This window comes from Phyllostomus hastatus, unplaced genomic scaffold (assembly GCF_019186645.2).
Source record: "Phyllostomus hastatus isolate PE091 unplaced genomic scaffold, TTU_PhHast_1.1 phas_scaffold_1674, whole genome shotgun sequence".
NCBI lineage: Eukaryota > Metazoa > Chordata > Mammalia > Chiroptera > Phyllostomidae > Phyllostomus > Phyllostomus hastatus.
Genome location: NW_025334011.1, coordinates 17,682,736 through 18,123,744, shown reverse-complemented (window position 1 = coordinate 18,123,744; position 441,009 = coordinate 17,682,736). Strand labels below are relative to the sequence as shown.

Genomic DNA, 441,009 nt, shown 5'->3' with positions numbered 1-441,009 from the left:
CTAGTAAGGTGAACCCAGAGCCAGCCCTCATGAGAAGTAGGGAACAGGAGAGTGATGCTCGGGGGCGGCGGGGGCGGGGGGGGGGGGTGCCAGGGAACCATGCCGTCACCCCAGCCTGGAACTGCCAGCGAGTCCCCAAGGAGCCAGCCTGTGCTGAGGTGAGACTGAGTGGAAGCAGTTGGAGCAGTTCCAGCTCCCACACCCGGCTCTGTGCGCCCAGAACCACCTGGGAGCTTTTTAAAAGCAGATCTGCTGTGCCCTGGCCCAGATCTACCAACTGTGTCAGAATCTGTGTTATTTTAAAAACACTGGGATTCCAACATCCAACCCAGTCTGGGAAAAACTGCCCTACTGGCTGACTGACCTACATTCCCTCCCTATACTTCTTTCCCTGCTGGAAGGGAGCTTGGCTCATCAAGTTATGCCAGTTGACTGTCAGCATCACTAAAGCTTTCCTGTCATCTCCAGGGTGACTTAGGTCTGTGTTGCTCTGTTATGTGTGAGTGGACATCCTGAAACCAGAATCTCTGTGGAGAAACTGACGTGAATTTGACTTTTCCTGTATTATGAGTTAGGGGATGAAAAGCAAGTGCAAACATTTTTATTCAATTCAAGAAATCCTACCACCTTCTCTCTTGGGGAGGGGTAGCAAAGGTGAGTAAGCCACATTCCTTTGTCTCAGGAGTTGAGCATCATGCTGGGAAGCTGGACGTATAAACGCCTATGCAGGAAAATGTGGTGGGAGCAACAGTTGTAGGAGGAGGCACTCTTTGCTGGGATTAGGCTCTGGGAGGATTATGTCCAATCAGAGCCTGAAAAAGAAGGCTGTGCCCCTAAGTATGTTCCAGGTAAAGGGCTTTTAAGGATCTCTGAGGTTAGCTTTCTCAGTTTTGTGCATGGTTGGCTCTGTCCCTCTCTGGTGCTCATTCACCTGGAGCTGGTCTCTTGAGTGAGTCCATAGGAGGGTAACCTTGTTCTTCGGTCTGAGGATCTGAGGATCTTAAGCTTCAGTCTGAGGATCCAAGGCTCCATCTCTTTGTGTGGCCAAAACATTGTTCCCACACCTGCCCCGACTCCTGTTTCTTCCTTGGCTTCTCTTGCCCCTTCTCCTGCCCCTGAATCCTTGCTGCAAACCATACCTGTTGCCTCCTACTAGCTCTCTGTGACCCTGGCCACCTGCCATGAGAAATGTCACTTTCCCCTGCCACACCTATCTCCTGATACAATACTCTGCCTGCTTCACTTCCAACTGTTCCCTTTATCTGTCATTCTCCCCTCACTCAACCCCTCCCTTAACTCTCTCTTAATGAGAGTATCTGATAATATGAATCATAAGTTGGATGTGTCCACTGAAATGATTTTATGTATAAATGATTCAGTGTTTTCTGTATTTACTATTACTGCCACACAATTATTGCCCTTTTAGCCAATAATTGATCCTAAAACAATGCCCTCTTAAAAAGCAATGCCCTTTTTAATGTTTTTTCTATTTCTGTTCCTTAATAATAATAATGGTAAATGGTGCTTCCTTTATAGACCTAAAGAGTTAGACAATGTTCATTTATAAGAATTCTCAACCTTCACTATAATTACCTGGGATGCTTTTAAGAAACACAATGCCTGGCCTCTACCTTCAGATATTTCAGTTCAATTGGTCTGAAGTTGGGCTCTGCATCAATATTTGAAACATACGTCCCAGGAGATGCTAATGTGCAGCCAGTCTTGAGATTTACTGATTTATAGGAAAATCATTCATGATAAATGTATATTCAGATGGTCAATTCCCAGAAGTCTTGATTTGAAGCAATCAGTGGCTCCTTAACTGCATTTTTTGAGGCAAAGCAGGAGATTTTAAAGCCCATCCCACCTCACCCACTCCCATTTACCAGTAGGAAAAAACCTCCATGATAAAGAATTGAAAGGCAACACAAGATTTTATATTCAAAACAGTGCTATATATACTTTAAAGGTATCCCAGAAATTTTATAACTTCCTGGTTTTTTAATAACTTATTTAAAGAACACAAATTCACTGATAGCACGTTACCAATGATGTATCACTGAACAAGTAAATGTTAAGGAAATTATATCATCATTGTCTTCGACAATAAGCATGTGGATGGATAGCACTGAAATAACAGCACCATACATATGTGGATTAAAGGCTACTCACTAAAAAATAACGGGCCAAAAATATTCTATGAAAATATTCTATTCATATTCTATGAAAATACACACCATGAACACTATCACCAGCACCAAACACCACTCAAACTAACAAGATTTCATTATTTAAAAGCATGACTAGCAGCCATTTGAAATCACAGCCACATGTACACAAGTGACATAAGGCATCCTTCCCCTAGTTGGCCTACTCAGGTCTTGCTTCATAATGTTACCAATATTAGTAGCATGGCAGTCAACATCTTAGAACACTGATGTAGTTCCATCAGTAAATGTTGGTAATAAAATAGATTTACTATTAAACATAGTGATTTTTAATTACTCAGTAGATTAGTGGTAATTAGCTCTATAAATTGAATATAAAAATAAAAATTTATGAAATCTTGCTTCATTTGCTCAAGAGAATCCCTCCAAAAGTTCATATTATTTTTAATCTGTATCAGCTCATAAGGAGAATACTCCTGGTCAAGGATCACACTATGAGGTTTCTAGTTTTTTGAGGGATGGAATTTACTACAGCCTTTTGAGAAGGAAGCAGTATTTTTTTTTTCCTAATGAACATTCAGGTACAAACCTGAACTATCTGGTTACAAATACAAACTGAAAGCAAACATTTGTTATTCTAATGAATGTATTTATTTATTCACCTGCTCCTTCAGACAAAAAAATTATTTAATAACTGAGAAAGTGTACATTCCAAGTAAGAAAAAGAAGTCACTTTGAAGTTTTTCTAAGAAGGTTTTCTAAGGGCAAATTTGGCATAGCTTGAGTGATTTACCCAAGTCTTAGATAGAAAATATTTTTCCCCAAAATGACAACTTCTAAAGATTGAGACATGTTTTAAAAATCAGCCTAAAAAATAGCAGTATAAACCAGTAGTAACTCAAATATCCACGTCAAACAGGACCAGCAAGATCTGAATATATGAAAATCCAAAAAACCTTAGAAAACCTAGAGTCTCTGAACTTCTTTGCAAAGGTACTAGAATTTTGAGACTTAGCTGCAATGGAAAAATTAAAGCTTAATTTTTGCTCAGTCTCATTCTCTCAATTTCCAGAAACAAAATAGCCTCCAGTTCCTGGAAATGTAGAAGCTTACAATTTGAGCATAATTACTTTAATAAGTATAAAATATATCCTAGAAATATAAGACATTTTAATTGTGCAAGTTTAAAGCTAAGATGAGAACTGCTATTTTTAAGTTTCTAGAGAGCAGGAAATTCATGGGGTTTTTATCTCAGGACCTTCCAGTACCTGGCACAATACTTTTTATATTATAGGTATTATCAAAAACTTATTGTTTCAACTAACTGATGGGCCTTAGTGCTTGTGCAGCAGTGAAGATCCCAAGCATAAACAGCCCCTCAAAAGAGGAGTCTTCCAGAAGTCACCATAAGCACAACAGCTTGGAAAGGAACCTTCTGTTAAATAAGGAACACTTTCAGTCAATTATCAGCGCCTGTGTTTAATAGTGCTTTGCCTCAAAGCTCACTGAACAAGCCAGCCGTAGAGTTTTGGGGGGCTCATGGCATCAACAGAACCCACATTTGACAAGAATAAGCCTCAAGCTTTCCTGGTTTCTGTTCCTTTTATGAGGTAGTCAAGCCCATACTCACCACTCCCAAGTATGTCCCAAATGTCTTATCTCAGCCTGCCATAACAAAATACCGAGGAGTATGGGGCTGAAATAACAGGATGTTATTTCCTCACAGTTCTGAAGGCTGGAAGTCCAAAATCAAGGTGCTGGCCAATTCAGTTTCTTCTTCATGGCTTTCAGAGGGCCACCGTCTCACTGTGTTCTCATATGTCCTTTCTTCTGTGTGTAAAAAAAAAAGAGAGAGAAAGAAAGGAGAGCTCTATGGTTGCTCTTCTTAAAAGGACTGATTGGGCCCATTCACATGACCATATCTAACCTTAATTATATTAAAAAACGCCGTGTCCAAATACCATCACATTGGGGTTTAAGACTTCAATGTGTGAATTTTGCATGTACACAGTCAGTCTATAACACCAAAGTTTCCCAGTGTCAACTGATGATCCTTAGTCTGAAGGGTGGTGAAGAACAAAACTTTATTCATTGCAAAACAACTCAACTGTGATACAACATAGCTGTTAAAACAGTGTTGTTGTAGAACAGTTCTGGGACCAGGTAGCTCGAGATCAGGCCCCTCTCCAAGTAGACAGTTCTGCTCGGCCCTGCTGTGCTCTGCTCCTCAATGGTCTGGTCTGCTCCACCTGGTATGTTTCGCCGTTTTCTGCTGAGACATCAGTGTTCCAGCTGAGCCAGGTAGATGCAGTCTTCATAGTTAGGCTGCTCTGAAGCCAGAGAGGAGTTGGCTTATGTGGACAGAAGTCCCCACCCTGGTCCCTGATTGGTCTATCCTCATACAAGTGAGGACACCAAAGCCTTGCAGTTTGATTGATCCAAAAGACACTCTCATGATTGGTCAGAATAGAGCTGCTCTGATTGGTTGGATCTGTGCAGCTCTGATTGAATGGGAAATGTTCAATCCTATTGGTTGAAATAGGATCCCAGGAAACCTTTATAAGGGCTGGCTCAGGTGGCAGAAACAGTGCATGCAGGCAGTCCAATGCAGGCTTCTCTGTGAAGTGCAGTTTGCGCAAGAGGCCCTAATACAGAAATGGTTGCTAGGCTCCGTTTCTTTTTTCATCTGAGCCCAATTAGCCACCAAGAGCCCCTCTCAATTAGTGTCTTTTTTTTCACCCTCAGGGTTCACACCAATCATTAAGGATCCCCTAAAACACTCAATTAAAATAAATCCAAACAAAACCAGTTTCCCACTACCTGGTTGTGTATGTCCTGATTTCAGAAGCTTAAGGAGTAGCCCTGGAATCAGGCAAGTTAGGAAAACACTGACCTGCCTTACAATGTCTAAAGTGTGAGTTGGCTTTCTCTCCACCCAGACTCTTTTTCTTGTCCTGCTTCTGCAAACAGGCAGGCTGGACTGCTTGGACACTATCACACCTGCACTCCAAAGTAGTTCAGAGCCGGGCACTGGTCTTACAAATGGAGGACTCACCATAGCATCCCTGGGAAGGGTCAGCAGTGTTTCTGCACCACTCAACCTTTCAGTTTTCTGGATAACTTGGAGGAGGTAAAGGGCTAAAGCTGCCCGAAGGAAGAGGTGACAGACACGGATTTTGTGTTAGCAAGAGGCCTCAGGGAACTCTGCAGTTCACTTGTATAGGAGAGGTACTAGAATGGCCGCATTTTATAAAATCACATGTAGTGCTTCTTTTTTATAACATGAAATTTACCATTGTAACCACTTTTAAGCACACAGCTCTGTGGCATTAAGTTTGTTCCCATTGTTGTACAACCATTACCACCAGCCATTTTCAGTACTTTTTCATCTTCCCAGCTCTGTCCCCAGTAAATACTAACTCCCATTCCTCCTGCTCCAGCCCCTGGCAACCACTGCTCCACATTCCACAGTCTGAATTTGACTATTCTAGGTACATTATGTAAATTAAATTACACAATATTTGTCCTTTTGTCATTACCTTTTTCATTTAGCATAACGCCCTCAAGGTTTATCCATTTTACAGCATATGTTAGAATTTTCTTCTTCTTTAAGGCTGAATAATATTCCACTGTATATGCACACCACATTTTGTTTATCTATTTATCCATTGATGGACACCTGGGTTGCTTCTATCTTTTCAGTCTTGTAAATAATGCTGTTCAATGAACATGAGCGCATAAGTATCTCTTCAAGTCCCTGCTTTTGATTCTTTTGGGTGTATACCCAGAAATAGAACTGCTGGATTACATGTAATTCTATGTTTAATTTTTTGAGGCACAGCCCTACTGTCTTCCACAGCAGCTGCGCTATTTTGCATCCCTGCAGCAATACACAAGGGTTTCAATTTCTCCAAATCCTCAATATTTGTTATTTTCAGAGGGGGGTGGTTAATAGCCATCCTAATGTGTGTGAAGTGGTATCTCATTGTGGTTTTGACTTGCATTTCCATGATTATTAGTAAAGAGTTCTTTTAGGGAACAAAAAAAAAAAGGAAAAATGTAGCTCCAAAGATTTAGGTTGGAAGATGGTACCAGGAAATGGAAGGAAATGTGCAGAACCACAATAGAAGAGAGAGAAGAATGTAGGAATGCAGCTCTGCAAATGGTAATCCCCAAGACATTCTTTAAATATAAATGTGTTGTTATCTTAAACAATACAAAGTCAGGAAGGACTTACTGCCCCTCAAGGTACAGAAAGAAATTGAATTGTCATAAATAAGCTTACGGTACATAAGCTATATACAGAAAATCAAGAAATAACTATGGCAACATTTCTCCAATATATAAAAAAGATGCATTTACTCACTGACCACTTTAAAAATTCTGAGGAAATTCAACCAATTATGAGTTAATTCTCACAGTGATGAATCAAATTGATAAAAAAAAATCTTACAACTCACTAGAAGAAAGGATCAAAAATTCCTGTGTCACTTTAAAAATCTAAACCTTGTGTTTTGTCAGCCAACATTCTTTGCCCAGCTCTACAGGTTTGGGGTTAAGCAAGACTCCCTAGGAGAGTAATCAGGATAAAGGATTAGCAATGGGAAATTTGGCATCAGGCAAGAGAATTCCGCAGGAAAAAATGTCAGTGTCTAACTTCTTTCCTTACATACACAGAAAGGACTGCACATCCATAACATGATTATAGATTTTAAAAATGTGAACTAGTTTAACCTAACAGATGGTACTCTTAGCACCAGCATTTGAAAATTCATTCTAAAGGAAACTGAGTCTGCTAATTCCATACAAAATACAATATAAAAACAGTTCCATTTATTGTGATATACACAAAGTCAACATTAATTTGTGTAGTTTTTTTATTTCTAAGATGCAGTCAGCTTTCAATATACCACATTATTTGGACAGAAATTTAATTCTCATGCTTCTCTCTCCCTTCTCATATCAAATTATTTCTTAAGCAGTCAAAAATAACACCTTAAGAATGTTCTGCACTTTGCATTTCCTTGTGAATAACAGGCAGAAGTTCACTGGAAACATCATAACTGATGGGACTTGGTTTCAACCTGATCTTAAGCTGAAGTCCTCCTGTTCAAAAAGCTTATCCACTGGGGTATGGGATCACACACCTGTGGTTGATCTGGCTGGGTGCTGGGGCTGCAATTTTTTCCTCCCATGACTGCAAACAGGGGCCTTCATCAGCAAATATGTGTAACCCTTGAGTAACTGGACCAGCAAATAATTACATAGAGAAGTGATAATAGGTTAGGACCCTGCCAGTAGTCACCCTAGATCTGGATGAATGTGAAAAGTCAGGGAGAACTAGAGAAACATTGTCCTGAAGGGAGAAGAAGGAGTAGAGGAAGAAGAAGGAGGAGAGAAGGAAGGAAGGAAGGAAAGATCTCTCCTTTCTAGGCAAACATTGTAATTCATCTACCTTCATCAAACCCAGAATAATAATTTCTGAGTTCAGCTCCTGATGCATAGTCCTTCTTTCTACAGCCAATATTTCTATTGGGATCAACTTCCTACAATCAGCCAATGATTAATAGTTTTGACAGAGCTCCTTACATAGCACTTTCCTCATGCGTGCCTTAAATGGTTGCTGGTAAAAGATAAATTGGGATATATTAAAAATTTCAAAAGTTCAGACTTCCAGCCAAGATGGAGGCATTGATAGACACATTTTGCCTCCTCACGCAACCAAAAGAAGGACAATACATTTAAAAACAAAAAATAACCAGAACTGCCAAAAATTTGAACTATATGGAAGTCCAACAAGAAGAAATTAAAGAAGAAACATTCATCCAGACTGGTTGGAGGGGTGGAAATGGGCAGCCAGGATGGAGAGGATTCAAGGCAAGGCAGCAGCTGGAGGACCCGGCAAGGCAGTGGCTGGTAGAATCAGTGATCCCACATTTGAGGGTAAATAAACCAGAAGAAACAACTGGGGAGCAAGACAGATGGCTGAACCAGGGTTCCAGCATGGGGAAATAATGCCTCAAAACCTCTCACTGAAAAAACTTGTGGGGGTTGAGGTGGCAGGACAAACTCCCAACCTCACAGGAGAGTTCGTTGGAGAGACCCACAGGGTCATAAAATGTACACAAACCCTCCCAACTGGGAATCAGCACCAGAAGGGCCCAAGTTACTTGTGGGTAGTGGGGGAAGTGACTGAAGGTTGGCTGAGAGCTGAGCAAAAAGCACTGTTCCCTCTCAGACCCCTCCCCCACATACAGCACCACAGCACAGCCATGTGGGTTGCCCTGCCCTGGCAAATACCCAAGGCTCCACCCCTTATTATGTAAATGGTGCACCAAGACAAAAAAAATATTGACCAAATAAAAGAACAGATCAAAGCTCCAGAAAAAGCACAACTAAGTGATGAAGAGGTAGCCAACCTATCAGATGCAGAGTTCAAAACACTGATAATCAGGATGTTCACAGAAATGGTTGAGTATGGTCACAAAATAGAGGGAAAATGAAGGCTATGAAAAGTGAAATAAATTAAAATATACAGGAAACCAACAGTGACAGAAAGGAAACCAGGACTCAAGTCAATGATTTGGAGCAGAAGGAAGAAATAAACGTTCAGCTGGAACAGAATGAAGAAACAAGGATTCAAAAGAAATGAGGAGAGGCTTAGGAACCTCTGAGAAAGCTTTAAATGTTCCAACATCTGAATCATAGGGGTGCCAGAAGAAGAAGAGGAAGAGCAAGAAATTGAAAACTTATTTCAAAACATAATGAAGGAGAATTTCCCTAATCTGGCAAAGGAAATAGACTTCCACGAAGTCCAGGAAACTCAGAGGGTCCCAAAAAATTTGGACCCAGGGAAGCACACACCAAGGCACATCATAATGACATTACCCAAGATTAAAGAGAAGGAGAGAATCTTCAAAGCAGCAAGAGAGAAGGAGAGAGTTACCTACAAAGGAGTTCCCATAAGACTATCAGCTGGTTTCTCCAAAGAAACCTTGCAAGCAAGAAGGGGATGGACAGAAGTAGTTCAGGTCATGAAAGTCAAAGACCTACATCCAAGATTACTCTATCCAGCAAAGCTACCATTTACAACGGGAGAGCAGATAAAGTGCTTCCCAGATAAGGTCAAGTTAAAGGAGTTCATCATCACCAAGCCCTTATTATATGAAATATTAAAGGGACTTACCTAAGAAAAAGAAGATCAAAAATACAAACAGTAAAATGACAAGAAATACAACTATCAAAAACCGAACCTAAAAAAATCAAAAACAAAAACAAACTAAGCAAACAACTAGAACAGAAACATATTCACAGAAATGGAGATTGCACGGAGGGTTACCAGTGGGGAGGGGGCAGACAAGAATGGGAGAAAAGGTACAAGGAATAAGCATAACTGGCAGGTAGAAGATAGACAGAGGGAGGTTAAGAACAGTATAGGAAATGGAGAAGGCAAAGAACTTATATGTACAACCCATGAACATGAACTAAAGGGGGGAATTATGGTGACAATGTAGGTAGAGTGGAGGGGAATAAAGGGGAGAAAAAATGGGACAACTGTAATAGTATAATCAATAAAATATATTTTAAAAATAAAAAATATTTTAAGAGTTCATTTGAACATAAATCAATTGGAATCAGGCAATGCCAAACTGAAAATGGTTAGGTCGCTCCTCCGTCAGAGCTAGGGGAAAGACTTTTTTAGAGAAAAGGCAGAAGCAAAGCAAGGATTGACCATGGCAAAGCCTTTCAATTTTACAACCTTGAGCCATTTACAGGCTTGAGTTTTGGTTTGCTTATAGAGACAACTATAGCATTAAAGCCACCTCAGTCTAATAGACTCTGTGTTTAATTAATTTAACATCATTACTATTGAGCAGTAGAAAACAAAATAAATAAATGTCCTATGTATAGTACTATTTAAAATGCTAATCATTTGTTTAAGATCCTATGGCTTTATTACAAGAATTAGTTATTAAACTATATTGACAGAGAGAGAAAGAAAAGAAGGAAGGAATACGAGAAAGAAAGAGAGAGAGGAAGGAAGGAAGGAAGGAAGGAAGGAAGGAAGGAAGGAAGGAAGGAAGGAAGGGAGGGAGGAAGGAAGGAAGGAAGGAAGGAAGGAAAAGAAAAAGAAAGAAAAAACAGTCAATGGCAAATGTTGGCAGTCACCCCTCAGCCTGAGCTAAGGGAGAAAGAGAGTCATGATCTAACCCAACAACTCTCCCTGCCTGGGCAGAAAGGCCGGTATTTCCCACTGTGAAGATGAACTCATCAAATCATCTTAGCTTGATAACATTAAACATTGGAATTATAAAACTAACTCTCCTCATCCAAATTTCTGTGGTCACTAAGCAAATTCCTCTTACAGAATTTTACTTTTCATGTAGTCTGCCTTTGCTATTGGCCAAAAGCTGCCAGTATTTGGTACACCCTGGCCCTTTTAGTAATGATAAGTAGGCAGTCACTGTGGTTCCTCCATCATTCTTTGAGTTTGGTTCATGTGGCTCCACCCCTAAGAAACATTCCACTGTCCACCATTCCTGGATTGATAAATTAGGCTTCTGGACTTCTGAGGCTTAGGAGCACATTTTCACGACAAAAATTTTCCAATGAAATAACAAATTCTCAGACCTCCTGGGAACATGCTTGGCAACACTCAGCCTCACCAGTGATGATTCCCTTCCTGTTGAAGCCTCCTCGCCAAGAAGCTGTTGAGAATGATTGAATCTACTTTTGGTGAAGGGCTGCTAGACCATTTACAACAAACTATAATCAAGGCCCAGAGTATGTTCTGATACTGCCTCTCATCAGAGCCTGAGTATGGGACAGACCAGACAGGCATGAGAGAAGGACAAATGTCAAGCTCTCACATTAGCTCTGTTGCTTATTCCAAATAAGGTCACATCCTGAGGTTCCAGATAGACATATTTTGGGGGGAACACCACACGGTCCACTGTATCAAGGAAAAAGCTTCCCACACAATATCGCGTTTCATCAACTAGACCCTTAGCAAATGCTGACCAAGTAACCCAGGTTCTCTTGCTTAAATGGTGCTACGTGATAGCTGATGCTAAGGGGAGTAGCTAAAGTTTGCAATCAGTCCTGACAGAACACAGGGCAAACTCCAAACCAGAAGTACTTGTCTTTATGTTTTAAATATTAAAATATTTTTTAATCTCTCAAACTTAAAATGTTGCCCTGAACTTTCACATTTGGCTATGATATCAAATCACAACAGAGCTCATGGCAACCAACCTTCCCGTAACTAAAAGCTTCTGCATTCACTTAGGCAGGAGGTTCTGACAGTAAGGGCCTCGAGAGGAACAAGACAGGGAACTCTGCACTAGACTATGCTCAGGACTCCCAGTTTTTAAAGAGAACAGTGCAATGGCAGGCAGGTGGCAAGGAAGACAACAGAGCAGCATCAATACATTGGATGGCAATCAATGACTTGAGATTTCAGGGTCTTTCAATGACAGCTGAGAGGTTGCCTATCCCCTATTCAGACATATTGCCCTGTGAAATGCAGTCTTCCATACCAGAATGTTCTTTTTGTCCCATTTTGCTATTATCCATGATAAAGAGTAAAGAACAGCTAAATCCCTCCCTGGTACTCACAGTTATTGTAAGGAGTAATAAAGAAGAAAAACAGAATAAGCATAATGTGATGTGGACTTCTAATTGAATTGTATTGCTTTTTTTGCCCTCTCCTGTACCTTTTAGGTCCAAACATCTTGAGATATATATCTATCTATCTATATAGAGAGATAGATAGATAGATAGATAGATAGATACACACAGAGAGAGAAGAAAAGAATGATACTGATCTCTATACCCAATGAATGCATCCATGCATCCCTTCCCCAGGTATACAAAAGCTTTTATATTTTAAAATTACTGTATTGCCATCAACCTAAGAAAAGTTTTTTAAGGGGTCCAAGATGGTGGTGAAGTAAGTGAAAGGTACACTTACCTCCACCCGGACCAAACTGGAATGACAACTAAAATATAAAGTAATTGACCTGAATAACCAACTGAAGACAAACTGAAGAGAAGTCTTATAACCAGGGATTTACAGAAGCCACATCATGAATGGTAGAAAGAAGGGAGATATGAAAAGGGCTGGCTCACTTCCAAGGGCAAAGGCTGATACTCCAGAAGGATATATCAGCTGCATATTCCCCATGGGGAATAGAGATTCCCCATGAAGAGCATAGGTTCTCAACCCCAACCTGGCCTTACCAGCCCATAGCACCAGAGCTGGGAAGAGGCACTGACAACACCTGGCTGTGAAAGTCCAGAGAGTCTGTTCACCAGGGAGAGACAGGAACTGGCTAGAGACACAGCTGCCCTCTTAAAGGACCAATGCACAAAATCTCATTTGCAGCCACTCACCCTGGACAACAGCAGAGGGAAGGCATAGCAGACTATAGTAGCGTGAGGACAGATGGGTTTGTGGCTCTGGAGACAAAGATGAAGGGACAGCCACCAGGATCCCCATGCTGAGTTACTCTCCCACACTGCAGATGCCATATTTCATGGGTGGAACACTCCCCTCCATACCACATCAGCCAATGGGAATGAAATAGCCCCACCCTGTGGATTCCCTATTGCCTCGCCCCATGGACCTTGTCTACTGAGGAGTCAGCTGCCTGGTCCAAGGTGTAGAGGTCTGAGCAGACTCAGAGAGTTCAGTGACTGAGTGGTGTGACTTTGTGGGCAGGGACAATCCCTCTTACTTTAATGCAAATCTGACTGGTGCCTCCCTTTGGAGAAGATCCTTAAGCCTCACTCTCCAGGCTCCCATTGGCCCCTCCCTCCAGACTCCTGGTGGCTCCATCCTGTGGAGGTCTCAGCAGAATCTGGGACAGACTGAAGAGTGTAGTTCTGGGGTCAAGGGCACTCCTCAACCCACCCCTAAGCCTGAAAAGTACCTCCTTCTCATGGGACATCCACTAGCCCCATCCTCCCAACTCCCAGTGACCCTAACCTGCTGAAATCAAGCTTCTGGCAGAATCTGGGACAGACTAAGTTGTGTGGTTCTAGGATGGAGGACATTTTCCCCTTGCACACCTGACCAATGCAGAGCCCTTCCTATCAACAGCAAAACCTTGGTCTCTTTGGGCCTGATAAACTCTGCTGACCTCACCCTGATGAATCCCTGAGACTCTGCCCCACTTCAAAGATGTGTGAGCACCCAGTGGGCGGCAGCTAGACTGGGTATACCTTGGGATATTTGCTGAGTAACCTTAGACCCAGCACTGGCACCAAGTTCAGACCTGAATAAATCTAGTGAACAACATTTACTTCTACCTGGTGACTCACTGAGAATCTATCTCATGCAACCTGAGTACCACCAGAGGCTCTTTCAGAGACTAAGCCTAACAGGTAGCCAGCAGGCAGAGGCGGGGTGTCTAGGGATTTTAGTTGACCTGTCCCTGGACCTAATGCTGAAAAAAACCATCCTTGGTACACAGGGTGGTCCTTCCCATGCACACCCAGGCCCAGCAGAGGCAGCCAGAAACTCTGGATTGCTCTGTAGCTCCAAACAGTTTGCCCAGAGTCAGTCACAGAAACATCTGACATCGGTGAGCACCACAGTCCCTCCTAAGAGGCCGTAGAACCAACACACTCAGTGGCCAGCTTCAGACAACAACAAAGCAGGATCCAATTAGCATAACAAACAGCATATCCAAAGGGAGATCCTGGTAGGTACCAGACTCTGCTGAGACAAATTTCACTTTACATAGTCATCACTTTCACAGCAGCTCCTACACTGTGGTCAGGTTAAAAACCACAGTCAGCCAACTGATCAACCCCATGCAAAAATGGGCCAAGAGCAATTAACACTCAACTACAACAAGAGGGCTCACATAACCCATACAAGGGACATTCCTGGAGAATCCAGCTGATGTAATCAAGGACACTGAACCATTGTGTCCTACAGGACACCTAATATATAAGGCCACTATACCAAAGCTGGGAGACATGGCAGATCTATCTGATACATAGAAGCAAACACAAAGAGGCAGCCAAAATGGTAGATAAAGAAATAGGCCCCAAATGAAAAAACAGGGGAAATCTCCAGAAAAACACCTAAATGAAATGGAGGCAAGCAATTTATCAGATATAGGGTTGGAAAACATGGTTATAAGAATGCTAAAGGAACTTAGTGACAACCACAACAGCATGAAGCCATAAAAAATAACCAGTCAGAAATGAAGAATACAATGTTTGAAATAAAGAATACACAAGAAGGGATAAACAGTAGGTTGTGTGTAGCAGAGGAACTGAATCAGTGATTTGGAAGATAAGGTAGGAAAAAACACCCAATAAGAGCAGCAAAGAGAAAAAAGAATTAAAAAAAAAATAAGGATAGTTTGGGAAATATTTAGGACAACATGAAGCGTAACAACATCTGCATCAAAGGGGTATCAAGAGAAGAAGAGGGAGAGCAAAGAATCAAGAACTTATGTGAAGACTAAAAGCTTCCCTAAACTGGTGAAGAAAAAATACAAGTCCAGAAAGTGCAGAGTCCCAAACAAGATGAATGTAAAGAGGCTACACTAAGACACATCATAATTACAATGACAAAATTAAAGACAAAATGAGAATCTTAAAAGAAGCTAGAGAAAGACAGTTATATACAAGGGAGCTCCCATAAGACTGTCAGTTGATGTCTCAACAGAAACTTTGCAGACCAGAAAGGATTGGCAAGATATATTCAATGTTATGAAAAGCAAGGACCTACGACCAAGACTACTTTATCCAGTAAAGCTATTATTTAAAATTGAAGGAAAAATAAAGAGCTTTGCAAATGAGAAAAAGCTAAAGGAGTTTGTTACCATCAAACTGGTATTACAAGAAATGATAAAGGGTCCCAGAGAAAAAGGAGGAGACCACCAGAAGAACATAGTTAAAAGAATAAAATGTCAATAAATATGTACCTGTCAATAATCATTTTAAATGTAAATGGTTTAATTACTTGAAACAAAACACAGAGTACCTGAATGGATAAGAAAACAAGATCCATATGTATGTTGTCTACAATAGACACATCTCAGAACAAAAGATACACAAAGATTCTAAGTTAAAAAATGAAAAAAAATATTTCACGAAAATGAAAATTTTTAAAAATCTGGACTAGAAATACTTAAACCTGACAAAATAAACTTTAGAGCAAAGACTATGGAAGAGACAAAGAAGGACACAGCATAATGATAAAGGGAGTGATCCAATGAGAGAATATAACCCTTGTAAACATTTATGCATCCAACATAGGAGCACTTAAATATATAAAGCAAATCTTCATGGACATAAAGGGAGAGATAAATAGTAATATTGCCATAGTAGAGGATTTGAACACCCCATTGACATCAATGGATAGGTCTCTCAGACAGAAAATCAACAAGGAAACAGCAATCTTAAATGACATATTAGACCAGATGGATTTAATTGATATTTTCAGAGCATTTCACTCCAAAGCCGCAGAATGTACATTCTTTTTCAAGTACACTTGGAACAAAACAAGCCTTATTAAACTGAAGACTAAAATCATACTAAGCATCTTGTTTGACAATCATGGTATGAAACTAGAAATCAATCACAAGAAAGGAAATGAAAATACATAAGGACATGAAAGCTAAATAACACATTACTGAACAATGAATGGGTTAACAATGAGATCAGGGGAAAAGTCAAAAAATACCTTTAAACAAATGTAAAGGAGAGCACAGCAACCGAAAATCTATGGGACACAGCAAGAGCATTCTAGGGGGAAAATTCATAGCATTACTTAAGAAACAAGAATAATCTCAAATAAACACTCTAACATTATACTTAAAGGAACTAGAAAAAGAATAACAAACAAAGCCCAGAGTGAGTAGAAGGACGAAAATAATAAATATCAGAGCAGAAATAAATGAAATAGTCTTAAAAAATACAAAAGATCAAGGAAACCAACAACTAGTTTTTTGAAAAAATAAACAAGATTGACCATCCTTTAATTGGACTCATCAAGAAAAAGGAGAGAAGACTCTAATAAATAAATTCAATAATGAAAGAGAAGTAACTACTGTCACCACAGAAATACAAGAATTTTAAGACAATATTATGAATAACTACATGCCATCAAATTAGATAATCTAGACAAAATGGATAGATTTCTAGAAACATATAGTCTTCCAAAATTGATTGAGAAAGAATCAGAAAATCTGAATAGACATTACAGGTAATAAATTGAAGCAGTAATCAAAAAATTCCCAACAAACAAAAGTACTGGACCAGGTGGATTCACAGGTAAATTTTAACAAATATTCAAAGAAGAGCTAACACCTATCCTCAAACTATTCTAAAAAAATCAAGAGGAAGGTTAACTCCCAAGCTCATTTTACAAAGCCAGCATTAACCTAATTTCAAAACCAAATAAAAACACTACAAAGGAAAAAAAATGTAGGGTGGTATTCCTGATGAACATAAGTGTAAAAATCCTCAACAATGTTTTAACAAAACAGATTTAGCAACAATACATTAAAAAAGATCGTACACCATGACCGAGTGAAATTTATTCTGGGGATGCAAGGTTAGTACAATATCTTCAAATCAATAAATATTGATTTGAATACACCCTACAAACAAAGTGAAGGATAATACACCCTATAAACAAAGTGAAGGATAAAAATCACATGATCATGTCAATAGATGCAGAAAAAACATTTGATAAAAGTAAGGACCTATTTATGATAAAAAATACACAGCAAAGTGGGAAAAGAGGGAATATACCTCAAAGTAATAAAGGCCATATATGACAAACCCACAGCCAACATCATACTCTATAAGCAAAAACTAAAAGCATTTCTCTTAAGATTGGGGACAAGACAGGGATATCTGCTTTCACCACTCTTACTCAATATAGTACTGGAAGTCCTAACCAGAACAATGAGACATGAAGAAGAAATAAAAGGCATCTGAATTAAAAAGAAATAAGTAAAAGTGTCATTATTTGCAGGTGACATAATACTGTATATAGAGAACCCTAAAGAGTCTACCAAAAGCCTACCTGAACTGACAAATGAATTCAGTAAAGTAGCAGGATAAAAAATAAAAATGAAGAAATCAGTTTTATTTTTATACACCAAAAATGACCTATCAGAAAGGGAAACTAAAAAAACTATCCCATTTACCAATGCATTAAAGAAAACCTATGAATAAATTTAACCAAGGATGTAAAAGACCTATATTTGAAAACTTATAAGACACTGAAGCAAGACATTGAAGAGGATAAAAATAAATGAAAGAATATACCATAGGAAGAATTAACATCATTAAAATGTCCATACTACCCAAAGCAATCTATACATTCAACAAAATTCCTCCCAAGATACCAATGGCATATTTCACAGAACTAGAACAAATATTCCAAAAATTTATGTGCAACTGTAAGAGGGTATAGCCAGGGGGCCTCCCAAAGAAGGATTTGTAATGGGGTCCAGAACTCAGGGTTTCCAGGAAATATTAAATATATGGGATGTCCTCACCCCTACAAGTCTGAACTGGGGGATGGGACACATGGAGCAAGGCCACTGAGAGTTGTTTTGCATAGCAACAGTTTTGCAGATAACCTCTAGAATGGTCATTTAACATATCTATAACCTTTAACTGGTTTCATAGATACATTAAATAGCTGTGGTCATGCCTTGAGCGAGGAAGATGGAATGACTTCCACGCAAGATGTAACTGGGAGACAATTCCCCCTGATTACAAAGTCTGTGTAAGAGCTTGGAGATGATTGGTTTTATACAGGGCCATGCCTGCCCAGATTTACTGTGGCGGGCCAGAAAAGATGGAAAAATTTGGGAGTGAGGGCAAGTGTAGCCAATTGTGGGAGGAGTCAGAAATGGGGCTACAGAGGAAGATTAGTGCTGGCATTTAAACCCAGGCACAGTAGCCATGACAAGAAGAACCACGCAGCTTTGGCAGAGAAGAACTATGTGGCTTTGGGTCTCCCTTTGCCACACAGCTTAGGAAGCTGGAAAGTAAGATGTAGCAGCAATGCAGAGCTCTCTCTTAGCAGTTTGGAAGAATTCAGGAGAGATGCTGTGGGAAGGAAAGGGGTGAAAGGACTCTTGCTGGTGATTCATGAGAAGTTGCCATGTAGTTTTGGATTAAGAACTGGAGATCCCAGTGACACAGCTAATGATGCCTGCCAGGAACTGAGGGAGGCCTACCAGCCAATCACAGATTACTGGGAAGAACTGGGGGCTACCTGAGCCACAGACTTCTATTTCTTTTCCTGAAATATGGTACCCCAGACTGGTCAAAGTAGGGAAGAAAGGACTGTGTATGTTTGTGGGCATTTTAAGGGATTTTGGAATTTTAATGAGAGCATTAAGTCATTACTCTTAAGTCTGTATAACTTTTGAATAAATAATTCCTTTTCTTTTCACCAATCTCTGACATGGAGAGCTATAATTTCCTGGTGGTGGGCAAGGCGAACCTAGTACAGGGGACCCCAGGAGAAGGGGGGATCCATTTGATAACATTGTATGACCCCTTCTCTGGTGGCCAATCAAAGAAAATCATGGGAGACCACATCCACAATAGCTTTAAAAGTAATACACCTTCTTGTACATGCATAATAAAATCCCACCAAAACTAGCCAGGAAGGATCCACCCTATAAAAATAGAATCCCTTCAGCCCATGAGGTTAATTTCTGCTTGGAGTTGGCCTGCTCCCATGTTCTCTGCTATAAACTCTGTGTGTTCAGTTCAATTTTTTGCCCTGATCACCAAGAACCTGGTTACTTGTACCCACCTATGACACAACCAGAAAGGAACCCAAATTGCCACAGCAGTCTTGAGAAAGAAGAACACAGTTGGAGAAGTCATGCCACCTGAAATCAAACTATACTACAAATCCATAATAATCAAAACAGCATGGTACTGGCATAAAAACAGACATACAGATCAATGGAACAGAATAAAGAGCCCAAAAATAAACCCATAATTTTATGGTCAATTAATTTTTGACATAGGAGGCAAGAACATACAATGAGGTAAAGGTAGTCTATGCAATAAATGGTGTTGAAAAAACTAGATACATGCGAAGAAATGAAACTAGACCAACTTCTTACACCACACCATACACAAGGATAAATTCAAAATGAATTAAAGACTTAAATGTTAATCTCAAAACTGTACAAATCAGGACTTCCAGCCAAGATGGAGGCATAAGTAGACACACTGTGCATCCTTGCACAACCAAGATAGGGACAACAACAATTTAGAAATGAATAACAACCAGAAATGACAGAAAATTGAACTGTATGGAAGTTGGACAACCAAGGAGTTAAATAGACACATTCATCCAGACTGGTAGGAGGGGCAGAGTTGGGCAGCCAGGCGGAGAGGGGTCGTGGCACAAGGAGCAGTGGGACCAGGTGTGCAAGGCATCTTGGGCACACAAGACAGCAGCAGGTGGACCCTGACACAGCTACAATCAGGCAGCTGGCAGACCCAGCAAGGTGGCTATGGTGAAGCAAGGCACTACTTGCAACCCAGGGTCCCAGTGCCAGGAAATAGAGCCTCGGGGCACTGATTAAAAACACCTGTGGGAGTTAAGGTGCAGGAAGAGACTCCCAGCCTCACAGGAGAGTTCGCTGGAGAGACCCATGGGGTCCTAGAACATGCACAAGCCCACCCACATAGGAATCAGCACCAGAAAGGTCCAGTTTTCTTGGGGGGAAGCAGCAGAGGGGACTGAAGTCCGACAGACAGTGGAGCAAGTGCCATTGTTCCCTCTCGGACCACTCCCCCACATACAGTGTCACAACCCAGCAACTGGGTTGCCCCACCCTGGCGAACACCTAAGGCTCTGCCCCTCATACATAACAGGTGCGGAAAGACCAAAATAAATAAATAAATAAATGGCCCAAATGGAAGAACAGATCAAAGCCTCACAGCAAATACAACTAAGCAACCAAGAAATAGCCAACCTATCAGATGCACAGTTCAAAGCACTGGTGATCAGGATGCTCACAGAACTGGTTGAATTTGGTCACAAATTAGATGAAAAAATGAAGGCTACACTAAGTGAAATGAAGGAAAATGCACAGGGGACCAATAGTAATGGGAAGAAAACTGGAACTCAAATCAATGGAGTGGACCAGAAGGAAGAAAGAAACAACCAAACAGAGAAGAATGAAGAAATAAGAATTAAAAGAAAATGAAGAGAGACATAGGAACCTCCAGGACATCTTTAAACATTCCAACATCCAAATTATAGGGGTACCAGAAGGAGAAGAGGAAGAGCAAAAAGTGGAAAAGTTATTTGAACAAATAATGGAGAACTTCCCCAATCTGGCAAAGGAAATAGGCTTCCACGAAATCCAGGAAGCTCAAAGAGTCCCAAAGAATTTGGACCCAAGAAGGAACACACCAAGGCACATCATAATTACATTAGCCAAGATTAAAATGAAGGAGAGAATTCTAGAAGCAGCAAGAGAAAAGGAGACAGTTACCTACAAAGGAGTGCCCATAAGACTGTCAGCTGATTTCTCAAAAGAGACCTTACAGGCAAGAAGGGGCTGGAAAGCAGTATTCCAAGTCATGAAAGGCAAGGACCTACATCCAAGATTACTCTATCCAGCAAAGCTTTCATTTAGAATGGAAGGGCAGATAAAGTGCTTCCCAGATAAGGTCAAGTTAAAAGAGTTCATCATCACCAAGCCCTTATTATATGAAATGTTAAAAGGACTTATCTAAGAAAAAGAAGATAAAAAAATGAAAAGTAAAATGAGAACAAACTCACAATTATTAACAACCACACCTAAAACAAAAACAAAAGCAAACTAAGCAAACAACTAGAACAGGAACAGAACCACAGAAATGGAGATCACATGGAAGGTTATCAGCAGGGGAGTGAGAGGGGAAGTAAGGGGAGAAAGGTACAGAGAATAAGTAGCATAGATGGTAGGTAGAAAATAAACAGGGGGAGAATAATAATAGTATGGGAAATGTAGAAGCCAAAGAACCTATACGTACAATCCATGGACATGAACTAAAGGCAGGAAATGTGGGTGGGAGCAGGTATGCAGGGAAGAGGGGAGTGAAGGGGGGAAGATGGGACAACTGTAATAGCATAATCAATAAAATATATTCTAAAATAAATAAATAACATAACATAATATTTCACCAATGTAAATGTAAAGCTATATTCAGACTATAAGACACACACCCCTTTTCCTCCCAAATTTAGGGAAAAACAGTGCATCTTATAGTCCAAAAAATATGGTAAATATTTACCTCATATATTTCATTCTCGTGGCATCCCCAAAATAGAACAAATTATTATCATCCCTAGTTTTCAGACAGAAAAATAAAAGCTTGTGTTGATTTAGGGCAGGGGGTGATTAAGCTATAGAGAACACAAATGACTTGTCTACTGTAATACAGTCAGTAACAGAAACAGAACTCACAACTTATTCTCCAGGCCGAACTAAAATGTTTGCTAAAAGATCTGACACAGAAGAATAAGTTGAATGACACCACAATGACAAAAAAGTCCAACAAATCTAGGATGTATTCATTAGATAGGACAGATGATATGGTGGTATCAACAAATCAATTAATGCAGATGGGAGATGAACACTGATATAGGAAGAAATACACTTAAGAGATAAAGGTGAAATGCAATGTGGGGACTTTGGATACTAATTTGAAAAACCAAGTATAAAAATCCACTTTAGGAATGATCAAGAATATCTGGATATGGACTGAATCTCAGAAAACATTAAGGAATTCTTCTTAATTTTGTTAGGTGTGGTGTGGTATTATTGTTCTTTAGGAGAATGTCTTTATTTTTTGGAATATAATTGTGTGGTGTCAGAGCTTTTCTTTACATTCATTTCTTACCTTGAAAAGCTTCTGCAGAAGAGTTGGCCTAGCTGGGGGGTAGGGCATGGAGGTATTTCCATGCCTCCAGGCTAAGCAAATACCATGGTCCTTAGCTTGGAAGTGACCACATCAGATTGTCATTTTAGGGAGCTCACAAGTAGGGGTTAGGGTTCCAACAGAATGATGCCAAAGAGGTGGGGCCAGAGTGGAACCCTTAATAAGAGTCTAAACACAAAAATGAGAACATCCCAACCTCAGGTAGCGGTGTTAGAAGGTCCTATACAGAGAAAGAGACAGAAAGACAACAAAATTAGAAGAAGAAAAAAAAGGGACTCAATGATTGATTAGATATTTTTATGTCTTGCTCATCTAATAATCCAGCTTGAGATTTTTGAGTTGGTTTATCCTCATTCTGGGCTGGCTGATGTAAGTTCTCCAACACATAAGTTCCAAGGTTGCCAGAGTTGTGGCCAAGCTAGACTATAAGAAAGGGGGAAAGAGCTGAGTCCAGAGCCAGAGATTTTCTCTATAGAGAGTGAGTCAGAAGTTGCTCCCAACATTTCTTGTAATATTCCATTGAGTCATGTGGCCAGACTGCTATAAATGGGGATGGGGCCTGGGAAATGCAGTCTCTGGCAATGTAATCAAGATCCCCATTGCCATTCTAATTCTGAGCAAGAATGGGAGAACCGAGATTCATGGACAGCCAGCAGTCTGCACCACTGTTTTTCTTCACCTGGTAGATATTTTTATGATTAACACCTGACTCTTTTTTTTTTTTTTTTTTGCAAAACAAAGTGCCCACCTTATTGCTAGACCAGATTAGTGTTTATCCAAATTGTGATTAAAATGTAAGGCCTAATGAATACTTAGCTTATATGATGAAATCACCATTATCCTGTTAGGTACAACATGTTTCCTGTATTGATGGCATGTTAACATTGAAATAAATATACATTAGTAGGCAGTGCATATATTTGATATACCCTTGTTTTTCTTCTGCTTTAGGACAGTACTTAATTCTTTTAGTGTGTATGTGAGTGTGGAATGCAAAAATAGTCAGCTCGTGTAATGATATGCAAGAGAGAAAATAGGGAAAGATTATATTTCATTTATTAGATTACTCCCATCTATTTTCAGTGGTGGTATACATAAAACAATTTTTTAAGTTATGAAAAACACTTTAATAATGACTCATTTAATTACACTGTAGCTTTTTCTCTTAAGGCAATTTAATGTTTTATGTTTTCTTACAGTAATTCTATTTTTCTCTTTCTCTTATATTTTTCTAATGTATTCTAAAATTATTTTCAAGTATAAGATTGCTTTATAAAAATACCTAGATAGTGTGTGAGATAGTTATTATCACTTTTTCTCTACTACCTTCTCATTAAATAAAGAAAGCCAGCAGTGATGTAACAGTCACCAAAGAAACAAAAGGCATCCTAGTTATTTCTGTTCTGGGACAGCTCAGGGCTTACTGTTGCTAAAAGCAAATACTATGTAGCCAAGAAGCTGTGTTGTGGCTTAGTTGGAAGGAAAGTCAGAAAGTCATAAGGTTCAAGATGACCTTCAAGGAGAGAACAATGTCAGCGACCTGCCAAGTCACACATGGGAATAAAATGTACAATGACAGTTAAATGTTTCTTCCCTCAGTCATAAAACAGTAGCACAAGAAATATCTGTCCTTTCACCACTGGGTATTGCCAGGTCCAACTGGGCTAATTGCTTGAGCTTCTGAAAAAACAAGGACTGTTTCAGAAACCTCATTATGAGAAAAGATATTTGCAATGTACAGGTCAATAAAGCCAACATCGTGCATGCCCAGATGTAACCAGTCCTCTGTTACATGAACTCTGGCAAGTGAAACAGGCTGTGTCTTACCTGCTGAGGCAGCTAAGGTGCCCCCAGATCACTGAAATGCCGGTAGGCTCCACAGCCGACTCGTGGGGAAAGGTTTAAGAACAGCTGTGAAAGATGCTCCCTAACCTGCAATGTTATCATTGCAGCTGTTAACAAGTTAAAGTAAATACACCTAAACTCTCCGTGAACTTAACTTCACAGTTTATTGACTTGAATTCCCTGACAGACCGTGCTAGGTGCCTGGGATACAAAAATGAAGGAGGCCACTTCAGTGAGGAAGATGGGCGGACAGATGATGACTACCTGGGGAATGCTCAAGGCCAGATTCCAAAGAAGGAGCCAAGATATCTGCCTGCAGATCAGGAAGGGCCCAGGCACAAATGCTAAAGCTCAGGCAGACATGAAGCAAGGGAACTCTGCTAACTTACTTTGAGCCCAGAAAACAATGAACAATTTTCATGTGACTTATGAGATAACCTTCATTTTTTTTTGCAGGTTCATTGGAAAAGGTAAATAATGATTATAATGGCTACCATTTATTGAGCTAGGCACTGTGCTCAGCAATATACAGTGTGCATGAGTGTGTGTATGTGTATATATACACACACACATAAATACTTGTATGTATATACATAGCAGGACAAAATAGGTTTACAGTTGTTAGTATGGAAAATAATACAATAATTAACAAAAAATAATACAAGAATAAACTCTGTGTTTCATGTATTCACAACTGTAAACCTACTTTCCCCAACCCTACATGTACCATATTTTAGTCTACGAAGGATAAGCAATATACAGAAAAATTTTATATGTATATATATAAAGTCTACTTGGGCTGCCATAACAAAATATCACAGACCAGGTAGCTTAGCAAGAGAAATTTATTTTCTCATGGTTCTGAAAGCTGGAAGTCCAAAATCAAGGGTTGGGTTCCTCTGAGGCCTCCCTCCTTGGCTTGCAGGTGCTACCCTCTCACTGCCTCCTCACACAGTTGTTCCTCTGTGCGAGCATGCCCCTGGTGTCTCTCCGTGTCTCCTAACCTCCCCTTCTTGTAAGGATACCAGTCACAATGGATTAGGGCAAATGCTAACAGTTGCATTTTAACTTAATTACATTTTTAATGGCCTTATCACCTAATAATAGTCACATTCTGAGGTAGTGGAGGTTAGGGCTTCAACATATGGCTTTTGAAGGCCACCATTCAGTTCGTAACACATATGTTGTATGTATGTATTTAAATGTATAGCTTAGCCCTGACCAATTATATAACTGAGTGTGACTCAGTTGGTTGGAGCATTGTCCCATAAACCAAAAGGTTGAGGGTTTGATTCCTGGTCACAGCACATGCTTGAGTTGAAGGCTTGGTCCCTAGTCAGGGCACGTATGAGAAGCAACCAATCGATGTTTCTCTTCCTCTCTCTTTCCCACCCTTTCCCTGTTTCTAAAATCAGTAAGCGTGTCCTTGGGTGAGGATTTAAAAAAACTTTTTTAAAGCATAATTTAATCTGCAACAACCTAGAATAATGCTGTTACTTCATTTTACAGATGATGAACTGAAGCTTAGAAAGTTTTAGCAACTGAAACTAATATAAAATAATATTGAATGTCAACTGTAATTTTAAAATTTTTTTTTAATTTAAGAAAGGGTTAGTCCTGGCCAGTTGGCTCAGTTGGTTGGAGCATCACCCCATAAACCAAAATGTTGCAGGTTCAATTCCCTGTCAGAGTGCATATGGGAGGCAACCAACCAATGTTTCTGTCTCACATCACTGTTTCCCTCTCTCTCTCTCTCTCTCTCTCACACACACACTCTCTCCCCCCCCCCACCCCTCTAAAATCAATAAACATATCCTTCGGTGAGAATTTTTTTTTAAGTTTAACAATTTGTCCATCACAGAATTCTTAAGTGTTAGAAACTGTGAATCCAGGGACAGCCCAATGACAAAGCCCATTCCTTTAACCACTATGCACGCTTCTGAAGGGAGAAAAAATAAGTAGCAGTTATGGAAATCCTTCCGTGTTACCTGGTATCCATCCTCACACTGAGCAGTGCCATTACTTGACCCAACATTTGTTGTGCACTTCCTACATGTCCCAGGTTCTTCAATGAAAAAGTTGCAGAATAAGTTGGAACGAATTTTAATATTTATAAGACAGGAAATCTATGGAGAAAAATGCAAAATTCTGTCAAGTTTAAGTGTCCTTAGAGCTAGGAGAAAGGATTAGCATGCAAAATCCAATCAAAGAGTGTGGGCTTCTTTAATGGTAAGAAGATAAAAGATTTGGAAATAATTTGAATCTAAAGGATATGTGACCACCTTTTTTATGCTATGGAGTCATTGACATCACAACTAGACTCATGTCAGGGCATTCCTAGCCTGTCACAGGCATGGATTCTGTGGTATTCCTCAACAAATTTTCTTAAGAAGGCAATCCTTAACTGCAATTATTCTTTAGTGAGTGGGTAAGCAAACTTAACCTTGGGAGGATTTAGAATTAAACATAGAAATGTTTGAGAGAATGAAACTAGTATCACTAATATCCTGATACTAAAGAATCTGTATATATTAATAGTGCAGTATTCATGACAAGAGGATTTGGCCTGTGGCAGTTGTTTATCAACACTATAATTTCTATTTGATGTATATAACTGCAGAATTAATTTAAACTTACAACTTTATAGTACTGGAAGTTTTAGCCACAGCAATCAGACAAGAAAAAGAAATAAAAGGCATCCAAATCAGAAAGGAGGAAACAAAACTGTCACTGTTTGCAGATGACATGATAGTATACATAGAAAATCCTATAGCCTCTACCAAAAAACTACTTGACCTAATAAATGAATTTGGCAAAACAGCGGGATACAAAGGCAATATCCAAAAATCAAAGGCATTTCTGTACACCAACAATGAAACAGCAGAAGCAGAGATCAAGGAAAAAATTCCATTTGAAATAGCAAAAAAAAAAATATCTAGGAATAAACCTAACCAAAGAGGTAAAAGACCTGTATTCAGAAAACTATATAACACCCAGGAAAGAAATCAAGGAAGACACAAACAAATGGAAACATAAATCGTGTTCATGGATTGGAAGAATTAATATCATCAAAATGTCCATACTACCCAAAGCAATTTACACATTCAATGCAATTCCTATTAAAGTACCAATGGTATATTTCACAGACATAGAACAAACACTTCAAAAATTTATATGGAATTATAAACGACCCCAAATAGCTGCTGCAATTTTGAGAAAGAACAGTAAAGTAGGAGGGATCACAATACCCGACACTAAACTATACTACAAGGCCACTGTAATCAAAACAGCCTGGTATTGGCATAAAAACAGGCACACAGACCAATGGAACAGAACAGAGAGTCCAGAAATAAGCCCAAGTCTCTATGGTCAATTAATATTTGACAAAGGAGGCAGCAACATAAAATGGAGTAAAAATAGCCTCTTCAACAAATGGTGTTGGGAGAACTGGACAGCCACGTGCAAAAAAATGAAACTTGAGCACCAACTTACACCATATACAAAAATAAATTCAAGGTGGATAAAAGACTTAAATATAAAAGGTGACACTACTAAAGTCCTAGAGGAGAACGTAGGTAGGAAAATCTCAGATATTTCACGAAGAAACTTTTTACTGACTTGTCCCCTAGAGCAAGGGACATAAAGCAAAGAATAAACAAATGGGACCTCATCAAAATTAAAAGCTTCTGCACAGCCAAAGAAAACAGTATCAAAATTAAAAGAGAACCAACTGTATGGGAAAACATATTTGCCAATGATACCTCAGACAAGGGTTTAATCTCCAAAATATATAAAGAACTTACACGACTGTACTCTAAGAAGACAAGGAATCCAATTAAAAAGTGGGCAAAGGACTTGAACAGACACTTCTCCAAGGAGGACATACAGAAAATCCAAAGACACATGAAACGATGTTCAATATCGCTAGCTCTCAGAGAGATGCAAATTAAAACCACAATGAGATACCACTTCACATCAGACAGAATGGCCATCATAAATAAAGCAACAAACAACAAGTGTTGGAGAGGTTGTGGAGAAAAGGGATCCCTAGAGCACTGCTGGTGGGACTGCAGACTGGTACAACCACTATGGAAAGCAATATGGAACTTCCTCAGAAAACTAAAAATGGATCTGCCTTTTGACCCTGTGATTCCACTGCTGGGACTCTATCCTAAGAATACTAAAACACCAATTCAAAAGAACCTATGCATCCCAATGTTCATAGCAGCACAATTTACAATAGCTAGATGCTGGAAGCAACCAAGATGCCCACCAGTGAATGAATGGATCAAAAAACTATGGTACATTTACACAATGGAATTCTATGCAGCAGAAAGAAAGAAGGAGCTCCTACCCTATGCAACAGCTTGGATGGAGCTGGAAAACATTATGCTAAGTGAAACAAGCCAGGCAGTGAAAAACAAATACCATATGATCTCACCTTTAACAGGAACCTAAATAACAAAACAAAGAAACAAGCAAAATGTAACCAAAGACACTGCAATAGAGGACAGGCTGACAGTGACCACAGGGGAGAGTAGAGGGAATTTAAGGGGACAGTGGGAAGGGTTCACAGGAACAAACTTAAAGGACACATGGTCATAGACTAAGGGGAGGGTGGTAATGGGAGGGAAGTGGGGAGGGGTGGGAGGGGGGGCTGGATTGGGAGTAAAAAGGAGAAAACTGTATTTGAACAATGATTAAAATAAATAAATTTAAAAAAATAAAAATGAATAAACTTACAACTTTAAATTGAAATTTTACAAAGTTTGTATATAACATTGACACCTACAATTAAGCCTGGCCATATTATATGTTTAATTATCAGATTTTTAGGAATGAAGCATTTAGGAAGTTTTAATAGCCAGACTTGAATTACTTTAAAAAGGAATCAACATATTTATTGGTCATAACTGCTGTTTCAAGTACGTAAAAGTGTAGCTTTGTAAAAGACCAAATATTAAATAGAGCCCACCTTTAAGTGTTGGGATTTGCTAGATTTATAAATAGAATAATATTTCTAAACTGATCTTAAAAGAAAGGACTTGATTTTTTTTTTATATATTCAGCCTAGATGAGCAGCGGGGAGTCAGAGAAAGGAGCTGCAGGGAGAATGAAGAGCATGAGTTTGTTCTGCAGATTAAATCGGGGAGGGGGCACATTTCAAGCAGAGGCATGAAACGTGACAGCAATGTCTACAAGTAACTCAGCATTCCTGAGTCAAAAACTGAGTGGAAAATGAACACAGATGAGGTCAGAGGCCAGATAATGAAGGGACTTATGTCCCAGGGAAAGGTGTTTCTGTTTTAACCTGTAGGCAACAGTGAAACACAGAAGAACTTTTATCAGGTTTGATTTGATTTTCTGTTACAGAGCTTACCCTGGGAAAGCTAAACTGAACCAAGACAAAAAACAGGAAAATGACTGAAGTCCAGGTAAGAAATTTTGGAAACTGAAAGAGAAAAATGAGGGCAGAAAACATAACATCAAGCTAATGACAAAATTAGTACCTAAAGTACATTCTCTTGGGCCATGTACACTTTGCTACAGGTAGGCTGCAAAATTGATCTAAATAGAAGAATGAAAGGAAGAGAGAGTGGTAAGGAAGATGAGTCAAATTGAGGTGGGAGACTTGGGCTAGAAGCATGTTTAAGGTGTCAAGAACAAGTAGGTGGTAATTGAAGCCATGGGTATAAGACAGATTTTTCCAAAGAAAGTATATAGAAGATAGGGGAGAGGACAAAGCTATGATTAAAATCAGAGCGAAAGTCCAACACTGAAGGTGCATAGAGCAGAAAAAGAGTCAGATCAAGGTGACATAATATTTAGCTGGGTAGGTAGGGAGAGGTAATCCAGAGAGTGAGGTGTCTGATGTCAAGTGAGGAGAGGCTTTAAGAAGGCAGAAGAAAGTGAGCTCAGATGGCAGAGAAAAGACCCATAAAACAAAAACTAGCACTGCGTGGATCTGCTCAGCCAGGTGCAAAAAGACCATCCCACCCTCACCTTACAACATTTCTGATATACTAATAAAGGGAAAGGAGTTTTCTCTGCTTTCAAATTGCCTTCCTGTGTTTTTCCTTATTGGCCTGAGAGCCATTGAACTCCTTGACCAACAGCCATTTGTCAGTGACCCCTTCCACAGCATTTGACCCCCAGTGGCCACCTCTGCTTTAAGAAACTGCCCTCCTTTGACTTCTGTGATTTAGCCCTTTTGTGGAGTTTTTTCTCCTCTTTCCCCCTCCCTTCCCCCACCTTTTGTCCTTTTCTCTCTCTCACCCGCTCACTGCAGGCATTTCTCAAGATTCAGTGTTTACTCCTCTGTTGGTCTTGTTCCACACTCCTGGAATAATTCTGCCAGACTGATTTAATTTCCTTCTTCAGTTATAATTTTTTGGCTGATATTTCCTAGAAACCACAAAATGTTGCTATTGTAGTTGTCCAATACATCACTGCAGAGAAAGAACTGCTAGATGTATATGTCCTACCTTCAGAGTCACAGATACAAAGTGCTGCACATACCTCATCCATTATTCCCCTATTCTCTTTTTCTATTATTATTTTCAAGTAGCTCTAGGCAGCTTGGTGCTTCCAAGCTTCTGGGACCATTGGCAGGAATAATAATGACTTATCCAACTGCAGCAACAAATCCAACCACACAACCACTATTTCTGCGAGTTGAAAATTATGTATGGTCCTGCCTGCTACAGATCGTCCTGAGAATATACTAGACCTGCCAAGTAGTCACATTGTCAGCTCCTCCCATGAAAGTGGATTACACAGCATAAGCTTCTTATTTCTATAAGAAATGGTTTTACAATTTCATCATATCTTATTGATTCTAAGGTTTACATCCTTTTCCTTATATGTCTCAGAAATTGAGACGCATCTTATAATTACAGTTAGCAGCACTTTTCTTTGTTATTGGAATATAAAATAATGATGTATCTTACAATCTATAGTATCACAGATTTGATGGGGTTTGGGTATTTGAAAAATAAGATGCACAAGTAAATTAGTTTCACTCTGGGGAACAATAAGCACAGTAATTAAAAGATGGGCTTAGAAATCATAGACTGGGCTTAAATTTAGCTCAGACACTACCTCTAACAACTTGGCAAAGTTGCTTAATATCTCTGAGTCCCTATTTTCTAATGTGAAAAATTGAACTAATGGACTAGCACTATCTACCACATAGGGTTTTATAAGGTTTAAGTGTTATTTTGCAATGTGCTTAAACAGTGCAAAGCATCGGCTCAGAACTCAGCTACATTCTAGTCCTCTTGCCTTTTTGAAAAAGAAAAACTGTAAGATGCATAGGAATGATATGGATTCTTATTTTGAATGAACTAGGCAAACAACTCTCTCAACACTATAATTAAAGAGAAAAAATAGCATGCAAATCAGAGTTCAGTGGAGTCATAAAATAAACTAAGCAGATTCCCATGCTTATAAATCATGACCAACGTTTCCCCGGATGATAGATAAGTCAGCGATGCTCCTTCCCTACCTCACACCACTAACAGACTCATAGCATATGTTACATATTAAACCCAAGTTCACCCCGTAGGAGGTCCACATTCCCTCTGTGCGAGCCCAGTCTGGCTTCCACTAAGGTAGTCACCTTAGTTGAATTGAGATACCAAAATATTTGTTTTTTCTTTAAAGAAAGAAGTTATAAAACTGTATACAATATAGTCTGATTTTAGTAATTGTACTTATAGTCATAGAAAAAGAACTGAGCCTTGACCGGTGTGACTCAGTTGGTTGGGCATTATCCCACAAAGTGAAAGGTCGCCAGCTGATTCCCAGTCAGGGCACTGGCAGGCCAGCTTCTGATTGAGGCACATGGGAGAGGCAACTGATGGATGTTTCTTGCATACATCAGTGTTTTTCTCCATCTCTTTTTCTCTCCCTTCCCCTCTCTCTAAGAATAAATAAATAAAATCTAAAAAAATAAAAAGAACTGAAAGGATATATACCAAGTCGCTAACTGGATAGCAGGATTATGAAACTATTTTGTTTGTTTTCTTTTCACTCTATTTTTAAATTTGTTGATACAGCAGGTCCTCAACATCATTTCTGTCCAGCATCATTTTGTTATAATTTGATGAAATGCTGCAGGAAGTAAACTCTTATTTATATCAATAGGCTCAAGTAAAATTGGGTTTTTTAAATTATATTTTATTGATTATGCTATTACAGTTGTCCCAATTATTCCCCCTTTGCGCCCTCCACCCAGCACCCCCCACTCCCTCAGGGAATCCCCCTACCTTTGTTCCTGTCCACAGGTCATCATGTGAGTTTTTGGCTATTCCCTTTCTTATACTGTACTTTACATCCCCACAGCTGTTCTGTAACTACCTATTTGTACTTCTTAATCGCCTTATCTCATACACATTCTCCCACACCCCGCCCCATCTCTTTATCTTTGACCTTTGGCATTTTAATTATGATGTGTCTTGGAGTGGGCCTCTTTGTATCCACCTCTTTGCTTCCTGGACTTGCATGTCTATTTCCTTCACCAAATTAGGGAAGTTTTCTTTCAGTATTTTTTCAAATAGATTTCCAACTTCTTGCTCTTTCTCTTCTACTGGCACCCCTGAAGGGAATGTTGGATTGCTTCAAGTTGTCCCACAGGCTGCTTACACTATCTTCATTTTTTTGGATTCTCTTTTCTTCCTGTTGTTCTGATTGGTTGTTTTTTTGCTTCCTTATGTTCCAAATCATTGATTTGATTCTCAGCTTCATCCACTCTACTGTTGTTTCCCTGTAAATTGTTCTTTTTGCAATTAGTATGTCCTTCATTTCTAACTGGATCTTTTTTATGTTGTTGAGGTCCTCACTAAGTTCCTTGAACATCCTTATAACCAGTGTTTTGAACTCTGCATCTGACAGATTGCTTATCTCTATTTCTTCTGGCTCATTTTCTGGAGTTTTGATCTGTTCTTTCATTTGGACCATGTTTCTTTGTCTCTTCATTTTGGCAGCTTCCCTGTGTTTGTTTCTATGTATTAAATAGAGCTGCTTTGACTCTGTGTCTTAGCATTATAGCCTAATGCAGTAGGTGTCCTGCAGGATTCAATGGCACAGCCTCCCCTATCTCCCAAGCTGGGTACTTGAGGTATACCCTTCATGTGAGCTGAGTATACCTTCCTCTTGTAGTTGAGCCTTGGTTGCTCAGATCAATGGTGGCAAATCAATGGGAAGGATTTACCCAGGCCAGTTGACTGCAAGGATTGGCTATTACCACTTATCACCAACCTCTACCCTCCATGGAGAATCAGCTGTGCAGGGGCAGGGTGGTGATGCTCCAAGTGGTCTATAGCAGTCCACTGGGTGCGCTGGCCCTGGGGTTTCCCAGGTTGTGCAGGCCAAGATCAGTCCCCACCTATGTTCTGCCAAGGACCATCCTGCCTGAGCTGTAAAGCAATCTGAGATGGCGCTACTTATGCTAGGCTTGGAGATTTCCAGTTGAAGCCAAATTGTGAAGCTAGGCTGCTAGTTCCAGGCCTGGGGCTCAGTGAAGCCAACTACTGCTTGTTTGAGAGGATTTAGAAAACTGTGAATCATGACCCAAAACCAGCCATTCATATGGAAAAGCAGCTTGGGTGGGCCTGTAAGTTGGTTGGGGCAGAGTCTCTGGGGATCTCCAAGGCAGGTCAAACAGTGTTAACCAGGTAAATGGAATCTTAGTCTGCCTGCTCAGTCTGGATGGATGTGATTTCTTTAATTCCATAGTTATCAGATTTCCATTCAACTAGATATTTGTCAGTTCTGAGTGATGGTTGTTCTATAGTTTAGTTGTAATTTTGTTGTTGTGCAAAGTGGTGAGCCTTGTCTGCCTACACAGCTATCTTGACCAGAAGTGAAAATTGATTTTGTTATACATTGTTTCAATTAAAGTCATAGAACCTATTGACTATGTCAAGTGAGGAATTACTGAAATTGAAATGAATGGCTTTTATTAAAAAGTTGTTTAAATCTTTCTCTTTTATAAAAGAAAAAAGAAGTGACTTGTTTCCAATAGGATGTAAGAGAAATTCTCTTCAGCTCATGTCCCAGAGGTTATTTATGAATTTAAACACACTTTGGACACATGAGTTTAGCATTTCTTACAAAGGCTATTAGGTAGTCCCCTACAGGCTATTTGAGGATAAACACAGAGTGGTGATAACACTTATATTAACTAATGAAAATTTTATTCTAGCAACTCAGAGCAAAACAGAACTCTCTAAACAAGCATAAGTATGGAAGAGAGGAAATAATCAGCTCACTCAGACACAGCTTGGGATAACTATTTTGAAGTATATAGAACTGATTTTTTAAAAATTATCTAGCAAGCCAAAGCAATATTAACATCTGTCATCCAACATGTCTTATCAGAAACAAATAGCAGCAGTGGAAACCAAGAAATAAACTTCTTCCCTAATCCTGTCTATGTATTACTTCACAGATAAGCTAAGCTGCTGTAACAAAGAGACCCCAAAATGATGACTCAAACAATTCAGTTTATTACCCTCTCCTGTGTTTCCCAGAGGTAAGTGGTACAGGGTAGTAAGGCTGCTCTGTTTCAATAGGCCATCTGCCCCATCATTCTACCATCCAAGAGTGTGGTAGGCTCACCTATGGGCCCAGACTGGCTCACCATCACATCAGCACCCTACACCCTCTACCCCCCCAAAAAAGGAAACAAAAATAAGTAGTAGGTGAGCAATTTCTCTGTAAGAAAGTGATATGGAAGTTGCTCATATCACTTTGATTCACACTGAATACTGAGAATTGAGTCATAAATCCCAACTGCTACGGAAGAGGTGGAGCATTAGGGTCCCTAGCTGGGCACCATGGGCTCTATCTGCTAAAGCTCAGGGAGAGAGTTGTATACAACTAAAACAAAAGGGAGCTGGCCCTCACAGGGTAGTTCAACTGGTTAGAGCATCCTGCCAATACACCAAGACTGTGGGTTCGATCCCTGGTCAGAGTACATACAGGAATTAACCAATGAATGCATAAACAAGTGGAAACAACAAAAATTGATGTTTCTCTCTCTCTCAAAATTAATAAAAATAAGAAAAAATCTTTAAAAAAGAAAAGAAAAGGAGGCTGCTGGCTCTAGCAGATAGTTATACTTTCTTTTACGAACAGCAATTTTTAATGGAATGTTTGTCTTGAAATTTTTCATTCTTTTCTGTCCACTTACTTTTGAAAAATGATTGATAAACTTCTCAGCTGCAGCAGCCAAGTAGTGCTGGCAGCCACCAGAAGCCAGAAGAGACGAGGAACAGATTCTCCCCCAGAGCCTCTGGAGGGAGCACAGCCCTGCCAACACCTTGGTTTCAGCCCAGTGATAGCGATTTCAGAATTTTTGACTTCAGAACTGTGAAGGGATTAATTTCTGTTGGTTTAAGCCACCTGAATGTGGCAATTTTTACAGTAGCCACAGGAAATACAGTGTCTTTAACACTAATCTTGGAAGTTTTTTCATAACCAGAGCACTTGGCCAAAACATTTTCATTCTAATATTATCTATAAATTGGAGTTAGTGATGTGAATTTAGCTGAACATTTACCTAAGGAAAATAAATCTCTAAATTTATCCAGGCAAAAGGAGTGGGCTATAATCAATGTTCGAAGTTTCATAAAAACCAGCATCCACACTGGTGCCCTAGTTGGGAAATTTGGGGTTGGGAAAAGGTAAGAAAATTCCCAAAGTTCATTTTTACTCATTAACTCATTCAGTAAGTATTCATTCATTGGACACCTGCCATGGGCCAGGCACTGTGCTCAGTATTGTGGAAACAATGATGTATTAGATAAAGTTCCCTGAGGGACTGTGTTGAGTTTAGCTTTTAGTGAAAGAAAGAGAAAAAGAAAAAGGCCTAAGATGGAATAAATAAATTTTAAAAGCCCACTTTATTTAAAAAAAAAAGAAAAACATGTGAAATACCTCATACCACCTCTTCAAACATTTTAATACTGTCTATGAACAAAACAAATATTTTCTGAAAAAAGGAAAATTTCCTGAATGCAGAAATCAAGCACCTGACACAGAAGGAGCCAGCAGATCAGACACAGAAATGAAACATCCCCAAACACAAAATATTATGAGGAGAAATGAAGGCAGAGCAGATGCATTTGCTTTCTATTATCTCATGTTTTGCAGAGGATCTCAAAATCATATAAAAGACAAAAACATGTATAGAGTTTCTTAATTTCTAAAGCTGAACTCTCTAACAGCTGAGTCAAATTAGTTAAAAACTAAATTACCATATTCATTAAAACAACTTTCCTATATTTAAAGCCTACTGTAATCGAAATTCTACTATAGGTTTAAGATATCTGAAGCTAACACAATTATCTTCATATATGGAGGGGAGAAGGAGGGTCATTATAACCTAGGGACAAACCTGAATTGCCCAAGGGAGCTGACAACATGATCAAATTATCCAGTTCAAAGGGCAAGTTGTATAACTCAAGACCATAAAGGAAAAGAAAAGCCCTCCTGTATTTCTCAATAAGTTTTTGTGGCTTAATATTTTTGCATGAAATTGCCTTGAATTTTCATTTTGTTTTGCATTTTTAGACACAATTGCTGGGGATTTTTTCATTGGAAAGTGGCACAGTGGCAAGCATTCTTGCTAAAGAAATCTAATATCACACATCCTGACAAATCTCTTTGGACTTTCCTCACTTCATTGAAAGATTCAGAAGAGTCTGGCAGACTGGTGGGCAGACCAGCAGGATCCTTATTTGCCTGAGGTTCTGAATAGCTTCCTGGGAAATTCTACCACTCAAGGGAAGCTATCAAAGGTCAGGCACAAGCTTGGCCCAGTAACAATGCCTCCCTGGTCCCAGAGGAAGGGTAATTCTGAGTGCAGCCTGGTCTGTGAATTAGATTTGTCCACCAGCCCAGCCCCCCAACTCAGGTCAGAATCCTAGAAATGGAGATAAAAAACTACAATAGCATTTGACTAAAATTTGTTGATCAACTGTAACATCACTAAATGGGGCCTGCTGGATATTATGTGTCACTTAATGGGATGCATTAAGAAGTGGCTGCACCTCCTATAAAGTATTCTTGCCACCTAACTCACAACAATAGCGGAAGCAAAAAAATCTAATCAAGCCTCTAGACTTTATTATTACCAATTTCAAGGGAACACAGGGAAAAGAAAAGCATTTTGAACTACACCATGATGATATAATTAACCAAATTCAATATGTGGAAAATTCCATGGGAAAAATGACAAGCTTTCTTTAACAAATATATAGTTTTTAAAGGGAGTAGTGAAAATTACTGTAAGCCACAGGTAGCAAACACAAGGCCTGCAGGCCGAATCCAGAGACCACCTTGTTTTACCCGGCCCGGCACCTTGTTTCTACCCGGTGGCAGCACCAAGCTCTCACTTAACTTTTAAGGTGTAGTTTCATTTATACAGTCCTAAAATTACATTTGGCCCTTTGAAGGCAACCATGAGGCTGATGTGGCCCCCAGTAAAAATGAGTTTGACACCCCTGCTGTAAATAATGACAAACTTAAGAGATATAACCAAACACATGTATGGGCCTTCTTTAGATTGATTCAAATGAACCTTCTGTGCAAAGGAGACAATTGGAGAAAATTGAACATGGACTGAGAATTAGATAATATATTAAGAAATTATTCTTTTTTAAGGAAAGACAATGTTATTGTGCTTATATTGAGGAAAGAGGCACTTCCTTTTCAAAGGTAATGATGAAACACTTAAGAATAAGATTTTATGATGTCTGGACTTCCGGCCAAGATGGAGGTGTAGATAGACACACTGTGTCTCCTCGCACAACCAAAAGAAGGACAACAACAATTTAAAAACAAAAACCAACAAGAACTGACAGAAAATCCAACTGTATGGAGGTCTGACAACCAAGGTGTTAAAGAAGACACATTGGTCCAGACCAGAAGCAGGGGCGGAGACAGGCAGCCTGGCAGAGAGGACTTGTGGCATTGTGGTGACTGAAGGACTAGGGTGGGCAAGGCAGCGGCTGGGGGACCCAGGGAGGTGGTGGACAGTGGAGCAGCATGCCCAAGGCTACAGCTGGCTGGCAAGGCAGCAGCGGGTGGAACTGGTGAGGCAATGGATTGTGGATTAGACAGTCCCACATTCATGCACAGATAAACCATGAGAAACAACTGGGTACCGAGACAGACTGCACCACCCAGGGCCCCAGCGCCAGGAAATAAAGCCTCAAAACACCAATTTAAAACACCTGTGGGGGTTGAGGCAGCAGCGGGAGGAACTCCCAGCCTCACAGAAGAATTCATTGGAGAGCCCACAGGGTCCTAGAATGTACACAAACCAACCCTCAAGGGAATTAGCACCAGAAGGGCCCACTTTGCTTGTGGGAGGTGAGGAAAGTGACTGAAATCTGGCAGAGAGCAGAGCAAGTGCCATTGTTCCCTCTCGGACCACTCCCCCACATACAGCATCACACCACAGCAACTGGGTTGCCCCGCCCTGGTGAACACCTAAGGCCCCACCCTCACTAAATAACAGGTGTGCTGAGACAAAAAAAAAAAAAATGGCCCAAATGAAAGAACAGATCAAAGCTCCAGAAAAAATACAACTAAGTAATCAAGAGATAGCCAACCTATCAGATGCACAGTTCAAAGCACTGGTGATCAGGATGCTCACAGAATTAGTTGAATTTGGTCACAAATTAGATGAAAAAATGAAGGCTATGCTAAGTGAAATAAAGGAAAATGTACAGGGAACCAACAGTGATGGGAAGGAAACTGGGACTCATATCAACAGTGTGGACCAGAAGGAAGAAAGAAACAACCAAACAGAAAAGAATGAAGAAACAAGAATTCAAAAAAATGAGGAGAGGCTTAGAAACCTCCAGGACATCTTTAAACGTTCCAACATCCAAATTGTAGGAGTACCAGAAGGAGAACAGGAAGAGCAAAAAGTGGAAAAGTTATTTGAACAAATAATGGAGAACTTCCCCAATCTGGCAAAGGAAATAGACTTCCATGAAATCCAGGAAGCTCAAAGAGTCCCAAAGAATTTGGACCCAAGAAGGAACACACCAAGGCACATCATAATTACATTAGCCAAGATTAAAATGAAGGAGAGAATTCTAGAAGCAGCAAGAGAAAAGGGGACAGTTACCTACAAAGGAGTTCCCATCAGAATGTCAGCTGATTTCTCAATAGAGACCTTACAGGCAAGAAGGGGCTGGAAAGCAGTATTCCAAGTCATGAAAGACAAGGACCTATATCCCAGATTACTCTATCCAGCAAAGCTTTCATTTAGAATGGAAGGGCAGATAAAGTGCTTCTCAGATAAGGTCAAGTTAAAGGAGTTCATCATCACCAAGCCCTTATATGAAATGTTAAAGGGATTTATCTAAGAAAAATAAGATTAAAAAATGAACAGTAAAATGAGAACAAACTCACAATTATTAACAACCACACCTAAAACAAAAACAAAAGCAAATTAAGCAAACAACTAGAACAGGAACAGAACCACAGAAATGGAGATCACATGGAGGGTTATCAGCAGGAGAGTGGGAGGGGAGAGAGGAGGGAAGGTACAGAGAACAAGTAGCATAAATGGGAGGTAGAAAATAGACAGGGGGAGGGTAAGAATAGTATAGGAAATGTAGAAGCCAAAGAATTTATACATACAGCCCATGGACATGAACTAAAGGCAGGGAATGTGGGTGGGAGGACGTGTGCAGGGTGGACGGGAATAAAGAGGGGGAAATGGGACAACTGTAATAGCATAATCAATACAATATATTTTTAAAAGATTTTATGATATCTTGGATTTGCTTTATTTTTTCCTACAAAAGATTTATTTCTATTTATTTATTTTTAATCTTTATTGTATTTTTTCATTACCATTTAGTCCCCTTATACCTACCTCCATCAAACAATCACCACACTGTTGTCCATGTCCATGAGTTCTTTTTCATTTTTACTCAATCCCTCCACACTAGACTCCCTACCACTAGCTGTCATCCTACTCTCCATCTATAAGTCTGTTCCCAATTTCCTTGTTAGTTCAGTTTGTTCATTAGATTCCACATATAAGTGAAATCATACAGTATTTGTCTTTCTCTGATGGGCTTATTTCACTTAGCATAATGTTCTCCAGGTTCATCCATAGTGTTGTAAAGGGTAAAATTTTCATCTTTTTACAGCCGAGTAGTATTCCATTGTATCAGTGCCCCACAGTTGTTTTATCCACTCATCTACCCATGGACACTTGGGCTGTTCCCATATCTTGGTGATGAACACAGGGGTGCTTATGTTCTTTCAAATTAGTGTTTTGGGTTCCTTAGGATATATTCCCAGCAGTGTGATCACTAGGTCAAAATGCAGATCCATTTTTAATTTTCTGAGGTATCTCCATACTGCTTTCCACAGTGGCTGCACCAGTCCACATTTCCACCAATAGTACAAAAGAGTTCCCCTTTCTCCACAACCTTGCCAGCTCTTATTTGTGGATTTATTGATGATAGCCATTCTGACAGGTGTGAAACGATATTTCATTGTGGTTTTAATTTGCATTTCTCTCATGATTAGTGATATTGACCATCTTTTCATATGTCTATTGGCTATTTGTATGTACTCTTTGGAGAAGTGTGTCTTCATATCCTCTGCCCATTTTTTAATTGGGTTGTTTGTTTCTTTGGTGTTGAGTTTTGTAAGTTCTTTATAAATTTTGGATATTAACCCCTTACCAGATGTATCAGCAAATATGTTCTCCCATTCTGTGGGTTGTCTTTTTATTTTGTTGATGATATCCTTTACTGGGAAAAATCTTTTTATTTTGATATAGTCACATTTGTTTATTTTTTATTTTGTTTCCCTTGCCTGGGGAGATATATCTGATAAAATATTGCTACAAGTAATGTCTAAGATTCTGCTGCCTATGTTTTCTTCTTGGGTTTTTATGGTTTCAGGTCTAACATTTAAGTCTTTGATCCATTTTGTATTTATTCTTGTGTGTGGTGTAAGAAGATGGTGCAGCTTCATTTTTCTGCTCATAACTGTCTAATTTTCCCAACATCATTTATTAAATAAACTATCTTTAGCCCATTGTATGTGCTTGCTTCCTCTGTAGAATATTAATTGATTATAAAGGTATGGGTTCATTTCTGGGCTCTCTATTCTGTCCCATTGATCTATGTGTCTGTTTTTATGCCAGTACCACACTGTTTTGATTACTATGGCCTTATAGTATAGTTCAATATTAGGTAGTGTGATTAATCCAACTTTTTTGTTCTTTCTCAGGGTCGCTGTTGCTATTCAGGGCCTTTTATAGTTCCATATAAAATGCATTAAATCTATAGATTGCTTTGGGTAGTATGGACATTTTAATGATGCTAATTCTTCCTGTCCATGAACACAGTGTGTTCTTCCACTTATTTGTTTCTTCTTCTACTTCTTTCTTCAGTGTCTTATAATTTTCCAAGTACAAGTCTTTCACATTCTTGGCTAGGTTTATTCCTACATATTTTATTCTTTTTGTAGCAATTGTGAATGGGATTGTTTTCTCAATTTCCATTTCTGTTAGTTCATTATTGGCATATAAAAGTGTAACTGATTTCTGGATAATAGTTTTGTATCCTGCTACTTAGCTGAATTCATCAATTAGTTCTAGTAGTTTCTTGGTGGAATTTTTAGTGTTTTCTATGTACAGTATCATGTCATCTGCAAATGATGACAGTTTTACTTCTTCCTTTCCAATTTGGATGCCTTTTATTTCTGTTTCCTGTCTTATTGCTGTGGCTAGGACTTCCAGTACTATTTTGAATCAGAGAGTGAAAGCAGACACCCCCCATCTTGTTCCCGACCTTAAGGGAAATACTTGTAGTTTTTAACCATTGAGTCTGATGCTGGTAGTGGGTTTGTCATATATGGACTTTATTATGTTTATGTGTGTTCCCTTTCATCTTACTTTATGAGAGTTTTTATCATAAATGGGTGCTAGATTTTATCAAATGCTTTTTCTGCATCTATTGATATGATCATGTGGGGTTTTTTAAAGATTTTATTTATTTATTTTTAGAGAGGGAAGGGAAAAAGAGAGAGAGAGAGAGAGAGAGAGAGACATCAATGTGTGGTTGCTGGGGGCCATGGCCTGCAACCTAGGCATGTGCTCTGACTGGGAATCAAACCTGCGATGGCTGGCCCGCAGCCCTAGCTCAATCCACTGAGCTACGCCAGCCAGAGCTGATCATGTGGTTTTAGTCCTTCATTTTGTTTATGTGGTGAATCACATTTATTGATTTGCGAATGTTGTACCAACCTTGCATTCCTGAAATAAATCCCACTTAAATAGGTTTATGATTTTTTTTGATGCATTGCTGTTTCAGTTTGCTAATATTTTGTTGAGGATTTTAGCATGTATGTTCACCACAGATATTGGCCTATCATTTTCTTTCTTTGTAGTGTCTTTATCTGGTTTTGGAATTAGTTTAATGCTGGTCGTGTGAAAAAAAGGTTTGGGAGGCTTCCCTTCTCTTGAGTTTTATGAAATAGTTCAAGAAGGATAGGTATTAGTTCTTATAATGTTTGGTAAAATTCACCTGTGAAGCCATCTGGTCCAGAGCTTTTGTCTGTTGGGAGTTTTTTTATTACTGCTTCAATTTCACTACATGTAATCTGTCTATTTATGTTTTCTGATTCTCTATGATTTAGTTCTGGAAGGTTGTATGTTTCTAAGGATGCACTTCACTCAGGTTGTCCAGTGTGTTCACACATAGTTCTTCATATGTTCTTATAATCCTTTGTATTCTTTGGTGCCAGTTGTTATTTTTCCTCTTTCATTTCTGATTTTATTTTGGGGGTCCTCTCTCTTTTTTTCTTAATGAGTCTGGTTAAAGTTTTGTCCATCTTGTTTATCTTTTCCAAGAACTAGCTCCTGGATTCATTGATCTTTTGTATCATTTTTTAGACTCTTTTTTGTTTATTTCTGCTCTGATTTATATTATTTCCTTCCTTCTATTCACTTTGGGCTTTGTTTGTTGTTCTTTTTCAAGTTCCTTTAAGTGTGAAGTTAGATTGTTTATATGAGCTTTTTCTTGTTTTTTGAGATAGGCCCGTAATGCTATGAATTTCCCTCGATTGTTTTCACGGTGTCCCACAGATTTTGGATTGTTGTGTCCTAATTTCCAATTGTTTCAAGATGTCTTTTGATTTCTTCCTTGATCGCATTGTTGACCCACTCATTGTTAAATAACATGTTTTTTCTCTTACATGTCTTTGTGTGTTTTTCAGTGTTCTTTTGATTGATTACTAGTTCCATTGCACTATGGTCAGAGGAGATGCTTGAGATAATTTCAATCTTTTTAAGTTTATTGAGACTTGTTTTGTGTCCTACCGTGTGGTCTACTCTGGAAAACATTCGATGTGCACCTGAAAAGTCCATATGTTCTGCTGCTTTGGGGTGAAATGCTCTGAAGATATTAATTAAATCCATTTGATCTAGTGTGTCATTTAAGGCCACCATCTCCTTGTTGCTTTTCTTTCTGGAAGATCTATCCATTGAAGTCAATAGGGCATTAAAATCTGCAACTATGACTGTATTCCTGTCAATCTCTCCCTTCATGTCCATCAAGATTTGCTTCACATATTTAGGTACTCCTATGTTGGGAACATAAACGCTTACTAGGGTTATATCTTCTTGTTGGATTGTTCCCTTTATCATCATGTAGTGTCCTTCTTTATCTCTTACTATAGCCTTGGTTTTAAAGTCCATTTTGTAGGATATGAGTACTGCTACCCCAGCTTTTTTCCCTTTTCACTTGCACTAAATATCCTTCTCCATCCCTTTAACTTTAATCTCTGTGTATCTTTCTATCTGAGGTGGGTCTCTTGGAGACAGCACATATATCCATTATCCATTCAGCTACCCTCTGTCTTTTGTTTGGAGCATTTAAGTCATTTACATTTAAAGTGATTATTATTTAAGGTGATTGTTGATAGATGTATATTTAATGACATTTTATTTTTAATGATTTTCTTGGTTTTTTTTCTTTCTCTTTCTTCTTCTTAAGCAAGCTCTTTAACATTTGTTGCAATACTGGTTTGGTGTTAACAAACTCTTTTAGCTTCTTCTTGTCTGGGAAACTCCTTATTTCTCCTTTTATTTTAAATGGTAGCCTTGCTGGATAAAGTAGCCTTGATTATAGGTTCTTGTTTTTCATCACCTTCAATATTTCATGCCACTCCCTTCTGGCTGGAAATGTTCTGTTGATTAATCAGATGACAGTCTAATTGGTGCTCCCTTGTGGGTTACTACCGGCTTTTCTCTCGTGGCTTTTAGGATTCTCACCTTGTCTTTAAGCCTTGTCATTTTAATTATGATGTGTCTCAGTATAGGTCTTTTTGGGTTCAACTTGTTTGGAACTCTCTGAGCTTCCTGGACTTGCATGTCTTTTTCCTTCACCAGATTAGGGAAGTTTTCTGTAATTATTTCTTTTAATAGGATCTCAATCCCTTGCTCACACTCTTCTCCTTCTGGTAGTCTCATGATGCAAATGTTGTTACACTTCATGTTGTCCAAAATGTTTCTTAAGCTCTCCTCATTTTTTTTAAAGATTTTATTTATTTTTAGAGAGGGAAGGGAGGGAGATAGAGAGAGAGAGACATCAATGTGCGGTTGCTGGGGGTTATGGCCTGCAACCCAGGCATGTACCCTGGCTGGGAATTGAACCTCTGACACTTTGGTTCACAGCCTGTGCTCAATCCACTGAGCTATGCCAGCCAGGTCTCCTCATTTTTTTAAATTCTTTTTTTGTTGTTGTTCATTTTGCTGCTCTGCCTGCATGTTTTTTTCTTCTTTGTCTTCCAAAACACTGATTTGATCCCCTGTTTCATCTAACCTACTGTTTGTTCCTTCCAGTGTATTATTTATTCCAGATATCACATTCTTTATTTCTGACTGATCCTTTTTTATGGTTTCCGTGCCCTTTTTTCATGCTGTTGGGTATCTTTACAATTATTACTCTAAACTCTATCTGATCAGTTGTTTGCCTCCACTTTATATAGTTCTCCTAGAGAATTCTGTTGTTCTTTCATTTGAGGTCTGTTTCTTTGCCTTCCCATTTTGGCTGCTTTTTTGTATTGCTGGCCTTATTTGTTAAATTGATCAGTGATATAGCCTCAAGCTATAATCAGCAGCCAGGCTTAAGCACCACAGAGTAGGGCAGAGTAATTCCTGTGGATGGGGCTATTGCTTCTCCATATGCTGATGCCATTCAGCAAGGAGTGTTCTGCCTAAAAAAGGTGGCTTCTGCAGTATGGGGAATAACTCAGCACAGGGCTCTGGGCAGCTATTCCTTCAGTTCTTTCCCCAGAACCACCAACCCCATATTCTCCTCAAGTATCTGTAGTCCACTTTGCCCTTCCTCTTCCAGACCCCAGGGTAAGTGACTGCAAAGTTGATTTTTGTCCATTGGCCCTTTAAGAGGCTCTCTGCATCTCCATCTGTTTCTCTCTGGCAGACAGAAACCCTGCTGCCTTTCACAGCTGGATGTTACCTGGGTTCCTTTCTGGCTCTGGTGCTATAGGTTAGGGAGCCCACCTTGGGGTTTAGACCCCACACTTTTCAAGGGATACCCCCTGGCCACTGAAATCTCCCTTCAGAACTTCAGCTGCCACCTGTGGGAACCCAGCCAGTCCTCTTGCGCCTTCTCTGCACTCCCTACCAGTCTCATTGTGGTGACGTGGCTTTTGTATGTGTGTGTGTGTGTGTGTGTGTCCTTGGTTATAAGGCTTCTCTCCAGCTAGAGTTCAGTTGGTTATTCATTTCTCTACATTTTAGTTGTAATTCCACATTGGTCCTGGGAGGAGGTTAGAGTAGCTTCCACTTAATCCTCCACCATCTTGGATCTCCTGGGTTTGCTTTAAAATATTCCAGGGGAAGTGGGGGAAAGAGGAAGGTTTTGAAGAAGATGGAGGTTGGTAGATAAAACAAAAATGGTAAAATATTGATAATTGTTACAGTTGGCTAAGGTGATTATGTTTGAATATATTTGAAGTTTCCATTAATAAAATTTTCAGAAAGTGCTTAAAGCACTATTTTACCTTTTTGCTCTTACTTTCCACTACCCTGAAATAGAAACTCTCTGCCCTACCTCTCCTTGCCAGCCCCATAAATCTACATTCATTGCAATGCTCTCCAAATTATCTCCAAAACATTTTGTCTGAACTGTCCTTCATTGTCCAATTCCAATCCCTGCCTCCTCCTTAAAGGCTCCCCTGACTGTCCCAAATATCCTGAGCCTTTTTCTCTTCTCTGTACTCACATTTCAAGTCAGTTGGTATTTGTAATAGTTTGCTTTATTTTCTTGGTTAACTTTTTAATCCCTGATGGATTTGAGGCACTCATAGGACAGGGTAGAGGTCTATATGTTCTTTTTTTTTCTTTCTTTTTTTTTAGAGAGAGAGAGGAAGGCAGGGAGAAAGGGAGAGAAACATCAATGTGTGGTTGCCTCTCATGTCCCTCCTACCTACTGGGGTCCTGGCCTGCAACCCAGGCATGTGCCCTGACTGGGAATTGAACCAGTGACCTTTTGGTTCACAGGCTGATGCTCAATCCATTGAGCCACACCAGCCAGGACTATATGTCATTCTTTTGGCTCAATAACTTCACCCCAGAATCTGTCCAGAATAACATCAACTAATTAGTAAATTATTGGGATGTCTCCAGAAAAGCCATGACCTAAAAAATAACCCATTAAGACAAGGATCTGGAAACCTGAGTTGGTCCTAACATTACTCAGGGTTGCAAGTGACAGAAAATTAGAATGTTCTAATTGAAATAACAGGAAAATTAAGGTGTAGATTTAGACACATAATGGTATTTTCAGGTCCCTCTCCCTTTCTCCTTTCCTACTTCTCTAAGCTTTGCTGTTTGTGACAGACCCAACTCTTACCAGCTTAGTTTAGAACATTGAAAGAAAGGTATTTTTTTCTCCCAACATGCATACATACAAACCTCAATGAAAGATTCTGATAGGTACAGATTGCAACTCAGTGCCCATTCTTTGGCCAATCACTGTGGCTAGGGGAATAAGGCACCACAATTAGCCAGATCGGACTACAGGTGATCCCTTTGGCCAGGGGGCAAGCAGATCCATGAGAAGTACATGAAGTTGGTTATTGATGGTTCACCAGTAGAAGGGGAGGTACAGTCACCAAAAGAATGGGGAAAGGAATGCTAGGAAGAACACTTCCATCGCCACTGTTATCATAGGCTTAGTTTTTACCTGGACAAATGGTCCTAGGCCAGCTATTTAATAATAGCATAATAATTATCACACTTTGTTGTACTCCTACTATGTATCAGATAATGTACCAGTAGTTTGTAATATAATTACAATTACATTTATAAAGTAGTATAATGTATATGCATTACCTCTAGCCCTCTGAACAATCCAATAAGGTTTGTTAGATTCATTTTATAGCTGAAAAAATAAGACAAGTAGTCCGAGGAGATGTGTCTTGTTCTGTGCTTCTCTAACAATGTATCATAGTCTGGGTGGCTTAAAGCAACAAAAATATTCTTCTCGCTGGTCTAGAAGCTGGAAGTCCAAGATCAGGGTGCCAGTATGGTTGAGTTCTGATGAGAGCCCTCTCCCGGGTTGCAGACCCCTCTCCTTGTATCCTCACTTGGTAGAGAGGAATTCTCAACCTCAGTTTTCTTCTGTGCAAAATAAAACTCTTCCATTTCCAGTATTTTATGATCCTCGGATTCACTCATGAGTTTTACTATCCCTCTGAAGAATAGTCCACTGCAGCCCCACCCCTTGAAAGAAGCTCTTTGTTAGACATTTAATGGCCTGATTATGCAACCACAGTAAGTCCCATGTGTTATTTACATGGGATAAATAATACTAGATTATTCAAAATCCAAATAAAATAAAAGTTAATAGAGTTGCTGTGGAAAACAAACTTCTGCTTTCTTATAAATTGTAAATTCAGTCATATTAGTAATCATCGTGATATTGTAACACAATGAACAATTATTGAGCACCTATTACATGCCAGGTATTGGGTTAAGTGCTTTCCATAAATAATCTCATTTATTCATCAAAATAACACTTAAAGAAAACAGTATCAAAATAAAAAGAGAACCAACTGTATGGGAAAACATATTTGCCAATGATACCTCAGACAAGGGTTTAATCTCCAAAATATATAAAGAACTTACACGACTGCACTCTAAGAAGACAAGGAATCCAATTAAAAAGTGGGCAAAGGACTTGAACAGACACTTCTCCAAGGAGGACATACAGAAAATCCAAAGACACATGAAACAATGTTCAATATCCGCTAGCTATAAGAGAGATGCAAATTAAAACCACAGTGAGATACCACTTCACACCAGTCAGAATGGCCATCATAAACAAAGCAACAAACAACAAGTGTTGGAGAGGTTGTGGAGAAAAGGGGTCCCTAGAGCACTGCTGGTGGGACTGCAGACTGGTACAACCACTATGGAAAGCAGTATGGAACTTCCTCAGAAAACTAAAAATGGATCTGCCTTTTGACCCTGTGATTCCACTGCTGGGACTCTATCCTAAGAATACTAAAACACCAATTCAAAAGAACCTATGCATCCCAATGTTCATAGCAGCACAATTTACAATAGCTAGATGCTGGAAGCAACCAAGATGCCCATCAGTGAATGAATGGATCAAGAAACTATGGTACATTTACACAATGGAATTCTATGCAGCAGAAAGAAAGAAGGAGCTCCTACCCTATGCAACAGCTTGGATGGAGCTGGAAAACATTATGCTAAGTGAAACAAGCCAGGCAGTGAAAAAACAAATACCATATGATCTCACCTTTAACAGGAACCTAAATAACAAAACAAAGAAACAAGCAAAATGTAACCAAAGACACTGCAATAGAGGACAGGCTGACAGTGACCACAGGGGAGAGTAGAGGGAATTTAAGGGGACAGTGGGAAGGGTTCACAGGAACAAACTTAAAGGACACATGGTCATAGACTAAGGGGAGGGTGGTAATGGGAGGGAAGTGGGGAGGGGTGGGAGGGGGGGCTGGATTGGGAGTAAAAAGGAGAAAACTGTATTTGAACAATGATTAAAATAAAATTTTAAAAAATAATACTTAAGGTGATAATGTTATTATTCCAATTATACAGATAAAAATCTGATGTATAGATAAGTTAAGAAACTTGCCACCCAAGACACAAGACTAAAGAGTGATTGGACCATGATTACAGTCTGGTTGGTGTGGACCTAGAGCCCACATTCCTAACAAGTGTGGTGGGAGAAGGAGGGAACTGAAGGCATAAACAAACAGAAAATAGTGAAATATGCTGATTCTTCAAATTTATATGTTATATTTTTAATGTCAAATTCAATTCAAATATTTATTTAAAATCATAAAGCAACATAGCATTCTTTCAATATTTTTAAATTGAATAAACTAAAATCTCTCATGCTTACTATAATGAAACTAGACAATTTAGAGAAACAAAAATCATTCTGCTGATACCTTAGTGAATTTTAAACACATATTACAAATTAATTCCAGAATAATTGTATTTTTATAACTATAAAAAAACTGTAGATGAAAACACAAAGACTTAAATAGAGAGAATAAAATAGGCATACAATTCAAAAACCTGAATACAGTACAAAAAAAGTTATTTGTACTTCAAAAATAAGAATATTTATTAATCCCTCTAAGGAATAAAATATAGTAGCAACAAATATGTTCAGATAATTTGCAAAATAGAGGAAACATAAAAATTGGGTGACATTTGTAAACTAATCATATAAAGTATCACAGATAACAACACCAGTATTATCACACTGAGAATAAATTTTAATTTGTGGAGATAATCTTATAAGTCATCTATGAAGTCATCTTTTAATTCTGAATGAAATGGAAATTTCAATACATTTTTAAAGGCCAGGAAAAACTTTGATCACGTGTTTTCATTAATGTATTACTTAAAGAGTAATTATCTGTAGATTTGTGATATAAATCAAAAAGCAAAATTAAGTATTGGAAGTTATCCTGCCTGATCTAAGCTGACCGTCCCTGGTTAAATAAAGCCATCCTCAAGCCTGTGGAAGGACCCAACTGAGATTCTTAGAGCTGCCCCAGCCACCTGCAGACACATTACTGGCAAAATATTTAAAAGCTGTGGTGGTTTTACAATATGCCCTCAAATTCTTAAAGATGCCTCCCTTGAAGAGGTGGAGCTTAATTTCCCTCCCCTTGAGTGTGGGCTGGACTTAGTGATTTGCTTTTAATGAGCAGAAGAGTGGAAGTAATTTTGTGTGACTTTGGAGGGTAGATCATAAAAGACCCTGTAACTCTTCCTTTCTGTTAGGTTACTCACTGGAGGGAGGAGGAGCAGGAGGGTCAGTTGACATGTTGTGAGGACTCCTGAATAGCCTACAGAGAGGTCTGCATAGTGAGGAACTGGGGCCTTCTGCCACTGATGGTGTGAGGGAGCCACCTTGTAAACAGTCCCTCTGTCCCTGGCCAGGTATTCAGATGACTGCAGCTTCTGCTGACACCCTCACTACAGCCACAAAACAGACCCTGAGACAGACCTGCCCAGCTCAGCCACTCCTGAATTTCCAACCCACAATTACTGTGAGGTTAAAACAAAGATTTGTTGTTTTAAACTACTGCATGTGGGGTTTATGTGTCATGTAGCAATAGGTAGTTAATACACCACTGTCAGGAAACATTACATAGCATGTAGAAAAGTAGGGAATGCTAACTAAGGATTTGGGGTGTCCCACAATCCAGTTTAGTTCTGACGCTACCTGGAACTAGTGTCAGATCTCACAATTCAAGGGGTCAGTCCTATAGGCCTACCCTCACTTCAGATGCTAATAGCAAGTCCAAGTTGTCACCTATATTTCTGATCAACGAGCTTTAAACCAAGGTTCCCATGGTCCACTCTTTAGGTCCAATAATTTACCAGTGTGGCTCACAGAACTCAGGGAAACAGTTACATTTACTGGTTTATTATGTAGTAAAGGATATGATTAAGGATACAGATGAACAGCCAGATGAAGAGGTACATAGAACAATATCCAGAAGGGTCCCAAGGATGGGAGCTCCTGTCCCCATGGTCTTGGGCTGCACCACCCTTCCAGAACATGGATGTGTTCACCCCAGGAGCTCTCTGAACCTCCTAGTTCAGATGTTGTTATGGAGCCTTCATCATGTAGGCCTGGTTGATTTTTAACTCAGTTTCCAGAACTGCTGCCCCTTCCAGAGAATAGGAAGTGGAGCTGAAAGTTTCAAACTTCTAATCATGGCTCGATCTTTCTAATGAGCAGTCCCCATCCAGGAGCCCACCAGGAGTCACCTCATTAGAACAAAAGACACTCTTGTCATCCAGGAAATCACAAGGGATTTAGGAGATCTGTTTTGGGAACTGAGGTCAAAGACTAAATATTAGCAGAAGCCAAGGGTAGAGACCAATATATGTATTCCTTATTTCATACATCCCATGTCAGGTTTTCATCAACTGCCCCATTTTATGAAACACCTGGTCTCACTCATGCCCATGTCCAATGAATGCACGCCAAGTACAGTGCTCATCACTTTACATACATTATCTCACTTTATCCTCACAGAAACCCTCTGAAGAGGAAATTAGTTTTACTAAAAACTAAGGTTCAGTGAAATTATATACTTTATTGAAGTCATATAACCTATTAGTTAAAGGGTTACCTAAGCTGTTAAAACAAAAAGACCTAAATAGGGGTAAGAGGGGCAGGGGAAAGTAGTGGTGGGAAAATGGAGACAACTGTACTTGAACAACAATTTTTAAAAAAATTTTTAAAGATCCAAATATGCAATGGTTTAAATAAACCAGAAACCCAGAGGTGAAAGGTGGATCTGCTTTCCTCAACACGTAGCTTCCAGACATGCTCCAAACATTGCCATTGCCTAGACAAAGGAAAGGGTGAGAGGCAGCAATCAAGTATCATTAGAAGATGATTCAGGAGTTTCGAACATCTCTTCTGCCCACAACCCACTGATCCAAATTTAGTCACATGTCCAGAGTTAGCTAGGTAATATAGCTTGTAGCTAAGAAACCATGTGGTCAGCAAAATCTCCAAAAACATGCTGTTACTGAAATGAAAAGGAGCAAATGATCGGGGGAGAGTTCACAGTCTCAGAAGACCAAATAATAATAAGTACAGAGCTACAACTGAAACCCTGGCCTGTTTGGACCCAGAGCCTTTTTTCTTAATTACATCAAAGTGCCTCTCTAAACACCTGAAAAACTTTCCTTGGTGTCTGTGATTCCCTCTGACTGTTCCTTCTGAGGTTTCAGGTTCACTTCAGGTCGGGAGGTGGGAATCCCATTCCCTTACTCCCCACTCCACCCACCCTCTCTCATCCCCCGTGACTATTACTGGCTCAAGTACAAAATTGTCCTGTGATTTTCCTATACCCTGCTCACACCTCTGTAAATAGTCCCTTTAACAAACTCTCTGCAAAGTTCCTGCTTTGAATGTATCATCTGTTTCCTTCCAGGACCCTGACTGATTGTCCTCCTTCATGGTCCACCCTGCAGGGCAGTGGTCAGAGTAGCATTTCAGGCTCACAGAATGAAATATCTACAAAACTTAGAAAGGTCTCCTGTTAACACTGACCTTCCTTCCCCAATAGAAAATGCACTCCAGCGGGGGCGGGGGGGGTACTGTGACCCTCTTTTACTACTTATTCTGAGAGCCCAGCACAATGCCAGGCACATAGGAAGCTCAATAAATACTAGGTATGAATTAACACTGAGTCCTGCATATGGTAGTTTCACAACAAATGTGTGTCTGATAACTAACTAAATGGCCCCAATCTTATTTATAAGGCTTTAAACAACTCCTGGTTGCCATAGAGATTTTTTTAGAATGCTGTGCAATATGTACTTTATTTAGCTATGATGCTCCTATAATCTCAAAGCCTCTTGCACCTTTATGGGTTTTAATACTTCCTCTTATTGCAAATGTTCACCAGATTTTTCAGTCCCCCTTTGCAAGGCTTTGAAGTGAAATCTGATTGAAAAAATGCAGTTCAAACTTGAACAAAGTTTGTAGCAAACAGATTGCAGACAATCTCCTTTAAATGTGATCTTTAAAGCTAGGAATACACTAAGCACATCAGAACAAAATGCTTACCAAGAGAAGGACGTGAGATTTAAATTTTCAATGCAAAGCAAATACTACCATATTTCATTAAATCTAAGATATCATTGATCTTTAAATATCCTATTATGTACCAATAAAAAAAAAGAAAATGGTACCCGTTAAATTCTGACACAATGCTTCCTTATCACTTAGAATTATTTTTTACATGTGGGGAAAAGTCTTTTAGACTGACTTAGTCATAGATTTTCATTACATATCACATTGCTCTTTTTCCATGCTTTTCGGCAAATACAATAACTTTTTGTTTCAGTGCCAAGTCACACTGAGACTATTTTGAAGACATTGTAAATGGCAATTAAATGCATATAACTCAGTTAAAGTGACAACGCTATGAATAACTAGACCAGATTCCTGCAACCACATCACAACTGTGACTTGGGTGACAATAATTATAAGATGCCATTAATTGTAACATGCATATTGATTTCAGAGATGTTAAAATAGAGAAAGGGTGTAGTAAGTGTTGAAGTCAATGAAATATGAGACCTAGCTGTGTCCCATATTTCATTGTGTGAGTCCTTTACAAATCTGTGTAAGGGGAAAGGTGGGGGGAGGCAAGAAGGAATTGCGGTCAGGGAGACAGCAATTAGAAAATGCAAATACTTTCTAGTTTCAAATATATCTTTAGGAAGTTAGTTTACAAATCACTTTTTTAAAAAATCACTCACTAAATATTACACATTAAATATTTGCTGGTTAATAATTGCTTAAGGTGAGGTTGAAAACTGAAGAACGATCAAATGAATTAATAGAGTCAAGTCTAGATCACAGAAATGCCCCAAAATACCCAGTAGGAAATGCTTCACATACTCAAACACAAGCCTAGATGCTTCCACAATTAACCCTCAGAAAAAATGAAAAAAGTTATATTTGAGTCCTTATGAAGTCTTTCATGTTATAAAGTGCTTGCTGTATTACTTCATTTTGAACTACAAAGTATTGTTTGAGGAAGACATATTAGCCTAAGTTTAATTCATATTAGTCCAGATGCTTATAAATATAATGTAATGAAATTGGTTTTCTAAAGGGCATAGTGTTATACATTAATTGTGCTTGGAGGTAAGAAAATTACAAGAGTTGGATGTCATTTTAACTGCGACTTTCAAAAATCACCAAAGCAATACAGAAAGTAGGTAGACTGTGGCCAGCATGGGTGAGTCAGGAAGCCAACAGGAGAAATAAAAAATCCATTGCCTGTAACATTAAAGTAGCTACTGATGACTTGGGTAGGATTTTTAGTGAACTACATCATTCATGGATTCAAAAAGTGCTGTATCTCAAACAATTTGGCCATAAATACAAAGTGCCCTCAAAAACTGTGACTCTGGTAATGATGAAAGAAACAGATGCCAGAATGTCTGTAATAGTATAAATTGAAATTCTTCCATCCATATTTCTGAAGCAATGCATTTTATATGTGACCTTATATATTATATTTGAAACATGCAATAAAACTAATAATTAAATATTATGAGTGTACATTGGACTATTTTCTTTATATCCCTAGAATTTTGTGTATTCAAGTTGACAAAAACAAGGCTTCTCAGTATATAAAATGGAAATAGCATTGTATTCAATGTTGCCTTATATTTGAAAACATGATTTTTATTCTGAATTAGATGGATAATTTACCAAGTTTTTTATTTCTGTTGGTCTTGTTAATGCCTCTTTTCCTTCAGAAATTATAATAAAAATAGTAAGTATGAGATTATTGAATAGAAAAACTCTTAAATGTCTCAGTTAAAGCTACATCAACTTATCATAGTATAGAATCTGCCTAATGGGAAATCTTTTCAAGTCCAACTCAGCCTAAAAGGTTCTCTTTCCATCAGAATAAGCAAGGATATAACCTTCTCCCTTGTGCCATAATATGAAAAAGATACTCACTCAATAGCCATTGATCAAATGCCTTCTGCGGGCAAGTTGCCGGTCTAGATGCTACAGATACAACAGTGAAGTAGAGAAGCTGGTCCCTGCCCTCCTTGAACTTTAGTATGGGAGACAAAAAGTTATTGTCTAGCCACACAATAAGTTATTACATAACGGCTGAGCTAGAAGAGCATTTTCAGGGTGGATCAGAGCTTATGAGCACATGAGCAACAAGAAAACAGTACTGGGAGGTGGGAGACTGCATCTGCCTAGAACTAAGGACTCTCACCCCATTTCTGAAAGTAAAAAGATTCAGAGAAAAGCCTTCCCTAGAATAGCATAGACAATGGACACTTAGCCACCCACACTGGAGCCTGTCTAGCAGCTGTAGGAGAGGAAAATTTTCCATCTATCCCTCTAGGTTCTTTGGCTGGTCTAATAATCAAATTAACATAAGACAGACTGACAGAAGAAAAACAAATTTAATTACATACATAAAAGGGCCCCATAAAAATATGAAACCCAAGGGCAAGTCAGGCAGTTGAGGCTTCTATGAAATCCTGAGCTAAGGAACAAGATAGGGGCCTGGAGATTCAAAGGGGAGGAGGGTAATTCACAGGGTAATAAGAAGAGCAAATGCTTAGTAATTAGACGTTTGCCCCGCCATACAGATAGGTCATTCAGATGAAAAGTTGTTTTTGGTAATAATCTTTTTCTGGGTCAGGCCCCCTATCTAAATTCTTTTAGGTAGTTAAGAGAGATGTATAAGTTTTCTTTCTGTGCACTTAAAATGTTGGTGGCGAAATGGCACCAGAAGGTTATCAGTGATTGGACCTTGGTTCAGCACCCTTGGTGCATGAGTTCTGGCTAAGAAAGAATTCAGAGCCAAGACTCAAATTATAAGTGAAAGTTTATTTAGAAAGCCACAGAGGTAGAAGAAGTGAGCCATGGAGGAAGTGAGCCTGCTGGACTACATGGGCTCAGGAAACAAGCTACAGTGGCAAAAGAAGGGCCCTTGGAACTTAGGAGAAAGAGAGAGGCAAGGAAAATGTGCCTGGGGGGAAGGGATTGGGAAGAGATACAGAGGTGCTCCATACAGAGAGCTGCACTTGGGAAAGAAGAGGGTGGGGAAAGGTATGAGTGAGAGAGAGACAGGAAGAGATAGAGAGAGAAAAGACTTTCAAGGGTGAGAGATTTCAGGGGAAGTCCCAGGGAAAGATCCCAATAGATTATTCATCAACTTTCCAGGTGTGTCCCTTCAGGGTTAGTGGTCTCCACTGATTGTTCCTTGTCAGGGCAGGGAGTTACTAGTCATTGCAGCTCATCCTGACGTTAGCTGTGGTGTCCCTTCATCTGGTTTTGCTGCTTTTCTGGACGTGGCACTGAAACACAACAGAGGCCTAGATGTTATCTCTAGGGCTTAATGCTTAAGGGAGTGGACATGCAAGGTTTAAATGGGGGTCATATGAGGTTATTCTCCTTCCTCTTGTTTCTCCTTACAGGGGTTTAAAACCACATGACCAGTGATATACCAGGGGAGGGAGGTCAAGGGAGGATCTGAACCATACAACGAATGATGTAAAAGGTCAGGGGGTTTGAACTGCATGGCCAGCAATATGCTAAGGGTGAAAGGTCACCCTTGGGGTGAGATCTTTTTTCCCCCAGTGTTTCCTGTTATTAGGCACCCAGGGCTTTCTACCCTGGTGACCTTCTGTATCTGGCCCATCTTCCTTCCTCTACTCTTGTCTGTCTGCTATAAAACTAATATCAAACAATATTGAATGTCAACTGTAATTGAAAAGTTAAAATTTAAATAAAATTTAAAAGTTTTTCTTGGTTCTGCTGGGTCTTGATAGCCTTCAGCTCAAAATAGTTTACATACCAAAGTGGTCCACTTTGGGGAGACTCGTTCTAAACCCCTTCATACCTTTACTCAGTTAACAAGGACTTCATTATTTAATCTCTAAACTGAGCACTTTTCCAGTATGAGAAGTTCAATTAGTGGAAAAAGAAAAAGGCCTCTGACAGGATGAAGTGACCATTCCAGTGCAAACTGGTACAGAGTAAGTGGCACAGGACATTCTGAAAAAGTTAGCCGACAAAACACAGAACCTGGCTGACAAAAGAGGAGAAAAGGCACACAGCAGAGACCCTTCCCTTAGGAACGCACAGCTAAAGGTTTTACCAAATCCCCAGCAGTGAAGGATTATAAATTAATAGCAGAACCACATTATAAGCACTTACGGTATAACATAAAATGCTGCTTACATTCAGTGCATAGTAAATTGGATCTAGGTCTCCTTCTACGTGTGGGTTTTAGGATCCTTAATTAATGCCTTTATTGGCTCTGTAAAATTCCAAGCTAATGAACTCTCAGATATGATTATAGCCATATTCAGAGAAAAACCTTAACTGACAATGATGGTCCAGATTCTGGTGCCTCAGAAGGGTTGACCAGGTTACCAATGTCTCTTACCTGCAGACTGCTACCTTAATAAGCTACCTGAGTGTGCAGCAGGTTACAATTATTGAGAAATACTTTCAACTCGTACTCTGGAAGCAAAAGAAGATAGATTAAATCAAAAGTTTTCAGTGCTTCCAACTGTTTAGGAGGAATCTGTCATATTCCAAATCAGGAGGAAAAAAAAAGATATCGTAGACAATTATTTTGGTCTTCCCTTTATGCTCTTTATGTCTCTGCTTAACATGGCTTCTCCCATACCCCAGTGTTCTTTAATGTACCTACAAATTTCCCTGACATTCCTCAGTGCTCCAATCCCCTATTCTCATGAAGGTTAACCCCAGAAGTCCTCTTCTTTCTCATTCTATCCCTATTTTGAAACATTAAAAGAACCACCCCACCACCACCTGGTTGCACCAGAAGAGGTATAGGCTAGCTGACCTTTTGTACCTTTTCCATCACTGATTCCTGATCTGATCCCAACAACTTCCCCCAGTGCTTCTGCCTGAAAGGGTCTGCAGTTGGAGCATTTTTATTCTCCCATGCAATGCCCTCAGCAATTCACATATGTAAGAAGTGAGACTAAATGTTAATAACTATTGGCCTGGACTCCTGAGTTCCATTTCTGGCTCTGCTAATGATTTCTTTCCAAGGACAGATTTTTGCCTCTCTGATAGTAGGAACAATTTGTCCACGTTAAAAAACATCCAAACCTGTAGAGAATTTTTATGAGTTTATTTGAGCCAAATTGACAGCAATTGCTGGGAAGCAAATCTCAATGGATTAAGAAAATGCTTTCTAGAATGGCAGTTTTGCACCTTATTTTATATCAAAGGAAGAGGCATAAAGGAGTTACATGAAATCCATTGGTGATACATTGGGGGGGGGCGGGCAAGAGAAAGCAGGAAAATCTCTGGGATTGTATAAAAAGTGAAATGAAAAGACACATACTTCTTTACATTGGTGAGTACAGGACAGTTAACAGTTAACAATTAACACAATAACAATAACAGTGAGGGGTTTGTGGTCTCTGCTCTGGTGCAGTGATTGTGCACTGAGGGTTCTGGAAAAAAGGAAATTACCCTGACATTCCAAAGGTATGTTAACATAGATGCAAGAAAACAATGGGCAGGCTCAGTTAAGGTAAAATTGACCTTTGTCAGGAAAGATACTGGCCTAGGACATGACTACCCACCACTACTCACTTTTAATTGAGAAGTTTTAATTTCAGACCATCCTATGTGCTTACTTTAAGGCTTCTGAATTCATAAGGTGGCCATGCAGGCCTCCCCTGAGCTTGACAGGTTTAGTATGTGGCCCCCTTTTCGCCCACAACTTGTTAAGAAACCAGGCCAGATTTCCCTAGCACAAAATAAAGTATCGATTGAGCTTAGTAAATTCAAGGCAAAATACAGAAAGAGAATCATTTATTCATTAATCAAATATCTACTGTTTAACTATTTTATATCCTGTGGGAAATAACACACAGGTAGATAGTCATTATGCTCAAGAAACTTAGAATTTAGAATAAAAGATAAAACAAAAACATTTTTGAAAGTATGAATGCTTAAAGGACCACAGGAGTTCAAAGGAGGGAATGAATTAAAATTTTCTTGTGATTGCTTTTTTAACTCTTTTTTATTGGCTGCTTAAAGTCCTGTAGCAGAATCTGCCACCTCAAAATATGACTGTAAGAGTTCATGACATGACATTCTGATTATGTCACTTCAGTTTGTGGATTATTTTGAGCTGTAAGCCCTTAAAAAACAGTAAATATAAGGAGAGCCTTTCCCTGAACTTCCTTTATCTGCCTAATGACAGATCCTCCAAAAGGACTTCGGTTGTCATGACCCCCTGGCAGGCAACTCATCAGCCAGGGAAGATGGACTCTGATCATAGGAGAGGAGACTAGAAAAACTTTGTCACATACTATCATACCTCTAATCTATTCTTCTAAGGTCCCATTTAGCTTCCCTGAAAATCATTCACTCTCCCCGAAGAAACCTACATCCTTTCTCCCCTTCCTTTGGGGTTTTATTGTTGTTGTTGTTATTGTTGTTGTTCAAGTACAGTTTTCTGTCCTTTACTCCCATCCCAGACCACCCCCCGAGTGCTCCCCACCTCCCTCCCATTTCCAGCCCCCTTTAGTTTTTGTCCATGTGTATAAAGGACCCTTCCTTTGTTAAGATAGTATTTAACCTGACTTCTAGGCTACCTCTGGGAGTTACTCATTTTTACCTGGGTATCTCCCATGTATGTATGAGGTATACATGTCAATACATTTCTGTTTCATATTCCCTTGTTATTCTGTCTTTTATTACAAGGGTTTCTGCCCTCAGAGGGTAGGGGGGATTATTTTTCCTCTGTTACAAGCCAAAACATGCCAAATTCAATCCAAACTAATTCAATAGTCATCAAAGACATATCAAAAGTTTGCTGTGAAGGCTATAAACATCATGATGAACAACAGTCACCAAAGCAAACATTTAATGAACACTTGCTATGTGCCAGACACTATGCTAAGCACTTTACATACATTATCTGATTTAACTCACACAGCAACCCTGAGAAATAAAGTAAATGAAACTGGAAAAGCCAGCACTGGTGCTGCCTGTCACTACTGGAACCAATAAGCAGAGACAGGGATTAAATCTTCATGGGCACTTCATTCAAATGGCTGGTGATCTGAGAAGACAGTGGGTTACGTACCCTAGCAGACCATCTTACGTTTCCTACCAAGCTAGCCTTTTTATGAGGAAAAAGTATAGGTAAAGGATATGGAATTCAGGAAAGAGGTTAATCAGATAAAAGCTGCAGTCTGGCAATTTCCTGATATCCTTTCATCCACTGACCAGTGATTTTCTATCTGGATCCTGTGTTCTGTGTCCCGGGTGATTTTCTTTATCTGTGTCCTGGGCAGCAGGACATCTCTCCCTGGAACACAATAGCTCAGATACTATCTTGAATTGCTTGCAGTCCTACTGGGGCACAAAGGTGGAACTACTTGTGGTCTCCTGGAATCAAGGGGCGTCATACCTTCAGTTCCTGGAACAATAGTTTTGTTTTGTTTTGTTTTGTTTTGTTTGGAACAACATACGTTAACTACTAAGCTTATGAACTATTACCTAAGACTGAAATTTCCCAGCTCTTGTGTTCCCCCATCTTAAGTTACTATCCCCATTTTACAAATGGAGTAAAATGAGGTTCATACAGGCTGAGTAATTTACTCAAGATAGATGACAATGCTGGAATTTAAAAATACTGTTCAAATTTTTATCACTACATGTATTAACTCTTCTTTTCCCAGTAATAAAATTATGTCAAAAGAAAGAAAAAATTTTTCTATTTTCTTATATTTGTGATTGGGAGCCTGCAAATTAAACCGACAAAAGATTAGCCACACACACAAAAAAAATACACTCACAGGTTTTTATTTATATATATAATGGGAATTCACAGAAAATGTGACATTATTAAATCAAGAACAAGTTTTTGCCATGACTAGAACTGTTTTGACCCTTTAAAACAAAGAATAGGTTATCCCTTAATAGCATATGACTCCTCATTAAATGGTAAAAATTTCATATTATCATAGTTGATTGATTCAATTGCACTGGCCTAGTTGGGAGGAAAAGTTCTCAAATGGAAGGCCCTGACTCCTGGGGTATTGGCATCAGTTTTGAGATATATGACAAGTGAGTCCCTAGCACTTTTTCCAAATATCTCTTTTTTAAAGATAGATAGAGAGATAGATAGATAGATAGATAGATAGATAGATAGATAGATAGATAAGAAGCACTCTGGCTGGGTAGCTCAATTGGTTAGAGCATCATCCAGATAAGCCAAGGTTGTGGTTTCAATTCCTGGTCAGGGCATATACAAGAACCAGCCAATGAATGCATAAATAAGTGGAACAACAAATCAATGTTTCTCTCTCTTTCTCTCTCCCTTTCTCTCTCTCTAAAATAAGTAAATAAAGAAAATAAGAGAAGGGGAGAATTCTGGGAAGATGTTACATTGGGAAGCACCAGGACTCTTGTCTCCCCACAGAGGCAACAAGAATCTGCATTGCCAGAATCTGTCTGATGTAGCCACATGAAAATGCACACGGTTCAAACCTGTGTTGTTAAAAGGTCAACCATATCTTGGAACTCTGGAGTCTATTGAAGGCTTGCCACTTCTAGGGGTAGACTTGGATGGAAATCAAATAATGCAATTTTAAACAACCAATGAATCAAAAGAGAAATCACAAGGGAAGTTAGAAAATACTTAGAAATGAATGAAAAACAATATTAAAACTTAGGAGACACAGCAAAAGCAGTGCTAAAAGAAAATTTATAGCTATAAGTGAACACACAACTCTGTTAGAGCTAGTAAGTGAATTCAGGAAAGTAGTAAGAAACAAAGTCAACACACAAAAATCAGTTGCATTTCCATACACTAACCATGAACAATCTGAAAAGGAAACTATGAAACCATTCCATTTACAGTAACATCAAAAAGAATAAAATACTTAGAAATTAACTTAACCAAGGAGGTGAAAGACTTGTACAATGAAAACCACAAAACATTGCTGAAAGAAATTAAAGAAGACATAAATAAAATGGAAATACATCTCAAGTTTGTGGGTCGGAAAACTTCCTGTGTTCACTGAATGGGAGATTTGATTTTGTTAAAATGGCTATAATAACCAAAGCAACTTAGAGTTTCAATGCAATTTCTATCAAAATCCTTTTCTTTCTTGCAGAAAGAGAAAAACCCATCTTAAAATTCACATGTAATCTCAAGGGACACCAAATAACCAAAGACAATTTTTAAAAAGAAGAATAATGCTAGAAGACTCACACCTCATAATTTCAAAGCTTACTATAAAACTGCAAAGCAATGAGGCACTGGTATAAAGATAGACATATATACCAATGGAATAAATTACAGAGCCCAGAATAAAGCCTCACAGTCAAGTGATTTTTGACAAGGGGGCCAAGACCATTTATGGGCAAAAAACAATCTTTTCTTCAAATGGTGCTGGGAAAACTAGATATCCACATGCAAAAGAATGAAGATGAACCCTTATCTAACACCATATAAAAACAAATAAATAAATAACTCAAATGGATCAAAAACCTAAATGTAAGACCTAAAACTATAAAATTCTTGGGAAATAATACAGGGTAGAATCTTCATAATATTGGATTTGGTAGGATTTCTTGGGTATGACACTAAAGGCACAGGCAACAAAAGAAAAATAGACAAATTAAATGTCATAAAAATTTTTTTGTATTTTTGCATCAGAAGACAATATCAACAAGTGAAAAGGCAATCCACAGAATGAAAGAAAATATTTGCCAATTATATATCTGATAAAGGATTAATATCCAGAATATATGAAGAATTCCTACAACTCAGCAAAAAAAAAAGAAAATGAAAAAACCTGATTCAGGAATGGACTAAGCACTTAAACAGACATTTCTCCAAAAAATACATACAAATGTCTAAAAAAGAACAAGAAAGGATGCTCAACACTAATTATGAGAAAATTCAAATCAAAACTAAAATGAGGTACCACTTCATACCCATTAGGATGACTACTACCAAAAAATTAAATAAATAAGTAAATAAAAAGTATTGGTGAGGATGTGGAGAAATGGGAGCTCTTATGCACTGTTGGAGGGATTGTGAAATGGTACAACTGCTCTGGAAAACAATATGGCAGTTTCTCAAAAAATTAAAAACAGAACTACCATATAATCCAGCAATTCCACATCTAAGTAGGTACATGAAAAAACTGAGATATTTGTATATCAATGTTCTTCACAAGATTATTCACAAGAGATACAATCCATGAATGGATAAGCAAAATGTGGTATATACATACAATAGAATATTAGCCTTAAAAAGAAAGGAAATTCTAGCACACGCTACCACACAGATGAACCTTGAGGACATTATGCAAAGTAAAATAAGCCATTCACAAATAGACAATACTGTATGATTCCACTTATATAAAGTAGAGTAATTAAGACAATAAAGACAGAAAACAGAATGGTGGTTTCCAGGGCCTGGGAAGAAGGGAGAATGAGAAGTTAGTGTTCAACTAGTATAGACTTTCACTTTTGCAAGATGAAAGAGTTGTTAAGATGGATAGTAGTGATGGGTATACAACATTGTGAATGTGTAATGGGGTGCTGAGCTGGAGGTCCCCCCAAAATCGCAAGGTCCCCCAAAATCCCAAAGCTCCCACAGCTATCACTTAGGCGATGAGGGAGCAGAGCAAGGCCATTGAGAGCTACTTTGCATAGCTGAAGAATTTGGCCAGTATTTTAGTAATGTTAAAAGCTGTGCCTGCCTGAAGCCAGGGAGATGGGCGTGACTCTAACCTGTGATGCAATGTAGCCGAAGGGGCTTCCTGCACCTGCAAGAGCAGCCTGGAGGCAGTTCACACCAACCTCACAGGGCCACACTTGCAAGGACTAACAATGGCAGCCTAGAAAGGTAGAAGAAACCAGACTACTGGCAAGTGTAACCCAGTGTCGGAGGAGTCGGAAATGGCATTATAGAGGAAGATCTGTGCCAAGATTTAAAATCAGGCACAGCAACCAGAAAGGGAAAATTTATGCTGGGGGCTAATGTGGTTTGGGAGAGAAAAGGGGTCTCTCTTGACCACGCAGCTTAGAAAAAAGCAGAAAAGCAGGATGTAGCAGCTGTGCAGGACTCTTGACCATGCAGCTGGGGAAGGAGAAGCCTCTTGACCATGCAGTAGCAGTGGGGGCGGTGGGGGGGCGGTCTTGGCCTCGCCATTTGAAAGAGTGCAGAAGGACCCCCACCAGCCAGCCATGAGGAAGTGCCATGCAGTTTTGGATTAAGAACAGGAGCCTAGCCAACCTACAGACTTCCTGCTTCCTTTTCCTGAGACATGGTACCCCTGGCTGACCTGGTTTGGCAAGGGGAGGCAGGACGTGTTTGTGCATATTTTAAAGAGATTTGGGGATTTAACGGCGACATTCCACCATTATTCTGAACCTATATAACTTTTGAATAAGTAGTTCCTTTCCTTTTTACGAAACCCAGGTATTGAGAGTCACAGTTCATACGGGCAGTGGGCAAAAAGAACCATAAAGTAATAGACCCCCCCCCCCGGGGGTTTGGTGGGGGCAGGGAAGAGGTTCTGTAACAAATGTATTTAATACCACTGAGTTAAACACTTAAAAATGGTTAAGATAATATATTTTTATATAAAGTGTATTTTAACGCATTGAAAGTTGGGGGAAAAGAAATTAACTACTCATACCTGTCAGAATGGCTATCATCAATAAATCAACAAACAGCAAGTGTTGGCGAGGATGTGGAGGAAAGGGTGCCCTTGTGCACTGTAGGTGGGAGTGCAGACTGGTGCAGCCTCTGTGGAAAACAGTATGGAGGTTCCCCAAAAAGTAAAAATGGAATTCTTTTACTGATTCTACTTCTGGGAATATATACACAAAAAAACCCAAAACAGTAATTCAAAAGACTATATGCATCTCTATGGTCATTGTAGCATTATTTACAATAGGCAAGCTACGGAAGCAATCCAAATACCCATCAGTAGACAAGTGGATAAAAAAAAAAACTGTGAAACAAAAGAGTATAAAAGAAAAAAAGGGGCAGGAAGAAAGAAAAAAAAAAAAACAAGAAGCCTAGCAACAAACCAAACCAAACAAACAAAATGCTGTGGTAAAAATACACAACAGAATACTACCTGGCCATTAAAAAAAATGAAATCTTGCCTTTGCAATGGCAGGTATGGACCAGTATTATGCTTAGTGAGATAAGTCAGACAGAGAAAGACAAATATCGTATTTCGCTTATATGTGGAATCTACACAACAAAAATAAACAAAGTAGAAACAGACTCAGATACAGAGAACTGACTGATGGCTGTCAGAAGGGAGCAGGGTTAGAGGACAGGATGAGAAGAGTAAGAGGATTAAGAAGTTCAAATTGGTAGTGAATAGTGACAGGAATACAGAGTACAGCATATAGTATAGTCAATAATATTGTAATAGACATACATGGGGCCAGGTGAGTATTTGAAACATTAGGGGGACCACTCTGTAAAGTACATGATTTTGTTACCACTATTTGTATGTTTAAAACTAATCCAGAATAATATTGAATGTAAATTGTAATTGGAAAAAAATTAAGACTTTATTTATTTATTTTTAGAGAAGGGAAGGGAGAGAGATAGAGAAGGACAGAAACACCAATGTGTGGTTGCCTCCCAAGCACCCACAACTGGGGACCTGGCCCACAACCCAGGCATGTGCCCTGACTGGGAATCAACCGGTGACCCCTTGGTTTGCAGGCTGGCACTCAATCCACTGAGCCACACCAGCCAGAGCAATAATTGACAAATCTTTTATGGGAAAAAAATGGGAGAAGAGTCAACATCAGCCCAACTAACTTTAATCTCATCTCACTTGTTTATACCCCAAAAGCTTTCTTTGGTGTCCAAGTAAAGCAGGGAATTGCAACTATGGGAAAGAATTACACACAGAGGGCAGCCAATCTTTTTAAAAAAGGCTTAATTCACTTTGTCTTGTATAAAATTATGTGGTGGCCACAGGTGGAACCTGAGTCCTCTGCACAGAAACCCTGGTGTGGGTCTGTACAAGATGGTCAGTGAATTCCTGACAGGGAGATGTGGTAATAGTCTCTTTCTGGAGATCAGGGATGAAATGGCTGTAGGTCTGAGAGATGGCATCAAAGGTGGCCTTGGCGAAGTTGCCCAGGGTAGCAGTATAGCCCTTGGCCAAGGCATAGCAGTCACGGATATCAGCCATCAGCAACAGCTTTTTGGTCATGGACTGAGACAATGGTGGGCAGCCTATCTTCTATCTGTAACAGGAGGTATAACTGATGGTGAGCATCATTCTCATATGTGCCATTGCCATAAAAAGCCTGGAACCCCTATATGCATGTGGCTTTAATCCCTGTGCAAAATAGGAGTTTCTTCCCTGACTGGTACAGTTCCATGTGCTGGTCCTTGTCTGCAAACTGGAAGGTTACCAGTTCAGTTCCCCACTGGGGCACACACTCAAGTTGCAAGCTGAGTTGCGAGCTAGGTCCCCAGTTATAGTCACACATCAATGTTTCTCTCCCTCTCTTTCTCCCTCCCTTACCCTCTCTCTAAGAAATAAATAAATAAAATCCTTTTTTAAAATGGGAGTTTCTTATTCTCACACACATAGCAAACATAAAAGAAGTTTTCTGAGATGCTATAAGGAAAAGGCACCCTACAATTTAAAAGGTATTAATACATACTGATGATCACCTCTAAGTGACTCTTTGCAAACACATGCCCAGCATCTTGATTTTTCAGAAACTTTTTTGGGGGGAGAGGGCTTTTTGAGTGGTAGAGGTTGTGTGTGAGTGTGTTTGTGTGTGTGTGTCTAATTCTCATCTCTACTACATGGATTCACATAACCTAAAACACTAGCATGAAAAGCCCCAGTGAATGTTATAGACTCCAGCACCTGCTTCATGAACTTGGGCTTTTATTCCTGACACATGGGAATAATTGATGAAAATAACCAGGCAGTCTCATACCATATATCTGTTCGATATACCCTCCTTGTCTTTAAGATTGCATTGGATGTCGCTAGAAGAAAAAGTCATCTTTTCACCTGTGTTTACCCTCCCTCACTTATAAGGAAGACTCCTTAGTTGCATAACTTATTTAATTAATAAGTTACTCATATGACTAGTCAAGATGTAGGGATGACAGTGGTTTTAAATGTGATGGGGTATTTTTGTTTTTTCAGGATTTTTGATAGCATGAGAATATTCCTGGCTAAGTAAAAGGATAGCAGTAACTGCTCTCATAAATCACACTGATTTTTCCCAGGTTGTTTAAGGCAGGATGGAAAGTTCAGCCAGTCAAAGCACCAGGCAGGCTCTCTACTCCACACCTCATAAAATGAGCCCAAGGTGCTTTTGCAAGAAAGCAACTTGGACCATACAATGCCTGAGTCACTGGGGAAGAGAGAAAATGTGAAAAGCAAACTATAGGCTTTAAAAAAAAAAAAGCAAATACAGCTATGTTTGGATTCAACTATTTTAAAATATGACTTCTCAGCCCACTAGCCACTCCACTTGGAAGGAAATTCTTAATTTATTTCTAAGGAGTGGCAGAATTCATTAGAATCACAGTCTCCTCATCCAGCCTTATGGTTTTAAAAATTGCCTCTGGGAACTTGCCTAAAATAACTTTTTAGAGTCTGCATTTCAATAAAGAGACCTTTGCTGAAACTTGGATCAGATGTTCATTTATTACTCTCACCTTTTAATCAATTAAAAAATGTATCATAAAACACATTGCTTATAAGAGGAAAAACATAAGAGTTATTCTCCTTCCTGTGTTTAGAGCACAATTTCTAAACTGCAAGGAAACTACATCTGTGCACTGAGTGTAGAAAATGTGCTTGCATCATGGGGTAGCTCTGTGAAATATTATTACATTATCAGAATCAGACAAAAGCCAATGGGTAGAGGTAATAACTTCCTTTTGCAGTGTCAGAGGATGGTGGGAGTGGGAATATTTAAATGCCTGGGAAAAGGACTAGAAAATCATGTTTTTATTCAATGTTTAGAACTGAACATTCTCTAGGTAAAAGGCATCTCACTATATCTGTCTTAGAGGTGAGGTGATTACAAAAGTGTTTATGGAAATGGCTTATTCTTAAAGACCCTCTTTTTGAAAAAATATATTTTTATTAAAGTATAGTTGACAAAAAAGTACTTATTTAAAGTTCAAAGCCTGGGAGCTCCTCACCAACTTTCCATTCTTCTTGGCACATAGCTATTGTGGACACAGCCAACTCCCAAATAATTATTGAGACATATGATGTCACAGTCTAGGATGTACATTCCTCTCCCTGCTCCCCACTCCACCCCGCCCCACACACAAACACATACACTCATGAAGAATGGAAACAGCTCTTAAAATCACATGCATAAGCATGTTTTGTAAGGTTATGTGGCTGCATCCCCCAGAGACGAAAGAAAGATGTTGACTGTGGAGAGAAAAAAATGTTATTGTAGGGGTTTATTCCCCCTAACCAGAGTTTTCTGCTCTCTAAAATCAATGAGCTGGCCACTAAACAAGTGAAAACAAAAAACAAACCCTCTTGACTGCATCTTTACACCCTTTTAAGTGATGTCTTTTTGCATTATTAAATCTCTAGTCTATCTAAAACAGCAACATTTTGACATGTTGGACTTAACACAACTTCACTCCTCAACGGGGGATAATCCATCAGTGAGCACATCATTGAGTGATACCAATATGCCTCATGCAGCAACTCAGGTTGAGGACTGGATATTAGGGAAGGGAAGGTTTCCACTCATAAGAAGTCTATAGTCTAGTTTGGAAAGCATGTGAAATAATTCACAAACTACTCCAGACAATATATAATAAGGTGTGGAAGTGTGTGACTGTCCTAGGTGTTATAAATTCCATAGATTGAGGTCCTCAGGAAGCAGACTCTGACATAGAGCTTAGGGCACAGGAAAATCTTAGGGAGTGTTCATGGGGCCCATCCCTAAGGGGAAAAGGAAGGACTCATGCCCAGACAGACAGAGAAGTTGGCTGTGGCACAGGCCCCATTGTGGGAAGCTCTGAAGCTGAGGTGTCCCTTCAGAATAGCCCACACTGGGCCTTTAGGTAACGCCACACACTCCCACCCATCATTGGTGTGAAATGCCCAGGCAGGTAACGTGACCTGGAGCAAGGTGGCTCCTGGAGCAGAAGTAGTTCCCCAGACGCACTGATAGCTGGTTGTTCCCTCTTGGTCTGCAGCTGGGAAACAAGTTATTCAACCTTAAAGAGAGAAGCTAGTGGCTTTCATACATGGGAGGATGACTCCAGTTCACAATTTCCCCTGCTGTCAAAAAGGTCCCCACTACAGGGAAAGTCCCCATCCATCTTTAACTGGGTGATTAATCTAAATCACATGACTCAAGCTTAAACACTTTAGTTTCTTCCTGGGACTTGAAACTTGGCATAGGTGCAAGCAGAAGCAATTGTTGAAGCTGAGACTGTACCCTACAAAATCTACACATTTCTGCTGCTGAGATCTCTGGAGAGTCTTCCCACCACCTGGAAGCCAGGCTTTCAGCTCCCTCTTCAGTTCTGTGAGGTACCCCAAGACCTTTCTGAGAAATCCATGTTTGGACCTATATTCCAGAACTGGGTTTTGTTGGTTGCAAAAATAAAATAAAATTACCCTGATGAATATGTGGGGACTATAAGGAGGACTGAAAGAATTTGTTATTGTGTGATTTTTGTGCATATAATGCCTAAACACTCAGCCCCATGAAGGGAGGGAACAAGTCTTCCTTATTTACTATGGGATTCTCATGTAAGCATTGGTATAGCATGGGAATTCAACAAATACTTGGTTAGTGAATAATAAATAAAAGGAGGACTTCTATGTAGGCTAGGATTATCAAAAGGTTTCATGAAGGAGATGGAACATGATCTGAGCATTTTTACATGAAAGGAACTCTGTCAAGAAGGAAAGAGACAGGAATACACAGGATAAGGAGGCCAGCTCCTTGGAGCAGAGGATATGAGTTACAGGACTGGACCAGGTTGTGCAGACTATTGGAACCCAGAGGGAGCAGGGTAAACTCTATGTGCTGGGCAGTAAGAAGACATTGCTGGGTCCTGTGCAAAGGGATAACTGGATTCATCATCAGCTTCCTCCTCTCTAGTGAAAACTTGCAGAGAGACAATCTAATGCCAAAACTTATTAGAAATTTCTACCACTGTTACTGCCAATGAAGCTGGGTTGAGAAAAATCTCACAAAAGCCAGACTGAAAAGAACAATAAAACATGTTATACCTCCCTCAGAGTCTGCTCCCTGTCTTGGAGTCTGTGGCTACCAAAAACAAACAAACAAGCAAACAAACTGAATAATGAGCTGTAAGACAACCAAAGTTAGACCCCATATGCACCCTGTGTCTCTGCCAGAAAACTCAGGGCAAGACAGAAGAGAGGAGAGCAGTGATACATTGCATCCTGGGAGTCATAGCCCCCACAAGTAAAACTCTGTAGGTCAAGGCAGAGTAGAGAAGAATCTAGGCGGCAGTCCATGAGCATTGCAATCTATTCTGTAGGGTGCAGTACCCCCTGGGGATTGGGGTCTACCTTAGGAATTACAGTCATTCCTATGTTCTAATGGTTCAAAGAATCAAAGGACATTTGAGGGGTGGAAAGGCTTCATACCTGAGTACCACGAGAGCCCCAGTAGAAGAATCTCTCTGGGTACATGAGTAGAGAGATGAGCCTATTAATCTGCCCCACTCTAGATCTAAGGAGGGGAAGAATATGAGTATAATGAGTAGAGCTGAGAGCAATTAACAGCAATTAAAGGTCTAAAAGCAATCATCAAGTGTAAATAAATCTCCCTCTTGCCTGAAGTTCAGGAAAAGGAGAGGCAGAAAAAACTTGAAGTCTGTGAAATCACACTTAGACAAAGGAAAAAGGAGAAATGTTCAGAAAGCTCGCAGGAAAAAGCCTGCAACTGAAAATGATCCTGTGCAAGATCCAGAAAAGAAGTTAGCAAATTGTTTACTATCTTAATATAATGAAGGCAAGAAGATGCATGTGATAATTTATAAAAGTAATAAATACCATCAAGAGAAAACAGAAATGAACACTAGAGTATAACTTATATTAGTTAATACTCTTTACTTGCAAAAAATGGTAAAAGCAAAAGAGAAGAAGGGATTTATTGCAAGTACAAGGGGTGATTTACACACTCTAGGGGCAGGAACAGAGCAGGGGCCTCAGAAAATACTGGAGCTGGGACGCTGTGGGGAGAAAGGCAGCGTTCCCTGAGTTCTCTTTGACCCACTCTCTCCCCACCAATGCATATGATTAATATCCTTTATTTCTGTCACAATGATAGGAGAAATGATACTATCTCATTTTAATATGCATTTCTTTGATTAGAGAAGTTGAGCATGTTTTCATGTTTATCAATATTTCCACTGAGCCTGTGAACAGGGCTGCTATGAGGAATGAGATGAGAGAATAGAAAAAAAATTTGTGACAACAAATGGAGGTTGCTGTGCTACTCTACTTTTGTAAAAAATGAACAGTGGCTTGTATTGAATACATATTTCAAATAAATTCTGAAGTTCATCAGGTTTCTATTAAAGAAGAGCAATGTGTATGTATACAAAGGCTATTTTAGGTGATGAAATTGCAACCAAGAAAATAAGCACTTGATGGTTAGATATGATAAAGATCTGTCATTTAGTCCTAAAATAACCCACCCACCCCCCCCAAAAAAGGGGGAAGAAAAATGGTAAACCTAAAAGGAATATCATGTAATAGGTCCTCTTTTCTAGCCTGTCTTTGTCTGATTTTTGTGGGATTCTGTTTTCTGCAGGAAAAGAATGTGTATGTTCACTTAGCTCTATTTTCCTCCAGTTTAAATAAAATAAAATAACTAATAAGGATTATTTGGGGGGTATAAGAGGACTAAATGGTAATGGGAAAAAATACAATAAAGATAAAAAAGAGTTACTTGAGCTTGTTTTCAGGGTTGGTGTACTGAATACAAAAAGAAAGGGACAAATGCCTTTCCAGGGTTAGTTTCTCAGTGGCATGATGAACAACAACCCCGAGCTCTAATGTTCCTCTTACTCTAGAGACCATGCAATTGCACGTGTACCTTCAAAAAATGTGTTTTTCTAATTGGGCATTGTTTTCAGAGTATTCTGTTACATATTTTTTCCCAGTTGAGGTTATGTCTTAACTGTAAACTGTAAAATAACATACTATGTGTTAGTGACACTGAATATAACAGGGAGAGAGAGGGAGGAAGAGGGAGATGCTCTCTCACTAAGGGCCTCCCAGCATACAGAGCAGGGCCACTGGGCCCCCAGCACCTGGTGGCAAAGAGATAATTTCAACTGGACAAGGGATTTATCTTGATGGAGTAAGTCAAAGGCCATTAACATTTTGAAATATCCTGCACAATGGTCTGTTATTGTCAGAGAGGAAATGTTCTTCATTATTAAACAAAGGATTGAGCACCCTACCTCCCACGGGGAGGGGAACTCTGTACATCTGCACACAAACACCCAACTGAACGTCATTAACCTCAAAGTCTGCTTTTATTTTTTCAATCCACCTTCATTTTCTAACTCCCCACCCCAGAGGTATAATAAAGCAAATGGCACAGAGACTATTTCCATCTAGTTCTTCACAGACCACTTATTTGGTCCACATAAGACATTCCAAAACATAACAACAACACATAAACATGTATTTTAAAGTTATTTTCCTGACCAGAAATAACAGAAACAAGATATCTTATTCTAGTTTCCAGACTACCTTTTTATAGAAAATCTTTTCATGCCACCTATAGAACAATAAAGGAAGCCAAGTGGAATTCTTATACTTCTTCCTCTAAAATTGGGGCATTACATCTTTTTCATGTTAACAATCAGTTTCTAATTTAGGAGGCCCTAGATATAGATGCTCATGAAGCCAACTAGTCAAAATCGAGACTCATCAAACATGTCTAGAACTGCAACATGCACTTTCCAATTGATCTCCAAGTGGAGATACTTCTGTCATCTGTATAAAATTTAAAGGAAAAATGTCCATTCGAGGGGCAGTTAAACCTGAGCATTTTTATACTAGATTTGATGAAGAGTGGGAAGTTGTAAAAAAATGTGATAGCATAAAAAGATAGGAGCTGCAGGTAGTAAACTGGGGGGAACTTAGCAAGGCCTGATGCTTCAGATTCCTCTTGCATCTCTACCTGTGGAGATTGGGGTACTTCCTTCCTCCAGGTGTAGGGAAGACACCTGTCATGTGAGGATCTCAGGACCTGCTTCAAGAAACAGGGAAAATCAAAAATCTCTTCTTCCTATGCCTCCTGTCTCCCAAATCATTCAACTCAAATATTCAATATGCCAAGATGCCATATTTTGGAGTAGCCTGCCCTGGACCATGTGAGCCTTAACCCCCAATAGCAAAGAGATGGGAATCATGGTATGACGCAGTGCCTTGTGTGATAACGAGAAAAAGAAAGGGGTATGGGAGAAAGTGCAGCAAAGTAGACACCTCCCATGGGCTAATAAAGACCACCAGAAAGGTCTGAGGCCTGGAGCCTGGGGTTGAGTTGAAGTTAGCCACTGTCCCTGTGTGGTTATGGATGCCTTTGTGGGATTTCATGACTCCAAGGGAGGGCCAGGTATGCACCTCAGGCACCAGCAGAGCAGTGGAGAGAGAGAGAGAGAGAGAGAGAATAAATATCTCAATTGTGGTTCATTGTGAGAGTTAAATTAAATTATTTGTGTTTTATTGTTTACATTGATTTTATTATGTGAGATATCACTATTTCTGCAGGCTTAGGGCCTCTAAAAGTCTTAAACCACTCTATAATTACACATATTTGCATAAATAATTTTTGCACCTCTAGGAATCTAAATTAAAAAAGCATGCAGAACCCTGGCTGGTGTGGCTCAGTGGATTTAGTGCTGACCTGCAAATCAAAGGATTGCAGGTTTGATTCCCAGTCAGGGCACATGCCTCAGTTGAGGGCCAGGTCCTCAGTAGGGGGCATGCCAGAGGCAACCTCACATTGATGTTTCTCTCCCTCTCTTTCTCCTTCCTCTCTAAAAATAAATAAATAAAATCTTTTTGAAAAAGAAAGCATGCAAAGGAGTGCATAAGATGTCACTGTAAACAGCAATTTTCAACCTTTTTCATCTCATGGCACACATAAGCTAATTACAAAAATTTTGCAGCACAACAAAAACATATATTTTGCCAATCTGACAAAAATAGGTATAATTTTGACTCATTAATACTGAGTGGCTATAGTTGTGCTGGCTGTTGTCATTTTTTTATTTGACAATTTAAGGGGAAAAGGTCAGTGTCCCTGACTAAATAGTCAGGTATTGCATGTTTTTAAAAGTCTTGCAGCACACCCATTGAAAATCACTACTATAAAGTAAAGAAACAAACTGTTGTGAACAGCTCATGAAAGTTCTCAATATTTCCCAGTGGTACTTTGGATATTTGTGAATAAAGTCTTGAGCTGATTCCTCATGTAATCCGCTCTGTGTGCATGTGCATTTGTGTAACCAGGAGTGTCCAACCTGCAGCCTGCAGGCCACATGTCGCCCAGGATGGCTGTGAGTATGGCCCAACACAATATTGTAAATTTACTTAAAACATCAAGAGACTTTTCTGTGATTACGTGTCACAATGTATTTTATGTATGGACCAAGACACCTCTTCTTCTTCCAATGTGGCCCAGAGATACCACAAGGTTGGACACCCCTGGTAGAAATATGTACTGGAGGATAGATTTCCTCTATCCTCTTAGGTTCTTCTGGATGGTCTAAGAATTAAATTGACATGAGATAGATTAATAAGAGAAAATAACCAAATTTACTTATGTATGTATGGTGGTTCCATAGAGTATGGGGCCCGAGAGCAAATAGGACAGTTGAGGTTTATATGCAATCCTGAGCTAAGGAGAAGGAGGTAGTGGCTTAGGACTTCAAAGGGGAAGAAGACAATTTACATGGAAATGGGAAAGCAAATGTCTGGTAAACATGTTTTCTGCTGGGTCATGCAAATACAATGGGACACAGTGTAGACTCCCCACCCACACTTAATTCATATTCTACTGTAGTTATCTATGGTGATAGCTCCCTTTATGGAACAGCCCCTCTAAATTCTTGTGGCCAGTGAGGGGGATGATCAAAGTTTCTCCCTGAGTCTTTTGTTTCTTAAAACAATTCTCAGGACAAACTGGCCCATTTTGGAGTGGCAAATTTTGATTCCCTACAGTACACAAAACATTGGTAAGTAAAGGTTCCCAAATGATATCTTAATCTCAAAAATGTTGGCTCAGAAATGAGACAGATTGAAACATTCTATAAAAAGAATAAGAAACAAAAAAGAAATTGAGTCAAAAGAGGGAAGAAGCCAACATTTCATTGAAGAAGCAAGCACAAATGCCATAAATTGAAAATAGATATTTACCACTAGTTATAATTATTTGTTATGCTGATGTGATGTTTAAAAATTACCAACTTCCTAACATGTTTTAAAACTGTATATTCCAACCCTGACTTTATCATTTACATGTAAAAGAAGTTTAGGGCAGTCTTAAGAAAAATGTACTGATAAATATAGTTTCTAGTTCATAGACATAATCTGTGATATTGTAACAGTGGAGAATTGTAACTGGGAATAGTAATCCACTTCACGATTCTTTTGACATTTGTTTCTGTAAGTGCTAACTCTGTTATGTAGCTTATAGATGAACAGCATGTTTGTATAAGAATCCTAGGAACTGACTTCAAAAGATACAGACTCTGACCTTCAAGCATCCCAGCTCTGCGAGATTTGCTGACCTTCAACTGTAGAGACAGGATGATGTGAAGCCAGGATGACTAAACCAGGATGATGCAGGTCCAGCCATCACTTGCCTCATCAGAATGGATTGTGCTTATCTACACATAGAGAACTTTGCAACCGCCTCCCTCGATCTCTTTGTTCTGTTCTCCTCTCCTTCCTTATAAAAACCTCTGCCTCCACTGAGATGCAGAGATGGGCTTTGAGACCTGAGTTCCCATCTTCCCAGAGGGATGGGCCTTGAGACATGAGGCCCCCATCTTCCAGGTGGCCAGCCCCCGAAAATAAACTACTTTCCTTTACACCAGCAACTGCCTCTCAAGTATTGGTTTTTGTAAAGGCAGGCAGCCAGAACTTCACTCAGTTATAATATTTTCATTAACCTAAGCTATTATAAAATAGGCATTACTTTATAGTAAGAAGTAAAATCTCAGGGAAATGATTACCAATTTATCATTTCTAGTTAATGGGAAGGAGTTAATTCTACTTTCTGAAGAGAAGTACAAGAAAATCTTTCATTTTGATTGACTTTGCCAATATAAAAATGAAGAAATATAATGTGAGATTCTAAATCTCGTAGACATATTTAGTTTAAAATGTTATGGTGAAGTGGAAGAGGTATGTAGGTCTTAACTGATTACCCCCATAATCTGTTTTCTTAATGGCTTACCTTTTTTCCAAAGGCTTTTACATTTCTGATCCTTGTGGATCCCCATAACAACTTTGCATGGTATTTGAGTGTTAAATGTGGGCGAAGTGAGCTACGAAGAGGTTGTGTTGTTTGTTCCAGGCATCACAGACCCACTGCAAGTAATTCCTCTTCTCCTTCCACAGTCATTAATGCCTCCCTAAAATAGTACAAAGAATATCTACACATGCAATCCAAGAGCTATGAAGACACCCTCCGTATTGTGTTAAAGAAACATGTTATGTGAGGCATTCCTGCTGGGGAGAGGAATGCCAATAGGGCCATCCTGATTGAGTGGGTTTGTTCTGACCAGCTGGTCCCTGGTCGTGATAAGTATTTTAATATCATCTGTGATCACATGTGTACAGGAAAAGACCCTGGATGGAGGTCAGCAAAGTTGAGTTCTAGTTCTAACACTTTGTGAGTGCTAACTATGAATAAGGCATCTGGCTAAGTGTGCCACATGGAGAACCTCTTTTCATTCTTACAGCCACCCCAGGCAGTAGATAATCTTAGCTTCTACTTCCCTGATAAGAAAACCTAGACCCAGAGAAATGAAATTAGTTGCCCAAGGATAGGTAGCTAATAAGGTGAAAAGCCAGGACTTGAACTTGGCAATCAAATGTCCAAACTTGTGTTTCTGGTCACTGTGGTACAGATTCAAGCAACCTCTTAGTTTTACTGGGTTTAGTTTCCTTCATTATTTAGTAAAAAGGATTTTACTAAGCCCTTTCCAGTTCCATGTACAGGTATAAACTATAGGAATTAGAGAAGAAATATAGCTGAAATTCAACTTCTCCTTCATGAAACAGTGTGTAAGACATACTCTAAACTCAACAGAGGAAACTGAAGGACTTCATAATCCCAACTGTTTCCTCCATTTTACACTTTGTGTATCATACTAGTTTATTTTACTTTACACTTTAGATAGGTTCCCAGTATGTTATAGACAGAATTTTAAAATCTAAGTGCTAAAGCCTGTATTTACTGGATGATTAATTCTTTTAAAAAATTCTATCATGAATCTTTTTGTGGTTGTTCCTAAATTTTATATTATTTTCAAACCTTTTTTGAGGTATGATTGATATACAAAAAGCTATATATATTTAATGTATAGAACTTGATGAGTTTGTAACATGAAATCATCATCACAATCTGTGCACTGTCATAAACCTATCTATCACCTCTAAAAATTTCCCCTGACCCCCTTATTTATTAGTAGTAGTATTTGTATTATTATTTGTAATGAGAACACAAGATCTATCCACTTAGCTAATTCTAAGTAGTATACGATACAATATTATTAACTATATTGTGAATCATTTGTAAAATGAAGAATTGTCCCTTTAAAAATGCTTTTATAGGAAAGTGTTTTTTTACTATAAAGTGCTTAATTAGAAGGGCTCCTATAATTCAACTGCTCTTTCACACAGACTTATGCTTTTGTCCCGCAACCCTAAAAATGCCTGCAATCTGATGAGTTCAATCTGATAGTACGGCAACCTCTTCTTTCTTCTCAAATAAATTCTTCACTTTCCTAATTCCATCAAAGGGAAGCTTCTGGTCTATCCAATGATTTTAATTAACACATCAACCATTATTTTACTTCAGTAACATATTTTATGGTGATAGTTTATCAATAGATTAAGGAAACATTGTAATCTAACACATTCCAGTAAATAATCAGGACAAGATTAATGGTTATATTTAATTAAAGCCATCTGTTTTCTAAAGCAGCTTGCTTGCTTTCTTCATTTCATTTTGAATTCCAATAAATTGTGTACGCCTTGAAGCATACTTGAGCCAGGCTGAGTGAATGTAATTCTTTGGGAGTAATATTCACCTTTTTGAGAACATTAACCAATATTCACATGGTCGGAAGAAGGAAAGTATAGTCAACTGACAGTCTGTTTTGCTGACTTGATGGCTACCAACAGGACTGTCCTTTAACGCCAACCCACCCCACCCTACCCCACCCCTCACCACCCACCCACCCTCCTCCTGCACTGAATGAATTAAGCGTTTTCTTGGCATGCAGGCATCATCACAGAATGAGGGAACCCAGGCAGCTAAATTTGCTGGCCTAACGGATCATATTTTATCCATATTTTAAAGCATAACGAGTCAACCACCATAAAAATTGCATAATTATCTAAACTGAAATAGACAGTTCCTGCCTTGGTGACCTTTTAACCTAATAATTGGAATGAAATACAAGTTGGAGGGAGCAAAAAAGATTGCATTCGATCATTTGAGGACTTTCCTCATAAGTGAGTGTATGTGCTCAAAAAGTCTAGGACATATTAAAAACATTAACAATAGCTATCTCTGGAAGTGAAATTAAGTGATTTTTTATTTCTTGTTTAAAGTCGTTTATTATTTGTAGTTTCAAAATATTCTTCATAATCTTTTATTACCATCTCAATAATAAAAGGGAAAAACTGTTTTATTATGAGCTGCAATTATGTCATTCCCTGACTAATATTTTGATGGCATATCTATAGGTATGACAGTAAATAAGAGATTAAAATTGATATAATTTTAATTTGAAGATTTTTTACCTTTACTCCCACTCTGAAATTAGGGCATACAAAGTTTATCTGAGGAAGCCATATTCTATACAGTTTTGCTAGCGATGAAATCTTTCATTCAACTAAACTCTCCATCATGGAGTGGCAAGAACACAAGAAATCCTAGTTTTAAAGTAGGCCCTTCTTACACAGAAAATGACATGTCTGGAGGTCATTTCCTTAGCTAATGAGAATATAGTCAAGTATCCTGACAATACAAAAAGGCCTCTGAATGGTACAAAAAAAAAATAGAAAGTAAAATGAAATATCTTGCTCAAAAAAAGAACCACTCCAGCCTTACTCTCAATTTTTTCTTGTTTTAGATAAATGGAACAGAGTCCTAGCATGCAGAGAGTAACTGCATCTACTCAATTTCCCAGAGTCTGGAAGGGTATTTGGGGGTGACTAATCTGGTCCTCCATGTTCCCGAGGGCCATTTGAGAACTGTCAGTAGCCATCAGAGTAAGACCCCTCAGCCACAGGGGAGTAGGAGCCCCATTAGCACTCCAGGTATAATGGGGCTAGTTCAAGTGCGGAAGGTCAGATGCAGGCTCTGATGAGAATGAGGGCTGGAAGGTCAGATGCAGGCTCTGATGAGAATGAGGGCTGGAATCAGCACCTGACACTCCTGATAAGAGCCCATACCCCAGGGACAAAGAGTAAAGTGGGACACGTGAAACAGTATCTTTATCATTTATGCTGTGCTGGCCTTTTGGGATATATAACAAACACTATAGAGGCCTATAGGTAAGAAGCATTTTCCTATCTTCCTCTTTCAGTTATCATTTGGTCCCAAAACATAGTGACTTCAAACAACAAACCATTTATTTCTTCACAATTCTGCAATTTGGTCTGGGGTCAGCTGGGCAGTTTTTCTCCTGGTCTCCGTAAGAGCAACCAGTGCTGCTGCGGTGCTAGCCGGCACTGGCTGGTCTAGGATGCTCTCTCTCGAGTGTCTGCAGCATCAGCTAGCCCAGCTGTGCCTCTCTCTCCATGTGGTTGCCCATCCTCAAAAAGGCCAGTCCATGCTTGTTCTGCAAGCAGCAGTGTTTCAGGAAAGCAAAGGCAAGGTTTCAAGACCTGAGGAGACCTACCCTTGGAGGTGAGGCAGTGTGGCTTCCACTGCATTCTGATAGTCAAAGCAAGTTACAAAGTAGCCTGGATATAAGACATAGAGTCTCTGGTGGAGTCTCTGCTCTTGATACAGGCAGGAAGTTTCAAAATTACATTGCAAAGGGATTGTGAATGTGAGAGGCATGCTTCATTGAGGTCATGATATAAAGATAATGGCCCACATTGCCTTGGGGCCACAGTACAATGGAGTATATCAGACATGCCAGTACCTTTCGAATCGTGGACATCACGGCAGCCACACATAAGGTAAGAAAGAGCCCATGGCCTGGTGAAGAAAAAAGGAAGTGTGGAGGGTGCCTTAAAACGTCTTTGCTTTCTTTAAGCTCAAAGGGAAGGATTTGAATAAAGTTGGGGTTCTCACAATTATGCAGGTGAGGATTGAGACCTCAAAATATTACCTTGTTGTTAGGTTGTTTCAATTTTATTTTCTGTTTGTTTTTCTTTGTTTTACAAACTTTTTGGATAACCCTCTTTTCCCCTTGGCTCATGGCCTGGGAAGAACACATATTCTAATAAGTTTGATTTATTGGCTTTGGGTTTTTACTAACCTATAGCAGGTTAAAAGGAGCAAATAGAAGACAATTGAAAAAACTACAGCTTCTCAGTTCTCTGACAAAAGCAAAAATAATCATAGGAAGCTGGGCAGAAAGGAAGAGGGAGAAAAAGTAAATTCAATAATTCAAGAAAACTTAACAGTCTGGGGTCACATACTGTAGGGATAGTACATGTTTTATCATAGCTCAGCTCTATTTATGATAACTAAGGCCCCGGAAATTTTTAATGGTTTTCCACATATTCAACTAAAGGACACAGAAGACATATATATAATACCTCACCACATATAATAAAACCTCACAGTAATTCAAAATTGCAAATTTGAATGTAACTTAATTGGTAATTGGCTCCAAAGAGTGGGAAGAGGGGGATAAAGTGACCTCATGATCATTTGGGACATTTTCAATTAGTGTATGTATGGTCAATTGTGTATAGTATAATTTTCTTACATTGATATTTTGAGGGGTTAGCCAATCCAGAAAATTCACTTTTATGAATCCCCTAATGATGCCAAACACACCAAGTGTTACTTCACTATTTTTTGCCAAGTTGGCACTCATTTCAAAAAAAACTGAAATCAACTTTTTTTCAATTGCATCATACACTTTTGCAAAATGCATTTTATTCACAAATATTTTCATATTTGAACACTATACAATCTTAAAGGACAGATGTATTTATTGTCCTTTAAAAATTCTTATTTGATCACTATAACAATCTTAAAGGACAGATGTGTTTATTGCCCTTTAAAAGATAAAAATGTAAATATTCAAGTAAAGCAAAGTAACTTGGCATGGACACATGGTTAGAACTCACATGCGTTGCCCTGGCTGGATATCTCAGTTGGTTAGAGCATCATCCCAATACACTGAGGTTGTGGGTTCAATCTCTGGTCAGAGCACATATAAGAACCAACCAATAAATGCATAAATAAGTGGAACAACAAATCTCTCTCTCTCTCTCTCTCTCTCTCTCTCTCTCTCTCTCTCTCTCTCTCTCTCTCTCTCTGTCTCTCAAATCAATAAACAAATGTAAAAAAAATTTTTTAATTTTTGAAAAAGAACTCACTTATTTTGACACTAGTTGAGTTATCAGCCCTGTCAGGGGCATGTTGAGAAGGCCTCTAATGTGTTTTATATTTAGTTCTGATGGGGAGAGGTATCCCCTACAACAAAAAAGGATTCTCCCACACCGCCTGGGTGTCCTATAATTCAACTCAATTCTGACACTACTTACCAAGGCATAGGGTCAGAATCCACAGGTTAAAGTTCAGTCCCACAAGACTGCCCACCTCCCCAGCCTCCACTTCAGATGTCAATTACAAATCCAGGTTGTTGCCTATGCTTCTAATGGGCCAGCTATAGATGGGAGGTTCCCCTGATCTCCTCCCCCTTGGGGTATGATTAATTTGGTAGAGCAGCTCAAAACTCTAGTAAGAAACATTTTGCTTACTAGATCAGTGGTTTATCATAAAAGAATATAACTCAGGAACAACCAAATAGAAGAGATGTATAGGGCAAAGGGCACAAAGCTCTCCTGCTCTGTCTCCAAATCTCCCCTTGTTCACCAAGCCAGAAGCTCTTTTAACCCCTTCCTTTGGGTTTTTTGGGGACTCCATTACATACTCATGATTGATTAATTCATTGGCCATTGGTGATTGATTCAACTTCCAGCCCCTCACCCTCCTTGGAGGTCAGAGTGGGAGTGAAAGTTCTAATTCTCTAATCATGTGGCTGGTTCCCCTGGCAACCAGCCCTCTCCATCCTTAGTTGCTTTCCAAAAGTCACCTCATTAACAACAAAAATACCTTTGTCACTCTTATCACTTAGGAAATTCCAAGAATTTTAAGAGTTCTGTGCCAGAACTGGGAGGAAACCCAAATACATATTCCTTATTATAAATCACAATATCACAAACTCAAGACCAGTCAAGGAGTGCCCAAGAGGCAGTTTGGGGGTTTTCAAAAGAGGCCATCTCTACAATAAAACCCTGTCCACGTGAATTGATGGAGACCCAAAGTGCCCCACCCACTCTGCCTTTTCTATGTATTTGACTTTGGTTTAATTAGCCAATGGAATCTGATTACAACACCTTCCCTAGGTAGAGTTGTAAAAGGAAATAAAAACTTTATACTACTCTGACTTACCATGAAGTGGAATTAGAATAAGATGTACTAACAAACAAACTGATAAAAAGAACTCACATACTGACAGTTTCTTTGTAAGGATATTGCAAGCTCCAGCAGTTCCAGTTTCTGCTTGTACAAGAAACAGCCTTGACCACAACTTTGGGGGACACAGATTGCCCAGCTGCAGGAATTTGGCTGCACTGACCAGTCCCAGGATGCTGACATTAAAGATCCACATAGGAACCAGCAAGGATACTGCCTGCACGTCCACAGCCTCTCCCCCTGATCTCTTTTTTCCCCTTGTCCCTCTCCCTCCTTATAAAAACCCCTGCCTGCACTGAGATGGGAAGATGGGCTTTGAGACAAGAGTCCCCCATCTTCTGGGTGGCCAGCACCTGAGTAAAACCACTTTCCTTTACATCAGCACCTGCCTCTTGAGTACTGGCTTTCAAAGCAACAGGCAGCTGGACCTGTGATTAGTTACAGAATGGTATCTGGGCACCCAACCCAATTATTCTTTCATATCATAGACTGGCAATTAGCATTCAGTCCATTAAGCTCCTGTATCCAATTTACCCACACTGTTCTGAACCTCATTTTATTCCCAATCTTAGTAAGAGCAACTTGTAGAAACTGTAACCTGTTGTAAAGCATAATACAGGATATCTATATTTTTTTGACAGAGGGGAAGGGAGGGAAAGAGGGAAGGAAACATCAATGTGTGATTGCCTCTTGAGTGCTCCTTACTAGGGACCTGGCCTGCAACCCAGGCATGTGCCCTGACTGGGAATCAAACCACCCTTTGGTGTGCAGGCCAGCGCTCAATCCACTGAGCCACATCAGCCAGGGAGGGCTATTACTACTTCTTAAATGGACACATTGAGATAAAGCTAATTTGCAGTGGTTTCCTCAAGTTGGTGGACTAAGTAGTTAGCCAAACTAAGACTAGAATATGAGCCTCTGACCTGTTTTTTTTTTTGGGGGGGGGGATTGTTTTTGGTTTTTGCTTCTTTAAACCAAAATAGAGAAAAGTAGTTGGACAAGTTATGTATCTGACAAACATACAGGGACCTGCACAAATAATGTCTCTTTTTTATTATAAAATCTTTTATTACAAAACCATAAGCATGTAATTCTATAACATAACAATATCACACTCAAACATACCATATGGCATTTTTGGTGAAATATTCAAATTAAAACTATAAATTATTACACTCATATTATTACCCTACCAATCTCACTGAAGCAGGCGTAGCTTCTACCAGACCCTGTATATTACGCTACTTTTATAGTCAACCACGGTGCTCGTTCAATTACAGATGTTAATGGAGTGCTACCTGACCTCTAGAGGTTTACAATTGAACTAAATCTAGATAATATGCATGAGCTTGTCATAGGTACTATCAAAGAGATAAAAATAAATTGCTGTGGGATAACAAAGAAAGGAAATATTGCCAGCTATGGAATTAGTTAAGACCAAGGAAATGTGACCTTTGAGCTCGGCCTCAGACAGTCAGTTGGATTTGCATATCCAGAATGGAGGGGATAAAGAAAGAACATTCTAGGTGGAGAAAACTTTACAACTTGGGGCCCATCTATGAGGATCCTGATTCATTGCTGCCAGGGAGGATAAAAAGGCACAAGACTCAAAAGTTATACTTGCTCATGGGTAGAAGCGTGAGTAGGATCACATTTGAGGGACAAAAAAGTCTTCTGGGGCCTAGAAGGAGTCACCCAATTTGCAGAACTTAATAGCTCAAGCATAAGTCAATGGAAAAAATGTGGTGGTTTAGGCAAGTAGACAGAATTAGGAAAATTCAGCAGGGGATAATGGCAAGACCCATGGACAGGCCAAACATGGGAACAGGAATCTAGGATCCGGTAGCCTGAGAGGCCCGAAAGTCAGAGGGCACAAGTCAGACAGCAGGACTTTCAGGCCTGACCCGACTTAGGTGCTCAGTGTGGGATCATGGGCTTTAGGAAGGAATTGGCCAGAACAAGCATGCCCTATTCCCTGAAGTCATAGCATCTCAGCAAGTGATGAAGGTAGGAATTTGGACACAAGATGCAAAAAATCCAAGAACCGTGTCTAGTTAATAAGCAAGACGAAAACAAAGAACGAGTACACAGGGGCTGAATGTGACTGGTGTTTAGTCCTGGTTTGTTGGACCAAGTTTTCTTAAATTCACCAGCTCACAGAAGAATTAAAGGGTTTTTCCTACAGTAGAGGTGGGGAAGGGGTTAGTTGTCTCATTTAGAGGGAAAGGAAGGGTTCAGAACGTGGGAACCCAAAAACACCCTGATAGAGGAACAATGGGAACAAAGGCTGAGAGTGCCTTTTTTATGTTTATATTTAAATGTATTAAAAATGGCCCTGGCTGCTATGGCTCAGTGGATTGAGCACAGGCCCTCGAATTGAAGGGTCACCAGTTCAATTCCTGGTCAGGGCACATGCCTGGATTGTGGGCCAGGTCCCCAGTTAGGGGCGTGCTAGAGGCAACTGATCAATGTATCTCTCACACTTCAATGTTTCTCTCTCTCTCTCTCTCTTTCTCCCTTCCTTCCCCTCTCTCTAAAAAATACATTTAAAATCTTTTTTTAAATAAATGTATTAAAATTGTAATATCCTACACAGATGTATTCAAAGGACACAGTCCCCAGAAATGTGCTTCCTGGTTATATCCACTCAGAGTCCATAAATTATGAGGTTTCAAGAGCCTGGGTTTATAAGTCAGACAGACAAGGGCTTCTTCGCATACCAGCTGCATGATCCTGGGCAAGTTATTTAACCCCTCTGAGCCTCAGATTCCTTTCCTATTGAGTGGATATAATACACTGTAGTAGGTCTCTGTGACTTTGGTCTGAGGAATATCTATTCCTTTAAATATTTACATCCTCCCCAAGTCATGTGTCAGTTCATAGTAATCACTCAGTAAATGACCCTTTTTATTGATTATTATTATACTAGTAGCTCTACAGGACATTTCTATGTCTCTGCAAAAAGAAAGAAAATCCACAACTTAATAAATGTATTCACTGACACATATTATCATAAAATGCTCCCTCTATTCTACATCATGTAAATTCTGAGCAGGAAGGCCTGTGAGGGAAAACACCCCTTACAGTGCCACATGGGGTGTCCATAGGGTCTGCAGTAAAGCAGACCCTATGATTCTTTCTGGGCATCCAGATGTTCTTTTAGTCCTTTGCTTTCATCAGACATTTCAGTAACTATCAGAGCTCTCTACAGCTACTAGCCCCTGTTGTGAGAGGGATCAGATCACATTTAATGGCATGTCTGGCTTGCAAGATTCTGGAGAGATGTGGATGGTGGTCACAGTTTAGTCAAAGTATATATAAATTTCAATTACTACATGCAGTTATACTCTGCACATACCCCTGTCCTGAGCTAGACTCCACTGCTTTCCCATTACATAAACTGTGCAGGCATAACCTATGATCTTCCTCCATCTTCCTCATTCCTTATTTTCATTCTCATTCTTTTCTTTCTACAACTGCAATATTCATACTTCAAATGCCAGCTAGTGAAGCCTATGACATTAACCATGTGTGAGGACACCTTTTATCTTCTGTCAAAAAGATTGGTTCTTCATGTCCCTACTTTTACAAAAGTCACAGAGTTGAAAATACAACCACAGAGCATGCACCTGAGTCATTCTTAAGCCATCTACATCCATTTTTGTTTTGTTTTGCTTTTTTACAGTTATTTTTTATTTTTTCCATTTAAATTATTTTTATTTTTTAATATATTTTATTGATTATGCTATTACAGTTGTCCCATTTTATTCTATCCTTTATTCCCTCTGCTCTGTACCTCCCCTCCTACTATCACTCCCCTCTCCTTAGTTCAAGTCCATGGTCGTACATAAGTTCTTTGTCTTCTCTATTTCCCATACCATACTTAGCTTCCCCCTGTCCATTTTGTACCTACCATTTCTGCTTCTTATTCCTTGTACCTTTTCTCCCTTTCTCCCCTGGTCCCCTCCCCACTGATAATTCTCCATGTAATCTCTATTTCTGTGAATCTGTTCCTGTTCTAGTTGTTTGCTTAGTTCGTTTTTGGTTTTGTTTTTTTAGGTTCGGTTGCTGATAGTTGTGAGTTTGCTGTCATTTTACTGTTCATATTTTTTATCTTCTTTTTCTTAGATAAGTCCCTTTAACATTTCATATAATAAGGGCTTGGTGTGGTGAAGAACTTCTTTCATTGACCTTATCTGGAAAACACTTTATCTGCCCTTCCATTCTAAATGATAGCTTTGCTGGATAGAGCAATCTTGGATGTAGGTCCTTGCTTTTCATGACTTGAACTACTTCTGTCCATCCCCTTCTTGCCTGCAAGGTTTCTTTGGAGAAATCAGCTGATAAGTCTTACGGGAACTCCTTTGTAGGTAACTGTCTCCTTTTCTCTTGCTGCTTTGAAGATTCTCTCCTTACCTTTCATCTTGGCTAATGTCATTATGATGTACCTTGGTGGGTTCCTCCTTGGATCCAACTTTTTGGGGACCTTCTGAGCTTCCTGGACTTCGTGGAAGTCTATTTCCTTTGCCAAATTAGGGAAATTCTCCTTCATTATGTTTTCAAATAAGTTTTCAATTTCTTGCTCTTCCTCTTCTCATTCTGGTACTCCTATAATTCGGATGTTGAAACATTTAAAGTTGTCCCGGAGGTTCCTAAGCCTCTCCTCATTTTTTTTTGAATTCTTGTTTCTTCATTCTGTTCCAACTGAATCTTTAGTTCTTGCTTCTGCTCCAAACCGTTGGCTTGAATCCTGGTTTCCTTTCTATCACTATTGGTTTCCTGTATATTTTCCTTTATTTCACTTTTCATAGCCTTCATTTTTTTCTCTATTTTGTGACCATACTCAACCATTTCTGTGAACATCCTGATTACCAGTGTCTTGAACTCTGCATCTGATAGGTTGGCTATCTCTTCATCGCTTAGTTGTATTTTTTCTGTAGTTTTGATCTGTTCTTTCATTGGAGCCATATTTTTTTTTGTCTCAGTGCACCTGTTGGGTAGTGAGGGGTAGAGCCTTAGGTATTTGCAACCCACATCTCTACGTTGTGGCCCTATATGTGAGGGAGGGGTCTGAGAGGGAACCATTATGCTTGCTCAGCTCTCAGCCAACTTTCAGTCACTTCCCCCACTACCCACAAGTAACTTGGGCCCTTCTGATGCTGATTCCCAGTTGGGTGGGTTTGTGTACGTTTTATGACCCTGTGGGTCTCTCCAACGAACTCTCCTGTGAGGATGGGAGTTTCTCCCACTGCCTCAATCCTCACAGATTTTTTCAGTCAGGGGTTTTGAGACCTTATTTCCCTGTGCTGGAACCCTGGGATGCACAGCCTGTCTCACTCCTCAGTTGTTCCTCCTGGTTTATCCACACACAAATGTGGGACTGCCTGTTCCATCAGCTGATGCCTCACTGCAAGTCTTCTCCATCCCAGCTGTCCATCTCTGTCCCTCCTACAGGTCTGGATGAATATTTCTTCTCTAACTCCTTAGTAGTCAGACTTCCATACAATTTGATTTTCTGGCAGTTCTGGTTATTTTTTTTTTAATTTGTTGTTGTCTTTCTTTTGGTTGTGCAAGGAGGCAAAGTGTATCTAACTACACCTCCATCTTGGCTGGAAGTTCAATTTAAATTCTTACAAACAGGTATTTTTTTTTAAATCACTAGTATTTCTACATTTTTACAAAAGAGCATTTTCTACTTTTTTATGTGAGAAGAGCTTGAGGATGAAAAGAAAAGCTCATATATAGGTTGCTTTTACTTTCCCAAATAAATTTCACATTGCAATAGTCTCATCTACTATTTCCTACTCTGCAGCCGCTAATTTCTGCAACCATCCTGTTGTCATGGATAAAAACACTATATATATTAAACGTCTGAAACAGAAGCCTTGTGCTTAGGGTAGCCAAATGCTCCAGTTCTAGCCAACTTCCCCCCTCTCCCAGGAGTCCCCTTTGAGCAACACAGGGGCACCAAGTTTACCTGGTACTCTCTACTTGGTGAGAAAGGACATATTTTCCACCTGGGAGAAGTCAAATCACCACTGCTACAGGTAAATTTGAATGCAGTTATCCTACAAATTTCCAAAAACTATATGAACAGGAGTTGAGCTGCAAAAGCATTATTACCTTTTAAATATGCCATTATATACCTGATATATAGCAGCACGTTTGCTAAGCTTTATTTATTATGAGTGCTAGCTGTCGTTTTTATCATTAACACTATTATCCTCATTTTGTTTCGACAAAATTTCAGTGTGTCCAGAGCTCCCTTTTTCAATTGGAGTCAGCATCCATGACTTTGCTCTTTTGCCTAAACATTTACATCCCTTCTTTTTTATGCTTTTGAGTTTTCACTTATTATACACATAGTCAAATCTTTTCAGTAACAGCAGCCATAATTATCTTGGATAAATACCATTTTAAACTTTTTATTATGAAAGATTGAAAACAGAAAAATAAAATGAATTCCTCCCCAAACTCCAGTATGGCCGTTCTGCTGTACTTGGTTTATCTACTTTTTTCTTCATTCTTTTTCTTTATTTTTGGTGCAGTAATATTTTAATGATTTCACGCAAATTTCATAAATCATGTCTCTATGAACCTATAAAAACTAAGGACATTTCTGTGTATAACCACAATATTGTTAGCTTTACTGACAAAATTAATGTTATCTAATACCCAGTCCAAAATCAAATATCCTGATTTGGCTCAAAAATGACATTTTATAGTTGGTTTGCTCAAATCAGAATCCAATGAAGGGCTCTAAATTCTACATTATTATTGTATTTTTTAAGAGGTAACAATATACTTAAGAGATAGAACACTATCTCAAAAGTCTTTTAAATCAATAATGCAGAACTACTAAGACCTTAATTCTCCTTAAATACCTAATATAAAATTTACAAGGAGGTGATTTTATCTTTTTTTATTATTAAACATTTGAGAATGAATTCCTAATTGGATGCTCCTCAAGTATAAAAATAAAGAAAAGAGGGAGGGGGGAGAAAAAGAGAAGAAAGCCAGATTTAGAACATTCACTCATTTCCATTTTCTCCTCATTGTTTCTGCTTATAGATTTTTATTCTTTTTTTTTAAGATTTTATTCATTTAGTTTTAGAGGGAGGGAAAGGGGAGGAGAAAGAGAAGGAGAGAAACATTGATGTGAGAGAGAAACATCGATGGGTTGCCTCTTGTACATGCCCCAACCAGAGACTGAACCCACAACCAAAGCATGTGCTCTGACTGGGAATTGAACTGGCGACTTTTCATATTGTGGGATGATGCCCAACCAACTGAGCCATACCAGTCAGGCTTTTATTCTTCAGCAGTTACCTTATGATATTTCTTCCTCCCAGACACTTTATTTCCTTCCTGTTTACCATTTTTATGTTAGGAGTGGTCAAGCAGCATAAAATCAGATTACCAAGAATAAAGTGTAAAACCCTATCAACCACTTAGTTAAAAAAAGGTCAGGAATCATATTATTTTTTTATTATTTTATTAATTCTTTTAAAACATTTTTTATGTTTCACCCTGGCTGGTGTGACTCAGTGGATTCAGTGCCAGCCTGTGAACCAAAGGGGAGCCAGTTCAACTCCTAGTCAGGGAACATGCCTGAGTTGCAGGCCAGGTTGGGCCCCCAGCACAGGGTGTGTGAGAGACAACCACACATTGATGTTTCTCTCCCTCTCTCCTTCCCTTCCCCTCTCTTTTAATAAATAAATAAAATATTTAAAATAATAATAAAAAATCAAATAAAATATTTTTTATCTTCAATTGCAGCTGACATACCATGTTATATTAGTTTGAGGTGTACACCCCAGTGATTATAGACATTATATAACTTACTAAGTGATCATCCCAGTAACTCTCATACCCATCTGACACCATAAATAATTATTAGAATGTCATTGATTATACTCTCTGTTCTGCACTTTACATTCCCATAACTATTCTGTAACTGCCAATTTGTACTTCTTAATCCCTTCACCTTTTTTGTCCATCCCCCCAAATTGCTCCTGGCTGGCAATCATCAAAATATTCTCTGTATCTATGAATCTGTGTGTGTTCTGCTTGTTAGTTTATTTTGTTTTTTACAGCATATTCAATTATTGATAGATATGTATTGACTTTCATTTTATTGTTCATATTTTTATCTTTTTCTTCTTCTTCTTAAAGAAGACCCTTTGTGATTTCATATAATATTGGTTTGGTGATGGTGAACTCCTTTAGTTTTTTCTTGTCTGGGAAGTTCTTCATCTGCCCTTCAATTCTAAATGATAGCTTTGTGGGGTAGAATAATCTTGGTTGTAGGTCCTTGTTTTTCATCACTTTGAATATTTCTTGCCAACCCCTCCTGGCCTTCAAAATTTCTGTTGAGAAATCAACTGACAGTCTTATTGGCGCTCCCTTGTAGGTAACTACTAGTAACTGTTTTTTCTCTTGCTGCTTTTACAATTCTCTCTGCCTTTAACTTTTTGCATTGTAGTTATGATGTGTCTGGGCATGGGCCTCTTTTTGGGGATTTGTTTGGGGCTCTGTGTACTTTCTGGACTTATATGTCTACTTCATCAGGTTAAGGAAGTATTCTGTCATTATTTTTTCAAATAGGCTTTCAATTTTTTGCTCTCTGTCTTCTCCTTCCATCATCACCATGATGCAAATGTTTGTACCCTTGAAGTTGCCCCAGAGGTTCCTTACAATATCCTCATTTTTTTTGGACTTTTGAATTTCATTTATTTATTTACTTATTTATTGCTGTTCTGATTTGGTTGGGTTTTTTTTTTTTTTTTGCTTCCTTACATTCTAAATTGCGGACTTGATACTTAGCTTCACCTAGTCTACTGTTGATTCCCTGTAACGTATTCTTCATTTCAGTTAGTGTATCCTTCATTTCTCACTACTTCTTTTTCATGGCTTCCATGTCCTTTTTTATGCTAATGAAGTCCTCCCTGAGTTCATCTACTCTTCCCCTAAGTTCATTGATCATCCTTATAACCAGTGTTTTGACCTCAGCTTTTAATAGATTGCTCATTTCCACTTTGTTTAGTTCCTTTCTGGAGTTTTGTTCTGTTCTTTTATTTGGGATATGTTTCTATGTCTCCTCATTTTGGTTGCCTCACTGTGTTTGTTTCTAAGTATTAAGCAGAGCTGCTACATCTCCTAGGCTTGGTAGAGTGGCCTAATGTAGTAGGTGTCTTGTACAGTTCAGTGGCACAGGCTCCTTGTTCATCCAAACTAGGCACTCCAGGTGTGCACCCCAGGCCCCTGTATAGGCTGAGCCCACCTTTCTTTGGCAGTTGAGCTTTGATTGCTGTTGGCATGTCAATGGGAGGGATTTACTCCCAGAATGATCCACTGCAAGAACTGGCTAGGATGACCACCATAGAGGATCATCAGTGGTCCCACCCCACAGAGCAAGACTTACATCAGCTCTGGTGCCCACTGAGTCTGCCACTTGAGTGTGTTACTTGTGGAAGTGGTTGGGTGGTGCTTTGACATAGTCTGAAGCTGTCTACTGGGTACACTGGCTCTGAGACCTACCAGGAGGTAGGTCAGAAAAGGTCAACTACCACCTGGGCTCTGCTCGAGGCCACTTGGCATGAGCTACAAAATGATCTACAGGTGGCTGCTACTTATTCTGGGCTTGAAGGTGCCCAAGAGAAGTCAAGCTTCCAACCAAGGTTGGCTCCTGCTAGAGCTGGGTTGTGGGACCACTTAGCAAGAAGTATAGAGCATGCCAACGCCAGATGCTGCTTTATGAGAAATTTTAAGAAAGTCTGAAGCATGAGTCAAGACAGGCCATTTGTGTGGAAGAAGATTGGGTGGACCCTCACTTTGCATGTCTCTGCAAATCACTAGCACAAAGCAAACAGTATGAGCCAGGTTGATGGAGACTCAAATATGGTGCCCACCTGTTGTCTCTGTGGGGGAAGGGCTCAGAAAAGGAACAATGGCTTCTGCCAGCATTTCTGTCTTGGAGAAAGCTGTCCCCCGCCCCCAGTTCTCATCCCAATACCAGATAACTTAGTTCCTCCAAGCATGTTCCTGGTGTCTTTCATGCTGCTGCTGCAGCACAGGAGTTCAGAGGGAGTGAGTCAGAGTAAGTCCATGCACAGGTCCTTTAAGAGGAATTGCCTGAATTTCCAGTTGCCCTCTATCTTATCTAGGCACAACTATTGCTGGTTTTTACAGCTAGAAGTTATGGAGACTTCTCTTCCTGGCACTGGAACTGTGGGCTGGGGGGCTTGGTGTGGGACTGGGACCCTTCCCCCTCAGGGGGAACTTTTGCAGCTGAGATATCACTCTTGATTTTGATCTGCCACACATTGGTGTGGGACCAGTCCATTCAACATCTCCACCCCTCCTACTAGTCTCAATGCAGCTTCTTTTTATATCCTTAGTTGTAGGGCTTCCACTCAGATATATTTCAGGTTGTTCTGAATGGTGGCTGTTCTGTAGTATAGCTGTAATTTTGATGTGGCTGTGGGAGGATGTGAGTGCTGCATTTACCTAGACCACCATCTTGAATGAAAGCTCAGGAATTAATTTAATAGGCTACCTTTATTTTACTTCTGAAAAATTAGTCAGCAACATTATTAGCTATCCTTTAGGTCCTCCTTGTCACCCCAAGTCCTAGTGGAGGTCAGAAAAGACACAGAAAACATAATTCTGATTTCTTGGTAATAATGAAAGATTGAAACTTTGTACTCACTTCTAGTGTCCCCCAAAATCACACTAAAATAACAATAAAAGGATTTTCAATTCAGTAAAAGTAGTGTCTTATTGGTATAAATTGGCAAAATGTAAACATTTGTGCTTTTTTTAAATTTTCTTTTTCAATTACAGTTGGCATTCAATATTATTTATATTAGTTTCAGATGTATAGCATAGTGGGTAGACATTTCTATAACTTATGAAAAGATTCCCCTGATGTTTCCAGGACCCACCTATCACCATAAATAATAATTACAATATTATTGACTGTATTCCCTATGCTGTACTTCACATCTGCATGGTTATTTTGTGATCATCAATTTGTACTTCTTAATTCCTTCACTTTTTTCACCCAGACCCCAAACACCCTCCCATCTGACAAACCTCAGTTGTTTTCTATATCTATACATTTGTTTCTGTTTTGTTTGTTTATTTTGTTCTTTAGATTTCACATACATGGTCTAGCAGAAGTAACGCCTACTTAAGTGTTGTTGGTAGGGCAATAATATGGGTGTAATAATTTATAGTTTTAGTTTGAACATTTCACCTAAAATGTTATATGGTGTGCTTGAGTGTGATATTGTTATGTTACAAAATTACATGCTCATTTTGTAATAAAACAAGGGGGGCATTATTTGTGCAGGACCCTGTATTAGTGAAATCATAGAATATTTGTCTTTCTCTGTCTTATTTTACTTACATAATACCCTCTAGATCCATCTATGTTATCACAAATGGTAAGATTTCATTTTTTTATCATTAAGTGATATTCCATTGTATATGTCCTGACTGGTGTGGCTCAGCTGGTTGGACATCATCACACAAAGCAAGAGGTTGCTAGTTTGATTCCTGGTCAGGGCACATACCTGGGTTGCAGGCCAAGTCCTTGATTGGGGTGCTTGTGAGAGGGAACTTATTGATATTTTTCTCGTACGTTGATGTTTCTCTCCCTCTCTCTCTCCCTTCTCCTCTCTCTAAAAATAAATAAATAAAATCTTTTTTTAAATTCCATTCTACATATATACCACATCTTCTTTATCCATTCGTCCATTGATGAGTACTTGAGTTCTTCCATGTCTTGGCTATTGCAATGAACATAGAAGAGCAGATATCTTTTTGAATTAGTGTTTTGGGTTTCTTCAGATATATACCCAGAAATAGAATTGCTGGGTCATAAAGTAGTTTCACTTTTAATTTTTGGAACCTCTATACTATTTTTCATAATGGCTGCACCAATATGCAATCTCATTAACAGTACACAGGGGTTGCCTTTTCTCTATAACCTTCTCAAAACTCGTTGCTTAATGACTTATTGATGGTAGCCATTCTGACAGGTATGAGGTGATATCTCATTGTGGTTTCTATTTGCATTTCTCTGATGATTTGTCATGTTGATTATCTTTTCATATGAACCTTAATGCCTTAACTCTACAATAAAATTTTAGCCAAACATATACAGAACCACAAAACATCCCTATGGGCCCTAGTTTTAAAACCTTTGCCTGAGCTCGGTGATGGGGCTTCTATCACTATGAAGACAGTGGACACAGTAGCAAGAACTAGTAGCCTAGGAGTCACCAGATCCAGGCCCCAGTTCCAGCCCTGCCCCTCATTAGCCACATGATATTAAGTTAATCTTTGCTCCTTTTGAGGCCTCAAGTTTACTGCATGAGAAAGGAGAAGACAGACTCCATATATGGCCTTTCACATCCCTCTAGTTTTGAGAGTATTTCCAGTCCCAATGCAAAAAAAAACAAGAAAAAAATCTTAGGCAAAATCAAGTGAAATCCTAAATTCAGATCTTGCTGAACCCACCAGGAACTACCTGGTCCACACAAAGGGTTTAAATTGTCAACATAAGAAATATCTAAACCTGCCTTGGTGGTGTGGTCAGTGGATTGATCACTGGCCTGTAAGCCAAAGGGTTGCTGGTTTGATTCCTGGTTGGGGCATATACCTGAGTTGTGGGCCAGATCCTTGGCTTCTCTCTCTCTTCTTCCCTCTCTAAAAGTAAATAAATAAAATCTTAAAAAAAAAAAAGAAAGAAAGAAAGAAATGTCCAGACCTTCCCTAGCTGGTGCGACTCAATGGTTTAAGCACTAGCCTGTGAACCAAAGGATTGCTGGGTTGATTCCCAGTCAGGGCATGTGCCTGAGATGCCAGCCAGGTCCCCAGTTGGGGGCATGCGAGAGGCAACTGGTCAATGAATCTCACACATTGCTGTTTCTCTCCCATTCTTTCTCCCTCCCTTCCCATCTCTCTGAGAGTAAATAATTTAAAAAAAAAAATTAAAGAAAGAAAGAAATGTTCAAACCTGTAATAATTTTTATGAGTTTATTTGAGCCAAACTGACAATTGCCAGGAAGCAAAATCTCAACGGACTAAGAAAATTCTCTGCAAAAAATGGCAGTTTTGAACCTTATTTTTTTTTAAGATTTTATTTATTTATTTTTAGAGAGGGAAGAGGGGGAGAGAGAGAGGGAGAGAGGAGAGAGGAGAGAGAGAGAGAGAGAGAGAGAGAGAGAGAGAGAGGAGAGAGAGACATCAATGTGCGGTCGGTTGCTGGGGGCCATGGCCTGCAACCCAGGCATATGCCCCGACCGGGAATCGAACCTGCGATGCCTTGTTCGCAGCCTGCACTCAATCCACTGAGCCATGCCAGCCAGGGCTGCACCTTATTTTTTATACATTACAAGCAAAGGAGGAAAAATAAGGGGTTACATGAAATCCACTGGTGACAGATTAGAAAGGCAGGAGAAAGCAAAGCAGGGTTTTTTATTCAAACCTCTGGGATTGAATAAAAAAGTAAAATGATAGACATATACTTCTTTTACATAAGTGGGTACAGGATAGTTAACAGTCAACAATTAACATAATAACAATGACAGGATTTGTGGTCTCTGCTCTGGAGTGTTATCATAGATGCAACAAGACAACAGACAGGCTCAATTAAGGTAAAGACTGACCTTTGTCAGGCAAGATTCTAGCCTAGGACTTGGTTACCCACTATAAACTCCTTTTAGTTAAAAAGTTTTAATTTCACACCATTCTGTGCGGTTACTTTAGGTCTCTGAGTTTGTAAGGCCACCATGCAGGCCTCTTCTGAGTCAGCTTTATTATGTGGCCACTTTTGTCCACAAGATAAATAAATAAACCTATAAAAAAATCAGAGAGAATAGGAGAGCAAATAAAGCACCAAAATTGTAAAAGCTGAGAGAGTTAAGTGACACATGATTTATCACCTTGAAAAAACTAAATTCTGAACTGACAGTGAAAACAAGCCAAGAAGAAATATGTTTAAAGCAGAGAAGCCTCAGGAACTTGTGGCATGAGATACCACTGGAAGTTGAGCTGAAATGAAGTCCAGGATGGGACAGGCAAGGAGAATAAAGAAGAGAGACTATTGGAAGTCTGTTTGAGAAGCAATCTTCATTTCCCCTCCCAGCTACAGGCAATCTACTACCACATTCCCATAAAAGACTTCATTTCTGGAGGAGTGATGGATTGCAGGCACCAAGAATTGATTGAAAGCAAGAGAAAACAGAGGGTTAATTAGCACATGCATGCTGGATACCAAGACTGGCACCCTTTTTTCTCTCCTCAGTTTGCAGATCATTGACAAGGAGGCATCTTCTTTAAGCAGGATTTTACAGAGGCTTTTATACAAAATTTAACCAGCCCAAGAGCAAAGACCTACTTGGAGGCTCCACTAAACAGTCAGTCTACCGCGAAGTGCAGTCAAAAGGTACCACACACAGCTTTTTAACTATCCATGCTTAAATGGAAGCACCACCTGTGGATGAAAAGGGGGTGTTGTAATAAATCATAAATTCCTAAACTGGGCAGGCCATAGTAGGTGGCCATGCCACAGGATTATAATTTTTTAAAAAAATATATATTTATTGATTTTAGGGAGAGATGAAGGGAGAGAGAGAGAAACATCGATGTGCGAAACCTCGATTGGTTGCCTCCCATACGCACTCTGACCAGAGGCCCAACCCACAACCTAGCTATGTGTTCTGACCAGGAACCAAACCTCCAAACTTTTGATGTATGGAATGATGCTCTAACCAACAGAGCAGCCTGGCCAGGGCTATAATTTCTTTTTGTTGTTGTTCTTGTTGTTTTTTAATGTATTTTATTGATTATGCTATTACCATTGTCCCATTTTCCCCCCTCCATTCCCCTCTACCCTGCACACCCTCTCCCACCCACACTCCCCTTTAGTTCAGGTCCATGTGTCATAAGTTCTTGGTTTCTACATTTCCCATACTATTCTTGCCCTCTCCCTGTCTATTTTCTATCTACCATCTATGCTACTTATTCTCTATACCTTTTCCCCCTCTCTCCTCCTCCCACTACCCTGTTGCTAACCCCCCATGTGATCTCCATTTCTGTGGTTTGGTTCCTGTTCTAGTTATTTGCTTAATTTGCTTTTGTTTTTGTTTTAGGTGTGGTTGTTAATTATTGTGAATCTGCTGTCATTTTACTGTACATGTTTTTTTACCTTCTTTTTCTCAGGTAAGTCCCTTTAACATTTCATATAATAAGGGGTTGGTGATGATGAACTCCTTTAACTTGACCTTATCTGAGAAGCACTGTATCAGCCCTTCCATTCTAAATGAAAGCTTTGCTGGATAGAGCAATCTTGGATGTCCTTGCCTTTCATAACTTGGAATACTTTTTTCCAGCCCCTTCTTGCTTGTAAGGTCTCTTTGAAGAAATCAGCTGGCAGTCTGATGGGAACTCCTTTGTAGGTAACTGTCTCCTTTTCTCTTGCTGCTTTGAAGATTCTCTCCTTATCTTTCATCTTGGGTAATGTCATTATGATGTGCCTTGGTGTGTGCCTCCTTGGGTTCAACTTCTTTGGGACCCTCTGAGCTTCCTGGACTTCCTGGAAATCTATTTCCTCTGCCAGACTTTCTTTAGTGAGAGGTTTTTGTGCATCTGGATTAACAAACCCTGGGCATTGTTTTTGTGTATCTGGATTAACACACCTTTGGAATACCAGGAGTAGTATGCCTTAAAAAAGCACTCAATCTTGTAATCCAATCCCACTTTGTTTTCCCCCACCCTCTTGTAATCTTCCTTAGTTCCCTCCTTAAATTCAAATGCATAAAATAAACTGCAAAACTAGGAGCTTACTTGCTTACTGGCATCTCTGTTTGACCCAAACTCCTAAAACATCTCTGCGGTTTGGACATTTTTCATGTCGACACATGCAAGTATCAACAGATATCCAAGTAAAGCCTCTAATACGAAAGCTAGAGCCCTGGCCTGTGTGGCTCAGTTGGTTGGAGTGTCATCCTGTAGCTGAAAGTTTGCAGGTTCAATTTCCAGTCAGGGCACCCCTGGTCCAGGTGCATACAACTGATTCTCTCACGCGCATTGATGATTCTCTCTCTCAGTTCCTCTCTCTCTAAAAGCAATGGGGGGAAAAATGTCCTCTGGTGAAGATTTTTTTTTTAAAGCTAAACATTGTAAAGTGAGAAAGAACAGTCTTCAAGACAGCCCTTACTTCCGATACCAATTGCAAATTTGGGGGTCCCTAAAACTACTCTTAGGTTTGATAATTTGATAGAAGGATTCACATGATTTAGTGATTAGCTGTTATAGTCATAATTATGGTTTATTACAGTTAAAGCTAAGTGCTTTGAGCAGAGTTCAAACACAGAGCTTTCAGATGTCCTCTCCCCATGGCATCAAGGACAGCTTTAACTCCTCCCCATAATGATGTCTGGCAATGCACTCAGGGTATTGCCAACCAGGGAAGCTCACCCTGGCATCCAAAGTTTTCACTGGGGCTCCATCTAGTAAACACAGATAACTATCCACACAGCTAACCTGAGTCTCCAGCCCCTCAGCATGTCAAGATGATTAATCATGACCCAAAGTGCCCACCCCAAGTTATGTTGATGTGGCTCAAAGCCCCCAGGCAAACAAAAGCACTGCTATCAGGCATCACATTCCAAGGGTTTAGAGATTACCTCCCAGAAGCCTAAATCAAAGGCTAAAACCCTTTGGTGGCAAAATTAAATTCTTTACTATTCAGGCCACTCCTTGGTTTTTGGCCAAGACTTTCTTGTAACAAAACGATAAATAGCCATTCCCATGGTAACATGTTCTTGCACAAACCCTTTCCATTTGATTATTAAATACTTCTAAGCACTGCTCTTCCCCTTTAGAGTGGTTCTTCGACATCACCCAAGACATTTTGGGTATTTCGGGTTTCAAGATCATTTTGTGTTCCTCAGTCATAGGGGCAGTTTCAATTAATGTCAGATATAAGCTAATCATCTCTCAAATGGGAAATTTATGGTCCAAAATCCCAGTATTTGCTGTTTGCTATTTGGTGGTGCTCACTGGCTTTTACCATAAGCCTCAGTCTGCACTCCACACAGGGCTATTGTTTAGAGAATTGGTCCATGCTAGTACTCAAGCATCTAACAGGACATTGATTAAAGCAGTAAACTTTTGTCTACCAGATATTCTATATTGTTTCAAATTAACAACATTTGTGGGCTTGGGCAATCGTATTGGTTTCCACTGAGCATGTCAAATCAATATTGGCTGAAAGATAGATTTGCTTGCTTTCTGTTTTACTATTCTAGGTAGGAGAGGTATTTTTTCAGTCAGACACAATATCCACCTCCATAACTCATTCCAGTAAAGGAGACACAAACTTCACATGAACTGTGTTTAACCATTCCAATTTTCATCCAAATTTTCACCTTGACCCTATCAACCATTGTATTCCTGTATCCTCCTACTCAAAGTGTAGCTCCCTTGGGACTTTACCAACAGATTTTGAAATCACAGTGCATTGGTTCCTACATCAAGAAATCCAAGGAAAGTTTTCTCCACCCTCTGACCATTTTAGCTACTCATATGCATGTGGCCTTGAGTCTTCAGATGGGGCAAACCAAGGAAAACAAGCCTTTTGTCAATCCTTATCTTGTTTATATTACAGAACCACCAGACTGCATGATTAGAGATTAGATTTGTGTTGTCATGTTTATCTTTAGGCTTTTTAAATTTCTCTAAACTAGGATAAATAGAGCAGACTTGTTTAGAACCCTTGAGGGTTGGGAGACCGCAGGGGCTCTCATTGGTCCACCCAAGTTCCCAGAGTGTTGCATTAGACCTTTGTTTTGACCCTATCAGTGTCTACTTTACTCATCCCATTTCTTAATTACCATTTAAAGAGTTCTATCCTGCTGGGATAAGTTTTTTACCTCTCCTCTTTCTCTTTCCCCATTTTCTTATGAATCACTCTAACCTTCTTCACTATCTGTTGTCTCAATAACTTTTCCCTAGGGTAATGGCCAAGAGGCAGCAGCAGTAGCTCAGTATCCAAGTTTGGGTCAGTTACAAACCAGATTCATAAACAAGCCAGAATCCAAGCTTGGTCTAGTGTCAGGATGTGCCTTAACATTCTCCTTTACTTTCATTTTATCTGCTACAGATAACAATAACCAAAGGATTGTATATTTAGCTTGCTTCTTGTTGCTTTGCATTTATGTATGTATCAGTGAGCTAACTCCTTGGAGGTGGATCCATCATTTTAAAATTCCATTGTTAACTTTTACATTTAATAACTGACAGCAGCAGAGCTGCAGTTCTACACCACAGGTGACCCTGTAGCCAACCAAGAATCAAAGGTTCATCATCCCATAACCTTTTATCCTTCCTCTTCCCAAACCCTATTGACCCTATCAACCACTGATTTGAAACCACAGTTTTCAGTGAATTCTGTGAATTCTTTTAGAGAATTTCCAAACCTAAGCTTAGTCTTAGGAACCCTTGAACTTGTGATCTGTATCAGTCATCAGGTTGGTCTTGTGTTGGAACACTATTCCCTCTAATTTCACAGACACCAAAGCAACAAACAGAAAACAACTTGGAGAAAAAAGAACTATGTTAAAAGAAGAAAGTTTAAAAAATAACTCAGATAAGATGTTGCACCACAAAACAAGAAGAGAATATTTTAAAAAAATAAAATATCAGGAAAAATTTTTAGAAGTTAAAAATATGTTATCAGAAACTGTTTAACTCTTCTACCTCAGTAATAGTAATAATAAGGAAATTTCTCAGAAAGAAAAGCAAACGATATAGGAGGGTAATAAAAGTGAAAGATTTGGATTTCCAAACAACTATACAACACATGAAAAATATGTTTAAAAATAGTTTTATGATAAATAAGCATTTGCCTGAGAATTTTGAGAGAGCAAATGGAACCCAAATAGAAAAATGAACAAATGAGGGGAAAGTTCATTAACAGAAAGATTTATTAAATTGTGAAGTACAGCATGACCACTAAAAATTGATGACAAAAAAAATCAATGAAATTGTATTTACTTAAAAATTCAGATAACATAAAATTCAGATTATAAGACATATATTCAATATGATCTTATTGTAAAATATATTTTATCTATGGCTGTGTATAGTTAGCCACTTTTAATTTTTTTTAAGATTTTATTTACATACTTTTTACAGAGAGGGGAAGGGAGGGGGAAACACTGAAGTGTGCATTGATCAGCTGCCTCTCACACACCTCCAACCAGGGACCTGGCTGGCAACCCAGGCATGTGTCCTGACTGGGAATCAAAGCAGCAGCCTTTCAGATTGCAGGCTGGTGCTCAGTCCACTGAGCCACACCAGCCAGGTCAGTTAGTCATTTTTTAAACACAAGATATACAACAAAGAACTAACAACAACATTTATCTTCGGTTGGTAGAAATGTAAGCAATTTTTATTGTTTGTATTTTCCAAATTTTCTGCAATAACACACTATTTTTGTAAAGAAGAGGAAAAGGCATTCCCTTGAACAACAATAAAAAAGCTAAAAAATAAAAATAAATACATATGATACATGGGATAGCTTATTCCTTTCTTCTCTTTTTGGGGTCATCTTCTGAAGTGAATGACCCACATCTGGTTATCAGCCCCACTGCCTGACAGCTCTTTTTAATCCCCTTTCTCACACCTCCTACCTTCAGATCCTGCCTGCCCTCATCTCATCCACTTCAATGTCTGTTTTTCCTCCTTTAATCTCATATATAAACGAAAGCCTGTGAAGGAACCCAGACATAATTATTTTGTATTTCACTCAATACTTCACAAATAATAGGCATGAAATAAACACTGAAAAAAATTAATGCAGTGGGAGATGCAGTAATGGGAGGACCAGAGGGGTACAAGAGGCTTCATGGGAGTAGTAATGTGTGAGCTGGGCCTCAAATTTTGGCTAAAATTTGGGGGACTCAAAGGGAGAGCAGTCAGGCATTCCAGGAAGAGTCAAAAACATGGGAGAATGTTGGGAACCACCCTGCCTGGTTTCAGAAGCTGTAACCCTCCCATGGCTAAGGCTGAGTGAGCAACCTTCAGACCACAAGCCACTAAGGAGACAAAGCTTATCTCCCTGGCAGGAGCACCGCTTCTGCTCCTTGTACTTCATCCATAACTGGCCCCCAATGCTTGATCGTCATTAGCCAATGATGGGTAAGATTCTCCAAGGGGGGAACGATCTAAGACAGGCACAATCATGGGGAGGCCCCAGGGAAGGACTTGGGGGGCTATAGCAAAAGGGGATGATGGACCCTCGCCCCTCCACTTTGACATAGCCTGGGTCCTCATTCTGTCTGCATGAAGTCTCCTAATCTCTTGGCTGCCTTACTTCCCCTGCCTGACTTAAGCTTGGAATAATGACAGAGGGTGGTGCAGCCTTGTGCTGGAAAGGGCAGGTTTCCAGGGTGATTAGGCCCTAGAAAGAATACATAAAATCCTGTGAAACTGTTTTGCTAAGAATGCTCTCAATTATATGATAAGAGTCCGAGTGGGAAATGAGTTTGTTTGCCAAAGTTTTGTAGCCCTTTAGCTAACAGACCCTGACTCAGAATAAGCCTTCATAGTTCTTTGTATGCTATCTATTGTTTGATTCTTACTGCCTGACAATGATTGATGAGCTTTACCTGTATTCCTGTGCAAATTGAAAGCCAATAAAAACCTGTCAAGGCAAGGGTCTGGGGCGCTCTCCCCTTGAGAGAGTAGCTGTGCCATCTCTTTTCTTCCACAGGACTTGGTAGTCCATGTGAATGTATCTTATCTCATCCATAACACCAAAGACACTGCGGGCCAGTGTCTGAGTCTGGAGAATAGGTGGACCAAGCCACTAGGTTCAGAAGACACACAGTGAACTCTCCTGGTTGGAGTGCAAGTTGATGGTTGGAAAATGGTGAAGAGTAAGTTTGGGGAGGCTGAGGCTGGATGAAGAAGCATGAGTATCAAGCTGAACATATTCTCTATGGCAGTGGTTCTCAAACTTTGGCAGAAGACTTGTTAAAACAGCTTGCTGGGCCCCTGTGCTGGAGTTTATGTCTCAGTAAACCTGGGATGGAACCTGAGATTTTGCAGTTCTAGTATGTTTGCACATAAAGCCAGGTGTGCATTAGAAGCACCTAAAAAGCTTTGCCAAAAAGCCAAAGCCAGGACCCTATCCTTCTGAGATTTTAATTTAATTGGTCTGAAATAGGACCTAAACACTGGCATGTTTATTTTTAATTACCCAGGTGATTAAAATATGCAACTGGGGTTTTTAACCTTTCTAATTGCTAGTGTAAGCAATAAGAAGCCCTTTGCAGTTTTTGAAGAAGGGGATGTTAACATATAATTTGTTAATTACACAAATAATAAATGATCAATGTGAAAAAATGAGAAATTACAAAGAAAAATTCTAAATTACCTAAAATCTCACTAGTCAGAACAACCACTGTTTATGCTCTAAAATAAAACTTCCAGATCTTTCCCATGCAAGCATGCAAGCATAGACATAAAGATATATGTTTACAAAGATGGGATCATATTTACTAATTGCTTTTTTCATTTAAGAATATACAGTTAACAACTTTTACAATAATAAATGTAAGTATAAATCATAATTTATGATGTCCAGTGCAGTATAATTATGATGTAGTATGCACTACTCCATTATAAGGATGTGCTGTGGTTTATTTAATGAATAGTAGAGAATATTTTAAGATTATTGAGAGTGGGCCATACCATATGGGGTCAGAGACAAAGCACAGGACTTTGGTTCTATCCTTATCTCTGCCAGGTGCTGAATGAACTTAGACAAATCAACATTTATACTTCAAGTTAAAAAGTCCTGCACTAGAGAACTATTAGTAAGGAACTCGATTTGAATTAAAAAAAACTATAGAATTTGTTGACTGGTTAAATATGGGAATTACAGAAAAATATTTTAAGGATGTAAATTGATAGTAGACAGAGAAATTACTTCTTTTTTTTTTTTTAGAAAACCCCAAGACAGGAATTAACATACTTTCAAAAGCAGAGAGACCGTGATAGCGACATATATTCTTTCCTTCTCTAAATCATAATGATACTTTCTTGAAGCTCTAGCTGAAATCTTACCTAATCTATGAAGACTGCTGTGATCTTCTTACCATCTGATTTCCTGTTCCACTTACACATGGCTTAGCCCTTAGTCATAGAGCCTTTTATCCTTCCCCAGTTATTGGTCTTGTCTCCCCAACAAGTCTGCAAACTCCTTAACTGTAGAGATGGCCCCATCTACCACCACTTTTGATGCCTCCTTTCTGGGGCCATAGTGCCCAAAATACTGCAGGATACATAACACATATCTATTAAGAACATTCATTGGTCTTCAGCTTTGCAATTCAGTAATCTGACCAGCACTGCACTCTAGTTACTTTTACTACTTTTTTGTCCCCAAAGACAAATCTCCAGGAATCCTTAAATTTACAAAAATGTCAAAGATAGCCACTTCAATTTAGACAGTCTTTAAATAATCTAGCATGTGAGGTTTCTTCCTCCCATTAGCTCTACAAATCTGAGATCCTCAAAGCCTCTATTTTTTTTCCTTTTTTTTTTTCACCAATTGACAGCTGCAATGACTTCCAGAGTTCAAGTCAGGAAACAAATCATACTACCATGGAAATCCACAGTTCAAATGTATTTGGTGAGCTCATCACATAATAAAACTTAGGGTCAAAGATTAAATTCTATTTTTCAGCAAACAAAAATTGATTTGACAATGTGCAATCAATAGTCTATTCAATACAGTACTTACACAGTGCAAAATTTGCTTGAGTTCATTAAAACATTTTTATTTTATTAACACTTGGTTATAAAATCAGCAAAATTCATAATTCTGTTTTCCCCTAAAAATTATACAAAGAATTAGTGAATGCATATTCTTTCTTAGTTTATGTTAATTTTGAACTCTTAAATGTGAAATTCATCAACTTGCACAGAATGTCTAATATTCCCAATATTGACAATTTTTTAAAAATAATTCCTTAGAGAGAAAAAAGAAAAAACAATTGCAGTCCTTTTTCTCTTTTTTCTTTCTTTTTTCCTTCCTTCCTTCTTTCCTTCTTTCCTTCTTTCCTTCCTTCCTATCTTCCTGACTCCCTACTTTCTCTTTCTTTCAATAAATATTTAGTGTCTACTGTGTTCCCTGCTGTACTGGGCACTCCACACACAGCAGTGAACAAAACACAGCCTAGTCATGGTGACAGATATAAACCAGAGATTCTAAACTGGCAGCTTGCAGATCTATTATGAGCCACAAATGAATTTTTGTTTGGCTCAAACAATGTCTTTTTAAATTGAATCATTTCCCTACATTTTAAAACTAGGATATTTCCCACAAAAAGTCAGAGTTCTGGATTATATAAAAAAAATTGGAAAATCTAATAGCACTGAGTCCCATTCTCCCTCAAAAGAACTGGCAAATCCATGTGTGAACTGCCCTGGTTAGAGACATGGAGTTCTTCTTCCCAGTCCTCATATAATCTCTTTCATTCAGCACTGAGTTTGCAACTGCTATGTTAAGCAGTCACAGAAGTAATAAATGCATGGTTACCAATAGCAGCAAATGCTATGAAGGGAAAATACAGAGCTTTATGAGAGAATGTAAGAGGGGAAAATAATTTAGATTGAGGGTCAAGGATGATCTCTTTGAGGACATGACATTTTTAATTTTGTTCAATATTGACATTCACCACTTATGGATTAATTATCCACATAATAATAAGTACCATTTATTAGGTCTATTGGTGCTTGGTACCTTATTTAATTCTCATAGAAACAATTCTACATAATCCCCATCTTACTGGTGAAACATTGGAGATAAAATCCTTGAGGTTTAAGGTCAAACAGTCCAACTATACTGAACCTAAAGTCAGCACCAGATTCAAACTGATTTTAAATTATATGCTTATTCCACCAAAAATAAGCTGGCATACAAGAGGTTCCATGTAAAACAAAACAACCACTGCTGAAGATGACTTATAGTAAAAAAAAAATCAGAAACCAACCCAGGAAATAAACCACTACCAGGACAGATGAAACAAAGATAATCATTTATACCCAAGAACTGTTTTTAGTGAACCAATTTAAAAGAGAATTTAAAATAAATATATTTAACATGTTTGAGGAGATAATGTAGGGGAAGAAAAATTTTTTTCTCTCCCCATAAGATTTTCCCTGGTTGGGGCCCTATAAATTGAATTTTTAAAAAAGATTAATGAGAGTAAAGTATACAAATGTATTTAATGTAAGTTTTATGTAATATGGGAGGCTTCATAAGGAAATAAAGACCCAAAGAAATGATTAAGCATGGGCATTTTTATACTAGGTTTAATGAAGAGTGGAAAGTTGTGGAAAAGAAGATAGCACAAAAATATATATATGAGCCAAGTGTAGTAAACAAGGGAAACCTAGCAAGGCTGTTTGTTCAAATTCCCTTCACAGTTCCTCTGCCTTTAGAGATAAGAATGCTCTTTTACTCCAGGTGTAGAAAGAGCACCTCTCAGACATGTGTCTTATAACCTGCTTCAGGGGAGACGGAGGTCAGAGAATTCTTCCTGCATTGGCCATTTAATATGCTAAGGTGCCATATTTTGGGGTCACTTATCTTGAACCCCAACACTGTGAATGAATACAGAGTGAGAAGATGGGACTATTTGACCATTATGGACCCCTCTTCTAGCACTAACATTATTGGATTCTATATATAGCAGGCACAAATCTTAATGTACAGTCTCAGGCAATTAAGAAATACAACTTTTTTTCCTATACCTTAATTTAATTTTCATCTTTAAAATGAAAGATGAAAACTTTTTTTCCTATACCTTAATTTAATTTTCATCTTTAAGTCTTCATTCCATTAATCTGACAAGCATCGTTAGCTTTTCAGGGTTTCCCATCCCCTTTATGCCAAGATGCCTGGGAACTTTCTACCAGAGCATTAATAACCAAGTCATTCTTCAAATCACCAAATATAGTTTTCACAGCACTGCACTTGCTCAATACTTTCTGATCTACTCGTTTTGGAAAACTAAATAATTTATTATAGAAAAGGTTTTTATATGTAACCCACTACATTCTTAAAATAACATGAATAACAAAGATATCTATAATAAAATTCAAAACATAAAGAAAGGAAAGCAGGATCATGGAAAAAGGAAGAAGAAAACATGTTTCTAAGAAATAAGAGCAACATTTTGGCTTAAGCACTCAAGTAACCAAGGCAAAAAGAAACATTGGAATTCTATAGTTTATATTATAATAAAAACAAAATTTCACTATTCTTTAATGGGAACAATGTTATTTTTTTCTTACATAGCAATTAAATTGAGATTTTAGGGTACAATAATATTTAAATGATGAGAGAACAGCAGCTTAATGGTGAACAGAATGAGATAAACGAGATACTGAACTGAAAACAGTGTGAACCAGTTCTTCAAGGTCCATGAAAAGTAAAAAGAAAATCTGATGTACTGTTTGGTTTTTAAAGACAGTTTTAATAAGCATAGGAGTTATTACAGAAATTGAAGACATTGAAGGCTTTAAGACCAGAGAAAGAGAGAGATAACATTGCCATTTAGTAAATTATTACTGCTATTAATCCAAGGCAATTAAAATTGTTTCTTAAAGGTCTGAGCTAAGCTGAGTCAAATCAGAAAGCATATGGAAGTATTAACATAATTGAAAGGTAAATTTTGTCAGTAGGTAAAATCAAACAAGTAGTTTTCAAGGTTCAAAAGTGAGCTACTGATCTAGCATAAGCCTAATTCAAGAAGCAAATGACATAGGGAATTAATGGTTGAACCAGAACTAGCACCATCAAGCCCTATCATGCTAATTCCTTAAGATGATGTAGTGCCTTTAGGGGGGAAAAATGGGGGAGAGAGAAATCAAGAATTGTGTTAAAAACTGCTCTCCCATGATTACCTTGTAAGACAAAGAGAATATGCCCTGGCTGGTGTGGCTCAGTGAGTTAAGTGCCAGCCTGCAAACCAGAAAAGATTGCTGGTTCAATTCCCAGTCAAGGCACATGCCTAGGTTGCAGGCCAGGTCCCTGGTTGGAAAGTGTGTGAGAGGCAACCAATCAAGTTTGTCTCCCTTTCTTTCTCCCTCCCTTACCCTCTCTTTAAAACATAAATAAAGTCTAAAAACGCTTTTTTAAAAAGACAAAGAAAATGTCTATTTACTAAATAAAATATATCCAAGAACACCTGTCACTTCAATGATATTGAACACCTGTCAATTAAATTATATGCATGTAAATTTCAGGGAAGCCCATGTTTTTTAAAAAATGTGGTTAATCAGCCTTAATCTTGTTCTAACATTACTCCCTTCAGTAGGTTTAAACACTGAGCTTTTTGGGAGCCCCATCAACTGCTCACATCCTATAGGGTGGGCCAAGTGCATTGTTACTATGATGAATAAATGGCACCCTTCTGACCCAAAAGAGTTAATATGACTCTCCTGCCCCCAAATTTATTACTAGTGAGATGGTTGAGATATTCTTTGGCCCAGGAAAAAAAAAGCCCATTTTTTCCCAAAGGTTTTTATTCATAAAGTTCAGCAAAGACCCTCTTCTTTCTATAGCAAATCCCCACTCCTACCTACCCTAAAAACCATATTCTGTAAACCAAATTCTCTAACTATAAGACTGGTTTTTCTCATGAGGCAAAGAAAAAAAAAACCCTGTGATTAATCTTTTAGCTAAAAGCATAGGATGTAAAATGGGAAGATTATTTATGGTTCTTCTCTTTAGGAGCTAATAGAGTCAGATGTTAGCCTAAAAGGTTGGAAATCCTACAGTGGGATTTTTTTTCCTCAACAGATAAAAGTGTCTTCTGGAAAGCAGCATAAATATTGTCTGCAGTAAGCCATAAGCACTAATAATTTTGCTATAAGTGCTCAGTCAAAGGGAGATGAACATGTTAAATGTTATTAAAAAATGGACAGCATATTATCTTGAAAGCCACAGTGAAATACTAACCTAAGTGACAAGCATGGCTTTCAGTGCCATGTTTTAAGATGGACGGCAGTAGGAGGGATTTAACAGGCCACTCTTCCATATAGTCAAATCACATTCAGTAGCTCAAAATGGAATATGGATTAAATTTTCAATTTCTAGTTATATTTTCCCCAAGGCTGTTAAATTTCTCTTTTCCTAAACTGTTCATTCTTCTTCAGTTAATTCTGTTTGAAAGACCTGCTTTGCTAATTATCCAAGATAGGCCAGTGAGCATGAAATTTGATTTCACTACCTTTGACATTGTCACAATTTAATTTGGCAGAGAAGGCTTTTATTATTTTTTTGATAGAGTATTTCCAGTGAAAAGCTTTTTATATTTTCCCTTTTTAAAAATCAGTAACAACAAAAACTTTCCTTTTCTTTAGTGATGTTGTTTTTAAAAAATGAACTTAATGAATTACTGGGAACAAATAAAGAAATAGACATTTAGAAATAAAAAGGCATGAGGTGAAATGCTGAAGCAAACATACTGCCTCTTTACAATAAGAGATTTCCACAAAACAGATGTGTTGGTTGTCAGTAAGGCAATAATTGCTTGCTAGTCTAATTTGGGAGGTGATTAAAACATTTATATACCCAGGAATTGCACTGGTACATAGTGATTCTGTGGATGATTCTGGTTAAAAATGGCCAATAAATCACAACATCCTGGAGGGATGGACAGCTCGGGAGGAATTCTACCTCCTCCACGTGGGTGGAAATAGCCTAGAGAGGGCTGATGTTAGAGGAGTACTGCAGATCACACTTCCTAAATATGCTCAGAGTATTGTGCAAGCATTGTCTAGACAAGGAAATACTTCATGAATCTTCACTGTTCAATTTCCTAACAAAAAAAAATCTGAGACAAATAAGTCATAGATTGATAGATCCAGATCAGTTTGGTTCCAATAGGAAATAGATATCATACTTAAACTGGATAATTAAATATTGTTAAATGAATGGACTATTTATAAAGTTGTTGTATTAGTTTGATAGGGCTATTGTTACAAAGAACCACAAACTTGGGGAGCTTAACAGCAGTATTTTGTCATACAGTTCTGGGGGCTCAAAGTTCAAAATCAAGGTGTCAGCAGTATTGATTTCTTCTGAGAACCATGAGGAGGATTGTGTTCCTGGCCTCTCTCCTTGACTTGACTTGTCAGTGGCCCTCTTCCCCCTGTGCTTTCACATCATGTTCCTCCTATGTGTCCGTTTGTGTCCAAATGTTTCCGTTTTAGAAGGACACTAGTCATATTGGATTTGAACCCACCCTAATGACCTCACTTTAACTTGATTCCCTCTGTAAAGATCCTATCCCCAAATAATGCCATATTTTGAGGTACTGGGAGTTAGGACTTCAACATATGAATGGGAGTGTATCATTGAACCCATCGGGGCGTTAGACAGCATTTGAGGAAACAGACAAGGGACAGAACAGTATCCAGGGGCTAATCATAGCAGAGAGCTTTCAACTCTTGACATGAAGAGGTTATTAGAACAGAGAGAGAGAGAGTAACTATGTGGAGACAGCTGTCATATAAGAACCAGAGCTTTCAGTAAAGGGATTCGTCCAACGAGCAGTAACCTGTTAGGGATAGAGATGAAGGAATGTGTACCTTAACTCACTCCCTTCAAGCTTCTCCTGCTGGTGCCTCTCATAGACCAAACCAACTGGAAGCTAGAGAGCAAGGCAGTGGACCAGGCCATACTAGCCATCCTCCTGGGGCATTCTTCAGGGTGCAAAAGGGGAGGGAATGAATCTGGAGGGATAAGCAGGAGATACCTGGTATGCCACTACTAAAATTCATAAAACCAGGTACTGGATATTCAACAGTTCCTTATATTTTTCTCTATATTCTTGAAATAATTCACAGTAAAAAAAAAGTAAAGAAAAGAAATAATTCAGCCAGGGTACATTCCTGGGTTGCAGGCCATAACCCCCAGCAACTGCACATAAATGTTTCTCTCTCTCTCTCTCTCTCTATCTCCCTCCCTTCCCTCTCTAAAAAAATAAATAAATAAAATATATTTAAAAATCCAAAAAAAAAAAAGAGAAAGAATTCACAGTAAATTTTTTAAAAGAAGCATGGTATATTATTATGTGGAAAAAAATAAATGTAATAGTATAATCACAACACATGTTCTAAAGGATATGCTCGATGTTTATCTTCAAGTTGGGGATGAGGGAGAGTTTTTATTTTCTTTTATTACTTTGCTATTAAGAAGTTCTTTACAGGGTCCTGACCAGCATGGCTCAGTGGACTGAGCATCATCTCACAAAGCAAAAGGCCACTGATTCAATTCCCTGGTCATGGAACATGCCTGGGTTGCAGCCCAGGTCCCTGGTAGGGGCGTATAAGAGGCAACTGATTGATGTTTCTCTCATAAATCAATGTTTCTTTCCCCTTTTCTCCCTTCCTTTCCCTCTCTTGAAAAATAAATAAATAAAATCTTTTTCTTTTAAGAAGTTTTTTACAAGGATGGAGACTACCAGGAAAATAATGCTGATGGCAACTGTGAGGGATGTAGTAAGAATGAGCAGCTTCTCTTTGAGAAGGTACAGAGAGACTCTAGAAAGAGGCTTAGGATTCAGTGGGGTTTGCTTATGATAGAAGAGATTCCAGAGATCAGAGTACAACAGTTGAAAGATGAATGAATGGAACAATATGGAACTTAACCCAGAGGAGATGATACAAATTTTTTGGGTGGTAACCAAACATATATATAGGTGGTTATGTATTAGGAACTGAGGAGTTAAGCACCTTCAGTGTTCTGAATGGGACTCTAAAGAAAGGTACTTTTTTAAAAGATTTTATTTATTTTTAGAGAGAAGGGAAGGAAAGGAGAAAGAGAAAGAGAAAAACATCAATGTGTGGTTGCCTCTTGTGTACTCTGTACTGGGGACCCTGTCCACAACCCAGCCTTGTGCCCTGACTGGGAATTGAACTGGCGACCCTTTGGTTCTCAAGTCAGCACTCAATCTACTAAGCCACACCAGCCAGGGCTGAAGAAACTTGTTTTTAAACCCCAGGTGTCAGGAACTTGACCACATTAGCAACCAATAGTCTTTGCTTCAGGCTCTGTCCAGAATGTGTATAGTGTGAAAAATTTTCATGAGGTTCCCACCCCCAAAAAAACCTTTTTCATGGAATGCCAGAACACTCAGTACTCCTGTGATGAGATGTGAACCTAGTTGAGATCAGTTCTTTGGGGTCACCATCATTAAGATTTTCTATACAGCTTCTGCAATGTCATAGTAGGATCCCTGTTTTTATATTGCTGAGCAGATGTAAAGTTTTAATTTCAATCTAAAGGTTACAGCATAAATCTCATATGTCTTTTTAAGTTCTATGACATGATAAATAAAGTAAAATACCAGCATCTACACATATGCTATAAAATTCTCATATCAATTTTCATAAACAGACTAAGAGTTACATACAAAGCATGTGCAAACATGTAATATTAGAGCTTTCCAACTCAAAAAAATACTAAGGTTTTTCTGAAACTAACAATGATTATATTCCTCAGAGAGCTATGAATATGTAAAGTTTGAAGTCTTTATGTCCAACTATTCTTAAATTTACTTGAGGGCAGAAAAAGGTCACCAAGGTTTTTAAAAATCATTTTATACAAAAACAGCTGAACCAGTTTATTGTAATATCCCCCAGCTATGAAATGGGAAGAAACTGACCTTGCTTAAACCTGAACAGCATGACAGCACTTCAGAAAGAGAGCAAGAACATTTTTACATTGGAATGCATCTTCTGGTTTGATCACTGACTCTTATGTATTAAAGCTGTTTTCCCTCTGAAGAATGTGGCTTCACATGAAAAATAAGACTGATTAAGAAAATAATGTTTTCTGAAATCTGTGTTATACCAAGTAAAAGAGAAAACAGAAACTCAAAACATCACAACTGAATTATTACATTTACTCTTCTTACTGGTCTAGATGTATACTTAGAAACTTGGAATAAAAATTAAAGAAAGAGGCTCAAAATCTATTTCTAAAACTCAATTAAAATTTAAACTATTCTCACACATTTTAAAATAAGTTTTTCAAGGAGACTTGACTTGGGGTGATGAATACACAATATATATATACAGATGATGTATTATAGAATTATATGCTTGAAACCTATATGATTTTATTAAATGACACCCTAATAAACTCAATGAAAATTTAAATATAAACAAATAATTCTCTTCAGGATCCAAGATGGAGGTATAGGTGACCGCACTGTACCTCCTCGAGCAACCAAAACTAAGGACAACAAGAATTTACAAACAAAAAACAACCAGAACAGAGAGAAATGAACCCAACGGAAGTCTGAATACCAAACATCCAGTCCGGTAAGGAGGGGCGGAATCGGAGGCCTATGGAGAGGGGTCAAGGGGTACCAGCAGGAAAAATCGGTGGCTGGCAGACGCAAGCACGCAGGGCGCAGACCGCAGACCGCAGCTGACGGACCGGTGGCAAACCCTGGGTGTGGAGGCAACCAGCAGACCCAGTGAGGGGCTCAAGGCAGCTGGCTGTCTGCAGAACTTAGCAAAAACGGGCAGCGCGACACAGACTGTACATCCCAGGGACCCAGCGCCAGCAGAACTTAGCAAAAACGGGCAGCGTGACACAGACTGTACATCCCAGGGACCCAGCGCTGGGAAACAAAGCCTGAAGGCACCGATTAAAAACACCTGTGGAAGTTGAGGCTGGGAGATTCTCTCAGCCTCACAGGAGGCTCCTTGGAGAAACCCACAGAGCCTGAGAGAGTGCACAAGCCCACCCGCCCGGGAGCCAGCACCAGAGGGGACCAATTTGCTGGTGGGAAGCGGCAGGGGGACTGGAGTCCTGGTGAGAGCAGAGCAGACAACACCTTTCAGACCCCACCCCCACATACAACATCACAACCCAGCGACTGAGGTGCCCCGCCCTGGTGAACACCAAAGGCTCCAACTCTCATATGTAACAGGAGCGACCAGACCAAAGGAAAAAAATAAAATTAAATTAAAAAGATCACTCAAACAGAGTTAAAAGCCCCAGAGCCAATTTTTTTAAGTGACCAAGAAATAGCCAACCTATCAGATGCACAGTTCAAAGCACTGGTGATCAGGATGCTCACAGAATTGGTGGACTTTGGTCATAAATTAGATGAAAAAATGCAGATTACAATAAGTGAAATGAAGAAAAATGCACAGGGAACCAATAGTAATGGAAAGAAAACTGGGTTTCAAATCAATGGAAGGGACCAGAAGGAGGAAAGGAACAACCAAACAGAAAAGAATGAAGAAACAAGAATTCAAAAAAAGAAGGAGAGGCTTAGGGACCTCCAGGACACCTTTAAACATTCCAATATCCAAATTATATGGGGTACCAGAAGGGGAAGAGGAAACACAACAAGTGGAAAAGTTATTTAAACAAATAATAAAGGAGAACTTCCCCAATCTGTCAAGAGAAATAGACTTCCAGAAAGTCCAGGAAGCTCAGAGAGTCCCAAAGAGATTGGACCCAAGGAGGAACATGCCAAGGCACATCATAATTACATTACCCAAGATAAAAATGAAGGAGAGAATTCTAGAAGCAGCAAAAGAAAAGGGGACAGTTACCTACAAAGGAGTTCCCATCAGAATGTCAGCTGATTTCTCAAAAGAGACCTTGCAGGCAAGAAGGGGCTGGAAAGAAGTATTCCAAGTCATGAAGGGCAAGGACCTACATCTAAGATTACTCTATCCAGCAAAGCTTTCATTTAGAATGGAAGGGCAGATAAAGTGCTTCTCAGATAAGGTCAAGTTAAATGAGTTCATCATCACCAAGCCCTTATTATATGAAATGTTAAAGGGACTTATCTAAGAAAAAAGAAGATAAAAAAATATGAACAGTAAAAAAAAGACATCAAACTCACAGTTAGTAACAAGCACACCTAAAACAAAAGCAAACTAAGCAAACAAAGAAAACAGGAGTGGAACCACAGAAATGGAGATCACATGGAGGGTTAGCAACAGGGAAGTGGGAGGAGGAGGGATGGGGAAAAGATATAGAGAATAAGTAGCATAGACAATAGGTAGAAAATAGGGGGAGGGCAGGAATGGTGTGGGAAATGTAGAAGTGAAAGAAGTTATGAAACCTGGACATGAACTAAAGGGAGGGGAATGTGGGTGAGAGGGGGTGGGCAGGGGAGTGAAGAGGAGAATGGGACAACTGTAATAGCATAATCAACAAAATATATTTTAAAAATAAAAATTAAAAAAATTCACTCTTCACTTAAACATTTATCTTGGCTTTCAGTAGTGACCTCCTTCTAAGGGCTCAACCCTTTATAAAGGTTTGGTTGTGCATCGTCACCGCATTCTCATAAATAGAATGGTCTGAGACATGGTTCATTCTGAGTGATGAACCTTTTGGACAATATGCAGATTTCTACTGGCTATAGGGAAAATCTATATATTGATATAAATAGATGTTCAATACGTTATCGATTGTTTGGGGGGAGAATTGGAATGATGTCCTTGAATTATTTAAGAAGAATGCTTAAAAATGTATAAGATGATAAATTGTGTTATGCATACTTTACCACAATAAAAATTTTTCCCCAGAAATGTAGTGCAACCTAAATATATATTATTTTTATTTGTCAGCCATACTTTAATAAAGCTAGAAAAATAATTCAAGGGGGAAAGTACCAGATATATATAAGACAAACATTTACATTGAAGAAGTTCTGGTACTGTCTTGAATAAATAGTGCAATTGCATCAGGCTCTTTGATTATAGTAAGGCAGATCTATATCTTATGCTCAGCAATACAGCAAGCCTGAAATGGCCAGCCAATATAAGAAAAGAAATCAAGTCACCCACCAGATTTCGTATCAATGAAGTGTGATTACAATCACCTAAAGAGTAAAAGTAATACTTCCTAATTTTTCATCTAAGAGTTGAGACATATCTCTCATCCTAGGATTATAAAATTATAAGAAAGGAAAAAAAATAAAAAAATAAAAAATAAAAGAAAAAAAAGAAAGGAACAGACTGTTTTCACAAATAAAGGATACTGATCCCAGGTGAGAGTAAAGGATTTGTGCCAAATCACATTTGCTTCTCTGGACAGTGGGTCTCATTGAGTCAACACCTTTGTATTCAGTGCCTAATAGTGCCAGGCATTGTGAGCTGTTGGGACTATAAAGGTGACTAGGACACTTGGACCCTGCCCTCATAGGAGTGCACATTAAGCAGGGGTTTGCTGATGATAATAGCATAGTATAATATGATGAGTGCAATAGTACAAGGGTGCACTCACTTCCCTAGCAGTACAGAGAGTAATTATCTCTGTCTCAAGGATTCTTTATGCTACATAGTAGGAAAAAAATTCCTAAAAGAGGTCACTCCTTACCCAGACCTCTGTTCAATAAGTCAGTCAGGAAGGAAAAGGAGGTGTCAAACAGTAAGGAGTTCAGGGTGGCTGCTACACTCAAGGATCCAGTCAGCTGGGAACCAGTGGGAGGAAAGGATGGAAAAAACATGCAGCTTGGAGGGAAGGCAGGATTCCGGATGTTTAACGACCTCATGCTAAATCACTTAGATTTTATTGTGGAAGCCACAAAGGCAAGGCATTCAAGTTAGGGATAGGAATTTTATGTTAGAAAGATAACTCTCACTCACTGTGCGCTGGAGGATGGATTATAAAGGAAGAAACTGGAGTGTGGAAGGCCAATCACAGAGCTGTGGCAGTGGCCAGGTTGCTACTTTTATTTTCCTCTTCCAGCTAAGGCCTTGGAGGTTATGATTTTTCACCCTCCAATACAAAACAGAGAAGTCAAACTACAACAACTGTTGTTGCAGTTCTGTCTTGTCCAGTCCATGGCTTCTCTTCATGCTTATACTACCACTCTATCCTCACAGAGGATAGAACCTTCCTTTCACTGTTCCTCAAATACACCAAAATTCTCTCCTGTCTCCACCCTAGGCTTTCCTGGAATGTATGCAATAGTATACAAATAGGAACAAAGAATACACAGATTTGCATCTGAAGGTGTAGATCTGAAAGGCATCTGTAAATCATGCAGCCATAGAAAGAATCAAATTACCAGGAAAATATACAAAACAAGAAGAAAAGAAACTAAAAGGGTAGACATAGGTTATAAAACCAGCAAAGCAAACTAATGAACAGCATGCCAAGATATCCACTGCCCACCTGGTATGACCCACAAGGGTAGCCACAGGTGTGAAAGGTCCCAAAGCCATACCAAACATACAGATTATTTGTATGTAACCCAAAATTCAGCTGCCTGGCTGACCGAAACTCCTTCAATCATCAAGTCAACCTTTTTTTCAAGATTAAAATTAGCCTGTGGAAAGTGCCAATTGGTACAACCTATCTAGAAGGTAATTTAACCTAACAATTCCACTTTTAGAGATTTATCCTATAAACATATTGGCACATTTGCAAAAATTGTGTAAGTATAAAAATGTTTATTATAGCTTTACTTATAAGCAAAGTATTAGAAAAATCTCAATTTTCTGTAAAAAGAATTAGAGAAGTAATTGTACTCTTAACCATAAATAACTATGCAGACAAAATTTTTAAAAAACCTATATGTGGTGATATGAAAAGATATGCCCAAGATATATCATTAGGCGAGAAAAAAGATATGCAGAAGACTCTGCAAAGCATGTTACCATTTGTGTGAGATAAAAAAATAACGTATAAAAACACTTGAAATATCTCCTGAAGAATACTCAATAAATTGACAACAAAAGGGACTGAATAGTTAGGCAACTAGGAGAGAAGGGTGCTTATTTTTCACTGTACGCCTTTCATTAATTTTCTGGAATTTTTTACCATGTGTATGTAATGCCTGTTCAAAAAATAAAGTTAATTTTAAAAATAAGCAATTACATATGAATTTTTAAAGCAAGAAAACATTTACAAATATGATAAAAAACATTTTTATTAAAATGACTCACTGTCTTAACCTATACACATGGGAAATCTAGTGTCCCTCCCAATCTCTCCAAGGAGTTTTTTTTTGTTAAAGTGGGAATTCACACCCCTCCTGGTCATCTCCTATTCTGGTGTCTTGATTTTGCTGTATTCTTAGGCTCATCTCAGAGTCTTGCTTCTTATGTATGCTATCCATTACTGTGGACAGTAGAGGAAGTCACTGACTCTAATTAAGTCTGTTTAATGCTTCAAAGCTGTCCTGTCCTGGTCTTAGAGCTCTTTGCAAAACCCTCTTTAATAGTAACACAAATGCACCCTGGCTGGTCCTAATCCAATACCCACCATTACCAGCAGCATATGGCCTCCTCTACTGCTTGTCCACTTACCTGCCCTACAGGAAATGCCTAGTCTGTCCCAACAAATGCAGCAAAATAAAGACATTGGATCAATCAAAGCATGCTTGCCAAGGTCAGGAACTCTGTGGTCACAGATTTACACACTAATTTCCAATATCTTCCCTCACTTGCTGTTTCTGGAATTTCTTACTCTTGATCACTCCAGGAAGCTCACACAATACTGCATACACAATACTCCTTTCTACCTAAACCTCCTTTCTTCAGCTATAGTTTCAGAGACCATCTCAATAGCTTCAATAAGTTCTCTCACTTTAAAGTCTTGCTCAGGAACCAAATATCCCATTCAGGTTAATCTAATAGCAAGAGTTCGTTAAGTGTGGTAGTCTTAGCAAAGATGTAATCCTGGCTCAGTTCTAAACCAACATGCAGCTTGCTATTATACCAGAATTCAAAATGGATCTAGACACGATCCTAAAACATAATCTTGAAGTCAGTCACTCGAATGTCTACCAGTTCTCCTGCCTGCAGGATTTACATGATACCATTATATTTAAATTCAGATGACTCAAATACCTTCCTATGTATGGTAGGACACCTAGGATCCCACCTCTAATATCTCTGGGGACTCTTGAGAAAAACATACTTCTGCTCATCTGTTGTTTAATGTCCTAGATATGCTGAATTCTCAGTTTCTCCTACATGTCATCCTGTACAGCGTTTTCCACCTCAAAATAATGTTTTCAAAGCATCCCACCCTTTGACCATTCCCTTTATTCTTATCCATCAAACTTACTAACTCCATATTTCCTACTCTAGCTATTTTTAATATCATTGCAATCTTTAACCTATGGGCCTTACCACGTATTCACTTCCATGACTGTCCTCATGTTCTTACTTCCCTCCTTATTCATTTTAATCCCATGATCCAACACTATTCCCTTGAAAATATACTTAGTCCTCTTGCCCCTGTCTTTCTTTGTTACATTTATCTGGAAAATCCCAACCTGGCTTGACACCTACATATATATCTAGTGACTGCAAGTGAGCAGTTCCCACAATTGCAGAAAGTCATGCAACCATGCAGATTGTCACATTAAATTTCTGACCACAAATCCCAAATAGGGAATTAACTCTGCCAGACAATCCTATTATACATCCTAGTAAATTTCCTTACACATTCTTGAAAAGGACTAGTTTTTACCTTCTCCTCCATGCTTACACATCCAACACCCTTGCTCCTCTCCCTGTCACCTGATAACTTTACTTCATAGTTGTAATAATATAAGAATGTTCACAAACTAGCCCTGACCGGTGTGGCTCAATGGGCTGCGCATCATCCTGCAAACTGAAAGGTTGCTGGTTCGATCCTTGGTCAAGGAACATGCCTGGATTGTAGGCCAGGTCTTTGGTTGGGGGCATCCAAGAGGCAATAGATCGAAGTCTCTCTAACACATCTATGTTTTTCTTTCTGTCTTTCTCCCTCCCTTCCCCTCTCTCTAAAAGTAAATAAATGAAATCTTTTTTAAAAAGTTCACAAACTAGTTCATGTACATTATAGAATCAAGTAAATAAATAATTATATTACCATTATTTAGTACCAAGATTTTCAATATAAGAGAGAAAAGCATGAAATAAAGGAAGTAAACAAGCATCCTGAACTTGTTAAATTTGATTTGGAAATAGTAATATGAGCTTGATTTTTAAATGTATCTATTAAATGGATAAGAGAAGGTGTGGTACACTTACACAATGGAACACTACTCAGCTGTGAAAAAAGAAGAAAATATTACCCTTTGTGACTGCCTGGATGAACCTGGAGTTATACTTATTTCAGTTAGTATAACCCACCTGTTAGTATAACTGAAATAAGTATGTCAGAGAAAGACAAATACCATATGATTTCACTTATATGTGGAATCTAACATACAAAATAATCTAATAGGGCTTCTGACCAAGATGGAGGTATAGGTAGATGCACTGTGCCTCCTAGCACAACCAAAAGAAAATAATAACAAATTTAAAAACAAAAAACCACCAGAACTGACAGAAAATCAAACTGTATGGAAGTCCGACAACCAAAGAAGAAACATTCATCCAGACGGAGGGGGAAAGACGGGCAGCTGGGTGGAGAGGACCCAGGTAGGTAGCATCAAGTCAGCAGCTGGAGGGCCCAGGTAGGTGACAGATTGCAGACTAGGGGATCCCACATTCACGTGCAAATGAACCAGGAGGAACAACTGGGGAGTTAGATAGACTGTGCAACCCAGAGTTCCAGCGCAGGGAAATAAAGCCTCAAACCTGTGATTGAAAACACCAGTGGGGGCTGAGGCTGCAGCAGAACAAATTCCTATCCTCACAGGAGAGTTCGTTGGAGAGACTCACAGGGTCCTAGAATGTACACAAACCCACCCACCTGGGAATCAGCACCAGAAGGGCCCAATTTGATTTTGGGTAGCAGGGGAAGTGACTGAAAACTGGCAGAGCAAGCAGCATTGGTCCCTCCCAGACCCCTCCCCAAGCATACAGCGTCACAACAAAGAGAGATGGATTACCCCACCATGGTGAACACCTAAGACTCCTCCACTTCCTACATAACAGGTGTTCCGAGACAAAAAAAAAAAATAGCCCAAATGAAAGAACAGATCAAAGCTCCAGAAAAAAATACAACTAAGTGACGAAGAGATAGCCAACCTATCAGATGCACAATTCAAAACACTGGTGATCAGGATGCTCACAGAATTGGTTGAATTTGGTCACAAATTAGATGAAAAAATGAAGGCTATGCTAAGTGAAATAAAGGAAAATGTACAGGGAACAAACAATGATGAAAAGGAAACCAGAACTCAAATAAACGGTGTGGACCAGAAGGAAGGAAGAAACATTCAACCAGAAAAGAATGAATAAATAAGAATTCAAAAAAAGAAGGAGAGGCTTAGGAACCTCCAGGATATCTTTAAACGTTCCAACATCTGAATCATATGGATGCCAGAAGGAGAAGAGAAAGAGCAACAAGTGGAAAAGTTATTTGAACAAATAATAAAGGAGAACTTCCCCAATCTGGCAAAGGAAATAGACTTCCAGGAAGTCCAGGAAGCTCAGAGAGTCCCAAAGAAGTTGGACCCAAGGAGGCATACACCAAGGCACATCATAATGACATTACCCTAGGTGAAAGATAAGGAGAGAATCTTCAAAGCAGCAAGAGAAAAGGAGACAGTTACGTACAAAGGAGTTCCCATCAGACTGTCAGCTGATTTCTCAAAAGAAACTGCAGGCAAGAAGGGGCTGGAAAGAAGTATTCTGCCCTGGCTGGCATAGCTCAATGGATTGAGTGCAGGCTGCGAACCAAAGTGTTGCAGGTTCGATTCCCAGTCAGGGTACATGCCTGGGTTGTAGGCCATGACCCCCAGCAACCGCACACTGATGTTTCTCTCTCTCTCTCTATCTCCCTCCCTTCCCTCTCTAAAATAAATAATAAAATCTTAAAAAAAAAAAGAAGTATTCCAAATCATGAAAGGCAAGGACCCACAACTTAGATTACTCTATCCAGCAAAGCTATCATTTAGGATGGAAGGGCAGAGAAAGTGCTTCTCAGATAAGGTCAAGTTAAAGGAGTTCATCATCATCAAGCCCTTATTATATGAAATGTTAAAGGGACTTACCTAAAAAAAAGAAGATAAAAATGTGAACAGTAAAATGACAACAAACTCACAGTTATTAACAACTGAACCTAAAACAAAAACAAACTAAGCAAACAACTAGAACAAGAACAGAACCACAGAAATGGAGATCACATGGAGGGTTATCAGCAGGGAAATGGATGGGGAGAGAGGGGGAAAAGGTACAGAGAATAAGAAGCATAAATGGTAGGTAGAAGATAGACAGGGGGAGGTTGAGAATAGTATAGGAAATGTAGAAGCCAAAGAATTTATATATATGACCCATGGACATGAACCAAAGGGAGGAAATGCAGGTGGGAGAGGGTGTGTACTGGATGGAGGAGAATAAAGGGGGGGAATGGGACAACCGTAATAGCATAATCAATAAAATATATTTTTTAAAACTAAAATAATCTAAAAAAATAGAAACAGAAGCATAGATACATAGAACAAACTGACAGCTGCCAGAGGAGAGGGGAGTTGTAAGGCTGAGTGAAAAAGGTAAAGGGATTAAGCAAAAAAAATGTATATATATAGATATATGTTTATGGTCTTTCTATTACTACTAGATTGTAAATTCCATGACAGCAAAGATGTTATCTGTGTTTTGTTTTATATTGTTTTTCACTGCTGAATTCCTAGTGCACACAGTAAACATTCAATAAATATGTGTTGTATGGATATTTAAGTAAGTAAATAAATAAATAAATAATCTATGTATTAAAGGGTAGTAGAATATGCCACCCCAAAATATACCATTTTGCATAAGCATTATTTTTAGATGAAAGCAACTGAGAAGCATATACAAGAAAGTTTTTACCTTCACCCTACAGCAAGATATAAATTTACAAAGGTATATCTCCTCTCCTCTCTACCAAGAAGGACAAAGGATAATCCTGGAGGCAATGTTAGACCCCTATCAGTAGAGAAACTGCATGACAAATTATACTCTTGTTTACCATGCTTTTTCTGGTAATCTTATAACTGCTCTGCCCTATACCTTTTTTCTCTTGTCTTAAGTTGAAGATGATATTTAAGCTGGAGTTCTAAGCCACCTCTGGGAGTTATTCATTTTTTCCTGGGCATGTCCCATGTATACAGGACATATACATGTTCACAAACTTCTGTTTGTTTTTCTCTTGTTAATGTGTCTCTATTTACAGGAGTCTCAGCCAATAACTCAGAGGCTAGAAGGAATATTATTTTGCTCCCTTATACTACCTATCTGTCTATTAATCTATCTTCCAGCTTTGATCATTCAAAGATCTTGAAGCAACCTTAAACCAGTGGCAATGAGCATGCTTAATACCCAGAATTCACATTCTAAATACCATCCCTTACTAAATGGAAGCAAGACTGCTTGGAGAGATAGCCATTCCAAGTCTGAGACTGGGATAAGTGCTACCATATGCTATGTGCCTATTAAAGTAGAACTCAAGATTTTTCTTAGGTAAAGTTTATAGTATGTCAATTATACCTCACTAAAATTGGTTTTGTTTTTATTCTTTATTAGGAGGAAGAAGGAAGAGAAGAACTGTCTAACTCAACAGGTCTTAAACTACTTTAAAAATCTTGAGGGACCCCAAGATCCTCTCAGGAGTAAAAACTTCTCATGATATTACTAAGATATTATTTGCCTTGTTCCTTAATTACATTTGCACTGATGGTATAAAAACAAAGGTGGGTAAAATTGCAAATAGCTTAGGACAAATCAAGGAAGTGGCACCAAACTGTGCTGGTAGTCATTGTATTTTTTATTATCATGCACGCACAGTAAAAAACAAACAAAAAAGATGGGTAGAGAGATGGTGGGGAAAAAGCCACTTTAACTTAAAATCATTAATTGTAAAAAATCTCAATCTTAATTGTGTATCTTTTTCTTATTCTATGTGAAGAGTGGAAATAAGACATTTCTGCTACATACCAAAGTAGGATAGTTGCCCCAGGGGAAAGCACTTTTGCAATGTTTGAGTTCTGAGCTAAACTAACAGTTTTTTTTATGGAATACCATTTTTACTTGAAAGAACTGACAGATATACTATGATTATTTTGACTTGGGTATTTGGCACATTTCTCAAACATAAATTAAGTGAGCCTGTCACTTCAAGGAAAACAATCGACAGTGCTGAGCTTTTAAGCAAAAATTAGAATTTTAGAAAACTTGTATCTGCCACTGTGAGCTTAACAGTTTCCCAATACTTAAGGGTTTTCTGAAGAGATCAATGGTGATAATAACAAATGTGATTCTTTTAATATTGTTTAATTAGATGTGTCAATATTCAAAAGATCTGCATAATTCAGTCAGCTAGTATTTTCCATTTGAAGAATGTATGATGTGACAAAGTTACGTATAGGTGAAAGATCCATCAAAGTGAAAAGGAGATTCATGGATTGGATAGGATTTCAGAATCTACACTGCAATTAAATTATAAGAAACTACCACTTGTCAACTTTGACATGGTATCAAAGAATAATATCTACGACTATTGAAAAAGGCCACTAAACTACTCTTCCATTTTCCAATCACTTCAACCAAAACAAAATACTGCAGCAGGTTAAATGCAGGAGCAAATATGAGAATCCAGTGTCTTCTTTTAGGCCAGATAGTATAGACATTTACAAAAATGTAAAACAACTTCTCACTAAATCCATTTTATTTTGGAAAATATATCTGTTTTATAAAATATTTTATTTTTATTAATATGTAGGGTTTGTTGTTATTTTAAAACTAACTGATGAATACATTTTTTAAATTTCCCTATTTTAATTTCTAAATAGTAAATATGGATAAACAGAACCTCCAAGATAAAAAGTTCAATAATTTTTAGGAGTAAAAATGTGTCCAGAGACCAAAAATTTTGAAATCCTGATTTTATTTGAACAGAGAAAGTCACTTTAGAATGTATCTGCTTTTGGTTCAGGAAAAATCCATGAATAGCTTTTATTAGTTATGTAAATATATGATGAACCGGCAACTGCTACTCTGGGAGAAAGGGTAAGAGGATCTTTTGTGACTTGAAAAAAGACTCTCCCTCAAAGCTTGGTACACAGAGGTGGTCACTGTTTATAAACTAACATGAGAACCAGAAAGCATCCAGGGAGGAAAATGAATCAAACTCTGACCCCTTCCCTGTGAGATTCAATGTCTTTGTAGCCACTCTGAAGGCTTGAGAACTGGTGGGAACAAAGAACATTAAAGGATTCAAAGGGGAACTCATCACAATGAAGAATTCTGTGCAGGTGATCCAGGTCCCGCATCAGAGCCTAGAAGGCCACAGAGGAAGAACGGCTCCTACAGAGTAAGAAACTGAAGACAGCAAACTCTTGATCCATCTTACCCAGTGATTTGGCCTTGGGAATAATGCCTAAACGTGAATGTAAACTAGAAGAGCTGTTGCTTGGAAGCTCACACATGGGCCTCTGTAGAGATCTGGACTAGCAGGTGCATTGTTCCTGCAATGGCACCCAGGCCTGAGCTGAATCTTTCTTGTGCAGTGATATCACAAAACAGTGATTTAGGAGCAGTAGCCCTTAAACCAGAGCCCCTGATAAACTAATCTGATTCTCTAGCTCTTTCTCTGCCTGATGTTTGAGACCAGAATTTACCCCTTTGGACTGAATAAGAGCGTGTTATTCTTGGGTGATTGGCTGGGAAATGACAGCTTCAAAAGAGACATTCTGGACTTCATGCAAATGTGAGGCTTCAGTTGTTTAATAGAAAAGATAAAAACAGTGTCCATATTAGCATAGCAAGCTGGCAAACCAGTTCAGTTTTGCTGGATGCTATGCTAGGCAGCCATGAACAAGATACAATCCCTGGCCTCAAAGAGCTTACAGCTGTCAGAAAGAAGCAAGAAAAGAGGCATTTGTATCATAGAGACAGATGTTCTATATTATGAATAAGTACAGAGTGCTATGGGAACAGGTAGAGGAGTACTCAACCAAGTCTCAAAGGATAGGGAGGAACATATCACTAAACTGCATTAATGAGAACACTTATTGCTAGCTGATAAAACAAACAATTCCTCAGTGTCAGTGACTGAACACAATAAATATTTATTACTTGTTCAGTTCAAACAGAATTCTTGGTGCTCTCCTTTAAATGTGCCTCAGGGACACCGATAACTTCTCTTTTGTGACCACACCAACTCATAGCTTCAAGGCTACCCAAGCATCAGACAGTGGGCATATAGGGCAGGGGTAGGGTAGAGTCGGGTGGAAATAGTGGTGTGAAAGGGAAAGACACATCAGATACTTAACTTGGGCCTGGAAGCAACATATACAGCTTTCATTTTTATTCCATTAGCCAGGACCAGCCACATGGCCCCACCTAGTTGCAAGAGACATGAGTCATGTAGGTTTCCTGGACCATAGAAGAAAATGAAATGATTGGGTAAACACACAGCATTCTCTGTCACACAGAAGAAGCAATTTCTAAGTTAAAGCATGAGAGAGGGTAAAACAGAAAAGGCAAGAGTGGAGAAGTGAAGCACTTCAGATAGAGGGCTCTATACATTAAAACCCCAGGGCTGAAAGGTCTTAATGTGACGTGGCTACAGTGAAAAGTGTCGAGAGAAGTTGTGATAAGCCATGAGGTTTAAAGGGTAAGCAGGGCCTTAGCATAAAGAGTCTAGAAACTTCGATTCAGTGTTGTTGCAGTGGGTATAGAGAAAAGAATATGGATTTTAGAAAGAATTAGAGTAGTAATTGAGCATATTTGATGATTGTTTGAATAAGGAGTGGGGAAATGAGGCGTGAGAAAGAAGCAAGGATGGTGCCATTTACTGAGACAGACTTTCAAAAAAAAAAGGAGCTATTTTAAGGGGAAATATGATATGCTTGTGGAACAGCCAAAGGAAGCCAGAAGGTATTTGAAAAGCTGGGCCTAAAGACAAATCTTAACTGGAGATGAAAGATGTGATAGTCATCAATACAGAGATAGTACTGGAAACTATAACTGTAGATTTCCAAGGAAAGTGTGAAGAGCCAGAATAGAATCAATGATGTGCTGTTAAGTGTTTTAACAATCAGCTCTCCAAAAAAAGCCCTGATTTGTAAGCATTTGCTGATGTTTGCGGTGTAAATACTCACACTGAGGTCAATTTCAAACTACCAACTTGTCATCACTGAACATGAAGTTGTAAAGAGATGCACCCAATTGGTTCTTGAGAGCTGCTGCAATCCAGTTCCACACACCACTGAATAGAAAAGAGCCTTTTATACAACCCTAACATGAATATTATTAAGAGATAAACAGAACAAAAGAAATATTGAAAGAAGAAACCACCCTAGGAACCACAGAAAGAAAGTCAAATACAATAAAAACTAAACAATGTCCATTATATTTAACATCAAGGAGCTCATTAGTACCCTGGATAAGATGAATTTTAATGGAGACAGATGATAGTAGGCCTAGAGGTTAATGTGAAATCAAATGTTAGAAACCACAACTGTAGATATTTCTTGGACACCAAGAAGAGTCAGGGTGGATTTTATTTTCCAATAGAAAGTAGAGTTGGACCAATCATTACAAACCATAATGACGTTCACCGCATTTACCCTTACTTCCCTCCATCCCACTCCCCACACATATGTCTAGATTTCTGTAGTCTTATGCCTCTAACAATCAACCTCAAATAAAGTGGTACCATTTATCCAAGAGGCACAGAGAAATTAATAGAGTATATGCTAGATTGCACTATTGTCAACTTGACTGGCTACAAGTGCTGAAAAACTGCTATTGCAGTCTGAAAAGATGATTTGTGTTATACAGCAGGTCTTCGGAGGTTGATTTATTACAATGTTTGATGAGATGCTGTGGGAATTTAACTGTTGTTTATATCAATTAGCCCATGATAAAACTGATCTCATATATCACTTTGCTTAAAGTCTCACAACCTATTGACTATGTTAAGTGAGAACCTACAATAGAGCAGTAAAACAATTGGTAATACTGCCATCTCTGGTAACTTGGAAGATAGAAAATATACCTAACGAATTTTTAGATCCTAGCTACAATGATTTCCAAACAGAATGCTTAAAGTACCAGTTGGTTAATCCTATTTGCATGTGGTTAAAGTACTGGAAGAGGGTGAGGAGGTCAAGGAGTGGAACAAAAGAGGGCACTATAGTTTTTAAGCAGAATTTAGAACAAATAGAAAATCCAGGACTTGGTTCTGTTTGAAAACAAAACTGTTTCACATCTCCAGCTGATCCAAGCAGCAAGAGAGTCTCAGAGTAAATAGCCTCAAAGTAGAGATGAAATCAAGGGTTTGGCTATCAGGCTCTTTGCTGAAACTTCAGAAACACTAAAGGTGGTCCTAGTAGACACTCTCAGTTAGTCAAAAGGACTTCTAGTAATCTTAAGGACATGGTCCCAAAAAGACCTAATACCAAAACAGCTATGAAAAATTCTAAAGGGTGGGCATGTCTCAAATTGTAGATGTGATTTCATCTCATGGAGTGGACTATAAATCTGATATATATAAAGCCCACAGTTTTTAAAATTTATTTTTTTTATTGTTAATATATTTTGTTATGCTATTACAGTTGCCCCATTTTCCCCCTTCACTCCCCTCCACCATACCCCTCCTCCCATCCACATTCACCCCCTTTAGTTCATCTCTATGTGTCATACTTTTAAGTTCTTTTGCTTCTACATTTCCCATACTATTCTTACCCTCCCCCTATCTATTTTCTACCTACCATCTATGCTACTTATTCTCTGTACCTTTTCCCCCTCTCTCCTCCTCTCTCCTCCAATTGCCCTGTTGCTAACCCTCCATGTGATCTCCATTTCCGTGCTTCTGTTCCTGTTCTAGTTTGCTTAGTTTGTTTTTGTTTTTGTTTTAGGTGTGGTTGTCAATAACTGTAAGTTTGCTGTCATTTTACTGTACATGGTCTTTATCTTCTTTTTCTTAGATAAGTCCCTTTAACATTTCATGTAATAAGGGCTGGGTGATGATGAACTCATTTAACTTGACCTTATCTGGGAAGTACTTAATCTGCCCTTCCATCCTAAATGATAGCTTTGCTGGATAGAGTAATCTTGGATGTAGGTCCTTGCCTTTCATGACTTGGAATACTTCTTTCCAGCCCTTTCTTGCCTGCAGTTTCTTTTGAGAAATCAGCTGACAGTCTGATGGGAACTCCTTTGTACGTAACTGTCTCCTTTTCTCTTGCTGCTTTGAAGATTCTCTCCTTATCTTTCACCTAGGGTAATGTCATTATGATGTGCCTTGGTGTATGCCTCCTTGGGTCCAACTTCTTTGGGACTCTCTGAGCTTCCTGGACTTCCTGGAAGTCTATTTCCTTTGCCAGATTGGGGAAGTTCTCCTTTATTATTTGTTCAAATAACTCTTCCACTTGTTGCTCTTCCTCTTCTCCTTCTGGTATCCCTATAATTTGGATGATGGAACATTTAAAAATGTCCTGGAGGTTCCTAAGCCTCTCCTTCTTTTTTTGAATTCTTATTTATTCATTCTTTCCTGATTGGATGTTTCTTTCTTCCTTCTGGTCCACTCCATTAATTTGAGTTCCAGTTTCCTTCCCATCACTATTGGTTCCCTGTACATTTTTTTTATTTCACTTAGCATAGCCTTCATTTTTTCATCTAATTTGTGACCAAATTCAACCAATTCTGTGAGCATCCTGATCACCAATGTTTTGAGCTGTGCATTTGATAGGTTGGCTATCTCTTCATCACTTAGTTGTATTTTTTCTGGAGCTTTGATCTGTTCTTTCATTTGGGCCATTTTTTTTTTTGTCTCAGCATACCTGTTACATAGTGAGGGGCAGAGCCTTAGGTGTTCCCCAGGGTGGGGCAACCCAGTTGCTGTGGTGTGATGCTGTATGTGGGGGAGTGGTCCAAGAGGGAATAGTGCTGCTTGCTCTGCCAGTTTTCAGTCACTTCCCCTGCTACCCAAAATCAAATTGGGCCCTTCTGGTGCTAATTCCTGGGTGGGTGGGTTGGTGTACATTCTAGGACCCTGTGGGTCTCTCCAACAAACTCTCCTGTGAGGCTGGGAGTTTCTCCTGGCACCTCAGCCCTCACAGGTGTTTTCAACTGGTGTTTTAAGGCTTAATTTCCCCATGCTAGGGTTCGGGTTGCACGATCTGTCTTGCTCCCCAGTTTCATCTGGTTTATCTGCACTCGAATGTGGGACCACCTGGTCTGCCAGGCGCCTTGTGAACAGCACTGCACTCCACAGTCTGCTGCCTCACTGGGTCTGCCAGCTGCTGCCCTACGTGCTCAGGGTCCGCCAGCCACCGCTTTGCTGTGACCCCTTTCCACCCAGCTGCCCAACTCCGCCCCTCCTATTGGTCTGGATGAGTGTTTCTTCTTTAACTCATTGGTTATCAGACTTCCATACCGTTCAATTTTCTGTCGGTACTGGTTGTTTTTTGTTTCTAAATTGTTGTTGTCCTTATTTTGGTTGTGCGAGGAGGCACAGTATGTCTACCTACACCTCCATCCTAGCCAGAAGTCCCCCCCACAGTTTATTTAAGGGACTTGTATAGCTCAGACTTAAAGAGACTGAGATGGTCCAAACTGCAAGTAGACCTTTTGGCCCCCAAGTTTCTATGGGTAGGAAGTAGGCTAAGGAAACTACTCAGCTACAAATGCACGCTGTTTTGTTGTTTTGTTTTGTTAGGGAAAACAGGATGTCTTAAAAAGCAGAGCCAAGATCCCTGAGGATGGAACTAAGAGCCTCAAAGGGCAATGAACTAGGAAGCCACTTCACAGAGCAAAGCCAGGCCACAATCAAAGAACATTCCTTGTTGCAAAGAAAGGATCCGCCTACATGTGCCCAATTGGACTTCAGAATTGCTATGAGCCAATGATTGCTATGTACAGAGTTGGATAAACACAATGTGGTCTATACATACAATGGAATATTATTCAGCCTTAAAAAGAAACTTCTGACACATGCTTCAACATGAATGAAACTTGAAGACATTATGCTGAGTAAATTAAGCTAGTCACAAAAGGACAAATACTGTATGATTCCACTCACATGAGGTACTTAGAGTAGTCAAATACACAGAGACAGGAAGCAAAATGGTGGCTGTCAGGGGCTGGTGGGTGGTGGGGGGAGAAATAGAGAGTTGTTGGATATGTATAGAGTTTTAGTTTTGCAAAATAAAAAAGTTCTGGAGATGGATGATAGTGAAGATCGTACAACTAAGTGAATGTACTTAATACCACTGAACTGTACACTTAAAATGACTAAAATGGTATTTTTTTATGTAATATATATCTTGTGACAGTTTTTTTAAAAAGAACAAAAATAGCCACACCTAAAGAGCCTTATTTACATTAAGATCTGGTGCAGATCAAAAGATAGTGAACTTTGCCCTGGCTGGGTAGCTTGGTTGATTGGAGCATTATCCCATACACCAAAAGATTGTAGGTTTTATTTCACGTGTGGAAAGAATGTGAATAATTTGTATCTAAAGCATCAACTTGAATAAACTGTGAAAAAATGGCCATAAAGTTTTTTCATTGCTGTATGTATGTTCCTTTGCTACATGACTTTGAAGCTCCCTGCCCATCAAGAGTTGGGGTCCATTTGTCTGCACTTTGAATCTGCGTTTGGCCGTATGTCTTACTTTGGCCAACAGGACATTAGCACAGGTGATGCAGCAGAGTCTTCAAAAATGCCTATGTATTGGGGCTTGCGTTCCCTTCCTGCTGGAAATCCTGCAACCACCTTATAGAAGAAGCCCAGGTTAATCTCCGAGAAGATAAAAAAAAAAAACCCTGGAGAGAAACCCAGACATCCCAGAAGTCTCAGCTGAGGCTGCATACAGAAAGGCCATTCTAGACCATTCAACCCCCAGTCGATCTGACTTGGAGTGGAAGAGCCACACACCACCCCAATGAATGAGAAGAAAAAATACTTTTATTTTGTTTTAAGTCACTATGCTCTGGATGGTTTGTTACTCAGCAAAAGCTAACTGGTACAGGATAGTTTAGATCAGCAAAATAACTGGTGAATTCTACTGACATTTAGTTGGTGGAACCAGGGTTTTTAAATATCGAGCAATGCACACATGCAGTCCTGCGCAATGAAGAATTATCGCATCCAGTTGCCAATAGTGTCCCTGCTGAAGAACACTGGGACCATGTCTGAGCTTGCCACATCAATTGGAAGAAGAAGAGTTAAAGGAACTTAATGTTTATTGAGTACATAGCTATACCAGACATTTTACATGAGTCATTTCATTAATTCTACACAACAACCCTCTCTGATAAACCACTTAACAGATAAGAAAACTGAATGTCGGAGAGGTAACCTGGTTGTTTCATGTCACATAGCTAATCAGTAGCAGCACCAGGACTTGAACCCATATCTGTCGAATGTCATCTCAAAGAAGCATTCCCTGATCACCTACTCTACAGTGCCTGCTGCACCATTACTCTTTATTGGGTTACTCTTTTATTTTTTATAGCACTTATCAATATTTGAAATTGATGTATTTATCTACTTGTTGTCATAAGCCCCCTATCAGAAAGTAAGTCCCAGGCACTTGTGAGATTTATTCGCCACTGCAACTCCAATGCCTAGACTAGTGCTAGGTTCATAAAAAACACTTAGGAAATTATTGTTGAATGAATGAAGTAAATGAATGTCTGTCCATTAAATCCATATGCCTAGACCTCATGCAGGCTGATTTCTCACAGCTTCTGTTTTTATTGGTCTCAGACCCCTTCTCTCTACTGGCTCTGATTAATATCACCCAGCCTAAGAACTCTGGCATGACTAAAGGAATTTCAGAAATTCTACAATACAATCCCTCATTTTCCAAGGAAGAAAAATGAAGTTCACTGACATCTCCCCAGTGATATCCTTTCTCAAGCATTTTGTTAGTCTCAGCACTCTTGCTTTCCTAAGCCTGCTTATTCATCTTTAAAATGTGGATAATAACCACCCTGCCTGTTCCACTAAGTTGCTGTATGAATGATATAAAATCATGTGACTTCCTTAAATCTCACCAGCCACAGGGGTGAAAATTAAATATCACAATAACAATCACAGATGGTAACCTGGAGCCTGTGGTGGCTTCACATATGCTGACTCAGGCTCTTAAAAAACTGAGCTATTTAATTTTATTATAATTTAGATACTTGCTATATCAACAAATTCCCTCTCAACTTTATGTGATCGTTATAAATGCAGATAATAAGAAAAGTATGGTTATCTACTGCTGTGTAACAACCCTCCTCAAAGTTTAGTGCCTTAAAACAACAATGTTTTAGACTTCTGGTCAAGATGGAGACATAGGTAAACATGGCTCACCTCCTTGCACAGCCACAGCAAAAATTATAACTAGACTACAAAACAAATATCACCCAGAATCATAAAAAAATGAGCTGTATGGAAGTCTAACAACCAAGGAATTAAAGAAGTCACATTCATCCAAAGAGGTAGAGAGGGGCAGAGACGTGGAGATGCGTGGAGACCCAGAGATGCCGAGTGGGCAGCTCCACACCCATGTGTGCTGGATAACAATCAGGAGGGATACCTCAGGAGCAAGGAATCCCAGCCCAGGGTTCCACTGCCAGGAAGATAAATCCCCATAACTTCTGGCTGTAAAAACCAGTGGCAGTTGGAGAAGTGGAAGAAACTGCAGGATTCTCAGAAGTCTCCTTTTAAAAGGCCTGCAATAGACATAGGACTTGCACAGACTCATTCCCACCAGGCTTCAGCACTGGGCCAGCAGCTAGAAGGGCACCAGTGACATACAGGGAAAAATTGAAGTGTCTGGCATCAGGGCAAGTGCCGGGGGACAGCTTCTTCCCAGACAAAACTCCAGAGTCCAGACAGTAGCATTGTCTCCTTTCTGAGCCCTCCCACACACAGAGCCACAGAGCTGAGACACAGTATCAGACACTCCATCAACCTGGTTCGAACGGATGGCCCCACCCAGGTGATTATCTAAGGCTCCACCCCATCCAATTTACTGGTGCACTCTACAATAGACCATACTACTAAGACAGGGAGTCAAAGCAGCTCTACCTAATACATAGAAACAAACACATGGGTTGGGGGGTGCTGCCAAAATGAGGAGACAAAGAAATATGGCCCAAATGAAAGAACAAAACAAAACTCTGGAAAAATAACTAAATGAAATGGAGATAAACAATCTATCCAATGCAGAATTCAAAACACTGGTTATTAGGATGCTGAAGGAAGTAATTGGGTACTTCAACAAAATAAAAAGACAGAGGCAGAAATGAAGTTTACACTACATCAAATAAAGAAAAAATTATAGGGAACCAACAGTGGGATGGATGAAGCTGAGAATCAAATTAATGATTTAGAACATAAGAAAGAAAAAACTATTTAATCCAAACAGGAATGAAAAAAAGAATCCAAAAAACACAAAGAAAGGCTAAGGAGTCTCTGGGACAACTTCAAACATAGCAACATTCGAATCATAGGGGTGCCAGAAGAAGAGAAAAAGCAAGAAGTTGAAAACTTATTTGAAAAAATAATGAAAGAAAACTCCCTTAATCTGTTGAGGGAAATAGACATTAAAGTCCAGGAAGCACAGAGAGTTCCAAACAAGGTGGACACAAAAGAGGACCACACAAAGACACATCATAATAAAAATGCCAAATATTAAAGATAAACAGAGAATCTGAAGAGCAGAGAGTTATCTACAAAGAAGTTCTCATAAGACTGTCAGCTGATTTCTCAAAAGAAACTGCAGGTTAGAAGGGACTGGCAAGAAGCATTCAAAGCATGAAAAGCAAAGACCCACAACCTAGATTACTCTATCCAGCAAAGCTATCATTTAGAATGGAAGGGCAGATAAAGTGCTTCCCAAACAAGGTAAAGCTAAAGGAGTTCATCATCACCAAGCCCTTATCATATGAAATTTTAAGGGGACTTAGTTAAGAAAAAGAAGCCCTGGCTGCTGCAGCTCAGTGGATTGAGTGCTGGCCTGCAAACCAAAGGGTCACTGGTTCAATTCTCAGTCAGGGCACATGCCTGGGTTGCAGGCCAGGTCCCCTCACCCCCAGTAGGGGGCATGCAAGAGGCAATCACACATTGATGTTTCTCTCCCTCTCTTTCTCCCTCCCTTCCCTTCTCTCTAAAAATAAATAAATAAAATCTTAAAAATATAAACATTTAAAAAAGATTTAAAAAAGACAAAGAAGATCAAAACTATGAACATTAAATGGTAATAAATTCACAACCACCAACAACTGAATCTAAAAAATAAACTAAACAAACAGCAGAAACAGGATCGTAGATATGGAGATCATTTGGAGGGTTATCAGCTGGGAGAAGGGGGGAGAATGGGGGAAAAGGTGCAGGAATTAAGAAGTACAAATTGGTAAGTACAGAATAAACAGGGGGATATTAAGAACAGTATAGGAAACAGAGTAGCCAAAGAACTTATATGCATGACCCATGGACATGAACAAAGGAAGGGGATTGCTGGAGAGAATGGGGGTACCAGGTGGAAGAGGGCAAAGGGTGGAACATTAGGGCAATAGCATAATCAATGAAATATATTTTTCAAAAAAACAATGGTTTATGGCATACATGGCAAACACAGGCCCGCGGGCTGAATCTGGCCCTCCTCGTTTTATCCGACCTGGCACCTTGCTTCTACCTGGCGGCAGCACCAAGCTCTCACTTAACTGTTAAGGAGTAGTTACATTTATACAGTCCTAAAATTACATTTTGCATTTTGAAGGCAACCGTGAGGCTGATGTGGCCCCCACCCCAGTGAAAATGAGTTTGATGTCCCTGGTTTATGGGAACATCTGCAATAGTGTCAACAACAAAAACAAAGCAAAAAATAAACACAATGAATTGCTGTTTTTCATGATTCTGTTTGCTGTGTAGTTGGTTCTGCTGACTTTACCTGGGCTCACTCATGTAGCAACATTCAGCCCATTGGTACACTGGGGACTGGGCTCAACACGAGTACCTCAGGCAGCTGGGACCCCTTTCTCCTCTTGATCTTTCATCCCATGCTTCTTCAATGACATGGCATTCCAAAGGGACAAAAGTGGAAGTTTCAAAGCTTCTTGAGACCTAAATTCCAGGACTTGCACAACATCACTTCCACCATTTCCAACTAGTCAAAGTAAGTCACATTTCCAGCCCACGTTCCAGGGGATGAAGAATAGATGCTACTTCTGGGTAAAACAGCCAAGTCACATTGCTGAGAGCTGCAAATTATGAGATGTTAGAAACTCGTGGCCATTAAAACAATTATTATGCCCTGACTGGTATGGCTAACTGGACTGAGCACCAGCCTACAAACCAAAACCCTGCTGATTCAATCCTGGGTCAGGGGACATGGCTGGGTTGCAGGCCAGTCCCCAGTTGGGGACATGAGAGGGGCAGCAGATCAATGTTTCTCTCCCTCTCTTTCTCCCTCCCTTCTCCTCTCTCTAAAAACAAATAAATAAAATCTTTTAAGTAAAAACAGTTGTTGTGATCCACACTGTATTATTTTCATAGCTCAATCCAATGTTAAGTATTGTTAATGACATAATTCTTAAAGCACAAATGGAAGTACTAATCAAATAAACAAATCTATCCTCAAATAGCTTTGTTATAAGATTTTTTAATGAAATTAATTCTCAAATAGCCTTTTTATAAATTGTTATAAAAATCAACAAATGTGGCCCTGGCTGGCATAGCTCAGTGGACTGAGCGCGGGCTGCGAACCAAAGTATCGCAGGTTCGATTCCCAGGCAGGGCACGTGCCTGGGTTGCAGGCCACGGCCCCCAGCAACTGCACATTGATGTTTCTCTCTCTCTCTCTTTCTCCCTCCCTTTCCTCTCTAAAAATAAATAATAAATAAATAAAATCTTTTTAAAAATCAACAAATGTATATCCTTCCCTCTACACATATACACCAGAAGTAGTTCTCCCTCACCAGTGACCATTTAATTTCTAGTTCTAATTCTTTTTAATGTAGAAACTTTCCTTGACTTTCTAGTTAGCTATGGCAGTACTTTCGTCAGTATTGTAGCTTGGCAGTACCTAAGTTTCCTACTTACTTTGGCCAACTGCCACCTAGAATATTAAGTTCCCTGAGACAAGCTGTCAAAGGCAACAACACTCCTGGAACTGCCTATTGCATTTTTTTTCCCATACTTGTTGGGAATAGCAAGGCTCCCACAGGGCAAAGCATTCCCCTCTGAATCTAGAGGGGAGAAATCCCAAGAAGAGCCGGACTCTAACATGCAACTTCTGGCAAAGTTTACAGAGAACTACTTTTTAATAGCTGGTTGGCCTTAACTTTTAATGGGGCCTTTTTTGTAGGTCAATGATTTTTGGAATCAACAGATACTTTGTAAAAACTAAAAAAAAATTATTTGGAGAAATATTACTCAGTCTTTTTCTTAATTATCGAAAGAAATGCAAACTGCTCCTTTTATCTACTTTTAATCATTTGTCAAAGATCTTGGGAAGACTCAGTTCGAGTCCAAAAGTACAAAAATTGTAGAAGACAGCATTTGTTTTTACATGCCTTGAAAATCTGCCATTTGTAGACAAAATATATTAAAGTTCTTGTGGCATGAGTCCAGAGTAAGAAAATAATTAACTAAAGTAAGTAAGCTTTCTGAGTCATCCATAAATACTTCTAAATTTAAATACCATTCACCTCAAAACATTACTTCTGAGATTTTATGATCACCGTATTTGGTACTACTGACTTAGCTAATAACATCTGTTCACAAGTAAATAAAACAAAATACATAGAAGGAGAAATTGGTGCCAAATAGTAAGTTATCAAATTTTCCACTCCAAAGGAAAAGTAATAAAAAACAGATTTCTATGATAAATTAAGGAGAATTTAACTTTATTATAATGTTTCTATTGAATTTGATATTCTATTTCTAATTAAAGAATTTTAAATTCTTACAATGTGCAATTAATTACTTAGTGAAAGCTATCAAATATTTTCATATAATGAACACATTATGGTTCCAATCAGTTTTATTTCATTTATAAATGATCATTATGTTTACATATTTAAATCCACATGCATATTATGACAACTTTATTTGAAACCCTCCTAAATTTAATATATTACAAACTTTTGGATAATATTCACATTTTCCCAATTCCCCTTAATATACTGGATATAATTGGGTATAATGATACAACTGATTTCCCTTTTTGTGGCTGTTTAGATTTTCATTTATATACTTAGAAACTAACTTTTAAGCTTTTGGATATATCACTTCTTCCAAGGTTTTCCCCCAGAGCACTATAAATTTGCAATCAGAAGGAAGTATGGGCCAGTGAGTAAGAAAAATGTCCAGGAATGAATCCTTGCTAAAGATTGCACACAATTGAATATTTCTCATTTTAAGTTACTCTTACTATGTTATCTCCAAAGGGTCAGGCATTAAGCTTTCAGTCACCCTGATCACCTTAATTAGACTTGTTCCAGATTTATGAGGACCATAAAATTAGGAAACTTTCATTTAAAAAATGAAATGGTTTCCCAAAGCACATCCAGTATTACTCAAGACTGTATTATTTCAGCTAGTTAGATACATTTTATCCACAGCTCTAGGCAGATCTGTAAGAGTTCTGTGACTGACGCTTAATAGAACCAATTTTCACTCTAGCAGAACAAATTCAAGTTCTAATACTAACTTGAATTCCAGTTTCCTTTGGATGCCAGGAATCAGATCCTTTAGGATGAAAATGTATTAGAGCATCTGCCTATTAAGTGATATTCCATTTATTTCATCTAAATAGCTAGCAGGAACAATTGACTAAAGTCAAATCTAAAATAGAAAACAAATAGTGTTTAATTACTGAATTTGCTTTATTCCTCTCTTAGATTTCTTTCCCTCTTCTCCTTCTTGGCCTCAATTTTCTACAAACTTTCCCTATCTCAACTGAAGTCCACAGACCTTTTTAAAACAGGGACAAGTGTTTCAGTGCATTCACTCACCTACACTAACAATCATCTCACAGACACAGTCCATTGGCCATCTCTTAAATTTTTATTACCCTGCATCTGATGAACACTGAAGCACTTGGGTGTCCTCCACTGCACTGGAAGAAAAATAATAATTTAGACAGAATTCTCAAAGTTAGCATGTTTTGTCAATAGCTTCGTTGCTCCTTGTGTCCATTCATCACATTTTGCTTGCTACTGAAATCTTTCCTTATTTTCCAACATTATTAAGTTTGTCATTATTAAAGACATCTCAAAAAGTGATACATACCTCTGCAACTTCTAAGATACTGTCCACTAAGAATCATATTTTCAATACATCAAATTCTATTGTATTTTCAAGCTCCTGAAACAAACATAATATTCTTGTGTATGGTCTAAGATGGAATTTCTTGTAGACAATGATGGGATAAGAAAGCTGACAGTGATCTAATGATTTTGGCATTGCCCTTCAATAACTGTGCTCCTCTGAGAAAACCAGCAATGGTTTTCTTATTATCAGAACACATAAAAGTGTATGTTCTCTCTTACATTTGAGGGAAGAAAAAACACTGGAAAAACAAGTTAACACTTTTATTTGTATTCATCCAGTTTCATTAAATATACTTTGGACACATTTTTAAATAACAATTACATATTATTATACAGACCACTTAAGGGATTAATGTATTGTTTTAGTTTTATTTTTCACAAAAATCAGATTTAATTAAAGCTTCATGAAAAGGCCAAAAACACAAATTATTCTACAGTTCCTAATTTTCCCCTCCTTCAGAAGGAATTAAGTAATTTGAACCAGATAGTTTAAATTGTTGGAGGTAAAGCTCAAGGAATAAATCTCTCCATATAGAATACACACACTACTTCAGTCATTTTCAATTAATGTAAAGTAGTTTTGCCAAAATATGACTGCAAATGGGAAGCCATCATATTGAACAATTGGAACAATTATGATTTGTTTGTATTATTTGCTGATATTGATACAAGAATTCTGATTAAACCTTTCATTAATGCTATTTCCATTTAACCATAAAGAAATAAACTCAAAGCAAAGGTTTACTGGTTTACCAAAGATCCCTGAAATGTACACACAGCACAAAACAAAACAGATCCTCAACAGTGTTGTTCCCAACTTCAAAGGAAACTTAAAACATGGGTATGAATTTATAGATCATACATTACCAGCTGATTAGGGAAAAGTCTGCACAGGGCATGTGTGTGTTTGTGTGGAAAAGAAAGAAAGCCAGAGAGAGGGTGAGGGGAGAGCCACAATTGTATAATGGGAGTTATCGCTCTTAGGAGATTTATTAATGGGAAGTAGAGAAAAAGATAACTCAGGACTTTTCTCTCTGGTGACAACACTAGGAAAAAAGCAGCCACAATGTATAATTTACTACAGAATCTCTTGTCTTAGAAATAGACTAGAGGGCATACAAACTCTGTTACATATGCACATACGTACAGATGTGTATACACATTTTTCTCTTCTGAAATTTTTATCAAGTCTGCTTTATATCAAAATGAGTTGAGCTTCAAACAGGGGCTGGGTGAGAAAGAACCTTCTAAAAACTTTTCTGAACCCAGCAAATGCTTTAAAAGTGAACTAATAAGCAGTATCTCTCAATTACATAAACATGCTCCAAGAGGGGCTACCTCTCTGTATTTTGATTTTGAAAGAAAATGCTCAGGCTTTTGAAGAACAAAGAAGGGAAGTCTTCTCCATGGTTCTTTACCTCCCTCCTACTTCCCTACACTTTTCCCACTCCATTTTCCTACATTTTATTTTTAAATAAAGGTCTGTCTCTCTTTCTTTTGATTTCCCTCTTCCTACCTCCACAACCGCAAGTTTGTCAAAATGGTTTTCCACATAGGACTCTTAACACATCAACTTGGGGAAAGGGGCATCTGCTACCCTGGGACTTGACCCATTGTCCCGGGTGGTCCCCACCCCTTCTTTGCTCCCTCTGCTCTCCTCGCTTCTCTGGGGGATCCCCTGAGGGTCTGAGCTCCCCAAGCAGATCGCGTGGTTAGTTGAAAGTTTGCTCTGGCACGGCTCAGTGTGTCCACCAACTTCTGTTTTTCCCCAGGGAAAACGGCTAGAGACTCGAAGTGCGTCTGGAAGTGCTTCTCCTGGTCCGCTTGGAAGTCTCCGAGCCTGGGGACTGGCCGCCTACTCTTCCCGCCTGAGCTTCGGAGGAACCTGATCTGGGGCCAACTCAACGCGCTCGGAGCCCCCAGCACCCTAGCGTCTGTATCTGCCCTTCAGACTCAGCGAGAAAGCGCGCGATGGGACTTGCGTGGAGCGTGCGGCCTCAGCGTGACCGGTGGAGCGGCGGTGGACACCGACGCCGTGAGAAGCCGGGGAAGGGGGTGGGGAGAGGTACACAGTAGGGCTGCCCCACGCGCTGGGGCGCCGCCGCGCCTGTTCGCCCCAGTCCAGGCTCCGAAGCAAGCAAACGCGAGCGCGGACCGATTTCCCTCTAGAGAACAGGCTTGTTGTTGTTGTTGTAGTTGTTGTTGTTGTTGTTGTTGTTGTTGTTGTTGAGAAGGGAAAACCTTGGCATAGAAAGTTAGCTCCCTCGTTTTTCGTCTGCCTGCCTCCCAATTAAAAGTGGCCGCCTAGGCGACAGCTTTGCGGTTTTCACAGTGTACAACGGATTAGAGGAAAAGCTCCAGCCCCTCTCGACTTTCGCTTGCGGTTTGCAACCCCTGGGGCTGGTGTGACCCGGCGGCACCTGCCCGGACCAGCTTCTCTCCGCGGCGGCCCGGCCCGCGGTCGCGGCTTCCCTGGGGCGAGCCCAGCAGGGTGAAGCCTAGGCAGCTCCCCTGGGGAAGAGAGATTCCCACGGTGCCAGTAAACTTCATGCGGGGGCCACAGCGTCCCTCCTCCGAACCCTCAAGCCTCGCTTGCGCTCCGGCCTCAACTCTCCTCCGCGGCCCAAGGTCTTCCCGGGGCAACTCCTCGGGTTCCCCTTCCCAGGACACGGAGCAAAGGAAAGAAATTGACTGCCAATCGCACCGGGACGAGTCCCGCTCAGGGCTCTTAGTTTTCCCCCAAGATTCTCGAGTTCACAGAAGACACATATTCAAGAAACGGCGAGTTCACATTCACATTTACTTAAAAAGGAAAACTGCTCTTTCATCCTTCCACGTTCCCTGCTTTCACCAAATAAATAAAGCATCCCAATGAGCCTAGGCGAAGCCGGGGCGCCCGAGATGTGTAAGGAAGGGTTCCCTGAGGGCCCACCGCTCCTCCCGTGCTCTTGCACCCGCACCTGCCCACGAGTTTGCGGGGAGTGAGCGCTGAGTGCAATTTCGGGATCAGGCAGTCTCATTCAGAACACTGGGATCCGAAACAACCATGGATAGGTCAGGCCTCGACGACCCTTTCCCGCTGGCCTTCTGCCTTTCGCAAACGAAATAAAAGTTTGCTTTCAAGTTACAGAAACGTCCTTCTCGTTCTGGTCTTTCTGCCCTGACGCGTGACTTACACATCCTTTATACCTTTTATACCAGCAAGGGACTATCAACTGTGATTGTCGAAATCGATAGCGGGACATCCGTGGACGAGGTTCTGCAGGCAGTGAGTCCAAGAGATCAATGGAATAGCAGCAGGTCAGCAGACTCCAACCGTTCCGGACAGTCAGGGCTACTTCGCGAGGGTGACTTGCAGTGGTGGAACCTGGGTTGCCAGAGAGCAGAACGGCGCGGGTGGGAACACCGCCAGTTCCACCTTAAGAGCGACAGCGGCACCGTGGCTGCGGAGGCGCCCGGCACCTGCAGGAGGCGCTGCTGCCCTGCGGTTCCGCCCGCTCCGCCCAGCGCCGCCGCCTCGCCGCTCCCGGTTCTCCGCCCCGGGACGGGGTGGGGACCCTCGGGGGGAGGAAGGGAACGAGTGCAGCGGTTAGGTAAGGAACCCGAACCGTCCCGATTTTGAAGCTGCCTCAGTGAAGCGTCGGCTGGAAGGAGCCTTCCTTACTTCGGCCGCGAGAGGAAATGTGGGGAGGCGCCCTCCCTGCCCCTGCCTCCTGCCTCCCGCCACCTCCGCTCCCTGACCCGGGCCTTGCTTCCCAGACCCTTTGTTCTTGAGGTTGGGAGCTGCGGGGTGGGGGGGGGGTGGGGGGTTCCCCGGGGAGAGGTCCCTGTGCGCCATTTGGAAGGGATGGGACTCTCGTCCAACTCCCTAGCCCCATTCTTCCCCGGATGGCTCCTTCCTTCGAGTCCCGAAGCTGCCCTTCCGACCCGGGCTCCGCCAACCCCCAAGCTCCCGCTTCCAGCCTTCTTCCGTCCGTCTGCCCGCCTCCCTTCCCAGTCCCGGGCTACCTCTGAGGTCTCTGGGTAGAGGGTGGGAGAGGCAGAAGCGAGGGGAAGGAGAAACCACGTTGCCTCCGCGACTGGGAGAATGCCCAGGGATGCTTTTAGGCCGCGACTCCCGGGACTAGCCGCAGAAGAGGACGTTCCTGGGGCCGGCGGAGGGTCCGCGCCTCCGCCGCGTCGCTCTGGAGCCCAGGGATGCACAACCCAGCCCGGCTGGGCCCCGAGCCGCCAACTGGGAACTAGGGTACAACGTGGCTCGCGCCCCAGGAAGGCGAATTGCAAGCCAATATCCTCTTCTTCCGCTCACCCACCCTCTCCGGTGTCTCCCGCCGGGCCTCAGCAGTGCCGGACACGAGAGCTTCCGCGACTGTATCTTGAGAACAGTTGCATCTGTGCTCGGCTTAATTTCTTACTCGGGCAAAAGTGGCGCGGCTTGAAGCGAAGGGACAGCAATGCGGGGGGAGCAGAGAAGCCGGGGCGGGAAGGACGTGGCCAGGTGGCCGGGCGGCCCAGCTGTGAGGGCCTCTTGGAGTTCTGGGTCCGAGTTAACGAGGCAAGACCGCCCGGCAGGCACACGCCCCGGGCCGGGCGGCCGCGGCTCAGGCTGAGCCCTCCACGTCCTCAAGCCTTCACACAGTGCCATCCACGCACCCAGCACGCTTGTGACCAGGAAAGGGGCTCCGCGCGAGCCGTACACAAAGTAGGTGTCCCTCACCCCCTGGAACAGTGGAGGCGGCGTGGGGCCATCGGCTCTAGGCTTCCAGGAATCCCCCCACCCCGCCCCTGCCCCGGCCTCTCTGCGTGACCCTGAACCTTACTGGCTTGTGTAGAGCCGCACCGGCAGTTCTCCCGGCAGCCGGTTCCCCGGGACACACCCCGTCCCCACCCACGAGAGCTGGCGGCCAGCTCGGGATGCCAGGCGGCCGGGCGGGCGCCCTGCCAAATTCCGCGTTCTTCTCCAGGAGACCGGAGTTGCGTCCCAGGATCAGGAAAACTGGTAGTTTAGGCTCCGGACTGGCTCACAACACTTCCCTCCCCCACAAAGCGTCAGGGACGTCTCTGCAGGTTGAATTCCTGCTCCGTATCACTTCATTTAATTAATCTCTTAAAACACCTCCATCACGTCGCTTGCAGAAAATTAATCAAACCTGAATCCTTGTTGCATAGCAAGAATTTCGATCCGAGTCTTTTAAAAAGGACTTGACTTTGCAAAGTCACGTATTTTACAGTTCCCTCATTCCCCTTTTAGCAAGGGAAATATTGCAAAAGTCAAGACATGTTTGTTTGGTTCTATCTTCAAAATGAAACTTTGCTTGTTTCTGATCTTTTCTATCTTTGAGCAAAAAGTATAATGAGGTAAATTACCTACCTCTTAATTCAAAATATAATTACTTTGAATGATCTTTGTTTAAGAGATCAGATAAACCAAGATAATCTTAATTTTAATGTGACACGACCCCTATTTTTCCTTGTGAATAATGAGAATAAAGCAGTCATTAATTAATACCAAGATATCTCCATAGAAGGTGGTATCTGGTCTCCCTGAGACGCTGAAACATCAGTTGTATTAGTAATTGATACTGTATAATTGAACATGGAGATAGTTGTCTATTTTTAACCTCAAAGCTCAGAGTTTATTTGGTGATTACCCACCAAGCTCCTAATAATTAATTTTGTTCCTTCTTGCTACATAAATAATTCTTAGGATTCCCAGTTCCCGTACAACACAAAGACTTCTCATTAAAAGCTACCTCTCAAAATATAAAGTTGTGAAGCTATGTTGTGCATCAACCCTTTCTATTCCATTATTCATAACATATTGGCTCTATTTACCTACTTAAAAAAATAGGAGAATATAACTATATCTTTTACCAGCTTTGTCCTTCTGTGTCCTCTTGGTTCACCTTAGATTTCCAGTCTTTTGAGTTTCTGAGACTTGAGGATAAATTCCATTGAAGAATTAAACATTTTTGTATAGTGAAGTTGCCATAGGTTATATTCCCACCTACTTAACATAGCCCACATTATCTCACACTTTTCTGTAGTTAAAAATAGACTTACTCAAATACATTCCCTTTTTCCATCATGAATCCAAGACAATTTCCTGGGTTACATTTACAATTTAACTCAACTTTGACATTAAAAAGAAATCCCCTACCAAGAAATAGGGAAGTCTTCCAAATAATAATGGAAATTTAGATTCCACCTTTAAGGTATCTATTTCTTACCATCAATTCGTTGATGATTCTCACTTTTTATCCAGTGAAGGGGGGTTATATTTTTCTGATACATGCAAAAAGAAACTTCCTGGGGGGGGGACCTATGTATTTCTCCAGTATGTCTTCCAAATAAGTATGAAATATTTTATACCACCTAAATATTCTTAGTACCCACACCACCAAACCCTTACATTTTGCTTGTCAGTCCTCCTAAAGTGATGAAACTTTAAGTCAATAAATGACGGAATAATTCTCTCCTCTTGGATTTTATATTTTCCCACTATAATTTAGACTGAAATGGGATTAAATCAGGATCTAGAGTTCTAATCTTGGTTGATGTTTTGGTGTATTCATCATAATGAGTCCTGTTCCCTGGGGTCATGAAGCTCCCAAATGTCAATCAAGCAAACTGATTCAGAAATGCCATTGTTCAACTCCCACCTCGCTTGCCTTCCTCTCATTTTATTTAACAATACCGGAGTTCTCTGATCAGTCATTTGGAATATGAGGCATTATCTGGGGAAAATTCACAAAGTGTCTTGATCTTTCTTTGGGAGATACTGTTAAGGGGTTTCCGAAAAGCAGAAAGTGCTTGTTTATATTTCTGTCTTTGGGCCGCACTATGGATAGAAAGAACCAATGAATACTGCTTGAAAGAAAATCATACCGTAAATCCATCAAAAATTAATTCATCCAGTTGAATGTTACATTTCTATTTTCGTCTTGGAAGCACCCTGACTCGTCATGGGAGGAGAAGTATGACGGGGTCTGGGTCTATTTGAAATGCCCCCACTTTCAACCCTGTCTGTTTTACCCCATTTAGTAATACTAATGTGTTTAGTCTACACTAGTTAACCAAGAATTTATTTGGGGGCCAGGAAGAGCCAACCTTTGCCCCTGGAGCACTACCCAGCCCACTCACACACCTCGGGAGCCTCTGCAACTCTCATTTCCCATACTCAGCCCTGGGCCTCCTTCCCAGCTCTGGGGCAATTCCCAAAGCCAAAGGCGTTGAGTGTGTCACTCGTCCCGAGCAGCCAGAATTAATGATCAACTTTGCTGGTGGAGGCTTTGAGCCCTGTTCCTGAGTTCCCTGAAGATGCCCAGTGCGGAGCCCGGCTTCTGCGAGGACTTCCACTTAGAGAGGCAAGCGTGCGGAGAGGTTTCAAGGGAGAAGCTGTTGCTTACGTCTTTCATATAGTGGCCTGTGGGGAAGGAGGCAAGAACCTCCCTCCCATTATGGGTTTTCACATAGGAATTCACCCAAAGTCGCCATAGCCTCGGGCTAGGTCTGCTGGACGCGCCTTCCTGCACAAATCCTCGAGTTCTCAGCGCCTATCTCCAAACTCACCAGCCTGGCTCCCGCTAGGTCTCCGCGCTCACACTCAGAGCCGAGGTGACAGGGGAAGTCAGTGGAGATGGGGACAGGGGGTGGAGTCGCTCTCTGGTGGGACTCAATCAATCACCTTAAAGTAAAGGGTTCAAAAGTTCCAACTACCCCTTGGAGAGGAGAGAACGTGCTTCTTTCGGCAGCCCGCGGATTCTCAGCAGCCGTGCAACTACCAGGTTCTTGGCTGCCCTTCGCAGGAGCCATTTCTTGGGAACAACATCTCCTGCCCGCGCAACCAGGCCCGGTTGACCGAGCAGGCAGGTGGTAGCCGGGCTCCCCAGGACCTGCAGTCCCTCAGCACAAACGTGCACCTCGCCTGGGCAAGCAGAGGTGTGCGCTTTGCTTTTCCCTTTCTCAGCAAGCGGACAGGCCTGTCAGCCCAGGCCCGGCGGCGGCGCGGGGCCTCTCAGAAATCCGAGCTCCCTTGGACCTGCCCTTCGAGAAGGGGCGGAGTAGAAGGCAAGCAAGCTGCCCCGGAGGCAGGCTGAAAGAATTTCTCAGAAAACCCCTTTCGAAAACACCAAAACCTTACAAAGTTGTATCTCCGCTCTCCACATCCACCTCGCCCCCCACCTCGCAGCCTTCCATCCTGTCAGTCCCCTCCAAGCCTGGCCCTCACCTGCGACCTTGCTAGGGCCTGGCCACCTCTCTCCTTCCCCACCAACGCTTTTAAGCTCCATCTCCTCCCTGACCTTTCCGAGGCCTCGGCTAGCGCAGCCAGGGTACTGCAAAGGAAATGAAATTGTTCTGGAGATTACAGTGGGACTTTTGGCTAAAAGAAGTTTCCCCCCACTCTTTTTCTCGTGCTTCCATGTTGAGAGTAAACTTGTATTTCCTGTCACAAGAATAGACTAATTTTCTCGCTTATTTGCAGTTCTGCAAAGTTCTACACACAGATCAGTGAACCTTAAGCACCCTGTTTCAGACCCACATTGTGGAGGTTTGTCAGGGTTCCTGAGCAGTGAGCGTAATGACAGGTGAATCCAGCAGCCCCAGGGGAAGTCAGACCTAACCCACAAGGCTTACAATAGGGAAGGGGCCCAAAGGCTCTCAAGCAGCTTCCAGCAACAGGTACCCACCCTATAGCAGAGCAGGCTTTCAGGATCCCAAAGCTTAGGCCCTGGACACAACCTGTTTCTCAGTGATGTGGGACAGTCCCCACCAGAATATCATCTCCCCCCACAGGAGATTCCATTTCTTCAAATCACCCCTCAGTCACACAAACACAGGAATCTCTGCACTCAGAGTCACCTGCCCAGACACAGCCAGGGTTCCTTTCAGCTTCAGCAGGCCCTCACAGTATAAGTTTATCCTGCTTTCAACCTGCTTGTTGTTCTGGACATGAATTAGAAGAAGAGGAAGAAGGTGGAAGAAGAGGAGGAGGAAGATACAGAATACAAGAAGGCTAAAGTGGGACAGTAGCATGTATCCCAATTACCTGTAACGCAATCTTTCCCACACTCCAGAAGACAGATAATTGGTTTCAATAACTCTAGCTTCCCAAAGTAACCTTTTTGAGTGATATTTTGCTCCTGTACCTTAATGGAACCAACCTAAAAAGAAGTAGCTTTAGGAAGATAAACAGCTCTGTAGGGCAGCATAGCCTCCTTATAGCCAGGCATTATTTCACAGAGGACCTGGGAGTTTCGAGCTGAAGGAGCCTAAGTTCTTACTTGCACAACCAAGCTCAGCCTTTACTCAGCCCTGGGCAGTCCAAATTAGATGGAAAGGAAATGGGGATGCTTAGGGCTCCCTTTCCTGTCTTGACCATTTCCTGGTAAGGAGATCTGAGTACAGAAATATAGCTAGTCCCTAAGACCATGCTCCATGCAAGTAGCTAACATGGGAGAAGACTGGAAGACTGATAGCAGAGAAAAGAGGAGGCACAAAAGTGTTTGCTTTTGCCCAACTCTGGGATTCCAGCCTACTCAGCACCCAGACCTTCCAGTCCATCCTCACTTACTCAGGGTAAAAGAGACATCAGCCTCTGGGTTATCAGAAGGAGTGGTGCTGCCTGTTGGGGGTACCCTTTCCAACCCCAGGCTAGTGTATAAGGAAAGCTATAATGGGTAGGGGACTGGCAGAGGGAAAAATAGGCCTAAGCAGCAGCCACAACTCCCAGTCACTCTGAGGAACTCATCCTCATTAAAGAAATCCTTTGTATGATGCTGCATGTCTTTTCCAGATTTGTGGCAACCACACTGAAGGAGGAGGCAGCAGGCAGCTGCTGTGGCTGCTGCTGCTGCTGCATGTCGGCATCCAGCAGTGTGTCCCTAGCAGCAGACTTGGTGTCCCCAGTGTGAAGAGCCCAGGCCTTGCCCATTAGGCTGTGACTGAAAACAATTCCCTCCCTCCAAGCAGCCTCCTCAGTGACTGCAGCAAATCCCTAAACAGATTCCTGGACTGAGAGAAACACAGTTCATAGCATGAATGTCTAAGAGTTGGGCTTGGTAGAAAAAAGAACAGAAAATCCCACCCAATTCTGAAATCACAAACAAAATCATGTGTGGTAATGGATATTTATGCCTGTATATATGATGGCTTCATACTTTTGGCCCCAGAATGACATTTCAAAAATATTTTATCCATACATAGCACCAAAGTGTCTTTAAGGTCCAGCTATTGTGAATTAACCTTCTGTAAACCATATTGTGCATTTTCCCTCCAGATTTTAATGAAAGAACTGTGCAAAATCAACTGCTTTGTCCCAGAGCTGAAACAAAGACTAACACACAGGAAAGGAGCAGCCTTTCCAAAACGTACTCTCCTCTGATTTGGGGGGATGGCTCCTAGAGTGACCAGCCCATAATTGTGGTTGATATTTAATCCTCTTTAGTACAAAGGCCCATCTTTTCACCAAGCAGAAGCACCACTGAGATGTGACTAACCTTTAGAGTTATATCCCAAACTGGGAGTTGGGCTTCGGCTTGGACTGTCTAGGCCTCTTCTAACCTGAACAAAAAGGATCTGAAGAAAATCACATTTTTTCCCTTGCAACAAAGCATTCCTAATCACTTCAGCTTGTTGGTGAATTTTTATTCCCGTGTCCACTTGGGGTATTGAAATCGATCACTGCAATATTTAATATATTACATTCCTAGGGTCATTGCTCTCCTAAGACTGAATTCTCTCCCTCATACCCCCAACTCAACCTGGTTTCTCCCTTCCCACTCCCATCTGTCCAGGCTCTCTGTATTTCTGTCCACATAACGCCTTTAATTCTCAGGCCAGTCTGGTAACTTAACATTTATTTTGTTTTCTAGTATGGAAAACACTGAAAGCTCTAGGCAGCATGGCACTTAAAAGGGAAAATGAGGAGCTCAGTAGATTGGAGAAAATTAACCTGCCACAAACAACCTCATTAAAGAGCTGCCTACCAAGAGTTAAGAATTAATAGCAAAATGGATGGGGGGAAAAAAACCCTGGAGTGAAGAGACCTTAAAACTGCTTTCCCTGAAAGGTGCATAATTTACAAGCACAACCTAACATTCAGTTTTATTTCCCTTTCCTAGTGACCTGTCCCATAACCTTGTAATCCACTGCAGGGGCATTTTCTCTTTGGTCCCTTTCTTCTTTTTCACCCATGGGTTTGCAAGTCCAAATACTTTCTGATATTTTTGGTTCAGAAATGCACTTAAATTGTTTGGGATCTTTTAATTTAGAAAGACACTTTAAGAGACTCCGAGAATACCCTTTGGAAATTGTTAGATGATTTGAAGAGTGCCCTTAAAAGAATTGTGTTTGGATAGGAGGGGGTGTGAGGGAACATACAGAAAAAAGCATGAAAAAACAGAGTGAGGATATTTTGTAGATTTAGTGTTCTGATGGCACTGTGGTTTACTTTGCACATGAAGTTAAAATTTAAGTAAAGCCCATGTATATGTGCTGTAAGTTGTTTTTCTAATGTTTTATTGGGCATTCTGTTCTATATTGACATTTTATATGCATAATCTCATTTCAATGCAGAGCCCCATACTAAATCCTGGGGCAAGCAGATGTGAATGCAGTATGGATATTACACTCAATTTCATTGGCTTCAATGAGACTTTGCACATCACGATTTCCATTGTAATGGCTTATCTTTTGCTAGAATTTTACACGTTGACATGATATTCCTTTGGCCAGGATCTTGAATGAAGAAACCATGTCAATGGAACACCCATAATTATTCCATTCACATTATATCAGGTAAATGGGATCAATGGTCCTAACAATATTTATTTTAAAATTTCCTGCTTTTCTCATAATAATCAATTTTTGCACTTTTTTTTCCTTCAAGGAGATCACATGTAAAGTCCACCTCAAAGTACACACTAAAACATTGGTTTGAAACAGGAAGAGGCAGGAAATTCACAAGGAGGTTATTTCTAATTCATCTAGAAATCCTTCCATTGTGTCAGAATATTATATTTAAGCCCACATGTTAATGTAGGATCATATCCTATTCAGATAAACCAGCTAAAGATTGATAAAAAGAACAAGATTTTTAAAAGCACTTGCAACCTCCTGAGGTCTACAAAATAAGTCATATTTCCTCCCATTTGAGTTACACAAAATAAATGTTATTTTCCTCCTATTTAATAGTAATGTTAAATTATTACAAACCACAGATTGAAATGTATAAGATGATACATAATGCTGATGTTTTAAGTAAAGTAGATGTTTTCTGTGGTTTCTGTGCAGTAGTTTTTCTTAGAAGATAGCAGGAGTGCTTAACTAATTTTCTAGTTTACACAAGGAATCCCTGGCTGGTAGTTCAGTTGGTTAGAGCATCATCCTGATAGCCGAGGTTGTGGGTTTGATCTCCAGTCAGAGCACATACACCATACAACCATGAATGCACAAATAAGTGGAACAACAAATAGATCTCTCTCTCTTTCTCTCAACCAACAAATTTTTTTTAAAAGGACACAAAGATTAAAATATTTTTATTTTCTTAAAATTACTTGTACAGCAAAACAACTAAATAAAAATGTTAAACAAGCTCTTCTACTTAAAATTTTTCCTTATTTAGGAGGGTCAAAAAGTACTACCTCTCTTTGTAAATACAGATCAGAAATACTCTGGTAGTAATGATGTGTCCCCTTTTAATTATCAATCATATATATTTAAGATTGTTTTTTAAAAGTCTTTATTATTAACAGAAAAAATCAACATTGGCTTTCTGAAGACCAATTTGCCACATGATATGTAACACTTGGTACAAAATTGAAAGCATCTCTGTGCATTTGCATCTGGCAATGTACTCCATGTTAGAGCCATAGCCATGTGTTTATAGAGTTGAGCTCTCCTGGTCTTGAGATACATGCTGTTTTTTATAGCCTAACCGGAATTGCTTAGCACAGGGAGGACAAGAGGCTAGGAAGCCCTGGCCCCTCACCCCAGCAAGGAAGCCCAGGGTTACTACAGACTCCCACTCGACCTCTATCAGCACTGTTTTAATTGCAGGTTTTTACCCTGGTTCCACCACTGGGAAAAGTATTCCTAACTATTGGTATTTCCCTATGAAACCTTCGTCTGGTTGCAAGGTTTAGAGAGGAGGAGGGGAAGAGGAAAAGGTAAGAAGGTGGGAGAAAAGAAAAAAGATAAAGGGAAAGGGGTAAAAGGTAAATAAACCTGGTCATGACAATTCCTACTCTACCACTCAGGTTTTATTTTGAATGGATACAATAACTAGGCATCTGAAAGCTTTACCATCTACTGATCTGCATATTTGAATCAAATGTAAAGGAAGAAAAGTAATCTCTCACATTTGTACCACTGACAATCAGAGAATTCATTTGAGAGGGGAAAATACAGCAAGAGAGACATGAGGGAGAATGAATGTAATATGTGACTTTATTCTTGGGAGATCCGAGAATCTAGGTCGTTCCAGTCATCTCAGAGACTGAAACCCTTGCTTACTGACCAAGTTGTAGCCTTGAGATAGATGTCTTACATAGTTGTGTCATTTCTAACTTTCCCAGGAAAGAGGGAGGGCTGCTGCCTAAGCTTAGTGCAGTCTCTCTTCCATACCGTTTTTCCTCTCTACTGCTCATCACTTACCACAAAGATTGTGTTGTTCCTGGAGCTAATTTAAACTGATCTTAAAGAGGACAAGCACTAACAATGGAAACTATATTCCAACGTTTGGGTGCCCTACATGTGCTTGTCCAATAGCCCCGTCTCCAGGAAAACTGAGTTTATTTCCTTGTTTTGATGGCTTGGTGAAGAGGACAGGCAGCCCTTAGACTGTTTCCCTTCTGCTTCCTTCTCTTCCTTCTGAGCATCCTGGCTGGGGGGAGGGCATTTGCAGACCTTTGAGCATTTGTCCTTTGCTAGACTGGAGATATTTTAGGGTCTAAGTCTATTGACTGCTAAGCCTCTTCCCTCCTAAAAGGTCAAACACAAACATATTGATGACACTGATTAGGTGAATAACTGGATCTTACTGGAGAGCCTCTAGGCTGCCTGCCACTCTCCCTCCACTTTTTCTGTCTCCCTCCAGTTGTCTCAGCTGAAGGAAGTTCCAGGCAGCAGGAGCTAAGGAATCAGGGATACCTTAATATCCTAGGTACATGGCTTGTTTCTCCTATAGTTCTTTTCAGACCACACATACACCTATCTGTGGGCAGCAGTCTCTCTTAATGCCCTTTTGAAATTCCTCTTCCTCCATTTCTCTAGCTTTGATTCCTTTGCAAGGGGCAATCACTGTCCTTCCCACCCCTATCCCCCAGCGCCCATCCCCATTAGGCACCAGTCTGCCCTGCAACTGTGGGTGCTGCCACAGAAGAGAGAGCTGGCAGTGCTGCAACCCACACAAATGGGCTCTGGGGGAAGAAGTCATGTGAGTCAAGTAGTGGCCCGGGAGAGGGCTGCTCCCTGACCAGTAAGACATGCATTCAACTGGGCAAATGTTTTCGGAGCACCCTAACTATAGTAATTTCAGGTGCTGGTGTTACATGCTAAGAAGAGAAAGAGGAATGGCAGCCCGCAATACAAGTGTGAGAGGAAACCCTGCCTGGAAGCCATTCACAGGGGTTTAACTCCACACGTTTTGGGGTCGTGTTTTTGCAAACAAACCGGAGTGATCTTTAGCGAAAGCCAAATACACATGATGAAAACATCCTGTTTTGAAAAGCAGGAATGGTGGAACCAGAGTTACTGCCTGCAACTGCATTAATCTGCCAGGAAAGGGCTTCGGGACCCCAAGGCTTGAATTTGGTGAATTCATGCAATGTGGAGCATTTCGACTAAGTATCGATCCCTAAACTCAATTTTGAAAACAGCCTCCACGGCAGAAGTGTAGGTTGTGTTATCCCAGTATTTGCACGCATCGATTGGGCTAAAATAAAATGCATCATACTCTCCGCAAAGAAGGAAGAAGCAAGGACAGTCACAAGAGGAATAGCAGAAAGTGCATGTTTAATATGGGTTGTACGCGAATCCGTGAAACAAGTGCTTTAAACCCAGGGGGATTTCACGTAATAGCTAATTTGGTGAGAGAGCGAGAGTGTGCAAGCAGAGGGCCATCTTAGAAGGGAAGGCAGATAACTGAATATAGGTTTTTCTGACTGGAATTAACATTTTCTTGCGATTTGCATTTGCTAGTGTCCAAACCCTTACGTACAGTCCCACCTATCTCAGATTTTTTTTTCTCCAATGTAGGCTCACGAAGAAATTACTTTCACTGACAGAGCCCAGAAGCTGCGAAAGGCTGCTGCTGCTTTTCCCCGGACCCACCGGGTCTTAAGTCCTGGAAAGGATGAGGGGAGCAGCCCAGGGAGGCGCTCTGCTCCCGCCCTCTCCAGGCCTGCAGGACCCGGTGGGTCTTGGCCTTAAAGTTAATCTAATGATCCCAGCGCCTGCCTGTGTTTGCCCGTACCCTTCCCGGGTCCCAACTGGCTGGAAAGAGAAGTGGAGGAGATGGGCAAGGGAGATAGGAATGCCTTATCTTTTTAGATTAAAGAAGAAATCTGTTTCCGTGACACCCCCCCCCACACACCCCTTATTTCTCCTGTCTTCGGGGGGGGGGAGGGAGAGAGGGAGAGAGAGGGAGAGAGAGGGAGAGAGAGGGAGAGAGAGGGGGAGAGAGGGGGAGAGAGAGAGAGAGAGAGAGAGAGAGAGAGAGAGAGAGAGAGAGAGAGAGAGGGAGAGAGAGAGAGAGAGAGAGAGAGAGAGAGAGAGAGAGAGAGAGAGAGAGAGAGAGAGAGAGAGAGAGGGAGTGAGAAGGTTTTAAACAAAAGACGAGGAAGCGCAGGCAGGGTCCTGGAGCTTCCCTTCAGGGACTGCTCGGCCTGTCGCCCCTCCTGCCCCAGGCCCGGCGTTTTGGAGCGTTCCTCAGGCTCGGGTGAACACGGCTCCACGCGGCTGAGACCCGAAGACAAAGCCCAAGAACCCACTGCATCCTAGCGCGCTTGAGATGGGGCCTCGGGTCCAGGGTTGAGGCTGGGACCGGAGAGGGGCGCCAGACCACTCTGCCTTCCTTGCAGCCTAGGCCGCCCTGGCCCTCCCGGTTCTCCGGTCGCACTCGAGTAGCTGCTTTGGGGGGCCCACGAGTTCAAAACACGCTCCCTCCCTTATGAAAGCCTGGAAGCCTGGTCACTTTCCTCCTAGGCGGAGGCCGCGTCTGCAAGGGTGCCGCGGCGCTCTGGGCCGGCGTCGCTTGGGTGCGGGCCTCTGCGCCGGAGCGGCCATTTACTGCCCTCTGATTGCGCCTAGGACCAGGTTAGCTCATAAAGCCTTTCACGCTCAACAATGGAGATTTTCTCAACAATTAACAAGAAACAACATAATAAAGCCATTTACAAAGACCTTGCTATTTACTATAAATTAGGCACTCTTTAAGAGACCAGTGCGTAATTTCACACACTTTACAACTAGGGCTGCATTTTAAACACCCGGGAAAACAAGCTTGTTGCACTTTCCTGCGACCTAACTGTTGTGCACCTCTGTCTCCCCTCTTTCTCCTGGAGCAGCTTTGTTTGCTCTGCTGCACACCAACCTCTCCAACCCTTTTCCAGGTCACTGTCTCCCATTGCCCGTTTCCAGGTCATCATTCCACTTTCAGGGACAAGGAACCACGGCGCTAACCCGAAGAGGCCCTGGCCCATCACATTTTCCCCACTGGGGGATTCTGCTCGGCCTTCCCAGGACTTGGCCTCTGGCCTTGGGCCAATTCCCAGGGGACGTTCGTAGCCATGCTGGCCCATCCCTTTGCCACTTGCATTCCACACCCTCATTGTGGAGGTCTTTGCCAGCCCTCCGTCCGTGGCAAAAAAAAACAAAAACCAAAAAACAACAACAAACAACAACAACAACAACAACAACAACAACAACAACAACAAAACCCTGGGGTATTTGACTGGGGAAGAGAGATGAGGCCTGGGCGCAAAGGTGAGAAAATGCTAGACTGGAGTGCTTGTGCAGGGGTGGAAGACAACTCCAGAATACACAAAAGGAGCGCAAAGTGAGGAGAGGAGGCCCAGGCTCTGAGGGACGGCCGTGGGTGAGGGAGAGCGAGTCCGGCTGTGCGCCCAGGCGCCACTGCCCTGAGTGGGCCCGGCCATCAGAGCTCTGGGACGTGAGTCTGCCCTGGAGGAGCAGGGCCGCGCACAGGGGTGCGGGCTCTTTCGCCCGGGGAGCGAGAGGGTCAAGAATTAAGAGGAAAGCAAGATCTGGGAGGGAAAAAATGGTCACAAAGACATTGGTTTGCCACCTTGCAAAATGGCGGCATTTAAACATCTTTCTGGTGGCGGTGGCCCAGGCCAGAAAGCAGAGGGCTCCCGGGTCAGCGCGATGGCTAGAGATCGGCACCTGGGGGGACAGCGAGGGGGAAAGCGACCCCAAAACCCGCTCGTCCCCCAGACAGTTCCCTGCCTTCCAGCGGGCCCGCGGGCCCCAAACCCCGCGCCAGCTGCCCCCGGACACTGACCCCTGTTTACAAACACAGCCCAGGGGCGGGGTGGGGCGGCCGGGGCGCGGGCTGGTGGGGTGGGAGAGGACGCTGGCTCCGGAGGACGCCACCAGCAGCGAGGAGCGAGGAGTTGGTGCGAAAGAGCTGGCCTGGCAGCTGGAAAGGACTGAACGCCTTGTTTTTGAAACTGTCAATTCCCTCAACCCCTATTGTGAGGGCTTCATGCAAAACATCTCAGGCCTTTTAAAGTAGGAGCTTGTGAGGCCGCCACAGTTTGAAAAGGAGCGAGTGAGGAGCGGAGGCCTCGGGCTTGGTCAAAGAATGATAGCTGGGCCCCCCTTCCTTTTTTCCTTTTTATTTTTTTTTAATAGCAAAAGAGGGCCTGCTAAACAGGTAAAATGCAGCCCTCCCCCATCTCCTAGATTTGCCCTAGGTCCCCACCGCAAGGCTAGTTTGCAAAATGCCCTTTGGCCTAGGGAGCAAACCAAAACCAAAGCTAGGATTAAAAATAGTTCTTCGAGAAATAGGGAAAATCCTGGGGAAGTCAGGGCGACCGGGTGGACTCCCTAGGGTGAACGCCCTGTTCCTCCACGCCAATTTCCTAAGGTTAGTTGATGGGGAGCCTTTAATTTTTACCCCTAGTTTGGCTCTAGAAACTCCCCTTTTCACATCATTTCCAGCAGGAAGTTATTTGTAAGGTGAAGTAAAACTCACCACATTTTTTGTCTTTTGAAGAAGCTAAGGCTTTATTTTTTTAAAAATGGGGTTTTTTTACCATGAGGATTTTTGTTTTCTTTGAAAGAAAAATATGCTTTTGAGGAATTAATCTACATCTCTTCCTTCATGCAAACAAAAGTATCATTCTCATATGAGCAAAACCTTCTAATTCTTGGGACTGAAACTTTGAGGAATTTCTAGACCATTTAAAGTCACTCAGACACAGATAAGATAAAAATCCACACACCAGCTCATCTAGTTTGTTATTGCTGTTTAGTGGTGGCTCCTTCTTGTTGATTTTAAAATAAACAACCATTATTGAGATTACTCCACTGTAATCAAGTAAGCCAGTAGGAAAGAACACCCACTTTAAAAAGTAAATTGTTGAGTAAAAGCAAACTGTCTTTTCAAAAAAGGCAGATAACCTGGCTGTGGACGACAGAGTACACACATATCTTTAAAGAATAATTAAATCTTCATTTCATCGACTTATCAGGAAACCACTTTTCTAGGAGACCCAAAATAAGTGTTTCCTCAAAAAGTCAGAGAAAAGGCCCTTTCCTGCATTTTCCTCATGTCTCTGAGTGTTGAGTTTTAGACACAGGAATCAGTGACCCTGGGACCATATAGTACCTTAAAAAAATATTCTATCACCTGAAAACATTTAAATGTAAGAATGTGATCTGCCAATGGAGGTAACTTTTGTTTTTCTCTTGATAAGGCTTAACTTTCTGAACAAATGGGACAGTTATAGTATCTTAGGAAATCTGGATATTGTCATTAATCATAAGATGACCAAAATGAAATAAACTGTTCTGAGAATAATTCCCACAGCAGGATGGGCAAATAGCTAAGGGGCTACTAGAAATTGAAAGAATACCTTGTATTTGCAAGTTACTGAATACCCTTTGCTACACTTTCCCAACAGAAGCCCCAACTCAAGTTTTGCTGTGGTTGGCTGGCTTGTAGGAGTACTGTAGGGTGAAATTTGTGTTGACTATTTAATTTCTTTCCTTTTGATGGTATCACTCTGGAATGCTTCGGCCTCCATGCTGCTCATTCTCCAGCTCCTATAAACTGAAACTATTGATTCTCTGAGGGCTGGAGACCAAGTGTCAAAGCTGGAGGCTGATATTTTATGTCAGAAATTCCATAGGGTATATTTGTTTTAAAGTATGCTTATTTCATCTCATGGTCTACCCACACCCAAGGTCTGTAGGCTTCAAATGTATTCTCAATTTATAATTTCATAGCAGTGATTCCATAACCAACAAGAAAGTACTAGCCTAAATATAGTAGTCATCATACTTTGAACTTTCTTGACTTAGCAGTAATTAAAGGCTAGAAATGACAGACTTCCAGTGTGTACATGTCACACTTTTACAGATTGATTTTGCAGGACAACTCACTGCACCCAAATTCTGTATTGCCTTCAAAAGAGGAAGGAACTCAGACTGAGAAGCCAATTGTTCAGCTTCCTAGGGCTTTAACTGTAACTTGTACTGGTCTTTGGAATTACACACAAACAAGAATTCAAGGATAACATCCCCCAATTTTTGCTTTGGCCATATCTATCATGCCAATAAAAAAAGGACATCTGGCAATATTCAAGAAGGAAAGGAATGGAGGCAGTTCAAAGCATCTGTTTACTCCATCCAATGTATTTGGATGCAGGTATGCTCAGCCTCTGTCTTTTACAATAAGAGTCAAACCACAGAGCATATACAGCAATTACAACTGAGACCATCCAGATCTATCTGAAACATTTATAGACAAAAGAAAATTTTCAAAGGAAGAAGAAATTAAAAAGTTAAAGGGAAAAAGACTGAATGTCCATGAGAAATAGTGACTTAAATTCATACAGTAAATATTTCACTGATGTTTTGTTTTGTTTTGTGATTTATGACCTATAGATGCAGCCTTGTAGGTTTCAGATGGGAAACATTTGAGATATATAATTTGTAAGGCTAAGAGAGGTGGACCAAAAATTATTAGATTTAATTTTCATTAAAATAGAATTGATCTCTGCTTCACTTTCTTAAACCTGAAACTTTTTGCACTTGATTTGTAACAAGTTTGCAAAGTTTTGTTGTCATTTAGGAATAAATATACCAGTGTTTTGCACAGAACATGACTGGCCTCATCACATAATATTACAACAAAACACTACACCAATAAATGCATTTCTTTCAGGCAAAAACATCACAAAGGAAAATGTCAAGAAAACCATTCATTCCTGTTAACCGTTCTTCAATCAGGAATAAGTAAAAATGTATGGAACCAGGAATTTTAAACAGTGTTTTTAATTGAAAATAAAGCTAAAGCATGCTTTTCAACAGTGCAAATTTCCATAATTTTGATTTGCTGCTTCCATCATCACAACATTGTACACCAGCATGGCCCTTACCAATCAATGGCTAGACCCTAGCCATTTGCATGTTGAACTACTTTGATTTTAAGTGCAAACATAGATAGTCACCTCTGATTGTCACTTGCAGTAGAAACTCTCCTGCTCTATACACAGGATGGTCTGAAAACAGAAGTTTAGAGAGATGCAGAAAAAGTAAAATGCAGTAAAATCCAAGTGCCTGAGTTCTGGTACTAAGAACCCTGAAATAACTATTATTTTTCACTTGGGGTTTTCTTACAACTCTGATCCATTTAACTTTTCTTGTGTGTATTTAATGCTTTGTCACTATTAGGAGTCAGACCATAAAATATCCTGCTCTCAAGATAAATATTTTAATTGTTTTGCAAGCTCCAGGAGTCATGTTCAGACTACAAAGGTAAGCAGGACAACAGTAATAGTCACCTTATTTAAAACCTTTGGGCGAGACACAAAAAGGACTTTTCCAATTGCAAGGAGTAGCTATAAAAGTAAAATCACACCCTTTACAAAAAATACAATCCCATATTTATTTTACTCAGTATATATGAGGCAGCTTTTACCAGCATTCAATCAGGACTCCCCAATCTTTCCATTCAAAAAAGGAAAAATTAAGTGCAACAACTTTTGGAGAGGGAATAAGGGGAGAAAAAGAGAAAGATACCCCACAAATGAACTCCAGAAGAGAACATTTTGGGCTCACAGAAAATTCTTGCTACTTCACTGTGTAACCATGTAGCCTAACAAACTTTCACTGAATGAAGTTACACTTTTAGGTCTGAAATCTAGTGCATAAACTTAATGGCTCATTGTAATATTTATTATTCAACCTTTTGACATTTATTTGTAGCAGTTGAATTGAGGTACCCGGTGCATTATTAGCATTGAAACAGTAAAGTGTTCCAGCTCTACCGTAATAACTGAGTTTTACTTGAGTCTTTAGCCTGAAGTAGTCTGTGGAATGTAAACCAACCATTCTCCCACCCCGCCCCCACCCTGCTCCAAAAACCCGCAATGGAAAAAAAAAAGTAATCCGATTTGATTTCTGTCTTCAAAATGCGATAAACCAGGACTCCAAAAGGGGTGTAACACATTAATGGACTTGAACAAACCATCCTGTGCAGTTTACAACAAAAGCAAGGTAATACGGTTCAAGAAAATATCTTCCAAAAACACTTTTATGAATTAAATTTCCTGAATTTGTGACTAGGTGGAAGAGGTATTGCAGAACCGCCCAGCTGCCATTTCCAGATAGGATGGGCCTTGTGAGGAGGTTGGGAATCCTTAGTGGTGTTTAAAGAATATGCAGGCCACAGATCCCCATCCTTCCCAATAATGAGTGATGGTGGACAAGGAAAATTTGCCATGAAATTAAATGGCCTTTTCACTGCTGATGCTACATTGCTGGCTACCTTTTTGCGTCTGTTTATAACTGTAAAATCATCCAGTGTTCCTTCATGTGTCTCAGTTTTACCTGTAGGACGAGGACTTCTAGCTGATTTCAAATTTGGTTTGACTGGAGGTGTCTGAAGTACAGATCGCTTTCCCAGGACTAGTGTCCGGTAGTTTTTTCTCACCCTGGCACCAAATTTATATTCCTCATCCTCAGGTTTTGGAGAACCTAAAGTGCATGAAAGGCCCTGACTCAGAGCCAGTGGATTTAAGGAAGGAGTTTCTTTTTCAGGGCATGTAAACCCTTCCTTGGCTGTGGTTAGTAAGGTGTCCTCCTCTTTACTTCCAGTCACACTGTAAAACTCACCCTTTGTATCATTGCACTCGCACTTTAGCTTATTTGTAATAAGGTCAGGTTCATATTCTTCATTAGCACTACTGTCTTCGACTTTGATTCTAATATTGTGCAGAAGTGGTAGTGTCTCGTCGCCTGTGTCAGTGCAGGGACTCTCCACTTTCGTTGCTGTTGCTGTATCTACCCCAGGATTAGTCTGCAAAAGGGGCAAATCCGTAGCAAATTCAGTACAAGGGGAGATTTTGGAATCTTTTTCTGAATTTGCTGCTGCTCCTGAAGAATCATTGTTGAAGAACCTAGCAGCTATTGTGTTGTTATCTGCACAGTGTGTAGTAGGAGTTGCTTGCAGGCATTTCCTAGCTTCTCGGAGTAGTCTTTGTTGTGGAAATACATTGTTTGTCTTTGGGCTAGGTGAAGAGGCCCCTTCTGCCAGGCAGTTAATTGTCAGGTCAGTTCTCTTTACAGTACTGGAAATTTCAGAGTGTGGGAATGTAATCGCAGATACCCTATCGTTCCTTATCTCTGTGAAACAACTCCCCAGGCTGGCCGAGCAGTACACCGGAGACGCTTTGGAGGCCCAGCTCTGCAGAGTCCACTCCTCTGCCGACTCGGCTTTGACACTACTCTTGAGGTCGGGAAATCGGCCGGTATCCTCGAAAGCAGCGGGGTTGGTTGCAGCGGCGGAGGCCAGATGGTACAAGAAGTTGGCCTGCGCCTGTACGCTGGGCGGCTTGCAGAAGCTGGTGCGCCTGAAACGGATGCTCTGCACTGACACTTGGCTGGAGCCGGAGCTGGAGTCCGACTCCGAGGACGATTCCTCCTCCTCCGAGCTGACTTCACTGGAATCCGTGGCCCCACTGCCCCCCTCCTCCTCTTCCTCCTCCTCCTCTTCCTCCTCCTCCTCCTCTCCCTCCTCCTCCTCTTCCTCCGAGGACACAGAGTTGCTGGAGCTGGACAAACTGGAGCCAAAATCAGAGTCGTTGGCTGCGTGGTCCGAGTAGGAACTGGACTCCGAGTCACTGCTGCAGCTCTCGGGAAAGCTGCCCAGATGGGGCTGCGGCCGGTGGTGATGAGGGGGGTGGTGACTCTGCGGCGGCGGCTGGGCCCGGTGGTGGTGGTGGTGGTGGTGGTGATGGTGGTGGTGGTGGTGGTGGTGATGGTGGTGGGGAGGCGGGCAGAAGCTGTTAACCAGATGAAACCTCTCCAGGCAAGTGGCTCCGGCCGCCGCCGCCGCTGCCGCCGCCGCCGCCGCCTTGGTTTTGTAGGACCTGGGCAGCAGCAGCAGGCGGCGGGCGCTGGAGGGAGGTGCAACCAGGCAGTCCTTGGCGCCCCCGCGCTTGCGCTTGCAGCGGTAGGTCAGGCTCCCGGGGCCGCCCGCGCCCGCTGCCGCCTTGGGCTGGGGCCCAGCCGCCGATGCCTGGTAGTAGGCAGCGGCCGCGGCGGCGGCGGCGGCGGCGGCGGCGGCGGCGGCGGCGGCAGCGGCGGCCGGGTGCTTGCTGCACAGCAGGCTCCGAAAATAAGCCGGGTCCGAGTGGAAAGCGACGTAGTTTCCCTGGAGCGGGGCAGTTTCATAGTTTAGAGGGGGTTTGCAAGGCGAGCGCACGATTTCTGGGTAGTGCGAGCCTGGGTATTTGCTAAAAATCTGAGGTAGATGGGCGGTGGGGCGCGCGGCGGCAGCGCCTGGGAGCCGGGACTGTGCGCTGATTGGCAGGGGCCGCGCGGCTCCGCTCAGGCCCCGCCAAAGTTGGTGCCGGTCCTTCCAGAAAGCCGCGCGGGGGCTGGCGGCTGCAGCGGCGCGCTCTGGCGGCGGTGCCTTTGTGGCCAGGGCCCGACCGACCCTCCTGCGCTTGGTCTTGAGGACCCGCTCGGTTTTGCAGGAGGTGTAGAGGGCTTCTACGTCTTCCCGGGAGATGAGAGTGCATTTGGCAGCGTGGAAGGCGATGCTGTTGATGGCCTTGAGTTTCCGCAACTCCTCCAGATCGCAGTGGTGCTTTTTCACTTTCAGATGATCCATGCGCTTGTGCACGGTCGTCCTCGGGATGTTTTTCAGCAGATCCGTGAAGACTTGGGAAAGGGCAAACATTTGCTTTCCTTTAATGATGAGGTAGCCGAGCCTCACGCCATCCACCTCTTCAAAACCTGACTTCAGGTCTCCCATCTCGGGCACTAAATGATCCCCACCATTTGCAGCAAATATATACGTGACGCATACATACACATGTATGTATGTTAATCCTCCACCAGATGCTGCGTGTGTCTCAAGGCATCCTGCTAATAAAATAACAAAGACTGTTATTCCCGGCAAAGGGAGTGCCAAACTCTAGGCGAAATTATTGGAAAAAAAAACACATGAAATTACACTGACTTGATTCTTGTTTTTTTTTTTTTTTTTTGGTTTTCGTTTTTTAAAAAAGACGTTAAAAACCATCCGGTTTCTGATGTGCCAGTGTGTTAGTGTAAGTCCCGATGCAGATCAGTACCTGGGCCCCTCTATTTCTTCTTTCTCCATTGGAGTACTATGATAATGGAATGTGAAGGGAGAAAGAGAAAAGAAGTGCAGCTGCTATTCCCGCCGCTGCTTTAGCTACAAATAAAATGACAGAGTGAAGTGAGCTCGTCCGGAGACACCTTCATCAATTAATTCCCCTAAAGCCAGCGCTGATTGGACACTCCTGACAGGTGATGCAATAAAAATTGATATTCCACCCCTTCCCCCCAAAATCTCCCACTAATTAGCATACCCTTATATTGCCACCTCCCCTCCCAAAGTAAATAATACAGTCGGTATATAAATCTTTCCATTAAACTATCGGAGCTCAGAAACAGCCTGACTCACAGACTTCATCTGAACCAGTGTGTGTACGCTTAAAAAAAAAAAAAAAAAACCTGTATATTCGCCTTTAAAGGAATATCGCCTATTTTTTGCTTTATTTGCATTTTACCGCAACAGCTATTATCATTTCAAAGAAAAGCATTTTTAAAACATTACCAAGCCTAAATAGATACACCCCACCCCCTTTTTCCTTTGGAAAATAGAGCGTAAGTGAAAATGTGCAGAATAGCCTGGTATTTCCCTTATGGGAATGGGGAAGGAGACTGGCTGCGAGCTCCAAAGTTAAACCCGCGCGGTGAATCGCCCCAGTACGGACTTACGTTTTGAATTTCTCTCGATTTTCCTTTTTTTTCCCCCCTGCAATGCCTTTTTACAACCAGAAACAAAGTTATTTGACCAAGGAAGCAGTTCAAGGCTCCAGCTCCAAAACACTGTAACAATTCAAGTGGATTTGGGCTCTCTGCTGGGGGGTGGTGTTAGGGAGGAGGTAGTTTCACGTCAGACCCATAACAAAGCATAGATAAGCTAGAAATGTGTACACTTTTCACAATTAACCAGGCTGGATTGGAGGCGGGATCGTCCTAGAGTCCCCAACACAGCTTTTGCCTGGGTCCTGTTTACCGCAGGTCAGAATTCCAGGGAGCAGCTTGCTTCTGCAGCAAAGAATAGAATACGTAAACCGCCCAAGGTACTTCCAGAGGTTTTACATAATAACGATGAAAAGAAAGTGCTGATACACGATGCAGACTATTTTAGTGGTCTATTATGCTTTTACTTGGTAGTTTAAATGAATCTTCCACAACTCCCATTTTTTCCCATGAAAGCCAAGCATCTGTTTTAAAAAAAAAATCACTTTGGATGAATATCAATATTGTTTAGCTTCTTCTTAGTCAATTAAGGCATATTTTAGTGTCATTTTCAAGGATATCCAAAATATTGCCAAATGAGAACAAGGGTCTTCCCAGTTGTGTTACCACGATCCCAAGGCCCTTTGTTGGCTGCTTTGCAAAATTCCGCAAAATCTTCTTAACTGTTAGGTGTTTGCAGCAGAAAAGCAACCCAGGCATTTATATTTCCTTGTTCCTCCAAAAATAGGCACATCCACGAGGTTAAAAGAATAAACAAATATTTCAGAGCCTTCAAGAAAAAAATTGTAAATGATTTCTTCCTTCACATTAAAAAGTTCCAGTTTCCACTCCTCTGGTCTGGCTACCACAAGCAGGTACTGTTCCAAAACAGAAAAAAGAAAAAAAAAAGATACAAACAGAGGAATCTCATACAAAAAGGTAGTTTGCACGAAATCTCCACCATAGTTTCCCACCCCCACCCTCATCTCCCTTGTAATTTCCCAGGAATTTTGAAGAGAATTGGGAATTTCGAGAAGTGCATCCGGAAATTAAGGAAGTCTATTTAAGAGAGTCTGTAACTCAGAGGTTGGGATTTGAAAAGTCAGCCCTGGACTACTGTTGCACTCAGCACAGATGTAATCGCCGCTCTTCAACTTAATCAATGTGTGTACAAACCGCGATGTCTAGTTCTTGCCTTTGAAATCTAAGGCTAGCATTTCCATCCAAGAAATCAGAGCTACAGCAAATTACATTTTTGTCCCTTGAATGAGAGAAGGATCATTGAATGGATCTCGTGATATTTCAGGCTTTAAACGTAAGCGAGAGGCAGCAATGAACAATGCCTCGTCACAGCTAATACCATCCACCGAGTTGGCTTTCTTTTGCATCTGGATCCATCACACCGCGTTTTTCTCTTTCACTTTCACAGGAGGCAAAATGCAAAATGTTTAAGCAGAAAACAAAGTTTCCAGGAAAAGCAGACGCTGGTGTTTGTTATTTAAAGTAGAATGACCAGAGTCTTTTTCTATTGCTAGCAAAAATAATGTCGTTTTAAAATTCCTCCTGATGCACTTATATAGTGCCAGCCCTCTTCCTCCCACCCCACCCCCGTCCAATTCCCCTCCCCCAGTCTTAAGATTTCTACCATAGAGTCAAACCGCCAAGAAATAGTAAATTCAGAAAAAGCTTATTACAAAAGGTTGGCTAGAGTGTCTCCCCTCCCTTTTTTTTTTTTTTTTGGCCAGGTAATTGTTCTCAATTCCTATTTAGATTTGCACACACACACACCCCTCCTGCACATGGCAACATGATTTAGTAACCATTTCAAAAAAATTATCTTCTTTTCCTCTCCCCCTCTTTCAATCTTTCAAATACTGGCAATATAGGTGGTTTTTAAAACAAGTAGAATATTAAGTATTTTTTAAAAAACTAAGGGTACAATCTATTGGATCAAATAGAGAAATAAAGGCTGGGAGATTTGGGGATTTGTCTATATATACAATTTATGAGAATATCTTTGTGTGTGGATCCAGGCATCTTCACACTTATACATTTTTAATACTCCTATTACACAGCTTTCTTCTTGTCTAATACATTCTTTTGTTCCTTTAACTTCCCCCATCGTTGTGTGTGTGTGTGAAGGTGTGAGCACGCGCATTCACACGCATACACACACAGAGAATGTGACAGACAGCTTTCTTGTGGCCATCAGCACACGTTGCATATCCGGGGTCTTCTGCAGGCACATTAGGGGTCGATCCCGATAAAAAGATCTAGGAGAGGCCCCTGAGCGCTCACACATGAAAGGCAGGGGACTTTAAGATGGATTTGCATGCACACAGGGGAGTTCGATCAATAGCTACCAACATTTATGGCTTAGATTATTAATGTGAAAGCTGGCCAAAGAATGGGGATGAAAAATTAAAGGTGTCTGTTATCAATTATGCTTAAAGTTATGCAATAATTTACTTACTTTGCCTGGATGTGCAGATCCAGATGTACAATTCTTCAAAAGCCAGGGGATTTCTTTGATAAATTTGTTGACCATGTCAGCCACCTCTACAATCAAAGATGAACCCAATTCAGATGATGGACTGTATTCAAATTCTTTTTTAAGAAAAGATATATCAACTTCCATGTTTCTCAAACCCATGTACATATGTTGGTGGATAGGCCCAAATTAACATTTATGTATATAGCCATCTCTGAGGGGCCAGGGAATTACTTATTGAATATATATGAAAGGCTTTGAGTTTGTTAGTTAAATGTGATTATTTACTTAGTGAGGAATGCATAATCTATACACTATCATAAAAAGTGTTTTAGCTTTGAGAACAAAGCTGCTTGCTAAAGGAGAATCCTCTGTGGCAAATACAGCTAGAAATACATTCTCAATGTTCACTTTTGTATTTATTGTAAAAAAAATCAGCACTTTCAGTTTTTAAAGTGATAAGCTATGAAGATATGAACATATTTGTTTTTACTTATCCTGTGTGAATGTGCCAAATTTACCTTCACATGATCTATTTTGATTTATTTTTACTGTATTTTATGTTTAAGTACCATTGCAATTCAGTCTGACCTTTTTCTTCTGGGGCAAAGTAATGGACACGGCATTTACAGTCTTAAATGGTTAGCTGGGAAATGCAGTAGCAATTTGCAGAAGTAGTTTACTAATGGGGAAAGTTCTTTTGAAAACCTGAAGGAAAACCTAGGAGTACTTTTGCATTTCTACACTACAACTCTCATATAATTAAAGTACTGAAGAGCATTAAAATAATCCCTTTTTCCCAAGCTTTCATCCATACATACGTAATATAAATGAGGATCACCACACCCCCCCATCATCCTAACTGCCTAACTCTTTACCATATACATTTGTTTTAGTGATTGCTGGGCATATTTTGTTCAATGTGATTTCAGAGAGAAAAGACCAAGTAACATCACAAAGGCCTCAACAATGTAAGTATACTAGTTAGAAGAATAAAAGAAGCCCCTTGTACTGTTAGCCAAAAGTAACTATAATACTTACAACATAACAAAGACTAAAATAATAATGATTTAAAACCTCATATGGCTGAATTGAGGATATAGGACAATAAATGCTTGTGTGGTGGACAATAGTTCTTACCTAAATTTATCTAATCTTGTGTGTTCTCTGCTGTTTGGGAGGGGAACATGAGAATGGAGGAAGAGGAAATGGCTAAATTAAAGAACAACTTAAATTATAACTTAGTATATTTTCCTTAATTTTTCTTTTTGTCTCATCCAAACAAATCAGGGCAAATCTCCAAAAGGGCCCATCTTTCTGCTCTTAGGCATTTAAAAATCCTCTTTTTAACAGAAGTTTGGGACACAGAATATATGCCATGTTATCTACTGACCCATAATCCAAATGCAGTGACCTTCTACCCTTTTATTGCCCCCTGACCCATCTTGAATTCTGTGCAGCCTTTATAAATTTGCAAATCCTTGGAGGTAAAGGGCTTTTTTTTTTTTCTTTTGTGAGGCTTTGTTCTGAAAAAGCCCTAAGAGTATGCTTTTTTGAATTAGACAAAGGTAAAGCAACAAACCCTAGTGGACAGGATTTTATACAGGTGAGCTATAGGCAACTCTTCAGATAACAGATACTGCAAGCTAAAAAAAGCAACTATAAACATGGGACACAAGAAGCTTATAGATTTCGTCAAATTAGAATGTGGTACAAATCACTTTCATGATGTAAGAAATAGGCCAAAATCTTTCTGCTCTCATCATCTCAAGGGCTATGGGGGATCCTAGTGATCAAGGAAGGAATGGGGGTGGGAGTAGTGGAGACAGACAGGAGGGAGGGAGGAAGGGGAAGAAAGAAAGGAGAGAGACCTGATCTGAATCTACAGGCACATTCCCTTATCTTTCCTGCTATCAGCCAGTTTAAAGGACACCATAATTATGATGGTGATGAAACAATGCCTACTTATGTGTGCTGAATAAATAAAGAATGTTTACAGCTCAAGAATCTTTTAATTCCAATTAAATGCTATCAAAGAAAAGCCACTTTTCCTACTGCAACCGCCTTTCCCCCCAATTATCTTGTTTTGTTGCAATATTTTCCTATGAGACACCAGGGTCTCTAACAATTGATTCAGAATATAGAAAAAAAAAAAAAACCCTGAGAAAGTAGAGTTCAAAGTTGATGTATTAAACAATACACAAATATCAAGAACCACAATTTATTTGTGTTGTACCGTTTTTTTGTTTATTTTCCACAAGGGCCAAATGTGTAGAGACTGAAGTGCTGACACTAAGTGTTGAGGCCTACCTATGGGCTGCTGAAGTCATACTGAAATTCTGAGCACTCTTGAGGGGAGAAGGGAAAGATAAGACATGTGGGGCCTGATGGCCTCTGTAAAGGGAATCCTCTGGTTCTGTTCCCCTGGCTTCAGCCCAAATCCTTCTAGGAGCACTGGAGCCAATCACAATCTTCCACTGTAGCAGCTACTGGGCGAACACAAAAAAGCGGGAGATCAAAAAACCCCAAGTTCACATTTATGGATACCAAGGATCATTTCATATTCATGACTTCAACAAATCACATCATAATCGGATTTAGACAAAGTGTGGGCAAAAATGCCCACCAGGCCAGGCACTACACACTGATGGACCACAAAAGTTGCTTTTTTAATATAGAAATCATACGGTGAAAATTAAGTATTTTTAACTTTGAAAAGCTTAGTTTTCGATATTGAGACCAATTTCTACAAGTCATAAGTCCCTCTCTTTAATTCCTCAACTTTTAATTCAAACATCTATTTTCTTTTTAGTTCTAATAGTGTTTTGCCTGTTTAAAAAACACATGGCATAACGAACATGGAAAATGCACTCTTCTGTTAAAAGCCAATACAAACCTGCCTTTTCACTACATCTAAATAGTGCATTGCTAAAAATAAACTTAAAAAGTTTCCTCAAAGAAATACCTAATATTTCTTGGTAATTCTATTTGGTGATTGTGGTACAAAAATACAGTGATAAAAAAATGTCACGGTATTTGTAAGTGTGCTGGGTCGTCGCAGGCCTCTTTCCTTTTGAAAGTTTAGAGCTCCAATACCCTCAATTCTACAGGCAGAATTAGGATGGACTTAGAGGGTCCTAAACGTGACCGATTCACCAAGGCGGGGGGCTACAGCTTGCAGCAACGTGCTCTGCAACTTAATCCTACGCTAAAAGAGGGCAGAGAGCGAAAAAGCATGGAGTACAAACTCTCCCGACATCCGTAGTTAACTTTCAAGGTGGATTGTGTGTTTTAAGGCTGATGGGAACGTCTGGTTTTCGGAGCAAAAAGAAGAGAAGGTAAGTGTTTGCCCTTGTATTCACCAGTTCCTAGAGAAACAATGAAAGAACAAAGGGAACCACTTCTCCATCTGAACATTTTCTGTCTCTCCCTTCGTTTCAAGCCAAAAAGCTTGCAAGGGGATTAGCTTTACTCTACCTTAAATAGTTGTTGCTAGGCTTGTTGAAATGAGAATGAGAAAAAAAAAAAAATTGAGCGGCAGTGTAAATACAGACTAAATAATAATAATAAAGACTTGCTGCGGGGACTCTTCAAAGCGCCAGGGGCAGCAACTTACAGCAGAAGTTGCTAGTTGCATGAAGGCAAAGCCCAAGAAACAACCTTTACATTCCAGATTTCGAACTTAGGCATTGAAATCACCTTTCTTGCAGTCTGAAAGGATTTCTGCGCACAAAATGTGTAGGTACTGTCTATGGGAAGAGATCGGTGTACTACATAGGTCGAAAAAATGTTGTCTGTTCCTATCTGGAGAAGAATTTTTAAAAAGGAAAAGGGACTCAAGTCTTACGTTACTTTTTGCTGAGAGAAAAAAAAGGCAGCAGTGACTGGGCAAGGAGAAAGATTCGTGTTTAAATGTATTTGCTTTTGGGATATCGTGGTTATCGGCAAGTCTTCCTTTGTGGGTCTGTGTGACTGAATGTGTAAGTGACCGAGTGCCGTCGGCATTATCAGTGGTGAGGGGAGCCCCCAAAGACGGACAGCACGTGAAACACATTTTTAATGCCCCCCAAGCGACGACCAAGCCCCCCCTCCCCTAAATCGGTATATTACCTGCCCAGTTACAGTGGACACATGTTTATGTTTATAGTCCTGGTTTGTAGTAGTGTCAAGAGCCACAGCGAGAGGAGGGGGAGGAGAGAGGAGGGAGGAGTAAATGCAACCACCCCCACTTGTTGTTAAAGCAAATTTACTGCGTTATTGCAAGCCAGTACGGGGGGCTGGGAAGTGAGTTGAGAGGAAGGGTAGAGTTGGGTTCTGTGTCGGTAGTGGCAGGGGGGTGGGGTTAGGAGATCCGGGATGGAGCTATGCTCTCCACCGGCCCAGGAAAAGCAGCTTGATCAATAGGCAAGCATGCTGCCGCGGTCGAAAACAAAAAGGTTTCTCGGGCTCGCTGCGTTAACGTGGGGGGGCTCTGCAAGCTGGGCTTCAGGGCCCTGACCTCTGAACCCGGCTCCTCTCTATGCTCTCCCGGTGCCGCGCGGCCACATTTTACCCAGGATCCCTCGCGCGGGCCGCGCTCGTGCCGAGCTCGAGTCCCTGTTAATCCTTCAGCCCCCGATTTCCATCCCCTCCCCCCTGCCGCCAGCCCCCGGGGAGGATTCTCCGGCGGGGAACCCCCGCCCCACCCCCACTCCGAGAGCCCTAGCCCTGGCGTCCGCGGAGAGACCAGTGCGGCGAGGAGTGCAGAGCTGGGTCGGGCCTGCGGGGGAGGAGACGGAGAGGAAGGGGAACGCAAAGGGGACGAAGGGAGGGGGACTGGTGGCCGGGACCTACGGCCCGGCCGCGGCCTGGACCTGTTGACTGCTATTGCTCCGCCTGGTCCCGCGCCCTCTCCCGGCCCGTCGCAGTCCCGGTCTTAAAGCGGAAACCAGGGAAGGAAACATGGATGGTTGTTCTCTCTGCCTTCCTCCAACTTTGTTTTTTCCTTGGGGTATAGAAGGCAAAGTAATTTCCGAAGCCCGATCCTTGCTCATAAGGTCTTGCGCCGGCCCACCGCCCTCAGGGCCCCGCTATTTAAATCCTCCTCTCCCCTCTACACCCGCTTCTCCTCTCGGAGCCCGAGGGCCTTGATGCCCTCATTGCGCCTCCCCCCGCCTGGCGCGGCTGCGTCCCCAGCGAATTGTGTTGCTTTTCTTCCCTAGAAGCTCCCGGGTCTGCCTTCCACTTTTCCCCCTCTCACGAGGCGTAAGATGAAACCTCTGCTTTGCTGCGTGCTGCTGGACGCATTCTCTGCCTCTCGTCCAAATTCATTTGATGGCGAGTTTAAAATGACAGTGTTTAAATAAAAAGAGAGGGAAGTGTTATTTTGGCAGTTTAGAAGACATCAGCATTAAAATAAAAAAAGACATTTAAAGACTTTATTGGAGTTGCTATATTTACTTCTAGATTTGGGGTTTCCAGAGGAGCATTTTCCAGCGGGAAATCGCAAGTTAATATTAAGGTGGAAGTAAGACATCTCAACCAACTTCCGAAAATAAAGAGGAAATTTGAAAAATATATGAACGAACTAGCGGGAAGACGGCCGCAGCGGAAACTGGCATAGTGAAAGGCAGTGCCTCAGTGTTGGAGTACGAGGAAGGAGGGCCGGCCCGGGAGGGGAAGGAGGTGACTTCCCGGGCCTCAGGCCCCGGCGACTGAGGGCGGGGGGGCAGGATGCAGCGAGCCGGGCGAGCGTGGTAACGCGGGCGGGGAGGGCGGCAGTGGGCGGGGGCCGGGCGCACGGCCGGCGAGGCGGAGGAAGCAGGAGCCGGGCACACCTCTACTGGAAGCCCCATTGTTAAGCTCTCGCGCCACAGTTCGCCTAGTGCGCCCTTCCCGAGGGAGGGGTCCTGCAGCCCAACTGGACCCCTACCCTAGCTTCCCCGAACTCCGACGCTGGGGCTGGGCTGGGTCGGTACGGCAAGTTTAATCCTCAGACACGGTCAGCGAGAGGTTCCCAACTCCACAGTACTTATGGAGGAGGCTTTCCAACGTGCGGCTAAATTGGCGGAAGCTGGGCAGCCTGCAACTCACACTTTAAAGAAGAGGGAAAGCAGCCTACACGTGCTTATAAAGTGTTAACTAGATAGAGACAAATGTACGCTCTTTTTCTGGCTCCGGAGAGTTAGAGCCGATTCAATCTTATTTTAAATACCTTTAAATGTATGGATTCGGGGTTCAAAGGAGTTCGGAAAAGCACGTCTCTGTTTGTTATTATTCAGCTCTTTGTTGTGTGCAAGAAGCCTAATTTTAAAAGGGCCGAGCTACCCCAAACAAAAACAGGCTTGATTTCTTAACGTGAAATGCATTTTCAAAATAAAAATGAAATTGAAAAGGGAAAAATGTGTCATTTGCTTAAAAACCCGGTTTTGGAAACAAATAATTGCAACCCACGTACGAAACTATCTCCGTTCCTTTGTGAAGTATATGGAAAAAAATATTTCTGGCAAACGTCGCAGTTTTAAAATATGAAGATTTCCAACAAGTGCTCGCGGGTCTTGAAGACAAGACCGAAGTCATCGTGCATGAAAACGAATGAAGAGATAATTTCAATGCTTTGATCCAAACCTTACTAGGGCAAGGGAGTACTTTACACTCAGATTTATAATAGACTGCAGAAATTCCATCTAAAATACCCACTGCTAGTCTGTGTATGCAGCACTGTTTCCCAAGGTTGATTTTTAAAAACCAATTAGAATTGATCTCTAATGAAATATTATATTTACACGTCATCATAAAAACATCATTTGACAAGAGTTTTGAATTACAAGAAAGAAGTTAACAGATGACGTTCATAAAGAGTGTCTGTTTGCAGAGAACCCTTAAGAGTTAGTTAAAGGTAGTGGTGATTGTGATTTTTCATTTGATATGCTATAGAAGTGGTTTGCATTTTAACACTTTCATTTTGCGAATCTTCCTAAACTTCCATTTCCTCATGGAAATCATTCAATTATTTCGAGATAGAGGGAGAAATTCTCATACAAGGTCAAACTATAGAAAAATTGAAGAGAAAAAAATTGGTGTGGAAAATTAAGTATTCTCAATCTGTTCATTTATTACACATGCATCCTCCCATAGTCTCCCTCTCTAACTACTTGGATTCAATTTACATTTTTTATTTTTAAGTCTTTGAATATTTAGAATAGCTTTATACATTTATTTGCTTTATAATTGATTGTCGAAGATGCATCTTTTACCACCTTTTAGTGTTTCAGGCATATTTTTGGTTTTGTTATAAGTTAAGAAAATGTTACAAGTCATGATACTCTTATGAGAAAAACAACAAATGGGTGGGAAAAAGGACAGGAATGGGGGTGGGGATGGAGATGGACAGATGTAGTATTCCTGGTCAGTGTTTAAAATATCCTTTCTTTAATTTTATTTCATTATGTTTTTCACTTCTGCTTGCACCAATGATCATTGTTTTCTTAATTGGGGTAAAGTGCCATCATATAAAAATTACATACATTCTAGCTCTTAGACGCTATGGTAAAGTAAGACCGACAAAAAGTGATGGGGGGTGGGAGCTTGTGTGTTTAATTCACCAGGAATGTTAAGCTTCATAAGATTTACCCGTGGGTCCACATAGGTCCTTGACACTGTTACTGTACAATTTCAAGAGGTAAATATACACATAGTTTTTAAAAATCTAAGATGTACTAGGCAAACTGTTTATTAATTGAAGGAATAAAAATGAATTTGTCAACCTCTTTTTTCTAGGACACAATGCAGTTAATTAACATATTCTTGGGCTTGTTTCTGGATTTGGTAAGCAGTGGCCCCTTTCAGAGGGGAAAACATTTAAATCTTAAAAAGTGATCTTTTTTGGGGGGATCCAAATAGTATTTAGCAATTCAGTTTAATTTCTCCTCCTTTTTTTTCTCCTTTTTCTTCTTCTTCTTCCTCCAAGATATGTTTCATTTCCTTCAAGGTTCTCTTTCATTTCAAAACCTGATTTTCCTCTTTTCCATGTTCAGAATCTTTTCACCTAGAATCTTATTGTCTCCTATAAACAGACACCTACATATGTCACTTTAATCATAACAGAAATGCAAATTTTCAGTGTCACTAAAAAAAAAAGGAACATGGACCTTACACTTCTACTGTTATATTGAAAATACTCTGAAAAATCAAAGTATAGCACTTTTAAGTATTGTTGCACCATGGAAAAAACTCTTCATTAGTCCAACTCTGAAATGTTATTGAAGTTTATATAATGCCTAGATTATCTAAAGTCATCCTTTGGATATTACTCTTCTACTGGTGTTTTACCCAAAAATATCAACAAAGCTAATACATATCAATTTTATAGCAAAGGAATAGCTCTGAAGCCAAACACAAGAGTAACCAAACCAATCTAAACCATTTAAAGTAAATATTAATCTTTGATTCTTAAGAAGAGTTAAAATTTAGATTACACACCATTTAAATTCCAGAATTACCTAACTAAACTTTTCAACAATTAAGGATATATAACAATAAAATTAATCATGATTCATTCTAAGTTAGAGTTTGATTTTTTTTTTAAATGATGACATTTACATGAAAAGGTGGTTAACATTTGACAGCTATTTAAATACAGAGAATTCTAAACTACCTGGTAAATAAAAACTCTTCACCTATATCTATTTCAATGATTGAAAATATTTAAAGAAAATTTCTTTAATCATAACTTAGAAATTTTAGTTAGTTGCACTTATAAAGTCTTGCTTTACTCTGAAGAATAAAGCTCAGTCTGCAGTAAGCCTTTAAACACCAATATTGTACATCAATTAATATTTATTATGGCCTACTGTACTTAAGACACTTGCTAGGTGGTGTGGTGAGTAAAAATATCACCTAGTAAGATTAACACACTTCATTAAATGTTATTTCCCTCAAGCCATTAACAAAATATCAATTTAAAACAATGGAAATGAATACCTTTTAATGAAATTTCTATTAGTACTCCATAATATAGGTGTCATGTGTGGGTTTGTATCTATAAAGACATGGGACTCACTTATTGTGAGACAAATAACAAAAGTAGTTGCAGAAATACCGCAACATTTTAATCATACTAGCATAAATATATGGTGACTTTTCACATGAATGGTGAGAAACATTGGGTACCCAATAAGCAAAACAAAATTTTATTCCGAGATTCCTTTATGTAAAGGAGGATATACCTGAAAGTTTGTACAGATCACAAAAAATTGACTTTTTGCGTTATTTATCTAATTTATCTAAAGATAAAATTATACTTTTTGATCAGGTTTAATAGATGAATGAATTGTAATAATTGCTTTTTTATTAAAAAAAAAACCTTAGTGTCAGAGCCAATATGGAAGTTTAAATACTTTGTGGAAGTCAAGGACCTGAGTTAAGAAAAGTGCATCTAGTCTTAACATTATAAAAATATACCTCAATTTCTATACCTCATATAGAAATGTACCTCAATGTATATCTACACTAAATATAACAGAAGGCAAGTAAAACTTAATTTAAAAAACAAATATAAGCAATGCTAACCTATGAGCTAAATTTGGGTTTAAATATATCTTTCATAGTATCTATGTAAATAATTATGGAAAAGCAAATCCAGAAATTTGGTGCCTAGTTTGTGAAATTAAGGACATTATAAGAAGATATATACTCAGAGAGAGAAAAAAATACAGTTTCCCATTATAGTATGGTTAGAGGTTACCTCATAAAATACTTTGAGTTTTTTTTTTGTGGTTTCCCTCAGATAGAGAAGTAGATGAGCCAGTAACGAGTTAGCTGCTGTTATGTGAAGAATACTGGAAATGACAAGCTTTTGTTTTATTGTACAGGTACTAGATATACTTTTTCAAAATGTATTTTGAGAATGTAGAATCAAATTTAAAGGATAACATTATTTTGAGACTGAAATTATCCTTTTTTATTAAGTTATTCTATAAGTCACTTGGACTTTTTTTTTTACATTACCATGTATTTTTAAAAACCTACTTGAACAACAATTGTGGCAATATAATTATAAAGTTTTAAATCCATTCTGAGGTATGAGAATTAGTATACCTGGCTAGTTGTCATATACAGGGTCCAGCACAAATAACCCCCCTTTTCATTATAAAATCTTTTATACAAAATCATAAGCATGTAACTCTGTAACATAACAATATCACACTCAAGCACACCATATGACATTTTAGGTGAAATGTTCAAATTAAAACTATAAATTATTACACCCATATTATTACCCTACCAACTATACTCAAGCAGGCCTTACTTCTGCCAGACCCTGTATATGTATTTGTGTATATATCACACAAAGGATAAATATAATTTGCTCACTGCCCTATTTCCTGTATCCAAAAGAATCCCTGGCTTACAGTCAATGTTCAATACATGTTTACTGAATGAGTAAATAACTAATCATATATCTGAACTATTTTATAATTCTTATTCTTTATTTTCACTTAATATTTTATAGAAATATCTTAAATATTACACTTCTGATATATAACATAAGAAGAAGTTGTATAGCTGGTACATGAGTTAATATTAGAATAACCCACTTATACCTATTATAATTTTTCTTATAATTTTCATAACTCAACATTTAATAAGTTAAATATTAGTTTTAAGTAATTTGGCTTATTTCAGCAACATTTATATGTACATCTTTGATAAAATTTCTCCATTAGATGCTATTATTTATATATAGTCCTGTTCTTATGAAATAGTATATTTTCTCTTTTTTTCTAAATTTCAAAGTCTTCTACAAATGATGATTTTATTTTGATTTGGAAATAGCAAGTATTTACCTACATTTCTTTTATTAAGTATTACAGAATAGGGTAAAGTACCCATTTCATATGTAAAGTAACACTACATATAAATTAATTTCATCACAAAAACTAAGCTTTAATGTGTTAAAAATAAAATAAAATAAAATAAAATATTTAAAAAATAATTTATTTCATTAAGATTTGACTACAGTGTTTGGGAAGGGAAGTTTCACATTGATTTTAACTCAGAGTTACTCTTCATTAGGAGCCTGAACCTAAGCAGTAAAACTGGCATCTCTTGTAAAAGGGTAAAGATAAAATTTAGTTAAGATACACAAAACAATACAGTTTTGTTAGGTGGTTTAAGTTTTATAAATATCAATGACATTTTAAGAACATTATTATGTGTTCAGAAATTTATTAGCTGTTGCCATATTCCCCAAAAGAATTTGTGTAAGTGTGTAATCTTGTAGTCACATTTTCTAACTGTACTATTAGAGCTAAAATTCACTTCTCATTTCTTCATGTCTCTTTAGTGTATATATTTTCTCTATCCTACACTTTTAGTAGATTTTCATTATTGTAGGTTTCTCACTTAGTTTTAGAATGTTTGAATAAATTTGCTGATATATGCTTACATGGTATTATATCTATTATTCTTAAATGGATTTCTAGCAATTAATTTGACATCACGCTACCGTTTTTTTTCTTTATGAGATCATTTGGAATGCTGTTAAAGCTTAAACCACTATCTTTTGCTGGTTGTCCAGAACTTGGTTTCCTGTATCCTTCAGCATTGTACAACTGCATTTTCCAGATCTTTACATTGCTAATGTGTGATAAATAACCGTTTTGTACCTGCAAGGTATTAACCAAAGCCATGAATTTGCCTTGTAATTATGCTTGCCATTTAAACAAAGTATCTATATTCTTATTTCATGCCAAACTTTTACAATAGACACTTTTGCCTAAAAATCAATATTCGGCTTACAAGAATACATAGGGGATAGGGCAACTGTGGAAGATTTTACAGCTCGAAACTGCTCAGCATCCAGCTAATTAATCTATTTAGACAGGCCTAATCCATTTTGTTTGTGAGGAGTGAGCCCCAACTTTTCTGCCACTTAAATGATATTAAAATAAAATTAGTGATCTTAAATTTTCAATAAATTTGGAGCACAGAGCCAGATCAGAGAAATCCTCAATCAAAATTGGACTCCAGTTTCATGGTGTTAATTAATCACTTGGTGAGTGAGAGAATTGGGATTCCTTCACCCCTTAGTTCATATAAGTGCATTTTCCAGATCATCATATTATATTGATATTGATCAACAACCATTTTGTTCCTTTCTTACACAGCAAGCTAAGGGTAGCCTTGGTGTTCCTTGAGTATAACCCTAAACAGACTTTTGATCTTCAGTCTGTGATGCACTTCCATCTGTCACTGGGGCCAATGGGGTGTGTAAATGGGCGGCAGAGTTGGTGGCATTTCCACTGGCTGAACTTTGGGTCGGGTCCAGGATGGAAATTTAATGGGCGGAGAGGCTGCGGCAGTAGAGTGAAGTCAGCAGGGCCAACTACAGGAAGCCAGGCTGCATAGCATCCTTCATGGTAGCTGACGTACTCGCCCAAGCCTTGTTAGCCAAGCGCCAGTTCTGGAGGAAAAGGCCGGCAGGTAGCTCCCCAGCAAAGGGACAAGTTCCAGGGAACCCCCCTCCAGCTACTCTGACAAGACAGCGCCTTAAGGCTTCGGGGTTTTTCTTGGCGCGCACACGCGGCCCCCGCGCGACCAGTGCCGCAGCAGGCAGCCCAACGTCCCCGCCCCCGCGTGCGCGCCCCCGCGCCCTCCAGTTGGCTCCTTTCTGCCACAGCGAGCCGCGAGTCCAATCACCCCAACCTCTAGCACACCTCGAGTGCCCAGGGCGGCGCTGGGGAGCAAGCGCCGGGAGGTAGGCGTGCGGGCCGGTGCGGCGGCGCGCACGCAGGCCTCGCCTCTCTGGCTTCTTCACGCCGACCGCAGGGCGGGCGCGCACGCCGAGTGACGCTCGGAGGAGGAAGCGCAGCCCCCCTTCCCCTCCCTTGCCGCCCCTGGCCCAGCGGGAACCCCCCAGTGCGCCTGTGCGGAGGCCTGCTTGATTATGTGTGCCCTCTCCGGGCTCCAGCGTTAGCCACCGGGTGGAGGTGGGGAGGGAAGACGACGAGGAGGAGGAGGCGGAGGAGGCGGAGGAGGCGGTGGAGGGGAGGTGGGGGGAGTCAGCAAGGACATGGCTCCTGACTCCTGTGCGGAACGTGAGTGACTGAGCGGCAAAGCCCGAGTGAGCGAGCGGCCAAGCGGCGGGCTGGGCCGAGGGTGCCGGGAGGGAGCGGTGCGCGGGTGGTTGGCTGTACAGGGGGGAAGCACTAACTGGCTTGCATGTGTTTTTTAATGGTCCCCTAACTCCCTCTTAGATGGTCTCTAGCGACCGGCCCGTGTCACTGGAGGACGAGGTCTCCCATAGTATGAAGGAGATGATTGGAGGCTGTTGCGTTTGCTCAGACGAGAGAGGCTGGGCCGAGAACCCGCTGGTTTATTGCGACGGGCACGGCTGCAGCGTCGCGGTGCATCAAGGTAAACACCCAACCGCCCGCCCGGCCGAACCCGGCCTGCTCCCAACCGTCACCGCTTCCCCCCACCTAGGCAGTAACTGCCAGTTCCCGCCCATCCCCCCCGCCCCGCCCTGTTCTGCGGCCCGGGATTGACTCCAAGGGTCCGTGGCGGGGAGCCTGGGGTGTGTGGGCTGTGCAAGTGAGAGAAAGTGCGTGTGGCCTGGACTGTCATGTGATTCGGCGTTCACTCTCTCAAGTGTCATTTGGCTGCCGCCCGCGCCGGGAGCCGTGGTCTGGAGACTTTCAGAGGCAGTGGCTGGAGGAGAGGGGGTGTGGGGATGTGGGGGGAGAGGGTGCGTGAGGCCAGGTGTGCTCCTCTCGGTCATGTTACCGTGGCTGTGGCTGTGGGTTTGGGCACGTGGAGACCCCTCCCCCTTCATGCCCGCTCCCGTCTGCCGCAGTGTGTCTGGGGACTTCCTGTGGCATGGAATCGGCCTAAGAACGCCACTCGCTGCTTTGGGGTGTGGGGGAGGGGGACAAGGGGTTGCTTTGCTGCTTTAGTTGGGGGAAGGAGGCTCCTGCTGCTGTACCCCAACCTTTCTGGCGCAGACTCTTCGGACTGGGAGCTTCCTGCAGAGAAGACGGCGGAAGGTGGCCGTCGCAGGTGTGCTGCCGCAGGAGTGGCTGGGCGGAACTGGACTGGGTTGCTGGAGGAGGCTGTTCAGTGGCCTCAGCAGTCCACTTTCTCACTTAAGTGACTGAAGAGAAGAAGAGGTGGTGGTGCCACCACCGACTTGGGGATCGTCCTAGTTTATTTCTGGGTGTTTCCACTCGGTGAGTTCTTTTGGTAGACAAAAAGCCGAGGACACTAATACGATAGTTTTCTGGAGATTGGCATTTTTGACCTTTCCCGTTTCATGTGGTAAGGAATTGAGGCTGAAACAACCTAAATAATTTTTTAGTGGCTCTTGTACTCTCCCTGTTATTCTCCAACTCGCCCCATTACCATTTCTGAATCTGCCATTAAGTGATGAACGAATGGGGCTAAAGTGTGTTCTTCAGAATGAAATCTCAGAACTGGGAAGGTAGACTTAAGAGGTCATTTTAAAGAACAAAGTTGCACAACTTCTTTTTATAAGGAGTAGAAACACATTTTAAGATCTTAGGACTAACTTCTATGTGTAGCATTTTCATTCCAGTATTCATTGGCATTTGTGGAGGTATTTCTTATGAATTGGATGATAAATTATCATTTTGATAAGTAATCTCTAAAGAAAATGTTCATTTAAGTCTTAAACTTTTTTTTAAAGATTTTATCCATTTTTAGAGAGAAGAGAAGGGAGGAAAAAAGAAATAAAGAGAGAAATGTCAATGTGTAGTTGCCTCTCATGTGTCCCCACTGGGGATCTGGCCCATAACCCAGACATGTGCTCTTACTGGGAATCCAGCTTGTGACCTCCTGGTTCACAGGCCCAGGTTCAATCCACTGAGCTACACTAGTCAGGGCTTAAATACTTCATTAAGTTAAAATTTTTTTCTCTACAAGTATTTCTGAATTAAAATATGTTTTTGGACACATGCAGCATTTCTTGGCTGATAGAATCTTTTTTACTCTCACACATTTACAATTTTTAAAAGGGATTAGAAGTTTAGCTTTTAGAGATTTAAAAATTTGTGCTGAATTTATATTCTTTTAAGTCCTTCCAATATTTAAGATATTTTCAAATTACCTTTGAACGTGCTCATCCAAGAATGTTAAGTGCCCACAGGGGAGAGTAGAGGGAATTTCAGGGGACATTGGGAAGGGTTCACGGGAACAAACTTAAATGACACATGGACAAAAACTAGGGGGAGGGTGGTAATGGGAGGGAAGTGGGGAGGGTTGGGAGCGGGGGCTGGATTGGGAGTAAAAGGGAGAAAACTGTATTTGAACAATGATTAAAATAAAATAAAAAAAAAGAATGTTAAGTGCCTAGTAGTGTTTTTAGGGTTTTGGGAAAACTTCAATTTTGAGTTAATGAAATATTAATATAAAAACAATCTTTAAAAAACAACTAGACTTAAATATGTGATATATATTCATATTGTTGGAATATTCACATGTATTTAGAAATAGGCACTTTTTAAAAATAACAGCTTTATTGGGATATGATTCACATACCATACAGTTCACCATTTTAAAGTGTACAATTCATGGGTTTTTAGTATATTCACAGAGTTTTGCGTCCATTACCATAATCAGTTTTATAGCATTTTCACCACCCTAACAAGAAACCTTGTACCTCCCATTTCTATTCAGTTCCCCAGCAACAACTAATCTATTTATGTCTGTATAGATTTGCCTATTCTGGAAGAATTTCACTTTTACATTTCATTTTCTTTTCTGCAATATCTGTTGTTCATTTTGAAAGGTGATTTGGAAATATTTTCATTAGATTTATCTAAAATGCTTGGTATTTAAACTACAGGATATAGGAATGAATTAATGAATTTCTGAGTTAGTCTATGTGAAAATCGAATCGTGTTAAATTTTACTTAATATTCCATCATAAAAAATAATTAAAATTGTAATGTTTATATTTAAATGAAGTAACAAGGTGGACATTTTAACATTTTTATTACACCAATTTCAGCTAGGTGATATGTGATGATTGTAAATATAGAATGTTTTAATTCTCTGCAAAGCAAGTGGTTTACATGAATAGTTTGAAGTAATTACTAGGGCTTTGAAAGGGTATTTGATTTTCTATAATTCTTTAATCATAACATACTTTAAAATACTTTATTTCCCAACAGCTTGCTATGGCATTGTTCAAGTACCCACTGGACCATGGTTTTGCAGGAAATGTGAATCTCAGGAGAGAGCAGCCAGAGTGGTAAGGACTATTTATCAAAAACATTAATATACTTCACAGAATGACAAACTCATGTTTCAGTTTGAAGGGTTGTCAGTCTTTTGTTCAGATATTGAATTTGGACCAAACACTGACTTGAAGTTTTAAAACTTTTATAATTTCTGAAAAATTGAACTACATAGGTATCTCTTGATTGATACTTTGAACAAATAAAATATAAAGTTGTATTTGGGCTTATTAGCCTTACCTGCTGGTTTGAAGGTTAAATTGGCTAATCATATATATGTTTTAAAGATTTCATATATTTATTTTTAGAGAGGAAGGAAAAGAGGGAGAAAGAAAGGCAGAGAAACGTGGATGTGCAGGAGGTACATCAATCAGTTACCTCTCACATACCCCCAGCTGGGTACCTGGCCCTCAACCGAGGCATGTGCCCTGACTGGGAATCAAATCGGTGACCTTTCGGTTTGTAGGCCAGCGCTCAGTCCACTGAGCTATTCCAGCCAGAGGGGCTAATCATATTTTTAACTTATGTCCTTCATAGTAAGACAAAAGAAGTTATCGTGCAAGGTTCTGTTTAATTAATTAGAAAAACATGAGAATTTAGCTATTTATATTCTTTTTACTACATCTGCACATGTAACTTGGAATGCTTAATATTTTCAGACATTCAGTCCCTTTGGCAAAGCAACATAAAGATCTTCCTGTTTTACTTTGCTGGCTACCTTCTTTCTGAACACTTTTGTAAACCTCCTGTAAGAGTGAGGGAGCTATGTTTATTATTTATGGCCAAAAGCATTTTTCCAGTTGAACTTCTGGATCTATCAGGAAGAAATAGATCTAATCTTCATTAATCTTCATTAATCATATAAAAGTACTATCATTTGCAATGTTATAGTTCCTTATTTTTGGTGTTGATTACAGAATTTGACAGTTGAAAAACATTTCACCTTTTCTACATGTGTAGTAAAATTGGAATGTTTTATTTTTACCTGGACAAATGGCTGAATAGCCTATCTAGAACTGTGAGATTCAGAGCAATATTCTGTTGATATGTTTTTGTGTGTGGAAATGCACTGTAGCAGAATTACAGCTATTGTTCTAATGTTACCATACTGTGAATTAACAAATGGAAGATAAAATCAATCATAAAAATTTTAGGACTTGATGAGGTAGCATAGATCTACTCTTCATTTTTCACCTCTTTATACAATAGCATGTTATGATTTGGGGTTAATGGCTCACCAAGGAAAGGAAGTTATGCTTTAATTTATTAGTTAACACTGACAGTTAAGGTGAGACTCTTCCAGGGCGTGTCACAATAGATTCAGGGCCAGAGAAAGAGTAGAAAGTAGGAAAGGTGTGTATCAGTAGAGGGAGGATAAAGACACTGTGAATGAAAGTGGTAGAATGCCACCATTATTTGCCTCAAATGCTACCTGTTGCCTGTTTTTATTCCTTTATCCTCTCTGAGGGTATGGTCAAGATATTAAGGTGAATAAGGTAAGTATCCTAATAAGTATATTGGAGACTTTTTTGTTTCAACTTCATTTGGTGGGATGTGGGGGCAATTAAATGTTTTAAGGAAGAGGCACAGCCTTCTCTAAATTTCTGTAGCTTACAGTTAAAAAAGTTAGGGTCCTTTGTAAGAAACAAAAACTTATTCTAAGCTAAAATAAGTAAAGTAAGGGCATTTTATTAGAAGTATACAGGAGCTAAGAACCAGAACATGGAAATGTATTCATGACTTAGAAAGGGTATTGAATTATTCTTAATCTTATTTCTGCTTTTCTCTGTATCTGCCTTATTGTTTTCTTTTTACATATTTTCTTTGCTACTTACTACAGTAACCAGTTAACTTTTTTTGACTCTTTGCTGTCTGTCAGATACCGTGCTAAATGTTCTATACTAATTATCACCTTTAATCATCCTGTCAGATCTATGAGGTAGATATTCTTTTACTCTCATTTTATGGATAAGGACATAATAGTTTTTTTTTAAATCCTCACCTAAGGATATGTTTATTGATTGATTTTAGAGAGACGGGGGTTGGTGTGGTGGAGAGCGAGAAACATTCATAGTTGCTTCCTGTATGTGCCCCTACCAGGAACCTAACTCACCTATGTTTGGTGTACAGGCAGTGCTCCAACCAACTGAGCCACCAGCCAGGCCAGGCGTCATAGTTTTAAGAGCAATATCTATGTAGTTGGAGTCTGGGCTGTGAATAATCTCTCAAATGCATGTTATATGTTGCCTCCTGTGGTGAAAGATGGCTATTCAGCTCCTAATATTTTTGTACCTACTATATCAAGAGATTAAAACTCAGCCTGAATCTCATGTTACTTTGGGAAAAACAAACAAACAAACAAAAAGGACTTCTGGTTTGGCTTGGATGAGGTGCATAGATCACCAGTTGGCCATGGCTAGACAGTATGGTTGAGTTGTTCAGAAATAGTTAGGGAGATCTCTGTGGTTTTGGGATAGCTCACTTCTCAGAGAAGGCAGAATTTAGAGCTGGTGGTACCTTGACAGATACTTGAAGAGTAAAAACCGAGAACAATGAAACTATCTTCAGACAAGTACTTTGGTAGTATACAGAGTAGATTTGGAAGGGGAGGTTGGAAATCTGAAAGACTGAGGATGCTATTAGTATACAAAATGTGAGAGTGAAAAGGGAGGGAGTAGAAAGAAAGGGGGGAGCATTTCGAAGGACGAAAAGACAAATGGATGTTGGGTAAAGGAAAGGGAATAATGAGATTTTGAAATGTCAAGGTTAATTGTTCTGGAAAGGTGATGCCATTAATAGTAATAGAGCATAAAATAACATTAATAAGAGCAAGAAGATAAAAATTGAAGAGTAAGAACATTTCTGTTTTGGGTGCATGGGTTTTGATGCTGCTAGGATTTTTCATTGAAAATTTACAGTTAACATAATGGAGTCAAATTAAAGTTGGAGCTATATAGGAGGAACACTGGGAACTGAATGATACACAATTTTTTAATACTCACCTGAGGATATGTTTATTGATTTTAGAGAGAGAAGAAGGGTGGGGAGCGAAAGAGCAAAAGAAACATCCATGTGAGGGGAAAACATCAATGTGAGAGAGAAACATCGATTGGTTGCCTCCCACATTGCGCCCAAACCAGTGGTTGGAAGCTAGGTATGTGCCCTGACTGGGAATTGAACCGCAACCTTTTGGTGTACGGGTGATGCCCCCCCCAGCCAAGGCTCGAATGATACTTTTTTGTTAGAGAAAAGGAAAGTGAAGACAGGACTGTGGTGAATACTAACATGTGGGAGACTAAGAGAACAGGATGCCAAGGATGGATACTGAACTGTCAGGAAGGGAGAACCTGCAGGTACAGTAGCCACACAAACGATTGGTTTTTCAGGAAGGAATAATTGATAATGATGTTGCTGCAAAGGATGCTGGACTAAAAGAAGTTCTTGAGACAGCAGTTTTAGTTCCCTGGTCTGGGCAGAATGCTTGTTATAGGACATTGAAGAGAGTAGGATTACAGGATTAGTTTGAGTTTTTAAAAAATAAGGAAAGTAGAAAAAAGTGGGGATTGAGGGAAAGTTTGGTTGGTTTTTAAGGGAGGATCTTTGAGATAGACATTCATTGTTCAAAAAAAAGCACTTGGATCTTTCATTCATTCAAGTATGAATATGTATATTTTGCTGAAAATTTATAATTAGACTTACACTATTTACTGATCATTATCAGTGGTTGGAGATTAAAATACTTACTGATGACTGTTTTTGTAGTTAATGTGTATTTGTTCTTAATTACCATAGGTTGAAGAGATTAGAAATTTTATCTACGTATATAATTTCAGTGAGATACAGAGAGGATATTTTATATTTTAAATATTCTACTTTGAATATTTCAATATTTGGATTGTGCAAAAAAATAAAATGGCCAAAAGCCCATAAAGAATTTGCATTTATTAGATATTGCAGTTCTGGCTCTAAATGAAAAACGATTCCTGTCCAACAGGAGATGAGCTGTAAATTTTTCCTATGGCTATTCTCTTTTTATTGCAGTTCTTCCTGCTTTTTTACTTTGTTAAGTAGAATCTGCTGGATGGAAACAAAAGCAAGTTTTAGGGATTGATCCAGGGTTGTACTATTTTATTTTATTTTATTTTATTTTGCTTTGTTTGTTTTTGTTTTCTTTATTTTAATTGTTATTCAGGTACAGTTTTCTGCCTTTTACTTTCATCCCAGCCCTCCCCACCTCCCACTCCTCCCTTTTTTTTGGTCCATGTGTCCTTTACACTTGTTCCTGTGAACCCTTCCCCTTTTCCCCTGAAATTCCCTCCCCTCTCCCTTCTGGTCACTATTAGCCTGTTCTCTATTTCAGTGTATTTTATTTTATTTTATTTTATTTTATTTTATTTTATTTTATTTTATTTTATTTTATTTCATTTCATTTCATTTCATTTTATTTTATTTTTTTATTATTTTTAAAAAATTTATTGCCTCTAGAGAGAGAAAGAATTGACTTGTTGTTTCACTTATTTATTTATGCATTCATTGACTGATTCTTGTATGTGCCCTGACTGGGGATTGATCCCACAACCTTGGCATATCAGGACAGCATTAACCAACTGAATTACTTGTCCAGGACACTTTCATTTTTAGAATTTTGCTTAATAAAGATATATAATGCAAGCTAATCAGTATAAATCTGTAAGACCATGTGAATTATATACTTAGCTATATTATATTTATGTTTGGTTCCAGTAAAACTGTATGAATATATACTTATCACAAATAGTTCTGAAAAATATATAACATAAAAAGAATATATATGTAGTCCCCACCCAGAATGAGTGACTGTTACTTTAAAAAAAATCTATCTGTTTATCTATCTATCCATCCATCTATCTATCTATCTATTTATTTTAGAAAGGGGAAGGGAGGGAGAAAGAGAGGGAGAGAAACATCACTGTGTGGTTGCCTCTCACGTGGCCCCCACTGGGGACCTGGCCTGCAACCCAGGCATGTGCCCTGACTGGGAATCAGACCCATGACCCTTTGGTTCATAGGCTGGCGCTTAATCCACTGGGCCATACCAGCCAGGGCCAAATGTTACATTTTCATATTTGCTTCAAATCATCGCTTCCTACTTTAGAACTAATACACATTAAAGGATTAATTTGAAGTACTTTTTGTACTCTCCTCAGTCTGAGTCCACCAGTATGTTTTAGTGTCTGTTAGGTGCTTCTATATATTTTCCTAGTTTTGCTGAGATATAATTGGCATATAACATTTTATTAGTTCAAGGTGTGCAACATAATGAAATATGTATATATTGCAAAATAACTACCACAAGAAGTTTAGTTAACATTTATCACCTCACATAGTTATGTTTTCTTTTGATAAAAACTTAAGATTTACTACTGTGTTAGCAAACTTTCAATATATATCACAGTATTGCCAGTTGTAGCTATCATGTACGATGTATAATAATGTAAAAACGTCCAGGACTTACATAACTGGATGTTTCTACCTTTTGACTATCTTCACTCATTTTCTCCATTCACTTCCTGCTGCCTCTGGCAACCACCAGTCTATTCTCTGTTTCTTTTCTTTTTTCTTTTCCAAAAATTACTTACTTTTTAAAAAAGATTTTATTTATTTATTTGTAGAGAGAGGGGGAGGGAGAAAGAGAGGGAGAGAAACATCAGTGTGTGGTTGCTTCTCATGTGGCCCCCACTGGGGATCTGGCTCATAACCCAGGCATATGCCCTGACTAGGAATTGAACCGGTGACCCTTTGGCTCACAGTCCATGCTTAATCCACTGAGCCACACCATCCAGGACGATATCTTTTAGTACTTGTACTACATGTATATATTGATAAGTACCATCTAGTATTATTTTACAGAAGCGGTATCATACTGTACGTGTATTCTGCCAGTTATAGTTCCATTGATACGTAACTGATCCAGTTCAGTCTTTAAAAAAACAAATTTTTTTATTGATTTGAAAGAGATGGGTGGGCAGGGAGTAGTGGGGGGAGAGAGAGAAACAAAGATAAACTTGCTGTTTCATTTATTAATCCACGCATTGGTTGGTTTTTGTATGTGCCCTAAATGGGGATTGAACCCACAACTTCGGTGTATTGGAATGATGCTCTAACAGCTGAGTACCCAGCCAGGGCTAGTTCATTCTTTTTATCTGCTTTTTGAGTATTCCGTCACAGAATATACCACAATTTAATTCTCTTATTGATTATCATTTAGGTTTCCAGTTTTCACAGTCACAAATGGTGCTATAATCAATATTCTTATACATAGAGTAAATACAATATCCAGTAAATACATTGAAGTTTTGCATTTTAAAAATATAATCTGAAAAGCTGTATTAGGCAAATTTTAATTTGTTTACATTTATAGAAATGACTGATAAATTTGAGCTTCCTTCTAAAATGTTGTGTTACTTGTTTACCATACTTCCCCCCCCCCCTTTCTTTTTGTCTTCTGTTGGAGTGATTGAGTGTTCTTTTTTTTTTAAATCCTGTGTTTGTTTGGAGGTTATATTCTATATTCTTTTCTTTTAATGTTTACCTTTAAAGTTTTAGTGTTTATACTTAATTTTTTTTTAAATTCTGTGTTTTTTTAAACAAAGCCAAAGCCAGTATCCCTTTTATTCCCTCATTACCCTTTCCCTTGCAAAATCTGTGTTGTTTTCTGTATTTTAATTCCACTTTATTAAAAAAATTTTTTAAACGATTTTGTTTATGTATTTTTAGAGTGAGGGAAAGGGAGGGAGAAAGAGAGGGAGAGAAACATTAGTGTGTGGTTGCCTCTTGCTTGTCCCCCACCAGGGATCTGGCCCACAACCCAGGCATGTGCCCTGACTGGGAATTGAACTGGTGACCCGCTAGTTCAAAAGTCAGCTTTCAGTTCATTGAGCCACACCAGCCTGGGCCTATTTTTCATCTCCTAAATTATTAGTTGTGTTTTTAAAAATAATCATCTATAATTTAGACTTAAAATTACTGATGTTTTTGCTAAACTTAGGTCCCTTGCTGCTTTATGGCTCATTTTTCATTTTCAAAATTTTTGGTATTTTTTTAAGGGTTTCTGGCTAGTCAGTAAGCTATATTAGTCCTTTCTTGTCTAAAAATAGTATTATTTTACTCTTTTGTATGTCCATTTGAATTCTAGCATCATAGTTGTTTTCCTGAATAAGTTAAGATTTTATTCTAGCTTGTCTTCTGGTATCTACTTGTGAAAATAGGAACTAAGGTAACAGTTGGTTTATCCTACTTGAGAGTTGATCTGCTTTTTCATTCTGAGGACTCAGTGTTTTTCTTCAATTTTGGAACATTTTCTGCTCTATGTTTTCAGATATCACCCCCTCACTTAATTTTCTTTTCCTGGAACTGTTACTTAGGTGTATGCATTTGGGGTTCCCATGTTTTGCATGATGTTTAATTTCTCTTTCATATTTTCACTTATCGCTATATTACAGAGAATCCCTTTAGGTCTGGCTTCAAATTTATGCTTATTGTTAATCCAATCAGTGGATTTCTTTTCTGAATAAATCTAGTCTAGAATTTTTGCTTTGCTTTTATTTTTTGATTTACTGCTTTGTTTTTCATAGTATCTTGCTATTATTGCCTTAAGCATTATATGTTTTCCTTTATTATTTGAATATTTAACACCTAAAACTCAAGAGATTTTGGAAGTCTTTCGTCTCAAGTGGTAGATGTTTTCATGTACTTTGTAATTTTTGACTGTGAGCTAATCTTCAGGATTTTTTTTTGTTTGTTTGTTTTAAGATTGCTAATCCTGCCCTGGCTGGTGTAGCTCAGTGGATTGAGCTCGGGCTGCAAACCAGGCATTGCAGGTTCGATTCCCAGTCAGGGCACATGCCTGGGTTGCAGGCCACAGCCCCCAGCAACCACACATTGATGTTTCTCTCTCTCTCCCTCCCTTCCCTCTCTAAAAATAAACAAATAAAATCTTAAAAAAAAAAAAAAGATTGCTATTCCTCAGCCCTGTCTGGATAGCTCAGTTGGTTAGAGCATCGTCCTGATACGTGAAGGTGTTGGGTTTGATCCCTGGTCAGGGCACGTATCAGAAGCAACCAATGAATGCATAAATAAGTGCAACAATAAATTGATGTCTCTTTCACTTTCTTTAAAAAAGTCAATTAAATTAAAAACAATTTTTAAAGCAGTAGAAAAACTTTAGGAAATTAGTAGAATTTTTTTTTGTTAGAAGCTAATAAAAAAAAAAGATTGCCATTCCTCTAACCTGAGTTTGTAAAGATGTTGCTGTGAGAATGTTTGCATTTGCTCTGTAACTGTTAAGAATTGCCTTTGGCTGCTAGTAAAGACCAAATTTTAGTGGCTTCCACAAAATAGGAATTTACAAATTCTTTTATTTAAAAGGAGTTCAGAAAGGCATTTTAGAGCTTTTACAACAGCTCTGTGAAGTCACTAAGAACCAGACTTTTTCTGTCTTCCTACTGTACCAACCTTAGCACATGGTTTTCATTTTCAGGGTTGTCCTACAGTCACAGTATGGCAGCTGGTACTGTCATTGTGACTACCAAAGGAAGTTCTAGGCAGAAAGAAGGGGGGAGGGTAAGGATAAAAGTGGTTCTTCCAGCTGAGTTATGCTCTTAAACTAGTTTTCCTGGAAAGCCCCACTCAATAATATATACCTAATTTTACTGAGTCTTGTTAGATTGCAAAATATGGGCCCACTGATGAACTCAGTAAAGTCAGAGACCTTACTCTCATAGCATAGGCTTGAGTTTCCCATTTCTCTAGAGTGATTCCTCTATTCAAGTCCAGAATAGGCATTTCACGTTGGTGCTACTTCTCTAGTCTTAGTGGTTCAGGCCATATTTTTCTAGTATAACTTCCCCTTTGGTGGTAGGAATAGGACCCTACCAGTTCCTGTCCTTATGCAGGGAGGCCACTTAGAGCTTCTGCACAGTTAGCGTCTATATTGGTGTCATAGTCATTCCCAACCTCTAGGGTATAAGATCTGATATCATCATCGACTCCCACAGCATCAACTAATGTTCATTTTTTTAGCTTTTAAGTCTTTTTTATTTCTGCCACCTGGAGATTTATCTTTATCTACATAATTAAAAATTGCTTTCAAATTTATCTTTGACCTTTGAGTACAAGAAGCAAGTATAAAGTGTCTCTATTTGTGTTTAAAATAGTCATATGTAACTTTTTTCTTCTTATTTCTGTACAAACATTTTGGCCTGTATACTTTAAATAGAATGCCTTCAGAGCTAACATTTGCTAACTTTTTTTTATTGCTGATTTGTATCTAATACTTGCTTTTAAAAAGTTCAGTATTGTATCCTAATTTCCTATAGCTTTGAAAGAGGAGATTTTTTAAAGCTAACAGATTAATGCTTACCACCATAGATGAAATAGTAAGTAGCCAGTTTTTGTTGTCTTCTTGATTCCTCTTTCTTTTACTGTGAGAAAAGCCTGGCATAAGTTTGGCTGACATGAAGTAGGTACTTAAAACGTGTTTGTATCCTTTTATAACCTGCCTACATAACTAGTAAGAGAAATGAAGATAACAGGGTACCTCTCGAGGTACATTGCCCAGCATATGGTTCCTATTTGTTCCTTTTTCTTGTTTAGATTTAATTTTTATGTTTGTCAAAGTGTTAGGCTACAAAGTCAGGTAGTACCAGAAGCTTCTCTCATGCATGGAACAGAACCTTCCTGCTTGATTCTAGAACCTTCATTCCATTCTCCAAAGGCAACCCCTTTTTGGCCTGTTTTTCTGGCATTTACCTCTATATTTCTAAAAAGAATATATAAGCAGCTATTTTTGACTTCTCATTTTCAGATGTTGCTTTTCATTCTATACAAATTTTGGTTTAATCAGTAGTGCTAAATAGTAATATTTACATTATCATGACTTTAAATATTTTATTAATTTTTGAGCCAAGTATAGTAGGATTTTTTTTCATATAATCTTCCATTTGGTTAATGAATCAGATAGCCTATATATTGAAATTTCCTTTTCATCTTCTTTCCTTTTCCTCCCCCTCTTTACCGTCTCCTCTCCCTTTCCTCTCTCTTTCTCTTTTCCTCTCTCCTCTTTCTCTTTCCCACGTCTCCCTCCGATGCCACCTCCTTTCCTCTCCTACCTTTTTTCTATCTTTCTCTCTTCCTACTTTCCTTTTAAACTGGTAGACCTTTTTCTAAGTACCATCTCCCCTGCTCCCATCTGGGCTGGTTTTCCTTTAGTCCTGGAACTTCCCTCATTATCATCTTAGAAGTTTCTTTACGTCTTGCTTATTTTGGATTCCCTGTGTTCTAACCCTTTACTTCCCCATTTCTTTTTCTTTAATGGTTTATTTCCTTGTTTTGGTTGCATATCTGTAGCAGATTCATAGGGGAAAGTGTATGAGAAATAAAAACTTTAAGATTTTGCATTTTGTAACTTATCATCTTACTTGATTGATAGTGGCCAAGCAGAATTCTTGGTAATTTTTTCCTTCAGAATTTTGTAGATATTTCTTAATTGCTTTTTAGCTTTCAGTGTTTCTGTTAAGTTCCATGAAGTTCTGATCTCTAATCTTTTGTATATGATTGTTCTCTCTGTATTTGTTATTTTTTCCTTATCCAGGTTATTTCTCATACTTTTCATGGTAGTATACTTTCCCTTACTCATTGTACTGGGCACACAGTGGCCCTTTTGATTTAGTAAATCATGTTGGAGAACACATGAGTTTGGTTAAAATTTTTTTGAATTATTTCTTTGATAATTTCCTTAGTTATCGTTTCCTTTTTTTGTGTGCTTCTCTATTTAGATGTTGGATCTTTTTTTAAAAAAATATTTTATTTACTTATTTTTAGAGGGAAAGGGAAGGAGAAAGAGAGAGGGAGAGAAACATCAATGTGTGGTTGCCTCTCAGGTGCCCCCAACCAAGGACCTGGCCCACAACCCAGGCTTGCATCCCGACTGGGAATCAAACCAGCAACCCCTCAGTTTGCAGGTTGGCATTCAATCCATTGATCCACACCAGCCAGGGTGGATGTTGGATTTTTTGAACTAATCTTCTAAATTTTTATATTTTTGTTCCAACCCATAACTTAAATTTCTGAATTCTGTTACACTGATAATTTCCAAGGGCTCTGTCATGCTCTCTGAATGATTCCTATTTTTATTTTCTGATTTTGTTTCTTGTGTGCAATATCTTTTCTTAACTCTATGAAGATATTAATCAGAGGGTTGTTGTTTTGTTTCAGTTTTCTGAAGTTTTCTTCTGCTCCTGGGACTTTTTTGCTCAGTTTCTCAGTACCATTTGTTTTGGCCTGTCTTGTTAAAGACTTTGCTTAAAAATCTGATTAATCTTAGTGGTCAAGTTTATAATAAGTCAATTGGATGCTCTTTGTATGGGTAGGGGTTGTTGACTGATTGGCTTCATTATAGGTGATATACCTGGGTTCCTCTCCATCAACTGGTTAGTTTATTTAGAGAAAACTCATCCATTTGGAATTGACCAATCCGGTTACCAATATTTTTTAAGCCAGGTGGTTATTGGAATTTCACTATTTAGAATTAAAATTTCAGTCTTTCTTTTTTTCTCAGTATAGTGTCCATTTCCTCAGCTGTGCCTAGTGTCCCCACATCCAGATTTCCTTGTTTACCCATTCTGCAGTTTTCTAGGGTTGGGGAGAGACAGGTATTTGGTAGTGTGTAGTGTAGAAAGAGTTTAGGGTGCGTGTGTGTGTGGGGAGGCTGTTTTTTAGCCTCACTTGAACTATCCCTTCCAGATACATGTATCACCTCTGTGTGTGTGCAACCCCTAGCCCCTGATGCCTGATACTTAAAAGTTCCTCTAGTTTCTGGTGCTGTGTGGTCCAAGATACATTGCCTCTGGTCTTATGTTATTGCAGCAACTTTTTCTGATCTGTTAAGTAATTTACTGCTTGTCTCCTTTCTAGCTTCCAAAACTTTATAATTGTTGTTTTGCCTTTTGTTCTTTTAGTCTTTGTGGGTTTATGTTCTTTTTATATCATTTAGTGGAATGTTAGAAAGGAGAGGAGGTAGTTTTTAAGTTAAGTACCTGTGCTTGTGATGTAGTCTTTTCCCATTTTTTTCCCACTCAGCTCACAGACATTTCTGTGTCTTCCTGTGGATTCTACTTTCCCTTTATGTTTTTCACCTTTCTGCCATTCTTCTTTCACTAGCAAACTTTGAGGAAGAATAAAACCATTTGATACTTCTATTTCTTTAACTGCCTACTATAGTGTAGTCTCAGTTGTGCTTAATGTTTGAGATATAACTTAGTTTTCATTTTAAACAGTAGCATATGAAATCTGCATTTGCTGTACCACTCTCATCATGGACACTGTCTATTTTGTCTCTCAGTGACCATTATGTAAAGATCCATGTACAAGAAATTCTTTTAATAATATAGCATAAGGAAAATTGTCTCCCTTGAGGATATGGTATACTTTCTCCTTTTTAATAGCTCTATGACACACATTCTGTTTTTCCTTTGGTTCTGGCTACCAGGCATCCTGGAACCAAATCTGATCAGTTATATTAATCTAATTATTAATATAGTTATTTCCTTCTCTTCCGCCTGTGGGGTTTAGAACTTCACCTCTTATCTCTGTTTCTCTGCGTGTTGATTTCATTCTCTCATACTACAGACTCTCTACTTCATGAGGCTGGAACGATGACTGCTGGCAGCTCTTGGCTCTCATCTTCCCAGCCCCTTCTACCAGAAGAAGGGGCTCTCTTGAAGAATCCTGGGAAGGACTCTGATTGGCCTGTCTTGGATCATGTACTCACCATCCCTGTGGCTGGAGTGGGGAGGGTACTATGAATGACAACCTTCACTAGAACTACATAGTTGGAGTCAGGGGTAAGAGAGTTTCCCTAAATAAGGGGATGTCCCTCATAATTGGTTTTCAATGTTCATTTTTCTATATTTTATTGTTATAATATATTATAGGTCCCTTATTTGTAGGTTGCTTCAAGTCTTTCTCTGGAAAAATTTTAGATACTTAAAAAATACATAAAATATCACAAACTCGTATTCATGTACCCTTCAAACCATTACATTTGGCTTTTGACTCCACCACTCTATTATTGATTTTGTTGACTTTAAGGTGCCATATCTAAAATTTTCATTTTTATTCTACTTGATCTACTTTCAGCATTTAAAACTATTATCACTTGATGTTTCTTGCAGCACTCTCTCCTCATGACTTCTGGGAAGCTGCTTTCTTTTCCCTTTTTAAATACTGCTTTTTGGATTCTCATTTGGCATTACTCCTTTACTTCTTTAAAGTTACACAATTGCTTTTCTGGCCTGTTTATTTGATTATTTCACTTGAGGTAAATTTATACATGTTCATGGATGCTTCTAAGCTTCAATATTACCTGAACAATTTTTTTCTGGCCTTCAGATCCGTATTTACAGTTGCCTTCTAGATATCTCTATTTAGGTATCCTAGGCATCTTAAATTTAATATCTCTACTTTTCTAGTCACTAACATAACCTAAGCCCTGTTTTTTTTTTTTTTTTGGTCTAGATTATTGCAACAGTTTAAATTACTTAATTTAAAAAGATTTTTAATGTATTTTATTTTTATAGAGGGGAAGGGAGGGAGAAAGGAAGAGAAACATCAATGCGTGGTTGGTTGCCTCTTTAGTGCCTCCTACTGGGGACCTGGCTTGCAACCCAGGCATGTGCCCTAACTGGGAATTGAACCAGCGACCCTTTGGTTCACAGGCAGGCACTCAATCCACTGAGTCACACTACCCAGGGTTAAATTACTTAATTTTTGGTAAGGCCATATATTGATGTGTTCAGAAATACCAAGATACTCAGTGAAAGTTCTTCCTCCTAAATCCCTCTTATTTGCCCAGTTATGCATCCCAACTTCCCATTTTTACTTGTTTTTCATTTATTTTCGTGGTTTCTTTATGTATGTACATGCTTATACATATAAAGGCTCTTGTTTTGTTGTTGTTTTTTTTTAATTTTTTTAAAAAAGATTTTATTTATTTATTTTTAGAGAGGGAAGGCGGGGGGAGAGAGAGAGAGAAACATCAATGTGCGGTTGCTGGGGGTTGTGGCCTGCAACCCAGGAATGTACCCTGGCTGGGAATCGAACCTGGGACACTTTAGTTCCCAGCCCGAGCTCAATCCACTGAGCTATGCCAGCCAGGCGTTGTTGTTTTTTTTTTCAATAAAAAGGCAGCACATTTCACATCCTTAAAATGAACATCTCCCTTAAGTTCTCTCCCGTTTGTGTAATGCCCCGGTTTCAACATGATCTCCTACAAGCAAATATGATTATTGCTTCCTAATTCCTTACAGTGTTTCTTAACCATTGGTGCAGGGAGAATTTTTTTCTTGTCCACAGTATTTTCACTGAAAGTATTGTATTTCTACTTACACATTTAATTTCTGCAAAGAGTATGGCTGGGTAGATACCCCACACCCTCATCCCCAACACTAAAAATTCTAGTCCTATAATTATTCAGTAGGGTCAGAAATTTATGGTGGTACTGCTCTAGAGCCAAATAGAAAGTAAAGCTGCCCTAATGCAATGTAAACACTTTTTTTCCCCCATCTGTCTTGTCTGTACCACTCCCATTTTCACGTTCCCCACTCCATCTATATAACTATGAGCAGACTACTAACCCCAAAAGATTACTTCTACGAGCTGTTCTCCAGAGATGATAGTTTTAAATGCTATGCTATAATGTTCAAGCAAAAGACATGTATATGTGACTGTCTTCATCTTGATGTTTTTTTAGGAGAGAGGGAAAATGAAAATAAGATCACTGTGGTGAGATTAGGAAGTATGTCATCAGTTGTAAGCACACTATTCATGGTTGGGTGTTTTTAGAGGTTTATTAATTTCTCTCATTGTATGTGTATGTTTTAATCCCTTTGTTCTAACTTGTATTCCCTTTGTTTTTAATGTTAGGATGGAAATATTTAGATGGCTGTTCAGGAAAATTTCATTTTACTTAGACTTTCCAGAGGTGTTTTTTAATCTTTGTCAACACGTGATTAATATTTATGGATGTTTCACTGCTTTTGGTAACTGATTTTTTTTGGAAGCTTTGAGCTCTCCCAAACACATTCCATCCTTTGACCTTCTTTGATATATGGATAATACAAGGTCTGGCACAAATAACGCCCCTTTTAAATTATGAAGTTTTTTATTACAAATCAAGAGCATGTAATTTCTGTAACATAATACCACACTATCTAGCATGCCATATGACATTTTAGGTGAAATGTTTACATTAAAACTATACATTATTATACCCATTTGATTACCCTACCAACCACACTCAAGCAGGTGTTGCTTCTACCAGACCCTGTATATTTCGAAGTATATTTTGTCATTTGAACAAATAACAACATATTACAATGTATAAAAGGATTAATAATTTACTCTTGTCCAAACAAAGATTCCTAATTGCTTTGAGCCAACTCTGTGCATTTTAATTTACTTACTTGTGTATGTAGGATTTTCTTAACTTATTTTTAATTGTAAGATGTATGATTCCAAGAAAAGAGGGCATCCATTAAAAATTAAATGGACAATAAAATAATAAAGTAAATATACACATACTTAACCAAACTTAATAAGCAGAGGATTGTTCATTCATTTGACCCCTATTATCCCTCTCCTGATTGTATTCCCCTCTTCCATGAATGAAACACTTTCTTGATTTTTGTATTATTTGTTCTTCTCATTTTATTTCTAAACAATATAGTACTTTGTTGTGGCTGATTTGAACTTCATGTAAATGGAATAATGCTTTATTGATATTTTTTTTTTTTGGATTCATAGCGTGTGTGTGTATATATGTGTATATATATATATATACACACACACACACACACACACTTTTTAAAAGATTTTATTTACTTTTGGAGAGGAGAAGGGAGGGAGGAAAAGAGGGAGAGAAACATCAATGTGTAAGGTATACATCGATTGGTTTCCTCCTACACACCCCCAGCTCTGGGGACCTGGCCCACAACTCAGGCATGTGCCCTGACCGGGAATTGAACCTGTGACCCCTTGGTTTACTGGCTGGCTCTCAATCCACTGAGCCACATAAGCCAGGGATAGTTCATGGTGTATTTTTGAGATTTATCTATTTGATGCAGGTAGCAATCATTGATCATTTTCATTGCTGTATAATATTTCAGCATGTGAGTTATACCACTCTGTAGTCTGCTGTTGATGGACATGTACATTTCTGTTAGTGTTTTGCAATTATGAACAATTACTTGAATATTCTCATATGTGCTCAAGAATTTCTGTAGCTCACTACTCTTTAAACTATGGGGTGTGCTGCATAAAATCAATTTAGTGGGGAGCAATCAGCATTAAAAAATGAAGTAGGACAGGAAAAAATTCACAGTGTATTTCCAGTATCCTATGTATGTATACAGGGTTGCAGTATATGGCATATTTTCAATCTAAGGGAAAAGAGGTCAGTGCCCTAAATAGTCATGTATTACATGTTTTAAAAATTCTTGCAGCACACTGGTTGAAAATCTCTACTGTAGGATATATACTTAGAAGTGGAGTTGCTAGGTTGTCGGGAAGACTAATTGATTTTCAGAAGTGGTTATTTTACTTTACTTTCCCACTAGTGAATGGTGTCCTTGCTCTACCTCTTCATCCAGTACTTAGTATGTCAATCTTAACTTTAGTCATTTTGGTAGTTGTGTGGTAGTATGTCATTGTGGTTTTTACTTTGCAATTGTCTGATTACTAATGGTGGTGAATGCTTTTTCATATAATAGGCCATTTGTATTTTCTCACTTGTGACTTGGAGATGGCTTTTCTAAGTTAGTGGTTCATTTTTTTAAGTTCTTTTTACAGGTTCTTAATTTCAATGACAAAATTTTCACTTTTTTTTTCTTTTGTGGTTAGTGCTTTATGTTACCTGTTAAAGAAATTCCTGTATGGGGGATAAATGCTAATGGGAAAAAAGTACAATAAAAAACAATGAAAAAAAAGGATTCTTTTCCTAACTTTAGGTCATGCATGAAATTATTCTGTATAGCCTTCTGAAAGACATTTTTTCCTTTTTTATACATTTAGGTCCATAACACATCTGGATTTGATTTTGTATGTAGAGTGAAATAGGGGAAAATATATTTATACATACTCTATGTATTATATATTATATTAAATAGGAACATCCAGTTGTTTTAACAACATTCTTTCCATTCTTTCCTGGTTTACAGTGGCAGTGTCATAAATCAGCAGTTCATATATGTGTGGATTTGTTCTTGGATGTACTTTTGATTTGTCTTGTGGCAATACCACAGTTTTAAAATTACTGTAGCTTATGTTATAATATAAATCTACATATGAGATACCAAGTAAAATTAGTCCTTCCCTCTTGTCTTTCTTTTTAGAAATATCTTGCCTATTGCTTTTTGCATTTGATAATCATTTAGAATCATATTCTACAAAAAAATCCTTTTGGTGTTTTTTTTATCTTTTAAAGTATATTTTATTGATTATGCTATTAAGGTGTCCCATTTTTTCTCCCCTTTATTCCCCTCTGCCCTGCATCCCCCCACCTTAGTTCATGTTCATAGGTCATACATGTAAGTTCTTTAGCGTCTCCATTTCCTATACTACTCTTAACCTCCTCTGTCTACCCTTTTTTGTACCTGTCATTTATGCTGCTTATTCCCTGTACCTTTTTCCCCCTCCCCTTCCTGCTTCCCCCTCCTCTTCCTGTGATCTCTATTTCTGTGATTCTGTTCCTGTTTTAGTGGTTTGCTTAGTTTGTTTCTGTTTTTATTTTTTTAGGTTCAGTTGTTGATAGTTGTAAGGTTGTTGTCATTTTACTGTTCACAGTTTTGTCGTCTTTTTCTTAGATAATTCCCTTAAACATTTCATATAATAAGGGCTGGGTGATGGTGAACTCCTTTAACTTGACCTTGTCTGGGTAGCACTTTTTCTGCCCTTCCATTCTGAATGATAGCTTTGCTGGATAGAGGGTGTAGATCCTTGCCTTTCATGACTTTCTTGCCAGTCTCTTCTTGCGTGCAAAGTCCTGCAAAGTTTCTTTTGAGAAATTGGCTGATAGTCTTTTATTTTTAAAAAGATTTTAGATAGAGGAGAAGGAAAGGCGAAAGAGAGGGAGAGAAATATCAGTGTGTGGTTGTTTCCTGTGCACCGCTTACTGAGGTTTGGGCCCAAAACCCTGACATGTCCTCTAACTGGGAATTGAACTGCGGACCCTTTGGTTGGGAGGTTGCCACTCAATCCACTGAGCCATACCAGCTAGGCCTCAACTGATAGTCTTATTGGAACTCCTTTGTAGGTACCTTTCTCCTTTTCTCTTGCTGCTTTAAAGATTATCTCCTTATCTTTTTTTTTTTTTTTAAGATTTTATTCATTTATTTTTGGAGGGAAGGGAAGGAGGAGAGAAACATCAATGTGTGATTGCCTCTCATGCGCCCACTACTTGGGACCTGGCCTGCAACCCAGGCGTGTGTCCTGACTGGGTATCGAACCAGTGACCCTTTGTTTCACAGGCCAGCACTCAGTCCAGTGAGCCACACCAGCCAGGACTCTCTTCTTATCTTTAATCTTAAGTAATTTTTTAAAATAGATTTTATTTATTTTTAGAGATAGGGGAAGAGGAGGAGAAAGAGAGGGAGAGAAACATCAATGTGTGGTTGCCTCTCATGCACCCCCTACTGGGGACCTCGCCCACAACCCAGGCATGTGCCCTGACTGGGAATTAAACCAGCAACCCTTTGGTTCACAGGCCTGCACTCAATCCACTGAGCTACACCAGCCAGGACATAATTTTGGATAATTTAATTATGATGTGTCTTGGCATGTTCTTCTTTGGGTACAACTTTTTTGGGACTCTCTGAGCTTCCTGGACTTCCTGGAAGTCTATTTCCTTTGCCAGTTTGGGAAGTCTTCTTTCATTATTTTTCCAAATAAGTTTTCAGTTTCTTGCTCTTCCTGTTGTCCTTTTGGCATCCCTATGATTCAGATGTTGGAATGTTTAAAGTTGTCCCAGAGGCTCTGAAGCCTCCCCTCATTTTTTTGAATTCTTGTTTCTTTGTTGTGTTTGGTTGAATGTTTATTTCTTCCTTTTGTTGCAAATCATTGTACGTACGTGTGTATGTATGTATGTATTTAAGACAGGAGAAGGGAGGAAGAAAAAGGGTGAGAAACATCAATGTGTGGTTGCCTCTCATACACCCCCTACTGGGCATCTGACTTGACCATCAACCAAGGCATGTGCCCTGATTGGGAATTGAACCAGTAGCCCTTTGGTTCACAGGCTGGGGCTCAATCCACTGAGCCACACCAGCCAGGGCCAAATCATTGTTTTGAGCCCTGGTTTCCTTCCCTTCACTGTTGATTCCTTGTGTGTGTGTGTGTATTTACTTATTTATTTCACTTTGTATAGCCTTCACTTCTTCCTTTACTTTGCACTGGTAATCAGTAATTTCTGTGAGCATCCTGAGGACCATTGTTTCGAACTCTGCATGGTAAGTGGGCTCTCTCCTTGTTGCTTATGTTCTGTTTCTGGAGTTTTGATCTCTTCTTTCATTTGGGCCATATTTCTTTGTCTTGGTGTACCTGTTACATTTTAAGGGGCTAAACCTTAGGTATTAACCAGGGCGGGGCAATCCACTTTGCTCACCTGTGGTGCTGTCTGTGGTGGGAGGGTCAGAGTGGGAACAAAGCCACTGGCTTGGTTTTTGCTGCTTTAAAGAGACTGGCAGTTTCTCCTATTTCCGTCACCCCCACAGGTTTTTACAGCCAGAGGTTTTAAGGCTTTATTTTGCCTGGGCTGGGACCCTAGGTTGTTCCTGGTTTATCTGCATGTAAATGTGGGACTGCCTGATCTGCCAGCTATTGTCTTGCCCTGTGTTCTCTCTGCTCTGGCTACCGACTTCCATGCTTCCTGCTAGTCAGGATGAATGTTTGTTCAATCCTTGGTTGTTGGGCTTCCATACAGTTGATTTTTCTGGCAGTTCTGGTGGGTTTTTGTTTGTAAATTGGTCGTTTCCTTTTGGTTGTGTGAAGAGGTGAAGTGTATCTACCTATACCTCCCATCTTGGCTGGACTCCATTTTTTCATTGGATTTATTTTGATGTTGAGTTATATGAGTTCCTTTTATATTTTGGATATTAACCCCTTATTGGATATATTATCCAGAACTTTTTCATTATCCTAAACAGAAACTCTGTACCTGTTACACAACAGCTCCCCATTTCACCCCAGGTGACTTTATTTTGCTTTCCAATTTTCAAAAAAGTTTATTAGGGTAATATTGATCAATAATATTATATAAGTTTCAAGCATACATACTGTGTGCTCACTCACTATCTAAAGTCTGGTCTTTGTCACCATATATTGACCCCCTTTACCCTCTTCATTATCCCCTAACACTTCCTACTTTCTATCTTTATGAATTTGTCTATTGTAGATACCTCATATAAGTGGAATGATAGAATATTTATCTTTTGTACCTAGCTTATTTCACTTAATGTTTTTAATGTTCACCCATGTTACAGATATGTCAGATTTTGTTACTTTTTATGGCTGAATAATATTCCAGTGTATTTAACCACATTTTGTTTATCCATTCATCTGTTGGACACTTGGGCTGTTTCTCTCTTGGGCTTTTGACTATCATAAATAATGCTGCTATGAACATTGGTGTACAAGTATATTTGAGTCCCTCTTTTCAATTTTTTTGGGTATATACAGTATATACTAGTTGTGAAATTGCTGGATCATATGGTTAGTCTGTGTTCATCTTTTTGAAGAATGGCTGAAATGTTTTTCACAGAGATGCTATTTTACATTTGCACCAGAAGTTCATGAGGGTTTCAGTTTCTTAATATCGTCTCCAAATCTCTCTCTTTCTCTCTGTCTGTCTGTCTCTCTTTTTAATAATAGTCATGCCAGTGGTGTGAGGTGGTATCCCTTTGTGCTTTTGATTTGTATTCCCCAAATGATTAGTAATGCTAAACGTCTTTTCATGTTCTGTTTGGTCATTTATAAATCTCCTTTGGAGAAATACCTATTCAGTCCTTTACCCATTTTGTAATTTGGTTGTTTGTCTTTTTGTTGTTGAATTGTAAGAGTTCTTTATCTAGTTTGGAAACCAAAACTGCTGTCTAGTTCTGGATGTGGACTATTAACAGATACATAATTTTCAAATATTTCCTCATATTCTATGGGTTATTTTTTCTACTCTTGAATGCACAAAAATTTGATTTTGATGAAGTTCAGTTTATCTATTTTTCTTTTGCCTGTGCTTTTGGTTTCAGATCCAAGAAATCATTGCCAAATCCAGTATCACAAAGATTTCCCCTACTTTAAATGTTTTCTAAGTTTTAGCCTTTATGTTTAGTTTAGATCCTCGATCCATTTTGAGTTAATTTTTGTATATTGTGTAAGGTAGGTAAGATTCCAACTTCATTGTTTTGCATGTGGATTTCCATTTTTCCCAGCACTGTTTGTTGAAAAGATGATCCTTTCCCTATCAAAGGTTTGACTTTCTTGTCAAAAATCACTTGACCATATATAAGTGTAAGGATTTATTTCTGTGCTGTCTATTCTCTTCCATGGCTCTGTGTCTGTCTTTATGCCATATGACACCATTTTGATTATGGTAGTTTTTTATTTAGTTTTCAAGACAGGAGGTGTGGGTCCTTCAATTTTGTTCTTCATTGTCAAGATTGTTTTGGTTGTTTAGGGTTCCTTAGATTCTAAAATGAATTTTAGATTAGTGTACATTCGGTCCTGTCCAAAATGTCCATGGACACATTTGATCTGTACCAAAAGGTCCTTGAAATTTGCTCATGTTCAAAGCATCCACAAGCATATTTGGTCCATGCTAAATTGTACTTGCTATTTGGTCCTATTAAAAACATCCACACTTCGAAAATATCCCTGGGTTCAAACAGCCCATAACATTTATTTACACTATTGATTTACATGATTGGTTTATGAAAAATACTATCATGATTTATTGGTTCAGTAATTGTGTTGTTGCTGTATTGTCAATAACTCTCTTGCTTCAGTAGCCTAGCTAGTAATGGCACAGATAGTTAAGTAGATGGGTTGGCGTGGACCAGATGTGTCCATGGATGTTTTGGTTCAGGACCAAATTTCTTTTTCCTTTTCTTTTTTTTTTAAAAAGATTTTTCTGTAAATAAATAAATATTTATTTATTTTTAGAGAGAGGAAGGGAGGGAGAAAGAGAGGGAGATTCTCACACACCCGAACTGGGGGCCTGGCCCACAACCTGGGCACATGCCCTGACTGGGAACTGAACTCATGACCTTTCGATTCACAAGCCTGCATTTAGTCCACTGAGCCACACCAGTCAGGGCAGGGGCCAAATATAAAGGACATTTTGGAGAGGACCAAATAGTAAGGACCTTTTGGTGTGGAACAAATATCTTGTGGACATTTGGATAGCACCAAATATAAATGTCCTGCAAGGATTTTGGGAAGCATTGTTTTACTTCTGTAAAATGTTATTGTTGGGGTTTTTGGTAGGAATTGCCTTGAATCTGTAGATCATTTTGGATAGTAGTGACATCTTAGCAGCATTGTTTTCTAATTCATGAACATGGTATGTCTTTACATTTATTTATGTTGTCTGTAATTTCTTTTAGCAGCATTTCGTAGTTTTCAGTATAAAATTCTTTGCCTCCTTGTGTAAGCTTATTCCTCTTTTTTTATGCTATTATAAAAGTAATTGCTTTCTTTTTTTAATTTTTATTTAATGATTTTGGAGAGAGAGGAGAAACATCAATTTGTTCCACTTACACATTCATTGGTTGATTCTTTTTTTTATTTTTTTAAATTTATTTTTTATTCTATTTTTTCCATTACCATTTGTCCTTTTTCCCACCTCCCCTTTATGGTTGATTGTTGTATGTGCCCTGACCAAGGATTGAACTGGCAACCTTGGCATATTGGGATGATGCTCTAACTCACTGAGATATCTGGCCAGGGCTGTAGTTACGTGATAACTCTTGAAATTAGTTAAGACAATTGATTGTATTTTATTTTACTTTTTCAAAATCACTTTAGTTGTTTGGTTCCTTTGTGCTATTGGTTTAAAAAAATAGATATTTTAGAATAACCTGACTGTATCTATCCAAAAATCTAGCTAGTATTTGGATAGGATTACCATGAAACCTCAATATTAATTCATAGAGAGTTAACATTTTCCTGTGTTGTCATCATGCCATGTGTTAATTTATTTATATCTTTTTATTTATCTATGAATAAATTATATCTTTTTTTTATATCTTTGATGACTTTTGTCAGTTTTGTGTAGTTTTCAGCCTACAGGTCTTTTACATGTTTTGTGGAGTTGAATCTAAGTATTTAACCTTTTGGGAAACAGTTGTAAATAGTATCATACATTTGACATACATGAAACATTCTATGTTTAATTTGATTGCCCACATATTTATTGTTATTACCGTATTTTGCTGTGTATAATGAGCACTTTTCTGCCCAAATTTTTGAGGGAAAATAAAGATGTGTGTTATACATGGGTAGTTCTAAGTCCGTATCTATATAAATGTTTTTAAATTTGTTATTTATGCTTATGCGATAAAAGTGTAACCCTAGAAAGCAATAATGATATCCGTATGCAAAATAATACCCTAGAATATGATAATCGGTTTTGTTTCTAAATATAAAGAAATAATTGAATTAAAAAATTAAAACAAAATATTTTTCCCCTGAAAGTTTGGGCTAAAAACATGGGTGTACAATATACACGGGAGCACATTATACACAGCAAAATACAGTATATGGAATTAACAGTTGATTCTTATAATTATCTTGCATCTACCAACCTTGCTGAATTCACTTACTAGTTCTGCAGTTTTGTTATTGATTACTTGGGATTTTCTATGTAGATATTTGTATCATCTGCAAATAGGGTTATTTTTATTACTTTCTCAATTTGTATGCCTTTTATGCTTGCCTAGTTTTCTGGCTAGAAATTTCAACACCATGTTAAGATTGGTGAGAATAAACATGTCTTATTTCTGACCTTAGGCAGATAACATTCACGCAGTGTTGAAAAGCATTAAGGAGTAGGATGTCAGCTGTAGTTTTTTGTTGATGTTCTGTGTGAATTTAAGGAAGTTTACCTTTATTCTTGGTCTGTTTTTCTTAGCTTTAAAAAACATTAAAAATGGGTGCTGAACTTTGTCAAGTACTTTTTCTACATCAATTGATATATGTAATTTTTTTCCTTAGCCTATTAAGATGGTAGATTACATTCATTGATTTTGAATATATAACTAGCCTTGGAATAAGTATCACTTAATCATGGTGTATACTTCTTTTTATATTATGGGATTCTATTTATATTTTGTTAAAGGTTTTTGTATGTAATGAGGGATATTGGTCTGTACTTTTCTCTTTTCATACTTGGTTTGTCTGGTTTTGGTATTGGAGTAATACTAGCTTTATGAAATGAGTTAGGAAATGCTCTCTTCTGTTTTCTGGAATAGATTGCATAGAATTGGGTTAATTCTTCTTTAAAAATTTGGTACAGTTCTCCAGTGAAACTATCTGGGCCTTCATGTTTCTTTATTGGTAGTTTTTAAAGTACAAATTAAAATTTTAAAATAGTTTTAGAGATACCCAAATTACCAGTTTCATAATTGACGAGTTGGAATAGTGTTTTTCAAGGAAGGAATCCATTTTGTCTAAGCTGTCAAATTTATGTATGTGAAGTTGTTGATAGTGTTCCCTTGTTTTTCCTTTTATATCTTCAGGATCTGTACTGATACGAGTTTCATTCTTGACACTGGCAATTTGCTGTCTTTGTCAATGTTGCTGGGGGTTTATCAGTTTCATTGACCTTTTTTGAAAGAACCAGCTCCTTGTTGATTTTTTTTGGTATTTATTTTCTATTTTAAATTCATTGATGTCTACTCTTATATTTATTTTTCCAATCTTCTGCTTGCTTTGCCTTATTTTGTTCTGTTTTTGGTTTCCTGAGGTGAAAGTTTAGATTATTGTTTTGACACTTTTCTACTTTTCTATGAATTGTTGTAAATTTCCTTTATCACCCTGGCTGGTGTAGATCAGTGAATTGAGCATTGACCTGCAATCCAAATGGTTTCAGGTTCGATTCCCAGTCAGGGCACATGCCTGCGTTGTGGGCCAGGTCCCCAATAGGGAAACCACACATTGATGTTTCTCTCTCTCTCTTTCTCCCTCCCTTCCCTCTCTAAAAAATAAATAAATAAAATGTAAAAAAAAAAGATTTTTTGTCTCTGGTTTTAGGCAATTTGATAATGATATGTTGTGGTTTACATTTTGCTTCATATTTCTGTTGCTTAGCGTTTACTTAAAAAGTACTTTGTTCTATGTGTTTATCATTAAATATGGCAAATTGTTGGTATTATTTCTTCAGACTTTTGTTTCCTGTATTTATTTTCTGTGGCTCCGATTGTAAGTATTTTGGCCTCTTGAAGTTAATTTCCAGCTAACTTAAGCTTTGCTAATTTTTAAAAAGTTTTTCTCTGTGTTTCATTTTGGTTAGTAATTATTTGATTTCTTGTGCTGTAAAGCTCATACAGTATATTTTTTATCTTAGACCTTTTATTTTTCATCTCTGAATTTCTCATTTTTCTTATTCTTTGATGTTTCTGCTTAACATGTTTAATGTTTTCTAGCTTCGTGGAGATACGGAATGTATTCATAGTAATCGTTTTAAAGGACTGGAGGAATAATTCTGTTATCTATGTCATTTCAAGATTTGTTTGACTGGTTTTTATTTCATTAGGGGTATAATTTGCTGTATCTGCATATGTCTTGTTAAGTTTTTACTGACTTTCAGTCATTATGAATTTTATCTTGTTAGGTTCTGTATTTTTTCTTCCATTGGTTGTTATTGGAAAATAGTTTGTTACTTTTGGGTTTTGCTTTTTTTTTTTTTTAATAGGCACATCTAGAGAGACAGAAAGTAAATTAGTGATGCCTAACCTTGGGAGGGGAAGTGCTAGGGGAGAGTGAGCAGTGACTCCTAATGGGTATGGAGTTTCTTTTCTTTCTTTTTATGATTATTTATTTATTTTTAGAGAGGGGGGAAGGGAGAGAAACGTGTGTGGTTGCCTCTCACAAGGCCCCCACTGGGGACCTGGCCCACAAACCAGGCATGTGCCCTGACTGGGAATCGAACTGGGACCCTTTAGTTTGCAGCCTATGCTCAATCCGCTGAGCTATACCAGCCTGGGCTGCTTTTGTTTTGTTTGGACAGATCAGAGCTACCTTTAGGGTTACATTTTCTCTCCTGAGGCATTGCTCTTCTTAGTACTGTCATATGATATAATTACTAGGTTTTCCATTCTGGCTTTTGGGAACAAGCATTATTTGCAGCCTTGTGTGAGTTCTGGGTGCCCTTTACTTCTAAATCTTTTGATTTTTCTCTCCCTGGTCTTGAATAGTTCTTCACATGCAATTGTTGATTGCTCAACATTCTAGGGTAAGCCTCTGTGGATCTCTTCATTTTTCTCTGTCTTCCCAGCTTTGTACTCAGTGCTGGTCTCACTTGTAAGCTCTGGCCCCCTTGGCTTCTTGGGCTCACAGCTCCATTTCCTCATCTTGTGGAGACATGCCCTGCCTGAGTTCCTTTTCCCCGTTCCATGGTCTGAAAACTCTCAAGGCAGTAAGCTGGGCAAATTTTGTGTTTTTTTGTCTCTCATGGCTCACTGTCTGTCATTACTGTTGTCCAAAATCTTGAGTGCTGTTGTTTCATACATTTTGTTAGGTTTTTATTATTTCACGCAGAAGGCTAAATCTGGTTTCTTTATTCCATCTTGATTGGGAGTGGTTTTATTTTGCATTTTTGTAATGACTAGTGTAGTGATAGTGAGTATATTTTATTTGCTTATTGATCATTCATGTGTTTTTTCTTATGAAGCATTTGTTCAAACCTTTAGCCCCTTTCCTTCTTTCTCTCCTTGTTTTTTTCTTTATTCTTTATCCATGTTTTTTTCTTTTTTGAGTTGGAGAACTGGTATGCCTTGGACATACCAGTTCTTTGTTAAATAAATATTTCATAAGTATTTTCTTGAAGTCTGTGATTTCCTATTTATTTTTTTAACTGTGCCTTTTTAATGAACAAAAATATTTAAGTCTAATTAATCAGTTTTTATGTTTTATAGTTGTTGGTTACTATGGGCTAAAACACTTTTGCCTAACCCTGAAGTCATGAAGGTAATTTTGTTTCCTCTGAAACTTTCTGTTTTTGCTAATCTATGGTCTGTGGTGCATCTCAAATTAAGTGTTGTAGATTTTATTTTTGCACCTGGGTATGAAATTGTTTCTACACTGTTTGTTGCAAATCATATTCTTTTCTTACTGGATTGCTTTGGTGAAACATGACTTATGCAGCTTACTTATTCACATCACTTAAAACGTAAGTGATTTTTCTGCGTAAGTGATGTGAATAAGTAAGCTGCATAAGTCAGCTCTATTTTAGGAATCTTTATTCTGTTCCATTGATCTGTTTGTCTGTCATATACCACACTGTTTTGATGATTTTTAGCTGTATAGGAAGTCTTGAAATCAGATTTGCAAGCCCTCAACTCTTTTCATCTTTTTCAAGATTGCTTTGCAGCATCTAAGTCCTTAATACTTCCATATAAATTTTAGTATTAGTTTTTCCATTTCCAGAAAGGCTGATGTGCTTATGATTGCAGTTTGCTTAGACTCTGTAGATCTTTTTGGAGAAAATTGACATGTTAACAGTGTTGAGTCTTCCAATTTACTGACATGGTATATCTTTCCATTTAAGTCATCTTTGTTTTTTTCTAAGCAGTATATTTTGTGCTTTTTAGTCTTTGGTTTCATGTGTCTTATTTTTAAAATTATTTTCATTTTTCAATATTTTATGCTATTGTAAGTGGTATTTTAAAAAACTCAATTTTTAATTATTTGTTCTTAGTATATGGAAGTAGAATTGACTTATGTACATTGCCTGTGTCTTATGACCTTAACTCACATTAATTCTATCAGATTTTTGTGATAACTTAGATTTTTCTAGTAGGTAGAGGTTTATCAACTTTGTTGATCTTTCTGATTTGTATTTTTGAAAACATTTTCTTCCTTTATTGCATATACTTAAATCTTCCCATTCATTGGGGAAAGCATTGTTTTATACTATTAATTATGTCATCTGTAGGCTTTTTATTGATGATTGTTACTAGTTTTTTTTTTTTAATCATTGATTTTATTATTACATAAGTATGTCAGGCAAGGCTGATAGATCAGGAGAGGACTGTCATTGTTAAGATAGTTTGTTATACTCACAGATTCACAGAGGATTTATTCCAAGACATAGAAGGCCACATGGCTTAGTTAGGAGGCAGAAGGAGCAAAAGGGAAAAAGTAAAGGCAAGAGCCTTTATTTTGGTTCCTGGGAGAAGGTATAGTCAAGGAATGATAATCTGGTTTAGGATTGTCTAGTTTGAATAATTTCAAGGACTCTCTCTGGGGGGGCAAAGGGACTTTCCCTGTTTGTCTGGTACTTAGCGTTGGGTGATTAGGACTGGGGAATATACTGGCTGGATTGTAAAATAGATCAATGTGGTGGGGGTATGGTCTTTGGATTGGTTGGCTTGCATATGAAAGCTAGCCTAGGGGTTGTTTGCTACCTGCAGGAATTAGCCAGTCTTGGGAGGGCCAGTCCCTCTCTAGTCAGCAGGCAGGCCCCAATGTATTAAAAATCTGAATGAGAAGATATAATTAATGTACAGGTTGAATAAGATCTCTTCTGTTTCTAGTTTTCTGGCAGTTTATAGTTGAGTGGATATTTTTTGTCAGTGCTTTTTCTGATTTGTGGAAACGATTATATAGTTTAAAAAGCTAATATAGTGAATTTTGTTGTTTTATTTTCAAATGTCATAACAACCTAGTATTTCTGGAATAAACTTCACTTGGTCATAGTGTATTATCTTTTTTATATATTGCTAGATTTAAATTGCTAATAGTTTATTAAATATTTTTTGTGTCTACCCACATGAGGGATGTTAGTCTGTAATTTTTTTTGCAGTTTTTTTCAGTTTTTATTTAGTATTGGTATATTCAGTACCAATACTATCATGTTACTCATGCTGAACTCGAAAATAATTTTGGAAGTGTTCTCTATTTCTGAAAGTGTTTGTGTGAGATTGGTATTTCTTTCCTCGTGATTTGAAGGACTTTACTACTGAAAAATCTAACCCTAGAGTTCTGTTTTGTGGAAGGATTTTGATAATGAATTCAACTGAAAGGGTTTTTTAAATTATTGTTTCATCTTGTCAATTTAAAGTTGTATTTTTCAGGGAAGTTTTCCATTTCACCAAGTTGTTGAATTGGCCAGTGTAAAGTTAATTAATAATCTTTTGTTTTTTTAATATCTGTGGGTTCTGTAGTGATAATTCTGTTTTTATTTATGTTATTGGGAATTTCTGTGTTTTTGAAATCAGTTTAGCTAGAGCTTTATCAACTTTGTTCATCTTTCCAGTTTTGACTTTAAATTTTCTGTACAGTTTCTTTTCTATTTAATTTTTCCTGCTCTTATCTTCTTATTTTCTGTTCTTTTACTTGGGGTTTACTTTGTACTTTTTTAGATTCTTTAGGGGGAGTCTTAGGTTATTAATTTTATATCTTTTTCCTAATGTGGTCAGGGAACATACTCTGTATGATAATTAACCCTTTTAAATTGTGTCTTGTGTTTGTTTTTTAAATCCCCACTTGAGGGATATTGATTTTTTTAGAGAGGGATGGAGAGAGAGAGAGACAAAAACATCCATTGGTTTCCTCCCATACACACTCTGACAGAGTATCCAACTGGCAACCTTGATATGTGCTGTGACTGGGAATCAAACTCTCAACCTTTTGGTGTACTGGACAGTGCTCCAACCAACTGAGCCACCTGGCCAGGGCCATTGTGTCTTCTTTTATGTATGTCTTGTATATGGTCTTTCATGGTTAATGTACTGTGTTCACCTGAAAGGAATGTGTGTAGTGATTTTCGGTATTGCTTAGATTATCCATTTATTTATTGATTTTTGGGGGGTCTAGTTTTGTTAATTACCAAGATAGAAATGTGAAAATAATATAATACTGTGTTTGTGGAATTGCTATTTATTCCTTTACTTGTGACAGTTTTACCCCATATATTTAGAATCATTGTTACTAGGTATACATTTATGATTGTTATATTTCATTATGTGCCAGGTTTAATTTCAACATTTAATGTAATTACATGGTTGGATTTTGGTCTGCCCTTTTAGTAAGTTTTTTTTGTTTGTCTTTTTTGTTTTTAATATAACAAAAATTAGTATTTAAAAATAGTTTTGATGATAAAATTCACATATGTAGTTCAGCCACTTAAAGTGTACAATTCAATGGCTTTTAGTATGTTCACAGAATTGTACAACCGTTACCATAATCAATTTTAGGTTAAACTTTTGCTTTCAATATTGTGTATTTTAAAGAATAAGAAATACAGTCTTTTATAATTACCCAGATATTTATCATTGGGGTGTCTTCTTTGCTCCCTGGATATTTATATTTTCATCTAGTACCATTTCTCTTCATTTTGAAGACTTATTTTAGTCTTTATTGTAGTCTGTGTCTGCTGGTGATGATTTCTCTTTGTTCTTTATTAGCTGAAAATATCTATTTTACCTTCATTTTTAAAGGAAATATTAGTTAAATGTACAATTCTGGGTTGACAGTTCTTTTTCTTCAGTTCTTTGAAAGATGATGTTTTATTCTCTTTTGGCTTCCATAGTTTATGATGGTAAATCAACCATTATCCAGTCATTGTTCCCCTGTACTTAATGTGTCATTCTCTTGGCTTCTTTCAACTTCTCCCTTTGTTTCAAGGAGTTTGGCTACTTGGGATCCACTGAGTTTCTTTATCTTAAAAATATATATTTTATTGATTATGCTGTTACTGTTGTCCCAGTTTATCCTCCTTTGACCCCCTATACCTGGCACCCCATTCCGTCCAGCAATCCCACTACTTAGTTCATGTCTGTTGGTCACACCCATAAGTTCTTTGGCGACTCCATTTCCTATACTGTTCTTAACATCACCTTGTCTATTTTGTACCTGCCAACTATGATTCTTTTTTTATTTTAATTTTTAATTTTTATTTTTTCAAAGTATGTTTTATTGATTATGCTATTACTGTTGTCCCATTTTTTCTTCCCTTTTCCCCTCTGCCTTGCCCCACTCCTCCCACCAGCATTCCTCCTACCCCTGCCCCCAAGTTCATGTCCATGGGTCGTACATTTAAGTTCTTTGGCTTAGCTAGTTCTATGTATTAGATAGAGCAGCTTTACTCCGTGTCTTGGTAGTGTGGCCTAATGTAGTAGGTATCCTGTAGGGTCAAGTGGCACAGGTTCTCCTATTACCCAATCTGGGTGCTTGAGGTGTACCGTTTGTGTGGGCTGAGCGCACCCTCCCCTTGTAGTTGAGCCTTGGTTGCTGTTGGTACATCAGTGGGAGGGATTTACCCAGGTGAGCCAGATGCAAGGATTCGCTGTGAGTACTTACCACCCACCTCTGCCCTCTGTGGAGGATCATCTGTGCAGGGGCAGGTGGTGGTGTTCTGATGTGGTCTGTAGCTGTCCACAGGGTGTGCTGACCCAGGGGTTTTTGGGTAGTGCAGGCCAAATTAGCCCTCACATGTTTTTTGCCCTGGGGCTGCTATGCTTGAAGTATAAAGCATCCTGAGATGTCTTCTACTTGTGCTGGGCTTGAGATTCTCAGGTGAAGCCAAGCTGGCTGCTGCTAGTGCTTGGCCTGGGGTCATTAAGGCAGACTGTTGAATGTCTCAGAGGATTTGGGAAGTTTTGAAGCATGGGCCAAGACCAGTCATTCATACAGAAAAGCAGTTTGGGTGGGCCTGTATGTTGGGTGGAGCAAAGTCTCTGGGGATCTCCAAGGTAAGTCAGACAGTGTTAGCCAGGTTCATGGAGTCTCAGATATGGCACCAGCTTGCCTGCTCTGTGGTTCTGTAGGGAGAGGGTTTATAAAAGGGTCAATGGCCTCTGCTCACCTTGATGCCAGGCACTTCAGTTTATCCCTGTATGACACTGGTGCTGTTCAAGCTTCTACCCAGGTGTTGGAGCTTAGAGGGAGTGAGTCTGAGTAGGTGGGTCTTTGTGTGTCTTCATAATTTTATTTTATTTTTTAAAAAATATATTTTATTGCCCTGGTTAATGTGGCCCAGTGGATTGAGCGCCTGCCTTCGAACCAAAAGGTAGCCAGTTAGATTCCCACTCGGGTCACATGCCTGGGTTGTAGGCCAGGTCCCCAACAAGGGGTGCATGAGAGGCAACTGCACATTGGTTTCTCTCCCTTTCTTTTTCCCTCCCTTCCCCTCTCTAACTTAAATAAATAAAATCTTAAAAATATATGTATATATTTTATTGATTATGCTATTACAGTTGTCCCATTTTTTTCTCCCATTCCCTCTACCCAGCACCCTCCCTCCCACCAGCATTCCCCCCTTAGTTTATGTCCATGGGTTGTACATATAAGTTCTTTGGCTTCTCCTTTTCCTACACTATTCTTAACTACCCTTTGTCTATTTTGTATCTACCATTTATGCTTATTCCCTGTGCCTTTTCCTCCATTCTCCCCTATCCCCCTCTCCCACTGATAGCCCTCCATGTGATCTCCATTTCTGTTCCTGTTCTATTTGTTTGCTTAGTTTTGTTTTTGTTTTGTTTTGTTTTGTTTTACTTCAGCTCTTGATAGTAGTGAGTTTGTTGTCATTTTACTGGTCATAGTTTTGATCATCTTTTCCCTAACATTTCATGTAATAAGGTCTGGGTGATGATGAACTCCTTTAGCTTTACCTTGTCTAGGAAGCACTTTCTCTGCCCTTCCATTCTAAATGATAGCTTTGCTGGATAGAGTAATTTTGGATATAGGTTCTTGCCTTTCATGACTTGGAATACTTCTTTCCAGCCCCTTCTTGCCTGCAAGGTTTCTATTGACAAATCAGCTGATAGTCTTACGGAACTCTTTTGTGGGTAACTGTCTCCTTTTCTCTTGCTGCTTTGAAGATTCTGTCCTTATCTTTCATCTTGGGTAATGCCATTATGATATGCCTTGGTGTGTGCTTCCTTGGGTCCAACTTCTTTGGGACTCTCTGAGCTTCCTGGACTTCCTTGCCAGATTGGGGAAGTTGTCCTTCGTTACATTTTCAAATAAGTTTTCAGTTCCTTTCTTTTCCTCTTCTCCTTCTGGCACCCCAGCGATTCAGATAATGGAACATTGGAATGTTTAAAGTTGTCTTGAGGTTCCTAAGCTTCTCCTCATTTTTTAAATTCTTGTTTCTTTATTCTGTTTCTGTTGAATGTTTATTTCTTCCTTCTGTTCCACATTGTTGACTTGAGTCCCATTTTCTTTCCCTTCACTGTTGATTCCCTGTGTATTTTTCTTTATTTCATTTTTCATAGCCTTCAGTTCTTCCTCTGTTTTGTGACTATACTCAACCATTTCTGTGAGCATCTTGATTACCAGTGTTTTGAACTCGGCATCTGATAGGTTGGCTATCTTCACTGCTTAGTTCTATTTTTGGAACTTTGATCTGTTCTTTCTTTTGGGCTATATTTTTTTTTTTTGTCTCAGTACGTATTTTAAGTTGTGAGGCGAGGAGCCTTAGGTATTTGCCAGGACAGGACAACCTTCTTTGCTGTGTTATACCACTTTACATGGGGGAGGGATCAGAGAGGGAACAGTGCCACTTGCTCATCTCTCTGTGGGCTTTCAGTTACTTCCCCTCCTAACCACAAGCAAATTGGGCCCTTATGGTGCTGATTCACATTTCTGTGCTTGGGTATGTTCTGGAACCCTGTGGGTCTCTCCAGTGAACTCTCCCATGAGGCTGGGAGTTTCTCTCACCTCCACAATTGCCACAGGTTTTTATATCCAGAGGTTTTGAGGTTCCCCTTCTCATGCTGGACCCCTGGGTTGCGCAGTCTGTTTTGCTCCCTATTTGTTTCTCCCTGTTTATCTGCATGCAAATATGGGACCACCTGGGCCTCTAGACACCACATTGCCCCATGTCCTCCCCACCCTGGCTGCCTGTCTCTGCCCTTCCTACTAATCTGAATGAATATTTCTTTAACTCCTTGGTTTTCGGACATCCATACAGTTTGATTTTCTGGCAGTCTGGTTATTTTTTCTTTTTAAATTTGTTATTGTCCTTTGGGTTGTGGGAGGAGGCAAAGTGTATCTGCCTACATCTCCATCTTGGCCGGAACTCTATGTGTGTTCTTTAAAAGGAACTGCTTGGGGTTCAGCTGTTTCTTCCACTGACTCAGTACCCACTGGCTTTTGTAGCCAGGAGTTTTGGGACTTATCTTCTGGTACTGGAACCGTGCAGTGGGAGTCTGATATAGGTCTGGGACTCCTTGCTCTTGAGATATCCCTTATGTATTTTTATCCACCACATGTGGGTATGGGAACAGCTCATTCTACTTATGTGTACCTCCTACCAGTCTCGACGGATGTGTATTCTATAATTCTGTACTTGCCAGATTTCCATTCAACTTTATTTTTGATGGTTCTGATTTATGGTTGTTATATTCTAGCTGTAATTTTGATGTGGTTGTGCAAAAAGGTGAGCCATGTCTGCCTGTACTGCCATCTTGTCCAAAAGTGTACATACTTTCTTAACCATACTGCGTGATAGAAAAAAGAAAGAGCCTCCTTGTATAATTTCTACTTGTTTGGGGTATTTCAATTACAGTGTATTTTTTCTTGGTAAAATGTTGTGAGATCTTTCATACATGCTTGTTTTGGGGGGAGGGTCTTTTTTTAAGATTTTATTTATTTATTTTTAGAGGGGGGAAGGGAAGGAGAAAGAGAGGGAGAGAAATTTCAGTGTGTGGTTGCCTCTTGTATTCCCCCTACTGGGGACCTGGCCCACAACCCAGGCACATCCCTTAGACTGGAAATCCAACCAGTGACCTTTTGATTCACAGGCCAGTACTCAACTACTGAGCCATACCAACCAGGGCAGAGGAGGGTCTTTTTATAATCTCTTTGTCCTTTTGTGTGATTTACTTGTGCCTTTTAACACTCTCTCTTACTAAAGTAAGAATGGATCTGTGGAATTATTATTGTAACATGTATAGCTATAGCCTGCCCTGTGAAACTTTTCAGTTTCTGTTGGTTTACTACAGAATTGGGATTCTCTGTTGTCTAGGATCCCTCCTACCAGATTCTTTCTTCCTGAGTTTTTCAGTAGTCTTCTAACTGTAATTTAACCTTCTTTCTTCCTGTTACTAATTTTTCTCTAGTCTTTTATCTGTTTTTACTTTTATCTGGAAGACAAAGTCATTATTTTACTTAGCATAAAGTAACGTATCTCTAAAAATTTAAATTATAAAAAAATGAAGTGTTTTTTGTAATAAAAAAGTAAATTCACTCATAATTTTACCGTGCTCATCACAATCTGGTTAATATACTTTGTGTATTTTCTTTTAAAATTTTCTTCCATGCATTCATTTAACTCAGTTAAAAATATAACATAACGTTCATTACCTCATTGTTATACAGTAGGAATTTTATAAAACTTAGTTTTAAACAGCCATGTAAAACATTTTTGTACACTTTTTCATGTCTTGAAATTACAGTGTATATATATGATATAAAATGACACCATACTTAATAAACACTATTTCTGTCATATTTCCTTTGACTTCCTGTGAAGTAATGGAATCAGTAATTTTCTTGAATCATATAGCTGTATTACTCTCCAAAAAGAATTGCCCTGGCTGGTGTGGCTCAGTGGATTGAGTGCAGGCCTGCAAACCAGGTGTCGCTGGTTTGATTCCTGGCTGGGGCACATGCCTGGGTTTCGTGCCAGGTCCCCAGTAGTGGGTATGTGATAGGCAGCCACACACTGGTATTTCTTTCCCTCTCTTTCTCCCTCCCCCTGTCTCTAAAAATAAATAAATAAATCTTTTTAAAAATTAAAAAAAGAATTGGATATGGTACCATCAACAATATATGAAAATAAATGTTCACTGCATTCTGAACATTAGGGATTATATTTTAAGGAATTTAACTATACTAAGAACTTAGTCGTCAAAAATGCCTCTTATTTGTGCTTTTTATATTCACATTTTTTTTGAATATAAGTGAGGCTAAATGTTTTCTTATATATTTGTTTCATGTAACTTTTTTTTAAAGATTTTATTTATTTATTTTTAGAGAGGAAAGGGAGGGAGAAAGAGAGAGACAGAGAGAGAGAGAGAGAGAAACATCAATGTGTAGTTGCTGGGGGCTGTGGCCTGCAACCCAGGCATGTGCCCTGACTGGGAATCGAACCTGCGACACTTGGTTCACAGCCCGTGCTCAATCCACTGAGCTACGCCAGCCAGGGCTGTTTCATGTAACTTTTAAAAAAAGATTTTATTTATTTGTAGAGAAGGGAAAGGAGAGAGAGAGGGAGATGAACATCGATGTGGGAAACATTGATTGGTTGCCTATCATCTACTCATCTACTTTTCTTTAATTAAAAATACTAAATATCCCTGGCTGGAGTGGCCAGTGGATTGAGCACTGGCCTGGGAACAAAAAGATCATAAGTTCGATTCCCAGTGAGGGCACGTGCCTGGGTTGCAGGCCAGGTCCCCAGTAGGGGGCGCACGAGAGGCAACCACACATTGATGTTTTTGTCCTCTTTCTCCCTCCCTTCCCCTCTGTCTAAAAATAAAGTGAATAAAATCTTTTTAAAAAACCTAAATAATACATTTTTTTTTCGTCCCTGACCCATGTGACTCAGCTGGTTGGATATTGTCCAGCAAAGTGAAAGGTCACAAGTTTGATTCCTGGTCAGGGTACATGCCTGGGTTGTGGTTCACTCCCTAGTCCAGGTGTAAAGGAGAGGCAACCAATTGACGTTTCTATCTCACATTGATATTTCTCTTCCCCATCTCTCCTCTCTCTAAAAGTAAATAAATAAAATCTTAATGAAAACTTCTTTGAAGGAGAATTTTTATTAAGATTTTGTACCCAAAACTCAACAATGTACACTTAGCCCAGCTCTGTGGCCAGTTCTTTAGCCTTTGCCTCTGCCAGCTTGGCAGTGCAAGCCATGCACATTTGACCCAGGGCACTGCCTCCCCAGTGGCGGTGGATCTCCTCAAATCTGTTGTTGTAATTGGTATAGACAGCTTCCATCAGCTTGGCCCAAGCTGCTTTGTCTTCTGAGTTAACCTATGTGAAGAGGATGGTGGTACAGGTCTTCCTGTGGACTAGACACCCCAGCCTGGCTTTCCATTTGATGATGTAATAGGGAACTCCTATCTTACAGCAATAGGGTAGGCAGGAAGATGACTGGATTTATGGGATCAACATCACTACCAGCTGGGCCTTGTTGTTCTCCACCATGGTGGTGATAGTGTTAACCCCTGCTCGAAGGGCATGTGGCCTCTTGGTGGGGACATCCCATTTGCTAGCAGCTTTTTTCCTCAGCCTTTGTCCCTTGTGTATACTTGTGGCCCTGCTTAAGCAGTTTAGTAGCTGTTTTGCATCCAAGGCCTCGATGAACTGCTTAATAGCAAGAGACACTTTTAGATGCTTTTAGAGGATAGCCCTTTGCTGCTACAAATTAATGTTGCAGGGGCATTTGACAAAGTGGGTGAGGTGTCTTTTGGGCTGGATGTCCAGTCCAATGCTAAAATTCTTAGGCCTCTTCTCAAATAGGATTTGGTACCTTCTTGGTCTCCTGCTTTTTCATATCAGCAGGTGTTGGTTCCACCTCCTTTCCCTTAGCCTCCTTTCCTTTTGGCATCTTGGGCTGCAGGATAAGAGAGAAATAAAGAACATTTATTTAATTTAAACATTTTGAACTTATATTTGTGATCAGTGAGTTTTAAAGGTCTAATATGAATATTTCTTCCCCAATTGCTAAACAGTTGTTCTTACACCTAATCATACCAAAGAATAATCAGTCACTGACTGTACTCTTTTATTAGATTTAGTTACACTTCTACAAGCAACTGTTTCTTCCCTTCAAGGTGAATCATACAACCAATAGTGTTTACATCTGTGAAGGAAGTATAACTTAGAACCAAATTACTGCCTGCCTTTAGCAGGTGTGCTTGTGGTTTTGCTCCTTCCATTTTATCCATCATATATTTTTTGTGTTACCATGTCTGGAGACTGTGATAGATGCTAGGGCTATAGCCGTGAAATAGAGCTTATAATCTACCAGAGTAGATAAGAATAATTGCATAAATAACTTTGATTACAATATACGACAAGAAGGAAATTATAGGTAATGCATAATAAGACACCTAACCTAATAGAGGGATTCAAGGAAACCTTTTCTGAAGAAGTGACTTTAAGCAAGGATCTGAGGGAGGAATAAGAAATTATACACTGTGAAAGAGGTTCAGGTGAAGGACAGCATTTCAGGTAGAGTAAAAACAACATATTTAAGTTTGTGAGGCAGGAATGAGCTTTGGAGTATTTACAGAACTGAAAGAAGAAAAATCAGTATTGCCCAGACAATGAGATGTTGAGACGAGAGAAGGTTGTAAAGGGAAAAGTAGGGATAAGTTATGTAGGGAAACTACCAAAGAGGTGTTAAGTGGGGAAGAGATATATTTGGACTTGTGTTTTTGAAGTTCATGCTGTAAATTGGTAGGGGTCAGGTAAGGGTGAATGTTAGGAGACTATTTAGTAGAAGGCCACTGCTTAGTGGTCCTGATGAACGTTGATATTGGCTTGCAGTTGGCTAATAATACTAATGTAATAGAGAGAGGTAGTCAAGTCTTTTCAGTATTTAGGAGGAAGAATGGCCAAAATGCGGTGATTGGTTAAATATGAGGATAGGAAGCAGGGTAAGGCTGCAAAAAGATGATGTCTAGGTATGGGCAATATGTGGTTTAAGAATATCATTACAAAGATAGGGAAGAGTAAGTGTTGCCATACATTTTGAACAGAGCTTAAAGTACCTGTGTATCATAGGAAGTTTTACATATGGAACAAAGGACAAATCTAAATAGGAGGTTAAATTTGGGACTCACTGGTATATCCTAGTAATTCAATTGGTTATAATAGATCTATGGGAAATGAAAGAGATTGACTAGTGCTTAACATGTAATGAGAAGGCATCTTAAGTCAGAACCCTGAGGAACTAACACATTTAAAGGTTGGATAAGGTTATCAGAAAGGTGTTGCCAAAGAGATAAGAGGAGAATCCGCAGAGTGAAATACTGCATGACAAGAAATAATAGCATCTCGTGGCTTATGTTGTATGTACTTACTATTTTATCAGAGTTTCCTGCTTTTATTTTACTTTGTAATGTATTTGTTACTATATTATATGAGGTCTGTCTGGAAAAAGTCCAGCCATTGTTAATATAATGAGAATGGTTTGGGCAACATTGATATAACTTGGCAGGCAAGGAGAGTGGACTGGAATGCACATGAAATTGAACAATGATAACTTCACTGTACTAGTCAGTGGAGGTGGTAGACTCCATTGAGTGAGCATGTGTACTGTGTGGCCATCACATTCAAAATGACTGAGCAAGTAGAGCAATGAATCTGCATCAAATTTTGTGTTAAGCTTGAGCAATCCTCTGCGGAAACTATTCAGATGATTCAGAAGGCTTTCGGAGATGATGCAGTGAGTGCAGTGCAAATAAAAGTATGGCACACATGCTTCAAAGATGGTTGAGAATCTGTTGAAAGTGATCCATGTTCTGGAAGGCCTGCAACAAGCAGAATACCTGAAACTAGAGAACATGATGGAATCAACAAAGATCAGCGAATGACAGTGTGAGAATTAGAAGCTGATCTGGGTATTCCAAAAACTACTTTGTCCAGTGTTTTGACTCAGGATCTTGGCATGAAATGTGTCGTGGCAAAATTCGTTTCACAGATTCTGCTACCAGAGCAGAAGGCTGGATACTTTCTGGACAGAACTCGTATGCTGTTAAAGCTCTTTGGGAAGCAAGATAGGGTACACAAATAATAGGTGTGACCTCCAGGAACATATTCTTTATATAAGACAATGCCATTGAAACTTATTCTGTTTAATATTTTTACAATTATATGTGTCTTGTCAGTAGTGGAAGGAAATGTTAGCACTGGCTGTATGTTTATTTTTGGTTTTATATTGAGGGTTGATAGTGAATGGGATCCATAGTAACTTGAGTACCATTGCATATGAATGATAAGAGTAACTAGAATAATTAGAGCAGTTCCTTCCAGGAGGAAGGTCAGCACATATGAGAGCATGCCTTCCCACTTAAATCAAAATTCTAAATTTTTGAGTTTTGCTTTTTATTTTAGGACAAACCAGACCTAACTGACTAGAATTACCCTACCTGATCATATGTTGAAAGTAAAGAGATAGAGGCAAATGTTAAAAGCTGTGTCTCAATCTTATGTTGAGAATCTTTTGTTTTTATTACTTTAATGCTAAACAATCTTGGTAGGAATTTAAAAGTTCAGCAGAATTTACTTTTTAAAATTTATCTGGTACTCTGAGGGAGATCTCATGTCAAAGCAAATTTGTGAATAATGTTCTGAAATGTTACTCTTGTTAGCAACTAGTATAAATGTTGCTCCCACCTTTTAATAGTTTTGAAGTTACAAGGAAGATGTAATACGTTTGTAATCTGAAAAATCTTTATTTCCTTTCTTTTTATTTTTAAATAGAGATGTGAACTGTGTCCTCATAAGGATGGAGCTTTAAAAAGAACAGATAATGGGGGTAAGTGCAGAGATTTAAAAATGTTTTTTTTAATTGAAAACTGTAGTGGGAAAGTATTTTAAGATATTTGGTAATTCATATTATATAAAATTAAATAGTGTTTACCGCTCAGATATTTTTAATATCACTGGATGTAATTTATGACATTTTTTATTGAAACAGGAGATTTTCTATTTTTTTGGACAGAATTAAGCATTTTTTTTTTAAATTAAAGATTTTATTTATTTATTTTTAGAGATGGAAGGGAGGGAGATAGAGAGAGAAAGAGAGAAACATCAATGTGTGGTTGCTGGGGGTTATGGCCTGCAACCCAGGCATGTACCCTGGTTGGGAATCGAACCTGCGACACTTTGGTTCGCAGCCCGCACTCAATCCACTGAGCTACACCAGCTAGGGCTAGCATTGTTTTTTCTTAATGCACAATGATCCACAATGATACTTTTAATTAAAATCTTGATTTTTTTTTTAATGGACACTATTTCTTACAGAAACTATTTAAAAAAATAAGCCACTTTAAAAAAAAAAGATTTTATTTTTATTTATATTTAGAGAGGGGTGAGGGGAGGGATAAATAGAGGAGAGAAACATTGATCCATTGCCTCTCGCATGTACCCCAACTGGGGACCAACTGTGACCAGAAATTGAACCAGTGACCTTTTGCTTTGCGGGGCTGTGCCTAACCCAACCATACCTGTCAGCAAAATAAGCCTCTCTCTGTTAAAATCTGTTGTTGTGAGAATCTTTTTTTCCTTTTTGTGTACTGCTGGACAGATGATGTTTTTGTGGAATGTTAATTTTAATACCCTTGTATTTTTGCTTGATAAAAAAGAAATGCTGACATCTGTCTTGACGTTTTTTGAGCTTTCCTGAGGACCCTTGTGTATTTCTCATTTTCATCTCTATTTTTAGTTACCTCCCACAGAGAAATCTGTATTTCTTTATAGTTCAGTACCATGAATTTATTAAACTGTGGTATACTGTGAAACTTCTAAGGAACTGATGAAGTTACTAAAATAGAGGTATAACATAGTGTACACTTCCATTTTGGGTATTCAACTCTAAAATACTGGCATAGAATATGGTAATTGCATTAGTAAAGAAAAGGGAAAAATAACAATGTTTTTGTCTATTTATATTTTATTTTAATGTTTAGACTATGTTATATAGTCACATTATCCAAAATTTAAAAAATTTTTAACAACTCTCCCTCTTATTCCTGTTTACCATTTGCCTAGTTCCTTAACAACTTTCCTGCCACAATATAATTGCTGTTAATTACTTTTTTGCCCATCCTTCTAGGTCATCTGTTAATGCATATTTATATTAACAGATAAATATTTCTCCAACTTTTAATCTTTTTATAAACAGTCTTTACCCAAGGACATATTTGTTGACTTAGAGAGAGAGGAAGGGAGAGAGTGGGAGAGAAACAATGATGTGAGAGAGAAACATCAGTTGGTTGCTTCTTGTATGTGCCCCACAAGGGACCGAACCCGCAATCTGCGTATGTGCCCTAACTGGGAATTGAACCTGCGACCTTTTGGTTTGCAGGACAACGCCCAACCAACTAAGCTACACTGGCCAGGAGTTCCTCAGTTTTTATATTGGATGAATATTATACATACTCTGGCATCTTATTTTTTTTCACGGAACAGTTTGTCTCTTTTATTAGTACAGAGATTTCTTTTTACCATATTAATGTAATTAGTCACCTGTTGATGTACTTTTAAATTGTCTGCTTTTATGAGTAATGCTTTTATGTATTCCATTTTGCATGTATGCAAGTACAACTGTAGGATTATTAACTCCCAGAAGAGGATCTGTAGGTCAAAAGGATTTTGCAATTAATTTTTTGTAAATATGCCCAAATTATTCTTCCTGGTGATTGTACCAAATTATGTTCCCAGAAAGAATGATGAATGAAAAAAGCAGATTCTCTATGCCCTTGGAAATCCAGTATGTAGAAATTGGTATATCTGAGCAGTTATTTTGTATTTTACTTATTTATAAGTGAAACTGAACATCTTTTCATATTTTAAAGAGGAATTTGTATTTTCTTTTTGTGGGCTGCTCATATGCTTTTTCTGATTGGTTGGGGATCTTTTTTTTTTTAAAGATTTTATTTATTTATTTTTAGAGAGGGAAGGGAGGGAGATAGAGAGAGAGAGTGGAACATCAATGTGGCGTTGTTGGGGGTCATGGCCTGCAACCCAGGCATGTACCCTGACTGGGAATCGAACCTGTGACACTGGTTCGCAGCCCGTGCTCAATCCACTGAGCTGCGCCAGCCAGGGTGCGGATCTTTTTCTTTTTCACTTGGAACTTTCATAGAAGCCCCTCTTATGTTAGACTTTTGTTGATATGGATTGAACTAGTTTTTGCTCAGTTGTTCATCTTGCCTTATGAACCTTTTTACTATACATAAGTTTTTGGTTGAATTTATTAATCTTGTCTTTTGTGGCTTCTGTATTTGGAACTATTAGGTGGAAAGGTCTTTCCTATTACAAGGTTATAAAACATTTCTTTCATGTTTTTCTATATTATTGATTTCCTTTTATTTTAATAGTTTAATCTTTCATGCATTTGGAATGTATCTGGGTAATACAATGTAAGGTGTATGGACCCCCAATTTTATTTTTGTCTAGGTGACAAAATGCTACAGTTTGTCCCATTCCCACTTACTGAATAACTCATCTTTTAATCACTGATTTGAAATGTTACCTTTGTTATAGTCTAATGTATATTTAAAATATTCTAAGTTGTGTTCCAAAATTGATTTTTGAGTTATTTTGGAACCTGGAGTACATTTTCCTAAAGAAATGCTAATCTTGGGTTGGTCAGAAGGTTCATTTACTTTTGTCGGTATAATGGTTCTAGTAGTGCTTAGTTGTCTTTTAACTTTATTGGAAACATTTTGTTAGCCCTGGCTGGTTTGGCTTAGTGGATTGAGTGCCAGCCTGTGAAGCTGTAGGTTACTGTTGGACTCCGGTCGGGGCATCTGCCTGGTTGCAGGCCAGGTCCCCAATGGGAGTGTGCAAGAGGCAACTGTTTCTTACACACTCTTTCTCCCTCCTTCCCCCTCTCTCTAAAAGATAAATAATATTTTTTAAAAAGAAACAATTTTGTTAGATTGTATTGTATGTGACAACTGTCATATCAGCACACATTTAAAAAAACTTAACAAAATTGGTGAATTTTTGTGCAGTCATTTTATATTTAAGATGGAAGAAAATACACAACATTTTTGGCATATTATAATTTATTTCAGGAAAGGTAAAAGTGCAATGGAAACGCAAAAATGATTTGTGCAGTGTATGGAGAAGGTGCTGTGACTGATAGAATGTGTCAAAAATGGTTTGCAAAGTTTCTCTGTACTATTGACATTATGGCCAAATAATGCTTTGCTGTAGGGCTGTCTTATGCATTGGAAGATGTGTAGCAGCACCCCTGGCCTCTGCCCACTAGAAAGAAGCCAGTAAATAGCAGGTGATAGCCGACATACTCAAAATATCCCAGTCAATACAGTTTTTGGTGAAAATGAAACATTTTCTTTTATTTCATGGAGAAAACTAAACAGACTTTTTGGCTTACTCAATATATTTCCCAGACTAGTTAACAAAACCCTACAATGTAGCTGATGTATAATACTGAAAAGACTTTTTTAGTATCTGTATACACTTTTATCATGCTGGTGATATGTTTGAAGTTTTAGTTTAGTTTTTCTTTTCCTGGCAGTCAGGATTAGGAGTTTTTAAATTCAATTTTTAATTTCTCTCCTTTCCTTTTTTTCCTCATACTAAGGGCTCGTCTTATTGATTGTGGGGAGCCTTTGAAGCTGAGAAATGAGATTTATGTTTTAGAAAGATCACTCTGACAGCATTGAGGTGAATGGATTGGAAGGGTATCAGACCAGACCAACTATTAAAATAAAAGTAGAGCTGGATCATAAGTGCATTTAACATACTTGAAATCAGCTACAGTATATGTTCGGGTGAGAGGGGGGAAATAGAAAAAAAGTAATAATTTAAATTATAGAGATTAATTTAGACTGCTGTTTTACTTGCTGAGCATGTGCTCTAAGCCAGGGGTGTCAAACTCATTTTTATTGGGGGCCACATCAGCCTCGAGATTGCCTTAGAAGGGCTGGAATAATTTTAGGACTGTATAAATATAACTACTCCTTAACTGTTAAGGAGTTGAAATTACATTTGACCCTCTGAAGGCAACTGTGAGGCTGACATGGCCCCCCAGTGAAAATGAGCTTGTCACTCTTGCTCTAAGCAAACCTATATGGAAATCCCTTGTGAACAATTCTAAGGCTTTCATCTTTGACAAAGATATGTATTATTGAGGGGGCCAGGCAAGAGGTGGTATACCGGCTTACTTATATATTTTTTAAAAATATATTTTATTGATTATGCTGTTACAGCTGTCCCAGATTTTCCCTTTTCCTGCCCCTGCTTGGTACCCCCTTTCCCTCCAGCAATCACCCCCCTTAGTTCATGTCCATTGGTCATGCATATAAGTTCTTTGACTACTCCATTTCCTATAGGTTCTTAACATCCCCCTGTCTATTTTGTACCTACTAGTTTCTACTTCTTAATTCCTGCACCTTATCCCTCCTTCTCTCTTTTCCTCCTCCCAGTTGATAACCATCCAAATAATCTCCATATCTATGATTCTGTTCCTGTTCTACTTGTTTAGTTTGTTATTTAGATTCAGTTATTGATAGTTGTGAATTTATTGCCATTTTAATGTTTATACTTTTGATCTTTTCCTGATATAATTCCCTTTAACATTTTATATAATAATGGCTTGGTGGTGATGAACTCCTTTAGCTTTACTTTGTCTGGGAAGCAGTTTCTCTGCCCTTTCATTCTAAATGATAGCCATGCTGGATAGAATAATCTAGGTTGTAGGTCTGAGTTTTTCATCACTTTGAATACTTCTTACCAGTCCCTTCTAGCCTGCAAAGTTTGTTTTGAGAAGTCAGCTGACAGTTTTATGGGAATTCCTTTGTAGATAAGTCTGCTTTTCTCTTGTTGCTTTTAAGATTCTCTTTTTAGCTTTAACTTTTCCATTTTACTTTACTTTTATTTTATTATTTTTAAAATACTTTATTTATTTATAGAGAGAGGGGAAGGGAGGGAAAAAGATAGGGAGGGAAACATTAGTATGTGGTTGCTTCTCATGGGCCCCCAACTGGGAACCTTGCCTGCAACCCAGGCATGTGCCCTGACTGGGAATCAAACCAGCAGACCTTCAGTTCACAGGCCAGCACTCAATCCACTGAGCCGCAACAGCCAGGTGCCACATTCCTTTGTCTCCTCTATTTATCATCCTTCCTGTGCTTCTGTGTATTGCATAGAACTGCTTTGACTCCCTATCTTAATAGCGGGGCCTATTATAGGAAAGTGTACCTATAAATTGTATGGGTGGAGCCTTAAGTAATCACGGGGCATTGGGGGGCCACCCATGTCACCACTCTGTGGCTCTATGTGGGGGAGGGCTCGGAGAGGGGACAATGCCGCTGCCTGGCTTCTGGAGATTTGCCCTGGAGCAAGCTGTCTCCAGGCACTTGCCCTACTGCCAGTCACTTCACTTTCTTCCTGTATGCCACTGGTGCCCTTCCAGTTATTGCCCTGATGCTAAATCCCAGAGGTGGTGGGTCTGCATAAGTCCTAAGACCTTTGCAGGCCCTTTAAGAGGAGACTCCTGAGAACCTGCAGTTTCTTCTGCTGCCCCAACTTCCACTGGTTTTTGTAGCCAGAATTTATGGGGACTTATCTTCCTGATGCTGGAACTCTGGGCTGGGTGGTATGGTCTGGGGCTGGAATCCCTTGCTCCTGAGGTGTCTCACCCAATTTTTATCCACCACATGTGAATGTGGGTCCTCCCTTTCCATATTTTTGTGCCTCTCTGTTGAGTCTGTATTTCCACCCCTCCTACCTGTGTGGATGAATGTGGCTGCTTTAAGTCCTTGGTTGTCAGACTTCCATACAGCTTGATTTTCTGATGAATCTGGGTGATATTTTGTCGTCTAGTTGTAATTTTTGCTGTAGTTGTGCAAGGGGGTGTGTCATGTTTACTTACACTTCCATATTGTCCTGAAGTTGGGTTGCTTATATTTTTGAGGAAGATATTTTAATATGAATTGAGGGCCATTGGTACACATCTGACAGAAAAGTGAGAAGAACTTATAACATCCAACAGGGTTTTATATTCAAAATATTGTACAGCATAATGTACTTTCTCTTGAAATTTGAAGACATTTTTAAGGGATAGTTTCAATATTGCCTAGTATTTGCTTTACTTTTTGGCATTAGAATCTAAATCCCACACAGATAAGACCTGGCTTTGTTGCAGTAAGTCCAAGGGAGGGATGATGAAGGACTCTGAAGACAAAAGTAAGAGGGATTAAAATGAGGAATGAATATTAGAGATATAAGGGTGGTAAAATTTTACAGATGTATTTTTTAAAAAACTCTTCAATTATGAGAAAATTTCAAGCATACATAAAAGTAGAGAGAATGCCTAGGTGTCTAGCTTTTAACAGTGATCAATTCACGACCAATCTTTTTTCATTTATCTTCTTCCCTTCCCTGTTTTGATTATTTTGAATTTGTGAGCATCTCTAACATAAATGGGTTTTTAAAAAGGATACAATATATGATCACATCTAAAAAATTGTCATTACTTGATACATCTCTTGGGTCTCTTTGTAATCTCATCACTATTTTCTTGTCAATTCACTTATGGAAAAATTGGGATCATTTGCCCTGTATAGTTTTCCACAGTAGGCGATTGATTGCATCTTAGATGTTGTATGTGTGTGTGTTTTAACATGTTAACTTTGTTCTATATATTTCTGTACAATGGTACAATAGTAGATGCATTCAGACACTTGGTCACACTCAGTTTGTGGGGCAGGCAAGAATACTTCATAGAATTGTATATTTTCCTCAAGAAGCATACAATATTTGTTTACGTTTTTTTTTTGTGATGTTAACAGCTATTGGTCAGTAAGTATCTAGACCCATTATTTTATTAAATAGAGATTGAATAAACTGGTATTCTGTCACATATGCATTAGCAGGATTACTTCTATAAAGAGAACATTTTCCTTATTGACTACTTTTTAAAAGATTTATTTTATTTTAGCTTATTAGAGAAGGGAAAGCAGAGGAGAAAGAGAAGGGGAGAAACATCAACGTTTGATTGTCTTTTGTGCTCTCCCAACTGGGGACCTGACCCGCAACTGAGGCATGTGTCTTGACTGGGAATTGAACCAGCAACCCCTTGGTTCACGGGCTGGCACTCAATCTACTGAGCCACACCAGCCAGGGCTCTTATTGCCTATTTTGTTAATCTGAAGTGCAGTTTGTGAAGGAAGGACAGAATAGTTTTTTTTTTAATTGAAGTAAAAATTAACTACCTTAATGTACAGATGGTCCCTGACTTAACTATGGTTGAACTTAATGAAGCTGAGGAAAATATGCTCATTCAGTAGAAAGAGTAGTTTGAATTTTGATCTTTTTCTAGGGTAGTCATATGTGATATGGTGCTCTTTGATGATATTGGGCAGTCAGCAATATGATTATGGAAGTAAACAACTGATATTCTATAGTGTATTTTTTTAGTACATTTTATTGATTATGCTATAACAGTTGGTCCAAATTTTCCCCCTTTGCCTGCCTCTGCTTGGTACCCCCTTTCCCTCCAGCAATTCCCCGCACCCTTAGTTCATGGCCATGGGTCGTGCATGTAAGTTCTTTGGCTTCTCCATTTCCTAATACTTTTCTTAACACCCCCCTGTATATTTTGTACCTACTAATTTTGCTTTTTAAACCCTGTACATTTTCCCCCACTCTCTCCCTCCCCCTACCCCCACTCACCTTGATAATCCTCCATTTGATCTCCATATCCATGATTCTATTCCTATTGTAGTTGTTTGCTTAGTTTTTATTTTAAAACATTTTTAAGTTCTATTTATTTATTTTTAGAGAGAAGGGAAAGGAGGGAGAAAGAGAGGGAGAGAAACATCAATGTGTGGTTGCCTCTCATGTGGGTCCCTCCTTGCCCCACTGGGGACATGGCCCACAACCCAGGCATGTGCCCTGAATAGGAATCGAACCGGTGACCATTTGGTTTACAGCCCACGCTCATCCACTGAGCTACACCAGCCAGGGCTGTTTTTTATTTTATTTTATTTTATTTTATTTTATTTTATTTTATTTTATTTATTTTATTTTTAGATTCAGGTGATGATAGTTGTGGGTTTGTTGTCATTTTACTGTTCATAGTTTTGATCTTCTTATTTCTCTTAGATAAGTACCTTTAACATTCATATAAACAAGGGCTTGGTGATGATGAACTCCTTTACTTTGCATTGTCTGGAAAACACTTTATCTGCCCTTCCATCTAAATGATAGATAGCTTTGAGGGATAGTAATCTTGGATGTAGGTCCTTGGCTTTTGATCGCTTTGAATACCTCTTGCCCCTCCTTGCCTGCAAGGCTTCTTATGAGAAATCAGCTGATAGTCTTATGGGAAGTTCTTTGTAGGTAACTCTCTGCTTTTCCCTTGTGACTTTTAAGATTCTCTCTTTATCTTTAACCACTGGCATTTTATTTGTGATGTGTCTTGGTATGGTCCTCTTTGTGTCCATCTTGTTTGATCTTGGACTTGTATGCCTATTTCCTTTGCCAAATTGGGGAAGTATTCTTGGGGACGTTTCCTTTCTTTTTTTTGAAGTAAGTTTTTGATTTCTTGCTCTTCTTCTCTTTCTGGGATCCATATGATTCAGATGTTGGCACATTTGGAGATGTCCCGGAGTTGTGTTCTTGTTTTTTCAATTCTTGTTTCTTCATTCTGTTCTTGTTGATTGTTTATTTTTTCCTCATGTTCCAAATTGTAGATTTGAACCCCAGTTTCCTTCCCTTCACTGTTGGTTCTCTGAATATTTTTCTTTATTTCACTTCCTATAGCCTTCTCCCTTTAGTTTGTGGTCATACTGAATTATTTCTCTGAGCATCTTTTTTTTTTTTTTTTTAAGATTTTGTTTATTTATTTTTAGACAGAGGGGAAGGGAGGGAGAAAGAGAGGGAGAAGAACATCAGTGTGTGGTTGCCTCTCACACACCCCTTCCTGGGTACCCTGGTTCGTGTGCCCTGACTGGGAATTGAACCAGGGACCCTTTGGTTCGAAGGCCAGCACCCATTCCACTTAGCCATACCAGCCAGGGCTCTCACCAGCCAGGGCTCTCACCAGTTAGGGCTCGCTGAGCATCTTGATCACCAGTGTTTTGAATTCTCCATCTGATAGATTGGCTATCTCCATGTCACATAGTACTTTCTCTGGAGTTTTGTTCTTTTCTTTCATTTGGACCATATTTCTTTGTCTTCTCAATTTGGCAGCCTCCCTGTGTTTCTGTGTATTAGGTAGAGCTGCTTTGACTCCCTATGTGGGTGTACCTGTTATGTTGCAAGGGCAAAACCTTAGGTATTCAACAAGGTGTTGCTGCCTGCTTTGCCTCTTTGTGGTGCTGTATGTGGGGGAGGGACAATACTGTTTGCTCAGCTTTTTCCCCCTTTTCCAGTGACTTCCCTTCCTTTCATAAGTGACTGGTGCCTTTCTAGTTGCTGCCCTGATGCTGATTCCCAGAGTGAGTGGGTTTGTGTTATGTTCTCGTACCCTGTAGGCCCTTTAAATGGAAGCTCCTGAGAGAACAGCAGTTTCTCCCACCGTCCCAGCCTGGTTTTTATAAGCAGAGATTATAAGACCTTATTTTCTTGGGGATGGAACTCTGGGCTGCAGGGTCTGGCCTAGGGCTGGGGTCTTTTGCTTCCCAGTTGTCCATCACTGCACGTGAATGTGGGACTCCCTCTTTTGTTGACTGCTGCTGCTGCTTCTTCGCTGCCACCACCTTGTTAAGCCACATCACATCTCTGCACTTCCTACCAGTCTAGATGAATGTTTCTTCTTTAAATCCTTGGTTGTTGGACTTCTGTACAGTTTGATTTTCTGACAGTTCTGTTTGTTTTTTTTTGTTTTTAAATTGGTTGTTAATCCCTCTTTTGGTTGTGTGAGGAAGTAAAGCATATCTACCCTTTGCCTCCATGTGGCTGGAAGTTCTCTTGTTTTTAAGTTGCCTCTTTATTGAATGTTTACTTGCTTGCTATAAACTTTTGACTGTTTTCCAGAGTTTTGACAATGTTGATTCTGACATTTTGTGCTTCATTTTCCAGTGTTTCTGTAACAGCACAGACCCTTGGAGCTGCCATCACTCCAAATGCTCATTTTTAACCTTTATCTACCAGTTTTCAAAATAGTAGTACATTATTTGGTTGCCAGTAACAGAAATAAATTCTGTTAAAAAGAATACTTTTTTTTAGAAGGAATCTCTTCTTAAGTAAGAAATATATGGAAGGATATGACATACCTTACAGACTTAAATGAAAAATTAAGCCGTTATCATTTGGGGTGACTAGAATCAGAAACTGATAGCCATTTCAAGGGTGTTACCCTAGGAAGAACAGGGAATGGATACTGAACACACTTAATTGTAGAAACTTACTGTAATATTGTATGACTTAATGGATGTGGGCTGAGATGAGTGAGCAGTCACTCATTCAGTGTGGATAGCTGAATGCAGATGGTTTTACCCTGCACTAGAAATTGTGGGATAGAAAGTTACTTAGGAGTAAACAGAACGTTGAGATGTACTTTGCGTGTGTTGAGTTTAGATGAAGGTGAGGTAGCTGAATAATGTATATGTCAGTAGGAAATTGGGTATAATATCAGCTTTTAGCTATTACCATTCCTGTCTTTTTGTAGTTTCTTTCCTGTGAGTCTACCACATTCTTGATATCTATCTAGTGTTTTACATACACAAATAACTTTTTTTAATTAAAAACTTTTTTTATTCTCACCCTGAGGACATTTTTCATTGCTTTTAGAGAGAGAAGAAGGATGTAGGTTGGAGGGGGGCGTGGAGAGGGAGAGAGAGAGAGAGAGAATATGAATATGAATGAATGAGAAAGGGAGAGAAACATCAATTCGTTGCCTTCTGCATGTGCCCCAACTGGAAATCAAACCCTCCACTCAGGTATGTATGTGCCCTGACCAGGGATTGAACCAGTGACCTTTTGGTTTATGTGATGGGGCTTCAACCAACTGAGCCACACCAACTGGGGATATACACATTTTTTTACAGAAATTTAGGGATGTTATTTTACAAACTCCTTCTTCATTTAGTAATATATCTTAGAGATGGTTGGTTACACAGAAGTAATAAAGAGCTCTCTCTTTCTCTCATATACATCTGCATAATATTTAATTGAATAAATGAATCATGGTTGTTTAACCAGTCTTCTCTTATTGATAGACATTTAATTGTTGTCAGTCTTTTTAAAAACCTGAATAATCATGTACAGTCTAATCTTAGGGCAGTAATTAGCTATTGACCAAAATTCCTAGAAGTGGAATTGCTGGGTTAGCGGGTTACATGTATCTCTAATTTCAATAGATTTTCACTGTTAATTTGTGAAATCTGTATTTTAGCCAAATTCCCCTCTCTTGAGATTGTACTATTTGAGACTTTATTCACAGTACATAAGAAGAGTCTTTTCATAATAACTTTCCTCGGCACAGTTTCATGACCACCTGAGTGGGTTTCAGTTTTGGATTATTGATGAAACTTACAAGTCATAATTGGCTTATCCAACCTTAAATATCTTACAGAAGAAAAGCATACTCATTTTCAGTGTTACGGAGGCCTCCAAACTCTAAGGCAGGTTTTGGTGTCTCCAGTATTTTGGCGTAAGGTTGACCAGAAGCTAATGTTAGTTAGTGCATGGCACATGGTCACAGGAAAGCCACCAGATTTGGGGACCCTCAGCTTAAAAATGTCTATTAGCCACACATCCTCTGTCTTTGTGACTCGCTTTTCTATTTTAATGTGGATGTAGACCATAAAATACAACAAGTCCTACAATATACACTCCTGACAGGCAAATATAGCAGGCTAAAGAGCATTCTTGGATAAGTTATAAATACATGGCAGACCTACAGGGTGCTCATCTGTCTTCAGGGTTGGTATTGCAAGAAGTTAAACGATCAAGTATTTTTCTCAAGAGACTGAAAGAAGGATTTAGAGTCTAGCTCTTACCCCATTCTATCAGTATTAAGAATATTTGTGTATTTGCCAATCTGGTATGTAAAACCTAAATCCATGTAGCTTTAATTTGTATTTCTTACATTATGAGAGTTGTTCAGCAACTTTTCATATGCTTAAAAGCTTATTTGTATTTTCTTTATGTAAAGTATTCATTCTTACCTCATTTTTTGCTTTGCACATTTCACATCACATTCTTGGTTCGTTGTGTAAGAGTTTTTGATGTACAGTATTAGGGAAATAAGTCCTTTGTAGTATGAATTGAAGAATTTTTTTGGTCCCAGATAGTTGTTCATGTTTTGATTTTGCTTTTGGCTATACAGAAATTAACTTAAAATTTATGTAATCATATTAATTAATGTTTAAAATATTTTCTTGATTTGTAGCATACTTAGAAGGGCTATTTCTTTTTTTAAATTGTTGTTCAAGTACAGTTGTCTCCATTTCCCCTCACCATTCTTCTCCACCCACCCACCCCCACCTCACACCTCAGTTCTACCTCTCTTTGGCTTTGTCCATGGGTTCTTTATACATGTTCCTTGATTACCCTTCCCCTTCTTTCCCTTGTTATGCCCCTTACCCCTCCCCTCTGGTTACTGAGAAGGGCTATTTCTACATCAAGATTTAAAAATTTTATAAGATTTTGTCAAGAAGGTAGCTTTAAAAAAATTTAGATTATTATTTTATTCAGAATTTATTTTAACATGGAGTTTGAGGTGTGCAGCTATTTGTTTTTCTTTTAAATGACTGTACCTTTATCCTAAATACCTATTTTGAATAATCCATTTTTTTGCCTCTTGATTTCAAATGATATACTTCTTTTATATACTAAATTTACATGTGATTTGGTTGATGACTTTTTATTTTATTCAGTGATACATCTTTTCATGAGCCAGTACCACACTGTTTTTATGATATCTTATAGGGCTAGGCCTTTTTCATTAATTATCTTGCTCTATTTTCCTGTTCTCTATCCCCGTCCTCCTGTCTCTTGTCCTCTTTATTTTTAATTAGAAAATTTTTTTTTAAACTATCAGTGCCGTTCTTGGCTCTACTTGTTCAGTTTTTCCTTAAGAAACTTTTAAATGAATTCGTTTAATTTGTTTACATTCCTTTTTGTTTTGTATTAATTTTAGATATACAGAGCAGTTGCAAAGATAGTGTAGGGAGTTCTTGTATACCTTTACCCATTTTCTCCCATTAAATTTTCAAATTATTATGGTATTTCTGTCAAAACAAGAAGCTTGATAATGGTACAGTTAACTATTAACTGAACTCTAGTATTTTTTTTTAAATTCAACCTTTTCATTAATATCCTTTTGTATTTAGTTGTCATGTGTCTCATCTCCTCTGGTCTGTAATAGTTTTTCTGTTCTTTATGACCTTGACAATCTTGAGGAGTACTGGCCAGGTACCTCTTGAAGCTGGTTTTGTTTGATGTTTTTCTCATGATTAGATTGGGTTTATGGATTTTGGGAAAGAATACCACAAAGATTAAGTCCTCTTCTCATCACATCATATTGGGGGTACATAAAATTCACATGACACCACTGATGGTATCAGGTTAATTTTTAAAAATACCTTTAGTATTTTTATGATTGTCTTGGATTTATAGATTAACTTACAGAAAATTGACATTCTGTTGCCAGTACATTCAGTGTGTGCCTCCTATATGCAGCAAGTATGATAGATACAGCATTGAACAAAACAGAGTTTCATGCTCTCGGGCTTATATTATGGTGAGGAAAGATGGACAAAAATGAGGTAGGTAAGTAAAATGTATTGTATGTCATGTGTTGTGGAAAAAGATAAAGAAGAGAATGCATTGAAAAACCTGGAGTAAATTGTACACATAAACATGATTTAAGATAGTGAATTTTCTGTTATGTCCTTTTAAAGATTTTATTTATTTTTAGAGAGAGGGGAAGGGAGAAAGGGAGAGAAACCTAGATGTGTGAGAGAATTTATTGTGAATTTGTTGCCATTTTAATGTTCATGTAATGATGGCTTGGCGATGATGAACTCCTTTAGCTCTACCTTGTCTGGGAAGCACTTTATTTGCCCTTCCATTCTAAATGATAGCTTTGCTGAATAGAGTAATCTTGGATGTAGGTCCTTGGCCTTTCATGACTTTGAATACTTCTTTCCAGCCCCTTCTTGCCTATAAGGTTTCTTTTGAGAAATCAGCTGGTAGTCTTATGGGAACTCATTTGTAGGTAACTCTGCTTTTCTCTTGCTGTTTTTAAGATTCTCTGTTTAGCCTTATCCTTTGGCACTTTAATTATGATTTGTCTTGATGTGGTCCTCTTTGTGTCCTTGTTTGGGACTTGTTTAGGACTCTGTGCTCCCTGGACTTGTATGTCTATTTCCTTCACCAGATTGGAGAAATTTTCTTTCATTAATTTTTCAAATAAGTTTTTAAGTTCTTTCTCTTCCTCTTCTCCTTCTGTCATCCCTATGATTCTGGATGTTGGCATGTTTGGAGATGTCCCAGAGGTTCCTAGCTGATCCTTGTTTTTTAAACTTCTGTTTTCTTTTTGCTATCCTGGTTGAATGGTTATTTTTTCCTTATGTTCCAAATAGCTGATTTGAAGCCTGGCTTCCTTCCCTTCACTGTTGGTTCCCTGTAAATTTTTCCTTATTTCACTTTTTGTAACCTTCATTTCTTTTTTTATTTTGTTGATAATGCTCAGTGAGTTCTTTGAGGGTCCTGATAACCATTGTTTTGAGCTCTGCATATGATAGGTTGGCTGCCTCTGTTTCATTTAGTTCTTTTTCTGGGATTTTGTTTTGTTCTTTCATTTGGTCTATATTTCGGTGTCACCTCAATTTGGCAGCATCCCTGTGTTTGTTTCTGTGGTTCTATGTGGGGGGAGGGATCAAACAGGGGACAGCACTGCTGCCTGGCTTCTGGAGGTTTTCCTGCCACTTGCTCCATTTTCCATCATTTTACTTACTCTCTGCGTGGGACTGGCACCCTTCCAGCTGTTGCTGTAGTGGTGGATCTCAGAGTGGGTGGGTTTGTATACGTTGTAAGACCGTGCTGGACTTTTAAATGGAATCTCCTGAGAATCTGGCAGTTTCTTCTGCTTCCCCAGCCACCGTTGGTTTTTACAGCTTGAAGTTACCTGGATTTATCTTCCCAGTGCTAGGACTCTGGGCTGTGTGGTCTGGTCTGGGGTAGGGATTGCTTGCTCCCAAGGTCTCCCTCTGATTTTTATCCACCATACATGAACGTGGGACTGTCTATTCTGCTGCTGCTGCCTCTCCACCCATCTGTGACTCTGCCCCTCCTACCCATTGGATGAATGTGGCTTCTTGAAATCCTTGGTTATTGGACTTCCATGCAGCTCAATTTTCTGATGGTTCTGGGTGTTACTTGTTTTGAGATTTAGTTGTAATTCCTTTTTGTGGTTTGACGAGGAGGCAAAGTGTGTCTACCTATGCCTCCATCTTGATCAGAAGTCTGATGACTGGGTTGTTAAAATCCCCCACTATGACTGTATTTGTATTGCTGTTCATCTCTCCCTTAAAGTCCACCAAGATTTTCTTTTTATATTTAGGTGTTCCTATGTTGGGTGCATATCTTTACAAGGTTTATGTTGTCTTGTTAGATTGATTTTCTTAGTATTATGTTGTGACCTTGTTTGTCTCATGTTATGACCTTTGTTTTGCAGTCTATTTAGTTAGATAAAAATATTGCTACTCTAGCTTTTTTCATTTCTATTTATGTGGAATATTTTTTTTTCTATTCCTTCACTTTCCATCTATGTGTATCTTTTGTTCTGAGGTGGGTCTCTAGTAGACAGCACATATATGGGTCATGTTTTCTTATCCTTTCAGATACCCTGTTTTTTTTACTTTGTGCATTTAATCTGTTTACATTTAAGAGTAATATCGATAGTTATTTATTGCCACTTTATTCTTTATACCTGTTTTCCTCCTCCTCTCTTTGTATTTTTTCTTAAAGCTGTCTTTCTATCATTTTTCACAGTGCTGGTTTGGAGGTAATGAACTCCTTCAGCATATTTTTTCTGGGAAGCTCCTTATTTCATCTTAAATTTTAAATGATAGTCTTGTTGGATGGAGTAGTCTTGGTTGCAGATCCTTGCTTTTCATCATTTTGAATATTTATTGTCTGAAGTCTTTCTGTTGAGAAATCAGCTGACATCCTTATGGGAACCGTCTTGTAGGTAATTGTCTCTCTTGATGCCTTTAAGATTCTCTCTTTGTCTTTATCCTGTCCCATTTAATTATGATGCATTGGTGTGGGTCTCTTCGAGTTTATCTTGATTGGTATTCTCTATGCTTTCAGAACTTGCAAGGAAGTTTTCAGCCATTATTTCTTAAAATGGGTTCTCTCTTCTTTGTTCACTCTCTTCCCCTTTTGGTACCTCTAGGATGCGGATGTTTTTATGCTTGGCGTCTAGACTTTTTTCTCATTTTTCAAACTTCTCTTTCCTTTTGATGCTCTCCCTAGGTCATTACTGTTACCTAGTCCTTTAAATCACTGATTTGGTCCTTTGCTTCATCTGTCCTGATGTTGATTCCTTTGAGTGAATTAATTGTTTCAGATATGTATTCTTCATTTTGACTAGTTCTTTTTTATTGCCTTTTTAAATTTCTCACTGAGATCATCTACTCTTTCCCTAAAGTACTTGAGCACCCCTATAACCATTGTTTTAAACTCTGCATCTGGTATTTTGGTTGTTTCCATTTCATTTATTCTTTTTCTGGGGATTTTCCTTGTTTTTTCATTTGGTGCATATTTCTTTGCTTCTTCATTTTGTCTGTATATTAGGTAAATCTGCTATGTCTCTGAAACTTGTGAGGATTGCCTTATGATGAAGGTGTCTTGTTGGGCTCAGTAGCACAATCTTTCAGATCATCTGAGCTCTGTGCTCCAGGAATGTTTCTTGTGGGCTATGGGCACCCTCCTGTTGCAGTTGAGCCTTGAATGCTTTTGGCCCTTCTGTGTTTGGAGTTGGTCAGGCTGGCTGCCTATAAGGGCAAACTTGGATCCCCATGTATGAGTTGCTGTGCAGGGGCTGTCCCTGAGGCAGAGTTGTTCCTAGCAGTGTCTGGTACCTTCCAGAATCCTCCTTTGGGTGTGCTGCTTGTGTGGCTAATTGCATTGAGCTCTGGTGTGCTCTGAAGCCCACTAGTGTTTGTTCTGGTTCTGAGTCCACTTGGATGGGGCTCAGGTACAAGTCAATGTCAGACGTTGTGTATAACTGGCCTTGGGCTGCCTGTGTAGAGCTACTATGGTGTTTACTGTTTGTGGCATGTCTATTGCTCTTGACTTTTCATGGGAGGAGCCAATCCCATGTGTAAGGGTTGTCTTTCTCCAGCTTAGAGCTGAGGGGGAAGGTCTACAAAAGGAAGGAGGCTCCCTGAGGTTTGCCCTCACCTGTCAGCTACTCTGCCTCTCCTGGAGGTTGCTTGGTCTTCCTCCAGAGCCTTTTGAAGGAAGGCCGTAGAGTGGGCCCAGGCTGTGTGTGAATCACAGGCCCTTCCATAGGTTGTGAGCTCGGTAGGGCATGGCAGCTGGTTTCAGTATGACAGGGCTAGAGAGTACCCTATTTGTTGATTATGCAGTCAGGCACTCAATGCAGGGGAAGTGACCCCTACTCCAGAGCCAGTGGACTCAGTCTCTACAATAGTCTCCAATTCTAGTCTCCATGAACAGGTTGCTGCTGGTTCAAGTTGGCTGCACCCAACCAGCAGTAGTCTCTGCAGAAGCAAGCTCAGCAGAATAGAGAAAAAAATCTTCCACTGGGGGTGATGCTGGCCCTGCCTGCAGGAGAGAACTAAGCTCTTGTTACAGTCTCAGACAACCTCTGAGGGATTTACTTTTTGTCCCAGTTCTGAGCTGCACCCCCTTTTCCCCCACCAGCAGAACTAACACAGCAGTGCCAGGTATCTTGGACTTCGAAGGGTAGATCCTAGATCCAGACAGTCCCCCATTGTGGTGGATGTTGCCTGAAGCCTGTAGGATTGGGCATGCACTTTTTTCATTTTCCTGGGATAGTGTGGGGTGAGCTGTCAAGAGAAATAGGAGTGGTCCTCCCCACTGTGATGTAGTCATATACCTCAGCCCCTGTCCATCTGGTTCCCAGACAAAAGCTTCCCTGGGAGGCACAGTCTGAAAGTCCCAGCTCTGTGTGGCACTCTGTGTTTTCCTGCTCAGGTGAACTCAGCAGGATAGGGCAACTAAGTGATTTAATAGGTAGGGGGAAGGGTGCCAGCAGGGTGCTTGAGGTGAGGGAGTCTGGTCTTTCCAAAGCTACAAAGTTTAGTCACTGTCTAGATCCCCACTAAGAACCTCCACAGAAAAAGAGGGCCCCAGACCCCTCAGGATCAGAGTACAGCAGAGTAGGCTCTCCATCAGTTGGAGACTGGGCAGTGCACTACCCTGGCTGGTGCAGTAATAGTAGGAGTGCTTGTTCATGAAAAGGTGGCATCTGGGTCTCCCATCTCCCAGGTGGACTGAGTCCCCACTGATTTTCACCACCAGTTGCTATGCAGGCTCCTCTTCACATTTTTGTTGCCCTGTGCTTCCTGCACAGGGTTGAGATTTCATGCTCCTGGGGGGAGAGAGTTTTGCAGCCCTGACATCCCTCTGGCCACTGCTACACCTTGGTGCTGAGGGTAGCCCTTTCTGCATCTCTGTCCTTTTTATCAGTCTCTGTGTGGCTTCTTCTATAAATTGGTTTTAATATTTCACTTCAGCTAGCCTTCAGTTGGTTATTCAGGTTGATCGCTTTATAACTTAACTGTAAATGCAGTTTCAAGTCCGGAGCATGGGAGTATGGCTTTCACCTACTCTGCAGTCATCTTGGAATTCTCGGAAAGTAATCTTTTCAGTCTAAGATTGGTTGAATCTGTGGATGTGAAACCCATGGATATGAGAGGCATTATTTTATTCTCGTTTGGTAAGATATTCTAGCAAAAATGTTTGTGTTTGTAGTTTTCCAAAGATTGTAATTATGCACTTATTTTCTTTAGCAATTAAAGGGTTATTTAAATTTTTTATTGTGGATAGTTTTGGTAAGTTGTGGTTTTGGGTAATTCACCCATTTCATCTAAATTTAAAATTTATTGGCAAAAAGTTCATTACCTTGTAATCTTTTAAGTATCTGTAGAGTTTAAAATGACCTTGGTTATTTGGACCATATTTTTCCCCAGGTCTAGCAATGGGTACTCATTTGGCTTTGCTGCTTCTTGTTAGTATTCATGAATATTTTTATTTCCTTCTACTTTCAGGGGTTTGTTTAGGTTTTTTATAAAATTTTATGATGGAAGTTTAATTAGCTCATTAATTTAGTCTTTCTAATGTATGTTTTTAAAACTCTGTATCTAGGAAGAAATTTAGTTCATCCTACAACTTAGGTGTAATTTCATTTTAATTAAGTTAAAACTCTTATAATTTCCTTTCTAATTACTACTTTGACCCATTGATAATGAAGACATTTACTTATTAATTTCCAAATACACGAGGTTTTTAATCTTTTAATTGATTTCTAGTTTTAATTTCATTGTTTTCAGAAAACACACTTTTGATTTTAGTCCTATGGAATGTTATGAGACTTTGTTTATGGCTAGGTTATGGTCATTTTTTATTTACTTATTTTTTATCCTTATCAGAAGACATGTTTATTGATTTTAGAGAGAGAGGAAGGGAGGAAGAGAGAGGGGAAGAGAAACATCAATAGTTTGCCTCTCATATGCGCTGTGACTGGGAACTGAGCCCGCAGCCTAGGCATGAGACCTGACTGAAAATCAAACCTGTGACCTTTTAATTTATGGGAATGACACTCCAACCAACTGAGCCGCAATGGCCAGGGTGGTTATGGTTGTTCTTTTAAAAGAAGTTCCAGCCCTGGCTGGTGTGAGTCAGTGGATTGAGTGTCGACTTGAAAATAGAAAGGTCACTGGTTTGATTCTCAGTTGGGGCACATGCCTGGGTTGTGAGCCAGGCCCCTAGTAAGGGGTTGCATGAGGAGGAACCACACACTGATGTTTCTCTCCCTCTCTTTCTCCCTCCCTTCTCTCTGAAAATAAATAAATAAAATCTTAAAAAAAAGAAAAGAAATTCCATATGTGCCATAAAAAGTTCTGCGGTCTCCTTGTAAGGTATATGTCTAATGAATATGTTGTACACCTGACAAATAAAATACTGCATGTCAAACTGTAATTGGAAAATAACTTAATTTAAAAAATCTTGTAGTCTTTGAGTACAGTGTTTAATGTATATCTGTAAGGTCATATATGATATTTATATTAGCATTTTCTGTATCTTTGTTGATTTGTTGAATACTTGTTTTATCACTTACGGAGGAAAGTATGTTAATATTCCTCACTGTGATTGTGTCATTTCATTTTTTGTCTTATATATTTGATTGTTATTAGTTGCATACACAATTAGAATTACTGTATCTTTCTTACAAATTGATGTTTTTTATCATTGTGGAGTACCCATTTTTCTCTGGTACTATTTTTGCTTCAAAGTACATTTCAAATGATAGTAACATAACTACCTCAGCTTTCCATTAGTTTTTGTTTTCTTTTTTTTAAATATATTTTATTGATTATGCTATTACAGTTGTTCCATTTCCCCCTTCTCTCCCCTTCACCCTGTACTCCCTCTTCCACCCACATTCCCCCCTTTAGTTCATGTCCAATGTGTCATACTTATGAGTTCTTTAGCTTCTACATTTCCCATACTATTCTTGCCCTCCTCCTATCTATTTTCAACCTACATTCTATGCTACTTATTCTCTATACCTTTCCCCCCCTCTCCTCCTCCCACCCCCCTGTTGCTAGCCCTCCATGTGCCCTCCATTTCTGTGGTTCTGTTCCTGTTCTAGTTGTTTACTTAGTTTCTTTTGGTTTTGCTTTAGGTGTGGTTGTTAATAATTGTGAGTTTGCTGTCCTTTAACTATACATGTTTTTTCTTTATCTTCTTTTCTTAGATAAGTCTCTTTAGCATTTCATAAAATAAGGGCTTGGTGATGATGAACTCCTTTAACTTGACCTTATCTGAGAAGCACTTTGTCTGCCCTTCCATTCTAAATGAGAGCTTTGCTGGATAGAGCAATCTGGGATGTAGGTCCTTGTCTTTCATGACTTGGAATATTTCTTTCCAGCCCCTTCTTTCCTGTAAGGTCTCTTTTCAGAAATCAGCTGACAGTCTGATGGGAACTCCTTTGTAGGTTACTGTCCCCTTATCTCTTGCTGCTTCTAGGATTCTCTCCTTCATTTTTACCTTGGCTAATGTAATTATGATGTGCCTTGGTGTGTTTCTTCTTGGGTCCAACTTCTTTGGGGTTCTCTGAGCTTCCTGGATTTCTTGGAAGACTATTTCTTTTGCCAGATTGGGGAAGTTCTCCTTTATTATTTGTTCAAATACATGTTCAATTTGTTGCTTTTCCCCTTCCCCTTCTGGTACCCCTATAATTCGGATGTTGAAACGTTTAAAGATGTCCTGGATGCTCTTAAGCTTCTCCTCGTTTTTTTTTGAATTCTTATGTCATCATGCTTTCCTACTTGGTTGATTCTATCTTCCTTCTGGTCCACTGTATTGTTTTGAGACTCAGTTTCCTTCCCTTCACTATTGGCTCTCCTCCGTGTATCTTCCTGCATCTCTTTTATGGTAACCTGCATCTTTTCATCTAATTTGCGCCCACAATCAACCAATTCCGTGAGCTTTCTGATCACCAGTGTTTTGAACTGTGCATCTGATAGGCTAGCTATTTCTTGGTCGATCAAAAGGATGAGTTCTGGGGCACTGATTTGTTCTTCTATTTGAGCCATTGCTCACTCTCTCTCTCTTTTTTTTTTTTGGTCTGGTCGCTCTTGTTATGGTGAGGGGCAGAGCCTTAGGGGTTCACCGTGGCTGGGCACCCCAGTTGCTAGATTGTGACATTATATGTGGGGATGGGGACGGGAGGAAACAATGGCGGTAGTTCCGTTCTCCTGGGATCTCAGTCCCTTCTCTGGGATCCTGGGCTGCGAGCTCTGCCCTGGTCCACAATCACCGCCTCACTGGGTCCGCCAGCCGCAGTTTGCGTACTCAGGTACCACCGTTGCGTTCTTGCGCCGGATGGCTTTCGTGCTGATTTCGCCCCAAGTTTTCCCCGACCTCTGTGCGCCGCCAACCCGTGATCGCCTGGCTCGTCCTCTCTTACCAGTCTGGTTGTACTGGTCTACTTCAACTTCTTGGCTGTCCGACTTCCATTCAGATAAATCCTCTGTCAGTTCTGAGTGTTATTCTGGCTGTAAATTGTTGTTGTTCTAATCTTGGTTGTGCGAGGAGGTACAGTGCGTCCACCTATTCCTCCATCTTGCCGGAAGTCCCCCTAGTTTTGTTTTCAAGTAGCAAATCTTCCTTTTAGTTTTAATTTTTCTGTAATATCTCTCAAGTGATAGAGTTACCTTGTTAATAGCAAATAGTTGTCTTTTTAAAATTTTTTAAAAAAATACTTGGGTCACATGATCTTTATTTTTTAACTTTTTAAAAAAGATTTTATTTATTTTTAGAGAGGGAAGGGAGGGAGAAAGAGAGAGAGAGAGACAGACAGACAGACAGACAGACAGACACATCAGTGTGCGGTTGCTGGGGGCCGTGGCCTGCAACCCAGGCATGTGCCCTGACTGGGAATTGAACCTGCGATGCTTTGGTTCACAGTCTGCGCTCAGTCCACTGAGCTACGCCATCTAGGGCGCAAATAGTTGTCTTTTTAGTAAGTCTGTTTTTTCTTTAATTGAAGTAAATTTTAGTCCATTTACACTTTGTGTATTTGGATTTTGATTTAAACTTTCCATTTTACTATATGTTTTCTATTTGTCTTGTTCCTTTTTAAGTACATTTTATTGATTATGTTATTACAGTTGTCCCAATTTTTGTCTCCCCTTTGTCTCCCCTGCGCCCTGTACCTCTGATCCCCCAGCATTACTCTCCCTCCTTAGTTCATATCCATGAGTTGGTTGTACATATAAGTTCTTTGGCTTTTCTGTTTCCTGTACTATTCCTTTTTTTTTTAAAGATTTTATTTATTTATTTTTAGAGAGGGATGGAGGGAGAAAGAGAGAGAGAGAGAAACATCAATGTGTGGTTGCTCGGGGCCATGGCCTGCAACCCAGCATGTACCCTGACTGGGAATCGAACCTGCGACACTTGTTTCCTATACTATTCTTAACTTCCCCCCATCTATTTTATGCCTGCCAATTATGATTCTTATTCCCTGTACCTTTCCCCACCTCATTTTCCCCCTTCCCACTGATAACTCTCCATGTGATCTCCATTTCTGTGATTCTGTTCCTGTTCTAGTGGTTTGCTTAGTTTTTTAGGTTCATTTGTTGATAGTTGTGAGTTTGTTGTCATTTTACTGTTTTCATAGTTTTGCATCTTCCAGAATAAGATAGTATGTAGCCTTTTCACATAGATTTTTTACTTATATACTTTTAAGTTTGCTCTATGTGTTTTTATGGCTGAACAGCTCATTTATTATTAGTGCTGATTTGTTTTTTATTTGATATACTTCAATTACTTATTTATTCATCTATGGAAGGACATTGTAGTTGCTTCAGAGTTTTGACAATCATGAATAGAGCTGCTATTTATAAACATAATGTTTTTGTGGACGTAAGTTTTTAGCTTCTTTGGGTATATACCAAAGAGCATGGGCTATATCATATGGTAGTGTGTGTTGAATGTTTGTAATAAATTGACAATTATGAATAAAGCTGCCATATATAAACATGACATTTGTGTGGACATAAGTTTTCAGGTCCTTTGGGTATATACTAAGAAGCATTGGCTGGATCATATGGTAAGGGTATGTTTAGTTCTTGTGATAAACTGCCGAAATGCCTTCCAAGGTAGTTACACCATTTTGTGTTCCTACCAGCAATGAGAGTTCCTGTTACTCCTCATCTTCATCAGCATTTGGTGTTGTCAGTGTCCTAGATTTGGGCCATTTTAATAGGTGTATAGAGGTTTCTTTTGGATTACTCTACATCATTGCTACAGCTCTATTAACTTCACAAAATTTAATATTAATATGTGCTTTTCACCCTCTTTCTGAATCCTGTGAAATTCTTCTGAAATTTTAAATTTATCTAACTGCTGACACACAACTTTTTGTTATATATTTTAATGCTCCATTTCTTGAAACATTGTAATGTTTTGGTCATTTATTTTATATGTGTGTAAGTGCTGTGATGGCCTTTTAAAATGAAAAATTTTGGTAAAAGTTGTTACTTTACACATGAATGGCCAAAATTATCCCAGTGAAATCTTAACAAATTTATTTTTGAATAATAGTTGTGGAGATATTCCTGTTTTCTTTTTAAATAAATAAATAAATTTTATCTATTATTCTATTACAGTTGTCCCCGTTTTTCCCTCTTTCCACCTCCAACCAGTATCCCCCATTCTCTCCAGGAATTTCTCCCCTTAGTTCATGTCTGTAGGTCATGCTTATAATTTCTTTGTCTTTTTCTTTTTACTGTTCTGATTAGGTGTTTTTTGCTTTGTTATGTTGTTGGCTCATCCACTCTACTATTGATTCCCAGTAAATTATTCTTCATTTCATTTAGTGATATCCTTAATACCTGACTGGTCCTTTTTTAAAAAGTATATTTTATTGTTTATACTATTGAAGTTGTCCCATTTTTTTCTCCTTTGCCTTCCTCTGTCTGATATCCCCACTCCCTCCAGCAATTCCCTCTTTAGTTCATGTCCATGGTTTGTACATATGAGTTCTTTGGCTTCTCTATTTCCTATCCTATTCTTAACTTCTCCATCTATTTTTTTATCTACCAATTAGGCTTCTTATTCCCTGTATCATTCCCCCCATTCTCTCCCTTCCCCATCTCTGCTGATAACCATTCACGTGATCTCAATTTCTATGAATCTGTTCCTGTTGTAGTTGTTTGCATAGTTTGTTTTTGTTTTATTTAGATTCAGGTATTGATAGTTGTGAGCTGCTTGTCATTTTATTTTTTTAAAAGATTTTATTTATTTTCAGAGAGAGGGGAAAGAGGGAGAAAGGGCGAGACACATCAATTTGTGGTTGTTTCTCTCGTGTCTCCCACTGGAGACCTGGCCTGCAACCCATGCATGGGCCCCAACTGGGAATTGAACCAGTCACCCTTTGGTTCCCAGCGTGCATTCAGTCCTCTGAGCTACATCAGGCAAGGCATGTTGTCATTTTATTGTTCATAGTTTTGATCTTCTTTCTCATAGATAAGTCCCTTTAACATTTCGTATAATAAGGGCTTGGTAATGATGAACTCCTTCAGCTTTACTTTGTCTAGGAAGCAGTTTCTCTGCCCTTCCATTCTAAATGATACCTTTGCTGGTTAGAGTAATCTTGGATGTAGGTCCTTGCTTTTTAAGACTTTGAATACTTCTTGCCAGCTCCTCCATGCCTGCATGGTTTCTTTTGAGAAATCAGCTGATAGTCTAATGGGAACTCTTTTTGTAGGTAACTACTTTCCTCTTGCTGCTTTTAAGATTCTCCCTTTATCTTTAACCTTTGGTATTTTAATTATGTGTCTTGGTATGGTCCTCTTTGGTCCGGTTTATTTGGTGCTTTCCGTGCCTCCTAAACTTGTATGTCTGTTTCCTTCACCAGATTGAGGAAATTTTCTTTCATTTAATTTTTCAAATAAATTTTTCAGTTCTTTCTTTTCCTCTTCTCCTTCTGGCATCCCTATGATTCAAATGTTGGTACATTTGAAGTTGTCGAAGAGTTTCCTAAGCTCTCCTCATTTTTATGAATTCTTGGTTCTTCTCTGTGTACAGGGTGAATAGTTTACTCATTCCTTTTGTTCCAAATCATTCATTTGAATCCCAGCTTCCTTCCCTTCACTGTTGGTTTCCTGTATATTTTTCTTTATTTCACTTTGAATAGCCTTTTCTTCTTTTTTTTTTTTAAGAAGTTTTTTTTTTTAATTTACTTATTTATTTTTAGAGAGGGAAGGGAGGGAGATATATATATATAGAGAGAAACATCACTGTGCGGTTGCTGGGGGTCATGGCCTGCAACCCAGGTATGTACCCTGACTGGGAATCGAACCTGTGACACTTTGGTTCACAGCCCCAGCTCAATCCACTGAGCTACGCCAGCCAGGGCTAGCCTTTGCTTCTTTTATATTGTGGCCACACTCGTTTTTTTCTCTGAGCATCCTAATTACCAGTGTTTTGAACTCTGGCAGATTGGCTATCTCTTTGTCACTTAGTTCTTGTTCTGGAGTTTTGATCTGATCTTTTATTTGGGCCATAATTTCTTTGTCTCCTCAATTTGTCTGCACATCTGTTACATTGTAAGGAGTGACTGCCAGAAAACTGAACTGTGTGGAAGTCTGACAACCAAGGAGTTAAAGAAGAAACATTCCTCTAGACAGGAGGGGCGGAGATGGGTAACCTGGGTAGAGAGGATGCGTGCTGAGGTAGGGCCAGTGGAAGGATCTGTCCTTCAGTTGCGTGTGTATAAAAATTTTGAGGGACAACTGTAGAATGAGCAATCCCAGCCCCAGGACAGACATTGCAACCTGACGTTCCAGTACTGGGAAATAAAGTCTCAAACCTCTGACTGTAAAAACGTATGGGTGTTGCAGTGGTGAATGAAACTGCCAGTCTCTTAGGAGAGTCCACTTGAGGGGCCCCTGAGGTCCTAAAGTATATGCAGTTCTACCCTCTTGGGGAATCAACACTAGGGCAGCAGCTGGAAGGGCTCTAGTCCCTTGCAGGAGGAGATGGAAGTGACTGAAAGCAGAGTAAGACCTGGAAAGTGGCATCATTCCCTCTCTGACCCCTCTCCTACACACAGCTGTGAAACCTGCCCTGGCAAATACCTATGAGTGGCTGTTTTTTAATGGTTTCTATGTCCTTTTTTATAATGTTGAAGTTCTCTCAAGGTTCGTCTACTCTTCCTCCAAGTTCATTGAGCATCCTTACAACCTGTGTTTTGAATTGTTCATCTAGTGGGTTGCTTGTGTTCATTTTTGTATATTTGGGGTTTTTTTTTTTTTGAGTTCTGTTCTTTCATTTGCTACATTGTTTTTTTCCTCCTAATTTTCACAGCCTCCCACTGATTGTTTCTACTCATTAGGTTGAGCTGCTACATCTTCTGGGCTTGGTAGAGTGGCCTAATATAGTAAGTGTTCTGTAGGTTCTAGTGTCACTGCCTCCCTTTTTCCTGAGCTGCACAATCTAGGTGTGACCCATACACACCCACCCCGTGTGGGCTGTGTATATCCTCATGTTGTAGTTGAGGCTTGATTACTGTTGGCCTATCAATGGGAAGGATTTACCCTTCATGCTGATTGGCTGCAAGAACTGGCTGGTACCACCATGGAGGAAGCTGTTCAGGGTCCCACCCCATGGAGTAGGACTTACTTCAGCAAGGCTCTGATGCCCACTGAGTCTGCCCCTTAAGTGTTACTTGTGGAGGTGGTTGGGTGATGCTTTGGTGTGGTCCGTAGCTGTCCACAGGGTACCCTGGCTCTGGGGCCTCCTATGAGTGGAAGGCCAAGGTCAGCAGCCACCTGTGCTCTGCCCAGGTCCACCCAGCGTGAGCTACAAAGCAGTCTTCAGATGGCTGCTACTTGTGTTGGGCTTGGACGTACCCAGGACAGGCCAAGCCCCGAACAGAGACCAGTTGCTACTAGTACTGGGCCTGGGACCACTTTGCAAGAGGCACAAGGTATTTTGAGGCCAGGTGCTGTTTGTTTGAGAGATTTAGGAAAGTCTGAAGCTTGAGCCAAGACAGGCCATTTGTGTGGAAAAACCACTAGGAACATTGTCTATATTTTTTTATGTAAAGAAATTTTAATACTTAGTTTAATAGTCATTCATTTGGGGATTATAATTATTGTACCAATAAATTCAGTGTACTGTGTGTATCACTTCCTACAAAATGTAGAAATCTTGAAATTGAATAGATGTCTTCTTCCTGTTCCTTCCCCCATCTTGTTATAGTTTAGTATGTGTTAAATTTACATACATTGAAAACTTTACTAGATAACATTTAAAGTTTTGATGTGAACAGTCATATGTATTTCAACTGGAAAAAAAAAAAACCCTCCTGTTGTTTTAAACAGTCAATATCCAGTGAAAGTATTTACATGTTTATCATGCTTTGTTTTTTTTGTCCTTTATTTTGGAGCTTCATCCTTGGCTCACTTTTTCCTGTTGCCTGAGGAAAATTGTTTGGTGTTTCCTTTAATGGAAATTTGTTTAAAGATATGTATAGGCTTTTTTCATCTGGTTCTTTTGATGACGACTTGCCTTTTGATAGTTGAAGGATTTTTATCTCTCTCTTCTACCCCTCTCTCTTTCTCTTTGGTTTTCTGTAGTTTTACTAATGTTTCTAGGCATGGATTTATTTTTGTATATTCTGGATTTATTATGATTCTTCAGTCCATGACTTGCCATCTTTCTTCTGTTTTGAAAGTTTTTAGATAATTTTTCAGTATTATTTTAAATGGTACATTTGTGTTATTTTTTCTCTCATTTCTCTGTGATGTGTGTGTTAGGTTTGCTTATACTATTTGTCTTTTGTGTTTCTGTTCTTTTCTTCCTTTGTGTTTTGTATTAATTTTCTGGGTATTTTCTTCTGCCCTATTTTGTTATTGCCCTCTGATTCTGTTTTTATGTCTAAAACATTGTTGATTTTACCCAATGAGTTTTTTAAAAAAAATCTTGATTTCGTTTCTGGTACTTTTATTGGGTTTATTAGTATAGTTTTTAGTTCCATGAAGAAATTTTCAGTTTTGTCTTGGATGTATTTGAATATAATCATACTTATTTTGATGCCTGTGCCTTAAATTTTGGAATACACATTTTTTTTTAGAAGTAGAACATGTAATAAACTGAAGAAATGTTTAAAAATTAGTGGGAAAATATTAATGGAAAAGCACTTATAAAACAATATTGCAATAGGATTTCAATTTTTTTTTCCTTTTTTATTTAATTGTTGTTCAAATACAGTTTTCTGTCTTGTACTCCTATCCCAGCCAATCCTCCCATTCCCCCCCCCCCCAATTTTTTTTGAATAGATATAATCAATTATAACTGATTACATGACCAAAAGATTCTACTCAACATACTAACAGGGTGGTAGGATTACTCTTTGTTATTTTCATGGATTTCTAATATAATTGAATAAAACTAATATTACCTTTTATAAAAACCAAAAACCTATAACTATACTAAACAAGGTGGTGGAAAATATCTGATGTTTGCTAAAGGCATGATCTATCTTATTGTTACTGAACCCAACCAGTGGGGTGGGGTTCCTGCCACTCACTGCCTACCAGGCAAATCTCCAAAGACGGAGTTAGTGGAACAGAAAGGAATCCTTTATTTAATGGCAAGTTTCTGCCTAAAATATCTGGGTAACAAAAGTAAGGGGAAAGAAGAAGTATGACATCAAAAACAGTCTCATTACAACCACTACATAAGTTCATGAATTGAAAATAACACAAGAACAAAAATCTATTCACAGTGCCGACTATTATCACCAATGTCTTTGGAAGTAATGGCAAGTTTCTACCTCAAAGCCCGTTTCCTCTAAGACACTCAGAGAAAAATCACTCTGCCACCCTCTGCCAGCTCAATTCAAGGTTGCTCCAGGAACCTCTTTTCCCACCTAAAAGTATCATGAATGTAGGTGACTTAGCTGATCTCCAGTCACTGTCCAGCTTTAGGCATCATTTGGAGTCTGTGCCCCAGGCTTCCACTAATAGGCCCACACTGGCCGCTGTTGACATGCCCCTCCGAACCTGGCTGAGGGGACAGAACCAACTGACTTTCCACTTTCCAGCCAGCTCAGTTTCAAAAGTCCTCTCCCAGAATCCAATGGGTGCCACAAGCCAGTGGGAGCACCCAGCCTTCCAACCAGTGAGGGCCAGTGTTGGCCATGTTTGCCTTTGCTCCTCTTCCAAACACCATGTTTAGCAAGGGGGCAATTTTGACCGTCACACGTGCACAGCTCAAATCTCTCTTCCTCTTCCATAGGAAGAAGTGTGTCCTTCCAGGTTTTAGAACCCCATATACCAATTTCTCTATCTCATTCAGGGGCCAGCTTGTGTTCTACCTGTTTCACAAAGCTTCCACAATTTTATACCAGTCTGCCACCTTTAGGATTTCAGAATCTTGGCTATAATTAAGAGGAGATTATCATTTATTGCTCAAGCAGTGTTTAATCTTTTTGCTGTGTTAAAGCTCTGCCTCTTTTCAAAGAGAAAATAAGCCCCTCAAGGGTAGTGACCCCACACCCATTGCCTAGACCCTCAATCCTTAGCACAGTGCTCTGTACACATTAGGTGCTTTGGGAGCAGACATCACACTTAATTGAGTTAAATCCCAGAAGACTGCAACTAAAACTTCGAACCTAAACAAAATATGTATCATTGCAATAGTTTCCTTTAGGCATTTATATATTTCTTTAACCAGTATTAACTTCAGTCTTAACAATTGGTGGCTAGTTTCAGGGATGTGGAAATACAGGTTTCCAGTTAATTTCAGGCAGGTAAGAAGCAACACTCAAATACAACCTGTCGATTGTTGAGTTTCATGGTGAGTACAACTGATGCCTCTGGTTAGTGAGAGTCTCCCAATAATTTTCTTAAAAAAAGAGAGAGAGAAATTTTATTTATTTTTGGAGAGAGAGGGAAGGGAAGCAGAAAGAGAGGGAGAGAAACATTTGTATGAGAGAAACGTTGATAACTTACTTGCCCCTCGCACACCCCCAACCAGGGACCTGGCCCACAACTCAGGCATGTGCCCTGACTGGGAATCAAACCAGCAAGCTTCTGGTTTGCAGGACAACACCTAACCCACTGAGCCACGCCAGTCAGGGCTCTGATAAGTTTCTTTGGAGAAGATGCAAAACCTAGATTCCCATGAGCTCGGCATTCTCCTGTCTGGTCACCAAAGGTCTTGGCTATGTCCCAGTCCTGTTGCATGTATCCAGTGCTCTTTGTGTTTCCAAGAGACCAGTGAGCACTGTTCAAGGTAGAGAAAAGGGAACCTCTTAGTTTGATGCTGAGGATGCCAATCTTCAGAGCAGCTTATAAGACAGCCACAGAGGCCTCATAATGGTCAGCCATCAGGAGTTCCTGCCCAACCACAGACAGGACCGCTAAGGGACTCTTGTCCAGTTTCATTTCTTGAAGCTGCTAATAAGTGGGCTTGATAGAGTCCCTCATGGGAGTTTTCATGGCAGCATCTTACCATCCCTACCAAAAGCTGGAGACTTTTGGGATCCTAACCCAGTTCAGATGCAAAGGCTGTCAGGGCATTGGCGTGATGTCCAAGGTACTGGAGGACAACACCAGCCTGTCTGAAGTATGCCTTATGTTATTTGGGATTGAGAAGTTGAGCTTTGATTGTGTTGTCTAAGGCCTTGTGGTACTGCTGGGTTTTCATATATGCTGCAGATCTGTTTCTGTAGTTTTGAGGGTCAACATCAGAGCTTCATTGTAAAGAACAGTAGCTGTGTGGAAATCTCCATCATGACCGCACTGGACCATCAGGACTTCTCTGGCCAATAATCTTCAGCACCAAAGAGAGGAATCAGTGCCCGCCAGTGTGGTGGCTGTGCATAGGCTCAGCCCCTTGGCTGCAGTGCGGGTGGCAGTGACTGCTCTGTTCCCTGCAGGGCAGGGCTGTGTCCACCTGTAGCCAACAGTCCCACCAGCCAGGCACGGGTAGGCTCCTTGTGCTGTGTCGCTGCTGCAACCCACTCCCTAGGTGTTTGGTGTGTTTTTTTTTTTAAGATTTTATTTATTGTTTTTAGAGAAAGGGGAAGGGAGATAGAAAGAATGGGTGAGAAACATCAGTGTGAGAGAGAATCATCCATTCATCAGTTGACTGTTGCATACAACTAACTAATTGGGGGAACTGCAACCCACTCACGTGCCCTGGCCAGAAGTTGAACCTGGGCCTCTTGCTTTTCAGCACAATGCCTAACTGAGCAGTACTGATCAGGGCTGTTTTTTCCCTTGATTCTGCTTTTTTTTTTCATACTGTCTTGACTCTCGTGTATTTGGTATTTTTTATTACACTGAAATGAACTAATACTAGAAATTATTGAGAGTTCTGGCTGAGATGGAGGCGTAGGTAGAGACCTTTCGCTTCCTCGCACAACCAAAAGGAGCATAACAACCAATCTGAAATCAATAAATAACCCAAAGTGCCAGAGAATCAAACTGCATGGAATTCTGACAACAAAGGAATTAAAGAAAAAAATCAATCAGAACAACCAGACTGGTAAGGCGGTGTACTGTGCTGGCCAACTCAGAAAAACCACAGCAATGCAATGGACCTTGGGGCTGGCTGCCAAGCTTGACAGGCTGAGGGGGAGGGGCTTACTTAAGGCGACTCAGAGGTGGCTGTGGGCTACGTTGGTTGCAGTGGTAGGAGAAGCTCCCAGTCTCACATGAGAGTCAGTTGAAAAGTACGCTAGAGAGGATCAGGTGAGCTGCACTGTTCCCTCTCTGGCCCCTCCCCTACAGGCAGTGCCACAGCTCAGCCAAGAGGGTTGCCCTGCTGGGTGAATACCTAAGGTCCTGCACCCTTACAACCTATCCATTGTGCCAAGACAAACATATACTGCCCAAATGAAAGAAAAGAGTAAAGCTTCAAAAAAAGAGCTGAGCGCGGAGGAGATCACCAACCTATCTGATGGAGAATTTAAAGCCCTGGTAATCAAAATGCTCACAGATCTGATTGAGCTTGGTCGAAAAATGAAAAAACAAATGAAGGATACCCAAAGTGAAATAAAGCAGAATTTTCAGGGAACCAACAGTGACAGGAAGGAAACCAGGAGTCAAAGCAACAATTTGGAACAAAAGGAAAAAATAAACATCCATCCAGAACAAAATGAAGAAACAAGAGTTTGAAAAAATGAAGAGACTCTTACAAAACTTCTGGGACAACCTGAAACATTCCAATATCTCAATTTTAGGGGTGCCAGAAGGAGAAGAGGAAGGGCAAGAAATTGAAGACTTATTTGAACAAATAATGAAGGAAAACTTCCCCAATCTGGCAAAGGAAATAGACTTCCAGGAAGTTCAGGAAGCCCAGAGCGTCCCAAAGAAGTTGGATCCAAAGAGGAACACACCAAGGCACATCATCAAGTTACCTGAGATTAAATATAAAGAGAATCCTAAAAAAAGCGAGAGGAAGCGAGAAGCATGGTTAGTAGGCATAAGTTAGATGGGGAGAGATCAAAAATGGTATGGGAAACAGAGGACTCAAAGAACTTATATGTACAACTCATGGACGTGAACTAAGGTGGGGAATGTTGGAGGGTTGGGGGTGGGGTAGAGGAGGGATAGGGAAAAATTGGGAAAACTGTAATAGCATAATCAATAAAAATATTAAAAATTATTTGTAGCCAAGATAATGTTTTTCTGCAGAGAGAATATATATTTACTTCTCTCTGGTGCTTTGGAGCCCTTATAATTTAGGATTACATGAGTCAGATTTCAGAGTTTGAGATGATTATAGCCCATCTTCAGTCTTTTTGAGGGCCAGTGTATTTTTAGTTTATCGTTACTCTTAGCTTATAGTCCTTCAGTGTTATAGCTAAATGGGAGTGAGGGGTTTACTAGTTCCTCTTTTCCTTTGGTTGTCTGTGAACATAAACCCCTGTACTTTCAGCCTTCTGAGTTTCTCAAAAAGCACCTTTCACCTTCTCAGCTGTTTTCTCTGCAATGAGCACATGACTGCTAGGTGGTAAAAGTAGCCAAAAGCTGTACTCTCCAACCTGGACTTCCATCCTTCTCCAATTTTGAATCATTAATTCCTCACTATCACATCAGTTCTTTAATAGCTTTAGACACATTTTGAAAATTAAAAGAAATATCTAACATCAATTGTTAAGAGTATTTTAAATGAGATATTAAAGTAATTAATGCCAGAACTAGTAAAATATCAACTTAAAAATATTGACATCAACATTAAAGGAAAGTTTAATGTTGACGTTTAAGGTTAAAGTATTAAATATTTTATTTTAGGTATTCAACTGTAAAAATTCTTATTTTTACAGTGGTTCTCAAAAGTAGTGTTTATCTGATTTATTTTTAAGAAATGGGCCAGAATCTGAATTTTAAACTGTCCCTTTATTTGTGTTACTGTGCATGTAAGTAGAAAAATGATTGGGAGTGCTTTGTTATTAGGGGTTTGACTATTCAGTCAATAATGAGAATTTGTTAATACTTTTGTTGCTTATTGGCTGAAATAGGCATTAAAGAAATTGCTTTAGAACAAAAGTTTCTGATTTTACTTATCATTGAAAAAGCTTTATTGAAAACTACAAAATAATGTTACTTTTATTTACTTTTAGGTTGGGCTCATGTGGTTTGTGCCCTATATATTCCAGAGGTACAATTTGCCAATGTTTCTACAATGGAACCAATTGTTTTACAGTCTGTTCCACATGATCGTTATAATAAGGTACAGTGGACATTATTTTATTGGTGTTTGAATATAATTTTTTCATTTTTAAGCTGGGAAGTATAAAGGAGGTTTTTGTATTTTGTTTTAATTAATGGCCTACATTAGAAAATTTAAGGTATTGGTCTCCATCAAATTTCAAAGAGATTTGGACAAAGTATAGTTATTATGGTAAACTACAATTACTAAAATAGGTTACTGAGTTTATAGGAGTACAAAACAAGTAAACAAAATTATATTATCATATTTTGCTAAGTATTATGCACACTTTTTCGCCCAAATTTTTGAGGGAAAAATAAGGATGTGCATTATACATGGATACAATGAGTACATACCATGGGCATAATAATGGGTATAATAATCCCATGTATAATGTACACAAAAGTGTATGTATTATACATGGGAGTGCAATTATACACAGCAAAATATGGTACCTTTTAGACTAACCTAGGTATTTAGACTAACATTTATATGACATTGTAGACCCTATGCATTTGTCCTTTTAAGACTTAATGACATTCTGTGTTTTTTAGACTTCAAGATTTTATTGAATTAGTCATTATTTGATATAAATAATGTGATATCATACATTTTTTTTTCCTTTTTTAAATTCTCATCTGACGATATGTTTTTATTTTAGAAAGGTGGGGTGGAGAGAGAGAGAGCGAGCGATAGAAGCATCAGTAGGTTGACTTCTCTATGTACCCTCACTGGGGATTGAACTTGAAACCTGGGTATGTGCCCTGACTGGGAATTGAACCTGCAAACTTTCTGGTGTATGATGCTCCAGCCAACTGAACCACCCAGCCAGGGCTCATACATCCTTTCTTAAAAATAATTCTGTTGTAGAATATTTCTCCTTTCCACTCCTCAAAATTGTTTTCTGCCACCATGGCAGGATATTTGTTATAAGCTTTTCTAAAACCTTAGTTCATGTTTGCTTTCTCCCCTATATATATTTTTATTTCATATATTTTTTTTCCATTTCTTTTGCATGTTAGCAGATTTTTCTATTACCCAGTGTGTCTTTTAGTGTTACCATTTATTGGAGATACCTGTTGATTTACTCCATCTATGGGAGAAAATACCATTGCAGTAAATTCTAAGGTTTCAGATACTTTTGTATTAAACATTCATAATACAGATTATTAATATTAAAAATGAAAATATGGAAAAGTAAATAGAAAAATACAAGACAGAAATCATCCAAAATTTTCTTATTCAGATCCTGCTACTTTTTGGTGTGTGTATTTTTATATATATACATACAATATACTTGTAAAAAATGTGGATTATATTGATTATACTGTTTTGTGTGTTTTTGAAAATTATTAACCTGAATATCTTTTTGTGTCAAGAAATTTATTTTTTTGCCATCATTTTTAGTGGATAGTTAGCATGTAATATAGAGTATTGTTAGTTTTGATGAACTGTGATTTAATTAAAGAACCCCTTTTCATTGAAGTGCATTATTTGCTGTTTGTCATGTACATAACAATCCCTGTGTAAAAGGGAATGAATGTTTTGGAAGCTTCAAAAAGTATATTGTATGAAATTAAAATACATTAAGATAATAAATTACAATCAAGTGGGGTTGATTCCAGGGGCTCAAGGATGGTTCAGTATGTATAAATTGATCAGTGTACACACCACATTAAAGTGTAAAAATTATATGATCTTATCAATAGATGAAGAAAAAACATTTGATAAGATATAACATTCAGTAATGACTAAAGCACTCAATAATATGGGGATAAAAGTAAAGTACCTGAACATAGTAAAGGCCATATATGACAGACCCTCCGCTAACACCATACTCAATGTTGAAAAACTTTGAGTTTCAGAAAAACTCCAAGATCCTGAACAAGACAAGGATGCCCACACTTGCCACTGTTATCCAACATAGTATTAGAAATCTAGCCAGAACAATTAGCAATTAGACAAATGAAGGGAATAAAAGGCATCCAAATTGGGAATGGAGAAGTAAAATTTTCACTTTCTGTAGTTGACATGATTTTTTTTAAGATTTCCCCCAGGGGAATACTCTTTTTTTTTTTTTAAGATTTTATTTATTTTTATTTTTTAGAGAGGGAGGGGAGGGAGGGAGGGAAAGAGAGAGAGAGAGAGAGAGAGAGAGAGAGAGGGAGGGAGGGAGGGAGGGAGGGAGGGAGAGAAAGAAACATCAGTGTGCGGTAGCTGGGGGTCATGGCCTGCAACCCAGGCATGTGCCCTGACTGGGAATCGAACCTGTGATGCTTTGGTTTGCAGCCTGCGCTCAGTCCACTGAGCTACGCCAGCCAGGCTGACATGATTCTTTACATAGGAAGCCCTAAGGACTCCACCAAGGAACTATTAGAAACAATAAACAAATACAATAAAGTTGCAGGATACAAAATCAATGCAGAAAAATACATTGTGTTCCCATGTACTAACAAAAATTCCTTTTGCATTTGCCACCAAAAGAATAAAATAACCACTGGAAATTATAAGATACTATGAAAAGAAATTGAAGAAGATACAACAAAAAAGAAAGGTCACACCTCAATACTCATTGGCTTTAGAAATTGTCAAACCCTGTACTTGCCACATTTTGACAAGAAAAAAATGTTCCAGCACTTGGCGCTTACTCACCGCTCGGCACCCCTCCCTTGTGATGAAACAGAGTTTGAACTGTCAGTCTCACGGTAGCTTGCAGACAATTTTGTACTCATCACTTTTGGCATTGTCACGAGTTCTGGAACAAATTAATGACGACTACAGAGGTAACACTGTATTCCGTGTTCATAGATTAGAAGAATCAATGCAAATTAAATGGCCATATTATTCAAAGCAATATACAGATTTAATGCAATCCCCATCAAAATATCAGTGACATTTTAAAAAGAAATACAACATGATTTATTGGGAACCATGAAAAACCCCATATGACCAAAGCAATCCTGAGAAAAAAGAACAAAGCCAGAGTTATCACACTGTCTGACTTCAAATTATACTACAAAGTGAAAATACTCAAAACAGCATAGTTTTGGCAGGAAACAAGACACACATCAATGGAACAGAGTAGAGAACCCGGAAGTAAACCCACATATATGTGGGCAAATAATTTTCGACAAAGGAGCCAAAATTATACAATGGAGAAAAGACAGCCTCTTCAATAAATGGTGCTGGGAAAATTGGAAATCCACATGCAGAATAATAAAACTAGACTGCTGTTTGTCACAACACACAAAATTTAACTCAAAATGAATCAAAGACCTAAATATAAGACCTGAAACAATAAAATACACAGAGGGGAGCATAATTAACAAACTTACGAACATTGGTCTTACAGGATTTTACAAATTTGACCTCACAGGCAACGATGTAAAAGCAAAAATAAGTGAGTGGGATTATTGCAAACTAAAAAGCTTCTGCACAGCAAATGGAACTATCAGCAAAATAAAAAGTCATCTCACCAAATGGGAGAAGATATTTACAAACAACACTTTCCATAAGGGGTTAATATCTGAAATATATAAAGAACTCATACAACTCAACAACTAAAACCAACAGTCCAATTAAAAAATACCCTGGCTGCTGTGGCTCAGGGAATTTAGTGCTTGTTCGACTCCCAGTCAGGGCACAAGTCTGGGGTGGCGGCCAGATTCCCAGTAGAGGGCGCGTGAGAGGCAACTGCACATTAATGTTTCTCTCTTGTGCTCTCTCTAAAAATAAACAAAACCTTCAAAAAATAATAAAATGAAAAATGGGCAGAAGGCCTGAAGAGACACTTTTCCAAAGAAGACATACAAATGGCCAAGAGATATATGAAAAGATGCCAAACTTCTAGTTATTAGGGAGATGCACATCAAAACCACAATGAGATATTGCATCACATCTGTTAGAATGGCTGTTACCAACAAGACAAATATTGTTAGAGAGGTTGTGGAACTCTCATTCACTCCTGGTGGGAATGTAAACTAATACAACCACAATGGAAAACAGTATCGAAATGCCTTAAAAGTTAAGATTATAAGATCCAGCAGTCCCTCTTTTGGGTATGTGCCTCAAAATTTTGAAAACATTTATTCTTAAAAATATGTATCCCTATGTTCATTGCTGCATTATTCATGGTGGCCCAGACATAGAAAAAACCAAACTGCCCTTTGTTAGATGATTGTAGAAAGAAGATACAGTATATACATATATACAATGGACTACTACTCAGTCATAAGAAAAAATAAAATACTGTAATTTGTGACATCATGAATGGACATGGAGAATATCGTGCCAAGCAAAATAAATCATGTGAAAAAAGACAGTCATGTGATTTCACTCATATGTGGGATATAGAACTGAAAGAAATGAACAAACAAGAAAAACAAACAAAACTCATAGGCACAGAAACAATATGGTGGCTACCAAAGGGAAAGGAGTTTGCGGCGAAGTTAGAAAAGGGTAAAGGGGGCCAAATATATAGTAGTGAAGGAGACTTGACTTTGGGTGGTGGGTGTATAATGCAATATACAGATGATGTATTATAGAATTATATACTTGAAACCTACATAATTTTATTAACTGGTGTTGTCCTAATAAATTCAGTAATATTTAAAATTTTGAAAATACAGAAAAAAAAATAGAAAAAGACAGACAAAAATCATCCCAAATCTCCTTGTTCAGATCCTTTTAGGTTTTTGTGTGCATTTTTACATATACTATATATACTTTGTAAAAATTTGTGTTATATTGGTTATATTATTTTGTCTGTTTTTGAAAATTATTAACCTGGACATCTTTTTACATCAATAAGATATATTTTTGTCATTTTTCGTGGATAGTTAGCATGTAATACAGAGTATTATTAGTTTTGATAAACTAACTTAATTAAGGAACCCTTTATTATTGAAGCACCTCATTTGATGTTTGGCATGTATGTACCAACAGGATCTCTGTGTGAAAGGATGTGCACATTTCAGAAACTTAAATGACTGTATTGTGTGAAATTGCCCTCTAGAATGCAGTTTCTAACTTATACTACATTAGTTAAGTGTGAGATTGCACTTAACTTTTCTTATTGTTCAGCATATCTCCTTATACAGTTTAACCACTGTATATTACTATTAAAACAGTGTTTGTCATTCTTTATAGTGAAACTATTAGGATGTTTGAATTTTCTTTGAGTACTGGAAATATTAAGTATTTTAAAGATATCTTTAAAGGTTATTAATGTTTGTTAATTGACCTTGAATAGCTTTTTTTCTTTTAACATTGTAATGTTCCTATTTATTCTTTTGAAGTGTTTTTATATTAGGGATGTTATTATTTTGTCTTACATACTTGCTTTGTATGCTTTGATCATAATTTAACATTTGAGTTTGATCTTTCATGATATCTTCATGTTTTTACTGTTGTATTATAGCAGGTTAATTTTTTTGTTCAGAAATTTAAATTTTATATAATTTACACATTCTTTATTGTTTCTGCTTTTGTTTCTATTTATTTATTTAAATTTTAATTATTCTTAAAGTACAATTTTCTGTCTTTTGCTCCCATCCCAGCCTACCCCCCCCCATTTGTTTATTTATTTATTTACTTACTTGCTTATTTATTTTCAGAGAGAGGGGAAGGGAGAGAGAGAAACATCAGTGGGTGTTTGCCTCTTGCGTGCCCCCAACTGGGGACCTGGCCTGCAATCCAGCATGTGGATTGAATTGACCCAGAATTGAACCGGTGACCCTTTGGTTCGCAGGCTGGTGCTCAGTCTGCTGAGCCACACCAGCCAGGGCTGTTTCTGCTTTTTATACTATGCAAAGAAAATCTTTCTTAACACTAAATGTATAAATAATTTTTGTGCTTTCAAAGTTCATATTTAAAAATTTTTTAAGTAAATTTTCTTGATTATGCTATTATAGTTGTCCCATTTTTTTCTTCCCATTAATTCCCCTCTGCCCTGCACCTTTTTACCACCAGCATTCCCCCCCTTAGTTCATATCCATGGGTCATACATGTAAATTCCTTGGGGTCTCCATTTCCTATACTGTTCTTAACCTCCCCCTGTCTATTTTGCACCTACCATTTATGCTTCTTATTCCCTGTACCTTTCCCCCTATTCTTGCCGCTTCCCTTCCCTTCTGATAACCCTCCATGAGATCTCCATTTCTGTGATTCTGTTCCAGTTGTTTGCTTAGGTTTTTGTTGTTGTTGTTTTTAGGTTCAGTTATTGATTGTTGTGAATTTGTTGTCATTTTACTGTTCATAGTTTTGGTCATCTTCTTTTTCTTAGATAAGTCCCTTCAACATTTCTTATAATAAGGGCTTGGTGATGATGAACTCCTTTAGCTTTACCTTGTCTGGGAAGCACTTTTTCTGGCCTTCCATTCTAAATGAAAGCTTTGCTGGATAGAGTAATCTTGGATGTAGGTCCTTGCCTTTCATGATTTCAAATACTTCTTTCCAGCCCCTTCTTGCCTGCAAGGTTTCTTTTGAGAAATCAGCTGATAATCTAATGGGAAGTCTTTTGTTAGGTAACTGTCTCTTTTCCTCGTGCTACTTTTAAGATTCTCTCCTTATCTTTAGTCTTGGGTAAGGTCATTATGATGTGCCTTGGTGTGTGCTTCCTTGGGTCCAACTTCTTTGGGACTCTCTGAGCTTCCTGTACTTCTTGAAAGTCTATTTTCTTTGTCGGATTGGGGAAGTTCTTCATTATTTTTTCCAAGAAGTTTTCAGTTTCTTGCCCTTGCTCTTCTTTTTCTGGCACTCCTGTGATTCAAATGTTGAAATGTTTCAAGTTGTCCTGGAGGTTCCTAAGTGTCTCCTCATTTCTTTGAATTCTTGTTTCTTCATTCTGTTCTGCTTGAATATTTATTTTTCCTTTTATGCCAGATGGTTGATTTGAGTCCTAGTTCCCTTCCCTTCACTGCTGGTTCCCTGTATATTTTTCTTTATTTCACTTTGCATAGCCTTCACTTTTTCCTCTATATTGCAACCATACTGAACCATTTCTGTGAGCATCCAGATTACCAGTGTTTGAACTCTGCATCTGATAGGTTGGCTATCTCTTCATCGCTTAGTTCTATTTTTGGAGCTTTGATTTGTTCTTTCATTTAGGCTGTATTCTTTGTCTTAGCATTCCTGTTACATTTTAAAGGATGGAGCCTTAGGTGTTTGCCAGGGCAGGGCAACCCACTTTGCTGCGTTGTGGTGCTGTATGGCGAGGGGTCTGTGAGGGAACAGTGCTGCTTGTTCAGCTCTCCGCCAGCTTTCATTCCCTTTCCCTGCTACTCACAAGCAAATTGGGCCCTTCTGGTGTTGAATCCTTTGGTGTGTGAGCTTGTGTATGTTCTAGGACCCTGTGGGTCTCTCCAACAAACTGTCCTGTGTTACTGGGAGCCTCTCCTGCTGCTGCAACCACCTCAGGTGTTTACAGTCAGTTTTTGTGGCTTTCTTTTTCTCTGCTGGTACTTTGGGTTGGGCGGTCTGTCTTGCTCCCCAGTTGTTCCTCCTAGTTTATCTGCATGCAAATGTGGGACTACCTGGTCCTCCAGTCACCTCCTTGCAGGGTATCCTCTCTGCCCCCTCACCAGTCTGGATGAATGTGTCTTCTTTAACTCCTTGGTTGTTGGACTTCCATACAATTCAATTTTTTGGCAGTTCTGGTTATTTTTTGTTTTTTAATTTGCTGTTATCCTTATTTTGGTTATGCAAGGAGGCAAAGTATATCTACATATGCTTTCATCTTGGCCAGAAGTCTGTCAAAGTTCATTTTTAAAATACTTGTTTTTCCTTTTAATTTTGAAATAATTTCAAACTTCTGTAAAGGTTGCATTAACAATAAATGAGCCCTGGTTGATGTGGCTCAATCGATTGAGTGCCAGACTGTGAACCAAATGGGCGCTGGTTTGATTCCCAATCAGAGCACATGCCTGCATTGCAGTTCGGGTCCCCAGTAGGGGGCACTTGAGAGGCAACCACACAGTTATGTTTCTCTCCCTCTCTTTTTCCCTCTCTAAAAATAATTAAGTAAAATTAAAAAAATACAAAACAGTACATGCAAAGAGGAATTTATCAATGTAATACTGACAGCCCTGAATGCTGTAGTATTTCCTATAAAGAAGGACTTTTTACCACATGATGAGAACATGTCCATAAAAATCAAGAAATATACATTTTTGTGTTATTTCTGTGTAGTCCATAGACCTCATTATTATTTTCCTAATTTCTCCAATTTTTTCAGTGATGGTTTTCATAGCCAAAAGAGTGCAGAATGCATTTTGTCTCTCTTAAGTCTGCTTTAATCTCAAAATAGTAACTCAGTTTTTCTCTGGCTTTTATAAAGTTGATAGTTCTGAAGATTACAGGCCAGATATTTTAATAGAATGTCCCTTGTTTGGATATTTTTTTGATGTTTCCTCATTATTTAATTCAGATTATGTGTTTTTGGCAGGAATATCACAGAAGTGATGCCGAGTTCTTTTCATTACATCTTAGGAGTTGATACATGATTTCAGTTTTTTCCATTAGTAGTCATGTTACCTCGATCACTTGGTTAAGGTTGTGCCTGCAAGGTTCTCCACTGGGAAGTTAATCTTTTTTCCCTTAATAATCAGTAAGCATTTTTGTGGGGAAATACTTTGTATGTAAATACCTTGTTCCTTATGCCTTTTACCCACTAATTCTAGCAACCATTATTGTTCCTTGGCTTAATTAATTTATTGCTGTGATCAGTGGCAAATGGTGCTTTTCTAATTCCAACATTTTTTATATTCATGAGTTGGCATTCCATGTTCAGAAAAAGCTTTTTCCAGCCTGCAGTTATTTATTTTATTTTACTGTGTTTTATTTTTATTTAAAATTTTATTTATTTTTTAGAGAGATGGGACAGGAGGGAGAAAAAGAGAGGGGGAGAAACATTGACATGAGAGAAACATTGATTGGTTTGCCTCTTGTATATATCCCGACCAGGGACTGAACCTGCAACCTAAGCATGTGCCCTGACTGGGAACTGAACTAGCAACCTTTCACTTTGTGGGATGATGCCCAACAAACTGTACCACACCAATCAGGGCCTCTCTCCAGTTATTTATGTTAGTATGGATTGATACATACTATGTATTAGTAGCTTATTTTAATGGGTCATTTTTCATTGCTGATGTTTATTTTGATGCTCATATTATCTCAGGTTTGGCTTGTGGGACCACTTCAGCCTGACTTCTGTGTCTTTTGCCATGTTTCTTCCATTCTGTTAACTGTTCTTTACTTCTTTTTTTTTTTTTTTTTATGGAGAACTTTTATTTATTTATTTATTTTTAAACTTTGAACCTAGTGTTCTTTCTTTTTTTTCACATGCAAAGTTTCTTTTTATTTTAATTGTTGTTCAAGTACAGTTTTCTATCGTTTACTCTCATCCGAGCAACCCCCCAGTCCTCCCCACCTCCCTCTCATTTCCACACCCCCTAGTCTTTGTCCATGTGTCCTTTATACTTGTTGTTCTTTACTTCTGACACAGTAGTATATTACTGGCTTACTGGCTTATCTTGTATGATTGCTGCCCTAGCCCTAGAATCACCATTTCTTGTTTTAGGTGAGAATGGTATTTAAAATCCAAAGTGACACTAGTATGCTCATTGTTATTGGGGTGTTGCTTCTCTTAGGCCCTTTTAATGGGGATAGCTAGGAAATAGATGTGTTGTATATGTATATAGATACACAGATACACATACATTCACATCTGTATTTTTTCTATACTTATCCTCATATATTGAAGACCGTGAGGTCACATTGATTCTTCTGCTTCGATATATAGTTATATACATGCTCATACATCTGTTTTTATTCCTGTATCAATCGATTCTACATAGAGAGAAGCATAAAATTTTAGTAGCTTTTCCAAATCTATACAATATTAAAAATATTAGGAAAAAATCTAATGTTTTCATTTCCTATTTGTCACTTGACTCCCATTCATCCTCAGGGTACTTACTTATTTGATCAATTCTCTTATATTAACAAATCTTTTACTGGTGCCATCCTTTAATGCAAAGCTCATTCTTACTTCATTCAGGCTCCACATCTCACCATGGATTGCAGTTGCGTCCCTGTATAGCTGCCTCTGTTACCACCACTCCTCCCCATACTCCTCCATGGTTGGTTTCCTCACCTTTTTCAGGTTCTGACACCTCATTCTTAACACTGACTCTCAATCCCCAACCCTCTCATGGGAGCCAGCCCTACTGTGTGTGTCTCTGATAGTGTGGGACTGCCCTCTCCTTCCCAGAGTGGATGCTATCATGTTTGGCCGCAACCTCATGACTTTAAGAAAACTGAAATATTCAAGAGGTAAGGGAGGGTTGGTAGAGGGAAGAATGAACTACTTTGACTTAAATCTTTTATTCATTTAATTTAAGAATATAGTGTGGTATATATTGAACTTTTTCCTTCGCACATAGTTGGGCAGGTTTTTCAATATTATTATTAAATAATCTATGTTTTTCACAGTGAGTTATCATTTGAATCATTATTGAATTCTTGGGTATTCTTCACATTTTTCGTGTTCCAATGATGTGTCTATTATCCTAGTAGCACACTATTTTAAATTATTATGGCTTTGTACATACACATCTTAGCATATGATAGAAGTGACATTGTCATGTCTTTCTCCAGATGAACAGGATTAACAAACTATAATTTTTATTATATTTGCATCACAACAAAATATTATGTTGGGGAAGAATTAATCTTTTTTCTTTATTTTTTACTGTTTATGCTGTTATAGTTGCCCCTACTTTTTCCCTCTTTGTCCACCACCACAAAGGCCCTGCTCCCTCTGAACCCCCAGGCCATCACCACAGGCATATATGTTCTTTAGCTAATCTCTTCAAAGAATTTATCTTTTAATCATATTGAATCTTTTGTTTCAGAAACATGGTGTATCTCTCCATTTATCAAGTTTTTTCTTTTCTCTTTGGTGTTTTCCTTGTATGTGGTTGCTGTATATGTTTCTTGTATTTTTTATGGTTGTTGATTTGTTTCATATAGTTAACCTTAAAAGGTTGATATTCTGTCTTCATAAATGTTTAGGTTAATAGCTTGCGTGTTAATTCTGAAATGATAGGAAAAATTGGAATATGGATCATTAAGTTTGGGAAAACATTAATCCTTAATGGATGGTCATAAAGAATAATTCGGAGGACATTTATTAAGGTAGTGGACACTTACTGTTGACCTGCTTTGTACCAAGCATTGTGCTAAACACTAGGAATTCAGAGATGCAAAAAAATTACAGGGTTTTCTCAATGTGACACCCAATTAGTCAATTAAATAATAGTTACAATGTATGAAAAGGACAATGTGTATTACAAATAATAAATATAAATGAAGTGTTATGGAATATAATGAAAGGAGGGATTATTTTTGCCTAAGGAATTGAATTAGGTACATGAAGAGATTATAAGGTCCTTGCAGAGTAACTAATAATTTGACCTGTGGAAAAAAGTATCAAGTAATAATTTCAAACAGAGAAGGTAAACTAAAATAGGGTAGTAGATTCAAATGGTAGGTGGTAGGCAGTTCCGAGAATAAAAATAATTTTGTGTTATTGGAAAATTATGAGATTTAGGAAGAAATAAAAGGAAATTTTGTACATGATAGGAAAGGTAATTTTCTAGAATATCTGCAAAGTATATTGTTAAGTTGCAGAGAATTCACTGTATAACCCTCTTATGTTAAGTTTTCAACATGCCATTAACTATGTAATAGTCAGTTTTTGTACCACTTGTCATCAGATTTTTAAAAATTTTTTGACCTCTTATGTTTTCCTGTATCAATTCCTTATTTCACTGACATGTGCATTTTGTTATGAAACATAATGTGGCATATGTTACCTTTAAATGATTTTTTAAAAATACAAAGATTGTTGGTTTTCTTTAGCCAAAAAGAAGCTTTTTAGTTTGACATAGTCCCATTTGTTTATTCTTTCCTTTATATCCCTTGTCCTAGGGGATGTATTGGTAAAAATATTGCTGGGTGAGATATCTGCACTTTTCCTGCCTATATTTTCTTCTAGAATTTATATGGTGTCATGACTTATATTTAAGTCTTTTATCCATCTTAAGTTTATTTTGGTGTATGGTATAAGTTAGTGGTCTAGTTTCATTTTTTTTTTTGCATGTACTTGTCCAGATCTCCCAACACTATTTATCAAAGAGGCTATTTTTACTCCATTTTATGTTCCTGCCCCCTTTGTCAAATATTAACTGCATGACTAAAGAAAACACCAACAAAATGGAAAGGGAACCAACCATATGGGAAAACATGTTTGCCAGTGATACCTTGGACAAAGGTTTGCTCTTCAAAATGTATAAAGAACTCACACAGTTCCACACCAGGAGGACAAATGATCCAATTAAAAAATGGGCAAAGGACCTAAACAGACACTTCTCCAAGGAAGACATACAGAGAGCCCATGGACACATGAAAAAAATGCTCAACATCACCAGCCATTAGAGAGTTGTGAATTAAAGCCACGATGAGATACCACTTCTCACCAGTTGGAGTGGCCGTCGTTAATAAATCAACAAACAACAAGTGCTGGAGAGATTGTGAAGAAAAGGGAACCTTAGTACACTGTTGGTGGGAATGCAGACTGGTACAGTCACTGTGGAAAACAGTACAGAATTTCCTCAAAAAACTAAAGATGGGCGCTGGCTGGTGTGGCTCAGTGGATTGAGTGCCGGCCTATGAACCAAAGGGTCACCTGCTGAATTCCCAGTCAGGGCACATGCCTGGATTGCGGGCCAGGTCCCCAGTAGGGGGTGCACGAGAGGCAACCACACGTTGATGTTTTTCTCCCTTTCTTTCTCCCTTACCCTCTCTCTAAAAATAAATAAAATCTTAAAAAAAAACAAAAACAAAGAAAAAACTAAACCCCTGGCTGGCGTAGCTCAGTGGATTGAGCGCAGGCTGCAAACCAAAGTATCGTAGGTTCAATTCCCAGTGAGGGCACATGACTGGGTTGCAGGCCACGGCCCCCAGAAACCACACATGGATGTTTCTCTCTCTCTCTCTCTCTCTCTCTCTCTCTCTCTCTCTCTCTCTCTCTCTCTCTCTCTCTCCCCTCCCTCCTTCCTTCCCTCCCTCCCTCCCTTCCCTCTCTAAAAATAAATAAATAAAATCTTAAAAAAAAAAGCATTTCTTGTAAAATAAAAACTAAACTAAAGATGGAACTGCCTTTTGATCTAGTGATCCCACTGCTGGGGGTATACTGTAAAAATCCTGAATCACCAATTCAAAAGAACCTATGCACCCCAGTGTTCATAGTGGCATTATTTACAATAGCCAAGTGCTGGAAACAGCTTGAATGCCCATCAGTAAATGAGTGGATCAAAAAACTGTGGTACATTTATGCAATGGAATATTATGCAGAGAAAGAAAGAAGGAACTCTTAACCTTTCTGGACAGCATGGATGGAACTACATTATGCTAAGTGAAATAAGCCAGATAGTGAAAGACAAATACCATATGCTCTCACCTATAAGTGGAATCTAATCAACAAAACAAACAAATGAGCAAAATATAACCAGAGACATGGAAATAAAAAACAAACTGACAGTGACCAGAGGGGAGTCTGTAGGGGTAACAGGGGAAAGAACGGGAAGTCTCAAGTCAAGGAACACGAATAAAGGACTCATGGGCATGGACAGTGAGGGGGAATGGACCGTGGGGGTGGGATGGAGCAGGGGAACAATGGGGAAGAAGGAGGGACAGCTGTAACTGAATACCAATAATAAAAAATATATATATAGGAGAAAGATGGCGGCTTTACTCTAGGCAGCTTGTTTCTCAGGTTATGTGAAGAGGAGGGAAACTCAAGGATCAGTGGAGAAACAGAGCGGGTGGCCTAGGTTACCGAATCATTTTTGAAAGCAGGACATCAAAAATTACTGTAATCATTGAAAAACCAGACGGTAAGGAGACTGCTTCAGGACAAAAGGGACCCCGGGATCGGAGCGTGGACCAGGGGTTTGCAGTCCCCAGGCCCGGTGCTCCAGGGTCTGCCTCAGGGCTCCCAGGAGAGGGGAGTCGCTGCTCCCTCTCCCGAATACGGGGGTTGAGCAACTCCAAGGGAGAACTTGTTGCTTGAAGGCACAGGGAGGCCAGTTGGACTAGGAAAAAATCGCCCAGGGACTGTGAGCACCCACCCAGAGCCGTGGGAGAAGTGGGGCGTCCAGCCAGCACGACCAGGGGTGGCCTGGAAGAGCGCCCGCACCCCTAGCCCGGTGGGAGTGCAGATCAGTGGAAAACCCAGAGCCAGGAAAGGGCGCGGGCGTTTTCAGGTTTTGGGAGCCTGCCGTCCTGAACTGTGGAGGCAAGCGCCCCATCGGGAATCCTGACGCTCTTCCAGAGGGGGCGCGGCGCTTGGTGGGTTCCTAGAGCCCAAGACTCAAAAATTTCCAGCCAGCCCGACCAGGGGCGGCCTGGAGCTGCGTCCGCACTCCTACCCCGGTGGGAGTGTGGATCGGTTGAAAACCCAGTCATTGCAACCCCAATCCAGAAAAGGGCGCAGGTGTGATCCAGGAAAGGGCGTGGGCGTTCTCAGGTTTCCGGAGCCTGTGGTGCGGAACTGGAGGCGTGCGCCCCTTCGGGAATCCTGACAGTAGCGCGGTGAACCCGGAAGGGACGCGGCGCTTAGGGCATTCCTAGAGCCCGAAACTCAAAAATTTGGTGGACGGGCGCGCCCTTTTATGATTCCCAGGGAAGGCACAGTGAATCTCAGAAGGTCGCGGGTGCTTCCTGAGATCGTAGAGCTGGAACCCTGCAGGGACCCCGGACCCCGGAAGAACGTGGCAGTGAGCTCCAGAGAGCGAGTGTGCTCTGGAGCGCCCAGGGTACCTGAGAGACTTACTGAGATTTGGCTGGGAAGAGTGATAAGCATTTCAAAGGTCCCTCAGCCAGCTGAAGACAGCAAGATCAGAAAAACTGGTCTGGCCAGTTAGAAACCAACAAGAGGTTTTTGTTTTGTTTTGTTTTGTTTTGTTTTTGTGGCTGTTGTTGGTTGATTGATTTTATCTTGTGTTTTAAGTGACATTTTATTTTTCAATTCTTACTATTTTTATATCTGTAAATCCCTTATGTTTCTCTTCCATTCATCCTATATTATTCTTTCCACTCCAAATTTATCTCTCTTGCACTCCATCTTCTGCTTTTTTTCCTTTTCTTTTGATCTTGAAAGTTACTTTAAATTTGTATTATCTTTTTTCTCACTTTTCCGACATTTTTTATTTTAATAGTATTTTGGTATTCTTTTTCTTTCTGTATAATCTTCTTTGCTTGGCTGGTTATACTGTCATTTGATAGGTTCCCCCGGTATCTCAGTCACAGTGTGTTGATAATTTACTATTCTTCATCTGTGTTCCATTAATACACCTCTCAAGGTTCTATACTCTTTATTCTTGTTATCTAGATCACATCGATTCTGCCACAAGACTGTCACTTTATTATTACTGTTAATAAGACCTAGTCCATACAATTGTAAATACCACTCAATACCCCTACCTGATCTCAGCCCACTTTGCAATTTCCTGAACTATACTATTGTGGGGGTTGTCTCTATTCTTTTACACACTACTCCTATTTACTAATCTTTAATCCAACCTTACCTTAGAATCTGACCTCCCACAGCCTCACAGCTTTCTAGATCCAACTGACAATCCTCTCGTCCCCAATAAGAGTCTTACCTTCTTTCCATCCTTTCTAAGACGTGGCTAGTGGGGTGGAGGATCATGGTTAACACTATAAGGAGCCAAAGGACAACCCATCTCTTCTCTACTGGCTGCTAATGTAAATATCATAGTACACTGTCTTGCTGTATTAAACCATTTCGCCTTACTCCTCCAACTGATCACAAAAAAAGAGTAGGGGGAAGCTGTGAACACCAGGATACACGAAGGGGATTGCACCGCTGAATCTCACAAGTATTCTACCACAGAAGTTCACACTTATAATTACAGGGAACCAGAACAGATCAATTTAAGACACAGAGACTAACAAGAAGAAACCCACGAACAATGAGAAAACAAAGAAACAATCCCCAACTGAAGGGAAACGAGGAAGCCTCAGGAAAAATGCTAAATGAAATAGAGGCAACTCAACTATCAGATAGTGAGTTCAAAACAATGATTATCAGGAAGTTCAATGAACTCACAATGAGCTATCAGAAATTAGAGGGAAACTACAACAACCTCACTGCAAACTATATAAACATGAAAAAGGAAATAGAAACTCTCAACAAGGGCCAAGAGGAAATGAAGAATACAATTTCTGAACTGAAGAACACAGTAGAAGGAATGAAAAGCAGGATTGATGAAGCAGAAGATCGGATTAGCGAGCTGGAGGACAAAGTAGAAAACAGCATCCAGAAAGAGCAAGAAAAGGAAAAGAGGCTCAGAAAGAATGAAGAGGGATTAAGAGAAATACAAGACAATATGAAACATAATATCCGTATAATAGGGATACCAGAAGGAGAAGAAGAAGAGCAAGGGATCAAAAACGTAGTTGAAAAAGTACTGAAGGAGAACTTTTCTAACTTGATGAGAGAAAAAGTCACACAGATCCAGGAAACACAGAGAGTCCCAATCAAGAGGAACCCAAAGAGGCCCACCTCAAGACACATCATAATTAAAATGGCAAAATTTCAAGGCAAAGAGAAAATCTTAAAGGCAGCAAGGGAGAACAAGGGAGCCCCAATAAGGCTAACAGCTGACTTCTCGATGGAAACACTTCGAGCCAGAAGAGAATGGCAAGAAATACTCTAGGTAATGAGAACCAGAGGCCTGCAACCAAGGCTATTTTATCCAGCAAGGCTCTCAATCAAGATAGAAGGCCAAATAAGAAGCTTCCCAGATAAAAGAAGTCTAAAAGAATACACCTCCACCAAACCAGCTCTGCAAGAGATGCTAAAGGGACTGGTTTAAGGAAGGGAAGGAAAAAGAGAAAGAGAAACACACATACATAGAAGACAATAAGTACCTATCAATAATAACCTTGAACGTAAATGGATTAAATGCTCCAATCAAAAGACATAGAATAGCTGAATGGATAAGAAAAAATGACCCACATATATGCTGCCTACAAGAGATTAAAAGAGATTAATCCCACCTCAGGATTAAAAGACCTGCACAGGCTGAACGTGAAGGGTTGGAAACAAATCTTCCAAGCAAATGGACAGGAAAAAAAAGCCAGGGTAGCAATACTCATATCAGACAAAATAGACTTCCAAAAAAAGTCCATAAAGAGAGACCCAGAAGGTCACTTCATAATACTCAAGGGAAGAATCCACCAAGAAGACATAAATATTGTAAATATATATGCACCCAACATAGGAGCACCCAAATACATAAAGAAAATCTTAGAGGACTTCAAGAAAGATATGGACAGCAACACAATTATTGTGGGGGATTTTAACACCCCACTATCAAAAATGGACAGATCTTCTAAACAAAATATCAACCAAGATACTGTGGCATTGAACAATACCCTTGATGAAATGGACTTTACTGATATATACAGAGCCCTCCATCCAAAAGAAGCTAAATATACATTCTTTTCAAATGTACATGGAACATTTTCAAAGATAGACCACATGAGAGGACACAAAACAAGCCTCAAGAATTTCAAGAAAATTGAAATCATACCAAGCATTTTCTTGGACCACAAGGGACTGAAGCTAGAAACCAACTCAAGGAAAAAAATCCAAAACACTCAAAATCATGGAGATTAAATAGCATGCTATTAAACAATGAATGGGTCAAGAGTGATATTAGGGAAGCAATCAAAAGGTTTCTGGAAACAAATGAAAATGAACTCACAACAACCCAAAATTTATGGGACACAGCCAAGGCAGTCCTGAGAGGGAAGTTGATTGCTATACAGGCCCACCTAAAAAAGTTAGAAACATTCCAAACAAACAACCTAACCCTACGTCTACAAGAACTCGAGAAACAACAACAAAGAGCCCAGAGCAAGCAGAAGGAAGGAAATAACCAAGATCAGAGCAGAATTAAATGACATAGAGACTAAAAGCACAATTCTAAGGATCAATGAATCCAAGAGCTGGTTCTTTGAAAAGATAAACAAAATCGACAAGCCTTTAAGCAGACTCATCAAGAATAAAAGAGAGAAGACCCAAATAAACACAATTCGAAATGAAAGAGGAGAGATTACAACAGATACCACAGAAATACAAAGGATTGTAAGAAATTACTACGAAGAACTGTATGCCAAGAAATTTGAAAACCTAGGTGAAATGGACAAATTTCTAGAAAAATATAATCTTCCAAAACTCAATGAAAAAGAAGCAGAGAGCCTGAACAGACCAATAACAGCAAAAGAAATTGAAGCAGTAATTAAAAAACTCCCAACACACAAAAGCCCTGGACCAGATGGTTTCACAGGAGAATTCTACAAAGCACTTAAGGAAGAGCTAACCCCTATCCTTCACAGACTATTCCAAAAAATCCAAAAAGATGGGAGACTCCCACACTTTTTTTATGAGGCCAACATCATCCTAATTCCAAAACCAGATAAAGACACAACAGAGAAAGAAAACTTAAGGCCAATATCACTGATGAACATTGATGCTAAAATCCTCAACAAAATACTGGCAAACCGCATCCAACAATACATTAAAAAGATCATACACCATGACCAAGTGGGATTCATTCCAGGGATGCAAGGATGGTACAATATTCGCAAATCAGTAAATGTAATACATCACGTAAACAAAAGCAAAGACAAAAGTCACATGATCATATCAATAGATGCAGAAAAAGCATTTGATAAGGTACAGCACCCATTCATGATAAAAACACTCGGCAAAGTGGGAATAGAGGGAGCATTCCTCAACATAATAAAGGCCATATATGAGAGACGTACAGCCAACATTGTACTCAATGGGCAAAAATTAAAATCTTTTCCACTAAGATCAGGAACAAGACAAGGCCATCTACTTTCACCACTTCTATTCAATATAGTATTGGAAGTTTTAGCCACAGCAATCCCACAAGAAAAAGAAATAAAAGGCATCCAAATCGGAAAGGAGGAAACAAAACTGTCACTGTTTGTAGATGACGTGATAGTATACATAGAAAATCCTATAGACTCCACCAAAAAACTGCTTGACCTAATAAATGAATTTGGCAAAACAGAGGGATACAAAGTCAATATCCAGAAATCAAAGGCATTTCTGTACACCAACAATGAAACAGCAGAAGCAGAGATCAAAGAAAAAATCCCATTTGAAATAGCAAAAAGAAAAATAAAATATCTAGGAATAAACCTAACCAAAGAGGTAAAAAAAACTACATAACACTCAGAAAAGAAATCAAGGAAGACACAAAGAAATGGAAACATATACCGTGTTCATGGATTGGAAGAATTAATATCATCAAAATGTCCATACTACCCAAAGCAATTTACACATTCAGTGCAATTCCTATTAAAGTACCAAATGGCATATTTCACAGACATAGAACAAACACTTAAAAATTTATATGGAACCATAAACGACCCCGAATAGCTGCTGCAATTTTGAGAAAGAAGAGTAAAGTAGGAGGGATCACAATACCTGAAACTAAACTATACTATAAGGCCACTGTAATCAAAACAGCCTGGTACTGGCATAAAAACAGGCACGTAGACCAATGGAACAGAACAGAGAGTCCAGAAATAAACCCAAGTCTCTATGGTCAATTAATATTTGACAAAGGAGGTAGCAACATAAAGTGGATTAAAAATAGCCTCTTCAACAAATGGTGCTGGGAGAACTGGACAGCCACGTGCAAAAAAATGAAACTTGAGTACCAACTTACACCATATACAAAAATAAATTCAAGGTGGATAAAAGACTTAAGTATAAAACGTGACACCATTAAAGTCCTAGAGGAGAACGTAGGTAGGAAAATCTCAGATATTTCACGCAGAACCTTTTTTACTGACTTGTCTCCTAGAGCAAGGGACATAAAGGAAAGAATAAACAAATGGGACCTTATCAAAATTAAAAGGTTCTGCACAGCTAAAGAAAACAGTATCAAAATTAAAAGAGAACCAACTGTATGGGAAAACATATTTGCCAATGATACCTCAGACAAGGGTTTAATCTCCAAAATATATAAAGAACTTACACGACTGCACTCTAAGAAGACAAGGAATCCAATTAAAAAGTGGGCAAAGGACTTGAACAGACACTTCTCCAAGGAGGACATACAGAAAATCCAAAGACACATGAAATGATGTTCAATATCGCTAGCTATTAGAGAGATGCAAATTAAAACCACAAAGAGATACCACTTCACACCAGTCAGAATGACCGTCATAAACAAAGCAACAAACAACAAGTGTTGAAGAGGTTGTGGAGAAAAGGGGTCCCTAGTGCAGTGTTGGTGGGACTGCAGACTGGTACAACCACTATGGAAAGCAGTATGGAACTTCCTCAGAAAACTAAAAATGGATCTGCCTTTTGACCCTGTGATTCCACTGCTGGGACTCTATCCTAAGAATACTAAAACACCAATTCAAAAGAACCTATGCATCCCAATGTTCATAGCAGCACAGTTTACAATAGCTAGATGCTGGAAGCAACCAAGATGCCTATCAGTAAATGAATGGATCAAAAAACTATGGTATATTTACACAATGGAATTCTATGCAGCAGAAAGAAAGAAGGAACTCCTACCCTATGCAACAGCTTGGATGGAGCTGGAAAACATTATGCTAAGTGAAACAAGCCAGGCAGTGAAAGACAAATACCATATGATCTCACCTTTAACAGGAAGCTAGACAACAAAACAAAGAAACAAGCAAAATATAACCAAAGACACTGAAATAGAAGACAGGCTGACAGTGACCGCAGGGGAGAGAAGAGAGAATTTCAGGGGATATTGGGAAGGGTTCACGGGAACAAACTTAAAGGACACATGGACAAAAATTTGGGGGAGGGTTGTAATGGGAGGGAAGGGTGAAGGTTGGGAGGGCTGGTGGATTGGGAGTAAAAGGGAGAAAACTGTATTTGAACGATGATTAAAATAAAATTAGAAAATATATATATATATATAAATTTTAAAAAAGGAAATATGAAGATTGGGGCAACATAGAGATTTGTGAACCTTTTCAAGATGGAAGCCTGCATTCTTCAGAGTGAAAGAGGCATTTGTTTTAGAAAGCTACAATTTTCATAGAGATTTGCAAATGATGTATAATACCTTTTTATATCCTTTTGAATAATCTATTATATGGCTGTAAAGTAATGAGTATTTATAAATATAGGAAGGATAATAAGGAAGCAAATCTAAAACGCTATAAAACATGGTGTCATTGGATTGTAAAAGCTCAAAGATAGAGGACAACCTAAGAATTGCTAGTCTGACTTTCAGTTTTTTTCAAAAGGAATAGTGGTGGACAGCTATTTTTAAAAGTTTTTATCAATATATTTAGTATTTGGGTGAAAATAATTTGAAAGTAGTAAATATTCTCCTGCACTTTCAGGAGTCCTGCTAGTGTCATTAAAGAAAACTAGGTTTCAGATTGTGCTGTTTACGCATCCATCTACTCATTTATTCAGCATTTATGGCATCTCCTACTATATGTACCAGGCATGGTGGGAAGCATGAGGAATACATCGTTCAATATGGTTGGATAGACATGCGTAAATCAATTGTGGTTTACTGTGTAGTATGTGCATGAATTCTAGAGTAGAGACTGTTCACTTAACGTAGTCTAACATGGCTGAAGAAAGAGAGGGGTGGTGTCTTTCAGCTTCCTTGAATTTTAAAAAGTTAAGAGGTCTTCAGGTACTGGTTGTGAGGGGAGGAGACAGAAGGGAGCACATGAGTGGTTATTGATTTTATAGACTAAAGGAGCAAAAGCTTTGAAGTGGGAAATAGTAGGGAGGGTTACAGGGGGTGGGGAGAGGGAAATGATGGTCAATAGGAAGGGCAGTATTGCTACAACTTCGTGTAGAATATGATGTGTAGAATTCTGAGACAGGTTGTCAGTACCAGATTTTCAAGGGCCTTATATATCAAGTTAAGAAGCTTGCACTTTATCTCAATTGAAGAGTTCTTATATTTGGGAGGTCTGCCTGTCATTATAATGGATAGTGAAGAGAGGATTGGGAGAGGAGGAATAGAAAGAGAAAAAAAGTAGTTACATAGAAACTGTTTAGGCTTTCACAGTATTTCAGAAAGGTAATAATGACTTAGAAGTGGTAGAGAATGATAGAAATGAAGGGATGGAGACATTTAGGTAATTTGTAAGAGGCTTGATTGACCAGAGTTGGTGATTAGTTTAATGTGCCAAATTAGTTTAATGGGGAAGAAAAATGAGAATGGATTTTCAGTTTCCAGAAGTTAAGTATTAGGCACATCATCCTAACCTGAAATAGAATATATAGAGAGGAGTTAAGTTAACTGACTCATTTCGTAGTACAAAGACAGTAAGTTTGAAGTTCTTGGCATATCATGGTTGGATTTATTACCTTGTTTGTAAAACAAGTCTTGTGTCTACAAGTTGTTTGTTAGCATATATTAACAATATAATAATCAGATCCCACGATATAATTCACATTGCTGCCAAAACATTGAACATTTGCTTTTATGTATATCTAATATATGTTTGGTTTTGCTTGCTACTTTATCCTACTCAAGTGAACACTGAAATTCTTCTCTTTTTTTTTTTGGTGGACAATGGAATCATTTGGAAAAGAGAAATAATCTCACATCTGTGTATCTATCAAAAATTTCTTTTGCCCTTTCTGGTACCTCACCTCATTCTCAGTTTGAATCTCCCTCTTTGGCTTATCTTTTGTCTTTATCTTCTACCCTTCCCCCACTTCTTACATGTACACATTCTATTTTTTTTTTAGTTCGACTTTTAAAAAAAGATTTTATTATTTATTTATTTATTTTTAAAAGATTTTATTTGTTTATTTCTGGAGAGAAGGGAAGGGAGGGAGAAAGAAAGGGAGAGAAACATCAGTGTGTGGCTGCCTTTCATGCGTCCCCGACTGGGGGACCCTGCCCAAAACCTAGGCATGTGCCCCGACTGGGAATTGAACCAGTAACCCTTTCCTTTATAGGCTCGTGCTCAATCCACTGAGCTACACCAGCCAGGGCATGTACACTTTTTATTGTATTTGCTATTTTTTCCTCCAGGGAATAGTACGTCTTTTAAAAAACATATTTGCAGAGGAGAGAGGGGAGGGAATTTCAGGGGGAAAGGGAAAGGTTTGGCAGGAACAAGTATACGGGACACATGGATGGAAACAAGAGGAGGGTAGAAACAGGAGGGAGGTGGGGAGGGCTGCGGGGGTGGGCTGGGATGGGAGTAAAATGCAGTAAACTGTACTTGAACAACAATTAAAATACAATAAATAAATATATATATTTGTTCTTTGTGTATTTTGTGCTTCTGTATTCAACTTCACTTTTTAAAAAATATTTTCTTTATTTATTTGTTTTTTTAGAGAGGGAAGGGAGGGAGAAAGAGAGAGAGAGAGAGAAACATCAATGTGCGGTTGCTGGGGGCCGTGGCCTGCAACCCAGACATGTGCCCTGATGGGAATTGAACCTGTGATACTTTGGTTCTCAGCCTGCACTCAATCCACTGAGCTATGCCAGCCAGGGCTCAACTTCACTTTTAATTGCCTTTTTTGCCATTCCAAAGTTAAGAAGTTATTCTATTAAATAAGGTTTACTAAGGACTGTGGAAGAATGGCAGTATAAATTCTTTCAGGGCTGTTTCTTTGCTCCTTTACTTCAAAAGGCAACATTCAAATCTAAACTTAGCAAAATGGCAGTATATAGTGGTCAATTAAAATAGATTATGGGGTTAAAATCTCACCAATATATAAATTTGCTTATGTCACTTTTTGTTTTAATGTTTATTTGGTGTATTGGGTACTTTTAGATTATAGATGTTTATATAATCTGTTACATGTAATTGATTAAGAGATGAGATTTTATAAAAACATACTTAAAGGTAGATACATTGCTGGGCAATATGATATTAAAACAAGGCAAATCAAATTTGACATTGTTTTTCCGTAGAAACATTATTATAACAAGGGCTTAGATATAAGACCAAAGACTTTATTATAGTGAGAAATTAAATTTACTAAAACTAGCTAAAGTGCAAATGAGGTTGGAGGAAGGGCACACTAGGAAGTCTCACAGCATTCATGGGGAATTGGATTTGAAACTAGAATGTGAGAAAGAGAATACTGTCTACTCCATCTTTGAAGGCCCTGCAATCTCTTTTATGTCTACAATCTGTTTTTGCTTCCATGTAGTAATCACTATAATTCTGCTCCTATTTTATCTGTGTTCCCTACAGGAAACTGACTCAAAGAGTTATAGTTCTAAATTTCTAACAGAGAAACTCTGATGTAGGTATCTGAGCTTAGAATAAGGCATTTTCACATAGGAGAAATATGGGTGCCCTAGATACCATTTCAATAGAAACTGAACGTAGAGGATAACTTTTGCAAAAGAGGTACGAGTTGTGTAGGTGTTCTTCTTTATCTTCCTGTTCCATAGATGTTCTATTTAAAGCAACTGTAAAAAAGCCTGTAAATGGTTCCTGATGTACATATATGCCAAATCACATATGCTGATTATTTAATTTTAATCAAATAGTTCAGTGTTCTGCACAGACTTCTTGAGAATTTATCTCTGTCTTTTTTTTGCATTAAATTAAAACTAGTAATGCACAAGGGAGTTTTTTGGCAACTTTTAATAGAGGTGATTTAGGTTACTTAATTCATGAAAAACTGATAAAGGGGTGATTGTGTGTTGGGAGTTACTTTTTTTTTCACGCTGCAGAAGGACATTAGCACATTGAATTAAGGCATGACTTTTACTCTATTTTAGCTTGGAATCAATCTGCTTAAAATTGGGTAAACTGATCTGTGTGAGTTGCTTGAGTTTAAAGGAGTCTCAGTAAAGTGTATCACTCTGCTGGGAGACAGACTTTGAAGGGAGGTCAGAGTTTTCTAAACTTAGTGGTTCTTTACCTTTTTTAGGTCTTCAAGATTCTGATAAAACATAAGGAATCTTTCCTCAGAATAACATACACCCCAAATATGGTGTAACATAAAATATTGTAATTATCTTTTCTTAAAGAGCATAGGAATACCCTTAGTAGATCCTCAACCTTGTACTTCCCAGTCATGATGAGGATTACCAAATTATAGATTACATCAGATAACACTTAAATTTAATATTTGATACATTTAAAATTAAATACAGGGATGGGCAAAAGTAGATTTACAGTTGTGATACAAATAAATAATACAATAATTAATGAAGAATACAGGAATAAACTGTTGTGTATACTCACAACTGTAAACCTACTTTTGCCCATCCCTGTATTTAAAGTGTTTTGGTATTGTTTTCTTTTTATTATTATTATTGTTGTTGTTGACTTGAGAGGGAGAGAAACATTGATTTGCTGTTATTCTTACTTATTCGCTCATTGGTTGATTCTTGTATGTGCTCTGACCCGGAATCAAATCCACAACTTTGGCATAACAGGACAATGCTCTAATCAGTTGAGCTAACTGGCCAGGTTTGGCATTGCTTTCTAATTGTTTTTTGATCTGTAAATAAGAAAAGAATTATAATTATGCCAAAAATACAGATTTTATTCCTGGCTTTTTACTGATTCTAATGTTTGTGCCATGATTTGTTTTACCATTTCCATATTACTGAACACTGAGGCTTTATCGAGCTATTTTTCTGTTACATATAAAAGCGTGGCAGAAATCTTGCTTCACCAAGCCTTTCCCCCTGTGTTTTGGATTATTCCCTTTGGCTAGAAATCTAGAAGTAGAATTATCGTGTCATTGGCTAAACTTGTTTCTAAAGTTCTTCTAATATTGCCTCACTGTTTTCCAAATTTTTATAGCTAATAATTTGTGAAAATGCCACTTTTACCACACCATTATTAAAAATTATTTTAAATATTTTGTAATTCACTAGTTGAAAATGATATCTAATTAGTGTAATTTTTATTTGATTACTCGTTAGGCAATCAGAACTGGGTTGTGTGTTTTTTTTTGTTTTGTTTTGTTTTGTTTTTGCCTATTTACCTGTTAAACTGTTAGGTTTTCTTAAGTTATGTACTCATTAAATAATTATACTAAATTTTTGCCTGTATATACCTTAGGTTTTTTTTTCCCCCACTTTGCCTCTCAGTTTTGGTTACTTAAAGAAAATACTCATAGACACATAATTACACTTTATAGTTTTGGGGAGGGTGTCAGACATACGGGGTGATTAAAAACTTGGAATCTTTTAAAGTAGTTAGGTTATATAAGAACATACAGCATACACCAAATTATAGTGTTATTCGTATTTTCCTGCACTTGCAATACGGAGATCTTTTCTCTGTGTAAACAAATTTTTGCACATAAGTACAGAGCAGCCTTGTGGGACTAAAGAAGTTATATACTGATTCTCATTACCATTCAGCATTGTTCCAAGAAATTGACAGAAATAGCTGCAACCATTAGTCTGGCGCATTTTCTACAAGTGGCATATATATGATATATTCTGTATGCTGGAAATGAGATACATAAAGCAAAATGATACAACTTCTATAGATTTCAAAGTCATATGGAAGATGAAAATGACTTTCCAGATAGAAGGGAAAAAATTATATCGAATAAGAAAATAAGGCTACATTTTGGGTCTGAAATTGGAATAATGAGATTTCATCCCCCAATAGTACCTTTCAGCAGTGCTTGGATAATAGAAAACCATGGAATAGTGTCAAAAGGAAGCAGGGAATCTAGCAACAAGTTGTAATATTGATCAAGTTAATATTGCTGGGAAAGATTTCTCTTAAGTTGTAGAGGAATACACAGCTTGCCCTTTTTCCCTGTTATAGGTCTAGGTTTTTTTGGATTTTCCCTTGAAAGTTCAAAGCATTGACCTGCTCTTAAACTGTGACAACCCAAATTGCCAGATAATACACCAAATGACACTTCTTTAGGGGATTTGTCAAGTGCTCTTTGCATCTACCACCTCTCTCCCACATTGATGAGGAAATAAAGAAATGCATCTTACCTGCACAAAAGTCTGGTTTGAGGTAGGCTACTGGATTGGTGTGCTTTGTGACACCTAAGAACGTACAGATCTTTCTAAAAGTACAAAACTAACTGATATTTTCTTTACAAATTGGTTTTGACTTTTGAAAGTGTTTGAGTACTTTGTGTGTCACCTCATCTTCTTTGAGTTTTCTTCACATGTCAACCACTGACCCTAAAAAAACAACAAAAAACAAACTAAGCAAACAATTAGAACAGGGACAGAATCACAGAAATGGAGATCACATGGAGGGTTATCAGTGGGGAGTGGGGAGAATGGGGGGAAAGGTACAGGGAATAAGAAGCATAAATTGTAGGTAAAAAATACATAGGGGGAGGGCAAGAATAGTGTAGGAAATGGGGAACCCAAAGAACTCATGTATGACCCATGGACATGAACTAGGGGGTAATGCTGGTGGGACAGGGGATGCACGGTGGAGGGGCATAAAGGAGAGAAAAAAAATGGGACAACTGTAATAGCATAATAAAATATACAGAAAAATGTGGTTGGGATTTTTTTAGCCTTTATTTAAATTCTTGATTTCTTTTGTACGTAATATAAAGAACATTTTGGGGGTTTTATAATTTTGTTCAAAGTTTTTGCTTCTTCTTTTATAAAGCTTTAACTTTTATCTTTATTACTATAACATAACTTCTTTTATTTTTAACTATTTTGTAAATTGTGATGTTTAAAATGGTAATATAATGAATTAAAACACACCCCCTCTCCGGTGTTTAGTCAACTCCAAAACATTACTAACTCATAGCCGGCAGTTTAAAACAACAGAAATTTATGTCCAAAATTATGGAAGCTAGAAGTCTGAAATCAGGGTATTGACAGAGTTGGTTTCTTCTGAGAATTCAGAAGGAGAATTTGTTCCATACCTCTCTCCTAGCCTCTGGTGATGGCTGGCAATCTTGGGCATTCTTTGGCTTTGTAGATGTACCACTTTAATTTTTCCCTTTACCCACATGGTGTTCTTCCTTTGTCTCTGTGTTCTTAATGTGGCTATCTTCTGGTTGTTTTTTTTTTTTTTTTTTTTTTTATGGTATTTAAAAAAAACCTTCACCTGAGGATATGTTTATTGATTTTAGAGAGGAAGGAAAAGAGAGGATGGGGAGAGAGACACACACACACAAACACAGCAATGTGAGAGAGAAATATTGATTTCCATGCCTCCTGCATGCACTTGGACTGGGGATTGAACCTGCAGCCTTTTGGTTTACAGGATGATGCTCCAACCAGTTGAGCCGCTGGCCAGGGTTGTGGCCATCATCTTATAAGGACACTAATTTTATCCTTACTCACTGTGTCCTAATATTAACTAATTATACCTGCAGTGACCTGATTTCCAAATAAGATCATATTCTGAGGTATGAGGTGGTTATTAGGACTTAATGTAACTTTTTGAGGGGGACACAATCCAATCCATAGTAATCTGCCACCTGCCTCTGCCCCCCCCCCCCCCCATTAATTTTCTTACAACATGCAAAATCCTTTTATTCTATCCCAGTATCTCTCAAAGTCTTAGTCTATTCTAGCATCAACTGTTAAATTAAAAAATCTTACCTAAATATAATAAACCTGAATGTTCCAAATATCATCTTCTAATCAAATCCTCTAAATCAGGCATGGATATGGTCCTTCCTGAGGCAAAATTCCTTTTGATCTGTGAACCTGTGAAATACAGAAGAGTTATCTGCTTCCAAGGTACAATGGTGGGACAGGTATAGTATAGAAATTCCTATTCCAAAAGGGAGAAATAAGAAGGAAAAAGGGGGCTACTGGTGTAAAGCAGGTTTGTAACTTAGCAGAAAAAATTCTGTTAGCTTCTAAGAATTATTCTATTCTGAGAATAATTCTCTGTGGCTTGACAGTCTGTCTTCTGTACCCATTGGTGTGGCCTGTTCCCTTAGTCCTCTTCTAATGATACCATATGTGTAGGTTGAAGGCTGGGGTATTGGGTTTTTGGTTCCATGATGTTTGTTCTCCGTTCTCACCTTTCAGCTATATTGTTCACTGTGCCACAGGAGGTAGTTCTCTCTGTGCTCTGACTTTACCACCTCTCCTTTGGTATTAGATTGCTGTTGTTTTTTATTTGATATTTTTGGTTTGGGATTTCTCTGTTGTTTTGATCCAGCCTTAGTTTTGGTACCTCTGTATATCTTGGCCTCAGAGGTTCCTTATCCCTCTTCTTATGACATACTTTGCTTTGTATCTGTGGAAGGACTTGTGAGAGAGAGCTTCCTGCCCCTTTTCCAACTTAGAAGACCTCTAGTACTATTGTATTGTTTGCGGATCCTATGGTTGGGAATTTTATTTGTTCTTTGCCTAAGTGATAAAAGATTTTTTTCCTTTGTTCTCCTAACCATGGTGGGGTGTTTTTTTTTTTTAGATTTTATTTATTTATTTTTAGAGAGAGGGGAAGGGAGGGAGGGAGAGAGAGAAATGTCATTATGTGGTTGCCGCTCACCTGGCCCCGACTGGGGACCTGGCCCACAACCCAGGCATGTGCCCTGACTGGGAATGCAACAGGTGACCCTTTGGTTCATAGTCTGCACTCAACCCACTGAGCAACACTAGCCAGGGCATCATGGTGGGTCTTTATCCATGCCTTAGGCATGATAGAGTTTGCTGCCAATTCCCCAGATGCTTAAGGCTTTTGAAAGGAGTGGGCAAGAGGTGGGATTTCATGTCTTCCCCTTAGTGGTGCCTGATTTCTTTCTTTACATCTGCACCACTGAGTCAGATTCTTTTTGGTTGTTCTGACTCCTTTCTTTCAATCTTCCCCATGAGTTCCTTCTAAAACCTTACAGAATATAGCCTGTGCATGAGTGTGAACTTCTTTTCTGTGTTTACACACTATCCTATAATCAGCCTTTAGCAATTTGTTACAATTTTAGCTGATTCCTTCTTTGCATTTCCTCCTATAGTCTGAGTGTCTTGTGGTTCTTAGTGGGTTGGGGGCAGAGCACATCTCTTTTTGGAGTTCAGACTACTTGGTTGCCTTACAACTGCAAATCTTTTATAGTTTCAGGAAGTTGTTTTCTAGTTTAAATAGCTTTTTCTTGTTAAGTTTGGCATAATGCTCTTCAAGCTTTCTATTTCTTAGCAGGTTTGGAATTTGGCTCTTGTATTCTTTTGATATGAACACTGTTTTATTGAAAAAATTAGGTCAAATTATGACTTCTTTTAAAAAGTGAAAATTTTCAGGCTATGAATTTGCCTCTCAGTATAGTTCTACTCACATATTTAACATTTTATTTAGATATGATTTTGCTCTTTGTGAGCATTTTCTCAATAATCCTCAGGTACTTTATAGCTTCTTGATTTAATTCTATTTAATGAGAATCTTTAAGTCATTAAATTATTTGTTTTTCTATCTTGATTCATGTATCTTGGGGCTCTGTTATTAGATGCATATATATAATTAAAATGATAACTTTCTGATGAGTTGGCCTTCTTTTAAAAGATTTTATTTTATTTTTTCATAATGGAGACGGGAGGGAGAATGAGAGGGAGAAAAACATCCATATGAGAGAGAAACATGATTGCTTGCACCTTGAATGTACCCTGACCAGGGACTGAACCTACAACCCAGGCATGTGCCCTGACCAGGAATCAAACCAGTGACATTCTGCTTTGTGGGACAGTGCCCAACTTGCTGAACCATACCAGTCAAGGCAACCTTTTCTATTATTAGAAAATGTCCCTCTTTATCTTTTCATTTCAAAGTCTTTTTTTTTTTTTGGCGGGGGCGCAGCGGTCTTATATAATGATAGCCATTCCAGCTGTCTTCTGCTTTCACTTTGCATGGTAAGTTTTTTTTCATCCGTTTACTTTTAACTAGTTAGTAACTTTAAAGTATGCCTTCTGTGGACAGTTCCAGAACTTGTTAATTTATCAGCTCCTGCCTTTCAGTTGAAGCACTTTCACATTCAGTGATATTCATGTAGTTGGATTTATGTCTGCAACTTTAGTTTTTGTTTTTTTGTGACAACTTTTTTCCTCTCTTTTTCTTTTCTTAAAAGATCTTTTTGTTTGTTTGTTTGCTTGTTTGTTTGTTTGTTTTAGAGAAAGGAGAAGGGAGGGAGAAATAGATGAAGAGAAGCATGGATGTACAAAAGAAACATCAGTTGGTTGCCTCTTGCATGTCCCCAGCCTGTGACCTGTGCCCAGCCAGAACATGTGCCCTGTCAGGAATCATACCGGTGACTTTTAGGTTTGCGGGATGATGCCAAATCCCATGAACCACACCACTCAGGGCTCCTCTCTATTTCTTTTTTGCTGCCTTCTTTAATATTATGTGGATATTTTCTAGTGTACCATTTTTATTCCTTTCATTGTTTTAAAATTATATTTTCTTGGGTAATTTTCTTAGTGGTTGCTATAGGGCTTATAATACTCATCTTAGCAGAATCTACTTAATTTTAGTAATGTAGAAAATTCATTCCTATACAGCCATTCCTATCCTTCTTTTTGTGCTATTATTATAGATAGTATGTCTGTATATACTGCAAATCCAATAGTACATTGTTAAAATTACTGCTTTATATAATCTTATGTCTTTTCAAGGAGCTAAGAGAAGGAGATTCATTTATAGAATGAATATGTGTGTATATGTATATTTTCCTATTTACCATTTTTTGTTGCTATGCATTTCTTTCTATTGGTTCAAGTTGCCATATGGTATTATTTTCCTACTCTAATATAACTTTATTCCCACCCTCTTTGATTGTGTTCTCATTGTCAAATATATTTTTATATGTTATAGTCCCAACAATAAAATTTATGGACATTGTTTTATACAATTACTTTTTAAATTAAGAGAAGAATAAGAAAGAAATATCTACTTATATGTTTTTTTATCAGATCTTTAATCATTTCTTACAAATTACCTTTGTCAGTGCCCTCTGTTCTTTTTCATTCAAAAATATTTTTATTGAGTTTATTGGGCTAACATTGGTTAACAAAACCGTATAGGTTTCAAGTGTACAACTTAACACAAGCATCATCTGCATACTGCTGCATGCACCTATCACCCAAAGTAAAGTCTCTTTTCATCTCCACTTTTCCTTTTAGCTATCATCATACTGTTGTCTGTGCCTTTGTGTATTTGTCTATTTATTTGTTTGTTTAATCATTTCACCTTTTGTTCATCTAGCTCCCCCACCCCTCTCCCTTCTGACAGCTGCTAGTCTGTTGTGTGTATGTATGCTTATGTTTCTATTATTTGTTCATTATATTCCACATGTAAATGAAATCATCTGGTAATTGACTTTCTTCTGACTGGCTTATTTCACTTAGCATAATATTCTCCATTTGTTTTTACTTAGTCTTTTTTTTTTAATTTCAGCTTTTTGGGGTATAATTGACTGAAACTCTCTATTTTTTATGTGGATTGCAGTTATTGTCTAGTGTTACTTGGTTTTAGCCTAAAGAATTTCCTTTAATGTTCCTTAGTCAAGCTCAAAGAACAAAGTATCTCAGTTTTTGTTTGTCTGAGAATGTCTTTATTTCACTTTTAATTTTTTCAGTATAGCTTTGTTGGCTATAGGATTCTTGGTTGGTTTTGTTCTTTCAGCATTTTGAATGTTTTTCTGTTGCCTTCTGTCTTCATTGTTTCTGATGAGACCTAAGGTGTTCAATTTATTGTGGTTTCCTTGTATGTGATGAGTCATTTTTTCTCACGTTATCAAGATTTTCTCTTTATTTTTGGTCTCTATTATTTTGAGTGTGGATTTCTACATTTTTATCCTGTTTGAGTTTAACCTTTTAGATGCCTGTTTTTCATAAATTTTGGGAACTTTTCAGACATTATTTATTCAGATACAGTTTCTGTCCCTTTCACTCCTGGTTTTCTTATACATAAAAGTTGGTGTACCTGATGATGTCACACATTTCTCAGAAACTATTCTTTAGGTAGTATAATTTTAAAAAATATTTATATAATTTCTGTTGGTCCTGTTTTTAAGTTTGTTGTTGTTTTTCTACTGCTAACTCAAATCTCTTGAGCCCCTTCATTGAATTTTAAACTCCAGAATTCCCATTTGGTTGAAGTCTTCTAAAGTTCAACCTCTAGCAGTTGCAAATGTTTGCCTTCTTGTTCTTGTGCAAAAGATCACACTTTCCTGTTTCTCTGTCTTATAATTTTTTTGTTGTTAAAAACTGGGCATTTTAGATAGTACAGGGTGGGGCAAAAGTAGATTTACATTTGTTTGTATTGAGAATAATGCAATGATTAATAAATAATAATACAAGCATAAATTCTATTTCACATACTCATAATTGTAAGCCTACTTTTGCCCCACTCTTGTACTCCGGAGAATTCTTCTTTCTTCCCCTGTGGGTTTTACTGTTGTTTGTTTGCTCAATTATTTAACAACTTGGCTGAAATAATTCTCTGATGTGTATTTTCCTAACAATGTATATGTCTTAGATGGCCTTGCTCAGATGTCTTTCCTTTTTTTTTTTAAAGCCTGACTTCTTATGTTGCCTTTGTGTCAACATAAACCACTTATTAGTCAAAGACTGTGCTTAAGCTCTCTTAGCTAGTTAGATTTTAATCCTTTGCCATTTCATATTTGTGTGTGACTTAGATTTATTTTTCAAGGAGATCATCTAAGGCTTTCTCTTCTGTCCTTTTTAAGAGCATGCAGCCTTGAGCATGCACACAGTCTTTTAGACCATTTGATATGAGTGTGATTTTATTTTCAAGTCTGGATTGTTAGGAGTTGCCCTAAGAGTAACTTATTGTTCAGCCAGTTTTGATCATAGGTTGTACTAAAGCCCCTTGAGCCTTATTGATTGATGGCTTTGTGTGTGGCTTTAGGGAATGCTTTTAAGTCTGCCCCAAATCCCACTTTGATTTCTCCTCATTGGGTGCACCCTAGTTCATGTCCATAGCCTTCTGGACCCACAGAGAGGAGTGTGATCCAGGGTCCTTATTTGCTATCTTTCTCTTGCTGGCCTACTGTTTTGCTTGTTTCTACTAGTATTTTGGAGCTGCCAGTTCTGTCTTAATTGTTTATAACCAAAGTGTTTTTTTTTTAAATTATGTTATTACAGTTTACCCAGTTATTCCCCCTTTGCCCCACTCCACCCAGTACCCCCTCCTCCAGTGATACCTCCTCCTTTGTTCATGTCCGTGGGTCATGTATATAAGTTCTTTGGCAACTCCATTTCCTGTACTTGCTCTTAACATCCCCCTGCCTATCCTGTACCTACCAATTTGTACCTAATCCCTTCATTTCCCCCAGTCCCCCATAGTGTCCTTCCCACTGGCCACCATCTCAGTGTTCTTCGTTATCTATGATCCTGTTTCTGTTCTGCTTCTTTGCTTAGTTTGTTTTTTAGATTTAATTGTTGATAGTTATATATTTGTTGCTATTTTTTAAAAGATTTTATTTATTTATTTTTAGAGAGGGAAGGGAGGGAGAGAGAGAGAACATCAATGTGCGGTTGCTGGGGGTCATGGCCTGCAACCCAGGCATATACCCTGACTGGGAATCGAACCTGTGACACTTTGGTTCGCAGCCCGTGCTCAAACCACTGAGCTTTGCCAGCCAGGGCTATTTATTGCTATTTTAACATTCATAGTTTTGATCTTCTTTTTCTTAAATAACTCCCCTTAACATTTCATATGATAAGGGCTTGGTGATGATGAACTCCTTTAGCTTTACCTTGTCTGGGAAGTACTTTATCTGCCCTTATGTTCTAAATGATAGTTTTGCTGGATAGAGTAATCCTAGCTTGTTTATATTCTACTAGTGAGCTGGGGAATGGATGGTAGGACCCTGGGATTCTTGGCCTGTTGTTAGGTCAAGGTGGGAGTTTATGAGTGGAAGCCTCCAGGGATGAGCAGGATGAGAGTCACTGAGACCTTGCCCTCCTAGGGTGAAAATATAGCCATATACTAGGAGTTTGAAGTGAGAGGAAGCCCTCATCTTTTTTGATTACACTCAACCGAAGGGAACTTCGGAAACAGAGAGCTAGCACTTTGTGTGGAGGTGGCATGGTGGTGATGGGAGACAATCATAGCTCAGATGTCACAGACACTGTTTTTGAAATTTAGTAGATTTTCTTGAATAAAATTTTCTTTATTTGTTGCATGTCTTTAGGACAATTTTTAGAGACTTCAGAGTATTGTTTTTCACTTGTGAAATGGTTAATTCACTAGGGAGAAAATCAGTGGTGCTCTTTACTCTGCCATTCCAGTAGTCCTGATGTTCCACCTCCTGTTTATTTATTTTCTTAAAATAAAGATTCATTGTAATTTTTAGTTTTATTGAATGGTCAAATGATGGTGTCTCTCACTGTTAGCCCTTTGGAAGTTCCAGAGATAGTCTTTGAGGCATATTTGCACAATGTAGTTCCCAAGAATTTCACTATATAAAATGTTACTTTTTAAGTCGGCTCTCTTTTTTAATCTTCTTGATCATTTGTAAGCTAAAAAAATGTATGTTAAATTCTTCCATTGTAGTTGTTTCATACTGTCTTTTTGTAATTCAAACAGTTAGAGATGTTCTTATTCAGTATGTCTGGGTAAATAGTTTTGTTGTAACTTGAGACTTTCTATAGCCATGAAATAATTTTTGTAATTGAGTTCAGTGTGAATCCTTTTTTCAACACAGGATTTTATATTTGTGTACCTGACTAGATATTAGGCTTTTTTGGTAAATGTTGTTGAATGATGTTATTTGGTATCATAGTGCATAGTGGGGGAAAATCTCTTGAGCTCCAAAAATCTGTGTGATCCTTTTAGCTAGGTTATACCTTATTACTGTTCAGAAGTTGGTTTCATTTTAGAAGTATATCACCTGATTATATGTAGTTAGACATTAATTTTTTGTTTATTCAACTTCTTCCCCAACTAAGAATTTTATTCTTATACAGCTATTCATAGGTTGCCATTTATATAATTAATGAAATTATATGAAATTCAGCTATTTGCATTTGGTAAAAGTAAACAGATGTCAAAGTTGCTAGGAGTGTCTGTTAGCCAATATCTCTTGGGGGCATCTCTGACCTTAGCTAAAGTATCTTTTTCAGGCCTAGTATGGCAGGTTGGCAGGGCTGAATGAGTCCATGTGAGATTTTTGTAGACAATTGTACTGGCCTAAACCTTGCTCACTCACATAGGATTGTCTTTCATGTCTTAGCTCCCAACTACCTGTATCAAACTCCCTTAGATATGCTTACTTCCAGAAGAAATGAAGGACAAAATTTCTTTTTCCCTCTTTTTACAATGTTGTGACAGGAATCAGGTGAATACTGGTGAGGAAGTTTTCAGACCAATGTGTGGTAGACAATGTCCTGGCCTCTGGTCTCAGTGCCTGTGAAGATTCTTATCTTTTTTTTATAAATCCTCGCCTGAGGATATGCTTATTGATTTTGCGGAGGGGAGAGAGAGACAAACAGACATTGAGAGAAACATTGATTGGTTGACTCCCTTACGAGCTCCAACCGGGGATCAAACCCACACCTAGGTATGTGCCCTGACTGGGGATCAAACCCAAAACCTTTTGGTGTATGACGGGATGATGCTCCAACCAACTGAGCCACCTGGGCAGGGCAAGATTCTTCTAATTTTGCAGGGATTTTGAATCTAAGAATACAGTGCTTTTGTGAAATCCCAGGTTTATGTCCTTGTTTATAGTTTCATGTTTGTATTGTTTGTAAAAATTATGTTATAGTCAGAAAACATGAATTCATGTTTTGAAGTAAAGGAGGTTAGATAGTAAAACATGATCTTGACTCCTGAAGATAAGTGTAAAATTCAGTTTCACTTTTGTTTTTGTTTTTCTATCCTAAGACTTGCTACATTTGTGATGAACAAGGAAGAGAAAGCAAAGCAGCCACTGGAGCTTGCATGACATGTAATAAACATGGATGTAGACAGGCTTTCCATGTGACATGGTAAGTATGTTTCCATCATTGTACAGAACTGAAATTGGGACTGCCTTATAAATGAAAGACTTAGGTACCCAAATACTTTTTACAGTAAATTTTTTTGGGATAGGGTCTATGTTTAGATTTACTTATTTGTGATAAAGGTAATTCTAATAATTGAATGTATTTACCATTGTGAATTTTCAGTAGGTGGATCCTGGTTTCAATGTCTTTATTCAGTTTCATTTCATTTAAAATATTAGTGTTGGTTACCTACCCTTTGATTTGTTATTAGGTAAACTTTGCGCAGTGCCCGAAATATTAGTAAGGATTCAATGAATGGTAGTAGCATTTCTTGCTGTTTATATTTTAAGGAAGAAAAAAGCAGTCAACATTATTCTTACTGTTATAGTGGCTACTTCTTACAAAGTTATTTAGATATTTTTTCAGCATAAAATTTCAAGAGCAAAAATATCCTAAAAAATTAAACATAATAGACAATAGTTCAAAATAAAAGTGTGTGAAATCCATTTACTCACTAATTCTAAGAATCAATCTATATTTAATAGTCAGTATAGACACATGCTTTATTTCCTGAACTCTTAGTGTATGGATTTATGGAGTCTGTTTTAGATTATTTTGGGGGAGTGGAGTGCAAAATATTTTTTTAATAAATTCTCTTAATACTGTACTTAATTTTTCCATGATGAAAGTTCATTTTTGGGGTATGAGATACATACTAATAACTATAATTTTGGATTCTTAAAAGTGGAAGGTTAAATTGAGAAGATGATTAGATTGTAAACTTCAACACTTTGTATTTTTAAAATATGTGAATACCATAACTTAGGTTTCAGTTCCATTTCTTCCATTGGTTTTGATTGAAAAACACAGCTTGTGTTTTTCTTGCCTACTATATTGTGCTATGACTTGAAGCATTTTCCTTCTAAAAGTATATGACTTGCATCTGTGAGCAAATACCATCATATGTCATTTCAGCCTTTTAGAGGCCTGGCCTTTCCATTGGTACTTCTGGTATAGATTGAAAAGTAAAATGAAGTGTTAATTATCTGTGGGGGGATTTCTTAAAGAGATTCATTGTATGCTTTGTGATGTAAAACATAATGAAAAGTCTGTATTAAGCCATAATTGTAACTTTAAAAAATATCAACCAAAAAAAAATCAACCACAGATTGGCGTAAAATATACTTGGCCACAGCCAGAAGAAAACCTTTTATATTGTTTTTTTCTCTTAGGAGATCTACTATTTTTTTTTTTAAACTTTATGTGCTTGGAAGTGAATTTCAATTTATATGTATATATATATATACTGTGGTTTGAAATTTCATTGATATAAATTGGCTTTTATTTTCAGTGCTCAGTTTGCTGGACTACTTTGTGAAGAAGAAGGGAATGGTGCAGATAATGTCCAATACTGTGGCTACTGTAAATACCATTTTAGTAAGCTGGTAAGAATTTAATATTAAAATGCTAAGTGATTAGTTTTAACAGTAGAGTTGACTCTTAAAGAAGGCATAATAGCTATTCTTTTTCCTTTGATTTTTTTCTTTGAGATTGGTTTTGCATTGCATGTTCTTTACCAGGGATAAAAAGACCTAATAATTTTAAAAGATTTTGCTTTGCTTCATTTCATTAATAAAGGCAAATTTTCCAAAATTCTAATTTAGAATATGTATTAATAGTTAACAGTAAATATTGGTATACATTTAGTAGAAAAAACAAATGTTTAAAGAACTATATAACTCAATACTATTTTTAGGTAATGATTTTTGACATTTGACTACAAGTATTTTGTGATTCTCTATTTCTTATTTCTCATCTTTGTGCTTTATTACTATTGCTATTTATTTTTATATGTATACCCATTTATTTACTAGGAGGTAGTAAAACTGAAACAAGACTGTTTTGTAACTTCTTAGTTAAAGATCTTAAAATATATTTAAATACAACTTTGGGGACTATTTTAGATTTGGTCAGTCTTTACTGTTACACAGTAGCATAGATGATTAAGTTAGTAATATTTGATTAACTATTAAATATTTTGTGTTCATGTTCCTTTGAAGGACCAATATTTTTTTTTAATGTCCCAAGTGTCTATTTCTCAGTTGTCATTGAAAGCAGTCAGATATGTATACTGAAGTTTAAGGCTTCTTTGTTTTTCTTTAGTGTCCTTTAAAAAGATTTTGTTACCTTTCTGTTAAGGCTGGGACACTCCCTCTTCCCCACCCTCCCTCCTTCCCTTTATTCCTCCTTCCATCTTTCCCTCTCTCTCACCTCTCTCTGTCCCTGGTAGATAATAACATTAGGGATCTAGTTTTCTTGAAATGAACAGTTCATAACTCCAGTATTCTGATTCATGTATATGAAATACTTAAAAGTATGTGTATATATTGTTTGATATTGGAAACTGGTGTATTTTAATAACTGACAAAGAAGACTGAAGTGTGTAAGACAAATTTTGAGATAACAAAATTGAAAAGTTTGCTTCTTGGATGTTTGAAAGCATGTTGGAATTTTTATTTTTTAAATGACAGATGATATAGATAAAATATAGAAATAATGAAGGATTTTGTTTGTGTGAATAGCATTTTCTCATTGCTAATTATTGACATGCTGTTCCTTTATAAGCTGCATATTTGCATGGAATTTGAGCACCTTTTATAGTCATTTTTATCTAGTATAAACTAATTAGTTGTACCACCAAGTTTTAAACACCTCAAATACTCCCACCATACTTTATTAAGAAACCATGTAAATATTTGAAACAAAAATGTGTGATACTTTTAATAATGCTTTGAAAAATGCATGGATCTAATACTGACATTTTCTTTAATTTTTCTTCTTAACTGCAGAAACAAGTTTTTAGAAAACTGTGTGCCTTAATTCTGTTTGAGATTAAAAACCTTCTTGCTTTTCCTAGTGGCATAAAATAACTCTTCAGATATTTTCTTTTCCTCTAGTCTTAGCATCCTTCTTTAAAATATGGCATTCTCTATTTTGGTTGAAACTTTTCTTTTTTAAAGCAAAACTTGAAAATTATGGCTGATTTTTTAAATGAGGTGGTTGTGTGATAAAGTGACAAATAAGCTATTGCTTGTTTGAAACTGTAGCCTATTTTCACACATTTTAATTAATGTACAAAAATATGGCATTAATTAAATTTAGGGTCAGATTTTTCTTTATAATGCATTGGGTAATATATGGATGGTGTCTAGTTATATATTTCAAAATAGACATTTTTTTACAACAGACATTTTGAAATACTTCACACTTAAATTGGTTTAAGGCTAACAAAACGATTATTCAAAAATTTTATATACATATACATATATGTATATATATTTTCTTTTTTAGAAAAAGAGCAAACGGGGATCTAATAGGTCATATGATCAAAGTTTAAGTGATTCTTCCTCTCACTCTCAGGATAAACATCATGAGAAAGAAAAAAAAGTAAGTGGATTTGTTGTTGCTAAATATGTAGCACATCGACTTAATAGATTTTTCCTTTTTTAGATGAAATTAAGTTCTTGATAGCTGAATGTAGACATTGGAATACTGAAAATTTTTTATTGAGTATTAAGACAAACAGGTCTAAAATAATGCCATATTTGTGAATATGATTGTATCCATTTCAACGGAAAATTTGAAATATAACTTGATTGAAAACATGAAAGGGATTTCTTGCATGTGTTACTGTGGTCATCTTATGAAATCTTTAGGTGACTTCAGTAGTAATAGTCTGTTGTGATATAATATTAACTGATTATTTCACATGTAAGTAAAATCTAATCAGCTTTTTTTCTTTATAATAGAAAAATTTGGAAGTTCTATATATTCTTGGTTGGGTTTTTTTTTTTTTTCCTCCCAGTGATACTAATGGTTTATAATTTTTTTTAATGGACAAATGTCATACCATTTGCTTGAGAATATTTTGTCTTTTAATTAAAACATTAAAAGCTTGCCTAATACTAATCTATCTTCTTCTGACTTAGCTATTTTCTGCTTACATTTCTCCTTATATTAAAGGTTATGAATAATTTTTAGTAAACCAAGTACTGTAGAATCAGTCAAGGACATACTGCCAACATAGGAAAATGATTGTCTTTGAATTGTTTTTTAGCAAAAAGAGGATACAGAGGACACCTTCAATTAGAAAGGAATATTACTCTGAAACAGTTGGTATAAACCAGTTTGGAACGTATTTCTACAGATTGTGTTAAAAGCTAAATCACCTGACATTTTCATGTTTGTAAATACTTGGGATTGAAAAAAAAAAAAAAGAAATAACAAAAAAAAAAAACCTTTGGCTTGTGAAGGTGATTGAAAAGCTAATGTTATTTAAAAACTAATTTGGTTTGAATTTATGTTTGTGCCTTTTATCAGGGTAAACATTTTAAAAGCTGACTCTTTAATCTTGAGATTAATTTTCCGGGGGCTAGATTGGGAGTAAAAGGGTGAAAACTGTACTTGAACAATGATTAACATAAAATTTAAAAAATAATAATAATAATGAAAAAGAGAAATTCTTCATATAACTTTTTGGTAAAAGCCACGCATAAAAGAATAATAAAAACACAATCAAGCTTACTGAATATTTAAAAAAAAGATTAATTTTCCAATTATGAGTTAAATAATAATTATAACTTTATATTCACCTTTAGAGCACTGTTTTGGTTTATGCAATTCTTTGTAGGTCATAGGCAGCAAGTATACATATTCATTTTCATTTCTTCAGTGAGGTGGTTTTGTGATGATGACACTAGTAGAGTTCTGCCTTGCTGTGTATTGTTTGGATTGCTGATGGAAAAATGGAAGATTTGGTTTAATTAGCAGTTTTAGTAAGAAGTACCATCAGATTTTATTTAAGCTTTTAAATCCATGAGCAAGGGATTATTATTTAGGGCTTATTATAAATTGCGAAGAGGAAGTCGTACCAATGATTTTCTTCTGTTCCTCCATTTCATGACCATTATCTTGTTTAAAGAAGTGTTCATTGTATCATCATATTTATCTTAATATATACCCTGTCATGTTATTTTTAAAGGACAATTAAATGTAGGTCTTTGTTTAATAAATACCAGTGCTGATGATTTTATTAATCATTTTTCTTGTCTAGGAATGAATTAGATTTTTTTATTTTATGAGTTTTTTTGCAATTGTTGAATACTAGAGTAAAAAACATTGTATTTAGTCAGATTTGTTTAGCTTTAAATTTTAGCTGGCACTTTTTATTAATGTGTACTATTTGAGTTATTTAGCATATATAAGTTTGATTTTGTTGTCAGCTTGATTTTGTTGTCAAACTTAAAATCCATTTATGCATTTTATTTTGTAATAACTATTTTCTGATAATCTGTAAAGTTTGTGAGGTAAACATATTATAAAGTTAATATCAGACTTGTTGGCTTGCCTAGGTAATATTTGGGAAGGGATGTTAAGTGATAATATAGCGGAAAAGATTTGATGCTATAGACTGTTTTTCTCTTCATCTCGTCCTTACCTCTTAATGTTTAAAATCATTAAAAGGTAGCACTCACAATCTATTGAGATTTTAGTTTTTAAAAATACTAGATGGATTATGAACTAAATTTTAGTGATATTGTTTATAAGAAATGTTAGAAGGACTCTGCTTCTGAATTCTTTTATCTACCTTTATTCTGGCATGTGTTCTAAAATACTAAATTTTAAGTAAGCAATGATAAGGAATATTTAATACTAAATATTGTATGCTATCCAAATCACTTATTTAAAAATGGAATAAATAGTTTATAAGTTTACTTTTTATATAATTATAAGAAAACAGTAAAATATATAATCTTTGCTTTTCAGAGAATTTCTTTGTGGCCCAAGATATATTAATACTGGCTAGATTAACTGAAATGCCAGCAAGGATAGAAGACAAATTAATAGTGAGATAGGACTTTGAGTAAGGGAAAGTGCCTATAAAAATTGAAAAATTGACATATATTGTTAAAGGAACCAGAATAGATGTTTAAAATGAATTAAAGCTACATATGGGAAAAGTTGAATTCAAGAGTTAATGTTCATTATAAAGAGAATTTTCTTTTAAGCCTAGTGTTCCTATGTTTACAGAAGCACCGCCACAGAGTGAGTTGTGGGCAAGTGTTAGGAAATGGAGAGGCACATCATGTATGGTAAAAGGATTTTTTTTCCTAAAGGCTAAGTTATAGGTCATTATTTAGAAATCATTGACTATTTATTGCATTGCAGTAAACTTGTACCAGTTCATTTGACCCTTAGACTCATCCTCTTCCTACTCATCAATGCTAACTAATCCATAATGTATCAAAAATATAGTAAACATTTTTTAAATCCTCACCCAAGGATATATTTGTTGATTTTTAGAGAGGAAGGGAGGGTGGGGGTAGAAACTTTGATGTGAGAGTGAAATATGCATCAGTTGCTTCCTGTATACACCCCTACCAGAAATTGAACTTGCAACTTAGGCATGTGCCTTGGGAATTGAACCTGCAGTTTTTTTGGCATGTGCGATGATGCTTCAACGAGATGAACCACCTGGCCAGAGCAGTACTATTCTTATAATACTTTATACTCACTGTTAATGACAGTGTAGTATATGGAAATGCACTCAGTTCCAAGTAGATATGCCAGAAATCCATCTGTCTCCTATTACAGCTAGAGTGATTTATCTTATCCCCAACCCCACCCTCTTGTTCTTCCGTCCATTTTGTTATTAATAGCTGGCAACAGACAAAGGAGCCATTGCCAATATAAACATGGTTAAGGTATGGTAGAGATTTGTGGGAGATAGGCTTTTGATTAGTGTTTTGTGGACCTCAGGGATTGACTAGACTTCCATTTTCTTTGGGACCCTTTATATCTTGGAAGAGAACTGGGCTACTGCTGTGACCCTCGGTGGAATAAAACTCACAATTACAAAGTTGTCATTCCCTCTATCTTTTTAAAAATTCAGCATTGAGAATTACATGTCATCCCCTTTCCTTATTTTAGGTACTTTACTTTTGGAAATCTTCTACTCAAGTTAAAGGCTTAAACCTTTACACGAGCAGAGTGTTAAGAGAGAGCAGGGCTTTTCAAGAACAGCAGTGTAGAATGTTTGGGATGTGTGTGTGGTGGGGCAGAAGAGTGACACGAAGTGAGATTGTTTAGTTAAGAATGGCCAGTTCATGAGGCTAGTTTTTATCCTTCATCCTGGGGCATTGGGCAGCCAGCCAGAAGGATTAAATTTTTTTTAACTTTTGATTTTGCAGTAATTTTAGACTTTGAGAAAAGTTACAAAACACTACACATTTTCTCTCTATACCATTCACCCAGATTCCCAAAATGTAAACATTTTATGTTAGCTTTTTTATGTTTTCTCTTTCCCCCTTGCTGTCTTATTTCCTCACCTCCACAGTTTTTTTCTGGACCTTGAGAGAGTAATTTCAACTATCATGGTCTTTAGCCTAAGTACTTTATGGTGTAGTTTTAATAAATATGATTGAAATCTCATATTATTATAGTATAATTAACAAAATCAGTAACATTATTATAGAACTATTAGCTAATCTATAGATCATATTCAAATTTCACTGAGGAATGTCCTCCGTATTAATGGGGGGAAATGTTTTACTGGTCCAGAATCGAATCCAGGAATACACATTGCATTTAGTTGTTGTCATATCTTTTTCGTTTTTCCTGATATGGAATATTTTCTTATTCTTTGTCTTTTATGAAGTTAATGTCCCTGAACCTCCATGATTTCAGGTTCTCTGAGGCACTGCCTTAGATCTGAACAGTAGATTTTACAGACACACCCGTGGTTTTCTCTTCATGCAGTGGTTTTCTGACAGTGGCCTAGATATTATCTTTGAAAACCATTCCTTACTATTAGGTTTGTTTGCTGTTTGCAAAGACAAGAAATGTTTTCTCTTTTTTTTTTCTTTTAAATCTAAGAAGTTGTATTTAGGACAGTTAAGCTATAGAAAGAGCAGTGTATATTATATAACAAATTATGACAGAGCAATTTAATTGTATCTCTGGGATGAACATAGTAATGCAATAGAAAAAGTACATTCTCAAAATATACAATATTCACAATTTAAAAAATCCGATGAATTTAAGAAAAAGGTACTTTAAAAAAATATATTTTATTGATTATGCTATTACAGTTCTCCCAGTTTTTTTTCCTCTTTATTCCCTTCTGCCCTACACCCTCCCTCTTACCAGCATTCCCCCCCATACCCCTTAGTTCATATCCATGGGTCTTTCATATCTATGGGTCGTACATATAAGTTCTTTGGCTTTTTTCATTTCACATACTATTCTTAACCTCCCTATTTTGTACCTACAATTTATGCTTCTTACTCCTTGTACCTTTTCCCCCATTCTCTCCCATCCCACTCCCTGCTGATAACCTTCCATGTGATCTCCATTTCTCCGGTTCTGTTCCTGTTTTAGTTGTTTGCTTAGTTTGTTTTTGTTTTTGTTTATTAGGCTCAGTCATTGATAGTTGTGAGTTTGTTGTCATTTTACTGTTCATAGTTTTGATCTTATTTTCCTCAGATAAGTCCCTTTAACATTTCATATAAGGGCTTGGTAATGATGAACTACTTTAACTTAACCTTATCTGGGAAGCCCTCTACCTGCTATTCCATTCTAAATGTTAGTTTTTCTGGATAGAGTAATCTTGGATGTAGGTCCTTGTCTTTCATGACTTGGAATACTTCTTTTCAGCCCCTTCTTGCCTGCAAGGTTTCTTTTGAGAGATCAGCTGACAGTCTAATGGGAACTCCTTTGTCGGTAATTGTCTCCTTTTCTCTTGCTGCTTTTAAGATTCTCTCATCTTTAATTTTGAATAATTTAATTATGATGTGCTTTAGTGTGTGCTTCATTGGGTCCAACTTTTTGGGACTCTCTGAGCTTCCTGGACTTACATGTCTATGTCTTCCACCAGATTGGGAAGTTCTCTTTCATGAAAAAAAAAAGATTATTTATTTATTTATTTATTTATTTATTTATTATTCATAGGCAGAAGGAAGGGAGGGAAAGAGGGAGAGAGAAACATCAGTGTGCGGTTGCCTATCACATGCCGCCCACTGGGGATTTGGCCTGCAACCCATTTCATGTGTCCTGACGGGAAATCAAACCAGTGACCCTTTGGTTCTCAGGCCGGCACTTTTTCCACTGAGCCACACCAGCCAGGGTGCCACGTTCATGATTTTTTCAATTAAGTTTTCAATTTCTTGCTCTTCTTGTTCTCCCTCTGGCATCCCTATGATTCGAATGTTGGAATGTTTATAGTTGTGCCAGAGGTTCCTAAGCCTCTCCTCCGTTTTTTGTTTCTTGTTTCTTCATTCTGTTCTGGTTGAGTGTTTATTTGTTCCTTCTGTTCCAAATTGTTGATTTGAATCCCAGTTCCCTTCCAATCACTCTTGGTTCCCTGTATATTTTTCTTTATTTCACTTTGCATAGCCTTTACTTCTTTATTTTGTGACTATCCTCAGTAATTTCTCTGAGCATCCTGATTCCTAGTGTTTTAAACTCTGCATCTGGTAGGCTGGGTATGTCCCCGTCACTTCTTTTTCTGGAGTTTTGATCTGTTGTTTCATTTGGACCATATTTCTTTGTCTCAGTGCACCTGTTATGTTTTAAGGGGCGGAGACTTAGGTAATCTCCTGGGCGGGACAACCCAGGTCAGTGCATTGTGGTGCTGTATGTGTGGGAGGGGTCAGAGAGGGAACAACAGGGCTTGCTCACCTCTTGCCCCACTTTTTCAGTCACTTCACCTGCTATCCACAAATGAATTGCACCCTTCTGGTGCTGATTCCCAGATGGGTAAGTATGTGTATGTCATAGGACCCCCTGGGTCTCTCTGGTGGACTGTCTTGCAAGCCTGAGAATTTCTCCTTCCTCCTCTGTCCCCTCAGGTTTTACAGCCAGAGGTTTTGAAGTTTTATTTCCCTGTGCTGGAACCCTTGGGTTGCATGGTCTGTCTTGTTCCCCAGTTGTTCCTCCTGGTTTATCTACACATGAATGTTAGACTGTCCGGTCTGCCAGCTGCCGCCACGTGTCGTCTCTGCCCTGGCTGCCTGTTTCTACCCCTCCTTCCAGTCAGGATGAATGTTTCTTTTTTAACTCCTTGGTTGTTGGGCTTCCATACAGTTAGGTTTTCTGGCAGTTCTGGTTGTTTTTTGTTTTTAAATTGGTTGTTGTCCTTATTTTGGTTATGTGAGGAAGCACTGGTTATCTACCTACACCTCTATCTTGGCCAGAAATCTCAGTTCTTTTTGGTATATACCAAGAAGTGGAATTGCTTGATCACATGATTCTATGTTTTAATTTTTTAAGGAAATGCTATACTGTTTTCATAGCAGCTATACCACTTTACATTCCTACTAAGGGTTCCAATTTCTCCACGTCTGCTAACTTTTTTTGCTCTGTAGTGGTTTTATACATTCATTATGTATAATGATAAGTTGCTTGATGTTTGGCTTTTTGTTTATCTACTTGGGACTGATTATTGTCAGAAAAACTTTGTGTACGGATTATTGTTTGATAGTTACATTAGAGTAAAATGAGATTATATAAAATGTAAATTTTTATTGATTGTATTATAAAGTTCTAGATCCCACTGTCAAATAAAACTTTCTGAAATGATGGAAATTTTCTATAACTGCATTGTTCAATATAGTAGCCACTAGCCACATCTGTTCGTTGAGCACTTGACATGTGTTGCATTGCCCTGGCTGGTGTGGATTAATGCATTGAGTACCAGCCTGTGAACTAGAAGGTTGCATGCAGGTTTGATTCCCAGTCAGGGTACATGCCTGGGTTGTGGGCCAGTTCCCCAGTTGGAGGCCTGGGATAGGCAACCCTTTGATGTTTCTGTCACACATCAATGTTTGTCTTGCTCTCTTTCTTCCTCACTTCCCCTTTGTCTAAAAAATAAAGTCTAAAAACAATAAAATAAAAAATGTATCACAATGAGTTACTGAATATTTAAGTTTATTTAATTTAGGTAGCCACATGTGGCAGTTATATACCATATTGGATAGCATGGCTGTAGAAAATAATCAAAGTCTGTTTGCTGATATTTAAGGTTATTAGGGTTAGTTGTGTTTAAGTGATAGGGATTTTTACTTAATATCTTATTTCATTTAACCATTTACTTCATCATGAAGTGCATTACTTTCAAATATGGACACTAATAAGTTTTAGTTGATAATGTATAAGGAAATCAGACTAAGTTATTTAGGCTGCAGGTAGACTAGATAAAGTTTGTGTGATAAGTAATTGTGTTTTTTTTTTAAAGGTTTATTTTTACTTGGTGAATTATTAGCAGAATCTGTGTAAAAAGGATAGTTACTCAATATAATTTTGCATAATAAAATCAGTCACTGAGTTGATGTCTTTATTGAATTTTGTGTAGGCCTATTTTTGTTTTAACCTTGTCTTGTATAACTGCAACTGATCATTTTAAAAGTGTTTGGTCATAGTTGTTTCTGAAATTGATTACTTGCATTTAGCCTTAACATAAAACCTTAAGATTACTAAGCCAGTACTAGTAACCTTAGGTTACGTAGGTTAGTCTGAATGGATAAAACAAATATACAAATAAGTCAAAGTGAGATAGGACCAGTGAGAAGAGAATAAAGTGCTTGTGGAAATTTTGCAGAAGCTTCCTGTGAGATAGTAGAAAATGGTAAGTGGAAGAAGTGGTATTTAAGAAAAATCTTGAATGTTGTCAGTGATTTATTTCTGTTAAGTAATTATGAGAGGACAGTGTTCTCAATGACAAGAATACTTTTCAGAATATAAAAATGAGAAAATCCACATAGAAAGTTTGTTCAGTTTGTTGAAAGGATATGGGGTAAGGGAATAAGAATGATAAGCATGAAATGCAAGTTGGGGCCATTTATGGCCATTCCTGTAAGAGGAGTTTGTATTTAATTATGGTTTGAGGAAGATTATTCACCTAGTGTTGTATGAGGTAAAAGAATTTGGTAACCACTGTGATGACTGATAGTTTTGTTTATAATAGTATTTAAGTTTTATACATTTTTTACCCATTAAAAGAATGGAATTTCTCCATAAGTCTTATTTGCCTTTATAAGTTTTATTCACTTTTGTATTGTCCATGCTTATATGCCAAATAAATAATTTTTTTACTTAATGAGTGACTGAAATAGGGAGTCCAGTTTGTAGTGTGATGATGATGACTATGACGACAAAGCAGCAGTAACTAAGGTGTGTACTATTTACTACATTAGACACACTGCCAAGTACATTACATGTAAAAACTCATATAATTCCCAACAACAAACTTTTGAGATAGGTAATAATGTTATTTTTCTGTTTTACAAATGTGAAAATTATGACATAGAAGTTTATAGCTCGCACAACTAATATAGTTAGTAAAATAGAACTGAATGTGAACCCATGTAGTCTGGCTCCCATGTATATGCTCTTGACCATTATTCAGTGCTCATTAAGCAAGTTTGCCTGAGTGAGATTGAAAATAATGAAGTCTGAATTCAACTTAATGGCTGTAGGAATGGAAATGATAGTCAAGATGCTGAAGGAATAAAATCTATATGGCTTGGATCTGATTGTTCAAAGTAGGGCAAGGAAAAAGGTACATTTTAGGTGGTGGATGGTTAGAGGCTCTCTTAACTAGGGAGATGGTACCATAGTACAAGCAGAGACTTGAGAAAAAGCTGATTTCTGAGCATCATAAAAAGGAAGAACTGATGAGTTTGATTTTAATCACATTAAGTACAGTGGAATGGGAAACATTTAGAGGTAGATAGAAATGTGAATGCAGAGTATGAGATGGGCCAAGCTATATGTACATTTGATCCAAATAAATGAAATTATTCATATTTTAAAAGCTTATAAAACATTTCCTATATTTTTTTTAACCCTCTTTTAGGATATGTGTGGTTTTTAGGAGGAGAGGAAGGTAGGGAGAGTGAGAGAGAGAGACATTGATGTGAGAAGGAAACCTTGCTCTGTTATCTCCTCATACACCCCCCAACTGGGGATTGAACCTGTAACCTAGGTATGTGTCCTGGTTGGGAATCAAACCTGCAACCTTTTGGTGCACAGATGATGCTCCAACCAACTGAGCAACCTGGCCAGGGTGAGGAGATTGTGTTGATATAAAGAAGATATTGGAAGAGTTGTCAGATAGACTTGAGTGATGAGGCTTTGCTCGGACTGAGGTATTGGCATATTAGACACAATGTTTGAATCATGTTTTACCCCTTGCCTCCAAACAAGCTTTGGGGTTTTTTTCCTTTTAAACATTACACTGTTTGCTCTAATTATTCTGACAAGTAGTGATCGATCCTCTTTTATTTTTTTTTTCTTTCCTTAATTCCATGTCAGTTGAAATCTAGCACTTACTTAGTTTTGACTTTATAATGAAGTCAAACTTCCTTTGTCTTGTATGAATTACTACACAGTATCTCTTGCCTTGGATATCTTTTACATGGTTTTTTTATTTTTTTCATTTCACTTTTATATTACTAGTTGTCATTAATATGACAACTAGTCTCTACCATGACTCTACCATGGCTCTACCATGTCTCATAATTTATCCCTATCTTTTGTACTTAACTCTTCTTCCCATGATGCTCAATATGGTTTCTTGAATGCAGTGATGCCATGTGAAATGCTTACCTTTTTTTTTTTTTTTAACAAACCCAGAGTTTTAAGTGTAAAGATAATGGAACAGAGGTAGTATTGTCCCAACTTTTGAGTAAATAAGAACTGATTTGGGAGAAATTCTAATTTTAGTTGCATTGAACACAATGTAGGAGTTACATATACATTTATAGGCAGATAAGCATATGAAACTGAAGCACAAGATGTTAATGGAGTAAAAGGACTTTGCTGAAGTCACGGAAAGGGATAGTATCTGGTGAGGCATTGAGAAGGGATGGTAAGGACTTTTATCCCTGGAGGTGAAAAAGCTTTAGTATTAAATATTGAAAATGGATATACTTATTAATCAGGCAGAGAGAAATTAGAGTGAGCATTAACAATCAGTTATTATTAATTAGCTGATGTAAAGATCAAGTAGAGTGTCAAAGTGAATCACTTAGAGCCTCTAATACCTGAGAAGTTAAACAAGATGCTCAGCCTCCTTTTTGATGTTGGGGGTCTGAAGAAAGGGATTGGACATTATAAATGCACTCACATAATTCCAAGAAACTTTACTTGTTGAGCAGGTCTCTGAATTTTATTGGTTTTTTTCAGGCAGCCCTCTTGGGAGAGGTGTGATAACATCAGTATAAGAGCTGTTAAGACTCATGCTACTAACTTACTAATCAATTGTGAAAGCATAGCAATCAGATGGAGACCCCTGTACTAAATTCTGACATGCCTATTGTTGACAAATAGCAAGGAATTTAGGTTTTCTGGGGGAAGCACTACAAACTTAGTATGAATGGTATGGTAAAGAAGTCATTAGCAGTGTCCAAGACCACCAACTAAGGACCATCAGTCTGTGTAACGGATTTAGTCTGTAATAGCTGTAGCTATAACAGCACTAAACTCAGTTAACAATAATTCATTATAAGCCTCCAGCTTCTTTCTGTTAACCTTTTTTCACTGGACTGGCAGGGCTTTTGTGTTGAGACACTGCACCTCTTACTGTCCATGGTATAATAGGTTTTTAATCAAGGTTATAGTTTCCCTTTGTCCTTCTATAATTCTATTCTGTTTCTGTTTGACCACAAAGAAAAGGAAAGTGATTTGGGAGCAACTTGCATGTGCCATTAGCATTTACTGATTGGGAGAATATTGTTTGGTGCTGAGAATGGGTAATGATAAGTACATAACACAAGGGTTCAGATCTTTTCTGTAAAGAATCAGAAAATAAGTATTGTAGTCTTTGCAGACTTCCTATAGTCTCCGTTACATATTCTTCCTTTTTTTTTTTAACTACTCTTTAAAAGATACAAAAATGGTTGCCAGCTTGGGTACTATAGTTTGCTGACTCCCAATACATCAATTCCTGCTATACCTTGAGATGTATAAGTGGTAAGAAAAATATAGCTAGTTGCTGAAAAGCCCAACTTACAGTCATGTTAGCTTCCTTACCCCACTGTTAATCTCTCCTCCTCATCTTGGTGCCTTTTTCTTCTTTGGATACAAGTAGGATAGGGATCTGGGTATCTCTGTGTGACAGAGCCTTAAAAATTTGTGTCTCTCCTTTCTCTCCAAATTCCCCAGCATACTTGGACAGGTACATATGACTATTAATTGACTCCTCCCTGAAGACAGGGAAATCTCATCTTCATCTCCATTCATTTTTCCTCTTAAAGCAACTGAGGTTGCCTTAAAGGGTGGGGAGGTTAAGGAAGAGTGAGAGATTGTGGGAGTGCAGAATGGTTCCACACCATTAAATATGCCTTTGTATTAACTTTCAATTTGGAAGAATATGATGACTGCTTGTGGTGGATCAACCAAGTAAAATTTCCATGTTTTCAGCACCCACAGTGCTCTATATTGTGGTGTACTCATGGATGAAACCAATTATTTCAACGTTGGGAACCCCTTGACTCAGCAGCCAGTTTGCACACTCCGCTTGACTAAATCTTGGCTCACACTTCAGGGACATGTTTTGGAGAGCTCTTCAGAATCTGTGGTATATGCTACCCCACTATTAAGATAGTGTCTCAAGTTTTCACCTAGTTTCAATAGGGTGCTAATTCCATGAGGGATGGGAGAATTTTTCAGCATGGCATTGTCAATTGCAAGGGTTTATCTAGATTTCTCATTTGCCAGAGGACCATCTTCATCACACTGTAAATGTTTAGCTAGTATTGTAAACCCAATCTGGGCATTAAGAGCCTAAATCCCAGGCAAGGTCTCAACTATAATTTCCTGTAGGGGTTGGTCTATCTTTGGTAAAAGTCCCTAATAGGACCATAGTTGCCTTATAATACACCAAGACTCACTGTAAAAAAACTTCTACTGAGATCTTTTACTATCATCTCCAAGTGTATTTAAAGTTGGTAGGGTAAACTGCAGGAGGCATTGAGCTGTAAGGTAGTCCAACTTTTGCTGTCTTCATTCACATGCTATGCCCCACCTCCTCATCTCCAAGCAAACCAATCAGAGTTCTTAAGATTTGCCTGATTTATGTTCATAGCTGTTGCTTGCCAGTATCCCTCTTTAATGTTTAGTATAGATGAGTATCTCTGTAATTTTTCTGAAAGGGTTTGTAACCTTCTGTTCACTGAGGATGAATCCTAGTACTAGTTATTATTATAGTAGGGTGGGACTGAAACCGACTGCCAGGTTGGTGGGGAAGTCCTACCTGGAGGAGGTTTAGCAACCACTGGAACATCATTTGGGCAACGCTCTGAATGTACAGTAAGTCCTTACTTAATAGTGTCAATAGGTTTTGTGACTTTAAGTGAAAGGACATATAACGAAACCAGTTTTACTGTAGGCTAATTGATATAAACAAATTAAGTTCTTAGGGCATTTCATAAACATTATAATGAAACACCATTGAACTGAACCACATTATTCAAGGATGTACTATATTTCCCAGTACTTAGTCTGCTATCTCCTCCTCAATTCCTCGTCGCTTTCAGGCAGTAAAATGGAGGACCATCTACTGTCTAATCAACCATAAGATATGCCCACTATATTTGTTACCCATTCCCATAGACATTTCTGAAATCCCATTAATTGGCTTGTGAGACCCTTATCTTTCCTTTTACAGAAAGCCATGTGACTAACAGCATCACATTCTCATGACCAAACTGTTAAGAACTATGAAAGAATTGTATGATCTTACCCTACTTATATGATAATGAGTTAGGAGACAGGAGAATTCTGCATTTCCCCAAGACCCAGTTTCCATAGGGTAATGCAGAGAGGGCCAGATAGTATCTGCTCATAGAGTCTATTGTATTGCAGTAAAGGAACCATGAGCTTAGGGCACCTGAATCTTTTGTAATGTACAGTAAGCATGGCTACCCTTTGCTCTTAAGACAGATACTCTGATAGTCCAGAGCAATGGGCAAATCATTGTCTCACTTGAAAGACATGCAGAAATAGTAGACACATAAAATTGTCTCTCGATATATAACAATTATCAAATTATGTTTGGTTTAATACAATGTTTATTTTTTTATTCATAATTAAGTCCAAAATGCTGGTTTGTTTGGGGTTTTTTTTTTTTTTGGTTGTTAAAAGTTTTGAGCACTGCTTTGATCATTTCCATGTTATCAGGAAAAAATGTGATATTTCCCCCTAATTTCTGTACTTTATTCATAATTGTAATTTTATTATTTCACTTTGCTCTGCTTAGTCACTTGCCTGTTATAGGCCAAGATATAAACATAGGATATATTTTCTTTTGTTTTAATAATTTTTAAAAATTATAGTTGGTGTACAGTATTATATTAGTTTTAGGTATACTACCCAGTGGTGAGACATTTATATAACTTGAGAAGTAATCACCCTATAAATCTAGTACCTGACACCATACATAGTTATTACTATACTATTGACCATATTCCCTACCCTTTCCTTTACATCCCCATGATTATTCTATAACTACCAAGTTGTACTTTTTTCTCTAGCTGTGAGTCTTTTTCTGTTTTGTTTGTTAATCTCAATTTGTACTTAATCCCCTCACATCTTCCTTCTCATTCCCCCCTCCTATCTGGCAACTGTCAAAATGTTCTCTGTATCTACGAGTCTGTTTCTGTTATGCTTGTTTATTTGGTTTAGATTACACATATAAGTGAATGCAGATGGCATTTGTCTTTTTCTGTCTGACTTATTTGACACATCATAATGCCCTCTAGGTCTATCCATGTTGTTGCAGATGGCAAGATTTTGTTCTTTTTTTATGGCCAAGTCATTCCAATGTATATATGCACCACTTTTTATTTATTCATCTATTAATGGGCACTTTGGTTGCTTCCTTGTCTTGGCTATTGTAAATAATGCTGCAGTGAACATATACATGTATATGTCTTTTTGATTTAGTGTTTTGGGTTTTTTCAGATAAATAACTAGAAGTGGAATTGCTAGGTCCTCCTTTGTTTCTTCTTTTATAGTCTTTGCAAAACAGATGTGCTTGACTGACAGCTTTCTTCCAAGCTGTGAATCAGGAACTTGGGTCCCTTTCACCTTGTGACTTAGCCTTCTTTAGTGTTTCTTTTCTAGTGTTGCTTTATGGCTGCCATGCTCGTTTGTATTAATCATTGGAAGAGGAAGGAGTATGGACACTAAATAGGGCTATTAGGAACCAGGCCTAGAGGTGACACACGTTTTTCTTTCACATTGCATTTGGCTAGAATCCAGTTAAGTGGCCACATGTAAGTGCAAAGGAAACTGGGAAATGTCTAGTTATATCTTGAGGAAGAAAAATAAATAGGTTTGTTTGAACAGCTGGCATCTCTACTTCATTTTAGTCCATTCTTTTTCCTTAAGCTATGTGTAATTGTTAAAAAAATTCAAAAAGGCAGGATTTTTTTTAAAGTGCAAGTTAATTTTTATTTTTTAGTTCTCACATGAGATTATGTTTGTTGATTTTTGGAGAGAGAGGAAGGTGGTTGAGAGAGAGAGACAGAGACAGAGACAGAGACAGACATCAATGTGAGAGAGATACATGGATTGGTTGCTTCCCATACATGCCCCAGCTGGGAATCAAACCTGCAACCTAGGCATGTACCCTGACTGGGAATCAACCTGCAATGGTCTTGGTGTATGGAATGATGCTCCAACCAATTTAGCCACCCAGCCAGGGCTAAAATGCAACTTAATCTTTTTTAAAAACCCACTCCAGAATGTACCATCACGAAGTAGTCTTCATTACTACTAAGTAAACATTCCAGATGCTTTTTCTATACAGAGATAAAAAGGATGGTTTGATCAATAAAAATTATCTTGTTAAAATGATGTAACACTGTTAATTTTTTAAAAATACCATGATCAGATTTACTTGGCTATACAGAAGGAAAAGAAAGTGATGTAAGATAATATTATTGAACTTTGAATACAATTTCTTTATTACAAGAGATAATATTTCCTTAAATATGCCTTTAAATTGAATAAGATTATTAGACAAAAAAATACTGAGAGGGTAAGACTGTCTTTCCAGTTTATTTTTTAAAAAATATTTTATTCATTTAGTTTTAGAGAGAGGGGAAGGGAGGGAGGAGGAGAGGGAGAGAAACATCAATTAGTTGCCTGAAACATCACTTAATACCACCCCCAGGCCCACAGCCCAGGAATGTACCCTGACTGGGAACCATCAGGCCGCAGATGCCCAACCTACTGAACTACACTGGTCAGGATATGTCTTTCCAGTTCACACGTTCTAGCTGTTACAGAGTATCGCTAAAGCAGTAGGCACAGTTAACTCTTGAATAAGTTCAGAGGCTACATTTTTCTAATATTGACCAGTTCAGCAATGGTAAGGCACATTTTTTTTTCCATGACTCTTTTGGCTTTTTTAGGCACGGTTGCTAGCTCACTATATTCATTCCAAGGGTTATGGCCTATGCTTAATCATCTAATGGCAGGAAGGGAGTACCATTTTAAGAGAGAAAACAGAAAAATTTCCTTTCTCTTTTGTTATCCTGATCTAAATCTATCCCAGATCTAAAACAGTCAGTGACTAAAGAGAATAGATTTATTTTAATTGACTTAGATACACTCACATTCACCCAGGCTAGAGTGTGGGGCCACTTGTATGAGGATATGAGAGAGTGATTAGCTAAAGAAAACCAAGGACTTTGTCCATAAGGAAGGGATTTGTGAGTAATTACTTTTTGGTGACAAACTATTATATTTTGATGACATGCTTCAAAATCTATATTGAGCTTTTGCTATGAAAGGGTAATAGTCTTCTCATGCTGCTCTCATACCTTGCCATCCCATTTGTTTGTTTTCAAAGACATTCATATTTTTCAGGTTTGTGACAATATCTTGTGTAAACATAATCCTCAGTTAATTAGGTATTTGTTCTGTATTTAAATTTGTTAGATGGTCACTGTCACTGCCAGTCCTTTACTACATCTTCAGTAAATTCTTCATATCATCTCTTAAAAGTGGCTCAGTGTTATTGTCAAGTAACTTTTTTCAAGAATAAGTTCTTTGGACCTGTATTCTCTGACTTTTTGTTCATAATGGGAAATGTTTCATTCTTGCCTTAATTTTCCAACTTTGTCTTGGCTGTATATAATATTATTGGGTTACTTTTTCCCCCCTAAGAATTTAAACAATGGGCTTGGAATATTACTATGGAGAGGACTAAAGACAGTGCTCCCCTCCCTCCCTGCCACCTTGCATGGACATTTTCCCTTTTGCATTCCATTAAGTGTAATTCCAATTAAGTCTTGCTGTTATACATTTATAACAGTATTTTGCAGAATGAGTTTTTTCAGTTCTTACTTTGTGGCCTTCTACAAAGTTTGAATACATCTTCTGTTCCCCATTCATTAAATTTGCTACTTTGGGGACATAAGTTATCCTAATGTTTGATTATCTTTGTTTTCTGTAGTTCCTCCAGTTGCTTTAATGTCTGCTTAAAGCAGCCATTAGCCAAGGATGTAGGTCCTTGCTGTGATTATTTTATGCCTGCCTTTTAGCAATATTTTGATTTTTAACAATGTCTGTTTTTCCCTTGTTGTTTCTATTTTATTAATTCTGTTTTAGACTTTAAATTACTTTGGTTCTGCATTTCCTGAGGGATTTTTAAAAAACTTTTTTCTGTTTAATATCTTGTTCTTGAGCTTTGTTTGTACTTATGTTCAAATTAAGTTTTATTCAGCATGGGTAGTTTTGAGAGATATCTTTGTGCTAGTTTGAGATTTAAAAAAAAATTTTAATATATTTTATTGATTATGCTATTACAGTTGTCCCATTACCCCCCCTTCATTCCCCTCCACCCTGCACACCCTCTCCTACCCACATTCCCCCCCCTTTAGTTCATGTACATGTGTCGTAAGTTCTTTAGCTTCTACATTTCCCATACTATTCTTGCCCTCCCCCTGTCTATTTTCTACCTACCATCTATGCTACTTATTCTCCGTACCTTTTCCCCCACTTTTCTCCTCCCACTCCCCTGTTGCTAACCTTCCATGTGATCTCCCTTTCTGTGCTTCTGTTCCTGTTCTAGTTGTTTGCTTAGATTATTTTTGTTTTTGTTTTAGGTGTGGTTGTTAATAATTGTGAGTTTGCTGTCATTTTACTATACATGTTTTTTATCTTCTTTTTCTTAGATAAGTCCCTTTAACATTTCATATAATAAAGGCTTGGTGATGATGAACTTCTTTAACTTGAACTTATCTGAGAAGCACTTTATCTGCCCTTCCATGCTAAATGAAAGCTTTTCTGGATAGAGCAATCTGGGATGTAGGTCCTTGCCTTTCATGACTTCAAATACTTCTTTCCAGCCCCTTCTTGCCTGCAAGTTCTCTTTTGAGAAATCAGCTGACAGTCTGATGGGAACTCCTTTGTAGGTAACTGTCTCCTTTTCTCTTGCTGCTTTTAAGATTCTCTCCTTATGTTTAATCTTGGGTAATGTAATTGTGATGTGCCTTGGTGTGTTCCTCCTTGAGCCCAACTTCTTTGGGACTCTTTGAGCTTCCTGGACTTCCTGGAAGTCTGTTTCCTTTGCCAGACTAGGGAAGTTCTCTCTTATTATTTGTTCAGATAACTTTTCCACTTCTCCTTCTGGTACCCCATATAATTTGGATATTGGAATGTTTAAAGGTGTCCTGGAGGTCCCTAAGCCTCTCCTTCTTTTTTTGAATTCTTGTTTCTTCATTCTTTTCTGTTTGGTTGTTCCTTTCCTCCTTCTGGTCCCTTCCATTGATTTGAGTCCCAGTTTTCTTCTCATCACTATTGGTTCCCTGTGCATTTTCCTTTATTTCACTTAGCGTAGCATTCATTTTTTCATCTAATTCGCAACTAAATTCAACTAATTCTGTGAGCATCCTGATCACCAGTGCTTTGAACTGTTCATCTGATAGGTTGGCTATCTCTTCGTTGCTTAGTTGTATTTGCTGTGGAGCTCTGATCTGTTCTTTCTTTGGGCTTTTTTTTTTTTTTTTTGGTCTAGTCGAGCCTGTTACATACAAGGGGCGGAGCCTTAGGTGTTCACCATGGTGGGGCAACCCAGTCACTGGGTTGTGACACTGTATGTGGGGGCAGGGTTGGAGAGGGAACAGTGGTGCCTGTTCCACTCTGTTGGACTTCAGTCCCTTCCACCGCTTCCCCCAAGCAAATTGGGCCTTTCTGGTGCTAATTCCCGTCCCTGTGGGTGGGCTTGTGCACGTTCTAGGACCCCATGGGTCTCTCCAGTGAACTCTCCTGTGAGGCTGGGAGTCTTTCCCCCCCACAGGTGTTTTCAATCAGTTCCCGGAGGCTCTCTTTCATGGTGCTGGGATCCTGGGTTGCACGCAGTGCCTCACTTCACAGTCTTGACCTTGCTGGATTTGCTGGTTGTGACTCTTCACCTAGGGTCTACCAGCTGCTACCTGCACGCCCAGGGTCTGCCCGCTGCTGTCTTGTGTGCCTGTGATGCCTTATGCGCCAGGGTCCCACCGCTCTTTGTGCCTTGACCCCTCTCTGCTTGGCTGCCTGATTCCACCCCTCCTACCTGTCTGGATGAACCTATTTTAACTCCTTGGTTGTCGGACTACCATACAGTTCAGTTTTCTGTCAGTTCTAGTTGTTATTCTGTTTCTAAATTGTTGTTGTCCCTATCTTGGTTGTGCGAGGAGGCACAGTGTGTCTACCTACTCCTCCATTTTGGCCGGAAGTTCTAGTTTGAGATTTTTGTTCATCTTATGCTTTTTATATAGTTTATTTTGGGGGAGTAGTCTCTTTGCCATGCAACTTTTTGTCATCTTGCTCATGCTTGGAAGGCTCTTTTTAGACATTTACTGTACTATAATTTAGCTAATTTCCTGACTAAACCTGTGTGTGGGAGGGAAACTTTGCTCTTAAGGTTTTTTTTGTTGATATAATAATCAAATAGATATGAGACAAAGTAGCAAGAAAAAATGACCAAGTTTAATACATACATGTGTATGGCAACGACTTCTACATGAGAGAGTCATAGACCTCACATGAATGAGAGGCATAGAGATACAAAAGGGACACATGGGTGTATAAGACATTCTGAGTCAGGGATGAGGTAAGGTGACTTGGGGTCTTCAGTGGTCATTGCAGAATGATAAGAAGAGCAGATGTTTAATAAATAGAAGTTTATCTTGTCTTTTAGATAGGTCAAAAGAGGTTATCTCTGACAATCTCCTATTAGGGACAAGGCCTCTAATTCAAGGTCTTCTTGGTGGTTAAGGGAGGGGCAGAAGCTTCTCTTGAGCCAGAGGCTAAAGTTGCCTTTAGGTCAGAACAGTCCATGTACCAGAGAGGCACATCCTGGGCTGACTCCTTCTGAATCTCTACACCTGCCTTTTTCCTTTCTGATTTTGCACTTTAGAAAAAATAGAAGTCTTCCCTTTCTTAAATTTAAGACTTTTAAAATGTTTTCTTCCAGCTTCTTAGAGTATTTTAATTTTTTAAGTCTTTTTTTTTAAAGAGTTTATTTATTTAGTTTTATAGAGAGGGGAAGGGAGGGAGGAAGAGAGAGAGAAACATCAATGTGTGGTTGCCTCTCACATGGCCCCCCGCTGGGGACCTGTCCTGCAACCCAGGCATGTGCTCTGACTGGGAATCGAACTGGCGACCATTTGGTTCACAGCCCGCGCTCAATCCAGTGAGCTACACCACCCAGGGCAGATTATTTTAAATTTTAAGTAACTCTTTAAAATAATCCACCTAGATTTTATTTTTGTATAAGGTACTTTTCCCAAATTACTAGCCAGTTTTTCTAGTACCATTATTAAGCAATTTCAGTCTTTCTCTGTGGATTTGGAATCCCTTCTTTATCACGTACTAAATATTTATATTAAATTGAGCCTTTTCCTGGAATTTCCTTTTGTTCGTTGATTTATTAAAGTCAGTCAGTGTCTTCAGTGAATGTCATTAGACTACTTCGATTAATATTTTACAGGCCAGTAATACATATATAATTTATTCACTCTGTTTCCCTGAACATTTACAATCCTCATTTCTAGTTACATTTCTTTACTTCCTTTTTAAAAAAAGGTTTTAGAGAGAGGGGAAGGGAGAAAGAAGGAGAGAAACATCAGTGTGTGGTTGCTTCTCCTGTACCCCCTACTGGGAACCTGGCCTGCAACCCAGGCATGTACCTTGACTGGGAATTATACAGAAACCCTTTGGTTTGCAGGCCGGCACTCAATCCACTGAGCTACACCAGCCAGGGCTCAAGATATGTTTTTTGATGTATCATTCAGGACCAGAGTTTTGTATTATTTGATGATGAGTTCCATATATTTATATTCTCATACATATATGTGTGCATACTTTACCTTTTACTTTCTAAATTTTCCAAGTTTTTAGAGTTTGTTTACCTTGGTAATAGGGGTCATTCACTATTAAATTATCCCAGCTCTTGTACTCTTTCAGAATAAAGCCCAGTATGAGAAGTAGAATAAGCAAAAAGATAGAAAAGGATCCTTTATTATTTTTATTGGAGAAAAATATTATAGAACTAATAGACCAGGATCATTTGAACCTCATCCTTGTAAATTAGATTGTATAATTTATTTTGGTATATACAAAGAAAACCCCTAATGTGTGTTAGTTTTGTTACAGAATGGACCTTATAATTGAGGATATACTACTACTACTGAATGAACCCCCCTTCTCCCGGGTTCCCCTGTACTAGGTTCACCTTGCCCGCCACCAGGAAAATATAGTTCTCAATGTCAGATATTGGTGCAAAAGAAAGGAATTATTTAGTCAAGAGTTATACAGACTTAGAGCAATGACTTAATTTCTTTGTTAATATCCGAAAGTCCCTTAAAACTCCCACAGACACACACAGTCCTTTCTTGCCCCCGTTGCCTAGTGCAGAGTACCATATCAGGAAAAGAAATAGAAGTCTGTGGTTCAGGTAGCCCCCAGTTCTTCCCAGTAATCTGTGCTCGACTGTCAGAACTCCTGGGTTTCCAGCACAATCAAGCTGTGTTGCAGGGATCTCCAGGTCTTAATCCAAACCTGAGTGTCACCTTCTCATGGCTCACTGGCAAGAGTCCTTTCACCCTTTTCCTTCCCACAGCATCTCTCCTGCATTCTTCCAAACTGCTGAGAGAGAGGTTTGCATCACTGTTACATCTTGCTTTTCAAATTCCTAAGTTGTGTGGCAAAGGGAGACCCAAAGCCACGTGGTTCTCCCCTGCCAAAGCTGCATGGTTCCTCTTGTAATAGCTGCTGCTCCTGGGTTTAAATCCTAGCACCAGTCTTCCTCTGCAGCCCCATTACTCCTCCCACAATCAGCTATACCTGCTAGCATTCCCGTATTTTTCTAGCTTTTCTGGGTTGCCATAGTAAGTCCTGGCAGGCGTGGCCCCTTGGTATGTATGCTCATCTGTAAGCTCTCATGCAGGTGCTGTAACAAGGGGGAGTTGCCTCTCAGTTACACCCTGGGTGGGAATCATTCCCATCCCCCTACCTCAAAGCATAGCCACAGCTATTTAACATATCTGTGAAACCAGTCAAAAGTTATAGGTATGTTAAATGACTGTTCTAGAGGTTATTTGCAAAACTCTTGATATGCAAAATAACTCAATGATCCTGCTCCCTGTGTCCCATTCTGTAGTTCAGACCTGTAGGAGTGAGGGCATCCTGTATTTTTAATATTTTCTGGACACCTGAGTTCTGGATCCCATTACAAATCCCTCTTGGGTAGGGGGGTGGGCCCTGGCTGCACCCTGTTACACCTTTAATTTTTACTTTAACTCCCATGACCCAGTTCCCAGTTGTGAATTCTAGTCTTGTTTTGCTTACCTACTGTTGCTTGATAAACCACCCCACAACTTTCAGTGACCTGAGGTCAGGGCCCAGCAGGAACAATTAATCTTTCTTCCACACAGTATCTGCTAGACTTATTCATTCAGCTGGGTGGTCCTGGATCATTGCACTTGCGTGTCTGGGCCTAGATGTGGTACTGGCTGTAGGCTGGGGTACTGCAGCTTTATCTTTTTAATTGGCCTGTTGTTACAGAAGGCAGGGGTGGGGGGGTGGCGGGGAGGAAGGCAATATGCTATTACCGAAAGGAACCCCCCAGGTTCGTTATGTCCGCCGCCTTATAGGAAAGACATCTCTCAATGCCAGAGACTCGTGAAAAGGAAAGGAAATGTTTGTTTAATGCTGTCCAGATTTGGTAAGTGGTAACCTAATGTCTTCATCAAAATCCCAAAGTCCCTTAAAATACCCACAAACACACACAGTCCTTCCTTCCCCCTATACCCAGTCTGGGGTACCATATCTCAGGAAAAGAAATAGAAGTCCATGGCTCAGGCAGCCCTCGGTTCTTTCCAGTAATCCATCTCAGCTGGTAGGCCTCCCTTGGTTCCTGGCACCATTAGCTGTGTCACCGGGATCTCTGCTAAAGCTGGGTGGTGGTGATTCCCCCTTCTAAAGCTGGGGGGGTTCCCACTCTGGCAAAGCCGCATGACTCTCCTTTCTATTGCCAATCCGAGTGGTCCTCTCTGCACAATGGCCATGGGTGTCCCCACTCTGGCAAAGCTGTGTGGTTCTCCCTTTCTATTGCCACAGCGCCACAGCTGCATGGTTCTCTCTCCACAATGGCTGCGAGGATGGCGGGGGGGAGTGTCACCACTCTGCCAAAGCCGAGTGGCGGTTCTCTGCTAAAGCCGCATGGTGATTCTCTCTCACAGGGCTGCAGGAGTCCCCACTCTGCTAAATACCGAGTGGTCCTTCCTGTGCTATGGAACCAATCTTCTCCAAGCTCCCACGCAGGCACTGTAACTCGGGGGACCTGCTCCCCAGTTAAGTCTTGGTGGGGAAGTTACTTCCATCCCCCTGGCTCAGAGTGTGGATACAGGTATTTAACATATGTAACCAGTTAAAGGTTATAGATATGTTAAATGACCATGCCAGAGGTTAGCTGCAAAGCTTGTTGCTATGCAAAACAGCTCTCAATGGCCCTGCTCCATTTGTCCCTTCCCCCAGCTCACACCTGTGGGAGAAGGGGTGAGGACATCTTATATGTCTTTGTAATATTTCCCGGACACCCTGAGTTCTGGGCCCCATTCCAAATCCCTATTTGGGGCTCCCCTCTTGGCTGCATCCTGTAACACTGTCAGGAGAGTGTGAACCAATTCTTTACATGGTCACTGGGATCCAAGGGAGCAAAAATGGAAGCCATGCAAGATTTCTTAAAGCTCTGGGCTCCTGAACTTGCACAGGATCACTTCTGCTACATCCTCTTGGCTAAAGCAAGTCTCAAGGCTAACCCAGCTTCATGGGAGAGGAGAAGGGGACATCCTATGATGGGAGGAGGAGTGACATACTAGTACAAAGAAATGGAGGCATGATTCCTTGTGATCATTATTATAATTTGTTACAATCAAAAATAACTTGAGAGTAAGAAAGTTTCTTTTAAAACACTGACTAAAAACTGCTGTGGTGTTTTATATTCCCTGTTCCTGAAGTATTAACATTGCAGTCCAGGAATATCTTATGTAATTACACCAGAAATTAAAGGGAAAAAGTTGGCAGTATTTGGGTATTATAATAAAACATCTATCTTTAATATTATGCTTTTTGTTTCGTTGGTATGTAATCTCTTTTAGGACAGGGCCAGTGATATTAACCTTTCATTCTTTGAACAGATGTTTTAAGTGCTCTGAATGGTTAGTTTTAAGTACTGTGAGAAATAAGTTGAATTAGCTCTTTAAATAGTAGTAAACTTCACACCCCCAATACAGATTCTTAGCTACTGATTTTAACAGTTGAGAACAATTTACTTAAAATTTTCTAACATTGAAGTTGGACTCCTATACATAAGTAATTTCTTATTTATTTGAAATTTTTCTTAAATTCATTTAATTAGTTTTAAGACTTCATAATAAAGCAGCATGCCATAACTTTAATTTTGTTAGTGTTAACTAAATCACCTATTTTCTGAATAAACCTAGGAGAATTTTTTTCCTGGTATCTACTTTATGGGCCATAGGATTTAATGCACGTTGATGGAGAATCTGAAACTATTTTGAAAGTGCATGTCAAAGTGCTATGTAAATTTTAAATTTCCATTTACAAAATGCACACAAAAGTATTGTTTTTAATGAGAAAAAATATATAGTTTGCCAGATATAAGTGTAGCAAATAATTATAGGCTTCAGTTTTTTGTATATTATTTTATGTTGTTTGAGGGATAAGGGGGCTGAAGTCACTTTAAAATAACTTATACTAGAATTATTATATATTTATATTATAGCATTATTATATAATAGAATGCATTATATATAATATGCAGCATTATATAATGTTATAATATAAATATATAACTAGTATTTATATATGAAATATGACTGTGGTACTAAACACAGTTAAAATATTATCTTTAGTGTGTGTACATATGTGTTATGATTTGAATTGGATTTTACTTGTATTCACTTTTAGAAATATAAAGAAAAGGACAAACACAAGCAAAAACACAAGAAGCAGCCAGAACCATCACCTGCATTGGTTCCTTCCTTGACTGTAACTACAGAAAAAGTAAGTTTTAAATACCATTATTGTTTTATTGTATTATACACACAGTTGTTTTAGTCATTTGGTTACAATATATTGTAAATATCTTTGTAAATGTGTCATTACATTTTTTTCTCCTGCCTTTATTTTTGATTTTTTTTGTTTTAGACAGTTACCATAATTTAATAGTAAATTATTATTATTAGACATTAAGGTTGTTTTTCAATTTGGGGTTATTATAAACAATATTTAACTGTGATTTCACTTATACGTGGATATATACTATTATTTAGTTTTATATAATAACCAGTTATAAACTGACTTTACCTTTAAGAAATATTTTCATTCTCAGTGTTCTGGTTCCTTCTAACTTTTCCACCCTCTCTAACCCTACATTAAGCACTTTTGGCATTTCCATTTCTTAGTCCTTAATCTACTTTCTGTTTATACCATAATTGGTTGTGAAGAACGTTTTAATTAAAGATAACCAATGGGAAACATCATTGAGGTTAGAATTTGGGCTGTGATGTAGGCTTCATCCATCTGATTTTTTAATTTTAGCTTCACCACTTAACTGAGCTCTAAGGACAGATAGTTAATTTAACCTCTTTGTAACTTGATTTCATTTGTAAAGTGAGGGAAATAGTTATTGTAATTGAATGAAATTATATGTGTAAAGCAGTTAGAACTATGTCTGGTTCATAGTAAATACTACCTCATAAATATTGAATATTATTAAGATTATTATCACATGGTTAATATAAAAAGTAAATGGAGCCAGGGACAGGTGGGGGTGGGAAGTGCAGTAGGATACGAGGCCAAATGAGGGGCCAAACATGTAGGGCTGTGCAAGCCAGTGGAAGGACTTTGTTTTTGTTTTTGTTTTTGTTTTATTTTGAGTGAAAAGTGAGCCATTGGAAGTTCTGAACCTAGATATAACATTGTCTGACCGAGGTTTTTTAAATACCTCTGGCTGCTTTATTATAGATTAAATAGACTATAATATAGAGACTCAATGATAGCAGGGAGGCCATTAGGAGGTTTTTGAAACAATCTAGAGAGATAACAGGTAATGTGGAGGAGGGTAACAGGTGATTAGACTGAATGAATACATTATAATAGTTTTAATTTTATGTAAGAAGCATTGTAAATTTGCAGGCTAAAGCTGCCTTTTTCTTTTCTGATGTTTTACTGTTTTTTTCTTTTCTTTATTGTTGCTCAGTTACAGTTGTCTCACTTTTTTCCCTATTGCTCTCCCTTTCCCCCTCACCCCCCACTCCCACAGTCAGTCCTGCACCATTGTGTGTGCCCTCTGTGTTCCTTGGCTTGCCCCTGCCCTGTGTTTTTATGCCTAGCAAAGTCTTTCCTTTCTTAAAGTTAAATACTTTAAAATTTTTTCTAAATATATTTTACTGATTATGCTATTACAGGTGTCCCATTTTTCTCTCCCTTTTATTCTCCTCCGTCCTGCACCCCCTTCCTACCAGCATTCCTTCTCCCTGAGTTTATGCCTATGGATCATGCATATAAGTTTTTTTGGCATCTCCATTTCCTATACTATTCTTAACCTCCCCCTATTTTGCATCTATCATTTATGTTTCTTATTCCTGTACCTGTTCCCCTATCCTCCCCCTCCCCCTCCCTTCTGATAACCCTCCATGTGATCTCCATTTCTATGATTCTGTTCCTGTTCTAGTTGTTTGCGTAGTTTTTGGTTTTGTTTTTGTTTTTAGGTTTGGTTGTTGATAGGTGTTTGTTGTCATTTTAGTGTTCATAGCTTTGGTCATCTTCTTTTTCTTAGATAAGTCACTTCAACATTTCATATAATAAGGGCTTGGTGATGATGAAGTCCTTTAGCTTTACCTTGTCTGGGAAGCACTTTCTCTGCCCTTCCATTCTAAATGATAGCTTTGCTGGATAGAGCGATCTTGGATGTAGGTCCTTGCCTTTCATGACTTCAAATACTTCTTTCCAGCCCCTTCTTGCCTGCAAGGTCTCTTTTGAGAAATCAGCTGACAGTCTGATGGGAACTCCTTTGTAGGTAACTATCTCCTTTTCTCTTGCTGCTTTTAAGATTCTCTCCTTATCTTTCATCTTGGGTAATACGGTTGTGATGTCCCTTGGTGTGTTCCTCCTTGGGTCCAACTTCTTTGGGACTCTCTGAGCTTCCTGGACTTCCTGGAAGTCTATTTCCTTTGCCAGATTGGTGAAGGTCTCCTTTTTTATTTTTTAAAATAAGTTTTCAATTTTTTGCTCTTCCTCCTCTCCTTCTGGCACCCCTATGATTCAGATGTTTGAACGATTGAAGTTGTTTCATAGGTTTCCGAAGCCTCTCCTCATTTTTTTGAATTCTTGTTTCTTCATTCTGTTCTAGTTGAATGTTTATTTCTTCCTTCAGGTCCAAAGCATCAATTTAAGGCCCAGTTCCCTTCCCTTCACTGCTGGTTCCCTGTATGTTTTTATTTATTTCATTTTGCATAGCCTTAACTTTTTCCTCTATTTTGCGACCATATTCAACCATTTCTGTGAACATGCAAATTACCAGTATTTTGAACTCTGCATTCCATAGGTTGGCTATCTCTTTATCATTTAGTTCTATTTTTGGAACTTTGATCTCTTCTTTCATTTGGGCCAAATTTCTTTGTCTCAGCACACCTGTTACATTGTAAGGGTGGAGCCTTAGGTATTCACCAGGGTAGGGCAATCCAGGTTGCTGTGTTTTTGTGCTGTATGTGAGGGAGGAGTCTGATAGGGAACAATGCCATTTGTTCAGCTCTTCACAGGTTTTCAGTCACTTCCCCCGCTACCCACAAGCAAATTGGGCCCTTCTAGTGCTGATTCCCAGGTGGGTGGGTATGTGAACATTCTAGGACCTTGTGGGTCTCTTCTATGAGGCTGGGAGTTTCTTCTGCCACTGCAGCCTCTATAGGTTTTTACATCCAGAGGCTTTGACAGTTTTCTTTTTCTGTGCTGGAACCCTGGCTGATGCAGTCTGTCTCACTCCCCAGTTGTTCCTCCTGTTTTAGCCACATGCAAATGTGGGACCACCAGCCACCACCTTGCCACACATCCTCTCCACCCCTGCTTCCCGTCTATGCCCTCCTACCAGTCTGGATGAATGTTTCTTCTTTAACTCCTTGGTTTTGGGCCTTCCATACAGTTTGATTTTCTGGAAGTTCTGGTTGGTTTTTATTTTTAAATTTGTTGTCGTTTTCCTTTTGGTTGTGCGAGGAGGCAAAATGTATGTACCTACGCATCCATCTTGGCTGGAAGTCATAAAAATTTTTCTTCCATTTTCTTAGATTATTTCAGTTTTTAAATAATTCTTTAAAATATTCCATGTAGATTTTAATTTTGCATAAGATACTTTTCCCAAATTACTAACCAGTTTTTCTAGTACCATTATTTAGTAATTTCAATCTTTCCCTTTGGCTTTGGAATCCCTTTTGTATCATGTACTAAATATTTGTATTAAATTGAATCTTATCCTGGAATTTCCTTTTGTTCTGTTGGTCTATAAAAATCAACCAATGTCTTTAGTGAATGTCATTTGACTGCTTTGATTCATATTTTACAGACTAATAATATGAATATAATTTATTCACAGTCTGTTTCCCTGAACATTTGCAATCCTCACCTCAGGATACATTTCACAGGACCAGAGTTCAGTATTTTTCCATGATGAATTCCATGTATGTACATTCTTACACATGTATGTGTGCATATTTTGCCTTTTACTCTGTCGTGTTTACGAAGTTTCAGAATATGATCACATCTCATCAGCTGATTTAAAAAGGGGTAATGCCTTAATCAGGTTAGCTCAGGTAGATTTAAGACAAATAATCTGGGGAGGCCTTGAGTGGTTGGAAAGGGATAGGTAGCTGGATGGTAGAAGACCTGAGTTGTAGATACCTTTTAGGAGAACACTGTCATTTTGGTTCACCATACTCTTTGATCTTTTGTTGTGGAGACAGGGAAAGGTCAGGGAATGTAAGGCTGAGTGTTACTATGAGCTGTGGGGATTATTTTATGAACCTTACGGTTCATATTAGTAGAGCATATTTAAATTGCAAATCATAGGGAACTCGAAGTTACTACTGTAATTTTTAAATACCTGTAATACATAACAAGTTTTGATTTTACATTTTTGAACCTTGCATTTGCCATTTTTCATACCTTAATACAAAACTCCATTTTATTCTTTATTAACTTTAAAGTTCATTATAACTGTCTTAAAATTTTCAATTGCACTTTTCCCATGACTAATTTCTAACCTCTTCTGATTCTAAGTCTTTTTAAAACTGGAAATTAGCAACAGATGTCTTGAGGTCTCATGTTAATGTGGTGTCACTGTAACCTTTTAAATGCTACCACTATTATTTCTCAGTATAGTAGTTTCAAATTGATCTTTGATAACCATTGTTATAGACCACTGGTGATACATAGACATGTAAAATGCTAGGAACAAAGTAGGATTTCATATTAATCATTAGCATTGGTACGAGAATGATCATAAATATATGTGCCTTTTCTAGAAAACATAGCTTGATGTTTCTCTCATGTGGAAGGGGGATAGGTTTTTATATAAAAGAGGATTAGATGGAACAGATGGGATTAGATGTCTCGGAGACTTGACACTCTAATAATTTAAAGGATTAAATTATTGACTATGATAATCCTTTAATATCATAAAAGAAGAAAAGACAGCAGAAAAGGAGGCTTACCTTGTGATAGTGGACAGTGCAGTTGCTTCCCTTGATTTCCTGTAGTCTTTCTCATCACTTCAAATCTGTTTCCTTTTTATAATACTAGTATAAGTGGATATTGCCAAAGAAAAGATAAGGAAAGTCTTAGCTCTTGACCTTTTTTTTTTTTTTCTTTTTAGATTTTATGTATTTATTTTTAGAGAGGTGTACGGGAGGGAGATAGAGAGAGAGAGAGAGAGAAACATCAATGTGCGGTTGCTGGGGGTCATGGCCTGCAACCCAGGCATGTACCCTGACTGGGAATCGAACTTGCAACACTTTGGTTCGCAGCCCGAGCTCAATCCACTGAGCTACGCCAGCCAGGGCTAGCTCTTGACCTTTTAAAAAAAAACATTATTTAAAAAATTTTTCAATTGTAAAGTTGAAACATTCAATATTATATTAGTTTCAGGTACACAGCATAGTAGTTACATATTTAACATAGGAAGTGATCCCTCTGATAACTTAGCTCTTGACTATGAACAGAATTGTTTGATGTCAATGATATGTTTCTGAAAAAAAATTCCTGGACATGTGCCACAGTTAGGCTGCATTTTTAAATTTGTCACAAAGTTAAGCCTGATACCTTATTAGAAGTCATTTTATTCAACACATTACTTTTTATCATTACTAGAAGACTTAATAGTTGTTCTGACCTTGGTTGTAAATAGCTCACAGTCATTAGTCTTAAAATTTTTTGGAGTGGTTTAACTTTAAAAGTACAGTATTTCTTTTAAAAATATTTTATTATTTACAGTTTTCTCAGTTTTTCATCCTGTTCCTCCCTCCACCTGGGCCCCAATCCCTCAGGCAGTCCCCACACTGTTCTCCATGTCCATGGGTCATGCATGTATGTTCTTTGCCTAACCCCTTCACGTTCTTTCAATGAGTCCTCACCTCCTTTCCCCTCCTCTCCCCTCCTCTCCCCTCCTCTCTTATAGCTGCTTCTGATTATGTTTTGTTCATTAGTTTATTTTGTTCATTAGATTCCACATATAAGTGAGATCATGTGGTATTTACCTTTCACTAACGCTTATTTCACTTAGTGTAACAGTCTCCAGGTCCATTCATGCTGTTGCAAAAGGTAAGAGTTTCTTATTTTTTACTGCTGAGTAGTGTTCTATTGTGTAAATGTATGACAGTTTTTTTATCCACTCATCTACTTATGGGCACTTAGGCTGTTTGCCAGTCTTGGCCATTGTAAATAATGCTGCTAATCACATAGGGATGTATATATTCTTTTGAATTGGTGTTTCAGGATTCTTAGGATATATTCCCAGATGTGGAATCACTGGGTCAAAAGGCAGTTCCATTTTTAATTTTTTGAGGAAATTCCATACTGTTTTCCACAGTGACTGTACCAGTCTGCATTCCCAGCAACGGTGTACTAAGGTTACCTTTTCTCTATATCCTCACCAGCACTTGTCGTTTGTGGATTTATTAACAATGGTTGCCATTTAGGCAGGTGTGAAGTGATACAGTGGTTTTAATTTGCATCTCTCTGATGGCCACTGATGTTGAACATTTTTTCATATGTCTATGGGCATGTGTCTGTCCTCTCTGAAGAAGTATCTATTGAGGTCCTTTACCCATTTTTTAATTGGGTTGTCTGTCTTCCTGGTGTTGAGTTGTATAAGTTATTCAAATATTTTGGAAATTAAACCCTTATCCGATGTGTCATTGGCAAATATGTTCTCATACAGTGGATTCCCTTTTTATTTTGATGATGGTTTCTTTAGCTGTGCAGAAGCTTTTTAGTTTGATGTAGTCCCATTTGTTTATTCTTTCCTTTATTTACCTGGGCCTATATACAATATATGCAAAAGTATGGCTATGTGAGATGTCTGAAATTTTACTGCCTATGTTTTCCTTTAGGATGTTTATGCTATTGTGACTTACGTTTAAAACTTTCATCCATTTTGAGGTGTTTCTTTTTTGCATATACCAGTCTGGTTTTCCTAGCAGCATTTGTTGAAGAGACTGTCTTTACTCCATTGTATACTCTTGCCTCCTGTGTCAAATATTAATTGACCATGGTTTTATTTCTGGGCTCTCTATTCTCTTTCATTGATCTAAATGTCTGTTTTTATGCTAGTACCAGGCTGTTTTGATTATGGGGCCTTATAGTATAGTTATTGATATTAGGTATTGTGATCCTTCCAATTTTGTTCCTTTTTCTCAAGATTTTGGGTCTTTTTGGTTCCATATAAATTTTTGGAATATTTGTTCTAGATCTGTGAAATCTGCCATTGATTTTAATAGGAACTACATTAAACTTACAGATTGCTTTGAATAGTATGGGCATTTTAATGTTAATTCTTCCAATCCCTGAACACAGTATATGCTCCCATTTATTTGTATCTTCTGTTTCTTTCTTACTTATCCTTTTATTTTTGGAGTATAGGTCTTTTACCTCCTTGGTTAAATTTAATCCTAAGTATCTTATTTTTTGTTGTTGTTGCACTAGTAAATGGAATTATTTTCTTAGTTTCTCTTTCTGGTAATTGATTATTGCAGTGTAGAAATGCTACTAACTTCTGAGTATTGGATTTGTGTCCTGCTACTTTGCCAAATTTATTTAGTAGGTCTGGTAGTTTTTTGGTGGAGTCTATAGGGTTTTTTATGTACAATATCATGTTGTCTGTGAACAACGACAGTTTTACTTTCTCCTTTCCAATTTGTTTGCCTTTTATTTTTATTTTTTTAAGATTTTATTTATTTATTTTTAGAGAGGGAAGGGAGGGAGATAGAGAGAGAGAGAGAAACATCAATGTGCGATTGCTGTGGGTTATGGCCTGCAACCCAGGCATGTTCCCTGGCTGGGAATCGAACCTGCGACACTTTGGTTCACAGCCTGCACTCAATCCACTGAGCTATGCCAGCCAGTGCTGCCTTTTATTTCTTCTTGGCTGTTTCCTGTGGCTAGGACTTCCAGTACTATGCTGAATAAGAATGGTGAAAGAAGGTATCACTGTCATGTTTTTAAGGGAAAAACTTCTAGTTTTTCCCCACTGAGGATGATGTTGGCTGTAGGATTTTCATATATGGCCTTTATTATGTTGAGGTATGTTCTCTCTATTCCTACTTTGCTGGGAGTTTTTATCAAGAGTGGATGCTTGGTTTTATTAATGCTTATTCTGCATCTGTTGATATGACCATGTGATTTTTATCCTTCATTTTGTTTATGTGATGTATCATATTTATTGACTTGGGAATGTTGTATAACCTTGCATCCCTGGGATAAATCCCATTTGATAATGGCATATGATCTTTTTAATGTATTGCTGGATCTGGTTTGTTAATATTTTGTTGAGGGTTTTAGCATCTATATTCATCAGGAATATTGGCCTATAATTTTCATTCTTTGTTTTATCTTTACCTGGTTTGGAATTAGGATAATACCAGCCTTGTGAAAGAGCTTGGGAGTTGTCCTTCCTCTTGAATTTTTTGGAATAGTTTGAAAAGGAGAGTTGTTAGTTCTTCTTTGAGTGATTGGGAAAATTTACCTGTGAAGCCATCTAGTCCAGGACATTTATTTGCTTGGAGTTTTTTGATTACTGCCTCAATTTTACCAGTTGTTATTCAGTCTGTTCAGGTTTGCTGCTTCTCCCTGATTTGGTTTTGGAAGATTGTATGCTTCTAGAAATTTATCCATTTTGCCCAGATTGTTCATTTAGAATTTTGGCATATAGTTCATACTGTTTTCTTACAGTCCTTTGTAGTTCTGTAATATTAGTTGTTACTTCTCTTTCATTTCTGATTTTATTTATTTGGGTCCTCTTTTTTTCTTGTTGAGTCATGTTAAAAAGTCATCAATTTTGTTTAGTTTTTCAAAACACCAGCATCTGGCTCCATTGATCTTTTGGATTTTTTTTAAGTCTCTATATCATTTTTTTCTGCTCTGAACTTTATTCTTTTCTTCCTTCTACTCTTCCTGGGCTTTGTTCGTTGTTATTTTTCAATTCTTTTTTTATTTTTCAGTTCTTTTAGATGTAGGGTTAAATTCTTTGAGATTTTTCTTGCTTATGAGGTAGACCTATAATGGTATGAACTTCCCTCTCAGTAGTACTTTCACTCTGTCTTTAGGTTTTGGGTATATTCCTTTTCATTTTCCAGGTAATTTTTTATTTCTTTCTTGATATAATTGATAATACATCAGTAGCAAAAGAGCCAAGAATAAGAAAAAAGAGAAATGTAATAGTAAACGAAAAAATACAAGAATACCAAAGGAAAGAAACATTATTATGAAACGAGAGGAAGAGAAATAGTAAGAATAAGGAATAAAAGGAACAAAATTGCACAGAAAGAACAAAGAAAGAGAAAGAATAAAATATATGAAAAAGAAAAATGAAAAATATAGAGTAAGAAAAGGAAAGAGTAAAATAAGAGGTATATGAAAGAAAAATAGAGATAAAAAGGAAAATAGAAGAAAAATAAAAATAATGATAAAGAAGCAAGTTGAATTCATCTTAGCAGAATTTAGTGGCTGCTTGCTGGGTTCTTCCCTTGATACTGCTTTACTGTTGTCTGAAGCTGTATAAACCAATGTGAGATGCTATCCATATCTGGTCCTTGGCATCCTGTTTGAAGCTCCAGGGGATCCACATTTTGTTGCTACTTGTGCCAGACTTGGCTGCACACAGGAGGGACCAGGCTGTGATGTAAGGTCTGCCCAGGGATACATCAACAAATATTACAAGGCACCCCAGGATCTGCCTCTGCCTGCTGGCTTGTTGTCAGTCCTAGTTGCTGAACCAACTGTTTCTTAAAGGGGTTCTGGCAGAATTGGGAGAATGAGACCTCTGGATCTTTTGTGGCGGGGAAGTGCCATTCAGACATCAGGAAAGATGTTGGGTATCCCAGCGTTAAGATTTTGAACTGAATGATTCCACCATTCTCCTGTAGATGTGCTAGTGTTTTGTTTTTGTTTTTTTTAGGTTTTTTTTCTTTTTGAACCAAAGATTTGATAAATCATCTTCTGTCTTTCTGTTTTTAAGGAGAGGGTAAATGAGGATCTAATTCTAAGTATATCTCTTAAATTTTATACTGTATCTTTAAGACTTTTTGGTCATAGAACAAGCTTTTTTTCTGTAAAATGTTAGTTGATTTTTTAAAAGATTGTATGTATTTATTTCTAGAGAGAAGGGAAGGGAGAGAGGAGGGTGGGAAACATTGATGTATGGAGAGAAAAACATCCATCAGTTCTTTCATGCCCCTAACTGGGTCCTGGTTTGCAACCCAGGCATGTACTCTGACTGGGAATCTAACTGACAACCTTTCAGTTTTCAGGAGGACACCTAACCCATGAAGCCACATCATGCAGGGCTTAACTGTTTTTTTTTTCAAATGTTTAATTTTAAAATTTGCATATGTTTCTTTAAAGGTTAACTTTTAAGGAAATCTTTAGGACTTTTAAGTTATAATGAAATCCAGGTGTAGATTAATTGACTGTTTTTACTCTTTGTTCTTGTTCTATAGCATTCATCAACAGAACACATCTGAATGCTAACTCAAGGAATTTTTTAGTAAAATTAATTTTTAAGGGAATACACATACACAGTAATCTTAAGACAGTAAAGGCATTCAGAAATTGATTATATTTGTACCTGAAACTAATACAAAATCATGTTGAATGCAAACTAATTTAAAAAACATAAAATTTTAAAAAATTGTTGATGAAAATAATTAAAAGTAAAAATAAACAATAATTTATTATACCATTTAAATCCGACTTTCTGTTAAGCTTTCTTGAGGTACAGTTGATGTATAGTAAATTACACATATTTAGGGTAAAAATTTTATACGTATTTGTGAAACCATCACCACAGTCAGTAGGAAGAGCTTATTTGTGACTCGGTGTACCTGCTTCTTGTCTTCCTACTTCTACATATGCCCTTACCACTATTGTTCTGCTTTCTGTCATTGTAAATTAATTTAAATTTTCTAAAACATTAGAAGTGGAAACACTGAAACACATAAACTTTAGAGTTCGTTCACTCAGCTTAATTATTTGAGATTCATCCATGTTGTGTGTATCAATTTTTCATTCCTTTTTATTGTTGACCACTGTTTTATTGTATGAACATACCATAATTTGCTATTGATTTAACAAGTGATGGATATTCAGTTTGTTTTCATTTTGAGGGTATTACAAATAAAGCAGCTAGAGCGTAATAGAAATGTCTGTATGGACATATGCTTTTACTAACAAATGGAATACAGCTGGGTCACAAGGTAGGTGTATTCTTAATTTTTGACATTGTCAAACTGTTTCCAAAGTTGTTGTACCATTTAACAATTCTACCAGCTGTATACAAGAATTTCTGTTCCTTTATATTCTCAGTAACACTTTGTGTGATCAATTATTATTATTTTAGTCTGGTGGGTATGTAGTTGGCTTCTCATTGTGGTTCTAATTTGCTTTTTTTAATAACTAAATTATGTTGAAATCTTTGCATTTGTGCATTTGCCATTTATTTACTTATTTACTTACTTACTTATTTATTTATTTAATTTATTATTGGTAAAGTATTTATTCTGATGTGTCTACCCCTTGTCACTTTTTATTGGTATGTTTATTTTCTTACTACTGAGTTTTGTAAGACATAGCTTCTTGGTGCAAGTCCTTTATCCAGATACATTATTTGGAGATATTTTTACTACTCAGTGACTTGAGCAGGTATTCTTAATTATGTTCACTATATAATTTTTAAAATGATTTCTTCTATAAGTTTTATATTTTTGTTTTACATTTTGCCCTATGATCCATTTTGAGTTAATTTTTGCATATAATGTGAGTTCTACATCAAAGTCCACTTACTTGAGTAGAAATGTCCAGTTTTTCCAGAGCCATGTATGGAACAGACTGTTCTTTCTCTACAGAATTACCTTTACCCTTATTTGTTGAAAACTAGTTGACTCTATTTGTATTGGCTTATTTCTGGACTCTGTTTTGTTCCATTGATCTGTTTGTTCTTACATTAATATCACACTATTTAAATTATTGAGTTTTGGAATAACCTTTTTTATCAGATAGTATCCATCCTAACTTTGTTTTTCTCTTTCGTAGTTTTTTTGGCTCTTCTAGGTTCTTTGCAATTTTATATGAATTTTAGACTCACTGCCAAATTGTGGAAATAAGACTGTGAATATTTTGACTTGAACTTCATTCAATTTACAGTTCATTTTGTAGGAGAGTTGATCTTAATATTTAGTCTTCTGATCCATGAACATAGTTTATCTCTTGACCTGAATTTTTACTTTAGCAGTAAGTATTCAGGTTTTGCATAGCCTTTTTCAGCTTATTTCCAAATATTTGATGTTTTTTGATGCTGTCATAGCCTTTTTTAGTATCATATTCTGATTATTCTTTGCTAGTATATAGAAGTACGTTTTTTTAATTTTGTGAATCTGGTACCCTATAACTTTGCTGAACATTTGTTGTTATTTTTAGTAGCCTATTAATTCCATTGGATTTTCTTCATAAATGATCATGCCAATTATAAATAAGGCAGTTTTACTTCATCGTTTTCAATCTTGGTGGCTTTTATTTCTAATTATACCTGTTAGAACCTTCAATGCAGTGCTGCTGTAAGTGGTGAGAGTGAGCACCTTTGCTTTGTCCTTGATCTTTGGGGGAATGTATTTAATCTTCAAACATTACATGTGATGTTGAGGAAGTTTCTTTGTAGTCCTGAGAGTTTTTATTAGCCATGGATATTAGATTTTTGTCAGATAATTTTTCCACATATTTTAATTGATATATTGGTATGATTTTTTCTTTTTTAATCTGTTCCTATGATGAAGTATGATGCCTGGAAAAAGTCCAGCCATTGTTAATATAACGAGAACAGTTTGCACAATATCAATGTAACCAAGGAGAGTGGACTGGAATGTGCATGTGTGAACAGTGATAACTTCACTGTACTAGTAAGTGGGTGTAGTAGACGCTGTTGAATGAGTATGTGTACTGTGTGGCTGTTAAATTCAAAATGACTGAGCCAGTAGAGCAACAGATCTGCATCAAATTTTGTGCTAAGCTTGAACATTCCTCTGCAGAAACTGTTCAGATAATTCAGAAGGCTTTTGGAGACGATGCAGTGAGTACAGTGCAAACAAGTATGGAACACACTCTTCAAAGATGGTTGAGGATCTGTTGAAAGTGGTCTGTATTCTAGAAGGCCTACAACAAGCATTACACCTGAGAATATTGAACGTACACAGGCTGTATCAGCAAATATAAGAGAACTATGTGAGGTCCCGAGGTGCCTACTTTGAAGGAGACTGAGGCATCATTGTCCCGTGCACAATATTTCTTCAATAAATGTTTCTGTTTTTCATATCACATAGCTGGATACCTTCTGGACAGCCATGTGATATGGCTGGTTTTGATTGATTTTTCCAGTTGTTAAACCAAACTTGCATTCCTACGATAACTCTTACTTGGTCTTGATGTATTACCATTTTTATATATTGTTGAATTCAGCTTTTTGATTTTGTAAAAGAATTTTTGCATCTGTATTTATAAGGGATATTGATTTGTAGTTTTCTTAGAATGTCTTTGTTTGGTTTTGGTGTCAAAAGTAATGCTGACTTTATAGAATGAATTGTAAGTATTCACTCTTAGTAAACTTCCCTGAAAGAATTTGTCTAAATTTAGTATTATTTTTGTTTGATAGAATTCATTTCTAAAGCCATCTGGGCCTAGAATTTTCCTTATGGGAAGGTTTTTAACTACAGTTCCATTTCTTTAACAGATACGTTGCTATTCCGGTTATCTATTACTTGAGTGAGCTATTCTGTTTTTTCCTAATCGGGCTGTCTATAGGTTTATGACTTTCATCAATCTTCTATCAGCTTTTCATTTTATTGATTTTCTCTATTTTTATATTTTACATGTTAGTGATTTCTGCTTTGGTTTCATTTATTTCCTTTCTACTGCTTACTTTGGGCTTCCTTCACTCTTTCTAATTTCTTAAGGTGCAAGATGATGAAATTTATTTAAGACTTTTCTTTTTTCTAATTATCAACAGTTTAAAAAACTAATAAAGTGAGCAGTTTTAGATTATTGCTAAATTGAGTAGAAAGTGTAGAGATGTCCTATATCCGCTGTCTTCATACACATATAGCTTCCCCTACTGTCAATATCCCACACAACTCACCCAAAGTCCATAGTTGACATTAGGGTTTACTGTTGGTATTGTATATTCCCTTTGAAGGGTTCTGTAAATGTGTAATGACATGTATCCATCCACCATTGCAGTATTCTGCTGAATAGTTTCACTACCCTAAAATTTATGCCTATTCATTCTTCCTTTCTTCTAAACCCTGATGACCACTTTTTTTTTTTTTACTGTCTCCATAGTTTTGCCTTTTCCAGAATGTCATACAGTTGAAATCATACAATATGCAGTTTTAGTTTCACAGCAAAATTGAAAGTAAGGTCCTGAGATTTCTCTTATAACACATATTTCAGCACATGTAGTGTTTTTACTAGTTGCAATTAGTCTATTAATATATTCTGATTCTTCCTGATTCACTTTGGGAGATTATGTGTTTCCAGGAATTTATTCATTTTATCTAGATTGTTCTATTTGTTGACATATAGTTGTTCCTAATATTTTCTTACAATCGTTTGTATTTTGTGTCAGTTTTTACTTCTTTTTTTCATTTCCGATTTTATTTATTTGGGTCCTCTTTCCTCTCTTTATTGATGAGTGTGGCTAAAGATTTGTCAATCTCGTTTATCTTTGCAAAGAACCAGCTCTTGGTTTCATCGATCTTTTCTATTGTTATTTTAGACTCTCTTATTTACTTCTGCTATGATACTTATTATTTCATTATGTCTACTCACTCTTGGCTTTGTTGTTCTTTTTCAAGTTTATTTAAGTGTTAAGTTAGATTGTTTATTTGAAAATTTTTTTTGTTTCTTGAGATAGTCCTATAATGCTATGAATTTCCCTCTCAGGAGTACTTTCATTGTGTCACATAGATTTTGAGTTGTTATGTTCTCATTTTCATTTGTTTCAAAGTATCTTGATTTTTTCCTTGATCTCAATTGTTAACCCAATCATTGTTTAGTAACATTTTATGTAGCCTCTATGTCTTTGTGTGCTTCTTAGTTTTTTTCTTGTGATTAATTTCTAGTTTCATACCCTAGTGGTCAGAGAAGATGCTTTATATGATTTTAATCTTCTTAAATTTGAGATTTGTTATGTGTCCTAATATGTTCTATCCTAGAAAATGCTCCATGTGTACTTTAAAAGAATGTATGTTCTGCTTCTTTGGGATGAAATGTTCTCAAGATATCAACTGAATCCATCTGATGTAGTGTGTCTTTTAAGAGTGCTGTCTCCTTATTGATCTTCTGCCCAGGAGATCTGTCCACTGATGTCAGTGGCATGTTAAAATTCCCTACTATGATTGTGTCATTGTCAATCTGTTTTTTTTTTTTTTAATTTCCATCAAGATTTGCTTTATACAGTGATCCCTCACCTATTGCGGGAGTTACATTCCAGAGACCCCCGCGATAGGTGAAAGTCCACAAAGTAGCAGCATTATATTTATTTTATTACTTATATATATTTAAGGCTTTATAAACCCTTCCCACACTCCTATAAACCTTTCCCACACTTTTATAAACACTTCGTATGCTTTTAAACACTTTCTATACTCTTAAACCTACGTAATTTTAACAACATATAAAATTCTATATGGGTATTTTAGGTGCTCCTGTGTTGGGTGTGGTAACATTTACAAAGATTAAGTCTTGTTGGATTGTTCCCTTTATCATCATGTGGTGGTGTCTTTCTTTGTGTCTTACATTGCCTTTGTTTTAAGTCTCTTTTGTTAAATGTAAATATTGCTACCCCAGCTTTTTTTTCCCATTACCATTTACATGGATATCTTTTTTTTATTTCTTTGCTTTTAGTCTGTGTGTGTCTTTTGTTCTGAGGTGGTTCTCTTGTGGACAATTCATTTACTCTGTATCTTTTGATTGGAGCATTTAAGCCATTTACTTTCAAAGTGATTATTGATAGGTACACAGTTATTGCCACTTTATTCTTTTTTTTTTTTAAAGATTTTATTTATTTTTAGAGAGGGAAGGGAGGGAGATAGAGAGAGAGAAACATCAATGTGCGGTTGCTGGGGGTTATGGCCTGCAACCCAGGCATGTGCCCTGACTGGGAATCAAACCTGCGACGCTTTGGCTCGCAGCCCGCGCTCAATCCACTGAGCTACGCCAGCCAGGGCTGTCACTTTATTCTTTTAACTGTATTCTTCTGGTTCTTCATAAAGAATACCATTTAACTTTTTTTGTAATCATGATTTGGTGATAACAAACTCATTTAGCTTTTTCTTGTTTGGGAAACTCTATTTCTCCTTCACTTTTAAACAATAGCTTTGCTGGGTAAAGTAGTCTTAGTGGTATGTCTTTGCTTTTCATTACTTTGAACATATTTTGCTAATCCCTTCTGGCCTGTGAAGTTTCTGTTGAGAAGTCATCTGACAGTCTTATGGGAGCTCCCTTGTACATAGGTAACTGTTTTTTTCTCTTGTACCTTTGCCATTTTAATTATGATGTGTCTTTTTGTAGACATCTTGTTTGGGACTCTATGCTTCTTAGACTTACGTTTCTTTTTCCTTCACTAGGTTAGGGAAGACACTCTTTCTTCAAATAACTTCTTGATCCCTTGTTCTCTCTCTTTTTCTGGTATTCCTCTGATGTGGGAGTTGTTACTCTTCGTGTTCTTTCAAAAAGTTTCCTTAAACTTCTCATTTAAAAAATTCTTTTGTCCTTTTTTTCCCTTCTACTTTGTATTCCAAATGGCAGTTTCAGTCCTTCACTTCATCTAATCTGCCATTTATATTTCTAGTGTATTCTTCATTTCAGATATGATAGTCTTCATTTCTGACTGGCCCTTATTTGTAGTTATAAGGATGCTCAACAACATGAAAAAGAATACATTAGACATAATAAATGGTAGGTTGGGTGAAGTGAAAGATCAAATCTGGGTTACATGGAACTCTTAAATTCAATAAATTGCGTTCCTCCATTTCATTCAGCCTTTTTTTTTTTTTTTTTGAGATTTTTCCTGTTCTTTTATTTGGGGCCTATTATTTTGTCTCCCAATTTGGCTGCCTCTTTGTGTTTGTTTATATGCATTAGATAGATTTGCTCTGATTCCCAGTCTTCATGGGTGACCTATGTGTCCTGTGGGGTTATGTGGTACAGTCTTCTTGTTCACCTGAACTGAGTGCTCCAGGATGGTCCCTTGTGTGGGTTACGTGGTTCCTCTTGTTTTAATTGTATTGAATTGTTTGTGTGCGATCAACCTTCAGGCTGGCTGACAGCAAGGCTCAACTGCAGCCATGGAGTGTGAGCTCCTGTGCAGGTGCTGGCACACAAAGCAGAATTCATCTCAGCAGGATCTGGTGCCTGCTGAGATCTCCCTTTGGATGTGTTGCTTTTGAAGGTAATTGAAGCAACATCCTACTGTGATGTTGTATGAATCTGTTCACTCTGTATGTTGGTTCTAGGCCTCTTGTAAGGGACTGTGGTTCAGTCTAAAGCAAGATGCTGCCTGTGACTGGCCCTTGGCAACCTGTTTGTAGTTACAAATGATTCAGTTTGTGGCTGCCTCTGCTGGGCCTGGCTGCACACCAGACTTGGATTTTACCAACTCCAGGCCCAGGCAGGTTAGCAAAAGTCCAAAGGCAATCCAAGATCTGCTTCCACCTGCCGGCTGCCTGTTAGGCTCAGTCACTGAAAGGGCCTCTGGATGTACTACTCAGTAGGGTGTAAGCTCCACATAATGAGGGTCAGAGGGAGTCTAGAGTTTGGGGTTATGGCTTTCCCCCAGGCTGATGTGCACAGAGGGGAGTGCTCTACCCAGAAAAGGTGACATCTGCGGTATGAGTGAATGACTCAGCACAGGGATTCTGGTGGCTCTTTCTTCAGTTCTCTCCTCAGGGCCACAGATTCCATATTTGATTCAAGTGACTCTAGTCTGCTTTGCCCTCCTTCCACTGGAGCCCAGGGTGAGTAGCTGTGAAAGAAATTTTGTGTGTTGGCCCTTTAAGAGGTTGCCTGTATCTCTGGCAGACTTCATCTCTGTCTGGCGGACAGAAGCCCCACTGCTTTTCACAGCCCAATGTTATGTTGGGGCCTCTTCCTGGCTCTAGTGCTCTTGGTTGGGGAGCCCAGCTTGGGCATTAGACCCCACACTTTTCAGGGGAAACCTTTGCAGTTGAGATAACTCTTAAGAATCTGAGACTCCATCTGTGGGAGCAGAAGCAGCCCTTTTTGTATCTCTACCCTTCCTAACAGTCTCCATTTGGCTTCTGGATATCCTTGGTTATAAGACTTCCCATCAGCTAGTCTTCAGGTGGTTATTCAGTATGATTGTTCTGTAATTTAGTTGTAATTCCTGTTTGGTCCTAGGAGGAGGTGAGTATAGCTTCCACTTACTTTGGTACCATCTTGGATCCACCCTCCCTTCCTTTCTTTTTCTGCTGGTATTCTCATTATACATTTGTCACACCATTTATACTTGCCCATGATTCTTGGATATAGTATTATGTCTTTCACTCATCTTTCTCTTTGCTTTTAATTTTGGAAGTTTTTATTTTTATATCCTCAAGCTCTGAGATTCTTTCCAGAGAAAGAATTATGCTTTGGCAACTCCACCAGCCATGCCCAATCTACTAATGAGCACATCAAAGAATTCTTTATTTCTGTTACAGTGTTTTTGATTTTAAGTATTTCTTTTTTATTCTTTCTTAGATTTCCTCATTGCTGCTTACATTACTTATTTGTTGTTGCATGTTGCCTGTTTTTACATTAAAATCCTTCTCCTATTAGCCCTGGCTGGTGTGTCTCAGTGGATTGAGTGCTGGTGTGCAAACCAAAAGGTTGCCGACTCAGTTCCCAGTCAGGACACATGCCTGGGTTGTGGGCCAGGTTCCCAGTAGGGGGTGTGTGAGAGGCAACCGCACATTAATATTTCTCTCCTGCTCTTTTTCCCTTGCTTCCTCTCTCTCCACAAATAAATAAAATCTTTTTTTAAAGACATTTAAAAAATAAAATGCTTAGCCTATAAATCATAGTTTTAAAGATTCCTGTTGTGATAACCCCAGAAATTTTGCCACACAATCTGTCTCTCTGGTTTTGATGCTTGTTCATTCTCTTCACATTGTATTTTCTCTTAGTATGCTTCATAATTTTTAAAAAATGTATTTTGTTGATTATACTATTACAGTTGTCTCATGTTTTTCTCCCCATTATTCCCCTTTACCTGGCACTCCCTTCCTACCAGCATTCCCCCCTTAGTTCATGTTCATGGGTCCTACATATAAGTTCTTCAGCTTCTCCATTTCCTATACTGTTTTTAACCTCCTCCTGTCTATTTTGTATCTACTATTCATGCTTCTTATTCCCTGTACCCTTTCCCCCAGCCTCTTCCTTGGTGATAAATCCCCATGTGTTCTCCATTTCTGTGATTGTGTTCCTGTTCTGGTTGTTTGCTTATTTGCGGGGGAGGGTTGGTTGTTTTTTAGGTTCAGTTGTTGATAGTTGTGAGTTTGTTATTTTACTGTTCATAGTTTTGGTCATCTTCTTTTCTTAGATAAGTCCCTTTAACATTTCATATAATAAGGGCTGGGTGATGAACTCCTTTAGCTTTACCTTGTCTGAGAAGCACTTTCTCTGCCCTTCCATTTTAAATGATAGCTCTGCTGCATAGAGTGATCTTGGATGTAGGTCCTTGCCTTTCGTGACTTCAAATACTTTTTTCCAACCCCTTCTTGGCTGTAAGGTTTCTTTGGAGAAATCAGCTGATAGTCTAATGGGAACTACTTTGTAGGTAGCTGTCTCTTTTTCTCTTGCTGCTTTAAAGATTCTTTATCTTTAATCTTAGGTAATGTAGTTATGATGTGCCTTGGTGTCTCTTCCATGGGTTCAACTTTTTTGGGACTCTGAGTGAGCTACTTAGACTTCCTAGCAGTTACTTTCTTTTCAGTGACTGAGCCTTTTCTATTTCCTTTGCCAGATTAGGGAAGTTCTCCTTTATTATTTTTTCAAATAAGTTTTCAGTTTATTGCTCTTCCTCTTCTCCTTCTAGCATCCCTATGATTTGGATGTTGGAACGTTTAAAGATCTCCTGGAGGTTCCTAAGCCTCCCCTCATTTTTTTTGAATTCTTGTATCTTCATTCTCTTCCCCTTGAATTTTTATTTCTTACTTCTGTTCCAAATCATTGATTTGAGTCCTGGTTTCCTTTTCTTCACTGCTGGTTCCCTGTAGATTTTTCTTTATTTCACCATTCATATCCTTCACTTTTTTCTCTATTTTGCAACCGTGCTCAACCATTTCTGTGAGCATCCTGATTATGATTGTTTTGAATTCTGCATCTGATAAGTTGGCTATCTCTTCATAACTATGTTGTATTTTTGGAGTTTTCATCTGTTTTCCATTCTTGCCGTATTTTTTTGTCTTGGTGTGCCTGTTGTATAGTAAGGGGTGGAGGCTTAGGTATTCGCCAGGGTGGGGCAACCCAGGTTGCTACATTGTGGTGCTATATGTGTGGGAGGGGTCCGAGAGGGAACAGTGCTACTAGCTGGGCTGTCAGGTGGCTTTCAGTCACTTTCCCCACTACCCATAAGTAAATTGGGCCTTTCTCGTGCTGATCCCCAGGTGGGTGGGCTTGTGTATGTTCTAGAACCCTGTGGGTCTTTCCAACAAACTCTCCTGTGAAGCTAGGGGTTTCTTTTGCTGCTGCCTCAACCCCCACAGGTTTTTACTGCTAGAGGTTTTAAGGCTTTATTTCCTTGTGCTGGGACCCTGCATTGTGGGGTCTTTCTCATCCCCAGTTATTCCTCCCTGGTTTACCTACACACAGATGTGGGACCACCCGATCTGCCAGCTGCTGCCTCGCCACATGTCCCCTCTGCCCTGGCTTCCTGTTTCCACCCCTCCAATCAGTCTGAATGAATGTGTCTTCTTTAACTCCTTGTCAGACTTCCATACAGTTTGATTTTCTTGCATTTCTGGTTATTTTTTGTTTTTAGATTTGTTGTCCTTCTTTTGGTTGTTCAAGGAGGCAGAGTGTGTATGCCTATGCCTCCATCTTGGCTGGAAGTCTGCTTCATAATTTTTTGTTTTAGAGGTCAATATGATATCCTGCATGAAAGGAACTGTGTTAAACAGGCATTATCTATTGTGGTGATAAGGCATTGTGAGAGGGAAATATTTGGTAGTCTTTTGATTAGACTATGTCCCTGGACTGTGACCTTCACAAGTGACTCTACTCCTTCCCCTGCCTTGTAGGTGGGATAGGATGCTGCTGCTGTGCCAGGGGGCATTGGAGTTGGTATATCCCATCTCCAGGGACTTCAGTTTCTGATATAACCCCAGCAGGTTATGGTCTGGTAAAATAGTTTTTCCTGTAAGCAGGGCTTTTATTAAAGAGGTACAGAATACTTTGGCATATTTCAGAACTGTTCCTTTCTTTCTTCTGATACTCACTGTGAAGACCTGGTAGAGCTCCTGGAGGTGGAACTCAAAAAAATTTAGGACTCCCACATGACTGAGTCCTGCTGGAGTTTTTCTCTCAGACTTGTCCATAGTGAGTCTGCAGCAATTTTTCAGTTATACTTGAGGTGTTTTTTACTCTGCTACTGGTTCTCATGGAGGTTTCTCTTGATCAGTTATATTGTGATTTCTGTATCCATGTGCCTGTCTCTTCCATCTTTGGGGCAGTGGCTTGCCATGTGATCTTAACTGCTTCAATGGATCTAAGAAGAGCTGTTGATTTTTGAGTTTAGCCCTTGACTTGTTAGGATGCAATGAAAACTTCCAAGTTCCTTACATGCTGAACCAGATTCTACAAGTGCTAATGATAGGGATTTAATGCTTAAACTTTGTTCTAAGTATGATTTACAAATTTGATGTATTTTATTTTCATTTTTATTTAATTAACAATACCCTGTTATTTCCTCTGGATTTCTTTCTTCTTTGACCCATAGGTTGTTTAGAAGTGTATTATTTACTTTTCAACCATTTCGGGATTTTTCACATATCTTCTTGTAGTTTCTACTTTAATATTTTTGTATTATTTAATTTCTTTGAAAATGTGTGAGATTTAAAAAGAAATGACACAATACAGATTATGTTTGGTGCCCTAGGTGCATTTCAAAAGAATATGTATTTTGTTCTCATTGTATGGAGCTTTTCTATAAATGTCAGTTCAAGTTGATTGCTACTTTTTACGTTCTCTGTATTCTTACTGATTTTTGTTGTGTATACGTGTTCAGTCACTTATTGAGAAGGGGTTATATAATTATGGATTTTGTTATTTCACCATTTTCTGTATTCTGTCAGTTTTTACTTAATTTGTTTTGAAAGTCTCTTATTAGGTGCAAAAACATTTAGGATTTTTAAATCCTTGTGATGAGTACACCTCTTTATCTTGGTAATATTTCTTGTCTAAAATTTAATTTTTTGATACTTTAATATTGTGAATTCAGCTTTCTTTTGTTTATTGTTAGATTTATATCTCTTGCTCGTACTTTTAATATCTTTACCTTATATTTAAAATGGGTTTCTTGTAGGCAGAATATAATCTTGAGTTACTTTTTTTAAGGTTGTAATCTCTGCCATACAATGGGGTATTTGGGTAATTTACCCATAATGTGATTATCGATATGATTGTATTTAAATCTCTCATTTACTCATTCTTTTTTATTTTCCCATTTTTCATCTTTTTTCTTTTAGTCATTGAATATTTTTATGATTTCATTTTGGCTGATTATTACTATATAAATTTTTGTAGTATTTTATTAGGTTGCTTTAGGTTTTATAGTATACATCTTTAATATACCAGTCTGCTTTTAAGTGATATTATACCATTTTCATATGATGTATAAGAACATCATAGCTATATACTTCCATTTCTACCTGTTGGCTTTTGTGTTATTTTATTATTTAAAGTTTTTTGCCTATTTTATAAATCTCACAGTTACTATCTTTGCCCCAAATCATCAATTAACTTATAGAGAGATTTAAATAATTAAAAAATCTTTATATTTACTCATGTAATTACTGTTTCTAGTGCTCGCAATTACTTTGTGTGGATCCACATTTCCTTTGTTGCTTTTCTTCTGCCTAGAAAACAGTCTTGAGCATTTACCATAGTGTTGATCTGCTGGTGATTAGTTATTTCAGTTTTTTTTTAACTTAAAATCAGTTATTTTGTTTTTGTTAGTATTTTGCTTTTCTGAAAGTTATTTTGAAAGTTATTTAGCTACAGAATTCTAGGTTTATGGTGGTTGTTTTACTTTTTGGTATTATACTTTAAAGATTTTTCTCTTCTGGCTTCTATCTTACATTGTTTCCATGAGAAATCTATTTTCATCCTTATCTTTGTTTCTTAGCCCATAAGGCATCTTTTTAAATTTTAAACCCCTGGCTGCATTTATCATTTTCTCTTCATTGTTGGTTTTTAGTGATAAGCAGTTTGATCATGATGTGCATTCAGAGTTTTCTTCATGTTTCTTGTGCTTAAGGTGGGTTTATCTGTAGGTTATAGTTTTCACCAAATTTTGTAATTTTTCTGCTACTTTTAAGTTAATTTTCCCCCTCCCACTTTTCTTTTTAGTACTTTAATAACATGTGAATTAGGCTCTAACAGATCACCAGACCATTCCTTCCTTTTCCCTTATTAAAGTCGCCTTTTTGTGTTTCATATTTGATAGCTTATGTACTAGGTTTTTAGAGTTGGGTTAAATGAAAAATTTGTGGCTTTTACAAAGACACTTTCGATTAGGACATAAATTTAAAGAGCCAGCATTATTATGTTTCATCATGATTGTCCCTCTTCTCTCTGCTTCATTCTCCCAAATGTGGATTATAGAGCCTTGTAGAATAGTGTAGGGACAAAAAAATAACTGCTTTTTCTTTGGTTACCTTTTATAGAGTCATTGTTGAATTTTGAGTCTAATTTAAAATATTTGTTTGAAGTAGGAAATACTTTTTGGTTTAGTTATACATTGGTGTTGTATCTAATCAGAGGATATGTAATTACAGTTAGCCATAAAACAAAAATCATACATTCTCTGTCTGTTTTAAAGAATTCATTAAGTTGCTTATAAGTCACAATATAGACCAACGTATTTAATGCCTTTCTTTAGAGGCTCTCAATACAGTCAAATAGCCAGTTTTATCTCTAGTGGAAAAGGAAAAAAGGCCATGTTTTATTCGGTTAACAGTTGAAATAGTTTGCAATTTATGGGTCAACTTACATGAAAAATATGTATTTTTAAGCAGTATAGCTTTTCTCAGAGCAGTGAGATAGCAATACTAAGAGTTATTAAGGTTGTGAAACTGAGGAAACAACAGATCTGTGTTTTAGGTGTACCTACTATGTTTCTTTGAGTCTTACTTCACTCACTACCTTCTCCTTTTACTTCTTTCTACACCTTCTTGGTTTTGAGTTGATTATATGTTTATAATAGAACTCCACAGTGCCATATAATTAAAATAGCATATTACAGAAAAATACTCTTAAGTTAACTTATAAACATGGAGTTAAGGTAGAGGTCTTTCTTTGAATAAAAATTATGTAACCTTTTTTAAATTTTAAATAAATGTAATTTTTTTAACTGTTAGACTTCTCAGCTACAGTTTTTTGGGTTTTTTTTCCTTTTTGCTTTAGAAGCCTGTGATATCTTTTGAAATTTAAAAGGTGTCAAAGTTTTATTCAAAATAAAATGTTATGTCATAAGGGTTAAGTATCTAATCACTATGTTGTACACCTGAAACTAATATAATATTGTATATCAACTATACTTTTATTTTAATATGACTTTTGTCACTGAAATTTCCTTAATTTTTATTTATTGCTTTCTTTGTAATATCTTTTGTTCCAAATGTCATGTTTTCATTAGATTTATGGACATATTTATACTCCAGGGGTAAACAAGTAAATTCTGTTAAATGAATGGGAAAAGTTACCATCCCTAATTTAATCGATGGGTGGAAACAAATAGTACATTCTGTTTTTGATGCCTCACCCAGTTATTTCTCCTTTCCTTATTAGATACATGAACAAAGTACTTTTTTTGATACATGAAGAACACCACTGTGTTTTCTTTAGATAACTTTTAAACTTCACTAGGGTCAGATATAAGCGGGGTGGAGAACCTCAGGGTCACTTGTGTTACTGGGGAAAATTATTTGAAAAGTGAAGTGGGTGGCTTCCCAAATGACCTGCCAAGTATGGGTTCATGTTTCTGAAATAATTCATGAAGGCTAACCATTGTTAAATGAGAGGGTGTTTCTTCTGAAACTTATATCAAACCCTTTATTCTTACTTATGGATTATAGTTTGTTAGGTTAGTGAATATGGTTTGTTTTTATGAGATAATATCTCATATTTGATAGTGAGAATTTGTTATTAGCAGTGAGATGATGTGGGGTGGGAGAAGTACCAGGAAGTAGTAGTGGAAAAGTAGTAATAAAGAACATTTAGGTTTTCTTTCTTTCTTTTTTACTGTGTGCTTCTTTTTTTTTAAAGATTTTATTTATTTATTTTTAGAGAGGGAAGGCAGGGAGGGAGAGAGAGAGAGACAGAGAGACAGAGAGAGACAGAGAGAGAGAGAGAAACATCAATGTGCGGTTGCTGGGGGCTGTGGCCTGCAACCCAGGCATGTGCCCTGACTGTGAATCGAACCTGCAGTGCTTTGGTTTGCAGCCCGTGCTCAATCCGCTGAGCTATGCCAACCAGGGCAAGAACATTTAGGTTTTTAAAAAATATATTTTATTGATTATGCAATTACAGTATATTCCCCCCGCTTTATTCCCCTCCACCCTGCACACCCCCTCCCACCCACATTCCCCACTTTTAGTTCATGTCCATGGGTCGTACATATAAGTTCTTTGGCTTCTACATTTCCTATACAATTCTTAACCTCCTCCTGTCTATTTTCTACCTACTATTTATGCTACTTATTCTCTGTACCTTTTCCCCCTCACTCCCTGCCCCACTCCCCCACTAATAATCCTCCATGTGGTCTCCTTTTCTGTGATTCTGTTCCTGTTCTGGTTGTTTGCTTAGTTTGTTCTTAGGTTCAGTTGTTAATAGCTGTGAGTTTGTTGTCATTTTACTGTTCATATATTCGATCATCTTTTTCTTAGATAAGTCCCTTTAACATTTCATGTAATACGGGCTGGGTGATGATGAGCTCCTTTAGCTTTGCCTTGCCTGGGAAGCACTTTCTCTGCCCTTCCATTCTAAATGATAGCTTTACGGGATGTAGGTCCTTGCCTTTCATGACTTCAAATACTTCTTTCCAGCTCCTTTTTGCCTACAAGATTTTTTTTTTGTGGGGGTGGGGGCGAATCAGCTGATAGTCTAATGGGAACTCCTTTGCAGGTAACTCTCTCCTTTTCTTTTGCTGCTTTTCAGATTCTCTCCTTATCTTTTATCTTGGCTAAATTAATTATAATATGCCTTAGTGTGTTCCTCCTTGGGTCCAACTTCTTTGGGACTCTTTGAGCTTCTTGGACTTCCTGAAAGTCTGTTTCCTTTGCTAGATTGGGGGAGTTCTCCATTACTTTTTCAAATACGTTTTCAATTTCTTGGTCTTCCTTTTCTTCTTCTGACACCCCTATGATTTGGATGTTGGAATGTTTAAAGATGTCTTGGAGGTTCCTAAGCTTCTCCTCATTTTTTTGAATTCTTATTTCTTCATTCTGTTCTGGTTGAATGTTTCTTTCTTCTTTCTGCTCCAAACCATTGATTTGAGTCCTGGTTTCCTTCCCATCACTGTTGGTTCCCTGTAGATTTTTGTTTGTTTCAGGTGATGCAGCCTTCATTGCTTCCTGGGTCTTTTTTATGCTGTTGCAGTACCCAGTGAGTTCCTGGAGCATCCTGATAACCAGTGTTTTGAACTGTGCATCTGATAGGTTAGCTATCTCTTTGTCTCTTACTTGTGTTTTTTCTGGAGCTTTGAACTGTTCTTTCGTACGGCAGTTGTTTTTTGTCTGGGTGCACCTGTGATGTAGTAAGGGGTGGAGCCTTAGGTGTTCACCAGGACGGGGCAAGTTGCCAGTTATGATGCTGTATGACACTGTATGTGGGTGAGGGGTCTGAGAGGGAACAGTGCCTCTTGCTCCGCTCTCTGCCGGTTTTCAGTTACTTCCTGTATTACCCACAACCAAACTGGGTCCTTCTGGTGTTGATTACTGTGGGGTGGGTTTGTGTATATTCTAGGACCCTGTGGGTCTCTCTGACGAATTCTCCTGTGAGGCTGGGAATTTCCTCTGCTGCCGCCTCTACCCCCACAGGTATTTTCAGTCAGAGGTTTGAGGCTTTATTTCCTTGTGCTGAAGCCCTGGGTTGTGGAGTCTGTTAGGCTCCCTAGTTGTTCTTCTTGGTTTATCCGCATGCAAATGTGGGACCGCCCAGTCTGCCAGCTGCCGCCTCGCCCACTACCTTTTCCATAGTCCTCTTCACCCGTCTGCCTGTCTCCCCCATCTTATCGTCTGAATGAATGTTTCTTCTTTAACTCCTTGTTTGTCTGACTTTCATACAGTTCGATTTCCTGTCAGTTCTGGTTGTTTTTTGTTTTTAAATATGTTGTTGTCCTTCTTTTGTGTGTGCGAGGAAGCACAGTGTGTCTACCTACACCTCCATATTGGTCGGAAGTCTGAGAATATTTAGGGTTTTTTGTTTGTTTGTTTGTTTGTTTGTTTGTTTAAAGATTTTATTTAGTAATTTTTAGAGAGGGAAGGGAAGGAGATAGAGAGAGAGAAACATCAGTGTGCGGTTGCTGGGGGTCATGGCCTGCAACCCAGGCATGTGCCCTGATTGGGAATCGAACCTGCGACATTTTGGTTTGCAGCCTGCGCTCAATCCACTGAGCTATGCCAGCCAGGGCAAACATTTAGTTTTTAAAATATTTGAAGTCTTCTCTTATTTTTCTTTCTGAATATTGATTCTGCTAAAAATGCCAACTATTTTGAAACCTGATTTTATTGTCATTTTCTCATTTTTAAAATTTACATGATGGTTAGTATTGAATGGTAGTTATATCTGGGAAATTTCAGTCTTGAATATTTTTAGGTTTTTAATTTGTATTTCATCAGATCTCAGTTATATGTATTAGAAAAATATTAATTTATTTACTCAACAGAAATTTAGGGCTAGTTATATTTCATGTACTTAGTGAAGTTAACAATAACAGAAGTCCCTTACTCCATGGACTTTACAAACCGTTCATTTTGAAGCCCATTAATTAATGTACATCTGGTATAACACATTTTCTCATTTTCATAATCATTTAATTAGCTGATATTTGCACACACCTTGTATTAAAATGATGATTAAAAGCTAGAAACTATTTGTTTAAACAAATCTTTATTTTGCTCTTTTCCCTAACATATGTAAATCAAGGGGATGATTGAGAATCTATTTTAGGGTATAATAATACTTTTAAGATCTTAGCGGCAAAATTTAACTTTTCATACCTTAGTGCTTGGAAGAAATACTCTGTGTTACAAAGGCTTTTAATTTTTCTTTTTTAAAAGACTTCACCTGAATATAACAATTCTTGCTCTAACCTGTGCTAGCTCTGTCCTTTTAATCTCATGGCTGTATTCCTCTAATTGATTTGTGGCACCTCACTTCTAATTGTTGCCTTCCTGAGATGAACAATATAGATTATTTTAATTTCATGTGTAGGAAGTATCGTATGTTCTTGTTGAGAATTCTATTGTTTGAGAAACAAATGTTTTCAGTGTTATTTACTATATGTCACTGAATAAATAGGACTAATACATATTTTTACTGATTGCTGCAATTTGATGCTCAAATAGCTATAAGTTATCTGCATTTTTTACAAGAGTATTTGTAACAGATTCAAATAGTTTTTATATAATGCTTAGGTGAAATTACTTGTTTTTATAATGGAAACTTTCATATGCTACATTACAAGTTCAATAGTATTTGTTATTATTAATGTGCTATCTTTTTTTTATTATCAGTAACCAAATTATAATCAGTGTTTTTCATTTTCCTTTCTTTCTCAATGAACATGTTAGACTTATACAAGCACTAGCAGCAACTCTATATCTGGATCACTGAAGCGCTTGGAAGATACTGCAGCACGATTTACAAATGCAAATTTTCAGGAAGTTTCTGCGCATACAACTAGTGGAAAAGAAGTTTCAGAGGCTAGAGGGTCAGAGGGCAAAGGGAAGAAATCTTCAACTCACAGCTCAGGTCAAAGGGGAAGAAAGCCTGGTGGAAGAAATCCAGGAACGACTGTGTCAGCAGCTAGCCCTTTCCAGCAAGGTATTAATTATAATATTTTAGTTAAAATACTTATTCTTATGATGATCAATAGTAGTTAAGTTTTATAAAAGAATTTGCTTTTACTGTTGATAGCTAGTACTGTAGTAAGATTACTTTCAAGGCTAGTGTTTCTTGTTAAAATGTTTTTGAGACTTTTGCTTTTTTTTATATTATGACATGTCCTTCCAAAGTTGAAGTATAATTTTAATATTTAAATAGATATGGAATAAAATTAAGTTTGGGGAGAAAAGCAACAAAAGCTGGAGTTTTGCTTTCTGTTAATAGAATAGTCATCTTTTTTATAAATTGTTTTTATTTACCTTTCCTAATTATACACTAAAACAGTTAAGGTATATATTTTTTGAAAGTAAACAAGTATTGGGTAATTTTTTAGTGTATCTGAATAGTTCTCAGTAAAGTGTTATTGGTTATTAATGCATTACAAAGCTTGATGTTAAAGAAGAATTTTGCTCAGCCTACATATCTTTTGGTAAGGCAGCTATATTTACAGCATGTCCAATTGAAAAATAATTTGTTGTTTAAGTTAAATTTAAAATTGACTGGGCATGCTGTGTTTTACATGAGTAACTCAGCTAAATTTTAGAATATATTAGCCCTATGTTCTAGGTTTTAATTTTGTGTAATTCTTTTTTTTTTTTTTTTTAAGATTTTATTTATTTCTAGACAGAGGGAAAAGGAAGGAGAAGGAGAGAGAGAGAAACATCAATGTATAGTTGTGTCTTGTGTGCCCCCCACCAGGGAACCTGGCCCACAACCCAGGCATTGGCCCCAACCAGGAATCGAGCCAGCGACCTTTGGTTCTCAGGCCAGTGCTCAGTCTACTACTGAGCCACACCAGCCAGGGCTACTTTGTGTAATTCTTAATATGGACACAAATATTTTGAGACATATAAATGTTAAAACTGGTTGAGATAAATATATTTGTAAAATATACAGTAAATGCCTCCCCCTCCTTTTTTTTTTTACTCTTCTAGGAGTAAAGGAGAGGGTGGGCAATGGTCCTTTTCTTTACTCTATTGAAGCTTTTGCTAATAATAAAAATTGTATCCAAAGTCTACCAAGATATAATGTGAAGATGTAGAGAGATTACTTAGTCTGCTGACCTCATTAAATCTATATTTGTATATTTGAAACTGTTATTTTGGGCTTTGAGATCTTCAAAAATCCTTTCTTTAATTTTGCCTTACAATACCAAAAATAGACAAATAGAAAAGAGGTAAAATGCCAAACTTGTTGTTTTATTTTGGTAAGTTTATTTTATATCAGTTTTTTATGCCACTGTGGAAAATAAAGAGTAAAACCTTAATTTTTAGTGTAACTTTATTCACATTTTTAAATGTAGTATTAGGAGAATTCAAACATCTGTACAATTAAGAACTTATTTTCCATTATAGAAGTTGTGTTTTTGAGCCTGGCTGGTGTGGCTCAGTGGATTGAGTGTGGACCTGTGAACCAAAGGGTCGCTGATTCGATTCCCAGTCAGGGCACATGCCTGGGTTGTGGGCCAGGTCCCTGGTAGGGGGCATATGAAAGGCAACCACACATTGATATCTCTCTCTGTCTCTTTCTCCCTCCCTTCCCCCTCTCTAAAAATAAATAAGTAATATCTTTAAAAGAAAAAAATGTATTTTTGAGTTTTTAATGTATCTTTGAAGTACTTTCATTTAGAAAAGGAATCTCTCTGTTTCACAACATTGAGTCTTTTCCTGCCTCTGTTAAGACAATGGTAGCAGATACGTTTTTTTTATACCTGAGGGTAATAGTCTATAAAAAGTGAAATATAAAGGTAGGATATTTAAGATACTTGGTTTTCTTTTTTTCAGTGCAGGTAGTATGTGAATTTTAGAAAATAAGCATTTAAAGTACTGGATAGACTAAATTTAAAGTATTTGTTACACTATTAGTGCCAGCTGTACAAACAGAAATGTGTAGGAAGAAAGACAAATAATGATAGATCAGAGTGGCTAATAAAGAACTTCCTTATAGCTACTAATTAAGTGGCAAATGGCAGTTATCCTTAAATGATTGCTGTAATGTAAATGTCTTCTTAATCCATATGATTTTCTATATAGACATAGCCTGAAAATGCTTACATAGGAACAAGTACTTTTATAAATGCATAAAACAGATATTATCTTGAAAAAGTTAAATTTCAAACTATTAATAGTCTTTTTTGATATAATCCATTTCAGAAGAGCTTAAAATTTCAAAATTAAAACCTTGATATTTTAAAAAGAAGTTCTTGTGTGTGAGGAAAAAAATATCTTTGTAAATATTTAGGTGGATTTATGTATGATTATTTATGAATATGCTCTGCAATAAAATAACAGCTTAAAATTTCCTTCCTACTCCAGTAAACACTTTATTGTGAGCTTTTGTTTCTAAATCCATTAGTTAAAATATGACATAGTTTAATTTTGTGAAATATGTTTAGACTTGTGGTCACAACTAAGATAATTTCATTTGGCAAGCCTGTAGACAGGATTTGGTGTGATGGGATGAGGAACCAAACTGTTGTTTCATCCCAACCATATTATTTTTCTGCCAGGCACAATATTTTGCCATGTATAATGTGCTCCTGTATATAGTGTGCACCCATGTTTTTGGCCTGAACTTTCAAGAAAAAAATCTTTTGCTTTAATTTTTTAATTCAATTTTTATTTATTTACATTTAGATACTTGTTTTCTGTATTATAAGGAATTTTAGCTCTTATTTTTGAACATATTATGGTACAAGAAATTTTATGTAACAAATAATTACAAAACACAAGGACAGATACAAGGTATTTCAGGTACTACCCATGTATAATACACATCTTTATTTTTCCCTTAAAAATTTTGGGGGAAAAGTATGCATTACACACGGCAAAATATGGTAATAAGAACCTGAGGTTCTTACAGCTCATAATGATGTGAGGGGCTACAAATGTTCTTTACCTAAAGAGTGTGGAAAGAATAAGCAGTTGTGAAAGAGGTTCATGAGAGGAGAACCTCTCCTGGGACTTTACTTTGAAAAAACAATAGCAGAATGTTAGTGGCTGGTTTCTTTGCTGTATGCAGTTCCATGAGAAGTGGATTGGAAGAATATAAGGTATATAACTTAGGTTCTATGTGATCATTATTATTTGATTAAATCTGTGTTTTGGTAGGGTAGCTTTAACTGAGTAACAACATTCACCTTCATTATCTAGAAAATCAGAACAACTTACAACCTACAAAACAGCTTTCAGTTCTTACTCTATGTTGGGAACATTTTATAATTATGCCTTTAGTAATTGAAAAAGAAGTTCCCCATGTCATTCCAAGTCCAGTTATAGTCTTGTCAGTGTGTTCTTGAGATTTTGCTATCCTTCAATCCTACCTCAAGCATACACATATTTGGGGGAGAATTGAAGAATGCTGCCATAGTAAATTTAAGGTAGGTTAAATAAAGTACTTCTTATATCTTGGTAATTATATAAGTAAGAGTTTACAATTAAATTTAATAACTATAAAATGACAAGTATTTTAAAGATAATTTTGTAGATAAACTTGTTTTCAGTAATAATCCTTTTAAAAATCTATCTTTATTATGTAAGTGATGTCCTAAGTTTTATAGTTATTTTTTCTCACTCAAAATTTTTGATGATTATATCATTTCTACTGCTCATGGGAACTTTTGCATCCAATTTTTTCTTTTCCTACCCCCCCCTTCGTACTTTCTTTCTTTTTTCTTTTCTTTTCTTTTCTTTTTTTTTACTACAGGCAGTTTTTCAGGAACTCCAGGCAGTGTAAAATCATCTTCGGGAAGTTCAGTACAGTCTCCCCAGGATTTTTTGAGCTTTACAGACTCAGATCTACGTAATGACAGTTATACTCACTCCCAACAGTCATCATCAACCAAAGATGTACATAAAGGAGAGTCTGGAAGCCAGGAAGGGGGGGTAAATAGTTTTAGTTCCATAATTGGTCTCCCTTCGACCTCAGCTGTTATTTCACAGCCTAAGAGCTTTGAAAACTCACCTGGAGATTTGGGTAATTCCAGCCTTCCCACAGCAGGATATAAGCGGGCTCAAACTTCTGGCATAGAAGAAGAAACTGTAAAGGAAAAGAAAAGAAAAGGAAATAAACAAAGTAAGCATGGGCCTGGTAGACCCAAAGGAAACAAAAATCAAGAGAATGTTTCTCATCTCTCAGTTTCTTCTGCTTCACCAACATCATCTGTAGCATCAGCTGCAGGAAGTATAACAAGCTCTAGTCTTCAGAAATCTCCTACATTGCTCAGGAATGGAAGTTTACAAAGTCTTAGTGTTGGCTCATCTCCAGTTGGTTCAGGTAGGGATTTCCCCGTTGTTTTTCTTCCTTACTTCCACCACCATCCCTCTTCCATTACTCCAAAAAGTAAATTCATTTTAAACTGTTGTTGTGATAGTACTTGAGTTGCTAAGTGATATTTGATTATCTTGATGAAAAAAATATGTTTTGCTCTTTGAGAGACAATTTGATGTTTGAAAAAGATGTTTGGCACTAATCTGATGTTAACTTAACTAAATATAGGATAAATAGTTTACTGGTTATTTTTTATGAAACACCTAGAATTTTCCACTTTTATTTTTGCTTCACTTGCACAGTATTTTTAAAACCAACTAAGAATTAACATTTAAGGTGTGAAAGTTTTTGCTCTGTTTTTGATTGGTATTTGCTTTTGAGCTTTCTTTCTCTAAATTTCACTCTTTATTTTCTCAATAATTCCTTAAATTCTACCTGAATTATTCCATCTGGAATATTTTTCACTTAGTGATACATGATTTAAATTTATGTATTTTTAACAAGCACATTTCAGGAACTGAAATGATTTATATTTTTTCTGTTTTCCAGTATGTTTAACAGTTTTACCATTATCTTTATTATAGTATGAATGAATTTATACATGTTGTTATTCATTCACACCGTTGAAATACTTCTTTAATGTGTATTTATGTTACAAATATTACTTTCAATTTTTTAAAAATTTAAATGCAAGTTTTTGGACAGAAACTTAACTGTTTAAATATTAGTTAAATGGACATATTTTAAATTGCATCTTGAATTTAAGGTAATTATTTCTGATTGTAAAAATGAGATTTTGGCTAAAATAAACTCTTAATGGATTTTATCAGTTTTATTTGTTGATAGAATGGTAGGAAGTAGTATGGAAAAATAATAAATACAATTTAAGAATGTTCATATATATTTTATAAATACAGAATTTTGGATTTTTATAGTTGTGTAGATCATTTTATTAAGTAAACCTAAGTGAGATACCATTATAAGGGATAGGAGATGTGAAAAATAATAACTATAACTATCATTTATTTGCACCAGGGTCTGTTAAGCACTTTATAATTATTGTCATGTATAATCCTCACAACAGTTTTATAGAGTGAAAAGTATTAAGGCCTCTATTTTATAGCTGATAAAACTGAGTCTGAGACAGGTAAAATAAGTTTTCAAAGATCACATATCAGGGATTTCTTTCTGTTTCTTGTAGATAACTTAGTAGTGGACCTGTTTGACATGTATGGTGTTTTTGTTTGTTTGGTTGGGTTTTTTTTTTGTTTTTTTTTGGGAAATGGAAAGTATAGAAGGATTGTTTCATTAGTAGCATGAGAGGTGGTTCTAGAGCAGGATTTCTCAATCTTGTCACTGCAGTATTGCCATTTTGGTCAGGGTAGTTTTTTGTTGTGCATTGCTGTCCTGTGCATTGTAGGATGTTTATCAGGTCCCTAGGCCCTAACCTCTAGATGTCAGTGACATCTAGCACCCACCCCCACCCCTTAATCAAAAAAAGTTTCCCCCTAGGGAGTAGGGAGCAAAAATCTCCCTTGTCTGAGAACCACTATTTTGGGTAGGAGGGATATAAATTGCATTGAGAAATTAGTTTATTAAGAAGGTATGAACATATTGCACACTTGAACATATATTATATTTATGTAATATGAAACATATTTGACATTTGAGACCAGAGTGATTTAGCAATTAGTTTTAGCCCCAAGTCACAAAAAAGTAATTTTAGATAAATTTACTCAGAAAAAAACTTGAGTTTATTTTCATTTTTAGCAAGAGGCACAGTAATCAAATGAGTAACTTACTGAGAAAATTAAGCCTAAATTTGCTTTTGTGAAGAGATCCTCACTAATTTCGATACATAGAAGTCTAGTCTGATGATTAGTGAATTTCAGGAATTGCATTTAGATACCATTTGAAACACATCTTCAAATTAATGGAACTAAAATAATTAATTTGCCATGTGTAATGTGCTTCAGTGCATAATGTGCACCCACAAAAAAACTTACATTTTAATTTTTAATTCAAATATTTATATTTAGATACTTGCTTTTTGTATTATGAAGGAATTTTAGCATTTATTTTGGAACATAGAGATATAGTTATTGCTTTCTAGAATTACACTTTTAACACATAAGCATAAATAAAAGAATTTAAAACATATAGATACAGAATTAGTACTACCCATGTATAATGCACATCCTTACTTTTCCCTCAAGAATTTGGGCAAAATGCACATTATACATGGCAAAATATGGTACACCTCTGAAAAGATTTTCCTATTCCTACCTATTGCAGATTTAGGGAGATTTTAGGCATAAGAAATAGTATTCTTTACACAGTGATTACTTGCAGAGGACAATGTTTCTGGTACATCTGTGGAAGAAAAATGACTTTGTATTCCTTTTACCGTAAATATTATTTCATGCTAATAAATGGCTGAAATTTAGACTTGTTGGGATTTTTTCTTAAACTTGTACCTAAAAACTTAAGTTTGCATTTCAGTGTCTTTTTACACTTATACTTGTATCTCTTGTTAAAGTGAAACTATAGTAATGAAATAAGATTAGTTACTTAAAACTATTCAAGATAATATATTCTTTAATTTTATATGTTTTAATACAGTTTTTAGGATTAAATCAGAGTACTCTCTTATTGATATACTTAGTACTAAGAAGTTTTCCTTACCTAGAAGAAGCTAGCTAAATGCCATTGATATTTAGAGATTATGCTTTCTTGGCATAAATTAAGGATTACCAACTGTTGTTGAAATAGTATATGTTACATACTGTCTTAAGTGCTTGATGAGTATCAAGTATTGTTACTCATATAAAAAAGAAACAATTCTCACAGCTCTGAGTCATGAAGCTATGCATTTTTCCTGATTTCAAATAATTATAAAATTCAATGGATGTTTGCTGGTGAGAGTTTAACACCGCAGTAGTGTACATGTCAACCATACTTTAAGGAATAGGATCAGTGAGAGAATTTGAGCAAGTAATTTAACTTGCAACAGTATCTCCTCTTAGCATGAAAATATTAATTTTTCCTCTGGATTGATTTTAGATTGAGAATTCATTCAGTAATTGTAAAAGCAGGAAACTTTCTCCCTGTATAAGTAAATAAGAAGGAGAAAATGTATACTGTGTGGTACATTATCAAGAATTGTTTTTCATGGTACCCTTTTAAAGAGATTCATTTGCTATAATGACAGGTTCATAATTTAGTAATAATGAAAGTGACATTTGTAAGCATCTTTTGGCCATGAGATTAAAACTATCACATGCACTTTAATCCTAGCCACACAAAGTTAGGGGCTGTGTTTGTCATGTTCACCACTGTCTGCTCATTGCCAGCACAGTTCTCAGAGCTTAATATTGGGCTGGCCAGAAAGCCTGTTTAGTTTTTTTCCATAAAATAAGATATGTTTTTCATTTTCACCAATAACTTTATTGACTTGGATATTTTGAGTATGTTGGCTATCCCCTGAGTGGTATAACAGTGATTGTTTTCAATTAATGTCTCAATTTGATTGCTCTCAACTTCTACTGGTCTATCCAACTGTGGAGCATCATCCAGTGAGAAATCTCCAACATGAAACTTTGCAAACTACTTTTGACACATTCAGTCACTCACATCACCTTCTCCATACACTGTACAAATCTTTTTTTTTTTTTTGCATTTCAGTTATATGTTTACCTTTCTTAAAATAATAGAGCATAATATGACAAAAATGTTTATTTTCCTCCATCTTTAGTCTTACAACGGCTATACAAAAATTCACCAATTTTTTTTTTGTCACATGCATGCTGATGTGACAGTTGTCACAACAATCTCACAAAATTGTTTCGAATGAAGTTGAAGACTTCATTCAGGGCCGTCTTATGGAAAAAAACAAATGATGTTTTTGTCCAAAACAGTAAATGGTAAACATCTTTTTAAAAAATGAATACCACCAGCAATCACTGAGAACGTACCATGTGGTTAGTATTTAGTATTACAAGTTATTTTGTACTTGCCTTTGGGTGTTTATAATCAGGTTGTATGAAAAGCTTTACAGGCCCCAGCTGGCGTAGCTCAGTGGATTGAGCTCGGGCTGCGAACCAAAGTGTCGCAGGTTCGATTCCCAGTCAGGGTACATGCCTGGGTTGCAGGACATGACCCCCAGCAACCACACATTGTTTCTCTCTCTCTCTCTATCTCCCTTCCTTCACTCTCTAAAAATAAATAAATAAAATCTTTAAAAAAAAAGAAAGCTTTACAAATAATTAAGCTTTATAAATAATTAATTTTACTTGATCAGCGCTTTGGATTGTAAGGTTTTTATTTTAGTAAATTGAAGTATATCCTGATGAAGCACCTACTGTTTTACTTGAAAAATTAGTGTGTTGTTTTAAGTGATGACAAAAGATTGTAACTTTTGGTTTACAGATTATGTTAAGCTTTTTGTTGAATTCTTTCCTACAAATATTCTTTTGAGATCCTAACAAGTAGGCACCCAGTTTTTTTGAGACACTGAATATTAGTACAGCATTTGAAAGAGCTGACATGCAGTATTTGTCCTTTTCTTTTTTCCTATTTAAATATGTTGACCACATTATGAGAGTTTCTGATTTACTAAAGTGAAAGTTAACATTTAAAAAAATATATTGGGGTAACATTGATTAACAACATTATATAAATTTCAGGTATACAATTTTATAATGCAGTCTGTATACTCCATTGTGTATTCAATCCCAAAGAAAGTTAACTTTATTTCTTCACAAAAACATCTTATTTTCTCTGAGAAAAATATAGTATTTGTTTAATGATAAGGAATTGATGGTTTAACCTTTTTTTCTTTGCATACTGTCTTTTAAAGTATACAGTTCCCTTTTTTTTGAGATTTATTTATTTATTTTCACGGACACACACACACACACACACACACACACACACACACAATTGATTGCTTCTTGTATGTCCCCAACTGGAGACCTGGCCCGCAACCCAGACATGTGACCTGACCAGGAATTGAACCAGTGACCTTTTGGCTCACAGGCTGGTGCTTGAGCCACACCAGCCAGGGCACAGCTCCCTGTTTTTAAAAATTATAGTTGTCACTAGTTCTTTAATATAATGTCATACCTTTCTAAGTTAAGATACTGGAAAACCGTTTCAGTGATGGAATTTTTTAGTGGCGATAAATGCTGCAAAAGAAGATTCTAGAAAGGCACTCTTTTGGTTGTGATCCTATCTACTTAATGTTAAAATCTTAAAGATTTCATGGAGATGAGTTATTAATACAAACATTATTTCAAGAGAAGTTTGTTCTGACTTCCTCAGAGATATAAAAGTTATGAAAGTTTAATTTGAGGCCATATAAATAACTTTGGAAGGGTTCTTGTTAAATATATCCCTATTTATGTTATAGGTTATAAAATAAAACTGATAAAACTTACCCTGGTAAAATATTTTAATTAGGAATAGACTGATTCTGTAAACAAATAAGGGAATCATGAAGCTACAAATATTAATCTAATAAATGTCAGAATAGAGTTCCTAGTATAGTATTGTAGTAGATCAAGGGATAGATAGATACAGTTATTAAGCATAATTCAAACCTATCTTAATGACTCAGGCTAGTGATTTTTATATACTTTGATTATATTGTGTAATAAATGAAAATCATATAGGATATTGGATGCTGCTAAAACCATGATATACCCTCGCATTGGCTTTCTTGGAAAATCCCCTGATTTTGTTTTGGTCTTCAGTGAGTGGACATTTGGGCCTGCGCCATAGCTGTCTTTTCACAGAAATATTAGATTAAAGGCCTGAATAGCAATATTCCATTTTTTCCCCATTGAGAAAGTTTTTTGGCCATTCTAAGTGTCCTTTGATTATTTTTCAGCGCCATTCTAAACAGCTTTCATTTCTCTGTAATGTACCATGTTAAGTCTCTTCAGTAGCCCTCACCCCCTTTTTAAATCTCAATTCTGTTGGATTTGTTAATGAGCTATTAAGGTAGCAAATTCTCCTACCATCTCTCATTTTTTAGTGTTCCCTGGAAAAGACTTACACTAAACTGGTCTAAATGTTTCATTTTTTTAACAGCATCAAAGATAAAGTTCTGTTAACATTACAATCATTGAAAGCACTGGCTTGCTCTATTTTGCTTTGTGTTTTTATTTCAAATTACTCACAGTGTGCCCAAGATTAGGCTCAACCCCCAAGGTACATATGTTGTTGCCCTGAAAGGCTCTGTTATGCACATGGTTCCTAGAGGTCATGTTTTTGGTTTTGTAATATCCAGAGAATTCCCAGATACCCTTTCTTTAACAGAACTTGACCATTACTGTTAGCTAATGGCATACCAGTTGTTTCTGGGATTAGCAGGGTTGTAAGTCACGGCCTTAGTCCTGGTTTTATCAAGTGTTTTTGCCTTTGCAATGCCATGTAGAATTTATTTCCCATTTTCTGAGCAGCTTTTGCTTTTAACATTGTTTTATTGCCTCATGTCACCCTCTTCTTGTTCTCATTTGGGTGGAGTAAAAGAATAAGAGTAATGGCTTATTCATTCATTAGTGTCATCAAAAATGAAAGGTTACAAGAAAGTAAGCTGAGTGTGGTTTAATGAGTTTTATACTGTTCTATAAATCATAATGGCTTCTGCTTATATATAAACTAAATAATTTTCATACTTAAATTGTAATTTCTAATTGACCACCGCATTCAGATATTTTTGATAAACGGTTCACAGCTAATGAATTACATAAAACACATTAGTTTATCACATTGCCTAACTATACTTTCTCTTAGTGAATCCATTTATTCTTAGACATTTATTATGCAGATTCTTTTGTAAGCTTTTATGTGTTTTCCTCATTCTTTGTCCATACATGCACACACATATGTTCCTACATTATCTCATTAAGATTTGTGAGAATTCCTTCATATTTAGTCTTCATGCCCCTCACATCCCAATTACTGGCTTATCATTTCAGTACCCACAGTTCTGTTTGCTCTTCTCAGCTAGATTTTTTAGGTTAATGTTTTCCTATTTTTCTGGCCTGTTTCTTTTTCTACTCTTGAGTCACTGACAACCTCTTGCTGATTTCCTTTCTCCTCCCTCCCAACAGAAATTTCCATGCAGTATCGGCATGATGGAGCATGTCCAACAACTAGTAAGTTGTCAAACTGGGTTGGTAACCCAGGCTTTTTGACTCCTACTCTAGTGCTTTTTCTAGTATATTATGCCACCTCTGAACCTCTAAATTTTAATTTTTCAAAATACAGGTTGTTCTTAATTGAATAGATTTCTTTCTCATATAAAGATATCTTAAGTTGCTGCTTTGTCTTGTGTTCAGGATCCATATTACAGTCAAATTGCGAACAAATTTTAATTATTTTTGGCCCTTTAATATGGTGCTTCCATTGCAGAATTGTGATGTCTGTCACCAGTAAAATAATATTTTCAATATTTTGGTTTTCATTAATCTTGATGTTAATATTATTTTCAGTATTTATATATTGACATTAGATAGCTTTCTTACTTAGACTGCTACACTTGCTGAGACTATGAAGTCCAGGATATGAGAATGTTTGATGGGGTTAGATGATAAAATGAGGTTTTTCTTTATAATAAATACTATTGAGTGTAACCAGAGGTGGGTTTACCTATATAGAATTTCATTCAGATACTTTTTGCAAGAAAGACATTACATAATTAGAGTACTAAGCGTCTTCTTAAAAGTGATTTTGTATATGAGTTATTACTAAGGAAATTTGTCATCATTATGATAATATACCTAACATTTAAATTTAGTAGGAAATATACTGACAAGTACAATATTTAGAATTTTATACCATTGTCAAAAATGAGCTGCCTTACAGTTTTAATGATTGAAGCAGTGATACATGATACTGAGATTTTATCATAGTGATTTAGCCTATGCCTATATTTCTTTTGTGTGTTTGAGAATGATCTTAACCTGAAGTCCTTTTTTCCTTACTTAAAAGCTTTCTCAGAGTTGCTGAATGCAATACATAATGGTAAGTTTTATTAGAATCTTCTCCAGCGGTTCATTTATCACAAAGGTTGCTTTTTATAGAGAATCCTGATTGAAAACTTGCATGTTCTATTGATAAGATGAATACCAGCTTTACCATGAGTCAGTTATTCAGCAACTTAGTGAAAACTTTTTGTAGACTGCCTTTGGGATGATAATAGGTCAATATAGTTCATCACTTTGGCTTTTATTATCTCTTTGTGAGCAGAATGTAATAGTGTTGTTCTAATTTTATGAGTCTTTATTTTTGCACATAGCTTTTGTAGTTCTTTTGAGTTCTCTCTTGCCACTACAGTTAGTAATTGGTACCTGCATCAGGAATTTACAGCTTCTTCCACAACTTGGAGTGAGAATTTTATTTTTAGGATTTTACATTAATGTATAGATAACTTTTATAATTTATCCCTATATTCCACATAAAGAATAAAAAAGAAGATAGCCTTTTAAATTATATCTAATTTGGGACCAGGTTTTCTTTATTAACTTTATGAAGTCTTGCATATTTTGCTAATGCAGTTTAATTTGCAGTCAATTTGCATTGTGTTTGCATTATATGCCAGGTGCTTACAAATCTACAGCCAGTAACAGAATAATGACATGGTGAGCAGGCATAGATATTCATGTTGATTTGAAGGTGGGGATAGTTGGAACGTGATGTTATAAGTGATCATTTTATTAATGCATGAATTTATTGTAACTCTTGTTTCCCTGTGTAACTTGGAACTGGAGAGCCTTAGGTAATGAATACTTCAGATAAAAAGGAACTCTTGAATATGAGATTTTTTTAAAGGGAAAAGGGATTGGAAGCATTCTTGAGAATAAACTAAACATGTTACCCAGTCTTTGGTAGGGAAATATAAAAAAAGGAGAGGTTTAACTTTTTTTTTCCAGTTTACATAGGTAAATTTAGACTTCCTCTTTAATTTTGGAGTATTAGCATTTGGAGGCATGCTAGAAGTCTAAAAAGAGTATATTTGGGGTGAAAAGAAAGTAGATAATCATGGGGAGCAATTGTAAATGAACTGCCACATTAATCTTTTGCCTTTATTAACTGAGAAAGTACTGGGATATGTTAATTTGATGGTACACTTGTCATGTTTCTCTGTGTGGATGAATGAAGTTAATGCCACAGGATAAATAAAATGAGCACAGGTTTTCTTTAAAATTTTTGGTTTTACAAGATTGTTTGAGAGAACTCTCTAGTAGTCTTAGTCACAGAATAGAAAAATGAAGTAAGTAATGGACTTATATTTCTTATTTATTTTACAACTGTAAGCTCGTACCTTTTGACTCCCTTTACCAATTTCGCCCTTCCCCCACTCTCCACAAGACAACCATCAATCTGTTGTCTATTCTATGAGTTCATTTTTTTAAGATTCCACATATAAGTGAGAGCATACAGTATTTATTTTTTTCTTTCTGACTTATCATTAAACCCTCAAGGTTCATCCATGTTGTCATGAATGGCAAGATTTAGTTCTTTTTTATGGCTGAATAATAATATTACAGTGTGTGTATATTCCCTTTATCCATTTATCCATCAATGTATATTTAGGTTGTTTTCATGTCTTCACTATTGTAATAATGCTGCAATGAACATGGAGGTGGATATAGAGTCATTCCTCAGTATCCACAGGGAACTGGTTCCAGGACATCCCCCACCCCCTACTCTGGACACCCAACTCTGTGGATGTTCAAGTCCCTTATATAAAATGGGCAAAGTATTTGTATATAACCAACAGACATCCTCTCGTACACATTAAATAATCTCTGAATTACTTGTAATACCTACTACAATGCAAATGATGTGCAAATAGTTATATTGTTTAGAGAATAATGATAAGAAAAAAAGTTTATATGTGTTTAGAAGGAACATAATGTTTCGTGGTTTCAGGTTTTACGTTCAAGTCATTAATGCATTTTTAGTTTATTTTGGGGTGTTGTGTAAGATAATGGTCCAGTTTCATTAGTTACATGTGGCTGTCCAGTTTTCCTAGTACCATTTATTGAAGAGACTGTTCTTTCCCTCCCCATTGTATATATTTTTGGCTTCCTTGTTGTAAAATTGACCATATATGTATGGGTTAATTTATGGACTCTCTGTTCTTTTCTAATGATCTATGTGTCTGTTTTTATGCCAGTATTTATACTGTTTTGATGACTGGTTACATAATACAGTTTGAGACCAGTGACTGTGATGCCTCTGCTGTGTTCTTTTTTCCTCAAGATTGCTTCGGCCATTTGGGATCTTTTGTGGTTCCATACAAACTTTAGAACTGTTTGTTCTGTTACTGTGAAAAATGCCTTTGCAATATTGATGGGGATTGCATTGACACTGTAAATTGTTTTGGGTAGTATGGACATTCCAATAATATAATTTTTTTCAACCCACGAGCATGGACTGTCTTCGCATTTGTGTCTCTTTGGATTTCTTCCATTAATATATAATAGTTTTCAGTGTAAAGAACTTCCACTTCTTTGGTTGGATTGATTTCTAGGCATTTTGTTATTTTTGATACAGTTATAAATTGGATTGTTTTCTTAATTTTTCATTCTAATAATTCATTATTAGTGTGTAGAAACACAGATTTTTGTATATTGATTTGTGTCCTGCAACTTTATTGAATTTGTGTATTAGTTCTAACAGTTTTTTGGTGAAGTGTTTGGGTTTTTCTAAGATCATGTCATCTATAAACAAAGATACATTTACTTCTTTCTTTCCAATTTGGATGTCTTTAATTTCCTTTTCTTGACTTTCTTTAATTGTTCTGGACTTATGTTTTTAATTGCAAAGACAAGTGTTAGATTGTCATCTAGTAAAGTGATATTTAGCCTATGGATGATTAAGGGAGAGTTGCTTGGATTTACTTGGAAAAGTTCATATGTTTGTGTTTTCTCTCTTTTTCTCCTCAGATGTTAGCTTTTAAAAAAGATTATAGTAAAATGCATACAACATTTATCATTTTAACTGTTTTTATAAATATTTATTGATTTTGGAGAGAAACATCAATTTATTGTTGTAGTTATTTATACATTCATTAGTTGGTTCTTGTAATTAATTGTGCTGACGGGCCTAGAATCAAACTCACAACCTTGATGTATCAGAATGACACTCTAACCAACTGAACTACCTGGCCAAGGCTTAACTATTTTTTGAGTAAACAGCTCAGTAGTGTTAAATATATTCACATTTTTGTATAATCAGTCTTCACAACTTTTTTATTTTATAAAACTGAAATTCATTAAACAACCCTGTTTCATCTTCTCCTAGCCTCTGGCAACTACCATTCTACTTTGTGTTTGTATGACTTTGATATCTAGATACCTCATGTGAGCAGAATCACACAGTATTTGCCTTTTTGTGACTGACTGCCTTACTTTACCTTACATAATGCCCTCAAGGTTTACGTACATGATAGCATACATCAGAATTATCTTCCTTTTTATGGGTGAATAATATTTCATTGTGTGGATATGTCATCATTTTGTTTATATTTTGAGGAATACTTGAGTTGCTCCCACCTTTTGTCTATTATGAATAAGTTGCTTTAAATGTGGATGTACAAATGTGTGTTGGAGTCTCCATTTTACCCAGAAGTAAAATTGCTAGGTCAAATGGTAGTTCTGGTGGGGTTTTTTGTTTGTTTGTTTGTTTGTTTGTTTTGTTCTATTTTTAATTTTTGAGAAAGTACCATACAGTTTGCCATAGTGGCTGCCCGATTTTACATTCGCATGAGCAGTGCACAAGGCTTCCAATTTTTCCACATCCTTCCAACACTCACTGTATTTTGATAGTAATCAGTTTAACGAGTGTGAAGTGTCAACTGCTCGCTTAAAAATTTTTTTTTCTATTACGTGGGGCATCATTTAATAAAAAGCTTGAGACTTGTCACTGAGGGTGGAAGGGAAAAGAATTTGTATGTCATCTTATTTTCCTTGATTTGTTTTGTATGGTTGCTGTGACAAATTATCACAAACTTAAAACAGTGCAAATTTATTGTCTTACAGTTTTACAGGTTAGAAATCTGAGATGGATTTCATTGGGCTAAAATCAGTGTTTCCAGACATTTTTTTCTTTTGTAATGTTGTGAGTCTGTTTCCTTATTATTTCCTACTTCTCGAGCTGCTGGCTTTTCTTGCCTTGTAACCCCATCCTCTGTCTTCAAAGCCAGCAATGTTAGGTAAAGTTTCTCTCATGCTTTTGTCTGTCTGGTACTCAGATTCAAAGTTGATGAGATCTGTGATGATTAGATTGGACCTGCCCAGGCAATCCAGGATAACCAATAATGTTTACATGTCAAGGTTCTTAATTAAAACACATTTGTGTAGTCTCTTTTGCCATTTAAGGTTAACACTCATAGGTTCTGGGCATTAAAGCATGGATGTGTTTGGTGGGGGTGGGAGAATGGGGAGGCATTATTATGAATACCGTATTTGCTCACCATTATTCTGACTGCTTTACTTAAGAAGATATTACTTATCATTCAGGGTTAGGTTTTGTTAACAACAAACATATTTAAAGAATAATATTGGCTTTCGCAGCTATTCAATGAACTTTTCCCCCTTGAATTACTAGTGACCAGTTCCTATTACCAATTCTAGGAGATAGTCAAGGTTTATTTCGTTTTGTTTGTTTGTTATTTTGTTGCAATGAGAGTGTTGACCACTCTGTTTTGAAGCCCTGTATTCCACTACATTTTCATTTCTTTTTTTAAATTATAAAATATTTCAAGAGTTCAGAGAGTAATTCAGACATCACAAATTCATTACAGATGTAATACCTGCTAATATTTTGCCATCTTTTTATAGATCCTTTCCTGACTTTTATATGAAGTATTTGATGCACTGGTGGCAATGTATAGAAATTACACAGCATATCCTAATAAAACGAACACTCTGGAACCTGCCACCAATTTAAGAAATAGAATATTACCAACACTGTTGAATCTAGCATATGCTTTTCACCACTGCAATTCCCAGAGGAACTATCCTGGATGTTATGTTTATCATTACTTTGCTTTAATTAGTTATTTTGTATGCATGCATGTATGTATGTATGTAGAAAATTACACTTCCTCTTATCCCATTTTTATATTTCTCTCTTTTCTCAAATAAATGGTTCTTTCTCTACTACTTCAGTATCTCATTATCTTTTTCAAATCCAATTTTTTAATGAGATAAAATTCATATAACAAAAATTACCATTTTAACCATTTAAAATAGTATGATTTAGAGGTTTTTAAAATAGTACATTCACAATGTTGTGCATCTGTCACCATTGTCAAATTCCAGAACATTTTCATCAACCCAAAAAGAAATCACATAATCCCAGTCCCTCTTCCTCATCCTCCACAATCCCCTGGCGACCACTAATCCAGCAATTTTGAACCTTTTTCATCTCATGGCACACATAAACTAATTTCTAAGATTTTGCAGCACAGCAAAAAAGTATGTTTTTTTGCCAGTCTGACAAAAGAATTGGTATAATTTTGATTCATTCACACCACATAGTTACTGTTGTGTTGGTTGTTGTCATTCATTTATTTGACAGTCTAGGGGAAAAGAGGTCATTGTGTCCCTGGCTAAATAGTCAGGTATTGCATGTTTTAAAAATTCTTGCAGCACACTGGTTGCAAATTGCTGCACTAACCTACGTTCTGTCCTTGTGGATTTTAGACATACAGGGAATCATACAGTATGTGGCCTTTTGTGTTTGATTTCCTTTTCTTAGCATAATGTTTTCCATGTTCAAACATAAGCTTTATGCATGTTATAGCATGCACTAGTTTTTTATTCTTTTTTAATGACTGAATAATTAATATACATTTGATGGATATACCACATTTTGATTTTCCACTCATTAGTTGATGGACATTTGGGTTATTTTCACCTCTTGGCTAGTATGAATGCTGCTGCTGTGAACATTCATGCACAATTTTTGTGTGAACATATGTTTTTGTTTTAGGTATATAATTAGGAGTAGAATTGCTGGGTCATGTGATAACTCTATGTTTAACTTTTTGAGGAACAGCCAACTGTTTTCCACAGAGGCTATACTATTTTTTTATGTTGCCATTAGTAGTATATTGACAGTATGAGGGTTCTAATTTCTCTACATCCTCACCAAGACTTATTTTTTCTTTTTTAAAATCACATCTATTCAGGTTGGTGTGAGGAGGTATCTTATTGTGGTGTTGATATGTATTTCCCTAGTGATTAATTACATTAGCATTTTTTCATGTTTTATTGACCATTTGTATATGTTCTTGGGAGAAATATCGTCTCATGTCAATTTTTGTAGTTTGTATGTTTCTAAGAATTTGACTATTTCATCTGCTTTTTAAGATTTCTTGGCATATAATTATTCATAGTATTCTTTTTATAATCCCTGTTGTTTAGGTGGGGTAGTAAGATCTTTCATTCCTGATTTTAGTCGTTTGAGCCTCCCGTCATCAGTTTAGATGAAGATTGGTGAATTTTGTTCAGCTTTTAAATCAACTTTTGGTTCTATTCATTTTCTGTGTAGGTAGTTTTTCTGTTCCTTATTGCATTTCTGCTGTTTACTGTTTCCATTCTACTTGTTTTGGATTTAGTTTATTCTTTTTCTCTTATTTCTTGAAGTGGAAAGTTAGATTTTTTTTTTGTTTGAAAGGAGGCCTTTCTGTAAGTGTATCAGTATCCTTTATGATTCCTTTCAGTACTCCTTAATTGTTTTATTCCAAGTATCTTCTCCTCTACTTTTTAACTTACTGTCATATGCATATTCCCTCGGAAAGTATTTTAACTATGCCTACAGATTCAGCTGTTGTTCATACTCATTAGATTTCCAAATCTGTGCCTCTAATATAGAATTTTCTCTTTCAGTTTTAGATTTATTCCCAACAACCTAATAAACCTCTCTATTTCCACTCTAAGCCTGCTTTTCTTGTGTTCTTTATTGCCCTATGGTACTTCACCTTACTAGAGTTACACTAGGGAGTTAAATTAAACTCTCCCCTCTCGTTTTATTTGTCATCATTTGTGTTTTAAAGCTTTTTTCCTGTTTTATTTTTTTAATTTAATTTGTTTTTTTCTTTGTTTCCATTGCCTGTGCTTGGGTAATCCTGCATAATTTGTCATATGAACTCTTTCAGTGACCCCCTAACCTTCATTCCATTATCCAGTTCATTCTCTAGGTGCTACTAGAGTCAGTAGTTTATTGAAAATTGCAAGTCAGACCATGTTACTGTCTTACTTAAATCCTTTAAGAATTTTATGGAATTAAGGGGATAAAATTCATCTTCCTTAGCATATGGAGGGTTTTATTGTTGTTGTTAATAATTTGGCACTTAACTAACTCTCCAGCCTCATTGCTGCTTCTCTCCAACTGTATGCTGTATCAGTATAATCTACTTGCAGTTCCTGTTATGCTCTTTTCTGCTAAATCTGTAATTTAAATCTTGGTTTTATCAGTTGGTATGGCCTTCCTCCTTTCTTTATCTAGTGAAAGTAGAATTTAAAACTAAACATGGTTTATTTCATTGTATATATGTACCACAGCTTTTTAATCCATATCTATTGATGGGTTGCTTCCATACCTTTGACTATTGTAAATAACATTGCAGTGAACTTAGGGTTGCACATATTCTTTCAAATTAGTGTTTCAAGTTTCTTGGGATCTGTTCCCAAAAGTGGAATTCTGGGTCATAAGGCAGTTGTGTTTTTAATTTTTTGAGGAAACTCCATATTGTTTTCCACAGTGGCTGTACCAGTTTGCATTTCCACCAAGAGTGCACAAAGGTTCCCTTTTCTCTACATTTTTGCCAACACTTTTTTGTGGATTTACTGATGATAGTCATTCTGACAGGTATGACATGCTATTGCATTGTGGCTTTAATTTGCATCTCTCTGACAGTGACATTGAGCATCTTTTCATACATCTGTTGGCTATCTTTTTGTCCTCTTTGGAGAAGTGTCTATTCAGGTCCTTTGCCATTTTTTTTTAATTGGATTGTTTGTTCTTTTGGTGTATGGGTTATTTATAAATGTTGGCTATTAACCCTTTCTTGGATATATATCATTGGCAAGTATTGTGTCTTCTCCCATTTAGTAGGTTGTCTTTTGGGTTTTTTTTTGATAATTTCTTTTACCATGCAAAAACTTTTTAGTTTGATACAGTTCCATTTGTTTTTTTTTTTCTTTTGTTTCACTCGCTCTAGAAAATGTATCAGAAAAAAAATATTGCTAAGAGAAATGTATGGGGTGGAGAACACTTTGTAAAGTATATGATTTTATGGCCACTATGCTATATACCTGAAACTAGTTCAAAATAATATTGAATGTAAACTGTAATTGAAAAATAGAAAGAGCAAAATAACAAAGTTTTAAAAAGTAAAACTAATATAATTTTTATTTCCTGCCAAATTTTTTCTGACACCTTTTATAGAATTATTACTTAAAAAAATACTTCTGGGTTCTTGTATGTTCATTTCCCTTCTTCAGTCTATCTCTGTTGCTTTTCCAGACAATTGTTCTGGTTTCTGTGATCCATATCTTAGTCATAACTGTCTCACATTTGTGAAACTTTGAAACATTTTTTTTCATTATGCAGTTGATATTTTGAAGCATTGAAACCTGGATTATTTTTATTATTTACTCTATAGCATCTGATGCATCTCAAAATATTTTATTATAGAGAACTTTATGAAATTAAAATTTATTAGTGCACTGAGATGTTTTGAAATACTTGTAAGGACTAAGGAAATACTGTATATTTGTAGTCATAAATGTTGAGTTTTAAGCATACATCTTGATTGGGTGTTTTTTCAGAAAGATCTTGGGACTTTTGGGTGTATGTAAAATATACCATAAACTTTTGAAATTGGTGTTTTCTGATAATGAAATAAGAATATCAATACAAAGAAAAATACTTTTAGGATAACACCTCACCAATCTAAAAACAACCGCGACAACAACAAATTAGGCCCAGTGGGATGAATTTTATGTGACCAGAGAAATTTTGGAAATTTAAGAGTTAAAGAAATAATAATAAAAATTACTGTCACAACAGTGAAAAAAGAAAACAGAACAGGTAGGAGAAAGATATTTAGAAATCTTTTGATCAGTATTGGAGGCAATTTGGATAGGCAAAGAACAATATATGGAGGATAAATTTTAAATAGATGCCTGTGAAGTGAAAATAAATGCCTTGCATTTCATAACATTTGGTTTTATAGTGGTGTCTTGGAACTAGCCAGCTTGACTATATAGGTTTCATGATATTACTAAATTGTATGTGTAGCTTTTCTGTTTCATTTAGTAGGTATATTTTTAAATGCTTAATAATAATGAGACAAGTAATCCATATTTATACACACACACACAGACATACATACATACAGGGATTATAGTTTAGTTTCATAGTCCAGTTGAAACTAGCATATCATCAACTTGGTTTTCATCATAATATTTCAGGTATGATTTTACTCTGGTGCTTTCTAAATTTTTTTATGTGTTTACAAATTTTTCTTCTTCACTAAACTATAAACTCATTTAGGGTAGGGGTTGGGTTTTATTTGTCTTTATTTCATCAGTATTTAGCTTATCAAATAGACTCTCTGTAATGTTGAGTGAATAAGTTGTCAGTTGCTACACAGTCCTCGAATGAGTTTCATATATTCTTAGTAAGGTTCATTTTCTTAGTTCATTTTCTTTGGGAATGAAACTTTCATTAGGCAGTGTTGTTGGTTTCAGAGTAGTAACTTGGTTCTTTGCTACAGTAATGGCTGGCGTTGCTTCATTTACTTTTAACATATTTTACAATAGAAAGTTAAAGTAGTTAAAGAGCCTAGATCTGTTTTCACAGCAGTATATTGCTAATTGACTTTTGTGCCCAATTTCTGTTCTTCTAAATACTCTTTAATTATGGTGGTTATAGCTTGTCATGACCATACTCATTAAACAAATCTCACTTGATGGAAGAGGCAAAGTAATGCCAACAAATTATTCATAGATATCTGCTATAGGATTCAGAATAAGTATGAATGCTAATTGATTTTAGAATTAACATTCTCCCTCACGAATGGTATCCTACTCAGATTTGTCAGATTAGTTTGTAGTAAACTACATCTTTGTTATTCATATGCCCCCTTTTTATTTCAGGAAAGCATTACGAAGGTAGGGATCTTAAGAACAGAGATGAGGAATTCTCAGGCATAACAGTTTCCTAGTCTGTTAATCGTTTGAGATTCACTATGTATAATGAGATATTATTGATGGGGAGGAGTTGTTTCTCTGTATAGTGTGGAGATTAGTTCTATTTTCATTTAATCACAATAAACTTGTTTTTTCTTCTTACCTAATTAGTTGGTGTGTTCTTTATTTCTGTACAATAAATTGTCACATTCCAGTTTACACTAAACACTACTGTTCCATTCCAATGTTTAGTTCCTGTGTATGAGGACTGACTAATACTGTATAGCCCAGCTAAGTAGTATAAGACATATACTATAGATAAGACCTTTTCCATTTCAAAGACCTTTTCCATTTCAAAGCATCTAAGCTACTTTGTCTCTTGAATTACTATATGTTTCTGGGCATAGGCTTCAAAGACTTTTAAGTAGTAAACACAGAGGATATTGATATATGGATGGTGAGTCAGCCACTGGGGAGAAAAAGTAATTTTCAGTATGCATGTTAACTATACTACAAAGCAAAATGAATTTATAAGCTCCTCATTGAAACTGCAAGAGAGACAGAACCTGAAATGTTCCTATTGAGTGACAGAATTAGTATAAATGAAAATTAATTTATAAGAATTTATAAGAATTAATTTTAAGGTAATTAAATGGTAGTGCCATTAATAATCTGCCTTTTTTATTTTAGTGAAAACAAATTTATAATGACTTAAAATTTCTATAGGTTTTTTTAGGACCTTTAACTACTGATTTTTTTTCTTCCCATATGACTTAAATTCCTCAACTTGTCTAACATAATAGTTTTTAGGGATTAGTTATGAAAAACTCAAAATTAAAATATCTCTTTTCTTTAGACAAAGATTATAATTCTACACTAACAAAGCAGGAACTTAAATTCATAGGTATGTACCAAACTTAAACATGATTCTAAAGGTAATAGTGTTAAATTAACTTAGTTTGGAAACTACTAATGTAGTTTGGAAACCTTCCGATATAAAACAGTATTAGAGCTCTGTAGTCACAAAAATTATGGTTGGAAGGAATTCTCCATAATCTTGAATGGTTGGTGGAATGAAGTATGTTACTGTGTTCTTACCCATTGGACTTGTTTGGCATTGTCTGCTGTATTGCTAAGACATGGTAGGGTGGGGTTTAGGATTTCTAAAACTACTTACCTGTCAGGGTCTAGATGCCTAAGTTTTGATTTTTAAGATTATTTTCTAAATCTGTGACCATTTGTTCTTACTAATGGAAAGAAGAAGCTGAGATGTCCCATGATTTATAATAATTCTGTAATTCTGAACGTATGTCTCAAATACTTCTAGATCAGTTAAGAGTGAGCATGTGTATTTTGAATCCACTAGTCCTAACCAATTAATGTATTCATCTACCCCTGGATCTCCTCTAAAAATCTCAGTATCACATATTAATAAAAGACTGATCTTGGAGCATGTAAGTATCTGCTGTATGGAATGTCTCAAGAGTGTCTCAGGTTTTTTTTTTCATTGACAAGTATATATTAAATTCTTTCTGTATCTGACATTCTGGTTAGTTGCTTTGGGGAAATAAGTATACTGTTCTGCACATGAATCCTGTCTTTAGGGAACATAAAAGCTAAAAGGAAGAGCAATGTGTGTATATCAATAAATAAAATTTTTAAGATAGAGCGTCTCTAATGATCTGTAGTACATTAAGAGTTTAAGGTCGGGGAAAATTACTTTCAACTGAGGAAATGAGATGCCCAGGAAATATAATATTTTACTTGATGCATAGAGAATGTTTAGACTTTAGCTATTTGTAGATAGGGAACAGGGCTAGATGCCTAATCCTAGGAAAACAAATAGCACCCACCAGCAGTGGCTATTTCACAGCAGTGCTTGTTATAGGGGTAAATCACTGAAACTCTTAAGATTGGTCATGGCTGAGAAATGTTGGTAGAGAAAACAGAGTTTGGATCAGGGTTGTTTTAAGATAGAAAAGTCTTAATGGTTGGAAAGGAAGACTCTAGAAAGATAATGGATTAAGATGCGAGAGAAGAATATTTGATGAACCAAAAATCTGAATAGATGGGAAGTGAACAAGTAGAAAAAGTCAACTCGAAGGAAGGACAGAATAGCTGTGAAAATACTCAGTATAAAACAAATCAAAACCTTAATTTTAAAAAGTCTTCATAATATTTGATTAATGAATGTTTAAATTACTAGGAATTTTAAAAGTAAGTTTTCTTACAAAAGAGATGATTATTGCTTTTAATGTGTAGTAATGTATGTGTTTACAAAAGTATTTTCCTTTTACTTCAGACTAGTGTTTCAGTGATTACATGGAATAATAAATAATGGTACCTATATATGTAAGGATTGTGCTTCTGAGTTCTAGTTATTTTGTTTTGTAATCCCGAAAAGCAATTGCCTCTACTTTTGTATTCTTTGGTAAGAGTGTGTTTGTTTCTTATCCTGTTCTCTGCCAACAAGTGGTACCTTCTACATCTTTTTCTCTAATTAATTTGAAGTTTCCTAACATGATTTTATATCTATTTTTTTAAATTATTTTCAGAATCCATTTTTCTTTTTCATGGCTATGGGTTGGTTCAGATCCTTATTATCTCTTTCATAGGAGATTATAGTATAATAGCCTTCTTTTGGTTTTGTCCAGTATACCTAGAGTTCATCAGTTGGGCTTACTCAAGCCAGTATCTCAGAAATGATGGTAGGGAAGTATGTCATTTAGTCATATATGAAAAAGCAAACAAACATGACTGTCTAGAATAACAGATGTTGCTTGCCTTATTGTTCCTTAAAGTAATCTTGGGAAAATGAATTATGATTGGGAAGATGCTGGCAGAATGAATCTGATATCAGAGTAGGGACTGCTAGTTGAATTATGTTTAAAGATTATCGATCACCTTCTTGATAATAAGATTCTTTTCCCTCTTTATAATGCAGTTGACTGTTTTGCAGCTTCCTTTCACATTAATTTGTAGTTGTGTGTTTACAGAAATTATGTCCTAATCACCTTGTTTAATGGAGATACAGACCATATATTATGGTGAGCTATTTCTATAGATGTTTAGTGTTAGTTTCATACTCAGAGGGTCATTTTATTTCAGGATCTCTGGATGGAATAGTGTATTTATATAACAAATATGTATTTGGAATTATGGTTCTCAGACTTTTCTCCATCATGCTTTAATATCACGAGCAAGTCATATTTTCATTCAAAAGGTGTGTTAGGAAGTTTATATCGAAAGGTTGTCTTTGGATATGTCAACATTTAGGAGACTAAAAATCTTAAATTATCTTGGCTAATAATATGAAGTCTGATTTTCTACCTAGATCAGTCTTCGTGGAACTATACAGAGAAAACAGATTAGTGTGATAAACATATAAAAGACTTGAGGGAAGATAATAATTTGAAACAAAATATTAAGTAACACCTAGAAATTTTAGGTATGGAAATCTATAGTGCTTGAAGTAAAGAACACAACAAATGGGATGAATAGCATAAGCTATATAGCTGAGGAACAAAGTAATTTAATGGGTAGGTCAGAGTAAGGAAATCTCTAGAAAGGAGGAGATGACTAAGAGTACAAACATACATACATACATACATACATACATACATATATACATACAAACAAGCAAAATAAAAGCTATATATTATGGAAGATAGGAGTAGAACCCAGAGAACAGGAATCCCCAAAAGGGGAGAGAGAAATGGAGAGGAGGAAATGATCTGAAGAAATAATAGAGGTAAACTGCCTTTAAAAAGCTGAGAGATCTTAGATTGAAGCACCCATAGAGTGCCAAATTAAAAAGAGGGTAGGAAAGGACATGTTATAGGGAAGTTTTTAAATACCCAACACAAGGAAAAAATTCTAAAGCATGGACTATTAAAAGGAAGTGCTTCATGGGAAGTGATCTGAAAGGACTAAATAGAAGTGACTTCTGTCCTAAGGAACATATGAAAAGGAATACTGGAAATGTGAAAATTACACTCATATTTCTTACAGCAGCTCCTGGATTTGATTATCAAGCGATATTTAGGAAGCTTACCTAGCAACTTTGAAATATACCCATGACATATTTTCTTTTTTTATTATTGATTTTTAAAAAATATTTTATTTATTTGTTTTCAGAGAGGGGAATGGAGAAAGAAAGAGAGGGAGAGAAATGCATGGTTGCCTCTTTCGTCCCCTCTACCTACTGGGGATCTGGCCCACAACCCAGGCATGTGCCCTGACTGGGAATTGAAGCAGTGACCCCTTGGTTCTCAGGCTGCCACTCAGTCCACTGAGCCACACTAGCCAGGGCTCCATGACATACTTTCTCAGACACCAAACCCAGAACAAGAAATTGTATATGTATTATACATAAAATAATAGTATATACATGACAAAGGACTGTCAGTTTCTTTGTATATAATTCTTGTTTTCATAGGGCTCAGACTACAGTTGGAAGACTCAAAAATATAAATGGTTACAGAATAAAATGTTAGATAAAATTATCATAGTGGTTATGTAAAAATTACAGGTTTCAGAATAGTTTTTTTCTTACTTTCATTTTCTAAAATTTAACGTGGTCATTACTTATATGTTTTTATTAAATTATAGAAAACCTTTAATGCAGAATGGTGAGTTGTTTTAATAGCCATCACATCTAATAAGATTATGTTCTTCATATTGGAAACCTTTTACTTACTAAATCTTTCTTTTAATTTCCTTAAGCTAAGGAAACAAATAAGTCACCATGTAATGCAGTGCATGATGTTTCTCATCTAGGCTTATGATTGGTATTAATTTAGGTGTGTCTCATCTCTTCTTGGATGAAGTACCCTCATTAACCTGACCACTTATATGCATATTTTATACTTCATGTGAGCTAAGTATTTCTAGAGCTAGAAAATAACACCATGTACAAAAAAATTAATATAATTATCGATTCATGGTGCTAGCCTTGACTGACATTTAAATTGCTTGACAATATTAATACACATCTCTAGCAAACTCTCTTTACATTTTTACCATGATTACTTGTTTTTTTTTTAACTCTTCCTCCTTCTCCATCCACAATGTATTAGATATCTTTGTCTCTTATTTCCAGAAAAATCTTCATCTTCTTATTACCCACTTCTGCAAAGCTACTTGATTTGTATCCATCTTCCTTCCTTCTCTCCAGTTCTGCTGGCAAAGAATAGTCCCGGTGCTCCGGATTGCATCCTTTTCAGCTGCCCTCAAGAGACTTTGTCATTTTAGTTTCCTCATTTTCTTTTTCACGATCATTTATCTGTATTTAAACATGCTCTAGTGTTTCTCCTCTTGAAAAAAACCCCAGGCCAAAAAGCCTGAACGTTTTAAATCCCACATTTCCATTTGTTTACCTGTCACTCAAACTGTTCTACCTCACCGACTCATTTAAGATCCTCTCTTTGTTTTGTGCGGTATGTCTCTATGTGACTTTATTATTGGAATTTCTTGTGCTTCCTCTTGAGGGAATTTGTGTCTTTAATTCTGGACACAGTTATAGCCATTATGTTTTTAAACATTGCTTTTTCCTATTTTTTAGGAATCTTTGGTAGACATTTTTGGATTTTCATTCTGTCCTTCATATTCCATTATCATTCTTTTATCATTTTCATTTCTTAATCTCTCTGTGCTGTATCTGGGTAATGTTTTGATCTTACTTGTTTACTTGTCATCTCTTTAGCTGTATTAATTTATTGTTTTACCTGACTGTTGAGTAAAGAATGTTAGTGAGCATGTTTTTCAATTTTAGGAATTCTTTGTGAACCTTTTTAATTAAAATGGACCTGGTCTGGTTTTGTTTTCTTGTCTTGTTTTTAAGACTGTGTAGCTTCACATATTAAAAAAATGTTTATTTTGAAATAGTCTCAGACTTACAGAAAAGCAAGTATAGTACAGAGAACTTTATTTTCCTAAACACTTTGAGAATAAGTTGCAAATGTAGTACCCAATCCAGCCCTGACCTCTTAAATATTTTGTACAAACAAGGACATTCTTTGCAAAGCCACAACTGTCAAGAATAGGAAATTAACATTGTCATATTACCACCATCTAGTCTTCAGATGCCATTTAAGTGTTGACACTTATATCAACATTTTTGAAGATTATAGGCTAGTTATTTCGGATTTGGGTTGTTTTTTTTTTCCCATTGTTAGATTCAGGTGGTTGTTTTGGAGCCAGGATATCATAGAAGTGATCTATCATTGCATCTTATCAGATGGCACGTAATCAGGCTTTTCCAATGAAAAGTTTTTCTTTTCTCACTTAGTCATTTAATTAGTAAGTATTTTGTGGGATAAATTGTGAGATTACATAAGTATGCCATTGCTCATCAGACTTTCAGTTAATATCACTATAGGTTTAGGGAAGTATGGGTTATAATCCATTTATTGTGGTGCTTAAATTGTTAAATTTAGCCATTGGGAGCCCCTTTAATCGGGCTCCATGCCCTTTAGATATGCCCTCATTGTTCATTGAATGCTTCCTTACTTTCTAGCACTGCAAGTATATTATTTTTCTATGGCTGTAACATTATCATGAAACCAGCATTTTAAAACCATACAAATTTATTAGCACGTAGTCAGAAGTCCAGGCTGGGTTAGCTGGTTTCTCTGCATAGAGTCCCATAAAAACTGAAATCAAGATGGCCAGCTGGGCTGTTACTATGAGGAGACTCTGGAAATAGTCACTTCCAAACTTCTTTAGGTTTTTGTCAGAATGCAGTGTATTCCTTGCAGTTATAGGACTGAGGTTATCACTTTCTGGCTGTCAACTGAGGGCCTTCCTAAGCACCTAGAGGCTTCTCCCCTGTCCTTACACATGAGTCCCTACATTTTAGAACCAGAGAAGGTGAGATGAATACTTTTCACACTTAGAATCTCTAGGACTTCCTCTTCTGCCACATTTCTATTGCTTTCTCTTCTGCTACATTTCCCATCACTCCTTTGTTTTTGTTGTTCTTCTGTTTTTAAGGGCTTTTGTAATTACACTTGGCCTAACCTCATAATCCAGGGTAATTCACCCATTTTAAGGTGATCATCTGATCAGCACCTTAATTCAGCCTGCCAAGTTTTTTTAAAGGTGTACCTAGATTAGTGTTTGAATAACTAGGCCCTGGTTATTCAAGATAGAATAAGTGGACAAATGGATGAATTGGGAGGATGTCCTTAGAATTCTGCCTACCATAGCAGGATACCCCATATTCCTCTTATTTGTATAGTTTTGTTCTTTTATCATATATTTGATTCCTTCTCTTAGATTCTTAGTCATTTAAAATACGTATCTCGTAATCTTTATTTGTTGTTTCTATTTTTTAAGGTTCTTAGAAGATGGTCAGTCTTAAATGTTTTTGTCTGCTAACTTGTGATCAAAGGGATTGTTTCCTTCCATGTTTTCTAGTTTTGTATCATGAGCTAATTTTATAGTCCGGATTGAGGAAATATTCCTTCAGAGAGGTTTTGTGTTTGCTTCTGCTGTGTACTCAAGTACAGTACCACCTGACTCCTTCTTATGTTAATTTATGTCTGGCATTTACCAGACCAGGCCCATAGTGTAAATTCAAGCCTAAAACCTGTTGGAAGACAAGGCTATGGCTATAAATTCTCAAGGCAGACTTTTCATACCCCACTTAGAACTCAGGTCAAATTGGACAAGCATCCTTATTTTCTCCCTATGTTGTGATTTTGGGGTTTTATGAGGATTTTTTTTTGGGGGGGGAGGGGTGATCTGTCTTTCTCCTAAAAGAACATAACAGGGTTTCATTAGTTTCAACTTCCTATCCTTTTGAGGTCCAAGGTCTCATCTCTCTTTCTTTGTGGGCATTAAAGTCAAAGCTGCTAGGTTACTGACAGGCTGACTCCTTTAGGACAACCTGTTAAAGCCTTTTCCTCTACATTTTTGACACCTAAGGATTTCCCTTACTTTCTGTGGATTTAGTTATTTATTCTTAGGTTGTTTTAATTAGGAAGGATCTTAGGCTGTTTTTAGTCTGCCTCTTGCCAGAAATAGAAATTCTCTCATTGATTAATTTTTCAGACCTCTTCACACAGGCTTTTGGGAAGTACTACTCCACTCAGGCCAGGAATAGTATTTATATTGCCAAGTCCAGTGAGTATTTTGCAATTTACATCTTAGATGACTTCTTAGCATATTTGTTTTTGTTGAGGACTTCCTCTTATTGTAACCATCTTCTCTCCCTTCCCTTCTCCTCCCTCCCTCCCTTCCTCCCTCCCTCCCTCCCTCCCTCCCTCTCTCTCTCTCTCTCTCTCTCTCTCTCTCTCTCTCTCTCTCTTTCTTTCTCTCTCTCTCATAATTTAGAAAGAGGGAGGAAGTGCAAGGAGAGACAGAGGGAGAACCATCAATTTGTAGTTTCATTTATTTATGCGTTTTTGTATGTGCCCTGATCAGGGATCAAACCCACAACCTTGGTATATTGGGATGCTCTGACCAACTGAGCTACCCCACCAGGGCTCTCAACATTATATTTTATTTTACCTTCTTTGAGTAATGAATGTGTTAATCAGATAGAGACATAGTCCATGATCTAGAAAGGGAAAGCCAAAATACTGCATATCCTAAGTGTTTATTAGTCACCAAAGGAAGGGATATTAAGGCAACATGAATAACAGAAGTTTTCTATTCATGTATATATTATCCTATTTATCCCTTTTAATATTAATAGATATTGTTTCTCCTTTATATTTAGCAAGATGGCTACTATTTATGAAATGCTTACTATATTATAGACAGTATACTAATAATATTGATATATGCTTTACATTAATTAGCTAATCCTTTCACCAGCCCTATGAAATCATTGGTACCATCCTTATAGATGAGGTGTGTTAAGTTCAGAGAGGTTATTTGCATGTGGGAGCAGCATTTGGACTTTTAACTACTTCACACTATATTAAGCACCAGGAAAGAATATTCAGTCTCTTGGTATCTGGGTTAGAGATAACTTACCTGGCTTAATCATTTGCTTGGTTAAATATTCCTCAAAACTGTCCCATTCATATACTCTTCTGTGTTGAATAAGCAATTTGATGTGGTACTGATTTGGCCTTCCAGGAAGTTTGAAATTGGGAAGCAGGCACTCTGGTTGATGAACACTAATATTTCTGTCACTGGAGAGGAATACTTCTGTCTTATATATTGATTTATGTCACTACAGTAGGCATACTAAAAAAAGGTTAGGCCTAAACAATGTTTTCTTGTCTCTACCCACACTGTAGTTTTCATCCTAATTTACCATGTGTCTCAGTGTTTCCAGATCTAATGGTCATTTTCAGTCTGTTCCTTTACTAGTCTTCAGCATTATGTGATAGAGTTGATGTGCCCCCTCTTTCTTCAGATTCTCTTTTCTTGGCTTCAGTGACACCATACTCAAGGTTTTATCTTTACCTTACTGATCTCAATTTTCTTTACAAATTGCTCTTCTACTAACTATCCTTGAAATGTTGGAAGTCTTTAAGACTTAGTCCTGAACCAGCTTTTTTCTCTTTAAAAAAATTCTTTTCTCCTGTTCCAGTTTTTACCATCTCAGCAAGTGTCACTTCCAATAGCAGCCAGAAACCTGGATTCATTCATAATACTGTTCTTTATCTACCAAACATAGCTTATCCTCAAATTTAGGTGATTCCAGCTTCTAGATTCCCACTTTCTCCATGCTCAATACCATTGCCACCATAGTCCAGAGGGACATAGTCTTTCATCTAAATTGTCTTGTATCTAATGCACCCCCTTCTAGGGACCTGGCCTGCAACCCAGGCATGTGCCCTGACTGGGAATCAAACCAGTGACCCTTTGGTTTGCAGGTCAGCACTCAATCCACTGAGCAACACCAGCCAGGGCACTATTTATACTTCTTAATCCCCTCACCTCTTCACCCATTCCCTGACACCTCACTCTTATCTGGTAACCATCAAAATGTTCTCCATATCCATGATTCTTCTGTCTGTGTTATTTTTGTTTGGTTAGTTTGATTTTTAGGTTCAGTTGTCTTTGTGTGTGTGTATGCGTGTGTGTGCGTATGTGTGTGTGTAGCCATTTTATTGTTCATAGTTTTGATGTTCTTTTTCTTAAATAAGTTTCTTGAACATTTCATATAATAATGGTTTGGTGATGATAAATTCTTTAGTCCTTTCTTGTCTGGGAAGCACTCTATCTACCCTTCGATTCTAAATGATCGCTTTACTGAGTAGAGCAGTCTTGGCTGTAGGTCCTTGCTTTTCATGACTTTGAATATTTTAAATATTTCCTGCCAATCCATTCCAGCCTGTAAAGTTTCTTTTGCAAAATCAACTGATAGTCTTCTGGGGACATCCCCTAGGTAACTAACTGCTTTTCTGTTGCTGCATTTAAGATTTTCTCTTGTCTTTAACCTTTGGCATTTTAATTATGATGTGTCTTGGAGGAGACCTCTTTGCATCCATCTTGTTTGGGACTCTGTGCTTTCTGGACATGCATGTCTGTTTCCTTCACCAAATTAGGGAAGGTTTTTTTCATTATTTATTCAAAGAGATTTCCATTGTTTTACTCTTTCTCTTCTTGTTCTGGTACCCCTATGATGTAAACATTGAAATGCTTGAAGTTGTCCCAAGGCTGCTTGCACCATCCTGGTTATTTATTTATTTATTTTTGGTTTCTTTTTTCTTGTTTTTCTGATTGGTTGTTTTTTTGTTTCCTTATGTTCTAAATTATTGATTTGATTCTCAGCTTTATCCACTCTACTGTTGTTTACCCATAAATTGTTCTTTGTTTCAATTAGTGTATCCTTCATGTCTGACTTGATATTTTTGTGCTGTTGAGGTCCTCAATAAGTTCCTTGAGCATCCCTATAACCAGTGTTTTGAATTCTGCATCTGGTAGATTGCTTATCTCCATTTCATTTAGCTCTTTTTTTGGAGTTTTGATCTGTTCTTTCATTTGGGCCATGTTTCTTTGTCTCCTTATTTTGGCAGCTTCCCTGTGTTTGTTTCTATGTAGAGCTGCTGTGACTCTCTGTCTTGGTAGCATGGTCTAATGTAGTAGGTGTCCTGTAGAGTCCAGTGGCACAAGCCTCTCTTGTCACCCAAGCTGGGTACCTGAGGTATATCCTTCATGTGGGCTGAGTGCACCCTCCTCTTGTAGTTGAGTATTGATTTGTGTTGGCAGGTCAATGGGAGGGATTTTCCTGGGCCAGTCAGCTGCAGGTTGTGGCCATGACCACTGATCATTCACCTCTGTCCTCCATGGAAGATTAGCTATGCCGGGGCACTGTTGTGGTGCTCTCACGTGGTCTGTAGTGGTCCACTGGGTGCTCTGGCCCTGGAGTTTCCCGGGTAGTGCAGGTCAAGGTCAGCCCCCACCTATGTTTTGCACAGGGCCAGTGTGCCTGAGCTGTAAGGCAATCTGAGATGGCTGCTGCTAGTGCTATGCCTGGGGTTACTTAGCAAGAGGTATGCGTGCTAGGAGCTTGCTGAGGCTGGCTGTTGCTCTTTTGAAAGTGTTTGGGAAGTTGTGAAGCATGAGACAAGATCCACCACTCATATGGAAAAGTCACAGTTAACAGCCTGGGTGGGCCTGTAAATTGGGTGGGACAGAATTGGGATCTCCAGGGCAGGGCAAACAGTGTTAGCCATGTTGATGGAATCTCAGATATGGCTCCAGCTTGCTGGCTCTCTGGATCTGTCGGGGGAAGGCTTAGAAAGGGACAATGGCCTCTGCCTGCCTTTCTGTGTGAGAAAAAACTGCCTCCCCAGCTCTTGACTTGATGCTAGTTACTTGGGTTTCTCCCATGTGTCACTGGTGCCTTTCAAGCTACTACTGTGGTGCTAGAGCTCAGAGAGAGTGAATCTGAGTAAGTCCATGTGTGGGTTCTTTAAGGGGAACTGCTTGGGACTCCAGTAGTTTCTTCCACAGATTCAATCCCTGCTGGTTTTGCAGCTACATATAATGGGGACTTATTTTCCTGGCACTGGAACCCTGGGTCGGGGGCCTGGTGTGGGACCGGGACTCTGCTTCCAAGATATCCCTCCCGAATTTTTATCTACCACATGTGGATGTGGGACCAGCCCTTTCAGTGTCCGTGACCCCCTACCAGTCTGGATGGATGTGGTTTCTTTAATTCCATGGTTGTCACACTTCCATCAACTCAATTTCTGATGGTTCTGAGTAATGGTGGTTCTACCATATTTTGCTGTGTATAATACACACTTTTTTGTCCAAATATTTGAGGGAAGAATAAGGATGCATATTATACATGGGTAGTACCTGAAATACCTTGTATCTGTTCTTGTGTTTTGTAGTTATTTTCACGTAAAATTTTTTGTATCATAATATGTACAAAAATAAATGCCACAATTCCTTTGTAATATAAAAACAGGTATTTAAATATAAATAAAGAGATAGTTGAATTAAAAATTAAGAGATTTTGTTCCTGAAAGTTTGGGCCCAAAATGTGGGTGCACATTATACATAGCAAAATACGATATATTTTAGTTGTGTTTTTTATGTGGTTGTGTGTGGAGGGGAGCCATGTTTATCTATGCTGCTGTCTTGACTGGAAGTTCCTCATTAATGTTTTTTAAATCGTACAAAAATGAAAATTGAAAAACTGCCAGTAAATTGTCCGTCCCCTGCTCTCCACCTGCCGCCCCTTTATACTTAGCTACCTTTTGACCCCATTGGAAAAAAAATACCTAATGTTTAGAACTACCAAAAACAGAAAGAAGAGAAAAAAAATTTTAGTAATGATGTTTCCCATCATAGTGGATTCTTAAGAACATTCTCTATGTATGTGGCATGCTAGCTGGATATATTTTGGCATAATTGTTGGTGTCTTCAAAAGGCCAACCAGATAAGCCTCACTTGCTTCTTGCAAAGCACTGATAGCTACACTCTGGAAATGCAGACCTGTTTTTAAAGTCCTGAGCTATTTTTGCACAAGACGCTGGAAGGGAAGTTTGCAAATCAAGTTTCACGGAGTGCCATGATACTAGGCCTGTAACATGAGGTTTCTTCACCCCTCTAGCAGAGGAAACACCTTGTGAGTGGCTTTGGTAGCCCATTGCTTCCTTAGTGCTTTACCACTGGTTGATTTGTCAACAGTCTGCTTTGTATGAGCTATATGGTGTAGAAAACTCCTTACTAACCACCCCTTCACCCCTATCAGCTGGAGCTCAGAGAGCTGCAAATGGCCTACGTTACTTTATTTCTTTCAACTTCTGTTATGTGAAATGAGTGATAGTTATCTCATTGGGCTATTATGCTAGTGACCTGTACATAGTAGCCAAATACTGGATATTCTCAAATGCTACTCCTGCTTCAGTGATTGGTATCACCACTCTCATGTTCACTTACTGGTACTTAAGAATCATTCCTGAGTTTTCCCTTTTTTATATTTCAGGTCTGATTTGTTACCAGTCAAATGAACTTTGCCTCTGTAATGTCTCTTTACTGCTATTACCTTAGTTTAATCCCTATTTTTGCTTGTTGGTATTATTGTAGCAACCCTTAATAGTTTACTTGGTCTTAATTTAAATATCCTCCCCAATCTAGTCTTTGCCTGTGTCATTGATTTATAATTTGCTTAAACACCAATATGGTCACACAAAACTTATGTTTACAGCCCTTCGGTGGTTTCCTATTGTCTCTAATTTTTTTAAACTTTTAACTTTTAATATTCTTCTTGATCTTTTTTTTTTTGTCTCATTTCTTGCGTAACTTACTCAGATGGTAATTTTAAGTTCTTAGAATTTACCCTGCTCTCTGTTGCGTGTTTCTTCCTCAAACCACCCTTTGCCTCTGTTCTGTGGCTTCTTTGGAAATTAGCTTTAACACTCATCTCTTCCAGTAAGTTTTTTTGACCCACCTCCACCCCCTCTCTCTCACTCTAGGTCCTGGAGAGATTCTCTTTTATTTGTACTCATAGCCCCCAGAGGATGTTTCTGTCACTCTTCACAGTCTTTTGTAATTGTATCTTTTTTTTCTGCTAAGCTTCCTGAAAGTGGAGACCACATATCTTGAATGGCTTTGTATCTCCAGGGTTTAGAATAATGTCTGGCAAACTGTGAGCTCTCAGATGTTTGTGTAATGGATGTATTTGTTGAATGAATAAATTATGTTTTTTTCTGGAGAAATTGTAGATATCTTAGAAGCCTCATTTATAGTTGTAAGACCTTTAAGATGTCCCAGTTCTTTTATTCCCCTAGTTTGAAGATTATAGGTGCTTCTATTTATTAGGAATCAATAATATTTATGTTCTTTAGAACAAAGTAAATTATATTTTTGATACAATAACTTGCTGTCTTCAAGGACTGTAGTTTCTCAAAAGGATTTTTTTTTTAACTGCAGCCCACTTGTGCTAATTTTTTCCTGCTTTCCTCTAGTTACAGTGTCAGGTTCTTAGGCTTTTATTTCTTCCCACCCTCCCAAGAGACTTAGTTATAACAGGATCCGTCAGCTTCCACATTATGACCAGATAATTCTTAGTTGTCTGGAGTTGTCCTGGGCATTCTAACATGTTTAACAATATCCATTGCCTCTCCCTACTAAGTTTCAGTAGCACTCCCTAGTTTTGACAACCAGAAATGTGTCCACACATTGTCAGATGTCTTCTCTGGAGCAAAATCACTTCTGGTTGAGAACTCGACTGAGTTATAGATAATTGTTTCTCTAAACTTAATCCACAAAGAACCTGTCTCTTTCTGTGGGCTCTTTGTTATCAACATATGCCCATGATCTGCCATCTTAAAAAAAAAATAAGCAAAAAACACCTTCTTTTCCATTAAATCCGTGTTTTTGTCTTTTTCTCATTTTCCTTCTCCATCCCCTTCCCATCCACTTTTTTAGAATGAATTGCTTCCACTCTCTCCTTTCTCCCTTTCTTTCTAGCTGTTAACCATGTTGCCGCTGTGTTCTTTGTTCCTTGAAGAGAAAGTTACCACCACCTACCTAGTAGTATACATCATGATTCTCTCTTACTCCTCTGTCCACCTCCAGTACCCACACTTGTACACCCTATTTATTCATTCATAAAGTCATTTCTAGTCTACCTCCTGAATTCCCTAGAATCTACCTATGTTCATTATTCTCACAGCTGTGTCCTGCAATGTCATCAGCCTCTTTATTGGCCTCCAAACCCCAAGTCTAGTCCTACTCTACATTATTTTCTACATTGTAGTGTAGGTGACCTTTTTAAAATAAAAGTATCTTCCCATTTCAACTCTTCTCAATCATGAGTTCTGGGGCCCTAGTTTGTGTGTGAAAGGCCAACCTGGTGCTTTTTATGCAACTCCAGTTGCTTTATTTTTCTACTTATGAAACATTTCATTATTCTTAGGAATTCCTAAAACCTTTCTCATTATTTTGACAAAGCACTTCCTGGTGTGATCCCTGTCTATTAGCAAAGCCATTTTTGATATATAAAGAAACATTCTTTTAGACAAGTGTTTTATGAAAAATCCATATTTATTCAGTTAGTTATTGGTACTTTTTTTTTTAACCACCACCATTAAAATTTGTCATTGGGGGAGGGATCGGGAAAAATGTGAGTATTCTAACATATTGATGTGGTGTGTCTGACAAATTTGACAGCTAAGTTATAAAATTTCTTTTCTTTCAGGTATTTATAACAACAATGACGTAGCAGTATCATTTCCAAATGTAGTATCTGGCTCAGGATCTAGCACTCCTGTTTCCAGTTCTCATTTACCTCAGCAGTCTTCTGGGCATTTGCAACAAGTGGGAGCTCTGTCCCCATCAGCGGCATCATCTGCAACCCCTGCTGTTGCTACAACTCAGGTACATTACAAAGTAACATAAAGATGGGTTATCAGTTTTGAAAGTGAGCTTGATTGGAGGAGAGAGAAATGAAATAGTGCTTCCTATAGGGATTTATAAAATATCTCAATTTGTATTGACATGTTAGTGGAAGTCAAAGACATTTCTACATGATATTCCTGAGAGAAGACAAAGGAATGTGTTGGCACCAACTGATCATTTTAAATTTCTGAGTTTCTAATTTTTTTCTAACAATGTAAAATACTAATTTGAGGGGAGCTTTTATTCTTTCTTTTCATCAATAAAAGTTAGACTTTTTAAAAGAACTATGAACCAATTTTGGACTTGTGGTTTTAAAATTTCATTTTATAATTTCAAAAACCACACAAATAATGTTTGAATATCTGCTAAATTTTTGTAGTCCACTGTAGGAGAATATAAAATAAAGAGTGAATGATCCCTTTAAGTACAGTATGACTTTCTTCCTAGTGAGAGAGAAGGGGAATGTTCCTAAACATTGTAAATAATGGTGACTATGTGGTTGGTTTTGCATTTTTTTATCCTTTTCCTCCACTTTAGATCTGTAATTGGATAGGTGACCTAGTCTACAGGAATGCTTTAAGCAAGAGTCAAATTAGAAAAATTATGACCTTGAAATACATAAAAAGGACAGTAAATGGGCAAAGCTGTACTCACACACACACAGTCCTACTCCAGCCCACCCTCACCCCCACCCCCACATTTCCCTAAAGGTAATAATTTAAAATTCCTAAAGTATATATTTTTAATTTATTTGGAATTTTTGATATTTTTATTTTATTCAAAGGTCTAGTAGTGTGTTAACATTTTGAGAAAATTATAACAGTGATAAATGTCTAATTACAAATGACTAGTTAAGTAGTTATTTGTAAGTTGCTGTAAATTTATGCTTTATGTATATATTCATAATTTCTATTGTGCAGGCCTTTAGAATGTATTCACTTTTCCAGTATTTTTTCTAAACTGTAGATCAAAGCACAGCATTATTATTTTTAAAGTATGTAATGGTGCAGTATAAACAATCATTATAATCATGTTAAGTATTAGAATAAACAACAGACAATTCAGAACAGAAAATCAGTGGCATGATTAGTGGTATTATCTTTCAAAATGAAAGTTAACTATTTGGTGAACCTCTCAACCTTAATAAAGGGAGTTTGATTGGTTTAGGAAGAGTTCTTCTTTAGCTTATTTCACTAAACTGAGTGAGTAGCCACAATAATAGAGGCTTGGGGTTTGAGAGGGTGAAAGGACAAATAGTTTTGTCTGTTTTTATTTCATCTCTTTTAAGTTTAACTAAGTGTAGCCATATGCATTGATAGCTTTATATTCTTGGACAAAAGTCTCACATGAGCATTTTCAATGTACATTTTTCTTTTCTTTCTTTATAAAAGTCTTTTAATTATTCTCTGGTTAATTCTAGGCTGATTTAAGCAAAAATCTCATTTCTTCTCATTCATTATGTTTGTGGTTTTAGGGTTTGGCTTAGGGAGGTTGATGGGGGAAGTGGTGGTAAAGAGAAATTTTATAGCTAGAGGGAAAATTCCACTCAACAGATGACTCAACTAAAGAACAAAGAAATCATAGTTGCAAGTAATCCAGGATTCAGTCCAATTAAAATCTTTATGGTTTACCCTTTTTCTATGTTTCAGTAAGATGAGTCGTTTATAAATACGATCATCCAGTTAGACTTAAATGCTGCATGCTGAGACAACTGCATCTGTGTTTCTGTCCAGCAGTAAAAGCTTCAAGCTGGAGTTTATTTAGCCTGGCTTATCTAGTGCTGCTGTAGCAACCATCAGTCTCCAGGCAACTGAGGCACATTGACCTCTCAATTTAACTGAGAGCAGAACTGCTTCAATTTAGCTGCCTGAGACAATAGTATTGGTATTGAATGTGCAAAACCTGAATTTTCTAAGGCAATGTACAAGGGAAAGGATATAAAAATGTTTAGAATAAGTTGAATGTTTAGATAGAACTCTTAAAATTGTGATGGACCTGGTAATTGAATTTTCTTCTCAAAATGACAAAAGTTTATTTCTGGTTTAACTTTCATGTAGGCCCTGCTTATTTTCTAATCTGTTTAGATAATCACATCTAGCATTTTATTTAGGGTTTCTTTATAGGTAGTTGATTTAAAACTAAGAGAGCAGTGCTAGAAGGTGTATTCAAATGATTGATATTTAAAAAGTAATTATAGAAATCTTATTATAATTATTAAAAAAGCCATGATGCTAGCAAGCAAATATTTTAAAAAATATATAAATTAGAGGACAGAAATATTAGATTTGAATAATGTTTTGCCCCCTCACCTTCCTCTAAAAAAACGTAATGAAAGTAATAGTTCTTGGTGACTAGTTTGGCGTCTGCAGGATAAAAATCAAGAGGTAATTCTTGATATTTATAAAAGTCAGAAAACCAAGTTATTCTGAACTTGGTTTTAAGTAAGAGATAGGCCTCTTGTTTGGATTATTTGCTGTCTTAAGAATTGTTTCCTACAAAGTAGGCAGGTAGGTAGGATTAGAAAGCTAATAGAAATTAAAACTGGGAATAGATTTGTGTCTTTCTTTAATTTGAAAAAAAGGGGATGTTTGTAAATTTTGTGTTAGGAGGTTAGGGAGGGAGAGTCTGACACTCTAATTTGGAAAAAAAATTTTAAGATTTTATTTATTTTTAGAGGGGGGGGGAAGGGAGGGAGAAAGAGCTGAGAGAAGCATCAATGTGTGGTTGCCTCTTAGTGTTAGTGCTAGTGTTAGTGTTCAATCCACTGAGCCACACCAGCCAGGGCTGAAAAAATCTTTTAAAAATGTTGGATAACTCAGCTTTATTTTTTTCAATGTTAGATCATTATGTTTTATTTTATATTTGTTTTTAGAATAATTATTCTTTCACAGGTATCAGCAGTATAGTTATAGTTCATATACATTAGTGGAAGATATTAGTGGTATCCATGTGATTTTTTTTTTAAATCATGTGTTCTGCCCTTGTTGTATCATGATTACAGGTATAAATTAGTTTCTGTAGGTGTGCCATTAATTTTCTATTTTGCTGTCAAATTCCTCTCTGTTTCCTAGTTCTACATTCATTCTGTTCAGTCTTTGGGAGAATTGAAGTGCTTTTGTTTTAAGGATGATTCCTTGAATAGAAGAATTTAAGACTGAATATCAATAAAAAATTGTATTCTAATATATTCCGCATTCTTTTGGATACAAGTCTTCATGTAGATAATCATGGTTCATTATTTACTCTGTTAAAAACGGTACATATTTAAATAATTTAATTAAGGAACTTCCAATGTTGATGTGATATTTAGTAAATGAAGATACTTAAGTATTTTAAAGGTACAATTTTCTGACTAATGTTTTGTACATTTCTGTGAGACTTTTGCTTCAATCAGCTTTGAATATTTTATTTTCCAAGTGCATAACTTTCGGGGGGCGGGTGTTGGGGAGTTGTCTTGGGTGTAGTCCTTGCTTTCCTTTCAAATGATGTCTGATATGACATTTTCATTCTATTTGAGAAAATGGTTCAGTTTCCCAGGCAAATTCACCTGACTTGATTGGTCAGAATGAAAGTTTCAATAAATAATTTTATAATGACATAATTTTAAGGAAGTTAACAGTGAATCAGAAATCCTGGGTTCTGGGAGCTTTGCTACTCACTAGTATAACTGTGGACAGGTCTTTTAAGTTGTGGGTATCATTTTTTTCATACACAAAATGAAAACTAAATATCCGTTTTACCTGCTGTTGTATATGTATGTTATCAAGTTCAAGTGAAAATAAGTACTTTTTAGGCTATAATGTACTTTGGAATTAATGGTTATTACACTGATGTTATAATTATAGGACATCATTAATTCTGGTTGTTACAGAAATAGCCTGATTACCAGTGAGAAATACTGTCCTTTGCTAAAAATAATATTAAATTTTGTTTTAAAACTCATAATTCCATGTTAACAGATATATGAATTTTAGCTATTTTAGGTTCAGCTATTGATTAATGTCTTTTTTCATTTTTAAATTATTTCACTAGCCGCAGTAATACCAAGGACTTAATTTCCCTCCAAAGATAGGTGGTATATTGACTAGATATTAACCAGTTAGTAAGCCTTAGAATTGGTTGGTTATTCCATGTAGTGCTGTTGTCCAGTCATGAATGTTCACTGATGGTTTAACTACAATTTAATCCCTCCCACTACTTTATTAGGAACTCAATTGTAGGGCATCTCAGCATTAGCCTAAACAGTGGTTTTGAATATGTTAAGCTCCTAACAATTAGGGAGCAGTTTGGGGCATTGAATAATGTGGAATGATGCAATTGAACCTGACAGCTTCAACTGTCAGCCTACTCATGGGACCTGAAAGTTGTTCACACTTGGTTTCATCTCTCATCACATGCTGAGTATTAAAGCCTTACTTTACTAGTGGGTAGCTGACTTGGGAATGGGGTCTGTTATCAGAATACATTTCATAGTATAAAGTTTGAATTGAGTTAGAAAATATATAAAACTTTCCTGTTTTTCCTGTTTTCCCCAGTTTTTCCTGGAAGTTTTCCCAGTCAAACAAATTATGTTTACAGATTGAAAAAATATAAAAGTAATTGTCATTAAAATATTTGGATTCTTCCATTATATTCTTAGTATTGCTATGTGATTATACAGGGGTGGGCAAAAGTAGTTAATAGTAATAATACAATATTAGTAGGTAATAATACAAAAATATTCTCTGTGTTTCAAGTACTCCCAACTATAAGCCTACTTTTCCCACCCCTTTATCTAAATTAAGATATCATTGCATAATGAGACATTTATACCTTCTAATTTTTCTTAGGTAAGTGTGTTTCGATCTTTAAAGCATAGCCATGTTATCAGAATATAATTGATAGATTATATTCTCTAAAAAAGTTAAAGGCAAAGATGGAAACCATAATAATTCATGAAAATAATTTTTTAAACAACAGACTAAAATTTGAGTACCTGCCATGTGCCAAGCATTTGTTTAAGCCCTTATATTCACTCAGCTAGTTCTCTCAATATTCTTGTGAGGTGTAGGTACTATTATCTCCATTTTTACAGATTGAAGACAGAGATATAGTAAGTACCTTGCCCAAAATGAGACAGCTTGGTTTATGGCAGATATATTGATAATAAAATGTTTTTCTTCTAATAGTATATATGAAATAGAAATTTTTTAATTAATATTCAGTTTAGTGACTGATAAGATTTTGGAAGAAGGTATTTTTAAATTATGTGTTAGGGTTGGAAAGCTTGAAAAAGCTGTGTTTTAAAGCTTATTTGGATAGTTACATTTTAACTTTTATTGACAGATTATTTGTACATTTAAAAAATGCACGCTATAACCTCTTTCTGTATGATTGAAGTTTGAAGCCTCATATCTACCTCTGGATGATGAGGTAGATGATACTTTCTGAAGGTGAAATTTTTACCATAGGTCTTAATTCTTTCCAACCTAAATTTTCTTATTTCTTTTCTATTTCTCTAACTTTACCAGCATTGATGGGGAGGGGTAAATCTCCCAAAATGATACTCTCTTTTAAGTCTGATATTTACATAATTGAGCAGACTTTACCTGACTTTTTTCTTCCACAGCTAATTCCTTTAGAATCAGCTGAGCCCTGGCTGGTGTGGCTCATTGGTTGGTTGGAACATCACCCCATACACCAAAAGGTTGTGGGTTTAGTTCCCAATCAGGGTTCATATCAACATTGTGGGTTCAGTCCCTGTTTGGGGAGTGTGTGGGACACAGTCGGTCAGTGTTTCTCTCTCATATCGGTGTTTCTTTCTCCCCCCTCTTCCTTTCTCTCTAAGTTCAATAAACATTTTTAAAAAATTGTAATGAGCCGAGTACCCAGGAATTTGGTTTTTACTTCTGTGAGAGCTCTTTTAAAACTTCTCAGTGATCATTTCATGTAAGAGGTAAACTATTAACAGGGACATTTCAAGCTGAAATATAATTTTCATCTTGTTAATATTTTAATATAGTATGTCAGTCTACTTAGGAAACACTAAATTTCTTAGATTTGTTTTGAGTGTGAATACTGCCTTGGTAGACTCACATACCTTTCTAGATACTTAACATAGTAAGTTATTCTAAATTCGCTTAGGGTATTCTTTGACTCAGGCACCTAAACATATTTTATTTAAAAGTAACTTAGGTTTTCCTCAATAATTGTTCAGTTTATTCTTCCTCTGTTTGTCTTTGGGTCCATCTTGTAAAATAATCGTACTTTTTTTAATGACACTTTTACAAGAGTATTATTAGAGTAAGTGTAACATAACATCCTGAATGAAGTGGTTCCTTTCAACTATTAATCTTGGGAAGCAAACAATAAAACCTTTCCAAGATAACATATATTAGAAGTTGAAGCAAAAGTTTATTATGACAATGTGAATTTATAATTTTATAATGTAAATCTAAGTACCTAGTTTGTTTTTAATCCTATTCTTTTCATTGTAATTTACTTTGAAATAGATGTATAAAAACTTTTCAAAAACAGTGCAGAGTACAGTGTTGATACACTCGCATATCATGGATACCCTTCACTCAGTGTTAACAACTCATATTCTCTAGTGCCAGTAGATCCAAGGAGGATATCTGTCCGTAACAGCCATTTTCCTTACCTGGTCAAGATAGAATTGAAATGTCATAAGGTAGGTACTTCCCTCTAAAAAGAATTGCCGGTCATTGTACCAGGCCTTCTGAAGCAGACTTAAGGTCCATTAATAATTTGTTTTTGGTGTACTTTTTAAATCCCGTGTCCAAAGTATGCAGTGACGTGTGTGTGTATCATTTCTTTACTCTTTGTTCCAGATTTCTTTCATATAAAAGCTTTCAGTGCTCTTTATGTTTCTTTAGTTTCACATGGACGTCCTTCCACTCCTCTGAATCTTAGTGCTTTCGCTTTCACTTATTAATGACAACAAAGGTTTTTGAGTCTACAGATTGCCAGACATTATGTGTGTGCTCTTCTTAGTAAGGGGTCTTTCTTTTCCCTGCTGTCTCACTTATCCTCCTTCATTGATACTAAGTTGTGTGGGATCTTTTCACTAAAATGTTGGGGATTTCTTGGCTCTACCTATAGTGCCAACAGTTACCAAGAGTTCCCAGAATTAACCATTCAAAACATCATTTCAAAAGTATTGACTAAGCGATATCAGACATTTGTGGAGTCTTTGGTCACTCATTACCCACTTACAATGATGGTAATGAAATAGAGTTTTAACATAGTGTGGTTTAGTTGTTTGAATATGCCACAAAATTTTACCTGGTAAAATTAATAAGTTATTTTAATCTCTTGAGGGGTTTCTCATTTAGATAAATGCAGTAATTTTTAAAAAACAACTACAAGATAATTTTTACCCATTCAGAAAATTTGGGGAGATTGGTCATTTAGGATAATGAAGAATGCATTCCCATTTTAGTTTATTATGTTATTAATTTACTTTTTCCTGTCATCTTTATAAAATATGTATTTTTCTGCTTTGGAATTAGCCTAAAAATGGTTTATCTTCTTCCTGATGATAGTCATTATGCAAATGTTATTATGTTATTGTGATCTCTTGTGTAGTAAGCCCAGTGTGTGATATAGAAACTAAGATAATTTATAGACTGCATCAAGAAATTTGGTTCCATATAAGTTTTTGAAATATTTGTTCTAGTTTTGTGAAATATATCACTGGGATTTTGATAGGAATTGCATTGAATCTATAGATTGCTTTGTGTAGTATGGACTTCTTATGATGTTAATTCTTCCTATCCATGAACATAGTATGTGCTTCCACATATTTGTATCTTCTGTTTCTTTCTTCAATATCTTACAATTTTCTGAGTATAGGTCTCTTACATCCTGGGTTAGGTTTGTTCCTAGGTATTTTCCTCTGTTTGAAGCAATTGTTAATGGGATTGTTTTCTTAATTTCTCTTCTTGTTCCTTATTGGCATATTAAAGTCACACTTCTCCAAAGAGACATACAGACACATGAAAAGATGCTCAATGTCACTAATCATCAGAAGAATGTGAATAAAAATCACAATGAAATACCACCTCTCACCTGCCAGAATGGCTATCATCAATAAATCAAAAAACAAGTGCTGACAAGGATATGGAGAAAGGGGAACCCTTTTTGCACTGTTGGTGAGAATGCAGATTGGTGTAGCACTGCATTTCATTGCACTGCTGGAAAGCAGTATGGAGATACCTCAAAAAATTAAAAATGGATCTGTCTTTTGACCCAGCAGTTCTACTGCTGGGGAATATATCTAAAGGAACCCAAAACACTAATTTGAAAGAATATAAGCACCCTCATGTGTATGTTCATTGCAGCATTATTTGCAATTACCAAAGTATGGAAGCTGCCAAGTGTCTATCAGTAGATGAGTATATAAAACAATTATGGGACATATATGCAATGAATTACACTTGGCTGTAAAAAGGAAGAAAATTTGACCCTTTACAACAGTATAAAAGACCTGGACCTGGAGAACATTGTGCTAAGTGAGATAAGCTAGTTAGTGAAAGACAAATACCATATGATTTCACTCATATATGGAATCTAATGAACAAGCTGAACTAACAGGCAAAACAGAGAGACTCATGGATGGAGAACAGATGACAGCTAGTGGGGATGGTTAGGGGGTGAAGGGATTGAGCAAAAAGGAAAAAGGACTCTGAACATGAACAAGAGTGTAGTGATTGCTAGGGGGAGAGGGGTATAAGAGGACTAAATGGTAATGGAAAAGAAATAATAAAGATTAAATTTAAAATAAGAGGAAAAATGAAATTTGTAGCTAATAAGGGTAAATATAATGCCCTTGGCAGAAGTAGCCCTTCCTAAAAAAGGGTGTATCTGATTAGAGTAGGGTCTTTTGTTTCTTATCAAGAGACTAAGGCAACTCATAAAACTGATAATTGGAACTAACCAGGTAGTCCAACTGGTGTAATGTTCTGATTCAGCCAGAAGCTGCATGCAAAAAGAGAATCAAAAGAATAAAATGCAGATGCTGAGGCATCTAGATGTCCATATTCTTTGAACATCACCCCACCATACTCTGTAATACGCTGCTTCTTGCTCATATTTCTCTCCTCTCTTGCTGTCAGCTGTTACTTCTTGCTGCCAACAAACTGTCTCAAGATACTACTTTTTCTTCCTCTTTCTAATTAATTTTCCATTTCTATTGTGTTATATGCTTAATCTTTCTAGAATTATATCCAGAGTAAGAGTATATTGACTCTATGAATGGCATTTTTAAGTATAAGGTACCTGGAATTTTAACATGTCATTGGTAACATCTGGTCCTACTATTTGTCCAGATTTTTTCTTTTTGTAAGGTATTTTGTATGTAGCCAAGATCCCCAAGTATTTGACTTCTGTAGAGGTTAAAAAAATCTTAATTATATTTTCATTTATGAATTGTGTATTTTATGTATGTAAAACTAAATACATGGCAAGGATCTAGTATGATCTTTAGGTTAATATTATGAGTTACCTTTTCCTGAGGGCTAATTGATAGTTAAACAGGACTTCATAGTACAAACTTACTGGCTTTGTTTACAGATTTTTAATAAGAGAAAAAACAAAACCCAGAAACTGACAGATTGAATTTAAGACATGAAAATGTGAACTGTGAAATATACCTTTGAAACAATGGAAAGCAAGAATAGGATTCTACACCAAGGAGACTCTGTGAATTAAAGTCCAGTTTTTATACTTAATAACTTGTCTATAGGCCGAATATAACGTCAGGGTCTGAGTCGTTCCAGAAACACCATTTATTCTCTGTAATATTTTGCTTGTTCTAACTACTGTGTCAACTTGGTCTCTTGTATGCAACTATACATGGCAAAATGTTCCATATCTTTAGTTCTGTTGGTATTCAGTTTCTTTATGTTAGATGTGCTCTGATTTTTTGAAATTATTTTCCCAAATTTTTTTTCTGAAATAATTATTCAATGATTTCATTTTATGAAAGTTTAATTTCATTCATGAAAAAGAATAAGAAGTCTGCTTTAAAATTTGTGGTTCTGTTAAATCTGGAGTATTTCAGCCTAGTAATAGCCTTCTATGAGTAACAGTATTTTGTGTACAAGAGATTTGCTTCCAAAATGCCACATTCTAAGGTTATAATATTCTTGGAAAGCAGAAGAAACCATTCACATCAAAGAAGGCATTTTTATTACATTGGATTACGCAAGACTTTGGCCAACCTCCTTAGCTTCATCTGTTTAAGGATTCATTTTCACTTGTTTGGCACAAGTCCCAGTAGAGGCCTTCAGAATTGTGGTTAGTAACATGAATGAATTACAAACTTTGGACCAGCTCTTCAGTTAGTAAGAGCTGGCTTCCTGCCAAAAAGACAGTGCCTTATATGGGGTCAGGGCAAAGCTGTGATTCCTTTAGCCTCACATAGTATAGAAAACATACTTGTGATGCCTATTTGCTTTCTTTTAAAATAAAAACAAAATAAAACAAAATGCACTCCAGCTTCTGAGTCTATCAAAACATGAAGTAACAAAATAGCGTGCAGGTTTTTACTAATGACAGAGTTAAGCAATGGAAATATGACGCTGAATAAGTAAAATACTAAAAGTAGACGTTGGACCTTTTGACCTCATTAGCATCCTGTGATGTAAGAGACTAAAGCGTGTTAGACATCTGTTGTCTACCTGCCCTTACTTTGTAAGTGGTTAAATAAGATTAAGTAATTAGTTCTATGTTTACATGGTAACCATGCCACTGGCTTTTGGTATTGGCTAGATACTTCGAAATTAAAGCAGGAATAGTTAACTTTGAATGTCCCAATTCTTTTTTTTTCAAATTTGGAATTATATAATTTTTCAAATGTTGTAATGGTAAGACAAGTGAGAATGAAATGTGCTCTTCAGATAGTTACTAATTTTTGCTTATTGTAGAAATTAAGAATTAAGAAATCTAATATTTGTGGTTCTGTTAAATCTGAAGAGTATTTCAGTCTAGTAATAGCCTTCTATAAATAACAGTATTTTGTATACAAGAGATTTGCTTCTAAAATGCCACATTTTAGGGTTATAATATCTTGTAGATTGGAGAAAATAGTTATTGGATCTATGAGGAGGAAGAGTGTTAAGATATTTTCAAATATAATTCACTTATCTTTGTAATTCTTTTCTTTTAGGCAAATACCCTATCTGGATCTTCTCTCAGTCAGGCACCGTCTCATATGTATAGCAATAGATTAAATCCAAATTCTTCAATGGCTGCTCTAATAGCTCAATCTGAAAACACTCAAACAGGTGAGTTTTCAAGAATATTTATACTCTGAAATTCTGTTCCTCTTGCTCAATGTAATTTCCTCCTCAGTGGCTCATTTTATATGAAAAGTCTAAAGGTGTGCTTAGTACAAGATCATGCCTTTTTATATTTTTTTAACCAGAAGAATCACAGTTGGAAGTAAATACTATGCTGTGCTGCAAAATGGTGATGTGTTTTTTTCACTGTCTGAAATGTAAATGTTTAAGCAGAGCCATCAGCAGGCAGGAATGCAACAATGTCTCCTGTGACTTTTGTGATTGATGTGTTCAGTTCTCAGTTCTGTGCAATGAAAGTAACATAACACTGGGCTATTCTGTGAATAGCCTAAACCTTTATTTGCATAATTCATGAAATTGCATTATACAAATGTGGTTTAAAAAATCCTGTTAGAGAATTTCTACAGTGTTTAGTAATCCTGTGAAATTTTACCAGTTGACATTTTGTAGCATTTGCCTCTTGTACTATTTTAACGAGCTGTTGGATTTGCTTTGTTTCATTCCATCCTTAAGGATTTGTTGACATGTCCAAGTAGTCATGCCTGTTTGGGGGAGGGGAGTGGCTTTAGCAGTTCACCAAGAATGGATCAGTCATGTCTCTACCCTTTAAGGGTCAGAGGTTACTTGATTCAGAATAAGGGAGGGACAACCTTGAAAGAGGTCAGATAGGGTGCTTTTTATAAGCAACTAACTGTAGGGGAAATACAAGTTACTTTTCAGGCAAAGATTTTCTGTTACCTCAGAAATGTTTTGAAGGATTAATTTTTTTCCTTTTAAATACAGAATTCTGTGTTCCTACATATTTTTGTCAATTCAGATATTTAGCATTATATGTAACCTTATTTTTGGTGTGAGGATTCGTGTTATATACAAAATTTTAGTCTTGGTGTGTGGCTCTGTGTAATATGTTAGGTATTTTATGATTTGTTTTGAGATGCAAAGTATTAAAAAATACAAAGCATAAGGATTTGCTATGGTAAGCAATACAGATGACCTGTCCACTACTGTGATTCATTACTTTAACTGTAGAAATTAAAAGTGGCTGAGGGGAGGGTACTGCAAATGCAAACTATGCTTCTGTGCTGTAAAATTGAAAGGAATAAGTGAACAGAACATAATCCATGGCCTCTACACCCACAAAAACATGTAGGAACAACGCCTGACATGCCACAGTTCAGCAGTTCTAAACTAGCAACATACTGGATCTTCCACAAAGTAACTACAAAGATAGTGGTAAATGTTTTATGTATATTTTAGGAAAAATCAGGGCAAGAACTTAAAACTTCTTATCTAGTGAGTGTCAACTTTATCAGCTATGAAATATTTACACTGCAGATCAAGATCTTGGAGACAATAGCCGCAGCCTTGTTGGCAGAGGAAGCTCTCCCCGAGGAAGTCTCTCACCAAGGTAAGCATTATTTACACTGCAAAGGCAAAAGAAACAGTTTGAGATTGGAAACTTCTTTATCTCATATCAGGAGTGTACATTTTCAAGCACATAAAAGCATTTGGAAGATAAGCATGTCTGGACAGTTAAAAATGATTCTCAATTTGAATATTAATTTAAACCGATGTCTAAGTGTTAAAAAATTTTTCATTGTATTTTTTCCATCACTATTTATTCTCCTTTTCTCCCCGCTCTCCCCAATCACTACACTGTTGTCCATGTCCATGAGTCCTTTTTCCTTTTTGCCCTATCCCTTCACCTCCTAACCACCCCACCCCCTCCAGCTGTCAGCTTGCTCTCTATCTAAGAGTCTATCTCTGTTTTGCTTGTTAGTTCAGTTTGTTCATCAGATTCCACATATCAGTGGAATCATCTGGTATTTGTCTTTCTCTGACTGGCTTATTTCACTTAGTATAGTGTTCTCCAGGTGCATCCATGCCGTCACAAATGGTAAAATTTTCTTCTTTTTTTACTACTGAGTAGTATTCATTGTGTAAATGTCCCATAGTTCTTTTATCCACTCACCTACTGATGGACACTTGGCTGCTGCCAAATCTTGATGATTGTAAATAATGCTGCAGTGAACATAGGGGTGCTTATGTTTTTTCAAATTAGTGTTTCAGGTTTCTTCAGATTAATTCCCAGAAGTGGAATCACTGGGTCATAAAACAGTTCCATTTTTAATTTTTTGAGATTATCTCCATACTACTTTCCACAATGGCTGTACCAGTCTGCATTCCCACCAACAGTGCAAAAGGGTTTCCCTTTCTCCACATCCTTGTCAGCAACTGTCGTTTGTTGATTTATTGATGATTGTCATTTTGACTGCTGTGAGGTGGTATCTCATTGTGGCTTTAATTTGCATCTCTCTGATGGAGTGATGTTGAGCATTTTTCCATATGTCTATGGGCCACCTGTGTGTCCTCCTTGGAGAAGTGTCTGTTCAGGTCCTTTGCCCGTTTTTTGTGTTTCGTGTTTTTGGTGTTGAGTTTATAAGTTCTTTAGAAATTTTGTATATTAACCCCGTAGCAGATGGATCAGTGACTGTGTTCTCCTATTAAGTAGGTCGTCTTTTTATTTTGTTGATGGTTTAATTGCTGTGTAGAAACCTTAGTTTGATGTAATACCATTTGTTTATTTTTTCTTTTAGTTCTCTTCTGTAAGGAGATACATCAGAAAAAATATTGCTATGAGCAGTGTGTGAGACTTTATTGCCTGTGTTTACTTCTAGGATTTTTATGGCTTTGGATCTAACATTTAAGTCTTTAATCCACTGTGAATTTTATTCTTGTGTGTGGCATAAGAAGGTGGTCTAGTTTCATTTTTCTGCACTTGTCTATCCAGTTTTGTGAACACCATTTGTTGAATAAATTAGCCTATTGTATGTGCTTGCTTTGTCTGTCAAATATTAATTGACGGTAAAGGTGGGTTTATTTCTGGGCTCTCCATTCTGTCCCATTGATCTATGTGTTTGTTTTTATTGCCAGTACTATGCTGTTTTGATTATTGTGCCTTATAGTATAATTTGATATTAGGTAGCACGATTTGTCCAATTTTGTTCTTCTCTCTCAAGGTTGCTGTTGCTGTTTGGGACCTTTTGTGGTTGCATATAAATTTTTAAAACATTTGTTCTAGTCCTGTGAAATAATGTTATTGGTATCTTGATAGGAATTGCATTGAATCTGTAGATTTCATTGGGTAGTATGTACATTTTAATGATGTTACTTCTTCCTATTCATGAACATGGTATGTACTTCCACTTGTATCTTCTTCCATTGCTTTCTTCAGTGTCTTATAATTTTCTGAGTCCAGGTCTTTTATGTCCTTGGTTAGATTTATTCCTAGGTATTTTATTATTTTTGAAACAATTGTAAATGGGATTGTTTTCTTAATTTTCCTTTCTGGTAGTTCATTATTGGCATATAAAAATGCAGCTGATTTCTAAATATTAATTTTGTATCCTGCTACTTTGTTGAATTCATTTATCAGTTCTAGTAGTTTCTTGGTGAAATCTTTGGGGTTCTCTATGTTCAGTGTCATGTCATCTACAAAGAAAAAGACAGTTTTACTTCTTCCTTTCCAGTTTGGTTGCCTATTATTTATTTCTTCTTCTTGTCTGATGGCTATGGCTATCTAAGCCATAGCTTTTTAAAAGCTGTAACTCTTTTAGATTTCAGATCAACTTGAACTCTCATTTTTATTATTTATATATTTATCTGCTAGTACTATTAATGCATTAATTTGGTGATTCTTTTTGGTTATAAAATAGTCTTGAAATCTCTTAATTTTAGACTCAATCAAGACTTTTCACCTTTGGCTTCCAGTTTTAGTTCTGTTGTGGGCAATACTCTTGACCCTTTAGTCCCTACTTCCTAATTCAGTAAATGAGGTTTTTGTTGCTCACCTCTAAAATCTCTCTAGTTCGTAAAATTGTTTGAATCAAAGTATAGCAAATGTATTACATTGTTATTTGAAGTTATCTTAGAATATGAAAGAATTCAGGTACAATGTATTATTAAATAATATATGTGAGATTATTCATACTCTTAGCAGGATGCTCTTAACCACAGTTGTACTGGAAGGTTGACTTTCTCTGAGCGCAATCTAAGTGCCCCAAATTTTCTTTTCTCAGAGGGGAGAATGATTCTAAGAAATGTGTGTAAGTTTGTAGACGACAATGAAACTTGAGGCTCTGGCTATGCTTGAATTGATTTTATTCTACTTTTAGCTTCTATACCTTCTCCCAGTTTGTTTTCTCTCTATAATTTTGTAAACTCGGCCTCCAGTGTGCTATCAGGCTGGGTAAGAACGGAGAACAGGAGGAGGGTAAAACCCAATCTAGAGTGTTTTTTCAACTATAGAAAGTAAAAAATCCTGTTAGAAATTAAAATTTTTATGTGGTAACCATGATGAATGTCAGTGTTGCTGTTACTGGTACAGTCTGGGAAGTTTTGTTAAGAAATATATTTGTCATTGAAGAGATTAGTACAAAAACCTCTGATTTTGCTATTTCCTGGTATATATACTATTAGTGCCTTTTTTCTATATAATTCTAGTTGAACTAAAAGTAGTATTATTTTTCCTAATTGAGCTCTGCAGAAATTTAAATGTTCTTTCTTTTGAAACTAGGAGTGTGAATATTATACACAATGATGATATCTGACTAATCTCTAATTTTATGCTGTGATTACTTTTGTATTTCTTTATTCTTTTCAAAGAAGAAAGTTAATGGATTATCCTCATATGTTTAGAAAAGGAAGCATTTCTGGGACCATCCCCCTTTTAAAATTAAAACACCATACAAACTATCCAGGAATTATTTAAGTTCCCTTAGTGCTATTTTGCTGGGCATCATTATTTTTCATGAGCTAAATGGGACTTAACACAAAAAATGGCACAAAATTGTTTTTAGCATCTATGTCCAACTTATATTACCCTTTAAAGATCAGCCTGAAACGTAATAGCCTAAATTATCCTGGCACAATGAACTATGTAGAGTACAATGGCCAAATGTATATAGCAGATGATATTTTCATATGGAATAAAAAACCTCGTTTGTTTAACTTCTTATTTAAAGAGATTTTTCTAGAGAAGCATTTTAAGGCAGTGACAAACAACAGTGGGTTTTTAGAAGACTTGCGTTGTAGCCCCAGCTCTGTCATTTGCTGAGCAGTGTGCCTTTGGACAGGTCTTTCCAGGCCCATTTGTTTCCACAGGCGGAACTAGAGCCAATGAGCCAGATTTTGACTTCTCACCAGGTAGTTGTGAAGATCTTATGAGATGATGTGGAAACACTGGAAACTCTAAAACAAGACCTTTACTCGTGTGTTATATTAGTATGGGAGTTGGGAACCAGAAATGGCCACATTTACTAATTTAAAACAAAAAGTGAATGACTGAGAATATTACATATTCTTCTTAATATTAGAAGTGTTGATTTTTGTATTTTAAAGTAGAGTTTTAGAACTTTATTCTCTTCTGGCTAATTATATTAAAATTTGCTCAATCCTGTCTTTCCTTTTTGTTTTATAAACCTGTATCAAGTTCTCTTTCTAGTCTGTTTCAGAGATTATTGGTTGTGTGTTTATATTTTCTAGTGGTTTTTAATTAACAAGTATGGCCAGCTAATCCCTTGCTTGTACAATTTGAGGAGGAAGAATGATAATTACTAAATTTTAGAGTAGATTATGGTTTTATTGTTCTAGTGTAGGCAGCTTGCTGTTAGAAAACTTGTACTGGAAAGGGGTTACCATAAGGTGAGAAATGTGAATGTGCTCTCCTTCAAAGAGTTCTTCTGTTTAACCTGAGAATTAATATTTTCAACAGATCCCCTGTAAGCAGCTTACAGATTCGTTATGATCCACCAGGCAACAGCAGTTTGGAAAATCTGCCTCCAGTAGCAGCCAGCATAGAACAACTTTTGGAGAGGCAATGGAGTGAAGGACAGCAATTTTTATTAGAACAGGGTACTCCTAGTGACAGTAAGTATTCTTTTCTTGTCTTTAAAGAAAGATGAATAGGTAGATGGGTAGATGAACTGACACACAGGTTGACAGGTGCAGAAGTCACATTTATCAAGAATGAAATTATGGTGCATGTTTTATATGTAAGAAAATGTAATATAGTGGTTTAATAGAAGAGATTCTGTACTTTTACTGCTTGAACTTGAATCTTGTCTTTACCTGTGATTAATGATATGATCTTAAGTGTCAATGTACTTTAGTCTCCCATTTGTAGAATGGGAGTAATAATGTACCTGTATCATAGGGTTTTGAGGGTTAAATGACAAAAAATATGTAGCCCTGGCCAGTGTGGTTTGGTTGGTTGGAACGTTGTCCTGTAACTGAAGGGTTTGCGGTTCAATTTTTGGTTGGGGCACATGCCTGGATTATGGGTTTGGTCCCAGGTTTGGGCGCATACCATCCCTGGTCTGGGTGTGTATGGGTGACCAGCAATTGATGCTTCTCTTTCACGTTTGATATTTCTCCCTCTCTCTTTGTCTCTAAAAAGCAGTGAAGAAATGTCCTCAGATGAGGATTAAAAAAAGAAGTAAAGAATATTGCTTGACTTATAAAGAGCACTTATCTATTCAATAGTTATTGTAACTGCATATAATTATAATATTGATACATTGTTTCTCATTGTAACCTCATCAATTTTAAACTTACTAAAATATACAAGTTATATTTTTCTTTTAGCTTAATTATTTGAAGAACATTTGCTCACCCCTGGAGAATTTACAAGGGGGGGGCCCCAAAAAACTGGAATTATCTTCTGGAGGGCAGGCCCCTTGTAGTACAGGCTTCCCCTGTTAGGTGAGTGTTCTAGGAATCCATCTGTGTATCGGTGTACCAGCTGGCATTGTTGTGAGAGGCTGCTTTGGCTTCCGTGAATTTTTTTATTGAAGACTCTTTCAGAGCATTTGCCCATTTCATCATAGGTGATTTACGAACACACCTGCATGCACTGTGCTGCGTGTTAAGCAGTTTTTGATGAAAAACAGCATGACCCATACCCCACCACCCTCCCTATTCATCGTGTCTTGCCCTGAGTGACTTTTTTTTTGTTTCCCCCAGTGAAAAAAGTCCTCAAAGGGAAACATTTTGCCAGAGTGGAAGAGGTGAAACAAAAAATGGCAGAAGCACTAAAAGGCATCAAAGTCAATGAGTTCAAAAACTGTTTTGAGCAGTGGGAAAAAAGTCTCAATTAGGGGTATTACATCAAATGGAGAGTATTTTGAAGGTGACCGAATATGTAAGAATACACAATTTTTATACATAAATTCCAGGGGTTTTTTGCCGCCGCCGCCGCCCCCCCCCCATATATTTTAAAAAGTGCATGTAGTCCAGTATGGCCAGCTATTTTTTCGATTTTGTAATTTGGATGAGAAAGAATAAAAATTACCAAATTATATATACACATATATAATTCTTATATCTTGTATATAATTTACTTATTAAATCATATAACTTATGCTGTAAATATATTTAGCATCTTTACAATTTTAATTATTGATGGGGGGGGGGCCCATGGGTGAAAAAAGCCAAAAAGCAAAGTTACAGTACAAGTTAGCTGGAAAAGTGGCCTAGTGAAAAATATATCCTTAACACTAGGATATATTTTTCAGGGAAAAATTGGTAGGTTTTATCATTTTGGGATATACATTTTTGCTGCTTTAATTTTAGTGATATCTTGACCAAAAAAAATGCTAATTGTAAGGAAATTCATGCTAGAATAATCCCTTAAATATGATAGCTGGAGGACAGGTTTTGCTTAGTCTTATGCACCTCACTTGGGTGCACTAAGTAAGGGTTTCTTTGTGGGATCTTGAAGAGGGACCGGTAAGTGTTAAAATCTTTGGAAATGACCATATGTGTCTTTTGAAGACCCAGAGGGCATGTTAAACAAATACTACTTTTTAAGACACAGGACTTTTAAAATGTCTATTACTGTAGCATAACAGTAGCACTCCATGTTGTTAGTCTAAAGCTCTCAGTTGTGTTTGAGATGATGAGGCAGGACAGAGACTGAATCTGTTTATAGATGATGAGCCTTCTCTGGGAGTGGGGGCTGAGGTGCATGCACACTGCCCCCTGCTGGGAGATCTGTACATTAGCATGCTGAGCATCTGGGTTTAGAGGTTCCTCACCTTGTCTGGTGGCATACCTAGCTTAAGCAAGGAGCAAACAAAAACATGTGCTCTTTATCGTGTTGAAGGATATTGGTGTGATTCTTTCCACTTTAAATGCACTATTAGTGTATGATCGTGGCAGGCACTTTGAATTTTTAATTAGGTTTATTTTGATGAAAATAGAATGTTTTTGTCATTTTTATTTTTTAAGAACGGAAATTACATGAACCAGGTAGGTGGGTTTTTTTGTTATCCTTATATATGTACAAATATATATATCTACATACAAATTTAGGAATAAAACCTAACCACTTAAAAATGCGTTACAGAATCTCTACTTTTCTATTTTAACTTATTTGAAAAGTTATTGACACTTAAATCCTTAAAATATTTAGCCCTGTGTGTGAACTTGTCTTTGTTAAAAATGATCCAAATGTTTGCTAGTTTTAGGAATGCTGAAGTCATTACACCAACTTCAAGTTGAAAATCGAAGATTAGAGGAACAAATTAAAAACCTAACTGCCAAAAAGGAACGCCTTCAGTTATTGAATGCACAGCTCTCAGTGCCTTTTCCAACAATAACAACAAATCCTAGTCCATCTCATCAAATTCATGCATTTTCAGCACAGAATGGTATGAAAATATTTATTGTGTATCTAAGGAAAGTAGTCTAGACTTACAATACCTTTTAAGTAAGTGAATAATAACTTATATGAAGATGTAGAAAAGGAATGATAGATAATTTTGAAGAGCATAAAGAATCCTCTTAAGTGATGAACTTGACTTTTTCTAACTTCTTTAGCATATAATTTAATGATGAAATTTAAATGTATAATGATCTCTATTGATTTAAATCCATGGTATTCAATAGAGATATAGATTTTTTCCATTTAAATGGTCTTAGGCAGAGTAAGACTTAATTTTTAAGTGTTTTTAATATGGGCTTCAGGATTAGCTTTCAGATAAGCTTTCAATCTTTTACAAAACGTAATTTAACAGGGTAAATAGGTTGTTGTGTGTTTTTTTGTCTTTTATTATTCCAGCTCCTACTACTGATTCCTTGAATAGCAGTAAGAGCCCTCATCTAGGAAACAGCTTTTTACCTGACAATTCACTTCCTGTATTAAATCAGGTAATTTTGATGTGGTTAGTTTCATTTGTGTATTTTACTCAAAAACAATAGTGTATCCCATTAAATGGTTTAAAATTATTTCCAACAATTTTGCTATGTTCCTTACAATTTAAATTTCCATTCTTCCTTTCATTAGGACTTAACCTCCAGTGGACAAAGCACCAGCAGCTCATCAGCTCTTTCTACGCCACCTCCTGCTGGGCAGAGCCCAGCTCAGCAGGGCACAGGTGTTAGCGGAGTGCAGCAGGTCAATGGTGTGACAGTGGGGGCGCTGGCTGGTGGAATGCAGACTGTAACATCCACCATTCCTGCAGTGCCTGGAGTGGGTGGGATAATTGGAGCTTTGCCAGGTAACCAACTGGCAATTAATGGCATTGTAGGAGCTTTAAATGGTGTTATTCAGACCCCTGTCACAATGTCCCAGAACCCTACCCCCCTCACTCACACAACTGTACAACCTAATGCAACTCATCCAATGCCAGCTACACTGACTAACAGGTAAGAAACTTACTTAAAATATATTTTAGGTTTTCCAGTGCAACATAATACTGTTGTCCATGTTTTAGATTGGGATTTTTAATGTTCTCCATGTAGATGTACTCTAAGAAATTACAGTCCACCAAACTTTAAGTATATTTACTGAGAGCCATTTATTTTTCAAACTTAAAGTAAGTCAGATTAAAACAAAAGTAAGCCACTTGAGTGACAAAACATCAAATATAATCTGTGCTGAAAAATTCCCTTTTGATTTTATCCTGTGTGTATTACCTTTATGTATCATAAATTCTAAAGAAAAGTAGCATTGTAATGAAGATCACATATGAACTATTGGTTTCTTAAAATTCAGCTATGTAATTCTGTTACCTTTATAATAAAAAATTGTGATAGGATGAAGGTTAGATATTCATCTTGAATATTGAGTAAGTGAGACTCACTGTTTCATTGTACTGGAATTTCATTTGAATGTTCAAAATAAAGAGACTAGTGTCATGTTATTGAACATAGTCTTGAGGAATAAATAATTTTAAGTGGATTTCCAGGGGGCACCAGTAAATTTTTTCTGGCTCTCTCTTCATTAGTGTTTAATTTTACTGACCATTGGGACCATTTTAAAAGGTTGGGTCAAATCACTGACTAGTGTGTTTGGATTATGTCTTGTTTTAAATATGTGTTACTTAATGTAGGTTAAATTATTCTTGAATAACTAAGAATAAATTATTACATGTGCATGTTGTAAACACATGTAAATTTCTATTCTATAAAATAACTTAGTGCCTGCTTAGTTTACAATAAAAAGGAAAACAAAACGTGTCTTGACAATGTGAGTTCTTGTGTATCTGCATGCATGGTTGCACACACAGGTGTGTGCACATGCAGCTACACACAAAAATAAGAAATTTGCCCGTCATTGTTTTCAAAATGTGTTACCAAGATTAAAAACTTGACTTGAACTTATTAAACATCAAATCAAAGAGTAGTCTTTCATTTTACATTTAAAAAAACATTAAAAGTATATAGTAGAAAGTAAGAATTTTAATCTTTTTTTCAGTGCCTCAGGACTAGGATTACTTTCCGACCAGCAAAGACAAATATTTCTTCATCAACAGCAATTTCAGCAATTGTTAAATTCTCAACAGCTCACTCCAGTAAGTGCTTCCTTTTGATACCAGTAATATTTGATTTTTTTATTAGGAGAAAATGATGTAAGTTAAAGTAGATAGATATTCTGTGTACTGTGCTGATTACCCACTTTGTGAAATATTGTTACGGAACACATAAAGCAAAAATAGTTTGTCTTGCCATTTGGTATAGTCTGCGATACTTGCATTGACACTGTTGACCCCACTGAGCACATGTGCTGTGGTGCCCTTGTAGCCTCTGGTGGTAGAGTGGTAAACAAGACTTTGCATTTTTGTGGAGCTTCCTTCTGAGAGGGGAAATGGACAATAAATAAATACATACTATTTGGTAGTGATAAGTATTGAGAAGAAAAATAAAGCAGGGTAAAGTGATAGAGAACAGTGGCATGAGGGTCATTTTAAATAGGATGGTCCAGTTTCTTTGAGTAAGCGATGTTTGAGCACAGATCTGAATAACAGTTTAAGGAGCATGACTTTTGACATAGGAAAAGAAGAGAAAGCACATTCCAGGTAGAGGGAACAGCAGTTGTAAAGACCTCAACTGGACAAGTATTTATGTTTTGGAGACAAGAAAGAAAACTAGCATGACTGCAGAATGAGAAAGGCTAATGCAGAGGGTCAGGCAGGTAAGTTTGGTATAGAAGATCATAGACTAACTTGTTTGGCTGTCTGTGGCAAGAAATTTAAGTTTACCTTAATTGTGATGGAAAGCCACTGGTGATTTTTTTTTAACCTTTCTACTGTGGAATTCTTTAAGTGCACCAATAAAGAGTATAATACTTGTATACTAATCACCTAGCTTTAATAATTATTCCAATTTTTAAAAAGTTTTATTTAATATATTTTCACTTTTTCCTTCAGGATTATTTTACAGAATTAATTGGAGAACTTTGAACAGTATAGTGACATGATAATCACATTTTTAAAAGATGGATTTAGTTGCTGTATTATGGAGAATAATCTGTGTGTGGGGGCAGGGGAGATGGTGGCAACAGTAGAAACAGGAGCATCCCGGGTAGATGTTGGTATCTTAAAACAGTGTGATAAACGTGGTGGGAAACTGTCTGGAATTGTATATGTTGAAGATAGAACCAGCAGGACTTGTTTGTTGGACATTCAAGAAAAAAAGGAGACCTGCCCTGGCTGATGCAGCTCCGTGGACTGAGCACCAGCCTGTGAACTGAGAGATTGCTTGTTTGGTTCCAGCCAGGGTACATGCCTGCGTTGTGAGCCGGGTCCCCAGTTGGGGGTGTATGAGAGGCAACTCTTTCATTCTCACACAGTGACGTTTCTTTCCCTCTGTCTCCTTCCCTTCTCCTCTCTCTAAAAAAATAAATAAATAAAATCTTAAAAAGGAAAGAAAAAGGGAGAGTCCTTAAACAATTGGATGTTGACTTTTACTGAGATCTGGATGACTAGGAGGAACAGGTTTTGCAGAGATAACAGGAGTTATCCTGTGCTGTGCACATTCTGAGTTTGAGACGTCTGGTTTTAGATGGTCAAGTGCCTGTCTAAGGAAAGGATACAGTTGGATATGTAAATTTGGGGCCATTACTGCATATGTGATGTTTAGATCCACAAGATTTGATAAGATCTGAAGACTGAGCTTGAACACCCTGGAAGAGAACAATAATCTAGTAAAGGATATTGAAAAAAAGTGGCCAGTGACTTAAGAGAGAAACTGAGAAAGTGATGTTTTAGGGACCCACGTGAAGAAAATGTTTTAAGAAAGGGAGGACTGTGCTGTGTGAAATGCTTCTGACGGGACAAGTAAGAATGGACCATTGGATTTGGCTGTCTAAAGGTTTTTCATGCAAGCGGTTTTAGTGAGAAGTAAAAACCTCACTCAATGGTTCTAAAGGAAATGGGAGGAGGGGAAGTGAAGGTGGCATGGAGGCAACTAAAGATGTTTTACTGTAGAAAAGCAAGGAAGTGGACACCTAACAGGAGAAAAACATGGCCTAAGAGGGTGGTTTCTATTCATTTTGAATATGACAGTTTTTGTTAATAAGTTAATTTCTGGTACAGGTGAGAGGAAGAAGAGTCCCAGATCAGCAAAGTTCCTCAGAAAGAAGAGGAGCTGATCATAGCATTCTGTTCTGAGAAGAGCGCAGGCAGAACAGCTGTCAGTAGGTTTTATGATAGGCTATCGAGGGTATCCGCTTTTAATGTTTTTAATGCAAATTATAAATAAAGTTATCAGCTGAGGGACAGTGGAGTATTGGTAGTTAAGAAGATGTGGAGTAGATACATTGGCAAAGGGGTAGAAAGAGTTAACTAAGACTTGTGGAAGTGTGTGACTCATATGCAGCAGCAACACTGGATAGCCCTCTGTAGTCGTGAATTTAAAGTCTCCGAGTTGATGTGGTCGTGTGACTTTTCTCCAGCCTCATTTCTCCAGCACACTTCACAGAGTTAGACTGCCTGTAGAAGGTACTATTTAAATGACTCAGAGTTTCGGCTTTTTTATAATTTCTTTCTAGAATATATTTACCTACTTTCTTGAGTCAAAAATATTTTGAAAATATTTGGCATCATTTCATGTCACTATATTTCCAGTGGTATAAAGATAGATTGTATATAAATTCTTGAATGCTTACGCTAAAATGAGATCTTGTTTTCCTATCTCAAGCTGCCTCTTAATGTGAAGTACTAAAATTCAGCTAATTTGGGGCTTTTCCCATTAATCAAGATTTCACTCTCCTAATAGTACATATAGATGTCTCATTTTCAGAACGTGGTTGATTAAGGAATTTTTAGTACAAATTGTTGCTCAGAAACCATAAGGACTGAAATGGTTTAAAATTTACTTTTTCCTTTGTCAGGCAGGGTTGTGAGGTAGAGTTTATTCATTTATAAGCATTGAACTTTATGTAGGCAAGAATTATTATAAGGCATATTTTCTTCTCCCATTTTAAGAAAAACTCTTGGTTCATCCTACCCCCCTACCCACTGCTACCCTGTTTCTCTGCTCACTGTGTCCTCCCAGTGACCTTCATGTTGCTGAGTCCTGTGGTCAGTTCACTTTTTTAAAGATTATTTTTATTTTTAGAGAAAGGGGAAGGGAGGGAGGAAAAAAGGGAGATAAATATCAACCAGTTGCCTCTCGCATATGCCCTGACCAGGGACGGAACCCACAACCCAGTCATCGGCCCTGACTGTGAATCCAACCGGTGACTTTTTTGCTTTTTAGGACAATGCCCAATCAACTGAGCCACACTGGTCAGTTCTCGTTCTTCATCTCACTTGACCTGGCCGGAGACAGCATTTGACAGAATTGATCACTCTTTCCTTCATGAAACACTTTCTTACTTTAGTTTCCAGAATACCACATTATCATAAAACTTTTCCTGCCTAACTGGTCATTCCTTTCCTCCTCTTCTCCTCAGCCCCTTAGAGTGTTCTAGAATTTGGTGATGTCCTCCAGTCACATAGCTTTAAATACCTTTTGTGTATAGATACTTTTCCAGCCCAGGCCTTTCTCTGGAATTTCAAACTTCTGTATCCAAGTGCTTACTTGGTATCTCTACTTGGATATCGTACTGGATATTTAATGCATAGCCTGTCCACAACTGAAATGATCATCTTTCACCACATACGTGCTCCACACACAGTTTCTTTTCTTCAGCTCATGGCAAGCCCATTCTTCCAGCTGCTCAAGGCAAAAACCTTGCAGTCATCCTTCACTCCTCCCTTTCTCTGATGCCTCACATTGAATCCATTAAGAAATCCTGAATCACATTTGTGTCACTTCTCTGCTCAAAATCTTATACTTTTTACTTCGAGTAAAAGTTAAATAAGTATTCATGGCCTACTGCCATGAGGCCCATAGTCTCCTCTTGCCTCCTCCTTGCTCCCTCCACTTCAGCACCCTTGGTCTTGACATCTCCATCTCCCTTGATTATACTGGATGTGAAATACAGCCCCTTAGCACTGGCTGTTCTACCTACCTGGAACACCCCCACCATGCTCCAGCCATATCTACATAGAGAATTCTCTGACTAATCTATTTCATTTTGTTTTAAGATTTTATTTTATTTTTTTATTTTTAGAGAGAGGGGAAGAGAGGGAGAGAAACATCAATGTGCAAGAGAAACATCAATCTGTTGCCTCTCACATGCCCCCTACTGCGGACCTGGCCTGCAACCCAGGCACATGCCCTGACCAGGAATTGAATCAGTGACCTTTTGATTCACAGGCCTGCACTCAGTCCACTGAGCCACAGCAGCCAGGGCTGACCAATCTATTTCACAAGACCCACACCCTTGCCATACTCTCTCACACACATTTCTCTTTTCCCTGACCCTTAGCAATATTCATATTCTAACATTTTTGTTTGTCTTTCCATCTTTCTCTCAGGGTGGACTGCATAAGGACAGGGGTCCCCCCCCCCCGCATTAATATGTCTCAAGCACAAAACACATGTCTCTAAATAGTGCCTGGCACATAGGAAGCACTCAGGAAATGAAATACATGCTCACTGTAAAGAGTAGTCTCATAACTACATGAAGAAAGCACTCTTTCTGTCGGCATGAATGAGAACTTTAAACATATTTTAAGTTCCCAGAATTAGGGGAAGGATTTGACCCACATAGTTTATTCTAAAGTTACATACAGGGAACTTAATGAGTTTTGTAAGTTGCTGTTGGTCTTGATTATCATGGATAACCTAATTTAAATAGAGGGCTCCTACATTTGTTTGCCCATTTTGAAAATAAGCCATTCACTAATGGTATTAACATTTTATAGTACATACTATCTAGCATAATGTATTTTTCCAGAAGAGCTACTAGTTTTCTTTCTTAGTAGTATGGATGTGACTTATGTTTAAATCTCTGATATTAAAGAAGAAAATAGAAAAGGCAGGCTTTACTGACTGCTGAATTCTATGACAAGAAACTCATCTTTTCTCACATATTTTTACCTAAGGAGCAACATCAGGCCCTTCTGTATCAGTTAATGCAACAACATCACCACCAGCAGCACCATCAGCCAGAACTACAGCAACTGCAGATTTCTGGACCGGCACAGATACCAATAAACAACCTACTTGCAGGTACTCAGGCGCCGCCGCTGCATCCAGCTACCACCAACCCATTTCTCACCATCCATGGCGACAGTGCAAGTCAGAAAGGAGCAGTAAGTGTCTTTGTTTGATTATATCCAGTGAAATAAAAAGAAGTTTATTGATTAATCAGAGATGATTCTCTTCTGTCTCTCCCTTTAAAAAAAATATTCCCCCTGTAATTTCTTCTTAATACAAGTTGTTTAGCAGCTGAATAGTGTAAACACAAAGGACCTAACCCAAATTATATATTACCGAAGTATATCAGTTTGAATTTGCACATAAGGTTTTAGTGGCATGGGACAGTCCACTCAGAAGACAATGCTTGGTGAGAATAATTAGTTTAATTATAGAACTAGTCTAGATATTTTAGGAATACTTTTATTATTTTACTGTGAAGTGCTTCCTAAAATTGACTTATATTTATAATAAAACTAATATATAAATTTTAGGGTACTCCAACCATTCTATCAGGTTACATTTTTTAAAAAAGTAAATTACAGCCCTGACCAGTGTGGTTCAGTAGATTGGGCATTGTGCCACAAAGCAAAAGGTTGCGGGTTCAATTTCTAATCAGGGCACATGCCTGGGTTGTGGGCCAGGTATCCAGATGGGGGCATAGGAGAAGTAACCAGCCAATGTTTTTCTTGTGCATTGGTATTTCTCTGCCTCTCTTCCCCCACTCTAAAAATAAATAAATAAAATATTTTTAAAAAGTAAATTATAATCACATTTGCAATGGAATTTAATTTTTTAAAAGATTTTATTGATTTATTTTTAGAGAGGGAGAGAAACATTAATGTGAGAGAAAAATATCCATCTGTTGCCTCTCATACAGTGCACCGATTGGGGACCAAACCCATAATCCAGGCATGTGCCCTGACTGAGATTCAAACCTGCGACCTTTTCGCTTTGATGGATAACACCCAACCACCTGAACCACACAGGGCAGGGCTGGAATTTAAATTTGTATTAATGGTATGTGATAGTAACTTACCCTGTCAGTGTACAAGTTAGGATAAATTAAAAATGGGTGCAGGGACAGTGTACTATCCATACAGTAGCATACTTTTTTAAGGCCTTTCTATTAATTCTCCACTTTGATTAGGCCTACTTTACTGGAGTATAAATGTTTTCCCTAAATTCCAGTTCAGGGAAGAGCCCTATTAGAGGAAGGATACTGGGATATGGAGTGGAGACTGGACATCAGGAGAAGGAAGAAGGGAAAGAATGAGGTGGGAGATGTGGCAAATAGAAGTGTTCAAGTCACAATGCTTGTTCTTTCCCATAATTTGAAAGCTTGCTGTTGACTGTGCTTTTTAGTCTCTAGAAATTTTAGTTTGAATATAGTAACAAGAATTGGTTTAAAATATAGATTATTGGGTTTTGTTTACCTCATTGTTTCAGATTTCCAGATTGTAAATACATACTGTCCTTAATCACAGACTGTTACCTCTCCAGTGTTTGGCTGACATGGGAAATTTAAGTGATTCCATCTTAATTTAGGAAATTTTTGTGTTGTTTTTTCTTGTGTTAGAAAGAGAATTAATTGCAAGATAACTTTTCTGTACTATATGGATGTATTTTTAAAAGAAAAACCACAATAATGAATAATATAAAATAACTATTAATGGAGAAAAGCAAGGCTGGAAAATACTATTTATGAGTACCTACTGTACACCAGATATCTACGTTAGATACAATAGCATGTGTGACTTCAATCTTAAAAATAATAATAGACTATAATCCCATTTTTATAGATGAGTAAAAGGAGACTGAAAGTGGTTAAAGATCAAAAGATAAATAGCACATGTTGGATCTGAACCCATGACTTTGTTAGTCCTTTTCCACAGTACCACATTACTGCATCCGTGGAAAAGTCAGTTTCAGGGAATGATTTCTACATTCATTCCTTGGTGAGTTCTGTCCCTCAGATGGGCATTTCTGCCTTTGTTTACTGCTGAATTTTATGTTTATAAAACAATTGATAGTTGTTTACCAATCAATTTGTCTTTATATTATGGTGAAAAGTAGCCATGTTGACTTGCAGAATAAAAGGAATAACCATATTCCACATTTTACCTCACCTATAATTTCAATTAAGGGGATATTACCTCAAATGTGAGCCAAAAATTCATTTCACTAATGTATCTGATTTTGTTTAACTGCAGAGACTTAGTGATAAAACCGGGCCCGTCGCTCAGGAGAAAAGTTGACAGTTGAGAAACATCTAGAAATTGCCTGTCCTGCTGTTCTAGCACTTCATCTGGCTGCTGTTGCAGTCCTCTTACTACACCTACGAGGAAATGCAGCAAGAAACTAACCGCACAACAGAGGGTTATTGCCACAAGGACATTCTTGTAAGGCTTTGATTAATTTTCTTGTTGCTTTGTTGCACTGAAATGGAATTCCCATATCCCCCATCCCTCTCCCAGAGTTTTTGAACTTTGAAAGAAAATGTAATAACTAACTTTTGTCGGTGAAATAATTTACATGCAGTGAGTTTATCAGCCTAAGAGAAATTTAATATAGTCGGTGCACACCTAATTTTGTTACAAATTGGAGAGATGAATAGTAAAAACAATGACTCATTCCATTTATAAAGTATTTGCTTTTATTGTACAAGTTGGAATATGAAAATATATTTTGTTTGGGTAACAGTGTGCTTACTCTGTGAGTCAAAACTTAAAACAAATTTCCAGGAACTGGCAAGTTTCTTCTGGAGTTTTATTGTTTTATTGCAAATAAATAGGTCATCAACTGGGACTTTGCAATCTTTGTTATGAAAATTTCCTTTCTAATGGGATTTGGCCAATTTTGGTAATCAAGTTAGGGTGGTAATGTCTGCCTCTGCTAAAGGTAATTTTCTTTTGCTAAATGCATTTTCTTTAGTATTAAGACCTACTCATATTTCAAAGAAACTTTGAGTTAAGTGAGTTATAGGCTGCTGGAGGAACCAGATCAATTCAAAGTGACAACTTCTTTCAGAAACGGGGCCACTCTGGAAACTGATGGTAGGGTTTGGCCTGAATCAAGTGCCTGTTAGTGCCGTCATGGTGTTGAAATGGCTCTAGACAGCTGAGCTTGCACTATAATTATAGTCAGTCCTTGTGAGTAGTAGGGATAGTCAGTGTTGCACCAGCAGCCTTCCCCATGATTCTGCCTTTATTAAAAATTTTCTATGCCACCGTAGATAGCTCAGGCAAAACTGTTACCTGGGTATTTATCCACTAATGAGTCACAAGAAAAATGAGTGGATTTGGTAAGGATTTTTGTTTTTTCATTTAAATAACTTTCCATTATTGACAGTGATTTCAAACAAAAAAGACAAACACCCCACCACTGCAGTTCCTGAAACAGGCGAAGTCTGTATTACAGCCCTTCCATTTTGGGTCACCACACTGCTGATATGACAGTATGGCAGTGTATCGATTCAGCAATTGGGGACGTAACCATTGAACTGTACTAAAATGTGTGAATTATTAGTGGAAAAGACCCAGCTATAATTAGACCTCCACTGTGTACTTAGCTAGAAGAACATGTTAATTCTGCAATATGTCTCTTGGTTAAACATTGCACAGTTCTTACCTCATTTCTGTAAATAAGGTTTTGTGAATCTGTTTTGTATTGTGAAAAATTCATAAGATAACATTGATATTTTGATTTGTAATATTTCTAATTGGTAGATTTAATTAAAAAGTAAAATTAATTTATTTTTATATGTTCAGGGGAATTTTAAAGAAAGTCAAATCTTTTGTAGATAATTAAAAAAATCGGTGTGGTTTATTTTACTTATTTAACCCACTGGTTATTATTCTGTAACAATTTGTATAAATGGTAACGTTTGAATGTGTTGTTATTTTACCTAGATGTAAAATTCCACATGTATTAAAGAAAATGTATAAAGTTTTTGTTAATAAAATTTAATAATGTTTATAACTCTGCCATTTTTTTCTAGTTTTATTGAGATGTAATTGACATACAGCACTGTAAATTTAAGGTGTATGGCGTAATAATTTGACTTACATATATTGTGAGATGATTACCACAGTAAGTTTAGTTACCATTATCTAATATAGATACAAAAAAAAAAGAGAAAACAAAAAAATTTTTTCCTGTGGTAATTAGGATTTACTCTCTTAACAACTTTCAAATATACCACAGAACAGTGTTAACTGTAGTCATCATGTTGTACATTACATCCCTAGCACTTACTAATCTTATGACTGAAGGTTTATGTGATTTGGCCAGTTTCCCCTCCCACTCCTGGTCTCTCTGCCTCTGGTACTTAAAAATCTGTTCTTTTTTTCTTGTTAGGTTTCATTAATTAATTAATTTATTTATTTATTTATAGTATAGATTCCATATAGAAGGTCATCCAGTATTTCTCTTTCTCAGTCACTTAGCATATTGCCCTCAAGGTCCATCCATGTTGTCACAAATACAGGGTTTCTTTCTCTTTTTTGGCTAGGTAATATTCCATTGTATAGATATACCACAGTTTCTTTATCCATTCATCCATGGATGGACACTTAGATTGTTTCCATATCTGGGCGACTGTGAATAATGCTGTAGTGAGCATGGAAGTGCATATATCGTTTCCAGTTAGTGTTTTTTTCTTTGGGTACATACTTGGAAGTGGAATTGCTCAGCTATATAGTAGTTCTATTTTTAATTTGTTGAGGAGCCTCCATACTGTTTTCTACAGTGGCTGCACCAATTTACATTCCCACCAACAGTGCACAAGTATTCCCTTTTCTACAATACATTCTCACCAACATGTGTTATTTCTTATCTTTTTGGTAATAGCTATTCTGCCAGGTGTGAGATAATACCTCATTGTGGTTTTGATTACATTTCCCTGGTGATTAATGATACTGAGCATCTTTTCGTGTACTGTTGTCCATCTGTATGTCTTCTTTGGGAAATGTTTATTCAAATATTATGCCCATTTTTAAATCTGATTGTTTTTGTGCTAGTGAGTTAAGAGTTCTTTGTATATTGTGGATATTAAGCCCTTACCAGATGTATAGCTTGCAATCAATTTCTCCCATTTGGTGGGCTGCCTTTTCATTTTGCCAATACCTTATTTTTCAGACTATAAGGCCCCCCCCAAATTTGGGAGGAAATGGGGGTGCGTCTTAAAGTCTGAATATAGCTTATGTTTATATTGGTGAAATATTATTTGTTATTAAATATTTTACCATATTTTTTGCTTCAAAATTTTTTCCCCTATTTTCTTCCCCTGAAACCTAGGTACATCTTATGGTCCAAAAATACAGTAGTTTGCTGAAGCTTTTTAATTTGAGGTAGTCACATTTGTTTATTTTTGCTTTTGTTGCTTTTGCTTCTGGTGTCAGAGTCAAAAATCCCCAAAGACTGATGTCACAGAGCTTACTTCCTATGTTTTCTTTTAGGCGTTGTTTTATGATTTCAATCTCTAATCCATTTTGAGTTAATTTTTGTATATGGTGTTCAATTGGTAGTCCAGTTTCATTCTTTTATACATAGCAGTCCAAGTATCCCAATACCATTTTTTGAAGAGAATGTTCTTACCTAAGTGTATATTTTTGCCTTCTTTGTTATAAATTAATTAGCCATGTATGTGTGGATTTATTTCAGGGCACTCTATTCTGTTCCATTCTGTGTTGGTTTTTATGCCAGTATTGCCCTGTTTTGATGACTGTAGTTGTGTAATACAGTTTGAAATCAAGTGTGATGCCTCATCTTTGTTTTTTTTCTCAAGACTGCTTTGGCCATTTGAAATCTTTAGTGATTCCATGCAAATTTTTGGATTGTTCTATTTGTATGCAAAATGCCATTGGAATTTCGATACAGATTGCATTGAATCTGTAGGTGGCTTTGGGTAGTATGGACATATGAACAGTATTAATTCTTCCCATGCATGCGTTGGGAATGTCTTTCAATTTACTTGTGACTTTTTCAATTTCTTTTATTAATGTTTTGTGATTTTCAGTATGCAGGTCATTCACCTCCTTGATTATATTTATCCCTAGGTATTTTATCATTGTTGATGCATCTATATATGGGGTTGTCTATTAATTTCTCTTTTTGATAGTTTATTAGTGCAAAAAAACATTTTTATATATTGATTTTGTGTCCTGCAACTTTACTGAATTTATTAGTTTTTACTGTTTTTTGATGGAGTGTTTAGATTTGCAAATAGTGACTGTTGTACTGCTTTCTTTTCCATTTGGATACCTTTTCTTTTTTGGCCTGGTTGCTCCTGCTAGGACTTCCAATTCTGTGTTGAATAAAAGTGCTGAGAGAGTGCATCCTTGTGTTGATCCTGATCTCACAGGAAAAGCTTCTAGCTTTTCACAGTTGAATATGATGCTAGTTGTGGGCTTGTTGTATAATGATGCCTTTATTATGTTGATGTATGTTCCCTCATACCACTGTTTACAGTTTTTAATCATAAGTGGATATTGAGTTTTGCCAGGTGCTTTTTCAGCATTTATTGAAAGGATCATATAATTTTAACCTTCATTTTGTTCATATGTAGTATCACACTGATTAATTTGCAGATATTGAACCACCTCTGCATTCCTCAAATACATTCCACTTGATCATGTTATACGATCCTTTTAATGTGTCCTTAAATTCAGTTTCTAAATATTTCTTTCAGAATTTTTGCATCTATGTTCATCAGGGATATTGGCATGTAATATTTTCTTGTGGTGTCATGTGTGGTTTTGGTATCAGGTTAATGCTGGCCTTGTAAAATGAGTTTGGAGAGGTTCCCTCTTTTATTTTTTGAAGAGTCTGAGAAGGATTGGTATTCTTTGAATGTTCATTAGAATTTACCTATGAGTCTGGTCCTGGACTTCTGTTTCTTTGGAGGGTTTTGATTACTGGTTCAGTCTTCTTCTTAGTAATGTCTGTTTCAATTTTCTGTTTCATCACGATTCAGTTTTGTTAGGTTTTAGTTTTCTAAGAATTTATCCATTTCTTCCAGGTTGTCCAGTTTGTTGGCATATAATTGTTCATAAGTCTCTTATGATCTCCTGTATTTCTGTAGTATCAGTTGTAACATGTATCTATTTTTTGTTTGTGAATCTGGCTAAAGATTTATCAATTTTGTGTATCTTTTTTAAGAACCAGCTCTTAGTTTTATTGATCTTTCCCATATTTCTTTTTAGTCTCTATTTCATTTATTTCTGCTCTGATCTTTGTTATTTGTTCTACTAAGTTGGGGCTTCATTTGTTCTTTTATAGTTTCTTGGGGTATAAAGTTAGGTTGTTTGAGACCGTTTATGTTTCTTGGTGTAGGCATTTATCACTATGAACTTTCCTCTAAGAACTGCTTTTGCTTCATCCCATAAATTTAGTATGTTACATTTCCATTTTCATTTTGTCTCAAGGTGTTTTCTTTTACTCCTTTTTTGACCCATTCGTTATTCAATAGCATGTTGTTTAATCTCCACATTTTTGTGTTTTTTTCCCCAGCTTTTTTCATGTAATTTCTAGTTTCTTACCATTGTGGTCAGAAGATGTTCAATTTCAGTTCTCTTAAATTTATTCAGACTTGTTTTGTGGCCTCACATTGTCTATGTTGGAAATTGTTACACATGTTCACTTGAGAAGAATATGGATCTGTTGCTAATGCTCTGTAAATATATTAGTCCATCTAGTTGAACATGTTCTTTAAAGCCAGTGTAACCTTATTGATTTTCTGTCTGGATGATCTACCAGGGGTGTCCAGCCTGCAGCCCATGGGCCGCATACAGCGCAGGATGACTGTGAGTGTGGCCCAACACAAAATCACAAATTTACTTAAAACATTGAGATTTTTTGGTGATTACGTGTCACAGTGTATTTAATGTGTGGCCCAAGACAACTCTTCTTCGAGTGTGGCTCAGAGATGCCCAAAGGTTGGACACCCTGGTTGATGTGAGTGGAGAATTCAGGTTACCTGCTATTATAATAAAGCTGTCTATTTCACTCTGGCTGCTGTGGTTCAGTGGATTGAGCACTGGCCTGTAAACCAAAGGGTCGCTGATTTGATTCCCAGTCAGGGTACATGTCTGGGCTGTGGGCCAGGTCCCCAGTAGGGGGTGCACAAAAGGCAACCACACACTGATGTTTTTCTCCCTCTTTTTCTCACTCCCTTCCCCTCTCTCTCAAAATAGTAAATCATTTTTAAAAAGTACAAATAGGTAGTTACAGAATAGTCATGAGGATATAAAGTACAAAATAGGAAATGTAGCCAGTGATGTAAACTATAGACATGAACAATGGTGGGGGGATTGCCTGAGGGAGTGGAGTGGGGGGTGCTGGGTGGAAAGGGGACAAAGGGGGAAAAATCAGGACAACTGTAATTTTATAATCAGTAAAATATAACTTTAAAAAATCAGCCAGGACAGTAAATCTGAACACCATCAAATAAACTAACCTAATTAGCATTTATAGAACACTTCATACAAAAAAAGAACACATACTATTGTCAAATGCAGGGGACATTATTTACAAAACGAAAAAAGCTATTTAAGTCTGATAATATTTGCTTTATATATTTAGGCTCTTATATTTTGGATGCATAAATATTTGCAAGTATATCCTCTTGCTGGATTGATACCTTTATCATTATGTAACTAACACCTTTCTTTGTCCCTTGTTACAGTTTTTGACTTAAAGTCTATTTTGTCTGATAAAAGTATAGTTACTCCAGCTTATTTTGGTTTCAGTTTGCCTGGAATATATTTTGCCATTTCCACTTTCAGTCTATGTTTGTCCTTACATCTGAAGAGTATTTCTTACAGGCAGTGTGTACATGGGCCTTGTTGTTTGGAACTGTTTCATCACTGTGTGTGTTGTGATGTCCTTTGGTTTCAGTATCATCTGACTTTTTAAAAAATAATGGTTTATCTTTTATGCTGTTACAGTTGTCCCAACCCCCCCCCCCCCATTTTACCTCTCATTTGGCTTCTTTATCATGATCTTTTGTGTAATTATTACAGATTTTTGCCTTATGGTTACCATTAGGTTTGCATAAAATATCTTAAAATTATAACTCTTTTAAATTGATAACGAGTTTGATAGCATTCATTTTTTGAAAGTATATTTTTATTGATTATGCTATTACAGTTGTTCCATTTTTTTCTTCCCTTTAGGTCCCCCTCCTCCATGCACCCCCACTCCCACTAGCATTCCCTAGCCTTAGTCCACATCCATGGGTCGTACATAAAAGTTCTTTGGCTTCTGCATTTCCCATACTATTCTAAACTTCTCCCTGTCTGTTTTGTACCTACCACTTATGCTTCTTATTCCCTGTACCTTTTCTCCCACTCTCCCTGCTCTCCCTGCTGATAACCCTCCATTCTGTCCCTGTTTTAGTTTTTTGCTTAGTTTATTTGTTTTTTTTTTTTTTTTAGGTTCATTTGTTGATAGTTGTTTCTTGTCATTTTACTGTTTATAGTTTTGGTCTTCTTCTTTTTCTTAGATAAGTCCCTTCAACATTTCATATAAAAAGGGCTTGGTGATGATGAACTCCTTTCACTTGACTTTATCTGGGAAGCACTTTCTCTGCCCTTCCATTCTGAATGATAGCTTTGCTGGATAGAGCAATCTTGGATGTAGGTCCTTGCCTTTGATGGCTTTGAATACTTTCCAGCCCCTTCTTGCCTGTAAGGTTTCTTTGGAGGAGTCAGCTGATAGTCTTATGGACACTCCTTTGTAGGTAACTGTCTCCTTTTCTCTTGCTGCTTTGAAGATTCTCTCCTTATCTTTCATCTTGGGTAACCTAATTATGATGTGTCTTGGTGTGTTGCTCCTTGGATCCAACTTCTTTGAGACTCTGAGCTTCCTGCACTTGCATGTCTATTTCCTTTGCCAGATTAGGGAAGTTTCCCTTCATTATTTTTTCCAGTAAGTTTTCGCTTTCTTGCTGTTACTCTTCTTTTGGTACCCCTATGATTCGGATGTTGGTACATTTGAATTTGTCCCAAGGTTCCTAAGGTTCCCCTCATTTTTTTGAAATCTTGGTTCTCCATTGTGTTCAGGATGAATGTTTATTTCTTCCTTTTGTTCCAAATTGTTAATTTGAGTCCCAGTTTCTTTCCCTTCACTGTCGGCTCCCCGTATATTTTTCTTTATTTCACTTTGTATAACCTTCACTTCTTCCGTTATTTTGTGATCATATGCAATCATTTCTCTGAGCATCCTGATTACCAGTGTTTTTAACTCTGCATCTGATAGGTTGGCTATCTCCTTGTTGCTTAGGTCTTTTTCTGGAGTTTTGATCTGTTCTTTTATTTGGCCATATTTCTTTGTCTTGGTACACCTGTTACATTGTAATGGGCAGAACCTTAGGTATTTGCCAGGGTGGGCCAACCCTCATTGCTATGTTGTGGTGCTGTATGTGGGGGAGGGGTCATAGAGGGACCATGTGGCTTGCTTGGCTCTCACCCTGCCTTCAGTCACTTCCCTCACTTCCCACAAGTGGATTGTGCCCTTTCAGGTGCTGATTCCTGGGTGGATGGGCTTGTGTATGTTCTAGGATCCTGTGGGCACCTCCAAGGGACTCTCCTGTGAGACTGGCAGTTTCTCCCATGGCCACAACCCCCACTGAATTTTATAGCCAGAGATTCTGAGGCTTTAGTTTCCCATGCTGCACCCCCCTGGGTTGCATAGTCTGTCTTTCTCACCAGTTGTTCCTCCTGGCTTATCTGCAATCAAATGTGAGACATCCGGTAGGCCAGCTGCTGCCTGGCCCGCCCAGTCCATCAGCTGCCACCTTGTCGTGCAAACTTGCTGCTCCAGTTGCCTGTCTCCACCTCTCCGACCACTCACGATAAATGTTTCCTTTAACTCCTTGGTTGGTGAACTTCCATACAGGTCGATTTTCTGGCAGTTCTGGTTGTTTTTTGTTTTTGGTTGTTATCCTTCTTTTGGTTGTGCAAGGAAGTGAAAAGTATCTATCTATGTCTTCATCTTGGCTGGAAACCTCTGTTAGCATCCTTTAACTTTACACTTTTACTTCTCCTCCCCTCACATTTTAGATTATTGGTGTTACAGTTTACATATTTTTATATTGTTCATCTAATAACATTTTTATAGTTACAATTTTTAGTGTTGTGTTTTAACTTTTTCAACTAGAGTTACAAGTTTATGGTGCACCATCATTACCATGTTACAGAATCTATCTTTGAACATACATTTACTATTACCAGTGAGCCTTCCATTATCTTACGTTTTTTTTTATGGTAATTAGCATCCTTTTACTTCCGCTCAAAGAACACGGTTTAGCATTTCTTGTAGCAATGAATTCTCCTCAGCTTTTGTTTGTTTAGGAAAATCTTTATTTCTCCTTCATTTCTGAAAGACAGCTTTTACTGGGTATAGAATTATTGGTTGCTAGCTATTCTCTTTTAGTATTTTGAAAATCTTATAGGGGTTCCCGTAAATGAATCTTATTTCTCTTGCTGTTTCCAAAATTCTCTCGACTTTTGCCAGTTCAATTGTAACATATCTCAATGTAGCCCTGTTAGGGTTCAGTCTGTTTGCAGTGCTTTGGGCCCCATGGATCTGCATGTCCATCTCTCCCTGGGTTTGGGGAGTTCTCATCCATTACTTTAAGTGTACTTTCTGTCGCTTTCTCTTCTTCTAAAATTTCCATATTGCAGCTGTTGTTTCTTTTGGTTGTGCACCATAAACCCCATAGGCTTTCTTCACTCCTTTTCATTCTTTTTTTCCTTTTGCTCCTCTGACTAGATGATTTCATGTGACTTGTATTCTAGACCTTTTTTTATTCATGGTCAAGTCTGCTTTTGAAGTTCTCTATTAAATTGTTCAGTACAGTCACTGTAGTTTTTCAGCTCTAGATTTTTAAATGGTTTCTCTTTGTTGAACTTCTCATTGGTTCATGCATTGTTTTCCTAATTTTGTTTGGTTTTCTGTTCTTACAGTTCACTAAACTTCCTTGTGAGGGTGATTCTGAATTCTTTGACAGTTCGCAGATCTCTGTGTCTTCAGGGTCACTTACTGATTGGAGCTTTGTCTGTTTCCTTTTGATGGTGTCACGTTTACCTGACTCTAGGATCTTTGATTCCTTACTCAGATGCCCAGATACCATATGGATAAACGGTTTCCTTTTCCAGATTTTACAGGTTCGATTTGGTAGAGTTTTTCAGCAGACATCTTAGTTTGGGTTTTTGGATGTGTCTGCTGGTAACATCCTTGGGCCGGGGCGGGGGGGGCCCTGCCATCGGGGTCTGTTTTAGGGTGAAGCCACTACCTGAGCCCTGAGGTCAGGGCAGGGCACACTGCTGTCAGAACAGTCAGGTAGGACTGCTAGTTTGGCTCCCTGCCCAAGAGAGGTTATGGGATGGGCAGCTGCCTGGTTTCTCTAGCCAGGCTTACTAGACAGTTGGTACTAGGTACTGTACTAAGTGGTGGGTGGCTCTCTGAGTTAATTTCCCTGCCCTGGAGGGGCAGTAGAACAGCTTCAGGACAGCGATTTTCAACTGGTGTTTCAAAAGAATTGTTACAACATGCAATAATACCTGACTGTTTAGTAAGGGGCACTGACCTCTTTTTTCCTTAGATTGTCAAAAAAAGACGACAGCCAACACCAACAGGAGCCGTCTGGTGTGAATGACTCAAAATTAGTACCTATTATTTTTTGTCAGATGGAAAAAAAAATACATTTTTGTGTGCCACAGAATTTAGTAGTTTATGTGTGCCATGAGACGAAAAAGGCTGAGAATTGCTGGTTTACGTGCCAGCACGTAGCAGAGAATTCAGTGGCACGATGTGTTCTGAATCCTCTGGTCAGAGAGGGCCACGGGTTTGGCTCTGCAGGTTGGGGAACCACTGCATGTGCTGTCTGCTCACATGCCGCTGTGACACTGGACGCAGCTTCCTGTGAGCTCTGCTGAGGTTCGGGCAGCCGAAGGCTGCACTCCACAATGGGCTACAAATTAGTTTCTGCATCTGAACAGGGCACAGGTTTTGCTTTGCAGGTGATCACCTCTGTCTGCTGGGCTCTCTGCCATAGTGTTGCTGGGCTATGCAGTTTCCACGTATTCCTGGTCAGGCTTTCTGGTTGGGTGGGGCCGGGAGCCACACTGAGCAGTGGTGTGTGGGGCTGTGAATGAGTTCCCCTTGTTGAGTGGAACAGAAGGGCCAGTTCCAAGCAGCCTCCCAGGTGTTCCTGGTAGGCTTTCTGGCCAGGAGGCGTCAGGAGTTATGTTGGCTGTGGGCACAGCTGTAAAACATCTCTAATGCCTGAGCGGGCCAGACCAGGTTCCAGAGCTGGCAGGCCTGCATCTACCGAGCTCCCTGGTCACTCTGGTCACCCTGTGCCACCCTCTTGGCCCTGCAGATGAAGGACGCTGCTGATTGGGACTATTCCTAGGACACTGGAGGTAGGAACTTGGTCTGTTGAGAACCAAGTAGCGGTGGTTGCGAGCCCTTATCCCCTCCTCCATCACAATCAGATTCCTTGTGGTGGGGCCCCACAGGTTCTCCTTGATCTTCATGGAGTGGAACTGGAGTACAGGTGCCAGTGCATGGACCCACAGTGCTGGAGGTGGGAGCTGGATGTCTGCGCTGGGCCCTCTGAGGTCTCCAGGAACCTCTCCGTGTGGTGGTGTGCTGGCCAGCGGGAGGGCAGTGCATTCTGTGGCAGCTCGGGCTGTGTGTCTCACTCCCCGAGGGTCAGGGATGCTTCAGCCTCACCCCCTAGTCTAGAGTTTTTCTCGGTGGTGTCTTATCCATGAATAAATAGTTGCTGGTTGCTGTTTTTGTGACAGAATCAAGTCAGGACTGACCTCTGTCACCAAGTTGGTGGTGTCACTCCCATTCTTGTTTGGAGATGATGGAGACCATTAGCCCTTCCTGTGTTGGTTTATCCAGTGTTTTTGGGTGTATAATTTCATCTTGGAGTTACCTAAACTTTGCTTATGAGTAGTACACTTGATACACTGTGCAGAGCTGTGTGTGTAGAGCAAACCGACCATGTGTTTAAATCTTAGATAATCATTGGAGAGAAGTGTGCACTCTGAAAATTGCTGTAATGCAAAGATGAGGAAAATAATCACAGTGGAGATAAAAGGAGAGTAAATTCCAGATGAGATCACTAATTATAGCACATTAATAAGTAAAGTTGTAGTTGTGCTTGATAAAGATTACACTTCCCTTGTTGATGTAGTAGCCTTAACTAGAGGCTTTGAAATGAAAGAAGAATTCAGATCTGTTCAGTGGGATTTGGTTCTTGGCATAAACCAGATCACCTGTGACACTGAGCAAACGCCCACACTTCATCATCGCAGACCTGATTGAATCAGATTATACTGATTTGTGTAATTTGGTCCTAATAATTAAGAATTGAGTAAACAAGGAAAACTGGTTATAGACTTTTAAACTTTATTAAGGAGTGAATTTTGGGTTCCTAGAAAGACTTTTTTTTTTAACACACAAATGGAAATGTCTTTTCCAAGGCTAAGGAATGACAGCTGACGCACCGTTAACTCCTTATCAGTTCTCACACTGTGTAAAGCAATCTAAGCTAAACACAATCATAGTTGGCCGTGCAGCTTTTCATTTCTTAAAGGTGTCATTTATCTTGGCTGTTTATTTGTATTAGTAGCTTGGTGCTTTTGTAGCTTTCTGACTCCATTGAGACTCAGGTAGCCCTCGCCTCCATCATGAATTCCGCTGTTTCCTGGGCTGCTGCTCTGTGGTTCTCTGGGGTGGATTCCTGCTCTGAGAGGCACGCTGCCGCTGCCGAGGGCCTCGATGCCTGGAGAGGGAAGCTCTGTGTGGGGCGGGGTTTCCACCAGCTGGCTCTCGTTTAGACTTCTGAGCGTTAGTCCTTTAGGTGTGTGATTGGTAGTGGGGGTGAAAAGCAAGCACTGGGTAGGAATGCCAAGAAAAACAAACTGCCGCGTTGTTCTCTAAGCTCCCTGTCAACCAGGTGGAAGCCGGCTTGACCACTGTAACCAGACTCTCCCCAACACAGGCAGGAGAGGCCCTGCAATTGCAGGCAAAGGGGTCCTCACAGCAGCGTGAAATTGTGTCCGTAAAAGTAGGAAGTGGTCTTTTGCTTTGAATTTTAGAACTCTCAAGGAGAGAAATGTTATTCGTCTTCATTTTACTTATTGAAAATGAAACCTACATGGATGACGGCATCTTTTTGTATAAATTAAGATGGGCCTTTCAAAATGAAATAGTTGTGAACTTTTGTAAATATTTGAAAGCCGTTTTGTTTTAAAAATAATTTATATGTTATTGGCATTAAAAGAAACATCTCCATGCTGAGAACCAAATATTTACAGTTCTGTGAGTTCAGTAGAGAATCCTGGGAAATGTGAGTCTCCTTTGGTTGGTTGGGACGTTGGTCCCAGGGGAGCAGAACCCTCCGCCAGGCGGTGCTGTTTCCATGTGCGTTCTCAGCGCTGGCCATCCTGGCTGTCCTTGGCTGTGTCTCCAATGTCTATTTCATCCGGGGGTCCCCCAGCCACAGGCCTGTGTACCCCCACCGCGGCGGTGCTTAAAACACTGTTCGGTGACATGCTTTTTAAATTATGAAAGTGATGACCACTTTTCAAAAAAATTTGAAAACCAGTTAAAAGAAAAACCTCCATTATTTTATTGGCAATTTTTATATTAAAATGTACATATCTATATCAAATTTTCCTATATTTTCTTCTCTCATGTATACTTTTCTTACATGGTGGAATCATAGTATATACATAATCTTGTGGCCTGCTTTGGTCACTTAAGTAAAAAGCAGCAAATACTTGAAGTATTTTAGAAATTGAGCTTTGTATTGTGTGCCGCAGCTCTTTTCTGGGCTGGATGTGCAGCTTCTCCAAGTCCTGGCCTGTCAGACCCTCCTGGATGGGCCAGTGCACACCTGATAGGAGAATGCTCTCTTCACCTGGAAAGAGTGATTGTCAGTTTCTCGGGCCCAGAGCCTGGGACCACCCTTATCAGTCGGCCTCCCAGAGGAAAGCCGTTGCCCTTGGTTGGCCAATGACCCCCCCTGCCCTGTACAGCAGCGGCTTTAGGGGTGGGGTCTCTGGAACTGGGGCAGGAACATGGGTAGGGCTGTGGGAAACAGGAAAGGTTTCAATGGGGAGGAGGCTTTGAGCTCCTCAAATGGTATCGAATGGACTAAGAACAGGAGGTGGGAAAAGCCCTGTGGATTTGCAGGCAGTTGTGGATGACGTCGTGGGTGGGGTTCCTGTTGTCCCTGGCGATGTGAGGCAGAGGACAGTGCGAAGGCCGGTGGCAAGGCATGGAGCATGCACATTGAAGGAAAAGGCAGCTGGGCAAAGGGGGAGGGTGGGGGTGAGACCAGAAAGACAGATGCATGTCTTCTAGATCAGGGCCCATGAACAGCAGCCTCTGTAACTCTCCCATGCTACCGCCTCTTCAGCGGTGTAGTCTTTCTTCACTGGAAATCCTCAGATGGCACAAGCAGCTTCCGGTGGCTTAAGTTCAGTTTTCAGGTTTTGCTCACAGTGCCTGCTACTTGTAGCTTCTTCCATGTTGAGCCCAGGGTGGGTCATTAGTGTGTAAGGACACTCGTCACACTTCAGCCCTTGTTCCCTGCCACCTGGCCGGCTGTCCTGTGAACTCTGTGGGGAGGCTCAGGGCAGGCTGTCAGTGAAGTGGCACCGCTAACCCCAGGGCCTTGAGGAGCCGGGTGCCCTGTCAGACACATTAGGTGCCTCGTCTCACTCAGTCTTTGCACAACCCCGCCAGCGGCAACTGGTTTTCCTCATTTCACAGTGGAAGTTGAGGCTTGGAGAGGCTAAGCAGTCACAGAGCTGCCATAATATGAATTGGTACAAATACGAACACTATCTGAGGTGAGTAAGGTAGGAAGCACTTAATGGTAATTGCAGAAAAGATGATCCTTCCCTTCCACCCCCAGGTCCCCCGTGGAGTGACCGACAGAGGATATGGCTCATCCTCAAACAAGTACTGCGGCTTTAGCTGCCATCATGACTCCGCCCTTCACCGTGCCTCCCCCAAACGCAGCCCGGTGGTTCTCGAATATGCCCTGTCCTCTGAGATTGGGGCCTTACCTGGGCATGACAGCAACTGGAAACAGACCTGGCTCTGATCAGGGTTGTAGTTTGTGCTGTTCTTGGCTCGGCGTTCATTCCAGACAGTAGTCAATGGTGTCACCCACCTCCCTTCTCCTGTGGGGTTATGAGCTGCAACCAAGGGCCTTCCTGGAAAAGCCGTGAAAGGAAGAGGGTTGCAACGAGGAACTGAACTGGTCAGAAGGACTCAGCTCAGGTTATGTGGAGGATTGGGGGAGAGAAGCAAGTTCAGGTTCTTTAGGGGCAGTGACTGCTGAGTGGCCTGAAAAAGCAGGCGGTGTTTTCACCAAGTGGAGGCTTTTAGGGGAAAGGAACTAGCAGACTCTGTCACTGTCTCTGGGCTAGTGGTGTGAATGCATTGTCTGTACCCAGCTCTCTAGGAGTGACTCCAGTCTCGTTTCCTGCAGAGGGACTGAGATGCAGATTCCCATGCCTGTGTGCAGCTCTGCGACATTAGGGAAGCTTAGATTGTACCACTATGGTTAGTGGTGAGAGCCCTGAGGGAACACAAAGTTGACCCTTGTTGGGCAAATGCAGGGGGTCAGTGAAGTCACAGGGGTGGGAGAAGGTGGTGAGGGAGGAGAGGCTACAGACGAGCGAGCCCTTGGGGACACGGACATTCCAGAAGCAGGTGGGAGAGGAAGCATCGGTCGGTACAAGACCCTGAAGAGGAGCCAGGCAAGCTCCCTGCATTCTTGACATCCACTTGATTCTACAAGGAACCTGAGGCTGCGCAAAACTGAAAGGCGACACCAAAACTGAAGAACAAACTGCGAAGACTCTTGGATCAGTGGCTAGAAGGGCATTTGGTGACATGAAAAGGAGTGGGTTTCGGTGGCATGAGTGGCAGGGGTCGGATGACAAGGAGGACCTGTCCCTGTTTCCCAGCGAAGCTGTGTGAAGCCAATAATAACAGGAGTGATCTTGGGAACGGCAGCAGACAACTTGCAGCATCCCGATTGTGCTGGTGCCTTCTGAAGTTTAAAATTACAGCAAGACATTCACGTTTTTGCTGATCGAGTTAATTTGGTTTCTCTTAAACTCTAATGCATCTGGTGTTTTTTGCTTGGCTCACTTAACAAGCAGACGGACTAATTAGGAGACTGCATTTCTGGCACTGGGGGCTGTGCCTGTCGCAGCCGTCTTGCTGGTTCTCCTGGTCTCCTCCCAGAGCAAGTATAGACAGGTGTTTTCTGCAGCTGAACTGTTCACGTACATAGGATTCTTTGAACAACAAGGTGCACGTTTTCTCTGCAAACTCTTGGACTCAAGCAGCGGCTCTCCTCCTGGGCTGCACCCTGAAATTGTCTGAAGATTCAAATCTTGTGCAGGTTCTGTTTACTCAGGGCTGAGAGATAGGGCCTCAGTGTGGGGCTCAGAAATGGGGGCTGTTGGAGCTCCCTGGGTGAGCCCAGTGCACAGCCAGAACTGAGAAGGCGAAGGACCCACAGTCCACATGGCCTCGCTGTCCTTGGGGAAGCCACTTGGCATCAGGCTGCTGTCCTGTCCCTTCCTGGCCCCTCCACCCTCTTGCAAACTCCCTCCTCCCAGGCTCTTGGCTGAAGCCTCCCTGCTGAGGTTGCCTCTCAGAGAGGAGTCCCTGTTGGGGGCCATGGGCTGCTCCAAGAACTAGCAGGTGTGGTTGCTGGAGAGCCTCTGCTCCCGGCTGTGAGTCAGGTGGCCTTGAGTCAGGTGGCCTTGTCGTTCATCCCAATGTGAAACTTTGACATTTTAATCACAGACGTAAAAGCTTAGTCTTGGGTTTTATTGTGGGACTGAGTGTAGCTTGGCTGACCCCAGGCTTCATAGCAGGGACTGTGACCCGGGGAAACACTGGCCCTGTGCCTTTCTACTTCGCAGGTTCTCGAGAGTTACTTCACTTTCTTTTGATTTATGGCCTGCATTTGAGCCTCCATCAGGACAGACTTTGGGAAACCATGTCCAACCCAAGACCAAGAAAGAGATACCAAAGGCTCGAGGGTGCACCCCTGGTGGCAGCAGCTATGGCCCCACCCTCGCCCCAGGCCTTGCTCCATGGTAGTGTGTCTTGGGCTCCAGGCCCTCGAGCCACTCTCAGGAAACACGAGCAGGTTTCTTTGCCACCAGCAGTTGGGGGCAGGGTACGTGAAGGATTTGGAGGTGTCCAGTGCTGAGTCTGGGTGCATTGTCACGATTATAGCCTCGCCCTGACTTTCTGTCTCACTGCTGGCCAATCTCTTCCTCTCCTATGATGATGGTGAGACAGCACCAGGCAAAAATTTCTACATGCAATTTTTCCATCTTACAGATGCCATTTTAGCCAAAGAGGAGATGTCCAATAGGGATTTCTCAAGCCAAGCCTCCAAAAAGGGAGAGGAGCCCTGACCAGCATGGCTGTTGGTTGGGCGTCATTCAGCTAAGTGAAAAGCTGCTGGTAACGCCTGGGTTGCAGGTTTGGTCCCCAGTCGGGGTGTGTATGGAGAAGCAATCGATTGATGTTTCTCCCTCATGTCAGTGTTTCTCTCCTCTTTCAGCCTTTCTTTCCCCTCTCTCTAAAAATAAATTAAATCTTTAAAACAAACAAGCAAATAATAGCTCTGGCTGGTGTGGCTCAGTGGATTGAGTGCTGGCCTGCAAACCAAAGGGTTGCCGGTTCAATTCCCAGTCAGGGCACATGCCTGGGTTGTAGGCCAGGTCCCCGGTACAGGGTACACAAGAGGCAACCACACATTGATGTTTCTCTCTCCTTCTCCGTCCCTGCCCCTCTAAAAATTAATAAATAAAAAGGGAGATGAGCTGCGGTCAAGTAGTTAGAGATACCTGTTTATTGGCATTAACATCTTCCTTTGTGAAACAGATTGGAACCAAGATAATTTGGAATAAACAACTTGATGTTTTATTTTAAGTTTATAAGATATTTCTTTGAGTAGTGACAGAGAAGAAAACATGACACTGTTCCCTTCCCTTTATAACTTAGGGCACACGAAATAAATATAAAAACTCCCTCGTTGCTACTTAGCCTTGGTTAGTTTCATTTTGTAAAAACTAGGATTTTTTGTTAACTTGTTCTAGCCAAAGATGGGTTTAACTCCTATAATAGTCCAGGAGTTACTGGTCCAGAGACGTTGCTGCTCCTGTCTTGGGGCTTCTTTTATAGGCAGTGAAGGCAAGAGGTAAATAATTGACTTGCCTGCAAAATAAGTGGGTGTATATTTCCAGTCCATTCCCGAAGCATTTGTGAACAGGGAGGGCACAGCACAAGCATGAGGGAGGGAGGTGGGCCTGAGGGACCCCAGTGGGTCTGCCTTCCCAGCACAGAGAGTAGCCAGGCTCTTGCCAGGTATGAGGGAAGGGGGTCTCTCCCTGCCCCCTCAGACCTGCCACATTGGAGGGCCGGCGGCACTGGGAACAGTTGCCCAGCGTTCTTGTGGACACTGCTCTTCAGACACCCGTAGTTTCCCCAGGAATCAGATTGCTAACATGGTGTCCCTTTTTCTGTCCTACATGAATCCATTCTTTTTTCCTCCA

At 38.1% G+C, this 441,009-nt stretch overlaps 2 protein-coding genes and 1 pseudogene across 12 annotated transcripts; 1 reads left to right on the top strand and 2 right to left on the bottom strand.

Annotated features, from left to right (window-relative positions):
* Positions 1–161,980: 161,980 nt before the first annotated feature.
* SKIDA1 (SKI/DACH domain containing 1) lies at positions 161,981–165,330 on the bottom strand. Its single transcript, XM_045858036.1, has 2 exons — positions 165,193–165,330; positions 161,981–164,983 (listed from the first exon to the last, which is right to left on the bottom strand). The coding sequence occupies exon 2, from the start codon at positions 164,868–164,870 to the stop codon at positions 162,144–162,146; it is 2,727 nt and encodes a 908-aa protein (XP_045713992.1). The 5' UTR covers positions 164,871–164,983; positions 165,193–165,330; the 3' UTR covers positions 161,981–162,143.
* Positions 165,331–181,203: 15,873 nt separating this feature from the next.
* On the top strand, positions 181,204–424,347 carry MLLT10 (MLLT10 histone lysine methyltransferase DOT1L cofactor). Of its 11 annotated transcripts, XM_045857923.1 has the most exons (24): positions 181,647–181,781; positions 182,369–182,593; positions 184,556–184,635; positions 197,288–197,502; positions 225,374–225,428; positions 259,971–260,080; positions 297,011–297,114; positions 298,463–298,556; positions 300,463–300,558; positions 325,660–325,755; positions 354,576–354,828; positions 358,594–359,163; positions 366,276–366,320; positions 367,156–367,188; positions 393,004–393,182; positions 404,374–404,491; positions 405,842–405,914; positions 410,280–410,434; positions 413,029–413,217; positions 413,628–413,716; positions 413,853–414,214; positions 415,266–415,362; positions 420,286–420,495; positions 422,593–424,346. In XM_045857923.1, the coding sequence occupies exons 6-24, from the start codon at positions 260,033–260,035 to the stop codon at positions 422,635–422,637; spliced, it is 2,856 nt and encodes a 951-aa protein (XP_045713879.1). In that variant the 5' UTR covers positions 181,647–181,781; positions 182,369–182,593; positions 184,556–184,635; positions 197,288–197,502; positions 225,374–225,428; positions 259,971–260,032; the 3' UTR covers positions 422,638–424,346. The 11 variants fall into 11 exon arrangements, with proteins under 11 accessions (XP_045713872.1, XP_045713881.1, XP_045713877.1 ...); XM_045857916.1 differs by lacking the exons at positions 182,369–182,593; positions 197,288–197,502 and adding an exon at positions 181,204–181,354 and having other exon boundaries at positions 181,622–181,781; XM_045857918.1 differs by lacking the exons at positions 182,369–182,593; positions 197,288–197,502 and adding an exon at positions 181,401–181,488 and having other exon boundaries at positions 181,622–181,781.
* LOC123831173 lies at positions 221,732–222,491 on the bottom strand (annotated as a pseudogene).
* Positions 424,348–441,009: the final 16,662 nt, after the last annotated feature.

Coding starts and splice junctions, on each gene's coding strand:
- SKIDA1 (XM_045858036.1), bottom strand. CDS start 164,870: ATGGGAGACCTGAAGTCAGGTTTTGAAGAGGTGGATGGCGTGAGGCTC.
- MLLT10 (XM_045857916.1), top strand. CDS start 181,622: ATGGTCTCTAGCGACCGGCCCGTGTCACTGGAGGACGAGGTCTCCCAT. Junction 181,782..184,555: donor CAGCGTCGCGGTGCATCAAG/GTAAACACCCAA, acceptor ATTTCCCAACAG/CTTGCTATGGCATTGTTCAA. Junction 298,557..300,462: donor AATACCATTTTAGTAAGCTG/GTAAGAATTTAA, acceptor TTTCTTTTTTAG/AAAAAGAGCAAACGGGGATC.